The sequence below is a fragment of the Carettochelys insculpta genome, chromosome 10 (assembly GCF_033958435.1).
Source record: "Carettochelys insculpta isolate YL-2023 chromosome 10, ASM3395843v1, whole genome shotgun sequence".
NCBI lineage: Eukaryota > Metazoa > Chordata > Testudines > Carettochelyidae > Carettochelys > Carettochelys insculpta.
Window position 1 is genome coordinate 31,447,020 of NC_134146.1, and position 487,587 is coordinate 31,934,606.

The 487,587-nt window shown below is 44.1% G+C and overlaps 5 protein-coding genes and 1 long non-coding RNA gene across 9 annotated transcripts; 3 read left to right on the top strand and 3 right to left on the bottom strand.

Moving 5' to 3' along the window:
• The first annotated feature begins 55,981 nt into the window (after window positions 1-55,981).
• On the top strand, window positions 55,982-60,351 carry IL12A (interleukin 12A). The gene is made up of 6 exons (XM_075004677.1): window positions 55,982-56,015; window positions 56,141-56,292; window positions 58,930-59,037; window positions 59,176-59,217; window positions 59,317-59,421; window positions 60,184-60,351. Exons 1-6 carry the CDS (start codon window positions 55,982-55,984, stop codon window positions 60,349-60,351), a joined length of 609 nt encoding a protein of 202 aa, XP_074860778.1.
• A 7,382-nt stretch (window positions 60,352-67,733) lies between these two features.
• Window positions 67,734-98,011, bottom strand: LOC142018283 (uncharacterized). Its single transcript, XM_075003949.1, has 16 exons — window positions 97,747-98,011; window positions 89,492-89,523; window positions 86,960-87,007; window positions 86,153-86,203; window positions 85,654-85,683; window positions 82,641-82,682; window positions 82,504-82,547; window positions 82,350-82,399; window positions 81,116-81,336; window positions 80,778-81,028; window positions 78,663-78,797; window positions 77,818-77,956; window positions 75,645-75,698; window positions 71,692-71,772; window positions 69,543-69,815; window positions 67,734-68,682 (listed from the first exon to the last, which is right to left on the bottom strand). The coding sequence occupies exons 1-16, from the start codon at window positions 97,782-97,784 to the stop codon at window positions 68,663-68,665; spliced, it is 1,509 nt and encodes a 502-aa protein (XP_074860050.1). The 5' UTR covers window positions 97,785-98,011; the 3' UTR covers window positions 67,734-68,662.
• A 72,902-nt stretch (window positions 98,012-170,913) lies between these two features.
• C10H3orf80 (chromosome 10 C3orf80 homolog) lies at window positions 170,914-171,693 on the top strand. Its single transcript, XM_075004688.1, has one exon. The coding sequence runs from the start codon at window positions 170,914-170,916 to the stop codon at window positions 171,511-171,513; it is 600 nt and encodes a 199-aa protein (XP_074860789.1). The 3' UTR covers window positions 171,514-171,693.
• Window positions 171,694-199,399: 27,706 nt separating this feature from the next.
• On the bottom strand, window positions 199,400-339,332 carry IFT80 (intraflagellar transport 80). Its single transcript, XM_075003704.1, has 21 exons — window positions 339,301-339,332; window positions 328,595-328,782; window positions 328,343-328,466; window positions 326,634-326,852; window positions 292,721-292,831; window positions 290,276-290,344; window positions 275,997-276,106; window positions 269,484-269,573; window positions 265,152-265,289; window positions 242,979-243,158; window positions 240,654-240,772; window positions 239,310-239,384; window positions 237,731-237,894; window positions 229,580-229,644; window positions 228,290-228,425; window positions 223,387-223,534; window positions 222,551-222,722; window positions 210,363-210,452; window positions 210,102-210,274; window positions 206,645-206,768; window positions 199,400-200,721 (listed from the first exon to the last, which is right to left on the bottom strand). Exons 3-21 carry the CDS (start codon window positions 328,380-328,382, stop codon window positions 200,608-200,610), a joined length of 2,337 nt encoding a protein of 778 aa, XP_074859805.1. The 5' UTR covers window positions 328,383-328,466; window positions 328,595-328,782; window positions 339,301-339,332; the 3' UTR covers window positions 199,400-200,607.
• Window positions 339,333-339,350: 18 nt separating this feature from the next.
• Window positions 339,351-486,424, top strand: SMC4 (structural maintenance of chromosomes 4). 3 transcript variants are annotated; one of them, XM_075003705.1, is made up of 24 exons: window positions 339,351-339,467; window positions 341,626-341,821; window positions 342,960-343,135; window positions 343,770-343,961; window positions 345,960-346,136; window positions 377,535-377,699; window positions 384,245-384,372; window positions 386,056-386,196; window positions 396,046-396,196; window positions 399,621-399,785; window positions 400,827-401,060; window positions 416,334-416,519; window positions 428,388-428,549; window positions 428,802-429,027; window positions 429,119-429,198; window positions 436,370-436,522; window positions 436,677-436,803; window positions 440,732-440,921; window positions 442,351-442,495; window positions 453,308-453,481; window positions 478,063-478,245; window positions 479,271-479,503; window positions 480,205-480,388; window positions 485,860-486,424. In XM_075003705.1, the coding sequence occupies exons 2-24, from the start codon at window positions 341,692-341,694 to the stop codon at window positions 486,034-486,036; spliced, it is 3,879 nt and encodes a 1,292-aa protein (XP_074859806.1). In that variant the 5' UTR covers window positions 339,351-339,467; window positions 341,626-341,691; the 3' UTR covers window positions 486,037-486,424. The 3 variants fall into 3 exon arrangements, with proteins under 3 accessions (XP_074859806.1, XP_074859810.1, XP_074859809.1); XM_075003709.1 differs by lacking the exon at window positions 399,621-399,785; XM_075003708.1 differs by lacking the exon at window positions 339,351-339,467 and having other exon boundaries at window positions 341,606-341,821.
• On the bottom strand, window positions 409,814-421,197 carry LOC142018183 (uncharacterized). Of its 2 annotated transcripts, XR_012646749.1 has the most exons (4): window positions 421,173-421,197; window positions 419,708-419,953; window positions 416,376-416,499; window positions 409,814-410,118 (listed from the first exon to the last, which is right to left on the bottom strand). It is a non-coding gene; the product is annotated as an uncharacterized LOC142018183 (long non-coding RNA). The 2 variants fall into 2 exon arrangements; XR_012646748.1 differs by lacking the exon at window positions 421,173-421,197 and having other exon boundaries at window positions 419,708-420,966.
• Window positions 486,425-487,587: the final 1,163 nt, after the last annotated feature.

Here is a 487,587-nt window from a genome sequence, read left to right on the forward strand (position 1 = left end):
AGCATCCATCACACAAGCACCTCACATGGAAGCTGAGGAGAAACAGCATCATCTCTGTCGAGCATGTATGCTTTTTTTCTGACACATCATACTTCTGTATCTGAGCACTCAGATACTATGGTTGATTGGCAACATTATTAAAAGCCAAATAAATAATAACAGAGAGAAAGCCATTTTAGTCTACATACTATCAAAACAAAAAAGCAGTCAAGTAGCACTTTAAAGATGAACAAACTAATTTATTAGGTGAGATTTCATGGGACAGACCCACTTATTCAGACCATAGCCAGACCAGAACAGACTCAATATTTAAGGCATAGAGAACCAAAAATAGTAATCAAGGTTGACAAATCAGAAAAAAAATTATCAAGGTGAGCGAATCAGACAGTAGACGGTCAGAAGTGCGGGGGTGCAGGGAGTCAAGAATTAGATTAAGCCAAGTATGCAAAAGAACCCCTATAATGACCCAGAAAATTCACATCCTGGTTCAAACCACGTTAATGTGTCGAATATAAATAAGTGTCTCATTACATATCAATTCCTAAAGGGAAAAGGGCTAATCATCTCAGGAAGTGGATCATAAAATAATAAATTTGTTAGTCTCTAAGGTGCTCCAGGATTACTTGTTATTTATAAAGCTACAAACTAACATGGCTACCCCTTTGAGACATTCCTCATTATGTTGTTGGGCGTGTACAGACTGTCTTTTCCAAAATATCATCTGTTTTTGATACTTGAATGATGCTGGAAAACCTCCACTGTTGCTCCTTAATCTGTGCTATCCATCCATCTACAAGGTTACTAACCAGATGCTAAGTAAGGGACTGATCCTACAGAATAAGGCCATAACTGACTACTTCATTCTCACATCATGATTAGGGCCCTGCCAAATTCATAGACACAAAAAATACATCACAGATTAAATCTCGTTTTCTCCTAACTATGTCTACGCTTGCCCCCTTCTTCAAAGGGGGCATGGTAATCAGGGTGATGGGAGATTACTAATGAAGTGTTGTGGTGAATATGCAGCACTTCATTTGGCTAAATTCTCCCCCCATGGCAACTTCAAAGGGCTGGCATGCTGTGTAGCCGCAGGCAGTTCGAAGTGCCCGCACGAATTCAAAGTGCCTTTACTCCTCAAAATTTAGAGAAGTAAAGGCACTTCTAAGCAGCACAGGCACTTCAAAGTGCCCACAGCTACATGCATGCCAGCATTTTGAAGTCTGACACTTTAAAGTTGCCGCGGGGGGGAGAATTAGGCAAGTATAGAAAAGCCCCCTATGAAATCGGTTATTTTGTTTGCTGTTACTCTACACTATACAGATTTCACAAGGGAGATAAGTATTTCTTAAATGGGGGGCCTGACCCAAAAGGAAGTTGTAACGTTATTTTAGGTGAGTTGCAGATTTGCAGCTATTGCCATCCTTATATCTGCTCTGCCTCCAGAATGGGGCAGCTGGAGAAGGGTGACTGTTGGCCAGTTACCCAGCTATGAAGGCAGCGCCCCACCAGTAGCAGTGCAGCAGTAAGGGTAGCAGTACTGCAGCACTTCTCCCCAAACCCTGTGACAACCTCCCCCCACCAACTCCTTTTCTGGGCTAGGACCCCCACAATTACAACATTGTGAAACCGCAGACTTAAATAGCTGAAACTATGACGTTTATTAGTTATAAAATCCTATAACCTTGAAATTGATCAGACTAGACCATGATTTTGGCAGGACACTAACCATGGTTGACAGAGCACTCAGGCTTGAGGTTTTCTCCAGTCTGCTGAAATAGCACTGACACTAGAGATGGTTGAAAAATTTCCAACAAAATGCTTTTTCAGGCAAAGCTTCCTTTTTTAAAAAAATTTTCAAAAGAAAAATTTCCCTTTTTAATTTTTTTCAGGGTTTCATCAAAAAAAGTCAAAAAAACTTGTATTTGATTGTCCAACAATGAAAAAATGTGGATGTGCTTGGTTAGTGTCACAACAAAAAATCTTAATGAAATAAACAAATTCTTTGAATTCTCCTTTCAGTAAATACACTTGTGAACTGCTAGACCCCACACTACTGAGAAGAGGCAAACAGCAGCTTTATAGATCAGCACATTCACAGATCGCTCTATTATTTGTAGTGTAGTACCATCAAGGAGCCTCAGCCCTAAGCCAAAACTACATTGTTCTAGGTGCTGAACAAAAAGACAGCTTCTGATCAAAGACCTTATAATCTGACCTCTTCATAAGTCATAAGCATTTGCAGGATTTCAGCCCTAAGCCCACTGACTGGAGTCACAGCAATATCCTCATGTAGATTTTTTTCTTGAATGAAAATTATAGTGAGTGTAAAAAATGTCCTATAGCCTTCAGCCTATTCATGTGGTTTCAGCCCCAATTTGATATGTGCTTAGGACCTAGCAAAGGGCATCCCCAAGAAAATTCAACAGGGGAGGTTTACCATCTGGGAAGTTCAGATTCCTATATAAGCCTACGCTCTCTAACGCAGTTTCTCTTCCTTGTTATTGTAAAACAAAATGAAACCTATATTCAGAAAGAGCCAGATTCTGCAAATCTTTAGTCCTCGAAGTAGTGTTGTCATGAGCCATCACACTGAAGCATGCTCAGTACAATAAATCGAGATATGCACAATCAAGTTGTGTGTGTCTGAGGTTAATGTGCAATAAACTGCTCCTGTCAGGGACGGCAGCCTGACCAGCCCCTGACAGGAAACCTATCCTGTTAGGGGCAGCAGCTGTGAGTCACGCTGCTGCCCCTGACAGGAGTGGTTTCCTGGTCTCCAGAGTGGTGGGGCACAGGTTCCTGGCTTCTCTCTTTGCAGAGCTGGGAAACTGAGCAGGGCAGCAGCTTCTGCTTCTGCTAAAGCCACCATATTCAAAGCCTAAAGTCTGGAGTAGTCCTATAATCCTGTAGTTCAGAAACCCAGTTAGCATGAGTGAAAGTTTAACCCCCACTTGTCCTGCCTCCTCAGTCACAAGACCCAGGGAAGGTTGCCCAACTCCAACAGAGCCATGGAATTTGGAGGGAGCAAAAGTTACCCCGGCAACCACGTTCCAAGAAGAGGCCATGCATGTGAGAACCACGATATAGCACCATCCCATTTGCAATCCCAGGCTGGCACATAAAAACAAATGTGCAAGTGCTATAGGCTGTTACAGTCTTTTGCTTTCATCTTCTAGATAATGCACCCCTGGATATGCCCATGTGAAGGCGCCATCATGACTCTTGCAGATGAATCATTAATCCAATTAGACACATAGTTGTCATAAATGTCTACTTTGTTTAAGTAACTTATTAAGGAAAAACCACCTGTATTAGAGATAAGGTGTTCTGTAAGCTCTGGGTGGGGACACTATGAAACCTTTTTTAGATTAGTGTCTTGTTGTGCTCATTTTGTCTTGCTTCTAGAACCTATCCAGGCTTGGAAAGCACCTTTGTCATTGTTTTCCCACCCATCCCATCAGCATCCTATATAATCAATTGTAACCTATTTTCTGGCAGTATTCACTAAGCCTAGCAAGTGAAGGGACACTCCACCAGCACTGTGTTTAATAAACCCTCTTGCTTGCTTCACACACGGTGTCCAGACTTTGGTCCAACAATCTCAACTTGCATTCATAGCTAACATTCTACAATTACTCAATCCTTTTTTAATCCAGGCACAATATTTGTCTAAATGGTCTGTTATGTAAGTAAAACATTTCTACTTGCTGATTTTCCCCCATTCCTGTAGAGCTCTACTTCATTTCAATGGAAGCTGATGGTAAAAGCTTTACTCGATGCCAATGAAGCTGAAATGAGCCCACTGAAATTATAATGGGCAAGCCAGGAAAAAAAAAACACCTCAGAGATTTGGGTCAGATAAGCAAGAAGTTCAAGTTGAGCCAAGGTTTAGCCAAATGTCTCTGAGTTGGAAACCCTTACAACTTCAGGTTTCTCTAAGAGCCTGGCATGATGTTATTTTGGCTTACAGTCCCAGCCAAAGCATGCAAGTTCTGCTAAGGAACATGAAGCTGGAAACCAAAGTAGGCAACTTATTTGAACATAGAAAATGACTGAGGTCTACTTCAACCTTAAAGTAAAAGTTTATATTTCTTATTTGAGCCCAACTCCCTTACTCATCAGTGGTCTCAGCAAATAGGAAATAAACTTGTAACTTTATATTTTTCCCCTTAATAATACTTAGATAGGTCTGTGACTGTTACTTAAGCACCTGGTTTGGAATTTAGCTGTGAAAAAAAAAATCAGTTAACCGTACAGTTAAATAATATATCCTGTCTGAACCAAACCAAGCTCTCAGCTGCATAAGTGTATATAAGAAGTAACACCATTGAAGTCAGTGGACTCACTCTGGATTTGTTCCAATGTAAATGAAAGCAATAAATGCCCTCCTGTATGTATATTTAGATCACTTATAATATCGGGACCTGAGATTCTATAGCTGCTGAAAAATATTTGGGGCTTGAGTCTTCGGTTTGTGGTAGAAGTTTTATCCCAGTGTAACCCCCAAAGGCCCTCTCCCATTCATTTTTAGCCATTACTTCCTTTTTTTAATTAAAACACAATTTAATTCACGTCGATGTTGTGCTATTTCCATATCACAAGACCATTGTTCTGTGTATGCTTCTAGCTGTTTGAAAATGCTCATGAAAAACTGACACACATTTTCAGGTCTTTGATCAGGATAAAATCAAAGGCTACATGTCCAGCTGGTATAAATGACTGTCATGCCAATACTTTCATGGAGTTTCTGGTCCATAGTTTTCAACTGCCCATGGGAAAAAAATCCAGGAACAGAATGAGCACAAATCCTGTAGAAATACAAGAAAGACTTCATGCTATCAAAACCCTGCTATCAGGGTTTCATGCTATCAAGCCAGAGAGAGCTGCATGAAACATATAAATATAGTTCTGTCCTTCATGAGACCAGCTCATCTGGGGAAGAAATATACCTTCAAAATAAAAGTGAAATATATAAAGTTATGAAAAAGGGAAATGCAGAGTTTCAGTTAGATTATTTCAAATCGTGACCTAAATCCCAAATAAGCATTTCCAGTTACACCACACATAATTTATTTAATGATATGTTTGACACATGAAAGCCATTTAGGAAACGTGGGTGGAGAAATTTTCCCAGGTGTTAGTCTGAGACTGCATCAGATGTACAACTGACATGCATCTGGACCGATCCTGTAGTCATTATTTAGGAAAAAGTTCCATTGACTTCAAAGGGAATTTTATTTGAGTAATGAATACAGAGGAATGAAACAGTCAACTCAGACCCATAATAGAGGGGTAGCATTTGTGGATTTCCCTGAGCCCTCCAAGAAGATAAAATACTCCTTGCATGAGGAGACACATTCTTCCTCCTTCCTCTGGGACAAGAGAACAAGATGCTGTCATCTCTCCCCACACAGGGAAACTAGAGAAGGCAATAAGAAAACTTCCAGAGACATGATGGAGAAAGAGAAATCTACCCTACCCTCCCTGATGCTAACTGAACTGCTCAAAGCCCCAATTACCTCCCAGCTGCCACATAAACCTCCCCCCACAACTCAGGTTTTCAAATTCTCCGCTTTCTTCACTTACAGCAGCTACTTCACAGTATCATGTTACTTGATTCTAAGGTGTCAGGCAGCAAATGAACATTTTTGACAGCATGCAATACACTGGAAAACATCTACAAACGGGATGGTTTCACTGATGAACCTAAAATAAAGACTGCAGTTTAGACAGTCCTGACTCTGTCATCCATTTCAGTAATTAATTTAATTACAAAAGCTGCCTCATTCCCTTTGGCACCTGATGCTAAAGCAATTTCAACTTGCTGTGACTCAGGAAGTCTACAGCCATCTGATAGTAGACACTATTAATGACTCTTCTCAGAGCAGCTTTTCTGGAATCAATAAGAAAAGACAATTCTTGAGGTAATCGTAAGTGTGCAGGGGAATCTGGTCCAAGAGGTATATCACTTCTCGGCCTTTTTAAGGCTAAAATCAAGTGTAGTATCTGAATCGCTCAGTAATTGTGACCATAATGGAATTAAATTTAACATCCTTGAAGGGGGAAATACCAAAGAAACCCACTATGATTCAGCTTCAACGAGGGGTGCAATGACAAAAATCAGTAAGTTAACTAAATGGCAATTAAGAAAGGAAAAGTGAGTGAAATGCCTGCAAGCTGCATGGAAGCACCATAATGGATATTCCAATTGTACAAGTACCCCACCCCCAAATAAAAGAACAGTAAGAAGACCCACACAAAATTCACCATAGTAAACAACAGCACAAAAGAGGTGATTACAGGCCAAGAAAAAAAATCCTTTAAAAGTGAAATCCTAATGAGTAAAAAAGCATAATCTACAACAAGTCAAGTGCAAAAGCATAATTAGGCAAGCCAAAAATGATTTGAATAACTAGAAAAAGACTCAAAAATTAAGCACAAAAAATAAAGGTAAGTACAGCAGAAGCAGGAAGCCTGCCACAGTGACTGTGGCCACTAGACAACAGAGGTAATAAACGAGAACTCAAGAATGACAAGGCAATTTGGAAGAAGTTAAATGAATTCTTTGCATTTATGTTGCAGAATATGTAAGGAAGACTGGAACACCCAAGCCATGCTTTTTAAGTGACAAACATGAAGAACTGTCTCAGACTAAGATGTCAGTAGAGGAACTTTTGGAACAGAATGATGAATTAAAGAGTAATAAATTATAAGGATCAGATGGTATTCACCCAAGAGTTCTGAAGGAACTCAGATATGAAAGTGTAGAACAGAAACTTACTAGTTCCATAACTAGAGATTTGCATGATGTGTTGCTCATGTCCATTCCACATTAAGTGTGTATGCACTTACCAGATGCACTGGTGCCAGAAGTTTTTCTCTCTGCAGTTCACATAGGGGACAGACTCTGGTGACCACTGGAGTGGCACCACGATGGTGCAGTATCAGGGCCACCATGTGCCCCCCGCCACTGCAGCTTTCTCTTGCCAGAAAGTAGGGCAGTTGGGAAGGAGACTGGGTCACAGAACTGACATGAACAACACATCTTGAAGAACACCAGTTACAAAAGAGGCAACTTTTTTTTCTTCCTTAACTGATTGTTCATGTCCATTTCAAACTAAGTGACTCCAAGCAGTACCTATGGAGGCAGGTAGGAATATACAGGTGCATTGATCACAACATAGCTGTGCTAAACCCAGCATCATCTCTGGCTTGCTCAGTGCTAGTGTAGTCAAATATAAATCTTTGATCCAAGGATGACCAAGGACTTTACAGAAATCCTGGATTGGCATGTGCCAGGAAAGCCACCAAAGGTGCCTGAACCCTGGTTGAGTTGGCCCAGACAGTCTAAGACAGAGGGACTTTTGCCAGCTCATAGCAGTTCTGCATGCACAATGTGATTCAATTGGAAAGCCACTGCACAGAAACCATCAGGCCTTTCATTCTATCGGCCATAGTGACAAAGGGGTGTGTTAACCTCTTAAAGGGTTTCAGAGCATGTACACATGTCTCTTGTGGTGCCTTGTGAAACTTATAACTGAACAGACACAAATATACCCTGGTTCACATGGAAGACAGAAACAACAACCTTCTACAGGAAAGCTTGGTGGGGCTGTAGTTGGACTTTATCCTTCTAGACAACATTGTACAGGGATTCCAAAGTTAGAGTCCTGATCTCCGAGATACGCCTCACCAAAGTCACTGACACCATGAATTCTACTTTCCAGGGCAGGTAGGAAAGGGAGCAAGATTTGAGCAGTTCAAATAGTGCCCCAGTGAGCCAGGAGAGAACCAGGTTGACTATACCTGAAGACAAATTGCACAAGGTGCCACAGGAACCTCACCATGATCTCATGAGAGAACACTGACTGTCCCTGAATTGGGTCATGAAAAACAGTTAGCTGCAAGAGACACTCTGATGGAGGAATGTACCAGCTGATGGTTCCTGAGCTGCAGTATGGAGTCTAGAATGGCCTGCACTGGACCATGCTTAAGAGAAATGCTCTTATCTGATGTCCAATAGGAGAACTTCATCCACTTTGCAAGGTACGTCACCCCATAGATGGCTTTCTGTTTCCCAGCAGGACCCAATGAACTTCTTACAAGCTGGTATGGTCCTCCATGTACAACCACAAAGCATCCAGGCCAACAGGTGAAGGTATGCAAGGTTGGGACTGTAGTCCTGTGACAACAGGTCTGAACAGTTGGGAAGAAGGCCTTGGTGGTACATCACCACGTTCATGAGCATGCTGAATCAGTGCTGCTGATGAGGCCATGCAGGGATGACCATGATCATATGAGCCTAGTTCCTTTTGATCCATACTAGGACCCAGCTGAGAAGAGGGTTGGCAGGAACATACACAGTAGTCCTTTGAACCACAAGAGAAAGGCATTGATGGAGAGCCGCTGCCCAGAACACCATGGGAGCAAAACCAATGGCAATTTCTGTTTTACCTGGTGGCAAAGAGGTGTATGAGGGGAAACTTCCACCTCTGGAAGGTCACACAGGCCACTTCTGATAGAGTGACCACTGGAGCTGGCTGAAAATGTTGGGTGAACCCTCATGGGTTGCAGGGAAACTAAAGCACCAGCCACTGCCCAAAAAGCCATGCTAGAGGGTGTAGTGTCATTGGTGGGGAAAGAATCTTTGGTGTCAGGCTTCCTCCGAGCGGTGAGGATCCCTGTTTGATACTGGCCCCACTGTCACTGCCTGGTGACAGAGTTAGAGGGCTTCTGACTGCACTCTGTGCTGTGATGAGAGCTATGGCTCTGCAAGGATCTGTCTGCATGGGAAAAGTCTCTGTCTTGGGACCTCAAAGAACAGCATGGGCCAGTGGATCAACAACTGGAATCCAGCAATCAATGGCTCATGATGCTCTCTCAGTGCCGAAACTCATAATGGAAAAGGGGCCTGAAGCAGGTCCTACAGCCCAAGTACCTCCATGACCTGGAAGATTAATGGGATGGAGGCTGGTGTGACCAAGATCGACAGCTCTCGTAATCTGACCAGTTCTGGGAGCAGTGCCAAGGTCCTGGAGAAGCAGGGTACAAACCACAATGCCCCCAGGAGGAGGGGTGACATTCAGCCAAGGCACTAGTGAGCATTGCCCAGAGTCTTACTTCCTGTGCCTACACTCAGGGAAACAGAAGGATGTGCACAAAGTCTGCCTCTCAATATCTGAGGTCTGAAGGCTTCACACCAGGAAGCACTGGTGGGATGGTGCCTTGGGAGGAAACCAGGACAACTGGGATGAAGACATCCAGAAATCGCCCAACATGGGCTTATCACTAAAATGTGCTACCATCTGGGTGGGTGCTGCAGGCACTGGCAAGGCCAAAATGTCCTTTACTGCCCAAAAAGCCTCTGGTGTAGATGATGCTTCCATATGCTGTAGGCCTTCATTGAGCAGGGTAGGAATGCTCTGCCCCAGTCAGGCTTCAGCTCTCAGACAGAGGTTTGAATCACAGTCTGTCTTGGCTCTCCTCCTGACTTCCTCTTATAGGACACTGGGAAGCATCCGTTCACTAGAGGGTTTGACTTCTGGAAAATTGATTGCAAGGAGGAACAGTGACAATGGCACTAGCAGAGCATTCTGCACCAAAGTTACAGCATTTGAGGCCAAGTCTGGCCTCATTTCCAGTACTGGAGTTAATGCTGACACCATTAAGAGTACCCTGAGGCACATGTCCCTTTGTTCTTCATTTGAGGCTCGAACAATTTGCAAATATGGCACTTCTCACTAACATACCCCTCACCTAAACACCTCAGGCAGCTGTCATGCAAGTCACTAATAGGCCTAGGGCTCTTGCATTCTAGACACAGTTTGAAGCCTAGGAACTGGAACATGCCCTGATCCTAGGCTAAGTCCCAACTGGGACACTATAAACTACAAACTAACTGACCACCGATTAAAAAAACTACTGAGAGGACTACAGACACTGGATATTAAGCACCGATTCCATCACAGAAAAAGCAAAAACTGGCCAAAGCACAACAGTTCCATTGCACCATCACTTGCGGCAAGCAGGAACAGGGGTAGGGAGAGTGCATGGTGTCCTTTATACCTTATACTTTATGGCTCTTCATCTCCAACTGGCTGGCCACGCCTGCTTTAGAACAGCTTCCCACCTGCCATGGGCAGGGAGTTGCGCTAGTTCCACAGAGACACCGCAGATGAGAGGGCTCCTGCTGTGCCAGAGTAGCCCTGTCCATGGGGGTCCCAGAGGGGCGGAGGGGGGGGGTGATGAAGGGCAGTTGGCAAGGCCACTCCAGCAGGTTTTAAAAATTACATAAGTTCATAGAAGATACGTCTAATAGCCAAGACAGTCATGAATGGTCAATTCCGAACCTAAACCGTGTATAGTAGAATCCGGGAATGGATCACTCAAAGACTGTGTTGCTCTATTCACTCCCTCTGAAGCAAGAGACAAAGGCAACTGTTAGAAGATAGGTACTTTATTACATGGACTGCTGGTCTGACCCAATGTAGCCATTTTTACTTTTTAATCTATCCTATAGGGACCATGAGGTGCTCTGTGGGACAGACTGTATTGTCCCATATGTTTGTACATTGCGTCACACATTTTGGTTGATATATGAATATAAATAATATTAATGATAATCAAACCATATAATATTCACACATAAAATAAAAACTGGGCTCACAGTGAGTGAAAGAGTAAAATTTCCAAGACTGGTGTTAGCACATGATTTCTGGAAAGCTACTAATCTATACAGCCATATTCCTAGTAGCAAAAACAAGCTGTTACTGCTTTAAATTAACACAACCACTGCAGCGAAGTGACCTGGCCTGCTGAACTGCCACTGCTTGTGAGATGGCAACAGTTCAGAAGCCTCAGAACTAACACATTGTCATTTGTAGTAATCAAGTTTTTTTTCCATACTTCATATGCTGTACCTAGAAAAGAAATTGCTGCTTAGAAATTAGATGAAACTACCAATCCAAATCCCGTCAGCAGTCTCAGAGAGAAATATAATGTACATTACAGTTTTCAATCAATGCTGAGAAAGGGATGAGTAAAATATGAGAAATTCTCGGAGCTGAATATTCTCACTTCCTCCTAGATGCTAGTGCTGCTCCTCATTGCAGCTATACATGAGATGGGCTTTTGGCAGACCTTAACTTAGCAGCAACGGTTACTAAATAACATGAATGCAGAAAGACATGTAAACATTATGTTAAGGCTAAGAGATGAGAAACACAAAAAAGTCAACAAACCCAGAGATTAATATCTTGCAGCTGGATTAGTAGATTGGTAGATTTTAAGGCCAAAAGGGGCCATTAAACCTGGCGATCTGACCTCCTGTATGTCATAGACCATAACATTTCACCCAAACACTCATAAATTGAACTTAAAATATAGCTTCCAAAAGGCATCCTGTCGACTTGATGACATCAAGAGAGAGAGAATCAGTACTTTCCTTAGTGGTTTGTTTCCATGATTAATCACTCCTGCTATAAAAATTTTTTGTGTAATTTCTCATTTGAATTTGTCTGGCTTCTGCTTCCACCCACTGCTTCTTGTTGTGCTTTCTCTACTAGATTGATGAGCCTTTTAACTTAGACACATTTCACAGATGTAGTACTTTGAATGGAAGCTTAAATTAATAAAATCTACACATAGGTGTGCAGTGTGCGCAAACGCACACCCAATATCATAAAAAGTCACATAATATAATCATTCTTACCAGATGAATAGGATGGAAGAAGTAAGTGCAGTGCTAGCTGATAGAGTCCCTGACATAATCCTGAGAGGAGAATAATTATACATCTAATAGCAAAAAAATATATCACAGCCTGTATGTTCAGTTTTTCTTTGGGAAGTAACTGTAAACAGTCCTTGTATATGTTAAATACACAGCTGTGGGATAAAAAACTCAATTCTATTCAGCCTCATGCATCATCATCACAGTTTTTAACTGCATTCTGATTGCATAATATTTATTGTTGATGCTGCATGAGCCAAATATTGACTTCTCTTCCTTTCGTTGTACATATTCATTGATTACTGGTAAAATAGTAGCTCACCCCATCCTGTGACTGAGTCGCGGAGAGATTGTCCAGAAAAGCTAAATAACCTCTTCGCAATAAAGTGATCACTGGTCTTGAATGTTATTATACCCTTCTTCTCACTCCTCTTTCCACCACTACTCACAGCTGTTTCCTGATCCTCCACTGTTGAAAACAGAAGTTAACCACAGGGCAAACCACCAGCTCTTGTAAAGACAGACTTTAATCTCATAACTCTGCTGTAAATCTCTAGAGAAATTATATCATCTTCAGTGTAGCTAAGTAAGATTTATAGAGGAATGACTGATATCAGAATGTGTCCATACGACCAGATCCAAAGCCACCTCAAGTCAATGGCAAGACTGCCACTGATATCAGTGAGTTTTGGATTAGATCCCTAATGAAATGATGGCATCTATTTACACCATGGAGTGTGTCATTAGTTGTAATACAGTAAAATAAAGGATTACATAATTTTGAAAAGCCTTAATAACACATTATGAGATCATCTCTGTTTCTTAGTTGTTGAAAATGATGTGACTTTTTACTTTTCTCTATGAGTCATAAGAACAAAAAGTTGGCACTGAATATGGCAACAGACTAAACTGCTCTGTCCTACAGATTTCTACATCTCTTTTCTTTCTTCCAGTCTGACAACAAAATTCTGTTCTCTGGGCCACTAGGAGATCTGAACTCCAAAGTTCTCCTACATATGTGTCTGCCTTTGAGGTCAATGGAAGTTCCATCTGGGAGTACAGTATCACAGTGGGATTTTACCTTATGAACAACTAAGCACATTTATAAAGGGTGAAGCTGCAATACATTTTACAATTTTTATTTGAAATGCATCTTAAACTATTTTGATTAAAAATACCTCTCACACAATCTAACTGCAGCTGCATTTTTATAAGGGCTATGTTAATGACGAAGAATAATTTATAGCGATACAGTCTCTATTACATAAGGCTGTGGTTTACCAGCAAGTTTTGCTGGCAAAAACCCCAGTTTTGTCAAAAAAATCCTTGTGGAGTGTGCACACACAAAATGGGATTTGTCAACAGTATCCTGACAAAACACAGCACTTTTGCCAGCAGTCTTCTGCCTCAAAACTTTGAGGCTGAACACTCTGTCAACAAATTCTGTTGACAAAAAAGCTGTGTGGATGCCCTCGAGCGGGGAGAGGGGGGACATCTTGACAGCTAGGGCATGACAATAATGGGCAATCCTGTCTTCTGTGCTTCTTTTGTCAAGTGCTCTCACCATTTTCTTTTGTGTGTAGCTGCACTCTGTCAACAGTTTTTCATCAGGAAAACTTCTGATAGTGCCTTCTGTCAACAGATCACTGTAGTGTAACCATAGAGTAATTAAATCTCAAACTTCAAAGCATAATTTGCTAGTAGGTCGGGAAGGACATTATCGCCTGCATGCCTTATTGTATACCTGACTAAGTGCACTATGAGTTATCTTTGCCTTGCTCTGATGCTTCAAGCACTGAACAGTGCGGGAGATTTGAGATCAATTTTTGGACCCCATTTCATCTCACACATTTTGATTTGTGACTGGCTAAATAAAAATAATTTTCACTGCTTATAGTTGTGTTATACCCTCCAGTCATCCACCTGCACAAGCCAGTGGAATCATTTTTGTGTTATCATAAGGAAGTTGCAGAATAGCAAGTTTCAGAACCGAAAGTGTGTTCTTGAAGCACTATCTTATTGCTGATGTTGGTTTTCTTGTGAAAAACCATCAGAACTGCACAGTAATAACAAAGAGAAGAGGATGCAGTTAATATCTATAGTTGTGCTTTGCACATGTAAAGAAAAATGCAAGGTTAGGAACACTCAGTCCTTGGTCCAACCTGCTGATAATAGATGCAACTGGAATTACATAAGCAGAGAACAATGTTAAATCTTCACAAACATCCTTAGATTGTTTTCATGTTCTGATCACTCAGGAAAAAGTATTCTGCCCCTTTGGTTTTCACCCTGGATCTAAGGTGACCATCCATCCCATTTTCAGTGGCAAAGTCCAGTATTTGGGATGCCAGGAAAGAGTCCTGACTTATTTAATACAAGGGATTAACTGTCCCATATCTGCTGTGCAAGTGCAGCTGCCTGCTGGAGAGCACATACTAGCTGTGTCTACACGTGCACGCTACTTCGAAGTAGCGGCACTAACTTCGAAATAGCGCCCGTTGCGGCTACACACGTCGGGCGCTATTTCGAAGTTAACTTCAACGTTAGGCGGCGAGACGTTGAAGTCGCTAACCCCGTGAGGAGATAGGAATAGCGCCCTACTTCGACGTTCAACGTCGAAGTAGGGACCGTGTAGACAATCCGCATCCCGCAACGTCGAAATTGCCGGGTCCTCCATGGCGGCCATCAGCTGGGGGGTTGAGAGACGCTCTCTCCAGCCCCTCAGCTCACTGGTGGCCGCGTGGAGTGGCCCCTTAAAGGTCCCCTCCCCTGCCCTGACTCTGCAGGAAGCTGAGGCAACGTGCAGGCTGCAGCCTGCACACGCGGGCCGCCTGCAGAGCCCTCAGCCCACCACACAGCGGCGATGGCGAGCCAGGAGCACCCCCAGCGCCCCCAGGGGACCCCCCCCCAAGGGGAGCCAGGGCAGCCAGCCCAGCCAGAGGGCCACCCAGTCTGGGAAGCGGCAGCGGGGCCCCTCCTGGACGGAGGCCGAGCTGCGGGACCTGCTGGGGCTCTGGAGCGAGGAGGAGGTGCTCCAGGTAATGGGGAGCAAGAGGCGGAACGCGGATGCGTTCGCTCGGCTGGCTGACGGCCTGGCTGCCCGGGGTCACCCTGCCCGCACTCCGGACCATGTCCGGAGTAAGGTGAAGGAGCTGCAGCAGGGTTATGCCCGGGCCCGGGATGCGGCCAGCCGATCTGGGGCCGCCCCCGTCACTTGCCCCTTTTACAGGGAGCTCTGGGACATCCTGGGCTCCCGGCACACCTCCTCCCCTCCGGCCACCCTTGACACCTCGGCTGACGAGCCCCAGCAGGCCCTGCAGCCGGAGTCCGACCCGGAGGCAAGCCCCGCACCCCGGGGGCCCCCCCCGGAGGCCATCCCCGGGACATCGCGGCAGGAGGAGGAGGAGGAGGAGGAGGAGGGGGGCTCCTCCTCCGCAGAATCCAGCCTACAGATCCTCCTCTTGCCATCCCGGAGCAGCAGCAGGGCCTCCGACCCCCGGGGATCTCCGGACCATGGGAGCGGACCCACAGCTAGGTACCCCTCTCTGGTGGACACCCCTGGGCTTGAGGGGCGGGGGTAACAGAGATGTGTCCAGGGCCCCCCACACGCTCACATGGCCATGGCCCCAAGGACACCAGGGCCATGGTCCTCACAGCACTGCAGCCGTCAGCCCCTGCCCCCCCCACCCTGCATGACAGTGCCATGCCCCATCCCCGGGCCAGGGGGGAGCGGAACCTCGAGGGGCCCCCGGGCGGAGGGGGTGGGACACCCCGCAGCAGCAGCATGTGATGGAGTGGGGGGAGTGCCAAAGGGAGACTCAGGCTACATATGAGCCACAAGAGCCGAGGAGCTTCCAGGGCCAAAGGAGCATCCTGGCGCTACAGCTGGCAGGTGACACCTCTGCCCTGAGCAAACAGGAGGGAGGAGCCGAGCTGGCTTGGAATTGGGGGGCGAGGGCGGGGGCCACAGGTAGAGGCTAGGGGAAGGGAGAGCTGGTAGGCAGCCAGCCAGAGGAGGGGGAAAGCTGCATCCCAGAGGGGCCCCCCTTGGGGTCTTCTCCCCACGACGGGTTGGAAGGACTGTCTCTTCCGCCAGCTGGTGCTGTCACTCCTGCCAGAAACTGGCCATCTGTGGCCTAAGAAACCTCTCCTGCTCTCAGACCCTGCGGGATGAAGTGAGAGTCGCTCCCACCAGGGGACGGGGTGCAGGGCAGGGGGACCCCTGAACCCCATCCATCACAGCAGCATCTCCCGGGGACGGGGATGGGGAACCTGCAGCACAGGGCGGGGGGGACAAAGGCCACGGCTCGGGGCCCACACTAACGCCTGTCTCCATTCTTCTTTCCCTCCTCCTCTCCTGTGTCCTGCACCTGCACCTGCACCATCCGAAGGACCGGAAGAGAGCGCTGGCGAGGCCTCAGTTGTCCCGGAGAGCCCTCCGGGACCCTCGCTCCAGGGCAGCCCCTCGGCCGAGGAACGACCGGCCCCGCGGAGGGCAAGACGGCGGACCCCGCACCTACTACCGGCGGTGGCGACGGACCCCCAGCTGCTGGCCATCCTCCGCCGGCAGCTGGAGGTGTCGGAGCAGCACCTCCAGCTGCAGGAGCGGGAGCTGGCCTGGCACCAGGAGGCATGGGGGGCCTATATGCAGACATTCAACCGGCTGGTTGATTACCTGGCCCCCCATGCCGCGCCGGCCAAGCCATCGCCTGCCCTGCCCGCTCCTGCAGCCCCACCACCAGCTGCTCCAGCTGTCGCCAGGCCGTCCGCCGTTGCCCCACCACCCACCCACGAGGGCCACAGCGCCGAGGGACCCCTGGAGCCACCTGAGACTTGCTGGCGCCAATACCTTCCTGTGCAGCCCGCTCCCACCCAGCCGCGGACCAGACTGCAGGCACGGCGGGGCTCCCGGCTGGGCACGCCCAGTGCTGGGCTCTAGGGGCGAGGGGCCCGGGACATGGCCCCCCCCCTTGTTGTATATAGTTTGAATGTTTGTTTTTGGTGCCCCCGTTTGCCCCGTCCCCCCCATGTAAATAGTTCTCCCTGTTCTCCTCCCTGCTTTTCTTTTTTGTTGATGGCGCACACTTCTTTGCTTTGTTGTTGTATTGTTTTATTTGTGCACATTTTGCTTTGGTTGAACGTTTGTCCCTCCTTTTTGGTTTGTGTTTCACATATTTATTTATTTACAAAAAAAAAAAAAAGTTTCGTAAAGACGAAAAAAAAGTTTACGTTCACCCACAAGTTCGTGCTGTCATTTGTCCAGGACAAGTGGGGGGCGGGCGGTGGAGTGCTCCATGGTGTGGGCGTTGGGGCAGGAGTGTGGGGGAGGAAGGGGCGGGCAGTAGGGGGCCTGGGCAGAGTTCACCCCGTGGCCTGTTGGTCGAAGTGGGCCCGCAGGGCCTCCCGGACCCAGGTCCCCTCTGGGTCCACCTGCCGACTGGGGGCAGCAGGTGGCTGCACGTGTGCCCTGCCGGCCTCCGCGGCCCAGCCCTGCAGAAAGGTCTCCCCCTTGCTCTCCATGAGGTTGTGCAGGGCGCAGCAGGCACCCACAATCTGGGGGATGTTGTTGGGGCCCGCATCCAGGCGGGTCAGGAGACATCGCCAGCGTCCCTTGAGGCGGCCAAATGACCGCTCCACCAGCTGGCGCGCACGGTTCAGGCGCTCGTTGAAGCGCTCCTGGCTAGCGGAGAGATGGCCCGTGTAGGGGTGCATGAGCCACGGCCGGAGGGGGTAGGCCGCATCTGCGATGATGCAGAAGGGCATGGTGGTGTCCCCCAGAGGGATCTCCCGCTGGGGGATGTAGGTCCCCGCCTCCAGCCGGCGGCACAGGCCCGAGTTCCGGAAAACCCGGGCGTCATGGGTGCTGCCAGGCCAGCCCACGTAAATGTCCTGGAAGCATCCCCAGCTGTCCACCAAGGCCTGCAGGACAACAGAATGGTATCCCTTCCGATTGAGGTATCGTCCTCCACTGTGATGCGGGGCGCGGATGGGGATGTGAGTCCCATCCAGAGCCCCGAAGCAGTTGGGGAAGCCCAGGGTGGCAAAGGCGGCGACAGTGGCATGTGGGTCCCCCAGCCTCACGAGCCTGTGCAGGAGCATGGCGTTGATGGCACGCACGACCTGCAGAGAAAGCACATGGGATAGCCCCAATGAGGGGTGAGCAGGGTGTGCGTGGCCCTGCCCTGCCCTGCCCTGGCCCCCCTGCCCTGCCCTGGCCCCCCTGCCCTGGCCTGGCCTCCCCCCGTGGGTTCTCTTACCTCCATGAAGACAGCCCCGACGGTGGCCTTTCCGACACCAAACTGCTGCCCCACGGATCGGTAGCTATCCAGAGTGGCCAGCTTCCAGACAGCGATGCCGACCTGTTTCTCCACAGGGAGGGCATGCCACATGGCAGTGTCCCGGTGCCTGAGTGCGGGGGTGAGCCACTGGCACAGCTCCAGGAATGTCTGGCGGGTCATCCTGAAGTTCCTGAGCCAGTGGTCGTCGTCCCACTCCCCAAGCACCAGCCGCTCCCACCAGTCGGTGCTGGTGGGGTAGCTCCACAGCCACTGGCGTGTGAGGCGGGGGGTGGAGCGGGGTGCTGCAGGGGTAGGGGTTGAGCCCTGCTGCCCTGGGGGCATCTCCTCCCCTGGGGCAAGAAGGTAGTCAGCTGCCTCCCACATGGCATGGGCCAGGGCAAGCCCTGCTCCTGCCGGGAGGGCTGGGTGGACCTCTAGCTGCTGCTGCTGCTGGGGGTCCATGACTGCGGCGCCCGGGGTCTGTGTGCCTATGGCTCCTCAGACCACGTGCTGTGCAGGCTGAGTGTATGTGGGAGGGGCCCTTTAAGGGAGCGGCTAGCTGTTGCCCTGGAAGCGCTAGTCCGCCCATTGACCCTGTCTGCAGCTGTGCCTGGCATCCCTATTTCGATGTGTGCTACTTTGACGTGTAGACGTTCCCTCGCTGCGCCTATTTCGATGTTGGGCTGAGCAACGTCGAAGTTGAACATCGACGTTGCCGGCCCTGGAGGACGTGTAGACGTTATTCATCGAAATAGACTATTTCGATGTTGGCTTCACGTGTAGACGTAGCCACTGTGTGTCAGTATGTGCTCTCCAACAGAGGGAGCCGGCAGGTTAGCTGGGAGAGGGGGAGTGCCACAGCTGCTCAGTCTCTGCTACTTCCCTGAGCCTCGGGGAAGGGGAGGGGAGCGCTGCAGCTGCTCCATTCCAGAAGCTTCTTGGAGGCTCAGGGAAGAGGGGGTGGGGAGTGCCCCTCCCCAGTCCTGTATGTGACCACAGAAGATATGGTCACCCGACCTGGATCAGAACACTTGAGTAGAGAAAAGTACAGGCTTAAGTACCTGGAAACTCTGCCACAAAAAAGTTTTTGCACTTTTTTGTGATAGAATGTTATGTATTTTCCCAAGAATAATAGTGTGTGCTGCACAACTGATTCAGTATTTAAAACAGGGAATTGTTATGGATATAGATTACCTTTGGGTATATGATGATGAAAGTACTAGCAGCCACCCATGCAGTTATCATAAGCTAACAATTATTCATACATTCTAAGGCCAGAATGGACCATTGTGTCTTCTATTCTGACCTTGAGTACAGAAAAGGTCGTAATCTAAATAAAAAATAATTCCTCTAATACATCTTTTAAAAATTATCCAATTTGGATTTAAAAATTCTGAACAAACCACAACCTTTGGTACTGTTTCACTCATTAATTACTCTCATTATTAAAATGTATGCCTTATTTCCAGTCTGAATTTCTCTAGCTTCAACTTCCAGCCATGCCTGTGTTAGAGCCCATCATTAAATATATTGTTCCCCACATACATACTTATAGACTGCAACGATATAACTGCTTAATTTGTTTTTTGTTAAATCCAATAGATTAAGCATCATGAGTCTATATGGCAGATTTTCTAATCCTTTAATCATTTTCATGTCTCTTCTTTGAACCCTCTCCAATTTAGCAACATCCTTCTTGAACTGTGGGCACCAGAACTAGACACGGTATTCCCACAGCAGATACATCAGTACCAAATATGTAGATATAACTACTGTTTTGCAACTCCAGATTTCCCTTTTATGTGGCCCAGGATCACGTTAGCTCTTTTGGCCAGTGTTACACTGTAAGCTCATGGTCAGCTGATTATCACCATAGTCCCAAATCTTTTTCTGAGTGCCTGTTTCCCAGAATATCTTCCACCCATACATACTGCCTAGATTCTCCAATCCCAGGTGAATACTTCTCCATTTAGCCACATTAAAATCCATATGGGTTACTTACAGCTGTTTACCAAATGATCTAGATCAGTGCTTCCCAAAGTGTGGTCCCCAGCCTAGTACCAGTCCTTGGAAAAAAATACTGGTCCTTAGAAAATATACAAATTATCACGCACTATCCTATTAATTTGGTACATTTCATATTTCCCCACATTATTAAGGTAACTACAATAAGTTAGGCACTTAAGTATTTTATATCAACATTTATATTATTATGTACTGTTATTGTGAATAAATAATAAACAGTGAACATTTATTAATTTTTCATTCATTTTTCATACGCATTTATATTTTTGGGCCCCAAAAAAGGTACTGAAAAAAACCAGGTTCCAAATATATAGAGAGTTTAGGAAACCTTGATCTAGATCATTCTGAATCAGTAACTGGTCGTTTTCACTATTTACCATACCCCAGCTTGTGTCATCTGCAAACTTCATCAGTGATCGCTTTATGTTGTCTTCCAGGTCACTGATGAAAATGTTAAATAGCACAGGACCAAGAACAAATCCCTGAGAGACCCCAAAGAAGACATATTGACACTATCCATTGAACCAAGTTTCAGACAGCAAATTTCAAAGGGGTTCTTCCATTCACAGGAGCCTTGGGTACGATAAAAATAAAGTGTACATCCTGTGTGGTGCAAATGTTGTTGCAATGTGCTTTCCAAATCGGCATCTGTGAAGGAGAGAGGCCTGCTTTCACAGATCTCGATCTGATGGCTGTTCAGGGGGACAATGTGAAATGAGTACGGTGATGATCTCAGTCTAATTCCTTGTGGATGTGTATTGACGGAATAAGTCTCATCCATAATCAGACCAATAACTGGCACCTTGCTGGCAATATCAGAAGAAACACCAATGATTTGAATGAGTGCAAAGAATTCACTATCCTCTTCCCCTCAGAGGCAGACTCTGTAGCTCAGGCTAAGGCACACCGGGTGCAGCAGGCTGCACTGCTGCTGTCTGAGCATTAACTGTTAGGAGGGTAAACAAAGAACTTCAGTCTAGCATCAATCCAGAGCATTGAATTCAAATGACGAGATAAAATTAATTTATGAATTTTGTCTTCTGGAGCTGCCTGCTACTAAATTATAAATTAGTTTAAAGTGCTGTGAAGATGAAAATCAATCTCTAAGTGTCACATAGTATTTGTCATCATAAATATTAAATCATTAACTATAGTAAAGAAACATACCACCTCTGCTTTTATTTCCATATACTTTGATTTGCTCAGTCTAAGCATATCAATTCTGGGTGATATAAAATTAATATAAACCACAAACATTCACGTTAAAAATAGTGATGAGTCAGGAAAGAAAGGGTGCCATTCCACATGCATTCAACCCACACCATTATAAAAGACTGGAGGCAAATCAATGGGACATGAGCAGGTCCATAGACTTGGGATTCTATAGTAGGAAATAAAATACAGTACCAAGGACCTTTCAGTGGAAATACTCTGGCAGTACCTTCCCCTTCTTAACTCCTACCTTACTTTAGTTAGGTCCAGCATCTCACCTGATTTAATCTGAATTGGCCAAATTCTGATTTCCCCTGTACCCATGCGAATTAGGAGCAATTTAACTGAAGTCAGTGGCATGACATCAGTATTTAAACTCAGAGCCAGCTCTAATACATTTCTATTTCTTTAAGAACATGCAGTATATTGCCAGCCCTGTTATGCTATACTTCTGTTTACCCATGAATTGCCTTTTGAATGAATGAGAATTTTCCTTTTATATCATTTATTTCAAAGCAATAAAACCCGTTTCATACAGCGGCTGTAAGATGGTTTTTCTCTGTTAACACTCTAGCAATGTTGTTGATTTAAGAGCCACAGTTGTGCTTCTAATACACATTTTGCATGCATGTCTTGTGATGAGTAGTACATACGTAAAACATAAAGTGAGTGTCTCTAGCCATTTAATATGCTTTTCCATGTGGCATTCTTTATATGCTTGGTTCTTAGTCTGAAGGATGAATTTGGGTTAGATTTTCAAACTTTCCTCTGTAATCATGAGGACTAGAAGCTTATTTTAAAAAAAATGAAAACAGATTAACACTTGCTCATATGTTTCCAGAAGCTGCGGGTTTAAGAAACACATCAGATACTACCAAAATCAGATACTACAAGACTCATGATAAATTTACAAACATAAGAAATGCTATAAAAATAAAGAAGAAAAAGCTTCATGAATTTGAACTGATAGTGTAATACCGCTAGAGTTTTGTGAAAATTTGATCTCCTTAAAGCTCACACATCACTAATATTAACACTGTATTATAGTGCATTAGGTCAGCTCCTCCACTTTAATTTCTAAAAGACAGATAGTTTGCAGCACTTCTGATTTTATTGTAGATTAAAGCAACACCGGGAAAGATGTACATCTGAACTGGCAAACATTAAATAACTGAAAAAGACATAAAAGCTTTTTGTGTGAATGCTTTCATTTGATATTTGTTAGAAATCCAATTCTGGATAATGCTCTCCAGTGCTACTATAGCCGTGTCTACACGTGCACGCTACTTCGAAGTAGCGGCACTAACTTCAAAATAGCGCCCATCACGGCTACACGTGTTGGGCGCTATTTCGATGTTAACATAGCCATTAGGCGGCGAGACGTCGAAGCCGCTAACCCCATGAGGGGATGGGAATAGCGCCCTACTTCGAAGTAGAACGTTGAAGTAGGGCACGTGTAGACGATCCATGTCCCGCAACATCGAAATAGCGGGGTCCGCCATGGTGGCCATCAGCTGAGGGGTTGAGAGACACTCTCTCCAGCCCCTGCGGGGCTCTGTGGTAACCGTGTGCAGTAGCCCTTAGCCCAGGGCTTCTGGCTGCTGCTGCTGCAGCTGGGGATCCATGCTGTATGCACAGGGTCTGCAACCAGTTGTCGGCTCTGTGGATCTTGTGTTGTTTAGTGCAACTGTGTCTGGGAGGGGCCCTTTAAGGGAGCAGCTTGCTGTTGAGTCCGCCCTGTGACCTTGTCTGCAGCTGTGCCTGGCACCCTTATTTCGATGTGTGCTACTTTGGCGTGTAGATGTTCCCTCGCAGCGCCTATTTCGATGTGGTGCTGCGCAACGTCGATGTTGAACATCGACGGTGCCAGCCCTGGAGGACGTGTAGATGTTATTCATCGAAATAGCCTATTTCAATGTTGCTACATCGAAATAAGCTACTTCGATGTAGGCTTCACGTGTAGACGTAGCTTATATGTGCTTTTCAGGAACATGCCAGATCTGTCTGTAACCATTCTCCCAGGTTAAGCCAGCAGTAAAAAGGGTCAAATTCAGTATCTCGGGGATTGCTTCTATCAATACACCACAGAATCAGCTCAACCCCCCAAACAGTAACCTGGGAAAATTCCACACCAGCCCTGGGTGCCTCTGAGAGTCAACACTTCACACTCAGGCAGCATCTGAGTGTAAAAAAGAAACTTTTAATAAAAGGAGGGAAGTAACTCAGCATCAGTTTGGGAAAACACTGCAAACAGCGTTCGTAAGCATAAACTGTAAGCAAAAGATGCACCCCCAGTAGGCTGGGCAGTGTCCTTTTCCTCTCAGATTCTGAAATCCAGCCACCCAAAAGTCCCTTTCACATGCCTGACTCATCCCTGCACACTTGTAATTGCTGTCCTTGGTCACAGCAAAGCCAGACTGCAGAGGTGCCTCTGCAGATTGTCTCCTGCCCTGGGTGGAGGAGGGTAAAGAGGCACATTACTTGCTCCACTACTAGAGCACTCGCTTGCCGCCCCTCTCCACCTGCCACCCCGCTGGCTGTTCACTGTGCTCTTCACCTCACCAGCAAGTTAGTCACCTGCTGCTGTCACTTGCCACTCTGCCTTGACCCCAGCATGTCAGTTGCTGTAATTTTCAGCTCTTTGCAAGCTAAGCAGAAATACTGTCCCATCTCAAGTGTCTTCAGCTCTCTATGATTTTTAGCTCTTAGCAGGAAGGGGAGAAACACAATTCTTCCACAACTGTTTTCAGCTGTGACTGAATATTGAAATTAATGAAGATGCACCTTACAAAGCCTATTTAGCCAAAGCCTATTTAGCCTTTTTTTTTTTAAGGGACACTGGAGACAGGTTAAACCAGTCAAGGAAGGACCCTTTCAGGAGGGTCCACACCTCTTGGCTTGGATACCTCTCCCTACTCCTCACTCTCACTTTTACAGGACTCTGGCATGTGGAACTATGGCTTAGCTAGGTCTTTTCATTTGAGGGTGCCCTCCTCATCTGACATGCATCTGACAGAATGAGTCTCTGCCCATGAAAGCTAATGCCCCAATAAATCTGTTAGGCTATAAGGTACCACAGGACTTCTCGTTGTTTTGCGGATACAGACTAACATGGCTATCCCTCTGATACTCCTCATTTGGCACAAGTTAAAAACAGCCATGGTTTCCTGTATTTATACAATAAAGCCAAAAACATTTGTAACAGCATTTTGCTTCCCCTGCATTCAGTACTAAAGTAATTCACAACCCATAACAGCCAAAGTAGATTATTTTGAGAAATACTGATCTGTCTGCTGTGTATCTAAGCAGTATAGGTATGTTCATGTAAATGCAGTTTCCTCCAGAAGCCTCTCCCCATCCCATCTAGCTGTCAGTGGAGAATTCATTCAGTTCATTTAGATCCTGTTTTCACATTACTTCAGGCTGATTTTTGGTAAAGATCATATCATAAACCTGGAAGGGACCTCAAGATGTCATTGGCCATGTCTACACAGCATTCTCCTTTCAGAGGAGGAATACAAACGAGGGAGATCAAAATTGCAAATGAAGCGCTGATTTACAAATCTCACACTTCATTTGCATGATCTCGCACAATCACATTTCCAGAATAGATTTTTCCAAAAACAAAAACAGGTGTGTAAGTAGGGTTCCTTTGGAAAAAAAATATTTTTGAAAGAATGCTTATTCCTCATTTTTTTCAGAAGCAAGTGTTCTTTTGAAAACAAGTATTCTTTTTCCCTGAACAAACCCTGTCTATATGAATGTTTTTGTTTTTGGATAAGTCTCTTCTGAAAACACAATTGTGTGAGATTATGCAAATGAAAAGCAAGATTTGTAAATCAGCGCTTCATGGGTATTTTTGATGTCCCTCTTTTTCATTCCTCCTCTGAAAGGAGAATGCTGTGTAGACACGGCCATTGAGTCCAGTCCGCTGCACTCAAAGCAGGACCTATCATCATCCCTGACAGGTTTATTTTTCTTTTAATCTAACTTGCCCCAGACCTTTGAATGGCCCCCCTCAAGGACTGAACTCACAACCCTGGGTTTAGAAGGCCAATGCTCTAACCACTGAGGGGGTGCCTTTCAAAGAGCTGAGGCAGGTTAGATTAAAAAAAATCTGTCAGGGATAGTGATAGGTACTGCTGTGAGTGCAGAGGACTGGACTCAATTACCTCTCAAGGTCCTTTCCAGTTCTGTGACATGAACTGTTGAAAAGACAGTCCATTCAGCAGTACAGTCTTCCCCTGCCTTACAAGGGTAATTTGTTCCTGAAAAACCCCTCTTAGGGCGAATTCTTGTTAGTCAAAAACATAATTATAATTAATTTCAATGTGAAAAAATTTTATGCGTTCCTGAACCCCAAAATTTGCACCCATTTATGCTAAAATGACACCAAATCCCATTAAAATGAACACAATTACTTCAATAGTTAACATTAGTTATCATAACACAACCTAACAAGACATTTTCCCTTCATTAATTATTCTATAATATGGCTGTTTACCTGCTTTCGGTGGGCTGTCCCAGGTGCAGAGACAGGGCTGCGTGGGGAACAGAAATTGAGGAGCACCTTGTAGGGGGGCTCTGGGAAACCACCGCTGGGCGCTGAGGAGAGATGCTGGAGCCATGGCCTTTCTCCCGCTGCAGGGCGGCCACGTCCCACTAAGGCGCGCAAAATCCAAATCAGCCCTCGTAAATGCAAAGAAATGCCTCATAAGCTGAAGTAGGGGTATTAAATAAATCTCCTTGAAAAGTCAAATTCTCGTAACCTGAATGGGCATATCTCGGGGTATGACTGTATACTTCAACACTGGCACAATCATACCACTGCACCTACCATGTACTGTATAATAAAGAAGATTTTCCACTGACCAATTAGTGCAATATAATGCAGGATTCTTGAAACCTTTACTCACTCATAGGCCGTGTCTACACTAGCCAAAAACTTCGAAATGGCCATGCAAATGGCCATTTCGAAGTTTACTAATGAAGCGCTGAAACACATATTCAGTGCCTCATTAGCATGCGGGTGGCCGTGGCACTTCGAAATTGATGCGGCTCGCCACCACGCAGCTCATCGCTGCGCGGCTCATCCAGACGGGGCTCCTTTTCAAAAGGACCCCGGCAACTTCGAAGTCCCCTTATTCCCATCTGTTCATAGGAATAAGGGGACTTCGAAGTAGCCGGGGTCCTTTCAAAAAGGAGCCCCGTCTGGACGAGCCATGTGGTGGCAAGCCGTGTCAATTTTGAAGTGCCGCGGCTGCCCGCATGCTAATGAGGCGTTGAATATGTATTTCAGCGCTTCATTAGTAAACTTCGAAATGGCCACGCAAATGGCCATTTCGAAGTTTTTGTCTAGTGTAGCCGTAGCCATAGTCATGTATCTCCACAACTCTCCTTCTTCCTGTTTCACTTGTGAGGACACTGTGGTCTCTTAACTTGAGAGCAGAGACTTGAAATGCCATTCATTTTTAAAAATATTTAATTATTTAAACGTCTTAAAAGCTGTTTTGCCTGAAAGTTAACTGCTTATGATATCAGGCAGGAGTTTCTGCAAACAAATTAATCAATGCATTTTAATAACTCCTTCAGGAATTGCTGTTCAAATGTAGGATGTTCTTTTTTTCTCAACTGAATAAAAAAGAAAAGAATCTGTCATCATATGATCTATTTGGATTTAAGCCTGAACCTAAGAAAGTAAATCAAATTACATTTAATGGGTCACATTTTGTCACCAGCACCACCTCAGTAATACTTTGAGTAAGTCTATCTGAGTGTTATTATTAATAATTATTATTCAGTATTGACATAACACAGGTCCCTACCTCTGTACAGCCGTGTCTACACGTGCACGCTACTTCGAAGTAGCGGCACTAACTTCAAAATAGCGCCCGTCACGGCTACACATGTTGGGCGCTATTTCGATGTTAACATCGATGTTAGGCGGTGAGACGTCGAAGCCGCTAACCCCATGAGGGGATGGGAATAGTGCCCTACTTCGACGTTCAGTGTCGAAGTAGGGAACGTGTAGTCATTGTGCGTCCCACAACTTTGAAATTGCGAGGTCCTCCATGGTGGCCATCAGCTGAGGGGTTGAGAGATGCTCTCTCCAGCCCCTCAGCTCAATGGTGGCCTCGTGGAGTGGCCCCTTAAAGGTCCCCACCCCCTTCCTTTCTGTGCAGGAAGCTGAGAGAGCGTGCAGACAGCAGCAATAACACGCGGCTTGCCTGCACACTCCTCCACAGCCACCCCCACCCCCAACCAACGCAATGGCCACCCAGCAGCCCCCCCAGTGCCCTGATGGAACCCACCCGAAGGGGAGCCAGGGCAGGAGCCAGGCCAGGAAGAGGCAGCAGGGGCCCTCCTGGACGGAGGCCGAGCTTCGTGACCTGCTGGGGCTCTGGAGCGAGGAGGAGGTGCTCCAGGTAATGGAGAGCAAGAGGCAGAACACGGATGCATTCGCTCGGCTGGCTGAGGGCCTGGCTGCCCGGGGTCACCCTGCCCGCACTCCGGACCATGTCCGGAGTAAAGTCAAGGAGCTGCGGCAGGGTTACGCCCGGTCCCGGGATGCAGCCGGCCGATCTGGGGCCGCCCCCGTCACTTGCCCCTTTTACAGGGAGCTCAGGGACATCCTGGGCCCCCAGCACACCTCCTCCCCTCCGGCCACGCTAGACACCTCAGCTGAGGAGCCCCAGCAGGCCCCGGAGCTGGAGTCTGCCCCGGAGGCAAGCCCCACACCCCGGGGGCCCTCCCTGGAGCCCACCCCCGGGGCACTGGAGCAGGAGGAGGAGGAGGAGGGGGACTCCTCCTCCACTGAGAAGGGGCTCCAGATCCTCCTTCTGCCATCGAGGAGCAGCAGCCGGGCGTCCACCCCCCGGGTGTCCCCCGACCGTGGGAGTGGACCTACAGGTATGTACATTCCCCGGTGTACACCCCCGGGGTTGAGGGGCGGGGGTAATAGATATGTGGCCAGGGCCCTCCACATGCCCAGATGACCATGGCCCCAAGGACAGCAGTAGCATGTCCCTCACAGGAGTGCATCAGCCCCTTCCCCCCCTCAGCACGACAGTGCCATGCCCCATTCCCGGGGCAGGGAGGAGCGGAACCTCTAGGGTCCCCCAGGAGGAGGGGGTGGCACACCCAGCAGCAGCAGCAGCAGCAGCATGTGATGGAGTGGGGGGAGTGCAAATGCGAGGCTCAGGCTAGATATGAGCAACAAGCTGAATAGCTCCCAGGGGCTAAGGATGATCCTGGGGCTACAAGTGGCAGGTTACACCTCTGCCCTGAACAAAGAGGAGGGAGGAGCCGAGCTGGCTTTGAATCAGGGGCCGCAGTTAGAGGCTAAGGGAAGGGAGAGCTGGGAAGGCAGCCAGCCTGAGGAGGGGGAAAGCTACACCCCAGAGGGGCACCCCTCGGGGTCTTCTCCCCAGGACGGGTTGGAAGGACTGTCTCTGACTGCTGTACTGTCACTTCTGGAAGAAACTGGGCATCTGTTGCCTAAGAAACCTCTCCTGTCAGACCTGCTGAGTGAAGTGAGAGTCACTCCCGCCGGGGGACGGGGTGCAGTGCAGGGGGACCCTTGAACCCCATCACAGCAGCATCTCCCAGGGACGGGGATGGGGAACCTACAGCACAGGGGTGGGGGGACAAGGGCCACGGCTCGGGGCCCACACTAACGCCTGTCTCCACTCTTCTTCCCCACCTCCTGTGTTCCACAGCTGCACCATCGGAAGGACCGGAGAGCGCCGGCGAGGCGGCAGTGGTCCCGGAATCCCCTCTGGGGCCATCACTCCAGGCCAGCCCCTCGGCGGAGGACTGACCAGCCCCACGGCAGGCAAGACGGCGGACCCAGCAGCGGCCGCTGGCGATGGACCCCACAGCTGCTGGCCCTCCACCACCAGCAGGTGGAGGCGCGGAGCAGTGGCTGCGGGTGGAGCAACGCCAGCTCCACCTGCAGGAGCGGGTGCTGGCCTGGCGCCAAGAGGCATGGGGGGCCTACATGGAGACCTTCAACCGCATAGTGGATTACCTGGCCCCCCATGCCACGCCGGCCACCACTGCGCCTGCCCTGCGTGCTCCACCCGCCACCACTGCGCCCGCCCTGCGTACTCCACCCGCCGCGCCACCCGCTGCTCCTGTTGCTGCGCCGTCCGCCGTCGCCCTGCCACCCGCCACCGAGGGCCGTTCCACCGAGGGAGACCTGGGGCCAGCTGACACTCGCCAGCCGTATCTACCGGTCTGCCTGGCCCCCAGCCAGCCCCGGACAGGGCTGCGGCTGAGGCGGGGATCCCGGCCGCCCACCCCCAGTGCTGGACTATAGGAGCATGGGGCCCAGGACGTGCCCCCCCCCTTGTATATATTCCCCCCACTGTTTTGTTTTCCGGGCTTGTATATAGTTTGTATTTATTTATTTGTGACCCCCATTTGCACAGTCTGATCCTTCCCCCCCCCATGTAAATAGTTCTCCCCTTCCTTGTTATCCCTGTTTTTTTTTGTTAATATATACATACATATTTAATATTAAGTTAGTTAGAAGTTCCTATATATAGTTAGTATTAGTTAGAACAGAGTTCCAAGTAAACAAGTTTGATTTCACAAACAAGTGTCTGCTTCTATTTGTCCAGGAAAAGTCAGGGGGGGTGTGCTATTGGGTGCTCCGTGGTGTGGGCGTAGGGGCAGGGAGTGTTGTGGAGGATGTGGGGGGCAGTGGGGGGCCTGCCAGCGTTCACCCCACGGCCTCATCAAAGTGGGCCCGCAGGGCCTCCCGGACCCGGGTCCCTTCGGGGTCCACCTGGCGACTGGGGGCAGCGGGTGGCTGCACATCGGCCCTGCCGGCCTCCACAGCCCAGCCCTGAAAGAAGGCCTCCCCCTTGCTCTCCACCAGATTGTGTAGGGCGCTGCACGCACCCACAATCTGGGGGATGTTGGTGGGGCCCGCATCCAGGCGGGTGAGGAGACATCTCTAGCGCCCTTTGAGGCGGCCAAATGAGCGCTCCACCACCTGGCGCACGTGGTTCAGGCGCTGGTTGAAGCGTTCCTGGCTGGCAGACAGATGGCCCATGTATGGGTGCATGAGCCAGGGCCGGAGGGGGTATGCCACATCTGCGATGATGCAGAGGGGCATGCTGGTGTCCCCCACAGGGATCTCCCGCTGGGGGATGTAGGTCCCCGCCTCCAGCCGGCGGCACAGGCACGAGTTCCGGAATACCCGGGCATCGTGGGTGCTGCCAGGCCAGCCCACATAAATGTCCTGGAAACGGCCCTGGCTGTCCACCAAGGCTTGGAGGACCACTGAGTGGTAGCCCTTCCTGTTGATGTACCATCCTCCACTATGCTCCGGGGCGCAGATGGGGATGTGAGTCCCATCCAGAGCCCCGGAGCAATTGGGGAAGCCCAGGGTAGCAAAGCCTGCGATGGTGGCATCTGGGTCCCCCAGCCTCACGAGCCTGTGGAGGAGCATGGCGTTGATGGTGTGGACGACCTGCAGGGGAAGCACATGGGAGAGCACCAATGAGGGGTGAGCAGGGTGCGTGTGGCCCTCCCCTGCCAGGGCCCCCCTGCCCTCCCCTCCCCTGCCCTCCCCTGCCAGGGCCCCCCTGCCCTGCCAGGGCTGCCTCTCCCTCCTCCCCCCGTGGGTCCTCTTACCTCCATGAGGACAGCCCAGACGGTGGCCTTGCCGACGCCAAACTGCTGTCCCATGGATCGGTAGCTGTCTGGAGTGGCCAGCTTCCAGACAGCAATGCCGACCCGTTTCTCCACTGGGAGGGCACGCCGCATGGCGGTGTCCTGGTGCCTGAGTGCGGGGGTGAGCCACTGGCATAGCTCCATAAATGTCTGCCGGCTCATCCGAAAGTTCCTGAGCCAGCAGTCGTCGTCCCACTCCCCAAGCACCAGCTGCTCCCAACAGTCGGTGCTGGTGGGGTAGCTACACAGCCGCCGGTGTATGAGGCGGCGGGGGGGTCGGGGTGCTGCAGGGTTGGGGGTTGTGTCCTCCTCCCCTGCGGGCATCTCCTCCTCTGTGGCAAGGAGGTGCTCAGCTGCCTCCTGCATGGCACGGAGCAGGGCGAGCACTGCTCCTGCAGGGGTGGCTGGGTGGACCTCTGGCTGCTGCTGCTGCTGCTGCTGCTGCTGGGGGCCCATGACTGCGTCGCCCAAGGTGTGCGTGCCTATGGCTCTGCAAACTGCGTGCTGTGCAGGCTGAGTGTGTCTGGGAGGGGCCCTTTAAGGGAGCGGCTAGCTGTTGCCCCGGAAGCACTAGTCCGCCCTGTGACCCTGTCTGCAGCTGTGCCTGGCACCCTTATTTCGATGTGTGCTACTTTGGCGTGTAGACCTTCCCTCACTGCGCCTATTTTGATGTGGTGCTGCGCAACGTCAATGTTGAACATCGACATTGCCAGCCCTGGAGGACGTGTAGATGTTATTCATCGAAATAGCCTATTTCAATGTCTCCACATCGAAATAGGCTATTTTGATGTAGGCTTCACGTGTAGACGTAGCTTACATGATATAAAAACATCTAGAAAGACACTGACACTGCTCTGATGAGCTTACAATCTAAAGCTGTGTTTACACGTGCACGCTACTTCGAAATAGCGGCACTAACTTCGAAATAGCGCCCGTCGTGGCTACACGCGTCGGGCGCTATTTCGAAGTTAACTTCGACGTTAGGCGGCGAGACGTCGAAGTCGCTAACCTCATGAGGGGATCGGAATAGCGCCCTACTTCGACGTTCAACGTCGAAGTAGGGACCGTGTAGACGATCCGCGTCCCGCAACGTCGAAATTGCTGGGTCCTCCGTGGCGGCCATCAGCTGGGGGGTTGAGAGATGCTCTCTCTCCAGCCCCTGCCGGGCTCTATGGTCACCGTGGGCAGCAGCCCTTAGCCCAGGGCTTCTGGCTGCTGCTGCGGCAGCTGGGGATCCATGCTGCAGGCACAGGGTCTGCAACCAGTTGTCAGCTCTGTGTATCTTGTGTTGTTTAGTGCAACTGTGTCTGGGAGGGGCCCTTTAAGGGAGCGGCTTGCTGTTGAGTCCGCCCTGTGACCCTGTCTGCAGCTGTGCCTGGCACCCTTATTTCGATGTGTGCTACTTTGGCGTGTAGACGTACCCTCGCAGCGCCTATTTCGATGTGGTGCCGCGCAACGTCGAAGTTGAACATCGACGTTGCCAGCCCTGGAGGACGTGTAGATGTTATTCATCGAAATAGCCTATTTCGATGTTGCTACATCGAAATAAGCTATTTCGATGTTGGCTTCATGTGTAGACGTAGCCTAAGAGGGCAAGAGACATATTTTATAAGAGATATACAGTCAACAGCTTTACAAGTTTTTGTATATGTTTACTTTTATTTTGTAAGTATGCAGATATAAATATCCAATTGACTTTCAACCTGCTTAATTCCTCATAGGAGTCACTGATGAGGTGGGTCTGGAGGACGAATTTGAAGAAATGGCTGTGGCCTTCTAAATGAGTACAGGGTGGATATAAGATGCAGGGTGGAAGAACATCCTGAGCCAGTTACTGAGAACAGTATACAACAAGGCCTTCAAGACTGGCATCAGAGTGAAAGGATAAGGAGATAAACAAAAGATAAACAAGGAGGCATGAGTTGCAGAGTCTCAAAAGTAAAGATACACTAATTTAAACGTGATGCAGTGAAAAGGAGTAAAAAAGCAAAGGATGATGCAGTCAGAATGACAAGCAAGGAAAATTATTTCAGCATCTATGTTGTCAATGGACTAGCCAGAAGGAGTACGGGTGTGTGTGCAGTATTGGAAAGACCAGAAAAAGACCACTGAAGTAATCATAATGGGAGATGAAGAAGGTCTAGATGAGAGATTTGGATGTCCAGACAGAAAGGGACAAGTATCAGAAATGTCACATCATTTATAAATACTGTTGGATTGTTTAGTAACCTCAATATTTTTATCATCATCATCATCATCATCATCATCAATAAGTGTGGGCTCAGTGCCCGTCGGTGTCTGATGCCTCTCTCACTATTTTTATGCTACCATTATAAATACATTTGACTAGGCTGGACCTTCCAATAACACTCTCCTATATGGTGAAGGATTTCCTCAGAAACTCTTGCACAGAAAGCACTGATACATATAAATACATTTCCTTGTGCTGTCCCCTTATGAAAAGACGCCATCAAGGTTGACATGCTGCAAATTTTGCCTAGTATTAAAATGAAATATTCTCCTTATGCTGCCTTCTTTATCCCTCAATTGCATTCATTTCAAAACAAAAGGGCTGAAGTAATCCTTAATCCACAGTAACACAAACAGGGAACCACACAATCCTTTCTCCCCAAAACAACAACAAACATTAGTGTAATCCACACATCTTCTGGGTGTGGTGTACTGTTCCAGCTAGTGTCACTAAGACCACTTACACTGAACATACTGTGTCTGCTCTACAGCTTTAGTGACTAACGAGCTGGCTTTTAACTCATGCCCTGAAGTCTGGAGGTCCCATGTCCAATTCTGCATGCCAACTATCAGGGTCTGCAACCTTTACACTGGCATTGGTAATCTCTGCCATTAGCCCAGAAATCATACACAACACTTCCATTCCCTACATCTGCCTGTGTGAACATGAAGTACTTCCATATTGTCTAGAAACCTACTCTCTCAGACAAAAGTGTTCCAGTTTCCTACTGTAACTGCTCAACCACATCCCACCTCATACTCTACACTCTTTCTTGATACAGATACTTTACACTACACTGAAACTGGGATTTTTATGATTATCTAGTTCCATGGTGACACTTCTTCCCAGAATTATACCTACAGTAGAATCTCAGAGTTACAAACACCAGAGTTATCTCATCTGCAACCAGAAATACAAAATCAGGTGCCATCAGAGACCAAAAAAATTTAAAAAGCAAATACAATATACATGTAAGATGTTAAATACATATAAGCTGTTAAAATAATAAAGAGAAAGCAGCATTTTTCTTCTGAACAGCAAAATTTCAAGGCTGCATTATGGCAGCAGTCGGTTATAAATTTTTAGAAGAATGATCGTAATATTTTGTTCGCAGTTCTGAACATTTCAGAGTTATGAATAACCTCCATTTTTGAAGTGTTTGTAACTGAGGTTCTACTATACATACTGTTTTTCAGTCGAATGCACATCAACCTGTAGGGAAAAAAGTCATACTGATGCTTGCAAATATGCTGTCCAAAGTAAATAACCCACCAATACAATTAAATTTATTCAGAGGAAAATTAACCTATGTTTGAATGAAGGAGATATGCCTTGCAGTAACTGTGAATATTCTAAACAGTTTGTCTGTATGGAGCCCACTCTAGGTTAGCATGTGTCTCATACACACAAGAGCAGAATTTTTGAACAGCAAAGTCCATTGTCTTGCACCCATGGAAGATTAGGGTTTTATGGGGCTCCTGGGCCAGAACAAGTGGCCATCCCTTCTGCCTGAAGTCCTCTCTGGCACCTGGTGCTGTTGATGGGGAAATGGAATTAGGTACTAAGGGCATGGGAGTGTGTGTATGCGTACATACTCAGAGGTTTATTTTACATGTCCTGTACCTGAATGGGGATTGCAACAGTAAGCCCCTCATCTAAGGCTATGTCTACATGAGAGTATATGTCAGCAAAACTCATGTTAGTCAAGGCTGTAAATAAACCATGATCCTGCACAACAGTTACACTTGCCTAAGCACCAATGGGAACAGTGGTACAACAGCAGGAGAGGGCGTTCCACCCACATGGCTTCTGTTGCTTGCAAATGTGGTCTTATTATGCTGACAGGAAAGCTCTCCTGATGGCCCTGAGTGTCTTCACCAGAAGCACTGCAGTGGTGCAGCTGTATCGATGCAGTTGCAGCTCTGTACATGTAAACATGCCCTAACTTCAGGACTGGATTAACCATTAGGCTAAGAAAGCTGTAGTCTTAGGCTCTTCTATTGTTTAGGCCCTTCTGGTCAGGCAGGGCGGAGTCCAGGTGAGGGAGGGAGAGCAACAGACTTCCAGGAGACAGAAGCACTGCGTGAGCTACAGCTGGATGGAGTAACATGGGGTGAGGAGAAGGCATTTGCCATCTCTGCTTACTGTTATTCAGCTCTCCTCTTATGCAGCAGGGGACTTTCTGGGTTCTCCCCCCTACCCCCCGACCCCGATGGAGCATGGAGTACTCCTGCCAGCAAGAAAGACAAGGCAAAGCAGCCCCGTGTCTTACGAAGAGCTCAGCTGTCACGCTGCTGCTTCCATTCCCTTGGGTCTTTGTCTGCGTGGTCATACTGCAGGGACACAGATATTGCCATTTGCCAGGGCTGGGTATCCTCCAGTTAACAGTGGTGGGGTGACCAGACAGTCACTAAAAATCTGGTTACTATGACCTATGCCTGCTGTTTTGTTTCTCCCTCCCCAAGCTTTTTCTGCCCCAGATTCTCTGGAGCTTCGCTCCTGACCTCTCCTAAAAATCAAAAAAACCTATTTATTTAATTTGAAGTAGTTTTATGTATTGGGATGTAACCAAATTCTTTTTTTATGCTCAGTGTTGTTCCACAGTTCAATGCATTTTTGTTTCTAAGGGGTTGTCAAGCCACTGGAGGAAGATCAACCTCAACACATAATGTTGTAAGTTTCTCCCTTCCCAGACACTCTCTCAAGGATTTGAAATTGACTTCTTAGCAGGCTATGATAGAAAACTGGATGACTAGGCTGAGGGAACATCTATACTTACTGGAAGATCAATGAACTGCAGTTGATCTTCCAGAGTTAAATTTTGCGCATCTAATGAAGATGCGGCAAAATTGACCTCTCTGGGCTCAGCCGTTGACCCCTGTACTCCACACTATTTCATGGAGTAAGGCACACTAATGAAAGACTAAAGAGGCTCGGACTATACTAGGGAGGAAAGTTGATTCCGATATGTGAATTGAAATACAATAGCTAGAATTGCATATATGAAATAAACTGTAATGCTTTGTGTAGACCTAGCCTAATACAGGATTTTGTCCATTTGCTGGGTCTCTAGCAGTTCAATCCATTGTAAAAGTTCATCACATTTGATTTCTTTTGAGTTTCATTTCAAAGGCTTACAGTTACATACACCTTTAAATTAAGTTTGTTTAATGTTCGTACACTGATTTTACAGCGCTAACAGTACAAAAATGTGGGGCAACCATCTGACCTGTGTCCCTTCTAGCTGCCTGTAACCAACTTTTTTTACAGAAAACTTTTAAATCAACATATGCATACCATAGCTGTGCCCTGCATACAGGACTCGTGATTAAAGCTCATGTCATTTAGAGCTGCTGATCTCACAGTCTAGAATAGACATTCTTCTTTCCATGAGTGCAGAGGACCAGACTAGATGACCTCTGGATGTATCTCCTTTCCAGTCCTGTGATTATTATATTCTATGATTCTAATTGTGAAAGAGCTAGCAAATACAGAGGAAATGTATTTATTCTGGAAGCTACTGGCTATGGACAGGACACTGTAGTAGATCCTCCTGGCTGTCTAGCTCCCAGATTAGCTAAAAGCCACCTGGTGGTAGCCAGTGTCTCTACACAGGAAAAGTGTCTCTAAATCATGTTGTTGACTAAACAGCCACCCCCCAGACAGATTTCAGTTCTACAATCACTCTGTGCGCATATGCTGACAGCTATGCTTAAGCCTTTCTCTTTGCAGTGGGGAAGTAAGAGGAGATGATATAGGACAGGGGAAAGAGACAAGGGTGGGGAAATGGGACAGGCAGCGGACAGTGTGCAGAAGGGGACTGTGAATGCAATTGGTGATTTAGCCTTTCTGTGAGCTAAGCTTGTGGCTTCAAGCAATATTTAACTTTGTACACAGTAGGGCTATGCTGGACAACAGAAACTACCATATCAAAGAAATGAGGATGACAGTAATTGAAGGAGGCCAGAGAAATACAGCAAGAGAAGATGTAGTGCTGAAAGCTACTCTTTCTCTCCTAACATTTTTAATTCCTAGCAAATCTGATTATAAAGAAGTCCAGGCAAATACATGCCCAAGTGTACCTGCACCTGATGAAAAGAAGCAGCCTCCTGTCACTGTCACTTTTGTAGATGCAGTCTCACCTCACTCCTCTGAAGACTTTCTCAGTGATGATAATATAAAAATATCCTTCTCCAATGATCCAAGCGAGTGGGACCACACAAAATCTCATTGCATATTGGACTGAGAAGGGCCCACAGAAATGCCAGAATCTAGATGCTGACACTGCATTGACAAAATGAGAGTACACCAATCAGAATTATCTGACCAAATCAATGTCTTTGTGAAGCCTAACAAAAAGACTGGCAAGAGAGAACCACTCATCTAATCGTCTTCAAAAAAATAAAGTGTATTGTTTTTATTGCCACCTATTTTTTGATAACAAAAAGTGGGGAAAGTTCTGCAAAAGCTTCAGTGATTGGAAAAATACTGCATGCATTACCAGTCAGTCAGTGAGTGAGCAGCACACATTGTCAGTTAGCAGCTACCATGACAGGAAGATAGTTATAGCAGAATTGATACCTAAATGAAAAAGCAGTTTTTGGAAGCTTGTGCTTATTGGAAGAACATTCTCAGTTACATAGCAGAAACCACAGTTTTTCCTGCCGAGAGCAGTCTACCATTTCATGATTCAAATGAGACTGTGGGATCAAAACACAATGGCAATTACTTTGGCATTCTAGAACTTGAGAAGTTCAGCCCTTTCTGAGCTCAGCACATCAGTGAACACACAAATCATGGAAAAGGCCATACATTATATTTATCAAAGTCTATTTGGAGATGAGATCAAAAATGTAGGATATTTTTCAGCATCCATTGACTCAATACCAGATGGGTCATATGCAGATTAGATAACTGTCATCTTTCAGTGAACTAGGTGAGCATTTCATGACCTTCATAAACATCATCAGCCACATGAGGGAGAATCTTGCCTCATAACTACTCAGTTTCCTCACTGAAAATGGAATTGACATCAGGCTTTGTTGTGGTCAATTCTGTGAATAACTTGGTTAGGTCCAGTGATGGTATCTCCAGAAAAGATATGTGGACAGAGCTGGCAGCGGGCTTTGTTGCAAGGGAAAGTTCCAGGACTGGTGTTCCTGCGGTACAGACTGTGGCTGTTGGTGAGAATCCTCTTCAGGTTGGGAGGTTGTCTGTAGGAGAGAACAAGCCTGTCACCTAGGGCCTTCTGGAGTGTGGCATCCTGATTAAGGATAGGTTGTAGGTCTTTAATAATTCATTGCAGCCCCCAACTCAAACCACTGCAACAAATTATTGAAGTCCTACAACCTTTGGTTTAGCAGGCCAATACTCAAACCACTGAGCTACCCCATCCTCTGCTACATTAGCCAATGTTAAATATTATTGAAGAAGTAGAAAAAAAATTATCCAAGAGAATCATCAAATAAAAAGGAACACTAAGATAAATATGGCAGGGGAAGTCAATAAAATGAATATCCTGAGTCTACCCAAAAAATCACACTTCCTAAATTTCGAGCTTGTGGGACATCAGAAATGCAAATGAGCAGCTGAATCACATTCTGCTATTTTTACATAAACCACATGAGAGTAACTACTCAAATCAGTCTATGAGAAAACCCTTCCCCATCTTTCCACCGTTAGGCAAGTAGATGAAAATAGTACTGAGACAGGCATTTTGTTTTTAAAGAGTTGCAAAACTGTAAGGAGACCCACAGAGGTCCACATAATGGTACGAAGATCAGCAATCTTTAGCAATTAAATATTTGTCGTTGTGCGCTGGCAAGGAAATGCAAGATAGCTATACTAGTAAGATTAACCTGGATAAGTATGAATTATTTTACATATTATTCAAAATATAATAACGTATTATAATAACATAGATTTTCAACCAAAGTTCACAAAGCATATCACAAACACTAATTAATTATGCTTCTGAACCATCCTGAAAGGAAGATATTAGCTGTTTTACAGGTGGAAAACAGAACAAGAAAAATTAAACAATCTGCCTCTGATCATAAGTATCTCTTTGGCTAAGGCCACATCTACACTACAAGGTAAATTCAATTTTTAATAAATTTGTTTTTTTAACTTCACTCTTATGAATTCAAATGTAAGTGTCCCCAAACCTTCTTGAAATTCGACCCGTCATTTTTCTGTGTCGAGTTCCTGCATCCCCATTGCTCTATGCAAGTTTGATAGCGTGAGCAGTGCCGTGTGAGTACCTAGCCCACAGTGCTGTTGCCCCAGTTGCTTGTGGGGGTTTAATATTAGAATCGCAGAATGCAAAGCAAAGTCCCAGAATTCAGAGCACCCAATAACAGAATTCAGACCTTCCCCAAGCCCGCCTGGGTTCTCTATGCCACGTATTCTCTGCAGATGTTGGCACAGGAGCAGGCATCTGTGTTATCAGCCCTGTCCACTCCTGCCCGGTTCCATCAGCCACACATCCACTGCGGACGTTGGTGTAGTGGCAGGTAGCTGTGCCTGCAGGCCTCCCACAAACCTGCCTGGGTTCCCTGTGCCACACATCCTCTGCGGATGTTGGTGTAGCAGTGGGCAGCTGTGCTATCAGCCCTGTCCACCCCCACCTGTTCTGTCAGCTGCACATCCAGACCTTTATATTTGCAGGCCTAGGTGCTGCAGAATTCAAATTCTAATTTTAATTCAATCAAAAATTTGACCTTCTTCCTGAACACCTGGATGGAGAGCAGCTGAGTAGGAAGTAGCCACACATGGAGGTCATCGCATGGCTTTGTGGGATACATATGCAAATTAAAGACATGGCACTTCTACACTAGACTTTATTCAAATTTTTAAATTCAAAATTGATGCTATACCCACCCGGTAATATTGACATTTTGTTATCCGTATTAGAGCTCACTAATTTGAGCTAAAGGTACTTACAGTGAAGACAGTGGTGTTTTAATATCGAGCTAACTCCTTTAAATTCAATTTTATCTTGTAGTGTAGACACAGCCTAAGTTAGGAGGGAGAACAATCTAGCTCTGATTCCCAACTCTGGTTTTTATAACCATTGTATTATGTTTCTTCTCTGTAAGGTAAACTTAATGCTGTTGCACTTACTGTTAACAAGATCGATTTTTCCCTGTATCAACCTCTACTTTATAAATTCCATTTCCTGACATTAACTACTAACTTTCTCTCACAAGGGACTCTCTTAATTGTATAATAATATGAATTACAATTAATATGTGTTGCACTCAACAACACTTTTTGTTCAGGTAGGTCTACACTACCAAGTTTTGTCTATGAAATGAATGTCAACACACACAAGTTGTGAAAAAAAAGTCACCAAAGCACGATTACATTTGCTTCTCCTGTTGCAGAGTATGTCCACATCTTTAGCTCCTGCATCGTCAGTGAGAGCAATCCATTATGGGTATGTATCCCCCAGTGCCTTGTGACAACCATCTGTCATTTGATGCTGTGGAAGTGTAGAAAAGAGCATGGGCATCTTAGGACCATGCACTGCGTTGTTCAGGGGCCCCTAGTGTGCTTTCACACTCTGCTGTGCAATCCAGCATCTGCAGCGAGAAAGAATGGATCCCACACTTCTCTCTCATTGTCTATTAACTGTGGTGAGACCCTAGCTCATGACAGCAGACATCATCTTGAAATTACTAACAGCAGATTCAAGGTGCCTTGCAGTGTTCATGATTTGGACAGCAGCAACATGTCATTGCATTTGGCAACCACAAAGCAGCTATATAGGGAAAGTTGGTGATTTTGGATTAGGAAAATCAGCACTGATTGGTGGGATCACACCATCATGCAGGTATTGAATGAAGACGAGTGGCTACAGAACTTTAGGATGCATAAGGCAACCTTCCTGGAGCTTTGTGCTGACCTTGCCCATGAACTCCACTGCAAGGACTCCAGAAAAAGAGCCATCTTCTCTGTTGAGATGCATGTCACAACTGCTGTTTGGAAGCTGGAGACTCCCAATTTCTACCAGTCAGCTGCAAATCAGTTGGAGTGGGGAAGTCCAACACTGGTGCTGTTCTGCTGAAAGGGTGCAGAGCAATAAATCACATTCTGCTATGGAGGATGTGACTCTCCGAAATATGTATGACATAGTAGCTGGCTTTGCAGACATGGGATTTCTCAACTGGTGGGAAGAGGCAATAGATGCCACACATATTCTGCTTTTAGCTCCAGCCCACTCTGCCACCAAACACATCAACAGGAAGGCTTGCTTCTCAATAGTGCTGTAAGCGCTCATGGATCACCTGAGGTGTTTCACAGACATCAACATGGGATGGTCTTGTAACAGTATAACCAATATGGTTTCTCTAGCCATTCTGAGAGGCCTATAGCTTGCCTGCAGCCAGACAAGAGCAGCAGCCATTAACTGTGAAGCTACAAGTCACATACTCACATTCCATCCATGTTCCAGCACGATAGTAGCATATCAGGTTGTTAAAAAGAAGACCACTAGTGACACCCACCGTTAAACAGATCACAAGATGGGTAAAGAAAACTTAATTAACAGCATTTCGTCTGGCAGGCAACGACTGCTGAGATGGAACCACCATTCCCTGATGACTGTCTTCACTTTTCTACTGTTTTCTGTATGTTCTCTGTCTGGTTTGTAATTGCTCCTGTCCACTGTATAATTAATTTTGTTAGGTGTAAATCAGTTAAAGTGGTGGGTTATGATTGGTGAGGTAATTCTGTTACTGTAGGCTATTATTGGTTAGTAAAATTGTACTAAAATAATTGGTCAAGATATAGCTAAGCAGGACTCAGTTTCATTACTTAAAAACTAGGGTCCAAGAAGAAAAAGACAGAGAAACAGAACATCAAAGGGAGAAAAAGAACAGAACATCAAGGAGAGAAAGGAGAACAGAACATCCAACAGGAGGACAGAAGGAACACCTAAAGGACTCACCCCCAAGACCCTCAAGACCCTGAGGTGCAGCAGCCAGCATACAGAGAGTGACTTTGTCTGTCCCAACAGCGGAAGTCTGCCTGCCTGCCTTATCAGGATTGGTGAGTATGATACTGTGTGCTTAGCCTGTATTCTGCTTTCTTGGTAATTGTAAATAAATAGAGAATAAGAATATTACCGTTTAAGGCTTTTCCAGTGGCACAGATCCAGCATACCCACAGGGAATTACGCCCTGAGCCCTAGAAATTGGGTAAGGGTCGGAATTTAAATTAACAGGGTCACGCCTTGAGCCCTATGGATGGGGTAAAGGTGTGTATGTCCCTGAGTGTGGAAGGGATGAAAAATTTGTGTGGGTAACAGTCTGGAAAAGTGTATGACACACAAATCTTCTGGAACACTGGTATGTACAGACAGCCGCATGCAGGGACTTTCTTTCCACACCAGAAGATTACAGTGGGGGATGTGGAAATGCCCATTTTGATCCTGGGAGACCCAGCTTATCCTTGCAACACTAATTCCTGAAACCATACACAGGGCACCTGGACAAGAGGCTGAACAGGTGCTAAAATGTGCCTTTGGAAGACTGAAGGCAAGACAGAGGTGTCTCTATGGAAGACTGGACCTAACTGAGGATGATATTCCCATGCTCATAGCAGCTTGTTGTACTTTGCATAATTTGCGTGAAAGTAAGAGGGAATTATTTGCTTTGGGGTGCAGCAGTGAGGCACAGCATTTGGCTGAAGAATTTGAGCAGCCAGACACGAGAAGTATCAGAGGAGCTCAAAGGGTTGCTGTTAACATCACTTCAAAAAGGAGGGGCACTGAAACAAACCTCTGTAACAGCTGTTCCTAGGCAGTACCCTGGTCCTCCTCCAATGCAACACCTAGCCAGGAACAGGCCTTTAAATCCTGTACCTGGGATCACAATGATTGGCCTCTGCGATTTTTCTTAGATTTCACCAATAACTGAAAGTAAATTGAACATCATTTTCCATATTTTGGAACTAGTAAAGCCATGCAGCTAACAGCACACATATAATATACATTCAAAATGTCAGACTTCAGTTTCTGAAACTTTCCTAACTATTCAGGTTTTTCCCCTTCAGAGCACAATTTTTGTTCTGTCCTTATTTAGGAAACAAGTTGCCAAGAGAACCCTACAATAACTTGTGTCTGAAAATTTAATTGCATTCTGTTTTTAACTAGAAGATACTAACTTATTTGACTTACATTTTTATCAGGGTGGATTGAAAAATTATATTCTAGTCAATAAGACCAAATACCTAATGAAAATTAGGTTATTGCTTTACATTATAAACCACAATCATGTAACCCTTGCTCCCCAAAAAAATCCTTGCTCCCCAAAAAAACACTACTTATAAAAGTGGTCCCTTTAAAGATAATAATATGACATACATGAGGACCAATTACTCTCCCATTTAAATCAACAGAAAGATTCCCATTAATTTCAGTGGAAGCTGGCTCACAATTAATAATTATTTTAGCGACACATACTAATCTCCTATTGAGATCTACGTAAGTTCTGTCCACAAAGGGCTTGCAGGATTCAGCTTCAACATATAGATCACTGCAACTTTACAACGATCCTCAAAAAGTCATGCGTTTCTGAGAAGCCAGTGAATCTCCAAATACATGGGCTATATCATTCTCTTCCCCGAACTATCTTGACAATGTCATTTAAACAGTTCACCATATCAATACCATAAGATTAAGGAGAAGGGAAACAGGCTTATCTACAGTAGCCACCTTCTTCAAAGGAGGCATGGTAATCAGTCCAAGCGGGGAATAGCAATGAGGTACTGTGATGCATATGGAGCACCTGATTAGGCTAATTCTTGCCGCAGGAACTTCAAAGTTTTGGGAGTCAGGGCACTTCAAAATTGTGCAGGTACTTCGAAGTGCCCATGGCTACACAGCTAGCCGGCACTTCGAAGTTGCTAACTTTGAAGTTCCCGTGGCAAGAATTAGCCTAATGAGCTGCATATGCATCACAGCACCTCATAGCTATTCCCCTCTCGGGCTGATTATCGTGCCTCCCTTGAAGAAGGGAACTAGTGTAGACAGGCCGTACATTATGTAATGTGACTAACATGTGCCATATGTTATTTGTTGTTTCACCCTCTCCCCAGAGACAGAAACTAGTGTAGGAGAATTGTGAGGCTTTTTTACCTGTTGCTATGTGTTTGTTTTAAACAAGACAAAATCAAAGAAATGTGCTTCACACTTGGAGTAGAAGAGAGTGATGCTTGTGACGATCCTTAATTCCTAGAGGAGTTCATTCCACAGTCTCCTTCCTCCCACAGAGAAAGTTCTGTCCCACACATAGACTTGGAATGCATTGCCTAGAGAGGTGGTGGATTCTCCATCCCTTGAGGTTTTTAAGTCCCGGCTGGACAAGGTCCTGGCTGGGATGACTTAGTGGGGGTTGATCCTGCTTGAAGCAGGGGCTGGACTAGATAACCTCCTGAGGTCCCTTCCAGCCCTGTGATTCTGTGACTCGGTTTACTGTTGAGAGTTCCCCTGTGCCATAGGAAGGCAGTTGTCAGCCACAATCTTAATTTCAGAGTTCTGGGTGGGTTTGTTAGACATTGTTGGCCCAGGCACTCAAGCACTTTGAAGATAAGTATTGAACCCTTGGACTTAATTTCAATACTCTGTATGGAAAGCCAGTCTGATGTGTTTGTGGTACCCTTTGTTACTGAGGAGACGTGGCATGTACTTTTCAATGAGCTAGAATTGCCTAAATGCCAAAGGAGTTGCCTAAGTGCCCACATACACTGAATTCCTATAATCCATTTGAAGGATGACAAAGGCATGAAGAACTGAAGCCAGGTCTTCATTGCCCAGTGTTTGCATGCCCAGTAGATATAGCAGAAAGCTTTGCTATGCTGCCCCTGAATGTCGCTTGTCTGTGAATTGTGGGCTAATCTCTAGAGCTCAGATTGTAGTTCAGTCTTCATGTACACTTAAACCTTCACCTTTTTGTTGAGAATACTAAACATGATGGTAGTTGTAGTGCAGACACCTGTCCCTTAGAGTTTAGACTGAAACCAAAAACGTATTTCACATTACACGCTTATAGGGTGGCAACAACTGCAGGCCAAGTGCAAACAGGAATGGATTCATACTAGCATCCAGAAGATTCCATTTGCCAAATCCTTAAAAGATGTAAATTGTTGCTGTGCCACTGACAGCAGTGAAATGACATAGTTATATACCAGGTAAAAATCTGGTCCATATCCTATTTCTCATCAGCTGAAACATCCAGGCTTAGCTCTCCAAAGGTATTTAGACATCTAGCACCTATTGAAATCAGTGTAGTTAGGCACCTAAATACCTTCAAGGATCTGGGCCCAAGTCTCAAACTTTTATGTCTTTTATTCTCAAATAAATTTTCAGGTGTGAAGGAAACTTGTAATTGACAGACTTACCCAAATTAATCAAACTGTGAATGTACCTTTATAATGGTTTGCTGTATAATTCAAATTATATTTGGAAACATACAAAGCTAGATTCTGACACAGTTTCAACAAGAGCTGTGGTTTGTTTTCTCTGTTTCACCAAGGAGAAAAAGAGGCTTTATTCCTACAATGACAGACATAAAAGGTTTTGGAAGGTTCCGTCATCTTTTCCAGTGATATGGATCTCAAACAAGAAAAATGTGCTCCTCTTCTGAGAAATGGAAGAAAGAAAACCGTAACTCACCCTGATTGTTGTAAAACTCTTGCTGGTGGCCACTCTGACAAGCATCTCTCTGTCCCTGACATCCGCGGTCCTTCAGTGAGAGCCCAGGGAAGGTGGGCCAGAAACTCATTGGCCACCTTCAGAGTATCAGGCTCCCTATGCCCCAACCAGGCAGAAGAAGGGGAACTGTCCAGAGGTGTGCCCTGGTGACGCAGTGCTGCAGCTGCCTCCACTGACAAGAGCTACCTCTGGCACTGCTGTCACCAACTGCTTGTGCCCCCAAAAGTGCAACTGGGAGTCCCCAAACAAGCTGTGTGGTGCATGGCACCACTCCCTGCTGGCATTGCCAGCAGAAACACAAAGGTGACATGCCTCACTGCACTTGGTAACAATTATTCAGGAGCGACAGCTGAGCACTGCAGGGAGGAGTGCTTACTTCCCCCACATCTCTCAATCTCAGCCCATGCTTTGGAGGCTTTTGTGGCCACAAAAAATGCACTGGTGGCCCAATGTGACCACGATGGCTGCATTTAAGAAATAGTGGCTTACTGGGAGGTAAATCAAAAAAGTAAAGTGTGAAAAATCTGATTACTATTCATAAACTGATTAGAAATTTTCACACTCCTAAGCACCATTTTTGTTATGTCATAATACATTTCCAGAAACTGCCTAACTTTTTAGAACAATGTGGGTAAGGAAGATCCTTTTTCTCATTATTTACAAATCCAGCCCTCAAAACTAAACTTACGCCTATTTTCTTTGGTTTCTGATATATGGGATTTTTAAAATACTACTTTTGTTTCTTTTTCAATGTTTGAAAGTATTGCTTTATTTACACCAGCATAATCAAGAGATGAATTTGGTCCTGTCTGCTTTTTCATCACTGGATTGTTATAGCTCAGTACCTGTCTGTTGAGCACAGAATAATCACATATCACTTCCTATTAAATCTGTATCTTTCTTTAAAAATGTATTCAACCCTGTGATATATGGATTTCTACATTTGGAGTCTTAATGCATGAATACGTTTGAGATCATCAGTCTGGCTTCATAGCCTTTATTTTGTCTTTAAAAAGATCACTTGAAGACAACACATATACATCTATTTAGTCAATATACATGGTTTCGAATTGTAAGCTCTTGAAGCTGGGACTGTGTTTTTCCCTTTCCAGGTGTTACGGCAATAAAAATAATATATTAATAAATCAAAACAACATATATTATTAATGAGTATTGCAGAACTGTTCATAGCTATTCATTGAGCAAACTTATTATGCAGTCAAGGGAAGAATAAACTATTCCCATTTTACCTATGGCTAAACTGAGGCATAAAGTGGCTAAGTGATTCTCCACAACCACACGCAAATGGCTGGCAGAGCTAGGGAATAGATTTCCTACCTCTGACTATGCTGTTCTAGTCATTAGACCACACCTTACGCAAACTAGATAATACAGACTGTTCTGCTCAAAGAGACAATTCCTTATAGAAAAAAATAGAGACCAAGAATGCAGCGAAAAATGCACTATGCTGCTCTTCAGCATGCTTTGCTCGCTGATTTATGTACTGTCAAGATAGGCCAGTCAAAGCCAGCCAGGCACTGTTTTCTGCTATGTAAAAAGATGTAAGATCACATTGTAGTAACTAAATGCAGGTAGCTAGAATAGAAACATAGAACAAATGGTTGTTTAAATTAAAAAGATCATCTGTTCGATTACATGAGCCTGATTGCCAGAATCTATAAAGGGAATTATTCTGGTTCCTAGTTCTTTTAGAATGTTTAGGTCATCATACTGGATTTTTTAAAACATAATATTATAGATTAATTACAGTGATTATGTACAATATACATGTATATTTCATATGTATCTAGGTAAGTACATACATTGCATAATACATATATACACATAACTTGTACACGTTCTTAATAGTGTATATTTGCACTTTTCTTCAACAAGCAGATAAACTAACTAGGGAATGATTTAATAATTGTAATGTCACGTTCCGTTCTTCATTGTCTCAAAATTCTTTACAAACTCATAAACTCCATACAGGAATTATCACTGAAATTTAGTCAGCTCTGGGATTAATGTGGCAACTGGTTAACACAGAACAGCAAAATGCCACAAATTAAGACAGGACGAGAAGGAGACAATGAGACCAGATTTGCAATGGGTGTAAACTAGTATAACTAATTGATTTAGGCTACGTCTACACGTGCAGCCAACATCGAAATAGCTTATTTCGATGTTGCGACACCGAAATAGTCTATTTCGATGAATAACGTCTACACGTCCTCCAGGGCCGGCAACGTCTATGTTCAACTTCGACGTTGCTCAGCCCAACATCGAAATAGGCGCAGCGAGGGAATGTCTACACGTCAAAGTAGCACACATCGAAATAGGGATGCCAGGCACAGCTGCAGACAGGGTCACAGGGCGGACTCAACAGCCAGCCGCTCCCTTAAAGGGCCCCTCCCAGACACAGTTGCACTAAACAACACAAGATACACAGAGCTGACAACTGGTTGCAGACCCTGTGCCTGCAGCATAGATCCCCAGCTGCCGCAGAAGCAGCCAGAAGCCCTGGGCTAAGGGCTGCTGCCCACGGTGACCATAGAGCCCCACAGGGGCTGGAGAGAGAGCATCTCTCAACCCCCCAGCTGATGGCCGCCATGGAGGACCCAGCAATTTCGACGTTGCGGGACGCGGATCGTCTACACGGTCCCTACTTCGACGTTGAACGTCGAAGTAGGGCGCTATTCCTATCTCCTCAGCTGCGTCTACACGTGCACGCTACTTCGAAGTAGTGGCACCAACTTCGACATTAGGCGGCGAGACGTCGAAGTCGCTAACCTCATGAGGAGATAGGAATAGCGCCCTACTTCGACGTTCAACGTCGAAGTAGGGACCGTGTAGACGATCCGCATCCCGCAATGTCGAAATTGCTGGGTCCTCCATGGCAGCCATCAGCTGGGGGGTTGAGAGATGCTCTCTCTCCAGCCCCTGCGGGGCTCTATGGTCACCGTGGGCAGCAGCCCTTAGCCCAGGGCTTCTGGCTGCTTCTGCGGCAGCTGGGGATCTATGCTGCAGGCACAGGGTCTGCAACCAGTTGTCAGCTCTGTGTATCTTGTGTTGGTTAGTGCAACTGTGTCTGGGAGGGGCCCTTTAAGGGAGCGGCTGGCTGTTGAGTCCGCCCTGTGACCCTGTCTGCAGCTGTGCCTGGCATCCTTATTTCGATGTGTGCTACTTTGACGTGTAGACATTCCCTCGCTGCGCCTATTTCGATGTTGGGCTGAGCAACGTCGAAGTTGAACATCGACGTTGCCGGCCCTGGAGGACGTGTAGACGTTATTCATCGAAATAGACTATTTCGATGTCGCAACATCGAAATAAGCTATTTCGATGTTGGCTGCACGTGTAGACGTAGCCCTCATGAGGTTAGCGACTTTGACGTCTCGCCGCCTAACGTCGAAGTTGGTGCCGCTACTTCGAAGTAGCGTGCACGTGTAGACGCAGCTTTAGAGTGTTTTATATCAGCTCAGAATGTGTTCCATCATATCTACCTGAAACTATCTTAGGATTTTATACTACAGAGGGAATTTAGACATGAAGAATGTAACTAACAAAATGGGAACTTTGATAGGACTTTGGTGTTTATTCTTATTGAAAGTGCCTGGGGATCATTAACAATGACAAGTGGTTACGATCTTAGTTTCATGTTTAATCTGAAAGACAGACTCATTACAGGAGTCATGTCTGTGGGACATCTCTTTCTAGTTATTATTTAAGAAAAAGTTTACTACAGCCCTTTGAAATTGCAAATGTATTAGTATTTTCTATGATGTCATCCTCTAAAGAATATTAAAGATACTTTTGTAGACCTTTGTTTAATTAATAAAAAAAATTCCTTTCAGGATTTTAAGATGTGCATTAACTTGAAGGTTATATTCAATTTTACCAAGCAACTAAAGTGTTATTTTTAAAAAATGCAAATAACCTACAATCTGGGTTGGGGAGAAGTTTTACACAAATGCCTTGCTAGGAAAGTAAGTGATGTTCTTTAAGACACAGATGTCCAATAAGCGAAGAGTCTTATGCATGGGGCATCTATGATACATTACATAGCTACACAACTATAACAGCAACACATCTTAAGCCTGATGGAAAGCATGTTGATAAGAGGAAATTTGGAGAGTTTCCAAGGAAAGTCACCTTGCTCCGTGTGCAGGCTGTCGCAGCCAGTCTTACTGAGCACATCCAATACAAACGTTTTCATTTGCTAACTGAGAGAATCATATTACCTGTTCACACAGTATTAGAAGTGGCAGTCAGGTTGTGTCAGACCAGGGCCAGCAACCTGTGGCTCATTAAGGAGCCACTTGTGGCTCTGAGCACTGACACCACTGACTCCTCTTGCAGCTCCGGAGGCCGACAACACTTAAACAAAAAAAAGCAATTTCAATTGCCCACCATTAAACCAACTAAATTTAGGGTTTTGTGGGGGGGGTTTGTTTTGTTTTTTTTGTTTGAGTGTCAGCAGCCTCCAGACCTGCTGAGCAGTCAGCTGCTGTATGGAGCCCTGAAGAAGAAAGCTGTGGCAGGGCAGGGTGTCCCGGAAGAAAAAGCCAGCAGGGAAGGGAGCCGCCGATGCACTTCATGTGGGGGAAGAGCTAAATCCACAGGAAAGCTGGGGAGAGGGACAGCAAAGCCTACCTCTGCCAGAGCTGGGCAGCTCTGCCAAGAAGGAGACGGAGGCAGCAGGCAGCAGCAGGGGCGGAGGTGACAACCACAGAGGAGCTGCACGTGCTGAGGTGAGCTAATACTGGGGATGGGGGGTAGCGGAGAAGTTGAGGCTGAGGCAGGTTAATCCTGGGAACAGGAGGGTGATTTGACGCTGAGAGAGGTTAAACTTGGGGATGGTGGAGACAGTTTGCGGCAGAGAGGAGTTGAACCTGAAAATGGTGCGAGAGGTTTTGACCTGAGAGGGGTTAAGCCTGGAGCTGGAGGGCAGGTTTCGATCTGACAGGGGTTAAACCTGAAGTGGAGGCAGTGCAGCTTTGGGCTGAGAGGTTAATGATGGGTGAGTTGACTTGAGGCTGAGAAGGGTTAAGTCTCCAGATGGTGGGGGGCAGGTCTGGAGATGAGAGGGACTAAACCTGGGAATGTGGGGGTGGTTTGGGGCTGAGATGGCTTAAGCCTGGCGATGGGGTGGAGGTTCAGGGATGGTGAGTAAAGCTTAGGGATAAGGGGTGGATTTGGGGGCTGAGGTGGATTAAGCCTGGAGATGTGGGTAACAACTTTCTAAATGGTACAAATCAGTGTGTGTGCACTGTTCTTAAAATGGGGTGATAAAAATTACAGTTTGACATTATTTATTAAGGACTGTCTCGTATTCACATGCATTGTGGCTCTTCAAGTATTGATTTTGTAACTGAATTTGAAAAATACACATACAAGAAGTGTGGTAAAAGAATGTCATAAGCAAGAAGTTATTGTCTACATTATCTGCCAGGATGATTGGCACAGCTCTATATAATGAGAAATCTCACACATCATTACTGATGATAACATTATTACTCCATTTCACTATGGACAGAAACCTGGAAAGCCTAATAAATACTTTTCACACTCATGCATATTTCCAAAACCTGTTTCACTTCTGTCCAAGAAAAAGTCTCTCAACTAAATTAAAACCACAGCTCACAACCTTAATGACTAGCCAAAATGTGGAAAATACAGAGTCAAACTGGAAAATTATACAGTATTTGTATTCTAGCAAAGCTAATCTCTAGACATACCACAAGCACATTACAGGAAATAAGATGTCAATTAAAATAATATGAATCTGGAAATTCAATATAAAAATTGTACAATTCTTGATTCATTCAGTTCCCATTGAACTCAATAACAAAACTGCCCTTCACATCACTGAGGACTTGACCAGACCAAAAATTCTTCAAAGCCAAGATATGATAAAGTTATATGTTGGTATAGGTTGAACCTCTTTAGTACAGCACCCTCAGGACCTGATCAGTTCCGAAAGAAAGAATTTGCTGAACTATGGGAAGTCAATATTGTCCAGCAGTAGTACCAACACTTCCACTGTTTGCTGGGCTCTTAAGGTTTTTTGAAAGAAGGGGGCTCTTTTGAAAGATCCCACAGAGTGTTTACACACAAAAAAATGTTCTTTTGAAAGTAAATCGAACAAATGTGGTACTCTTTTCAAAATCGCTCTTCCTTTCCCATTTCAGAAACAGCGTCCCCCTTCAAAAGCTTTTTGCAAAAGAAGAAGTGTGTAGACACTCTGCAATCCCTTTTTTTCGAAAGAGCAGTCCTCATAGGGGACTTTTGAAAGAGTGGGGGCTGTGTGGATGCTCTCTTTCTAAAGAACAGATCGCTCTTCTGATCTGTTTCATGTGTGGACTTACTCTTTCAAAAGAAGTTCTTTTGGAAGAGCTTATTTCAAAAGATCTCTGTAGTGTAGACAGAGCCATAGGGACTATTTCAAAATAAACCCATTGGACACACTATGCCTTACTTCAAAATAGACTCTATTCCCTGTCTTAACAGCACCTATTTCAAAACAGCTATTTCAAAATAGGCGCTACGCCTCATAGAATGAAGTTTACCTATTTTGAAATAAGTCTACCACTATTTCAAAATTATTTTAAAATAGCAGTTGCATTGTGTAGACGCTGGGATAGTTATTTTGAAACAATTGTTTTTGCACCCTTTAGATACAAAATAAATAATTTTAAACTGCTTTTTAAGAATACATGTGTTTAATCTTTTTTTTTCTGGCCTACACCTTATATTTTGCAATTAATTATTAGTATTCAACATGCATAGAATCCCAAAAGCACGCCATCAGCTAAATGTCTTTAAAAAGATTGTTCTACATGGCTGGGTCTACATTAGCACCTGCCTTTCAAAAGAGGAATGCAAATGAGACACTTCAGGATATGCTAATAAAGCACTGCAATGAATATGTAGCACCTCATTAACATAATGGCAGCCTTTTCAAAAGGACCCTCTGTAGGCAAGCCATGCGTGACTAAAAGAAGGGTTCTTTTGAAGCTGGGGTTTACTTTCAAAAGAGCTGCGTCTACACTGCTTTTCTTCCTTCAAAAGATGCTTTCGAAAGTATATGCCAATGAAGCACCAGATACGTAAATCTGCACCTCATTTACATTTTCAGTTTCCCTTATTTGTATGCCTCTATTGAAAGAGGAACGCAAGTGCAGACACAGCCTTAGTGATATAGAATTCAAAATTATAATTGCCTGAAATCCATTTTAGGAGCTGAATCTGTGCTAGTCACTATAGTATCTGGTGAAAGGTTTTTTTGGGACAAAGCTGCTTGAATTACTGGAATGACAGCGTGGTGTCATAAATTTGCTCAAATATCTTTATGGTGCAGGATCTTAGCCACTGAACATGCCATCATTTGGCTAGACAATTATGCACACACACTTTTTATGGGAAGAAGGGTTCTTTCAAAGATGGGGTTTAGGTTTGCAAGAGTCGCACCTACACTGATCTGCATCTTTCGAAAGAAGCTTTTGAAAGAAGAATATGCAAATCAGGCACCAGATACATAAATGTGAACCTCATTTGCATTTTTCATTTCCCTCATTTGAATGCCTCTTTTGAAAGGGAAATGCAAATGCAGACACAGCTTAAATGTCCCAACATCTGGATAAAGGGCTCCAGAATGAGTGGCCACTAAAAAAAAAAAAACAGGAATTTTTCACCATTGCTTATCATTCACAAGGTGGTCATGAGAGTAAATATCTTCTAGAACTAGGGCAGAAGATTATCTATTATATTATGGGGAGTTAAAATATGTTCAGCTTCAGTTAATCTCTTTGCTTTACTGCTTGTAGGGGGAAATTAAGAAAAGTGTACCTGTTGTTGATTCTACTTCTTCATTAAAATCCTGATTTAATGTCAAGACATTTTTACTAGCCCACCATTTTTGGCTCTGGGTACTGCTGCCGCTGACTCCTCTTGTGGCTCCCTACCCTGCCACACTGAACTAATGGAAGTGAATTTAAGTGGTTTAACAGCCACCAGGGCGGTGGGAAGGATCTGGCTGCTACACCAATTACATTTAGATCCATCATTTCAGCATGGCAGGGCAGGGAGCTACCCACACTACAGGTGGGAGAAGGGAGTAGGAAAGCTGGGGGGAGAGCCGCACAGCCATGCTGAGGCGGCATCAGCCATCATGAAGGAGCAGCAGGAGGGATGGGAGAGCAGGCATTGTCATGACAGGTTAATCATGGGTTTGAGGCCAAAAAGGCTTAAGCCTGGGGGTGGATTTGGGATTGAGGGGCTCAAGCCTGGGGGTGGGAGGGTGGTTTGGGGCTAAGAAGGGTTAAACCCGCAAACTGGGGGGGCACGTTTGGGGCTGAGAGGGGTTAAACCTGGGGATGGGAGGGCACATTTGGAGCTAAGAGGGGTTAAACTTGTGGGTGGGGGGAAGGGGTTTGGGGGCTGAGACAGGTTAAGCCTGGGGATGATGGGGCAGGTTTGAGGCTATTTTGTTTGGCCCCCAAAACATGTAAAAATGTGCCATGTGGCCCCTGATGAAAAAAGGCTGGCCACCCCTGGTTTAGATAGTGGTTGGTAGCATTAGCTGGTCTTTGGTTAATCCACAGGAAGCATAGCTTTCAGCAAGCTCTTGGCTGCATGGAAGAGGAGTGGGGCTGAGCTCCCGCCTTGTGTGCTGATGAAAATCGGTTTACTTGCCATTTTTGGGACCCATGCCCAGGTGCTGACCCCTGCTATAGCACATTTACTTCAAGGATCTGAAAGCATTTCATAAAGCCAAATGCACTGAGTCCCTTATTACCACTGTGAGGAAGGGGAACTATTATCGTCCCCAGTTTCAAATAAGGAAACTGAGTCAGGGAGCAGTGACATTGTTCATCCACAATTATCCAGCAACTCCTGTCAAAGCTGAGCACTGATCTACCACTGGCTCTCAGCTCTGGGATTTGCTCATGAGGTTGAACTTCTCTTGTTCAACACCCTCAAGTCCTGACTGGTGCCATATCACAGGACATCAATATTGTCTACCAGTATTACCAACATTTTCACACTTACCAGGAGCTTAGAAAATACTTAGGTTACATTCAAGCTAAATAACAGCACAGAACACTGAGAGCCAGGACTGGTGGCTGTAAACAAACCTTTTGGGGCCACGAGCAACTTGGCCTCATCTATGAAAAGTGGACACCCGGGTAACTAAAATCATGCTGGACCACAGAAATGAACAGAGCAGAGAGGGCCAGACTACGTGGGTTCAACCTGCAGAGCAGATGTATGCAAGGTGGGGGCCAGGACCCCTGCGGGGGCACAAAATTTTGGAAGGGGCACAGCACAATCAGCTGCTGGTCTCAGACCCATCCATGTCACTAAAAACGTTGAACTGTGTTACTCTTGTTATGTAGGCGTGGTCACATTTCTGTACCCATTAATAGAGTGCCTACATGCTACAGACTCATGTTCTCACAGGTGCGGAAAGGGGGTTATTTCTTCATATGAAGATAAGCGAAATGTCTATGGGTTTGGCTCACATTAGACAGGCTGGAGGTGGGGGGCTGCTCATTGGAGGGATGAGAAGTGAGGCCCAACGTAGAAAGCTGCCTATCCGCTGCACAGCCTGCACCTGGGTTATTCGGCCCCCAGCTCGTTCCTCAGGGTACTGCCTGCTCCCCGGGCTCCGCAGGGCAGCAGCAGCAGCGCCGTCCTTCCGGGCCGGGCCGGGCCAGGCCAGGCCAAGCCAGAGACGGGGGGGGGGAGCTGGCAAAGCGCCCTGGGTCCCTCTCCTTGAGTCCGGACTGCAGCGCGGCACCGGAGCGGAGTCCCGGGCGCCCCCAGGGATTCCCAGCGTGGCAGCGAGGGGCGCGGCGAGGCCCGGGCACGCTTTCGGGATGACTGGTCGGGGGCCACTGTCTCTCGGCGGGAACCGGAGCCGGCCGGCCGCGTCCCCGGGTTTCAGCTCTGACCGAGCAGCTGATGTAGAGAAAGAGAGAGGAAGGAAAGTCCCAGGCCCGGAGCGCCGGCTCCAGCTATAAAAGCGGCGGCCGCTGGCCGGCACCAGCAGCGCTGTCGCACTACCTCCGTGAGTCCACATGGCGAAGCGCAGCGGCGCCGGTGAGTGCCAGCGCCCCACAGCGGAGGGCGGGAAAGCGAGGGCGGGAAGGGGCTCCACGTGCAGCAGCAACAGCCGCCGCCTGTTGGGCTTGGCCGATGGGGGGTGGCTGACGTGGCGCGGCCGTTCTGTGTTGCAGGTGCCTGGCTCCTGACGACCCTCCTCAGCCTCAGCCTGGCAGGGTCGGCCCCCGCCTCGCCGCTGCCTTCCCCGGAGCCCGACCTGAGGGGCTGCCTGCACGTGTCCAAAGCCCTGGCAGCCACGGCCAGGGAGGCGCTGCACCGCCTGCAGGTTTGTGTCTCTTCGCGGCGTGCTCCCCGGGACCGCGCTTGTGGTCCGAGGCTCAGAGCCGCTAGTGATGGGAGCACAAGCGAGACCCAGAAGCTCTGTCTAGACGTGCATTCCTCTTCAAAGAGAGAGCGGAGCCGGGGGTCGGTGCAGTTCCGGCACTGCAGGTGCCGCGGGTAGGGAGGTGCTCTGCGACTGGCAAACTGCTTGGGCACCATCTGCCTGCAAGTCTTACCGTGCTCCTGCACACGTGTCAGATGAGGCTAAGTTAAGGAGGGCCATCTGCCCACCAGATGAAAAGGAGCCGAGATCATGGATTACATCCCTGACCAAGAGTTGGGAGGCTTTGATATGTAGTGCATAGAAGGATCAAGGACTCAGCTTAATCTGATATTTTTTAAATGGGGAGAATAACACATACCTACGTGGTAGTGGTGTTATGATTATGCTCAAAAGCGTATTTGGGACACTGATAAAAGGGGCTGTAAGAATTTTATTTCTGTGAGGAGGCACCTTTTTAATGCAGCCACATAGTGCACATTCCCAAACTATGTGTAGCCTTACCTGTCTGGCTCTTCAGAAATGCATACGTATTTGCCTGTATTTTCTATTTGCTTCAGCTAATCAAATTTGTTTCTGTGCTTTTAACTGTATTCATTTGTTGGTAATTCTAGAGAAACATAGTAATTTGCTATTAACTTTCTTACCTTTTTGCTTGTTTTAGACCTTTTCTTTCATTTGTGCATCCAGTTCTTTTTATTAGCATTGCTTTAGCGAAGTGTTACCTAAAATGATACTTGACTTATCTTCCACTGGTGCAGGGCTTATATCAACGGAGACAAATTTGGAGGTAACAAAGAGTATACATGACTTGTTAGTAGTCAGGTGCATTGCAGAATTCAATACAATGATTCCAGCCATCCTCTCTCCAATATTTCTTGGTAGTTTTTTCTTGTGACAGTTTAATGATTTCATACAACAGCCTCAGATTCTGGCTTTGTTCATTTGTTTGTTTTCAGAACAGCTATAATGACAAAGCAGAGGTGATCTGCATCACATATCCAGTATTGCACTCAGGTTCAACCTGTAGATACCTCTACTCTTGTCTCATCCAGCACCTTTGGATGAGAATCTTCCAGACAACAGGAGGTTAATATTTTCTATCACATTACCAACACTTTCACTGCTTATTGGGCTCTTAGACATTTAGAGCTAAATCACACCTCAATAACCACACAGAACACAGAGCCAGGATTTGTGGCTGTAAAACTTTATGGGACCATGGGGAAATTTTGCCACACCCCTAAGTGCTCATCCAGCTAATTAAAATGCTGGATTACGGCATTTGCTGGACGAAAGCTCTGAATTAGAGGTTCAACCTGAATTTAGGTTAACTCTGTGTTTAGGTACAATTAATAAAGTACCTTACATTTTCTCAAGAGAACTTTCTTCCCTTAAACTCTACCTTCGAGTCTGAGTTTTCCTCTGTCACGGCAGCTTCCTCTTTTCTGTATCCTGCTAATGTTTGCTTTTACTAATTCCTCATCTGTCCTTTTCAAAATATATTTTTCCAGCTGCTGTTCAGTTTGGTTAATTCATATATATCACTAATTCCTACAAGACTTGCTGCAAACATGCCATCAACTGGGCAAAAAGGTAGTGTATTGGCATCTGGTTAAAGAATTCAAACACCCAGCATGAGTGTCCTCTTTTATTATATAAGAACATGTATGATGGTTCAGGAAGTAGGCTTTCTTTGCCGTGTCCTTTAGTTGTCTCTTTTCGGTTTACCTTCTCTCATTGGCACAACTGAACTTGTGATAATGTTAAGGGGAATTGTTTGTTTCTAAAATTCTCTGGCATGGGTGCAGCCTTACAGTGAGAGAGAATATCCAGCAGCCCTGGGACTGGAAGGTTGCTGGATATTCAGATATTCTGGATAACAGAGGTATACCTAGCAATGCATAACACTTAAAAACAAGATTAGATATTAAAAAAAACAAATACATGCTGAGTACTTTTTTACCAACAACAGGATTATTGTACACTGTCATCTTATATTGTATTTGCTGTATTTATTTGTATTTACTTTCATGCTATTGTACTTATGGAAAACAACTAAAATTTAGTTATGGTTAAAATGCTGGTTATTTGAGAGTTCTGGATAGAATGCTGTTTAAGACAGAGTTTACTGTGAATAGCTCCATCACCTTACTGACACAGAGGGCCTCTGAAGGTTGGCTGCAGACTAATGCCACTTGTCCATTTGAATGTTGCTTTTCTCTTTTTAAAAAGGTAGTCGTTTTTTAAACTTGTTTGCATATAATGTTCTGAGTACAGATTCATTCACTTAAAATGTTAACAAAGGGGGCAATGTAATTCACTGTGACACATAAAAAATATAAATCTATTTACTATCTGATAGTGCTCCCTATGAAGATGTTGACAAAATTTCCTCTGATTTTTGGCTTCATAGCTTAAATATTTGCTTGTTGGTTAAAGGCATAAAGATGTATTAGGAGAATATTGAAGTACCTTAAGTTGCCATGAATCACCTACTGTCCAGTATATTTCTGCTTTAAAAAAAATGCCCTGCAGCATTATGTATAATGATCCAATCAATATGCTTTTTTTACATAGGAGCTTGGCAGACTAGGATTTGAATGTACCCTTGAAGAGGTTGATCTTGAAGATATTACGAAGAATAAACTCAACACAGTTAAGGCTTGTATGACAGAAGAGTCAAAGGTATTGCAATAAATAAAAATCCAAGTTTCATCACATTAGTATGGAACCACCAAGTAGTTAATGATATTGATACAGAATTATCACATTCATGTCTGGTGTTTGTTTGTTTTTTTTTTTTTACCCTCTTCCCCCCCCCAGACTGAAAATTGTCCTGCACTGAAAAAAGCTGATTTTGATAAGGTAAATTGCCAGTGTCTCAAGAACAAATAGTTTTTTGTTTTACTTTAAAGCATATAACACTACTGTCAAATACTTTTTTAATCCTTGTATTTGCTACAGATTGAGTGCCTGCGAGGTATCAACGAAGACCTGATGGCTTACAAGGCAGAGTTCAAGAATTTCAATAACCAGAAGATGCTAGTTGCTATTGACAAAATGATACAGGTATGTTTTTTCCTTTTCAGTTGCCTAAAAGGTTAGTTTGTATTGGAGTTTTGTGTGTTCTTTTCTGTAGTTACCCAAATAAGTTACTTTGGAATCTAATCATTTTAAAATCTTGATTTCTGACTTTTTTTTTCCTTAACATTGAAGAAACTTTCTCATCTCTGTATAGATGGAGTCTTACTTTGATATTGTATATTACTGTATTAAAAAAGTGATTTCCAATCAGTGATATAGTAAACATACTACTATTGAAACTTCTCTTTTAATGATATCTTACTTTGTGTCTCATCCCTACCATGAAATGGGGATCGGAGAGAATGAAAGATAAAATATATATCTGTTCCCTATTTCTTATCAATATATAACATGTTCTGAAAGATGGCAGCAATCCTCTCCCTACTTTAAAATAATTGCATTTTATATTAATGTAGTATATATCGAGGTATAGTGAAGATTCCTAATAATTGTCAAATGAGTAAGATTTAAATATTTGTAAACCACATTCCCACTGACTTACCTTTTAAAGACCCAAACAAATATTTCCTGGTAGGAATTGCTATTTAGGAATTGCCTTCATAAGCAATATAGTTTTTTGGTCCTAACTATACAAATTGTATCATTACTACTTTCATAGTTTCTTCTCAAACCTTTTTACTTTATAAAGTAAAAATATGCATTAGTCTTTTTGAATGTGGAAAAAGCTTAACTTTTATTCTAAATATGGTTAAAAGGTCTACCCAACCCACTTCTTTTTTTATAAAGGCTCTGAAAATCAACAGCATGAGTGTGGATCAGCCGTCTGCAAACAGAGGATCAGCCTCTTTCAACGACAGAATGAGGTTGTGTAGTGTTCTCCATGCTTTCAGAATTCGCACTGTGACCATAAATAGGATTATGAACTACTTGAATTCTCCTGAAAGCTCTTCATAATCACTGAAAGCTCTTTCTATAAAACATTGAATCAAAACTATTTTAAGAATATGAGGGAAAACCATGTATTATGTTCTACTTACAGCAAGACTTCTGTGTGCAGAAATCTCACTGAAGTCATTGGAATTTGCACACAGAGGGCTTTCAGGATTAGGACCAGAATTTAAGATTACAATATGCCTACAAAAACTTTTCCAGGATTATGCATAATAATGAGCCAAGCTGCCTTGATCAAATTACTACCAGTGTCTTTTTAAGCTAAGACTTTAAATTTCTACATTGCTAGAAAAAATAAGCTATATTGTACCAACATGTTGAACATACCAAACAGCTGTAACTTATTTATCTTAAAATATTTATTTATTTATTTATTTATACATTGTAAGTTTTTTGTAAAAATTATATAAACTGAAATGTATTTAACATTCCTGACTTATAATATTTATGGTTTAATAAACTTATAATAAGCTCTTGTCTCCTTCTTTAATTCACAAATCTAAAATGGCAGTGGAAGCAATATACCTTGACTTTAGCAAAGCTTTCAATAGTCTTCCACAGAATCCTCATCATCCAGTTAAAGAAGAATGGATTGGATAAATGACTAGATCATTGAGCTCAACAGGTAGTGATCAACAGCTGTGTCTGGTTGGCAGTCGGTATCAAGTGGTATACTGGGGCTAATTTTGTTGAATATCTTTATAAGATGGATGAGAGGATGGATTGCGCCCTCAGCAAGTTCACAGCTGACACTAAACTGGGGGAAAGGTTGAAAGGGTCCAGGAAGACCTAGACAAACTGGAGGACTGGGCCAAAAGAAATCTGAGGTTCAACAAGGGTAAGTGCAGCATCTTGCACTTAGGATGGAGGAATCCCCAGTACTACTACTGGCTGATTCTGCAGAAATCAAGGGTCTGGGGATGACAGTCAAGGAGAAGCTGGCTATGAGCCAACAGTGTGCCCTTGTAGCCAAGAAGGGTAACAGCATAGTAGGATGCATTAGTAAAAGCATTGCCAGCAGGGCTAGGGAAGTGATGATTCCCCTTTATTTGGCATTGGTCAGGCTGCATTTGGAGTCCTGAGTCCAATTCTGGGCACCTCCATTCCAGAGGGGATGTGGGAAGCAATGGAGAGAGTCCAGCAGAGGGTGACAAAAATGATTAGGAGGCTAGAGCACATGACTTACGAGGAGAGGCTGATGGATTTGGGCTTATGTTTATGGAGAAGAGTAAAGGGGGATTTGATAGCAGCAGCCTTCAACTACCTGATGCGGGGGTGGGGGGGGGATTGGGTTTCTTAGAGAATGGAGAGAGGCTGTTCTCCGTAGTGACACATGACAGGACAAATAACAGTCTCAAGTTAGCGGGGGAGGTCTAGATTGGATATTACAAAAACTACTTCACTAGGAGAGTGGTGAAGTTCTGGAATGGGCTCTTTCTTGAGAGTTCTTGGGCTGAATTCAACAAATTGTACAGCAGTTGGTCTAGTGACCCTTGTCCAAACACAGCAATCAGGAAGTGTAGGGATCACTTCTTGGCATGGTATTCATTCAGCCCTTGCAGGCCTTGGAGCCCAGGGATGGCAACACTAAAGGAAAATGGGGAAAACCCATAACAAACTTAACTGTACTAGTGTACACTAAATGAATAAACATGGTAAGTACAACAGGAATTAATGGTTAAGACCATTGGTGGAGCAGGAGCCAGGGAAATTCCAGCTATCATCACTGGCAGTCAGAAGGAACTAAGGAGATGGATGGCATGGCACTATCTAGGGTGCAACTCCAGGGCGATACCCAGGTCTGACCCTGATGGTGCTGCTAGGGAAAAATCTTCCAGCTACCATGTGCACACACAGCTGATAAGAATCAACATGAACAAGTAAATAAATTATTTAATTAGGCACATTTAACTACCAAGCTAACTAAAAGCTGATACCAGGTAATTCCATCTAAGTGGGATGTAGCCTGCTGTGTTACCGATTTTAGATATGGAGAAGGACAATGCCCTTACTTTAACCATAATAAAGTGCCTGGAATAACACGGGTGGACAGATTCTTTACAGCCACCTACAGCTTCTTCTAATGTTCACTCAGGAGCAGAGTTGGCTTCATGACAGTGTGTATGAAGGAAATTTCTTGATACTTTACTGCCATAAAAGTCCCTAAAGTTGCAGCGCCTACAGCACTTGCTGCTGATTCTACTGCATAATTTTGGTTCACAAGATGCCTGGTGACAAGTTCATAGTATGGCCTGATACACAACTCTGACTTCCTCCCATCTTTATACTGTATCTTCACAGTCTCCCTGAGAACTTGATATTTAACAGAATTGAAAAGCACATCTGATTTATTTATAACCAGAAATTCAATACCTACTTTCCATTTTTATACCAACATTTGGTAATCTCATCTCATGAAGCAAATAAGCTGGTTTTATTTAAAAAAAAATCTTAGAATGCTCAAACATTTATAAAATAATGTTCATAAAAATACACAAGATATGTCTGATGTCCTCTCTCACATAAATGAAGGAATCTCCTCTCTGATTCTAATGAGCACTTGTCCAAATATTTAGGCCCACATGAGCCATCTTAAATGATCCAGTGTGGTAACATTTGGAAGTTATATATACACACCAATTAGGCTCTTCAAATAAGTTCAGTTACCTGCTGGTTTAAATAATTCATAAAAACATGTAAAGAAAAAATGTGAATACACCTTAAAGCAACTTTTTTTTTTATCTTTCCCCACCAATTTCTATGGGATTTAAATCAGCTCTAGCTTGCCTGAGAAAAATAAGGAAATCTTTCATAGTTGATTCTTTTTTTCTTAATAGTTTAGGCTCTGAGCTCACAGGGAGATTCACACATGCACACATTGTACATCCACTCAACTCCACTACAGAATTAGAGCCTTAATCATGTTTGCAAATAGCTGGATAGCTCCACAGCTTTCATATTCTATATACAGCAGTTTACTTTTAAGCAGAATAAGGTGTTACATCTTACGTGAGCTAAGAAGCACACAATGACACAAGAAAGTAATGTATAATATTTCCTCAAACGAAATTTTTAAAGTGCCTTATTTTTTAATTCACCATATTCATTGCATTCACAGTCTTATTTGAACGTAAATCACTATTAACCACAATAAACTATTTCTCAAAACGTTATGAACACGATGGCTTTGCAATCACATGAAAACAGACAGTGAGCAGTAATTTAATAGACTTCAAAAATTAAATAGATTATCTATAGTATCAGTGGTTGCAGAATTTCCTGGAGGGCATTTTCTGATTGGTCTTTTACCTGCAGAGGTAGAGTCAAAGGTATTTTATCACTATATAGTCTGCTGGAGATAAGCTCATATATAGTGCTGCCAATGGAGGGGCCGGGGGGGAAGGCGGAGGAGGCAGCTGCCCTGGGGTCTCATGATACAAAGGCCCAAGGGCTTCTGATTCCTGTCACCGCTGCTACTGTGACAGAGGCCAGAGCCTTAAGCCCTTTAAATTGCTGCCAAAGCCCCACACAGTGCATTCTGGGTGCCCCATAAGATTGGCTGGGGGGGGAGACTAGCCCCTTCCCCATCCTTCAGTCACAGAGTCAGGCCCTCTCTCACCTTGCCAAGGGGCCTGCAAGTCTCTCTGCAGACCTGTCATTTCAAAGCAGCTTTGAAACATACAAATGGATCTTAACCAACAGCGAGAACACGCATTGTCAGGTGCAAATCCGACTGTAATTACGTTCCTTCATCAATATACAGCCACTGATCTTGGCTTCCAACAAGAAAACAGAGACCCCTGCCACCAACCAAATAAGAAGAGAAACAAAAGTAACACACATGAACTAAGGAACCCCCCACTGACCAGAGGGATGGTATGGCAGTGAGACTCAATACCGAAGAACATCAGTGAGGAGGGAATCTCACTACTGCAGTACAGCTTGTGGGAGGGCTCGAGTTTCCCCACATGAAGATCCTTCCTCACTAATTCCATGGGAGAGAACACGGTTTCACCATATACACAGAAGAAACTGCAGGAATAGCCTTTAAGCCCCATGCATTTCTGTGGCTCCAAACATACCCCAAGAGATCTACAGAAGACCAGTGCATGATGTTGTGGGCTCCCAGCACTGCCCCTGCTTACTGGTAGCAACGAACCAGAGCTATACAGCCAGGTATTCTGCAGTTGGTGGGAACTCCCCTTAGAAGATGTGCCAGCTCACGGAACAGGAGCAGCAGAAACATAATACTCTGGTGTTACGATGTTCCTGCCCCAAGTTTCACTGGGCACAGGGACTAGGGGAGAAGATAATTAGCAATGACCAGACAGTATTTCCCTATGCTTAATATGGGATGCCTGGTTAGAATTAGGCATATTCAAGAGAGATCAAGGGCCATCAGTCAAATTTATGCAGTGCAAACATTCAAATTACCATCAAGTTGACTGAATCCCTTTTAAAAAGAAATACTGTGTAGCTCGATTCTTTTCACTTACCTTATCTTTAAGGCTTTAGCAGTCACACAAGGAAGAGGTGTCACATGCACATGCACCTCTCATGCAGGGGAGGGGAAGAAGTGAGTGGTGACTGACTGCTCTGACCCCTCCTGCCCAGCCTCCTCTACCTTCTAAGCCTGACAGGGAGCTTGGGATGACCCACTTCTCTTGCTACCTGCCACAGGACCCAGCTGCAGAGTCACATGCCCCCCTCCTCCTCCAGATTTCTGCCAGGATTTACCTCAGAACATGACCTGCACCCCCCTTTTGTCACTGTGCAGCCGAACAAAGAAGTGGGGATGACCCGACCCATGTCTTTGCAGAGCTCTCCTCGGCCTCCAGTCTCTGTCTTCCCTGTGGTTTGAAGCAATTTGTTCCTTCCTGCCTGCACTGTGTTGGAAAGCAGGTAAATTCAGGATGATACTGGCCACTGACATCATCCAGCTTCCTCTTATCCCCCAGCTACCATGCAGGTAGGAAGGGGTTAAGGACTAAGGCTACACTGTGCACCATCGCCCAGGGAACCTGACTGCAGGGGCATCAGCAAACCTGGCCAGAGACATGGCTCAGCAAAAGAGGCTGCCTAAAGGATGGAGCAGTCCCATGCTCTCTGGGGGCAGGACTCAGGGTGATGGGGCAAGTGAAGAGGGTACCGTGCTCTTGACCAGAGGGCTGGGATGGAGTCTGAAGGGTTGGGGCATGAATAGACTTCAGTGCTTAGTGGATGGATAGAGATACTTAACCATACCAAGGCTTTGGCACACACAAGGCTCGGCTCCTGGCCAGTGCTCTGGGTTGGAGGCTCTTGAGGTTTCCTGGGATGCCAGCCCAGCCAGAGGCAGTGGGGAGGTAGGGAAGGGAGAGAGAAGGAAGGAACCTGCCAGTCAGACTTTGGCGAGCTGAGCACTCTGACCACGGGCCGATTCTCCACACAGCACTAGGAGTGGGATGTGCCCCACTGGGGCAGAGTACAGAAAAGTATCCCAGGGAGAAGAGACTGAAGGGGAAAAGCAGAAAGAAAGCAGCAAGAAAGGGAACATGTAAAGGGATGATAGGTGGGGAGCAAAGGTGGCACATAACTGATTGCTGCCCAATGCCAGCCCACATTCCCCAGCCATCACAGCTGGCAGCACACACCTAGTACTAGCTAGAAACAAGATGGACCCCTGCTGGCTGAGAGCCAGCATGTAGTGGAGGCTGTGCTGCTGAACTAGCAGGGGGAGCAGCCTGGATTCGCATGGTGTGGCTTTGCCCTCCCACTAGCCTTACTCACCCATCTCATCACTGGCATTGGGGTTCCCCTCCCCGGCTGACTGTTTGTGGACAGGAAACTGACTAGGGATCTGGCCAGCAGCACAACCCACCACTACTTATGGAGGGGAGACAGAAAATATGGGAGAATTTGCCTTTTTTATGAAAAAGCTGGGACACCTGCAGGAACACTTAAATACAGGACTATCCTTTTTAAAATGGGACATCTAGTCACCCTAAAGATAACAAATACCTGTCCTGCTCTAACTAGCCCAAAGCTGCCCTGGCTCACTCACTTTCTACCTCCTCTCCCCAAGGGAATCCTCAGACTAGTGGAAAGCCCTAAATGCCCAAGGGAGGATGACCACTCTACAGACTAACACGGCTCCCTATCTGATACACTGCCACAGAGTAGCTGAACTCCATTCATTCATGGTATGGTTAGCACTGTAGTTCCCATCTGTGCCTGAGTATCGGGAGCATAACTTCAACCAATCATGTCTATTCCATATGAAATTTCAGTGCATCCTGACTACACTTTCACTGCTCTGTTCTAGTATTCATTGGGTTAGGTATAAAATCTGGGCTGGTTCTATACTATAGGTGGTTTCTAAGTCCTGGCCAAGAATGTGGATGCAATATCCAATAGTCCATGACTTAACAAAAAAAAAAAAAGGCCATGGGCAAAAGCCAAAAGAATACTCCATTAGAGGACACAGCATTAAAGAGAGATACACGTTTTCAAGATGAAAACAGAATTAATGAGATCAGCATGAATACAAAGACCTCTAAACACAAGAATATGTATAAGCAGAAGCAGATTTTCATCTAATAATCACAAGTACTACACAGCTGCAAAATTTACATCAAATCATCACCTGATATAATTTAATTATTTCATTTGTAGAATAAAATTTTAAAAACTCAAAACTCCACTATAGGAAGATATTTCTCAGTTTTTATTCCCATTTTAAGAAGCACAGATAACTAACACACATAAAGAAGCTGACAACACAGAGACATCCACAGGAGCCCTTAAAACTAGATGACAATTTTGCTGCAAAGAAGTACTTCTGTACTATGGATAACAGTATTTTAAAAGCTTAAAAATCCATAAATGTGTTTTCTGTCTGCTGCATTATCTATTGTCCTTTTGCTTTTTCTGCATCTTTCAGGAACTTTTCTATGTCTAGCCTACAGACCTGTCCTTTTAATATTCAAATTAAAACCATTTAAAAAACACTAAAAATACATTTAATTGTACACTGATTATAATACAAAAATCTATACAACAAAAAAATTCATAAGAAATGTGTGACCTGCTATTGACAGAGGCAACACGGCCTTACCAGAGAAACGTTAGAGCTGCCTTTAGTTCATATTGGTGTTACATTGAAACTAAGTTTCACATTTGAATAAACACAGACAAAGAGATGGTATACACAAACACACACAATGATCACATAACTCCACTATCACAAAGGCTGTGTCTATACATGCCACTTCTACTGGAAGTGGCATGGTAATGAGCTGTCCAGATGTTAATGAGGCACGGATGTAAATTTCCCACACCTCACTGGCATATGGGCACATGATTCGGAGTCCAGAAGAAGCTTTTCCAGATTCCAAAATACATATGCAGACGTGTGGCCTACGGGGATCTTCCACAAGGAAATCCTCCTTCCAGAAGCCCCTTCTTCCAAAAATTTTAAGGAAGAAAGGGCTTCCAGAAGGAAGGTTCTGTCCAGAAGATCCCTGAGGGCCGTGTGTCTGCACATGTATTTTGCAGTCCGGAGGAGCTTCTTACGGACGCCGAATCACATCCCCATATGCTAATGAGGCATGGGAAATTTACATCCATGCCTCATTAGCATCTTCCAGACGGCTCATTACCATGCTGCTTCCAGAAGAAGTGGCATGTGTAGACACAGCCAAAGAGTTTATGTACCATATATACAACGACCCACCCTAACCTTCTTAATGTATGTACAGAGAAATGTTTTGAACCCAGTGAAATTGGCAGTGTTGGTTTATATGTGAGGAGAAGTACAGTAATGAGCCCTCAAAGACATTTTAATCTCTGTAGAAATCACCCATGCAACTGGGTAAAAAATGTCTAAACAAGGCTGTCACATAGTTGGAAAGGAGGAGCTGTTTTCAAGGGCAGGTTAAGACTGCTCTGCAATTCACATAAGTAGCTCCACACCTAGCTGGAACAGTTCAAAGGAGACATGAAGTCAATGGGAGATTTAAATTTCATTAGGATTACTGCTTCAGTGTTAGTTACAATGCTAATAAGGCTGGTATTCAAACATTTGAATAAGTTCTTCTGAAAAAGTTACACTCATTTATATTGGTACAAAACCGAATTCACATTCTTTTCCAAATAATGTTTTGTTTAAACTTTTCCAAAGACTGCTTATGGCTTATAGCTTCATAACGGGTCTTCTGAGTTCCAAACTGAAGAGAGCTCACAATTAAAGCACATTTAAATAGTATGAAAAGTTTAAACCATTATGCAGCTGACCATCCCTGAGGGTTCTCCTTTTAGCTGTTTCTCCGTGAACTCATGTCTGCTGTAAAAAACCTGAGGAAATTAATACATATATGAATATATTAGTTGGCCTCAAGGTGCTATTGCAATAATAAATGTACATAAGAATCTTATGACATTGTACATATATAATTTTAGGCTAATTTTCCCCTTCAGAAAAACTCTCTTCAAATCACTTTATGCTCCACTTCTCAAAATAGCCCTGCAAATGCTTGACTTTACACATGGAGATACACATCTCATAGAACTGGAAGGGAACTCAGGAAGTCATCAAGTCCAGTCCCCTGTCCTGTTGGTAGGACCAAGCACCATCCCGTTGTTTTGTTTTTTTGTTTTTTTGTTTTTTTAAATATGTTCACCCCAGATCCCTAAATGGCCCCTTCAAGGACTGAACTCTTGAACCCACAACCCTGGGTTTAGCAGACCAATGCTCAAACTTAAAAAACATAAGAAGCTGTATTGAAATCAATGTGCATAAGTTAAATATACAAAGAAGTGTTTGCATAGCCAAGGCTGCAATAAGCTTGTGTAAAGATATACCTTTGATTTTATTAAAATATGTAAGAACTAAGGTTTAGACATTTCTGTACCGAGATCCATAACAAAAACAAGATTTTGCTTAGGCTTATAAGGGTGATTGAACGTATCTGACATGAAGCTATACCAACTGTTCTTAGAAGTCACTTTAAAATATTTTTTCAAAATGCAACTATAAAATACTACGTGTATAGTAGAAAGAAAAACTCTTGAATTAACTTTAAAGGGGAAGACTTCATGTTTTATTTACACAATACAAATGTATATTATGGTGTCTAGTAAATTCTGATACTGAAACCAGAAGCATGTCTAAAACAGAATCACATAATGAAATATGAAGAAAGGCTGATGTGTACCTTTCAGTATTTGTACTACTTCATACGACACATCATCCTTGAGACTGTCATACAAATTTTGTGCAGTTCCATTATTCTGTTCACTTTCTCTCCACTTCTGCAACATCATAAATTTATGAACATTAACCTCTTCTTTCTTTGCCTGAATCTGATCAATATCCTTCATTTCTAACTTAAGGCATTCAATGGCAATTTCTTTCCACTCTTTACCCATCTTCCTTGCAAGAATCATCAGCTGCTGGTCAGTTAATGTAGTTTTGGCTTTAGTTCCATCTAAAAAACACACAGGATGCAAATCAGCTCCAACATTACCATTTTCATTAGGTTTCTAAAGAAACGAGTCTATTATTTTCATATGCTGCAACAAAGAGATATACAATGAAGATGACTGTATTAGTTAGTTGACACCCGCATTTTCACTTCATTTATTGATGCTTCTAGAATGCTAATTAATAAAAATTAGTGGGTTACTAACTTACCAAATACTGTAGAAACTGTCAACACAAGGAAAACAAAAGTCAAAAGTGATGAAATGTCACTGAAGATGCACAAAATGTCCTACCTCTCAAAACTATCTTAAATTTCATTTTCATGCCAAGGACTTGAAAATATTTTCTCATTATAAACAGCTATGTGTTTACTGGAAAAAATGGACACGCCTGAAACTTCTAGATATGCTGCTATACAGAGTAGCTAGATACATCAGATGCATATGCAGCATTGAACTGCAAGCCAAAGCTCCTTCAGTTACTTGATAAGTGCACAAATAACAAGCAGTCCTGTAGCACCTTAGAGACTATCAAATTTATTAGATCATGAGCTTTCACGGGTAAAATCCACTTCACCTGAAGAAGCAGGTCTTCCCCATGAAAGCTCATGACCTAATACATTTGTTAGTCTCTAAGGTGTTACAGGACTGCTTGTGATTTGTGAAGCTACAGACAATCACAGCTACCCTTCTGAGATGTGATGAGTGGAGTCTATTTTAAAGTGGGCTAGTGCTCACAGATAATAATGATTATTACACCTTTGTAATAACTACTTTAGTAGGAAGTCACAACCTATATGGATATATCTATCTAGTAAGAATCACAATGGTCTAAATTGGATTTCTCTCTCAACAGATCATTTTATAAATTAAATGAAGTTTTAAAATGATTAAACAGCACCCTCTAGTGGCTAAAAATCACCACATAGAAAAGTGGAGGGCAACCTGTGGCCCACAGGGCACATGCAACTTACCAGGGTTCTGTGTGTGACTTATGAGACATTTTGTATATGATTACCCATGTGTAGGGTTGCCACATTCTACCAGTTTCCATCCACATTTTTTTTCCTGCAGATGTGACTAAAGTGGCACGCATGTAAAGCAAGGGCACACAAAGAGTTGTGAGAGCTGTGTGCTCCTTCTGCATCCAAAGAGCTGCTATGGTTAAATGGGTATGCCCTGCAAATTCTAGGTACACAAGTGTAGCTAGCAAAACTACCCTGTCTTGAGTGACTGTCTTGCTTATGACAATCTTGTAGCACGCTGAGATGAAGGAAGGTCACTCATGCACTGGGAAAGCCAGCAAGCCCGAAATTTGATCAGTATGTTAGGAAGATAAACAAAACTAAGATTTTGAGAGATATCTACAATTATCCATGTGACTTGTATCTGTTAGCATATCCAGTAGTGGGAGGTGCATCTGATATTGGAACCTACTGAATGAAGGCCCTAATTCAGCAAAGTGTATAATCATGTGCTTGAATCCCATTGACTCAATGAGAGCTACTAGGAAAAAAAACAGGCTACTACTTTTAGATGCCGGAATGGGAGCTGAACTCTGGGAAGATCCAATCCCAGACATGGGTGGGGAGTTCTTCTGGGGAAATAAATCCAGCCCTATCACAAAATGTATTCAAAAGCAGCTCTTTTCTCTTGATGTACATATTCACCTAATTCATAGCATCAGTCTTGGGTCAGAGAAGTAAACATTTGCTCCTAAAAAATAGGTATATTGATGCCTTCTGCTCCCACAAATGCAGGTTTCTGCCCCCATAAATTATGTGGTCAGATTTGTGGAAGCCAATTTAACATTTAGCCCTAAGAAATAAATATACAAAAATGAGTCAAATAATTTTTTTAACTCACACAAAAAATCTCTACCTGAAATATCTGTACCCTTTAGCCTTTTATTATAATATTCTTCTTCAGAAAGGCTTGTGCTTGGTTTCCGTCTTCTGTTACCTAAGAAATAGAGGAAAACTGATTTTACTTCTTTCGCCTATTATGTTCTTCTGTGCTTCTTAATATGCTGATTAAGCACAAGAGTGTCCTCACTCCAATGCAGAAGGTGTTAACTTCCCTTGGGAGATGCAGCTAGGGTGGCCAATTTTGATTGTATGTATTCCTGGAGGTTTCGTGATATAACATGATCTTAAATTGTTGGCAACCCTGGGCGCAGCTAACACCATCCAATCCTCCCCAGGCAGTGCATGAGCAGGGCAGGAAGTACAAGATTAGGGCCCTGAAACTCAGTTGCATCTTGAGCAGAGAAAGCAGCAGACAGCATTTCCAGAGCTGAGTTCTCAGTGAGGTCCAGGACCAGTTGTGCTGAAGACCAGCAATCTATTGTCCCAGGAGATGGAAAACACCGGAAAGAGACTGAAGGAAGGGCTGCCTGACCAGAAGGCTGTGAATCAGAGCTGGGCTGTGATGGAACAAGTGACTCCCACAGAACTGGAAGGAAATAACCCAGTGAAATTAGACACTGTTCCAGTTGTACTGCTGGGACTGAAGGCAGCAACTGCCTACTTCTCTGCTGACCTTGTCATGGTATGGCCTTCCACATTTGGGACCTGACCTGGGACCTAGTGGATCCTTTTACTCAGCAGCTGGTCAGACATGAAAGTTTAGGCTTGAGCCAATGACTATTGATGAGCAAACCTGCGCTCCCAAATGGGCCTGAGCCCAGAGATTGTTTGGTGGTTGCCAACCCCAGACAGAAGACTGAGAGCTACAGACTGTTTGCATACTTCATCTCGCCCTGAGGGCCAGAGCCTTGAAAACTGTTTAGTGTTTGAAAGCCACCCCCACCCCCTATCAGGAGGGCCAGAGACTGTTTCATTGATCAGCCCCACCAGCCAGTTGGGGTTCCCACTCTGAAATATTTATAACTGGACACTTCAGCAGGAGGGCCAGAAACTACCCCACGTCTTCCTGCAGAGACCACACCACTGCTCCCACAGCCCCATTTCCTTTTTGCTCTCTCACATCACTCACTTCCTTTCTCCACTCTCCTCCACTCCCCTCTGCCTATGTTCAAAGGGACTCATCTGCAGAGCCAAGGCTGGAAGCTGCAGCCACCTAATGAAGGAATGAGGCGTGCCAACTGAGCAAGGGCTGGCATAGGTTATGACCTAGCATCTCCCTTTATTTCCATCCCATAGTAACTGAAATTTGGGTGTCTAATCAGTACATTTGATCATACGGTTTCCGGTTCCTTTCTATTGCAGACTTTCTAGTCGAAAACTGGTCACCTGGCAAGAGTGTTCCCTCTAACATTTTCTGCCCTTGGGTGGGTTGAATTTTCTTTCGAGCAGATTGAAATTTCTTATGAGCAACACCAATATTGAGGTTGTGTGTGGATGTGCACAAGAAATAGAAACCAAAAAACCTAGATATAAATACATATGTTAAACAGTTTATAGGTATGGAAGAAGAAGAAAAAAGATTAAATCAAGGGATAATTAGCAAAAAACAATGCTAAAGATGTTTATTAAAAATCAAATTAAAAGAAAATTAACACTACCTTTGGAGTACATGTATTACCATACTTTTTAACTCAAGCTAGGAAACACCAAAATGGGGCACAATGAGAACAGCTATATAAAGAAATCAAAGACATTTTCATTAAGTAAAAGCATAAAAATATGTATCAGGCATCTATCACCCCAAAAATTCTGTTCAAATCCTTTTCTTTCTTACCTTTAGCTATTAACACCTCCGTAAATTTTGTTTTAAATGTAACCATGCAAATACCATGAGCTAGGCCTATCTGCAGGCTTTTAATTCAGTATTCATCTATTAAAGCCTGAACCCTTATCTACAAAAGCAGGCTAAATGCTTTACAACAGAAAAACACCAATACAAGTGAAGTCAGATCCTGCATTAAGATCTTCATGCAGATTCTCTCAGCCTTCCTTATTTCCTTGCTCTGGATCTGTTGCCCACCAAGCTAAATTTTAGCCAACGCTTTCTAACGTCTCTAGGTTGATGGCCACATGTTAACAAACTCAACATGGCCACAAACATCTTCACCTTTCCCTCCTGACTCCAACTGAAAACTTTTACTCCAGAACCGTAGAGAATTCACTGTGTTTTGTTTGTTCTGTAAGTCTAAATGTGGAAAATAGGATGCTACATTATCCTTTCAACGCCATCATACTTTCTTGGCATATTTCAGATCTTGTAATTATGTCACCAATCAGTTTTTGTTAATTAATACCAACTCCTCCTTACTCCAACCGCAACAAGAAAAGAGAAGATGTACTTGGACTAATGTCCTTCTGTTGCACTAATGAGATAACAGAGTTTACCCAGCAGCACCTAATCTCCCATGAAGCCACCTGTGCCCACATGTTCCAGAATGCCAGCTTAACCTATTTGAAATTTTGGAAGGTCCCCCTCCCCCCATGCAACCTGCTTCCCCCCTCACCTGCCTGCCCATTCAGGAGAGAGACTCCTGTGTCTCTCCCCTGTACCAGCAGCTGGATGCTGTGGTGAAACAAAAGCTCTGACTCTTGCTGCAGATCAGATGGGAGTCAGGATGTCCCAAACATACTCCTCAGCCCCATCTCTCCACATAGATACTGGCAACCACCCCCCGTGCAAACTGCTCCCCCTAGCCCAGCTGGGACCTGGGAGAGTTCAGCCTCTCAGAAGATGAGCAGCTGCAGCCCAGGTGGGAGTCAGAGGACACACCACAAACACCCCACCTCACCAGCACTCCCCACCCTGTAAATCCTGCACCTACCCATGCAGTCTGAGTCTGGGGAGAGAATGCTAGGTTTCCTCACAGGCATCTACGCACTGTAATCAAAGTAGTTTCTCTCCTCTCCTGGCTGCTGCAGCCCAGCTGGGAGAGAGGAGGCTCCAAACACCGCTCCCTCTTCACTGAACCTCCCAACCACTTACTCCCTCTCTCTTCCTCCTCATGTCCCCTCCCTATCAGCTGGGAAAGGCAAACTCCCGCTCTTCCATCTGCAGCAGGGAGCTGCTGCTGTAGCTGAGGGAGAAGTGTCCCTCCCCCAGCCAGACAGCTCCATGCCTTGCAGCCCTGAGACTCTGGGTGGGGCTCATTAAGCAGCTGGGCCACCCACGCTGATGTGCAGCTTACAAGGAAATTTGCCTGGGTAACTTTATATTAGATCATGTCAATGAGGCTCCCAAGTACATCTCAGTTGTGGCTTGCACCAAAGGCCTTTGTGGCTTGTGCTTTAGTTGTATTGCCCACAACATGACCTAGTGTCTTAGAAGATATTTTACACTGGCTTTATTCTTTGCCTACAAGTATTTGTTATATCTGTCTACATGACTCCTATGGCAGGGTAAAAGCACTGACAGTCTTGACATCATTTTTAGATGAGAGGTGGAGGCCAGAAAATGGAGTTTTTGGGTTTTTTGTTTTTAAATTTCATTTACATGGTTTCTCTACCGGCCGTGTTGGGTTTTCTTTGTTTTTTGTTTGTTTTGGAACTATTTAAATTGAATTATATCTTTGGACCATTGTCCAAGGTTAAGCGCTGTGGCTATAAATGTCTTTAATAAAATATATATCATGTTTAAAAACAAACAAACAAAAAAAAACCTAACTGCTTAGGGCCAGAGACACGGACTATTGGTATGCACCGCAACCAGGGTCCTCTGGTAGAGATGAGAAGTGATAATTGGGCACCTACACGGCTGCAAGTCAGGCTGCCCTGATGAACATCTGGCTGACACACCAATCCCACAACACTGCCAGAAGGGGGTGCCCTCACCATGGGATGGAGGAACATTATACAGTACAACTGAGCTGTTAAAAAATGTAGTACTCTCTTTTCTTTGAAATAACTTACTGCTTGTGTTTCTTCTCTGCTCATTCTTCTTCTGGTCGTGTAATATCCAGTCACCTGTTAAAACAGAAATGTTTTCTGGAGTAAATTAAAGGCTGTGCAATAAATTATCACTGTTAATCCACAAATCCAATAATAATCACACAGAAAAGATTATTAGTCTCTTCCACTGCTCAACAAAGATTTAAAAGTAGGGTACTGTAATTAGACAATTTTGCTATGATTTTGTTACTTTTATCAAATATTTCATAGCATGTGCAATATGATGCATTATCTTTAATAACTAGAACTCAGCCACCCTTGCCAAAATAAATACTCTATTCTGCATTGTAAAAATTATTTTGATTTTTACTGTTTAGTCAGATGATAAACCACCCCACTCAAACCTATGGACATTAAGATTTAAGCCTTGGCTAAATCTGACCATCTGAATTTGAATACAGTAGTGTGAATAAGCAAAGTTCTACTACGGTGTTATTCTAAATCAGCACACCATATTTACATAACAGTCACAAAGTAAATCTTTTTTGAGACAAAGTTCCAAAATACCATAAAAGCTATCTGTCATGATCATGAGGGTTAGCCAGCAGCCTGGGAGTAAAAGGGTTAACCTCCTTAGCCAGGTGGGATTGGCCTATAGGAATGTAGGTAAGAATTGAATTTTGGCTTCTCCCTCTTCTGTTCCCTGTCTTTTTTCTTCTTCTTCTTCTTCTTTCTAGCCATGAGGGAGAGAAACACAAAATATCTCCCTCCAAGAACACTGAATTACATAGGACATTCTCTAGATCTGTGTTGGTACTCCACATGTGTGGAAGCATTTTGTTATTTCTCATGTAGTTGCTAAAAATGTAATGTGTGCGTGTACGTATTTTCTATGTCCTATCTCACACCTCCAGGTAGAAATCACAGCCAGTGTGGCCAGAGGCCAGCACCGTCTGTGATTTGGGGGGGCGTGTCATGATCATGAAGGCTAACCAGTAGCCTGGGAGTAAAAGGGTTAACCTCCTTAGCCAGGTGGGGTTGGCCTATAGGAATGTAGGTGAGAATTGAATTTTGGCTCCTCCCTCTTCTGTTCTCTGTCTTTTTTCTTCTTCTTCTTTCCAGCCATCAGGGAGAGAAACACCAAATATCTCCCTCCAAGAACAGGCCCTCCAATCTTCTGTAAGCAGGGTAAAGTTTAGATAGATCTGTTAAGCTTTATTGTTTTATGGTTTGGGAAGTGGGATCTGATGTCTGTGCACTTTTTAAAAATGTTCTTTTACTCTCCTTGAAACTAAGTTCTAGGCCCATGGTGGAGACTCCCCATGTGTTTTACTTTGTGACTCTTCCATCTAGTCATGAGGCTTGCAACACAAATATTGTTGTAATAATAAAAGTTCTCTCTTTTTCTTTTTATTAACCTGGTATCGGTTAATGTTTGTGTCCTGGCTTTTACTTTTGGGGCTAAGATTCCCCAAGTGGTCTCTCCCTGGTTTCCTTATTATTACTTGGGTGGTGGCAGCAAATTTTATCCCCAAAATCTAAGGTTTTTAGGATTTTTGGGGGGAAGTTTATACCAAAACCTGGTAAATAAGGTTTTGAAGGCACTTTTGCTGGCCCCCACTTCTGCATTTATCTTGCTAGAGTGGGGAAGAAGCCATGACACTGTGACATTCTGTGTTTATTTCATTACCAAGATTCACATACGTCCCTACAGATTTTCATAATGAATAGCAACTTGTTAAGAAATCTATCCAATTGGGTAAAACAGGAAAAAACTTTTGGACAATGACAAAGTACATTGTTACTGTTGTCATTATATCACTAGCTGTAAAGTCATACAACTCCGTATTGTATAAATATTTATTTTATATTTCACATTTCTGAGACTGTAATGATGTTATGCTCTCATAACTGCACTTCTGCTGCAGCACGTGTAAATTTACAAAATAAAAGTCATAATATGCTGAAATATTTTATATGATAGAGAATATTTAAATTAATATAAATTACAATATAATATTTTCCAATATTCCTAGCCTTTGTCCTAGGCACAAAGATCACAGCTGTTTTTTTCTTGGAGTTCAACACTTTCACCTTCAAATCTGGTGACCTCAGTGGAAGCAGAATGTAACCCAAACTTGCACAAGTTTTCAGCAGAAAAACTTTATAGCTCACAAACACAAAAAATACTCACATTCTCTTAGTTTTGCTTTCCAGACAATTTCATCAGATTCAAGTTCAATCAAAGATAAGGTAAACTCCACAGGTTGTTCCAAGTAGACTTCACTATAACTTTTTAATTTTAAGAGAGAGCCATCAAAAAATTCAATTTCCTAAAAAAATTAAATCATTAAAAAAGCTGAAGCATTTACTGTAAGCATTAAAAGAAGCTTAAACATAAAAAAGACAGCTTTTGGAGTGAAAACCAGCCCCCCAACAGGAGGTTTTCCAATGACTTCATAGGAGCCTGGATTCACCTCTATAGTTTTAGAGTTTCTAAGTTTAAAAGTTTCCTATAATACAGGAGGGTCTCGCCATTCACGTTCCGCATTTGTGAATTTAATCATTCACAAGTGGCCTCGCTTCCCTGGGGCTATGGGGCTGGGAGCGCCAGCAGCTGCTGGGGCTTCCCTGGGGCTCCGGGGCAGGAGCACTGGCAGCTGCCGCTTCCCTGGGGCCCCGGGTGAGCAGTGCCAGCAGCCACTGCTTCCCCAGGGCAGGAGCACCAGCAGCCACTGCTTCCCCAGGGCCCCAAGTGGGGAGAGCGTGCAGCTGCCACTTTCGAGGGCTCCGGATCAGGGAGCACCCGCACTGCCGCCTCCCGGGGCTCTGAGTCTCCCCTGAATTCATGAAAATCAACATTCGCGAAGGTTCTGAATCTAGAGCCCTCGTGAATGCTGAGACGCTACTGCATAAAACAAGTGTGATGGAATTCATTTACACTTATGCACACTCTAAATTTATGAGGCGTATAAATTATAAAATCTACACTTCTCACAAAATGTTTGCAGTACGATTATATATTCAGATAGAACATACCTCAGGATTTATTTCAGCTTCTGGTTCGCTAATTAATCTGTATCTCTTCCCACTTTGTAGTCGTTTTTGACAAACTGGGGGCTTGTCAATTTTGGTGAATTTCTTACCAGAATGTTTTACTGCTTTTGAGATATCCTAAAAAATCAAAAATACATTTTACTTGATATTTATCCTGATCAACAAATTAAAGAACTGCATTAGCAATGATGTGCTTCTAAACTTCCTTGTGGTTTCCTCTATCTCCAGTTTTACTGATGGATGATGATGATGCTCTTCCTTGGATTTAGAGATATTGAGATATATCTTCACTTACAGCTGGATAGGTTCATGTGCACAAGGCACCCAGATCCTTCCTCAGTCAGATATTGGTGGAGCCTTCATTCTGTGCAGATCAGCCAGCTATTGCATTTAGATGATATGCCACTATGCAAATAATGAATCCAATAACTGACAAGGCTTTTTGAAAGGGTTAGTCACAACTTCTGCTTCTGATCATTAACAATATTATTTTTAACACATACGTGCCTTTCTATGCATCAAGCCTTACAAAAAGAAATATACACGTTTACAGAACCATTCATTAGCAAGGAACCACCAGAGAAACATTCTCCAACCTGTAGTTTTATTGCACCCTATTGTCTGAGGTGATAAATAGCTTCCACTGCCACTGAGAAATCTTCTCAGAATGTATAAGGATGCCCAATTTTTTTGCAGGACTGGGTTCTAACAGCCAACATGTTGACTGCATATTTAGTCATCTCTGGGCTGGTATGGTAAAATACTGAACAAAGAAAGGAACAGACCTATTGTCAATCCCTTCCAAATAGCCTCAAAATGGCTGACTGTTGACTGGAGTGAATCCTGCCAGATCTCATAAGAAAACATGAGAATGGCCTACTGAGTCAGATCAAAGTCGATATAACTCAGTATCCTGTCTTCCAATAGTGTCCAATGCTAGGTGTCCCACAGGGAATGGGAAAAACAGGTGACAATCAAGTGATCCATCTCCTGTTGCCCACTCCCAGCTTTTACAAACAAAGGCTTGCCCATCCTGATTAACAACCACTCCTGGACTATTCTCTATGAATTTATCTGGTTCTTTTCTGAACCATGTTAAAGTCTCCCCTTCACAACATCCAATAGCAGGGAGTCCCATAGGTTGACTATGCGTTGTGTGCAGAAATACTTGCTTTTGTTTGTTTCAAACCTACTGCCTATAATTTAATTTGGTGAGCCCTATTTCTTGTGTTATGTGAATGAGTAAATAACTTTTCCTTATTTACCTTCTCCACACGAGACCTCTATCATATCCCCACTCAAGTTGTCTCTTTTCCAAGCTGAAAAAGTCCAAATCTTGTTATTTTCTCCTCATATGGCAGCCATTCCAACCTCCTAATAATTTTTGTTGACCTTTTCTAACCTTTTCTTCAATTTCAGTATATTTTTGATATGAGGCAACCACATCTGCACACAGTATTCAAGATGTGGTGTACTGTGGATTTACGAAAAAGCAGTAAGATATTTTCTGTCTTATTACAGATGCCTTTCTTAATGACTCCTATCATTCTGTTTGCCTTTTTGGGCTGCTGCTGCACATTTAATGGATGCTTTCAGAGAACTATTCACAATGACTCCAAGCTGTCTCTTGATTGGTAACAGCTAATTTAGGTCCCATCAATGAATATGTATAACTGGAATTGTTTTAAAATATGCATTACTTTCAAATATTCTTCCATGTATTTTCCAGTAACTTTCAAATATAATTCTCTAGCTATTATGTGACATGGAGCATTTCAATGGCCTATTCTGTCACAAATGATGAGAGTGAATGACAGCGTATGAGCTAGTCTGGGAGTTGAACCATTCTGTCCTTATCTTGATTCTGCAAGCACTACATGTATGGAATTTGCAGCATCTCCTAGACTTCTGCATGTAAAACACTCTATTGTAAGATGAGAACCTTTATGGCTGCAACTCCATGGCCACCTAATAAATATGATAATATTAGATCTGAGACCTAAACTGCATGAAAATGTCAACATTTTAATAATCAACATTTGGGCACATTAATATTAAATCTGAGTACTCTCCACTGTAAGGTAAAAAAGTGCTTACCTTTATAAATGAATCATTATTTGTTGCTACATACACACGAAAAGATAAGGAAGGGTGATTACTGACAGCTTTGTATAAAATCACAGCCCCATCGTAATGTACTGGTTCTTGCGTTTGAATGACTGGTCCTACTGGAGAGAGAGAACTCACATGCCATTTCACATGTGTCACTGAATGATCAACAGAAGGTTCTATTGCTGGACCAGTCCTTTTAATATGTAAAACTTTGAAAGTCGTATCAGATTCATCATCTGCCAAGAGATACCAAAACATTAACATTTCTGATAATGAACAGCAGTGGATAGCTACTTTTCTTAAATTCAATGTACAGCACTTACCATTTAGGCTGAGGGAATGTGGGAATTGAATGGAAGTAAGAACAGAGGCTGAATCACAACTGACATCAAATATAGGGCCAGCGACAATCCATGGTTTTTTAACATAATCAGCATATTTGCTCCAAGACAACACTGAATATTTGATTACAACAGCCTTGGTAACTTCAAAAATCAAGCCTGTAACATTACATTGGTAAGTTCCCTCTGCCTCCAGCTTCAACCTGTATTGGACAAATTTGACAAACACAGTTTGCTTTCCTTACATATTAAATATTGAGTAATGTGGTCTGTTTAAAAGTGGTTCATTTGAGAAAATTTATTAATAAAAAGACTGTTTCCTTTGCAGGTTTTCCCCCCATGAAGAAAAGAACTCTACTAAAAACAAAGAAACTTGGCAAACAGCACATGAAATCATTTTATTTCACATTTTAGATTAAACCTAGGTTGGGTTGCTTGTTTTCAGCATGGTAGTTAAATGAAGGCAGTCCAAGCCTGTGCAGGGCTTGATATACAGGTAAAGTGAAGAGCTGCTTCCTGTATGAGGGGCTCAAAACAGCTCCCAATTCCCTTGATGGATGTTGGACCAAAGCCTAACTGAAGATTCTGAGGACACAACAGCTACAAGGATGATTCCTCCATCAAGCAGACACATATTATGTGTCCCTACAGAAATATGAACACAATAGCACAGATAACTAGGTCAAGCTGCACAAAAGCCATATCATTTTTAGCATGCTAGCTCAAGCAGACCTACCACATGTCTTACAATGATGGGGAATTGCCCTCCTACCTACTGTATAGATACAGCCTGAGGGATATTCAAAACTACTCTCAACCAGAGCACATTACCATGTTGCAATCAAGAGGTCAGAAATGCATGGGTAGCTATAGCAAGGCAGAGATCCAAATGGGAAGTACGTAACCATGTCGGCAAGTTCAGGTGAAAAAGGGGAATTATAGAACAAGATACTTTACAGAAGCCTCAGTCTAGCAAAAGACTTAAGCACATGCTTAACTTCAATTACTTTAATAAGACTGCCCACATACTTCAAGTTAAGCTTTGCTAGTTTGGGCCCCGAATCCAGTACTAACGAGAACTTAATGGATTTTGAATCATCTTAATTACATGCACATTACTGAGCAGGGTACAGAAGATAAATTAGTCTCTTATGTAATTTAGCTGAAGAGAGAAGCATTTTGTAAGTGTCCACCACTTAGATTAAACAATACCTACCAAAACTGTCCTCTGGAAAGTTTTCTGGGGGTTACTTGCTCTTTCTGGTTCTGTAAATATAAATTAATACATTTGATGAAGCACAAATTTTGCAGAATGTTGTAAAATTTGCAAAACACTAACAGAAATTCTAATGTGGATTTTAAAAACTTACATGTTCAGTCTTGATGTGTTCACAGCGAACTTGGCTGTTAGCCTCTAAATGAAAAAAAACAGAGAAAAATTAATTATTTTAAATTTAAAAATATTAAAAATTAACAGATGAATAATTTCAACGAGATTCATTCATACCCTGTTTACCAAGTGGTAGCAATTCATTCTTTTTCAAGTCATCTATGAAAAAAGATTACTTTTATAAAAAACACATTTCATACTCAATTATATATATAGAAAACTAAACTCAAGCTGAAATGGGCCCTATTCAAAGCTGTTGCATAAAGTAAAGTCAAGGATTAGCTTTTTAATATCTAATACACTGTCATCAACGCTAAACATTCTAACCTCCCTTGATCCTAGTTTCTTCCACTGCTTAATTTAGTGATATTTTTCAGGAATACATTATACATCAAATCTGTCCTGGCACAACTCTGCTGACTTCAACGACCTACGCAAAAAAATGAGAGGTTAGATAATCATAATGGTCCCTCATGGCCTTCCAGTGTTAGAATGCATGAAAAGGTCCTGTTCGAAGAGTAGACGCCTTTCATTGTGCTACAAAAGTAAACGCAAAGAGGGCATTAATGAAGAGCCTACTTAAGAATTTGTATTTTGTGTGCTTGTGCTCTCACATTGAGTATTTATTAATAAATAAAATTTAAAAAACTATGTATTATTTTATTGTTTTATTTATTTGTTAATAAATACATTCAAAAATACTTTCTTAATGAAATTTTAAAGTTGCAGAATTAGGAACCTAAAATATAGGAAATACCAAAGTTACTGCACTTCCTAGCATGTAAGCATTGCAAACAGCTGGGAGGCAAATTAATCTCATTATTAGGTAAAATAGAGTTTACTCAAGAGTGGATTCAACTCACAGGGTGTGTCTACACTAGGAACTAACTTCAAAGATAATTTTGAAGTTAGGCACTACTTCAAAGTAGCCAGCAGAGAGTCTACACATATTTTTCCCTTACTTCCAAGTTAACTTCAAAGTCCTTACTCCATTTCCAGGAACGGACTAGTGCCCTACTTCAAAGTTAAACTTTGAAGTAGGGTGTGTGAAGATGCTCAACCTCAAAGTTGCTTACTTTGTAGTGTAGACACAGCCACAGTCTTTAAGTTTGTACTCACATATTGTCTTTAGATAACATAGCATGTTTTGAAAACATTCTAAGATAATTTGATCATGTAATTTAAAACTCTCTCACCTTGATTTTGCAACCCTTTCTGTTGCAGTTATCTTAATGGCACTACAAATGTGAGTATATGTTACTCACCACTATTAAAGGCTGCAGAATCAGGTCAGTGGTGCATATTATAGGCAGAGCTGTTAGTGCCATCTATAGTTAAGGTAGCCTGACATTCCCATTATATGGCCCTGTTTTCAGTTGCTTATGTCATTGCCAAACTTTAATGATTCAGGCCAATATTTTCCATTCTGCCTCAGGCTGAAGCTTTTTTCAAAGTATCAGAAAAGATGGTCCAGCAATTTCCAAAAGGAAAATAACATCATTTTCCCCTTATTGAAAGAGAAAAAAAAAAATCTTTCAACCATTTCATTGAGAAGCTCTGTAGTTAGACTTGGGGTTTAAAATTTGGCATAGGAGAATCATCCTGGAGTCAGGGACAAGTCTTTTGCCACCCACATAAAAAAGTGCCTCAGTATGGCCAAGTTACAAGCCTTTAAATTCTCTGAAGAGTCTGTTTGCATTAAGCATGCTACAGCCCCTCACAGTGCCTATCTATGATTGAACTGTGTATCTGCTATCGCCATGCAGCAACTGAGCACTTGAGCTTCAAAGTGCAGGGGCTGAGCAGGATTTTTCCAAACATCGTTGCTCCCAGATGACATGGGCTGCTATAACACTGGGCATCAGAAATGAGAGCAGGAAGAGTTTCTCCTGATATCTCAGTGGTCTCCCTGCCTGCACACAGGGGCTACGTCTACACGTGAAGCCTACATCGAAGTAGGCTATTTCGATGAATAACGTCTACACGTCCTCCAGGGCTGGCAACGTCGATGTTCAACATCGACGTTGCGCAGCACCACATCGAAATAGGCGCAGCGAGGGAACGTCTACACGCCACAGTAGCACACATCGAAATAAGGGTGCCAGGCACAGCTGCAGACAGGGTCACAGGGCGGACTCAACAGCCAGCCGCTCCCTTAAAGGGCCCTCTCAGACACACTTGCACTAAACAGCACAAGATCCACAGAGCCGACAACGAGTTGCAGACCCTGTGCATGCAGCATGAATCCTCCGCTGCAGCAGCAGCAGCCAGAAGCCCTGGGCTAAGGGCTGCTGCACACAGTGACCATAGAGCCCCGCACGGGCTGGAGAGACAGCGTCTCTCAACCCCCCAGCTGATGGCTGCCATGGAGGACCCCACAATTTCGACGTTGCGGGACGCGGATCGTCTACACGGTCCCTACTTCGACGTTGAACGTCGAAGTAGGGCGCTATTCCGATCCCCTCATGAGGTTAGCGACTTCGACGTCTCGCCGCGTAACGTCAAAGTTAACTTCGAAATAGCGCCCGACGCGTGTAGCCGCGACGGGCGCTATTTCGAAGTTAGTGCCGCTACTTCGAAGTAGCGTGCACGTGTAGACACAGCTAGGATGTCAGGAGGAGGCAGAAGCAAACTGAGTGTAATGCAGAAGGGAGAAGAGCTGGACCAGGGTGGGACAGAGGGAGTCTGCGATGATGGGGGAGGCAGGAGAATGGGATTCACTGGAGAAAGACAGCAACAGAAAGGGTTGGGTAAATGAGATTAGACAAAGAGCCAGTGGTGGCAGGAACTGGAACGGCTGGTCAGGAATAGTGGGACAAGAAGTACTTATCAGAACTGCGTGGGGAAGGTGATTGGAACTGGGATGAAGAGCTGGAGGGGTGGAGAATAAGACTGGGGTGAAGTGGCTGGGTGGAATATGGAGGAAACAGGTAGGGAGTTGAGGGGAGTGGCAGAACTCACACAGGGACAGGCTGGAGGGCACATAGGCAGAAGAAGGTCAGGTTTTGGAGGAACAGGAACAAAAGATTATTTTACTGAGTCATTTGCATGCTCTTGCATCCATCACCCCCTACAAATTATTATAAGACTCATCTATAAAAGAAATAAAAACAAAACTATGTAAGCTCACCTGATTGTCTTCCATCTGCCTCCTCAGTATCTGCAGACAAAAACCCTTCTAATTATTTAAATACAAATTATATTATCAACTTGTATGAAATATAAATAGATAGCTGGCAATATCACATGCATATATCAAAACATGCATCCCTTTCACCAATAGCAATCACTTCCTGCAATTCTTTTTCTGTTCATCCTGTTATGCCACTTTTGCTGCCAATTTTTAAGTGTATCTATGACCTCATGTTGCTACGGACTACAGTTGTGAGACAAACAATAATCTCAACAAGTATTTTCTCTAGAATAAAACAACTTCAGAGTAAATCCTCCACCATGTATGACTAAAAGAATAACTTGGGAACATAAAATACTAATCTGATTAGTGACCTGATCACGGTAAACAACTGATTTGAAATTATGTACATAAATAGTAGTATTTTAATCATTTAAGATCAGTCCAGAAGCTTAAAGGACGAGGAGGAAATACAGATTTGCAACATAATACTTACCTGACTCACTTTCAGAGCTACTTTCGGAGTTATTTTCAGAACTGTCATCTCCTTAATAAAATTACATCCCGTTAGGCATGATAATAATTAAATAACTTCACAGATAAGCAAAACATAAATTTAGATCTGTGAGCAGGTTATCTGGGAAACAAGTTATACATACACAAGAGAGAGAGAGAGAAATGCAGTAGCCCATAGTGAGGGATCTTTCTTGCTGGGAATACATGACCCCAATGCTCTAGAATCTGCCCTGACTTCTTGTTGGTTAAGGAGTAGAATTTAAGAGGTTGGTTATGACACCCTGAGTGGTCTGGGACCTGCCTACCTGAAATACCACCTCTAGCCCCCGCATAACATAAAGCGCCCAGCTCAGTCATCTAAGCTATGGCTGGCCCACAGCAGGAATACTGGGAAAGGAATGTCATGAACCCTCTCCCCACTCTAGCATATCTGCACATACCAGCCATGATTTGATCCATAGACATTGAAGGTGTTGCAAAAAGGTTTCATTGCCTTACATTTAAAAAGTATAAGCTGCTAACAAACAAACATAATTTAAGAAAATAGCATATAATTATATCACAGTCTAACTCCATCAAAATATCATGAGAAAGTCCTCCCTTTATTTACATAACACCTCTGCAATGTGATAGACTTTATTTAGATGGCTTTAAGAACAAGAACAATAGCTCAAGCCTGTTCTATGAAAACCTAAAAGTAAAATTTCCCTCACTCAAAGAAGAGAGTATTATTTGGATTACCTGGTTGCAATTTTCAATGTAGCAAGAATAATACTTTTCTGCTTACCTGATTTACCCTCTTGAGCAGAGTCACGCTCTCTAGTGCCATAACTTTCTACGTTAGAGAAAAGAAACAGCAGGGCATTAAACGTGTATGTTTCACAAGAAAAATGAAAACACAGATTATGTTTTAAAATACAGACAAATACTTAAAGTCCACAGGCCAACACCTATAAACTATTACCACTAGGGGCTGCATAATCCACAGCTACTGCAAGCCAAGTACACTACATATACCATGGGCTCCTTGCACCTCTTCACTTGCACCTTCCCTTCACCTTCTCTTTCAGGGAATCCCTCTTTCCTTCCCTCTTATGCCAAGGACTTTGTGTCCCTCATTCCTCCTCCCCCATCATGCCAGAGGCTGCATGCCCCTAATTCCCCCTTCCTTCATGTTATGGATTTGCTTTGCTTGGCTAGTTATATTGGTCTTATTTTTTGCAGCTTTCTTGTCTACAATTATCTGGCAAAAACTTAAAACTCATGAATATGTCTGTCAACTTTATTATAAAATAGCACTCAAATTGCTCAATTATTATAATTATTATTATTTATTATTTGTATCGTGCTAGCACCCAGAAGCACCAATCATGGACTAGGACAATGGACAGCTGGATGCAAAATTAAATCCCCAAAATTTTGTACTAAATTTCTTTACTGCAAACACCTATGCTATGTCTACACTAGAAACGTCTGTTGCAGAAGTTACTGTCAGAAGAGATGCTCCGACAAAACTTCTGTAGACAAATCGCATCTACATATAAAAGCACCTACATGGCTTTTTTTCTTGACAGTTTCTGTGGACAGAATGCATTATATGTGTAGATACTCCAGGAGTTTTGTCGACAAAACTCACTGATGTGGATGTACCCCTACTGTTTCCCCTTCAAAGTATTATAAGACTCGCTTATGGAACTTGTCTTTTTATGGACACGCCCGACCACCAGTCTGTGACTGCTCCAGCCCTGAGCCCTCTCCCAGGCACCATCTAGGGAGGGTGGCGGGGGCACTGAATCTCCCTCCCCACTCCCAATTCATATTGGGATGCTGCTCACTGTTTCCCTTCTCATTCTGTCAGGGAGCGAGGGGAAAGTGCACAGTGTGCCTGCATTCCTCTCACTCTGGGTGGAAAGGGTAGTGGGTGGACAAACTATGCATCTTCTGGCTTCCTCACAGGGACAGAAAGGGGAAAAGAAGCAGCATTCTAACATGAATCTGGGGCGTGGCTTCAGCATCCCTGCCCTCTCTGCACACACACCCCCATGCACCAGCCTCCTGCCCTGATTCCAGCACTTATTCACATCCCCACCCCCCTGCCCTGAGCCCCTGCTCACATCTTCCAACCCTGACACTTGCACCACACCCCACAAACCCCAGCCTTGTCTCACATCCCCAATCCCGACTCTTGCACCACAACCCCCACACTCTAACCCTGTCCCTGAGCCCCTCCTCAGACACCCTAACCCTGACTCCTGTACACCTCCAACTTCCAGCTCCCTTCCCCGAGCCTCCCTCAACTCCAAGCTCCCGCCATGACTACTGCACCCCCACATCTCCACCATCTGTCCCAAATCCCCTCCCAACTGAAACTCCTCCAACCCCCTACCTTGAGCCACCTCCCTCCCCCACACTCCACATCAAACTTAAATTTCTTATAGGCACTGTGGCCTTACAGCTTCTACCAACCTCCTGCACTGAGAACCTCCCCACAGGATGTGGGGGATTGTGATACGACAGTCCCATAAGAAGTTTAAGTTACTTTCACCCCTGACAATCACCTAAAATCATTCTTGAGGAAGTCACTCACTCTTTCACACCCAGACAACTCTTGCCAAGGCAGCAGAATTACTGATTCCCCTATTCATTAACATAACGCATCCAACAAAGAGAGGAAGCTATCAGAGATTCCAAGGCCAGACAGAACCATTGTGATCATCTAGTCTGAACTTCCTGTATAACTTAGGCCACAGAAATGGGATATATGTGTGATAAAATGAAGATGTGTATTGAACAAAGGAACTCAGTTCACACTGGGGTCATTAAGAGCATAGAAGAATTCAGAGTTATAAATGCATCTCTACAGCTCATCCTGCCTTGATTGTAGTTATCAGACTTTATCTGTCATCATTTCTTTTTACACATTTACTAAAAATATATGGGCACCATAAGTCAAATTCAGCCAGACCTTTCTTACACAAAACACCTACTAACTGCAGTTTTGGAGATTATATGAATAATCCATGCTTTATATGTGATACACAGAAGTTATATTAAGTCATCATACTGAATTATAAGTGCATGATTAACCTGTCTTATTTTGATATTTTTATACTTTTATAAATAATGTGAAAAGAATACATGACGGATCTGAGAAAAATACAGAATTACAGAAAACAAAAAAAAAATCCTACAAATTCTTATTCAAGAGATTAATGAGTTACAAAATAAATGTTGCTTGGTTAATCAGACTGATTCTAGTTCAACAGAGTTAGTAATAAATCCTTTTGAAATTACAGCATATTTTGAAAAAGTACTGTACCTTTCACTTCTAAAGAGGAAAAATCATCACCACTGGAAGACAAAACAATAAGTATGTCAGTAATATATGTTCACATTTTGCTATATACTGTTACTACTGCCAACAATAGTTTAGTTTAGCCTTCTCTGGGCTGTAATGCTTTATTCTAATTCTGGTTGTGGGCTTGGTATTGGGTGTCTTGATAGTGTTCAGTGGCCAGTGACATCAGACTTGATGATCTGATGATCCCTTCTAGCCTTACACTTAATGACTCAGTGTGAGTAGTCTCCCTGGGGAAATGCTCGCATAAGCAAGGCCTATACTTAAGAGTAGAGCGCAGCAAGCTACAGCACTGTAAAGTGCTAGTGAGACCCAGGCTACACAGGCCCAGCCTCAGGGCAAGATGAGCAAGGTGTTTGCCTGGGGCCCCACATTTTCTGGGCCCTGTGCTTGCATCCACCACCCACAAGCCAGGCCTCACTGTTCGTGTGCTGCCTTGGGCCCTCCCCAGCCAGATGGGCCCTGCTGTGAGATGCTGCACTGGGCCCTGCAAACTCTTGGCTGGGCCTGAGGCCACAGCATGGGGAGCCGCACTCCCATCACCGCTAGCAACTCCCCTCGTGGAGGTGGTTTACATAGAGTGCTAGGAAAGCTCTCTCCAGTGCTTCTACCACTCTTTCAGCTGAAAGAGCTACTGCAGTAGCGCTGCCATGTCTGCACATTAAACTTTTAAGCGTTAAAAAAGTCACAGTAAAAACAACAACTAGGTAAGGGTGTTGACTATTATGAAGAGAAAAAAGTGTAAAGGATTACACCAAATCCATGTCAAAAATAGTTTCAACGCTTTAATAATAACATTCACAGTGTAACAGTTTTCTTTAAAATTTATTACTGAAACATTATGGATTTGCAGACAAAATAACAGAATGTAGCTATCATATTACATAAGGAGAAAAAAACAAGCATACCATTATTTTTGGGGTATCTGAAGGACAGCAAATGTATTATAAACTAAGAGCCCGATCCTGCAAACACTCAAACACGTTTAACTTTATGCACCTGAATAAGCCCATTAATTTCAACAGAACAATTCACTTGCCTTCAGTGAAGCTGCCAAAGCATTAGCACCAGAATTTGGTGGACTAGGATGCAAGGTCCATGAATAACTTTACACATGTGAGTAAGCCTTTCGACTCGATGTGAGTACTCTCACATGTAAAGTTAAAAAAGAAAAGGTGGCTGACATTACATCTTTTATTGGACCAACTTCTCTTGGTAAAAGAGACAAGCTTTCTATCTTTCACAGACATTATCTCACCAGCCTTCTCTCTCTAATATTTTGGAATTAACATGGCTACAGCAATACAGCAAATATACGTAAAATTATTCATATACATGAGTGTTTGCAATGTAGGAGTCTAAAGCTATGTTACCTTTTCAATGCTTATTTGGCATCCAAACTCTACCATCCTAATAAGATAAATTACATTAAAATCACGAGATGTAATGAAATTATGAAAACTGTTTAAAAGTATAATAATTTGTTTCAAACTCCTAGAAGAGAAGAACAAATGATACTCCCCCATTCAACAACACCATGCAATATAGACTTGCCTAGCCTTCAATGTGTAGCCTATCAAAAACTTGGATTGAAATTCTGGCCACACTGAAATTAGTTGTAAAACTCCCAGGAGGCCTCTCTTTTGCTCGGACTTCCAATTATATGAAAAAATATGTAATATGCACCAAAATCCAACAGAGACTAGCCAAGGATACAAACCTATTATGCTTAATTTAAGAAACCAAGGCAAAAATTGTAAAATCAACTAGTGACATAAAGCATCTGAATTTTTGCATGTTCAACCCAAGCTAGTGCACAGAACAATGGTTCTGCACTTTCTGAAACCAGAACCATTTACGGTGTCTCCATGTGAATTAGGTAGTCTCTAAAGGGACTGGGACGGGAGAGGGGGTCGCTACTCCAAGGCAGGGATGGATGGATGGATGCGAGCCCCATCAGCCCCGGAATCCACTCCCACTTCTGGTCCAGGGTCCCTGGCGGGGCTGGGAAAGGTCAGGCAGAATGGAGAGGTAGGGCCATAGTGGGGGTCTAGTGTGGGCAGGCTTGGCGGGGTGGGCTGTGGGGAGGAGATAGGAGGCAGGCTCAGCAGGGGGGCAGGGGCGGAGGGGGAGCAAGCAGACCAGGACCCCCAAATACCCCCGCAGGACTCCAGTCATCTGCTGCAGGTGGCCTAGCAGATCATCCCATGCAGCCCTCCACCACACATGGTATGCCTCTTCCATGCAGAGGCGCTGCTCCACCATCTCCACCTGGCAACAGGTGGCGTCGTCCTCGACGGCCCGCCATCATGTCCTCCTGATCTGGGCCCCGTGTGGTGCCACGGGGGGGGTGATGACCGGTCCCCCTGCTCTGCCAGGCTGTCTGGGACCACAGAGGGGGTGAGGCTCTCCGGGCCTTCCTGCAGCGTGGCTGAACGGATACAGAAGAAAACATGGTCAGTCCTGTGTTACAGCACAAGGATCATGCCCCCCACCCCCTGCTGGCACCAGCCCTCATCCAGCAGCAGGTGGCTGTGGGGTATTGCATATGCCATGGGGATCCCCACCCACGTGGAGCAGTCCCTGGCCATGATCTGGCCTCACTCCGCTCAGCGCATGCAGCTCACAGCACTGTCCACAGAGGTGGGTGCTGGCTGTCACTGGTGGCTGTTGAGGTGTGCTGGGAGCCACAGCCAGCTGGGCTGTCCAGCCCGGGTCCACTGGGCATGTGGGTGGCCTGCTGGCAGCTATGGTGCCCCTGCCCCACAGACTGTGGGGTATGTGCCCTGCCAGGTACTCACCAGAGGGTTCCTTTCCAAGGTCCAGTGATACCCAGCTGGCCATCGCCCGGCTCGATGACTGGGATGGGAGCTCAATGATCAGGTCCCTCTCATCACTGAAGATCTCTGTGGCTGGTTCTTCCTCCAGGTGCATGGGGCTACTTTGGGGTTTGAACTCCTCCTCATCTCCAGGGTGCGGCTCATCTGCTGTAGTGTCCAGGAGGAATGGTTGTGGGGAGTTGTCCCTGGGCCCTAGGAGGCTGAGGAGCTCCCTATAGTAGGGGCAGGTCGTGGGACCTGCCCCTGAGCAGCTGGCAGAGTCTCAGGCCTGGGTGTACCCCTGCTGCAGCTCCTTCACCTTACTCCAGACCTTGTTGGGGGTGTGGGCAGGGTGTCCACGGGCGACCAGACCTTTGGACAAGCAGGCGAAGGCAGCTGCATTCTGCCACTTGCCCTCCATTTCCTTCAGGTCCTCTTCATTCCAGAGCCCCAGCAGGTCCCTCAGCTCTGGTTCCATCCGCAAGGGTGCCTTTTTGGTGGGGTTGGCTGGGGTCCTGTGAGTCCTGTGAGGGGCTTGGGGCGGCTGGCTGCTGGCCATGCATGCTGTTTGCTGCTCTGGAGCTGCTCAGAGGGCATGCTGCAGGAGCTCATTGTGTGGCTGCTCCTAGGACACTCTCAGCTTCCTACCGCAATGCTCCTGGGTCCATGCAGCTTTAAACGTGATTGGACACAGATACTATAGAACCCTGCTACCACCAGCCAGGGTGTCTCCACGCGCCAGCTGGCCAGCGCCATGGAGCACCACTCTTTCCAAAGATCGGAGGGGTAGCCGTGTTAGTCTGGATCTGTAACAGCAACGAAGGGTCCTGTGGCACCTTATAGACTAACAGAAAAGTTTTGAGCATGAGCTTTCGTGAGCACAGACTCACTTGAAGTGAGTCTGTGCTCACAAAAGCTCATGCTCAAAACTTTTCTGTTAGTCTATAAGGTGCCACAGGACCCTTCGTTGCTCTTTCCAAAGAGCGGCCTGTGGACTGTCTATGCACATTTTCTTTCAAAAGGATCTTCTGAAAGAGGACACTCTTCCTATTATGGGACAGGAGGAACACTTTCGAAAACGAAGCCGCATTCTTTCGATTTACTTTTGAAATGGCACTTTGTGTATAGATGTTCCATGTGCACTTTCGAAAGTGACAGATTTTTCGAAAGTACTTGCGAGTGTAGACACAGCTATGGAAAAATGACTTGATTCACAAGGTATAAATACATATCAAGTGTCAGTGAGTCCAAAGCCTGGGTTGACGGACTCAGGTTTGCAGAGCTCATACCACAGTAAAAACATCAGTGCACAGTTTCAGGCTCAGGCTGAAGCTTGGGCTCTGAAGCCCACCCCTTTCCAGGCTTCAGCCCACACACAGAGTTGCAAACAGCGTTTCCTCTACTTTTTCCCATGCATGGGAGGAATAAATGTTATGTCCATCAAGGCATGTGCGCAGGCGCACAACCAAAACAAACATGTTGCCTCCTATGGTGGCTTGTGGGTATTCTGTTTATTAGCTACGTGGCACCTGAATTTCTCCTGGGCAGCTGTCCAAGTACTCAGCTTACAGGAAACACTGGTCACAAGTCCATTTTAATGGGGTCACCTTGATAGGACTCAAGGCTGAAACTGAAGCCAAAGTACTATCCATATTCAGGGCACTGAGGTTTGTGGCAGACAGAAGCAAAATGCCCAATTTTGGTGGATTTACAGTATTTCACTGTTTTGGACTGTGATCTTTTCCACACCTTATGCATCTAGTCTGAAAAGTATTAGATTTTGCCTGGGGTCTGCCCTACTGTGCTTTCAGAACTTATTGCATTTGTTTTTTTCAGCTGTGCTGTATTTCCTATATTGATTCTCTTTGTGGCTCAGTTCTTCTAGGTTTCTTTCCAGTGTCCACTGGTCTCTATTTTGATTTTTTAAATAATTTCTAGTTGGCTTGCTACTTCTGTTGCTATGTGAAAGGTTAAATCTCTCTTAACTTGCTGTTTCTCTGAAATCCCTGACCTAAAATGCTAATATCTATTCTGTGTCTAATGTGCTCTTCTCTCTTCGTCTCCAAACTCACATTTTTTTGCCATGCCATATGAACCTCTTATAAAAGAATCCAGACTCCTTGCATTTTTTGGACATGCTGGTAGAAAAATTTTTGCTTATAAATCACATTGCTGTGAGGTACAAAAAACTCATAAACTCAGCCAGCAGCATGGTATAATTATTCTTGTGGATCAACTTTTTAAAGAAGGTGTGATGGAGTGAGGGGTGGGTGTATGAGGGTCAGGCCGGATATGCGTGTGACAGGGAGAGCAGCTCACAGGGGCTAAGGATGACCCCCCTTGGGGCTGTAACCTAATCTGGCAGGTAACACCTCTCACCTGAGCAAAGAGCAGGGAGGAGATCCACAGGGTTTTGAATCGCAGGCAGCAGTTAGAAGCTGGGGAGAGAGTGGGAAGGCAGCTAGCCTGTGCTGAGGGGAAGCTAGACCCCAGATGGCGCACCCCTCTGGCTCCTCTCCCCAAGATGGGTTGGAATGACTGTCTCTGCCTGCTGTACTGACACCTCTGTACTGAGCTGTGCCTCTGTCGACTAACAAACTTCCCATTCTACCTGCTGAGTGAGAGTCACTCCTGCCTGCAGACAGGGTGCAGTGCTTGGGAACCCCTGAACCCCACAGCAACAGGACTTATGATATGTTCAGTCTCCCCGTCCATGGTCCTTGCGTAGACTACAGAACTACAATGCACTGCCCCATTCTCCTCATGAAGTTTAGCTGTTATGCAGAAATATGCACACTGCTTCTTCCAATCAGGTCAGTTTGATGTTCTGTTGAAGCTGACGCTCTTTGGTGCACTGAACTTTGGCATTCTGACAAAATTCTGTGGTGTCATTTGTCTTCTGACACGTTGCCAGGGTAATCACTCAAATGCAAAATGGCCATTAGCGACAACATCTTTCCGTAAAAAAAAAAAAAAAATGTAGACAATCTTTAGCACACTCCACACCAAAGTAATTAACTTTCTGAACGCAGTTTAAACTTTCTAACGTAACATACAGGTAGACAACTCAGAAAAATAAAGGGGAAGATCCATGTACAAGTTGATACATGAGTATTTTATTGAAAATATGTTAATGCCCCCCAAGATTTTAGTTGGTTTTCTCTTTTCTCAAAGCAACTGTAGTTCAGTTAAATCATTCTAAGTAAATATTAGTATGTAATAATCAGCATTCAAACTTTAAACTCTTAAGTTATTTTTGTGGTGAAATGATAAACAGGCAAATGGGGTTGTATAACTGACTTTAGTTTTATCTTTTATACTAAGCAGAAAAGTCTCAGAATATGGATGACTGAAACTGCTTGTGCTTTCATTAGCAAAGAAGCTACTGTTAGATAAATCCTGGGAGACCACAGAGAGGTTATACAAAGCAGTGGCCTTTTTCTATCTCAAGATGCCACAGAAACCACTACTTTCATTGCTTTCCTGCAACTCCTCTTTCATCCAGACCTGTTTGGAACTCAGAAGATCAGGACCACTAGCTGCTACTTCTGCTTATCTGATGCAATAAGTACAAATAACCTGAACTACAAATACTGGACATTTAGCAACAATCATTGGTAGTCCCACAACAGCTCCTATAATTCTTTACTACAAAGTAAAATTGATTCTTCCTCGGACTTTCAAGATGGTCAGTGTTGCTTTCACATTTTGCTACCCATGAACTGCTGACATATATTTGAGACTCTGAGCATTGGTTTTACTAAATAAGAGCTAATCTTCATTGGAAAGTTTCCATTTTTGCTTTTTATTTCTTCCTCACTTCCTTTCAATCCAACAATAATACTCGCCAGTGAAAAAGTGGCAGGAAAAATTAAACAAAGAAAAAATTAGATGCAACTCATTATAATGGATTTTACCCAAGACCAGCCATTTACTATTTAAATGAAATGGATTGGTCTTCTGCTACAATGTCACTGTGCTCTATATATTAACCAGAAGATTCTGATACTCAGGCCTATTGGAACAGAAACTGAAACTATTTTGCAGATATTTTAAACAGTGTTACAGCTGTGCAGGCAAAGCTAAACATTTATGCATAGAAATTGTTGAATTTAATACTACATAGTGCAAACACTTGTTCTTACTTTTTACAAAACAAACTAAACAGCACGCAATTCCCCCAAGAGCAGCTGATGGCAGCTGAGGTCTTTTCACTAGCCATCCCTAAATGTAAACATCAGGAGACAGGAGGCTGGGCAATTGTTTTGAGAAACATTTTTATTAATTTAAGAAAAAACAGCAAAGAAGTGCTTGGGAAAAACCCACATAACCACAATATTTGTAAGGCTGATCCATGTACTCATACTTAACAATGCCTGGAGAAAATATTCTTAGGGAGGACATAGAATTAATGGGAAAGGGTAATTTAATTTGACATTGTTATGGGTTGTTTATTGTTTTACTTTTATATGTGCACTTCAAACCCATCAGATAACTGCATTTCATATGCTGAATGACAAATAAATTTGAGAATTCTATATATTGCTGAACAACATCCAATGGCTGAAATTGGTTTAGAGGGAAAATTTGTAATTTTCTTTACAAATCTATAAGCATTTGGTATTTTGGGAGCTTGTTAAAAATCTGGATCACAAAGACCCTGCATACAGAGTCCTCTTAATGTTTTCTTCCAGATTTTTCTGTAAATTTTTTAAATCAATGAAAAACTAGTTAGACCAGAAACGATTGTGCACTTCACCTCAGAAGAAACACCTGAACAAATTAACTTGAGGAAGTAATGTGGAAGCACCTATTTCCCCCACAAACACCATCAAAAATCCGATTTCATCTTCTACGTAGCTGGGTTACTGTATGGTACCCAACCCTTTAGGATTTGAGCATCTCCCTTGCAATAAGCCGCGTAACTGCCTCCCTGTAGAGAAGTGCTACTGGGTGGGTTAAAAGACCAGGCCGGAAGAAGACAGGAAGCTTGGGGCGGCGGGGGAGCCAGCTGCCCGGGGGAGGCTAGCCTGGGCGCTGGGCAGGCAGGCTGGGCCCCGGGGCAGGACCTTCCTCCCGCTGCGGCAGCCTGGAGCAGGGCTTGTCCGTCTCTCCCTGCAGGCTGGGAACTGGGAGGGGCGGAGGCGTCGCTGCATCTGGCTGTCTCCAGGCATCCAGTCCCCCCACCCCCCGACACACGCGCGCACCTGTGCCCAGCGCAGCCTCCCCTGCCCGTGCCCAGCAATGGCGCCTTTGTTGTCCCTGAGCGGCGGCGGCGGCGGCCGCCTCCTGCCCCAGCCCCGCGCGGCCCCCCGCCCGGGCAGCCGGCGGGCTGGAGAGCGCGGCCCCCTCCGCGCGCTGTCCCGCTGCCGGGGCTGCCCATCCCCGGCCGCTCACCTGCCCCGCGCCTCCTGGCTCTGAGGCCCGCTGCTCATCGTGGCCGGGCCGCCTCCCCGCGCGGCGGGCGCGAAGGGCGGCGCAGCCTGCGGGCGCCCGGCGGATGCACGTCTGAGCGCGGGAAGCGGGGGGCGGGACGGCGGCGAAGCGGCCGGGTCAGTTCTCCCGGGGAGCGCGCGTCCGCCAGGGCTGCTGCTCCGGGGGGGCGCCCCGCCCCAGCGCCCCGCGGGCAGGAAGAAGGGCCCGGGCCGGAGCCTGGACTGGAGAATCCCGGGCAGGAGGGCGCCGCTCGGCAGATTCCCAGCGTCAGGGCTGCTCCTCCCTCACCATCCCCGCGCACTGGGGGCAGGGAGCAGTCCCCGCACGGTGGGAGAGCCCCCTTCTAGCCCTGGCCCGGCCTGCTGGGAGGCCGTGGGGGAGTTGCCTCCCTTTAGGCGGCGTGAGGGCAACCTCCTTTCCAAAGCACCTTGACATCTGCTGTTGAAAAGCTTATCTGCGGATTAGGTGTCATTGTGTTACGGCTACACATGTGGCTCTATTACTGTAGTACCTGAGTCCCTGCTCTAGTCCTACCAGGAACATTTGTGAGCTCATGATACCACCTAACACGCTTCTTTAAAAGGCCATGTCAGTCCCAGTATTTTCAACCTCATCCATTTAAAAATCATGAGGAAGGCATTCCAAAATCAGGAACTGTCTTTTCCCTGCGAAAGGAAACTTTTTAAAATAATTAAAAGTATTCCGGTAAGCCAAACTGAACCCAATTAAACCCCTCTGGATTTACACTGATGTAACTGACTTCTGTCAAAAGTCTCCCTCTAGCCTGCACACCAAGGAGCGAAATTCTGTCCTGTTAGGTCAGTAGAAATTTTGGGTACTCCAAGATTACATGATAGAACCAAAAGGAGGTAAAATTTTCCATTGACTGCAGATCCCTAGTAATAATTTATTATATGTAGCAGCAGAAAACCTGCTACCAGAATGGAAGATTAAAACTGAAAGGCCACCGCATATGTTGATAACCTCTGCAGCCTCTACAATCATTTGTACTATAGAAAGACACCCACCCCACAAAAAAAAATCTGCATTAAAAGAAAATTAAGGTTGTAGTGTCAGCTACTCAAAAGAGAGAAAATTCCAAAAGCAAGGTTGCCTCAGGCAACCTTATTTCACCCTGCCATGTCTGTAATATGATAGTCTTTAATTACATAACCCATACTCTTTTTTTTCCACAATACCTCTACAGGTATATTTGGGCAGCCTTAATTCTGTTTGTTTTTTTTTGTATGTTTAGAGTGTTTGACTTTGAAACCTTAATGTTCTTTTAAGAGAGATTTTTCAATGTCATTTTCAGCTAGTGATAGGTGGGCGTGGGGTGGCTAGGGAGCAATGAGTTACTGGTGGAAAAAACAGGGAGAGTTAGGGAAATGGAAGAAAGAGATAGGAATGTGGAGAAATAAATAAAATGGAATAAGGATGTGGGGAAAGAAAGGAGAACTCAGCAAAGCAGGGATGGAGAACAGCAGCAAGCAAAATGAGAAATAAGGAAAGAATGCAAGAGGAGAAAAAGAAGAAGGATGGCAGAGAGGAAGGGAAAAGAGTATTGAACGAAAGGCAGTTTTAAAAGTGGGAATGAGGGAAGACAGACAAGACTGAGGAAAAGAAAAGGAAAAAGGGAAGGAAATACAGGGGGTCACAGATCTAGTTGTTCTGGTGAACACTCTTTAGAACGCCATGAGGGAACCCACCTCTCTAAGCCCTTTTATGCTGGCATAATCTGAACAAATCCAGGCACTGCTGCTGCCTTGGGGTATCTAGGAATACAGTTGGGGTGAAGATCCTCCATCTAGCACCTACTCCTGAAAGTTGAGACTCTGCAGTCCAACTGCCTATGCGCCAGGACCTGTGCTGACCCCTCACACTCCCTCTTGGCTTGAAAACACCCTCTCCCTAGGGCTCCAGATTCATGGGCACTTTGGGTTTGCAGTTTACCTCTTCAGAAGTACCTGATAACGCAAACCAACAGACACACAGATTTGGCACGTCATTTTAAAATACCATTGCTCTTCACTTAATGTAAGAAATAGAGAGATCCAGACAAAATAAATAAATTTGTACACATTTCTCTGCTGCTGACTCCTCATTACTCTGAAAATTTTTCTGTAGTTGGACAGAGCCCTCCAGAGTGTCCTGGGTTTGCCTGTTCAGTTTATGACTTCCTATCAGAAACATGGAGCTCTAGGTCAGCTAGCTTTCTCTGACCTTGGCTGGTCTGCAGTTAGAAAAGCCTGGCAAACTCTTCTCTTGTCTTACACAAAGCTGCTTACTCCTGTCTCAGTGAGTCTCTGAATTTTATGTTTTTCTATCAACAACTAGTTTATTTTTTATTACCCTTCACTGATCACTCCCTGCAGGCACAGAAGAGAAATAGTTTCTCCCAGATTCACCAAACCTTCAATGGCTCAATCATCGTACAAAGAGTAAGATTAACAACTCTCCATTGTTCCTCATTTGACAGATACAGGCTTCAGCCCATGTATAACAATTATATAAATATAATGATATAACAATTGCATCACAGCAACTAGAAGTTATGAACTGACAAACTGTCACATCAGACTCCTGAGATGGTAACACCAATATCAGTGGAACTACTTGCAAAGCAGGGTGCTACATAATATGAGCAAGGGTATCACAATATATACCTTTAATATGAAAATGGGGTTTATTTACTAATTAGTGCAAGAAAGTAAGAATAAGTAATAATGAAGGAAGGAAATATTAATTCATCTCATGGGGAAGTGCAGTTTTGACTCATTAACAGATGGTTCAGACAAGGAAAAAATCCTAGTAAAATACAATGGAAAATACAACAGCATAATGTAGGTTAAGTTGTTACAAACATACCTGGTCCATAGGTGGCACTGCCTTGGTTAAGATACACTAGTGATCTCCAACCTTTTTAAGCACAAGATCAATCTTTAAATTTAAGCGCAATCCAGGATCTACTTGAAAACCAAATACTCTTACCCCGCCTCCTTCCCCACCCCTGTTCCAAGAGCATGCCCTACTCATTCCACCCCTCTTCCTCCTCCATCCTCACTCCCTTTCACTAGGCTGGGGCAGGGGGTTGTGGTACAGGCCTTGCAGACTCTGGTCTTGGGCTGAGGGGTTCAGATTGTTAGAGGGGCTCCTGTCTGAGCCTGGAGCAGGGGGTTGGGTGGCAGGAGGGGATTCAAGGTACAGATTCTGGGAGGGAGTTTGGGTGCATGAGGAACTCGGAGCTGGGCCAGAGGATTGGGGTGAATGAGGGGGCACAGAGCTGGGTTCCAGATGTGGGTTCTGGCTGGGCACCACTTAGCTCCTGTGCCTCCCAGGTTGTGGTGCAGTGGGGCTAAGGCAGGCTAACTTCCCCTCTCAACGTAGCTAATGCTTCGCAGGGAGGTGGATTAACTATGCTGATGGGAACAGTGCTCCCAGTGGTGTAGGACCTTTGATTCCAATACTTTTCTTCTTTGACTTACTATAGCTAAAATTAGTCTTAACAGTGCCTCTTCCACCTGGAGACAATAGCCCTGACTCACTCACTCTCTCCTCAGTCATCTGTGAGCCAAACTCAAATCTGAACTGACACTCCCTAGCTTCCATTCTCAATGCCTAGGTTGAGAGAAGGAATCTTTGAGCTATGACTCAGCACTAAGAAGCCACCAACTCCAGTGCAGTTTTAACACTGGGCAGGTATTGAACTCCAGCAACTCACCCCAGGGCTCCATCACAACTTTTCCTTGACCAGGCAAGCCCCAGTGGGAACAACCAGCCTCAGTTCTAGCTCCCAGCCCAAAATGGAGCCTGTCCCCACCACTGCAGCAGCCTCTCCACAGGAAGCACATTCCAGGTCTCAAGAGCTACGTCTACACGTGAATGCTACATCGAAATAGCTTATTTCAATGTAGCGACATCGAAATAAGCTATTTTGATGAATAACGTCTACACGTCCTCCATGGTTGGTGCTGTCGATGTTCAACGTCGACGTTGGGCAGCACTACATCGAAGTAGGCGCTGTATGGGAGCGTCTACACACCAAAGCAGCCCACATGGAAATAAGGATGCCAGGAACAGCTGCAGACAGGGTCACAGGGCGGACTCAACAGCAAGCCGCTCCCTTAAAGGGCCCCTCCCAGACACACTTACACTAGACAGCACAAGATCCACAGAGCCAACAACTGGTTGCAGAACCTGTGCATGCAGCTGGGCTAAGGGCTGCTGCACACAGTGACCATAGAGCCCCGCAGGGGCTGGAGAGAGCGTCTCTCAACCCCTCAACTGATGGCTGCCATGGCAGACCCCGCTATTTCGATGTTGAGGGACACAGATCGGCTACATGTGCCCTACTTCAACATTCAACATCGAAGTAGGGCGCTATTCCCATCTCCTCATGAGGATAGCGACTTCGACGTCTCGCCGCCTTATGTCGATTTCAACTTCGAAATAGCACTCGCCACGTGTAGACGTGGCTGGAGCTATTTCGAAGTTGGCGCGGCTACTTCGAAGTAGCCGGCACGTGTAGACACGGCTAAGGGGACTCACCAATGCATTGTGGGATGGGTAGTCCCCACGGCCAGTACACAATGTACTGTCTAATCAGATCATATCTGATAGGATACAGAAGCTCTCCCACAGGGGTCTGCACTTAGAGTTATACTGTCTTTTGATGACCCAGGCAGGTCTGTCTTTCCCTGACACAAGCCAGGGATTCTTGTGCATCCATCTGGTTCCTAGCAAATAGCTTTCTGACAGAATGTCCCTCTTTATGCCCTTGATACAGTTATTTGTCCCTCAACATTTGTAAGTCTTTTCCTTTCCTGATCAAAACCAGTTCCGTAGGTTAGCTGAAGATGGAGGTAAAATTATCAACACTAATAGTCCTGGCTTTGTTCCTTAACAACTGATGTGTTTGCTGAAATCCGGGTATCCTGAGCCATTCTCTTCCACCTCGCTTGTTTTTCCACACTCCTCTTATCAAGCTAAACCAACATGTTCATACAGTAAACACCGCCATAGCCAGGCCAGCATACAGAATTCATAAATTAGCACAAGTCAGCTCCAAATTCATCACACATTGTTTTTAAAGGTACTATGTAGCTATTCACATTTGCCTAAAAAGCGAGCACAAAGTCCAAAATACTGCATATGTTTAACTCTTTTAATTTAGAAGGCCTGACCTACCACCAGTTTCAGTTTTACTCCAATTAAATTACTTGCTTCTGTGGACTTAAACAATCATTAAACAGGAATAAAGCAGAGGTGAATCAGGTCCAGAATCTATAGTAAAATCCCTTAGTAAATATCTTACCTCATTATCATCATTCTTTCAAAAGGCAGGATTCAAAACTAAAGACGTTTTATTGGCAGAATTAATGGCATTTGTTCATTAGGGACTGTTAATTCATGGAATAAAGTTGCATATGTGATCAGTTGTACAGGGATGCTTGGTTCCTGGAAGTGGTCGAAGGAAAACCCACATTTAATCAAATCTGGAATATACTACCCCTTTCTCTCATCTCTAAATACAGCATTCAATTTCTGGCAATAAATGCCTTTTATGAATATTCTAGCAAATGCAATCAAAGGGAACAAAGAAAACTGATGGAATGTGTTTTAATATTCAAATATATATTCACGAAAAAAAAATGTAGCATGCCCCAAGATTCAGTTACTAAAAACCACCATAAATTATTGTAGGTGTAATTTTATACTTTTCAGTATTTACAGTGCTTTATATTTTGCCCTTTGTTTATTTTGACAGAAACTAGACTAGTCAGTTAGGCAATAAACAGAAAATATTTCTAGTTTCCATGAAGAGAATGCTCCAGCATATACATTTCCAGCACTTGTTTGGGGATTATTTAAATTCAAAACAAAAAACAAAGTAAGAAAACCCACTTCTTTTAATTTAGTAAAAGAGTACTCACTCAAATATTTTCGAAAATATAAATATATTTGTATTTATAATTGAATTTGCAAAACCCTTCAAATTTAAAATTTGAGCCTCAACTATCCATTTTGTACAGCATGTTACAATGCCTTGCCTAAGCTTTTTGGGGTGAAAGATACAATCCTTTCATTCAAACAATTGAGTCATTATACTTTAAATGTGACTCATTTACAAGTAACTAAAGATCTGAATTAACTATATTCAACATATGAGCCATTTATAGAATGTAGGATCTAGCTAATCTTCCTAATGTATCTTCCACTTAAATCTCTGTTAATCATAATTTATTTTAACTATTTTGGTAAAATATTGAAGTGCAAGCCCCATCATTTTTATTGCACTGTAAATCAAAGTTCTTTTGGATTTCTTATTTCTTGAATTAGGCAAGATCTTAATGCAGATAAAAAGTTATTTATTTATAGTACATATTGAACCTCTCTAGCCTGGCACTATCTGGTCCAACATGATTTTAGTTAGCCAAAGTCTGCTTATTGTGGGTGTGGCAAGTTTCCCACAGTCACATAAAATTTGTTTACAGCCACCAGTCCTGACTCTCAGTGCTGTTTTTTAGGTCTAAACTACCTCTAAATGTCTTCTAAGGGACCAGCAAGTCATGGAAGTGCTGGTAATGCTGCTAAGCATGATTTTTTTATGGTTTAATTACTTATTTCCTTATGCCAATACAGTAAAATTGTATAACACTAACACTGTCATGAAGAGAGCTGATAAGCCTTGGACTTATACAGGGCGTAGCAGTACATTCATACATTATTAAGCAGCACTGTAAGCATTGTTCCATTTATTTACCTCAGTGAAATAAAAATAAAGAGACCCTTCACTACAATGTTGACCTCCTGTGGTTTGGCAAATTCTTTGGTTTGGCACTGGTGAGGTCCCAAGGGTTCTGGACTAGAAAGGTTCAACCTGTACTGAAAAGAAATAGGCTATGTGTAGATTACAGGGATTTGGCAACAGAAGTTTTGTCGAAAGATATCTTCTGACGAAACTTCTATTGAGATTGCGGCCATACTGTCAAGTGGATCACTCTCTGTTGACAGGGAGCAGCTGGACTGCCCAGATGCTCTGTTAGCAAAACAGCCAACCAGAAGCACAGCAGACAGGGGTAATCTGTGTCCCAGAATCCCTGTCTGTCAACAGAGGGCCCCCCAGAACATTCAGACTGGCTTTCTGTCCACAGAGCTCTGTCGAGAGATGCGTTATTCCTCGTTGGGAGTGGGGTGCAGCTGTCAAAAAAAGTGCTGCATTCTGTTGATTTACTGTTGACAGAACGCCTTGGGAATCTGGATGCTCCATGGGTTTTGTCCGCAAAACAGCTGTTTTGTGGACAAAACCCTCTAACGTGGGCACAGCCCTAGTGATCAGCTATAGTAAAATAAGATTCCAATTGCTATAAGTTTCTTATTTGTATTGTTAAACAATATGATTGTGCATACTAATTCAAGGTGAACTTTGACAAAATGATTTCTTACAAAGACTTTTGTTTACATTTTTAAAGGTATTTGATACCAGCCTTTGCTTATTATAACAGAATAAATTAAGGAATCTGTTCTGCCCACTTATTATAATAGAATAAATTAAGGAGTCTGTTCTGCCTTCCATCCATGGAATAATAAAACTGGTAAAGAGAAAATTCTGACTTACTAGGTATTCTGGTTTAAAGAGTGATTTGATTTTTATTCTGCCTCTTCCATTGTGGCTCTGCCACATTAAATTGCTTACATCAATAAAGAAATGGGATGGGGCAGTGCAGGTTTCTTGTTCCAGAGAGATGGGTGCATAAGGAACCTCAGTGGTTTTGATCCTTATATGTTTCTTCCCTCCCCTCCATATAGTATTTCTTGGTCCTTTTGCAGAGCAATGCAAATTTTCAAGAAAGCTCTAATCTACTCTCCCTTTGAGAATATCAAAGAACAGCAAAAAATGCTGAGTGCATTAGTGAGAGAAGTGCTGCAGGCACTGAGAAGGTCAAACAGAGCAAAGCTGAGCAGACTTGTTTATATAGATAAGTGTGCACTGAAAAATCAGTGTGCTATAGAAGAAGCTGAAAAAAACAGGGAGCAATGCCTGAAAACTAGGGAGCTGCTCATGAGAAAAGGGCGGTGGAACTCCCTCTGCTGCTGTGCACTGCAATGGGGGTAATTTGTTTCACTTGTATTATAACCAGATCATACCATGGGATAGTTGCTGGAAAGCACTCCATATGAAGAACATCTGGAAGACTTACTAGACCTCATCAGGGGCTATGCAGGATCATGCACCCATTGTTTCCAATATAACAGGCCCACTAGGCAGCTATATGTTTCTCTAGCACCTAACTGCCTTCAAAAATCTGGCCCTTGGAAGCTAGTTTTAAACAAGCTGTCATCAGTCAGCACTGCCCATGGCTACGTATTATGAAATGACTTAGCTCTTTGTGCTGTAGTTCCAAAGAACTCTCTCCATTCTTACAGCTAGTGAAATTCAGCCTGGATGGCTTCTAACGGTCATTTCAGTGCATTAATCGGAGTGGCCTTTGCTTTGCCTTTGGCTAAGAGTTTCGAAGCTCTGAAGTGCAAATTTGATTTAAGCTCAAAAATAAAAGTGTTTGTCCCAACCCAGTAGAAATGTATTTATGTGTTTATGTATTTTTAAAAACTTATTTTACTCTAATCAATTTAGCTACAGGATGAACCTCTCTAGTCTGGTAGTCTCTCATCCAGGAACTTCCGTGGTCCAGCATGACTTTAGTTAGCCAGATGTCTGCTTATCATGGTTGTGGCCAAGTTTGCTTACAGCTACTAGTCCTGGATTTCAGTGTTTTATGCTGTTATATTACTCTAATTTACCCCCAAATATCTTCTAAGAGCCCAATAAGCAGTGGAAGTGTTGGTAATGCTGCTAGACAATATCGACCTCCCATGGTCCAGAAAATTCTCTTGCTTGGTTCTGAGCATGTCAGACTAGAGAGGTTCATCTGTAGTTTGAAATTACACTCATCCCTCACTATACAAGCACAACCGGTTCCCAAATTTCTACTCATAGGCAAAAACTCATAAGAGCGATACTAAATTCCTATTAAAATACACGTAAAATTCTCTGATTCGTTCCAAGTGCATGTAACTTGACATAAACCAGATGAGTTTAGGTACTCTGCTGATATGTTTGAATAGCTTGGCACCAGAAATAGGATGTAGTGTATGTATGTAGATCAGGGATTCCCAGCCTATGGGTTGGGACCCAAACATGGGTCACCATTATATTTGTTCAGGGTCGCCAGCTGGGCAGTTCCAAGCCGAATGTGGCTGCTAAAAAAGCCATTTGCAGTTTCTTAACACTGCTGCCTCAGGCAAATATCTATCATTAGAGATAGCAATTACCTTATGCCTAGGTGCTTAAAGCTTAACACTTGAGTTAATTGGTTTTAACGACTTTTACCTGCTGGGAGCTGGAGGAGCCACCCAGCCTAGCAGCCCCAGTGAACAGGCTGTGGAAGGAGGAGGAGTATCTAAGGCTGGGGCTGTTTAGGGCTGCAGTGGGGCTGGGGGGTGGAATCTAAGGCTGGGGGCAGTTTAGGGATGTGGGGGGGCATGTCTAAGACTGGGGGAAGTTTGGGGCTGCAGGGGGGTTCTAAGCCTGCGGGCAGTTTAGGGCTGCTGTGGGGGTATAGGTCTCCCTGCCCCCCAGCCAGGGACCCTGTGGCTGGAGAAGACCCAGCCGCAGGGCTTCCTGCTCCGTACCAGGGACCCCATGGCTTGCTTGGGTGAAGTTCACTCATTTAGTGAACATAGGTGGGTATATGTGTCCCTCGTTTTAGTGAGTGCTCATAAGTAAAGTACTCATTAAACAAGGGATGGGTGTACAAAAGAAAACACAAAATGAAGGTTTCTGGTTTTATATGCACTCCTCTGCTTTTAAATAAATGTAAGGCAACCATATCTCCCTGGGGCTCCTCCACAAACCTGGGGAGCTGAGAAGGGAGTGGCAGCCACCAGTCCTCCCCCGGGAGCCCTGGGGAAGCAGCAGCCGCCGGCCTGCCCCAGGAGCCCCAGGGAAGCAGCTGGAATGCAGCAGCCGCCCACACTCCCCCTGCTTTCCTGAGGCTCGGGGAAGTGACTCCTGCCAGCAGCTGCACCTGCACAGCTGCTGGCGGAAAAGGTCAGCGGGAGAGGGCCCAAATACAGGCCCATTAGTCCCTTTTAAAAAATAGGTAGGAACACCTTTTTGGCATCCCAAATACGGGACTGTCCCGCCAAATGCAGGATACATGATCCCCCAATAAATGGTTCTTTTAAATTAATTTTTGCAGGGTATTATCCTATGATGTTGGAATTAAAAATGCATGGTGAGTATAACCTAGAAAAAACACTACTGCGTAAGAGGTTTGCAGTATTAATTTAACAAAAATTTCACAAGGTTGTTTAGTACTAAGAGATCTTTCACATGCACAATCTGTGACTAGGTATTGATTCATTACATGCTAAAAAACTCCTAAATTATCTTTGGAGAATAATTTATTAGTAATCTGCATTTTATTAATTTCCTAAATTGGTGGTGTCAAGATTTGGCACAAGGAAGTGGGGGAGGGTACACTCTCTATAGCTACATCTATACTGGGATGCTACGTTGAAATAGCTTATTTCAAAGTAGAGAAATCAAAATAAGCTACTTCGACGCATAGCGTCCACACAACCTCCAGGGCTGGTGCCGTCGACATTCAACATCGACGTAGGAAAGCACTACACGGAAATGGACCCCGCAGGGGAGTGTCTACACACAAAAGCAGCCCTGATTGAAATAAATGGGCTAGGAAAACCTGTGGACAGGGTCACAGGGCGGACTAGCCCTTCCAGGGCTACAGCAAGCCGCTCCTTAAAGGGCCCCTCCCAGACACACTCAGCCTGCACAGCACAAGGTCCGCAGAGCCAACAACAGGTTGCAGACCCCGTGCACACAGCAGGGACCCCCAGGAGCACCAGCAGCAGCAGCAGCTAGAAGCCCTCAGGGCCATCTCCGTGGCAGGGGTTTCCCTGCTCAGCGCCACACAGGAGGCTGCCCAGAACCTCCTGGAAGACGAGCCCTTCTCCTCAGGGGATGAAGGAGCTGCCCCAGACCACCATAGAGCCCTCCCGCCCCCCCCCCACTCCCCCAGGCACGCTGCCGGCTATGGAAGTACCCTACCAGCATGAAGTGGTGGCATCGCCTGGTCTCGAGGAGTGGGACGACAACCACTGGCTCCGGAATTTCCAGATGAGCCGGCAGACATTCCTCAAGTGCTGCCAGTGCCTCACCCTGTCCTGTGGCACCAGGACACCCCTATGCGGCGTGCCCTCACCGTCGAGAAACGGGTCAGCAGCACTGTCTGGAAGCTGGCCACTATAGACAGCTACCAATCTGTAGGACAGCAGTTCAGTGTGGGCAAGGCCACCATTGGGGCTGTCATCATGGAGGTAAGGAGGCCTGGGAGTGGACCCCGGGGGGGGGCAGGGGGCAGCTCATGGGGGGCAGGAACACCCTGCACACCCCTCATGGGTCCTCATGTCCTCCCCCTGCAGGTGGTCTGCGCACTGAATGCTCTGCTGCTCCACAGGCTCATGTGGCTCGGGGACCTGGATGCAGCCATCGCACGGTTTGCTGGCATGGGGTTCCCCAACTGCTTTGGGGTACTGGACGGGACCCACATCCCCATCTGCGCCCCAGAGCACTGCAGAGGACGCTTCCTGAACAGGAAGGGCTACCGCTCAGTGGTTCTCCAGGCCATAGTGGACAGCCTGGGCTGCTTCCAGGACGTCTATGTTGGCTGGCCTGGCAGCACCCACAACAATACCATGCCCCCCTGCCTTAGGGCAGATGCTGCCTACCCCCTCTAGCCCTGGCTTATGAGGCCCTACACAGGCTACCTCAGTGCCAGCCAGAAGGAGTTCAACACCTGCCTGCGTACCAGGTGGTCAAGCGGACTTTCGGCCACCTCAAAGGCTGTTGGAGATGCCTCCTCACCTGCCTGGATGTGGGGCTCCCCAACATCCCACAGGTTGTGGGAGCGTGCTGCGCACTCCACAATCTGGTGGAGGCAAGGGAGAGGCCTTCGTGCAGGGCTGGGCTGTGGAGGCTGGCACGACCTACCCCCAGCCAGCCGCTGCCTCAACCCACCAAGCCAACCATGAGGGATCCCGGTCCAGGAGGCCCTGCAGGCCCATTTCGACCAGGCTGTGGGGTGAGCGCCAGCGTGGCCATCCCTGGTGGGCCACTCACTGCCCCACCAACACCCACAACACACTGTTGTGCCCTAAGAGCACATGACAACACGTTTTTTTAAACAGGAGCAGGGAAACTATGTACATTGGGGGGGACAGATAATAAAGGCGGGGTGGGACACAACAACTATTTACAACAAGGGGGAAAACTATGTACAAAGGAGGGGGGCCTGAGTGGCCCAGTCCTTGGCCTCCTTCCCTACTGTCTGTCTCCTGGCGTGAAGGGGCACGACCCATGCCTGGGCTGGAAGCCCTGTCAGGGCGGGCTGCAGGGAAGTGGAGGGCAGTTGGGAAGGACTACAGCTGGAGCAGCGGGGTTGGGGGCGGCATCCGGTACACATTCCTCTCCAGGGTCCCAGTGAGGCAGTCAAAAGTCTGCATGAATGACCCCTAGGCCTCCTGGCGCCAGGCCAGCACTCGCTCCTGCGAGTGGAGGCAGCGCTTCTCCACTTGCAGGTGACGCTTCGACACCTCAACCTGGCGCCAGAGGGTGGCGAGGACCTGAGGGTCAGCGGCCACCTGTGGCTGGCCCCAGCAGCGGTGGGCTTCTCCTGGGGCCATTCCCTGATCCATCGCCTGGCTGCCATGGTGAGACGTCCTCGGAGGGCTTTCTGGCATGACGGATGTGGCACCCATGCTGTGGTAGCCCTCAGATGGTGCAGCTGCGGAAAAGAGCGGGGAAGAGAGAGGAGAGAGTTAGTCTGGGCCTTGACCCGTGGCCCATACCCCCCACCACCCCGCTGCTGGGTCCCCATCCCCTGTCCCCCAGCATGGGTGTGGTGTCCCTGTGGGTGACCCTCTTCGGGGGCTCTGCTCCCCCCTACCCTGAGAGATGGGGCATGGCGCTGTCCTGGGGGGCGAGTGCTGACTGGCTCGGGGGGCTGTGCTGCTGCTGTCCTGGGGCCGTGGTCTGGTTGGGCCATGGTGGGCCGAGGTCAGCTGGGTGTGTGGGGGGCCCTGGTCGTGTCTCTTGCCCCCGCCCCTTAACCCGGGGGTGTGCGCCTGCGGTACATACCTGACTGTTTGCTCCCACGGTCGGGGACACCTGTCGGGCAGATACCCTGCTGGAGCTGCAGGAGGGGAGGTTGATCAGGAGCTCCCCGTCACTGGAGCCCTCCTTCTTCTCGGCTATCCCGGGGTGGCATCCTCTGGGGGGTCCTGGGGTGCAGGGCTGGCCTCCGGGCCAGACCCCAGCTCTGAGGCCTGCTGGTGCTCCTCGGCCGAGGTGTCAAGGGTGGCCTGGGGGAAGAGGTGTACCGGGGGCCCAGGATCTCCCTAAGCTCCCTCTAAAAGGAGCAAGTGGCAGGGGCGGCCCCAGGCCAGATGGCCGTGTCCTGGGCCCGGGCATAACCCTGCCTCAGCTCCTTGACTTTACTCCTGAAAATGGTCAGGAGTGCAGGCAGGGTGACCCCGGATGGCCAGGCCCTTGGCCAGCCGGGAGAATGCGTCTGTGTTCCACCGCTTGCTCCCCGTTACCTGGAGCACCTCCTCCTCACCTTGAAAAGTTGTGGACCTTGGGAGAGATCCCGGATGACTGAAAAAAAGCAAATGTAGTGCCCATCTTTAAAAAAGTGAAAAAGTATGATCCAGGGAACTATAGGCCAGTCAGTCTTACATCAGTCCCTGGAAAAATCATGGAGGTGCTCCTCAAGAAAGTCATTTTGAGGCACTTAGAGGAGGGGAAAGTGATCAGGAATAGTCAGCATGGATTCATGAAGGGTAAGTCATGTGACCAATCTGATTAGTTTCTATGATGAGATAACTGGCTCTGTGGATAGGGGAAAATCAATGGATGTGATTTATCTTGACTTTAGCAAAGCTTCTGATACGGTCTCCCGCAATATTCTTGTCATCAAGTTAAAGGAATGTGGATTGGATAAATGGATGGTAAGATGGATAGAAAGCGGGCTAGAAGGTCAGGCCCAGTGGGTAGTGATCAACAGCTTGATGTTGGGATGGCGGTTGGTTTCTAGTGGAGTGCCCCAAGGTTTGGTTCTGCGTCCTTTTCTGTTAAACATATTTATCAATGACCTGGATGTGAGGTTGGATTGCACCCTCAGCAAGCTTGCAGATGACACTAAGCTAGGGGGAGAGGGAGATACGCTGGAGGGTAGGGATAGGGTCCAGAGTGACTTAGACAAATTGGAAGACTGGGCTGCAAGAAATCTGATGAGGTTCAGTAATGACAAGTGCAGAGTCCTGCACTTGGGCAGGAAGAATCCCAAGCATTGTTATAGGCTGGGGTCCAACTGGCTCAGTAGTAGTTCTGCCAAAAAGGACCTAGGAGTTGTAGTGGACAAGAAGCTGGACATGAGTCAACAGTGTGCCATTGTAGCCAAGAAGGCTAATGGCATATTAGGTTGCATCAAGAGGAGTGTTGCCAGTAGATCCAGAGAAGTGATTATTCCTCTTTATTCGGCTTTGGTGAGGCCGCATCTGGAGTACTGTGCCCAGTGCTGGGCCCCCAATTATAGGAAGGATGTGGATACACTGGAGAGGGTCCAGTGGAGGGCAACCAAAATAATTAGGGGGCTGGAGCATATGACCTATGAAGAAAGGTTGAGAGAACTGGGACTGTTTAGTCTGCAGAAGAGAAGACTGAGTGAGAACTTGATAACAGCCTTCAACTTACTGAAGGGAGGTTGCAAAGAGGCTGGAGAGAGGCTGTTCACAGTGGTCATGGATGGCAGAATGCGGAACAATGATCTCAAGTTGCAGCTGGAAAGGTCCAGGTTGAACATTAGGAAAAACTTCTTCACTAGGAGGGCGGTGAAAAATTGGAATGGTCTACGCAGGGAAGTAGTGGAGTCTCCATCCCTGGAGGTATTCAAGTCTCGCCTCAACAAAGTCCTGGCTGGGCTGATCTGATGAGTTTGGTCCTGCCTAGGGCAGGGGGCTGGACTTGATGGCTTTTTTAGGTCTCTTCCAGCTCTATTGTTCTATGATTCTATGATTCAAAGCCCCAGCAGGTCCCGGATTTCAGAGTCCATCCAGGAGGGGCCCCGCCTCCTGGCTGGACGGCTGGGAGCCCTGGGTCCTCAGGGGGCTGGCTGGCTGCCATGGGTGCTGGGTGGTGGATCGGGGTGTCTGGAGGGCATGCAGGATGTGCACGTGTCTGTGCTGCTGCCTGCATGCTCTCAGCTTCCTGCCACAGGAAATCCAGGGGCGTGGTGCTTTAAGAGCTGCTGCATGTGGTGACCATAGAGCCCCACAGGGGCTGGACAGAGCATCTCAACCCCTCAACTGTTTGCCGCCATGGAGGACCCCGCTATTTCGATGTAGCAGGATGTGGATTGTCTACACATGCCCTACTTTGACGTTGAACATTGAAGTAGGGCGCTATTCCCATCTTCTAATGGGGATAGTGATTTCGATGTCTCAATGGCTAACGTCGATTTCAACTTCGAAATAGTGCACGGCGCATGTAGACACAACACGCACTATTTTGAAGTTGGGCCAGCTATTTCGAAATAGCCAGCTAGTGTAGACACGGCTCATGTGTCATATCCTGACAGGTGCAGAGTTCCCTCTGCTCTTTTCTATGAGTTTTGAAGACTCTCTACTTCATACGGGATCAGAGCCTTTATTTGCATGAAATGAAGCATGATACAATTATTCTCTGTTTACTAAAAAAGTGGCCCATGAAGACAGAGTCCCTGATCTTTCTAACACTGTGTGCACTTCATTTTAAGGAAGTAAACAATCTGTCTAGAATGGTCATTTGCAGAACTGGCACTAAAACTACCATAGCATGCAAAGCTTCATTCTGATGCCAATGGCTTTCCTCTTAAAGGATGGGAATTTCATGCTGAAACAGATATAATGTTTCCAAAGAATCTATAAGTATTAAACACTGGTTTGCATTTGGCTCCCAACTTGCACTATGGCTATGTGCAAACAAGAAGGTCCTTTGTCATTTTAAAAGTCATTTTTTAAATAAAATTTCTTTCCCACATTAATAATCTAAGGAAGTATAATATTTTCTAAGAATTTTTAAAATACAATTTGTTTTTCTACAATTTATTAATTTTATAAAGTAGCAAATTTCACCTCAGTATTAAAAATTAAAATGCAGTTTCACTTTTTGATCCTAAAGCCCTAGCACAGGAGTATAATATGTGGGTTGCTAGCACTTCAACAGAACAACACCCAAACAGGAAACTATACACTAGGACCTCCCTAATCCAGATGTCCCTGTTCCCGGAACAGTTGTAGTTGGGATCCTGGCAGGTGGGAGAAGGAAGTGGCATGCTGCTGCCTCTCCCCTTTCCCCTGTGAAGGGGAAACAGTAGTTCAGTAAAATGCTTTTCCTGCAGGCTTTTCCCCTGCTTTTCTCATAGCAGCAGAGGAAAGGTGCCTGGGAACAGCAGAAGGCACAGAACCACATGTCCCCCCAAGAACGTGGCACCAGGTAAGTGCCCAACCTCCATTTGCCTCATGCCCAGAACCTACAGTACCATCTATGGCCTGGAAGCTTCTATAATCTGATATACCCTGTACCGCAGGTTTGCCAGATTAAAGAAGTTCAAGTCTATTACACCTCTTGCCTGCCTAAGACTATTATTTAAGGAAGTGAAAATGAGCATATTATAATAAGAAAATGTTATGTTTGTGAAAAAAAATCTAACTTTTATTAGTATAATAAGCAAAATCATTACATGCCATTGAACTGATCCTTGGGGTTCATTAACCCAGTTTATAGTGTGTACATGAAGGAGCTAAAAAGGGAGTAGCAACCAGGAGCAAGTGGAAAAAAAGGAGTCCAGGAAAACAAAAATTGAATAGAATCCTGATATTGAAGAGCAGCGAAGAGGAAATTGTTCACCTTGTGTAGTAATGATGGGTCTTTGAGATGTGTGTCCCCTTGAGTGCTCCACTATGGGTGTCAGTGCATCCTCACGCCGGTGTTCAGAGATTCTCCTATAGCTTTGTGATATCCCATTCCGTTCGTACACAACATTGCCTCCTTGTGCCATCTGGCACATGTGTAGCTTGGACCCCTCCATTCCTTCTCTACCCTAGTAAATAGAGCAGGACTCTCCAAAGTGAGGGAAGGAGGGAGGAAAGTGGAGCACAAATGGACACACATCTCGAAGAACCACAATACTGCACAAGGTGAGTAACTTCCTCTTCTTCTTCAAGTAGTGTCCCCATGGGTACTCCACACTGGATGACTATAAAGCAGTAATCACACTTTGGAGGTGGGTTTGGAGCCCAGTAATTATTACAGTTGACAGAACTGCTTGACCCATGTGACTGGAGGAAGCAATAGAAGATTAAAGAGTGTAGTGCTGTGCAAATGTATTGCTTGAAAACTGCATCGCTGCCTTGCATATGTCTGTAAGGGGTATGTTTCTGAGAAAGGCAGTAGTGGAAGACACAGACCTGGTAGAATGGCCAGTAACAACACCCAGAAGCTCTTTCCGGTGAAGAGGGTGACAGGTGTGAATGCAGATGGAGCTCCACTTGGACAGTTGTTGAGACAGAATGGGAAAGCCCTTGGATTGCTCCGCTGAGGAGAGGGATAGCCTAGGAGACTTGAACCAAGGCTTCGTGCAATCGGTGTAGAAGGCCAATGCCTGATAAACATCCAGAGTGTTCCATGCTGCATGCACGGGATCAGAGAGTGACTTTGGGAAGAACACAGGTGGAGAGGTTCATTGATATTAAGTGGAGAGGGAACCTTAGGGAGGACTTAGGACGAGGGCAAAGAGTGACTCTATCCTTAGTAAACATCACGCAGTGAGGTTCAGCTATCAGAGTAGCAAGCTCCCCAACCCTCCTGGGTGACATAATGGTGACTAAAGATGACAAATGGAGCCAGGAACACATCACCAGTAGTTCAAAGGGTGGCTTCATGAGTCAGTTAAGTACATGGTTAAGGTCCCAAATGCTGGCAAGCATAGCGAACTGCTCTGAGTTCCAGCAGATTTATGTGGAGCACTTGCTCAGTAAAGGACCACTTAGCCTGGACCATAAGGGAACCCAAATGCCGCCCCCCCATGAGGAAGGCATCAATAGTAAGAATAGTAGAAGAGGGGTAGCTGGTGGAATGGCACCCCAGTGAGAACATTGTTCAGACATATCTGCCACTGAAGAGAGGCAAGAACGTGTGATGGGATGGCCACTGATTTGAACAGCAGGTCCCTAGCTGGGCGTAGCACGTGGGCCATTCAGGACTGGAGGCACCACATGTGCAGTCTGGTCAGCTTGACCACATACATGTTGGCAGCCATGTGACCCAGCAGCTTCAGGCACATACCCACTGTGACAGTGGGAGACAGTCACACCACCAGGATGAGGCTGTGCAGAGCCTGGAATCTTTGAACAGGAAGAATGGTCCTGGCAGTGGTAGCGTGTATGTGGGCCCCGATGAACTCTAGAGATTGCATGGGTCAAAGTGTGGATTTCTCAGTTTATGCAGAAGCCTAGGCTGAGCAGGAGGTTCATGGTGACCCTTACCATGCAAAAGGCCTTTGAAAATGAGGGCCCTTTTATAAGACAGTCATCCAGATACAGGAAGATAATCACTCTGTGACATTGTAGGTGGACAGCAATGACCACAAGAGTTTTGGAGAACAAACATCTAATGTCAACCCTAAACTAGTTGATAATCAGTTTACATCAATTTGTTCTTATGTCAACATTGGTGGTTAATGACATTAACTCCTTTTGCTCCCTGATATATATTCCTCTGATGTATTTAAAGAGAGCCCCCTCAGCCTTTCTTGCTTAGTCTAAGCAAGCCAAGCTCTTTGACTCTCATTAGGTAGGTTTCCCATTCCTCAGATCACTCATATACCACTTGTCTGAACCTGTTCCAGTCTGACTACTGCACATGATTTCTAGATAAAATCTCATTAATGATACTAACACTTCCCTGTCTCCACTCAAAATACCTCACCTGATACATCCCAGGACAACACTGACTTTTTTCAAAGATGCATCAAATTAATGACTCAGTCATTCTGTGATCAACCAATAAACCCAGCAATGATGATGTGTGAAGAGTACACAGGGGGCCACATGCACCCCCCCAGCATCACTTGTCTTGCACTCATTTTCAATGTAATTTCCTTTGAGTGTGGGGGCTTCCCCCAGAGCAGTGCAGTGAAGGACAGGTGAGCTTCTTAGCTCATGCTATTCCTACACAGTGCCACTCCAGGGGAGGCGGGCACTTCAACCCTGAATGCATGGGAATCAGTAGGTGGGGTGGAGCAGGGGTGGGGGAGAGCAGGGCATGGGCAGAATAGGGTATGGGTGGGGAAGGAGAGGAGCAGGGCTGGGATAGGGGAGAGGCAGGGACACATGGCCAGTGCCTCCTCTAAAATCCCCACTCTGATCTCCTCTGACACCAATATTTCTTCTCCTCTGTCACTTCCAAACAACAAGTCCCAAGCTTACAGCAAATTTCTTGTTGTTAGTCCCCAAACCTTGCTCTTTGCACTACTAAATTTTATCCCATTTCTATTACTTCAGTTTACACAATCATCCAGACCTTCCATTCTGCTTCCATATATTACTAATACATCCTCAAATTTTTATTTGCACATATGCTTTTAGTACCAAAATTGATAATAAAAATGTTAACTAAAGTATGTCCCAAGACTGATTCCCAAAGATACCCACTAGTAACCTTCCTCTAGCCTGACAATTCATCTTTCACCCCTTTGACCAACTCCTTATCCACCTTTCAGTTCTCATATTAATCCCCATCTTCTCCAATCTAACTAATGATTTCCATGTGGCAGTGTATTACATGTCTTACTGGAATCCAGATAGATTAGATCTGCATTTGCTTTGTCTAAAAAAATCAGTCGTCTTTTCAAAGAACGAGATCAGGTTGGTCTGGCACAATCTACCTTTTGTAAAACCATGTTGTATTTTATCCCAGTTACTGTTCACCTCTATGTCCTTTGCTTTCTCTTTCAAAATTCAAAACCTTTACAGTTGGCTGATTTAAAAAAAAAAAACATTCACAGATTAGGAGCATTCAGAAAGATCAGACAATTTAGCTAAGGTGCCAACATAAAGTCCTGAGGCACCTTATAGACTAACAGATATTTTGGAGCATAAGCTTTCATGGACAAAGATATGCATCTAATGAAGCAGGTCTTTGCCCATGAAAGCTTATGCTCCAAAATATCTGTTAGTCTATAAGGTGCCACAGGACTTCTTGTTGTTCTTGAAGATACAGACTAACACAGCTACCCCTCTGATGAATGTGTCCTTTTGTTTTTGTTTGTTTGTTTGTTTGTTTTTGGACCCCCAGGTGCTGACATAGCAAATAATGACGCAGCAGGACAACAGCGACATAATTCTATCCATGTCCAGGAGATGGCGATAATTCATTACTACGCAGAAGTTACATGTGGCTTCTACACGTTTTCCTATTTAGTAAGAATATTCTTAAAAGTTCTAACAGCAAACAACATCAATAGTCCCTGTTCTTCTAACGTGCTTCGGAAGTGGCACCAGGGTCACTGGCTTGTTATGCAGAACACTGCGTCAGAAATCAGGATATTGGGAACTCATAATCTAGAATGAGGCACAGTTCTCTATTTAAGGACTTCAAAAAAATATGCACATAGTATTTGCTTAGAGTTTTGCCAAATGCCTGGTACTGAACCACATCAACAAAGTAAAATGTTATTTTATTGATATATTATCAATTATTTACAAACAAAGTTCACTTATAAAGGAAATATAAAAAAGATTTTTTTAAGGATGGGATTTATTTCCTTACAAAAGCTTTTTGTAGTAATGGTTGATATCATCACAGCTAATACCAATGTTCCATTTTCTTTTATATTAATCTTGTTAAATTGTTTAATCATACCTTAAAAATATTAATGGATCCCTTTCACCTACAAGTTGAAAAGCTGTTCACTTTTTAAAAGAAACCCTTCTGAGGAATGTTACAAATGTGTATCTTTCAGATAAATTGGTTCTTACCCAAACAAATTATTATGCTACCTTAAAAAGAGAAAATATTTAAAGATAGTATTTTAAAAATATTTTATTTGCGTTTCTATTGATTGGAGATATCAAATGGTGAGGTGTTCATGTGACCGAACTTAATGGAACAGAAAAAGTCACTTTATTCATTTAATTAATCTCTTAAATAAAAAAAAAATCAGTTAAAGCTTAGTTCTCTGCAAGCTGGCTCTGAAGTCAAGATATGCTGAGTCACCCCACAGACAAAATAAAAATGCTATTTGAAATGTAAACTACGGATCTTATCATAGTATTCAGTAGTGTTTCCACAGCAGATGAGAAAGAAATATGTTATTTCCTTTCATTAAAAAGTAAAAATCAGCTACAATAAAGGTTTTATACTTGTTTGTTTTAAAATAAAGGTAGCAGTCAATCAATGGGGTGAATTGGTATTTGCTAAGAGATGGACAGTGCAATAGAGAAAGCAGTACCCGAAAAAAGATATTGAAAACAGCAGAGAGAAAAAGAAGACAAAGAGAGGAGAGGGGTAGGTACACAGTGTGGAAATGGGGGTGGGGGCAATTCACCTTGCAACTGTAATGAAATAGGAAGTGCTGCCTTAAAATCAGCCAACAGGCAAACCAGAAACAGCAACAGAGGCCCAAGACACCTGACGAAAAGTGAGAAAACTGAAAATAAAAGGCGAAGTTCTATACCCCTCTTGCTACAGATTTGAATTTTAAACCAGCAAGGAAATTCAGCTTCATCTGCTCTGCATTTGTACATCCTCTCCCTTATTTAGTTTTGACACAGTTCCTGACCAGGCTTTCTCCCTGAACTATAAACAGCCCATTTCCACTTCCATGCATCACCTCCTCCACCCCACACCTCTTCCCCAGACCCCTGATGTGTTTCCTTTCAAAGTATTTCAGTACATGGACTATGCACTTCTGAGGCTATCACCTATACCAGTGGTTGAAGTGTATGTATATATCTGATGTCTCATGCCTGGTCAGAGGTGGTCATTAAAAATAATAAAACAACTGTACATCCGTTACAGGGGACACTGGCTGATTCAAGGCATTGGCAACAGGACAACTAGCCTTTTCCCTAGGGGTCACAGATTTACTGAAGTTTCAGTTTCGAGGACTGTGCAGACAGTGAAGCATGTTGTGAAGCTCTTATTGCTGTAGTCATGCACAGTCATCTGGAAACAGAAGCAAAACAAAGCAGGTCTCTTGCAAGCACCTTACGTACTGAATGATCAGTAACCACCACAGTAGTGAGTATAGTTGTTACCATCTGAAGCTATTTGGTGCCCTCACTGTGAGTTCCTGTGGAGTGGTGTCAGCATCATAAAAACTGGTGGCATTCATGTCATAGCATCAACAGAGGCCAAAGATTCACATGTGGCCATTGTGTTGCTCTGTCATTCCTCAAGGCAGTTCTAGTCAGGTCCACAGGTGAGGATGGGTGCATGAGTGGGAAAGGTTACACTGTTGATGCTGTATATATTCTGTGGCTAGATAAAGAACTTTGGTGTGGACCAGCACCTTCATAAGTACTAAATATGGCCTTGAATTTTCCCCTCTTTAAAGTCCATTAGAACAGAGGTGCCAAACTGACCTCTTCCTTAAATCAAAATCCACGGACCAGCAGTACTTACACTGCTCCCATTGCTATAGCCTCTGAGAAGCTCACAATCATTAATGTCTTTATCCTCCCAACACCTCTGAGAAGTGATGCAGTGGTATTATTGCCATTTTAGAGATGGGGAACTGAGACATGGCAAGTAGGTGACATGCCCAATGTCAGCCAGGCATGTCAGTGAAAGAGTTAATTGAACAGGGGTCACCTGACTTTGAGGCAAGCACCCTCATCACTGCCCCATCCTTCCACTCAGACCACACACTTATAGTGAACAAAGTACTTTCTACAATATACCATAAATTAATACACATTTTTACTGCAAACTTCAGATATTCTCATACACATAACAGGAACCATCAAAAACAGCCAGTCCTTCTCTTGCAGTACATGAGAGACAACAAGGTTAGCATGGTTATTGTATGTTGCTGGTTTTTTCTGTCACCCTGAAATTTTTAAGTGCCTTTATCTCACAATTATATGTCCTGTTATTATTACATATTTAACATACACATCCTGCTGGTCTTCAAAAACACTGAACATGCCTACTGCCCTTTCAGTTCAAACTCCTTCACAAGCCCTTTGGTCTTACGTGGAGAGCTTCTGATTAACAGATGTGTGTGTTCAGACACCATCTCAGTGAGGTTTTAACTCAACTAATAAGAGAAATTCACTCAGCCAACAGCAACACACATCCACAGCAACAACCTGACTAGTGACTGTGTCCACAGAAGCACCACCTCGAAACTTCCACTATCCCAGCACTAGTGCTCTGGCTGCTAATGCAAACATGACAAGGTTAAGCAAACAGCAGTCTAAAGCAGAGGTCAGCAACCCCCAGCACAGGTGCCAAGAGTGGCACCTGAGACAATTTTCATTGGCAAGTGATGGGGGAAGCTCAGCCCTGCCTCTCCTCCCCTTGCAGCTGGGAGCGGTTCAAAGCCGTGCTGCCTGTGGATAAACAAAAGACCAGCTAATGCTACCAATCACCACCTAAACCAGGGTTTCCCAAACTTTATATAGTTGGAACCTGTTTTTTTAGGTACCTATTTTTTGCGGCCCAAAAATATAAATGCATATAAAAACACCCAATGAATGAAAAATGAATAAGTGTTCACTGTTTATTATTTATTCACAATAATAATAGTGCATAATATAAATCTTGCTATAAAATACTTACATGCCTAACTTGTTATTACCTTCATTATGTGGAAAAATAGGAAATGTACCAAATTAATAGGATTGCGCATGATAATCTGTATATTTTCTAAGGACCGTTTTTTTTTCCAAGGACCAGTACTGGGCTGTGGGCCATACTTTGGGAAATGCTGAGCTAAATGGTAAAGCTCATCAGCTTAATTTATTGATTAATGAAGCTGTTGTAAGTAGGACTATTAGTAACTTTAAAAAATATATCACCAGCACTCTGACCATACATAGAGGTCAAAAGGTCAAATTTCGACACTCCACCATGGAAAGATTGCTGACCCTTGTTCTAAGGCTTTGATCTGCAATAATTGAAGTACACCAGCTCTTGATTATTTGGGAGAATGTTGGAACTCAGTCTAAGAGATCCTGAAGATCACGTGTCAGAAGTTGGGAACAGGTGATGGGATGGATCACTTTGGCTGCACTACACATGACACCTCCCATCAGCACCTCGTTAGCATAATGGCAGCTGTGTGAATTTCAAAGTGCAGACTTCAAATTGTAGATTGACAGTGAAGATGGGGGCAATTTCAAAATAAGCGCCCCACTTCGACATTCCCTTAATCTGATCTAGTTCTGTGGGAGTAAAGGAATGTCGAAGCGGGGCATTTATTTCAAAACTGCCACCATCTACCTTGTCAATCTGCAATTCAAAGTCTGCACTTTGAAATTCACACAGCCTCTGTTATGATAATGAGGTGCTGAATATGCACATTAGTGCCTCATTAGCCCGGTTCAAATTGCCTCATTACCATGGCACCTCTGACTGGAGGTGGCACGTGTAGAAGCAGCCTTAATGTTTACCTGCCCCGTTCATTCCCTGTGGGGCATCTGGCATGAGACGCTGTCAGAAAACAGGATATTGGCCCAGATGGACCTTTCAGCTGGGTCAATATGGGCCATTCTTATGATCTTCATGAAAGACTATAGAAAATTTACTTGTCACAGGGACTTCATGGGAAAGAAAGAGTTAAACTGGCTTTTTAAATTTTCCCCTTACAGAAGGGCTGTTTCAAATTCCTGAGGTTTCTCTGGCAGAAGAAATGTTTATTAGTGGATGATGAGTTTATGAGTTTTTGTTTTCCTAGATTCCAGAAATCCCCCACATACATAAATGCAAGCCAAGGTCTGTCTAGGTGTAACGGCTCCTGACTGAATAGAGCATTAACCCTACCTCCTACAAAATCCATTCATTTGTGTAACTCATGATTTATATTGTATCTTTTAACAGCGCTGTAGTAAGAGTGTTGAAAGAAAAGTTCAGTTGCCCCCAGTGTTCCCTCTAACTTTTTCCATCCATGGGCAGAATAAATTTTGTTATGTGTGCCAAGGTATGTGCTGATGTGTACCACCAAGAGAACACAGGCTGCCCACTCTGTGTGGATGTGGGTGCTCTGGTAATCAGCTGGGCAGCACTTGAATTTCTCCTGGGCAGTGGCCCAAGCACTCAGCTTATGGGGAACACTGTTGCCCCCTTTCAAAGAGTAGAATTTCAGTAATTCAAGTCTCAATTTATAGAAACACCAAAATTCAAATGAAAAGCAAATTTTTAAAACTGCAAAAATTTCCCTTTGGGAACCATCACATCTTCCACTAGTAGGCTGGTTCCTTGTATGCAGTATTGTTTCTGTATTGGTCCCAGGATATTAGAAAGGCAAGTTGCATCAGATGATAGATTTTACTGGATGAACTTTCTTTTGTTAGTGAGAGAAACAAGCTTTCAGGAAGAGCTCTTTGTAAGTTCAAAAACTTGTCTCTCAACAACAGAAGTTGAATGGAGACCAAAGGTCCATCTAGATCAGTATTTAGCTTCCAACAGTTGTCTATGCCCCAGCTGTTTTGCCGACAAAAATCAGGGGAGCGTCCAGATTCCCAAGCGTGTTCTGTCAACAGTAAATTGACAGAACACAGAACTTTTGTCAACAGATATACTCTACTCCCCAGAAGAAGAACGCCTCTGTTGACAGATTTCTGTTGACAAAACATGGGTCTGGACATGCGGGGGGGGGGAGGGAGGGGGCTTCTGTTGACAGAAAAGGCCTCCAGGGCATCATGCAGCTGCCCTGGAGGACACCCTGTCCACAGCAATCAGCACTCTATGGTTCCTGACTCAGGCCCTTCTTAAAGCTGCAGGGAGCCCGGGAAGCCCAGTGGCAGGAAAGTTAGAACATGGAAGCAGCAGAGCAGCACACTGCACAGCCACACCCTCACAGCCCCATTCCAATGGCTGAGCAGCAGGCACCCCGCAACACCTCTGGACCCTTGAGGGACCAGCCGGAGGGTCACAGGAGCCACCCCGGGACTCAAAGAGATTGGACCCCTCCTGGACCGGGGCTGAGGTCCAGGCTTATTGAACCTGTGGGGGAAGGAGGAGACCCTCCAAGACCCCAAAGCCAAGTGCCATAATGCCTCCATATATAGGTGGATGGCCACTGCCCGGCCAAAAGGGACCACCCCCCCACCCCCCCACCCCAAAATGGGCCAAAGAGAAGGAGCTCAGGTAGGGCTATGTCAGGGCCCAGGACGCTGCCCAACGCTCCAGGGCAGGACACACCACCTGCCCCTGTTACGGGGAACTCCACTCAATCCAGGGTTGAAGGGACACATCTCCACCATGCCACAAAGTGGACATGACACTTGAGGTCCCTTCATTGCAGCCAGAGCACAACCACCAGGAGGAGAAGGAGGCCTTCAAGCCCTGACTCCTGCCAAGCTGAAGCCAGACACAGCACTGGAGGACCTCTTAATTGTGCTGGAGACAGTCCCCACCAGCCAGGCCACCCCCTGTTAGTGCTGGGCAAGGGTCCCTCTGGTAAGTACGCCACATGTCTCACATCCCAGGGCATGACGGGCCGGCATGGATGGGGCATGCTGTGCGTATCACCCATCCAGCTCAGGTGGGACCTCACGCTGTGGTCATGCAACATGGAACCATGTGCAATGTAGTATGCGTCACCTGGATCCAGCAGACTGCCCCCAGGCACAGACACCAGCCTGCCGCCAGCCTCACAGGAGGCCAGATGAGCCCCAGGCCCTGGAGGGGAGGGTAGCCCTGCCAGCATCTGCCACAGCTACGAACAGACTGGCCGCAAGGGCACTGGCCTGACTGCCAACACACCGAGGAGTGCAGCACCCAGCACGCCCATGCCCACAGGGGAGAGGCTGCACCTGCTCCTGTGGGCAGCACTGTAAGCTGCAGGTGTGTGAGTGGGCCCCAGGGAGGGCCAGGCTGCTCCTGGGTCACCCACCACCCAAGTGGGGACCCCTCTGTAGCTGGACACCCCCCTTGGCCGCTAGCCTGCTGAGCAGGACGGGGGCTGCTGTGGTCAGCCTGATCCCCAAGGTGCCATGGAGCCCCCATGTGGCAGATCCCATTGTTCCGGCCACATGACTTTGCTCCTGGAACATCCCCGTCCCTTGGCCAGGAGGCCGCTGGTCACTGCTCACAGCTGGGGGGCAGAGCCCTAGGGGCTGCATTGCATGAATGAATAACTGTCTCTCCTTGTCTTCCTTACAGCTGCACCTACGTTGTCTGAGGGCCAGGCCAGCCCCACCCCACCACCAGGGCAAGCCCACAGCTGGAGGGGTCATTGGTGTATCCAAGAGGACTTCCAGAGTGGCCAAAATGCTTCCCTCTGGAGGATGACTGCAACCATGGAGTGGCAGCTGTGGACTGGCATGGAGTGGCAGTCACAAGCCTGGGACCAACTCATACCACACTTTGATGCTGTCACCAGCATCTGGCAGGACATGATGTCTCAGCCGCCCATGGCTACGACCCCCGCCAATGCCACCCCTGCTGTCCCCACCACCCTGTCCCTGCCAGCCATCCCACAGCGTGTCCTGGACCTGCTGCAGTGGCTAAGGGCCATACCCAGCCCTCTGCTTCCCAGGCCTCCCCTGCCCACCCAGACCCTGCCGCAGCCCCACCACTCCCATACCATCCCCCTGGTCCCAGCCCCAATGGGGGCCCCAAACTCATGGTGGGAGGGGATCCCAAGGCTGACACCACTCAGGGTCCCACTCCTCTTGGGTTCACAGCTCCCCACGCCCTCCACAGGGCTTCTGTGACCTGCTTCTGCAAGGGGATGGTGGGCTGCAGCCGTGAGTCCTGTCTCCATAGGAGTTAGGGGTGGGGCAAGCCAGACACAGAGCTCCAGAAACATGGCCTTCCACATTTGGAAATTCTGGAGCCACTGCTGGTCATCGCACTGCCTCCTGACCAGCTGATCCCACCAGTCAGAACTGGTGCAGTGCCTCCAGATCCACCTGTGCACCTGCAGGGGCAGGTGTAACCATCCTGCAGCCATGGCAAGGTCCTCAAAGGCGGAATAGGAGGATGGCCATCAGGAGGTACAGCAGGTGCTGAAGCACCACTGTGGGGGGCCAGCGCACTCAGGGGCTGCTCCAGCACCATGGCTCACGGGAAAGAACTGTGTCTCCCAGGAAGCCTCGAATCCCTGCTCTGGCTGTGCTGTCCCTTGAGGAGGTAGGCATGCATGCAGCATAGGCAGGGAATGGGTGTCAGGGGTGGGGGGAGAGTTCCTTTAAGGGAGAGTCTCGATGGGGCTCCTGGAAGGCAATGGTGACTTGCAACCCTGTTTGCTGTGGTTCTGGGTGGCTGTTTTGCCAGCTGAGTAGCTGGGCAGTTTGGCTGCTCTCTGTCGACAGAGCAGATCACTCTTTCAGTCCACTTTGCTAACTGGACATCATCTGTCTACAGAAGTTTTGTTGCAAAATATCTTCTGACAAAGACTTCTGTCAATAAATCACTTTAATATAGACATAGCCCAAGTGATTTACCTCCCATCTTCCATTCCCAGGTTCTGGCAAATAGAGACTAGGGCCACCATTTCTGCCCATCCGAGCTAAAAGCCATTGATGGACCAATCCTCCATGATTTTTTCTAGCTCTTTTTGAACCCTGTTATAGTCTTGGACTTCACATAAAACATAGTCAAGCTGTGGAACTCCTTGCAGGAGGATGTTGTGAAGAAGTATTTCCTGTTGTTGTTTGAAACCTGCTACTTTTTAATTGCATTTGCTGACCCCTAGTTCTCGTGTTCTGGCAAGGAGTAAATTACTCACTTTTTCAACACCAGTTATGATTCAAGAACATTCAAGTTGTTGAGAAGCGTACATTGGATTTATGATGGAAGGTGTAGTAAGCAAGTATTGAAATGAGTACCTGAAAGAAGAAAGAGAAACTGAGGAAGACCAAGGAAGAACTGGAAGAGAATGAGACAAGGTATTAAATGTGCTGGCTTCACCTGGGAAAAAGTACTACAACCAGCATGGAACTGGATTTCCCAACATGTCAGTGGTACAGAAAGAGCTAAGTTTAAGGTAAGGTGATTTTAATACACTTTTGATAAAGATATGAAGTTATTTAAATTTAAAAGCTAATTTTATTTGACGGAAAACAAGTTACCAGTCTTTTGTCAGACCAGCTCAACACTCATTACTGTAACAATAAAATACAATTAGATGCGGGGCTGATCTATTGCAACTGAAAGTCAGCAATGCTGCAGCCTCTGTCAATCCTAAGTACTTTTGCTCACTATAAAAAAAAGGATAACTGGCAACGTGAACTGCCACAACTTAGGCACAAATTGTGTTAATTTACAGTCTATTTCTGGTTAATGGGAGCTATGTAGCTAATTTTCCAGGCACAATGCCGAATATTTACTCTTTTATGTCTATGCTCAGCACTTAAAGATTTGCTTAAAATAAATACAACTCATGTGACTGTACATTAGGGTCATGTGGAAAGATGGCAAAACAATAACCTAACAACTATGTTAGGCCAAGTGTTTTCATCTAGAAGTTACTGGCACTGAGCGGAAGGAAGGAAGTAAGGAGGCTCCCTCTGACGTTGCAATTGTTTTGCCAAGGTATATATATTTGCACAGGTGTGATTAATCCTGCAAGTAAGTAATTAAACCCAGACAACGTCTTGCAAATTGTTTTGACCAGTTGAAGGGATTAAGCAATAAAGGAAAACAAGATGTTTCTTATTGTAAGGATAACTAGAGAGGGCTTCCTGTTTACAAGGTAATAATTATATCCTGGGCAGAATAGATTGCAAGGCTGGAGGCCAGTGTTATTTATGGCAAGTAAACTTGAAGGTTAAAATAAACATTTCAAAAACTTTTTGTCTCTTCCTTTCAGCTCTTCTTCACCTCACCCTCTTTTCTCCCCTCCCCTCCCCCCGCAAAATAACAACAAACTAATTGTGTTTACATGATGTCTTGAGGCAGAATTGGGTGGGACTGCAGCAAAGCTCAGATCTGGAGAGAAGGAAATAAGGGGTCAGGAAGAAGAAGAGAGAAGCAGGGAAGTGAATCAAAAGCCTTTCAACATAAACTTTCCCCATTCTTTTTTCTTTGTTCCTTTTTCATGCAAATTTTGGAGGTTTTCTGCTACACCAGGAGGAAGAGAAGGAGAAGGCAAGGCACTGATTCGGCAAAGCACATGTGTATATTTAAAACATGATAGTAGTACCATTGACTACAGCGGGACTATTTGTGTGCTTATAGTTGAGCACAGACTTAAATGATATACTGGAAGAAGGCCTAAAACATAATCTTTGTTGCTGTAAAAGCTTAAAAACCAAGGGTTTGATCCTGACTAGTGCTAAGAATCTGTAATTCTCATTGAAATCAATTTATATGCAGCATATTTAGCCCCTTTCTGAATCAGATCTTCTGAATACAGGTTCCAGTCAGAGCACAGTGATTAGAATAGTGCAAAAAAAAATTTGCCCAGCACACATATTAAGAAGTAACTGTATAATGAGTACACAAGTCACTGCACACCCACTGGTTCACAAGCATTATTAACTAATCTGAGCAGAAGCATCACACAGAACAGTTGTTGACTCAAATATTTTCATAGTTATGATGTTATCAAGATATGATATTTAAGCTTTATTTTCTATTGGTGATTTTCATTGCTTTTTGTTTCATAAGTTTACACGTAAGCTTCTTTTAGTTCTTGCTCAAAACAAAAGGGAAACACATGTACAGGGTGGGAAATTAGGATGGGACACAATATATATGGGGGTGTTGGCCAGAACACTCATTATTTTTTTATCCTTTCCAAAAAATGCCAAGGGATCATTTCCTTTCACAGCAGACCTGAACCTTGGTTTAAATATATCATCAGTACCACAGCACCATTAACGACCTAGTACTGATACAGCAGCATAGGAACAAGCCTAAGAGCTGTTGTGAGATGACCACACAACCTGTTGAACTGGACATATAGACCTATATAGTATGTTAAGACAAAATTAGTAGCATTACTACTGTTACCTTAGTGTTAGATGCACACAGGGATTTAACTGAAGAGTCATCAGAGCAGAGGGACTAGATGGCATGTCTCTTTCCAGAGCAGGTACCTACCCTCACTCTTGATATATCTCTCTGGCCCAGTGACTAAGTATTTAATCTGCAGTAGAATGGCTTCAACAGGTGAAATTAATGGAGCCCCATCTCAGAATATCCTCTAGGTGAGGCAGACTGTGAATTGGGTGCTTTGCTTCTCCTGAGCAAGCAGAGTGGGGAAAATGATCCTACATGTCCCAGGTGACCACTGGGCTAAGAAAGTCATATGGTTGGCATTAGCTCCTCCTCCAGACATATTTTGGATGGCACTCACTCCAGTGGCATGCTTAAAGACTGCCTACTGAATCAGGCACCACATACTTGATAGGTATTTGCATATCTAATTTCCACTGGCTCGTGAACTGCGCTGAGGTTCAGTTTGCTGCTTGAGGCTGGGGTGTCAGTACCCAACTGCCTCCTATCCCTGGTGCCACTGTCGTGGACCAGGACTCCATAGTGTTAGGTGCTGTACTAACACACAACAAAAAGATGGTCTCCTCTCCAAGATGTGTACAAGTGAAATATAAGGCACAAGACAACAGATGGATACAGAGAGAGAGATGGGAGCAGAAGGGAGGGTACAAGGAATCTATGAGACAGTTCTGGTCTGCATCATAAGCAATGGTATCAGCACCATGACAGTTTTGTTTTGTTGGCATCACTGCGAATGTAGGTTTTACGATGGATACTGAGGTAGCTTTGTGGGTGTTTATGGAAAGCTCTTTATATACCTGAGGGGAAGCATGGGAGAAAGCCTAAAGAGGCTTATTTGAAAATTTAACAAGTGGGTGATGGAAGTTGGGCGCATGGGCTGATTAGAGGCAGTAGGGAGTGAGAGATGATATAGATACAACAGAGACTGAAAATTAAAACAACCAGCTTTATATACCCTGATGAAGAAAGGGAGGCAGCGGAAGGATGCAGAGAGAGGGGTGACATCAGGGCAATCCCTACCCTCCCTCCGCTGCCCCATGGGATGATACTGCATGGGGGGAGCTGCTGGGGCAGAAGCTTGGGACAGGGGGTTCCTAACTCTCCTGGATCAGATACCATTACCTGCAATGGCACCTCATCCATTCGGTCAAGATGGTAACCCTAGAGCAGGGCAGGGGGGGAAGCTCACTTGCAGCCTCAGGGCAGCAGACGGGAGGTGTGGGTGGTGTGAGCATGGGCTGGAGGAGCCAAGGGCAGCTGCACCACAAGCCAGAAAGAAGTGGCACTTTGAAGGGGAAAGTGCCACTTCTCCCCAGCTGTGCAGATGCCCCCTGACCCTGCAGAGTCCTCTGGCCCTCACTCACACCACTGCCTGGTGAGAGGGGGCTGGGTATAGTCAATGGGACAAAGTTAGCCAGGGGATGGTGATGGGTGTTGCCAGAGCTGGTGCTGGGCCCATGAAGGAGAGAGGGCAGCTGCTGCTAGGCAGATGAAGCATAGGGCACTATTAAATTTGGGGATCCATTGTGAAATCTCAAAATTAGTGGTGCCCTACACAGCTGCATATGTCTAAGGATGGCCCTGGGTGACATGTTCACAGCAAAGGGCCAGGAGAATAATCTTTGCAACAGCATTATGGGTGGATACAATGAGGCAACGATTGTATCTGTCCAGTCCAGAGAAAAGGATGTTGTAGTAATTGAGAAGTTGATGAGCATAGGCTCTGATTCCAGGCTCCATGGCTGCCACATTCTTTAAAAGATAGTGAGTGCTCTGCACCCTCCTGCCTCAGCTGTTTGGTTGCACGCACAAGTAGCTGTCAAACACCTGTTTGAGTCCGCAGGAGCGGACTGGGGGAAGCAGAGAGCATCAAGCAAGCAGGGGCTGGGGAAGGGGACAGAGCGGAGGCAGGAAGAGGCAGAGAGAGGGTGGGGCCTCGGGGGAAAATAGGGATGAAGCACTCCTAAGGCTAAGAAAAGCTCAGTGTATATGTTGGTGAGAGGTAGCTTGGTGGATGGATAGGAAAGGCCATATCATAGGGATGTTATGCAGAAAGGATTTGCAAGATTTAGAAAGCATGGAGGTGAGCACCTAGAAAGAGGTCCCAACAACCAGGTTAGGAGCCTGAGTGATTGGCAGGCTGGTGGTATTGTCCACAGTAATCAAGAAAGATGGTAGTGTGGAGAGCACAAGAATAAAAACTCCGTTTTATTCATGTTGAGCTTGAGCTGATAGCTAAAGTGGCATGAGGGAGATGTTTGAGACAGTATGAGAACTGTGTTTGGAAATATGGAGTCAGGTGTGGAGTCTAGAATTACATCTTAGTCATTAGCATAGAGCTGATAGCTGAATTGTCGGACACGCTTACTCAGGAATAAAGTGTAGCTTGAGAAGAGAAGAGGATCACGGACAGAGCCCTCTGGAACCTTCACAGAAAAGTCGATGAGATAGCAGAAATGAAGAAGAAGAGAATGAATATGTAGCTGAGAAAGTCAGCCTAGTCATGGGATTTCTACCACAAATGTTCTGCAGCCATTACTTTCAAACCAGAAACCCAGAATTCCAGTTAATCACTTAAAAAAAATTAAAGCTATGTTTAAATTCAAAACACAAATCAGAAGTGCACAATCATGCAGTTTCCCTTCCTTTGCAGGCTTGGGGCCTGTGTTTCTTTGCCTTGTTTGCTCAAAACTCCTACTGATGTCTTCATATGAAATTCACACCTGTTTGGCAAAGCAAAGGATATTTGAATGAATGACGTACATCTACGAGCTCATTTGCTAGAACACTAGAGGAAACAAAAACAAAGAGTACAGATGCATCAAAGTGAATTAATTTAAGAAACTAAGCAGTGGAAGAAGTGTCTTTATTTGCATATCCTTGCCTAAAATATCTTACTTTGCATACTGCCCTCATGGTTTTTTACTCTTTTTTACCCTTTTATTTTGAGATTTGGGCACAACACACACACACCCTTTGGGGGGGCGGGCAGGCAGACAGACATTATTTCACCTCCTGATGTTTGAGGTTACTTTAAGAAGTGTGAATATAATCAGTAGAAACAACGCGACTGCCAATGAGTGGCTTAGCTGACTGGGAACAACTCATTCTTATGGCTTCTGACTCATCCACTTCGTGTGGGTGGCAAAAAATTCTTAGAGAAAAAGGAATGGGAAAGAATCTGTTTCTATATTTAAACCACAAGTAATAGGAAGAGGGTGGGCTTTGAGGTCAAGTTGTAAATAACAGTGAAATTAAATCATCTCTTAGAAATTCATGACTATATTGCTATAGCTTCTTGACAAAGTGCATGTCTAAGACTGCGGTTTGGAAAAATTTTGCCCCCTGTAAAAAATAGCTTTTTGATTACTCCAGACCACTGCAGTGATCTTTCCAACTGTAAGAGTTTGGTTTTTATTAAATTTTAGTTGTTAGTGCATTTTGATTTTTAAACATTTACATACTTAACAGCTAATACACAAAAGCAGTATTTTTTTTTAAGTCACCTTCAAACCTCAGTTCACCAAATCTGAGGCTTGGTCTACATTAGGGGAGAAAGTCAACATGATACAATGTCTATACTAGACATAAAAGTCAACCATCAATATGCAATTTTAGCTATGCCAACTGATTAGCTAAAATTGATCTATACATGGTTTATTTCCATGTCTGTCTACATGGAGGAAGGTCAGCAGGAGCATTTCTCCTGTCAACCATCCTTATTCCTCACCTCTTGTGAGGAGCACAGGGGTTGATGTTGACTCCCAGGAGAATCATTTCGTGCATGAACAAAATGAAACCCCAGAAGATCAATCCTCAGTGGGTCGATCTTCCACTATAGTGTGGGTCTAGCTTAAGATGCACAACTCCAGCTACGAGAATAACGTAGCTGTAGTAGACTATACTTTAGGATGACTTTCTCCACCATCCTCAAAGTGGGAGGTCAATGGGAGAAACTCTCCCATTGACTTCCCTTACTCTTCACTACTGCAGAGTTGACGGGGATGCCCTCATCGTTCAATTTAGTGTGTCCCTATTACATGTGCTAAATCGACCCTTGGAAGATTGATCTCCACAATGTTGACACTGCTGTAAATGTAGACATACTCTGGAAGAGGTCTAATTGAAGCCAAGAGTCTTGAAGTGAAGAATGTGAACGAGTGTGTCAGTGAATCAAGGGTATAATTCCCAGAATTATTTTTAGGCATGTGATGGAGTGTACCAACCCCACATTAGCCAGGGGAGTAGGGGCCAGGCTTGCTGGGTGGAAAAGCCTCCTCCCCCCAAGGACTTGCTGAGCATGCTCCAACTGCAACCCAGGTATAAAGGCCAGGGAGGCCAGTCAGCTGGGGCTGGCCTACCAGGGGAAAAAGAGCTCTTGATAGAACTTGGGAGCAGCAGTTGCCTAAGGAGGTACTGCAGCAGCAGCAGCAGCAGCAGCAGCAGCCACCTGGGGAGCAGCAGCAACAGCAATGACTGCAGCAGCAGCAGCAGTCCAAGGAGGAGCAGCCCAAACTGGGACAGTGCACCTCATCTGAGACAGGGTAGGAAGTAGCCCAGGGCAGGGAACTGGGAGCTCAGCGTGCTGCGGTGTGGGATCCCTGATGAGCTTGTGGTTGAGAAGACACACCCATCATTGACAGGGCCCGGGGCTGGAGCTCGGTGGAGAGGGAGGTCCCAAGTTCCCCTACACCACCACTGTGAGCCCTGTGGAAGCGGGCGTACCAATGAAGCCACTGAGGCCTGACTAGGTCACTAGGCCTGCATACATTGGCTAGGCTCCTGAGGCCTGACTGAGGGGATATGGATTAGGTCACAGGGGCCTGAGAACAGTGGGAAAGTCCTCCAAAGAGGCATAGGACTGGAGGCTCTGCCACAAGGCATTAATGAAATTTAGGCTCCCAAAAGTGACGTCTAGGTGAATCTTCATTATTTCATGAAAAGAAATGGCAGATGTGTCCATTATTTTTAACATGAACAGTCTGATCCAAAATGAAAGCATTGGGAGCCTTTTCTGACACTTCCCTGGAACTTACCTCAGGTCCTAACAGAACTGTACTTGTAACGAAGGGGGAAAGGACAATCAAATCTTTCTTATGATTATACTCAGCAGCGGGAAGACTGAATATGTTAATTCCTGTAGATCTTTGAAATATGACAACTCAAACACTTTTAATATTGGTATAATTTTTGTAATATTTCCACTTTTAATTTGTTTGAATAAAATACATTTTACTTCTGGACAACAGCCAATTTATGAAGCAGAAGGAATGACATACTCCAGGTAGAAATCACACTCATGCATGCATGACTACTGAGTATCTCTTTTGAAAAAAAGTCTACAAAAATGTTTGGTGGCTGTGGAGATTTTTGCACTGTGAGGTAATGGCTCTTTTTAAATATGCAGAGTCATCTTCTCATTTCTTAAGGGTTGCACTGCAGCTGTATCTGAGATGTGCTTGCAAAGTACAAAGTAACTGCTTTCAAGTTTGTATCTGTAATTCAAATCTATTTTTCACACTGATCAGTGTGACATATCTAATCAGAGATTTTCTTGTTTTATACTAGTTTTAAAGAAGTGGAGAAGTGTCTTCTATTATGAAAGAAAAAATCCTGCAAATGATTATATATGACAAAATGTTTGGAATTCTGTTGTGACAAGTCTTCTGCCTGCATCTGTCTATTTCCCAGGCAAAGTGCTTGGAGACATCCAGGTAAACCACCACCTGGTTTTCCTAATGAAAAGGGGTTCCAGTCAATACCCAGCACAATAGGTGTCCACTATTTCAATCTGCTTCCATGTACCCCCCACTCCAACTTCCAAAAGTACCTCTGCCACAGGCTAGCACTTTATCCCCATAGACTCTAGCCTCATATTTGACGCTTGAACCAGCCAGTGGGTTTCCACCAACTCCCTCCAGATCAGGGAGCAAGAAAAGGGCCATTCTTATACCCTTCTGAATGAAAGTCCTTTTCTCCAGTCCCAGTTCAAACACAAAACTCAGAAAAAACACAATCCACCTACACACAGTCTTCTTCATCTGTCCTTGACATTCACACTGGGAACATATCATGAACCGCAGCCCAACCAAAGATTTTCTGGGCTTTTCCTTCTTCCTCTCTATGTCCTTGTCCATAATGTCCTGCACCTTTTGGGTATCTGAGCTGAGCCACTTTCATTCAAAAGATGAAAGCCCCACATCACGCTGCCCCACTCCCTGTCCACCTCACACCTCAGAATTTTTGGTGGTACTTCTCAGTAGTCTCTCTAGGATGACCACCCAAACCCCCTCATCATCTCTGGTCTAGTCATCATTCCTTGCCACATAGGTTACTTAAGCTTCCCTGCTCAACTATGGTACCAGCCTTAGGTTTCCCATCCCAGCCTGCACCCAGAGCCACCCTCTTAAAGGGATCCAGGAATGGATTGGGGGTCTTCTCCCAGACACATTTTACAGAGCCTCAGGGCAGGTCCCAGTGCCATTCCCTGCCACAGGACTCACCATGTTCTGCAACAGCTGCTACTACACACAGCTTTTTTGTTGCACCATCTGCCAGGTGACCAACACTTGCCTCTCAAGGTAGTGACTTTGTTGGAAGCTTTGCAGGGTCTTCTGGACTTATCTCGATGATTTATCAGCCACTGCAGAGTCTTTTCCATTGTCTAAGCTGCCAAAATGTCATGCCAGTTAATAAATCTCCTACAAACCCCTACTTGAGGTAGTGGCATGCTCCACTCCTGTCTCTTTTCAGGTAAGAAATTCAGAAAACTTTTTCTTGTTGACAAGTCCACTGGAATATTAACAGACTCAAAGGCAATTACCCTCTGTGCTATTAATTATTATTTAAAATGTGCATATTAGTACCATAAGCATGTGTAGGGTGCGAGAAGATTTTGTAACGGTCTCATGAGAGCAGTCCGACCCCTCTGTGAACCCTCAGAGGAATCCTATGACAACACCTACAAAACAAAGCACGCTTGCCAACACTTCAAGGCTACGCTGGCAGTAGGCCACAAGAGATAGTGACAAGGAATGCATAGGCAATTTTAGGTAATCTTATGTTAATGAGTTGAGCTTTATCAGCTAGTCTTAGGAGGCCTGTTACAGAGCCTCTCCCCGAGCGAAGCTCCGACATGTCGGGTTTTCCCCCACTGGTGACTGAGGTATTTCCGGGGCTCCCGTCGCGGGTGTCACGCTTTCAGTAAACCAAATATAGCACTCGCCTTCTGGGTGCAGCCTCGTTTCTGGGGAACCCGAGCCTGGTTGGTTACATTTGGCGCAGCGAGCAGGGTTCTCCAGGTACGATGCCTTTTTGGTTGAAAGCGGGGAAGGCAGGGAAGCCAGCGCTGGCCCTGCAATGCATACCAGGATGGCCCTCGACGGAGCGATGGGGGCCGGTAGCGTGGATGGTGGCCTGTTGGGCAGCCCCGGCAGACTGGCCGGAGTTGCAGGAGGTGGCAGGCGTGACACTGGTACAGGTAGAAGGGGCGTTGCATTGGCTGCAGCTGAGCAGCTGGCCAGGGACGGAAAATAGGGCAGTGGGAGAGGTAGCATGGCTTTTCCTAACTGCCCTCTGGGCCCTGGATGCTGAGCTTCTCCATCTGCAGAAGGCGCTGGCGGGGAAGGAGCACGAATGTCGCGATTTGGTGGACGCACGGGCAATAGCGCAGGAGGTGGTTACCTCGCAGTCCAAAAGGACACAAGAGTTAACCCATCGGTGTGAGGTGTTGGCGGCGAGAGTGGCGAATTGGTGGCACGCGAAACTAGGGAAAAAACCAGTGTCGACGGCCCAAGTGCATGTGGTCCTTGCACTAGCCACTTGGGACCCTGAGACCTGGGATGGTAACATTTAGAGCTCTTCCTCATCTGAGGAGGAGGAGGAGATGAACGGGGAGGCTGTGCAAACCATCCTGAGACAGGCGTGCCCCATTCGGGAGCTGAGGGCAGAAGGAGGTCGCTGCAATGAGTTCTGGCGGACGTTTAAGACAAGTGAGTTGCAGGAGATGGTGAAGAGTTTTAAGCAGGAGCCAGGGGAAGGCCTTTTGGCCTGGCTGGTGCGTGTGTGGGACAATGCGGGCAACACTGTGTTGCTGCTGCTTGCGGAACTCCACCAGATTGGCGTGTTGTCCCAGGATTCACAGGTCAGACAGGTGCTGCAGACTATGCAAGGTATTGCTGATGCACAGGGAAATGCAGTGGAAGTGCCGTCCCTGTACTGCTGGTTGACTACGGCGGTGGACCAGGTCTACCCCTCTCCGGGGGAACTGGAAGCACTGGTGAGGCCCTAGCGTACAATCCCAGAAGGGGTGAGTGCGCTGCGGCAGCTGGGCATGGCTTGGGCTGTGGCTTTCATTGACATAGGACCGGACAATGTAGAGGTCCAGAAATCCATCAAAGCCGCTCTGTTACGCCTTGCCCCCCTCAAGCTAAAGGCCTCTCTTATGGCTGTGGTCATGGCGGCGAATGGGCGCGTAGGTGACTTGGTTGGAACGTTGATACAGTTAGAGACGGTCATAGGCACGAAAGTGGTCCGTGCCGCAAAAGGAAAAAGTGGTCGGGCGGGAGCAAATGGACAGGAAAAAGGGCACACTCGGGTGACCCGGGGAACCATGTGGACAGACTTGCTGAAGGCAGGAGTCCCCCGTGAGGAGATCAATGGTTTGCCAACACCAGACTTGTACAAACATTGGTTACAATTGCTGCCTACCCAGCGGAGTGAGGATGTGGGTGCCTCCAAGAGAGCAGGCGAGACCCAGGCACCACAGAAAGGTACAGGATCCGGGGGGAGGACAGAGCCCAGCACCCCCGTTGACTGGACCCCTCCCCCTAGGAAGTGACAGAGAGGTGGGTCCCGTGTGGTATGGGCTGTGACTGTGCGACAGGTAGCAGGGGACCGGTGCCCATTCATCCCATTAACCATCAAGTGGCCCCGGGGAGGGGAACAGCATGTGTTAGCTCTGTTAGACACCAGAGCCAAAGTAACCATTCTGCATTCTACCCAGACTGCGGGTCGTGCGGTGGTCGTGCAGGGCCTCGGAGGAGCGGAGACCACCCCTTATTCGGTGGAGGTCACCCTAACGCTGGGGAAAGCCCCTCCCTTTTGGGCGACAGTGCTAGCTGCACCTTTGGGTGAATACATCATTGGAATGGACATCTTGTGTGGCCAGTGTGTGGATACGCAGTATGGGCTGTTTACTTTTGGGCACCCCCGCTACATTCGGGCAATCAGAACTGTGGAGCCCCTACTGCAGGGACTTCCCAAATGGGACCCGGTGCACCTGCTGGTCCCCCAGGCCCTGGTGTCAGTCAAGCAGTACTGCATTCCTGGTGGAGAGCACGAGATTAGTGACACTATTGCTGCATTGCTACAGGCGGATATTATTCGCCCCACGCTGAGTGCCTTCAACAGCCCCATCTTGCCAGTGAAGAAGCCAAATGGATCGTGGCGCATGATGGTGGACTATTGGGAACTCAATAAGGTAACGCCGGAGCTTATGGCTGTAGTTCCGGACATGGTCACCATCCTGGAGCGCATCACCATGGTAGCCTTGCAGTGGCATGCTGTCATAGACCTGGCCAATGCGTTTTTCTCTATTTACATTCATCCCGAGACTCAAGAGCAGTTTGCCTTCACGTGGCTAACAAGGCAGTAGACGTTTACCGTGTTACCGCAGGGCTTTGAGCACTCCCCGACGATCTGCCATCAGTTAGTGCAGGGCGATCTGGAGCGCCTGGACCTCCCCGACCGGATGGCCTGCTACCACTGCATTGCTGACGTTATGATCTCGGGACCAGATGAACCAACTGTTCAAGCTGCCCTAGACACCGTCGTAACAGGTTTGCAGGAACCGGGGGTGGGCTATTAACCCCAAGAAAATGCAGGGGCCAGCCACTAGCGTGGTCTACTTGGGTGTACTGTGGATGGGTATGGACAAATGCATTCCGCCAAAAATGCGGCGTACCATCCAAGCGTTCCCCACACCCTCGTCTAAACAGCAGTTGCAAACCTTTCTGGGCCTTCTTGGTTTCTGGCGTGCTTTTATTCCGCACCTTGCTTTTCTTATGCATCCTTTACAGGAGCTTGTGCGCAAAGCCACCCAGTGGAACTGGACAGAGAAGCACCAACAAGCCTTCGATCTCTGCAAAGAGGCGGTGGTGGCACACGCCCGCCTCACTGCACCGCTGCAGGGCCAACCGTTTGAACTGGCGGTAATAACTGTCGGCGACGTGGCATCCTGGGGTCTGTTGCAGCAGGTAGGAACCCAGCAAAAAGAACCTATCGGCTTCTGGTCATGAACCCTCCGTGGAGCTGAAGGTGGGTACACCCCCCCTGGAACAGCAGATCCTAGCAGTGGTGTGGGCTTTGCAGGACACTGAGCGGGTCACGGGCATCACCCGTTACTGTACGGACCCCCATCCCCTTAATGGGGTGGGTCACAGGTACCTCTGAGCGTGCACATACAGGAGTGGCCCAAGCATCTGGGTGACCGATAGGTCTGCTACGTACACCCCAACGGGACAGAGACAGTGGCGAGCAGTCGCATACGCCCCCTATAAGGATGAAATCGCCTTTGCCTGGGGAACAGGTAATTTGAGCCAATGGGCAGAGTTGTGGGCAGCGACACTGATGGTGGAAGCTGGGCAAGCGGAGACCTTTATCTATACTGACAGCTGGGTAGTCTACAAGGGTCTGTGGACCTGGGTGACGACGTGGGAAGACAAGGAATGGAAAATAGCGGATCGCACCCTCTAAGGCGCCGACTTATGGCAACAACTCTTAGCTTTTGCTCGGCAGCAGCCCCTGGCGGTGCGGCATGCTGACACCCATACCAAACAGACGACTTGGGAGGCGCAACAACGCAGCCGTGGATCAGATGGCAGAACATACGATCACAGAACGTGCCATGGCCTTGCATGTGGAGTCAGGGCACCAAGGCGCCCACGCAGCCCGCCAATACAGCCTGACCAAGGGTGAGAACCTCCCCCCTGGTAGCATATCAGGCGGCCCAACTGAAATGCACCGTCTGCACCAAATTGGCCCCAGTAGCGCTAGCACTAGCCACAGGAAGTGTACACCGCGGGCACTTGCCCTGTAGTGAGTGGCAAATCGATTACATTGGACTGCTACCTCCATCATGCTCATGGCTCTATGTGCTGACCGCCGTGGATACCTACACCGGCCTGCTGTTTGTACATCCCTGAAAGCATGCGGATGCTGCTGCTACGATTACAGCACTCACCCAGCTCAGTGAACGGCATGGCATCTCACTAGCGATTCAGAGTGATCAGGGCACACACTTCACCGCCCAACGCGTCTCTGACTGGGCGGCTGACCTATGGGTAACCTGGACATTCCACATGCCATATACCCCCACCGCGAGTGGGTTAATTGAGCGGATGAACGGACTCCTGAAAGAGCAAATCCACAAACTAACACCCACGAACACCCTGAAAGGGTGGGGCGGAGGTGGTGCACCATGCTGTTTTCCTTCTTAACAACTGGACTGTTGGACCCACTACTCCCTATGAGCGCCTGCGCCTTGCCCCTGAGCAAGGAGTCATAGTACGTGTCAGGCAGGCCTCACTCCCGGGCCAGGTGCAAGTGGAAGGACACCGGGTGGTGCTCCTTGCTGGGAATCCAGAGACTGTAGCACTCCAACCACTGCCAAACCCTGGGCGGGAGTGGACGTACTTAAGTGTACCCCCAAGATTCTCTTTGCTGTTAATACCCGAGTAACTGGGTTGAGTTGGGTCCCAACGTATTGGTCAGTCCCTGGCCCACCACTGGCTGAACTACGGTGTTACAACCACACTGACCAGCTGGTTGTCTGGGAAGTGGGGCAACCCCTAGTTGAGCTGGTCCCTGTGACTCCCACGACGGCACACATAGAATGTGCCCCCACACCAGCGACCAGGGCACCTCTTAGTGCCTGGCACCGTGGTGCGCCCTCGGGGGCTATACAAGCAGTTACTATCCTAGCAGAAAGCTCGGGCATGGCCGTGGTCCTCCCTGATGGAGAGGACTATCCTCAATGTGTTTCTTCCCGCAGACTGATGCTACGGACGCTGTAACCATGGCCTGGCTGTGGTACTGGTACCTCTGGTCTGCTGTAGCAACGGCCTCAGAGTGGGGCCCCCGTATCAGTGACAGCTCCAACGTATGGGTGACGTTGGCACAGACTGCCATCAACGCATCTGCCTTTTGTCTGCCCCACTGTATGGCCGTGGGACAGCTCATGGACACATGCTTCATAGGTGCCAGTGCTACTCCTGCTCTCTTGCAGAACTATACCCTTTTGCGTAACTTTGCTTTCACTGCTCTCATATGCTGTTGTCAAGTCTGTTCCACAGGTGCACGCTGTGTTGCCAGAAGAGCATCAACCACCTCACTTGATTCCTACTAGCCTCAGCACTCAAAAAGGGGTCGCAGGGAGGAGTGTAGGGTGCGAGAAGATTTTGTAACGGTCTCATGAGAGCAGTCCAACCCCTCTGTGAACCCTCAGAGGAATCCTATGACAACACCTGCAAAACAAAGCATGCTTGCCAACACTTCAAGGCTACGTTGGCAGTAGGCCACAAGAGATAGTGATAAGGAATGCATAGGCAATTTTAGGCAATCTTATGTTAATGAGTTGAGCTTTATCAGCTAGTCTTAGGAGGCCTGTTACAGAGCCTCTCCCCGAGCGACGCTCTGACGTGTCGGGTTTTTCCCCACTGGTGACTGCGGTGTTTCCGGGGCTCCCGTCATGGGTGTCACGCTTTCAATAAACCAAATATAGCACTCGCCTTCTGGGTGCAGCCTCGTTTCTGGGGAACCCGAGCCTGGTTGGTTACAGCATGCAGAATGCTTTACAAAGGCATGTGCACCCACACTCTACATAAAACCTGAGTGACACAGTCCCTATGGCTTTATGCTCCTTCTCTTAACGATCCAACAAGAGAACTGTATGTAAACAACATGCAATTATAAATGCTGCATTATTAAGTTAGAAGCATATGCAATCATTTGAAATAGATTTCTGAAGATAGATAATTTGTTCCTTAATTACAATGAAGCTGCTCAAACACTTGAGAATATTTCTGCCATTACACAGAATGCCATTAAAGCTGAGAGAGCCAAGGATAGTGGCAGAGAGATAGCCATGTTAGTCTGTATTCTATCAAAGCAAAAAAGAGGTCAAGTACCACTTTAAAGACTAATAAAATAATTTATTAGCTGATGAGCTTTCATGGGACAGACCCACTTCTAGGTTCTGAAGAAGCGGGTCTGTCCTACAAAAGCTCATCACCTAATAAATTATTTTGTTAAAGTGCTACTTGACTGCTTTTTTGTTTTGATAGAGCCAAGGATGTTTTCAACATCACAGAGAGACAGATTATGGTACCAGATCATGGTATCTTATGCATGCAGAATTGTGCTTTATTCCACATGAAGTTTCCAGTCTGTATGAATAAGGGTAGTCTCATGTGGAATAAGGCATTATTGATAGTGGGTAAGTGGAGAGTTCAGAACTAGATCTAAAGAAAGGTAAATTTATGGTTAATATTTTCAAGTTAGTCTTTGGGGGAAAGTATCAAAGAAAAGCCAGACATGAAGCCATGTAATGCTAGAAAAATCCTGAGTAATATTCTCTTGTGAGAATGAGATCAGTATCACACTAATTCTAATGGTGGGAGGGATTAAAAGCAACATAAAAGATACTGTTTTCTGCCAAGTCAACTCCTCTGAAACTATCCTAAAGATTTCAAAGTCAAATATTCAATGATTTGCTTACTTCAAAAGAATCAATGTGTTTCTTTAGTGTTCATTTTCAGGATCAATAATTGTGCACCTCCTATAGAACTAAACAAACAAAACTTCAAAAATACATTCCCGTAAAGCACTCACCAAGGCCTCAGATTTTATATGAGACTTTCAGCAGCCACAAAGTTGGTTCCTCACAAATTCTAAAAATAGTAGATTTCACAGTGGGGGAAGCTAAAAGGCAGTAGCTAATAATCATTCATTTGTGCTGTGCTACTTTGAGAATTTTTGACTCACAACTTATTGTAATAGCTTTCCACTAGGAACATTCTTGCTTGAATGCACTGCATTTGTAAGAATACATAAAATGTAATTATATACATTCTAGACAGGGTTAGTTGTCAATATTCATATCACAAACCAATTACACATCTTCTCATTCACTCAAAAGAGACCCTGGATTAAACCTCATTTTGAATTATTTAGTTGTTTAAGTTTCAGGGCTGAAATCCATTCTGATATGGTAGGAAAGGCTATAGTATTTTAAGTCTATGTGTTCCACAACTAACCTGCAGTGCAATTTAAATGGTGGCTGAAGTTTCTTCAGTGGACAATTCTTTGTATCATAGTGAGGTTTCAGTGGCATTGGACTAAATCTTGCTTACAATGGTCATGCGAATGACCCCAACCAAGAATTCAACCTGTCCCAGTGGTCACCTAGTCGTAATCCTCCTTTTGATTGGCTAAATGCTGGAGAAAGTGAGATTGCAGGTTATAGCGTAAGAACGGAGGGTGGTACATTGAAGTACTGATGCACTGAGGTGGATACCAAGAGATGTCCCTCTATAAGGTGTTTGGTTATGTCTTAGTTGTGAGCCTATGAAAGCTACAGGTATTAAAACAAACACAAATGGTTTGGAGAAGTCTCCAACCACCAGACAGAACTTAGGAATGGTGCAAAGTTACTTGTGAATTTATGGGGCAAAGGGATTGTGGAAGAAAGCAGGTTTACTGAGTAGGAGGGTTGGATCAGTCCTGCAAGACCTACTAGGCATTACCTCCACATAGTTTTTGGCTGGACGGCTGTTGTGGTGGGAAATGTTGTTCATATCTTCTGATCCTAATTTCAGATTAAAAAATCCAAAATGAATATAAATGTGTTGTGCAAAAGCCAAATTCTACAGTAGTTTTCCCTTTTGGTGGGGAATTAGTACTAACCACAGTAGAGTTTGGCTTATCACCTACCTTAGATGAGAGGAAGGCTGGTTCTTGCAGGAAATTACAGTCCTGTAAAGGGATATGTTTGCATTGGAGTTCCCATTATCCGTTTCCAGCATGGGTAGATGCACATGCCTTAGCTTCAATTGAACAACTAAAATTATCCAAGGACTAGGGCACAAGTTAAATCTGAATGATCTAGGAATCTGAAAAGCTAGTAAAACCGAGTATTGCACATTGGTTTGGGGAGAGCTTATACCCTCCTCCTCCTTCAGATATGTCTCCACAGGAGCTGGCTAATTTCTAGCTCGGGAATGACAGCATGCACCCAGTTCTCATAATTTATTCACAGCAGCACTTAGGAGAGTCAGCCAGGACTCCATGGTGCTAGTACTGTACATACATAACAAATGGCCATCTTTCCTCCAAGATTACTGTCTAAGGCTATGTCTGCACAGCAGCAATATTTCAGAATAAGCTATTCCAGAAGAGATTTTCCAGACTAGTTTATTTTGAAAAAGTACATCTACACACAAAATGAGTATTGAACTAGAACTCAGCTACTTCAAAATAGAGCGTCAGCACACAATACCAATACCAAGCACACAATAGGTGGTATTCCTCATAGAATGATGTTTACAGAATTCGAAATAAGCCATCCACTATTTTGAAATTAGTTTGAAATAGTGAGTTTTCTGTGGAGATACTTGTGAAGTTATTTTGGAATAGCAGCCATTATTCCAAAAAAATTTTGTTGTGTAGACATATCCTAAAAGACATGAGACAATAGGTGGATGAAACAAACAAGCAAGGGAAGGAAGAGAGGGAACAAAACAGTAGGATCTTTTAGTATAGAGTAGCTATGTAATTCATTCCCATTTGTGAGGTGGTGACATTTTTACATTACTTTAAAACAGCCAGCACATGCTGTATCTCTGAAAACTCTCCATCCTCAGATTTGGTTTTTATTAACGAGTGAGCACAAAATAAACAAACTCCAACTCAAACCTTGCCGCAGGATAGAGCTCGTTCCATAGGATTAGTCATCCTAAAATTTCTTTTCCCAGACAGATCTACCACCTTCCCTTGTATTCAGAATGAATGAATAAAATCTCACCACCTCCCAACAAGTCAGCACAGCTCAGACAGACCCTTCTGATTTAACTGAGAGGATGGTTCAGCAGAACAACCCATGTCTATGCTAGAGAATTTCAGAAAAACAGTTTCCAAGGATGCAGAGCTAGGAGGGTACCAGGGGAGTTGCAGTATAGCAAATCTCTATGCTGTTTGCAATTCTGAGCTGTTGTAGAATTATTATAATACATGATTTCTACTGGGTCCTTTGTACTTTTTTACTAGAAGGGTCCTCTACATTTATGGGGCTTCCCTTGTCTGTTAGGAATTGCTTGAAAGCAGGTTGGGAAACAGTTGCTGCTTAATAGCATACAACAGTTTGTTAAGAAATGTAGCGGAATAGAACAGGAAACAAATTATAACTGTCCATGTGGGAGGTAGGGACAAACAGGCAGAATGTAACTGAAATAGAATTAAATCAAGATGATGGGGTTTAACAGTTCCACTCTTGCAAACAATATTGTGGGCTATTCAATGGTCACATAAGCTATGTCTACACAGGAAGCTTCTGTCAACAGAGATCCCTATTAACAGAGAAACTGTGACAGTACATCCGTCGACAGATTCCATCCACACACCAAAGTGACTCACAAAAGCAAGCCACCCTGCCGACAGAGTTTACACGCACTGGCTGCTCTGTCGACAGAACCGGCCCTGTAACCCCAGAAGTCAGGTGTGCAGGGAAGGAAAGCCCTTCCTGGTGTGTGGCCTGCATGTGCCCTTAAAGGGCTCCCCCGACCTACGCTCTCTCCCATGCTGAGGCATACCCATCTCTTGGAGAAAAGCAAAGCTGCTGCAGGGCTCCTTGCTGGTTGTGAGAGACACTGCACTTTCCAAACTGTTCGCTACCCTTCCTAACACCTAAACCCCCTGGACCCCACACCCTCCCTGACCCAACACCCCTCCCCTCGCACCTGACCCACACCCTTCCTGAACGTCACCATGGCAAAGCAAACCCCAGGTGCTCCTGCTGGCTCTGCCACTGGCCATCATCAGTCTCAATGACCACATCTGTGGGGACAACCCTGAGAGACAGCCTGCAGAGCAGGCATCTGATGGCATAGTAGCCCAGGCGCACTCACCCTTGGGTGGCCAGGAGAATCTGGTGGCACCCCACAAGCTCCAATTGGTGGGACCAACTGATCCTCGGGCAATGGGGTGACCAGCAATGGACACAGACTTTCAGGATCTGCAAGGACATGTTCTTGGAACTGTGCAACTGGTTTGCCCTGCCCTAAGATGTCATGACATCGACATGCAGTTGACCACCCCTGTGGAGAACAGGGTTGCAATTGCCCTCTGGAAGCTGGCAACCCCTGACAACTAATGCTCCATGGGTCAACAAATCAGCATTGGGAGGTCCACCATCGGGGCCATCGTGATGCAAGTAAGAAAACCATCGGCCTCAGCAGTTCACAGGGGGAGGACAGACGGGGAGAGGGGTCAGAGGGTGGACAGGGGGCAGAGAAGGGGGCAGTGGGAGAGAGGGAGGACAGGGGCACAGGGGAGGGGGGCAGAAGGGGGCAGGCAGCTGAGGGATGTAGGGCTTCTTGTACCCCAGGAGCCCCATCCCTCCCAGACCCTCACAGGTGTGTCTGGTCTCCCTCACCCACAGGTGATGTAAGCCATCAACACCATCCTGATGTGGAGGTTGGTGTGGATCGATGACATGGACGCCTTCATCGCCAGCTTCAACCTCATTGGTTTCCCCAACTGTTTCAGGGCACTAGATAGGTGGGTTTCTGGAGGGGCCATCCTGTCGGGGCCTGTGGCATGCCCTGGCTCCTTCCCTCCACCCAACAGGTGTATGCTTCCCATGGGAGACTCAATGGAGGGTGCTGAGAACAGGTTCAGGGATGCCAGAGCTGACACTGTGCCTCTTCAGGGGCCAGAGGACAGGGTGATGGTCAACATGCCTTGGCTGGAGTTGGGGTCAGAGGTCAGGTCGTCCTGGGGCTTTGGGGATGATCCTGGGTTTGAGGTGATGGCCACCCTGGTGGGACCCTCCTTTCCGGTGTCCACCATCTTCCAGCCTGGTGCTTGGTCATCTCCCTCCAGCATCCGATGCAGGGTGTTGTAGTGTTGGCAGGAGTACATCCTTGCTCCCAAGTGGTGCCAGGCATCCCTGGCTTGCATGTAGCCCTGGTGCAGTGCCTTGATTTTTGCATGCACCTGCTGGAGTGTGCAAGCCAGGTGACCACGCTGTGACAGGACTCTGGCTATGCAGCAGGAGCCGGGGGCATTCTGGTGCTTGGTGCTGGGGTCCAGGATAAGCGACTTGTCTGCCCAGAGGGCTAGCAGGTCCTGGACCTCAGCACTAGACCAGGATGCGGCCCGCTTGTGGCTCCCATGAGTGGACTTCCTGGGATGGCTCCTGGGAGGAGCCAGGCTGTCCTGGGAAGCATGTGCCATGTTTCTATCAGCTGGGGAGTGGCTGCTGGGGTGTGAGACTCAGCACATGCTGCCAGCATGAGGCTATGCCCCCCAGCTTCCTACATGGGGCTTCTTGGAGCCCTGATGCCTTAAGGCAGCTGGAAGCATAGAGCCCCGCTGGCTGTGGAAAGGGCGCCTCCCAGCTCCAGCTGCTGGCCACCAAAGAAGACCTACTCTGTTGACAGAACTGTCTACGTGGTCACTCTGTCGACAAAACACTGTTGACAGAGGCATTATACATAAACGGAGAAAGGTAAAACGCTGCTGACAGCACAGATGAGTTTTGTCAACAAACTTCGACAGAGCTCTTTCGTCATGTAGATGCTCAGTGAGTTCTGTCGACAGAGGGGCTCTTCTGTTGACAGAGTTTGCCCATGTAGATGCAGCCATATCATGAGTCTGTTTAAACTGTTATGAAATGGTGTGAGACAGCACTTCCAGCAGAATAGTGCCACCTAACACCATTGATTCAATACTAATGTAAAAGGTAAATAGGGAATGGCACCCATCTAACTGCCACATCATGTCATGCAGCAGCTACCTATTGGCATTCTCTGGATATCCTCCTTTCTGGCATCAACCAGGACCGACCCTGCTTAGCATGTGAGATCTAAGAGTCAAAAGGCAAAGTGTGAAGTTTTGTAGGCTATTAATTATTATTTAATTTAGATGTGGGGATGTATAAGAAAAATTAAATGGCTGTAACATAAGACATCTTGACAACTGGAATAACTAGTTATAATCCCTAATGTCTACAATTATGTCCCTGCCCATTTGTGATATCATTAATCTTTCTTAAATGGAAAAGTAATGACTATGTGGAAAGTTTCTTGAACTGCCTCCTATTGCTACTCATATAAATGTTTTCTCAATTGTTGTATTATCTCAGCTGTCAAAAATACTTGCAAGAAATATAGATAGATAAGTATAAATACTCCAATATTTAAACAGTCATGTTCTTCTGTAATAAGACAACTGGATTTTGATCTGAACAGAATATAGCTTTCAGAATTTATTGATATTTATTGAGGACGCTTGTCATACTTTGCTAGCCACTTGTATTGATTTGTGAAAAGCTTTCAGTGTTACAGATCATTATTTATGAATGTTAAAAACAGTTGATTTTTTTTTTGCTTTAAAATAGATGTAGCTAACTGGTTTTAATGTGGCCTGCTTAACAGATCTCTGCATGGTAAATTGCAATATTTAAACCCTGATGTTTTCCTAGTTGGTCTTCAGGTACATGCACACCAAATCAAGGTTCAATTCTCAAATATATATTGTTTTTATTTGCAAAAGGTGATCCCCACACTCACACACTAAACACAGTACGTTCAGATTGCTGTGGGTTCCCAAGTCGCTGTGGATACTGGCGTTTGGCTTTATTCACAAAAGGGTCACAAAATCCAGACCTTCTCTAGATTTGGCTGGTCACCAAGTTTCTCTCCAAAGATTGCTCAGACCAAACCTTATGTCCTCTTAGGGGTGTGGGAGGAAGAACTGACACTTTGATTTCCATCATATTCCAAGGTAGGAATACTAAGTTACCCACAACAGTGAGTCAGCAAAATTGACATTTTCCCACCGGACTGGCACCTTCCAGCAGGATGAGATATTCAGACAAACATTGCCAGTCCATTACATGGCTATTTAGCAGTGACCTTCCAAATGTTTGTGCTACTTTTATATTTTGTAGTGCACACTCATCAAAATATCGTTGCTTATGACATGTCTTCTAATAGGAAAAAGCATAATCTTATTTTAACAATAATCATTCTTATATATAAATTAAAAGATTAATTATTAGAGCTGTGAAAATAATGAATCATTCAGTTTTCTGGCAGTTCTGAAATAAATTGTTTTAGATCAACTCAAAAGTATTTCAATTTTTGGCAAATCAAAAAGTAAAAAACAAAGAAAAAAACAATTTTAGATAAAATATAAAGCTTTAACCCAAAAAAGTCAACTCAATTTTATACTGTTTTTTTGTATTTTTATTAAAAATAGAATAAAATTGAAGCAATTTCTATTGAAAAGTCATTTAGCCCAAAATAATATTTAATTGAAAAAATATCAGAATGAAATATATTTACTTATTTTGAATTTTGGAGGCTTTTAAAAGCGCCAACACTTTGGTGAAGTTGGCAAAAAAAATGGAAACATTTCGGTAGCACTAAATTTGCATTTTTGATGGACAAAGATTGGTATGAAAATTGTCACCAACTTTATTCATAATTCAAACAGGGCAGTATTTAGGGAAATGGAAATTGAAACTGGATTTAAAAATGAATAAAATAATGTAAAAAAATCTCAAATGAAAAATTAAATCTGTGCTTTTCAAGTTAAAATGTTTCTGGGTTTGTCAAGAAAAAATTTTATGAATTCAACTGAAACTGAGCATGAGTCTTCTAGTTGCAGACCAGGTTTGTGTTCAAACACCAGCACAACTGCAGAAAAGTGTCAGAGACAGCCAACAACTCTAAGTGGTAAATGGGAATAACATATATCTGTTTTTACAGTATGCACCTGATCCTTCAATAATACTCATTACGCACTCACTTCACACAGGGCCATCTCACAACTCAGAGGTTTCAGAACTGTTACCCTGACACGTAATAGAGAATCTCACACTAAATAGCCAAAGAATTCTACTGCCTTTACCTCTTTTCTCCCATGCTTTCCTTGGCATTAGTATTGTCCAGGTATGGATTAAATTCTACGCTACAGTGATCTTTTGACAGAAGGTGCTGTTGGAAGACATCTTGTGACTAAACCTCTGTCGATAGAGTGTGGCCACACAGCCTGACCCCTCTCTCACCAGAAAGGATCCTGGAACCACATCAGACAGGTTTGCATGGTCATGAAATCCTTCCAGAAGCTTCTGGCTAGGCATGCCCTTAAAGGGACTCCCCTCACCCACCTTCCCTGCCCATGCTGAGGCTTGCCTACTTCCTTGGGGGACAGCATAGCTACTGAAGGGCTCACACACTTTCTGTGAGACTTTGACCTTTCCAGTTAGCCATGGTGCCAGAGCACCCCTGGGATTACGCTGGACCCACTCCGAGTTGCTTGAGCTGCTGCACAGTAGACCCTGCCACATAGGGACCCCATGGTGCCTTGGGGACTGGGCTGGCTACTGCACCCCCTGCCCAAAGGGCTAGTCGCCCAGGGGAGCGTCTGACCACAAGGGGGCTCTTGAATGGCTGGTGGGTACATCAGGCACAGCTTGACTCTCCTCAGGGCCCCCAAACACATATGTACCTCACAGTGCTGTCTCCAGGAGTGGGTGCTGACTACTGCCTCTGGGTGTGCTGGGAGTCACGTATCTCGGTGGTGTGTGTGGGGTCAAGTCAGAGTCCATATGATTGGCCTGCTTTCAGCTGTGGCAAAAGCTAGGTCTTCTGCCAACTCCTGGCGTCTGTGCATGGGGAGCTTACTGGAGGGTCCCTCAAACAGGGCCAGGGTGCCCTGGACATACCCTGGCTGGAGGAGGGGCCTGAGTCCAGGATGATGACCAGAGTTCCCTCACTGGCCTTCAAGATGGTGTTGCCTTCCAGCTCTGGCTGGGTCCCAGGCCGCTGCTCCTCTGACTCCATCTCTGGCTTCAGCCCAGGGGCGGGGAGGGCATCTTCAGCTGTGTCCACAGTGGCAATGGGGAGGGAGCAGGGGGAGCCCTCAGCAGGCTGTGGAGTTCATTATCGTAGGGGCAGGTTGTATGTCCTCCCCCCGGCCCCCGACGTCCTGGCTGTGTTCTGGACCCAGACATAGCCCTGTCTGAGCTCCTTGACTTTCATCCAGACTTGTTCCATAGTCCAGGAGGGGTGGCCCCATGCTGCCAGGGCAGTGGCAAGCTGCGTATATTCTGGGGCATTTTGCCATTTGGTGGTGGGTCCAGGAGGATGGCCTCCTCAGCCCACAGCCTGATTAGGTCCTGAATCTTGGACCCGGTCCACAAGGGGGCCTGTTGCTTGCTGCCCCAGGAGGGATCCTCAAACCCCTTCAGCAGCTACCCTCACAGTCCCAGGGTGTCGCAGGGCTGCTGGCTGTCAGCCATGGCCTTGGGAGACACTCAGGAGTGGCCTAGGAGGGCATGTGGCACAAGCACCTTGTAGCCCTGCTGCTTGCACACTCTCAGCTTCTTGCCATAGGGTTCCTGGGGCTCCCTGCACCTTTAAAAATGGCCAGAGGAAGGCAGCATAGAGGTGTGATTGCTGCGGACAGGATGTCCCCCTGGCCAGCTGGCTAGCACTACAGAGGACTGTTCTGTTGACAAAAAGCCCCCTGTAGCATTCACACTTGTTTTTTGTTGACAGAATCTGTTGAAAAAGACATTCTGCCTTGTGGGGGAGAGACAGAAGGCTGTCAACAAAAGTGCCACGTTCTGTTGATTTATTGTCAACAGAACACATTTTTAGTGTGGATGCTCTGTGAATTTTGTTGACAAAATACCTGTTTTTTCAAAACTCTATAGTGTAGACATAGCTTCAGAGATAAGCTGTTGGGACAAAGACCTAGCTATGCTATGTCTACACTAGAGAGTTTTGTTGACAAAACCCATGAAGCATCCACATTCTCAAGGCATTCTGTTGACAGTAAATCAACAGAGTGCAGAACTTGTTGACAGCATTCTGCTGCTCCTCCATAGTCAAGACGCTTCTCTCGACAGATTCTCTCAACAGAAAGCCAGTCTGGACATTCCGGAGGGGGCCCTCTGTTGTCAGTCCAGCCTCTCTCTGTCGACAGAGTGCATAGCTCTTTCAATCTGCTTGGCAGTCTGTTCACAATCTGTCAACAGAAGTTTTGTTGGAAGATATCGTCCAACAAAAACTTCTGTCAACAGATCACTCTAGTGTAGACATAGCCTTAGAGAGTGAAACTGATACCTGAAGTGCCAACCCAATTGATAAGCCTCCTACCACACTCTGGCTACGTCTACACGTGAAGCCAACATCGAAATAGGCTATTTCGATGAATAACATCTACACGTCCTCCAGGGCTGGCAACGTCGATGTTCAACTTCGACGTTGCGCGGCACCACATCGAAATAGGCGCTGCGAGGGTACGTCTACACGCCAAAGTAGCACACATCGAAATAAGGGTGCCAGGCACAGCTGCAGACAGGGTCACAGGGCGGACTCAACAGCAAGCCGCTCCCTTAAAGGGCCCCTCCCAGACCCAGTTGCACTAAACAACACAAGACCCACAGAGCCGACAACTGGTTGCAGACCCTGTGCATGCAGCATGGATCCCCAGCTGCGGCAGCAGCAGCCAGAAGCCCTGGGCTAAGGGCTGCTGCCCACGGTGACCATAGAGCCCCGCAGGGGCTGGAGAGAGAGCATCTCTCAACCCCCCAGCTGATGGCCGCCATGGAGGACCCGGCAATTTCGATGTTGTGGGACGCGGATCATCTACACGGTCCCTACTACGTCGAAGTAGGGCGCTATTCCGATCCCCTCATGAGGTTAGCGACTTTGACGTCTCACCGCCTAACGTCGAAGTTAACTTCGAAATAGCGCCCGACGCATGTAGCCGCGACGGGCGCTATTTCGAAGTTAGTGCCGCTACTTCGAAGTAGCGTGCACGTTTAGACACAGCTTCTCTGACCCACTGTTGAAAGGTCTGACTTGTAGTTCTTTAGTTCAGCGTTTCCCAAACTAATTTAGCACTGAATGCTTATGGGCTTGGAATATACAGACAGAACACATACATTCTGCTCAGGGTGGGGCCGGGGAATGATGTTTGGGGTTCATACTGAAAAAATGTTGCATTGTAATCCTCAAAAGTTGATTTAAAAGAGTTAGGCTTTTTAGATGTCTTTTATTTTACAAATAACAAAAAATAACAAGAGAAAATAATCTCAACTAACATCAATCTGATAGGATGACAGTTAGCAACCCTGTAATTAAGTATACAAATTAAAAAATAAGCACAAACCCAAAACAGAATATCAATATAACAGCCAAACAAAGAATCATTAGTGTTGTTCTTTTGTGCAAAAATAGAAAGAACAATCTTGTTCAAAAAAGGACTGTCATTCCTTAAAGCTTAAAAAACATTTTTATGAAAAAGAAACACAAAACAAATTAGGTATGAAAAATATTTTTAAATGTTGTGTTTTTATAAATTTGTTGTTTTTACAGAAAACTACTGGAAAATAAAAATAAGTAATATTTAACAGTTTTTTTAATGGGAAGAGTGTTTTTGCATCTCTGTTTCAGCATGAGTTGCATAATAACTATTAGGTTTGTCTTATATTAATATACCTACTATCTAAATACTAATAAAATACTTTAGTACTTTGGATACACACGTAATTTCTTATTTAATATTTTAGAAGGAAAAATATCGCTAGCATCAAAATGTTTTCAAGGAACACCCAGTCACGTTGCGTGGAACACCAGTGTTCCATGGAACACGGTTTGGGAAATACTGCTTTAGTTCACTTGAAAAGTAGTTTTCAAAGAGCCAATGTTCTTCACAATTTTTACACTCCCTAAAATCAGGGACAAATTCTTTTCACACTGATACTGTTACAAATGCTAAGTAAGTAGGGCATTGATTGCATGGGTATGATTGCAGACCTTCACTCAAGGCTTGAGAGATTTTAGGCAGATACAGTGATCCTTGTAAGTGCAATAAGGAGAGTTAGGTGAGCTAGACTCTAGATGATTGTACTAACAAGGATGGCTACGTTAGTCCTTCAGGTTCGTATTAACTTGTTGCTTTATTAAATGTAAAAATGGTGTCTGACTTTGAGGTTTTTTTAATGAAGTTCTATCAGTCATTGTGGGACTGAGGAAGACCACTATGGAAGTTTTTTATTATTTAAATAAAACAGAATTAACAGCAACTAGTTTAAAATTCTATGTGCCTGATTCAGGTGTGTATTCTTATCACATTTTTCTGTTTATCCCAACCCATCTATTCCTCCTTTTAAGCATCAGAACTTAAAGTTGAACCAAAACCATCTCTAAAGACCACATTTTGAAATACTGTAAACAGTGCATTTGGCACACTCTGGAGAGCTTGCTAAAATGTTAGTTTTAATGATCTATTAACAGGCTTTAATATTTTATAACACTATGATTATGGATATGTAGTTTATCAGAAATGTTGTTTCAATATTATATTTTATTACTGGAGAAATAGGTAGGATGTTTACTTTCCATTGTATTTTATATAAAATATTACATCAGTTACCCCAGAAGTCTGCAGCAAATGCTTTTTCCTTAGAACTGTTCTGTAAACAAGCTGTTTCTCTGATGAGGTTAGTGCGGTCTAGTTGATTGGGCTCAGGGCTGAGCGCCAGATCCTACTGAGTTCTAATCCTGGTTCTGTCACTGCCTTGCTCTCTGGTCTTGCATTATTCACTTCTTCCTTATAAAAATGGGTACAATTACTTACCTGTTCTTACCACACAGTAACATTGTAAGGATTTATAAAGAACACTGATAATGTTAAGTGCTAAGTATTGTTTTTAAATAATGAGCACAGCTGTAAATGAATAAATATATGCAGTTTGCTAGCATAATTTTGAAATGTTGTAATAATAAACGAGCCTATATCTCTCTTAATGGCATGATGTTTCCCATTCCAGATATGTGCTCTGAGAAAAGTGCTCATAGCCTTTTCTTCCACCTTCAATTACAAATGCAACATTTTGTTCTCCTAGTCCCATACGTGACTTGTTTTCTAATTTTTGTTCAGTTAGAGCTGAACTGCATATAAATTACTGAAAATCAATTTCCGTCCAAATCTAAGTTTCATCCACTGCTGAGAAATTCTGACAGAAATGAATACATACAATATACACATAAACACACATATACAAGCACACACACGTACCTTTTGACCTTAGGAGTAGAACTGAGCCCACAGTAAATAAAGTAAAAAGTAACTTCTCCTATTATAAATAAATTGTCTGCATAGCAGCTTGTAATTAGTTGGAGAAATATTTGTGGAGCATCTAGCACAATAGGACCCAATGTTATTTGAAGCCTTTGGTTCTGCGGAAAAGTGGATACTAGCTCAATGGAAATTAATTAAGAAAAGGCAATGCCCTTTAATAAATTCACTACATTCAGACCATCATAAGTAGGCACAATTTTCACTGGGCAACGTTTTGCACGATTGGGTCTTTAACATCATTCCTTTCAACTACTAATGGAACTTTATCAAGAAAAATATCACATATGTTGGGTAGGCTCTGGACCTTATAAATTACTCACAGATCCTTCACACTCTAGGATTTGGCTTGTGGCTTGAAGCTGCAGCCTGAGCTGGTGACGTGACGACTGCACTGGCAGCGGCTCCTGGAGGCTTTGTGCCTGTGGCAGATGATGCCTCTAGGAGCACTAGGATGGGTACTTGCAGACGCCCATTTACAGGCTATATAGCCTGTTCCCCCCTCTACAGGCCAGCCCAGCTGTGCTAATCACTGAAGGAAGGGAATGGAGCCATGCCTGGCTTTGGCTATTCCTATTCCTTGTAGAGTTTCTCATGCTATTGTTGCTGTCCCTCAATCCACGTACATTAGGAGTACATGGACTGAGCCTGAGCCTGGTGCCTGTGCATAGCTGTAGGCCAGGGAAGCCTCCTTGTGACTTCTTTCTCCTATACCTACTCATTTGTTGGTAGGCACAATCTAGCCCTGAATGTCATAGAATCATAGAATCATAGAACACTAGGACTGGAAGGGGCCTCGAGAGGCCATCGAGTCCAGTCCCCTGCCCCGACGGCAGGACCGACCACTATCTACACCATCCCTGATAGACGTCTATCTAATCTGTTCTTAAATATCTCCAGCGAGGGAGATTCCACAACCTCCCTTGGCAACTTATTCCAGTACTTGACCACCCTGACAGTTAGGAACTTTTTCCTAATGTCCAACCTAAACTTCCCTTGCTGCAGTTTAAGTCCATTGCCTCTTGTTCTCTCCTCAGAGGCCAAGAAGAACAAGTTTTCTCCCTCCTCCTTATGACACCCTTTAGCTGTGTCTACACGTGCACGCTACTTCGAAGTAGCGGCACTAACATTGAAATAGCGCCCGTTGCGGCTACACGCGTCGGGTGCTATTTCGAAGTTAACTTCGACGTTAGGCGGCGAGACGTCGAAGTCGCTAACCTCATGAGGGGATCGGAATAGCGCCCTACTTTGACGTTCAACGTCGAAGTAGGGACCGTGTAGATGATCCGCGTCCCGCAACGTCGAAATTGTGGGGTCCTCCATGGCAGCCATCAGCTGGGGGGTTGAGAGACGCTGTCTCTCCAGCCCGTGCGGGGCTCTATGGTCACTGTGTGCAGCAGCCCTTAGCCCAGGGCTTCTGGCTGCTGCTGCTGCAGCGGGGGATTCATGCTGCATGCACAGGGTCTGCAACTCGTTGTCGGCTCTGTGGATCTTGTGCTGTTTAGTGCAAGTGTGTCTGGGAGGGGCCCTTTAAGGGAGCAGCTGGCTGTTGAGTCCGCCCTGTGACCCTGTCTGCAGCTGTGCCTGGCACCCTTATTTCGATGTGTGCTACTGTGGCGTGTAGACGTTCCCTCGCTGCGCCTATTTCGATGTGGTGCTGCGCAACGTCGATGTTGAACATCGACGTTGCCAGCCCTGGAGGACGTGTAGACGTTATTCATTGAAATAGCCTATTTCGATGTCGCCACATCGAAATAGGCTACTTCGATGTAGGCTTCACGTGTAGACGTAGCCTTTAAGATATCTGAAAACCGCTATCATGTCCCCCCTCAATCTTCTTTTTTCCAAGCTAAACAAGCCCAATTCTTTCAGCCTTTCTTCATAAGTCATGTTCTCCAGACCTTTTATCATTCTAGTTGCTCTTCTCTGGACCTTCTCTAATTTCTCCACATCTTTCTTGAATTGGGGTGCCCAGAACTGGACACAATATTCCAGCTGAGGTCTAACCAGCGCAGAGTAGAGCGGTAGAATGATTTCTCGTGTCTTGTTCACAACACACCTGCTAATGCATCCCAGAATCATGTTTGCTTTTTTTGCAACAGCATCACACTGTTGACTCATATTTAACTTGTGATCTACTAGAACCCCTAGATCCCTTTCTGCTGTACTCCTTCCTAGACAGTCTTTTCCCATTCTGTACGTGTGAAACAGATTATTCCTTCCTAAGTGCAGCACCTTACATTTATCTTTATTAAACTTCATCCTGTTTACTTCAGACCATTTCTCTAATTTATCTAGATCATTCTGAATTATGACCCTATCCTCCAAGGTAGTTGCAACCCCTCCCAGCTTGGTATCATCTGCAAACTTAATAAGCGTACTTTCTATGCCAATATCCAAATCATTAATGAAGATATTGAACAGAACTGGTCCCAAAACAGACCCCTGCGGAACCCCACTTGTTATGCTTTTCCAGCTGGATTGAGCACCATTAACAACTACTCTCTGGGTGCGATTAGCCAGCCAGTTATGCACCCACCTTATTGCAGCGCGATTTAAGTTGGACTTGCCTAGTTTGTCGATAAGAATATTATGCGAGACCGTATCAAATGCTTTACTAAAGTCTAGGTATACCACATCCACTGCTTCTCCCTTATCTACGAGTCTCGTTATCGTGTCAAAAAAAGCTATCAGGTTGGTTTGACATGATTTGTTTTTTACAAAACCATGCTGGCTGTTCCCTATCACTTTACTACCTTCCAAGTGCTTGCAGATGACTTCCTTAACTACCTGCTCCATTATCTTTCCTGACACAGAAGTTAAGCTTACTGGCCTGTAATTTCCTGGGTTGTTCTTATTCCCCTTTTTGTAGATGGGCACTATATTTGCCCTCTTCCAGTCTTCTGGAATCTCTCCTGTCTCCCATGACTTTCCAAAAATGAGAGCTAACGGCTCAGCTACCTCTTCTATCAGCTCCTTGAGGATTCTAGGATGCATTTCATCAGGCCCTGGTGACTTGCAGACATCTAATTTTTCCAAATGGTTTTTAACTTGTTCTTTTTTTATTTCAAAAACTAACTCTACCCCTTTTCCACCAGCATTCGCTATGTCAGGCATTCCTTCAGATTTCTCTGTGAAGACCGAAACAAAGAAGTCATTAAGCATCTCTGCCATTTCCAAGTTCCCCATTACTGTTTCTCCCTCCTCACTGAGCAATGGCCCTACCCTGTCCTTGGTCTTCCTCTTGTTTCTAATATATTTGTAAAAGGCCTTCTTGTTACCCTTTATGCCTGTAGCTAGTTGGAGCTCATTTTGTGCCTTAGCCCTTCTAATTTTACTCCTGCATTCCTGTGTTATTTGCCTGTGTTCATTCTTTGTAATTTGTCCCAGTTTCCATTTTTTATAGGATTCCTTTTTTAGTTTGAGATCATGCAGGATCTCCTTGTTAAGCCAAGGCGGTCTTTGCCCATATTTACTATCTTTCCTACATAGGGGAATAGCTTGTTTTTGGGCCCTTAATAATGTCTCTTTGAAAAACTGCCAACTCTGCTCAGTTGTTTTTCCCCTCAGTTTTTCCTCCCATGGGATCTTACCTACCAGCTCTCTGAGTTTACCAAAATCTGCCTTCCTGAAATCCATCATCTCTATTTTGCTACTTTCTCTCCTACCAGTCCTTAGAATTGTGAATTCTATGATTTCATGATCACTTTCACCCAAGCAGCCTCCCACCTTCAAATTCTCGACCAAGTCCTCCTTATTTGTCAAAATCAAATCCAGAACAGTTTCTCCCCTGGTGGCTTTTTCAACTTTTTGGAATAAAAGTTCCATGTTACACTGCAGGACAGAGGTTATTAAGCATCATAAGAGTATCTCCTGGACATTCCCCCCACCCCACTCATGTGAGAACAGACCTCTCCCACTGGCAATTAAACATCTTTACAACAACCACAGTCATTGCTTACATGGAGAGATAATGTCAGAAAAGTATACGTCTTATTAGCATCTTTGAATGAGATTTAGGAGCTGGAGAGACAGATCAGGCAAACAGCCAGCTACTTGTAGCCCATCAATACATGCCCCATGGACCACAGTTTGGGCACTTCTGCTCTAGGATACCACATTTAAGGAACTCTTCTAGCATGCTGCAGTAGAAAACTTTCAGAACTTCACTCTTACTGATGTCTGTGCTCATGCAGTAAGATAAATTATAAATTTAATGGAGCAGTGGCATCTCTGAAAAACAATTATCTTTTCACTTCACTGCTTTAAGCCTCAATATAGAAGAAGAAAGAGGCCTTTTTTGTTGTTCTCAACAAAAATGCTTATTTTTCATTTCCAGTAAGGGAGTGTAAATGGACTTCTTATTACCAGACAATTTCATGGTATTTCCTTTCTACTTCCTTGAGACTTCTGACATTAAATGGACAGGTTCAGTTATATTTTCCAGTATTTATGACGTGACTTAGTTCAAAGGAGGCTGAGCCAGAATTAAATACAAACATTCACTGATAAATATCAGCATGGGTGATATGATTTTTTCCAATATGTTTTATATATGCTGTCTAAATCATAGCACACATGATACGTATTATTTTGGAAATAAATTTGCACAGATATGGCTAAGATGAAGATGACTACGTATACACATGTGAAAGACACATATAAATGTGGAGAGAATCCTTCCTGGTAGGCTTGTCTACACCAGCCCCCTCCTTCAAAGGGAGTGTGTAAATGAGCCAGAGCGGCGAATAGCAATGAGGTGCTGCGCTGCATATGCAACACCTCATTAGCTTAATTCTCGCCACATGAACTTCGAAGTTGCAAACGTCAAAGCACCAGCAAGCTGTGTAGTTGCAGGCACTTCGAAGTACCCACGCCACTTCAAAGTGCCCTTAGTCCCAAAACATTTTGGGAGTAAGGGCACTTCAAAGTGGCATGGGTACTTTGAAGTGCCCATGGCTACATGGCTTGCCGGTTCTTCAAAGTTTGGAACTTCAAAGTTCACGTGGCGAGAATTAAGCTAATGAGGTGCTGCACATGCAGTGCAGCACCTCATTGCCATTCACCACATGGGCTTGTTTACATGCCCCCTTCGAAGGAGGGGGCTAGTGTAGACAAGCCCTATGTTGAACGTGCAAGGTAAACATTAGAAACAGCAACCTGCTCAATGCATTAGCTTTAATGCCAATGATTGACAATCTGCACCTGACAGGAGACTAAGAAGAACAGCAGTTCCCCTAGAAGAATCTGGCACATTCCAGAATGGCCAGTGTGGTAGGTTTGAATGGCATTAGTTCATCAGTTAATAAAATGCTAGTGATAATGCAGACAATGTGGTTATGCCCAGTGTTAATCATTCACTCAGGCATTCCAAATACAGACCAGTTGGACTTGCCTCTGAATGAATGAAACTCAAGGCACAAGTATCAAAGTATGAAATTCAGGCTAGTTTCTTCAACTCAATAAAATGAAACATGGCAAACAACCATGCATGATATTCAAACCCACAGTAAAAATACTTCTGTTAATTGGGATTGGCAGATTTACCAGTTTCTTAATGGAGGAAGACAGCCTTCCAGCTCTCGCTGAGCAGCCCAAACCAGGCTTCTGTCAGTTTTGGGCCAATCACTGCCATCTGAAGACTATTTGATGGTCTATGTGAAGTGAGCTGGTAGTCTTAGTCTGGTTTCTCCAGAATAGGACTGAGGCTTACAGTAGTGTGGAGCAGCTCACTACCATCATCTATCCTGTTTCTAGTTTGTGAATCAAGCACCTTATTCTACAGAGTTCTTTATCTCGTACCTTTCAGGAGAAATATATGCTCTTCAAATGTTTAAAATAAACATTCAAATACAGGAGACAGTGAAGAACACACAGTTACTGTAGCAGCATGTGCAGAGGTACAGCTACAACAAGGCAACATTTTCCATCTCTTCCCATCATCTCTTGCCAGATGCAAGCTTTCCAATTGTATTTTATAGACATACTGAACCATGAAGTATTGCTGAGGAGATCCTTTCCTTACCATTTTTATTCCTGAGAGTCTCAGAAAGCTAAACACATATGACTGACACATGATCACTCAAATGCAGAGATGAAAACAGGAGTACTGATTACTAAAAATCTATAGCAAAATCAGTAACCAGGACAAAGAAAGCGACCAGTAAACCACAAGTAACCATGGCAAACAAAGGAAACCAAAAGAGTTCAAATGACAATAACATACATTCTTATTTAGTTGCCTGTGTATCAAATTTGACATAAATAAAAAAGAGAAGGCAAACTGAACAATATTGGTCATTTTTTGCCATGTTTCATATTGGTCAGTTTTTCCATGATCAGAACCGCCTACATTTTAGTGAGTCAGTTGTCCAGGAACTTTTCAATTAAGCTGGTAACAATCAGTTAAAAACACAGAAGGGTCAGCTTTTATTGCTGGACAGTATATCCAAATAAAGCAATAGATACAGTAGGTTCCAGTCCTGCAGTTATAATGTGTGACAAAACTGCTGTGCCTGCATAGTGCCCAATTTCTTTCCATGAGGCTCCACGCAGGCTCAGCACTTCATCCACACATTGTAAATTGCAGGAATCGGATTTTAATTTGCAAAGGAAGCCTAGGATCAGACTGTTTTGTCTCACTTGTTTCAAAAGAAGCTGACCAATAGGTGCAAAACTTTACCACCTCAGTTTAAAAGTACGAATCATCCTATTACATTGTCAGCATAGATCTTTTGATAACTTCTCATTGTAGATCATCTTTGGGGCATCAGATCACACCAGCCAAGACATGATGCTGCAAACAGTTGAAATTAATTTCATGTGTCAAGGACAGCTCTAGTGTAACTAGTGATGTCTGTGGAATTACATCTGGGATGAATTTGGCCCCACATGTTTGGTATCCAGCCCATAGCTGTATAATTCCTTTGGCATCACACCAAGGCTGTAGAACAGAGACTCAGAGGATGATTCCTATAACTTCAAGATAACTAGAATATGCATCTGTTACACTGATGCACTCCAGAGAGAAATATCACATTATTGGCATAGTAATAGGAGATGGATGTAATCCTGGAATCGCTTCAAGTTGTGTGCAGATGTCTAGCACCTCTTTCCTAGTGGAAGGGGGGCTCTGTATAACCTAGAAGAAGAGGAAGAAGTTATTCCCACAGAGGGAAAAAAGTTGCCTACAAATCCTAAATTCCTCATAACACATGGGCATAGTTTACATTGCTGGCTTTATTTAGGACTTCTACAGAAAAAGGAGTTGCAGAGTGTACATTGCCTGAAAAGCATCTATTCTTTGAACAGCCATCATTACTGTCAATATTTCATATCCTTAAAAAAATATAAGAATTACAAAACAAAAAAGCAGTCCAGTAGCATTTTAATGACTAACAAAATAATTTATTCGGTGATGAGCTTTCATGGGACAGCCCCACTTTTTCAGATCACAGCCATACCAGAACAGACTCAATATTTAAGGCACAGAGAACCAAAAATAGTAATCAAGGTTGACAAACCAGAAAAATATTATCAAGGTGAGCAAATCAGAGAGCAGAGGGGTGGGAGGGAGGTCAAGAATTAGATTAAGCCAAGTATGCAAAAGAGCCCCGATAATGACCTAAAAAATTCCCATCCTGGTTCAAACCACATGTTAATGTGTCGAATTTGAATATAAAAGAGAGTTCAGCAGCCTCTCTTTCCAAAGTGTTGTGAAAACTCCTCTTCAGTAAGACGCAAACTTTCAGGTCATTAACACAATGACCCACTCAATTAAGGTGGTGGCTGACTGGTTTGTGGATCAGGAGTGTTTTATGTCTGTTTTATGCCCATTAATTCTTTGTCTATGAGAGTTTGAAGTCTGTCCAATATACAAAGCATCTGGGCATTGTTGGCACATGATGGCATATATGATATTAGTTGAGGAATATGAGAATGTGCCCGTGATTCTGTGGATAACCCGGTTAGGTCCAGTGATGGTATCTCCAGAATAGATATGTGGACAAAGCTGGCAGAGGGCTTTGTTGCAAGGAAAAGTTCCAGGACTGGTGTTCCTGCGGTATAGACTGTGGTTGTAGGTGAGAATCCTCATAAGGTTTGGAGGTTGTCTGTAGGACAGAACAGGCCTGGCACCTAGGGCCTTCTGGAGTGTGGCATCCTGATTAAGGATAGGTTGTAGGTGTTTAATAATATGTTGCAGTGGTTTGAGTTGGGGGCTGTAGGTAATGACCAGTGGTGTTCTGTTCTTGGCTTTTTTGGGCCTACCTTGGAGTAGCTGGTCTCTGGGTATTCGTCTGGCCCTGTCGATTTGTTTTTTTATTTCTCCTGGTGGGTAATTCAGATTTATAAATATTTGGTAAAGATCTTGTAGTTTTCGGTCTCAGTCTAGGATCAGAGCAAATTTGATTGTACCTAAGGGCTTGACTGTAAACAATGGATCTATCTGTGTGTGCAGGATGGAAGCTAGAAGCATGTAGGTAAGTAAGATCAGTGGGTTTCTGGCAGAGTGTGGTACCGATCAGGCCATCCTTGATTTGTACTGTAGTGTCCAGGAAATGTATCTCTCGCGTGGAGTAGTCGAGGCATAAATTGATGGTGGGTGCAGATTGTTAAAGTCTCTGTGGAATTCTTCTAGAGTCTCTATACCATGGGTCCAAATCATAAAGATGTCATCAATGTATCATAAGTAGAGGAGGGGTAACAGGGGACGAGAACTGAGGAGTCATTGTTCCAGGTCAGCCATAAATACATTAGCACATTGTGGGGCCATGCAGGTGCCCATAGCAGTTTCACTAATCTGGAGGTATAAATCGTCCCCAAACCGGAAATAATTGTAGGTGAGAACAAAGTTACAGAGGTCAGACACCAGATTGGCTGTGGTGACATCAGGGATGGTATTCCTGATCAGTTGTAATCCATCTTCGTGTGGAATATTAGTGTACAGAGCCTCTACATCCATGGTGGCAAGGATGGTGTTGTCAGGAACTTTCCAGATGTTTTGTAATTTCCTCAGGAAGTCAGTGGTACCTTGGAGACAGGTGGAAGTGTTGGTGGCATAGGATTTGAGGAGGGAGTCCACGTAACTGGATAGTCCAGGGGTAAGGGTGCCAATACCCGAAATGGTAGGGTGTCCGGGGTTTCCAGGTTTGTGGATTTTGGGAAGTAAAGAGAATAATCCAAGTTGGGGCTCAGATGGTGTGCCTGAGTGAATAGGTCTCGAGTAGCAGCAGGGAGTTCCTTAAGTAGTAGTTGTAATTTCTTTTGGAATTCCAATGTGGGATCAGCGGAGAGAGATCTGTAAAATGTGGTATTGGAGAGTTGTCTGGCTGCCTCCTGTTCATAGTCTGACTTATTCATGATGACAACAGCACCCCCTTTGTCAGGTGGCTTGATTATAATGTCTGAGTTATTTTTGAGACTCTAGACAGCATTGCGTTCAGCATAGTTGAGACTGTCTCTCATTTGGTATTGAGAATTGCAGTACTGTTATCAAAGGTAACATGTTACTTACAGAAACGTCTGCTGAAGATAGCAAAATAAACATTAATGGAACTGTATTAATGAAGATCAACATAAAAAAGATCAGAGATATAGGGACGGAGAAGCTACTGTACAGGGAGTGTCAAGGGCCTTGTCCAAGGGTCAGGAACCAAAATAGCAAGAAGAACCATTTTTTCGAATTTGGTAAAAACTCAGTAATTCAAGAGCCACAGTTAATGTGAATAGAGATGGCCCCTAATAAATAACGTTGAATAATAATTTTTGTAATCCCTATTTTCAGAACAGCACACACACAATGATTTGTACTGCAGGATGTTCACACATTTTACATATTCTATTTCCTCACACTTTATATGCGTGTGTTTGTGCCACTATCTTCCTGACTTTCACGTCCGAACCCACATTAAATAAGCAAATCTAACTTCACATTTAATTCCAGTTTTCTTTCTTAAGATGTGTGTTGCCCCTCACAATAGGAGTACTGCAAACTTCCTTTTCCTTTTCCATATCAAGACTTTCTTAGCAACACAATCAATCACAGATATAGTATCATACACTACAATGCACTGCATGTATTAAAGGGGCGAGTTATCCAATGTTTTGAGATCACATATTGTTTGCTATTTAGACACAAATTGTTCATTGTTGTGCTTTTAGATGTTCACCTTCTATCAAAGATAATCAGTCGGGATTTTTTTTTACTTTCCTGGTATAGTGTCAGGAGTATCATTCTGGGTCTTCATCCTCTGGTCCACCACCAGAAAGTGTTTCAGGTGATTGTTTATATAATAGTTCAGCCCGCGTTTCCCTCAGACAGTCTGTTAGCAAGGGAGAAGACTTTGCCCTCCTTCAAGCCTGTCTCCACAAGAGCTGGGGGGGAACTAATGAGCTCCTCCCAGAGCTGCCTCCTATTGATCTGGGCTTTTTCCATTTTGAACTCTTCCTCCCCTCCTGACAGACCTGATATCCCACAGCAACTCCTTAACCTCTTCTTGTCTGGTGAAGGCTTTGTACACACCACCACGTGTATATATTAGAAAGGTTTAAGGTTATTTGATTTGGAAGGAAGAGACAAAATACTTTGGTCAATGCCAGGGCCATGAAATAACATGAGATCTAAAAAACACAATTTAAACTAGATAAAAGGCAGGTTAATTATTTGCAGTGCTGCCAGATGACAATCAGACTAATAGTTTAGCAAGAATGTTTGTTCAGACTAACATGCTTATGAATAAAGATAGTAACCATCATGGTGACAGGGCTGGTTGCAACTTTGACCCCACCTTGATCTCTTTGAGTGCACTCTCCATCCCTTGGTGTTAAGGGTCTTGCTCTTACCTTTTCTGGATTGGAAGCCAACGATTCTCCTGCTTTTAGGCTAGGACCCAGGTTGCAGCAGCCTGTGGGTCAACTGTGCTCACCCAGCAGAACTAACTGGGTTCACTGTCTGGGGTTTTTCCCTTTGAGGTTCTTCATGAACACAGTGTCCTCAAACAGCCCCCTTGATGTATAGTATCGTTTAATCTGAACAGTAGGAACACAGCATAACCTACGAAAAAAAGGAATTTTAACACAATAAGCGTACTGCGCCCATATCTGTCTTACCTGAAAGCTTCAGATGGCCTAACCACTTCAAATGCACCAGCTGCACCTGTTTCTGAGCAAGACTGTTTACCCTGAACAGCTCCCTGTCTTTTTTTAAACTATTCACAGTCCATTTGATTTATGGGCTTTCAGTGAGACAAAACAAGTTGGGCTCAAGAATTGTTTCCTAATGAAACCTCAATCTACTATCTGCAGCTTGCTCACCTGAAGCCATTATGTCACATACAGTATTCACAAATTATTACAGAGCTATGTCACTTCCTTTGCATGATCTACAATTCCAGTCGCTAAAAGAAACACTACAAGGATTTTCAATTTTTGTACTCCAAGGCTTAAACTGAGCCTCCACTAGGGAAAGGAAGAAATAAATCTTCCCACCTCCACCTGTAGTATCCTACTAAACAACTGGTAAAATGCATTATGGACTTTTTATTTTACTTCCTCTAAGGAGCTAGTATCTACCACTATCTGACCTAGACAACATTCCACAATGGATCTGTTAGTATGGAGAGAGCCCTGAGAATCTGAGGATATCCACTTTATATCCACGGACCCTGGCTGTAGATCATGTATCAAAAGTGGTTACAATTTTTATATCTGCACATGGTTCTAAGTATGTGAAGTCCAAAGTTCCTAAGATTTAACAAGTAAGGGAAGGACAGGGAAGCCAAACTTACCACAATGACACACCAGAGAGGAGTATGTAGGGATCACACCCAAGTTCAGAAAAGTACCCAATCACGTACTTAAGTTAATCAGCAAACACACTGAATAGTAACAGAGTGGTAGCCATGTTAGTCTGTACTCCAACAAAACAAAGTAGCAGAATGCTTAAGGACTAACAAAATGATTTATTTGGTGATGAGCTTTCGTGGGACAGACCTACTTCATCAGATCAATTTCATTTCCAATACAGATGGAAATTTATAAGTACAGAGGAAGAAAAATAATTGCAATAAAAACTGACAAATCAAATAGGATTGAAAGAAGAAGGCGAGGGGTCAGGGATGTTAATTGTCCTGTTTGAGAGTGCCAGCAATGCCCTGACACTATGTACATTGGACAGACTGGGCAAAACCGTCATGAAAGAATAAATGGATACAGAGAAGAGATCAAGTAACTCAATACACATAAGCAGGTTAGTGAATGGTTCAGTGGAGTGGGCCATTCAGTTAAAGACCTGAGAATTTGTGTCCTGGAACAAAAATAATTTAACAACAGATTAGAGCGAGAGATTTGTGAGTCAGAGTTCAAATTCAAATTCGACACATTAACATGTGGTATGAACACAGACCTCAATCACCTCACGCATTACAAGGACTGCTTCCCTTCCTTTGATACTTGTAATTATCTCAGACAGGACAATTAGCATCCCCCCTCCCCTCCACTCCTCCTTCAATCCTATTTGATTTGTCAGCTTTTATTGCAATTTTTTTAAAGTCCTCTGTACTTATAAATGTCAGTATGCATTGGAAATGAAGCTGATCTGAGGAAGTGGGTCTGTCCCACAAAAGTTCATCACTGAATAGATCATTTTGTTAGTCTTTAAAGAGCTACATGTCTGCTGCTTTGTTCTATTCAGCAAACATTTAGCATATGGCTTCATTTTAAATATCTATGCACACTGCACAGCCATACTCAAGCTCCTCCAGCAGGCTGATGGAAGCAGGTACCCTGCAGACAGCAGCAATCCCACTCCTATCACAGTTAGATTCCAATCCTGAACTCTGTTATTATTCGGGAAAAGCCTTCATTGATTTCAGGGACCATTCTGCCCAAACAAAGAGTTCAGGTTCAGGATGAGACAGTTCTAAAGGAGGAAGATCAAGGCAGTCTCGAGGAGAGCTGTGGAACATTTACAGCTCAAAAATCTGACTCAGAATATATCAGACATCATTACAAATGTATAGACTGAATACCTCTAATGGATGGGCAGGATTATGGATTACCATCCTTGTGGTGATTTAAGCTCCAAGTCAGCCCCAAGTTGTTTTTAAAACACGTTAAATAGTTCTGCTGTGGTGCTAGCACACACACTTACTTCCTCTCAACTCCATCATGCCCGGCCTCCGCCTACCACTCCGCTGGGAAGAAGTTAAGAACACTTTTCTTCTCTTTTATCTTAGAAAGATTTAGGGCTTGATGCTCCTGCAGTTACAGTTTTGACACTGATGGCCTTGGGAGCAAGGGCAGGTCTTTAGTCAGAAGTGGTGCAGCACTTTGGACTGAGCTTTGTCTTAAAAATGTAAATGTAACTAAAAACAAAAGCAGTGCCACTCACTGTCTTGGAACAGGCTGCGGTCTGTCAAAGTGCGGTTTTTTTTCTCCATCTTGCCATAACTATGCACAGTCCTGTGCCTGCTCAGGGGCAGGAGTTTCCCTTTTTTTTTAAAGTTTCAGGTGTATTGGTGGCCATGCTCAGCTCAGTCAGCAGAAAGAGGCACTGAATCGCCAGTGAAATTTCCAAAGCCAACTCTCTAAATACGTCAGGGCTGTGACTGCTAAAGCACTGTATTTTAAAAAGGTCTGAAAAGAAATTGTGATGGTGTACTGTAATCTGGGAGTAGTGACTTTGGCAAGGCAGTGCTTAAAGAGTACATCCGGGATGTAGCTGATTTTTGTTTTCAGAGCCTGTGACCCTTTGCAAACCTACCCACTTTGAAGTCTACTATTTCTCATGCCTGGAATGGTAACCCTGCCCCCTCCGTCTCACTAGAACTGCATACACGCTCTAGCCCACAGTGACAGGTAAACTTAAGACTATCTGGTCCCCAAAGACAGTCTGGGATTGAAATAATTTATCACATACACACAACAATTAATACAACAAACAGGACAGAAAAATATTGAAGTTTGGTGGCTGATCCTGATACACCCTAGGCTAACAGACGGTGACATGATGTTAAGCTTGCACAGGTCCTGATCTCTGTTGAGCATTAAGACACATTAGTTACTGAGTTAGTTAAATTATGCTCTAACAACCCATAGTTTTGCCAGTGTAAAAAAGTCCACAGGAAGCAGGGTCACCCCTTGTCAGAGACGCTGCATATCTACAATATTAGCTGATGACTAACTGCAGGCTCTCAGCACAATGGATCACCGGGGCCTGCTGCTCAACTGGAACCAAATCTCATTGGGGTACCAACATCACACTTCCTTTGATGATAAATTAATGTGTTCTCTGACTGGGTAGACTGGGTTTGGTGTTTGAATAGTAGTTTTCCCCCTCCCCAGCCAAGCTCTTCTATCCATTCTTTTACCACAATCACAATCCTGCACCTATTACAATGTACTGTGACAGAAATAGACTCAGGGGGTAGCCCTGTTAGTCTGTAGCTTCACAATTAACAGCGTTTTAAAGACTAACAGATGTATTTATTAGGTAATGAACTTTGATGGGTAAGACCCAGGAAAGATTGTTATCTAATAAATCTTGTCTTACCCACCAGAGCTCATTACCTAATAAATACATGTGATTATTTGTCACAGAAATGTTTGTGATACAATGTTACTGACACAGAGAATTCATTTCTGCCCACATAGTCTCTGCTATTCAAGTTATTGCCTGTTTGAAACTCCTCCGGATAGAAGCAGACTGGGAAACCTAAGGGAGGGCTGAGACACGGCTGCCCGTATCCTGTGCCTCTCCCGCGCTCCAGACAGAAAGGGTGCCTGGTCTTCATTTCCCCCTGAAGAAGACACCGGCCTGGCTGACCGATGCAGGAACACAGCCAGTAACTCACTGCCTCCAAACTCCCTAATGGAAGAGGAGCTGCATTAAGCCCATTAACATCAGCTAAATGGTTCCAATCAATTATTCATCAGAGATAAGCCCAGCAATATGGTAAGCGAATCCCAGCAGCGAGTAAATTTAAATAACGGTCCCCGGGAAATCCAATCACTTAAGCCGAGAGAGCGGCGAGGCACGCGCTGCCTGTCTGACAGGCCCGGGCCGACGGCCGGATTAATAAGGACTGGAGCGTGGCGCGGCGAGCATGCGAGGCCAGCGGCTCCCGTAACCCGTCCCGCTCCCGCCGCCGCGTGGGGACTCCGCCACGCACCATGCCAGCTCCGCTCCCCGCTCTCCGCCCGGGCAGAGCGGGGCCAGCCGCCCGCGCCGCCGGGCCCTGCACAGCCCGCCAGCCCCCCGCGCGGCAGCGCAGGCCGGGCCCCGCCGCGAGGCCAGGCGCGCCAAGGCGGGCGATGGGTGGCGGCAGGGGGCCTCCGCAGTGAGCGCCACCTTGTGCGCGCGGGCGGGGAGGATGTTGCAGAGCGTCTCCGAGGGGCTGCTGGCGCTGGGGGCGGCTCTGCTGTGGCAGCCCTGCCAGGGCCGCTGGAGCTGCGGGGAGCTGACCTGCGGCGAGCGGGAGAGCTGCTGTGACTACGGCAATGTCACCTACACGGAGATCAAGTGCTGCAAGCTGCCCTTTCACACCTTCCTGGACAACGTGGGCTGGTTTGTGCGGAAGCTCTCGGGGCTGCTCATCCTGCTGGTGCTCTTCGCCATCGGCTACTTTCTGCAGCGCATCATCTGCCCCAGCCCCCGCCGCTACAGCCGCCAGCCGCGCCCGCGGGATTCCCCCGGCTCCCCGCTCAACGTGACGGCGGCCACCTCGCAGGACTCCCTGCTGGACAGCAGCAGCCCCGGCCCGGGCGAGCAGGAGCCGCCGCTGGGCCACGTGGTCTCCCCGCTCTTCCCGCAGCTGCCCAGCTACGAGGAGGTGAAGTACTTGCCCACCTACGAGGAGTCCATGCGGCTGCAGCAGCACAGCCCCAAGGAGATCATCCTGCCCGTGTCCAGCCTGGCCACGGCCGCCGGGTGCCAGCCGGAGAGGGCGGGTGGCAGAGCCGCTTGCAGCTGAGCTGCCCAGACGGGAGGGACCGGCCCAGGGCTGCTCTGAGGCGCTGAGCTTCGCAGCAAGGACGCCAGCAAGCCGCCGCTTTGCCCCTTGTCCCCCGGCACCGGCAGCCCGGCCGCTGCCTGAACTTTTCCGCGCGCTCACTTCGCTCAAGGATGCAACGTGCAGCAGCCGCGGGGGAGACCCCGTTCCCCGCTCGCCTTCGCCTTCCCGTCCTCTGTTTAGCTGATCTCTTGCAAGTGCCTGCTTACTAGAGCCTTCGTCCCCTGCTCACTGGGGATTAGGCGTTAGACGCCTGACGCTGCCCGTAGCGTTGGGTTTCTCGCACCAGTAACTTGCTTGTTGCGCCCTTCGGACAGATTAAAACCTTTGTAAGGGATAAAATATGGTTTGCCCCGCCACAAACTCGGCCTTTCTTCTTCAGGGATGAGGGGCAGAGGGGGAGAAGAGTTTCTAACAGGTTGGGCCAGGTTTGTAAAGCCTTTAAGATCCAGTCACTCTGTGCCGGGGGGGGGGGGGCAGACACCTGCAGCATGGAGTAATGTGATTTCTGTCCGGGAGCTTTGAGATGACTGCGGTTTATAAGTAGTCCCTGACCGGGCATCCCAAAGACGTGAGTGCACCCTTAAGCCCCGTCAGTATCGGGATCCCACTGTACTAAGTGCACATCAGCACCTAGAAAGACATGATCCCTGCTTGGTGCCTGTTCCATTTCATTAGAAACCTTAGCAGTGACCAGTAAGTCCGTTTGAGTACTGAACAGGTCTTTATCTGCAAGGAAAAGCTCAGTATTGTAAACAGAACATGTTCCCCGATAAGGTGCCGTTCCACTCCAAACCCATAAAAGGTAATGACTTTCTCCATTTTTTCCTTTTATGTGTAGAGTTTATAATTAAGCAATAATTCCAGTGGAGAGGGCACTTCCTGTTAAGGACTGACTGGCCTTGCCTATAGCCACTGGTAATTAATTTTCTTGCATTTGTCAACAAAAAATTAAGTTGAGTAGCCAGCATATTTTCTTTGCCTTTAATACAGGGAGAGAGGGTATGTGTGTGTTGGATCTCCGTTTTCAGTCCTGTTCTTTCTGGTTGATCCTTTGGGAAGGAGAGAATGGGCTTATAGCAAAATGAAATATAAAGAGAACATAAAGGAATAAGATGGAATGTAAGAAGGCAAAAAGAAAGTTTGTGACATCACAAGTGTTTTCATAACATGTCAGCTTTACACATTGCAAAAATACCAGGGTTTGGTTATAGAAATAGAGTCCAACTTTTGCAGCATCAACATGCAAGTGCTATAATTCTAGACGTTTACAACACGTACATATGCATTATAGAAATCTCACACTTCTAAAAATCTGTATAACTAGCAGGGCGTAATTCACAGAATATGTGCAAACTAATAACATACTGGGCTTGATAGAGCCTTCTTGATTGTCCCAAATCTCTCTCTTGAGGTAGTTCTGAGAGCACAAGAAATGTAGTACTGTACTTGGACCTTTCATTCTTCATCCTGCAGCAGTAACACAGAGAAACTACTTGAAAAATGCCCCTCAGACTGTCCCCGCTTACTAACACCTTGGACCCTAACTGCACAAGTCAGTGGTGAAGTTCCTCTGGGCTTCAATTAGAGCTGGATTAGCTGGATTTAGGTCTCAGTCATTAGCTAATGATGTAGTTACCCTATTTATTTTTTAAATACAAAAGAAAATAAAACCAAAGCCCTGTGTACACAGAATATAATTTTATCCTTCTGCAGATTATCCTTCCAGTGAATAGGAAGGTTGATGTATTGAGATCTGTGCCAGGTATAATTTTATTTATGACATTTATCCCTATGAGCAGAGAAGAGAGAAATAACTCCATAAACGAAGCATCCCTTCATAAGTTAAGATAAATTCCATGAAAGGTTAGTCACTGTATAATATATTTTTCTGTCATTGGTTTCAAGACAAATTGCTTTAGAAAAAAGTCATGAAACAAAATTAAGTTGAAATACACTGGTAAAGAATACTCTGAAAAATACTCAGCTTTTATGAGCTTATGAGTTATGTCATCGACAGAATAAAAAAGAGAACTATGGAACTATATCTGCCTTCTATATTATCCACATACATGTGAATATACGTATGGTGTCTATACTGTACATATATTACTGAGGGAAGCATTGTGGCCTAGGCACAGAGGATTTCACGATTCTGAGTCCCATTCCTGGTGCTGCCATTGACTTTCTAGGTGACTTTGTCTGGGTGTACACTTGCCCCCAACACCGAAGGGGGGCGTGGTAATCATGGTGATGGGAGATTACTAATGAAGTGCTGCGGTGAATATGCAGCACTATATTAGGCTAATTCTCCCCCACAGCAACTTCGAAGTGTCAGACTTCAAAGTGCTGGCATGCGTGTAGCCGTGGGTACTTTGGGTACTCCCCAAAATTTTGAGGAGTAAAGGCACTTCAAAGTAGCATGGGCACTTCAAAGTTCCTTCAGCTACACGGCATGCCGACACTTCGAAGTCTGACACTTCAAAGTTGCTGCAGGGGAGAATTAGCCTAATGAAGTGCTTCATGTTTCCCTCAGCACTTCATTAGTAATCTCCCATCACCCTGATTACCATTCCCCCTTTGAAGTTGGGAACAAGTGTAGACAAGCCCTTTGAGAAGTCACTATGGCTTCAGAGAAAAATCTGCTGCTCTGCGAGCCTTCTGCCAACATCCCGTTCATCCTCATTCCACAAGGAAGAAGAGATGTGTCAGCAGAGGAGGTTTTCCCGTCATTTAGCCCTGTGTAGACAGGCCAAATGTCAGGAAAGCCTCTCCCAATAGAACTGTCAGCAGGAGATAGGCAAATGCATTTTGCCGACATATATCTTCAATCTAGACATAGCCCAAGTCTCTCTGTACCCCAGTTTTCCTTTCTGTAAAATGAGGAAAATGTAAGGCGCATTTGCAGTTTTGTAAAGTGCTCTCACAGATATTGATGAACAACACTGTATAAGAAGTAGGTATTATTATTAATGTATGGAAAGAGGCTTCTGTCACTTCCGAACACAACTGTAGCAATGTACCATCCTTAATTCTCTCACAGGATTAGGTGCATGCAGAGACAGCTCTTACAAAGAGGCAGAACTAGCTATCTAGAAGTTTGTCATATGTTGCCTTATTTTATAATTTAACTGAGCACAAATTAAAGAAAGGCTTTCTGGATAGGATAGGAACTTATTTTGAATACTTCTATTTAAAATTGCATTTCTCCGTCAAACATTTACTAAAAATATTTGCAAGAGCATTTCTTCACTTCCATTGGACAATACTAAGCAAAGGAAGATGTCCCAAAATACTGCAATTAGCAATAAGATCATGATACCTATGATCCTAGTTCTGTTCCCACTGATGTCAACATAAATGAGATCAGACCATGATGCTAAAATATGGCAGTAGAAATGTAAGGTTTGCAAGGAAGGGAAAATCAATGTTGTTCATTCTGGTGAATGGTAGGGATTTTACTGAATTCAGCAGCAGGTGGGTCAGTTTCTTAATGAGAATTTTAAAATGCTGCAGCTCCATTATGACAGTTCTTTATTAATTAAAGTGCCTTTGTTAGTAGTTTCTGCTTAGAGTTGCAGTAAACCCTTGATTTAATAGACTAATAGGGGGTAAGGGGTGTCCATTAATGCCAAAAGTCCATTATATCTGAATGGGTATACTGTATGACGATGCACTGACCTTCCCAGCCCATCACTCACTCCTGTCCTCTGCCCCCCACCCCGGCTTCCCTTTCTCCCTCCTGTCCCATTCTTCCCCTCACACCTCCATCTCCCTCTCCCAATTACCAGGAGAGGAGCTGAATGCCAGCCTGGCTCCTTCCACCTCCTGCAGCTCTCAGCACTGCAGCTCCTTCAGCCCCCAGCTCAGCCTCTGACATCATGGCTGCTGTTCAACGTCATTGCAGGCAGTGGTGACTGGGTGCCAACATGCTTCATGCACGGGGGCTGGGGGAGGAGAGCTCCTGCATCTCACTGCAGCTCACCCCAGCTCCTCTGGCCCTGGTGGCCCTTCTAGCCGAGCACCTCCTCCAGCCTCGGCGGTGGCTCTGGTGCATTTCCACCATTTATTTTAGGGGGAGCGGGAGGGCTGGTAGACAGCATCCGTTATTTCTGAAGTCCTTTATATCAGGGTCTGTTAAATCGAGGGTTTACTGTGTGCAAAATCTGGAAAAATTCATCCCTATTTTCTATCTTGAAGGGGAGTCAGAAAATTTTCATTGCATTTTATGAATGTATATGCTTTATTTTATATATTTTTTCAGGGTAGCTTTCAAAATGAGAAAATATTCAGAGGATAAAAATATGAATGAAAAATGCTCAATTCTGTTATAATCTTTGTTTTAGTATAAAATTTATGAAGAACACACCATTTCAATTGAAAGATTAACCTTCTTGGAAGTCACATGATAGTTTTTTAAGCCAAGATATGGAAAGAGTGATACTTTGGTCATCACTGAAACAAAATTTTCATTGATTAGAAAATATTTAAGTATTTCAGGCAAAGGCAATATTGCTTTTGCATTGTCAAGGAATGCCATTTTTCAAAGAGATTGGCCATGATAAATCAATTCTGTATAGCTTAATGGCAGTCAGTGAATAAAGCTTACAATGCAGCCTGATGCCTGTGGGTGAAGAACAGAAATGATTAAGGACATAATTTGGATCCCATTAAAGCCAGTAGCCAAACTGCCATTCTTTTCAGTGGAAACAGAATTGAAAATGTATTCTAAAGAGGTGCAACTGGGATACATACTCACGCATATTTGATCAGCAGTTCAGGGTCTCATCAAAAAGCTTTTGCTGTTTCACTCCAATGTGGTTAAGACACCAGACTTAAAAGACGTACAGTTAGAAGTGCCTGTCAGGAATATATAATTGCATTTTTAGAAAATTATAAGGATGGACTCATTTAAAATTCTGCTTGATTTAAATCTCAGCACAAAATTTTACAAAATGTAAAAACTGGTCCTGATAATTTTAAAAACAAGTACATCTCCCATCCCCTCCTCTTTTTATTGAACTAAGTATATTGAACAAATCCCCACTGTGCAGGTGCTAAAAATCAACAATTACAACTTTTTTATCCTTAATTTCTAAGATATGTTCTAGTTTAAATAGAGATGCATTTTTCTTTTAGATGTTTTTGTTGCATTGCATATAACATGTTAGATGGTTTCTCTTACTGGGAAATCTAAAGCCAAATATTGTTTGCTTTCCCTACTCAGGTCCTCCCATTGTAGTCTATGGGACTTCATTCTAAAGAACTACTCCTGTGAGCATGGCAAGCAGAATTTGAGCGTTTTCTTTTGATGGCAAATGCGTAGGGCTCGACCACTCCCACCTATGGGACAGGGCTCAGAGTGAGGTTCTATGCACAGAGATTCTGTCTGTTAGTCCATCAGGATAATGTGTTGGCTCTGTGGAGAACAGGGTGCAGGATATGCCTTCAAGCTCTGTGAATTCCTTGGGATCTATAGAAGGCTAAGCTCATCTTTGGGAAGCCTCATGCCACCATCCTTTGAGAGTAGGATGCCTGCCCTAGAAGGGTCTCCAGCTCCTGTTATTCCTTCTGCCTATCCTCCGTGCACTGAGTGCTCTCCCCCAGCAGACTCTCTGTTCTGTTGACTTGCACGATCCTGTATCTTTCCTGCTGTAGCTCCTTGGATCAGCTTTGGGGGCCTATTGCAGGTCTGTTAAACGATGGTGGATTAAAGGTGGTTCAGTCTAAAAGATAAGCCTTAGAAGAAATGCTATTTTTCCAGTGGAGGCTTCTATTTGTAAATTGGGCCTACTACAGATTTAACTGGGTGGTGGCCAATAGAAAGGACTATAGGACTTAACCGTGTACTCCAGTGTTCACATAGGAGATTATCTTTCCTTCAGTTGCCTTTTCAGTACCTAAAATACTGCGCTTAGGTGAGATGGATGGCAAAAGAACAAGTATATTTAAACATCCATTTCTAGGTAGCAGTGTAGATTGACTGGTTGTTATGAACTGATAATTGATGTGGTATCTGTGAAATGAAATGACAGTTTTGCTGCATTTCCTAGTAAACAGATGTCATCAGTAAAACAAAACAGTTGGCACTTCTGGGCTACGTCTAAGCTACAGTGATCTTTCAAAAGAAGCCCTTCCGGAATATCTCTTCTGAAAAACTTCTCAAACAAGTACGGCCACACACAAAAAAGTGGATCAGTATTGTGATCTGCTCTTCCGAAAGACAGTGTCCACACAGCCCCCGCTCTTTTGAAAGAATGGGTCAGGGATTGAAAAATCAAGTCCCATGAGGACTGCTCTTTCGAAAGAAAGGCCCTGCGGTGCATCTACACATTTTCTTTCTAAAGAAGCTGTAGAAAGAAGGCGCTTTTCCTAAAACAGAAGTGGAAGAGGGCTTTCGAAAGGAGCACCACTGTCTTTCAATTTACCTTTGAAAGAACGCTTTTTGTGTGTATGCAGTCCACAGATCTTTTGAAAGAGCCCCCTTCTTTCAAAAAATCTTTTGAAGGAACTTGCTAGTGTAGGTACAGCCTCGACAAAAGCCCTTGTAATGATGCCAAGGACCAAACAGACATTGAAAATTGACCTGATGTCATTCCCTTTCATGTAGTGCCTCAAACGCAAGCCTGAAACTTAAACAGCTTTGTCTGCACTGTACCTCTTCTGTGCACACAGAACTTCAATTTTCAGAGCTTCTATTCTGCCGCTTTTCACCAGATCTAAATCTGTTGAAAGAAATGAGCGACTCTCCCCCAATAAAATATATCTCAATTTCCTGTACAACCTAACCCACTTAATTTGCAGTTGCAGTACAGCTGCAGTGGTCAAAGTGAGCAGTGAAAATACACACATATCACCAGCCTAAGTGGCACCAGTCTTAAATTCAATCCAGAGTGTCTAATTTGATTGTAAAGTGGTGATCAACTACCAGTGGCACTGGAACAGTTTTAGGGTTGGGGAGCTGAGTTATGCCCCCGCTCAACACCTGTTTTGTGCCCCTCTTGTGGTTGCCAACTCTCCTGGACCAGGCCAACTGGATGTCATTCAGGGCAATGACATCCAGTAAGTATGGTCTGGTAGAGCTGGCAACCATAGTCCCTTGTTCCTCCCCAGGCTGGCTCAACAGCTGAGGGCAACTGCTCAGGCCAGGAGCAGAGTCCCAAGCTGGCTGCAGGACTGCAGGTTGCAGTGGAGCCTTTGTAGTTGGGCTGGTAGCAGGGCTGATTGGCTGCTGTGCCTGCGGGGTCCAGGTTGGCCAGTTCAGTGAGCTGAGGACAAATAGGCAAAGCCTGTGAGGCTGGTGGGTGGCTGTGGGGCCAGGAGGGATCACAGAGGCCTGGTGGGTTCCTGCAGGAGAAGCCAGAGGCTAGGATCCAGAACTGGGGAAGGCAGTGGTGGGTTGGCAGCAGGACTGGCCTCTGAGTGGGGAAGCTGGATGCCAAACCTGGGGATGCTGCAGCATTCCCCTACACCCTAGTTTCCTGTGCCTTGGTCTGTAAGTTGTTACAGGCCTCCCCATTGTTTTTACTGCTTACATTACTGTTACAGGGCTAATGGTGCTATGTGTTCTCAGCGGCTATGGACTTCATTCAGAACTCAGGGGGCTCAGCATCTGGCAGAATAAGATCCTGAATGCCACGTAAACAAATACAGAAAGTATCTTTTCATTTTTGTCTTGAAGCTAGCTCTTAGAGTGGTTTCAAAGTACACTTACAGTGTATGAAGAAGGTTATAGATAACAGAATCCTTTATGTTTGGCATGCTGTCTCTTAAAATGCATATCTGATTACTTTCAAAGGAAAAAAGTTCTTCTGGAAAAGAGATTAGAATTTTTCTAAACACTCAGCTTTCTCTGCAAAACCCCAATTGCTTCATCTGTTTCACTATATGAAGTAAAAGCTTTCTGGCAGAATCCTTTATAATAGATATGCAAATAATCAAAGATAATAAATATTGTTTATACTTCCACATTCTCTAATCATTCTAGACATGACTTGTTTTATGCAAAGAAAGAAAGTAGATTGGTTTCATCTGCGATAACCAGCCCTTATAACTCCATATATTATATTCAGCTAAGTATTTTGTAATGTTGAGAATCTTTTGGTACCCTTAATTCTATGACAGTTAAGAGCACATCATTGGAGACATGGTTAACCAGTTAATATTGGTAATTGCTGAATAAATGAGTTACTGACTTATGTTTAAATTTATATATGGATCAATGCACATTTCATTTTACATTAACTGCATAAAACTTTAAGCAATGCCAACTTTAATTACATCTGTTCAACACAAACTGTGCTTTATGGAGACATGAAGTGTCAAATCATTTTGCTGCAATTATTAACCTCATAAGTGGTCTATTTAATTTCACAAAATAAATAATAAAAACTCTCAAAGTTTAATGTTGAAATATCCATTTATGAAACATAAACATTATAAGGAATTGCCTTTATTTCTGGATTTGTCATCAGCATTTGTCTGGAATGCCATTTGTTTGGAAAAGATGTTAGCATTCTATCTTGGTTGTATTGACTATTCCAGTACAAATGAAATCAACACAGCTCAGTGGCCCAGACTTAGTTCCCATTATTTTATGTACTAATGTAACTGGGTAAAATTCATAGAGGGTCAGCGCTACAAGGCCTACCTGCTGCTTAAACAGGATTTAAGTGTTGCAGGGTCACTGTTATGCTGACAAGAACAGAATATGCCTCCACATAATTGTTTCATTAATGTTCTGTTTATAATCTGTGTGTGTGTATTCCATAGCAAACTGTTTGGAGCTTGATCCTGCAGATGATTGTATGTGTGCATATGTCTGCACTTGTGCATAGTCAACTTCAGGAGCTGGGTCTTAGTCTTTTTGAGACTTATCTCAGTGTATCATTTATTGCAATATAAGTAAAAAGCCAAAAATCTATACAGTTGTGACAGTCCCATTGGTGTCATGTTAATCTAGGTGCTGAACAAGGGCTCAGGAACAGAATGACTTCAGTTGCTGTTCTTACTGTTGCTCTGTTAACTAATTCTTAAAGAGTTTACAAACAAAAAAGATAAAGATGAGACAAGAAGGAGAGGAATGGGACAAGGAAGTGGTTCCCAACCTTTTCTGAGTACAGACCCCCAGTTATCACCCCAAACCACTCACAGACCCTCAGTCACCTGCTCCAAACTGTTTGCACACCTCCATCAAAGCCAATTTTAGCTGCTATGTTTTCTTCATTAAATGAAAAAGGAAACACAGTGCAGATTTTAGGAATGCGATTAATAACATTATTGGAAGATATTTAATTTAAAATAAATTGCAAAGTTACAATCAATTATTATTTAAAATTTATTTTCTATGATCATTTTTATTTCTCTTTTTTTCACGGACCCCCTGCAATACACTCATGGACCCCAAGGGGTCTGTGGACCCCAGGCTGGGGGTCACTGGGATAGGGCATACACATAAATGCCCTGATCCTGTAAAGCACATGCCAGTGCGCTGTGACTAAGGACTTCAGTAGAATTACTCACAGTGCATAAAGTGAAGCATGTGCAAAAGTCTTTGCAGGATCAGGGCCACAGTCATCCAGGGTTTAAATATTGCCTTTATATCTGTATAAGTTATTGCATTTAACCCTAGACTTTTGCTGTTTTGTTTAAAAAAAAAAGAAGTGGGACTTGAGCTTCCTCTTTGGTAAATGAAGGTTTGATCCAGAATTTATACATTACACATTTATACATCTAATGACAAGCTGGTTCTTGGCTCCAGTATACTCACCCTGCCACCAATGAAATCAATGCAAAACATCTTTGAAGCACCACCACTGGAAGGTACGTCAGGCTGCATCCTCTAATATTTAGCACTTCACATGTTTGCAGGGCTGTATGAGTAATTAATTTTCACAAGACCTGTTAGCTTGATTTTACAGATGAGAGCACAGAGAGGAAGCCACTTGCACAAAGCCAGGCAGCAAGAGTGGTAGAGCTGGGTTTACAACTCAGGCCTATCTGCCTCCTAGCCCAGGCCACCCAACCTCCTCAATCCAGAAGGGATTGCTCCTTTATTTTCTAAGGCTAACATTCCATACGTTTTATGGGGCTCATTTCTTTAGCCATTGCTCAGGAATGTCTTCCCATGTCCTTCAGTGGGGCTACCCATGGACAAAGGAGCAAAGTCACTGGGAGTTTTGTCACTGAGTTCAGTGGGAACAGACCCGTGGAGCTTGGGTCTGATTTCTTGTTTGTACACTAATGGTATTAAGGGGACAAGGAATACAGGATCAGGCCACAGTTTTCTGTGTCAAAGATTTTTTTTCCATCCAATAAAGCTTTAAATGAGTGAATCTATTTAATTATTTATGGGAACTTTAGGTAAAAATTGCTTTCTGGCACCATTCTCATGCAATAGCTTTTCTAATTTAATCTTCCGAGGTACCTCTTATTGTTTGTGGTTAAAAGCTACAAACATTGCACTACATTGGACTACATCAGGGATCAACCTCTGCCCCTCTGCCGCTTTTCTCATGCTAATTAATGTATCTATTATATAAGACTGTTTAGAGGTTCTGTACATTTTTTAAACAGCCATCACAGTGTATTACAGCAGAATCTTGGATGATCTGCAGAACCTGAAAGAGAATTAATATCACGGAAGAAAAAAATAATACCTTATATGGCCTCCATAACTGTTTCAGAAATCAGTTTCCTGCCATTAAAAGAAACTGACAGCAGAGTTAATTACTTCAACATCGGAGCAGGTATCTTTCCTGTGCTCGCTACAGTCCCTCTAGAACCCAGAAGGGGTCAAAAACACAAAATCAAACAACTCCTCCTACTTCCCCCACAGAAAAAAGAAACAAAAAATCTAGAACTACATTTTCTCCTTCTTTAGTTTAAAAGCTTAAGTGTAAAAATAAGGGGCAGGTCAACAGGTCCTGATTTTGGACATTCTTCCTGCTTCTAGCTGTTAAACCAAATCACTCAGGTTTGGGAGAGAGAAGTGAGTCCTGCAGTTTATATTCATATGAGTAGTAAATACCACAATCTCCAACTTCCCCTTTCCATATCAGCATCTGAGCACCGTCCTGACATGGTACAGTATTGTTCTAGTCTCCAGATGTTCATCCTTGTGGCAACCTGCTCTCTGAACATCCAAGCATCATGCAGCAGTGAAATTGAGGTGTTGGTTCTATGCCCTAGTGAAGTCATGATAGGAAAGAGCTGGCATACTGTCATGCAGATAGTCTTGGAAAACCACAGCTAAACTAGGAGCTAGTGGGTGGGTGGTTCTCAGTACTTATGGCTCTGTCCTGCATGGCACTGAGAGCTCTCCACCATTCCCATAAATTTGCCCACTCGTTTATGTTCTTTAGTGATTAAAAATTAAAACAGTAAAATGATGAAGCCAGCAAACATGAGCTACCCTCAGCCTAATGCCATCTCCAGAAGCCAGTTTATTAAAAGATACAAAAACCAAGTTCCTGTCAACATCTGGGTTTTTTCTGTCTCTTTTGCAGTTAGCTCTTCAGAACAGGAGCTGTTATTCTGTTTTTCTGCCATATGATACCATGAAGGTGGCAGCGTTCATCAAATTAATTAATTAATTAAATGCAGCAAACTTAATAAGTCATATCCCTTAGCAAAAACATGTTAATCTTTCTTAATAATACTAGTATGTAAATAAGAGTAGCAGTGGTTAAGGTCTTGTTCTGGGATCTGCTGCTGGCCTAGTGTGTCTCTTGTTTATCTGAGTTGAGCCTCAGTTTCTCCCTAGCTACGTCTACACTTGGCCAAAATTTCAAAAGGGCCATGCTAATGGCCAAATTGGAGAATACTAATGAGGTGCTGAAATGAATATTCAGCACCTCATTAGCATGCTGCCGGCCATGGTACTTTGAAAGTGCCGCATTTTGATTGCACACGGCTTGTCTACATGGGGCCATTATGAAAGGATCCTGCAAACATTGAAATCCCCTTATTCCTATCAGCTGCTGCGGTAGGCAGCATGCTAATGAGGTGCTGAACATTCATTTCAGCACCTCATTAGTATTCTCTGATTTGGCCATTAGCATGGCTCTTTCGAATTTTGGCCAAGTGTAGACATGGCCCCTGAGTAAAAACAGGAATCGCTTTGAGGGATGTTCTGAGCTTAAGTAGTATGTAAAGTACCTTGATAGTATCATGATTTATTTATTATAGTGCCCTTAATATACTAGTCCTTTCCATTCAGGAACTGTTCTTTTTCCTCGAAGCTCACAGTCTAAGAACAAGCAGTCATGTAGCACCCTAAAGACTAGCAAATATTATTAGGTCATTATCTTTTGTGGGTAAGACCCATTTCTTCAATCATCTGAGGAAGTGTGTCATTCGCATAAAAGCTGATGACCTAATAATGTGTTACTCTTTAAGGTGCTACATGACAGCTTTTTATTTGTGAAGCTACAGACTAACACAGCTACGGCTCTGAGCCTAAGAACAGACAGACAAGTAGACAGGTTAGCTGAGATCCTAACTGGAAATGCACTATATTACTGCAAACTTATTATTACTAATAATGCTATAAAGCAAAATCCAGGTATCTTTCTTGGGCATCTATCACTGAGTTATTCAATAAACACTTCTTTCAACAATGGTTTACAAGCTATAAAGGTATGGTTTAATTACATATCAAGAAATGTATGGCTTATTAACTCCATCAGTGCTTAAGCCACATACTACAGGTAATTATCCTCTTTTTGCTATAGAATACTGTATGCAAATAAAATCCACTTTACTCACATCATAGCACAGAAGACCTATTGAATAATCTAAATTCCTGCCATCAGTCTTAGTTATCTGAATTAGGGCCAGATACTTAAACTTCTCCAATTTGAAAAACTGTAATACCATCAAACTTTTAAAATTGTTGTGAGGGTTCTTAATTAGAGTTGGTAAAACTGTTTTAGAGCGTCAGGTGGTGAAAGGTCCTGTGTAAGTGTGAAACATTCATTTTTGTGAACTCTGTGGCTTCCAAAGTCAGAAAAAAATCGGTCTTCATACATCACTTATTCTTTAGGTTTCTTATCACTTCATCCCTCAGCTGGCTTGAGAATTCTGACTCCACCTCAGGAATGCAATCTGATAAATTGCTGCCTGATTCCTATTTCTTGAAAGATATTTCTCATTGAAATTTTAACATAATTAGAATCACCCTTGAAAATACTGATCTATCCCATTTCATGAAGAAAGGCAATTCAGACGTACGGTACGTTTATATGCAGCCACTTTTGGAAACCGAGTCTTAAGAAATTCAGATTTCTTTTATTATTTTGGGTTTGTTTTAATTACTAACTTAGGCTACGTCTAGATGATGGGTGCTATTTCAGAATATGGTGGGATCCCTAAATAGCTGCCTGTGTCTATGCAACGTGCCCATTGTCTCAAAACAGTTTTTGAGATGAAGGGCACACTCTTCCGGCATCCCTGTACACCTCATTGCATGAGGAATACAGGAATGCCTTGAATTAGCATTTTATTTTGGCATGTGGTGCTGTTTAGCCATGTGCCATATGCCGAAATGGCCTATTTTGAAATCTACTTGAAATAAGCTATGCAACTGGTGCAGCACAAAGTGCATAGCTTATTTCAAGCTTACAGCACCATGTAGATGTAGCCTTAGTGCTATGCTTTTGACTACTTCTTTTGACACCATCCCTTCTCTGTTAGTTATTTTTATTGTATCCATCCCTTATTTTGAGTTCATCTCATGTGTTTTAGAAGCTGCTGTTGCATATTAGGCTTGAATGGGTGGGCTAAGTTCTCATCTACACACATGGAAGTCAGATGCAACAGTACTAAAAAGTTTATCTCTAGCAGCAGTTGTCAACCAGCATTTTTCAGGGGGTCCATCAAGCAGGGGCAGTATTAGAGTCACTGGGACCCAAGACAGAAAACTGAAACCCTACTGCCCTGATCCCCAGCATACAGGGTGAAAGCTGAAACCTGAGCAATTTAGCTTTGTAGTGCCCCCCTGTGATGTGGGACCCTGGGCAATTGTGCAGCTTTCTATCGCCTAACTGCGCCCTGCCTTTTATATGCAGAAAAAGAGTTGTTGGACTTGTCTACACTAGCCCCGCTCCTTCGAAGGGGGATGTAAACAAGCCTGATCGGAGAATGGCAATGAGGTGCTGCACTGCATATGCAGCACCTCATTAGCATAATTCCTGCCATGGGAACTTCGAAGTTGCTAACTTTGAAGCACCGGCAAGCCATGTAGCCACAGGCACTTCAAAGTACCCATGCAACTTCGAAGTAGTGTGGATACTTTGAAGTGCCCGCAGCTAGACTGCTTGCTGCCATTTCAAAGTTAGCAACTTCGAAGTTTGCACAGTGGGAATTATGCTAATGAAGTGCTGCATATGCAGTGGAGCACCTCATTGGTATTCACCAATCTGACTTGTTTACATACCCTCTCCGAAGGAGGGGTCTAGTGTAGATGAGCCCTTTGGTATCTAAATTAATGGAATTACACAGCCATAAAATCAGAACAAAGTGATATTTACTCCAGCACTGTGGTCTGGTGCATCTTGACCATGTGGTATATTAGCTGTACAGAAACAGAAGTAAGATTGGATCCCAGGCTTGTAGGGACTGTAGGGCCCCCTTCACAGCAGGGTTATTGTGTGAATATTTAACTAGGACCTGCAATCCTTAACCTGCCCAGTAAGAACCCATGTGGGCCTTGGCTGTTGGGATTGGCCAAGCACTATGGCTTCCCAGAAATCGCAGCGCTCCAACTCTAGCTGAGGGAGGGGACCAGTGCTGTTACTGATTATTTCATATTTTGACAGAATAATACATTTATTAAATATAAATGAGGAAAATGCTTAACTTAGTTTTGTATTAAACATTGTATTTCAAGAGTTTATCATTTCACTGGAGCTGTCCAAAGCAAATATACCAGGATTATATTATTTTTCAGACAGACTTGCTTTATGCTCCAAAAGGCATGAAAGGCTGGCATTATTCCAATATGACATATGTCTTGAATTGTTTTACTACTTTAGAAAAAGTACTGTATAGATAACAGCTTTGTAGGGTTTGAACTTCCTCATAATTGATCAGTGGAGCACAACATTTCGGTTCACATTCTGCTTCCTTTGGAATCAAAAATAGGTGCTGTAATTTGATATCTAGTTAGGTGCTCTCTTATCAGCTTTCCTTCCGACATCAACATTTGCCTTTGCTATTCAGTAGAATCCACATACTTTTCTGAAGAAACAACAAAGACTAAAAGTCTCAGGAAATTCCAGAATAATGTTTTTAATATACAAAGGAAGATGAATTTTAGCTGTAATAAAAATGTAAGTTGATAGGTTTGGATGAAACCCTAGAACTGTTTGAGCAGATTGTGTGATGTTTTTTCCACAGCTTTGCTAGTGTAACCCACATACTGAAATGAAATATTCATCAGACTATAGCCTAAGTTATAGCTGCACCAATTTTATTAAATTCAGTGGGTCAGTACAGCTAAATCCTCTATTCCTGCTTTGAAAATCCAATCTTAAGCATTCCAGTGCTTTTGTGAAGTATATTGATTTCCACTAAGGACTAAAATGAGCCCATGAGAGCAGTGTGGTCTAGTGGATTCAGCACTGGACTGGGATTCTATATCTGACCTTGGCAATAGCCTGCTGGCCTCAAGCAAGTAATCCTGTCTGGGTGCTTTAAGTTTCCCCGTCTGTTAAATGGGAATAATGATATTAATTTCCATTGCAAAGGATTTTGAGATCTGTGTGTGAAAAGAGCTAGACAACACAAGAGCTAGGCATTACATTTTGGATTTGTTGATAAGTATAATCAGTAGAAATTAGTATTTACCACAGAGCAATATTCAATATGAGCATTATGTAATTATGTAGTACTCAGAATGATTCTGTGAGGTAGATAAATATTAACATTCCCATTTGCAGATGGGGAAACAGGAAGACTAGCTCAGTGATTTATGCAAACCGACAGGTTAAATCTCTGCCAAAGGTTAGAGTTTTTGAATCCTGGTCCTATGCTCATACAATTCCTCTTCCCACATGCTGTACCTCTCTCTAGCACTGTCAATGTGCTACTGCAAACAATATTCTAGAATGAAAGTGGTATGCTCTTGTTATAAATGTGAATTACCTGTACATCTTTGTGCATGTGGTCTCTTACAAATACGTTAGTTCTGCTGTATTTCTGTATGCAATATGACCTTACATAAGATATTTCGAACGTAGCTTTCATGATAAATTATTAGGGCTTGATTCTGCACTGTTCAAGTCAGGTTTTAACATTGACTTGAATGGGAACAGAATCAAGCACTAAGTACCCTATAGTTTGGGATGGGTCTTATGGTAGGTCTACCCAGCAAAGTTATTTCAAAATAACAGACATTATTTTGAAATAACTATCCTAGTGTCTACACAACGCAACAGCTATTTCAAAATAATTTCAAAATAGCAGTTGACTTATTTTGAAATTGGAAAAGCTCATCCTACAAGTAATAGCGCCTATTTCAAAATAGCTATTTCCAAATAGGGGCTGCATAGACAGGGAAAATATCTAATTTCAAAAGAAGCTGTAGTATGTCCATTGGCTCTCTTTTGAAATGTCTCTATGGGTGCATCTACACTAGGAAATAACTTCAAAGTTAGGCACTACTTCAGAGTAGCTAGCAGAGAGTCTACATACATTTTCCCTTACTTCAAAGTTAAAATGAGCTCATTAGAGCAGTGTGGTCTAGTGGATTCAACACTGGACTGGGATTCTATATCTGACCTTGGGAGATAGGGAGCCCAACTTTGAAGTGCTTACTCCATTCCTGGGAATGGAGTAGTTCCCTACTTCAAAGTTTAACTTTGAAGTAGAGTGTGTGTAGACGCTATGTCTACACTACATCTATGTCTACACTATAGTTGCTGTTTCGGGATACAAATGCACACAACTCCATGGCTAAACATCGCGCTTGAAATAGCAGTGCTATTTCGAGAGGAGTGTTCTGGTTCCAATATCCCTCATCATATGAGGGGTAGTGGAAACTTCAAAATAGCCACTTATTTTGAACTTCGGAGTCGTGTGTACAGCACCAATTTTGAAATAATTTTGAATAACTTACGTTGCCCAAATTGCACAAGTTATTTTGAGTTATGGCTACAATGTTGCCGCAGTCCAAGATTTTTAATATCATTGGTCCTAGGAAATGAAATTAGTTTCTTATTTTTTGTCTCTTGGAAGGATAGTGGCTTTCAAACCACTCTCACTGACAACTCTTAACAAATATGGATATATTAATTAATAGGATTAATCCTGTTTATGCTTAAAAACAAAGAGTATGCATACCATGGGTATTTCTTTTCTTCTAAGAATTAGCTATTTTCCAGCATAATGTCAATATTATTAAAAGGCAATGTTTGCTGAAGACAGAACATATAATTTACCTTAGCTATGTAAATCCTTCAAATAACAAGGCCTCTAATCACACTTGGAGCATTAAATGAATACAAAAGAGGTTAGCTAGGAACAAAAATGTAGCTGGTATTTCTTTAGCTTTCTCATTACTTGGAACTCCCAAAATCAGGTCACCTAGCACCACTAATTTACTCCTAGCTGAAATGAGGCAGATTGTACCTCTGATGTAAAACAACCTTAAAACATGCCCTCCACATGTCTGAGGCATGCTCTTAGGAACAACTTGTTTAAATTTCCAAACTGCACACCACAATTACCATTTCTTAGTGCTTTTAGGAGACTATAGACAACTTTCCTTAACTGGCCACAGTGGCTGCTGTTTGACATCAACAAATGTGCCTTCTCCTAAGGGCTGACTGTGATACCTTTTTCTCATCCAGCCTGTGGATGGTATATACTAAGATTAGGACTCATAAATGGCTCTCCTGAAGTACAGTGCAGAATACTTACATTACGCCGATGGATCTTTCTGCTTTTCCCATTTTTACACTGCATCAATGAAAAAATGCACAAACACCAATTCTGGGTCACTTTCATGTAAAATGTTCCAGCACATGTTTAATAAGAGCTAAAAATAAATGTTATGTGCATTTTAAATTTTAGGAGATAATGCCACCACTGCCTAAGACACTTAAACTTTTTATTAAATTACTTGCGTAACTGACCTTTGGGTTTAAACATCAGCATTAGACAACTTTTCCTTCCTGCAAAGATATATTGTGTACCTCATACTTATTCATTTTTCTCATTTTCTGCGTATCTAAACAAATATTGAGCGTTGCTGAGATCATTATCACAAAGTACTTAAGGACCACTTCCAAGCTTGTGCTGTTAACACAAAATTGTGGTTAAGTGTGAAAGGCTGATCAATCACAACACTGAATAAGACAGTTATTAGTTAACTGTGTTCACCTCAACTTCTCAAAGACATCATTAAAATGAGAAATAACTTTCCAACAGGCAGCTATTTAGAATGGGTATTCTTAGGCTATCCAGTTTGGGACAGTAAATCATCACTAATGATTTATATGTTGCCTTCATTCTGACTCTGAAAATTATGTAACAACAGGGTTGAGACACTCAGTAGGAAGTGGGACAGAAATTTTCTTGGTCCTGCTTTGGCTCTTGATAATATGCAAATTTTGCTAATCCACGGAGAAGTCCTCATTAAGTGCAGATTAGTTGTAGCTATGTTGCAGCAGAATTTCTGTAGCTTGTTTTAAGTATTCTTCCAACTCCTCTATTTTATTATTATTATTGATACTCAGTATGCAGGATATCTTTAAATGCAGTGGCTGATGTGCCTGAAATTAAACAATGACTAGTGCAATACAGAGCCTTTATAAACCTCAGAAATACAAGGCTAAAGACACCGTGCACAGTATCAGTACAACAGTGTCCTGCACTAGATAGAAGGCAGAGCTCTTAGAATTGCAGCTGCAATATGTTAAAAAAACCCTCTAGATAAGCAGAATCAAGGAATGGATTCTATCCAAGAATCACAGTTTGCGATTCACTAAGGCATATTAAATGATTTATCAGGTCAGTAAAACAAAGGAATTTGCTCAGATTGCCTCCTTGAGTATCTAAAATCCTTATGAGGGTCTGACAGTCCCATAAATCCTATGATTTCCCAGTCCCTAAATGTAGAGGACCGGATGGCTCTTTGGACTGGTAAAAGAATATAGAAGCTTTCACTGCTTAAGTTAGGTCTACACAGCACAGGGCAGATCTAAATAGCTGTTATTTCAAAATAACTAACCTACCATCTACACAACACAACTGCTATTTTGTAGTAAATTTAAAATAACAGACATATAATTTCAAAATTGGTAAACCTCACTTCACGAAGAATAGCCCCTTTTTTGAAATAGGTGCTGCTATGACAAGGAATAGTGCCTATTTCTAAATAAGCCAGAGTGCATGCAGTGGCTCTATTTCGAAATAAGCTCCATGACCGTGTCTCCACATGGAAGGGGCATTTAAATCACACGGATTGGAACTGGTTAATGAGGTGATGATATGAATATTCAGTGCCTCATTAGCATAAACAGCACCCAGTCGCGCTTCAAAAGTTCTGCTTTCGAAATGCAAACTGGCCGTGTAGACGCAGGCACTTCAAAATAAATCCCAGACTTTGAAATTCCCTCATTCCTAATTTGTCTTTTCCTAAAATAAAGATGTCTTCGAAAGGAAGATCCTGAATTGTTTGTTGTACCTCGTAGGGGAGGCCAGAGACTTGTAGCCACACCCCGTATGCATTCCCAATCCTGAGGCCGTAACTCATGTGGCAGCATCCACCACATCCAGAGCTGCCTGAAGTGCTGCCCGGGATATAAGTTTGCTCTCCTCCACAACTGCTGTAAATTCTGGCTTTGTTTCCAGAGGGACTAAGTCCAAGACTTTAGGCAGGATGTTGACAGTATTATATGCATACCTGCTGACCAGGCCTGCTGGTTAGCAATTCTCAATTGTAAACCACCTGTAGAATAAACTTTCCTGCCACAGAGGTCCAGGTATTTCACCTCTGTTCCTCAGTGAGGGTCCCTGAAAGCCCTGTCTCTCCCTCTGGTTTGCCATGTTGACCACTAAGGAGTCAGGGGGAGGGGGAGTAAAAAGAAGTTCATTACCCTGGGAAGAAGCAAAGTAGCATCTCTCGTTCTTCCTTGCAGTGGGCAAGGCTGAGGCTGGAGTCTGCCACACTGTTTTTGAGGTATTTGCAATAGTTTTAATCAGGGGTAAGGCCATCCTTGTAAGGACTCAGGAGGATAAGATGTCTGTGACCAGGTTGGCCTCATAGCTAACCTCCTCTGAACCTCAAGACCTTGAGCCACCCAGCGTAAGAGTTTTTGAAACGCCCAGCAATCCTCTAAGACCAGGGATGCTGAGGACCTCATGACCACCTTGTCAGGGGAGGAGGAGGAAGAGATGCCCACCAGATAGGCCTGCGACGGCAAGGTGGGAAGGCCTAAGTCCCCTGCCTGAGGTTCCGATACCACCTGCAGTGCCTGAGGCATGGTGCCTGACAGTAATGATAACACACAAGGCACCGGGGCTGACAGCACTGAGGTTGTCCCTTGTCGCAGTGGCACCTGGCCCTGCACCTTGCTCAATGGTGCTGAAGGGTCCAGCATTGCAACGGACGGTACCCAGACCACCTGAGGTGGTGCTGGCACCTTTATTGACCATGTTGGAGCCAGTGAACCTGACAGTGCCAAAGAGGAAGCCTCCATTGGTAAGACAGTTCCTGAGCTTGTTCCCTTGGAGGGGTGCCCAGCGATGCTGATGGCACTGATCATGGCACTAGGGGAGCTCCTGGGTACACAGATACCAAAGGCACCCTAGAAGGGAGTCCAGTAATCTGTCCCTCTGCTTCATGGAAAGACCATGGGGTCCAAAAAGGCAACTGCATCACTCCTTGCACTGTAAGTGGTCACCTGTTATCATCTGAACGTCGGCTCCAGTGCCTATGCGAACTGTGATGAGACACCGTTGGGTACTCCCACTCCTTGCTGAGCTCAAGTAGAAGTGTGATTCCAATGCCGACACATCTGACGTGGAGGACCAACGTGGTGCAATAGGTCCAGGTGCCTGCACCAATTTCTGCTGGACCAGCGCCTGCACCATTGCTGGGTGAACCACTTGAAGCGGAGCTACTGATGGTGCCCTGTGTGGACAAAAATGGTCCGGCACAAAGAAGGAAGACGACGCTGACAACGAAGATATCTGGGTAACTCCTTTACTTGGTGTTGGCACTGTAGGAAACAGCGTGCAAACAGACATAGGCTGCTCCCCACTCAACATGTGGCAGTCACGTATCTCCCCTGGCGTTGAGAGCCCCGGTGCCATGATCTGTAAAAGGCCCTGTGCCACTCTAAACATCTCCAGCATTGAGGGCAACTCGGGTGAGTGAGGGCTCCTGCCTCACACTGGGGTTGACACATGAACCTCCTGAGTTAGTCCATAGAGCAGACATCTTAGGATCCTCTTGTGCTTCAACAAAGTGGGAGAAAGACCCCTATCATGCCTCTTCTTTTTAAGACTGGCTCCTATGTCGCCTGTCAACAGGAGGTGCCAGCCCTTGCTCACAGGGCTGAGAGTCTTTCGACTGCACTCACCCTGATGACAGCATGCTCTGCACCAAGGACGCCCTGCGGCATACCCCTGAATGGGAAATGTTCGGCTGCAAAACCACTTTCATAAGTAAGACCGTAAACCTTTGTGCTCTGTTCTTCAGAGCCTTAGGCTTAAATTTTTTACTCTTTGAACAGCAGTCTCTTTGGTGGCCTTCATCCAGGCAGCAGAGACAAGCAGAGTGTGGGTCTCTTTCAGGCATACGCTTGCCACACTGTGAGTAGTTCTTAAAGCTCGACAAACCAGGCATCCCCTGGTACCAAGGCACCAAGAGGGACGGTAACTCCCATCTTGACTCAGTGAGGAGGGAGAAACAGTAATGGGAAGCTTGGAAATGGCAGAGATGCTTAATGACTTCTTTGTTTCAGTCTTTACTGAGAAGTCTGAGGAAGGAATGCCTAACATAGTGAATGCTAGTGGGAAAGTGGTAGGTTTAGAAGATAAAATAAAAAAAGAACAAGTTAAAAATCACTTAGGAAAGTTAGATGGCTACAAGTCACCAGGGCCTGATGAAATGCATCCTAGAATACTCCAGGAGCTGATGGAGGAGGTATCTGAGCCATTAGCTATTATCTTTGCAAAATCATGGGAGACAGGAGAGATTCCAGAAGACTGGAAAAAGGCAAATATAGTGCCCATCAATAAAAAGGGGAATAAGAACAATGCAGGAAACTACAGACCGGTCAGTTTAATGTCTGTGCCAGGGAAGAGAATGGAACAAGTAATTAAGGAAATCACCTGCAAACACTTGGAAGGTGGTAAGCTGAGAGGGAACAGCTAGCATGGATTTGCAAAGCACAAATCATGTCAAACCAATCTGATAGCTTCCTTTGATAGCATAACGAACCTTTTGGATAAGGGACAAGTGGTGGATGTGGTATACCTAGATTTTAGTAAGGCATTTGATATGGTCTTGCATGATATTCTGATCAATAAACTAGGCAAATACAACTTAGATGGGGCTAGTATAAGGTGGGTGCAAAACTGGCTGGCTAACCATACTCAGAGGGTAGTTATTAATGGTTCCCAATCCTGCTGGAAAGGTATAACAAGTTGGGGTCTTCAGAGGTCTGTATTGGGACCCGTTCTGTTCGATATCTTCATCAACGATTTAGATATTGGCATAGACAGTATGCTTATTAAGTTTGCAGATGATACCAAGCTAGGAGGGGTTGCAACTGCTTTGGTGTCTAGGGTCAAAATTGAAAATGATCTGAACAAATTGGAGAAATGAGCTGAAGTAAACAGGATGAAGTTTAATAAAGACAAATGCAAAGTGCTCCACTTAGGAAGAAACAATCAGTTTCACACATACAGAATGGGAAGTGACTGTCTAGGAAGGAGTATGGCAGAAAGGGATCTAGGGGTTATAGTGGACCACGAGTTAAATATGGGTCAACAGTGTGATGCTGTTGCAAAAAAAGCAAACATGATTCTGGGATGCATTAACACGTGTGTTGTGAACAAGACACGAGTAGTCATTCTTCCGCTCTACTTTGCACTGGTTAGGCACCAGTTGGAGTATTGTGTCCAGTTCTGGGGGCCGCAAGTCAAGAAAGATGTGGAGAAATTGGAAAAGGGTCAGAAAAGAGCAACAAGAATGATCAAAGATCTAGAGAACATGACTTATGAAGAAAGGCTGAAAGAATTGGGCTTGTTTAGTTTGGAAAAAAGAAGATTAAGAGGGGACATGATAGCGTTTTTCAGGTATCTAAATGGGTGTATAAGGAGGAGGGAGAAAACTTGTTCTTTTTGGCCTCTGAGGCTAGAACAAGAAGCAATGGGCTTAAACTGCAGCAAGGGAGGTTTACATTGGACATCAGGAAAAAGTTCCTAACTGTCAGGGTGGTCAAACACTGGACTAAATTGCCTAGGGAGGTTGTGGAATCTCCATCTCTGGAGATACTTAAGAACAGGTTAGATAAGTGTCTATCAGGGGTGGTCTACACAGTACTTGGTCCTGCCATGAGGGCAGGGGGCTGGACACGATGACCTCTCAAGGTCCTTTCCAGTCTTAGCATTCTGTGATTCTCTTGGACCCACCCAGAACAAGATGGCACCTCTGAAATCCAAATCTGGTGAAGTCATCGCTGACAAAACCAAACAGATGGAGCGCTGGGTTGAGCACTACTCCGAGCTGTACTCACGCAAGAACGTTGTGGTTGACGCAGCCCTTGATGCCGTCGAGCTCCTACCAGTAATGGACGAACTGGATCAGGAACCGACTGTGGATGAACTGAAGAGAACCATCGACAGCATTGCAGCAGGAAAGGCCCCTGACCAGGATGGTATACCACCAGAGGTAATCAAGTGTGCCGTGGACACACTCCTGGAACCCCTACATAAGCTACTGTGCCTGTGCTGGAGAGAGGGTGAGGTTCCACAGGGTATGCGCGATGCTAACATTGTAACGTTGTATAAGAACAAAGGAGACAGAAGCGACTGCAACAACTACCGTGGAATCTCCCTCCTAAGCGTCACTGGTAAACTGTTCGCTCGCGTCATCCTTGGCAGACTCCAGAAGATTGCTGACAGGGTGTACCCCGAATCGCAGTGCAGCTTCCACGCAGAGAGGTCTACCATTGACATGGTCTTCTCTCTAAGGCAGCTGCAGAAGTGCAGGGAGCAGAGAAAGCCACTCTACATAGCCTTCATCGACCTGACCAAGGCCTTTGACTTGGTCAGCAGGGATGGTCTGTTCAAACTGCTCCACAAGATAGGCTGTCCTCCATGGTTACTCAAGATGATCCAGTCGTTCCACGAAGACATGAGAGGAACCATCCAATATGACGGCGCATTATCGGATGCTTTCAGAATCAGGAGCGGCGTCAAACAAGGATGCGTGCTTGCTCCGACATTGTTCGGGATCTTCTTCGCACTCCTCCTGAAGCATGCCTTTGGATCTTCAACAGAGGGCATCTTGCTGCACACAAGATCTGATGGGAAACTGTTTAATCTTGCAAGGCTGAAAGCTAAGTCTAAGGTGCAGGAAGTCCTCATCAGAGACATGCTGTTCGCAGACGATGCTGCTGTAGTGTCTCACACAGAAGACCAGCTTCAAAAACTGCTGGATCAGTTCTCCAAAGCGTGCAAGGACTTTGGGCTTACCATCAGCCTAAAGAAGACAAATGTACTCGGTCAGGATGTTGCTGAATCCCCATCAATCAGCATTAACAACTATACGTTAGAGGTCGTCCACGAGTTCGTTTACCTCAGGTCCACCATCACTGACTCCCTGTCGTTGGACACTGAGGTAAATAGGAGGATCGGAAAAGCGGCCACAACTCTGTCCAGACTCAGCAAGAGGGTGTGGAATAACAACAAGCTGTACACTCACACCAAAATGCAAGTCTATAGAGCCTGCATCCTCAGCACTCTCCCTTATGGCAGCGAGACTTGGACCCTGTATGCCCACCAGGAAAAGAGGCTGAACGTCTTCCACTTGTGCTGCCTCAGGCGCATCCTTGGAATATCATGGAAGGACAGAGTGACCAACACCGCCGTCCTCAAGCAAGCTGGAATCCCAACCATGCACACCCTCCTCAGGCAGCGTCAGCTCCGCTGGCTTGGCCACGTCCACAGGATGAATGATGGAAGGATTCCAAAAGACATCCTGTATGGTGAGCTAGCCTCTGGCAAAAGACCTCCTGGACACCCCCAGTTGCGCTACAAAGATGTCTGCAAGAGAGACCTCAGAGAGGTAGAGATCGAGCTGGACAACTGGGAAGAACTAGCAGACGACCGCAGCAGATGGAGGCAGGAGTTACACAAGGGCCTTCAGAAGGGCGAGATGAGGATCAGACATCTAGCAGAGAAGCGAGCGCACAGAAAGCACACTAAGGACTTGCCAGACACCCACCACATCTGCAAGAGATGAAGCAAGGACTGTCACTCTCGTGCGGGTCTTCATAGTCACAGTAGACGCTGTAAATGAGATCCTCAATTGAAACTATAAAGGGCGCAATCCATAGTCTATGTAGACTGAAAGATGCCTACTAAATCACTAAGAATTATTTACAACTACTTAGAACTATTTACAATATAAACAAATGTCTACCAGTGAACAATTAACTACAAGAACGGGAGCTCCAGCAACTGACAGCTTGGCAAGAAGAAAATGAGTGGAACGCGAGGTGGGTGATGCATATATTGGTCACCATACTGGTGCCACTCCATGGGGTGCTGCTCTGACCCTATGGTTGCCAGCTAGGGCAAAAAGTTTTCCAGCAACCAGGCATGCACCAGTTCACACCCATTTTGAGTGATTGCTCATGTGCATTTCAAAGAAGAGGTGGGCTTTTCCCACCTCTCCCCCATACCCCACATCTCTCCATCAGGGGAAAAGTAATGGGCCAGAAGCTGCTGAGTGAGTTTTTTTTAGTGGAGAACAAAAAGTAGTCATGTAACACTTTAAAGACTAACAAAATAATTTATTAAGTGATGAGCTTTTGTGGGGCAAACCCATTTCCAGATCTGAAGTTGGTCTGCCACATGAAAGCTCGTCACCTAATAAATTATTTTATTAGTCTTTAAAGTGCTATATCACTGCTTTTTGATTTTGTGAAGACACAGACTGACACAGCTGCCTATCTGTAACTTTTTTTAGCAGCGTACAGCTTGTTGTAATAAGCTATAAATCCATTTTTCTATTTGGTTCATGACTTTTAAACGTCTAGGAAAGCTATAATTTTAATTTCCTAAGCTTATCTATTTAAACTCTTGTGTGGGTTGCCTTTAAGGATGAAGATTGAAAGATCAGGCATAAAGTGCTTGCTTTGTAAAAAGTGTTCAGCCACAGTGATATGCAGTGCTCTCTCCCCTGAGCAGAATTAATTTTTTGTGCACCGATATTGAGGTAATGTATGATATGGCAACTCCATATCTGTGCATATAAAATTCATGTGGCAGACAGGAGGCTAAGGGGTTTGTTGTATGGGAGGCAGCAGAGGATAGGGGTGCAAGACTGTGTGGGCTCTGGCTGGGAATTAGGAGCTCAAGGCTGTGACAGAGGTTTAGGGTGCAGTGATGGCAGGGTTCTCACTGGGTATACAGACTATGAGGTGGGACCAAGTTTGGGTTCAAGGGGGGTGGTCTAGGGCTACTGCGAAGAGAGGGGACTCCCTCCAGCTCTCTCTCTTCACTGCAGTACCTGGATGGAGGGAACGGAATCATCTACCTGCCAGATAGGCCAGACTGGGGACAGGGACAGAGCTCCCAGGAGTTAGAGTTGGGTGGGGATTGGGCTGCCAGGATAGGGTCAGGGTCAGGGCCAGGTCTGCTGTGGCAGGGGCCAAGTCAGCTGGAAGGAGGGCTAGGTTGAAGCCAGGAGTGGGGAGGCCGTCCACAGCTGCCACAGGTCCTTGGCCAGCATGGTGCTAAATAGGAAGCTGTTTGGACATGTGGCTTACAAGAACTTAAGTGATGATGTTTTTGTCTTTTATCATTTCCTGCATGAGTTTGTTTGAAAGTGTACATTGCTTGGTGTTCCGCACATAGTTGTTTTTGGTGCATTTAGTGCACTGGATAATCATTATGCTCTTGAATGAATTCACACAGAAAAAGGATTAAAAGACAAAAAAACTGTACCATTTGTCGGTGAACACCTTCCACAAAGCAATACATTTAATATTAAACATTTGCTATGACTGTTATTTTAGGCCAGTGGTGGGCAACCAGCAGCCCACTGGAGTTCTATGAATGGCCCGCTGGACATTTTGCTTACTATTGCCTATGTGGAGGGTTGCCACATTCTGTTGGTTTCAATCCACGTAGCTTTTTTTCCTATCAGTATTACTAAAGTGATACACATGTAAACCAAGGACATGTGAAGTGACGTGTGCTCACTATACACAACACTGACTAAGAGCAGTGTTGTCTCTTTGCAAAGCACTGCTTTGGCTCAATTGGCATACCCTGTAAATTGTAAGTACACAAGCACAGCTAGCAAAACTATTCTATCTCAGAGACCGTCTTGATTACAACAGTCTTGCTACACACATAGATGAAGGAGGCTCACTCATGCTGCACACTCACTAGCCTAGGTTGTACATCACTGTTTTAGGCCCATTCCTGCAAATGCCAAGTGTCTCTTGCAAGTCATTCCCAAATTAGGGGAGTGCACTTTTCAGGCAGTGCTCAGAACACTGGAGGACTGGAAGTTTTACATGGATTATAGGTACCCAGAAAAAAAATGCCTTTTTATGTAATGGAGAGCTAAAAATCAATGACATACTTCATCTAATTGATATAAAATATTTTATTTTAATATTTTATTAAGAATTTTATAGATTATGCAGAAAATTGGTATTTGCAATATAATGATTTACAAAAAAAATTAAACCAAATAAAGATTCTTACAGAATGCACAACATTTTTAGTGATCGTATGTGAAAGACATGTTACACAGAATTACTTTAATGTCCTTCAATAATGAATAATAGACTAGTGTCCCAATATTGCAAAGAGATCATACAGACAGATGCATATGCACGCAGCCCCAATTACTTCAACAGGAAAGGTAGGGGGTGTGGGTGGGTGGGTGTGAGAGAGAGAGAGAGGGAGAAATGGCATATGTCTAACTCCAGTACACAATCTAGTGATCTGGATCTTGTGTAAACATGAAAAGCTTCTCTTCTAAATGGATGGGACATACTAACCATTAAGGAAACACACAACCTTGCCAATCATATATTGGACATTTGCAGAAAACTGACTTTCTGCTAATTCAAACAAAATTTAAAACATAGTGTACAGTATTTTAGATTATTATGAAATTATTCATTCAAAATTTAAACATTTTTTATCCAGCAGCTACCTTTTATTTTTTGTTATTGACAGAGGTTTGCAACCAATCTCAGGTGCTGAATTGTTTTGAAATAACAGATATATAATAATAGAAAATATTTAAGCACCAAGACTGCAAACAAACATTCCTTTGCCATTTATAAACATAGATCCACATTTTTCATATTAGTTGCCCAAAGTGACATACCTAAATTCATATTAATGCATACAGAAGTCTTCTGTATCTACACCCCATTGGTGCTGAAAATCAGACCACTTATTTAGGTGCATAAACATTCATTTCAGCACCTAAATACAGGGATCCAAGACTACATGTTTCTACTCTAAATGCTATGAGAAGTTGAAAGATTAAATGGGAAGAGTAAAGTCATTCTTACTCTCTTTCTCACACATGTAGTTCCACTGACATCACTGGTACTCCTCACATGAGTAAGAAAAGCAAGATGAGGCCCAGAGCTTGTAACTGCCCTACACACATACGAATCTAGTTCTGCCCATTGTCCAACATTCAGCAAGCACTATAGTAATTTCAGATATCTGACTTCCATAACACACACTCTGGAAAATGATGATCCTTAGGTTTATCAGTATGCTAATACAGCAAGTGTCTAGTAAAACACCTCTTTAATATGACCACCACTGTATTTAGCGCTGTATGGTTACACTGGTTCTGACGGCTGGAATGGCTGCGGCTCGTTCTCTTTCTTTAGCAATTTCCATCTCTATTTTGGCCCTGATTTTGTCCCAATCAACTTCCAGCTGTAAGAATAGGAAAGATAATGGATAGTTGTTAACTAACATTATATTAAATACATATTAATGAATAACAGTATGATGGCACAAATCACAGAGGCTGTGTCTACACTTGCACTCTTCTTTCAAAAAAGGCATCCAAATGAAGGAAATTGAAAATGCAAATGAGGTGCAGATTTACATATCTGGTGCCTCACTTTCATATTATTTCCAAAGACGAAAAGCCGTGTTGATGCGGCTTTATCAAAGTAAACCCCATCTTCAAAAGGAATCTTCTTCCCTTTTTTATGGGAAGAGGGGTTCTTTCAAAGATGGGGTTTACTTTCAAAAGAGCCGTGTCTACAAGGCTTTTCTTCTTTCAAATAATATGCAAATGATGCACCAGATATGTAAATCTGCACCTCATTTGCATTTTTGATTTTGCTCATTTGCATGCTTCTTTCGAAAGACAAATGCAAGTGTAGACACAGCCGAAGTGATCCGCTCTGTTATCATATAGGTCTCCTCTTGGTGCAAACATGTAACTACCATTATTGCTAATGCAAGTTACATGTGTTTATCAGGTGGAGTCTCTTTTCAATGGCCAGAATCTAATGGACAGTATGCTATCAGAGATTCCTGCCGTTGAAATGAAACAGACTGTATACTTTCCAACAATTATTAATGTCTCCTATCTGGTGAGAAAATATGCAACAATGAAAATAAACTTAGTTGAGACGACTTGACATCTTTCAGCTTAAAATTAAATCTGTTTGTCTTTTCAATCAGAATGCTGCCACTCATTCATGGTACGTTGAACAACTTCTCTCTGCTATACCACAGTCCAGAAATCAAATTGATGGCATGTACATTTCTCATTGGATATAACAGAAATAGCATTGTCAATACCCGAATTCTGCTCTGATGATAAATGTTTCAGGTTTTGTACTAGCATTTCTCTAGTGGTAGAAAAACATCAGCCTGAGGCAATGCCCTATTTCAGTGAAACTGTGAATACTGGAATACTAAATTGCAAGTTGGCTCTTGAAGGGTAAGTCATTTCTTATCTTCCATCAAAGCTGGCACTGAACTAGCATCCTATTCTGTTCTCGTGGTTTTGAAAGCACCTGTGGACTTAAGGACTGTCTTTCTGTTTTGTTTCCTTTAATGAACTATCTATTTAATTACTCTTTTTATATATTTTATGCCCATCTGTAAATAAGATCAGTTACCTATTTCAGGCTGAGCTCATCTCTGAACTCACCTACATTGGCTGCTTCTACACTGTCACTCTCCTGTTGGAGGTGCCATGGTAATGGGGCAATTCGAAGCAGGTTAATGAGGTGCTAATGTGCATATTCAGTGCTTATTAGCATAATGGCAGCCATGCAAACTTCAAAGTGCAGCTTTTGAATTGCAAATTGACAGTGAAGACAGGACAGTTTTGAAATAAGCACCTCACTTTGTCATTCCCTTACTCCGATCTAGTTCTGAATGTCGAAATGAGGTGCTTATTTCAAAGCTGACCCCATCTACATTGTCAATCTGCAATTCGAAGTCTGCACTTTGAAATTTGCGTGGCTGCCATTATGCTAATGAGGCACTGAATATGCACTTTAATGTTTCATTAGCATGCTTCAAATTGCCTCATAACCATGGCACCTCCGACAGGAGAACTATAGTGCAGAAGCAGCCATTGTTAACTGTGCACATTTTAGGAAAAAATTCATAAGGAGCTGTGAAGCATGACAAGGAAAAGGTGAATTGGCAATTCTGTATACAGCACAAGGCAGAAATGGTTGGCCTCTGAGACATGTTCTTTATCCTTTGGTTGCCATAATTTTGTGTTAAAATGTATATCAATGAATGACACTAGACGGAATATTAACTTTCTCTCCATGTTGTGTAGCCCTCTCTACTTTCAACACAGATGTAAAAAGGTGGAACAATGACTTGGAAGACAACAGAAGATCTGGCACCCCAGGCTAAGCAGCCAATTCAAACCATTCTTGCCTTTCTGCATCTCTACCAGTCCCATGTTAAAGAAAGAATGATGAGGATTTCAAAAGCTGGGTATAGTTTAGGACAGGTGTCAAGATAATATATTAGTGTATACTGCAATTCTGCACTAATTACATTCAATTACGTAGCCAAAAACTTACAGAGAGGTAGCCATGACAGTCTATCATCACAGAACAAAAAGCAGTCATGTTGCACTTTAAAGATTAGCAAACTAATTTATTAGTGATGAGCTTTCATGTAGCAGACCCACTTCTTCAGATCTGAAGACTGCTTTTTGATTTTCTATAGCCAAAAAGGTAAGAAGTCTATTTGTTCTCATTTCTGTATCCTCCTCAGGCCATTTTATTTTAACCCCATTTGTTACTGGTTATATCTTATCATCTGTCTTAAGGTTTCATATTTCTGCTCTTCTCTCATCTTAGAATAACTTTCTCATGAAATTGATAGTAATAGCAAAGCTCCTCATAGACTTCATGGTGGTCCCAGCGGATTTCTCTCTCAAAACTCCTACACTGCACTACAGAATCACATAATAGTAAGACTGGAAGGAACCTGCAGAGGTTATCTAGTCTAGTTCTCGGCATTCATAGCAGGACCAAGTGTTATTTAGGTCATTCGTAACAGGTGTGTGTCTAACCTGCTCTAAAAAATCTCCAATGATGGAGATTCCACAATCTCCGTAGGCAATTTATTCGAGTACTTAACCATGTTGATAGAAGAATCTTCCTCATGTTCAATCTAAATGGCCCTTGCTGGAATTTAAGCACACTGCTTCTTCTCCTATCATCAGAGGTTACTGAGAATATTTACCTTCATCCTACATGTAACAACCTTTTATGTATTTGAAAACACTTATGTCCCCTGTCTGTCCTCTCTTCTCCACACAAAACAAACCCAGTTTTTTTCAGTCTTCCCTCACAGGCTGTATTTTCTAGACACTTAATCATTTTTGTTGCGCTTCTCCGGATATTCTCCAGGTTATCCTCTTCCTTCCTGAAATGTACTATTCAGAACTGGATCTGTCATACTTTAGTGCTCTTTAGCACCTTGAGCTGTGTGGCAGGCTTCTTACTTCTGATGTAGTTAATTTTTTTTGGTGTTAGTTTGTGTGTCTTTTGCTAATTGCCCTTCAATTGCTTTTTGGGCTGCCTAATTATACTTCTGCACGTTGACATGCCAAAGTTTATATTTCTTTCTATTTTTCTTGGTAGGATTTGACTTCCAATTTTTAAAGGCTTTCATTTTGTCTTTAACTGTTTCTCTCATTTATGCTGCTGTTGAGCCATGGTAGTGGTTTTTGGTCCTCTTAACTTCTTTTAAAATCTGGGATATACGTAGAGTTTGAGCCTATGTTACAGTGTTTTCAAAATATTTTCCTGCAGCTGCCAGGTATTTATGTATTGTGATTGTTCCCCTTAATTTCCATTTGACTGGCCTCCTAATTTTTGTGTAGTCTCCATTTTTGTGTGAATACTGTGGTGGCTGTCTTTGCTGTCTTCTCTCCTATGAAGATGTTAAATTTATTTATATTATTGTTCTACCGAGCAGTTCTGCTATATTCCCTTCTTGGACCAAATCCTGTAAACCACTTACACATGATAGAATTCTTCAGTGTCCCTGCTCAGTTGGTCAACAAGGATCTGTTTTTTTCTTGTGAGGTACACAACTATGGGATGGATCTTGTGTTGAATGCATCATTTTCATTCTTGCTTGTTGCTATAATACATCACTTTTGTCTATGATGACCTGAACTGTTTGTTGATGGAGATGGGGCTAGTTACCATTTCAGAGCACAACTTACTGTTCTCAGCCTTAGTAAGTTATGCACAGCTTCTACTTCTGGAAATTGTAATGGTTAAGCTTTCAACTTGTCAAAATACGCTGTCCATGCCAGGTTTGAAAATGTTTGTTGGACTGTTGCTGATGGGCTTGGAGAATTGAACACAACTCTGTGATGCTATGCTCCAGATATTTTTATAGAAATGTGTTTCTTAGTATCAATATGTATAACTCAGATAGGTGTTATGCAAAATAGCGCATGTGACCTATCCTTGGAGAGACTGTGATCAAGTCCCTGTAACTGAGCCATCACAGAACTGAGCTGTTCTCAGTGTCTATGTTACTCTGCTGTAGGCTGTTATCCCAAGTCTGTGACTCACTTGGGGAGACCAGAACCTCTGGCTCAGCAGGACAGGGTGGTGGAGTGCCCCAGAGGGCAGGCAGGCTTAGTGGCATTATCAGCACATCAAGGCTGCATCTGCACAACCCCTCCCTTTCAGAAGTGGTATGTAAATGCTGTGGATTGGAAATGCTAATGAGGCGCTGATATGATTATTCAGTGCCTCGTTTGCATAATGACAGCCACCTGGAGCACCAAACGTACTGCTTTTGAATTGAAAACTAGCCATGTAGATGGAGTTCCTTTGAATAAAAACCCAGTTTCAAAAGCACCCTTCTTCCCAAAGACTCTAACACAAAGTGGGTCCTTGCCCAGGAAAGCTTATGCTCCAAAAAATCTGTTAGTCTGAAAGATGCCACAGGACTTCTCATTGCTTTTGCAGATACAGACTAACATGGCTACTCCTCTGACACTAGGTCTCATTTGTAATTCTTTTCCAACCAGTGCTGGAGAGATCTCATTTTGAGTCAGGCATAATACGTGAAATACATAGCTATGGTCTTGAGACCCAGTAGTATGAGATTGAATATACTTCTTTGACATAGAAACTGGTACAGTAAGGCTATGCTTGATACAGTCTTTCTTCTGGCAGAAAGGCTCCCTTTTTCTGAGCGTCTAAAACTGCCCCAGTGAAAAGGAACTTTTCTGGGGGTAGTGAAATCAACTTCTTCTAGTTTGCTCCTTCAGAAAGGAAGTCACTGGCTAATTTTCTTTGATTCTCAAGGATGAATTTTGCAAATACTGCCATCTTTTCCCAAAGATGCTATTGGCAGCATGTCATTGCAGCTTGGAAGTATATGCCCAAAGATGCAAATTAAATTACTTTGCTACTGGTCCTTATTGGTTCAATGCCTGAAGCCCCTGCAGACTTGGCAGCAGTCTTACCTAAAAGCTTCCCTCAGGCACTGAGAGAGCTCAAAACAGGATTACTGAAAGCTATAGGCTTACCACAGGCAGTGCAGGGCTTGAGCCCGGTGACAGAGGCAGGCACTGGCACTGGGAACCCTACAAGTTAAGTGTGTAGGCATATAAGCTATATAAAACCTAAAATTCTAAACCTAAAGCTAATTATAACAACTATTTACACAACCTAGAATGAAAAAACACAAGGAAGCCTATGCTGTGAACAACGTTGCCTAAGCAACGAACTAGTCCAACAAACAATCACAAGCAGCAAGAAAGAACTGAAGGAGAACAGTGTCAGCAGCATCCAAATACATGTGTGTCAAATACTATACAGTTAATCAATGCAAACTGGTATTTTTGTTCTAAACTAAAACGAGAAATATAGGTATTCTATAAAACCGTAGGTCTATGAAATCTGTTACAGGTATATAGAATATAGAGTATAATTTTTCATGACTGGCACTTAATTTTTCTTCTAAATAACGTTACTGATGGTTACTGACAATATTCATACATGTGACTGAAGACATCACGCAGTACATTTTCAATCCAGCTCCCTGTTCATGAACAAAATTTATTCCCCAAAATAAAGGCCCCTACATGTTTTCAGGATGCAAAATTTACACAGACTTATTTTGTGTTGCCAAATAAATTGCATTCACAAATGTGACTAGTTCCACATCAAGATACTCAATTGTGCTTACAGTCAGATAAAGATGTGTGTAACAACCAAGAATTGCATGTATAACTGGATTGAAGCAAAAATGTACGATGAATGTTTTTTGCTGGAAGTGTAGGCTGACCCTCTGAAAATGTAGGGCTAAGTTTCCACAGAATACTTACACCTTCTGCATACTGCAAAAAGCGCTGATTGGTTTCTTTTTTACCAAAGTCTTCCAGAAACTTTTGTCGATAACCCAAAACTGTGTCAACATGTGTCTTGTGCTTCACTGCTAGTTCCAGTGCCCTGGAATAAAACAAAAATAGGCTTGTCATACTGAAAAAATACCAACATAATTACATTACTTTGGTTGTATAAAGAAATCTGTACAGTGATTGTGCTGGAAGTTGATCTTCCTGATACAAGGTGCCAAACAACTGTGCATTAGTATTAATTGTAAGAGTTTAAAAGTAACCAATTTTTCCTCATATACAGTTCACTCTGTTATGATATATAATTAGTATTTTCTGTTGCAACCTAATCACATTATAGAAATATGACAACAGGATTTTAAGGAATTAAAAAAAACACACACCCTCTTTCCTTTTGCCTATATTACTAGCAATTAGAAAGGGTAAAATAACTTTTAGTGAAATTATTATGGCTATGAATTAAAACAAAATCTCTTGGTTCTTGGACACCATCTATTTTAACATGTAGCACATGCAAATGAGCACTTTTAGAATATCCTAAAAATGGGAAGCTTATAATCCATTGCATTATCATGATATGTCTTAGGTTTATATTTGCTTTCTTTGGACTGATATAAAATTAAATTTAAATATCTTAGAACATTCTATTCATTATTTTCCAAGTTAGACATTCTTGGCAATATCAGCACAACACAGATGGATATGTGCTTGCCAGAAAAAATAAAGATTTTAAGTTAATCTACCTGTAATTGTTAGCATTAATGAAGCCCATTGGGCAACATTCTTTAATTGTTAGAGTTCTCCCCATAAAGTACATTTCCAAAAGAAAACAATTCAGATTGAAGGGTGATTTGCTGATTTCTCATTTCACCTTCATTTAAGTACTCAGAATGAACAGTATTAAACTGAAATTACAAGCAGTATCAAGTAAGGTTTTGTATTATGAATGAAATTTAGCAGTTCGTAGTAGCTGAACTTTCTTCCCTGTTGAAAATAACACTTAAATGATGACACAGAAAGAGAACCACAGGAATTCTAGCAATGCTGCATTGACATGTGGTTTGCTTAGATAGATGTATAGTCTATATAATTTACTTTAAGCAGCCAGAACCAAGAGTACATTTGGAGCAATATTTAGACCAAGCTAGACTAGTAACTGGGCTGCATTATTAGCCCTCCTTCATTTCAGTGGGCTGCAAGATTGTGATCAGGACAGTCTCCCGGGATAGGGTAGTTTTGCTAACAACACTTAGGTACCTAGAATTTGTGGGGTGTGCCAAGTGAACGATAGCAGCGCTTTGGTTGAATGTAGAGGGAGCACATGGCTTTCACAGCCAATATTGTGTGTAATCAGCACGTACCTCAGTTCACGTGCCCTTCCTTTATTAATACTGATAGGAAAAAAAGCAATGTGGATGGGAAACAGTGGAATCTGGCAACCATGCAAGTAAGCAGTGGTAAACAAAATATCTCACAGGCCACACATACAACCCTGATGTGGCTTGAAAGCTTATGTTTCTCAACAACAGCAAGTGGCCCAATAAAAGATTTCACCTCACACACGTTGGTACGTGTGGCCTTTGTGCTGTAGTTTGCCCACCACTGATGTAGACTATGAGTCTATTACAAGTTCAAATGCTACCTAAATCTAATGCAGTAAGGAAGGCAAATTTTCCTCATTATATATAGGAAGTACTATCTCTATGTTAAGGTAGCCAAACTCTACTTAGCTCTAACTTTCAGAAGATTATTTGGATGCTGAACAGTTGTGGCATGAGAATTTGAACTTGGGGCTAAGTATGCATTTTTTCCTAAGGCTGTTAACAGTGGAAAAGTTTGAGTACAGAGAGGTTCAGTCTTCTCTTTTCAACAACACAAAGAGCCACATTTTTAAAGGGACCTTTAATTTTGTACCCATAATCAGCCATGGTGAGGACAGAGTGGGGTGTCTCTGACCAAAGACGCCTAAACATACTGTCCATGTGGTCAGGGAAGATGGTTTCTATGCTGGTGCGAGAGTTCTTCTTAACCTAGTCCCTAAATCTTATTATGGGAAGAGGAGTCATTTTTGAGAGCTCCATCCTTTTGCTTACTTTGGAGGACTCAGATAGCTGGGAAAGAATTTTCAAAATTGGGGATGTTGATGATATGGGAGGTGGCAGACAATAAGCAAGGGAGCATAGATCTAGCTCTGCTGGTCCCAGGATATTACAGATACAATATCTTTCATTTGACCAGCTTTCTTGTTGAGAGAGACAAGCTTTCAAGCTACACAGCTCTTCTTCAGGTATAGGAAAGACAAAGCCAGTGTTACTGCAAAATTCAAGATGGCTCTGCCTTGAATGTTTCCTTATAATATGTCTAACTACTTAGGCTAAGCAATCTGCTCCACCCTTCCACTTTGCTGTGACACTGGAAACATCTTTTCCAGACCTAAAGAGTCGTCTTATGTGACTTGAAAGCTTATGTTTCTCAACAGAAAGTGGTCCAATAAAAGATATCACCTCACCCACCTTGTCTTTTTAATCAGTGAGGGAGGCAACCTGCCATTTCTCTCCTTCCCTGCTAGTACTAAGAATTTTCTGCAATAAGATGGGGACTTGGCAGCTCTCCCCACCCTTGCAGATTCTCCACTTTCCCCATCTCTCAATCAGAGAGGGCGGTGAAGCATCCTGTGGAGCCAGAGCCTTCTCTCCTTGCGGTAGCAACAGCTTCTGTAGGATTTCCTGGGTATGCAGATCCCAAACTGTGCTGGGATGAGGTTTACACTGCTGCGCACACATATGATGGAAATTTGAAATATTTATTTAAAAACAAAAATCCATACCTCATTTTCTCCCAGAGATGTAAAGATGACAGTCAGCATGTAACTATTTTAGGCACAAAGATACAGTAAAGCTATTATCCAGCATGTGGATCACTGGCACATTCTACCAACTGACGCATGGGGCAGCTGCCCTGCTCAACTAACTGGAAATTTTGATTATCTGGGAACCCCTGGTCCCCATGGATGCTGGATAATTATGCTTCTACTGTACTTCAAAACAATTTTGATTTGTTGAATGCACATAACTCTGTATAGAGTCATGAAAAGTGCCTCTGGGTGTGCTGGGTGTGTTGCATGGAAACAAAGGGCAATATGAAACACTGACATTTCACCTTAAATATAGCAATAACACGTATAGATTCTAACGTTTCTGTATTTCTGTAATTTGATGTCTTTTATATACCATCATTATATACATCGTCATCAGACACAACGGACTACCTACTATATACGAACATGATATATGATTTAACTCACTGTTTCTCAGGGTCCAGGCGAATAGATTAGTCAATTAAATATCTAATTCCCTAAATATTTAAAAGTTAATTTTAGTAAGATTTATTAAAGGTATCAGTTACAGTATGTTGACAGAAATACTACCTATCCCAGTTATAGAGGTTAATGTTGACTTGAATAGCTTGATAAATAAGGCCTGCTTGAAGAAGCAGCATTTCAGCATCTTGTATATTTCCACTGAACAGAAGTATGTGAGCCATTCTTGATTCTTTTGATGGAAGTTCTTTGATAAAATTGATGTACTGAACTTTGTCAATCTGTTGAAATAAAATGTGATGGTTTAACTAGAGAAATAAACTAATAAAATTAGCATTACAATGATTTGGTTAAATCTCATCTACTTACATCACCAATTGATGCATAGGCTGTTTCTGCTGTTGTCATATCCTTATTGGCCACCGCCATAGCAGCTAAGCATGCCCACATTGTTTGATCCTAAAAATAAGACAAACTACAAATTTTACAAAGATAATTAATTTTATACTTGGGAACTGTGTCCCCTGCTCACTATGCTCCCCACTGCCCCATCTCTTCCAAGGGGGGGTGGAGGGGGCGCGCAAAGGCAGGGAACTGCATAGTCAGCTCCGCCCTTCCTGGGGGGTGCAAGATCTGAGCAGCTTTGTTTCCCAAGCCCTCTCCCCTCTTCTACCCCACCTCCTGTGCTCATCTGTCTGCTGCCCAGGGGGGTTTGGGGGAGGTTGCTGGGGGAGGCTCCAGCAGGGCAGTAAGGGAAGCAAGACAGAACTGGGGTGCCTTCAGCAGTGGGCAGGAAGAGAAGCTGAGAGCAGCCACTGCAAGGCCACAGCAGGCAGAGAGGATGTCACTCAGAGCCGAGCTCTGGCTGATGCTACTGACTCCCCACGCCCCTCAGTCAGGCAGCAGGAAGCGGCTCCCATCAGTAGCAGCAGCTGGAGCTTGGCTGTGAGAGGTGCGTTCCCTCCCCAGCTGAGGAGATGGGAAGGCCCACACAGAGCCAAACTCTGGCTGCTGTTACAGATGGGACCTATGTGCTTTTTGGCCTGGGGAATCAGTAGGTGAGAGGGGCCAGAGTGGGGCAGGAGTGGAGGCAGGGAGAGAAGCCTGGCAGAGGGGGAGGTGCCAGGAACGCTGGAGCTAGCCTTCCTGCGGGCTCAGGGAGCCACACAGCCAGCCTCAGCCTGATCAGGGAGCTGTGCAGACAGCCCTGGCCTTCCCAGGGTTTCCCCCTCACGTGGCCTCTCTCCCCAGCTCCACCCCCTGGGCAGGAGACAGATGTCATTTGAGTGATGATGTCATTCTGTCACCTGGGAGGAAAAAAAATTATATAGAGAGATTATATGAGAATGCAGTTTCTCTCTTAGCCAGGTTGTTCAGCTACCGAGGAAGCTGAGTTTTTAAAAAATGTTAATTAAAACATGTTCTCTGATATTTTTAAAAATACACCTTTTATACTAAAGTATCTAGGCTCTTAGAAGCAGTCTGAGAGTGCAATCTGATACATTAGATACAGTCCAAACTTAATGGTCAGTGCTTCTGTACAAATACTTCTCATGTAACTTTGCAAACCTGAGTAGTCTCACTGAGTTCAGCAAAATGTGTAAAGTTAGTCTAAGAGCTTGCATGAGAAGGGCCTTACATCCTTACTACACTTTAACTTGAAAAACAAACATAAATCCCTTGAATAGTAGGTCCTGGATCATTTGTTGAACCTCATGAGGTAGTCTAGGTGACTGAAGCCAAGAGCTCTGCCTCATGACTACTGCTGTGTCCAAGGCTTGGGCAGCTGCAGCTGCTGTATTTAATACCATCTGGACAGAAGCTTTTGCTGCTGCTTACCCTCCTCTACAGGGGCCATGAATTCAGTTCTGCACCGGGACAGCAGAAGTTCCTTACATTTCATCATGGTTGACCAGGAATTAAAATCATAGTGACCTATGAGCACCTGATGGCTTGATACTCTCAGCTGGATGCCCCCTATAGAGTGCTGCTTCTTGTCTAATAAATCCAGTTTCCTTTCCTCTCATGCCTTGGGTGATGGCTCTTGTTGCATATCTCTCTTACTGGTTAGCCGTCACAACAATCAGGGATCTGTTGGTACTTGGTGAATACAAAGTACTTTCCACCCACTTCATTGTGAGCTGGAGGTATGCCGGGGTTTGGCACGGAGCACTTATGGGCTGCAAGAGGGCCTTATTGAAGGGTAGGGCCACTCTTGACAGCACCGAAGACGGTACTATGTCTGCCAGGGCAGGAGCTGATTCTGTGATCTCCTCAACCTGGGTTCTGGGGCACATGACACAAAAGCTCTTGGTGAGCCTTAAAGTCATTTTGCATGAGCTCCATGGCAATTCCTTCCTCATTCAGGAGGGATGATGATGAGGCCTGCACCAGAATCAGGCCTTGTATGTCCTTCGTTGCCAGTAGGTCCCCTACAGAAGTATCCTCCATGTTAATGATCTCAGGAATGGGGACCAAACCCCTTTCTAAGAAGGTTGGTGGGGTGCTCTCAACTCTGATGGCAGAGTGGAATCATCGTGTGTGGAAACCCTGGAATGGGTGGACAACCCACAAATTCTACATCAGCCACTAGAGTGGTATTTGCCATTGAGTTCTTGGCCATGCCGACCGAGTGAGTCTTTGTGCCATTGATGTGGAACATCTATGGTCAGGTTGGTGCCTGGTCCTCCAGGAGATGTATGAATCAGCCTCTGAACCCGATCCAGAAGATCCACTACTGGGCAACCATGGCAACACAGTGCCCATCAGTTCTAGAGTTGTGAATGGCGCTGCTGTGGCAGATGGGACAGTTGTGTCACTATCTGCCAAGAGGGAGAACATGATGGAGTATGGTGCCATGCCCTCATTGCTAGTTTTTCCAGAACTGGCAACTGCCTCCTTGAAAGTACAGGACTTGAGAAAGATGGCAGCACTGCGAGGCCTTGAAGGCTCCTCACTCCCTCATATTCCTCTGGTGTTGATGACAAGACCAGGGCTGTATTCTGTCTGTGGCTTCCCTAGGACGGGAGACAACAGACAAAAGGCTCAACAGACCCCTTCCAGAAGCAGAAGTGACTAGGGCTGATTGTTGATGGATGCCTCAGAGTGCATTTGGGGGTGTCTTTACAGAGAGTTGTAAATCTGGTCCAAATGTTTCAGTTTTGTGGCACCAGTGATGGGGAATGGTGCCAAGTGGCTGGTGTTGACTTCCTACTAGCCAGAAGATATACTGGTATTGGGTAGTAGTGTGTTTCATCTGTATTGGGGATCTCAAATCATGGTATGCCTCTCTTAAGGAGACCAGGGAACTCCTGACTTATGAGGTACTCAATTGCTACTCTGGTGATAGGTGAAATACTGCCTACATGAGAAGGCATTTGGGTATGCTATTTCTCTGCTTCCTTGTACTGCATTTAATGTTCTTAGAAATCTGGCACTGTTCCTGAATATGGCCCTCTGCAAAGCACTCTAAACAGCCATTATGCAGGTAACTTACCAACATGAGTTTATGGCATGAGTAATTAACTAGCATGAGCTTTTGAAGCCCTGGGACAGTGGCATGCCCCACAGTCCCAAGTAGGCTAACCCCTTTGGCCAGCCCCTCAGGCCAGGATCTCACTCGTGACCGTAAGCTATCCTACACTACCCTGCCTACCAGAGACCTCCAATCCATTGGACAGTTTGCAGCGATTGCCCTGGGCCCTGCTCTTTTGGGGGGTCCCTGCGTAAGGAGGACAGGGGACTGGGTGGCACAGAAGTCAGAAGCAGTGCCATGAGCCCAATTCTACTCCATCTTGCTGGCTCCTGGCATTGCTCGGGAGAAGAGGGGGTGAGGGTTGTGAATAGAGCAGAGCTGATTTGGGCCAGGGTGCTCCACTTCCCTGGTCACAGCTTTTGAGTGCAGGTAGGGCCGACAGAGTGGAGCAAGCTGCTGAATCTGTCCACTTCCTGTGGCTCCTGCTGCCCTGGTGAGTGCTGTGTGTGCGTGCGTGCGCGCATGTGTGTGTGGAGGGGAAGGTGAGACCTTCTGCCACCCCATTCCAAGCTCTCTGGTAATCCCGAGTCACATCTCTGAGAGCAGGGCAGAGGAGCTTTCGTATTTTATAACTTTTGTGGGGGGTGCAATGGGGGCAGAGTAGGGGTGGAGCAGGGCTGAGACTTGTGGGAATGGCCCTGAGGGGAGTATTGGGAAAGGAGCAGAATGAGGGTAGGAGGAGACCAGGGGTGGAAATAGGGCTTTGGGAAAGGGTAGAATGGGGATGGGGATGGAGCAGGGGATGTCCATATTCTCCCAGGCACGGTATTGCTAAGTACTTGCTAATTCACTCTATTTACAGGATAAAGAACCATTCAGGATTATCATTTGCAAGCAAGAGATGACCAGCATTAAAGCAACTGTCTCAGGTGGTAAGAAGGAACCGAGGGACTGACTGGTTGGCAGGTGCCTATATGGTATGCCATGAAGACTCCACTCCAGGGGCCAGGAGATGCCTGTGGATACCACTGGGAGCAAAAGTTCTAATGACAGCATCTGCAGTGGGTGCACATCTACTTTGGAATGGACATGAGCAAGTATTCGAAGAACTGTGAGTTATTTTTGATCATATTGCTTGTCAAAAGAACCCCAGGTTCTCCCTCAATTCAAGTTTTGAAATAATGTAAACACCTCCACCCCGGCCCCATATTACAGCTATCCTTAGTAGTAAAACTTCGCTCATCTCTAGTATTTAACGTGGTAGTTATGTGGCTTCTAGGATATTAGAGATAAAAGGCAGATGAAGTAATATATTTTATAGGACTAACTTCTGGTGGTCACAGAGAAAAGTTTTTAAAGCTTACACAGAGCTCTTCTTTAAACTATGGAAATTCCAAAGCTTTTCTCTTTCACCAATAAACAGTATTACCTTATTCACCTTGTCTTGTTGGCAGGTAGGTAGGGGCATCTGAAAAAAGACTGATGGAAGGGAGTAGGAATGTGGAATGCGGTGTTAGCCAGAGAAGGCAGGAAGAAAAGATCTTTGCAGCTTTTAATAAATTTATCTTTTAATTACCTCCCAAAGTCACTGAATGCAATCCAGCCTTGAAAACAGTGAATAACCATGAAAAGCAGAGGTGATCGGTGAGGAGATTCTAAGGGGTTCCTATGCCCCTTTACCTCATACCCCTCCTTGTGCTGCCTATGTCCCACCTGCTTTTTCCTGTGAAAGAGCTGCACTGCTTCCGGTGAGTGTGGGGATAGTACCGCCTTCCCATGGAGCAGCACAGCCTAGGAGTAGCACTTCCAAGCCATGCTGTTGTGAGGGAGAGGTGGGACTGCCCCCATACTCATCAGAACTGGCCCCATGCTCACAGGGAGTGCAGGGGGTGGGGGCAAAGTGGGGGTATGTATGTGTGTACATGTGGCCCCCTGTGCATGTCCATGCCTCACCTATGAAGAAAAATTATAAAATACAAAAAGACCTCTGACTGGGAAGCTGTAACTACATTTATATGGAAAGGATATTATAAATATTACCACTTGATACAGATGGTATATGTATGTGTGTGATTTCCCAGTACTTTACAACTTACAAAAGGATGCAAATAAGTCTCAGTCTCTTAAGAAGTGATGCAATGAAATTACTCTGTTATTTCAGTCGGTGCTACATCTGTAATTATAAATACTAATTCCCAATTGTGAAATATCAGAATAAAAACATTTTTATCCACATTCAGATGAGGGAAACAACTAAATATAAACATCACAATGTATCCCAACTTAGCTCTATTATGTATATTGAACACGCAATCTAAATAATACAGAAAATAGAGAATCAGAGAATCATAGAACACTAGGACCGGAAGGGGCCTCGAGAGGCCATCGAGTCCAGTCCCCTGCCCCGACGGCAGGACCGACCACTATCTACACCATCCCTGATAGACATCTATCTAATCTGTTCTTAAATATCTCCAGCAAGGAGATTCCACAACCTCCCTTGGCAACTTATTCCAGTACTTGACCACCCTGACAGTTAGGAACTTTTTCCTAATGTCCATCCTAAACTTCCCTTGCTGCCGTTTAAGTCCATTGCCTCTTGTTCTCTCCTCAGAGGCCAAGAAGAACAAGTTTTCTCCCTCCTCCTTATGACACCCTTTAAGATATCTGAAAACCACTATCATGTCCCCCCTCAATCTTCTTTTTTCCAAGCTAAACAAGCCCAATTCTTTCAGCCTTTCTTCATAAGTCATGTTCTCCAGACCTTTTATCATTCTAGTTGCTCTTCTCTGGACCTTCTCTAATTTCTCCACATCTTTCTTGAATTGGGGTGCCCAGAACTGGACACAATATTCCAGCTGAGGTCTAACCAGCGCAGAGTAGAGCGGTAGAATGATTTCTCGTGTCTTGTTCACAACACACCTGCTAATGCATCCCAGAATCATGTTTGCTTTTTTTGCAACAGCATCACACTGTTGACTCATATTTAACTTGTGATCTACTAGAACCCCTAGATCCCTTTCCGCTGTACTCCTTCCTAGACAGTATTTTCCCATTCTGTACGTGTGAAACAGATTATTCCTTCCTAAGTGCAGAACCTTACATTTATCTTTATTAAACTTCATCCTGTTTACTTCAGACCATTTCTCTAATTTATCTAGATCATTCTGAATTATGACCCTATCCTCCAAGGTAGTTGCAACCCCTCCCAGCTTGGTATCTGTAGCCAGACAAAGTCTCCCCCTTACAAGCCAGCTTGCTCGTTGCCCCCCCCACTGAGGAGCACACAGGGCACGGAAATGGCTGCTGACAGCACAGTCTTTGATGCCCTCATTGAGGCCCAGATATGCTAGCTTATCGTGACCCTGAGAAGCAGAAAGTACAGCTAGAAGGCTAACAGGCCAGACTGTCAACATGAGGCGGGGGGACCCTCAGAAATCACCCCAGCTGGCACTGATCAATATGATGCACACACACAATCACCCAGAAGGGGACGTGCCCCGCCCGCACAAAAGAATGTCCTGTACTCCTAAATTGTTTATCTCTTGTCTTACAAGTGCAAACTAAGTAGAAATGCCCTTGTAACAAACTGGAGTCACAAAGACAGACCAGTATGATCTGGCACCATAGATAAGAAAGATAATACATAACCCAAAAGGGGTATAAAAGATGGGTCCAGCAGAACTTTAACTTTGAGTGCATTCAACCAACTACCTGCTGGTCGGGTCAGGTGATTGCCTCCCGAGGTGCACTACTGGGGACGCCCAACCTCGTATTCGTCTTTCCGCGGAATTGAGTGACCGATCCAGCTTGGCTACGCTGGTATCGAGAGACGCAGAGAGGGTAAGATACACCCATGCTAGGTCTCTGACTTTTTTTTGTGCACAGCTAAAGAATTAGAGCTCTGTAACTAGATGTCATTGTACCAAGATATCATTGTGTTAGATGGTAACATATCTTTGGATTGGATTGTAACGTAACTTGTTAACACCTGTACTTTGCTAGCATATAAGAAGTAAACAATAGCCTTTTGTAACCGCAGGCTTATAACTGTAGCTTAATAAACTTGTAACTAGTTAAGGTCCAAGCCTAACTATTTTGTTAACCCTTTTGTCACTGCAACACAGCCGGCACAACAAAAGAACTTTAACCGTTTGGTTACCACAGCCTGGCCGTGGGTGAGTGTGCTAGGAGCTGCCTGCTCTAACAGTAAAAAACTGGGTTGCTTAGGACCCAGGGGAGTACCTCACCACACATTACCTGGCCACCGGCTAACAGTATCATCTGCAAACTTAATAAGCATGCTTTCTATGCCAATATCCAAATCATTAATGAAGATATTGAACAGAACTGGTCCCAAAACAGACCCCTGCGGAACCCCACTTGTTATGCTTTTCCAGCTGGATTGAGGACCATTTACAACTACTCTCTGGGTGCGATTAGCCAGCCAGTTGTGCACCCACCTTATTGCAGCGCGATTTAAGTTGGACTTGCCTAGTTTGTCGATAAGAATATTATGCGAGACCGTATCAAATGCTTTACTAAAGTCTAGGTATACCACATCCACTGCTTCTCCCTTATCTACGAGTCTCGTTATCATGTCAAAAAAAGCTATCTGGTTGGTTTGACATGATTTGTTTTTTACAAAACCATGCTGGCTGTTCCCTATCACTTTACTACCTTCCAAGTGCTTGCAGATGACTTCCTTAACTACGTGCTCCATTATCTTTCCTGGCACAGAAGTTAAGCTTACTGGCCTGAAAGTTTTAAGATATGGATTTGTTTATAACACATCATAACCATATACAGTAAACACTCAATTTTAAGGACCCTGATTTAGCTGACTTTGGAAACAATGGACAACCCTGTTCCCAAAATCTACTGGGGTCTGTAAAATCCTAATCCCCACCCCAGTTTCAGCCCCCCCCCCAAAAAGTTAAGAGACTTACCACTGCTGCCTAGAGGAGAGCCACCCCTAGAGCCACACATGACTGGAAGAGCCGCCATCAACTCCAGAGCTGCCTCCCACCAGGGGTCTGGTGAGACCCTGGTTTTTTTGTGGGGTGGGGAGGGGACTGGAGCTGGGGCAGCCTAGCGGGTGGGTAGTAAACCTTCAGATTTGACAGACTTTAGGGATTAAGGGACAACCCTCCCCCCATTAGTCTGTTAAATCGAGGGTTTAATGTATAAGGTAAAATTCCTTTATAAGTGTTCATGGAGGAGGAAAAATACCTTTTTAAAAAGTATACTACAATACTCACCTCATCTACTATTGTTGTCTAAATTATCAGAAATAAAGTGAAAAAGAAGATGATGACAACAAAAGGGAAGAAATAATTAAAAATAATGGATGTAACTGTATGGAACAGAACATTTTTACAAAATTGGCTATGCAAGTGTCTACTCCAGACAACATTTGTGCTCATTACTAACTTTACTTTTGTGAATTACACTGATGTAACTACACAAGTAAAATTAATCACATCTGTCGCTTGGTCTACAGTAGGAGGTTAGGACAAATTTAGCTGATGTAAGTCGATTTTCTAAGCAAATAAGCACACACTACAGGATCTGTTCATTGATTCTAAGAAGTCTGAAGGTCACCTTTAGTACTCCTGCTTTTCACAGGGGAACACCACCAAAACTGAGCTTGCACAACTGATGTTAGGCTGGGGCATATAGAACAGTGTGAAATTCAATGTTCTCACATAGTGTCTCAATGTGACAACTCTGGCCATCACTTTCAGCTTTGCTGCTCTCCAGGTGTGCAGGAAACAGCCCAGGAAAGTTTGAATTTCATTTCTTGTTTTGCCAGTGTGGCAAGCGGAGCAGGCAGCACACTTTAGTAGCACACCTCAGCAGCACATCTGGTCATGAATTCCCAGGTTTGCAGACAAGCTCCAGCATGCAGTGTGCAGAAGATCCATGACCTTCTTGCTGTGTGGGGTTGTGGGGAGATGAAGCTGTGCTTGCAGAACTATGAAGTAGCAAAAGAAATGCAGACATCTATGGCAAGATCTCACAGGGCATGATGGAAAAAGGATATACTAGGGATGCTTAGCAGCGCTGGGTGAAAATAAAGGAGCTCAGGCAAGTGTACTATTAGACAAAGGAAGCAAATGGACATTATGGGTCATCGCTGCAAAGGTGCCGCTTCTGTGAGCAGCTGCATGGGATACTAGGGGGGGCCCAACCCCTGTCCCCAAAGAGCCTATGAATACCTCTACATCCACACATCCAGTCTGGAGGAGGAAAGCACAAGGCGCATTGTCATGCCCGCCCCCCCACACTCGTTCCCTTTCCTGGGCACCTGGGGGAAGGGAAACGTTCAATGTCGCAGCAAAGTAGGGAGGGGACACATGCAGTGACCACAACTACCACAGCCCTAAAAGCCACCATGCCCCCCCTCCTGGAGCGTGCAGAGCTGCAGAAACTGCTTATGGAATCACAGGCTTGAAAGCATGCCCCAATCTCTTCCATACCATCACTGTACACAAACCGAGTCAAGCAAGTGCCTTAAGACCTCTGTATAGTACCTGCTACACAGAGGATGGTTAAAAGCCAAAATCCGTCCTTGTACATAACACCTCTCTTGTTTGCAACAGAAGCACTTTCATGAAATTCCTTTTGTGTTGTAAAACATATCTCATCTACCATAATGTTTAGTCTTCGCTTATGTTTTGTTGCAGCGTGTTCAGTAGTGGTCTCTTTGACTACCACTCACCACTGCCTCCAGTTGTTAGACAGGCACAGATCTGAAGGAGAAAACAAATCTGGGAAGATATGTTCCTAGAGCACATGCAAGCCGCCCACATGGACAGAGCACAGTTTAAATATGTGTAGAGGAATCACACTGGAGGAATAGGGTGGATTGGGAGGACAGGAAACCGAACTGGGAGGAGAGCACAAAGAGATCATGAAGTCCAGACCAAGGAGATGTTCAGGCTGATGGTGCAGCAAATTCATCTTCTGAGGTGTTAAGTGCAGGAGCCCCTTACACCATGTGAACACATGCCCACCTTACCATGTTCTGTACCCTCTCCCACATCACCACCCCAGAATGAGGAGGAAAGGAAATTAAGAGCAGCCTCACCTTCCACTCTTGGGGCAGTTCTCAGAGCAGAAGGCTGACATTCCTCAACATGTGTTAGCAAAATGACTCTTGCCCTTGCTTGCCCACTTCTTAAGCACCTGTGATAAACTCATTTACTACGTGCTTCATTTTATCCCCTAAATAAAAATGATTGAGCTCTCAAAAACAGTGGATTTACTTGTTGTGTTGCATAGAGGGAGGGAAGTTCACAGGGTTTACTGTCCAGCACGCATCATACAGATGACACCTCCTTAACAGCAGCAGACATGACTGTCATGTTGCTGCCTAATCATTCTTAAAGCTGTTTTTCAAAGCCTCCCTGATCAGCAGTGCCCCTTGTTGTGCTCTCCTTATTTCCCTGGTGTCTGGCTGCTCATAAATTACTGGCTAGGTGATCTGCTTCAGCCCTCCAGCCTGGCATGAAGTTTTCCCTCTTACTCTCACTTAAGTTGTGGAGCACACAGCAGGCTGCCACCACAAGGGGAATGTTGCTGAGGTCTAACTGAGTCAGGAGTCTCCTGAATCCAGCTTTTGAATGGCCAAATGCACATTCTGCTACCATTCTGCACTTGCTGCCTGTGTATGGCTTCATTAGCCAAGGGAGCAAGAGGTAATCTGAATCTCACAGGATCACTATTCGCATCTCCACATCTCCAATGGTAATTTTCTGGTCTGGGAAGAAAGTTCCATTCTGCAACTTTTTGAACAGATCAGAGTTTCTAAAGATGCACACATCATGCACCTTTCCTGTCCATCCCACACTGATGATGGTGAAAGGGCCCTTTCAATCCACCAACACCTGCAACATCATGGAGAAGTACCCCTGGCAGTTCACGTACTCTGTGGGCAAGGCAATCTGGTGCCAAGATTGGGATGTGCATTCCATTTATTGGCCTGCTGCAGTTAGGGAACTCCATTGCTGCACAAACATCTACGGTGCCCTGCACATTTCCCAGAGTCACTGCCCTTCCTAGCAGAAGGGTATTGATTGCCTTGGCTACCTAGATGACAGCAGCCCCCACAATGTAGATTTGGTCACTCCAAATTGTTTGCCCACTGTCCGGTAGCTCTCTGGTGTTGCAGGCTTCTACAGTGCTACTGCCATTCACTTCTGAGCCGTCCATAAAAGTGGCCTTATGCATGCGGAAGTTCTGTAGTCACTACTTATCATCACGTACCTGCATAACAATGCAGTCCCACCAGTCTGAGCTTCTTTATGGAACCAGAAACAGCACTCCACTGTGTACAAAGCTTTGTACGCACAGTGCTGCACTGTGTACAAAGTGCAGTCAACATCTCCCCATTCCTTCTCTCCAGCATTTCAAATTTGTGTATGTCCGTGTCTTTCTCAGAGTCTTCATTGCTTTGATGGCTGTTTAGGCATGACACATACTGCCACACAATGGGTGAGGTGCTCATAATACTTACCACAATAGTTTGAAGGTGGATGGGTTCCATGCTAGCCTTGCATAGGCATCTGCATGGATACCCAGTTAAAAAAGGGAACAAAAGCACTTTTTGCCATTACTTTCCAAAGGGAGTGGGAGGCTGATGACATGTACTGCCCACTGCATTGTTTTGTCCTCTCAGACACTGGAAGCCTAATCCATAATGCAAGGGTGCAGCAGGAACTGTGGGATAGGTATGCACAGAGCATTGCTGAAAAAGAAGCTGCCAACCCTAATGGGGACACACTCCATTGACTTCATGTGCCAGTGTGGACATGGCACCCTTGACTTTACAAAATCTGGTGCTAAAAAAAAATCAACCTTAACAAATTTGACCTAATTTCCTAGTGTAGACATACCCTGTAAGTGTTTTCTGGATTAGCCCTAAAATAATAAGAAAACCTCTATGGTAAAGAAACTGCTGAAGGAAAAAAAAATATAGAACATTTACATATATAATTACTATTATGGTATATAGCTTGAGTATATAAACAGCACATGCAACAAATTTCTGATTATACTGTAAAGTATTAAAAATTACCTTAACAAAGCGACACAATCTGACTGCATCTTCCCATTTTGAACTGCTTACGTACTCATGAAGAATAGCTGGATAAGGTGATATATTAAGATGAATAAGTGAGCCATCAGCTCTTCTGATCGTTACCTGATTTCCCACAAAACATACTATCTGAGGATTTTTGCTAAATTCGCTGTTGAAAGAAAGTCATAGAAAGCACATTAGTTCTTTTCTCATTGAAAATAGTAGTTGGTATTTAAAGCTATTAGTGAGTTTCAAATGAGAAGAATTATTGGCACAATGTTCTTAATTTTGTTTTCAAACCAAACAGAAACGTACAATGGAGTTTAAATCTAAAACAACTTTTATTCAGATTTTTAGATGTCAGAATATAGTAGGCAGATGCAAAATTGAACATGTACACTGTCATGTACAATGACTGCAAATGGAAATACAGTTGGGGCATTTGCAAAAGCACTAGATTTGCATATTTAACTGTTGAAATGCATGTGCAAATGTGGATAAAAAGTGTTGTGCTGTATTGAGCCCTATAGTTGAATGTTTCCTAATCCAGAAATAATGATGTGGCAGGAATTCTGAAGGCCGCAACTGTTATCTTCTCCTTCAAAAGACATCCCGGTGGGTGCTCCACTTTTGGTCAAGGTGCCAGAAGTGAAGCACCCACAGGGACACTCATCTCGAAAAATGTCAGTTACTGCACACGCGAATACCCTCTTCATTTATTTCAAGGGGCTAAATAAACACTTTTATTTGTAAAGTACTACCTGAGGGAAAATTTCACCATCTTCTTGAAAAAAAAAAACAGTATTATTATTCTGAGTACAAATACACCTTACCTTGCATCTTTTTCATAGAGTGTTTTTGGCAGGAGCTCTTTGTCTACATAAACTGTGTTGGGATAATACCAGACTGTAAAACGTGTATCTTGGAGTCCACAAAGTATGTTGCACATGTCATTCCAAGCCAAAGTGTGGGCCATTGTTGCTTAATTTAAAGATAAACAAATATATATTTGCACATTCACAATAAACACAAAAATGTAAACATTATTAGAATTTTGCTACCAAAAAGAGTGGACCTAACAGGTCATCAACAAATATCTTAGAAAAGCAGGCTGTATTTTTATTTCATTATGATTTACAATGTATTATTAAAAACTTTAATTACGGTAAGTCATTTTCCCTAGTCTGTCTTTTTCCGATACTTATATTACCGTTTCAAATGTATATGGAGCGAACATAGCTCAGTTTTGTTTGTCTTGTTTGTCACCTGGTGTTGACTGAAGTGTTCACATGTCTAAAAGCGGTGTCTATTCTTTAAAGCTGTGTCTACACGAGTGCCCTTTTGAAAGGGTGAAAATCAAAGTTCGGCAGTCAAAATAGCGGTCGTCGAAAGGGAGCACCCACCGCCATTTTTCAGATTGGCACTTCTATCCCGTCTCTTGAAATGCCATCGAGGTCTTTTGAAAGAGAGCGTCCATATGGCTCCAAGCTCTCTTTCAAAAGAAGGGAGGCAAGAAACACTGCAGACGGGGTCCCATGGCTGACAACCCTTCCAGGGCCGCAGCCAGCTGCCTCCTTTAAAGGGCCCCTCCCTCTGCCTTCCTCTCCACACAAGCCAAGTGCCGCCCAGCCTTTCCCAGACTGGCACAGCCCACTTGTGCCCACAATGGAGGCCCAACGACAGCTCCTGCAGGAGAACGCCCTCATCATGGACACCCTGCTGGCAGTGCTGTGAACCATCGCCACAGCTGCACCCGATCTCATCGGGTGGCTGGGCAGTGCCCCCGGGGCACTGCTGGGTGCCCCCCTGAGTGCTCCAACACCTCTGGACCCACCCTAGCAGCACCGACTGGTGGGAGCACGTGATGCTAGGGGAGTGGGGTGAGGAAAGGTGGCTGCGGAACTTCCACGTTGAGGCAGACCTTCGACGAGATCTGCCACTGGCTTGTCCCTGCACTCCGGCACCAGGACATCTGCATGCGGCCAGCCCTCACCCTAGAGAAATGGGTCACGATTGCCATCTGGAAGCTGGCCACCCCGGACTCCTACCGCTCCGTGGGACAGCAGTTTGGGGTGGGCAAGGCCACTGTCAGGGCTGCACTTATGGAGGTAAGGTGGGGCCGGGTGGGTGTGGGGGCTGGGGCAAGGGGTACCCTCTGCTGCAAGGGGTCAGATGGGGCAGGAGCTGGATGGGTCAGGGGGCAGGGGCTGGATAGGAAGGGGATGGGGGCTGGATTGGGCAGGGGCAGAATGGGCCCGAGGTGGGGGGAGATGGCCGCCACACCCGCAATAGAGCACCTGTCTTCCCCCCGCCCACCGTAGGTCGTCAGGGCCATCAATGCGATGCTGCTCCATAGGGTCATCTGCCTGGGGGATCTGGACAACACCGTCACTGGCTTCCAGGACCTGGGCTTTCTGAACTGCATCGGCACTTTAGATGGCATGCACATCCCCATCCACAGCTGGCCACACAGCGCTGGCCAGTACATCAACGGAAAGGGCTACCATTCAGTGGTGCTCCAAGCCCTGGTGGATGCGAGGGGCCGGCTCACCGACCTCTGTGTGGGCTGGGCTGACCGCACCCACGATGCCCTGGTCTTCCGAACTCCGGCCTCTGCCGCTGCATGCGGGCCAGCACCTTCACCCCCCAGAGGGAGATCCCCGTGGCGGAGGACATCACCATGCCGCTCTGCATGGAGGCAGATGTGTTGTACCCCCTGCAGCCGTGGCTCATGAGGCCATACATGGGACAGACCCCACCCGGAAGGCATTCAATGAGTGCCTCAACCACGCCTGCAATGTGGTGGAGCGGGCCTTCAGGCTCCTAAAGGGGCAGTGGAGGAGCTTCCTCACGCGGCTGGAGGTCGGGGTCCTCAACATACCCCAGGTGGTGGGTGCCTGTTGCGTCCTCCACAACATTGTGGAGGGAAAGGGGGACACCTATGTCTCCAGGGGGTGGCCCTCCAGCTGACGCCGTCTATGAGCAGCGAGGCGCCGCTCCCCTTCCTCCAGGCCCACTGGGATGGCCACTGCATCTGGGAGGCCCTCAGGCAGGCCTTTACCAATGGCCACCTCTGACCCACATACACACCCACATCCCATGCACATCTGCCACCCACTGTCCCCGCCACCCCCACCCCACCAGCACCGCACCTGCACATTCACCACCCACCATCCCCGAGGAGCACAGCATGGAATGGTGAACAATAAAGAAACGTTTATATAACTATTTTTGTTGGTAACTATGTATGGGGGGGAAGCTAACTTGGAGGGGGCAGGGGGAACCTCACTAGAAAGGGGTCAGGGGGAAGCTAACTTGGAGGGGATGGGGAGAACCTAACTTGGGAGGGGGCGAGGCGCTCATTCCAGGGCAGGGGTAGTGGGCCACGAGCCCCCGTCGGGCCCTGGAGCCCCTGCCTCCCCAGGTGTGGGGTCCCCAGAGGGGAGGAGAGGGTGCAGGTAGCACCCGCAGATATTGCTGGCAAGTGGGCCTGGTGGGGGTGGAGGGAGTGGGCTCATTGGAGCGGAGGGTGTGGGGGCGGAGAGGGCAGGTTCGGTGGGGGCCAGGGGGGCAGGACCAGCTGGGGAAGCTTCTGGGGGGTGGGGGCAGGAGGCAGGCAACAGTGTCCATATGGTCCCAGACGGCGTGGCCAACGCCCTCTAAGGTGGACAGCAGCCTACCCCAGGCTGCCTTTCTCCACTCCATGACCGCCTGGGTGAGCTGCAGGTGTTGCTCAGCCACCTCTGCCTGGTGCTGGCTGGCTGGGTCCTCCTTGGCCCAGCGGGGTCCCTCTGGCCACGGCCCCGACAACACCGTGCCTGGGGTGGCGTCCGGACACCTCTGAGGGCTGCGGGTGGGCTCTTGGAGACGAGGGACGGCGCAGGGCTCTCCCGGCCCCCAGATGGTGCGGCTGTGTGGAGAGGATGAGAGCATGTCAGTAATGTGCCCCGGATGGAGGGGACCAGGCTGTGGCCCACTTGCCTGAACCTGCCCATGGGGCCCCCCACCCTCCCGAAGGACACTGACCCCCCAGGGGCACCGACCTGCACCCCACGGGCTGCATCCAGGGATCTCTCCTGCAGGTGGCCCTCCTCAGCACCGACTGGCTGCCATCCCTGTGCAGCTTGCGGCGCTGTCCACTGAGGGAGGGTGCTGGGTGTCGCTGGTGCACCACTGCAGGGTGCCTCATCCCATGTGGGGGGTGGCCTGTGTGCGGCCTGGGATCACCAGTCCTGTGTGCGGGCGACTAGCCATTGCATCGCCCCCACCCTGTGGAGCAGGTGTGCGCCCCTCCCTGTACGTACTGGAGGGTTCCTCGGCGACGTCCGGGGATGTCTGACTCCCGGTTGCCTGGCTGGAGGAGCGGGAGGAGATGACAATGGTGAGGTCCCCCTCCTCAGTCGACCACTCGGTGGTCCCTTCGCCCTCCTGGGTCCCTGGTCCGGGCTGCTGCTCCTCCTCCTCCTCCGGTGCAGCTCTTTTACCTTGGAGTGCACCTGCTCTGTAGTACACTCTGGGTGGCCCCTGGTGTGGAAGTCCTGTGCCAGGTGGCCAAAGGCAGCGGCATTGCGCTGCTTGGCTCCCATGTGGTGCAGGACTTCCTCGTCCTTCCAGAGGCCGAGGAGGTCCCGCAGCTCCCACTCCGTCCAGGAGGGGGCCCTTTTTTTTCTCCCCCTGGGAGCACTGTGAGCCCTGTGGGGGCTCAGAGGGGGGCTGTGGGGCTCGTGGGGGGGCTGGCTGCTGGCCATGCTTATGCTGGAGCATGCAGCTGGAGCACGTGGGGAGGCTGCTCCTAGCATGTTCAGCTTTCTACCACGGGTTTCCTGCGTGCGTGCGGCTTTAAGGCAGCTGAACACAGGGACCATAGAGCCCTGCTGCTGCCAGCTGGAGTGGCCCCGCACTCCAGCTGACCAGCACCATGGTGGACCCGTATTTTGAAAGAGCGGACTGTGGAGCGTCTACACATGTACTCTTTCGATTTAGTATTTCGAAAGGGAGCGATGTTCCTGATACAGGATCAGGGTTCGGATTTTGAAGTCTGCGCCCCATTCTTTTCATTTTCTTTCAAAAGACAGGTTTACGTGTGTGGACACTCCTCCCGCTCTTTCGAAAAAGGACCATTACTTTCGAATTTTTGTACATGTGTAGACACAGCTTAAATGTTTCTGCACAAGCTACAGAGGAAGTTCATGCACTATATTTTTGAGGGCAAGATTCAAAATGAGTAAGAGTGACCAGAATACAGCCTGGGCAGTTACTGGATGACCACATCACTTTCTCCAGAACTTCACCTTTTATTTAACAATCACTATGTTTCTAATGGTGGAGATTGTGAAGAAAACTTTCTGAATGAAGTGCTATCAGAATATATATATATAAAACAGCTCTAAGAGACACGACTTCTCCCATTATTCTTTTTGTGCTTTTCACTCTGAAATTTAGTGATGACCATTTAAATGCCACCACTTTCCTATTTAACTGCTAAGTATAATTAAAAAAACACCAAGGTAATGTATTTATTCTGTGTCTGAATATCACAGAAGTTAGAAATTACATTTTTTCATTTTATCTATCTCAGGGAGGCACTGTGAGAGTGTACTCTATAATATATTCCCCAGTGTTCTTTCAACTCAGATTTTAAATTAATCCAATTTTAGAGCTTCCAATACTCCTACTGAAGATAAAATACCCGTGCTGCTAGAATGCAGATCAATGTAATTTTGGCATGGTTCTTACCAATTTTGATAACTTTCTGTTCTTTCCCAAATCTCTTCACTGAAGTGATATAAAGATCCCTATTTTTATCAATAAAAGCAATTTTTCTCTCATTTGTAAGTCCCTTCTGATCAAGGGCAATTTCGATGATCTCTGTCTAAAATAAAACAGGAAATGATTGTTTATGCCAGCTAGAGCCATACAGGAAGAATAATGAAACATTAAAAGAAATGGATGCGCCATTAAAACATGTGACATACATTTTTACTGTTCAACAACTGGATTTTTTAAAATGCCTGTTATGTATGTCCTAGTTACATAACTATTCTATGTAAGCAAATTTCTTATAAGGTTAATCAAATAATCCATTAATAGCAGTCTGTTATTTTGCAGGAGTACCAAGGCTTGAATGCCTCTTGTGAGTCTAAAGGAAAAACAAACATAAAGCAGCAGTGCTTTTTTTGCACTGCTGGCTTCCCACCAACCCACCCTGGCCAATTCCATTGCTGGGGCTGCTGAAGTGTCAGTACTCAGTACCGGCAAGTACTAGCACAAAAAACGCACTGTAAAGCAGCATAAAGGAATAGGAACACCTGTGCCTCTTGCCCAGAAATGCTCCCACTACAGAGCTGCATGATGGTGACTACAAGGTCAGGAAGAAAGTGGAGAGAACAAACAAAGTCATGTCTCCAAGGCAGTTTTTTTTTGGTGCTGGTATTTGAGCAGCCCCAGCCATGGGAATAGCTGGGGCTGGTGGGAGGTGCGGGGGAAAGTCGTTGATGCCTCTTTTTTTAGAAAAAGGCACTGCTCCCAGATGTCTTTTCTTCAACCACAATTTCAGAGAAGACAAAGAGCAGAGAGACCAACAGCATCATTTCTTCTTTCCTCTCTCCTGACAGCAGAACAAAGAAAGAGAGCCAAGGATTTCAGTGTTAAGATAGTCAGGTGCTAATCAAGTTATTTTGGACTATAAATAGAGGGAATTCAAGGGGTCAGATTAACTGCAACATATGACATCTTGCAATTCTCCCTTTTCAATATTCCCGTGAGACTCTCCTGAAGCTCACTTTGATCTCCTGGGCATGTGAGAAATATAACAATTATACAAAATCAAGGTTTCCAATCTGTACTCTACAGTTGTGTATGTCATGCAGTATATATGTCAGTCTAATATGTGCTGTTCTATACAAGAAATAGATTTGTCAAAATATGTTCTATTAAGTAATATATTAATCACCTCATAGTTACCCATCTTCTGGACTGTCAATTTAAAATACAGTTTGAAAGGTGAAATTACAGTGTGAACATTACCTTGTGCGTAAGAGGTTTCCCATCACCTAATGGCTTCCCAGACAGTGCTTCAAATAGGTAGATAACTTAAAAAACAAAATGCGTACTGTTAAATAATTCAATTTATTATCTTAGTTAGATTTCAACATTTCTGTGACTCAGATTTGTCTTTGCCAGACTTTCAAAACTCTTTTCCCCCCAAGCTTTCTGTTGTATTATCTCATTTAATATAGAGGCTTACCATAGGGCAATTGACTGATTTGAACAACTGACACCTGAACTAAAATTTTAAAAGTTGGTACATTATAATATGCTGATAACAGGAAAAATCTCAGTTTGAACATTGAAATTTGACTCATCAAAATGCTTAAACATCAATCTTGGTCAGAGTTCTCGTTTTAGTTACAATGTTGAAATATGCTACAACCATTCAGAGAAATGTTTCATTTTGTCATTTTTGCCATAGTTCACCTGTCATTAATCTAATAATTATATTAAGTAATTAATATGAATTTAACAATTATATTAATTTCAAAATGATGCAGATGAATGCATAAATTAGTTTTGGATCATCACATTCATCCAGATGGTGACAAAATTTTAGCAAGGGATCCCTCAAAAATCCCCAGTCTTTTGATAAAACATTGGCCTGTCTGCCTTCAACCCTCAAAAAAAAAAAAAAATCCATCGCTTGCACACAGTTTTGCCCCTGCCAAAAAAATCTATCCATTTATGTTTTCCACTGTCTTTTTGGGAAAAAAAATAGTAGAGCTATTTTTTCAAGGAAGAAGATGAAGTAAACTGTAATTCTCTTTTATAGTGCCCAAAGACTCATCTAAGCCCTCTGCTGCTCAGTGGTGCAACCACTCTTATGAGGGGGACGTTACAGTTGCTTGTGGCCTAGAAACCTCCTACCTGCATTAACTTTGAACAATCATAAACTGGCATAAATTCTACATGATGTAGGCTTGGGTTTACACTTTTGTATCTTATCAGACTATCAATATTTTACTTTTGTATAACTTTTAGTTTGGCCAAAGAGATCACAAAGAGGAGAAAAAGGGAACAAGCTTATATGTATTTCCAACAGATGAGGTCAGGGCTATTCAAAGCTATTGTAAAAAGTAACATCTCACTTATTGAACATTTCTGTAAAAGAGTACATTATTCATCAAAAATTCAACACAGAAAGATTGTTAATTATGTCAGACACATCTCAGAACTTTGATGACATCACATTCTACCTGAACTATGCCCCTGTAAATTGTATGTTGTCATTTCAACCCTGTAATGAATGAATATTTTTATTCCAAAGGATGGCGCTGTTAACATATCAATAATATGTTATTGTGGGTTTCTTTCAGGATACAGGATGTTGGTTTGAGGTTGTTGGTTTTACTGGCAGAGGAAAAAAAGGCTGTGAGAACAGGTGTTCTCCTGAGGTCGTTGATTGCACTTGCAGAGGAGAAAGGGAGGGTTGCGTACAAGTGTTATTTTTTTGCAGAGGATTACACGTGCCAAAAAAAAGAGTTATTAAGTGTTCTGCTCTCACTTCTGTGTGTGGTTGTTTACATGACCTTAATTTGTGATCTTGTTTTACACACCAATACTACTGCTATCATATTGACAGTAGAATAGGAAGAAAGAGGATATTATACAAACTACTGAACACAAACTGAGGATTGAAATGTTTACTTATTCATCATGAATATCCTTCTCAATCTGTAATGATTAGTAAGTGTTTTAGGATAAGCACCAATAGAGTCTGGAAAATCACATGAACTCTTTATATGCATTTAAAATCTAATTGCTTAATCTGAAGGGTCTTCTCTCATTTGGAAACATCCAGAAAAAGAGGATAGCTATATCTCCCTTCTCCATAATAGTCTACAGATTTAATAAAGACATTCCATCTTCTAGAAGAAACCATTTGAAGTAGTCAGAAGGGTCTGCATATGGTTCTGAGAACAGTTTCTCAACCCTCCTTCACGCCTGTTTATTTGATCAGTGCAGTGGGCCAGAATCTAGGCCATTGGCAAAGGGCTCCTAGAAAACAGAAGTATCTGACTCAGCAAGCTGTACCATGGGAAGCTACACATTTCACCTTCTTACACAGGAGAGGAAAAGGGATCCCTTGTGTAGTGGTCTTAAGAGGAAAGACCAACTAGTTGAGAATAGCAACAGTCTCTGCACACAGAATTTGTCTCTCCCTGTGCTGGCCTTCTGTAAGACTATTACATGCCTCTAGTGGAGTTTTCCTCTAAAAAGAGCTTCCTTTTTCACTGCTCTTATTGTAACCCCACTGGGATAATCCTCTTTAAAGCTACAGACCCCTCCTTTCATGAGACACTGGAAGTGGCCGACTAGCTCAAGCTTAGAACTGGCTGTCAAAACTTGCAGAGTGGCCCTGCAGCATGGTCAAGAGAAAGATATATCCTCTTCTCCATGAATATGGATGGAGTGAAAGAAGCAACAGAGGAGGAATGTGTGTGTGTGATATTTATGGATATATTATTGATACAAACCTGGTATTTAAAATACTTGTAGCAGGAGATGTAATTTATTCCTGCTGTACCAAAGATTAGTACAGCAATAAAATGAAGTTTCTTTATATGTACAACATAATAAAATGAAGAAATACCTCAGAAGTGAAATATATCTATACATATGTATAATGTATTGTTAGTCAGTGCTTATCTCTGAATAATTTATAGTGAAATGTGAATTTTAATAGTGAAAATCCATTTTAATTTTTACACTAAAAATGTTATAAGTCTTTAACATTCTGCCTCTAATCGTTACTTTCTCCCACAGCATACATTCATAAAAGAAATGAAATAGGTAATAAAATTATATGAATATACTGTAAATTATGGTTTGCAATGGAATATAGTGTTTATTGCCTCACAAAAGAGAAAGATCTACAACTGGAGGTTGAACTAAACAGTGAGAAGTAGCACAACTCCCCCTCGCCTAAATACAGAGGTAGAGTCAACACTCCCCCTCTTCCCTGGGGAATGTGCTTTTTTAAATGTTCATAGGTACTTCAGTCTTCACATAATTGAAGAAGCAGCTTTTATTCTGAGTAAATCACTGTGTATTCATTACAATGGAGTTTAGCTCACTGGTGATCATTGTCAGGACCTTTTTTAATCCTTTGTACTAGTCCTTTTCTCTGAATTCTTTCCCTTAGAACAAAAGCAGAGGAAGTTACTCACCTTGTGCAGTAACAATGGTGCTTCACCCTGGGTTTCAGTGAATCCTCATGCCAGTGCTTCGAGATTCTTCTATATCTGTGGTTTCCCACACCGTGCATGCAAAGTAGCACCTCTTTGTACTGTATGGTGTGCACGCAGTGTGGACCCCTCCATTCCTTCTCTGCCCTAGCAAATAGAGCAGGATCTTCCAAAGTAGGCGAAGGAGGGAGGTAAGTGAAGTACCACAGGGATACATGTCTCTAAGAACCATCATTGCTGCACAAAGTGAGTATCTTCCTCTGCTTCTTCAAATAGTGCTCCTGTGGGTGCTCCACTCTGGGTGACTATAAAGCAGTAGTTGTACTTTGAAGGTGGGTTTGGAGCCCATTAACAAGTACAGGCAACAGAACTGCTTGACCCACTTTAATGGAGGAAGCAATGAAAGACGAAAGAGTGTAGTGCGGTGCAAATGTTTTGCTGGAAGGCCATGTCGCCACCTTGCATATGTCTGTAAGGGACATGTTGTTGAGAAAGGCAGTGGTGGAAGACAAAGCCCTGGTAGAATGGCCAGTGACAGCATGCGAAAGCTCTTTGCAGTGAAGAGTGTGATAAGTGTGAATGCAGATGGAGATACACTTAGGTAAGTATTGAGATGGAATGGGAAAGACCTTGGATTTTTCCACTAAGGAGAGGAAGAGCCTAGGAAACTTGCACCAAGGCTTTGTGCAATTGAAGTAGAAGGCCAATGCCCGACAAACATCCAGAGTGTGCCATGCCACATGAATGGGATCAGAGTGTGGCTCCGGGAAGAACACAAGTAAGTGGATAGGTTCGTTGATATTAAATGTAGACGATACCTTAGGGAGGACTTAGCATGGGGGTGAACAGTGAGTCTACTCTTAGTAAACACCATATAAGGAGGTTCAGCCATAAGAGCGGCAAGCTCCCCAACCCTAGTGGCCAACGAGATGGTGACTCAAAACGAGACCTCCACTGACAGATGGAACCATGAATACGTTGCATGGGAGGCAACTGAGTACAAGATTAAGGTTCCAAATAGAGAACAGAGAATGTACTGTTGGGAAGGTGTTTTGCAGACCCATCAGAAAACATTTGATGATGGGATGGGCGAGGAAGGAAATCCCATCCTCCACTCGGTTGAATGCTGCAGCATGCACCCGAACAGTACTGAGGGCGAGGCCTGACTCATGCAGGTGCTGCAGGTAGTCAAGGAGGACAGGAAGGGGTGCGATGTGAGGAGGCATAGAAGATTAGTGCACAACCACTGAGAGAACTGCATCCACTTGTAGAGACAGAATTTGTGTATAGACTCCCATCTGCTGTTAACGAGAACCCTCTTTACCCCCTCAGAGCATGTGATTTCGGCATTCTGGAGCCATGAAGGAGCCACTCATGGAGGAGCAGCCTAAATGGATTGGGGTGAAGGGCATGGCTGAAGTCCTGAGACAGAAGGTTGTGACAAGGTGGAAAGGGATATGGAGTTGCCACTGACGACTGGTAGAGGTTAGGATACCAAGTTTGTCTTGGCCACGCCAGAGATATCAGGATGAGACGAGTCCAATCCAGTCTGACCCTTGACCAAAAGTTTGTGAATCACAGGAAGGGGACAAAACGCATAAAGAAGGGGCACATCCCATTTGAGGGAGAAGGCGTCCCTGAAGGAGTGTCTCCCCAGACCTGTTCTGGAGCAATACTGATGACACTTCCTGCTAACTTGGGTTGGGAACAGGTCTATGCACAGCTAGCCCCAAAACTGGAACTCGCAGTTGAGGGCCACCATGTCAATTTCATCATGGTGATTGCTGAATGAACAACTGAGGGCACCTGGGGTCACATTCGGTACCCTGGGGAGATGTTTGGCCACCAGAATAATGTGGTGCTGAACGCACCAAGTCCACAGTTTTATGACTTCTGCGCACACAAGGATGGGGACCGAACCTCGCCCTGGCGGTTAATATAATACATGCAGGTAGTGTTGTCTGTGAGGCTGTTGATCGATCTACACATGAGGTGCTGTTGGAAATGCTGGCAAGTGTAGTGGACTGCCTTGATTTCCAGGTTCATGTGGCACGCTTGCTTGATGAACCAACATTTGCCCTGGCCTGTATGAGAACCCATTTGGCCCCCCCATTCCATAAGGGAGGCATCCATAGTAAGGGTAATAGATGGGGGGCAGTTAGTGGAACAGCATCATGGTGAGAACATTGTGCGGACATGTCCACAACTGAAGGGAGGCGAGAACGCACAGCGGTACAACCATGTATTTGGACAGCAGGTCTCCGGCCAGCACGTAGCATGTGGCCAGCCAGGACTGAAGGCACCACATGCTCAAATCTGCTTCTTAGGCTGTTGAGGGTGGGACGCCACAGGCTGTTGGTGCCATTGCCAGTGAGGTCTTTGCCGCGGGGATCTGTGCTGTTGGTGAAGTTCAAAGCTTTGTGGTTGCTGCTGCAACCACTCCCATGGTATTTGATAGGGAGAGTATGGGGCCCACTTGAAGAGTGGGGTGTGCATACCCAGCACATGCAGCATAGTGCAAGAATCCTTCATAGAGTGAAGGACCTTGTTTGTCTTCTCCATAAAGAGGTGATGTTTGTCAAAGGGAAGGTCCTCCACTTTCTGCTGCAGGTCCTTGGGGAACCCTGAGGGCTGGAGCTATGATGTGAACCTTGTGACCATGTTGGAGGCCACGACCCTAGCCACTGTGTCCTCTATGTCCATTGTGGACTGGAGTGCCATACAGGCAATTATGTGCCCTTCATGTATTACATTCATGAGGGGTGAGCGTTGCTGCTCAGGTAAGGGAGGAACCAACTCCTGCAGCTTGGAGTAGTTCAGGTGGTCATGGTCAGACAGCATGGCCGCATAGTTCACCACCTGCAAAAATAATGTGCCAGAGGAATAAATGAAAAGATTTAATTTTGTTGTGGACGGCATTCACCGGTAACAAGTTTGGGTGTGGATGGGTGAACAGAAACTCTGTGTCTGTAGATGCCACAGTATCATTTGTCGGCCCTCTTCTTAGTGGGAGGAACGGATGGCAGCATCTTCCAGCTGGATGGATCTGTGGGGAAACACGTAGAACTGGGCACTCAACCACTGGATGAAGAAAGCACCCCCGAAGTATCCCATGTCCACCCACCAGTCCACAGCAGAAGGCACAGCACTCTGTGTTCTGTGCTGTGGCAAAGACATCCACCTAGGGAGTGGCCTGCTCATGGAAGAGCAAGGCTATGACTTGTGGATGGAGAGCCTACTCGTGGTGGGAGAATTCCCTGCTCAGCTGATTGTCCAGGAGATTCTTCTCACCTAAGAGAGTCAGTGAATTAACTAACAACAGAACTACATACAGGGAAAAGACAAAGTCCAACTAGGGAAATGCACAACAGCTAATACCAAGACAAGCAGGTTCTAAGCACCACCACTGGTGGCAAGAAGGAATTAAGAGTGAAGGGGGCCAGTGGCACTCCTTATAGAATGGCATGCATACGCTGCTCCTGGGGGTGTCAGGGCCGGCTCCCCTATGGGTATTGCTAATGGAAAATCTTCCAGCACCAGTACATGTGGCAAACACACTCATCCACACTGAATGGACATGAGCAAGCACTCAAAGAAGAACTGTCAGATTTTTTCATTTTGAGAGTCATACACACATGCCACATCAGCTTGTGTTTTTTGAAAAATGTTTAAGCGCTATACTGATGTGAAGATAGAAACAATCAGACATGTACATCCTAGTCTGATTAAATATGGAGGCTGCAACTTTATTAAAACCTTTGACCAATGGAGATTGTTTCCATCAACTTCCCGGCAAGGCTTTTTTAGCTGACCACCAATGGCCCTGGGTTATAGAAACCTAAGGGGAAGTCTGAGGCAAGGTCCCCTCCGCACTCTCAGGTCTACCCTGGGACTCTGATAGAAAGACAGAGACCCAGTCTAATCCCCTCCTCACAAAAGAGGCATAAAAATGAGATGAGGAGAACCAGAGATGCTACGTGAGACATGGAGTCTTATACTATCACCATGCAATGTCATGTTCAGGACCATGCCTAAATAGCACATTGGGTTAGAGGGACCACATGTCAGATACTTTTATCAACTGCATCGTAACCTGCCAGAGTCGAAACAATATAATTTAAAACTCCCAAATTTGACCACAGATGGAAGGTAAAAAACCCCCACACAGTACTTTGTAAACTTGGCCATATAATTAAAAATCCCTTCTGGACACCAAGCAAAGTTTAGTGATCAGGCTAATCCCCAAAATCATAAATACAGCTCACTACATAAATGTGGGTAAGTACGGTATCAGAGCAGACTCAAACCTGTGACTTGCCAATGCAGCAAATGTACATCAAAATGTCTATTCACAACACTAAGAGGAAGTTGAAGCACCAGCCACCCACTTTCCCACAGCCACTCATCCAGCCTATAGTAGCTCCACTGTGCAATGAGACTGGGACTGGTTTCAGGCTCCATCACTTGAATTACATGTGGGATAGTATCACAGAGGTAGCCATGTTAGTCTGTATCTTTGAGAACAGCAAGAAGTCCTGTGGCACCTTATAGACTAACAGGTATTTTGGAGCATAGGCTTTCATGGGCAAAGACCTGCTTTGCCAGATGCCCACCTTCAGAGGATGGGTGGTTGGGGGAGTGGTAAGTACAGAACACATGCCAGAGAGTGGAAAAGGATGTAGAAAAAGAAACATGCCTTTCTCCCATACAAAAATACTGTCCTATACGTAACTATCACAAAATTAGGAGAAATTGTAAACAAACAAACAAAAATCAAAATTAATATGAAAATTTGTTATTTCTGTGTTATGCTTGATTTTCAACATACATATGTGCTCTATATGAATGAAATACCACATGCACTTGTACTTATCAACTTTATAACACTTTTGCAAGTAACTTGCTAGTCAAAGCGGAAAACAAACTATAAACATACCTTTTTCATCAGCTTTATCTTTTATTGCTAGAGTGTCATTACTCAAAGATACAGTTTGGGCATTTAATATATCTGTCCTCATTCCTGGAAATTTGGGAGATGAAATTAATCGTCCTTCATAGGAATATAAATAGATTCCTCCACCATCTATAAGAAGAAAATGCCTGCAAACAATATAGATAATTTAACTAGCTGTAATAGAGGGTGGTAAAAAGATTCAGCCGTTTAAAGATAACTATTTAAAATATTTAAGTGTTTTCTGTGTAAGCTACACAATTTATAAACTGTGATTTGGAACTCTATTTTCTGAAATAAAATTCTATGCTTGGAAATTCAATTTTAATGTCAAAATTGTCTTTTAAATATAAGGATTTTAATTAGCTCAGGAAATCGATTACCACAATTTCCCTAAGCTAGTGTCTTCTATAGTTTTACACTCTCACATTAATATCCTGATGATAAGGCATCTTTCTATAGAAAGCTAGAAAATACTATGATTTTGAGCCCTTCACACAAAAGTGCTCACAGAAGTTCAGGAGCTGTAAAGGTTGCCCATCGTGCATATACAGCTTAAAAACTGGTTTAAAGCTTACATCTGGCATTTTTAAATCTGTTTCTTCACAATGAATGAACTGTCATGGAAGGCAGATGAACTGTAGATACTTCGAAGATACTTTTTAAATTACTTATTACCTCAGTTTATTAATATGTCTACAGAGAAGTGGCTTCTTTCTATATTCATGTTTCTGAACTAGTACTTATATAAAAATGTAAATAATAATGAATAATAACTACCATAAGAAGCTGGTATTATCCATATTATACAGATGCAGAAAACTCCAACAGAAAGATTAAAGGTGAAAGGCAAAACCTCAGCTGATATAAATTATCATAGCTCTATTGGCTTCAGTTGAATGCATTACCGGCTCATATAGACATTTGCAAGGGAAGAATGATTCCCCCCCACCAACTTTTGTATTGACTTAAATGGAGTTACAACTATTCTCACCAACAGAGAATGTGCCCCTACTTTTTCAAAAGTGCCTTCTAAATTTGGGTGCCTAATTTCAGATCTCTGCAGAGTTACACACAAAGAAATATCTCATTGGTATATGATTTTCAAGTAAGCAACCACATAACCATTTAAAATGGACAAAATACACCCACATTACATATAGGTACTATTAGTGAAAATATAAAATCACATTTTATTTTTTTTTCAGCACAATTAACCATTGTATTAATAACTAATGATCAACTTGTAGTAAAGATTATTTCTACATAGTGAGCTCCACTTGGCCAAACCTAAAAGACCAAGAACAGATGTTCATGCAACAGCTAAAGATTACTTACTTTCCACTGTAAATGCAAGATAACTATGATACAGTACACATGTAATGTATGAAGTGGTTCAGTTCTGCAGTTATATCACAAATACTACATAGCAACAAGTCCTTTTAGTCACACAGTGTGAGTCCATACACATTTACCAACATTGTATATTTTATTAATAGTGTTTAAGAAAGACAGAGATATTCATTTTACCAAAAAAACGTTCTTGTACATTATAATAAACTACCTTTCTGCTTGTAGAATTAAACTAACTGTTCCTTCTTTGAGGTCATAGATAAGCGGCGTGTTCCAGTTCTTTGTACTAAAATAAAAGATGAGCATTAATTAACATTTCTGAAATTCACAGTTATTAAAATTCATTTTTATCTTTAATTTTCAAAAGGTATGAATGATAGTTAGATGTCCAATTCCCATTAAAAGTCATGAGAATTGGGTATCTAACTACCACATCCATCTTTAAAAATCTCATCACAAATTTAGCCAGTGGATGATACAGTTGCACATCTTCCCTACAGCTTCCTGAACACTTCACGCACTGGGATACAGAGACCACTGGTTGTATTGTGTTTTTAAGGCACATGCAACCTCACTCTATTCTGGTCTCCTGTACTCTGTAGAACCACACTAGTTTCATTATTCAGAATCTTCTAAAGCTTTTTATGCTGGCCATAGGATTCACTCCTATATGAACTTATGCCTGGACGCGCGGTTCAACAATAATCATATTACTGAGCATGGAAACAACATTTAGGTATTAGCTTTGGATTCCAGCACCTTATGACTGGTGACCTACATTTCTAACATGACTTGACTGTTGTACTACATTTCAGACACAACATAATTGATTTCTGTATCATCCCTTATAAACAATAAACCAGATTTCTAAAAATCTGGTGACCAATCTGCAGAACAGAAGTAATGGCATCTGAATAACAGCTTTTGAGTTTTGAGCCTCTGAGCAAAAAGCAAGATTACCAAAGCTGTAACCAGTACAAATGGGTCAAATGGCCACATGAGTGCAACTGGCAGCTCTGGAATCTAGAGGTGATCAACTGTCTGCACATATTTAGATATTTTAAAGGTAAGAGTAATTTTCAATAAAACGTATTTATAAACTATTTTTTACTTCATTTGCCAGATCAGCTTGTGTGAATTGCCACAACTATCATGTCATTGTCCTCTGTTATGACGGAGTGGTGGTCAGTCTAAAGCGTAATACTGTTGCAACCCTGTGTTTCAGGTCAGAATGCCCTGAGTGGGGAGTAAGGCCCAGCCCAGCTGGACAGGAGCCTACACTGCCTGGTAAATGTGGGGCAGACTTTACTCCTCAACTCACCACCCTTCTGTTTGCAAAAGCTAGCTCTGCCACTGGAATAAATTATGATAATTCCTTATGCAACAATGAAAATACACATTAGCATGTATAAAGGTGGGTTCTATGATGATTTATATAAAAAGATTTGATGTTTTTGAAGACAAATCATGTGTAAGCCTTTGCACTTTAAATCAAGCTCCTTCTGATTCTCACAATGATTGAATGGATAACACGCCATTAATTCAAATTACTTACGAAAATACATAACACTGAAGAGAAGTTGAAACAACTAAATGCCCATAGTTCAAAGAGGCCTTAATGACTCTGTCACGGAATTCAAGTAAATCCACTGCATCATTAATAACATTACGGACCTAATAAAAATGGTTTATAGTTAAAAAAATGAAAATAACAGAACACAAAAAGCAGCATAATATTATACTCATTGTTAATGTTCATAACAGGTGGCTGATATTATGCATTTACAGTATTATATAACTGAGTAGGAACAGAAAGTTTTAAAGAAAAGCATTAATGAATAAATTAATAAAAACTCTTTTTAATTCACACGTAACAACCTAGCATATTTTTGAAACTAAAAGGGTTGCATTAATTATGAAATTTTTACCTGATGACTCTCTACATAGTTACACACAAATAAATGTCTCATTGGTAAGTGATTTTCAAGTAAGCCATCACACAACCATTTAAAATGAAGAAAATACAGCTATTCCATACAAACATAAATATTACATAAAAGTACTATTAGTGAAAATGTAAAAAACCTAACTTGTAAAAAATGGATCTGTCTTCCTAAACAATGTCATCAGTCAAATCAATGGTACATCCTCACCTGTAATCCTGTGATTAGCTCTGGTCATACTTTGAATAAAAATCCTATGGTAGAACCTCAGAGTTATAAACACCAGATTTGTGAACTGGTTAACTGGTCAACCACACATCATTTGGAACCGAAAGTATGAGAACACACGGCACCCACACAGAGGAAATGCTGTACAGAACAGTACTAGGTTAAACAAACTACTAAAAAATTGAAACATTTAAAAATAATTTGATGAGGTAAGGAAACTGTTTATATGTTTATTTCATTTAAATTAACATGATTAAAAGTCTCATTTTTCTTTTGCATGGGAAAGTGTCAAAGCTGTATTAACATAATGCTTAGCTGTAAATTTTTGAAAGAGCCATCATAATAATTTGCTCAGAATTAGGAAAATCCTCCATTCCAGAGGCGTTCATAATTCTGAGATTCTACTGTAGAGAACTGAGACAAAAGTTTCAGTGTGCAGCAACAGAATTAGAAATTTGGATAAACACATGGCCGACAGCACTCTCTATTATTGAAGTTGCCTGACACCTCCCATTGTAAGATCCCATTTTCAGTTTTTAAAACTTTTCTAAACTCTAATCATAATGCAAATGAAGGTGTGATTTTAGTGAAGTAGGCATACCTATGCTATCCTCAATCTACCTAGTATGGGTAACTACAATAGTGCAAATATGGTGGCACAGACTTCAAAGTGTGCGAGCCCCTCAAGCACACAGGAGCTTATATATATATATATTTTGTCTGCTAGGTTATGTGTAAACATACCAACCATTTAATTGCCTGATGACATATAACCTTAATTCTGGCATTTCCTAACTTTTGTGTACAGGTTGAGCCTCTCTAGTCTGGCACTCTCTGGTCCGACAACATTCATGGTCTGGAATATATTTTAGTTAAATGTCCACTTAAATGGAGTGTTCCCAAGTAGTCCCATAAAGTCTGTTTGCAGCTACCCGTCCTGGCTCTCAGTGTTCTGTATTCTTATGCAGTGGTAATTTACCCCTAAATGTTTTCAGGAGCCCAGTAAGCAGTGGAAGTCTTTGTAATGCTGCTACACAATACTGACGTCCCATGTTTTAGCAAATTCTCTGGTTTGGCACCAATTAGGTCCCAAGGGTCCCAGACGAGAGATGCTGAACCTGTACTTGACTTCATAACATTAATAATATTCTTTTAATAATATAGGTATCAAAGGAGAATGCTGCCTGGAATGCCTTCTGGTAGCAGGCTGAAGCATGACAAGCACGGCTTACTCAGTTTACCATTTCTCAGTTTCCAGTAAATCCACTTTACACCTTCTTTATTAAAATAGTCCTCCTCTCTGGGGCTGCTTTATTGACAAAGTTCATTCAGTCTCCAACATGTTACAAACATAGTCCATTTCTCATCCCAGTGCAAGCAGTCATTAAAATTCAACACTTCTTGTCCACTGATGTCCCATACACTGGAACCTTCAACCAGGCCCAGCCTCTCTGTCAGCCTTCCCCTGTTCTCGTACCAGGGGAGCTATCCTAGCACTTCCAATTAGAGAGAAATTTCACTTTTCCCAGCAGGAAACCTCTCTCCTCAAAGCCTCTCTGCTGAGGAACAACCTTGTCAGAAGGAGCATCTCTCCCCCCCGGCCTTCTCATAGTTGCTGAGTTTACACTCAGCAAAGATTGTCCATTCACTACTATTTACAATTGTGAGTCTTATATAATGGTAAACTTTGCTGAAGTTGTATCCCATACCTCCATAGTTCTTCTTTTAGTTAATGTTATTTCAAAGTTCTTCCACTCCCAGCGTTGCTCCACAACATGGGCAAAAATCACATGTCCATTTCCACAAGCTCCTGCTATTTGAGTACCATCCACAGACCAAGCAATATTAAATATACTGCCAGTATTTGGTTTCTCTAAAGCATATGACCACTAATAAAAACAAAACAAAAAAGAAAAAGATTTCTTAACACTTTGAGATTTTTATGAACAAGTATTGCACTAAACAAATTAATACACTTATTTAAATTGTACTAATAGACTAATGAATGAGTTTCTTATTTTTGCAGGTATCATACAGAATCTGCATATCAGAGGATTTGAAGAAAGGAGGTATGGAGATAAAAAAACAGGAAAAAAATCACAATATTTGGAGTACATTATGCAGCCTAAATATATCTTAAATGTATTCAGTCATTCATATGTCTAAGCAATCACTAAATAAAATTTAAACTACAATTGCATTTACTTGTAACCAATAATATGAGGTGTGTGAATTCTATGGACCAAATTCTCCAATATGATGAAGCTGCTTTATGCTGAACTGCCAGCAGCTTCTCGTTCTAGAGCCATCAGGGCCCTGGTGTAACAAAACAGTGCCAGGGAAACCTCCAGTGGTGCACAGCCAGTTCACTCCTACTGCCACTTCTCTCCTTGATAACATGTAAGGTGTGTTGCTGGATTAAAAGAGGAATGGCCAGGATGCCTCTCACTAGGTTTCTGTATGTAGCCCATGAGACATTTTGTTTACTGTTACCTGTACACATGGTTGTTGGTTTCTGTCCAGTGGAAACTTTTTCCCTCTTATTGATATTAATAAAGTGACATGCATGTAAAGCAGAGACACATGAAGTGAGTTGAGTACTGATTGCACAAAGTGCGAATACACTTCAGTCAGCACACCCTCCAATTCTAGATATGCAAGGACATTTAGTAAAACTACCCTCTCCCAGGAGATCATCTTGGTTACAGCAATCTTGTGGCCCACTGAGATGAATGAGGGCACTCATCCAGCCTCCACACTAGTGTAGGTTGCCCATTGCTGCTCTCCTATGCTGATACAAAACTGTGCTTTTTAGGTCCAATCACCGTAGCAGCCAGCATTAAATTGGAGCAGCCCTGAGACTGCTATAACTTGCAAGAGGAGCTTGCTCTGAATACACCAGTCAAGGATTACGAGAGTGCTTTATGGTACCAAGTGTTCTTTCTTTGTCCTGAATTGCACTGTGTAGAAATTGACCGTACCCTAAGAGCTGACCCAACGTATAAAAAGGAAAACAGATTTTATTTTCAGCATAAAAAAACTGATCAGTGATTCATGAATCAATATAAGATCCAATATCTACAACTTTTAACTTGTGGTACTCACTACTATATCATATAAACTTAATAGGATTCCAAAAGGAATAATGAGAACTTCCACGGTTAAATTAGGTAGGATTAAGATCATTTGAGAAGGAATATGACGACTCATACTTTTGGGAAGTATCTCTCTTTTTTTTTTTAAATGTGGGATATGACTGCTGGAAGATAAAGGACGCGAAGTACCACAAAGGGCATGGACAAGTCTATTTACCTCTAAATTCTCAGGTTTTAAGTAAGTCTCAAATTGTTATGGTTGTGAAGTAAACCTTTAAAACATGACCCAAGTGCAATTAATGCAGTGATGTCTGTCTAAATTTATACAGAGCCTGAAATAATAGCTTTGATGTGTCAACTGCCCTGTTCATTTCAAGGAGTATTAGCTCAGATACCAAGTTTGACTGTAGTGGGGCAGCTGCCTCACTCTGACAGGACAGAAGTGAAAGAAGGCTGTAAGGAGCATGCACAGAGCCCCGGTCAATCAGAGGGAGGCTTGTGAAGAGGGTGGCTCGCAGGAGTGGCTCTGTATTTAAGGAGCTGCTCAGCAGAGCAGAGTCCTCTGGGCCCTGACTAAGGATGGTGTAGGACTGGCTCCCAGCAGGGGGGGAGCACCATGAGACAGCAGTGCTAGGCAGGCTCAGGGAGTGGGAGAAAAGCTCCAGCCTGACCCTTGCCAGACTGTTGGCCCTGATTCAAAGGCCAGTAAGGGGCAAGATGTACCAGGGAACAGGAGGCAGTAGAGAAGGAGAGAGGAGAGCAAGACAAGGCTGCCACCAGAAGGTCCCTGGGCTGGAACTTACAGTACAGGTGTGCGTGATTCCCCCCACTTCCTCCTTATACCACACCTTACCACCAAATGTAGCCTTTCTGGACTGTGGCTTACCCCTGAGGTGAGGGACTAGATTGAGGCTGTAGTTGGCCATAATGGTGGGTGAGCAGAGGCAGGACTGCTAATACCCCTGGAAGAGGGCAAGAAGTCTCATCTAGGGCTTACTGCCGGAGGGCAGTCTCCAGAAGAGGACACTGTGATCCTGGGAGTGACATGGGTTCAGATCAGAGCATGGAGAGGGCACAGAGAGATAATGGGTGATACGCTAGTCAGAAGGGGGCTCCCTGCTGATGAATGAGCTAATTCCCAGAGTACACAGGAGGAGGCACTGTGGTAGGGAATCACATCTATGACAATAATACATATTAAATATCAACTTTGTGAAATACCTTAACATTTAATACACATTAAATATCACTCTGTTAAAACATGCAATGAAGGAAAGGAAATACCATTATGAAGATCTACCCAATGTACTGGCTGACTAGTCAGGCATTTTAGTAACAAATAACTAAGATAAAGGGGACTACAACTTGTTTCATCTTCCTGAATAGGAACATTAACTTTCAAAAAGTTTGGAAAATCATACCTTAGGGAACAAACCAGTCTCTTACTAACAGTAGCTAGGAACTGTTTTTTCCCTTCAGACAAGTTATTTCATACATTTACTTATGTTTCTTACATTTTACTATGATTTATCTGGTACTGACCACTGTTTGAAAGTAATGCTGGAGTAAAGAGACCATTCGCTTGATCAGTTCTGGCAATTCCTATGTTCTCATATAAATAGGAAGCTCCCAATAAGTCGTATATGCCTTGTTTTTTAAATAGTTTTCATTAGATTTTATAAGTTAAAAAAGAAATAGCTGACATTTGTATAACATGTTTTTCAAAAGATCCTAAAGTGCTCAAACTTGTAAAACCAATTTAAAAAACTGATTCAAAGACAATCGTTCTTTCTTAGTTAAAATATGCAAGCGATTTTACAGTTCCTTTCGAAAACAAAATATTTAGTTGCACAGTTCTTTCTACTATTATAATGGCCTAATGCAGAGCTGGTTCATTACTGAGAAAAGAAAAGTTACTCACATGTAGTAACAATGGTTCTTCGAGATGTGTCCCCGTGGGTGCTCCACAATAGGTGTCGGGCTCGCCTGGCGCTGCAGATCGGAAATCTTCCAGCAGTTTCTCCTGAATCACGCATGCGCTGGCGTGCGCCGCCCCCAGCCACATGCGCAATCTGGTCCCCGCCAGTTCCTTGACCAACTGCCTCGGATGCTCCTGAAAAACACTAGGCAGAGATCCGAAGCGGGGAGGATGGGCAGGTGGTGGAGCACCCATGGTGACACATCTCGAAGAACCATCGTTACTACAGGTGAGTAACTTCTCTTTCTTCTTTGAGTGGTCCCCGTGGGTGCTCCACAATAAGTGACTACCCAGCAGTAACCCAAATAAGGAGGTGGGTAATCAGTTTATGTGCAGCTTGCCCCCGAGAGGACTGCTGTCGACAGACGGGTATCCTCTTCGAATACCCAAGGCAGGGCATAATGCTCGGCGAAGGTGTCGTAGGATGACCAGGTCACCGCTCTACAGATGTCTTTTAACGCGATGCCTTTGAAGAAGGCTGTTGACGCCGCCACCGCCCTGGTGGAGTGAGCCCTGGGCAGGGCCAGCAAAGGAGCATTTTGAAGCTTGTAACACATTTTTATACAGGACACAATGTGCTAAGAGATTCTCTGTGAAGAGAGACCTTCTCCTTTTGACCTGGGAGAGAGAGAGACTAGGAGCCTGTCTGTTTTCCAGAAGGACTTAGTTCTGCCTGTGCAGAAGGCCAACACCCTCCTCACATCCAGGAGATGCAGGCGTGCCTCCTTGCCGGAGCTGTGAGGCTTCGGGTAAAACGAGGGTAAAACTATTGGCTTGTTAAGATTGGACTCCGAAGAGACTTTCGGAACAAAGGCTGGGTGCAGCCTTAAGGTTACCGCCTCCTTTGAGAATACTGTGCAGTGCGGCGTTGCCATCACTGCCGCGAGCTCACTCACCCTGCAGGCTGACGTAGTTGCAAGGAGGAAGGTTGTTGTTTTTTTTTTTGTTTTTTTTTTTTTATCGTAAGGAGACATATGGGAACTGTGGCTAATGGTTCAAAAGGTGGACCTGATAGCGTGCTGAGCACCAAGTCCAAATTCCATGATGGTGGAAGCAGTTTCCAAGGGGGGTACAGGTTTACCAGCCCCTTCAAGAACCTGGTAACGATAGGATGGGCGAATACCGTTGGCTCTTCCTCTGTATGCCGAAAGGCTGATATAGCGGCGAGGTGGACTTTTAGCGAGGACAGAAAAAACCCGCCTCTCTTGAGGTCCAATAAGTATTCTAGTATTACAGGTACAGGAACGTCAAGGGGAGCTAACTGCTTGGCGGAACACCAGGCTGTGAATCGAGTCCATTTCTGCTTGTAAGTCCTCCTGGTGGAGGTCCTTCGGCTACATTCCAGGACTTGTTGTACTCCCTCCGTACACATGCTCTTTAAAGAGCTGAGCCATGGATTAGCCATGCTTGTAGGTGCAGACCCTGAGGGTGCGGGTGCACTAAGGATCCCTGAGCCTGCGTGAGTAGAGTCTGGCACCACCGGTAGAGGGAGCGGTGGGCAGTCCAACATGCGCAAAAGCAAGGGAAGCCATTGCTGCTGATCCCAAGCAGGACTATGAGTATCATGCGAGCTCTCTCCCTTCTGGCTTTGTGCAAGACCTTGTGGCAAACAGATCGATCTGGAGAAACCCCCATGTACGAAAAATGCACTGTAGCAGATCGGAGCGGATCTGCCATTCGTGCATGATTGCGAAGCACCTGCTCAGCTGATCTGCTTTCACGGTGTGCGCGCCCGGCAAGTACGAGGCTTTCAACGTTATGTTGTTGGCGATGCACCAATTCTACAATTGGACTGCTTCCGCACATAGGGCACGGGATCGTGCTCCTCCTTGTCGATTGATGTAAAACATATTGGAGGTATTGTCGGTATTGAATCCCGACTACTTTGCCATGTAGGTAATCTCGAAAATGTTTGCAGGCGTTGAACACTGCTCTGAGCTCAAGCATGGTGATGTGCAGTGTCTGTTCTGCAGGGGACCATAGCCCTTGTATTACCTTGTCGCCGATGTGCGCTCCCCATCCTATGTGGGAGGCGTTGGTAGTAAGAAAAAACAGAAATTTGAGATTGGTGAAAAGACACCCCCACTAGCAGATTCTCGGGGTTTTCCCACCACGCCAGGGATCTGCGCACCTCTGTTGTGGGCGACACCACCCTGTGGACAGTGTGGGATGCCGGTTTGTAAACGCTCGCCAGCGAATGCTGCAGGCTTCACATGTGCAACCTGGCATTCTGTAACACAAACGTCGCTGCCGCCATGTGGCCCAGCAACTGTAAGCACGTTAAGACCGGCACCGTGGGGCTGTATGTGATGACTTGCACCAGCGAACTGATGGCGCGGAAGCAGGCGTCGGGTAGGTACACCTTGCTGTGATAGAGTTTATGCGTGCCCCTATGAACTCTATATGTTGTGTGGGTTCGGACTTTGACTTTGCGAGGTTGATGACTAGGCCCAGCGAAGAAAACGTGTCCGCTGTGATGCGTATCATGCGTGAGACCTCTGCCTTCGAGGCCCCTTTTAGCAGGCAGTCGCCCAGATATGGGAAAAATAAACACCCCCTGTCTGTGCAGGTAGGCTGACACCACTGCCAGGGTTTTGGTAAAGACTCTGGGGGCCGAGGAGAGGCCGAACAGAAGAACCCTGTGCTGGAAGTACTCCTGGCCGACCGTGAAGCGGAGGAAGCGTTCGTGTGCCAGGTGGATTGTTATATGAAAGTAAGCATCTTGTAAGTCGAGTGCTGCAACCCAGTCTCCATCGTCCAGTGCTGAGAGTATCAAGGCAACTGTGATCATCCGAAAACGTTGCTTGCACAAGTAACGGTTGAGGCCCCAAAGATCTAAGATGGGCCTCCAGTCTCCTGTTTTCTTCTCTGGTAGGAAGTAGCGTGAATAAAAACCTTCCCCTGGAATTATTCTGGCACTCTTTCCACCGCCCCTATGAACATAAGGTGATTCACCTTCTGCTTGAGCCTCGCCTTGTGGCAGCGTCCCTGAGGTGAGGCCTGGTGGGAGGCTTCGTCGGTGGAAGCGACTGGAAGGGGATCGCGTAACCCGTGGCTATGATCTCCAGCACCCATTGTCTGTGGTGATCTTTTGCCATTGGGAGTGGAACGGTCTGAGGTGATGATGGAACATGAGATGAGAGTGGCATCGAGCGAGGGTATTGATAGTGCAGCCCCCGACATACCCGTCAAACTTGTTGCCTTTGGTGCTGACCCGAGGGCGTACGGCTTTGTTGAGAACGTCGCCTAGGAGTTCTGTACTGTTGCTGCTGTTGCTAGTGCCCTTGGTCGTAGCCCCATTGATATTGAGCATCCTGTGGTGCTCGTCTTTGCTGAGGATAAAATTCTTCCCCCCGTACAGGGGAGTATAAATGCCCAAGGTTCTAAGTGTAGCACTCGAGTCCTTACTGGAGTGAGGGACCGAGTCGGTTGAGTCTGCAAACAGCTTTTATGAATCAAAGGGAAGGTCCACGATCTTCGCCTGTAGGTCCCTTGGGATACCCGACGTCTGAGGACAGGATTCTCTACGCATGACCACTGCTGTAGCTGCTGAACGTGCCTCCATGTCCGCCACATCCAGGGCAATTTGGACTCCCGTCCGCGATGCTGCATAGCCCTCTTGAATAATCGCCTTTAACACCGGCTTTTTGTCTTCCGGAAGTGAATCCATGAGGGTAGTAAGCCTGGAGTAATTATCAAAATTATGGTTTGCTAGGTGTGCCCATAATTTGCCATTCTCAATAGCAGGGTAGAAGAGGAGTATACCTTCCTGCCAAACAGCTCTAGCTTCTTAGCATCTTTGTGCGATCCCCCCAATTTGTACTGAGAAGCCTTTGACCTCTGCTGGGACGACTCGACCACCAAAGAATTTGGTTGTGGGTGACTGAAAAGGAACTCCATGCCCTTTGCTGGGACAAAGTACTTCTTATCCACTCTCTTGTTCGTAGGTGGAACAGAGGCCGGAGTCTGCCATATAGTAATGGCTGACTCCAGAATGGCTTCGTCCAGCGGAATAGCAATTTTGGACGAAGCCGGGGGTCTCAAATTTTCCGGGAGTTGGTGATGTTTCTCCTGCACCTCTGCCGTTTGAATGTCTTGCGTGAAAGCCACCCTTTTAAACAGCTCCTGAAACTGTTTAAGGTCATCCAGGGGAGAGACATCCCTGGGGGCCATGGCCTCATCTGGGGAGGATGAGGAGGAACCACTAGGCTAAACCTCCCTCAAACCCTTGGGCTCCTGCGGTCGATGATACACTTGCTCGCTGGAGGATTGTGAAGGAAAGTCTCGGGGTTCTAAAATTAACTCCCCTTGAGACAACTGTGTTTCCGTCCCCGATCGGGAGTGCCCACGGGGGTACTGAGTGGCCGGGGGGGACCTGCCCCTGGGTGTAGGCCTGTGGTGTCTGTGGCCAGCATCATAAGGATGACCATGGCAGCATGGGCAAGGGTCCGGGGATGGAGACCTAGACCACTCACGGGGTGTGTACCCCCGATGTCTGGGAGAGCGAGACCTCCGCAACGACACAGATAGAGGTGAAACTGGCTTGTGATAGTACTCCAGGGGATCCAATCCCAGAAATGGTGAAGGTGGCCCAAGGCATGGTGACATTGGTTGGAGGAACGGAGGAGGTGGTTCCGGATGGGCCGGTGGAGACACAGGCCTTCGGTGCGGCGTGTGTATCACAGGGGGGAGGGCTTGGTGCTAACAGCAGCGCAGCCCTGTCTGGAGATGGACTGCGGTGCCGGGCTTTTGATTTTGCCTTGCCCCTCCCCTGTGGGACCGGCACCGCCCCCTTCCGCGCCGGGGATCTCGGCCCCGATGTCGGTGCCGCGCGGGTATCCTCTTCCGGTGCCTGCAGGCTCCGTGCCTGGTGCCCCTGCACCGTTGGTGCCGCGGGGGCCGGTGCCGCCGGGTCCGGCGCTTGCCTCGCTGACGCTCTAGGCGCCGCACGTGCCGGCTGTTGTATAACCGGAGGCTCAGCCTCTGCCACGTGCGCTGCCGCTTGCCTGAGTATGCGGCTGGGGGCTGTGTGCTCCGCTTGTCCTGCTCGCTGCAAACGCCGGCAAGGATCGAGCCAGGGAGAGTTTCCTCCGTTTCTGCACCGAGGGGGTCGGAGAAAGCTGCCCTCCTCTTATGAAACCCAGAGGGCCCTTCTGGGTGAGGCTTCTCCGGCAAGTCCGGCTGGAGAGCCTTATCAACAAGAGCATTTTACGCCTCATCGCTCTGTCCTTCCTGGCCCTGGCTGTGAGCTTAGCACAGTGAGAACACTTCTGGGTAGCCTGTGATTCCCCCAGGCATCGGATGCATTTGCTATGCCCCACGGAGGCCGGCATAGCTTCACGGCATGACTCACGCTTTTTAAAACCTGAAGAGGCCATTGCGGTGAGTCCTTTACTGTTAATAGGGTACTTAGCACTTAATCCGTGCCTTTCCACCCCAAATAGTGATCACCGGCCTGCGGGGCAGCAGGCGGCCTAAATGGCCTTCACGTCCGCTCTTCTCTTCTCCGCTCCTCTCTTTTTCTTTTCTTTTTTTTTTTTTGCTGATATTCTCTTTGTCTTTGCTTTCTCTCTCTCTCTCTCTCTCTCTCTCTCTTTTTTTTTTTAATAACCAAAAACAACAAATGATGCGTAGAAAAAAAAACACTATTTAATCTGACTCTGGCCTTAGCCTGAGTAGATTCCGTCTGCAGCCGATGGCGGTTGAGAAGGAACTGGTGGGGACCAGATCGCGCACACGGCCGGGGGCGCACAGGGGGGCGGCGCATGCGCGATCCAGGAGAAACTGCTGGAAGATTTCCGATCTGCGGCGCCGGGCAAGCCCGACACCTATGTGGAGCACGCACGGGGACCACTCGAAGAACTAATTTTTCAGGGCACCTAGAGAAGTTTCCCAAACCCAGACGTGACCATGCCTGACCTGGCTTATTTTAAGTGATCTGATGAGACCACAGTCAGATGTGGCATGGCTATATGCCAAACAACATACTTCAGGATTCAATTTTCTATTAGAAAGAAAGTAATTAAATAATTTTCCAAAGGTGCTAGAAATTCGAAGAGTGAGTAGAATGTCACATTTTTGCTTACATACATTGTTCATAAAATTTTCCTGGGAGGGAATGCCCATTTGGCTGACTTCCAGAAAAGTATGTTTCTGTGGAAAGTGGCTGCAAAACCTCCAAAGATTTTACAGGCCTAACATATTTTCTTTCATCTCATACTACTGCTTTATGTGGTCTATATTTAAAATTTATTAATAAGGTTTTGTAATATGGACCCAGCAGACAATGGAACAGCAGTAGCAGTGCTTAACATTTTGGTAAGTGGTTTGTTGTTTGCTGACAATGCACAATAAATCCATTATACTGACCTACCCACACAGCTGGTCCAAGTGTCATGCAAATACACTGGGTGATCAGAGGAGACATCATTCCTCAAAGGGTACGGGGCCAATTCAAAGATGTTATGAATACTGACAGCTAAAGCAGTCCTAACACATGCCCTGTACCCACCTGTGGCAGAACATAAACAGAAAGATCTGTGAAACAACAATCTTCTGGATCACCTTGCTTCCTGAACATTGCTATATTCCCCAAATTTGTGCAAATGATAGCAACTAGAGCCAACTCCCTCAGGCAGTTACCAGCCTGCCTGGACAGACTGGTACGACTTCTATGTAATAAACCAAATAGTGTACCAGGCAGGGGATTGTCATACCGTCCTGGGATCACCCCAGTGACTATGACTGTGACATCTCAACTGGCCCCCCCAGCCACTTCCCCCCGGCCTTGATATCACCCCTGCATGGTCAGAATGGTACGACTTCTACCAGAAAGATCCTCTCTGAAAATATTACAGGAACAGACTACAGCTGGCCCCTTACATTCAATGAGGGATGTCACAGGGGAAATTGGTTGAAGGGCCAGTTGACAGGGTCCCTTCAGTGGCTCTCTCTGGCTGGGGAACCAGCCATGAATGGCAATGACTGAGAGGGCTGCCCTCCCGCAACACTCTATGAGGGCTGTGCTGGGGAGGTGGTTGAAGGGTCAGTTGAAATGTTTCCTCTGGAGACAGACAGCTCCCAAAAATCTTTGCCACTGGGGGATAGAGGGAAGATGCCCCCCCAGCTACAGACAGCTCCCCAAAAATCTTTGTTGCAGGGGGGAGACTTCCTCCTGGAAACAGCCAGCCCCTGAAAATCTTTCCTGCCTTTGGAGCTTTCATCGCATGCAAGCCAGGGCATGGTGCTGTCTGGCAGCGTGGTCTGCCCTTCACCAAAGGCATGTGCTTATATTGGGTCAGCAGCTAGCCACATGATATGGTTGGACAGTGGATAGACCCTTACTGCATGGCACGTGGGGGTGGGGGCCCTGTACAAATGCGAACAGCAGAAAAGAAGTTTTCCAGCATCTCATACAAGCATGACCCCCACCGCTGAGCCTCCATATGGTGTAGTGGGGGGGACGGGACTGGTGCCAGTGCTGAAAATAAATCTCGGCCTCTTCTGCTATATCCTGTGCAAGGAAGATGCCACCATCCCATGCTGAGGCTATTTTCTCATGGGTAGATGTAATCACCATGCTGATAATAAAGAGAGCAGTTTCTCCGCCTCTCATACAAGCATGATCCCCACAGCCTAGCTGCCATGTGGTGGGGTGGGGTGGGTAGGGGCTGGCGCCAATGCAGAACAAAAAAATCTCAGATTCTCCTGTTACATCCTGTGCAGGGAAGAAGGCACCACCAGGTGCTGGGGCTATTTTTTTCATGGGTAGATACGATCACTGTGCTGATAATAAAGAAATGAATTCAAAATGGTCCCAGGTTCCCACTTCAATTTTCCAGGTTCCTGGGTGCCAAATTCAAATTTTTTGGCTTCCTCTTACTGACTTCATGCACACCTGGAGAGCAGCGGAGATGGAAGCGGCCAGAGTGGACAACTGTGGGGCATTGTGGGATACATACAGGATGCCTCTGAAAGCTAATAAAGTTGATTTAAATAAATGGCATTTCCAAACTAGCATTAATTTGACCTTTTTAAATTCAAACTTGGCGCTACGCTGACTTGCTTTGTGGGTGTAATAGTATCAAATTTAGTGCTTCCTAAATCGACCTAATGGAATTCACAGTGAAGACAGTGACGTTGTAAACTTCAGCTAACTGCCTTAAAATAGGCTTTATCATGTAGACATAGCCATAGTTGCAACATAAAAAAATAAGAAAATGTATATTTTGTGTGGCAGCAACATTACTTTCTTTCAGGCATGAATGCTATACAATGCAACAACTTCATCAAGTTTCCTTAAATTGACAAAAAGACTACATAAGAGTTTTAATTAAATTATGTCACATAACTAAATACATATAGTAGAAAAGGGTTAATGATACATATATCTCCTGATGATTCCCTGAGGAGCAATTTGCTGATACAGCTCCATTACATCAGACACAATAAAAATGTCTCTGTTGACCAGTAAAGCTAGGTCTGGTTCTCTTCAAACACTATCACTCTGGCGGTATGTGACTCATTCTCCCTTCTCCCCAAGAGCTAGCATGGCTAATTTTTTAGCCACTATTTACATTTAGATGTCAGGGAAAAAACTTACATAAAGAAGCAAGACTTCTGCAGGCTAACCTAATAAATTATTGTTCCTGGCTGCTGAACAGGAGATAGCATCTGGCTTTAGCTACTGTTTATGTCTTTGTTTCTTGAAGAGTTGTGGAGAAAACCAGGTATAAAAATCAGTCTTTTGTAAAACAAAACTAGCTGCAATAAAATATTGACAAAACTCTCCAGCATGGTATCTGTTGAGGAAAAAATACTGGTTGTCAAATTTTTCTCTTTGTTCAATCCTATTTAAAATAAATTCTAACAAAGTAATTAGAATTACAACAGCTAATGAGAAAAACCTGCAAGAACAGATGTCAAACACATTTTTAAAATCAATAAAGTTGCACAACACAGCATACAAAAAATAAAATAAAATTCAATGTCTGAAAATCTCTTTTTACAGATTAATAAATTCATATTTTTAAATGAAGTTGTCAGTTTTAGTTCTGTTAGACTAGAGGAACTCTAAATATTCCACCTCTATTCTCCTACGCCAACTTTTCTCCTAGATGCAATGGCACAGCAACAATTCTTTAAGTCAAGGGCTTTGACCTGGACAAAGACTTTCAGATGAAAAACAGCAAATGCTAGTCCTTTGGGGGCAGCTTGATCAAAAGCCAATGAAGTCAATGAAAAGGCTCACAAGCACTATGGCATTATTTCACTGTATGCTTTTTAGAAAGGCAGAAATAGGTATGAAAAAATCCAGACATCCTCGAAGCTAAATCCGCTCCCACTGAAGTCATCATATAGTTTGCCATTGATTTCAGTGGGAGCTATTTTAGACCACTGATGAGAAATGCCATTGAGGACGCAAAGATAGGTTGAGGCAGGCAATAGCGTTTAACACATCAGAACTAGATTTGCCTGCCATTGCTCAGGTCCTTCAGGGCAGGGGGCTAGCAGTGTGGTCGGGGGGGTGCAGGAATGAGGGCAGGGTTTGGGAATGTGGGGATCCGCGGGAAGGAAGCTGGGAGTGGGCGTGCAGTGAGGCAGGAATAAGAATTTGGAGATGAGGAGGGGCTCAGGGCAAGGAGCTGGGGATGTGGGAATGAGGACTGGGAGATGAGGACGGGCTCAGGGTGGGGGATGCAGGAATCAGAGCAGGAGGTGAGGGTAGGAAGGCAGTGGTGCAGAAGTCGGGACTGGAGATTGGAACAAGGGAGAGTTCAGGGCAGTGGGTGTGGGTGTCTTCTCTCCAGGAGCAGCCTGGGGTGGGGGAGGACCACGCACCTTGCCCTCTGGCTTCTCCCTGGGGCTGGTCCAGGCCAGGGGAGGCTACACATACCGCCTACCTGCTTCTCCCTAAGGCGGTGGGGGGCACATACTCTGACTGCTGGCTTCTGCCCAGGGTCAGCTCGGAGTCATGGTGGGAACCATGCACGCCATTTGCTGGCACTCCCGAGGGCAGGCTGGGGTAGCAGAGAGTTGTTGGGGATTGGTCAGTGACTTCTTGTTGGGATGCTGGCTGCTGCCCTGTGGTGATAACTGTCCCTGCCATCAAACCCCTCTCTTTCTGTTGGATATGAAACAATCACATTCCATGTGCATCCTATTATCCTAGCACAAACAAACTCTGACCTTGCTTTAAGTTATGATAAAAGAAAGCTGCATTCCAAAATTTCTGGTCCTGACTTTTACCGTTTAGGAGGAGTTCTTGAACAAACAGACTCACAGTCAGACAGACACACATTTCTAAGACAGATAGTAAGATGAGTCACTTTAATATTCACGGGACAACACTAATGACAGTCCAGCAAAAGAAGTATAAGCTGCTGAGTTCTGAAAATCCCTTCTGCTTCCTAGGGCTAGCACCCATACATATAAATTTGAGATGGAAAAGGCTTAATTTACCGATTTTCTCCACTCTCCTGCTAATGTAGCAACATTTCTTCCCCTATGTTCTGTTTCATTCAATTTAATTTGCGCTTTCTACTGTTTCCCTTGGGATCTTTTATTGTATAGTCTAACACCCAAGCAATGTCTAAATCTCACCAATTCTTCCTTTAAAGTCCTCAAAATTACTGAAATGCCTTTTCCTGATTGTCCAGCTTGGCAATCGCAAGCAGCTCTCACTGCTGTGTGCAAGTATCCAGCTGACCATGCCTGCTACATCTTCCAGATGCATTCTGGCTTAGAGAAGAAAGGAGATATTGGAACTCCAACTCCTGAAGAGCCTGTACAAACACAGCTACAAACCAGCTGTAGAAACATGGACATCTACGAGAAGATTGCATGGGGAATGTAGGGGGCTACAAGAGGGTCCAGCAGCAGTGTTTGTGAAGTAATAACATCAGGCATATGAAAGGGCCAGGAAAGACCAACAATCAGTCGAGTGCTGACTTACAGACCTGCTGCTTTTACAAAGAACCGCATGCCATATTTGGCAGAAACACCACCACCCCTCTGTGTATACGTTTTAGAAGTCCAATCCACAAGTCCCTGGCATGAACATGGAGCAACAAGGAAGAGTGGAAAGATGGGCCAGTGCATGTTTTGAGATTTCACAGCTGTCCAGTCAGGCCTCGCAGGAATACACAGGTGAGCCTGATCAGCAGAAGGCACCTTCAGTAATGTGTAAACGTATTTCTCAATTCAATGATGAAGTGAGGGAACCTCCAAATAAAAGGGGCAACTACTAACTTTTCATTAATTAATACTAGAAAAGGCTGTGGTATAATAAAAAGAGGTAGCATTATTACCTGCTTTTTCTGACCCTGTAGTATTAGGTAAAGAGGCTCTCTGGAGCAGTATGTTTACATACACAGGGATTTCCCTTAAAACTTTTATGAAGATACTCTGCAATTTCCTCCATAAGGTTTCTAGGGATGACAGCCTTATTTCCTCCTCTGCACATGATGCTTTCCCTGCCAGTCAGTGATAGCTTTGTCAGGCCACATTGTACTAAACAGGCTAACATTTGGGCCTACACAGCCTTGGGATGCCAGCAGCATCTGTGCTCTCTGTGCCTTTGTTAGCCACAAGAATGAGATACCAGCTAAAATCACAACTACTTCTGGAAAATGATGCCAATATTCAGTGCCATTGCCCTAGTTTCATGCTACTGGGCAATTCACTCCTCTTCTCTCAACCTTGCTAGGCCATACTCACCATGGGTAGTGCTACAAGCAGTGCTGTTCACAAGCTGTCTGAAACAGAAGTGCTAATAAGCAAGTCTTATTTAAAACTTTATGAATGGAAAGGAAGAGCACTTTGTATCTTATCTTTCACTTCCCACTGTGATTATACTGATACTGGCTACGTCTACACGTGAAGCCTACATCGAAGTAGCCTATTTCGATGTGGCGACATCGAAATAGGCTATTTCAATGAATAACGTCTACACGTCCTCCAGGGCTGGCAACGTCGATGTTCAACATCGACGTTGCGCAGCAACACATCGAAATAGGCGCTGCGAGGGAACGTCTACACGCCAAAGTAGCACACATCGAAATAAGGGTGCCAGGCACAGCTGCAGACAGGGTCACAGGGCGGACTCAACAGCCAGCCGCTCCCTTAAAGGGCCCCTCCCAGACACACTTGCACTAAACAGCACAAGATCCACAGAGCCGACAACAAGTTGCAGACCCTGTGCATGCAGCATGAATCCCCCGCTGCAGCAGCAGCAGCCAGAAGCCCTGGGCTAAAGGCTGCTGCACACGGTGACCATACAGCCCCGCACGGGCTGGAGAGACAGCGTCTCTCAACCCCCCAGCTGATGGCCGCCATGGAGGACCCAGCAATTTCGACGTTGCGGGACGCGGATCGTCTACACGGTCCCTACTTCGATGTTGAACGTTGAAGTAGGGCGCTATTCCGATCCCCTCATGAGGTTAGCGACTTCGACGTCTCGCCGCCTAACGTCGAAGTTAACTTCGAAATAGCGCCCGACGCATGTAGCCGCGACGGGTGCTATTTCGAAGTTAGTGCCGCTACTTCGAAGTAGCGTGCACGTGTAGACACAGCCACTGTGTTTTATTTTCAGCTAGGCTCTGGGCTTCTGCTTTGCAGCTTCCGACAGTGTTTGGGGACGGGAGGTTCAGGTTACCATCTTCTGTGGGTCCTGCTGGGGAGCTGAGGTTCAGGACTTCTTCCTCATGGTTCCAGCCAGGATTCAGATTTTCTACCCCCTAGTGAGGGCTCAGGACTTGGGGCACCTGGGCTCAGGACTTCTGTTCCCCATGGTTCTATCCATGATTCAGAGCCTCTATCCTTCATGGTTCCAGCCAGGACTCAACGCACTTGGGCTCAAGGTTTTAGTGTCATGGCTCCAGCTGGGGTAAGGGGCAGTAGCAGGCAACCTGCAGCCCGCAAGCCACATGTGGACTATTGGGACCCCACCTTCAGACTGTGGACCTTCTAGCTACTCTTTCCTCCACATGCCCCTCAAACACTCTGGCACCAAAACCTGGCAATGCCTACGTTTTCCACTCCCTCCCAGCATTTTCAGAGCATGCAAATTGTCATATTTGTGCTCCATTCCTGCTTCTCTCCCTCCCATCCAGAGATGGAACCCTGTGTATCAGCTTTCATGGCCTTTCAGCTCTGGGAAGGATGGGGAGAAGGCATGATGGAACATAAGACAATTTGTGCACTCCAAAAGTGCTAGTAGAGAGGGGAAAGGGTATGTAAGTGTGGGGAGATAGGTGGGTGGGGGGCTCCAATGCCCCAGTGTGAGGGTGGCATGTGGAGGGGCAGGCAGGGGAACTGTCTGGTTGCAGGTGGAACCCCAGAGGGTTGAGGGTTGCTGTGGTCCACTTGTGAAGGAGAATCACTTTTGAGACCCATCCACTACTCATAGTTGCCCATTTCTGGTATAAGGGCTCAGCGCACCTGATTTCAGGGCTTCTGTCCTGCTGAGGCTCAGGGCTTTAGTCCCTGCAGCTCCTTCTGGGGTTCAGGACTTTCACCCCATGGCTACTGTTTCAGCCCCCACAACTTCTGCCAGGGTGCAGGGCATCAATTTTTCCACAGCCCTTCCAAAACAGCTGGTGTAGAACAAAGGGGAAGCACAGGGACACAAAATCCATTTGCACCTCTGGCAACGTCCTCCAGCTAACAAAACCTTGTTGCACAGAAGTGAGCATGGCAATCCCGTGACTCTTCTCCCACCTCAGCTTTGTGATTTCCCCACAACCATCTTTTTGGTCAGGATATCCACATTTACAACACCTGAAATTGTGAAACTGACCAATTAAAAAACCTTCAGGCCATGAAATGAACAAAACAGACTGTGAATTTGGCAGGGCCCCATCTATAATGGCCCAGTCTAAGCATGCACGTTGTATCAGGCTACGCAAGTAAAAAATTAGGTGAAGGGATACCTATTTTCCCCTAGTTTGTGAATAGCTCTGGGGCTTAGGAGTCAGGACACCTAGAGCATGACTGCACTGCACACAGTCAGAGAGACAAACATATATACCTAGAGAATTTTTACTGCAAAAATTTAGATACTGAGTGATTTTAGGCACCTACAACATTTGGGGGCAGTTAACCAGGGGTTTTGTGAATCTCAGAAAGTTATGATTCTGAAATTTAGGTTCTAAGTCTTGTTTTGAATCTTACCCCTATTCAACTCTAAAGGGTGTGCAGAAACCAGTTAGGGTGACTCATATTTGTACTTGATCCAATAGAGAAGGGGGAACCAGAGGTGCAATGGAAAGATAAGAGTGTTATGTTGAAAGCCCCACTGGGGAGCTGATAAGCTGCCAGGGGTGGCAACTTTGTCCTGCCCAGGGTTAGTTATGCCACCAGGGGGCAGCTTGGGCCCCATGTGGAGTGGTTAAGCCACGTGTGGGGATGTTTGGGGCCCGAGCAGGGGGGTTAAGCCACTGGGCAGGGTGTTGGGCCTTAGGGTGGAGGGGTGGTGGTTTGGCGCTTGTGTTCTGCCACCTTGTTTTCTAGAAAAAAAGTACTGCTAATCCCATATTTGTGTTTGTACAGTCTGCCTTTCAATTGCTTGTTTTAATGATAGATAAAATTAATGTTCTGTTCAAAATTAGAAACAGAAAAGAACATGGTGTTAATGCTATTGTAAGTAATAACATTAAGAATGTGTTAAAAATGTATGATCTTATGTACTGTACCTACTCCTAGGACGTATTTTATATCAATACCACTTGAATATTTTTGACAAAGCAAAAGGCCTATAGGTAAGTGGGGAAGCTGTAAACAAGGATTTACTTTTCTTAAAAAAAGACAACTAAAATTGGGAATAGCATTATACAAAATAGTTTGCAAATCTATGTTTTTTAAATTATTGAAACCGTAGTCCACTATGGATTATTTGTGACCAGTATGCTGTCTCCATAAAATCTGAGAATGGTAACAATATTCTTAGACAAAAGAAAATATTTCTCACCTGGAATTCATCTGCTTTGAAGAATCATTTTGTAGTCTCAGTCCTGAGTTTTGTTCCAAACCACAAACAGGCAGAACTTTCTGAGCTCAATACATTTTTAACCCTAGATCAGTGGTACTTATGGTCTGACTACTAGTCTACCACAACTTCAAAGATGTTGACCAACACTACACGCTAAATCAAGCCTGACCTACAACAGGGAAAATAAATTATTTTGTTAGTCTTTAAAGTGCTACTTGACTGCTTTTTTGTTTAACTAGAGAACAAAGTCCATCCCAGATATGTAATTCTAGCTACACCATTAGCATAGCTAGAATCGACATATCAGGATCAACTTTGTTCCCTAGTGAAAATCTAGGCTCTTTGGGCTTGTGCTGATGTCTCTTACTCCATGCTATCACATGGAGTACCAAGGTCGATGACCAAGGACAGAGATTGATTTTGCCATGTCTTCACAGACATGACAAAAATTGAAATCTGGAGGATCAACCGTGGAGTGTCGAACGCAAGGTAAATATAGACATATCCCCAGTCTCTGAAACTTTCCACTGAATTCTTAAATTGCATGAGAAACAAGAGCTCCGCAAAATTAAACATGTTAGAAAAAACTGTTGCCATTGAATACTGATAAAACGAAAAGAAAACATTTAATGAAACATCAAAAACCAAAAACCCTCTTAAAGAAAATACAGCAGAATCAGGGAGGAGGTAGGAGGGTTTATGTGAGAGGAAAATAATATTATCAGATAATTCCTTCAAAGAGGCAAAATTACAGGTGAGCAATTAGTTTTTAAAGATATTCACCATCAGATTCTTGTTTATAACGAGAAAGTAGCTCAAGAGATTTTTAAACACAAGAATGAACAAACAGCATGAAAATGCAAGCCAACCTCAGCTTCAAATCTTAAGGATCAGAGTAGTTCAAACATCAAATACTTCCATCCACAGTCTAAAGACACACTGCTTCCACCCAGATTCTAAAAATGCAGCACCAGAGCTAACAGGGGCATACAACAGTTTTGCTTTGAAATTATTTGGTGTCAAAGACTATAGCAGGAGATGTCAAAGAGTCAATGTCTTTCTCTTTGCGCCACCTACGCTCAGTACTTTTGTAATAGAAATGTCTCATCAAATCAGTTGAATTTCAATACTAGCATTGCTGTCCATCAATATACTCAGACCAAATCATTAGTCAAGTGATGTCCAATAGGAATTTAAAGATCGCCACACTTGTGGTTGTTATCTTTCCATATTTGACACATTATGGTATACAAAACTTTATAGAGCCAGGCACTCCCAGCACCCCCTCACCATTAAATGCCCTCCGCTTCCCCCTAAGCCAGGCACTCCCAGCCTCCCACTAAATAAATGCCCTCCCACTACCCTAGAGCCAGGCACCCCAAGCCCCTTGTTCTAATTCACTGCTGGTGACTCACCAAACCCACCACTGCTGCCACATGCATCTCCCACCAAATGGGAGGGGCGCATGCATGGAATGGGCAGATGACACTCGCTGCATGTGGCTCTCAGGAGAAGCTGCATTTAAAGGCCACAAGAGCTGTGGGCTGGCCACCCCTGCATTCGACACAATGCAGTGTCCTATTCGCCACATGCGGCGAGTGGCAATGTACTAGACATCCCTGCATTAGGGTATTTTCAAGACTGCTGATTAGGTGGATCTGCTGGCCCTCTAGGAAAGCTGCATCTGTGCTGATAACAGCAGAGCCAGCAAAGATTCAGAATGTTCTGTCGGAAAGAGTAAGCCTCTGGAGCTAACTGCGCAATGGACATATGCGAGTCTTTCAGTTGTATCTACAAGGAAAGATTTTGTCTGCTCCTCAGGAAACTTGATGCTTCTAGGTAATATTTTCAAGGTACATCTCACATTTAGACATGTTTTACTCAACTCCAAGGTAGAGAATGAAAAAGTCAAGCACGTTATTCATGACTAACTGACATTTCTTGGAGACTCTTACCTCCTTTGAGGTTCAAGGAAAGGGTGGCTTGCTGAAATAAAGAAATGTGTGAAAAAATGTCTCTTAAGTGCCCAGTGTCTAAACTTGCTAATCAATGTGCCAAAAAATCAGAATGTGCTCATCTGTTGGAAGTAGGGCTGTTGATTAATCGCAGTTAACTCACACGATTAACACAAGAAATTGTGATTAAAATTAAAATTACAATTAATTAATCACACTATTAAACAATAGATTACCAATTTAAATTATTAAATATTTGGATGATTTTCTATATTTTAAAATATACTGATTTCTATTATGACACAGAATACAAAGCATTCACAGCTCACTTAATGTTTTTGACTAGAAATATTTGCCCTGTAAAAATGGTAAGAAATGTATCTTTCAGTTCACCTCACACAAGTAGTGTAGTACAAACTCTTTATTGTGAAAGTACAACTTACAAATGTAAATTTTTTATGTTATATAACTGCACTGAAAAACAAAACAACGTAAAACTTTAGTGCCTGTAAATCCACTCAGTCCTACTTCTTGTTCAACATATCACTAAAACAAATAAGTTTGTTTACATTTACAGGAGATAATGCTTCCTGCTTCTTATTTACTACGTCCTCTGAAAATGAGAACAGGCATTCCCATGGCACTGCTGTGGCTGGTGTTTCAAGATATGTGCCAGATACGCTAAAAATTCATGTGTTACTTCATGCTTTCAACCACCATATCAGAAGACATGTGCCCATGCTGATGACAGGTTCAGCTCGATAATGATCTAAAGCACAACAAACTGCCAAATGTTCATTTTCATCATCTGAGTCACATGCCACCAACAGAAGCTTGATTTTCCTTTTTTGGTGGTTCGGTTCTGTAGTTTCCACACTAGAGTGTTACTATTGTAAGAATTCTGAAAGCATGCTCCACACCTTACCCTTTCAGATTTTGGATAGCAGTTCAGATTCTTTAATCTTAGTTGAGAGCTGTAACTATTTTTTTTAGAAATCTCACACTGCTACCTTTGCATTTTGTCAAATCTGCTACGATAGTGTTCTTAAAATGACCATAGGCTGGGGCATCATTTGAGATTGCTATCACATGAAATATAAAGCAAAATGCAAGTAAAAAGAACACAAAACATACAATTCTCCCTAGGAGTTCAGTTACAAACTTATTTAACACATTTTAAAATGAGCTTCATCAGCATGGAAGCATGTCCTCTGGAATGGTAGCATATATCTTATCTTCTCTGTCTATGGAAGAATGAAAAGCCAGAGTAAAATTCCAGTGTAAAAGGTATCTTTAAAGCAGTGTTTCCCAAAATTAAAACATTTATGTACCCCTTTTGGGACTTCAGCCTTATCAGCGTACCCTCTCTCCCAGTGCCACCCCAGTGCTTATCTCCTGATTTTCAGGAATTTATTTTCTGCTTCATACCCCTTGAAATCCTTTCATGTACCATTGATGGTATGAGTACCACACTTTGGGGAACATTGCTTTAAAAGATAATAAGACATATACTTTTGGGGTAAAGAATCTGCAAAATATAATTGTGAAACATAAAAATAATGAAGGTGTAATAACCAGAGGTGTGAAGAAAGAATGGAATCCTAAAGGTTAAACTACTATAGAGCCAGATGACCACAAAACACTAAAGTGTTCATAAGGCGCCATTAAACACAAACAGACATGCATCAAACAAAGGACGTAATCACTCAGTCAAAAGCAGGCAGGGTAAAGATACTAGAAACTCATGACTATTCTCTACAAATAAAAATATGCTTATGAAAATGTGTGTTCTGTGGAATACTTAACAATATTTTTAATAAATGTGTACAAGACTACATCTGTTCTTTGTCAAATCTGTTACTTACCCCAGTTTTATCACAAAGGCGCAAAGTATGAAAAGACCCCACAGCAAATAATTCTCCATCCGGAGCCCAGGCAACAGAAGTTACAGGATAATCATGAGGCTGAGAACTGTACAGTATACGACCATAACTATCCCACACCTCAGAAAGAAAAAAATAAATTATGGTCTGAATTTATGTTGGACCTAACCTTATTTTAGAGGTTTCATTTCCTCATCTGAAAATACTGTAAAGTGTAGAAATAAGTGCTTTTAGTCAAATTATCAGATTAAAAAGATATCTAATGCACTTAACAGTTGGATGTGTGTGTGTTTACAGTATATACACAATATAGTTGCTGAGCTCAATCCCGCATATTTTGCACGTCCAGTCTCCCAACGAAGTCAGTTTGGCATACAAGTTTGGACCCTACTTTTGTGTACCATCTCAAAAGTAAACATTGCAACAAATTCTCTGCAAAATATGATTCCTATTTCTAAGTTATTCTAATGCATTCTCCTTCACCTACTTGGAAACCTAGCTTGTCACAAAAATAATTTTTACCTGAAGTCAGATTTGTTACGCTAAAATATGGGAATTACATTGATATCCATATTTTTGGACTATTAACTATTTTCTTCTTGTTGCATTACTGTATGCTTTTCCTAGATCTGTATATTCCCTAAATACTTTTAATTGTTTTGTATTTGTACAGCAATATCAAATATAAAATGTCAACTATAACAGCCAGTCAGCAAGTCAAACCAGGGTACACTGAGCAGAATCTTTCAGCCTTTAGTCTCATATGCCTCATAATCTGCTAAGGCTCAACGTTGAGTGTGAGTGACAGAAGAAATTATGCCTGTTGAAAACTTAAAATGCTCCGAAATTCATTCCTGTAATACAAAATAACTGTTACCTCGGTTTCACCATTCTTTATTTTTGTTGTAACATTTTTCACAAATACGAGCAAGGGTATGCCAAATTTGTGTGGCACACAGGTAACTCTGGGACTAAAATAAGCGATGTCTTCTAAAATGAAGAGGTATATATTTCTATCTCATTTTCCAGGCTGTTTATGTGACGCGAAGTGGAAGACTTAATACTGAATCTTAAAACTATGAAAAATATTGTGGGTTTTTTTCATAAAAAAGATGATAATGAGGTTCTCTGTGTAATTTGAAAATCATCCAAAGACAGTGTAAGGAGAATGTGAGCAAGAATATATGATTCATTAATAAGTAATTTAGACTTTTATGAAAGTTGTCATATTGGCTACATCTACACTAGTGAGTTTTTTCTAAAAAAGCCATGGCTCTTTCAAAAAGTCCTGAGAAGTATCTACATCTAAAATGCCTCCTTTGGATATTAAATTGGAAGAATGCAGCACTTTTTCTGGCGGACCTCTTCCTCTCCCAGATGAGGAAGAGTGCCTTTTTCCAAAGGATTCTTTTTGGGGAAAAAAATGTGCATAGACACCCCAGAAGCACCTTTTTCAAAAAAAGCAGTCCTCATGGCACTGGATTTTTTGATCCCTGGCCCATTCTTTCAAAAGAGCGGGGGCTGTATGGATGTTCTCTATCGAGAGAATGGATCTATTTTTTTTCAATCTGCTTTTTTGTGCGTGGAAGCACTCTTTTCAGAAGAGATTTCCTGGAACACCTTCTTTCGAAGGATTAATGTAGTGTAGATGTAGCCACTGAATTTCTCTATTAAATAATTAAAATACAAATGAAGATTTTCTTACACAGAACTAATTAAATGCGAAAAATACCATTTTTACACAGGTTTAAAGCTATTTCCAAGGCAGATCTTAAACTGACCTCAAAAATGTGCTACAAAAGTCCTTCTATGATTTCTCTTTTTTAAGTCTGTCTTTGCTCAGGCTGAGCTCTAATAGTTTGTGCAGAGTAGGAAAAATAGTCAAGGTTATATTAGGGTTAGTTAACATATTTTAGACAAATGTTTTAGTTCTCCTTTCTTTTTCTTAACATTTCATTGTATTCTTAATTTATCTCATTTTTTCTTCTCAGTTCTCATTTCATATTGATCAATAAAATGATCACAGAAATATTCTTAACCCTCATTTCAATACAACAGTCACTTTTTAAAATGATCATTTCACTTCTGTTTTTCCTCCAAAACAGTGGCAATTATAGCAGATGAAATGTAAACTGTAATGCTTCTTACATTTTCCACCAACGTTCCCTATCAAATAACATCTCTTTGTACAGGTTGAACCTCTCTAATCTGGCACCCTTGGGACCTGACCAGTGCTGGACGAGAGAATTTCCCAGACAACAGGAGGTCAGTATTGTCTAGCATTATTACTAACACTCCCACCGGTTACTGGGCTCTTAGAAGACATTTGGGGGTACATTACAGCTAAATAACAGCATAGAACTCTGAGAGCCAGGACTTGTGGCTGTAAACCAACTCTACGTGACCATGGGAAACTTGGCCACCCCCATTAGAAGTGGTTGTCTGGCTAACTAAAATCATACTATATTATGGATGTTGTGGGAAGAGAGAGCTGCGTATTAGAGAGGTTCAACCTGCAATTCCAGCAAATAGTTCCTTAGAACGTTAACTATTCATACTAAAGAATTTGTTCCACCTTGCATTTAGCTGTGACACTCTGACTACTTTTTTCTAATCATAAGAAGAGTTCTGTGTAGCTCAAAAGATTGTCTCTTTTAGGCCGTGTCTTCATGACAAAAATCACTTTGAAGTTGCTTACTTCAAAGCAGAACTTCAAAGTAACAGACTTCGAAGTTGAGCATCTATACACACCCTACTTTGAAGTTAAACTTTGAAGTAGGGCACTACTCCATTCCCAGGAATGGAGTAAGGACTTCGAAGTTGGGCTCACTTACTTCAAAGTGTGTAGGCTCTCTACAGGCTACTTCAAAGTAATACCTAACTTCGAAGTTAGTTCCTAATGTAGACACACCCTTACTGACAGAAGTTGGCCCACTAAATAATATAATCTCACACATCTTGCCTAATTTATTCATACAAAATTTGAGTGTTGTCCATTTATATTTTGACATATACAGTACATTTATGATGAAAAATAAATATTTTAAAAATAAAACCAGAATAATTAAAATCTACTGGCCCAATTCATACCCTTTAAGAAACATATGGAAGGATCATCATAGTATAGCTCTCTTTCCCTGTCTCTTCTAGAATACTCTTCATCTGCTCATAGTTCCCCAGTGTCAGAGTCTATAGGAGACTCACTGCAGAAAGCCCAAGTATGTGCAGAAGGTAGAAATGAACGTGGGAGCAGTTGGGACTGCGGGAATTGGCTGGGAATGGGTATAAAATGCCCATCAGTCCGTTCCTAGAAATTATAGCTGGAAGCCACACATTCCTTTACCCTGGGACCTAGAGTAAACCATGCTAGGAAGAATGTATTTCCTGAAAAAGCATCTGTACCAGAGACCTGACTGGGGAGAGGCTGATGTCTTCTTAAGCAGTGGAACGACAGCAGTGGCATAGTGCTTTGGTTAAATACGCCCCTTGACCTTCTGTCAATTCTCCTGCATTTGCCAAGTTGAGCCAGATTATCTGCAAGTGGCAACCTTGCACTCCAACAGCATGATGCAGAGGGATCTCAGTGAGTTCCCTTATTCCCAAGAGGGGATGATCTGTGCCATTGTAACTAGTACATTAATAGCAAGTCTATTCATAGCATGCAAAATCTGTGACAAGATTTAAACAGAAAAGACAATATAATTAAAAAAAATAAATCACAGCATACAAATGAGAGAATGTTAGAATTCAGATACCAAGAAATTAAAGTAAGTTCACAATTAAGGGGGAAAACATAAACACGCATCCTCTATTATTGATGGAGAACAGTGTCCCATTTATACAAGTTTCAAAAGGAATCCTCCTGTATCTAGGTAATATGAGAAACTGTTTTTTTTTTCACTTTAATTGTGATTTCTTTACTTTTCTCAGTGCATATCTTAGTCTTAATACTTCTTCCTCAGCCAGAGCTCGTCTAGGTGGCATACTTGTGGGATGCAAGGTATAGAGTGCTCTAAAGTGTTGTGCTCTAATTGCTCCATGTGAACCCGGCTCTTGTAGTGTACATTACTGATGTTGTCCCATTTGAAATAGTACTACATTACCATGTGCTAGAAACATTTTCTTTCAGTGTTATGTTCCATTTCCTGAAAAATGAGAATTTTCTAATTGCACTGAAATTTTTCTCTCTAATTGGTTTTGAGTTTGACAGGTCTTGTGAAGGTTGGAGAGTCAGTAGTGTCTAGTACTGTTACTCAGTTCCTGCTTTAAATATTTATTTAAATAATTTATCCACTGTAATTAAACAATACACACCTTATATTTGCAGTCTTCACCAGCAGACAGGATAAGATCATTGACTGAGTTCCAATCAAGTTTTAAAATAACTCCATCATGGGCTTTCCACTGACAGGAGAAGAAATAAAATAAGTTTACATTTAAATCTAGCAATTGCTTAGTATTATTTTTAGTATTTAAACACACAATAAGAAATGAAGACAAGGGTACTTAATGAGGCTATGCATTTTCATTATGTTGTCCATAATCTGAATGTTCTAAACTACAGTAGGATTTTTTCATTTAATTTTAAAGCCTTTGCATCTTCCTTCTTCTTTATAAAAAGAACTTAAGCCTGTTCTGTTTATTTGAAAATTCTGGGTTTTATTTTAAACCTCTGCTTATTGCTATTCTTTGTTTAGGCTTCTCTCAAATTCTAGTTTTTCAACAGCAGCTTACATCTGTTCTTTCACCTTTATTTAAAATACAGATCTATTTCTGTTTTTGATCTCGTTTTAAATGACCATTTATTTGTGAGCCCCTTTCCCCATTAAAATACCATTTTTGGTCACCTTATTATTTACTTCTATCAGTAGATAGCTCTATTGAGACTATTAACATGACATATGTTCATATTTCAGTAAAATCTACAAAACCATTTATAATCTATAGATTCTTCAGCCCTAAGACTGGCTGGCTAACTTACTAGTGAAACCGTTTTTAAAATGCTCCTCAAATAAAAGTTGTGCAAAGAAATAATAAATTTGTTTTCTCCAAGTACAAGGAGCAGATAGTTTAATATTATGCCCAATAGCAATGCTAGCTTTATCACCCCATAGAGGAAGTTACGACAGTTATTGGACAGATCTGCTGAACAGTGCACAATGGGGTCCTGCTGCTGATTAAAGTTATGGTAACACCTGAAATTCCAAATGAGAAAATAGCTACAATCACTTCTCCCACTCAGTTGTTACAGCACCTATAACGACATTAAACAGGAACACTTCACCAAACTCTAGATGGGGGCCAGAAACTAAAATAGCAGGAAAAGCCATTTTTTTCCAATTCGGTAAAAAACTCAGTAATTCAAGAGCCATGATGCATGTGGCTACAAGATGATCCTTAATAAATAACGTCAAACCATACTTTTTGTAACCCCTATTTTAAGAACAGAGCACACACAATTTGTAATGTGATACACATTTACTGAAGGACGTTCACAAACTTTTTACATATTCTATTTCCTCACACTTTACATAGCTGTGTTTGTACTACTGCCTTCCTGATTTTCACTCCTGAACCCATTTTAAATAAGCCAGTTTTACTTCCATTTAATTTCAATTTTGTTTCTTAAAATGCATGCTGCCCCTCACAGCAGGAACAATTTTCCTTTCCTTTCAAAGTGAAGACTTTATTAGCACACGATCAAAACACAGAGATGGTATTATATCCCACAATGCACTGCACATATTGAAGGGGGAGTTATCCAACATTTCAAAATCACATATTGTTTGCTATTTAGATATGAGTTGTTCATTGCTGGGGTTTTATACGTCAGCATTTATCAAATATCAAAAATCATCAGAAGGGATTTTTTTTTTTTAAACTTTGCAATTATAGCATTGGGAGCCACAAAGAAGTCCTTAAAGAGCCGCATGTGGCTCTGGAGCTGCAGGTTGCAGATCCCTGTTCTAGATCTTTTGAATTTGGTCATAAAACTGTGTATAAGGTTTATTTATCCTATTAATACAAGGCACAGACTATCAAAATTTATTTTCAAAAGCACTACTAGTATTTCGAGTATTATTTTATATGCACACAAAACGGTTGCCAATTTTGATTGGTTGTAGTCCTGGAGACTTCTTTGTATGACTTAATCTTTAAGTAAATATTAATCTTTAATCTAACACAGTAGGCACCACATAGATATAGGTGTGCATTCTTGATCACAAAAGTGCAGGAGGCCATATGATGAGAAGTTGTAGACAGTTATGAACCATACCCTGGGGCTCTTCCACAATTTGGCACTGTGATTTTTTTATGGCTTTGAATTCATCCAGTGTGAGAGATGCAAGTGCAGGTATGGAATCGAGATGAGAACCTATGAAATCCAGTTACTGAGTAGGAGTTACTGTGGATTTGTTTTTGTTTATTTGTAGGCGAAGACCCTGCAAGCAGTCGATGGTTATCTTTGTCGCTTGGATGACTTCCTTGAGAGTTTGCACTTTGGGCAGGCAATCAACCTGATAAGGAAAAATACTCACTCCTGTTTTTCCTTAGGTGCACTATTATTACTGTGAGAATTTTGGAGAAGATGTGACATGCTATTCAAAGGCCAAAGGGAAGAATCTTGTATTGGTAGTGGTTTGAGCCCATAACAAATCTGAGAAAATGCCTGCGTGCAAGGGAGTATACTGTTTTACCCCGCCACATGAGAGTAATTCGTTCCTGAAAAACCCCTCTTAGGATGAATTCTCGTAAGTCGAAAACATAATTACCATTAATTTCAATGTGAAAAAATTTTATGCGTTCCTGATCCCCAAAATTTACACCCATTTATGCTAAAACAACACCAAATCCCATTAAAATGAACACAATTACTTCAATAGTTAACATTAGTTATCATAACACAACATAAGGCATTTTCCCTTCATTAATTACTCTATAATATGGCTGTTTACCTGCTTTTGGGGGGCTGTCCCAGGTGAAGAGACGGGGCTGCGAGGGGAACAGAAATCGAAGAGTGCCTGGGAGTGGGGGTGCAAAGCTGGGTAGCTGCCCAGAAGCTGGCTACAGAAGCAGGGCCGGTGCAAGCGGGTGGGCAGGGCAGAGCAGGACACAGGGAGGCAGCCCAGCCTGAGCGCAGCTTAGGTTAAGTGGGGAGGGGGCAGTGCCAGGGGGCTGGCCACGCAGGGAGTTAGGCAGGCACAGGGGTCCCCCAGCTGGCAAGGGGCAGTGCCTCACTTGTATGGGGCTCCACCGCAAAGAGGCCCTGCTGTCGGAGGCCGAGGCGGCAGCGACAGGCAAGCCAGGCACTAAATGGAATGGAACGCCGCAGGCGGCGAGTGGCACCCGAGGCACAGCTGCGTGGGGGGTGCGGCAGCGGCTCCCTAGCCGCCTGGTCGGGGGGCGAGTGGCAGCGGCGGGCCTGGGATGGTCTGCGTGCCCAGCATCCATGTCTTGCAGAGCAGCGTGATCTACTGCCGGGACTCAGACGAGTCTACCTCCCCACACCGGCTGCCGCCCCCCTGCATGGCCTCTTTGTCAAGACTGATGCGGCCGACTCCATCCCTTCGGTGCTCACCTACCAGAGCCGCCAACCTCCGCCCGGCCTTGGCCTGCGCCACTAGGAGCACAGGGAGCCCGCAGCCACCAGCCAGGCCGTGGTGCGCTGCTGCTGCTATGCTGAGGCAGAGACCCAGACGAGCCACAGCAGTGTCAAAGTAAAGGCAGGGGTGGACTGATGTGCCCAGGGTGGCGGCTCCATGGATGGGCGCTGTCCCCTCCTCTCCTGGCTCTGGAGGTGGGTGCCTGCTGTGGCCAGTCGGGGGCTCTGGGAAACCGCCGCCGGGAGCTGCAGAGAGATGCGCTGGGAGGGCAGCAGCTGCAGGCAGCTGTTGCCTGGAGCCATGGCCTTTCTCCTGGTGCAGGGCGGCTGCGTCCCGCTGAGGTGCGCAAAATCCAAATCAGTCCTCGTAAACGCGAAGAAATGCCTCATAAGCCAAAATAGGGGTATTAAATGAAACTCCTTGTAAAGTCGAATTCTCGTAACCCAAATGGGCATATCTTGGGGTACAACTGTAGTTAGTTACATGAAAATAAGCATCCTGCAGGTATAGGGATGAAAAACTAATCTCCCTGCTCCAATGCTGGAATTACATGAGTTAGGCAAGGGCAAACATTTTAAATTTTTGTTTTTTGATGAATTTGAGTTGTCTGAAGTCAAGAATGGGTCACCACCCTCCACTTTTCTGTCAAAAAGTAGGAGTAAAACCTTTTCCCATTCTGCTGATCAGGCAGTGTCTTCTCTGCTCTTATTTGTAGATATTATATCTTTCAGCAGAGGAAGTGGTTGTGAGAGGGGCCCCAGAAGAGGGATGAGGTGGGAGCAGCTGTGGGGTACAGTATATGGACACGAAGGGGCTGGGAAAGCCCAATCAGATGACCTCTGGGGCCCACCTGTTTGTTGTGATGGCTTACCAATTGTGGTACAATGGGAGCAAATTATGTCCAAAAAGTTGAATATGTAAAGTGAGTGTTGGAGCCAGTGGGAGGTTTTCTACACCGCATCCCAGGGGGCCACATCCCAGGAGACAACAAGTGGGGGCAACTGGAACCAGCAGCAGGGGTCAGACTCCCTTCACTTACAAGCAGCGGCAGGGGGAAGCAGACTAACATTGCTCTCCTCGCGCAGATGCCAGCCACATCACTCAGAGCAGGGGCGTGACCACCTCAGCAATTTGAGGTGAGAATCAGAATGACACAGCTGGCACCTGGGCGAGAGGTGATACGCTGCTCTGCTTTACCTCACTGTTGCCAGCGAGTGAGACAGGCTCGATACCTGCCTCTGATTTCTGAATTCCCCGCTCCCCCTGCCTAGCCACCTGGGCTACATTACTTGAGGAAAGAATTTTAGTGAATATGTTGGTCAGGTGTGGTGCAGGGATGGGGAAGAACTGAGGTAGGAAGAGGCAGGGCCTAGGGCAGAGGGGGCATTTGTCCTGGCTCTCACCTAGTGGCACAGGGAGGAGTCACTTTTAAAGAAAAAGAGGGGAGAGAGGAAATAATACGTATTTGAATAAATAAACTAGGGAAACTGTATAAACAACTGGCTAACGATCTAAAAGTGAAATTCTTGAGTGAGACTACTGAGATCTGTCTCAGGCCAGGGAAGATAAAGAAGGAACTGAGGATCCCAGACTGCACATTCACACTACTGAGGCATGACTGGTATGTGAGGCAGGCACTGTGTATGTGGAGCAATTGCTAGTACTATTGTAAAAGCCTCCAAGTGAAGGTGCAGGGATGCAGCAAGACCTGGATTGGAGCACCCTTAGGGACATTTCTGGAATTACCAGACATTCAGTGATGATGCATTATATATACACCCACAAGGGATCTCAGCAGGTTCAGAACCTTTAGCTCAACTGCAGAAACCTCTATCACTTGACCTAACTGATTAATTCATAGTAATCATATGTTATCCTCTATGAGGACCAGTGCTAGAAGAGGGTGATGTAGAGTCTTCCTGTGGGTTTCACAGATATTTGATAACAGAAGAAAAGTGATGAGACTGAGGAATATTGGGTTCCATTCAAGGTCCATTTTCCCTACACCCCGATGGACCCCGTTTATCCCATCCCCTCCAACGTTTTCCTTGTCCTGGTTCCGTCTCTTCCAACCTCCCTGTCTCCCTGTCACAGCCTCATTCTCTTCACATAGTCAGTCCAATGTTCACTCCCTAGGTCTCTAATCTTTACATCCTTTTCCAGCCAATTCCATTCCTCCTGCCACTTGCAGTCCTTTTTTCTCCTCTTCCCTGGGCTTCAGTCAGACCTTAGTCCTACTCTCCACTCCTGGCTCCTAAATTAGCTTCCACCACCCTTCCTCAAGACTGGATATTTTCTCTTCTGCATCTGAATGCAACAATTTCCTTCTCTAAGATGCCTGGGCCCAGAAAGAAGATAAACTCTCCCTTGCTTTAAATTATCATGCCTGGCTCTGTCCACAACAGCAGAGAGTTTGATTAAGATGAGTGAAGACAAGTGTTTTAGAGAATTTATGTATGAAGCTCTAGCAGATTTTGAGAGAAAATGAGCAAAATGTTATTTTTCAAATGCTTATAATTCAGCCATATTTTCATGGATTTGCAGAAGGACAGCAAAAGGCATATACCTGACACAAAAGCTACCACCTTCCAAATTTCAAGTTCCTGTTGCAAAGCAAGAGGGCACTGAAGCATCTTAAAGAAAACTTTGTTTTGTTTTTTTTTTAATATCAGCAAAATAACATTTTCTCTAACCAGAAACAGCTAAAAGTTTTGAAGAAATTTTCAGAACAAGAAAATTAGCTCAAATGGTTAAAATTTGGTAAATATATAAGCAACTGAAAATAACTGTACAATGGAAAGCGACAAGCAACCTTAGCAAAAGGCAGTGCTACCACCTACGATTGTAGTGCATTTAAAATAAATTTTGAGTTTTGACTAAATAAAGTATATATAACAATGCCTCAAATAAGGTATTGATTGCTATGAAAGCTTCAAACAAATCTTCACTAGTACATTTCAGTGTTAGTTTGCAGTACAGCTACCATTCTAGGCCTCAATCCTGATGATTTATTTACAAGCTTTACTTTAGGAACTGTGAGTAATCCCACTGACTTCCCGGCAGGATCGGAGTCCTCGTTCTTCCTACTTTTTATTCAATTCTAGTTTAAAAATACTGCCCAGACTAAACTGCCTGATTAACTAGTTGTATAACTTACATTAAACTTCATTTTATTAGTAAAATATCACTGAAATTTGATATGTAGATTTTATATTAACGATACCTGTAAAACTTTTGCATTTGGCTGAAGAGGTTTAATAACCAGCTGCTTTCCTAATGTATAGAGAACATTTTCTGAATCAGGGCCCCATGCTACTGAGTAAACTGGTGTTCCTGTAGAAAGACAGAAGAAATGTTGCCTTAAAAAGATATTTGGAAAACAAACAGAAATTATTAAAGGCACTTAAAATAATTAATAAAACAAAATATTGCACAAACATTTGGAATTTTTACATAATGGAGAGAAAAACAAAGTAGAGCGTTTTAATACTTTTAGCAGAAATAATTTCAATATATACACTAAATACCTTATTGATGGTTGAAGAACAGCAAAATATAATCAGGCAAATCTAACTGCTCTTATTGGTGATGATACTGGACAGCTACAGAGTGCAGATGAATCTAATGGACTAACTCTTACCAGTCTTTAAAAATGTAGGCATCATTATAAACATCCTTATAAAAGAAAGACATCTCCAATTTTTCTTTCTAGCAGGCAGCTCTTGGAGTTATTATCACCCTTGTGTGCCCATCAACTGGGATAATTACAGACATGGGATGAGGTTACACATGACTGCTAAATGGTTGGTGTTGGAGAGAGAAAGCTGTTCTGCAGCTAGAAGAGAACTGGGAACAGAAAATCCTCTGTCCCCCACACTAACAACTGAAGCTCTGGACATGTTTTGTGTATTCCATTACAGTGCATACTGCTAGAGAAGCAGAAGTGCCATCAACAGCTGAAGAAATCACCTGGCCCCGAAGGAAGTGACAAGTCTCACTATACATAGAAATGAAAACATGGATGGTGAAATTCTGGCAAGGCTGAAATCAATAGCAAGATGTCCATTGAAATCAATGAGACCACGATTTCATTTTGAATTAATTATGTTAATCATTGATCTTGCAAGGACATATGTCTTGACTACATAATATTTAACAACCTTTACGGAACTGCATCAGGGTTATTTTTTAAAAAAGTTAAGTGAACTCACTCATGGTGAAAGACACAAAAACTCATAAACCTGACGATTGAAACTTACACATATTTCCACAGACTATCTAATTTTATAAATTGGGCAATGCAAGCTCTCTTAGTATCACTCTTCCTGTGCTCTGGATCTCATCAACATGAACTATACCAACTACACGACAAGAAGTCCTTCACAGTTTTCTGTATCTGGTCCAAAACATATATTATAGTTTAAAGCCAACAAAAACATTTTATAAAAGGCAGACAAATAGTTATCTGTTCTCTTACTGGTATTCTTTGAGATGTGTTGCTCACATCCATTCCATAATAGATGTGCTCTCCATGTGCACTGGTGCTGGAAGTTGTCTGCTACAATTATCCAGAAGCGGAGTGCATCTAGCGACTCCTGGAGTGGTGCCTCTATGGTGTGGGATAAGGGGAGCTGAACGCTCCTCCAACCCTCAGTTCTTTCTTGCCAGACACTTGACAGTGGGGAAAGAAGGTGGGATGTGGAATGGACTATATAAAACACAACTCAAAAAACAACAGTTACAGAACAGGTAACTATATTTTCTTGGAATGCTTGCTCATGTCCATTGCATAATAGGTGACTCCCAAGCAGTACCTACACAAAGGTTGGTAAGAGTTCAAGAACAAGTAGGTTGCAGCACAGCTCTGCCAAACCTAGTGTTATCTCTAGCCTGAGACCCAATAGTGTAGTGAATGTGTGAACCAATGTACGACCACATACTACCCAACAGATGTCCTGGACTGGGAAGTGAGCCAGGAACACTGCTGAAAAGGCCTGCACTTTTGTCAAATGGGCTTTCATGATTGGGACTGGAGGGATGTCAGCTAGATCATAGTAGCTGCAGATGCATGAGGTGATCCAATTTGATATTCTCTGAAGGGAGACTAACTGGCCTTTCATCCGCTCCACCACAGAGACAGTTTGGTAGATTTCTGGAATGGCATAGCCCAATCTAAGTAAAAGGTCAGAGCCCATCTAATTTCCAATGTACAGAGGCATCTTTCTTCAACAGACGCGGGGGGCTTGGAACAGAAGACTGACAAAAAGATATCTTGGCCCACCTGGGATCTGGCACTTCGCTTGACCAGCCAGTAACTGAACTATGGGAAGATCTTGACATCCCAATGCCAGACATAAGCCACCACCACCACCAGAATGCATTTGATGAAAGTCCTGGAAGTTGCTGATAGGCCAAATGGAAGGACCACAAAATGTGTGTGCTCTTGACCAATCATAAAGTGAAGGAAGCAACGGTGGCCTTCAAAAATGGAAATATGGAAGTACATGTCCTGAAGTTCAAGAGCAATATACCAGTCTCCAGGAACTAGGGAGTGAATGAACGAGGTCAGAGAGATCATGAAGAACTTCAGCCATGCTAGGTAATGACTGAGGTCTCACAGGTCCAGAATGGGCCTGAGACTACCCCACTTCTCTTTGCCATGGGGATAAGGAAATAACAGGAGTAAATGGCCCTGTTTCTGTGTTATGCAGGGACCAGTTCCACATCTAGCTGCACAGCTGCTACACCTTCTGTTTGAGAAGATGGCCCCTGGAGAGGGATAGGGAGGAGACTGGGCGGGGGGGGTGTTAAAAAGTAACTGTCAAGTATAGCCTCAGAAGATGACATTGAGGACCTAGTAGTCATAAAGTTATCAAAGTCCACACCACGGGAAAAAAAGGAAAAGCAGGTGGAGAAGTAGGGGTGGGGAAAGGCCTACATCTACCTAGTCACTCCCCGAGCATCCCATCAAAATGGGTGCTTGCTGGCTTGCTACCCTTAGATGAGCCAGGCTGGAGGGCTGACTGATGATGGTTAGTGGAGTGCTTATTATCACTCCTATATGGCTTGTGCTAAGGTTCCTGGCAGGGGTGGCTCCCCTGAGTTGGGGTCTCCTGGCACTTTAACCTTTATGGGCTGGGACCAGACCATACAGACCAAGTGTCTTCAGTGTCATGTGTGAGTCTTTAAGCTTATGGAGCTTGATATCTGTCTATTCTACAAACAGGGACTTAGCACTGAACAAAAGATCTTACAATAAATTTTGGTCCTTGACAGAGACCAGACAGGAGAAGCCATGACTCCGTGCACTGAGACTGCAAAGCTGCCCTGGCAAATGCAGTACCTGCCTCTGTCAGGGCTTTATACTTCCATCTACCAGTCTCAGGGAGGGAGCCCCCAAACTTGGACATACTTTGCAACAAATTAAAGTCATACTGCCCTAAAAGGGCCTGCTGGTTTGTCATGCTTACCGGGAAACTGGATGATGAATAAAATCTGAAACCAAATATGTTCAGCCTACTGAAGTCCTTGTTTTTAGGGGTTGCTGTGAGTCTGCCCTGAGAGTCTCTGGCTACGTCTACACTGGGACGCCACATCGAAATAACTTCGATGTAGCAAAATCGAAATAAGCTATTTCAATGCGTAGCGTCCACACATCCTCCAGGGCTGGTGCCGTCGACTTTCAGTGTCAACATAGGAAAGCACTAAATTGAAATGAGCCCTGCAGGGGAACAGCTACACACAAAACTAGCCCCAATCGGAATAAGGGGGCTAGGAAAGCCTGCGGACAGGACACAGGGTGGACTAGCCCTTCCAGGGCAACAGCAAGCCGCTCCCTTAAAGGGCCCCTCCCAGGCACACTCAGACTGCACAGCACAGGTCTGCAGAGCCGACAACAGGTTGCAGACCCTGTGCACGCAGCATGGATCCCCAGCAGCAGCAGCAGCAGCAGCCGCCGCCGCCGCCATCAGAAGCCCACACATCCTCCTCCGAGGCAGTGGCTGCCCTGCTCGACGCCATGGAGGAGGCCGCCCAGAACCTCCTGGAAGATGAGCTGTCCTCCTTGGGGGATGAAGGTGCCGCCCCAGACCACCATGTAGCCCTCCCAGCCTCCCCACACAGGGCACGCTGCTGGCTATGGAGGTAACCCACCAGCACAGAGTGGTGGGAGCAGCTGGTGCTTGAGGAGAGGGACGACAACTGCCGGCTCTGGAATTTCCAGATGAGCAGGCAGACTTTCCTCGAGCTCTGCCAGTGGCTCACGCCTGCCCTGTGGCACCAGGACACCCCCATGCGGTGTGCTCTCACTGTCGAGAAATGGGTCGGCATCACTGTCTGGAAGCTGGCCACTCCAGACAGCTACTGATCCATAGCACAGCAGTTTGGTGTGGGCAAGGCCACTGTCAGGGCTGTCGTCAGGGAGATAAGGGGACCCCAGGTGGAGGTGAGAGCCCAGGGGAGGGGGGCCCCAGTGGGAGGAGGGACCCTGGGGGAGAGGGCACCCCAAGGGGAGGGGGGCAGCCCATGGGGGCCAGGAACACCCTGCACACCCGTCATGCGTGCTCATGTCCTCCCCCCGCAGGTGGTCCGCATGCTGAATGCTCTGCTGCTCCACAGGCTCGTGCAGCTCGGCGACCTGGATGTGGCCATCGCAGGGTTTGCCGGCTTGGGGTTCCCTAATTGCTTCAGGGCACTGGACGGGACCCACATCCCCATCTGTGCCACGGAGCGCAGCGGAGGACGCTTCCGAAACAGGAAGAGCTACCACTTGGTGGTCCTCCAGGCCACAGTGGACAGCCAGGGCCGCTTCCTGGAAATACACGTTGGCTGGCCTGGCAGCACCCACGACACCCGGATTTTCAGGAACTTGGGCCTGTGCCACTGGCTGGAGGCGGGGACCTACATCCCCCAGAGGGAGATCCCTTTGAGGGACACCACCGTGCCACTCTGCCTTGTGGCGGATGCGGCCTACTCCCTCCAGCCCTGGCTCACGTGCCCCTACATGAGCCACCTCAGCGCTAGCCAGGAGCAGTTCAACACCCTCCTGAACCATGCACGCCAGGTGGTTGAGTGGACTTTCGGCCGCCTCAAAGGCCGCTGGAGGTGCCTCCTCACCCGCCTGGACGCAGGGCTCCCCAACATCCCCCAGACTGTGGGCGCATGCTGCGCACTCTACAACCTGGAGGACAGCAAGGGGGGGACATTCATGCAGGGCTGGGCTGTGGAGGCTGGCATGGCCTACCCCCAGCCAGACTCCGCCCTGAGTCAACAAGCTGATCACGAGAGGATCCGGGTCCGGAAGGCCCTGCGGGTCCATTTCGACCAAGCTGCGAGGTGAGCGCCGGCAAGGCCAGCCTGGTGGGCCATCCACCGTGCCCCCCCACAATACACTACACTGCCCCCATGCCCACACTGTGTGCCCTGAGAGCACAAAACACGTTTGTTTTGTTTTAAATAAACCGAATATTCTTGAAATGCAACAAAAATGATGAACTTTTCTAAACATGAACGGGGAACTATGTACGTTGGGGGTGGGGTCAGCTACTCAAGTGGGGTGGGACAAGGCAACTATTTACAATAATGCGGGGGACTATGTACAAAGGAGGGGCCTGGGGGGCCCAGTCCTTGGTCCCCTTCTCCCCCTACTGTCCAGCGCCTGGCGTGGCGGGGTGCAACCCATGTCTGGGCCAGAGGCCCCATTGAGGCTGAGTGGGGGCCGGCAGGAATGGCTGGGGTGGCCCCTGAGCCCCGTGGTCCTCCTCTTCAGCAGGATCCAGGGCAGGTGGAGGGTGGTTGGGAGGGATGGCGGCCGGAGCAGCAAGGGGTATCATCTGCTCGGCGATGTGCTTGAAGCTCCTCATGAATGACCCCCAAGCCTTCTGGCACCAGGCCAGCACTCTCTCCTGCAAGTGGAGCCAGTGCTCCTCCACTTGCAGACGGTGCTCTGACACCTTCACCTCACATCAGAGGGTGGCAAGGAGCTGGGCATCAGCGGCTGCCTGCGGCTGGCTCCAGCAGTGGCGGGCTCATCCTGGGGCTGGTCCTTGCTCCGCCACCTGGCTGCCATGGTGCGACATCCCCGCTGGGCTGTCCAGCACGATGGACTGAAATTGCTCACCGCCACGCAGCTCGTCCAGATGGGGGTCCTTTTCAAAAGGATCCTGGCAACTTCGAAATCCCCTTCTTCCCCATGGCAGATAGGGATAAGGGGATTTCAAAATTCCTGGGGTCCTCTCGAAAACGACCCCCATCTGGACAAGCCACAGCTATTTCGAAGTGCTGTGGCTGCCGGCATTCTAATGAGGCACTGAATATGTATTTCAGTGCTTCATTAGTAAACTTCGAAATGGCCATTTGCATGGCCATTTTGAAGTTTTGGGCTAGCGTAGACATAGCCTTAGTGTCGAGAACCACAAAGAAGTTCTTAAAGAGCCTCATGCAGCTCTGGAGCCACAGGTTGCAGATCTCTGTCCTGAGGGATGGCAGTAATAGTTGCAATGATAGCCTCATCTGAGGACAATAGGGATGATGGCACTGCTCTCTGTGCCTGTCCCCATGCCAGAAGTTCCTGAGCATGGACTTCTTCCTCTTGAGAGTCTGGAAGAATCCCTTCCTGAAGAGCTTCTTGTGGGGCTCAGAGATGAAAGTAAAAAGCCTTTCTGAAGTCCCAGACACCTTTTGGGAGACCTGGGGGGGATGGGCAAGAGTTCATGCATTCTGTGGAAAAGGTGGTCCAGTGCTGTCTGGGACACCTGGATGGTCACAGGACTGGTGCATAAACACCTATTAGCTGTTGATGGGGTGTCTGTGTAGGCATCAAGATCAGTACCACATTCAAGGCTGTGTGTCCAGTGTTGAAAGTCCAGAGTTCCACAGGGAACAGCTGCCCTGGAGCAGCTGAGACTTGAGGATCAGCAGTGGCCAATGGCTGATGGTTTATGTTGTGTGCTTCATGAGTCGTGCCGCAACTGTGAACTTGACTGTGAGGCAGAGCTTCTCCAGTGCTTGTATCAGGTTGACACTCAAAGACATAGGTGCCCATAAGAGGATTCATGCTGGTCTCATGAACTAGCATCTGGGCAGCACACTGGACTCAATTATCTTTGGTATGGTGCCCATATTCTTGATGAATGGAAGGTGGCGCATGCCTCCAAAGGTCTGCTCTCCTGTGAAACTGTGTCTAAGCTCCCAGCCCAATAAATGAAGAGGGGTCAATGGTGCAGACTTATCTTAGTCTGACCCCAGCAGTCACATGCCAGGGTGTGGCATCTGGACCCTTCCCTCAATGGGCCCAGGTGCTGTTGAAATGGGGACCTGTGGCACCACATAACAGGCTTGCCCCTAAAACTGGGTGGGAACCATGTAGGCCTGGATGGCTGGTACCAGCAGTCATTATTTCTTGTGCAGTCTGTAGGGCCCCTGGCATAGAGAGCACTTGAATGTGGCTCAGGTTCTGTTCATGTCCGGGAAGGCAGGCGCAGAGTGGGCTTGGATGTTCTACTTTACCTGAGCTGGGCCCCATGAGCCCAAGAGGGACTGAGAGCTGCCCAATGTGGGTCTATGTTTTCCAGTAGATTTATTCCACTGTTTCCAGAATGAGGGTAACACCATCCTCTTCAACGGCTATGTCTGAGTCAGAAAGGGGGAGCAATGCCAGCTGGTAGACAGTAGTGCAGAGGCACTACCCCAGGACGTGGATGAGTGTGCGGGTGCCAACATCAGGGCCAACTCCATCAGGAGGACATGAACTCAAAATGTCTCCCTCCTTTTAGATCCTTAGTTTAAAGGAATTACAAATCTTGCACCTGTTGCTGATGTGAGCTTCGCCCAGGCAGGGCAATCAGCTCCTGTGTGGGTCACTGACTGGCATGGGCCACTTGCAATGACTATTAGCAAAGATGGTGGGAGATGTAACCTCATGCCCAGAACAACCCTAATCCTCTGGCTGCCAGAAACCAGGAGGGGGAACATAGGGATGGAATCACTCCAATTCCCGTATTGAGTACATGTTCCCTTTAGCTTTGGTACCTGAAATTTTTGGAGTAAGGATACTTGATTAGGTTGACCACTGGTCTGTACCATTATGGCAGTTCTTATGATGATCTGAAAGATCAAATTTAACACAGTGAATAGAATTACTTAGTTAATGTTTTAATTAGCATAAGATCCTAACAAGCTTTCAAGCAAGTCTGTAGGAACAGTGTCAGATTTCAATGAATTTACAATAATTTATTGGGTCCTGATCCTATAAAGGGGATGCTGAAGGCAATGCCATGCCTTGCAGGATCTAGCTCGAGATCAAACACAAACTGAAATCAGAAATAAAAGGTAAGATAGCCATTCACTGGTGCCCAATTCTACCCTCAGATATACATGTAACTCTCAACAAAGTCAATGGAAGTAGAACAAGCATATTTCACAGCAGAATTGTCTCTTGCTTTGCAAGCTTTATAAGACTAAATGTTATTTGACTTAAAAATGTACAAAGATGAAAAAGAGACATTTGGCATTTTTGAATTACATCAGTGAGAAACAGGGAATAGTATACATTGCAAAATAATTTATAAAAATTATGTCAAAAGGATTGTAGGCTTATCTTCCTTTTTGCACTATAAATGTGAAAAACATTATATGTGAGCTATGAACTTCCTTAAAACAATTGAAATGCTCTTTTTTTTAACCTCCACTCCTGTGGTTTAAAATGCCTTCGGCAGGTTGAAAGGATTTAGATAATTTGTTTTAGAAAGAGATAAGGGTCTGACATTTAACCCAAACCCAGGTGCATGTGGTTTCTTAAAAATGTCAAAAGATCATGTGATCTCAGTGTACAAAGTCTGAAAAACAAAACTTAGTTGAGTGTCTTAACTGAAATACATTTTACAGTAATTAGAAAGGGAAATATTTTTAGAAATATAAGTATTTTGCAGCTTGTTATACTAGCACTTCTAAACTATATGGCTTTAAGGTAAGTTTTAAAATATCCAGAAAGTTGTATCAGTGTTCAAAGCCTAGGTTACAAAGCCAAACTCAAAAGTAGGTCTTTCTGTATGGCCCCAGTTCAGCAAAGTACTTTATCATACAAGTAGCCTGACTTCACTAGGCTTGATTCCTTGGGTTAATAGAGGCATGTGGTTAAGTACTTTGCTGAAGGAGGGCTTTTACTAGTGCAAATCAGTCGATCTGTATACATAAAAGAATGCGCTAAAACGTGTTAAATTCTTTGTAATACAGTGGTCACATATTAAACTTCTGTTTATATTTCATGTGTCATAACTTGCATGAAAATAATTGCAAAATATGGCTCTGTCACTAAGTTACACCAGGTTTTTATACACCTCCTTTCTAGCAGAAACTCCCAGTTTTGGGACAGGTCAGAGAAATGGGATGAAGAACACTCAAAAGTGAAAAAAGATCTAAGTAACAAAAGCTGGTTATGAGCATGCTACATGATGCAAAGCTACTTGTACTCAGCCCTGCCAGCCACTGAGAGTTTGGGGTTGGAGACCATAGCTCTGAGAGATCAGTCCTTCCAGAACAGCTAGTCCCCACCCTTTGACAAAAATGACATATCTTCTTACATCATGGGCCGGAGTCAGACAATACGCGAGCATAGGGAGAAAGGGATAAACTGATAAAAAATATTTTACTATTCTTCCTCAAGAAAACAGCCATACATTACAATGTAGTTAGGATTAAACATCCTCTCCTCACTTTAAACATCCTAATTATTTCATAGCTGTAACTTACTAATACTGAGTCTGACAGAGTTTGATTTTTTTGACTTTCTGGGCAAGTATTGCCTTTTTTTCCCTTACTTTTGAGAAAGGAGACGTTGAGGGAAGCTACAAAAAGGTTTTGGGAGGCCAGCAGTTGTTCATTCTTGTTACAGGAGGAAAGGTAGAAAAGTCAATAAATTGTGTCACAAGTTTATTTGTAAATTCTATTTCCGATATACTTGTGTATAGATGGTACATTTTTATATTTCCATAACAAAACCAAAAGATCAATATTTTATGATCAATAATATGTTGGAAGAGCGGCATGAGAAAAAAAATAAAACTATTTTATAGTACTAAGGCCACAATAAAGTCTTCTCTTTGGGGTCAAACTAAAATTACATTTGTGGTAATGCTTTAAAAATTCAATATTTTTATATACATAAAATATATTCTTATAGGTAGTCATCTCGTTAATAAAAAACGAACAAACTATTTTTTCTCATATTAAATTACAAAAATTTGCCTTGAGGAAGTGGGCAACCATAAAACTTTTCAGTTTAAAAAAAAAGTTACTAATCCTTCCTAATAGGAGTTCTTCAAGATGTGTGGTCCCCATATATATTCCACTGAAGGTATGTATGTGTTCCATGCATCAAAGTCTAGATAATTCATGCAAGCAACGTTCATTGAATGTGCCCTTGTTATTCTCATGCTGTGTGCTAAAGATATGAAGGATGGGGCAGACTAATGCCTCCCTCATTCCTCCTTACCATGAATGACAGATTACTGGAAGCAAAAGGAAAGAAGAGAAGGTAATGGATTACTGCTGGAGACCACATATCATGAGGAATTCCAATTACAAAATATGAATAACTTCTCTTTCTTCTTCAAGCACTGGTCCCTATGTGTATTCCACTGTGGGTGACTGACAAGCACTACACAGAGAGGACGGAGAGGTAAGGATGTAAGTGGTATGGCTATTTGAAGAAATGCCATCCAAAAGGCTTCACTAGTGGAAAAGACTAGGAGCAATGCATAGCATCGCAAAAATGAGCAGCGGGAACTCCACATTGCGGTCTTGAAAATATCAAGCAGAAATACTTCCTTTAAGTGATGCTACTGAAGGAACGTACCCACATGTGGAGGAGGAATGTGTGCCAGCTAATTACAAAGTAGGAGACAGCCAGAGATCCACTTGGAGATCTTTAGAGAGGAAAATGCTGGACGTCAGGCTTTATCCACCATGGCAACAAAGAGCTTAGATAATGTTTCACCTATTTTGTTTTCTGTAGGTACAAATGCCAAAGCTCATCTTACAAATAATGAAGTCTCTTCTCAATGCTGGAGATGGGGAGAATAAGGAAGAACACAGGTAAAGTGGACAGTCTGGCTTATTTGGAATGCCAAAATTTCTTTTGAAGTGAATTTTGAATATTATTTTAGCAAAAGGCAGGAAGCAGCTCTGCAGGCCACGCATTGAAGCTCTATCCTTGCACTCACTTGCAGGCTCCACCACCATTTTTCTCAGTGTCCTGGAATCAGAGCCAATGAGAGCGGTGGGAGTTGGTGAGTGCCTGCAAGTGCAGGGTGGCACACAGCCACCTGCACCCCTCACAGGAGCTGCACCAGACAGGTGCCCCAATCCCCTGCCTCCTCCTACTTCATACCCGCAGCCCATTCCTACATCCAGTAGTTCTCAACCAAGCCTTGTATCATTATCACTGTCCTCCTCCTGCATCCTATCTCCTGCTCTAACCCTGCAGACCCAGCCCACTCTCCAGCAACTCCCTGACACTCACTGACAACTAATTTTTGGCCCCATCCCAGAGCATATGTCCCTTTCAAAAGGACATATATTTGTGCTTCATCGACTATGAGAAAGTGTTCGACAGAGTAAAACATGAAGAAATGATGAAACTGTTGGAAGAAATGGATATAGATGGGAAGGATTTGAGAATAATTAAAAACATCTACTGGGGACAGACAGCAGCCATCCAGGTCGAAAAAAACCTTAATAGATATGCGAAGATAAAACAAGGAGTGAGACAAGGTTGTGTTCTTTCACCTGATCTTTTTTAACTTGTACAGCGAAAGAATAATGCACAAAATAGAAGGTCTGCCAGGATTAAACATTGGAGGATGTAACATCACCAACCTGAGGTATGCAGATGATACTGTTTTAATAGCAGAAAGTGAAAAAGATCTTCAGGAAATGCTTAACGTTGTCAATAAAGAAAGCGAGCTGAAGGGACTCAAGCTGAACATCTCAAAGACCGAAGTAATGGTTATTACGAAGACGAAGGTACTGCCAACATGTAAGGTACTAGCAAATGGAACAGTTCTTCGTCAAGTGAATAAATTCAAGTACTTAGGATCCTATATCACATTCAGTGGTAGATGTTTAACTGAAGTGAAATGCAGAATCGCTCAAGCGAAAGCAGCATTTCAGAAAATGAGAAGCATTCTCACAAACAGATCTTTATCATTGGAGGTTAAGAAAAGAGTGCTGCGATGTTATGCAGAACCAGTCCTCATTCATGGATGAGAATCATGGACTATCAGCAAACAAGTTGAGGAGTACGTCGAAGCCACAGAAATATGGTTTTTAAGAATGATGTTGTGCGTCTCATGGACAACCAAAAGGACGAATGAGTCTGTATTAAATAAGCCAACAGCAAAAGAACACTGTTAAATAGGATAAGAACAAGGCAGGCAAAATTTATTGGCCATATAATTAGAAAGTCTGTACTTGAAAATTTAGTGACAACAGGAAGGTATAATGGAAAGTGAGGACGAGGCAGACAATGTGAGAAAACATTGGATAGTATCACTTCATGGTTGCATTGCCACAGTACTGTGGAGATGCTCCAGAGTACTCGTAATAGATGGCGTGGAGGACCATGATCGCCTACACTAATCAGCATGGCACAAATGAATGAATGAATGAATCCCAGAACATAGGGGACCCCAACAAATCTACCATCCCCAAGCCCAGAAGAGTTAATCAGGCCTGGCTGAGCCTCAACGCCCCTGCCCTCTTGGCATGGAGCTGCAGCGTGAGAGGAGTGTCCTTTTTTTTCCTTTTTTCTTTTTTTTTTTTAAAGTTCCGCTTCTCTGTTGGGGCTCACATTTGTGAGGGATCTTTTTTCTGCTCACTTGGGGGCCAAATTAATGAGGGTTGCTTTTTTGTTTTATTTTTTATTCTCACTTGTGTGGAGCCCCCAACTGATTATAATATGAGCCAGTGGCCCCCTGCCCAAACAGCGTTCTCCACCCCTGCCTTAGAGTGAGAAGATGGTTGGGACTTTATTAAATGAAGGACATTCCAAGGATTCCACAGAGGCCACTGAAGATAAGGATATAGCACTGGGAGACAGAAAGAAGTAGGCCAGGGTCCCCTATCTCTACCGTGGGAATGAAAATGATCCAATGATTTCTGCGATGTCTCCATCTTCAAAATCAAGATCAAGATGGGGAATGAGAGGGAGAGCCCTTGAGCTCGACTGTGTCTCTTCAAATATCTTGATGATGGTGATGGGGCCACTGCTCCTAACGCTCTTTTAAAAAAAGCATCACAGGTTTGGAAAATACTAACTCCCCTTGACTGCAAAGCTAAGGTCACCACCATCAAGTGTCCAGGGTTATCCACATCTCATCTGACTGAAGCTATCAGTACCAAAGGAACAGTTGACAGTACTGGTACCAGCCTTGACTATACACTGGTTCTGGAAAAAGGCACTGATACTGAAAGTGAAGTTGGTCCTGGGCTAGCAGACATAGAGGCTGTGGCTACACTTGGCCAAATTTTCACAATGGCCATGCAAATGGCCAAATTGAAGAATACTAATGAGGCACTGAATTGAATATTCAGTGCCTCATTAGCATTAGGGCGCTTCCAGCTGTGGCGCTTCGAAAGTGCCACTTTCGAACGCATGCGGCTTGGTGTGGCTACATGGGGGTCCTTTTTGAAAGGACCCCACATGTTTTGAAATCCCCGTATTCCTCTCAGCTGAGGGGAAAAAGGGGATTTTGAAATGTGCGGGGTCCTTTCGAAAAGGACCCCCGTGTAGCTGCACTGAGCTGTGTGCCTTTGAAATCGGTGCTTTCGAAGAGCTGCAGCCAGAAGCAACCCAATGCTAATGAGGTGCTGAATATTCAATTCAGTTCCTCATTAGTATTCTTCGATTTGGCCATTTGCATGGCCATATAGAAGGTTTGGCCAAGTGTGGCCACAGCCAGAGTGTCAGTGAGTACTGGTACCAAAGATTTTATGCACATTAAAGATGCCCTCAGTTAAAGAAAATTAACGTCTTACATTTTAGGATCTGCAAATATTTGTCAAGTTTACAATTCACTTCATTAAAATAGATGGAAAGAATATCAGAAAATATTAACATAGTTTCATTTTTGTAATGACCAATTCTTAAACTTTTCAAACTTCACTTGCTGACCTATTGTTACAATTTGAATTTACAACTTTTGTAACCGATATATTGTCTGAAATATGTTTTGGAGCAGGAACCTTTTGCAAAACTTATTTGCCAGCCAAAAGTCTTCAGTTTTCAAATGAGATAGGCTTTCAAGAAGCCTGCACTAAAGAAGTCTTGTCTCTTCCAGTGAAGTCAACAGAAATATTGCCTTTGATTTTAATGAAAGTTGACTCAAGCCTTAATATCTTCACATGACCAACTACTGCCAGATTTAGTTGAAGGCATTAGAAGAGATTATATATAGTTGAAATTAAATATGTGAAACCACACTCTAAGGAATGATATTAACTTACCTTGCTGTGCTAAAGTTGATCTCAGCATTCCACTTTTTGACCAGATTTTTATTTGTCCATCCTCGCCAGCTGTAAACACAAAATTAGCACATTTTTTTCTAAAATTCAAGAAGTTTGAAATATATGTCTGTTTTATACTTTAATACGTTTAGGGCTTATATTTATTTATTTATTCTAGGGCTGTTGATTAATCGCGGTTAACTCACGCAATAAACTCAAAATATTCATCCCAATTAATTGCAGTTTTAATCAAGCTATTAAATAATAGAATACCAGTGGAAATCTATTAAATATTTTGGATGAGTTCTATACTTTCAAATATATTTATTTCAATTACAATGCAGAAAACAAAGAGTACGCTGCCCCCATTATTTACATTAGAAATATTTGCAATGCAAAAACTATAAATACAAGACAGAAGTATTTTGTAATTCATCTCATATGTGCACTGTGCAATCGGTTTACATAACATCATACAAAACAATGCAAAACTTTAGAGCCTACAAGTCCACTCAGCCCTATTTCTTGTACAGTCAGTTGTTAAGACAAACAAGTTTGCTTACACTTGCAGCAGAGAAGGCTGCCCACTTTTTATTTACAAGATCATCAGAGAGTGAGAACAGACATTTTCACGGGACTTTTGCAGCTGACATTGCAAGGTATTTAGATGCAAATATGCTGAACACTCATATGCCCCTTCATGCTTTGGCCACCACTGCAGAGGACATATTTCCATGCTGATGATGCTCGTTAAAAAAATGGGTTAATTAAATTTGTGACTGAACTCCTTACGGGAGACCTGCATGTCCCTGGCTCTCTTTATGTAATGTTTCCATATATTTCATGTTATAGCAGTCCTGTATGATGATTCAGCAAGTTGTTCGTTTCAAGACCACTTTGCAATGTGAGCTTTCTTAAAAACATTTCTTAAAATCTTGACCTCAGGTTTAAGAATCTTAAGTGCTTTTCAAAATTTAAAAGGGACAAAGAGTGGACCATGCTTTCAGAAGCCTTAAAAGAACACAACTCCAATGCTGAAACTACCGAACCCAAACTATAAAAGACAGACAGACAAAAAGAAAATCAACTTCTGCTGCTGGTACCTGACTCAGATGATGAAACCAGTCCACTCTTCTTTGGATTGTTACAAAGCAGAACCTGTCATCAGCATTGACACATGAGTGACATATGAGTCTTTAGTGCACCTAGTATGTAAATGTCTTGCAACACCAGCTACAACAGTGGCATGTAAACACCTATTCTCACTTTCAGGGGAAATTGTAAGCAAAAAGCAGGCAACACTGTCATGACAAAGAAATTGCACTACAGTACCTGTATTAAGTGAACTGTAAAACAGTAATTGTTTTATACTTTACAGTGTAAATATACGTAATTAAAAATACAGTGAGGACTGTACACTTCATATTCTTTTGTAATAGAAATAAATTTATTTGAAAATGTAGAAAACATCCAAAAATCTTAAAAACTGCTATTCTATTATTAATTGTGCAATTAAGCCCATGACCAATCATGATTAAATTTTTGCTCGCCTGACAGCTAATTTATTTATTTGCTAATTAGACAGACTATGTCTCATGAAAAATATCTTAAAATTGCTTTTCTGCAGCTGTCATCACAGCTTCCTCTCCACACAGAGTCCTGTGATCTTCCGGCCTGACTCTGCTTCTGAGGAGAACTAATAATTATTCAACTTCCCCTGGCTCTACATCCCTTATTTATCATTACTAGCACTGCTCATTTGTTTACAGTTCAATAACTCAGACATGATTTCTTAAGTCTGTGATGTGCAAGCTAGGCTACTGAGAGGGATGGATGAGTGGTCCTCCTCCATCTCTGTGGGCCACAAGATTGGTGTAATGAAGATAGTCTCCTGGGATAGGGTACTTTTGTTAAGTGCACTTGTGCACCTAGAATATGTGGGGTGTGCTAACTGAACCATAGCAGCACTTTGACTGGATGCAGAGGAAGTGCATGGCTCTCTCCGTCAGTGTTGTGTGCAATAAGCACACATCACACTTCACATCCTTGCTTTACATGTGTATCATTTTAGTAATACTGGCAAGAGAAAAAACACGCTGAATCTGGCAATCCTGTGCATGGGCAACAGTAAACATGGGCTCCACATACAACCCTGATGGGGTACATGCAGTCCATGGTTGCCCACCACTTCCTTAAGCTGTTGTAGATTAATAGAGTGTAGTACTATGGCACTTTTTTGCATGACAATAGGGTCCACACAGCCACACACTCTATTTCAGGCTGGCATGCTTTACACTTATATCCTGGCTTGACGTGTACTGTACCATTACTATCTTTGAAGTTATTTTGCATATGAACTTCATATCTTTAAACTATAAACTTTCTTGCAAATGTATCTTTTATTTTGATTTCCATGTTTAGTTTTTTAACAAAAAAAAATTTTACCTGTGACCAACGCTGTTCCTTCATAATTCCATCTTCCTGCCAGCACAGCTCCACAGTGAGCTTCTACACTTTTCTCCAGTCTTCCTATCTTTGAAATCAAATGGAATTTGCCTAAACAAAGTTAAGTAAGAAAATTAGATATCTTATTTTTATATGGTGCCCATTACCATAGCATCTTGTCCTCCAGCGTTTTAAAAAGCTGGGTTATTTTCTATCACAACTGTGAATTGATCCAGGGTCTTCACTGAGTTGTCCATATTGATCCCCTTCCACTCTTGATACGATTTAGAATCCTGTATGGTATATGAATAGTTTAAATTTTTCCATCCAATGTGCACTACTTTCCACTTATCAACACTGAACTGCATTTGACACCACATTGCACATGCAAGTAGGTTGGTTAGGACCCTGTAACGTTTCTCTCAGTTTTCTTTGAACTTGACGAACCAAAATTAGTTTGTGCCATTTCACTGCCCTAAAACTTTAATGCATATGTAACTTTCACTAAATTAAAAGAGCCTCAAAGCAAGGAATTCCTACCTCTGACCCCCCTCTCTCTTGGTGTTTGAAAGTCCACTAAGAACCAAAAGGTAAAAGCTGGTACAAACTGACCATCATGCTGGAGAGTGTGCTTCTCTGAGAAATTAAAATAGTCAGAAATGTTGGTCTGCATTGGGCATTTTGGCCTGCTTCCATTGAATGCACTGGCAACACTATTACTAACTTCAACAAAAACACAAACAAGCCTTTCTTTCCAAATGATACATGCTGTTTGATCTAGAACATGGGTGTCCAACCTTTTGGCTTGCCCGGGCCGCACTGAGTGAAGAGGAATTGTCTTGGGCCGCATATAAAATACACAATATAGTTAATGTATATAAATCACATAATAATGTTAAAAGTTTATGATCTTGTGGGGCCGCTTTACTAGCTGTCCAGGGCCATGGGTTGGACACTCCTGATCTAGAATTTTTACTTAGGCATGACAAGAGGAAGATCAGCTTCAAGCTGGACTAAAGATCAAATGAAGAATGAGAGCCCTGGAAGAGCTTGACTTATAACTGGCTTAAACTACACAATGATCCAGAGCTAAATAACCTTAATAACTAAACTACCAGTAAACCATTTTAAAAAATATTTATATAGTACTATCACTAATGCAACTGAAAACAAAAACAAAACAAAAAACAAAGGGGAAACCAAATATCTGAAATGTTACAGAGCAAAGATTCCAAGACGTGACATCTGGGACAAGAGAAGCAACTGGGGGAGACATGGGTTTCAGCAATCCATACAGAACCTCCCATTTGATGGACTATACTACTCTTGGAACAGACATTTATTTATAATGACTCAGGCATGGTCTGTCTTGATTTTTGAGAGGATTCTGCTGATGCATGAACCTGTCAAGAAGTCAAATATCACGTCTCCTGACCAAAACAGGAGAAAAGCAACAGAAAATGAGCCTCTAGAAAGGCACTGGAGAGAGAAGAACTGGTAACACTTTCTGTTCCGTCTGGTGGGGAACAGGTCCAATCAGAGAGTTGCCCACTTCTGGAAGACCATTCTGACAACCTCCAACCACTCATGGTGCAATAAGGAGGACGTAATGAGATGATTTGCCAGCATGTTCCAGACACCAGATAGGTGCCAAGCTTCCAGGTGGATTTTATGCTGAATGTAGAAATCCCACAGATGGAGGGCCACATGGCACAGAGCTGACAAATGAGCTAGCCCAGCTCTCATATAAGACAGCCACGAATTACTTCCTGGACTCGTCTAGAAGCAAGTACGCAATCTTGGCCATGGACTGCCAAATATTAAATAATAATGGTGAAGCAAAGCCAGACAGTTGGCCCTCTCAGCTGGAGGCTGGATATAGCATATGATTTTCTGCCAAAGAGATTGAGCCTCTCTCCTTATTTTCAGGCGTCAGTCCCAGCTGGCCCTGTCTATTGTGCTCATTGGCTGCCAACACGACCAGTGAACTTGGGGAGGAGTGGTTGTGATGATATTCAAAACCCTGAGTGGAGTTGAAGTGTTTTCTTTCCATTGCTTGGAAGTGGGGGTGGGGAGGGGCGAAGGCAGAGAAGTGAGTGTCTGCCACAGAGCCTTGATTAGTTTCACCTCTCCCTCATGTAGTAGCAATGCCACCCTAGAAGGAGCTGTTCCACTTAACACATTGAACTGGATGTCTGAGGGCTCCATCAGCTCCAGGTTTGATGCCACTCTCTTCAAAAGCTCCTGGTCAGCCCTTACATCATCCTCAGGACTGTATGAGAAGTTCCTACTGTTACCTTACTGAACAAAGATGATGAAGCAAGTACAAGGGGGTCTTCCAACTCCACTGCTTCTGCCAGGGAAGGCTCGACTGTGACCCACTGTCCCTGGGGAGAGCTTCCTGTGACCCAGAGTGAGAAGCCAGGTGAGAGACTTTCACTGAACCTTTTTTCAGATGCCTCAAGAATGACCAACGTCCCTCTGATGAATAGGGAAACCCACATGGGTTCCATAATTGCCAGGAGGCTCACCACTGGAGAAATGGATTAGTGGGCACAGTTCAAATGAGACCAAAGGTCAAAAGGGGAAAATAAATGTCATTTTTTGCACATATGCATTAAAAAAAAAAAGAATTTATTCTTTGGATAGCATGATCACGAGTATGTACATGCAATCTTACATATAAAAAGGTTTTTGTGAACAGCCTAGAAGACAATATACACATGAAGACATCTGATAACATCATGGTAACCACAACAGCAAAGTTTAAGAAGTTTATATTATGAAAAGACTGAAATATGTTTAATAATATTCAGAGCTTTCTCATGCTTTATTTTACATATTGGACTGGACAAATATTTTCAATCTTTAAATAAGTCAGTAACAAAGGCAAATAAATAACTGAACAGGCTTTGAAAAACAGAGGGTTTTCTGGTAGATTTTTCCCAGAGAGCAAAAAAACTGGGAGCAAGTGCTATTGATGTGTACAATATTATTCAAAGCCTCTATTTGAATTTAAGCATTAACACTACTAAAAGATGACGAAATTGTATATAAAACATCCACTGGACCTTTTGTGCGCTCATTTTTTCTTTTAAGATCTATGATTCTAAAAGTAAAGAACCTATTGAGCCATCCAGCACACTTCCTGTCAGATTTCTTACAGTATATACTCAAGTGATTCTTCCAATCCAGTGTTATAAATCTACTTTCCCTACATGTCAGATGAACTGATAGCAAAAAAGACAGATTTCCAACAAATAAAGGAAATTATGAAGAAATGTACAAAACCAAAATACATGGGCTGAATGTGTAGCTTTGCAATATGGCACAGATAGTGCATTCATGGAGGCAAACCACTCTCATATGACTAGCAGTAGCAACAGTTTTGCAGCACCAACCTACCGACACCGAGGGCTTGTCTACACCACCACCTTCCTTCGAAGGAAGGATGGTAATTAGGGTGTTGGGAGTTTACTAATGAAGTGCTGCCATGCATAGGTAGCACTTCATTAAGCAAATTCCCCCCCACAGCAATTTCAAAGTACTGGTACGCATCTAGCCGCAGCTCACCCGCCAGTACTTCAAAGTGCTGAGGCAACTTTGAAGTCCCCTTACTCCGTTTGAGGTGTTATAGCAACCTGTATAGTAATTTTAATTTACAGATATCCTGCTGATGCTTACCTTCAATAGTATTACCTGTGAACGCTTGGGGCTTGTCTACACTACCACCTTCTTTCGAAGGAAGGATGGTAATTAGGGTGTTGGGAGTTCACTAATGAAGTGCTGCCGTGCATAGGCTTCGAAGTTGCCCCAGCACTTCAAAGTATCGGCAGGTATGCCGCGGCTAGACATGTGCCAGTACTTTGAAGTTTAAAACTTCGAAGTTGCTGTGGGGGGGAATTTGCTTAATGAAATTCTGCCTATGCATGGCAGCACTTCATTAGTAAACTCCCAACACCCTAATTACCATCCTTCCTTCGAAGAAAGGTGGTAGTGTAGACAAGCCCCAAGCATTCCCAGGTAATACTACTGAAGGTAGGTATCAGCAGGATAACTGTAAATTAAAATTATTATACAAGTTCCTATAACACCCAATCATGAATCACCCATAAGCACGACACCCAGGCATTTTTTTTCCATGATGCAGCACTAGACATGCAAGGTACACGTAGCAAATTACATAGGCACAAGAATACAAAATATTTAAAGATCTCACCCTGTATAGCAACACAGTATTGATTTCATTAACGTAGTAATGAATGTGAGAAGCTTCCAGATCTAGTACTACTTAATATCTGCAAATACAGATGGCCTAACTTTTTAAAGAATACAATGGTACATTTATTCTTGTATTTCTCAGGTAACTTCCTAAAATTTATAGTCAATACCATTACAAATGTTACAGTAGATAAAGCACCAAAAAAAAAAAATCCAGTTACACTGCAAGATAAACTAATTAAAGAGATTTTAAGGATGGAAAACTTAATACTAATTGTAAAGAGAAATTATCTTATGAAGATAAGTAAACTCTATTTTAGTACAGTAGGCCCTCAATTTACACAAGGGTTGCGCTCCCATGCACCCTCGCATAATTGGAATTTTGCATAAGTTGGGAAGGCAACTTTTTTCTCTGGTGGATGCACGTTCTGCAGTGGGGAAGTAGCAGGAGCACCTGGAGTTCCTTTTGAAAGGTAAGTCCTCAGGTTGGGAGGGGGACAGTCGGGGAGGGTTAAGCTTGGCAGTGGGCTGGGGCCGTGGGAGGGGTACAGGGAAATTAAACCTGGGGTGGGTTAGGCCTGGGGGGGGCAGGGGAAGGTGGAATTGAGCCAGAGCAACATGGGGGGCAGTGGTTGAACCAGGGTGGAGGGTTTGAGCTAGAGCCATGAACAAGGGAAGTGAGCCAGGCTCCTGGCGGGTTGAACTGAGGCCATGCACATGTGGGTTGAGCCAGAGCTGTGTGTGGGGGGGAGATTAGCCAGAACTGTGCTTGGGTGGTGAGTACATAGGAGTGGGGGGGGTTTTGAAACAGGGCCAGAGAGAGGTCGAGTTGGAACTGCCTGGGAGGGGTGGTGAGCTGGAGCCAGCGACGGGCGCAGGGGTTGGGGATGAGTCAGAGCCGTGCATGGGTGGTGAACAGGGCTGGAAGGGGGATTGAACTGGGGCCGCTCAGGGCCGGGGGCATTGAGCCAGGGCCAGGGGGAGAGGGATTCTGAGTTGCGCTTAACTTGCGTTAATGCAAGTTGCAAGGGCCAGGGGCAGAGGGATTCTGAGTTGCGCTTAGCTTGCATTAATGCGAGTTAAGCGCAACTCAAAATTGCACATTTTTAGGGTTTATAGGGCTTACTGTACTGACAAAATCACACACAGAACTGCAAATTTGTCTTATCAGTGAAACCTAAACAGTGTAATCAAGTGAAAGTATAAAAGCATGCTGTTGTAGAACCTGATCTTGCACCATTCAAGTCAACGGGTGTTTTTCAACTGACCTGGAAGTAGCATCAAATCTGTGAGTAAACTGACCCAGGTTTGCAATGTCCTGAAGAACAGATAAAACTAGACAACGAAGGTTAATTGCCAAACACATCTCATAAATTCACCAACTTATCCTTTTCTGTTCATTTTGTCCAAAAATTTTTCAAAACCGAGTAGAGGAAATGTGTTTTGTGAAACTGCAGAAACTATCAACTATAAATATTTTATTTTAAATCATCCTTTAAAATTAAAGGAAAGTTTCTTCCTGAATTATAAATAGAAATAGAGACCATTGCAGATAAGTTCAATTGTACTTACTGAAATAACATCTCCTAAAAAAAATGCAGTTTGAAACACAGATTGTTAATTGAACTAGAAACTATTTGTTCAGCAACAATGGAATGACAGGAAAATTCAAAAACCAACGAAATGACCAATAAGGATTCTAGAGACTGACATATTTTCTCAAAACATCATCTTGTATCAGTCTTACCTCTGTGTGTAAAGATTGCTCAAGTGATAATTCCCAGAATTGTATGAAAATAACTTGTAAAGACTCTGAAGCTGGCTTTTCTCCCACTTGCATGCCTGTGCTTTTAGAGGAGGGGTGGAAGGAGGAGGAAAAAGAAAAAAAACATCTCTCTTGATGCGATGCAAAGGCTCCAGGTACTGGGGCTGTTTTATGATGAGCTATATCCAGCCACATCTGGAGTACTGTGTCCAGTTCTGGGCCCCCAATTATCGGAAGGACGTGGATACACTGGAGAGGGTCCAGTGGAGGGTGACCAAAATAATTAGGAGGCTGGAGCATATGACCTATGAAGAAAGGTTGAGGGAATTGGGACTGTTTAGTCTGCAGAAGAGCAGACTGAGGGGGAAGTTGATAAGACCTTCAACTTACTGAAGGAAGGTTACAAAATGGTTGGAGAGAGGCTGTTCACAGTGGTCATGGATGGCAGAATGCAGAACAATGGCCTCAAGTTGCGGTTGGGAAGGTCCAGGTTGAACATTAGGAAAAACTTCTTCAGTAGGAGGGTGGTGAAGCATTGGAATGGTCTACCTAGGGAAGTAGTGGAGTCTCCATCCCTGGAGGTGTTTAAGTCTCGCCTCGACAAAGCCCTGGCTGATCTGATCTGATGGGTTTGGTCTTGCTGAAGCTCTGGCTGACCATGGCCAGACGGCCCACACCCTCAAGCAGGTGTGGGTGAAGGTCAAAGAGCTCCACCAGGGCTATGTGCATGTCCAAGACAAACAGTGGAGTTTGGGGTCAGGGATGGCCACCTGCCCCTTCTTCATAGAACTTGACAACCTGTTCAGGGGCAACAATGCCACACCCAGCTGTGCCACAGTCGCCACTTGGGAGGAGCGCCCCCCACCAGAAGCAGCCAGTGGCAGAAGAGCCAGGAACCCTGCTGGAGCCAGACCAGGACCTGCTGTCCAACCCACAATCCAGCCAGGGGACACTCGCCATACCCCTCGACTCAAGCCCCTCTAGTGCTTCCCCCTCGGCATGAGTGTCACTGGACCTCTTCACAGGACTGTCTGGTGACCACCGTATGGTTCACAAAGCCCCGGGCTGTGGGGGCAGGAGGGGCATGCTATGGGCCTCGCCCGGATAGCTCAGGCTGGAACCCATGCTGTGGGTGCAGCCTGTGTGCCCATGTACATGGTGGTGCATCCCACCCACACCCAGTAGGCAGACCCTGGGCCTGGCTTCCACCCTGCTGCAAGCCGCATGGGCCCTGGAGGAGGAGTGGCAGCCTACCCCTGCCATGGCTACTAAAGGGACAGCTGCATCAGTGATGGCCCAACCCCAAGCACACAAGCAGGGACTGCAGCTCTTGGCTCACGGGCACGGCCGCACGCAACAGGCAGTATCTGCCTCCGTGGACAGTACTGCAAGCTGCATGCGCATGGGTGGGTGGGGACAGAGGGCCCAGGGAGGGCACAGCTGTGCCCAGCTCACTCACCAGCCATGCTGGGAACCCTCCATGGTCACCCTTGTCCCCCAGCCCACTAGTGCAACAGGCTGGGTGCGGGCTGCAAACAGACCATTCCCGTGACACCAGAGGCTCTCCATGCAGTAGGGCCAGCTGTGAGGGGGCATAGGCGTGTGCACCTGGGACAGGTCCATCTCATGTCTGAAGGTGGCAGCTGCTGCTCACAAAGGGCAATGCTTCAGGGGATGTGCTGCTGGAAAGACTCACCTTCTCCACCTCTCCCCTTACAGCATTGTCCAAGGGCTGAGCCAGCCCCACTGTGCACCCAGGCAGCCCCACAGAGGAGCTGGAGCTGGTGCAACCTGGAGCAGCGCCCCTGTGAGACAGCAGCTCACCAATGGCAGGGCGTGCCCATGCCTGGAGGGGACATCGCCACCTGGAGAACAACACCCTCTGTGCTTACTTGGCTGCCCTCTGGCAGCAAAATGACTTGATGGGGCAGTGGATGCAGCAGGAAGAGGAGGGGCAGTGGGAGCTGGAGCAGACACGAGCCTCCGACCAGTGGCTGGCCTGGGTCGACTGCCTGCTGGACCTCTTGGAGGCTTGGCTGGCCTGGACAACCATGTCTGCAGCCCCTGCCGCTCCCTTTCCAACTGCCGCCAGTGCTCCCCCTTCTGGTCCAGACCCTGCTGCCTCTGGTCCCACCTCTGATCTGGAGCTAGTGGGGTGCCACCAGACCCGCCTGAGCCCCTAAGGGGGCAAGGGCAGGTGGGGCACAGGGCACCACAGGTGTGCTCCACAGGCTACCTTTTGGCGGGTCATCCTCCTAGATGCGGTGGAAGACACCAATAAGGATGAGAGATGCTGGAAAGACTCTCCTTCTCACCAATAAGGATGAGATAAGGGCCAGCAGCAGCTGGTCCTTGGTGCAGGGCAAGCCGGGGGCTGCTCTGACATGCTAGTGGTCTGGCAAGACACGTTTCTCACTCAAATGGCTAGGGAGCCCTGCAACGGGCTTTGCTGTCCCTCCAGGAGGTATGCAAGCCTCGGCCTGGGCAAGGCGTTTCGGTAGGGGGAGTCCCTTTAAGGACATGTGGGGCCAGCGGCCCCAGAAGCGCTTGCCCTCCATGCAGGTCTCACTTCTGGAGTTTCAGAGCCACTTTTGTCAACAAAGCAGCTGGTGCATGTGGACGCTGTTGACAGAGCAGATCAAAATATCAACCCACTTTTACATGGACGCAATCTGTTGAGAGAAGTTTTGCCAGCGAATCTCTTCTGACAGTGACTTCTGTTGACAGAGGCATCTTGTGTAGATATAGCCAAAAGAGTAAGATAACTACTCCGTAGTATTTGAAAGTGCAAAATTAGCTGTTGATAAATGTTTACTCTTTACATCACAACCACTGAGTACAGCTGTACACAATAGCTGAGTCTGAATATGAGTGCCCTTTCAAAAGGGTGAAAATCGAAGTTCGGCCGTCAAAATGGCAGCCGTCGAAATGGAGCACCTGATGCCATTCTAGGATCAGCGTTTCGATCTGCTCTTTCGAAGTGCCGCAGCAGCTCTTTCAAAAGACAGCATCCACATGACTCCAAACCCTCTTTCGATAGAAGGGAGGCAGGAAACACCGCGAACGGGGTCCGATGGCTGACAAGACCTTCTGGGGCTGCAGCCAGCTGCACCCTTTAAAGGGCCCTATCCCTTCACCGTCCACTCCACACGAGCTGAGCGATGCCCAGCCTTTCCCAGGGCAGCAGAGCCCACCTGTGCCCATGATGGAGGCACAGCGACAGCTCCTGCAGGAGGACACCCTCATGATGGATGCCCTGCTGGCAGTGCTGTGCACCATCGCTGCAGCTGCACCCGATCTCATCAAGTGGCTGGGCGGTCCCCCTGGGGCCATGGGGCTCCCCAACCCGGGGCACCACTGGGCACCCTCCCGGGTGCCCCAATGCCTCCGGACCCACCCCAGCAGCTCCGACTGGTGGGAGCATGTGGTGCTGGCAGAATGGGGTGAGGAAAGGTGGCTGTGGAACTTCCGCATATCGAGACAGACCTTCAAGGAGATCCGCCAATGGCTTGCCCCCGAACTTCGGCACCAGGACACCCGCATGTGGCCAGCCCTCACCCTGGAGAAATGGGTTGCGATCGCCATCTGGAAGCTGGCCACCCTGGACTCCTACCACGCTGTCGGACAACAACTTGGGGTGGGCAAGACCACCATTGGGGCTGTACTCATGGAGGTAAGGTGGGGCTGGGTCACGCATCCCCCACCGGTGGGTTGGGGCGAGGAGAATCTATTGCTGCAAGCGGCCAGATGGGAGGGGGTCAGAATGGGCCCAAGGCGGGGGGAGACAGCCTGTCACCTGCACTAGAGCACGTGTCCCCCTCCTGCCCCCCGCAGATCATCAGAGCCATCAACACAATGCTGCTCCATAGGGTCATCCGCCTGGGGAATCTGGACAACACCATCGCTGGCTTCCAGGACCTGGGCTTTCCAAACTGCATCGGTGCTTTGGATGGCACGCACATCCTCATCCGCGCCCCGCCACACAGCGCCGACCAGTACATCAACAGGAAGGGCTACCATTCGGTGGTGCTCCAGGGCCTGGTGGATATGACGGGCCAGTTCATTGACATCTATGTAGGTTGGGCTGGCTGCACCCACGATGCCTGGTTCTTCTGGAACTCCGGCCTCTGCTGGCACATGGGGGCCGGCACCTTCACCCTCCAGCGAGAAATCCCGGTGGCAGAGGACATCATCATGCTGTTCTGCATGGTGGCAGATGTGCGTGGGATGTGGGCGCGCATGTGGGTCAGAGGTGGCCGTCGGCAAAGGCCTGCCTGAAGGCCTCCCTGATGCTGTGGCTGTCCCGATCGGCCTGGTGGATGGGGGCGGTGCCCAGCTGCTCATAGCTGGCGTTGGCCGGAAGGCCCCACCCCGGGGACACAGACATCCCCCTTTCCCTCCACAACATTGTGGAGGACGCAACAGGCGCCCACCACCTGGGGCATGTTAAGGACCCCGACCTCCAGCCATGTGTGGAAGCACCTCCACCGCCCCTTTAGGCACCTGAAAACCCGCTCCACAACATTGCAGGCATGGTTGAGGCGCTGACTGAATGCCTCCTGTGGGGTGGGGTTGAGGTGACCCGTGTATGGCCTCATGAGCCACGGCTGCAGCGGATATGCCGTATCTGCCACCCCCACCAGCACCGCACCCACACATCCACCACCCACCATCCCCTGGAGGACCACAGCACTGAGTGGTGAACATTAAAATAAACATTTATCTACACTATTCTTGTTAACTATGTACAGGGCGTGGGAACTTAACTTGGGGGGGTGGGAGGAACCTACCTTGGAGGGGGACAGGGGGAACTTAATTTGGAGGGGGGCGGGGCACTCATTCCGGGGCAGGGGAGGTGGGATGCAAGCCCCGTCTGCCCCTGGAGTCCCTGCCTCCCTGGATACGGGATCCCTAGTGGGGAGGAGTGGGGAGGTAGCACCGGTAGGTAATGCCAGAGAGTGGGCCCGGTGGGGGTGGGGCTCAGTCAGAGGAGCTGCTGGGGGGACCAGGAAGTGGGCAACATTGGCCGCATGGTCCCGGAGGGCATGGACAATGCCCTTGAGTGTGGTTAGCAGCCTCTCTCAGGCTGCCCTCCGCCACTCCATCTCGGCCTGGGCGAGCTGCAGGTGCTGTTCGGCCACCTCGGCTTGGCACTGGCTGGCTGGGTCCTCCTCGGCCTGGCAGAAGGCCCTCTGGCCACAGCCCCAATGGTACACCACGCCTCCGAAGGCTGTGGGGGGCTCTCTGGGACGAGGGACGGTGCTGGGCTCTCCCAGCCCATGGATGGTGGGGCTGTGTGGAAAGGAGGACAGCATGTCAGTAACGTACCCCGGATGGAGAGGACCCTGTCTATGGCCCACCCTCCCGAGCCCACCCCATGGGGCCCCCACCCCTCCAAAGGACACTGACCCCTCCCCCCAAGTGGCACTGACCTGCCCTCCATGGGCTGGGTCTCTTGGCCTGTGGGTGCATCCAGGGGTCTCTCATGCGGGTGGCCCTTCCCAGCCTGCAGTGTGTAGGCCCCAGGTGCTGTCTGGCACTCACCGGCCACCACCCCTGTGTGGCTTGCTGCGCTGTCCACTGAAGGTGGGTGCTGGGCATTGCTGGTGGGCCACCGGGAGGTGCCACATCCCATGCAGGGGGTGGCCTGTGTGCGGCCCAGGACCACCGGTCCTGGGTGCAGGCAACTAGCCATTGCGTCACCCCACCCTGTGGAGCAGGTGTGCGCCCCTCCCTGTACGTAGCGGAGGCTCTCTCGGTGATGTCTGTCTCCCTGTCGCCCGGCTGGAGGAGCGAGGGTGGGGATGATGGTGAGGTCCCCATCCTTACTCGACCACTCCATGGTTTCCCTCACCCTCCTGGGTCCCCAGTCCAGGCTGCTCCTCCTCCTCCAGCTGAGCCTCTTTGGCTGAAGTGTCCAGGAACAATGGGGGTGGGAAGCTATCTTGGGGCCCCAGGATGCCCCGGAGCTCCTGGAAGAAGGGACATGTGACTGGCGCTGCCCCTGAAGCGGCTGCCCTGGTCCCTGTCCTGGGCATAGCCCTGCTGCAGCTCTTTAACCTTGGAGCATACCTGCTCTGCGGTATGCTATGGGTGGCCCCTGGTCTGGAGGCCCTGTGCCAGGCGGCTGAAGGCAGTGGCATTGCGCCGCTTGACCCCCATCTCGTGCAGGACCTCCTCCTCCTTCCACAGGCTGAGGAGATCCCGCAGCTCCCGCTCTGTCCAGGAGGACCCCCCCCGCCTTTTTTTTTCTCTCCCTGGGAGCCCTGCGGGGACTCGAAGTGGGGTGGGGGCGTGGGGCTCGCCGGGGGGCTGGCTGATGGTCATGCTGCAGCGCTCGAGCATGGGGATGGAGCATGTGTAGAGGCTGCTCCTAGCATGCGCTCAGCTTCCTGCCACGGGTTTCCTGCATGCGTGCAGCTTTAAGGCAGCTGAATGCAGGGACCATAGATCTCTGCTACTGCTGGCTGGAGCAGCCCCGCACTCCAGCTGACTGGTGCCACAGCAGACCCGTATTTCAAAAAAACGGACTGTGGAGCATCTACACATGTACTCGTTCGATTTAGTATTTCGAAAGAGGCCAATCTTCCTGATCTGGGATTGGGGTTCGGATTTCAACATCTGCGCCCCATTCTTTCGATTTCCTTTTGAAAGATGGTTTTACACGTGTAGATGCTCCTCCCACTTTTTCGAAAAAGGGCTGCTAATTTTGTTTTGTGCACGTGTAGACACAGCTCATGTATTTTGACAGAAGTTATGTAACTATAACTTTCCTCTCTAAGAACAGCCAGACAAACTCTTTTCCTGTTTCATGAAAATGGGGTTTCTGTGGGATAAATGTAGTATACACCTGGCCACTTAAAATAATGCAAAACCGTAAAAGGATGTACACATTTTTAAACCACACTACTGCATCACTGAGATGTTAAAGGAAGGCCATCATATTAGGAAGATCCACAATAATCATGTAAGAAATCATACCACATAATATACTGCAAAACCATCAAGTGACATTTCTGTATGTGTTTCATAGATCCTACAAATATGATGGATTGTCTTTATTATCTCATTGATGTAATTGCCATTTTTCAAAATAAACTGATCCTTACAATTTGGAAGTCAGCAACTCATATGTATGTCAGAATTTGACAGTGATCTATTCTGTAGGTTCCTCTAAAACTAATGCTTCATTTTCTATGCAAGTTGTAGTTCTCGTCGTGATAACACATAAAAGACATTATTTCTCCCAATCAACATACATTCAGGATTTGGTTATGACGACTGCTCTGCCATGTCAAAGTAGTATAATTTGGCTCCAGGACTGAGAATGAAAGGCAACAGCTTCTTGAGGTATACAAAATCCATAAAGGAAGTAAAAAAATTAATACCAAACTACCTGAGATAATCCACTAAAAACCAAGGCTGAAAAATTGAAGTTTACTAAGGTACTACCCCTAAAAAACTCAAGATTTCTTTAGATGAAAGGTTGTATTTACTTAGAAGTGGTTGACAAATAAGTAATAGAAACAGTATAAACCAATTCAAGACAGAACTTGACATATTTTTGTCTATATATTTACAGTTAAAATAACAAAATAGAAGCTGGGAAATAAAATAAAACAACACTAGGAAATAAAGAGTTTCTATTAGGTAGTGTTGATAGTACCACCAATTATTGGGGTCACTCTGACATTTCCCATTATCAGGGTATCTTTTCAGTTGCTTATAAAACTTTCTCAGACATTCACCATTTGGGCTAAAACTTTCCATGTTGGGAGTCTGCCTCAGGCTGATTTTTTCTTGTTCTCAAACAATTTCAGCCAAAATGGTTCAACTCTTTCCAAAAAGAGGCTAGAGAAAAATGTTTTGCCGATGTTCAAAAATTCCAGATAGCTTTTCTTTGAAAAAGTCTAGCGCTTTGCAGCAGGGACAGAAAAATTACAGCAGGGTAGACTTTTTGTAAATGACATGCCTTTTGTTGTTCCTCTGAAAATCCAATCAAATCTATTCAAAATTATAAACATTTGAAAACTCACAGTTCACACATACTCAATGCAGATTTATTAGAGATTTTCAGCTATATTCTCTTTAGAGTCCCTCTGTACTGAGCATATTTCAACTCAGAATTTAACATGATTTTTCCTTAAACTCCAGTTCTGGGATGTTGTTGGCTAGGCATAGGAACTGACCATAGGGAGCCTGTCTTTTCTGTGTATCAGAGAGGTAGCCATGTTAGTCTGTAGCTTCGAGAACAACAAGAAGTCTTGTGGCACCTTATAGACTAACAGATATTTTGGAACATAAGCCTTCGTGGGCAAAGACCCGCTTCATCAGATGCATGAGTTTTCTGTGTGCTCAGTGATCTCCCATGGGGCTCAAGCAGCACAGAGGAAGAAGCTGCCTGATTCAAATGCAGAAGTGTCAAGAAGCAGACCTGGAAATTTGGTGGGAGTACACTGGGATAAGAAGCTGGTGGAATGGTGGGTGGGGGAAAAGTAGGAAGCTGGAGACCCAGGGACCAGGACACAATGGGGCTGGAGAAAGTAGGTAGAGAGCATAAGTTAATGATGGGAGGGAGGACCAGATTGGACATGGATCCAAGACGGACAAAAGGCTTGGTCAGGGAACGTGTATGGTAAAGAAAGACAAATCAGATGAGAAGATGAAGGGGAACTAGCAATGGTTGAACAAAATTACTGGAAGGAGTATGGTGGGGAGATGCTGGGAATTTGGATGGGTGCAACTAGGACATGCTATGTAAGTAGGCTAGAACCAGCATGAGAAAGCACAGAAGTGGAGACTGGGACTGTCCAGGCGACAAGAATTGGACAAAGATGGAAGACTGGAGTAGGGAAGAAATGGGATTGGGATAGCCTGGAGGGATAGGACACAAGGGCTCGAGTTTCAGAGGTACAGAGGAACACAAGAGTCTGTGACCACTAGCACACTTCCCACCAGAACATGGGATGGAACTCAAGATTATCGTCATTCCTCTGCTGTCAGAAAATATTTGTTAAATTCCCTACAAAAAATTGCTGGTCCACAGAGAGAACGACAATGTGCTACCGGTATCTGTAGCTTAAGTGGCAAAAGTCTGTACAATAGACGAAAAGTTTCAACACTGCTGATGAACCACGTGGGTGAAATATGATGCCATGTGACAGACTTGCTTTTTTTCCCGCAAACCTAGGAAGTTACACACACACACACTGCCATGTCAAAACAACATTCAGGTGGCAAAATCAAACCTCTAAGAAATTAAGAAATACCAGAATTAAGGTTGCCTTTGCAACCTTTATTTAGCCTCTTTGTTTACATGCATTGAGACAGTCTTCAATTATGTGATCTCATAATGTGTCAATCCCAATGAGTCAATTCTGGACAAAATAATGACTGGCCAGTGTGGGACTTAGTGAAGAATAAAAAGAGGCCAATGCAAATGCCAATCAAAATGGGCTTATTAGCAAAAAACCATCTTGTTAAACTAATGGGATTATTTATAAGATTATCAGTTTAGTTAAATGTTCTGAATGCTGACATAGTATATTGAGAATACTGTAAGGGTTTTGACTTGGTACTGCACGAGACTTTAATAAACTGGAATAACAAAATGAACATGGGAAATGTTAAACAGATGCAAAATTGGCTTACAGAAAGGTCTCAAATGTAATCTGTAAATAGCGAGTCATCATGAAGTGGGTATCTTTTGGGAGGGCACCAAGGGCTCAGTTCTTGGCAATATGCTATTTATCAACTATATGGAAAAAATAATTACTGATAAAGTGTGCTGATGAAAAAAATCAGTTGGAATTGTAAATAATTAACAGAACAGGCAATTGAGGCAAAATTATTTGGATAATTCAGTAAACAATATGCACACCAATATGGTCAAAGGCATAGTCATATGTCATGCAGGAATACCTGTAAAGGGTTAACCCAGAGGGAAGGTTCTCTGTAGAGGGCAGCCAGTGAAATCAATGTGACAAAGTAATTCTTTTGAATTGAAACTAATTGCAGTCTGAGAGGTCTTTGTGCTGGGCTGGAACTGAGAGACATAAACAAAATGCTTCAACCTTAAGCAGGATAAATAAATCCAATAAATATTCTGGCCATTTCATACCTAGCGCAAAGCTATGTAAGTGGAAAGGAAACGTTTAGTTAGATGTGATCAGCGATTTTTATTTTGGATTTGGTGTGGGACGTTTCAGGCTAGGGTTGATGATTTTTTTCCTCCCGTACTCTGTAACTTCTAAGCTGAACTCCAGGGATGTAATTCTCTGCGCTCTAATACTGATAATCTTTAGTTGCTTTAATTACCTCTAGCAACCAAGTATGCTTATCTACTTTCTCGGTATTTTTTTTTCATCTTTTCATGAATACCTTTTGAAGGCAATGATTTGATGCCTGTGTCGCAGAGGACTGTCCGTGTATATGCCTGGGCCAAAAGCGTCAGCTATCAGATTACAGTTCTTTGTTTCCAAGCTATCTCCTAAGGAAATGGTGAAGCTTGTGGTGGGGGTACCCCACAGGGAGATATCCAAGTGTGTTTTCCTGGGCTTTAAGGGGGGCTTTTTCACTTGGTGATGGCAGCAGTTATGCCCCCAGGGTCAGGGAAACTGTGACCCTGGGGAGTTTTTCTTAAGCAGAGCCTATTACAGCAGGTATTTTTAAGGTTTTTGTGGGCCCACACTTTTTGCACTCAGAGTGGGGAGGCAGACCCGACATACATTTGGGAAACAGGAACTCAGGCCATATTTACAAGACAGGGATATCTACCATGGGAAGCAATAACTCTGAAAATTAAAAGTTGAGGTCATGGTGGATAATCACCTGAAAACTAGCTCCCAGTGCAATGCTGTTGTTTAGAAGGGCAATGTAATCTCTGGACATAAATATGGAGTAGGAGTTAAGAGTTTATATTACCTCTGTATTTGGCAATGGTGTAACCACTACCACCCACACCATTCAAGAAATATGTTGAAAAATTGCAGATGATTCAGGAAAGACCCATAAGAATGATTAAAGGATTGGAAAACATCCCTTATAGCAGGCAAGGGAAATCATTTTTGGGTCAGGGATCACTGACCTGAAGACAAATCAGTCAGGGGACACACAAGTGAGACAGGAAGGGTGGAGTGGGGGAGCAGGTGCAGGAAGGGATTTTGGGTGGGATGGGAATGCAGGAGAGGGATGTGAGGTCTGGGCGGAAGGGGCCTAGAGGGTTTAGGGTGTAGGGAGTGGGTGGGAGGGGCCTGGAGAGTTTGGGGTGCTGGGTCTAGGAGTGGGCACAGGGGCAGTTAAGGAGTGTGGAGTCTGGGCAACAGGCATGCACTTACTGCTCACCCTCCCTGCACATACATAGTGCTACTCTCCCTCCCTCTGCTCCCAGGCACCACCCTCCGGCCAATCAGAGCTGCAGCATGAAGTCTCTGGGCAGGCTGCCAAGGCTGCTGCTACTCCCCTTCATTTCCTCGGGCTGAGCAAAGAGCAGCAAGTGACAGCAGAACCCACAATCTGGGTCCAGCCTGGCTAGTCTGATCTGTCTGGTAAGGCTCGGGGTTCCAAACCCTCCACTGCCCTGCTGCCGACTGGATGCTATGGAGGGGAGCCTCAAGCTTTGAGGTCCAGATCCAAAAAAGCCACGGTCTGGATCTGCAGCACAGGCTGGGGGTTCCCCACCCCACCTTACGGTGAGAGACAGGAGCTTACTTTATTTAGTTTATCAAAGAAAAGGTCAAAAGGGTAATTTAATTACAGTCTATAAACATCTACATGAGAAACAGATGTAATAATAGAGGGATCTACATTCTAGAAGAGAGAAGTATAACAAGAGCCAATTACTAGAAGCTGAAGATAGACAAATTTAGAGAAGAAAAAAAAGGCACATGTTTAACAATGATGGTAATTAAGTACTGGAACAAGTTATTGAGAGCTGTGATGGATCTTCCATTACTGGAAAATTTTAAATTGAGTTTGGATGTTTGTTGGAATTCCCTCTGAGTCATCTTTCTTTTTGGCTTCCCAAAAGCTCACATCAACTCCAGATTTCAACATTCAGGTACCTTTTATTTGACATACTGCAACACTACGTTCAGTTGATCAGATTTAAAAGCAAGGGAGGGTGGAGGCAGGGTGCATTACAGTGCCAAAGTTACATAGAAATCTTACCCTTATATACATTACACATCTCTTTATATTTGGATCATACCTTTTTTGAATTGACTTGTTTTTCTTTCCACAGAACTCCATCTGTTTGCTATATGCTCTATCCATGCATTATCCATGCTCAACCTACTCATTACTTGATCCTACTCTTTAATTTGTCCCTTGTTCCCTGGATTTTCTCTCATATCTTAACTAGTTCAGACATTGTCTTTTTAGCCTACTCAACTATTTATCTTATTGAGCAAAAACATTCTCTTTTCAGCTAAAGATCTGTTTGGCTCCCTAAGAAATCCTCCAAGAAATGATGCCTCCCTCCATGTCTTAATTACTCATGTCAAGTAATCCCTCAGCTGCATTTTTTCAGAAAGGTATGCTCTAGTTCCATCGGGGATTGATTTAGATAAGCGTTATGGCTTGTGTTATGCAGGAAGTCAGAACAGATGACCACAATGTTTCCTTTTGACTTTTATTTTTCTCACAGAACCCCTGCCTCCTTTAGTGCAAAGAATGATGCTCCATTATAAGCAACTGTTCAATATTTTGTTTTATTACCACACTGAACAAAGTACTCCCATACCTTATTTACTGCATAATAAAATCCTATTCTGAATATTGAATTAATAACACTTAATATTTTTGTATGTTTTTCATCACTACAGTACCTAAGTGCTTCACAAACTATTTTTTCAACATCCCTATTAAATCAGTACATATCATTACCCCACTTTACATATGGAAAATGGAGGCATGGAGATTAAGGTCAAAAGCATACACTAAGTGCGGTCCCCATGTTGAGACACCTAGCACCTGATTTTTGACTCTATTTAGAATTATATAGCCCTTAATATGTTCAAATCCAATATGTTCACATCCAATTGAGTTCTGTTGCAGCTGTAAGTGCTCAACACTTCTGTATATCAGAGCTCAAGATCTCAAGTCAGGTATCCCCTCAAAATAATAAAGACATAATTAGTGACCACTTGTGAAGCATTTAATTTCAGTGACTTGGCCACCGTCATACAGGAAATCTGTTCAGGGATACAATCCAATTTGCCAGGGAAGCATTTAATTACTTTCATCATGAGACTATCCTTTCTCTTCCTGCAATCTCCTAACTTTTTAGCTACACGCTTCCCAATTTCTGCAACTAAGGAAGAAAGGGTTCAACAGACAAAAGTCCCCTTACTCTACAACCCTAATTCATCACCACAACAGAGCCTGAATGAGGTAGAGACCCCAAGAAAAAATAAAAAATAAATATATAATAATGTAATTAAAGACTGTATCCTATTTAAGTCTACGATTTTTGTCATGGTTATTTTAGTAAAGTCACTGACAAGTCACGGGCAATACAAAAAAATAAAAATCACAGAATCCAGGACCAATTTGCAACTTTTACTGAAAAATAACCACATAATCCATGGGGCACGGGGTAAGGCAACAGACAGCCTGCACTAGTGGAAACCACAGGCCCCATGGCACATGGCCTCAGCTACAGTCACCCATATAAGCCTTGGGGCAGGAGTACACAACCTGGTTTGGAGCCCACAATGCAAGGCACAAGAGGGTAAATGGACCCAGCTGCTGCCCCAGATGCCAAGCTGTGGAGCACAGCCCCAGCTACAGCTGCTGACAACTGAAGCCAGAGACATCATGGAGGTTCAATAAAGTTATGAAATCTGTGACTGCCATGACATCCATGACTTAACTATAGCCTTAATCATATTGTATATACAAAAGCAACCTTCACAATGGCATTTCCTAAATTTTGAGTGCTTGACTTTGCAACCTTAATTTTGTTAATTTAACATAGTTTTTTTCTGTGTAACAAGATGTATATAAAGTCAAATTCCATTGGAGAACAATGCCTTTTGTCATTAATTTTTCTATATGTTGCTAATGCAAATGAAAACTAGTACAGTTTTCTAAGTTATGTAAAGTTTCTTCTTCCCCCAACATAGATTATTTTTCTGTATCAGTAAAACTGATTTCAGTGTGATTAAACAAAAAGATGTACCACACCCAAGTCAGTTTTCTATTTTACTCATCTTTTCTCATGCTAGAAAGACAATCTTCCAAATCCTTTTTAAAAGCCCAGCGTGAGAGCTTCTGGTTTAAAACACAGATCTTTCAAAATAACTTTCAAACCCTATGCCATATTGGTGAGCATAATGAAGAAAAAGGCCTTCTTGTCCCAATAGGTCAATACTGGAAATGACAGGTTCACCCATGTGCTCCCTCCATCCATAATACCATGGTTTGGAGCAGTATAGTAGTCCCCAGACTGTGGGGCATGCCTCCCTAGGGGTGTGTTTAAGAACGTTTCGGAGGGAGAGAATACATGGTGGGATTCAGGACAGTCCCACGGGGAAGCGGGAGGGCACATCATACTTCCAGCCCTGCTCAACACTAGTCACATTCCTGGCCTCACTCCTCACTGGACCTTGTTAGCCCCACTCTAAAATTGCTCTGCCTCCAGGCTCAGGACAACCCCCAGGGAGGGACTGCCACTTTTCCAGACCTGCTGTACCCTCCAATACTATTCTGTCCCAGACCCAGCTCTACCTTCAGAACCAAGCTCCATGCCTGAGGAAGGCATGGCTGTGCAGTAATGGAAGGGAGCATAGACAGATTCAGTTAATGCTATGGGGAGTACAACACACAAAGTTTGTGCACCATGGGAGTAGATGGAAGTGACTCAACTGCAGCCTTACATCAAGCCTTCAGTTATGTGAAATGTCCTTCTTCCCCCTGCTTTTATTATGCAGTGAAACTAGAAACTGTCCTTAAACTTGATGTTGCTTTGCATTTCTGGAGGGATTTCAAACTGAAGATTAGCAGCCTATCCATATACAGAACATGAACCTTGTCTGTTTTGCTCATTAGCTACTAGAAGCCACTCTGAAATTTTGGACTATTGTTAAAGGATATCGTCACTGGTATAATAAACTAGATAAAAACAGCTGTCTTTATGAGCTTTGTGAATTATTGCCTTACAAACAGTTCTTGAAAAATTTCTATTTTCTCGCTTTTTGAAGAGCAACAATGACAATATCCACTTAAGTAAAATTAGTTACTTTACAAGACAGACATGTGACTCAGAATTAAAACCAACACGTTAGAGTTTACTTCTAGTAAAATTCCACCAATGTTTAGATCTCCACATAAATTGATGTAGCCCTGTAAAACATAAAACATTAAATTGTGGCTGAACCTGGCAAACTGGCTGTTGAAGATACTCAGAAAAATTGCAGGATTTGCTCATACGTCAATAGTGATAGCCATTGACGTATGAGCAATAGTCATTGACAGTACATTACTAAGTTTTACTTCGGATTTTTACAGGGAGTTTCACTGCAGAAGTGTCACTTTAACAACCAAAGGAATATTCATACAAAACCCCTCTTCTAAAACAGCTTTGTAACAACATATACTTCAATAAACATTACAAAGAACATTAATAAAGTTAGTTCATAAATATTATTAGTGAAACACAAAATTACAATTTCTTAGCAATTTCTTCTGTGGAGGCAGTTTTCAATGTGTTTTCTCAAAAGATGAATATGTAACCTGAAAGTATGAATTATCTCTGCTCTGTGCCCTTTTCAGAGTTCTAATCATAACTGTTAAAGTAAAAGGAATTGATCTGTACAGCAAACAAAACTGAAAAACTCCAATTCCTGCAAGCTGTTGTTCAGATGGAAAAAAAGGCTCCTGCTGCATAGTGAATGTATGTATGAGTAGGGTGTTTAGGGTGTTATTTTATGCTTATAATTTTGCTGGTAAATTTTGTTTGCGACACCCTGCTTCACTCTCTCTCCAACCAAGACTGTCTGCCTGTTGTAGATCAGTTGCTGGGCACTAGTGTTCATAGGGTTTTCAAATTCAATGGCAGATCAGTCAGCAGAACCCAATGTTGGTTTGCATTATTCCAAAGACAGTGACACAGCAGTAGCCCAGATTCATGCTAGGGCTAATGGCTAAGCCAGTCAAAGCTAGTTTTTCTGGCCACTGAAGTATCAATGAGAGGCAGATGAACAAACATACTGAAAGACCATATGTGCAGCACTGGAAAACAAGTATGACAGAATGTGACGGATAAACAGAACCAGACTCAACGTAGTGAAGGTGCAATACTGGCTGACTCAAACTTGGACAATTGTGAGAAGAGAGAAATTACCCACTTGTGCAGTAATGATGGTTCTTTGAGATGTGTGGTCCCATTAAGGTTTGGAGGACCAGTTCCAAATCCCTATCCGGAGGTACAAGGTTGCATGGAGGCATGATATTCTGTAGGCCTTTCCAGACTCTCTTTACAATTGGATGGGTGAAAACTGAAAAAGCCTTCTGCCATTGGATGGAAGGCCGTAATTGCCAATAGGTGGATTCAGAGTGAAGACAGTGGTAGGTAACTATCTTTCATGTAAAGAATGCAGTTGAGGATGTGCAGTAGGGCTTCTGTGGGTTGTACTCCCCTCTCAGAACACCAGGACGAAAAAGGGTTCCACTTGTAGAGGTAAGTTTTGCGTGCTGTTTCTCCTCTGCTTTGCAACAGCACATCTCACTTGTTGGCAATAGGGGGCTGCGGCTACACTGCATTCCACTTTCAGAAAGTGGAACGCAAATGAGTGAGATTGGAAATGCAGATGAACTCTTGAAACTGTGATTTTGCTCTGGCTTTCTGCAATGCTGCAGTTTGTTTCGGGGAGGTATGAGGCTGCTGTAAATTAATGCCCCAGTCCCAACGCACAGCACTGCACCACATGCTGCTCCAACATTGGGAATGGCGCTTGTGGGGTCGGCGCCTCTTGAGCATTTGGCACCATGGTCGCTGCTGCCGTTGCCAGTGACAAAGGCAGTACCTCAGTATGCAGCGCTATCGGTGTCACTGAGGTGGAAGTTGATGTTCCTTAATGCAGAGTGCAGCTTTTATGTGTAGAGCCCGAGGCCGCTTTAGGCTTTTGAATGCCTAATGTGCTGGCCTTATCACCCATGTTCACTCTTGCTAGAAGACAGTATGACAGGGACGACTTGGATTTTGCCTTTGTTCTTGATGAGAAGGAAGTGGAGTCCCCATCAGAGTGGATTTTTTCCACAAAAACTTGATCCTCCTGCGGTGGCTCAAGAACCTTGTCAAAGAGAGGAATTTTTAAAGGTAGCTCCCTGTCCTTCCTGGCTGAAGGTGTAAGGCTCCTACACTGAGAGCCCTTCTGCGGGATACGTGCCTTTCCAAGGTTGTGTACACACTTGGAATGGCCATCTGAGGCAGCCATGGGTTCACTGCATTTAGAACATTTACTGAACCATGCTGAGGCAGGCATAATGAAACAGAGGATTCATTATTCGGTTTCTTCCTGTTTTTATGCCTGTTTGTTCTTTTGCTTTGTGAGTAAATTGAGTCTCATTGAACTATGTACAGTATAGATAACACTAATGATTAAGGAAGTAAACTGCAGCTAAAAGAATTTTTTTTTTAGTGTCTAAATAAGTTAACTAAGAAATTCATGAAGAAAACACTCTAAACGTAAATCTTGCTATTCTATAGGGCTGAGGCAGAGAGGAGTGCTGCTCCTTCTGTAGCCTAGGGTGGCGATAAAAACTGAGGAGAGAGCAGGACTGCATGCACGACCCCTAGCAGCACAAACAGAGCATGCTGAGATCAGGCGTATGCAGCCCCACAGTACTGATAAGAAAATCTCTGTGCTGTGGGGGTGGCTGAACGCAACACCTACTGCGGAGCATCCATGGGGATAGCACTCTAAGAACTACAGAATTGTAAAAAACCGTTTCAAAAAAAGCTGGAATCTTTAAACTAAGGGTACATACTACAGATTTTGCATGCCCCAAGGTTTAACTTCTTAAGTGCCACTTTTTCCAGGTATTTTCTGAAGCTACAAACTACATCTACAAACTATCAACCACACATTACCCCCAACAGCCTTCTGTATGTCCCCTTCATTTTCCCTCTTTCCATCCCAGGGTCTATGTTCTCCTACTATAATTGATGCTCTACATGCATCAGAATTCCCACTTTCCCCACACCCCGCATTCCACTCTTCCACCCCTCAATCCCACACCAGGGGTTCTATATGCCTTTCAATCCCCTCCCCATGTGAGGGGCCCAGTCTCCACCTGTTGCCACTATACTAGGCACAATCTCAACCACAATCTTCCTGTTGAGTAGGAGCTACTGTACACTGGGGTACACAATCTCCCACCATCAGAGGTTCTGTGCCCCCTTCCTAAACTCAGGTCCCATCTTTTCCCTCCCACCCGTAGCAGGAGCTGTATAAACACTTCCACTTTATTCTTCTTTCTGGGAGATATGATATTCAGGATGTCAACATGTTAAACTCTATGGAAAGATAACCAGAGATGAGACCGAAGTATTTCTATGCTGGAACATATCAATGGATGCAAACAGTTACTGTTGATATGTAGATAACTGCTGAGGAGTTTCAGGCTATGGCTGTACTAAACAGCTGGAAGAGACTTCGTGTATACCCCAATTTCACACTTTTATTTGTTTCATTTTCCCCTCTAGCCCCTAAGGGGAAAAAAAATTGATTCTGGCACTCAAAAGTTATCATATTACATATACCCAAGATGATGTCTTTTCTTCACAATCAGAGACAATCAATCTACCTTGTTTCCCCAAAAATACCCCTTGTCAAACAAACAAATCAAGTTAAAAACATCAAGATTTCAGAGTCAAGTTCTTAAAATGGGGAAATAGTAGACTTAAGACAGATCATGAAACCTTTGTTGAGTCCCCATGTGTATATACATCATGATATAGAGTAATTAGCAGTTGAAAATTTCAAAAAAAAAAAAAAAAAAAAAAAAAATCAGATGAAGCACACACCTGGAATGGATAATTTCATGTTGGATAGCTGAAGTTCAGCAAAGTTCTAATAAATGAAAACAGGGTATTATAATGGGAAGCACTGAACAATCATAACACCTCTCCATATAATTAATCTCTTTTACATTTTATAAATGGAAGGATAATGGAGTGGAAGGATAATATTCCACCACACTGGGATCCAGGAAATTCTGGATTTATTCCAGAATTGATGCAGATCTCCTACAAAACACTGCAGACATTACTTGCCAATTACAGTCAGTGCAAAGCATCTCTGCCTTCAGTGAGAGCTGGATCAGATCCTTTAAAAACAGAGTGTCAGAGGAACTGAGCATAGACAGTTTCCACTGGAGTTTGGGATTCTACGCATTTCTGTACCTCAATTCCACTTACGCAACATGCGGATGATTCTTCCCTAACTTAAGAAGGGGATGACAAAATATATCCATTCTTAGTTGAGGGATATTCGGACACTATGGTGATGTGTACCACATAAAAATCTATAAATAAAACAAAACACTGACTGCTGAAAGTAATAGATTTTAAAACAAAAAGCAGTCAAGTAGCACTTTAAAGACTAGCAAAATAGTTTATTAGGTGAGCTTTTGTGGGACAGACCCACTTCTTCGGTCTGAAGAAGTGGATCTGTCCCATGAAAGCTCACCTAATAAACTATTTTGCTAGTCTTTAAAGTGCTACTTGACTGCTTTTTGTTTTGACAGTGTATAGACTAGCACGGCTTACTCTCTGTTACTAACAGATTTTAAGTGTGACAGTAGTAACTGATTAACACAGTAAAACGACACTATAGTACTATTTTATTTTACAAGAAGTGTGTTGTTATTAATTTGGTTAACTGTTGTCTTATAGTAGCCCCTGTGCTGCTTAAATAGTCTCGGGTAATCCAAGGTCCATTTATTTATACATGCAGTCAAGCGTGCTATCAAGAGACACATTTTCTTTTTCTCCTGCTATAAAAAGTTCAAGATGCATTCATAAAGCTTTTTGTAACCATGGGCGTTCTGCTTTCAATATTAAGGCCATAAATAAAATTATTATCTGTGTACTGTCATGTATTTGGTCTATACAGACAGAAGGTGAATATTTAAAAGTTTGATTGATGATCTAGTGGTATGCTGAAAAACACATTAGTACCATATACTGTCTAAAATTGCATAGGACTTCCATTGTTCTGTTTTCAGTGTGTATACTACCAAATAATTTATACATACAAGCTGAAGATCAAGCTATAAGAGGCAGCTGATAAAGGGTCCAACTGGACTCAGCTTCTGCTAGTTCAGAAAACAAAACAAAAAAAGGGGGAACTTTTAGTCAAAATGAGAACATTGGTAAAGTATTTTTCTTGAGTCTCAGTTTTCTGAAGTTATTAGAATAAGCCTGGAATTTCATCCAAAACGTATTTATATGCATGTGTTATCATGGTCACATTTTACTCTTTGTTCTTTCAAGCTGTGTATTTACCCCTACTATTCCTGCATGAAGCTTCAACTATATAGGACCATCCACTAGGTTTCTTTTTTGGATATCTCTATTACCAAACACCAGTGCCATGTCTACATGGGAAGCCTCTGTTGACAGATGTCACTGTCAGAAGAGATTTCCTGGCAGGACCTCTGTTGACAGATTGAGTCTACACACAAAAGCAGATGAAAAGAGCAATCTGCTCTGTTGACAGAGAGTAACCGGAGTGCCCAGCCCACTCTCAACAGAACAGCTGACTAGAAGCTCTGCAAACAGTGTTGCCCAGTGCATCAGAAGGCCTGTCTGTTGATATAAGGGCCCCAGAGCGCCTACACAGGTGTTTTGTCAACAGAACATTGTTGAGAGAGGTGTTATACCTGAACAGGGAGAAGCATAATGCTGCCAGTGGATGTGCTGGTTTTGTCGACAAACTGTCAACAAAGCACATTTTTGTGTGTAGGCGCTCCGTGTTTTTTCTCCCCCCAACACAACCCAGTTTTGCTGGGAAAAGCTGCTCGTGTAGATGTGGCCCAGAGGTCAGCAACCTTTTTGAAGTGGAGTGCTGAAATTTGACCTTTTGACCTCTATCCACAGGCTGACTGCCAGTGATACTTTTTAAAATCACTAATAGTCCTACTTACAATAGCTTCGTTAATAAATAAAGATGCAGAACTTTGCCACTTAGGTGATAGTTGGTAGCATTAACTAGTCTTCTGTTAATCCACAGGCAGCATGGCTTTCAGCAAGCTCCTGGCTGCATGTGGGAGGAGGAGCAGGGCTGAGCTCCTGCCTTATGTGCTGATGAAAATCGGCTAATACGCCACTCTTGGCACCTGTGCTGGGGGGTTGCTGACCCCTGGTTTAGGTGGTTCTTGGCAACATTAGCTGGTCTTTTGTTAATCCACGGGTGGCATGGCTTTGAGCAAGCTCCCGACTGCATGGGGGAAGAGAGATGGGGCTGAGCTCTTTCCTTGGGTGCTGATGAAAACTGGCTCATGTGCCACCCTTGGCACCCATGCCAGGGGTTGCTAACACCTGCTATACACAAATCTGATATATTAAATCATTAATTAATCCAGTCATTGATGTTTTTGGATTATCTATCATTTAGATTACCAATAACTGTTTATTACATGTAGCATTTTTGACTAATTTGTTCTTTAAAGAAATCTACTCCAGGCATGAAATTCTTCAGATTGCCATGTATTTTAGTGATATGAAGGCATTTGGTAAGAGAAAACAATTGCAGACCAATCTTAAATCATCTTTTGGTATGAAAGACAAACAGTGATACTGTATGCTATAAAGATGGCACAATTAAAAATAAAGTATTTGTTCAAACACACTGGGATTTCAAGCATTGAGCTTATTTACTTCAGCAATTTTGCAGAAAAATTAATGGTTCCTTTATATTTTTCCCCTCCTCAAACTAGAAATTAAAACTTTGTTCTGAAAAATTTCCTCAAAAATTAAGTGAATCAGAACAAGACAAAGACAATAAAAAGAAAAAAAAACGTCCCCCAGGTTGTAAAGTGAAACATGACTTCGCATGACTTGTGAAGTAACTACAGTCATATGTGAAATGCCCCAACAAATATAATAGGAATTCACGAAAACAAAACTGACTCCTTTGGACTTGTGCAATGGCCAAAATAGAATTGTTGGGGTTTTAATAATCAATTTGAATCAGTAATCAATTTAAAACCACAATTTGTTTAAAACATGCTGATAGTGACAAATAAGAAACAACATATAAATCTATCTTCTACTCCTGAGAGAAGTCTCAAAAAAATTAAAAATCTTACACCCTGTATTTTAAAATTCTGTGTATTTTATTTCTTGTAAATAAATGTGGTGGCTTCAACACAGAAGTGGGAAACACAGGTCACTGGCTTCACAGATACAGGTAACCATCCTGCAGCTCTGTCCCAGGACATAGATTTGGCAGTAAGGCTGCACCCAACCCTAATACAGCACAAGTGTCTGGCCTACCCAGAAACATCCCAGGGCCCTGTCCTCCATACTAAGCAAAGCAAGATATCATGTCTTGCATGCATGTCCAGCCACAGTCTCTGACACAAATTAGGCACGGGTCCAGGTACAGTTGGCTGTGGCTTGCTGGGGTGGGAGTCCAAGTTTCTGTAAGGTCCTCAGCGTAGTTCAAGTGCAGCAGCAGTGGGGATTGTTGGCATGAAGGTTCAAGTGCTGAAGGCTGAATGGATCTCAAGGGAGCAGGAGTTGGGATAGTTCTGAGGTGTGAGGGTGCTGGGTACAGGGGTGAAAGGGTCCAGATGCACACAGGTTGGCAGATAAGGGAGCAGCTCCACACATACTGACCTACCACTCTCTCCTCCAGGCAGCTGAGATACTGTTCCCAACCAGTAGGATCTGCAGAACTGGTGATTGTGGCAGACACAGTACACGGAGCTCCCAGCAATGCCTCTACTTAAGAGTCAAGGGAAGTCACTGTTTCCAGGAGCACCCTCCAACCTCCACATACCCAAAAGCAGAGGTCCTAGGTCACATGCCACACCTGAGCACCCATGTGACCCCCAGAAACTGCCGCTGTCCCCCCAGTTTGCCATGGGACTCCTGGGGGCTGCTGATGCCCCGAGCATCGGTGGCACCCTTGGGGGCCACCCCCACCTCCCTAAACCTGCACCCACGAATCCCATTCCCAAGATTTAGTCAGGGATACATAGTGCAAGTCACAAACAGGTCATGGGCCATGAACTTCAGTTTAATGCCAATGACCTGTCCATTACTTTTACAAAGAAGGTGTATGACTAAAATGTAGCTTTACTGATAGCCTGTACAAGTTCAGAATAATATATAGTAGAAAGAACTACAAATTCTTCAGTATAGGAGTTATGGGTAAGTAACTCCTCCTCCTCCTCCTCAATAACCGCGGGCTCAGCGCCCGTTGGTGTCTGATGCCTCTTTCACTATTTCCTTCCATCTTTCCCTATCCAGTACAGAGTGGCTTAGTTTCTGTAGGCTAGCTCCACACCAATCTACTACATCATTTATCTATTCTCTGTGAGGTCTGCCTCTCCTATTCGAACCATCCATTATGCCAAATGCTAGGGTCTTGATTTTTTGTTTGTTATTCATTCTGCAAATATGTCCAAATAGTTGTAGCTTCTGTTTTATAACCTTCTGCAGCAGGTTCCCTTTCAGCTGTATCTTCCTATATAAGTTCTCACTCCTGACCTTCTGCATCCATCCTATTCTCAGAATCTTTCTATAGCAACTGCTTTCGAATGCCAATATTCTTCTTTTCGAATCTTTTATTATCACCCGTCTCACATCTGTACAACATGTTGCTGAATACACGTTTTTGAGATGCCCAGCTTCGTTCTTAAGCTAATTGCTTTGCTTTTCCAGATCTTATCCATCGCCTTCAAACTCGCTCCTGCTTTCGCTATTCTAGTCACTATTTCCTTCTTGCAGTCTAGATCATATGTTATGTTGCTCCCCAGATATGTGAACTTCTCTACATTTTCTAGTTCAATACCATCCACACTGATCTTCCTTCCTACTGGACCCCATCAAATTCCAAAATATACTAAACAGGAACACTTATCTAGTGGACCTTCATAAAAATACTGTAGTCTCAACAATTTACACACTGGCCTTATTGACCACAAATAACTCCTTGATTTTCTGACCATTGCCCGTGATGCAAAGAAAGGCATGGAAACAACTGTTTCAGAATTTTTTGCTATTGGCAAAGAATTTCTATGCCCAAGTCTGTGCCAAGAGAACTTTTCTGCACAGCCTCTAGAGAAGCTACGCAGGATAATGTATCGGGGTCGGCAATTCAGAGTGTGTGTGTCACAACTCTAATCTTTCTGAGTAGAAGAGAGCAAAGAAGTTGCATGTGCGTGTGTTTACTGCTTGTATCTGATGTAACAGGACAGCAGAGTTGCAGATTCATGACCTGACCCTGAAAGAAGGTCAACACAAAAGACAGGCGGACCTGGGGGGCTGTAGATTGGATTTGAAGATCCAGGTTAGTGTTAAGGCTCCTGTAAGGCAGTATTCTGCAGAATAGAGACCTGGGGAGCACTTGGAATTAAACATTGAAGACCAAGGTAGAATAAGACATTGGTTTTAATATCCCCCCAGCACACATACACTTTACAGCATGGTTGAAAAAGACTCCGGAGAGAAGCTCTGGGGCCAGTAATCTGACAAAGGATCATAATGGAATAACAGCCTTGAAAGGACTCTGGACTTCATATTGATAACCAGTGTCAAAAGGAATTCTTGCTATACCAGAAAATGAAAGATATTTAAGCAACATGGTTGGAGGGACAAGTCACAATAAGAGACTACAACAGGACTAGACCAATTGTCTGCAGGAAGAGCTAAGCAACAAAAGAATTCTACGCCATGCCCAGCCACAAGGGGGTACACCTGTGGTGAATGCACTCTTACACTGAAAGTAGAACACTTAATTGACTATGACTGTCTACAGTCCACAGCAGAGCCTGGTACCACACACTGTGAAGAAATATCATCCTACTTGGCTGAAAAGATTGTGTGTGTTGGAGAAGGCTTCACAAGTTACCTGACTCCAATCCACCACACAGACTTATTTCCTTCTCTAAATTCAGTGCATTCACTACTCAATTTGTCTTGATATAAAACCTGTGACTCCAACCTATGTCCAGTCACTGAAGCGACTGTGACTAGGTGTTCCCAATTGCTACTGAAACAGCAACTGCCTCATTCAAGGATATGGTTTTCCCTTCCTCCTTCAAGCATCTGTAAATACAACAACCACTGAAGAGACCAACTGATATGTCAGAACAAGACAGCAATTGCCTAGTATTAAAACTTCTGCTCTTGAGCAAGCTCACAAAGAAACTAACCAAATAACCGGAGTGACAATCCTACACCTGATATACTGTGGGTTCAGACCTAGAATATGGGAACAGAAACACTTTTAATAGGACTGATCTCCTGCTGGTAATACATGATAAATAAACCTCCCTTCTCATGCTCATGGAACTTCCGTGAAGCACTGGATACCATTGACCATAAAATATTGCTATCCTTCGGGGATCCGGAGAGAAACATTACAAAATGCTATGAAACTTTCCTGAGCGGTCGTTCCCCAAAAGACAACAAAGAGGAACTACACCTCTGCCACCAGACTCCTCACCCATGGAGTCCCATCCAAGGATCAGTTTACTAGTCTAGTCTTGCTGAGTATCTACATCACCACTAGAAGAAGGGCAAGATGATATGGCCTTAAGTACCAGCAATACGCAGATGACATACAAGTCTACCTATACTTTTTATAACTCCCACTAAGCAGTCCCATGTTTGGATGAGATCTACTTATGGATGTAGAGCAGATGAACCTGAGTAAAGAAGAATTTAAATTAGTAAGCGTGGGAAAGCACTTGGAGTAATCTTCATTCACAATGTATTGTCATTTGGGTTCCCTCAGAGGGTTATTTTTGCTAGCACTTTGGGTGCAAGGTATGAACAGCAAAAGAGAGACAAGCACAGTCCTTCCGGAATAGGTTATTTCAGAGTAGATTTTTATTGCTGAGGAAAATTAAAGAAGTATGCTTCTGCACCAAAATACTTCTTTGATAGCTCACTGCAATCTAACGAGGGAAGATGGGGGAAAGATTTCTAGTAAAAATATCAGGAAAACCATGTTTCCCTTTTAATTACCACTGGTAGAATTCAATGCCAAAAATTTAAAAGTTCTGCACACAATTTTAAAATGCTGCAAAATTCTGCATTTTTGTTTGTCAAAATAACACTACATAGTCACACCAATTTCAAATACTTTGGTAATTTATTTCCAGTATTTATCAGCAACTGTCAGTAGCAATTCAAACAAAAAAAAATTCCTCCAGAATTAAAGAGTTAAGGAAACCTCTACAAACACCTAGACCCCCTTTCAAGGAGTTCAGCTGCACAACAAACACACACACCCTCCAGCCCAGCCATCTGCACCCTCCACTTCCTATCCCTCAGAGTCCAGCTGTGGGGCGCCCTCTAATACTCACATCTCCTATCCTCTAGACTGCAGCAACAGGCCCCCAGCCGAAATATTCACACCTCCTACATCCAATCCCCAGGTGCTTGGTTGCCTCCAGCCCAGACACTTGCAACCCCACCCACCCAGCAACCCAGAGGGAAAAACAGTCTGATTCTATAGTAACAGAGAGTAAGCCGTGCTAGTCTATACACTATCAAAACAAAAAGCAGTCAAGTAGCACTTTAAAGACTAGCAAAATAGTTTATTAGGTGAGCTTTCGTGGGACTGACAGAAGAAGTGGGTCTGTCCCACTAAAGCTCACCTAATAAACTATTTTGCTAGTCTTTAAAGTGCTACTTGACTGCTTTTTGTTTTGATAGTCTGATTCTGTGCCTCAGTCTTGTATGGAGATTCCTGCATACCACCTATTTCCTTCAGGGCATGCTGAAAACTGCAACTGCTGGGAAGTTGGGAACCATCCATCTAGTGCCCTCCTCCGTCCCTGGCAGTACCTTCTACTTGTGAGTTATGCTCTGCCAGGACCAGCAGCCCCTTAGTGGCGGCTAGCAACTCTGTAGTCCATATTTCTATGGGGGAACAGGAAATTCTGTGCAAACAAGAAAATTATTCATTTCTGCATAAATTCTGCATATGCAGTGGCACAGAATTCCCACAGGCGTACACTTAAATGCCATGGTTCTGAAATATATGTGAGGAGACCCCTACAGCTCTGCAGAGCTCCAATGAATTAAATGGAGGAGCTTCAAAGAGATATAATTGGCCAGTGTATTGCAGAACTGGGGTCAAACCTCTAAGTATTAAAAGGAATTAAAAAAAATAAATCACATAATCTAAATGTAGTTGCCATTTTGGATCAGATCCAAGGTCCATCCAGGCCAGTGTCCTGGCCCTTACAGTGACCAGAACCAGAGGCTTTATAGAAAGGTTAAGAACCCTGAAGCACACAGTTCTGAGATAACAGAGACGAGGATGAGAACAAATGGTTACAGATTGGTTTAAACTTTGAAGTATAAAGCTACTCTTTTACAAAAAATTCTGAAATATCGTTATAATTGAAAACTATTATAACTCCTGACATTCTTAATATCCAGACAAATATGGAGATATTCACATCAATTTATGATCTACAAAATGAGAACATTTTGCTCAATTAAGAATCACGTAATTTGAGCCTAAATAAAAAAAGGACGTAATTAGTATTTTTCTATCATTACACATAATTTAATCTCAGAAGCAATTATAAAAATTTACTTAGTTTTTAAATCAGTACAATTGTCCTATATTTTAATTTGATTTTATTGTACATTATCGTAGCAAATAATTTGGAATTTAAACATTTTACTGGTTATTTATAAAAAACATACATATTTTAAAGAACACTTACCATCAGAGCTGGTGAGTACAAAACTCTCAGCTTGGGATTGCTTCTTTCCACCCGCAGTTTTGGGAAACCAATGAAGATCTATGGGGTAGATATCATCAGGAAGCTTCACTACTTGATTTGTCTCACTAGTTAACAAGTTCCATTTCATGATGTAGTGATCATCACTGCATGAATACAACTCATCAGCTGTAGTCCAACCCACACAGCTAACCAATTCTTTATGTGTAATTGAATTAAGGAAATCTTGAATGTTGGTTACTGAAAGTAATCTAAGAATCTCTCTCAGTATTGCAAAAATAAAATAAGGAAAAAGTATTTAAAAATCTTTAAGTCTGGCTATGTAGAATCCAAATCTATAGGTAGAAGTTATTTTTTCTATATGTAAGATATTTACATTGCATTATTTTTGTGTCAAGAGATAGGAGAAAGTTGGAAGAAAATAAAGAGCAAATAAAGAAATTTGACAGATTCTGTGACTTTGTAACTATTGTTTCTAATTAAACTGCACATCTATTAATTACAGATCAAAGCTTATACTCCATTTAAGCAGGGGCTTGGTGTCAAAATACAGTAAGTCAAAACCATATTTGGATAGATTTTAGTTTTTATTATACCAGTACCACACAAGCAATAGAAATTACTCATTTAAGAGTAACAGGGAAGTAGTAGGGAAGCATACACCTTTGCCGTGTTATTGTTTTTTAGTCTTACCGCAGACAAATTGATACAAGAGTGCAATTATTAACTGCATGCAAAACATCTCCTTGTAACAGTCATTCGGCTAAGAGAAGAAGTGGGGACAGCACAGCCATCCTTATGACTTTTGGTGCCCTATGTAGCCTGGGGAGTGGGGCGGCAAAACTGGAGGGTGGGGCTGTGCTCAGGGCTGTGGTGGCAGGAGCTGTGGAGGCAGGAACAGGGCAGGGAGGCTACTGGAGGAAAAGACATAAGGGGGAAAGGTGCAGCCTGCTGGAGTGCAGAGCCAGAAGGCAGCACAGGGAGTGGGGGATGCAGAGCACAAGTATTGATAGGTGGAGCAGGGGGTGAGGGAATTGGAGCCTAGAACTAGGGCAGGGGGCTGAAGGTTTGAGCTGCTAGGGCCAGGAGATGGTCAAAGCAGCAGACGGGGTGCTGGAGAATTCAGCCACCAGGAGCCAGAGCTAGTGGCTAGGGGAATCAGGCTTCTGGTGCCAGGAGGCAGAGTGGGAACTGGACAGCTGAGGGACTGAGCTGCCAGGGATGGGAGGGAAAAAAGGGGCTAGGTGGGTGGGGGAGACTGGGGCTGCATGAGCAAGCACTAGGCACATGAAGCATAGGGCACTACTTAATTTGGGGTACAGTAGTGCCTTATGAAATTGTGTATTCTGTGTATGTGTAAAGATGGCCCTAGGGTAGGGGGAAAACAAACAAACAGCTTTCCTGCAATATCCTGACACTTCCCAGAAGATGCTGAATGTCCAAGATTCCAACAGAAGTTATTGAGAATACGCTGCTTGAGGTGCTCAACAACCTGCAGTACTGGGCCTTCACATTTCTGCAGAAAACAGTACAAAACTTTAAAAAAGTACTTCTCCAGAATTTGTAATGCACCTTTGCATTGTCTTTACAATCACATCACATCACACATATTTTACTAGAAAATGATAAAACACAATATTATTTTACCAAGAGTACAGTGTAAAATTAACACACTGTTTTGAGACAAAGGATATGTTTTGGTTCCTTTAAGAGTGACGTCTTCAGCCTCATTCTTTCGTAATGTCTTTGTTTTGCTTGTTCAGATAAAACATTTAAAAGAATAAAAGATGGTTTCTTCCACTGAATAGGTTACATCTGTAAAAATTTTTTAAAATGTCACGGGTAACCACCATTAAAAAGGAAAATACTACTAGCCACAATAAAATGTTTAAAATCAGTTAAAATTGTACATGTTCTGTAAAAAGTTCAGTAATACAATTTACCTGAAGTACTCATATACGTATAGGTGAGTGACAGAGGGTACATTATTGACCAAAGCAAAATAAGTCCAAGGACACGGCTGACATCTACAGGCAACAGGTTTGGTGGTAGTTCTCAACTACTGGGAGACTCTGATTGATCAATGTTCACACCACATTCCTCTTTCGTATCCTGGCCCAAGACAGGGAACCTAATGATCCAACCAGTGAACCAAATTTAGTGATGAATGCTGATCATGCGCCCCCTGAGACATGTTAAACACAAGATGACTATGACTAACTGTGGTGTCTGCATACAAATATGTATGCATACTTCCACGGGCAGGACAGAATTAAAAAAAAAAAAAAAAAAAAAAAAAAAATCAATCACTGGAATAAAATGCCAGATGGTTGAAGAAAGTGATTTAAGTCCTTCTCTCTCTGATATTATTATTATTATAGATTACATATTTTGGACCAAAGCCTCAAGTGATTTAAATTAACAGATCTATACTGATTTCGACTGGACTATGTTAATTACACTAATTCATGAGCTGGTCCAAAATATGCATATTTGTAATATGCTACCAAATATAGATTTCCTCCATGCTATGCACCTACTCAAGAAAGCTATGTTCAAAATTATGTAATGTGGAGGGACAAAACTAGTAGGAGAAAGTGTCATGGGCATCTACATTGCTCAAACTGGAATAATTAATGTGGACACACTAAACCATTTCAAGAACAACTGATAGCATTAAACAGTTCTAGTAACTGTTTTTGTTCAAAATTAGCACTCCCGTAGAGTATTCTGACATTAGACGTGAAGGTACCCTTCATAAACAGTCTGGAATCACACATTATCTTGGGAAAACATCACGCCAAATGCAAGAAAAATCAGAGAAAAAATACAAATCAGAATATAAATATAGATATTCATGCCCTGCCACTACAGGAAAAGGACAATTACAGGTGATGCTTGTAATACATCCTGAAAGTTTTCCACTGTAAGACCTTGTTTTCAGTTGCACATAACTTTTCCAAACTTTAACAATTTGGGATGAAATTTTCCATTGTAGGTTTCTTCCTCAGACTAATTTTTTAAAATAAAGTATTAAATAAAACCATACAACCATTTCCAACAAGGAAACTAAGAAGTGAATACATTATTTTACCCATTTTTTTTTTAAATTACAAACATTTTGTCCAGAAACTCTACTACAGTACAAGTTTTATTATCTACCACCTGCAGGGAACTGTGGGTGCCAGATAATCAAATGTGCCAATGCCATAGGCCAGGTAGCCAGCACTAACTGCACAGCTGGCTTTGCACCTGCCAGCACCACTGCTGCTGGCTGGGTGGCCAAGCCCGTAGCTGCCAGTCCCAGCCAAGCAAGACAGTCAGCCCCAGCAGTGGCCCCATGGAAACAGCCCCATTTGCCAGCCCCAGCCTGGCAGTCACCAGCAAAGCTGATGCTGGCTAATCAAGCATGCTGGTTATCCTAATTCTGGATAACCCAGCTTACACTGTACCTCCCTTCTTCTGGGCAAGGATTTGACATTTGGGTGGACAGAGTATTTCCCTGGTGTCAGGGGGTGACTTTTGTCATCCCCATGAAAATTTACCTGCAGCAAGAGGACATGGTCTGCCACCTAGACTGGGACAGATCCAAACCCACCCCATTGTTGGAAGAACTGGTTCACTTGTGGCAGCCCTAGTAGAAGCAGAGCTGTTGGACAGGAAGTGGGACTATGAAAGACCATCCCTCTAACTCAGGTGGGGAAGAGCTACCAGAGAAGCAGTATGTCTCTCTCTCACTCTGCTGGAGCTGACTGAGGGTTGCCAGAGGAGCAGAATGTCTCTCCCCAGATGCTGGAGCTAGCAACAGTCAGATACTGCTGCCATGCCAGAGACCAAGCAGGACTACCAGAACTGCTGGATATCAGCTACCTCGATGAGCTGCTAGAGCTGCGGCATGTGTTCTACCTGAGAGAGATGGAAGATGATCCTGGAACCCAGGTACTCCCCTACAGGGAGGACAGGAAGCAGCCCCATTGTGTTTATATATTCATAGTGGTTATTTCAAAGAAAAGGGGAAAATACATTAATAATAATAATAATGCTACATTTATTATAATTATTTTATTATTATAGTTAATCTGAGTTGTGGTGGGGAAAGATCCTCATCCCCAAACTGTTCTCCCCACACTCCCCCATCTTAAACCCCACTCTCAGAGGCTGGAGGGGCTGAGGGGGTCACACTCAGACTGGAGGGTTGGGGGAGTCTCACTCAAGAGCCGGAGGGAGTCACAGTCAAGGGCTGGGAGCGTTGGGAGGCTGGAGGAGAGTCACACTTAGGGATTGGGTATAGAAAGTCACATTCAGGGGTTGGGGGAGTTGCACTTGGGCTGGGGGGCTGGGAGAGTCACACTCAGAGGCTGGAGGGGCTGGGTGAGTCACACTCAGAGGCTGGGGTGGTCACACGAGTTGGAGAGGCTTGGAAGGTCACAGGTTGGGGGCAAGAAACAAACAAAAAAATGAAAACTGATGAATCAGATACATAGAACAGAAGGGGGGCAAATGGGGGTGGAGGGTGGAAGGGGAGGGAAAATGACTTACTGCAAGAGTCTAGAGAGACACCTATAACTTGATTTTTTTCAGGTTCTCTAGCATTATGATGTTTAAGCACAGCCTCCAATAGGCCTCAGGAATAGTTGTGAAATGCTCAAGACTTCTGCTAATCTGGCCCAAGCTTTCAGTTTGATCATCTCAGAAATAAGGAACACACAATCAGTGGTTGTGAAAAGTTTAAATGAATAAGACAAGCATCACACAGGAACTCTGTGGCAAAGACACAATCCCAGTCTACAAGATGGCTTCCAACACCTTTAATCATGAGATTATCCTCTCCTTTCCTGTAAACTCCTGCCTCATTCACTACAAACCTTCCACCTATGGCAACAAATGAGACAGGAATCCTATGGACAAACATCTCATTCACTACACAACCCTGATTAATTTCCTTGGCATCGACTATCCTACTCTATGAAAGTGACAGGAGTCCTGTGGAAAAAGTAGTATGTGATTGGTCATTAAAAACTGTATCATAATGCCTACACACGAAGGCTATGTCTGCACCTGCATTCCTCTTCCTTCCCTTTTTTATGGGAAGAAGGATTCTTTCGAAGATAGGGTTTACTTTCTCAAGAGCAGTGTCTACACTGGTTTTCTTCTTTCAAAAGAAGCTATTTTGAAATTATATGCAAATGAAGTGCCAGATATGTAAATATGAACCTCATTTGCATTTTCAACTTCCCTCATTTGCATGCCGCTTTCGAAAGAGGAATGCAAGTGTAGACACAGCCAAAGAGAGAGAGGTAAATTAAGGTTACCTAGACAACTTCAATAACATTTCCTAGCTTTTGAGTACATGGCTTTGCAGCCTTCATGTTCTTTTAATGCAGTTTTTGGACATTATTTAAATAATAAGGTTGTTTAATATGAAATGTATATATTTCCAATTAATGGTATTAATCTTCTTTATATGTGACTAAAGTGTTATCGTTATTCTTCCACCAAGGCCTAAATGCAGTAGTAAAGCCTCCATATAAACTGGTATAGGTAGTATGGGATAAGTTTATATTCACGGATTATTTTGAAATGAAAATAGAAGATAGTTAATTTAAAACATATGGGCTATGTCTACACTAGCACCCCCTTTCGAAAGGGAGATGCTAATGAGGTGCTGAAATGAATATGCAGCATCTCATTAGGATAATTGCAGCCAAGGCATTTGGAAAGTACTGCTTTCAGTCATGCATGGCTCGCCTACACAGGGTCCTTTTCGAAAGGACCCCGCACACTTTGAAATTCCCTTATTCCGACAACCAAATAGGAATAACGGGATTTTGAACCGTGCAGAGTCCTTTCAAAAAGGACCCCATGTAGATGAACTGCACGCGATCGAAAGCATCACTTTCGAAGTGCCACAGCCATCATTATGCTAATGAGGCGCTGCATATTCATTAGAGCACCTCATTAGCATATCCCAAAGTGTCTCATTAGCATCCCCCTTTCTAAAGGTGGGGGGGCTAATGTAGACATAGCCATCGTACCACAATGCAGCTGAAAGTTTTTACAAAAGACTCTATGCCAGGGCAGTTCCTCAACATACATATTTTCCATGGATATTAATTAATGAACACGTGCCCACTGAAGTCAGAATATTTCATTACATCATCTAACCTTCAGCGATTTCTCCAATATAGAGACTACAATATGTCAGTTACTATGAAGTGTTTCCTAACAGGCTTGCCATGTATTCATTTATTTTCTACATTCCAAGAAACCCATTCCTTGTAAGAAACTTTCCTCATTCCCACCTCCAATTTAGTCCACTGCTATTTCCAAAACACACACTGTAAAAAGTATTTTCTTTTTTAAATATCTAACCTTGCTTATACTTGGAAACATATGATTACTTTTCTTAAATCTCATCCTAACAATTTGAAAAGATGTTGCTAAGGAGTGTCTAAAAAGCCCTAAGCTTATGCTGAACTTTGAACTGGATCTGTGAACCAATATAAAACTTCTAAATGACATCTTGCTCAGCATCTTGTATTGCTATTATTGGATGTATATTGGCAAGTTCTAGTTAGATACTGGATGACTATACAGAGCATGTATCTGGGTCATCAGTACCAAAACAGAATGCAATGACAGTAATAATAATGTTAATAATGTTTACAAATAAAGTTTACAATTAGCAGGGCTACATTTTTGCAGTTTTTTATTTACAAAAATATTAACTGTTGTGGAATAATATTAAAAAGGAAAACATGGTATGCCTACATCACATTTAATTTAATAAAAAGCTTCCACCCTTACAAAGCATCTTAAGTTTATCCGGACACACACTTAGTTTCTGATTCTCTGCTCCTTACATATTACATTTCTGGGTCCATAATTGCTCTATTTTGGGGTAATTTTTCATTGTTAACATTTATGCATTTAATGGATGTTTACTTATTAACAGAGAGGAAGCCGTGCTCATCTATACACTATCAAAACAAAAAGCAGTCAAGTAGCACTTTAAAGACTAGCAAAATAGTTTATTAGGTGAGCTTTCGTGGGACAGACCCACTTCTTCAGACCATTATTGTTATTTCTTCCTTTTGGTCACTCTGCTCTGGTATAAAATAAAAATCCTTTACACAGTTGTTTTGTATTGTTTTAATTTTAAGACAATATTTGTACTTCAATCATTTTCTAAACTATGCATTTCTAAACTGTCTTTAAAATGAATATAAAAGTGGTTGATTGACAACCCTCAAGACTCTTGAATATTCCAAAGCATAGTTGCTGCACAAGGAATACCTCACTCTTCCCTTGAACCTATTCTGGGCATAACAATTCGAAGGCTACGTCAATATTAGCACTTTGTCATAAAATTAGTCACTCAGCTGTGCTGCTGCAAGGTCTCCTGTATACCTGGCTGCGCTGACAGGAGAAAGCCATAAAATGAGCATAATTATATCACCACAAACAAGCTACAATAGCTATTTTGGAGGGGAATATTTCCCACCTATGTAGCACTTTCACAACAGCACTTTTGTGAATGTAACTTGTCATTCAGAAGGGTGGCCTGTTCATATCCATGCACATTACAAGTTATACCAACGTAAGCAGTAATGTGGACACTGCCAGTTTCCTAAACACCAAAGCTTGTCTCTCTCATCAACAGAAGCTGGTCTAATACAAGATGTTCTCATCCACCTGGTCTTTCATTAAAAAAGTCAGTTAACGTTAACACCCACAACTGCGAACAGTACTGTGCATATCTAAAAAGCCCTGTACAGAGAAAAAAATCCACAACTGATCCACAGAGTTCTGCGCAGATAAAAGATTTGTATCCTCTAAAATTAGTGGAGGATACCTGCATTGAAATCCACAGATGTTGATACCTGCAAATTTCTAGGATTCTAGATAAAATTTGTATCCACTTCAGCATCCATATTTGCAAAATGAGCTGCAGATATCTGCACTAACGTCCATGGATGTTGATACTTGACAATATAAAGTGGATATCCACAGATTGGCAGGGCTCTACTGATCCATATCCGCCAGGTTTATCCTATTGGCAATCTGGATTTGATTTCCATCCACACAACAAATCTGGAGGGGGAAGGGCTAGGGAGCACAGATCAGCAGGCAGTACAGTGCAAGGAAGAGGCAGACAGCAGGAAAGCAGGGACTGGTAAGGGGCAGGAGGGACCTGGGGACAGAGTTCCACTGGTCAGTACTCCCTAGGCAGCAGGATGAAGAGGGACAGGTAAGGGTGGCCCTCAACCCTTCCTGCAGGTGTATTCAATATGCAGCTTCTTTTCTTCCTTCCTGTTCTGGGAGTGCAGGCACCTGCCCTGGCGTGCCACTATTAGTCACTACAATTTTGAATTTAGCCCACCCACACACAGGCAAATGTTAAGTATAATGAACAGCAAAGAATACTTTCAAGTCTCAAGGCTTCTAATACAGAGGAGATGCAACTTTCCTTTCCTCTAACACTGCAGGAAAGAATTAAAAGGATTTTAATGGAGGAGAGACAGGGGCTTGAACTCATCTTTAGCTAGTGTTGCCAGTGAGAAAAAAAATCAGATAAACAGATCAGCATAGAAACAGTTAACAATAGTGCCTGACAGCATCAAGGTGTCTCAACATTTAGATCAGTGGTTCCCAGACTTTTCCAGGAGAGCACCCACTCTAACAATTCAGGAAGACTTGGTGACTTGGTAGGGGAGGTGAAAATTACTTACAGCAAGAGTCTTAAGTGGGCTGCCTGGGGTGGCTACAAATATCAAAGGTGGAGAAACTGTCTTTGTAATGCGTGATTGCTTCTCTATTCACAGCGATAGCTACTGGATGTGGCAGCCTTAAGGAGCTGCTAATGGCTTCTCTGAGAGCCAAGTGCAGCTCTGAGATTCTGGCAACCCTTAACAAATCTAATCATAACCCATGTTTGGGTCCAGAATCATAGTTTGGGAATCCCTGACTTAGAAGAATGAGGTAGCTCATATCTTGAGAACTGCTGTTTCAGGTTGCCCATTTGCAGAACCAGGAAGACAGCACTTCATTAGTTCAAATTATTTCTCATTCAGGAGACAATTTTTATAATAAAATTTAAAATCTCCTTCTTTAGGCTTTTTCATGTCTAAATAAACCTTATACATTTATGTGTACAGATATCAAGTCTTAATATAGCTGGGGTCATAATTTGGAATGTGAGCATGATTTGAAACCCCAAACCAACACTTATTACTAGAATAATTTTATAGCCTCTATTCATTGTGTCAAAGAATTCTGCTCAATGAGATTTTGCAACATCACAACACACTCATTTGGGACATAACCCCATTAGGTACTTAGCAGGAAGAGGTCTCAACAGGAAGTGACTCTCAGAATTGGGGCCTTAACTGTTGCAGCTTTGCGCAGCTCTTTATATTAGGTATAAATATGCAATAGCCCTCTGAACAAGAAGTCTCCACAAATTCACAATGGATCTATCAAAGACTTTAAATTTTTTAAGATTGCTGTATTTCATTTCTCTCTCTAAATTATCAAGCAAGGGAATTTTTGTTACAGAGGTGGTAAGCCTGTGACTGCATTTGAAAAATGCTCAGCAGGCATTAATAATTATGATTGGTTGTTTTAAGTAATACTTCTCTTGCTATATGTGGGATTTACATTTGAGCAACCTGAATTCTAACAACGTTTTCATTTTGTTTTTTAGAAACAAGTATATATTGATATGGACAATTGTTCACAGAGATAGCTACTAATGCTGGTATTTTGTCCACCCTCAGCTCGACTACAGAGCTCTGTGTTTCACATGCTTCCTCCCAATAGCACTGCCCCCTGCACAACTTCACTCCTCAGTCATGCCCCAGGCAGAGTCCTGTATCTACAGTACAGCGGACCCCTGACTTACACACAGGGTTGCATTCCTGGACAACCCCGTGTAAGTCAAATTTCGTGTAAGTCAGGACCAAGTGGGGGAGGGGGCTGCCGCCTTTGGGTCCCCCGGTCCTGGCTGCACCTGGCTCCCTGCTCCCATGAGTGGCAGGGAGCCCAGAGGCAGGCGCAGTAGCACTGGTCAGTTTCCTGGCTCCAGTGAATGGTTGGGAGCCAGGAAACTGACTCATGCTGTTATAGGGGTCAGTTTCTTAGCTCCTGGGAGTGGCAGGAAGCTGAGAGTCAAGTACAGCACCTTGTGGGAGCCAGGAAACTGACCTGCGCTGCTGCACCTGGCTCTGGGCTTTCCACTGTTCACAAGATCCAGGAAACTGATCAGCACTGGTCAGTTTTCCAGCTCCCACAAGCAGAGGGGAGCAGAGACCCAGGCTGCTGCCTGGTTCCTGACTCCCCTTTACTCGCTGGAGCCAGGAAACTGACCAGCGTAGCAGCCCTGGTCAGTGCAAGTAGAGGGGACCCAGGAACTCCCCACAACTCATAATTTTGACTCACATTATTGAAAGAAACGTGTAAGTCAAAATCATGTTAAGTCATGGGTCTGCTGTAACTCACCAGCACCCCCTCACCTCACTCTACAACACATTCCATTTATCTTGCCTTGAGTCCCCAGAATGTTCTTTTCCCCCATCTCCACACATCCCCCAATGTCACCAGCATTCTTGCTTTGCACCCTATCTCCCCTCCTACCACTCAGCTGACTGTAAAGAAGCTGCAGTGTGTGCTAGGAAATTAAGCATGAGCATGAAACACAGTGCAAGGCAGGGGAATGAGCAGGAACATCAGTGGCTTATAGGTGGCTGAATGGGAGCATTGGAGGGTTTATGTTTAGGAAACAGGGAGGTGAATGAAGGATCTGTAGAGTGAGAGAACAGTCTTTCTACAGAATATTGTTAACTTAGCACTGATTCTGCAACATAGCATAGAGCTATGGGGATCGATGCACCAATGCTGCAGCACAGAAATCAGCTCTCCTCACTGCACATACCCTATTCCCTCTACCACCAAAGCCTTCTGACACTAACTAAAAGCTTCACAATTCAGAGAGGTAGCTGTGTTAGTCTGTAGCTTTGAGAACAACAAAAAGCCTTGTAGCACCTTATAGACTAAGATATTTTGGAGCATAAGCTTTCGTGGGCAAACACCTGCTTCATCAGATGCCTCTTGCTTTGCATCTGATGAAGCAGGTCTTTGCCCACGAAAGCTTATGCTCCAAAATATCTGTTAGTCTATAAGATGACACAAGACTTTTTGTTGTTCTAAAAGCTTCACTTAACTATTATGTTTCTCTAAAACCCACCACCCAGTTCTGCTTGGCAAGACCCCCACCTGCATGCTCCTCCTTCTCACTACACATGCCAGTTTTCTTTTGGGTAAGTTTTAACTGGAGATGCACAAAACTGGAAGGGACCTTATGAAGTTATCTAGTCCAGTCCCCTGCCCTCTTGGCAGGACCAAGCACCATCCCTGACATCTATTTACCCCAATGCCTAAATGGCCTCCTCAAGGAGTGAACTCACAACCCTGGGTTTAGCAAGCCAATGTTCAAACCACTTACTACGGGCATCCATCCCAGAGAGATTATAGTAGGAAACACTTTTCACCACTTTCCTGTCAGACAGGTTAGAGACACCAGCATTCCTTCCCTTAGGGCAGGTTATAATGGGAAATCACTCAACACAAACTGGGATGAAGTGTTTGCTCTTTCTTGACCAAGTTCCTCCCTCCCACTTTCTCCAGGGAGACTATAGTGGCTTGCCACTCCAGACCCTTGTATTTCAAGGCTAGAGGACTTTCCTCTTATCCACCCACTTCCCCAGGACAGGTAACAGGCATACGTGCTGGAACAAGGAGTACTTGTGTTTAGAACTTTCGTTTGGTTCAATGGCTCTCAGCAGCTACGCTATACTGTTCCAACAGCCCTGAGAAGACGGGAAAACCCGTCTGGCTCTTCCTTTAGCAATCTACCTGACAAGGCAGCTGGTCCGTCTAGAGGTATAAGTCTCAGGCGGGGAGAGCGGATGGGCGGTGGAAAGGAGCCTGCCACCGGCACTCGGGCCACTGGCAACCGCCAGACCCTCACAGATTGCACGCAACCTTCCTCCTCCCCAGCTAAGGATGTCCTAGAGCTCCGGACACAAGGCGGGGGGCTGGGGTGCCACAAGACCACTTACTAATCTCTCTGTCCGCTCCGCACGCTTCACAGACGCTCGCAAGAAAACTGCTCGTCTCTATAGCTACTTCCCGCGACATTTCCTAGACTTATCCCCGCGCGAGACTTCCTTTCTCCCCCCCTTCACCTAAGGGACCCTCCCAAGCCAGGTGACACGTTGATGACGTAATCGCATCGGCCTGTTAATTAACATATTTTAAAATATATTTAGTATCATTTTATATTTTTCGTTTTTTTTTAAAATATTCTTTTTAATCTCGCCCGCCACCGCCCAGGCCATTACCAAGCAACTGAGCTCCTCCCATTAACCTCGGTCTCATTTAAATTAGTAGGACTTTTTCCAGACTGAAGCGCCTTTAAATAACGGTCTTTTGGTTTGCTTTAAATTAAGAATTACCTAAAACCTGTAAACTATTTTTCTTGTATTTTTACCCCGCTCCGCGCAGTAACGGAAAACAACATGGCGCCAGAGGATTTTTTTTTCCTCCTTTCAAAGCTGCGGGAGCCCGACAGCCGCCCCCCCTTCTTTACCCAGAATGCTCCGCGCGTTTCTAACGAATTTCGGTTCGAGTTTGGAGTTTGGGCGCCATTTTCGAGTGTAGAAGCCGCCAAGCTGCAGCAGGCAGGAGCCGAACTGTCCAGAGTCAGCGTCAGCCGAAGTCTTGACGGGGCAGCTCGCCGCCTGCTCCACGTCTCAGGTACTAGCTCTGCCTGCTGACAGGACTGCGAGGTCTGGGGCGGCTCGGCAAGCAGCGCTTCCAGTAAAGTGCCTCGTAATTTGTCTGGGGACAGGTGGAGCTGGGGGCTCTCTTCCCTGTAACTGGAGCTGGGAGACCTCCCCATGGAGCCTGCCTGGGGGGGGTAGGCAGTAGTGTTTTCTACGTAGGCTGCCCTGGAGGGTTGGGAGCAAGGGGCGGCGGACTTTCCTTCCCCCTCCCTTTCTTTTCCCTTCCCCCACCCCTAGGGAGAGCGCAAGGCGGCGGTTCCTCTTCCCACTTCTGTAACCTGCAATCCCGCTGTGTGGGGCGGCTGTCCGCCCGCCGCACCACGCCACAGTAATTTACCCTGCCCGAGGACGTAGCCGCACTCCTCGCGCATAGAGAGGCGGTGTGATTGTGTCTCTCGGGACGGCGACCTCTCTGTCATCAGTGTTATCTAGCGAATCAAGGCTTGGGGCGGGGGGGTCCATTGCAACCTACGAGAGCGGATTCCCCGTTGTATCCTTATGGACCTATGGGGACCCATTTTTCCGATACCAATCACTGGAAGGGGTCAAAATTAAAAAAGAAAAAACAAAGTCATATAGCGTCTTGAGAACTTCAGAGGCCTGCTTTTAATCTTTCTGCAGATTAGGGACCTCTTTGTAATTGGATTTTCAACCACTTCTGACAGTTATACCCGAGGGAAACCCCTATAGATCCAGAACAAGGGGAACTTTAGGATGACTGGTTGATTTCAAAACAGTTCTCAGGAAAACGCGCAGCACATCTCTCGTCGCCGACATCAGTTATTGTCCTTAATTGAATCTTTTTCAATGGGGGACGCTTTTTTTTTTTTTCTGGTGTCCCTGTCGTAGTGAGACTCACACTTAGCAGAAGGTTCCTAAGTATTGCTTTTAAGAAACACTTTTGATTTTGATTTTTCTGGGCGGTGGGTATGGGCATAAGTGGGTATTAGATGATCATGGAGTAATTTGTAAGTGATTCGTGCTTGGAAAGATGATCCAGTTTGAGTTCTGAGGGAACTCAGATTTTAAAGCTGATATTTAGATTTGTAATTTATTCTCAATCTATTTTCAGTATTTTTGTATGGTTAACTACCCTACTCAATTTGAGTTAACAAAATCATGTAGAATGTACCATTTTTTTAAAAAATGGAGGAACCCTGCATATTGGGGCATTGATCCAAATTGCCTTAAAACGAAGTCTTGTTCTGTCTTTCCTTTTACACCCCCCCCCCCCCCCCACTCCCGCCTTCCCAAGTGAAGGATTTGTATTTGGGTTGAGGCTGGGGTTAGGTTTGAAAATGTCAAATGATTGGCACCCATTATAAGATGACGTTCCAACCATGTTATAAACTTTCTTGTCTGTTTTTTCCAAGCTAAATTCACCACTTGCTGTTGTGGAATAATTTTAGACTCTGGGGAGAATATTTTACTACTTCAGGCTTCTTGCTTTTCATCTTTCTCTGCTTTTTATTCTTGCTTATTTGGCAACTGCCTTGATACGCCAAGTGATGGACTTCTGTGCTGTTGTTTTTCTTGATCGGGCATTAACATAAAATCTACTTCTGATACTTAGTTTGCTTTTTGCTTGGTGTGCTGTCTTTAAGTGTTGATCATTGACAATAGTGAGCATTTAGCTATATGTCAGGGAGACATACGGTTCAGTTTTATGTCCTTTGGTCTAGAAACTTTCTGTGAATTGGAAATATTATTTGAATAGTAGGGTTACTGAAAATACTTGTTAGAAAATCTTAGGGTATATAAAAGTGCTTCGTGTCTGCATGGGACAGTCATTTATTTTATTACTGAAATGACTTGAGAGCAGTATCGTATTTTTCTTTATCTGAATATGGATGTTTGGTTTTGTTTTGCAACATCAGAATGTTGATTTCAATAGATGGATGTCCCCTACTAATAAATATAAGCCAGGCGATAAAGTTACCTTTTTTAAGGGACTTTACAATATGGTGGCTAAAGGTGATTTAGTTTTTATTTGAAATCCTGATCCTGTCTTTGAAATTTGTATGGATTTCAGCTGAGTACTAGTCATTTGGACACACGTGCATAGTTATAGCCCTTAATGGGTGATACGCCCAGCTATTGGGTCATGGGGTTCTTCTTGTTTGTGTTAGCAAAGGAGACGTATCCCTTGGGTAGTTTGATTGCTTGGAATCTGAGGGGAACAGCCAACAGAAGTCATGCCAAGCAGGAGCACCAAAACCTCCACTGCAGCCCATCAAAAAGGCAAAAAGCCCTTGGAGGAATCCACTAGTGATACAGATGTGGAAAGAGGTGGTGATATATGCCTCAGTGAAGCATCTCCGCAAGGTGAGTGTTTATGATCTTGATGTATTAAGCATATAAATTTAGTAATATGTCTTGATGATAGTATCTTGCTGAACTTAGGGCCATTCCAGATCCAGATTCTTTCTAGGAAGGGTACTGTAATTTTTTATTTTGATAAGTTAAATTTAAATCTGATTTTAAAAGTGCAGGTATGGCTTTGAAAGAGTTTGTATCAGTATATTTTTTTGGGTGAAAATGCTGTTGGTAAGTGATTTGTTTCTTCTGACTAAGCCTAAATTTCATATTCTTGCTATGTTGTCTAGTACTTAAAGTTGTGGTAGCAGGATTATTTTGGCTATAGATATATCCTGCAGTATGGATTTCTTGGGCAGGAATATGTGGCAGTGACTTTACATTCTTCTTAAAATGAATGTCTTTTAGGCAATTACTTCTTACATATTAAACTTATGGTGGAGTTGATTTTTTCTGCTGAAAATACCTGTAGAAAGCTCTTCTGGGTCATCATGTATGTGATGTTTTTAAAAGTAACATGTTTCAAAAATAGTTAATATGTGGAAAGTCATGTCAGTGAGTTGTCTACTTAAAGAAAAAGTTGCTTTTAACAGTTGAAAAATGCTTTTGCTTAAAGCTATAATTGATATCCAAGGGGCCAGTTTGTTTTCGTAACAAACTTCCTGCCTTCCGAGAGTAAGTTGTACTGTCATTACAGTTCTCAGGGCATTGTTCAGCCATCCTCAAATCTCCTCCTCCTTAGAGTGTGTATGAGCATGCCTGAAATGTGGTTGTCCAGTTATTAATTAGAAAGACTTTGCCTATTTACAGGGATTTATAGGCTTTTAAAAATGTAACTGTTGTAATTGAACCCTGTCTTGAAATGTGTATACAATAAAGAATTATGTATTGAAAGAGTGACCCCACTAGTGAACAGACAGGACGTCTTAAACATCTATTTTCTAAAAAACTACCTCCTCGGAAGAAAGGTGCTTTAACTCCACTTAAATTCAGTTTTCATAATTTAAAGTGAAAGTATAGTTTACTAGTTTGTTTAGAAGTAAATTTTCTCACTTTTTTTTTTACTTGAACTAGGTATTTAGAAGGTCTTTCTAGTCATTGAGACATTACATAGTTTTCTTTGTTTTACTTTGAATATTTTTAACAGACTCCAACGGGTTTCTTGATAATCGAAGTTTAGAAGAAATTTTGAGTAGCATCTCTCCTCCCCCACCTCCAGCAATGACCAATGAAGCTGGAGCTCCTCGCCTCATGATAACTCATATTGTAAACCAGAACTTCAAATCCTATGCAGGGGAGCAAATTCTGGGACCATTTCATAAGGTATTTTTCCTATTTTTAGCAAATTCTAAGCTGAAGTAAGATTTCGTTGTGTCTCTAGTACTCCTTACATTACTGTGAACACAATTTATCTGCAAATAATTTGAAATGTGAAATATTTAAAATGGAAGAGTGAGAATTACTTCAATGGTGATTCTGTAATTATATTTAAAGGAGAACAGATTATTTATTGTCTAAATGTAAATTTCTGATACTGTGCCAGGCTTAAATCAGAACTAAATCATGACTTAAGTATGTATCTAGTTTGCTTTATTTGATTTACTGAACAATGTTTAAGGGTTAAATCACAAATAAACAAAAATTATGTGGTTAATTATGAAATTGTTTCTTTATAAACTGTGCTTACTGAGTACAATGTAGCTTTTTGAGTGTACAGGATAAAACCTAGAAGTCTGAGCTAACGAGGTGTGTTTTGAATAGTTTGTACTCTCTTTTTTTTTTTTTTTTTTTTTTTTTTTCCTTCCCCTTGGCAGTAAAAACTAAGCTTCCCAATAGTCTGCAATTTCCTGCACTAGAAATAACAGTATTTTCAGCTGTCCACAAATGAAGTGGATGAAGAAAATTGGCTAGTATCTATTGTAAATTTGAATTACTTTTTTCTTTTTCTGCTATGCAGCGTTTTTCTTGTATTATTGGACCAAATGGTAGTGGAAAATCCAATGTCATTGATTCAATGCTCTTTGTATTTGGATATCGGGCACAAAAAATCAGGTCCAAAAAGCTTTCTGTGCTGATCCATAATTCTGATGAGCACAAGAACATACAGAGTTGTACTGTGGAAGTTCACTTTCAAAAGATCATTGACAAGGTATGTAGTCTTCTGTTTTAAAATAAATAAAATGCTCAGACTTTTTTTGAGAGGGTTGGGAAATTTAACAATTACTCTGTCTTAATGTGTAACTATTTTAGGATTGAAAATCTTACCCATGTGATCAGTTCACCTTTATGAAGTAGCGTACCTCAGACTAACTGGCTGAAAAAGTACACAGCTTCAAGGGGATTTGTTTCTTTGTAGTGCTTAATTTCCATTTTGAGTAGAGAGAACTTTTTAATTAGAACTTCTAGATTACTAGTGTTTAGCAATAGATTATTTTAAAGTTGTTCATAAATACCACACCTTATTTTACCATTGTCGCACTAGAAATGCTCTTTAAGTATTCAGAGTTTGTGCAACTTATTTCATTTTTTTTCTTTTTTAATAACTCTCCAAGACCAGAATGATGTGTTGTGGTTGTTACCCATTATGAAATTTCTTAAAGGTCTGAAGATTTAAAAACTGAATTTTTTTACACCATCAGCCTTGAATATTTGCTATTTCAGCATTAACTCACAGTAGCTTTAAAGTTAATTTTTTCATTGTATGAGCACACTAGATTAGAGTACACTATCAAATTAAGCAACCATAATACTTTCTCCTAAAAAGACTAAATATTTGCTGAAATATTGGGTATAAAAATTTGATGTGATATTTATTTTAGTCAAAATGGAAAAATAAAAATTTTAAAATGTGCATTTTTGCTTTTGACTTAGTGCAGTTGTTTATACATTATTGTTGATTTATTGTTACTTACAGCTCGAAGAAAATTCTTACTTAAAGCATCCTAATATTTTTCAGTAAATTCTTCAGCATTGCTCAAATATTGACTTAATTGTCCAAGAAGTGTTGTTTGGGATAATTCTGTGCATGCAGTTGAAGAAGTAAAAAAGAAAAAGGGTGCTTGCTTTTGCTGTAAATCATAAAACCCTTCTTGAAAGTCAAAAGAGTTTATTTAATAGATTATCAGGGTATATGATTCAGAAAAGGGTATTCTTTTTGCAGATTCTTCATGCATTTTACTTGAAAGGCTGTCTTCATTCAGCTACATATAGATACAAATAAACACCTTTGTATTTATATTGTATTAGCCTAATCCAGTAATTACATTTATTATGGTTTTCATTTATAACTGCAGAATACCTAGAAGCAAATTTCATGAAGTAAAACAACTTCTGAAAGGATTTGATTGTGTTTTGGGGGCTTATTCCTTTAAAGTGGTAGCCACTTCCTCAGATTTTAAATCTGATGCATGTTTCTTTGAAACTTCCTTGTGAAAAATACAGTAAAACTGCCACCAGGTTTTATCTATTGCTTTCAGGTAAAGTAAAGATCTTCTGACCAGCTTAAAAAAACATGCTAAAAACGGATATGTTGAGTAAACTTGCGTATATATACACTTGTTCAATATGTCCATTTTTACTATGTTATTTTTGTGTCTTTTATTTGTACAATAGCTTCAGAGTGATTTAGTTAAAGTAACAACTCTTTCCTAGCCCTATGGAAAAAAGCAAACAATTTTTAATAATACAGCAATTATGTTAAATTACTCAAGGCTTCCTAATGTAAAGATTAAAAGACATAGCCTCTTCAAATTTGAACAAGGTATTTTCTTTTTGATAAGCATGGAGAGTGTAATCAAGAAAAAAAAAATCTCATTAGCTGCTAAAGAGAGACTATGGTGTTTTTTAAAGCAATAGCTGTGGTGAGAGGAGGGAGAGGCATAATATTAAGGCCCACTGAGTTTAAACTCTCTAAAGTGTTTTTATGCTGTTTTCAAGGCTGTTTTTGGAAGCAAAACATTGCATGTTTAGTGAGGTGTGCATGCTTTAAGATTTATTATATGCTTCAGTAGAACTGGGAACTAGGGTACAGTTGCCTTGTAAAAGCCTAAACATGAGGGTAAAACTGCACTGAATGGTACAATCTGAAGTAAGCCTGTGACTTAATATTAACAATTGTTTGTCTGGTTTTGTTTTTTCCTCAAAACAGGAAGGGGATGATTATGAAGTCATTCCCAACAGCAATTTCTGTGTATCTAGAACTGCCTACAGAGATAATTCTTCTGTCTACCACATCAGTGGGAAGAAGAAAACATTCAAAGATGTTGGTATTCTACTTCGAAGCCATGGAATTGACCTGGACCACAATAGATTCTTAATTTTACAGGTAAGTCTGATTAGTTGAGAGTCTAAAAATATATTTTTTTTCTTAACCTCCTAACGAAGTAAATCTGTCTAGGTACTTATATTTGAGGCCTTAAAGTACTCTAGCAGCACATCATGGTTTGCATACTCTAGCAAAAATGCGAATCATTATTTGCTGCTTTGGAAATTTAAGGAAGAGAAACAGCTGAAGATATTTCTAGTCCAAAGGCTTGTACTGCTCAGAGTGGTCCTGAAAATTGGATGGATAGAAGAATTGCTATACTTGTTCCGCCCTAGCAGCACGTAAATATTGGTGTAGTAAAGTAAATCTTAACCCCAATATTATAGTGCTGCTTAAGCGTAGCAGAGATTCAGCAACTTGTTTTTTCTTTACATAAGATGCATCAGTATTGAGTTAACTCAAATGTGAAATAGAAATTTGTCTATGTAGTGTTTTTTATGGCATTGAAATGTTTTTTATTTCAGTGTATTGAAATTAGCTAAGTATATATAGACTGAAAACAACACCATTCGCTCATCACAATCAGTATGCTGTTCACACTTTTTTCACAACTACAGAAAATGTAGTTTTAAAAATACACTTTAAGTATTTGGGTAGATAAATAAGCATTGTCTAATTAAAGGTGACTTCGAACTTTGCCAGTTACATTTAAAAAAAAAGTATTTGTAGAGAATTTGCAGTTCCTATAGTTTATTACCATTTCCTGGTTCAAAGGTAAAGGGTGTGATGTCCAGTATTCACTATTTGAGACAATGCCTCCAAAAAAAAAAAAAAGAGCCTTTAACGCTTACCAATTTAAAAAAATAATTGGATATTGAGAATAGGTAAACAACAATATTTAAATTGTAGCCTGAGTTAAATATGTACAAGAAAATTTACATAGTAGTCTGTACTTTCTAAAAAAAAATTTTTTTTTCTCACATATCCAAGTTTAGAAATAATCTAATATAAAATGGTTGACTTGTATTGAATGATAGTTGTTCAGGAATCTGCTCTGAGACTTCATGGTTTAGTCTATATGTACATTTCATGGAGCAGGTTGTCTTTTATAATTGAATATAGATTATACATCATGTCTTTCACTTTTGCCAAAGGAGCTTCCAGTTTTACCCTTCCACCAGAAACAAACTAGAGGGGTCACTGGGTTTGACTCACTCTAGAAGTCTTTCCTGTAATAATCACTTCACAAAAGAAGGATACATATTTGACAGCTCCATATTAATTAGCATTGTCTCTCCCTAGCTTCAGTGTTGCCTCTTATAATTAGATGAGAAAAGATGTGCCTGCAACACAGGTGAAATTTAAATTGATGAGGATTGTTTTATTTTTACTTTACGTCTGTTGATGTTGCTATAAGTAGGAATAGCAATAAGTGATGTTTTTAGTCAAATTTCTGAATGTGATGAGCAGGGAGGGGTATTGTGGTATATTTATTCTTTTTGAATATTTTATTTATTTATTTGTTATTCAGTGTATTCAGTTATTTCATAATCTTATACCAGATGTAAACACATTTTTCTGCCTATTTTAATTTTATGTCCCAAACACTTTTTCTCTTTAGTTTTAAAATGGTTTTTCTCAAGTACTTGGATGTTGGGGTGGGGGAATATCAGGGAAAGAATCCTACCAACCACATATATATTTTATGTTGGTGGCTTTCCTTCTATTCTTTTCTCTACCCCACCATCCCAACCCCAAAAAACCCTACCTTTTTCCAGAAGTAATGAAAACTCACCTAGTATTAGAGTAGTTTCATGGTTTACCAAAATTAAATTCTTAGAGGGGATCCACAATATGTAAGTCGCATTATTTTCATCTGATGATAGAAAAGCTAGTGAATGTTGTGTAACCAGCATTAGATTCACCACCACTACCTTTTGCCTTTTCTGGCCTGGTGTGGATAAAGTTCTATTGTTAACTGTGCAGAGAGAGAAATACCAGATTTCAGTGCAAACAGGATTTTGTTTTTTTGTTTTTTTTAAATTAAAACCAGTTCATTTCCCTATGCAAATGTGTCTAGAGCTCTGCTTCAGATGCTGCTGATTTGCTGACTCAAAGGGCATGTGAATGGATAACTACCGATGGGGAAAAGTGACAATGTTGAATATTTGAATGCTGAGGATTTTAGCTAAAATATTTATTGTGTAAATGTAAGGAGTATTAGCATGACTACTTTGTTTCAAGGACTTTTTAAATTATGCCTCTCCACAGGATTAAGCACATAATGTGTGTGCTGCTATCCTTTAAGAATCAATAAATAACACTTCCACATAAGTGTTTCTGTTGTAGCTAAAACTGGGATTAATAAATCCCTGTTAAGATTTGAATGGAAAAAAGAGTCCAACTTCAAGCAGTGACTACCTCAAACCCTAACCAGCTGAATAGAGCATAACACGAATATTGTTTTCATTCTGAGGCGAGGGCATAATTCTATTTTTAATTATGGGATTTGGGCCAGGGTGAAAGTTCTGGGTAGAATACTACTGTCCTTACTGATAATGGTGAATGTGGATTGAGAAGTTTATGTAAATATCGAAGGCAGAATATATCCTTCTTATAGTAACTGAATTTTTAGTTATTTACTAACTAATTATTATATTCACTATTCCTCAGGAGAAGAAAATAATTATCTCTATTTTTATTTAATTTCTTCTTTTCCTCTTTCTTAATAGATTTAGGTGCCCAACTTTAGGTACCGATATTTAAAAATTTTAGTCAATGGTTCTCTCTATCAAGTCCACTTATTTATTGTTTGCTGTTTTGAACACACTTGAAACACAACTTCTAAGGTAGTCTCTGTCTGAATTCTTTGAAGAACCCTTTTTACATTCTGTACATTATCCTGTTTTGTTTTGGGTTGGGGGGGGAGGCAGGAAGTGCAGGAACAGTATGGTTTACAAAAATGAGCCTTTGTCAAAAATGTTACTCAGGTCCTGTACCCACTGGTAGGAGCTGAAAGCTTTGTTGCGAAATTTATTCTCCTCCTAAAACTGGACTTGACAAATATATTTTGATATTAGACCTTTGAAAACTATGTCAAAACTGGCTTCAGTTAACATTGAAAATTAGCAACATTTTAGTAGGAGAAAATGTTAAACCTGAGCACCATGCACATGAGGGTTTTAATAAAGTTAATGGCTATAAAATACTATTTGGAAGTAAACATTTAAAATTGTCCAGGTGTACCTTTCACATGTGCTATTGGCTATCTAAAACTATAGTACAGAAATTAAATATGTTATTGGTATGTTGTTATGAACATTTTGTACTGTAGAAAAGCCTAGCATATTTATGTTGGATTTAAGATGTCACTTGAAAATTTTACTGAAATTGTAGGGTAAAATATCCTGTAAATGACAGCTAAGACCTTGATTACAATGGCAGTACTATTAAAATTGCACATAGAATAAGAATTGAACTAATTTGTCTTTCTGGGCTTGATGTTTTGGCTACAATGTGCTAAACTCATGGAGGAGCTGGCTGTACTTGTTGCTCAACAATGGCTCTTCCAGGCCATGATTAGCAGTGAGGTCAGAGTGCCATCTTGTTTACTTCAGTTTTTTCTCAAATGATGGATGTAACCATAAGGATTAATAACTAGTCTAGCTTCCCAGGGAGAAGTAAAGAAATGTGAATATGATCAGCAAGTGATGGGAAGGTGGGAGGAGGGCTTTAAGGTTACAACTGTAGTTTTTCCAGGATCAGAGGGGTAGTGTAATATGCAATGATAGTAGTCCCTCAGGTTACATGGGGATTGCATTCCTATGCACCCTTGCATAACTTGAATTTTGCATAAGTTTGGGGTGTTTTTTTCCACGGTGGAACTCACATTCTACATCTGGGGAAGCAGCTGGAGCTCCTTTTGAAAGGTAAGTCTTGGTGTTGTGGGGGGCAAATGGGGAGGGTTAAACCTGGCAGTGGGTTGGGGCTGTGAGGGGGGGACGGGGGGTTAAGCCTAGAGTGGGTTAGGGCTGCAGGGAGAAGAGTGGGTAGAGTTGAGCTGAAGCTGCGTGGAGGGGTAGGGGAGTGGGCTCAACTGTGGGGGAGTGAGCTGGAACAGGGTGTGGGGGGGGGAGGGGGTTGAACCAAGGCCACACAGGGTGGAGGGGGGTTGAATCAGGGCTGGGGAGGGGAGCAGGATTTTGATTTGCACTTAAAACACAAGTCAATATCACGTTTTGATGGTTTACTGCACTATGCTGTTTTTAAAGACATAGCTAATTCTAATCTTGATAAGTTTTAAATTCTAACACTTCATTATAATATTTAAGCCAATTTTTTAAATAAAAATATAATCCCTATAGTTCTGTTATGACTGATTTAGAACAATGTTCAGCCTCTGTAGTCTGGCACCCTTGAGACCTGGCTGGTGCCAAACATGAGAATTTGCTAGACCTTGGGAGGTCAGTATTGTATAGTAGCATTACCAATGCTTCCACTGCTTAGTGGTCTCTTAGAAGACATTTGGGGTAAATTACAGCTAAATAGCAGCACAAAATACTGAGAGGCTGGACTGGTGACTGTAAACAAACTTTATGGGAGCAAGGAAAACTTGGTCACTCCTATAAGTGGTCATCTGGCTAGCTAAAATCATGTTAAATGATGAATGTTGCCAGACAAGAGAGTGCTAGATTAAAAGGTTCAATCTGTAGTAAGTTTTTAGCCAATGGAGAGTAATTTTGTCTTATGCATAATCAAGATTATGTTACTAGCAAGTTTACTATATTAAAATCTCTCTTCACCTGTTGCCCCATGGAAATATTTTTGGAATTGCTCTTTTTAGTGGGTTGGAAGAGACACAGTGACTAGTGGTTGGGGGAGCAGTTTGCTTTCCAGCAAGGAAGCAGGGTTGTTTGTTTTTCCAATTTCAGGACACATTTGTGAGCAGGGTGTAGGATTAATTTCACATAATGTCATTCTTACATTTGTGTCAATTCATGTTAAGGTTTAGTTCCTATATACAAAATACTCATAAACATACACAGATTTGGGTACTAAAAGTAGTTTGTTCCTTTTTGTGTTAGTGTTGTTCTTCATGCTGAAGTGAACCCAGTGCAGTGGAATATAATTGGTGCCTTTTTATACTTCTGAGTGTTCTATGTTCTAAAACATATTGTTGGTTAGGGGCTTCTGAATTTTCCATTAGACTTCCAAGTTTGATAAATATTTCTCAATAACAAAACAAAAACTCTTTATGGTTTGAGAAATCTGAATTTTTGAAGCTGAACACACATTTACAGTGTGTGGTCAGATTTAAAGTCTAAGGTTCTAAAGAGAGTTCTTAGTTGTATTCAGGGAATGTCATCTTTTTCTTTTTTTTTATTGAATTTGTTCAGAATCTGACTTTTTAGATCATAAAAATCTTAATTTGCTTACAGTGTTACTCTTCATAATTACTTTTTTGAACACTAGAAAAGTGAGTGTTAGAGTTTGTACTTAAGTGTGTCTTATTAAAAATAGGTATGGGCAGACTATATGACTTATATCTCCTTAGTTACTTTTAAGACCATAATGAAGAAAGATTAGTCATTTAAATTGTCTTCCAGATTTGATTTTTTTTTTTGTTTTGTTTTGTTTTTTGTTTCTTTTTAATTAAACAAATGTATTTTCTTGAGATTTGTCAGTCTCTGGTTTAGATTCCAAAACTAAAGACTGTGAGTGTATGTCGCATTTTAAGAAATCACATGTAGCACAGAGCTGAACAGGACGTTCTTCAGAGAGCTTCCAAAGTTACAATCAAAATATGTGTAAATAACAGGCAAAGATAAGTCTTAAACTGAAGCACTGCTGCATTATAAACATGCAGTTATCACACATGAAGTTCAGCTTTTAGTGTAACAGGTTAATTCTGAATTTTTCACTTAGATGCATTTAAATAGAAAACAATCATTTGAACTAAAATTCTCAAAATGTGTAAGTTATAGAACTGCGGTTTGTAATTAAACTATCCACTGTACTATATTTATTATTTTTCTCGACTCTCACACAGTAATGTTTAATTTTCTAGGTATGTACTGGTGAAAGCATTCTTATAATTTCTAGCAAAAGAATTTTTCCTATTTGGCATTCATGAACACACTGAAGGCTAGTAAATGAGATAAATCTGTAAGAAAGCTGAGCAGAGGAACCAGTGGGATGGGATTGGGAAAAACAATAGATTTGTAGGAGTTTAAACTCAGATCAATGAGAGCTGTGTGAGAAACTCCCTTACAAGAGCATAGGAAAAAAATAAGGGAGCATTACTTTATCAGGGTGCATAGTATGTGGCCTGAAAATTCTATGGAATTCGGTGTTTTGGTTAGCACTTCTTTGCTTTAAAGAGCATCTTAGTTGAACAGAGAAGGTAGCATAGCTGCCATTGTAAAATTCCATTTTGAGAGGGAAAAATCCAGTATTTACATTTCTAGCACTGATTTCCACCCCCCCACCCCCCGCTTTACCTTGTCCTTTTGTTTCCCACACCCACTTGAAAATCAAAGTCACTTACGTTGAAGAGGCAAAGAAACTGAAGGAATTTCTTGGTAGTACAATCAATATCATAGTGGAAGAACAGCTAGAAATGGTAGGGCAAATAATACCAGGAGTGCACAAACTGTTATTTGGTAGACATTAATGACTTACAGCTCTTTGAGACCTATATCGGATTAAGCTGTCATCTCAATTCATTTATGGGAACATAGAAAATAGAATTAGATGAACAATCTGGTATGACATCTCTATAGGTGGCCAGTGTTTGATTCAAGAATTGAAAATTATAGTGGCTTGAGAGTTTGCCTGGACCAGAGAAAGTCAAAGGGCCAGATCTGACTGTTTACAAGATAGTATTCGTGTCTGGTCTAGTATGTTTGTGGCCTGCCAATTCTCGTTATCTTCTTGCCTCTTTCACTTCAGTTGTAACCAAATTTTTGTTGTCTTTTTTTCCACAAAAGCTACAGGCAAGACTAGTTATGTCATCTAAGGCTTTGTTTACAGTACTCATAGCTCTACTGTGTCTCAAAATGGTAGCTGCTGAATCAAGCCAGAATAGAAACTCAGAGAGAGAAACATGTGGAATTATGACTGGAATTGTTTCATTCAAGTATTAATGCCATCCAACTTGTTTTTTAATAAAACCTGCTCTTCTACAAAGTAAAAGTATTAATACTTCTGCAAAACAGAAACTCCTCTCTCTCTCTAGTGTGGTTTCTTCTCCTAGCAAATCTGAGGGGTCACTAGAGTTTCCGTCTGCTCTTGACTATATAAGCCATTCCTGCCTGTCTACTTCAGAGGAACTACGAGAGGGGGAAAAAGTGAGTCATGAGGGTTCAGTTATGCAAAATACCCCTTCAGTCAAGGACGCCTCCTTCAGTGGGTGAAATGCATTCATCAGTCAGCTGGGTATAAATTTTAGGATTAATATCGCACATCCAAGTCTTGGCTCTGTTGTGCTTGATACTCCATGGGAGATGTACCACTGTGAGCTCTGCTGTAAATAGGCAACTTTGTCTAACCTGTCATATTAACATTCTTATACAAGAACTGAAAGGGGAGCTACTCTTTTGATCAATCAGATCATTCATTTTTCCCTCACAGAAAACTGCAGTCTTCTACCTTAGTCAATGCACTGGGCAAGTCTCATTTTTTTTATATTAAGCAGACCTACTTTTTAAAGGAGATTTAAAATAAAAATCAATATGCCTGGTGTTGGGTAATGCAAATTCATCATATAAATATGTGATGATTGGGTGGCAGAGCTAGGAAGAAAATAATTACTTAATTCACTCTTAGTTGGTTTTTCCTTTTTTAATGGCAATTATGGAGGTACTGGTTTCAACGCCATAATTAAATGTGAGGCTGTGTCTACACTACAAAAATAACTTTGAAGTAAGCAACCTCAAAGTAGAGCATCTACACACGCCCTACTTCGAAGTTAAACTTTGAAGTAGGGCACTACAACATTTCTGGAATGGAGTAAGGACTTCAAAGTTGCGCTCCACAGTTAACTTCAAAGTAGAGGAAAATGCATGTAGACTCTCTGCTGGCTACTTCAATGTACTGCCTAACTTCGAGGTTAGTTCCTCGTGCAGATGCACCCTGAGAGTTGAATTTGAAGGAGAACGTCAGCCTATTTGTCACATGTGAAGAAAAACACATTGGACCTGATACTCAAATGTGTTTAGGCGTCTAGCTCCCATTTTTATCAGTGAGAGGTAAGTGCCTAAATACCTTCAGAGAAATCAGGGCCATTGTCCCTGAACTTAAAACATTTTATTCAGAGTACAGAATGTATCGAGCTTCTAAAAGTACATCTTACTTTGAGTTAAAATTCACTGGAAACAGATTCTTTGAGAACTTTAGTGCTTGTTATTGGACTGTTCTTGACCTAATTGCCTTATTGTCAACACTCTTCATGTTCTCATATAGTTAATAGTTTAAAGTCTTGTGCATGGACTGTACTGAAGAAATCAGCTGTAATTAAACTAAGTTAATTATGATTATAGGCTGGTAGATGGAGCCAGGTCGATAGCCCAACTTATTAAATGTATCACTGTAACAGAAGTAGTTCTATCAGTCATATTTCTCCTAATCTGATTTACACACTGCAGTACATTCATATATATATCTGTAATAAAGCAGAATAATTGCCAAGCAGAAAACTACCTATTGGAGTTATGTATAAATCACATATCCCTGATTTTAAGGGTTAAAAAATACACAGTACGGGGGTGTTGACACCAGACATTACAAATTCAGTACTTTGAGAATTACGGTTGAACGAAAAAAATTCAAATAATGAGCCGTGGACATATGAGAGCAAACAACTACTGAAGGGAAATTAGTCAAACATTTAGGTTGTCTATTTTGGTATCCACTTAACATCATGGACCCACATTGCATACTGAAAGAAATGTAATTTGGTATTTTGTTTATAAGTTTTGTTAAAACCCTTTAAACTGTTAATAAAAAAGCTAAACAAACATTACAAATATGAAACCAATTAGATTAACAGTTGATTGCATTTTAGTCAAATCAATACCAAAAGTAGTCAATACTGTTACCAATTTTAAGAAGCTAGCTGTTTTGTTGTATTTAGGGCCCTCCCAAGTTCAGAATTCATTCCGGGAAAATTCATGGCGAGGGGATTTTTAAAAATCATAAATTTCATGATTTCAGCTATTTAAGTCTAAAATTACAGTGTTGTAATTGTGGAGTTCCTGACCCAAAAAGTTATGGTATGTTTGTGGTACTGTTACCCTTAATTCTGCATCACTGCTGGCCGAAAGCCCATCTCTAAAGGCAGAGCCACTGCTGTCTGTACAACTAGGCACTCAGTAAGCAACAGCTGCTGCTCTCTGACCCCACAGCTTGAAGACGGCCATGCAGAAAGAAGGGTGGCATGGTATAGTATTGCCACAGTTCTGTGCTACTGCTGGTGGTGCACCACCTTCAGACGTTGGTGACTGGCTAACAGCTGTTGCTTTCCAGCAACCCTGTTTTGAAGGCAGTGCAGAGGTAAGCATGGTAATACTGTGACACCTACCTTCCTCTCCCCTTCATAACCTTACAACCCTGCTGCAACTTTCTTTTGGGGCAGGATCCCCTATTTGAGCAATGTTGGTCTCCACCCATGAAATCTGTATAATATAGGGTAAAAGCACACAAAAGAACAGATTTCATGGTCCATTTTTTATGGCTCTGAATTTGGTAGGGTCCTAGTCATATTGTTGTTTTTGTAATCAAAGTCAATCATGTGTGTTTAATAAAAATAAAAGCAAGTTAATATCAGGAATACAACCTGAGACGTTACAAAGCTTCCTCAGAATTCTGTTATGTACTAGCTCTTTCTTCCCATTTTTCCCCCTAGCATTCAGGGGAAAAGAGGGTGAAAAAAAAACAGGCTTTAACAGATTACAAATTGAACCTCTCTAATCCAGCAACATCCCTGGTCTGGAATGAATTTAGTTAGTTGGATGTCCATTTATCATGGGTGTGGCCAAGATTACCACAGTCCCATAAAGTTTGTACACAGCCACCAGTCCTTGCCCTCAACGTTCTGTACTGTTATTTAGCTCTAACTTATCCCTAAATGTCTTGTAAGACCTCAGTAAGCAGTGGAAATGTTTCAAATGCTGGCAAACAATATTGACCTCCCATGGTTCAGCAAATTCTCTGGTTCAGTGCTAGTCAGGTCTTGAGGGTGCCAAACTAGAGAGGTTCAACCTGTACTCGATAAGCAGAAATTTGATGATACTTATTTGCTAGAAGTTGCAGATAACTATTTTGTATCTAACACTTTTAAATAAGAAACACTTGTGTCATTTGTCTTATGTATTTAGGCTGTTCAAATGTGGGATATATTTCTTACAAATGCCTTCCCCATGTGAACTTTGTATGTGCTGATAGTATGTGTATGCACACAGCTGCACTTTCACATCCTGAAAATAAGTAGGCTGAAACATGAATCGTATACAAAATCAAAATATGCGAGGGGATATAAAGGTACTTACGATAACAAGAGTTCACAAGTTCTTCAGTTTTTACAATACTCTGAACTCTTCAGTAGGAGCTTCAGCCACAGTCAAGGAATCAAGCCACCAGCTATAACAGTGCTTCCCTATACCTGAAGAAGCCTCATAAATTAGAGAAGTGTTTCCCAATTTTATTTGGCCACATAATCCTTTTAAATGTGAAAGAATTTTGTGGAACACCTAGTAAGTATCGTATATGAAGCTGAAAAAGAAGACTGCAAATAAGTTAGGATAACTTATCTGAGGGGTAGCCATGTCAGTCTGGATCTGCAAAAGCAATGAGGGGTCCTGTGGCACCTTATAGATGAACAGAAATGTACGAGCATAAGCTGTCGTAGGCAAAGAGCTACTTTGTCTGACCCCTCGTTGCTTTTGCAATAAACAAATGCTAAACAAGGTCATGAGATCAACATTTAGTTTAATTGCTCATATTTATAAACAAAAACCACATATAATTTAATAATGAGTATGGGGATTTACAGTGGTATATAACAGGCGATTGCATCATGGACTGTGTGCACAGCACTGAGTAGTGACATCATCATCCCCACTCTCTGGCTAGCTGGCATTACACAGGGGGATGCTTATTGTGACAAACACTAATGAAAATTATTTTAAATAAAATTTGTAAATGCTTAAATAATTTTTTAAAATCATAAAATGTTATTGTAATGGAAATTTCTTGCAGAATCCTTATTTTCACTTCAGAGAACCCTGGGGTTCTGCAGAACACCATTTGGGAAACACTGGCTATGCCTATACTACAGAGATCTTTCAGAAGAAGTCCTTCCAGAAGACTGCTTCCAAAAGACCTTCTTTTGAAAGAGTACATCCACACACACAAAAGTGGATCAAAAGAGAGCATCCACACAGCCCCTGCTCTTTTGAAAGAATGCACCAAGGATCAAAAAATCAGGTACCATGAGGATTGCTCTTTTGAAAGAAGGTGCCCTTCCTGAGGAAGGAAGGGAGTGCCACATTCTTTTGATTTACCATCATAGAACATGAACTGGAAGGGATCTCAGAGGTCATTGAGTCCAGTTCTCCGCCCTCTTGGTAGAACCAAACACCATCTAGACCATCCTTGATAGGTGTCTGTCTAACCTGCTCTTAAGTATCTCCAGTGATGAAGATTCCACAGTCTCCCTAGGTAACTTATTCCGGTATTTAACTACCCTGACAGTTAGGAAGTTTTTCCTAATGTCTAATCTAAACCTCCCTTGCCCATTGCTCTTTGTCCTATCCTCAGAGACGAAGGAGAACAATTTTTCTCCCTCTTTGTAACCCTCTTTGGGGTACTTGAAAACCACTATCATGTCGTCTTTGTCTTCTCTTTTTCTAACCTAAACAAACCCAGTTCTTTTAGTCTTCCCTCATAGCTCATGTTCTCTAGACCTTTAATCATTCTTCTTGCTCTTCTCTGGACCTTCTCCAATGTCTCCACATCTTCTTGAAGTGTGGTACCCAGAACTGGACACAGTACTCCAGTTGAAGCCTAAAGAGTGCTGAGTAGAGCGGAAGAATGACTTCTCATGTCTTGTTAGCAATGCTCCCATTAATGCATCCCAGAATCACGTTTGCCCCTTTTTATTTATTTATTTATTTTTGCAATAGCATCGCACTGTTGACTCTCATTTAGAAAGAACACTTTGTGTGTGCAGATACTCTGTGGGATCTTTTGAAAGAACTTGGTATGATAAACACAGCCTTTAAGTTAGAGAGACTAGTCAGATGCAGAGTTAGCCTTTGTGTTGATATTGTGCCTTAAAGATTCTGGAATGTCCATTGTCCCTTTAAAAAGACTGCATACCTGGATGGTGAGGCTTCTGTGCATTAGCTTCAATACTTAGGTCCATTCCTTAGGTGCCTTCCATTTGCATGCAATATTATATAGTATCAGAGGGGTAGCAGTGTTCTGTATTTTCAAAAACAACAAGAAGTCCTGTGGCACCTTGGAGACTAATAGGTATTTTACAGCACAAGATTTGTGGGCAAAGACCTTCTTTGTCAGATACGTGAGTCGGTGTATTTCCTGAATCATACTTTCTTCGCCGTGTTTGATCATGTCTCCCATGATGTTATTTCCAGGGCTCTTGTTATATTCAGTCGTTTCACTGTTCTTTCTACTTCCTCCTTCAAAACATCAGTTTTGCTCTCAATGCTCAGTGGTGGCATCTCTTTCAGTTTTTTGATAAGTCTCTCTCTCAGATGCTCAGGTCCAATTGTGCATTTTACAGATCGGTGCAGTACCTCATCCACTGCTGCACAACTTTCTCCTTGTTTATGAGGACCTCATCCTTCTCGTCTTTGATCGTCATCTGCTTCGGCTGCCACTTTCTATTAATATTTCTTCTTATCTTAGACACATCCCTGGTCTTACACTCACCGTAATACCGCTCTGTACCTTCACTCTGCTCCTTTAACCATTTTGCCTTATCCATTCTGGCTGCTTTCCTCATCTCATTACATTTCACTCTATATTGCTGTTCCACCCTCTCAGAAACATCCCTTCTGATCTTCAGCACTCTTTTCTCTTGGAGCAACTTCAGTGTCTCCTGTGTAATGATCTTCTCTCCTTCTGGAACAGTCTGCTCAATTGCCTCTTCTATTGCTGTGGCCTTTCAACTTTCTTATCTAGGTCTAGCTTTGTGCTCAGGTTCCTGATCTTCTCTTCGAGCACTGCTCTGTATGCATTCCCTATTTCTTCCTCGTCTAACCTTGCCATGTCTCTTATACTTTCTCTTGAGTTTCATCTTGATGTTCACAATCATTAGGTTATGGTCTGAGTCCATATCCACTCCTTGGAAGGTTTGGCACTGCTGTACTGTTACCCATCTTATCAAAATTGCATCTATCATGGTCTTGGACTTCCCATCGTTTGTTTGCCATGTCCACTTCCTACAGTCTTTTTGTTGTAATCTTGTGTTGCAGATCACCGTCTTGTGCTCCTTAGCAAGCTCTAGTAGTTTCTCACCTCATCCATTTCTTTCTCCATATCCAAATGTTCCCATAACACTCTCAACTTTTTATCTGTTCTGACCCTTGTGTTCCATTTTTCTCTGATCAACACATCTCTCTTCAGTATCTCCTCCAGCGTCTTTAAGTTTTTACAGAATAGCTCAATTTCTTCCTCCTTGCTGTCTGACATGGGTGCATATACCTGGACAACAGAGATGTTGAACAGTTTCACTTTGAATTTTGCTACCATAATTCCTCGCACTCACCAGTTTGTATTCTAACAATGCTCCTCTACTTCTTTTGCTAAGAAGGAATGTGACTTTTGCCTCATGCTTCATTTCATTCCCTGACCAAATGGCTTCACGATTGCACATCTCTTTGGATGCCGTCCAACAATTCTCTACCAGTCCAAGTATATCACATCAGTCTCTCTTTATCTCCTTTCAAAGCAGCTCTAACTTTCCAGTTGCCCACAGTGTTCGGACATTTCATATTCTGATTGACAGTCTATGCGTTTAGTTGTAATTTTCTTTCTGTAACCAACTTACCGATGCAACCCCGATCGCTCAATTGGTATTGCAGACCTTGTTTATCCAGGTGACATCCGAGCCAGCATCTTCTATCAGTTAGTCTTACTGGCATCCAATTTCATTCATATTGTTGTTTTATGGTCAGTGCATCGACATGCATTTGACCAACCTTCCTCCTTTATCCATGCTTGGGACTGGCTTAGAACACCTAGAGGCTTACTATGACGATTAAATCTATGACAGATACAAAAAATCCAGATACAGTAGACCACTGTTGAGTAATATGATAAAAGTGCTTGCTAAGGGAAGAGCTCTCTGATATTCTAATCGCCTCATCACAAAATAAAAATATCAGTCTGTCTAAAAGGAGCCCCTAACAATGACCATTCACTCAGTCATCCATTAGCACAATTAAAAATAACTGAAAATTTTTGTTCAGTGTTGTCACCACTAATTTATTCACAGAAACTAGACATTTTTATAGCCAACGTTTTATTCTGGAATTCTCATCAGTCAGAATTTTTTTTTCTGAAATTTTCATCCTGATGAAAAAACTTTTTAAATCCTATCAAAATAAGTTCTACTTAAAATGCAAATGTAAGTTTTCTCTGTACTGCCACATACGTAGGCTTTTGAAGGATTACAGTTTTATTTGTAAATATCAGGCAAAGATCTTTTACCATATACACAGCTGAAGACAGAATATTTCCACTGATCAAAATTTCCAGGTATATAAACTGAGATACTGTTTGAGAACTTATTTTTGAAAATATACAGTGCATATTTTGCCATGTGATGATGACAGTTTGTTTTGATAATTATGAAACTTTATCTTTTTGAATCTCAACAGTCATTAAATTGTCTGAGCTCACAATAATTTGCCACAACTGTGAAAGTTGAAATAGATAAATAATCCTTAACTAAACATCAGTATTATTAAATTTTTATATAAAATGTAATTCAGCCAAACCTATGTATAATCTGTTTCTTACACAGGAATATGCAGTTAAGGCACTTATTTTAACCTTCATGTTGCCTCATTAATAATATTATGCAATAATTGCATGACTGAAGTTTCAAAGCATGTAGTGTTCATGGTTCCCGATTCAATAAAACTTTTAGGGTCAGGTTTCGTGTATGTTTCTTCATATTAATACTGCAGAATAGACTTACAGTTCTTTGGGTGCCTTAACTGTACAGTTCCATAACTTTTAAAAAAAACAAAAAAAAAACAAAAAACCTGACACTAAGTTTTAACCTGAACTCAGCTTTCTGAGTTTGAAATAGTGAGTTTTAGACATAATATTATAGTTTTCTTTTTAACCTTTAAATCACTGAACTTTTTTACCTGGTGTACCAACATGGAGGAAACCCATGCGCAATAGACTTCTGACTTAGGTGGGGGTTGCGTTGTTGCAACTCCCACCTAAGTCAAATTTCAGACAACTCGGGGAGCCAAGAAACTGACCAGAGCAGCAGCTGAGAGCCTGACTCCTGGCCACAGACAGGAACAACTGCCACCCCAACAGGAGCGGGGAAACTGCTCCTGTCGAGGGCATCGAGAGTCATTCTGCCACCCATGATGAGTGGTTTCTCTGAGTTGGCTGTCGCCCCTGACAGGAGCGTTGGTCAGTTTCCTCACCACTCAGTCTCATAAACCCAAGATATGCGCATCTAGATTACGCATATCTCAGGTATCTACTGTACTGTTTTCCTCAGGACCTGCCCTTTGTGACAGTTATAACTATCCACTGAAACAGGAACTTCTGTAGTCCTCCTAAATGATCAGCACTTTTATGGATCTATAGAGAAATTAACTTAAAAAGAATGCATAAGTACTTACGCATCCAGTTTCTAGAAAGTACGATTTCCTATTATAATGCAGTATTTGAAAAATTCATGGACAGATAGTCCACAATAAAATGGGGCTGTTGAGCATTTTGAAAGACATTGCAGTTTATCTCAATGTTAAATACCACCATTTGTTAGGATATTTTGGGTGTTTCCTACATTTTCAAATTCATTTCAATTACAATACAATATAAAGTGTACAGTGCTCACTTTATTTTTTGTTTACAAATATTTGCACTGTAAAAAAACAGTATTTCCAGAGAGGTAGACATGTTAGACTATAGCCTCACAAGTAACAAGCAGTCCTGTAGTAACCTGAAGACTAATAAATTTATTAGATAATGACAAAAGCTCATTATCTAATAATTTTGTTAGTGTTTAAGGTGCTACAGGGCTGCTTGTTGTTTGTGTAGTGTTTCCAGTTCACTTAATACAAGTACTCTAGTGCATTCTTTTTACCATGAAAGATGGACTTACAAATTCAGAATTATGTACAGAAAAATAACTTCATTCAAAATCAGAAGTGTGAATCGTTAGAGCCTACTAGTATCACTCAACTGTACCTGTTCAGCCAGTCTCATAAGTTTGTTTGCATTTGTAGGAGAGAATGCTTCCCTCTTGTTTACAGTGTAAATTGAAAGTAAGAGCAGACCTTTACATAGCACTTTTATCGTCAGCAATGCCGGGTAAGCTAAACATTCATATGCCCCTTTGTGATTTCAATACCAGTCCAGAAGAGAGACTTTCATACTAATGGCACTCTTTTTTAAAAAAGCATTAATTAAATATGACTGAAATTCTTGGGAAAGAATTTGTGTTTTTCTTGCTCTGTTGTGCCTGCATTCTGCCATATATTTCATACAATAGCTGCCTCAGATGACCCAGCTGTTGTTTGTTCTAAGAATACTTTCACGACAGATTGGTGCACCCTTTGCGTTTTGTCAAATGTGAGATTTCTAACAATAGCTATAGCACTTGACCTAAGGTTTAAGAATCTGAAGTGCCTTACAAAATCTGAGAGATGAGGTGTGGAGCATGCTTTCAGAAATCTTAGAAGAGCAACACTTTGATACAGAAACAACAGAATCTGAACCATCAAAGATGAAAACATCAGCCTTCTGGTGGCATCTGACTCAATGATGATAAAAATGGGCTGGTCCATACCACTTTTAGGTCATTAGCAAGTAGAATTCATCATCAGCACAGATGCATGTCCCCTGGAATGGTGGTTGAAACCTGAAGTAATAGCTGAATCTATAGCACATCTGGCATGTAAATGTCTTGTGATGCCAGCTATAACTGTGCCATTCAAAATGCCTGTTCTCATTTTCATATGACATTATAAATAAGAAATGGGCAGCAAGATCTCCTGCAAATAAAAACAAACTTTGTCTGAGCAATTGGCTGACCAGGATGTAGGACTAAGTGGACTTACATTGTTCTGATTTTGAGCACAGCTATGTAATAAAATATACAAGTATAAGTTGGAAAAGATTGTTACCGCTGCAATGATTAATCCAGGGGTGCGCAAAATAGGGGGGAGCCTCCTAAGGAGGGCATGGAATTTAAGGGGGTGCAATGTGATCAGGCTACCCCTCCCCCACCCAGGCTCTCTGTTCCTGGTTATGCTGAGCTTTGTGGAGAGCTGTCTTTTTGCCTGAGACAGCAGCTCACACTGGATGTTTCTCCTGGGAGGAAGGTGTGGCTCTGCTGCAGGAGATCAGCTTGGTTAATGACAGTCAAGCAGCAGTTGACTGTTCAGGGGAAAGCCTGCAGACTTCCCACTGCACACAGCCTACCCCTCCCCTTACAAAAGGCTCTGCTTACAGCTGCCAGCAGGAAGGCCTAGGGGACTGTGGTTAGAGAAGCAGGCAGGCTTCACACTCTATGCAGACTAGACAACTCAGATCCCAGGCCAGACCAGATCAGCAGCTGCCAACTACTCACTCTTGCCAGGCTAGCCCCTCAGGAAAAGTAATTCCTGCTTCAGCAACATGCTGAGATCCCCCCAGCACTGGCTGTGGGCTCAAGCTCCACCAAGGGCTTTGCTTTACAAATGCGAATTCTAGTTCATAAGTTGTTCAGACTTTGTTCCTTGAGACACGCTGGGCTGAGGTTGCTTCAAAGCTTCAGAGAGTCTGATATAAAGAGAGAGAGCATATTTGTTTCAAGTTTCATTGCTGCTGAGAATCTCTTACAACAAGAAACAGTGTAAGTTACAAAAATAGCACAGTTACTACAGTAAGAAGCATATAATGTAAGGTAGACTGTGGAAAGAAGAGTCTTTTATTACAGGCTGAACATCTCTAATCCGGAACTCTCTCATCTAGCAAACTCTAATTCAGCATGATTTTAGTTAACCGGATGACCACTTATTATTGGTGTGTCCAAGTTTTTTGTGGTCCCATAAATATTTGTTTACAGTCACCAGTCCTGGCTCTCAGTATTCTGTGCTGTTATTTAACTCTAATTTACCCCTAAGTGGAAGTGGTGGAAATGTACTAGAAAATATTTATGTATTGACCACCTACTACCTGGGAAATTGTCTTGGGCATTGGTCAGGTCCTGAGGTTGCCAAATGAGAGGTTCAACCTGTATTATTATTATTACATTATTATTTAGTCTATAGCTGTTAGAGGGACATTGTCGACTTGAATTTCTAAATCTGTAATTAGATGAGCCTTTATATAGTATATCCTAGTATTTTTAAATTTAGATTTAGTTTCTTCGATCTTAAATTTCTAAATTTAAATTTAGAGTTTCTTCGATCTTCTCTATACACTAGAGCTCCTTCAGGTATGCTTAAGTTTATCGCTCTCCTCTCTCTCTAAATCAGGCATGTCAAACTTAAAGCCTAATGAGGGCCACACAAAGAAAAACTGATAGCTTTCAGGGCCACCAAAGAAAATGTACTATTGGAACGTTCTAATTATTATCATTTTATTAGATGGTGGTTTTAGGTATATTTTTCAGTGAGAATTTTGTACTTAATACGAATTTTATTTTTTTTATAATTTTATCAGTAGTTGAGAAAACTTGAGAAAAGGTACACCTAGCAGTGAGGGAAGAAGGAGAGAGAAAATGCTGATGATAAAAGCAGACCAGGGAGAAAAACTAAAACATCTGGAAGAAAGAAGGGACAGATGGTTTTGTAGTGACCATGCAAAGTGTCAGGATGCCTGTGTTCTGTGGCTAGCTCTGCAGTTTGTGCTGTCAATTTCATCATCTCTGAAAATGAGGATAACCTACCACACAGGAAAGTCATGAGTTACCAACATGAATGAGTGAATGGGCTTTGAGATTTGTGGCTGGAAGGAACAACAGCAAGAGTTAATTTAAAGGAGCAGTATCTGAGGGGAAAGAAGCTCTACATAATGAGAGAATGAAGATTAGGGCTGAGAGAAACTGATCACCACCAACTCACTGGTGGAACTCTGATGTTATGTCGCTATGGGTGTACTTAAGTCAGAACATTTCCTTTGTACAGGGTTTGCTTTGTCAATCATTGTGACCAGGTTTGAATTATGTTTTTGGATGATTTTATGTATTTCCCCCTCGCTTTTGTACAGGATGGGTACAACAGAGTGAAACCCCTCCCCTGCCCAAAGAGCAGCGCCTCTTCCCGTATGGAGGTTAGAAATTCTCCTTTCAGTGGGTTATAGAAGACATCACAATCAAACTTTTTTTCTGCTTAGAGAAAACGGGGGGAGGGCGGCTCTGGGTGGCCCCCAGCTGCGGAAGGGGTGATGAGGAGAGAGACCAGGTCAGGATCTCTCAGCTTCTATGGCTGCTGTCCAAAGCCCAGAAGGGAGATTTCCTTTCAGTTCCACTGATGGAGAAACATGGCTCTCTTCTCCCACTCTTATACCCTCTCCCTTCCAGTTTACACTGCACCCCACAGCCCAATTTCTCTGCACTTTCTTCTCCAACATTCTGGAGTTTACGCTGCAATCACCCTTTGCGCTGTGTTCCTCCCTCTGCCCCAACCCTTCAGGCTCTTTGGGGCGTGTATTCCTCCTACTGCAGTGCAGCCCCTATTGCACTGACTCGTTAGGCCCCTTGAGTCTTTTACTGCCCCCCTTCCGTGCACTACCCCCCAAGCTCCTTGAGGCTTGGACTTCCCCCAAAGCACTAGCCCCCCACCATTCTCTCTCCGCATATTACACTGCCTCCTGCTCCTCTGCCCTCTCTGGCTGCATAGCTGCTGCTGCCCCAGGCAGGTGCCCCTCTCCACTTTGGCCCATGTGTGTTTCACTGCACCTCCTGACCCACTTTTACCCTTTCCCCATATAACTCTTACTCTCGCTTCTCTGCCCCTTGCTCCACCCCTTACCTGGGGCTACCCCAGGCAGGCATCTATCTCCACCTTAGCCAACATAGTTTTTACTGTCCATCTCCTTAGAGCAGTCACACACCCTTTTCTGGCATGCATGAGCGGCAGGGGATGGGACAAACACCAATCCTGGCTCCTCCGGCTGTCCCATGTCTGGCTCCCTGGGGTTTTAATACACATGTGCTGGACACAAAGTCCAAGAAGCTGAGATTGGTGTTTGTCCCACCCCCTGCCCACTCGTCCATGCCAGAGAAGGGTGTGTGGCTGGATGGGCCATGCTTACATGTTTTGTTAACATCCAGTTGAGGGCCACAGAAATATCGGTTGGGTCACATGTGGCCCCATAGCTGTGAGTTTTTAATATGTTTTCAATCTATGTTGTATCTTGAGTTTCACTTGTGCTGGTGCTGTTTTCTGGTAACTATTGTTTCAGGGTATGGACAAAAGCAGGCATTTGATAGCTCCCTTAGAAGAACATGAGTGGTGTTCAGAAACCAGGCATAGTTATGTATTTTGCATCTTGTTAGAAGTCAACGTATGGAAGAGATGTGATCAAGCTGTATAATAGGCATCTTGAGGTTATAAAACATATTTCATGTGGAAAGAAGCTACTGGAAATATCTGTTGAATGAAACCACTCAACAATTGAATTAAAATTGTAACTTTTTTATCTTCCTTAATGTATAAACAGACCAATCATTCCATTAATTTAGTGGACAATGAGAACTATAGTCTAGTTCAACTGTGCTCGTTAGAAAATAATTGCACTTGCTTTTTGATGTACATATAGTCTGATAATAAGGATATGTACTGTGACCACAGAAATATATTTAAAACTCTGGAAGGTTTTCCCTTAATGGAAGGAAAGGAAGATGTCCTAATTTACATGAATGGACTGATTTATTTTATATTGCTTTAATAAATGTTAACATCAATTATTAGACAAGCTAGTAATACCTAGTGAAGTCAGAAAATTAATGTGAAGCTTGTGTGCATTCACTTTTTTATAGCTTTGACTCAGCATTTATGTGGAATTTTTTTTGCAGGAAAAGGAATAAGTAACTAGATATGTAAAATTAATAAAATATGACTGCACAGTGTTTGCTTTCTTCTGCTCAAATGTACAGGGCTTGCATATTTTCCAGTGAGAGAAAAATGAGGCTGTTAGGTGTCGTGACATACAAAATACATAAATGAAACTGCTGTGTGCAAAATCTTACCTCTTCCTAGCTAAAGATCAGAATAAGTGCTCCATCTTCATCCTCCTTGATATGTTATACACCTATGCAGTTGTCTATTGCTCTTCTTAAAGTCTTGCACTACCATGACTTCTGTAACTCCTTTCTCCTACATCTGTAATCACTCCCAGAAGGTGATCATCCTCCATTCAGTTCTCGTGAAACACCAGCATGTTATGGCACACTCTTTGAAAACCACTGTTTTAAAGGATCATCATCCTCTACTCAGCGTTCTTTCGTTGGTGCCCTTTCTTCTTTCCCTAGATAATTTTATTTGCAGAGAAGGTTTAGATACTATCTCTATGCTGATGATTGTCTAATAGGGCTGATTTTTTGGCATGGCATCTCCCTCAATTTTCCCTTCATGCTGCAGCTCACTAAGGTGGATCTGGCACTTTATGGCCAGGCCACATACTCTTTGCTCTCCACCATGTTCTCTATCTTGGGGTAGTGCTCATTTGGCAGTTTATAATGCTCCTTTTCTTAAGGAATCTGATGGCTTATTCAACCTTGAACTTCCACTATAGTGTGTCTCTGCCAGCTTTTCTGCCCATATATAGGCATGATACAGTAGCCAAGAATGCACTGGGTCAAATCCAAGCAGTAGTCCGTTTGTGAGGTAGCTCTCTCAGGCTGACAGAGTACTTCTAGTCTTTACAGACTTTCCATACTCTGCTCTTCCTACTCCAGTTTTCTACACTGGAGTCACATTTGCTCTTGTGGATTGGAAGTCCCACGTTCCTGTCCAACTCATAGTCCCCTGACCTAAGGAAGTTAACTTTAACTGACTATGTAACTGAACCTCACAGGGTTGCCTTACAAATGGGGCACTGCTTGGATTCGATGTATTGCTTTCTTGGCTGTTCTGTCTGCCGGATGTAATTAGTTTATTACCTTTGGAATATTCGTTATTCAGTGTCCCCCACCCCTGTTTTGTAATAACTCATCTTGCAGTGAAGAAGAGCAAAGGGGGATGGGTTGTTACCCAAGGTACATGGTGGCAAATCTTTGATTCACCTCCATGAGCCCTTAGGGGGAGAAGACCAGATTTCCAGAATCTTGGGAGACCGTGCTAGTAGACAGGAAATTGTTAGTAATTTTACCCAGTCTGTCCAAACTAAAATCTTCAAGTGCCTCTTGGACATGTCATTGTTGATGTCTAGCCCATCAGTTCTAGGTCCGATATGGCTAAAACAGGGGCTGAGATCCCTGTATCCATTTTCACTCACTGTGGACAGTGCTATACTCCTGCTTGTTCGTAGTAGTAGCATCCTTCAGTCTACGTAGACTATGGATCGCGCCCTTCGTAGTTCCATTTGGCATCCTCATTTGCAGCGTCGGCTGTGACTGTGAAGACCCACACAAGAGTGACAGTCCTTGCTGCATCTGTTGCATATGTAATGGGTGTCTGGCAGGTCCTTGCTGTGCTTTCTGTGGGCTCGCTTCTCCTTTGCTAGCTGTCTGATCCTCAACTCACCCTTCTGAAGGCCCTTGTATAGTTCCTGCCTCCATCTGCTGCGATCATCTGCCAGCTCCTCCCAGCTGTCTGGCTTGATGTCTACTTCCCTGAGGTCTCTCTTGCAAACATCTTTGTAGCACAGCTGGGGGCGTCCGGGAGGTCTTTTGCCAGAGGCTAGCTCGCCATATAGGATGTCTTTTGGGATCCTTCCATCATTCATCCTGTGGGCGTGGCCAGGTCAGCGGAGCTGCTGCTGCCTGAGGAGGGTGTGCATAGTTGGGATTCCAGCTTGCTCAAGGACGGTAGTGTTGGAGACACTGTCCTTCCACGATAGTCCAAGGATTCGCCTGAAGCAGCGTAAGTGGAAGACGTTCAGCCTCTTTTCCTGGCGGGCGTACAGGGTCCAAGTCTCGCTGCCGTAAAGAGGGTGCTGAGGATGCAGGCTGTGTAGACTTGCATTTTGGTGTGAGTGTACAGCTTGTTATTCCACACTCTCATTGAGTCTGGACAGAGTTGTGGCTGCTTTACCGATCTTTCTATTTAGCTAAGTCTCCAAGGACAGGGTGTCAGTGATGGTGGGCCTGAGGTAAACGAACTCATGGACAATCTCTAACGTATAGTTGTCAATGCTGATTGATGGAGAAACAGCAACGTCCTGAGCAAGTACATTTGTGTTCTTTAGGCTGAGGGAGAGCCCAAAGTCCTTGCATGCTTTGGAGAACTGATCCAGCAGCTTCTGAAGTTGGTCTTCTGTGAGTGACACGACAGCAGCGTCATCTGCGAACAGCATCTCTCTGATGAGGACTTCTCGCACCTTAGATTTAGCTTTCAGCCTTGCAAGATTAAACAGTTTCCCGTCAGATCTTGTGTGCAAAAAGATGCCCTCTGTTGAAGATCCAAAGGCGTATTTAAGGAGTGCGAAGAAGATCCCGAACAGTGTCGGAGCAAGGACGCATCCTTGTTTGACGCCGCTCCTGATGCTGAAAGCATCCGATAATGTGCCATCGTACTGGACAGTTCCTCTCATGTCTTCATGGAAAGACTGGATCATCTTGAGTAACTGTGGCAGACATCCTATCTTGTGGAGCAGTTTGAACAGTCCATCCCTGCTGACCAAGTCGAAGGCCTTGGTTAGGTCGATGAAGGCTATATAGAGTGGCTTCCTCTGCTCCCTGCATTTCTCCTGCAGCTGCCTCAGAGAGAAGACCATGTCGACGGTAGATCTCTCTGCACGGAATCAGCACTGTGATTCAGGATACACCCTCTCAGCAATCTTCTGGAGTCGGCGGAGGATGATGCGAGCAAACAGTTTACCAGTGATGCTTAGGAGGGAGATTCCACGGTAATTGTTGCATTCGCTTCTGTCTCCTTTGTTCTTATACAAGGCTATGATGTTAGCGTTGCGCATGTCCTGTGGAACCTCTCCCTCTCTCCAGCACAGGCACAGTAGCTCATGTAGGGGTTCCAGGAGAGTGTCTGTGGCACACTTGATTACCTCTGGTGGTATACCATCCTGGCCCGGGCCTTTCCTACTGCAGTGTTGTCGATGGCTTTCTTCAGTTCATCCACAGTTGGTTCCTGGTCCAGTTCGTCCATTACTGGTAGGAGTTCGAGGGCTGAGTCGACCACAGTGTTCTCGCGTGAGTACAGCTCAGAGTAGTGCTCGACCCAGCGCTCCATCTGTTTGGCTTTGTCAGTGATGACTTCACCAGATTTGGATTTCAGAGGTGCCATCTTGTTCTGGGTGGGTCCTAACGCCTTCTTGATGCTCTCGTACATTCCCCTGAGGTTACCAAAGTTAGCACTGGTCTGGATGCTGCTGCATAGCTCGAGCCAGTAGTTGTTGGCACAGCACCTGGCCGTCTGCTGTACTGTTTTTCTGGCTGCTCTGAGCGCTTGCAGGGTATTCTGGCTTGGCGAACGTTTGTACTCCAGGAGCGCAGCGCACTTTTTTTCGATGGCTGGAATCATCTCATCAGAGTTAGCTTCGAACCAGTCATTTGTGTTTCTAGCTCTCCTTCCAAACACCGACAAGGCCATGTTGTACATCATATCCCTCAGATGTTGCCATCTGGATGTCACAGCGGCACCCCCAGGGTTGCTGCGCAGATTCTCCTCCAGGGTTGCTCTGAACTTTTCAGCTCTCTCTGAGTTAGCCATCTTTCTGGCATCGATGTGGGGCCTTCCAGTTGGTTTAGAGCAGTGCAGCTTCTTGGGAATCACCTCGAGTTTGGAGCAAACTAACGAGTGATCTGTATCGCAATCAGCACTATGATAGCTGCATGTCAGAAGGACATTTTTGAGGTTATCACGTCTAGCGATGACCACGTCTAGTTGATGCCAATGTTTTGAACGTGTGTGTCTCCATGACACTCTGTGCTGTAGCTTGTTTTGGAAAAATGTGTTTGTGATGCACAAATTGTGGTACGTGCAAAGTTCAAGAAGACACTGTCCATTTTCATTCATTTTTCCCACACCAAAGTGGCCTAAGCAGGAAGGCCACGAGTCCCGATCGGCTGCAACTCTCGCATTGAAGTCACCCAGAATGTACAGTTGTTCGCGAGCAGATATTTTTGCTATGGCAGCACTAAGCTCATCATAAAACTTGTCTCTTACTTCCGGTCCGGTGTACAGCATTGGGGCGTAAGCGCTGATCAGGTGGACAGGACCGGCGCGAGTTTAAAGTATGACCTGAAGGAGTCTTTCTGATCCACCCATGACTAATTCCACCATTTGTAGAAGGGTGTTTCTGATGGCAAAGCCAACACCATGCTCCCTGGGTTCTTCTCGGGCTTTACCCTTCCAGAAAAAGGTGTAGTCCTTTTTCCTTTAGAGATCCCGAATCTGCGAGACATGTCTCTTGCAGAGCAGCAATGTCAACTTGGAGCCTCTTCAGTTCCTCATTGATGACAGCAGTCTTTCGGGTGTCGCTGATGTCCTGAAGATCTTCAGTGAGACCTGTCAGCATGGTCCGCACATTCCAGCAAGCAAGCTTAAAACTTTGATGGTTTCCTTTTCTTGTTGATTTTCTTATTGGTTTGCCTGGTGCTCAGCTTTCAGGTCACTTGTCAGGTTTGAGAACTTTAAGCCTCTCGCACCCAGTGAGGCAGGTGAACTGTGGCGGGACAGTACCCTATTGGCTGGGGGCTGCCCAGCTTGAGGCAGGCGGTGACTGTCCAGTGAGATGCGACGATCTCTCCCACCGTCGGAGGCAACCGCTGGTGCTCGTTCTCAACGCCAATTGAGAAAGAGCTTATAACCGGTATCTGTTACCTCCCGTGTTGGTTCAACGCTGTTAGCGATGCTGGAATACCTCTCCAGGCCCAAGCTTGGGTGATTATTGGTACCCTGGGCTGCCCAGACACCAGTGTTCCCCTCTCGGCTTTACTGATATAGTCCAAAGGAGAGGATAACCTCTACGTCTGGTACCAGCTCAGCTGCAGGAGTTGTCGGGTCAATGCCAGAAGTTGGCACAGAACTGCCTAGGACTCCCCTCCGGATTTTCTGTCAGGGTTTACTCCCTTAGCCTTGCTCCTTTCCAGGATAACCCACAAGGCAGTGGGGCATGGAGAACGTGGGTACAGTCCCACTACCTCTTGCACCTCCCTGGCGCCACATGTCCCCAAAGCTCCCTGTGATGACCACCTCGCCTCCCCAGGACCCTCCTCCCCACCCCTCTGCCTCTCATCGGCTACCATCACCCCCCAGATACTTCCTCCCTGTCCCCTTTTCCCCCATCCACTCCCATGTCTCCTGACTGAACCACACTGCCCCCTATCAGTTCTCATTGCCCCCAGGTCCCCCTTCCCCTGTCCTCTCCACACCTGGCCACAGGCTGCTGCAGCCCCACATCCTCCAGGAAGGCACCGATCTCGCAGCCCAGCCGCACCCTGAGTCCCAGCCAAAGCTACCAACTCTTCATCTGGCTACAGCTGTCCCATGAGCCCCAGAGATCTGGTGCGGCGCATGCGTGCAGGGAGTGCAGGACTGGGCTTGGAAGCCATGCAGTCTGAGCCAGCACAGCACAAGCAGCCTCCATGGATGCTGCCATCCTCATAGCCATACCAGACGCCCCCAAACCACTTGCCCACCACTGATATCCCTTGATCTCGCCCCCGCCCCCCAATGCTGCAGCAGGTGCCTCAGCTCCAGCCAGCAGTTGGGAATGATGCTGCCTCTTACACCTGAAGTAGTAACTAGCTCCATCTAAGCTCCCCCTCTAAACTCCCCTCTCAAAACTCCCTCCTGTTAGCAACCACCCCGCTTGCATGCTCCTGGTTGCTTGCCAGCAGGGCTTTAGAGCTCTGGCCTACCTGAGAGAGTCCCTCCCTCTGACTACCGCTCAGAAAATCGGCACGCAGCCTGAGCACATGGCCTTTCAAACAAACAAACAGGCAGCACAGCACTCCAAACACCAAACAAACCTGTTTAATTGGTTCCTTAATCTAGGTATCACTTTTGGTGTTTATTTCCTTCTAGATCCTCACATCCAAATTATATCTATCTTGCTGACTTTTGTATAAAAATCTCTAAGGTATTCTTTCCTGTCCATCCATGTAGCGTAACCTCTCGTCTTTGCTTATAAACTGTTCAGGGCATAGACCTCTCTTTGGATTCTTACGTATAATGCCTAATACAATGGGATCCTTGTCCATGAATAGATTTCAAGAACTATGGCAGTACAGATAATACATGTATTTAATGTACTTCCACTTCTGATATATTTTTGTACCTTACAGCACAATATTAAGTGAGTCTAAATTTGAATGAAATTGTAAATTTGTAATACCAATTTGTTCCAAGAGTAGAGTGAAATGTGTATTTGGTTTTTAAAAAAAATAAAATTTTCTCCATTTACCACAGCAAGAGCTCCAATGCATTCTTTATTGTCCTCAAATCAAATTTTTATAATTCTTTCATAGCTTGCTTTCCTTTCTACCTTATCACAAAAAGGATTATTATTATTTGTTTTGTAAAATTTTCTGTGGGGTGTGTATGTAATCAAAGAGAGTGTAGTAGTAGGCATCCTTCAGTCTGCACAGACTGTGGATCGCGCCCTTCAAAGTTCCAGTTGAGGACTTCATTTACAGCGTCTGTTGTGACTATAAAGACCCACACGAGAGTGACAGTCCTTGCTGCATCTCTTGCAGATGTAGTGGGTGTCTGGCAAGTCCTTATTGTGCTTTCCGTGCGCTCGCTTCTCCTCTGCAAGCTGTCTGATCCTCAACTCGCCCTTCTGAAGGCCCTTGTGTAACCCCTGCCTCCATCTGCTGCAGTCGTCTGCTAGATCTTCCCAGTTGTCCAGCTCGATGTCTGCCTCTCTGAGGTCTCTCTTGCAGACATCTTTGTAACGCAACTGGGGGCGTCCAGGAGGTCTTTTGCCAGAGGCTAGCTCACCATACAGGATGTCTTTTGGAATCCTTCCATCGTTCATCCTGTGGACATGGCCAAGCCAGCGGTGTCGACGCTGCCTGAGGAGGGTGTGCATGGTTGAGATTCCAGCTTGCTCAAGGACGGCAGTGTTGGTCACTCTGTCCTTCCATGATATTCCAAGGATGCGCCTGAGGCAGTGCAAGTGGAAGACGTTCAGCCTCTTTTCCTGGCGGGCACACAGGGTCCAAGTCTCGCTGCCATAAAGGAGGGTGCTGAGGATACAGGCTCTGTAGACTTGCATTTTGGTGTGAGTGTACAGCTTGTTGTTATTCCACACTCTTGCTGAGTCTGGACAGAGTTGTGTCCGCTTTTCCGATCCTCCTATTTAGCTCAGTGTCCAATGACAGGGTGTCAGTGATGGTGGACCCTACGTAAACGAACTCGTGGACAACCTCTAACATATAGTTGTCAATACTGATTAGTGGGGATTCAGCAACATCCTGACCGAGTACATTCATCGTCTTTAGGCTGATGGTAAGCCCAAAGTCCTTGCACGCTTTGGAGAACCGATCCAGCAGTTTTTGAAGCTGGTCTTCTGCATGAGACACTACAGCAGCATCGTCTGTGAACAGCATGTCTCTGATGAGGACTTCTCGCACCTTAGACTTAGCTTTCAGCCTTGCAAGATTAAACAGTTTCCCATCGGATCTTGTGTGCAGCAAGATGCCCTCTGTTGAAGATCCAAAGGCATGCTTCAGGAGGAGTGCGAAGAAGATCCCGAACAATGTCGGAGCAAGCACGCATCCTTGTTTGACGCCGCTCCTGATTCTGAAAGCATCTGATAATGCGCCGTCATATTGGATGGTTCCTCTCATGTTTTCGTGGAACTACTGGATCATTTTGAGTAACCGTGGAGGACAGGCTATCTTGTTGAGCAGTTTGAACAGACCATCCCTGCTGACCAAGTCAAAAGCCTTGGTCAAGTCGATGAAGGCTATGTAGAGTGGCTTTCTCTGCTCCCTGCACTTCTCCTGCAGCTGCCTTAGAGAGAAGACCATATCAACGGTAGACCTCTTTGCGCGGAATCCGCACTGCGATTTGGGGTACACCCTGTCAGCAATCTTCTGGAGTCTGCCAAGGATGACGCGAGCGAACAGTTTACCAGTGACGCTTAGGAGGGAGATTCCACGGTAGTTGTTGCAGTCGCTTCTATCTCCTTTGTTCTTACACAACATTACAATGTTGGTATCACGCATATCCTGTGGAACCTCACCCTTTTTCCAGCACGGGCACAGTAGCTCATGCAGGGATTCCAGGAGTGTGTCTGCGGCACATTTGATTACCTCTGGTGGTATACCATCCTGACTAGGGGCCTTTCCAGCTGTAATGGTGTCGATGGCTGTCTTCAGTCATCCACAGTCGGCTCTTGGTCCAGTTCGTCCATTACTGGTAGGAGCTCGAGGGCTGCATCAACCACAACATTCTCGCGTGAGTATAGCTCGGAGTAGTGCTCAACCCAGCGCTCCATCTGTTTGTCTTTGTCAGTGATGACTTCACCAGATTTGGATTTCAGAGGTGCCATCTTGTTCTGGGTGGGTCCTAATACCTTCTTCATACCCTCGTACATTCCTCTGAGATTACCAAAGTCGGCACAGGTCTGAATGCTGCTGCATAGGTGGAGCCAGTGGTTGTTGGCACAGCACCTGGCTGTCTGCTGTACTGTTCTTCTGGCCTCTCTTAAGTGCTTGCTGGGTCCTCTGGCTCGGTGAGCGTTTGTACTCCAGGAGTGTAGCGAGCTTCTTTTCAATGACTGGAATCATCTCATCAGAGTTAGCTTCGAACCAGTTGTTCGTGTTTCTAGCTCTTCTTCCAAACACCGACAAGGCCGTGTTGTAAACTGTATCCCTCAGACGTTGAATCAAAGGGAGTGTATGCAGGAAGAAATAAAGTAAGGAAAGTTAACAAGGTTTTTGTTGTCATCCTCCACCTATATAGGCTACGTCTACACTACCACACTATGTCGAAGTAGCCTATTTTGAAGTAAGGACATCGAAATAAGCTACTTCGATGTGTATCGTCGACATGTCTTCCAGGGCTGGTGCCTTCAACATTCAACGTGAAAGTAGCGACGGGGAACTTCGAAAGGAGCTTCCCCGGAAGGAAATGTGGAGCATCCACACACACAAGTGCTCCCTGTTGAAATAAGGGGCCAGCAAAGCCCCAAGCCGCTCCCCTAAAGGGCCTCTCCCAGACACACTTGCCCTGCACAGCACAAGATCCACCGAGTCGACAACCGGTTGCAGACGCTGTGCATGCAGCATGGATCCCCAGCTGCAGCAGCAGCAGCCAGAAACCCTGGCTAAGGACTGCTGCACGCGGTAACCATAGAGCCCCGCAGGGGCTGGACAGTGTGTCTCTGAACCCCTCAGCTGATGGCTGCCATGGAGGACTCCGCTATTTCGAAGTAGCAGGACGCGGATCATCTACACATTCCCTACTTCGACATTCAACGTCGAAGTAGGGCGCTATTCCCATCTTCGGATGGGAATAGTGATTTCAACGTCTCATCACGTAATGTCAATTTCAATGTGTGCTATTTTGACGTTGTGCCAGCTACTTCAAAGTAGCTGGCTAGCGTAGACGCATCCATAATGAATTTCAACTGAACTTCTAAAGGTTCAAGTGACCATTCAGAACACTGTTTTGGAACATTTTTTCTAAGCTATTACCGTTAATAAGCCTCAAACCCTGATAAAGCTACTTTAAATACTTGTGTGCTTAAATAAAAGTGTCTTAAACAATGTGAATTTGTCTTTAATTTTGCTTTTTCTTCTACATGAGGAAGAAATGTCTTTGAAATTTTACTGAAATAAGTTGGAGGGTGGGCTGCAGAGAATGGATGTTTTCCTCGCCATCATAATACCTTTCGAGGGAAAATATTTCATTGTATATATATCTGCCTACTTCTGATTAATGCCTTACTATATTATAATTTGTAACATCTGACTAGTCATATAAGTGGCTTAGAATAGTAAAGATCTTAATGTTCTCTTATTCCCAGTACCTTTTTTCCTCTTAGAAAGAAACATTTGTCAAATACTCCAGCCTCTAAGAGTTATAGATTTTTTTTTTTTTTTTTTTTTTAAAGGGAGAAGTCGAACAGATTGCTATGATGAAACCAAAAGGCCAGAATGAACATGATGAAGGTATGCTTGAATACTTAGAAGACCTAATAGGATCAGGACGGTTAAAAGATCCCATTCAAGCTCTGTGTCGTAGAGTTGAGGTGTTAAATGAGCAGAGAGGAGAGAAGGTGAGTCCTCATGAATGTTCATTCTCAGAAAGTTGAATATATGCTGGAACTTCATTTCATAAACTATTAAAAATGAAAGATATCTTTTCCTTTTGTTATAGTAAGGTGTTTTGTTTGGTGGAGTGTCTTTTTAATAGAGATTGAATGTCTCTAGTCTGGCACCCTTGGGACTTGACCAGGGCCAGATGAGAGAATTGCTGAACCACAAGAGGTCAGTATAGTCTAGTAGCATTACCAACACTTCCACCACTTCCTGGTCTCTCAGACGACATTTGGGGTGAATTAGAACTAAATAACAGCACGACACTGAGAGCGAGGACCGGTGGCTGTAAGCAAAATTTATGGACCATGGGAAACTTGTCCACACCCATAAGCGGTCGTTTGGCTAGCTAAAATAAAGCTGGAGTACGGATGTTGGCAGATGAGGGTTCCAGACTGTGGAGATTCATCCTGTATTTATTTTAAGAATGATTTCCTATAAAAGTATGATATGGAATGAGTTTGATTACTTATGTAGTAATCCTGTACCTGAGGATTTGCAAAAGTCTGGATCAAACACCAGATAGCTGCTTTTATCTCCCCAGGACAGCCAGTCAATTAGATCCTGTGTCTACCAGGTTGGACCTTTTAATAATGCGAACGAATGCTTTCATCAACTACCTGAACCAGCAGTGAGTTGGAGGCAAGATGCGTGAATAAGAATTCATTTACTTTATCAAGAACAGCATACCCTTTCTTATTTCTCTTTGGTGTAGAGCACAGGTTGCTGGATCATGCCATACTGCTTTATTAGGTTCTAATATGGCTTCACTGATACCCCGGACGCAGTGACCTGGAACTCCTCTAATGGAATCTGTATGTCATTGGCAACTCATTGTAACAGCTCCTGATACTGACAGTGGTTTTCCAGTGAAAGTGGCAAAGGTCGATCATATCATCTGTTGGGTCTTCCATTCAAATTTTACAGCCCACCTGGTCCTAGTAGCTTTTCTGGCATCAGGGACCAAACTGTGGCTTGCAAGCTGCACATGGCTCTTTTACTGTTGTGTGCCTCAGAGTCCCCCACCCCGCATTTTCAACCTATGGGATGGGGAGGGAGAGCTTGGGGCCCCTGCCTTCCAGTGGGTTAAGGGCTTTTACCAGCAGCGATGAGAGGATCACATAGAGCACCCCAGCTTTGCAAATCCTGAAGAATATCTTATATGACTCAGAGGATCTGTAAGTTTGGACACCCCTGCTGTATATCTCAAATACCTAGACTGATTTTCCACGTACAAGGGAGAAAATTAATTACTTCCTCCCCAGTGGGTAATGGTCCCAAGATGATAGGTACCAAGTCATACAGATGGCTCACACACATTATAGATAATTCCCATATTTGTAATAGTAGCTCTAGAAGATATTTTCATACTATTAACAGTTCTGAAAGACCTGAAAATAAAAGTTATCTAGAGCTCATCCACTGAGATAAATTTCAATTTTCAAGTGTTTTCAGGAAGAGGGCCCCTTACCCGTGCTCTATTCATCCACTTCAGCATCATCTCTATGAGAAGGTGAGTCTGCCCTCTCTAGAGGTGCTAGATAAACTTTCCAACAAAGAGTGGATTGCCAGATACCTTGGTGCAGCCTCAGTGGCCTCCTCCACCCCACTGGCCACTTCATTTTTGATCCCTTGGGCATACCACAGTCCCTCCATAACCTCCAGGTGTGCAGTCTCAAGACCTTACTTCCTACATGCTGGACTCTCCAGAGACTTCATTTTACAAACCACTAGCTCCAGGTGAGTGGTTGGCTATATGTCCAGCCAACTACTCAGCCTCCTCCCTTCCTGGAACCTGCCCAGCCACCAAAAGCCAAAGGGACTTAAAAGAGGTGGATCTGGCTGACAGCTAACAGGATCATGTCTTCCCCATGGATTCCTTTTCATCTTCCCCCAATAGATCTCAGAGGCCCTCAGAACCTGCTGCACTGCTGGGCCTGTAATTTGGGCATTCAAGCAGAGGATGTGGCAGAAATGGAGCATCCTATGGTATAGACTTCCTGGCCTCAGAATGGCCTTCAGGGGTTGCTCTCCCCTACTTAAAGACAGTGCAGAAAAACAATTTGGCAGATTCCAGCCTCTATTCCATCAATGGCAAAATGGGTGGAAAGGAAATACTATGTTCACTCCAATGGCTATGAGTACTTGTACTCCCTGCTCCATGGCTGTCTTGCCAGTGAATGAGTGAGAATGCCAGGGTCAGTTAGCATTAGCTTCCAAGGACAAGGAGGCCAAGCTCCGCAAAATATTTGGATGGAGGGTGTACATGACAAGTGTCTCCAGCTAAGGATTGCCAACCAGCAGGAAGTCTTCAGCGAATATTGTTTCCACCAGAAGTTTAAAGAGCTGCCGGAGGGCTCTCAAGCAAAGTTTGATGCACCCAATAGAGGAAGGGAAGACCGTGATGTGGACATCCTCTTGGATGCTTCTGATTCTTGCTCCTTGACAGGAATAGTTATGAGGAGGGCAGCATGGCTCCAGTCCTTGGGTCTCTTGCCAGAAGTGCAATACACATTGTAAGATCTCCCATATGATGGCATGGGCTTGTTCGCAAAACAGACTGATGAGCATCTGTGTAGCCTAAAAGACACCACACCCATGATGCACTCCTATGTCAGCTTACCAGCCCTCCCCTATCAGCACTCTCACCAGCCCAGAGGCAAGAAAAGCAGGCTTGGGGGTCTCTCCCAGCCATCTGGGCAGAACTGTAGACATGGAGTATGCCCTTCAGTTCCCCCCACATCTTTCTTGCAATGTGCCCAGAACTAGATCCTTTTCTGAAGTATACCTTCCCAGACAGTTACTTCCCATGTTGTATGCGTAAAACTGATTTTTTTCCTCCATAAGTGGAGTACTTTGCATTTGTCCTCATTGAACTTCATCTTATGCACATCAGACCCTTTATCCAGTTTTGTTCAGATAATTTTGAATTATAACTGTCTCTTCCAAAGCATTTGTTAGTCTCTAAGGTGCTAGAAGACTGCCTATTATTTGTTAACTTTTCCATGTAATTTTTAACCTGTTCTTTTCCTGTTTTATCTTCTAAACATCTCGCCTTGTTTTTCCCTCTGTTGAGCAATGGACATACACTGTACTTGGTCTTCCTCTTGCTTTGGATATATTTGTAGAATGTTTTCTTGTTACCCTTTATGTCTCTAGCTATATTGCTCATTTTTGCACCTTCATCCTTCTAAGTTTTTCTCTGTTTTACTTATTTATACTCATTCTTTGTACTTAAACCTGTTTCTGCTTCTTATAGGGTTCCTTTTTGATTTTTAGATCATTCATGATCTCATGGTTAAGACAGGGTGGTCTCTTGCTATATCTTCTTTTCTATGCAGTTCTCTGTTGCCCTTAGTAATGTCCCTTTGAAAAACCACCAACTATCATCAGCTGTTTTCCCTCTTAGCCTTGCTTCCCAGGGGCCCTACCTATCAGGTCCCTGAGTTTTCTAAAGTCTGCCTTCTTGAAAGCCATCATTTTTTATTTCCTTGTTCTCCCTTTTACCATTCCTTAAACTCAAGAACCCTGTCATTTTATGATTGCTTTCTACATACAAATTCTCATTCAGTTCCTCCCTGTTTATTAAAATCAAATACAAAACAGCCTTCCCCCTGGTATCTTTATCTTTTGAAATAAAAAATTGTCTCCAATACATTCCAAGAGAAACTTAAATAATCTGTGACCTTCTGAGTTATTTTCCCAACAGATGGCTGGATAGTGTGTCCCCCATCACCACCAAGTCCTGTGCTTTAGATGATTTTGTTAGTTGCTTAAAATAAGTGTCATTCACTTTTTCTTCCTGGTTAGGTTGTCTGAAATAGACTTTAGCATGACATCTCTAGAGCTGTTTATCTCTGTAAATTGAAGAGGTTCTAATACTGAAAGGCAGGTGACCCCTACTCAGGCACTATCCACTTCATCCTCAATTATGTTCTCAGATTGAAAGAGCAAGGGTTAGCCTTATTGTCCATTAGGGTCTACCTAGCAGCTATTTCAACATCTCATCCTGGAGAGGATGCTTGCTAGTTATTTGTAAACCCATTGGTAGAACTGTTCTTTAAGGATTTAGAAAGGCCCTTCCTTCAGGTCAGACAGCCTCTCCCTGCCTGGGACCTCATCTTGGTCCTGTCTGGGTTGATGCATCCACCCTTCAAGCCTTTATCTGCATGCTCACACCTATACCTCTTTGTAGCCTTCCTTCTGGCTACCACTTCCACTAAATTCTCAGAGCTTCAGGTGCCCATGTCTGAGCTGCCATAAACTTCCTTTCAGTGCGAGAAGCTCAGACCTCACCTGACCTTCCTCCCTTAAGTGGTGTTACAATTCTATTTAGGTCGTGGTATTTTTCTATCAGTTTTCTAACTGATGCCACATACCAACATGGGGCAATAGCTGCTGCAGCACCCTTTGGATGTTTGTTGGGTACTTGCCTCTTACCTTGACCTCAAGAAGCCCTTTAAAACGTCATTACAACTCTTTTTGTGGCAGTCAGAGACTGCATGAAGGGCCTCCAGTGTCTTCGAAGCAAATATCCCTTTGGATTACAGATTGGCAGTTCTTAGCGTTTACGTAGGCAGGCATTCCCATACCAACAATTACTGCACACTCTGCGAGAGCCCAAGTTCCCATTTAGGACATATGCAGGAGCAGCTATTTGGTTCTCCATTCATACATTCATGGCCATTGATTAGCAAGCCCACAATGACATTTCTGTAGGCAGAGTGGGTCTGCAATCCTAGAAGAAGGCTTGGCAACCCTCTGCAGGCATGGGAGCTGACTTAGAATGGCACACAGTGGGGGCTCTGGCCCTTCCCCCTCCTCCCCTGTGTGGCATGGGAGGGGTCCAGAGCTCTGCCGTGGCATGGGGCTGGGGCTGGAGCCCCTGCTGCAGAGTTCTGGGGCCATGGCTGGAGTGTGGGGCTGTGGCAGTAATGGGAGGTGGTCTCCCTGCAGGCAACAGGCACTAGGTCCCCCGGCCATTCCCTTCTGCACTAAACAGTAAAGCTCTGCGTCTTTATTAACAAAGTTGTTGTAAGTAGGACTACAGTAGAACCCTGAGATCCGCACACTCAAGTTGCACAAATCTTGGGTTAACGCAACTGACCCGTGCAGTTTCCCCACTTCTGTCAGGGGTGGCAAGAGTTAGGCTGCGCAGCAGGAGCGATCAGTTTCCTGTCTCCTTTGAGCAGCTGAGAACCAAGATTCTGCTGATCAGAATCTCTGGCTCACCTGGACTACATGCAGCACACCTGGTGTGGAATGTGTATGGGCACAACATATCTTGGAGAAGAACAGAACACATGTAACAGTTCCTTTCAAATTACTGGATATGACACATTCTTTCCTGTTTGCAGTTATGTTATCATGTAGTATTGACTGTCCTATACTACTTCTATTACTAATAGAGAAGCAGGAGACTCACTGCAGTTGAAAAGGTTGAGAAATGTTCCAATGGAACAATGAAGCACTCATAACCAAATAGAGGGGGCTTGCAAGTGAAGAAAGTAAACAGTAAAAAGCTGGATGTAGACTGTAGAACTTGCTTCCTGAACAGAACAATTACGGAATGTAACCACTTTGAGAACAAGTGACAATGTTATTTGACATGGGTTTTCCTCAATAAATTATTGGTGCAGAAAATAATGAAACTTTCACTGAAAGGGAAGGATGTTTGATAGTTATGAGTAGTTTTCTACTACAACAGTAGTGGTTGTATAAGTACCTTCGCTGAAAAGGGATCTTACAATTTATTCTTCAGGAGTAACTGATACAGCTAAGAGAGCACACTTTAAGCAGTCCATTTTCTAGGGATTTTAAAAAAAATACCCACCAGCTCTACCTTTGGTTTGACTGAACTGATGTTAGCCTTTTTTTTTAAAAAAAATCTGAGTCCATGTCTTTGTCATAAAGCCTTATATATTCTGGTGTAGGTTTTCTTATAAAATTCTCTGGGTTAGGCAAAATATGTGTTGTTTTTTGTCATATATTATTGCCTACAATTCCAAAATAAATACAGGTTCAGTGTACTATATAATAGGTCCCTTCCTGAAAAAGTTCACAATCTTAACTTGCATTGTACAGTTTGGTTTTGGGATTTTCTTTTATGTATGTGATCTTGACTATCATGCAGGATGATCTGTTTTCTCACTGTTCATTATTTTCTTCTGAAATTATCTTAGAATGTGAATTGACTGAGGGTTGATGTATGCTTACCAGATGATTGATTGCACTATTGTTGATCTTCCAGAGTTTGATTTTGTTGCATGTGTTAAGACGCAGCAGAATCAACCTCTGTGGGCTTGGCTGTTGACCCCATACGTCATGCTATCGTATAGAGTAAGGGATATTGGCAAGAGCTTGAAGAGCCCTGGGCTACATTAGGGCAGAAAGTCAATTCTGATGCATTGATTCTAGCTAAGCTAATGGCATAGGTAGAATTGCGCATATGAGATTGACTTTGTTGCCTAGATCTACCCTTAGATGTTGTGTTTATCTTTTCTAGTTAAACAGAGTTAAAATGGTGGAGAAAGAAAAAGATGCTTTAGAAGGAGAGAGAAACAAAGCCATTGAATTTCTTTCTTTGGAAAACAAAATGTTTACAGAAAAGAGTCGTATTTGCCAGTACTACATGTAAGTAACACTATCCTTTCTGGAGTTGGTATGATGGTTTCTATGTTGGTATTGCAGTTACCAGCTAGCTTCCTTTTCCTCCATATTTCTACTTGTACATATTTTGTCTGCATGAATCTCTAACTCTCAAAACTTTCATTGAATAGTGTAAATTTAAAAGAATGTTGAGTAAAATGAAAACTCTTTTCCCATTAATGCCATGTATTAAGTTTTAAATTATTAGGTAATACTTTCAAATAGCACTTTTTAGTTTGTTTTTAATACCATTTTTTCCCCACCAAAAGTAAAGTAGTTTGTCCTTAGCAAGTCCATCAGCCAACCTGCCACTTTAAAGAGAAAGCAGATACAGTATTTTTAAATGGGTAAGAAAAGAGTTTGTCTACAAGAAGCAGCAGTGTGGCCTATTCGAAATATGATTACTAAAGCACAATAACATGTTGCATGTTAATTAGGTCCATGTAGAATAGAGCTTGTCAATAACTTGATGGAGGGGGGCACTCCAATATTTTGATAAGTGGTCAAAGGCTGCACTTTTCTATTGCAAGAGCACAGGATCTGGAATGGAAGTTGGATACAGAAGGGAGCTCAGGATGGGGGAATGGGGTGCAGTAGAGTGTGGTGTCTGAGAGGGAGTTTGGGTGAAGGAAGGGGTTCTGACCTGGGGCAGAGGATTGGGGTGTAGGGTCTGGGAGAGTGTATGGGTGCAGGAGAAGATTCTGGCCTAGAGACGGGTGCTGGGTGCTGTAGGGTCTCTATGGGAGTTGTGACTTGGGAAGAGAGGTAGATACGGTTTGAATGTTAAACTGGAGGCAGGGGATTGGGGTGCAGGAGAGAATCTTGAACTGGGGGACTTCTGTAGGGAACAGCAAGGTCAGAGGTGGAGCCATGATCTGGGTCAAGCGGAGCTGCAGATGGTTTGGGTGTTGACCTGGGGTATAATGGGGTGGTGACCTAGGGAAGGGAGCTGGTGTGTGGGAGTGGGTAGAATGCTAGATGCAGGCTCTGGCTGGGAGGTACTTACTTAGGTGGCGCCTGGCCAGCAGCCCAGCAGGACCCTCAGGCAGGGTCCCTGCTTGCCAGCAGCCCTGGGCTCAAAGTGGCTAGCTGTTCCATGTGAAGCTTTGTATGTAGTCCCTGCCCACAGCACAGTGTATCAGCTCCTACTGGCCAGAAGCCTCTCCCTCCCTCTCTACCACCATACACACATGGAACATCCAGCTGCTTTGAGCAGCATGGAGCTACTTTGTGCCTGAAGGTCCCAAAGGGCAAGCTGGATTAAAAGACTTTGCAGGCTGGATCTTGCCCACCCCAATGTAGGCCTACAGGTATGTAATCAGGATTCCTTAGCATTCTTTAACATAGTACTGCATTATGTTAAGTCACTAGGAAAACTAGTGTATAGCAGCAGTGGCTGTATGGACCAATTAATGTGTAACACTAATGCACCTGGACATTTACACCTTTGTAGGACACATTACTCCACTATATAGACATGCTTAAGATTATTTACACTTTTTAAACTGTAAAATCTTTGGATTTCTTTAACTTCATTTTAAGTACACTATACTGTATTAGTTGTAAATTTAGAACTCAAACAAATCAGTTTTAAAAAAATCTTAGTAAATTGGATGCAAGTGGCTTTTTGTAATTTTCAAATGTGTAAAATGCATGTATTTTCTATAGCTATGATCTGCAGAATCGGATAATTGACATGGAAACACAAAAGAAAAAAATTCATGAAGACACTAGAGATATTAATCTGAAGAGTAGTAAACTTGCTGATGAAATGAAAGTTAAAAATAAAGCTCTGAAAGATGTAGAAAAGTAAGTATTTCCATTATCTCTCAAACTGTAATGGCAAGTTATATACTTTACACATGTAAAACTTTGTTCAGAAAGCAAACTGTTCCGTCACTTGTCTTCCTTCTTCCATACCAGCTGGTCTTTTGTATTCAATCTATATTACTGCTCTAGTAAACGATCTTTGAATTTGCAAATCCTCATGGTGTACTTTCATACCTCCTTTATGGTACTTGAATAAAGGTTTTAATACAGAAAATATTATTCTTCTGTGCATAACAGATTGTAAAGCATAAGGGCTCATTTGTGATTACGGCTGCATCTTTCGCCATTATGAGCCCTCTTAACTCCCACACTGGCTTCCTGCATGAACAAAACCTGTAGAGGGGCGGAAAGCGGCTGCCATTAGGTTGCTGCTACTCCTCTCACCGGTGGATGGATTGTGGGTCTCTGTTCTCAATCATACCTATGCACACAAACAGTCACATTATGCCTCTGTCACAGTCTAGTTCCTAGGGCAATGATACAGTGTGCATTCATTTGTAAGATTATAGTTCAGAACTGTGTTTTTAAGTATGGCATAGTTCTTTGAGTGCTCACTCATGTCCATTCCATGTTAGATATGTGTACTCACTACATGCACTGGTGCAAAAGTTTTCCACTGAGTGGTACCCGTGGAGGGCAACCTGTGGAGTGACACATGCTGCAATAGAAAAGGTATCACCAGCTCCTGCCATCATCAGTTCTTCCTTGCTGCCAGTGACAGTGCTGGAACACCAGCTGCTTCAGCTAGTTTTTCTTGCATCGTTCAGTATTACAAACTTTTTGTTTAAAATAGTTGTTATCCCTTAGGGTTTTAGTGTTAGTTTGTTTGACTCAGTCCTGAACAGGATTAAGTCTAAGGACAGGGCATGCCATAGTCCCCAAACCCGGTGATCACAGTAAACTACTGGTGCCCATCAGTGATTCACATTGTTGTTTGACAGCTACCATTTTTGTAGGCCTTTCAAGCCTCAGATCACAAATGAATGAGACATCCATCTCAAAGCGCTCCTGATGGAATTGGTACTAAACCCAGCACCAGAGCAGTTGAGGTCCAACTACTCAGAGCAAGACCACAGCACCGGGGCCATCAATGAACTGGTGACAATCCCTCTTCCGCAAGCATCTGCTAAGCAGCCAAAGAACACCAGGAGAGGAAGATCCTGAAGGGGAAGGGAGCCTAGATCCAAGAAGTGCAGCTTTGTACCTTCCAAATGGAAGTTGGGCCCCAGCTCAGGTCAAGCAATCTAACCCACCCCAATCCAGGCCTACATCTGTTAGAAATCATGTCACACTGTTCCCAAGAACATCATAGTGGGCAGTCTGCTGGATACAGTTACCTTTCCTTTTGCCAACCTGCCTCTCCCTCTTCGTCCTGGCCTGAGCCACCAGAGCACTGGACTGTTTCACCTGTGGATGGTGGAGGAAGTTACCGCTAAATTCAGAAACAAAGGATTTCATTCCAGATACTTCCTTATCCTGAAATCCAAGAGAGATCTGTGGGTGTGTCTTACAGTGTTACTGTTTTTCTTCAAACAAAAAAAAGGTTTATTAGTTCTAGTTAGTATTTTAAAAAAAAACAAAACACCTTTTTCTTTAGTTTACTCTTAGATTTAGTGCCTGTTAGTGCCATTCTTTCAACTATGCCTACCTCATTAGTGTGCTCATTATAAGAAACTCTCAGGGAGGTCTTTAAAAGCCAGAGACAACGTAATGAGCATCTGGTTCCAACAACCCAATCTGCTGCACTCGATCACAATGGATGCCTCTCTTCTTGAGTGGGGAGCACATATTACTCTTCCTTCTGTTCAAGGCGTATGGACTGCTCAAGAGAGGCAGTTGCACATAAATGTCCTCAAACTGAGAGCAGTCCACAAGGCTTGCCAACACTTCTTACTAACGATCAAAATATTTATAGACAGCTGCATGTACTATATGAACTGACAGGACGGCTCTCATCCATACCAAGTATGCAAGGAGGCAACCCTCCTTTGGAGCTGGTGCATATCCAGTCGCGTTCACATGTTCACGACTTACCCACCAGGAAAACAAAGCATGAATGTGGACTCCCTCAGCAGACATTTCCTTCAGGACCATGAATTGGAGATGGAGAACCACACCCTTCTTGCCATATTCTGGCAATGGGCATTCCCCAGCATAGATCTCTTTGCCACAGAGATCAATACAAAATGCTTCAACCACTGCTGCAGAGTTGAGCGGCAAGAACTCCCTCAGAGAAGCTTTCTCAATAACGTGGGATGAACTCCTATAGGTGTTTCCACTGTTTCAGTTGCTACACAAAGTCCTCAAAACACAGCAAGACAGAGCACAACTAATACTGATAGCACCGTTTTGTGCTCACCGTGTGGTTTCTGTTCTTGACACAAATGGTGGAAGTGACTCCAATTTGCCTCCTGCTCAGTCTGCAACTCCTGACTGAGAACAACTGGACTCTTCAGTTCTTTTCTCCTGATGCTCCATTGAACAGCATGGTTCCTCCAGGGCTGACACACACCAAATTAAAATGCTCTCCACAGGCCCAAACCATATTAATCAATAGCAGAAAACCCAGTACAAGAAAAATATACCATCAAAAATGGTCTGGATTCCAAGTGTGGTGTGTGCAACAGTTGACTTCCCCCTCTCGTCCAACCATTCCTAATATTTCAGACTACCTACTACATCCAAAACAAAATGGCTTGGCTACACATCCATAAATGTCTGCTGGGTGGAAATTTCCATGTATCATGTTAGTCTAGTAGTACAGAGTTTTTTACACATCCTGCTATAAAAAAGTTTATTAAAAGGTCTTAACAACGTGTTTCCATGTCTAATACCTCCTGCACCAGCATGGAATGTTAAACATGGTCCTGCACATGCTCATTTCAAAAACGAGTGGCCACATGCTCCCTTCCACACCTGTCTATGAAAACTGCATTCCTGATAGCAATAACAACAGCAAGAAGAGTGGGTAAGTTAGCGGCACTTGTTGCTGACTTGCCTTATACTATTTTTCATAAGAAAGTGATGTGGAAAGAGGAAGTGACTTTGGGAAGAAACTTGGGGTGTAGTCTCAAAAATCACTTTCTTTATTACCCCACTATAAAATCAATCAGCCCATTTACTTACTTGTTCATTTCCCTAAGCCACATATCAATGCCAAGTATGCCAGTCTTCGCATGCTGGACATCCTCAGTGTGTTGGCCTTTTACCTGCAAAGAGCCAAGAGCCCATTGTAAATCCTCATGGCTCTTTGCCTCTACAACAGAATGTTCCATCAGACAAACTCTTTTTAAGCAAAGCTTATCCAAATGGATATCTAAATGCATCTAATTGTGTTACCACAAAAATGACAATTGATTTGGATGCACACTGCCAGAGCTACAGCCTTCTGGGCCTTCTTGCAAGGAACTCCAAGAGAAGACCTCTTCAAAGCAACGACATGGGCATCAGTATATACTTCTACTCAACACTGTGCCATTGAACAGCATATAGTGGTTAACGCTCATTTTAGACAATCTGTCTTTAAATGTGGTACAGTGCAAAGACTTGAAGTCCCACCAATCACAGCAGAACACTGTTCCATAGTCACCTCATATGGACACCAGAAGGGACACCACTCAAAGAAAAAGAGGTTACTCACCTTCCACAATGATGTTCTTCAACATCAGTGTCCCTGTGGGTGCTCCACAACCCATCCCTCCCATCTACTTTGGATTGCAGTTTTGGCCTAGGATAGAGAAGGAACTGAGGAGTGGCAGGTGGCTTGTGACCGTTAATGGCCACTCTGTATGAGACGTGCTGCCATCGCGGTGTACTGCTGCTAAAACTCTTCTGACTGCATGTGCAGGGTGCTGAAACACCAAACGTGGAGCACCCACAGGAACACCCATCTTGAAGAACATCAGACGAGGAAGGTGAGTAACCTCTTGTGAGATTTCAGTATGCATCTAAGGAAGTGAAAGAGCTGCATGGTCTCTCTAGCCTGTATTTATCCTCTCCCAGGGTCAGTTAGACTGGTATGCTTTACCAGACTTGAAGGCTGTGTACTTCCACATAGCAACCAACTTGCCATCCTGCCATTTGGCCTGTTTGTGGGCCCAAGATTCTTACCAAATGTATGGTGGTAGTTGTAGCTTACCTCAGATGCTGGATCATTCACATCTATCTGTACCTCGACAACTGACTAGTCGGTAGCTCCAGGCCATCCTGACTTCAGGCCCCAGGCCAGCATGACTTCAGAGTTCTTCTGGCCTCATTGAAGTCCTGCAACAAAAGAAAGTCCACATTAATACTTGTGCAACACGTAGAATTCATTAGGATGGTGCTTGACTTGAGTTGGCCAAGAGCCTTCCTTCCACTTGACAGGCTCCAGGCCCTGTAACGTTGCATTTTGGAGCTATCCCAGTTCCCCTGACCATGGCCAGGGTTTACCTGTGCCTATTGGGCCGCATGAGAGCATGCGCGCACAGCAGGGACCATCAGGACAAAGTCATCATGTTCCCCACATGTGGTGCTTACCTTCATGCAATGGTGGTTCATCCCAGAAAACATCCTGGATGGAGTCCCATTCAAGTCTCCCTCACCTTCTCTGGAGCTGGTCTTGGATGCCTCTGGTCTTGGGTGGAATGCAGAACCTCATGTCCCTGCACCTTGCAGCTTGGATGCTCTATGGCTACCCTGAAGGAATGTACCTTTTCCAAGGAGGTGCAACCGGTCCTGCTTGGAACCAGAAAGCCATCAACAAGATTTGATTACCTGGTCAAGTGGACAAGTTTCACTGGGTTTTGGAATATGGTTTTGTTCCTTTGTATTCACTGGTGTAAGCATCCTGCAGTACCTGTTGCATCTCTGGAATCAAAATCTGGCACATTCCTCCATCGGAATGCATCTCGCGGCCCTCTCTATTTTCCCCTGAGATGATTCAAGAGCAGACCATATTCTCCTTATAGTATGACAGTTAGGACCTTGAAGAGCATTGAGCACATCCATCCTGTCTATATTGTCTTGATATGATCCTTTCTAGGCTCACCATACCACCTTGATGAGCTGCTTGGTTCCTGTCTCCTTTCCTACTTATCTTGGAAGGTAGCATTCCTATTGTTATAAAATCAGCAACACACATTTTGGAAATCAAACTGGTTACCTCATACCCACCATAGCCCATCTTCTTCAAGGAGAAATTAAAAGCATGTCCTCATCTGGCCTTCTTGCCAAAGGTCATGTCCTCCTTATGGGCTAGAACATAGTCTCACCTGTGTTCTGCCCCAAGCCCCATGTGATATTGGAGAAAAGGCTTCTGCACATCCTGGATGTGTGGAAGACCCTGGCTTTCTACCTGGAGCATATCAAACCCTTTTGTAAGTTAATGCAGCTTTTTTTGCCACTGCAGATCACAAGATGGGCCCAACATTGTCTTCACAGCAGATTGTCAAATGGATCACCTCATGTATGGGAACCTGCTACAAGTTGCCAAAAGTCTCTTCCCGGGTTGTTCAGGCCCATTCTAACTGGACCCAGGTGCCCTTGGTAGCCTTTCTTGTGCACGTCCTCATCCAGGACATCTGTAGAACCACAATTTGGTTTTTGTTCCACACATTCACATCTCACTATGCCATCACACAGCAGGCCAGAGATGATTCTGCATTTGGCAGAGCTGTGCTGCAATCAGCATGCTCACGAAATTCTACCCATCTCCAGGGATACTGCTTGAAGTCACCTAATGTGGAATTAACATGATCAATCACTAAAAGGAGAAAAAAGTTACCTGTTCTGTAATTGGTGGTATTTGAAATATGTTGGTCATGTCCATTCTATGGCCCGCCCTCCTTCCTCACTGTTGACATTTCCAGCAAGAAGGAACTGAGGGTGCAGGGGAGTGCATGATGCCCCTTATACCATGCTATGGACCACTTGATGGTCATGAGAGCTTATCACCTGCGGATACTGCTTAGGGATAAACTTGTGGTACTGGTGAATTTGTTGAGCATGCACACTAATTGTGGAGGTCACACGTTCAGCCAAAGTGGAATGGACATGTGCCATGCATCTCAAAGAACAGTAATTACAGAACAGGTTAGTAGAATGTAATTTAGAAAGCTTACTAAATTGTAGCAAAGTTTCTGGAGTCTCCATGTTTCTTTTAAATCTTCAAGATCCCCTTACAGACTTATGCCTTCTGAAGAGGTTAGATAGTAAATAAGTCAATCCTTGTTACCTCCTCAAACAGATGAGAGATGATGGGATTTGCATTCATGCACTGAGTTAGGAAGCAATCAAGCTAGTCAGGAATCAGTCTTGTGCCTCCTCAAGAGATTTCCTAGAAGGGACACTCGAACATAAAAGCTAGTTGATTTGCAGAAGAGGTTTAGTTCAGGAAAGTGGGGGTCTAAATGCAGAGGTTTTCTAGATTGTAATGTCCTCATTCAAATATCCTTTAAGTGAGCTCTTTAGTCTAATAGAAAAAAGCCATAATTAGGTCCAGTATCTGGAAATGGAAGTCAGAAATTCAAACTGCAAATAAGCACAAATATTAAAAGTAAGGCTAATGCACCAGCAGAATATTTGCCCATGTATATGGTACAGTAAGGTCTCCAACTACGTGAATCCAGAGTACACGACCCCACTGTTAAGTGGCTGACCCTCCGATTCAAACTTACGCTTGTTAATTGTATTTACACGGTACACGTAGGGCAAGAAGAGAGTATAACCGTCCTCACCCCCAGTATCTCTCACTAGCATCACTTTGGAAGTGAGTCTACTCACATAGCATCTTTCTTCTCACATAAGAAAAGCGAGACCACCACTACCCAGCATCTTTTGCCCCATGTAAGAAACAAGTACACCCAAACTAGCATGTTTCGTATGTATTTATTATATCGTAATATAATCTAAACACTTTAATTAGCTCGTTAGATGATTCATCCTGTTGAGATTATTGCTGAAAGGGCTGCCTAAATAAATTACATAAGAATCTTACATACTACTGCATGAGTTTATGGGCTCTCAGACTACATGTCTTCTTTCTGTCTTATGCTCTTATTCTGTGAACATCTCCCTCTTATGCTAGTGTAAAGTTTTTCTTTATCAGTGAATTTTACCACAATCATGGACCTTAAGAGGAAAATTAGTAGTGGAGCTTAGTGGTATTGAAAGTGAGGAGAAGAAGAGTAAAGCTCATACTGTGAGAACGTTTGAAGGAAAAGATTTTGGACTTCTTAAGAAGTGGCATATCAAACTCTGAGATTGCACAGCAGTTCAACTTCAATGAATCTTACATGCATTCTATTAAAATTCATGAAAGGGGAATATGCAAAGCAGTGGAAGAAAGTGCACCAGCAACAGCCAAATTGATAAAATTCTTAAGAGTGAGAAGGCCCTATAAAAAGCTTATGCCATGTGATGGAATGGTGTTACAGGAAAAAGCTCTCTTTTTGTATGAACGCTTCAAGAAATCCATGGGTGGTGAAGGTGAAAGATCTACCGCATCTAGGAAAACATTTTCAGCAAGTAAAGGGTGGCTGGTGAGATTCAAAACCTGATACTTGCTGCATAATGTACAGTTAACAGGGGAATCAGCATCTGCCGACCATGCTGTAGCCAAAAAATACCCAGCAGAACTAAAGTTGATCCAGGAGAAGGGATATACGCCAGAACAAGTGTTTAATGCAGATGAGACTGGTCTTTTCTGGAAGAAAATGCCCAGTAGGACCTACATTTCAAAGGCTGAGAAGCAGGCACCTGGGTTTAAGACATCAAAGGACAGTGTTGCACTCCTATTTTGTGGCAGTGCTGTTGGGCATGTGATCAAGCCTGGGATGCTGTATCACTCTGCGAACCCCAGAGCACTGAAAGGAAATAATAAAAATCTCCCTGTGTTTTGGCAGTCTGATAAGAAGGCCTGGGTAACAGCACAGATATTTTTGGACTGGTTCCACAAGTGTGTTGTCCCTGAAGCGGAAAAATATCTGGCTGTGAAGGGAATAGAATTCAAGGTGCCGCTCATCATAGATAATGCTCCTGGGCATCCCGCGTCTCTACAATTTGTGCACCCCAATGTGGAAGTTGTATTCCTTCCTCCCAATACAGCCTCCCTCATCCAGCCACTTGACCGAGGTGTGAGACACACATTCAAGGCTATCTACGCTCGTTTCACCTTCTCCTGCATCTGAACTGCTATGGATCTCGATCCCAAGCTTGATGTAAGCCATTGTTGGAAGGACTACAGCATCTGGGACTGTATTACGGATGTCAAGGAGGCTATGGAGAAATTTAAAAACCATTCACCAAAAACTGTGAATGTGTGCATGCTGGAAAAATATTTGGGAGGAAGCTGTGAATAACTTCACAGGCTTCCCCAAGGTAGACAATGAAGTCAAGAGGATCCTTAACGTTGCTTCTCAAGTAGGCAGTGAAGGATACAATGACATGGCAGAGGACGATATAGAAGAATTACTGAATGGTGATGGGGACGAGTTAACAGATGAAGACCTAGAAGAACTTGTGAAGAATGCAGAGGAGGATGAATTAAAAGAGGAAGAGGAGATCGAGCAGGCAACGTGGGACCTCCATAAGTTCAGTGAAGTCTTTCAACTTCTTAAACAGCTAACTGACAAGATGTAAGAGTATGATCCTTTGATGGAAAGGAGTTTAAGGATCACTCGGGAAGTGAACAGATGCTTCTTGCAGTTAAGGGAGATGTTCATGGACCTCCAGCGCAAGAAGCAACTTCCTATCATCGTGTTTTCCAGGAAAGTGATGGAAAGAACGCACTCTCCCTTGCCAATCTCCCTCTACCATCATGCAGTCTCCCACCGCATCATTGCAAGGAGCCTCTTTGCACACTCCTGTTTTAATGCTTGTGCGAAAAAAGGTCGCAAAATAACTGACCAAAACGCCTGTCACAACTCAAGGCTTGCATTCTCCTGCTTCGTTGCCTGTGCCAGTTGAAGCCCATTATTCGCCTGCTGCCTCAATGTCTGCATCACCTGTTCACAAGAGAACGTCACAACCTCTACCTTCCTCTGAAGTGGATCCCAACTACCCTCCATCTGTTGAGGGGTCAGAGGAAGAGGATCAGAAATAAAAAGCCCCTATCATGCTGTACAGTGCACTTCACCATCATCTTTATCTGTCATTACACTCTACAGCAGGCTACATCATCATCATACAGAGAGAAGTGGAAGATCTTACATTCAGATAAGCCCCTTTTGATTTTTTTAATAAGAAATTAGTGTTCGGGTACAGTATTTTATAACATGTACATAAATCTTAAAATGTAAATTTAATTTACACAAAAAAAGTTTATATGCATGTGTATGTGGTTTATAGGAGTTTCTGAACTTTTACCTAAGTATACAATAGTTTTCTATAGGGGACCCCAGTTTATGCAAATTCCAGCTTACTTGGGGGTACCAGGAACTGAACCCTCATGTGCTTTGAGACCTTACTGTACCTTCTCAAATTGCTTTTGGGATGCTTTTAAATTAAGACTAGATGTCTTCCTAAAATACGTGCTTTAATCCTTAGTTGCTGATATGCATATTTAACAATCAGATCTCCCTTCTTGTCATCAGAGAATGGTCTTTGCATGCTGAGCTTTTTATTAGGTCTGCAGTCTGGTGTATCTAGCCAACTTAGTTTTGCATTTGCTTCTTCTTTTCAGACTGGGCATTGTTAAATGAATGTAACAGTTTAGCTTCATTATATAATGTTTATATACCCAGTTATACAACAATGCATTAATTGATATAAATGTTCACACTAGCTAAACCAATTTTTGCTAAAAATTATTTTAATATAAAAATTTTTGTTTGTTTGTTTCTTTTGAAGAAAACTCAATAAAATTACAAAGTTCATAGAGGAAAACAAAGAGAAATTTACTCAGCTGGATTTGCAGGATGTTACAGTAAGAGAGAAACTAAAACATGCCAAAAGCAAAGCTAAAAAACTTCAGAAGCAGCTTGAAAAGGATAAAGAAAAGGTATATCTATCAAACTTACAACTCTTACTACAGGTTGAACCTCTCTTCTTTGGCACTCCAGTACCTGGCCAGTGCCAAATGAGAGAATTTGCTGAATCATGGGAGATCAGTATCGAGAAGCAAAATTACTAACACTTCCACTGTACACTGGGCTCTTCGTTGAGAGCTATATTAAAGCTAAATAACAATCCACTGCAGTGAGAGCCAGGGCTGGTGGCTGTAAACAAACTTTATGGGACTGTGGGAAACTTGGGCCGTGGACATTCAGCTAACTAAAATTTTGCCAGACTACAAAAGGTACTGGATTAGAGAGGTTCAACCTGTATCTTCAAAATATTTAATTCATTCATTTATTTTGCATTATGGGGGGAGGGGGTGTTTTTTTTAAGGTAACATGCACAAGAAAATGTTTGACAAGTATCAGAGAGGTAGCCGTGTTATTCTGTATCTTTGAAAACAACCAGAAGTCCTGTGGCACCAACAGATATTTTGGAGCATAAGCTTTCGTGGGCAAAGACCCGCTTCATCAGATGCATGAGTTCCAGAGGGATATTTAAGGAATGGGGTCCCAGTAAAAGGGAGGGCCAGAGCTGACAAGGTGTGTTCATATTCAGCAAGGTGGAAATGGCCCATTATCGGTGGTATGTATCAAAAGAGTTAAAAACAAGCCAGATCAGATGGGGATGTAGCCCATTGTCAGAGTCTAATGTGGAGATATTAACACCCTGGGCAGAGAAGTTGTTTTTGTAAGGGACCAGCGACTCCCAGTTTCTGTTTAATCCTTGGTTGATGGAGTCAAATTTGCAAGTAAATTGCAGCTAAAAGATTTCTCTCTGCGTTTGATTTTTTGAAATTTCTTTGCTTTAGGGCTGCTACTTTTAAGTCTGTTACTGAGTGTCCAGGGAGACTGAAGTGCTCTCCCACAGGTTTCTGTACATTACCGTTCCTGATGTCTGATTTTTGTCCATTTATTCTTTTATTTAGAGACTGTCCAGTTTGGCCAATGTAAATTATAGTGGGGCATTGCTGGCACATGATGACATATATTATATTAGTAGATGTGCAGGTAAAGGAGCCCCTGATGTTGATGTCGTTGATGTTCGGTCCTCTGATGATATCACTGGTGTAGATATGTGAGCAGAGTTGGCAGTGAGGTTTGTTGCAGGGATTGGTTCCAGGTTTAAAGTTCCTGTGTTGTGATCTATGGTTGCTGGTGAGAATTTGTTTCAGGTTGGCAGGCTGTCTGTAGGTGAGGACAGGCCTGCCTCCCAAGGTCTGTGAGAGTGAAGGATCATTGTCCAGGATGGGTTGCAGATCACTGATGATGCGTTGGAGAGGCCTTAGGTAGGGGCTGTATGTAATGGCCAGTGGTGTTCTCTTGTTTTCCTTGTGAGGCCTGTCTTGTAGCCGGTGGCTTCTGGGTACCCATCTAGCTCTGTCAGTCTGTTTCCTTACTTCCTTAGGTGGCTACTGTAGTTTGAGGAGAGCTTGGTAAAGGTCCTGTAGATGTTTGTGTGTCTCTGATGGATCATAGCAAATGTGGTTGTGCCTTAGTGCCTGGCTATAAATAGTGGATCATGTAGTGTGTCCTGGATGGAAGCTGGAGGCATGTAGATAAGCATAGTGATCTGTGGGTTTTCAGTATAGGGTGGTATTTATGTGATCATCGCTTATGGCCTCCCTTTTACCAGGACCCCACTCTTTAAATACCCCTCTGGAACCCCTCCCTCACCACACTCGCGCGTCTAATGAAGCGGGTCTTTGACCACGAAAGCTGATGTTCCAAAATATCTGTTAGTCTATAAGGTGCCACAGGACTTCTTGTTGTTCAAGAAAATGTTTGCTGCTTTGATACAAAGAAGGCTTGACAAGTTTTTCAATGTGTTTTACACTAGAAATTGTTATAGTATTTAAAGAGTGTGGAGAATGAAGTTCATGGTATGTGTATTATTTTGCAAGTGAGCTTTGAAGGATTTTAAATCATTTTCTTGACCCTTTTTGTCTGCCTTTAGTGGATCTAAGCACTAGGTTGATTGCCAAACTGTTTGAAGTTTAAGAAAAGAAAATGGATCATTCCTTCTATTGGAGCAAGTGTAGTGATTTAAGTGTTTCTGTACTGTCCCAGCTCAAACATCTATCCCTGTTGAAAACTGTAATGTTTCACTGTTCTGGACTCCAGGTGGTTAATTTCAGGCACTACACATTAAGAAGAGTATTTTAAAAAATCATGCTGCTGTTCTTGAAGAAGGAACAGCCCCTTCAGGTAGCTACTCTGTAGCTGGTATTGTCCTCTCCATGACTCATATACAAAATTACCCAAATTAGGGCAATGATAGCTATGAAAAGGAGGAAACGGGAGTGTGTTGACTACAATTAACATTATAAATATCTATAGTTCAAGTGCCTGCTCATATATATTCAAGTTATGTGTTCACATGCTGCATGCCTGACTGTTGGAAAGTTTTACCCTAGCTGCTACCCTTTGGTTCAGCTGTGGAACCCCCTGTAGCACCAGTGCGAGCCCTACATGTGACCCTGCTGACACAACTGCCCCTCAGTTCCTTCTTACTGCCAGGGCAGTCTGTTGTGCTGTGTCCAATTAGTTTTTGATATACTCCATCCCCCTAGCTCTTTACTGTGTTAATAGTTCTCTTAGCATAGTCTATTTTTCTTTAATCAGTAACAGAGGGGGAGCTGTGCTAGTCTATATACTATCAAAACAAAGCAGTCAAGTAGCACTTAAAAGACTAACAAAATAATTTATTAGGTGAGCTTTCATGGGACAGACCCATGTCTTCAGACCATAGCCATACCAGAACAGATTCAATATTTAAGGCACAGAGAACCAAAAACAGTAAACAAGGTGGACAAATCAGGAAAAAAAAGATCAAAGTGAGCAAATCGGAGAGTAGAGGGGCAGAAGGTGGGTGGGGCGGGGTGGGGGTCAAGAAGTAGATTAAACCAAGTATGCAAACGAGCCCCTAGTGCTTGAGAATTCTGACAAATTGAGTGAGGCTGCTGGTAGGAGATACTATTAAAAGCTTGACAGTTAAGTGAAGCTCTGAAGAAATGACAAGAAGCCTGCACCTAAATTCTAGGATGCTGATCTTTTGCAAAATCTCAATTTAAAGTGTCAAAATTAAAAATTCTTGCTCACTTTCATAAAACAATGTTAGTGAATAAAAGTGCCCTTTAGGGACACGTTTTGTATGTACTATATCACTGAGTCAGGGAAATGTTTTTTTTCTAGTGAAGACCGATATAGCAGGTAGTCTCAGCACCACGTCAGGGCTTGTAGTTGTTTATATTTCTTTGGGTTTCCCACATTGCCCTCATAGCATAAGAAGGCAAAGCTTAAAGATAGAAGAAACTTTCTTTTTTTCTACAAGTTAATGGGAAAAGTCAAAAATGTCTTCCGTAACAGGTTGAACAATTTAAATGTGTTCCTGGAAACAGTGAGACAACTATCAGTGAGGTAACATCTAAGAAAAAAGTTCTTGAAAAGGAAAAAGAGCAAGAAGAAGAAAAATTAAAACTAGTCATGGATAGTCTTAAACAGGAAACACAAGGACTTCAAGAAGAGAAAGAGGTTTGAAACATTCTGATTTTCATAAACTTAATTAATTACTTTTACATTAATATGCGTTTGATGTTTCAAAGGTATTTTAGGGCAGCTGTTTTGTACAGGAATATTGCTCTCTCAAGCACTATCTTCAAATATAGTGAACACTGGGAAATGGATTTTCCATTCTGTGGGGTTCTCAATTCTAAAAGTTTGAATTAGAATGAAAGAGAAATTCCAAAAAATTTCACTTTGAAGCCACTGAATCACTTGTGTAAATAATGTTGAAAATTTTTAGCAAAATGAACTTTTTAACTTTCTGCTTTTAAATTTAGTTGAGATAAACATGTTCCTACAATGTGCATGGGTTTTTACTAAGCTATATTTTCCAGTAAAAAATTCCTCTGTCAAAGTATATGAAGAAAGCTGGTTTAAAAAAAAAGTCAGAGCCTAGTTAATAGTGCAATAATTAGCGAGTATTCTGTAATTTTTTTTTAAAATTGTCTAGGTCTTAAGTTAGCTTTATGCTCTGTAATCTTTGTACTTGTTCATGTATTGGAAAGCCTCTCTGCAGCTTGTAGGTTTAATTCACAAAGTGCAGCTATCTCGTGAAGGGCTGTTCGATGAGTTTGTTTTTTGTCAGTTACTCAGCTGTCATAAAGCTGGCCCAGAAAAACAGCGGCTTGCAAATCACTCATATAGTCTGATTTAATTAGAGCATAATGTCTTATTTCACTATAGTACAGTACTGGATCCTAAATCTAGAATGGGATGGGATTGGATATCAAGTTGTAACCCTGGTTTTATAAGTTCATCCTGATTGTACGCAAAATTTGCAAATCAGTTTTCTGCAGTGACAGCAGGGGACTGGTTTTATTTAATGGGGCCCATTTATGCCAAATTCACCATATATTTTGATTCAAAAATGAAGACCATGCCACCTCTCCTCTGCTGTTTTTCTTGCTCAGCTATGTGTAATATACTGCCTTACACAGATGGGTCATCCCACCAGTTTTCACTTTTCTTTGTTGGAACTATGTCTAATATAAGTACTTTCCATTTCTACAGGGCAAAGAAAAAGAATTTATGGAATTAAGCAAAACAGTGAATGAAGCACGTTCTAAGATGGGTGTAGCCCAGTCAGAACTTGATATCTACCTGAGTCACCATAATACAGCGGTATCTCAGTTGAATAAATCAAAAGAGGCTTTAAAGACCATTTCAGAAACCCTGAAGGAAAGGATAGCTGGTATCAAAGAGCTAGATACAAAATTGCCTCAAGCTGAACAGGAATTAAAACAGGTTAGACTTAAGTTTCCTATGTCACTTAAGAAACATTCATTGGGGAACTGTTGAATTCATATAATGTAGTCGCTGTATATACACATGGAGTTTAGCTGCATTCTGAAAAACATGGTAATGGACTGTGTTGTAATCTATAATTCTTTTTCAAATGTTTGATCACATTGATTCCATTCTAGATATGTGCACACCCATGTATGCAGTTGTTGGAGACCTTTGCCTTAGCGGCATCTGTAAAGTCGGCCATGGCACCTCTTTGAGTGCCACACTTGTGTCAGTTTGTTAATAACCACCAACACTATGCCCTCTCATTTCCTTCTTACCACCCATGAGGGTTGAGGTATTTTGTCTTGCGTCACAAGAGCATTAGCAGCTCATTATAAATAAGAGAGGTTTTGGCTGCATATAGTTATAGGTATTTAGTTAACCATTAAGTGTTTGGGTTAGTTTGGTAGTTAGTCCCAGAATAGGCCATGTCCCACTCTTATGGCTTCAAGCCATGATTGTCATGAAGCAAGCTGGTGCCGGTTACTGACGTCCGACAACAGCTGATTTAAGGTGCTTAGGGGAGGCCTATAGAAAGGGCAAGTGTTGAATCTGTAAAAACTTTCATGTTGGAACTCAAAAGGAGTGTAGTATCCACCTGAGGGATCTATTCATGAAGGCTGTGTTTCATCTTACATTGGAGTACTCCCACCTGGGCCAATGCAGAGCACCTTGGCATCAGTGTGGAACTTACTGTCAGCATCAGAGTTCTTCTGGCACTCTTGCCCCTTGCCAGTGCCTAATAAGTGGCAAAAGAAGATGGGGGAGGCGTTGGGGTCTCATCAGAAGAGAAAGGGGCTTAAGACTTCATGGGGATACTGCAGACGTCGGCCATCGGGGACACCAGACATTCTTAAAGCCCTCATTGCCCAGTGTCACCCTAGCCATGAATGAGCAAGTAGGCTGACCAGCATCTCAGACACCACACCAGGCAGGAGACTTTGCTAAGACCTTCAACATCTAAGGCTAGCCGATCATGGGACTCCCATAGGGTAATGGAGCACCCTGAGTCACTGGCCTGCAGGCATAAATCTCCATCTCCATAGCTGAGGAACTCAGCACCACCTCCTAGGTCTCTGGTCAGAAGGCTTAGGTCCCCAATACGTTCTCTTCAAACAAGACATAAGACACCAGAGTCAAGGCAATTTGTTGTGCAAGCACAGTGCATTAACCTTTCCATTGTGGCAGTGTAAGTGCCAATGTTTCAGCACAGACAGCAGCACTCTCACTGGTCATATTGGAACCCATGCCAGTAATGCTGATCCCATATTCTCACCAGTTCTCTCTGGCTGCCTGATATGGGGTCAGTTTACTAGACTCCAGCAACTAAAGTACTATCTCTGGAGAGGGAACCCACACCTCCACAGGCAGCACAGTCGTTATTGTCATCCTCGGACGAAGCGGTAGTGAGTTCCTCCCAAATGGGCAGTCTGTCTGAAAACTTCAAGGAGAACTAAGTTCTCCTGACAGTTTGAACTTGAAAACTGAGGAGGTTGCAGAGGAGTTATAAAACGTTTTTAATGTTCTATCCTCCTCTACCCCAGCTCAGGTCACACTGCCTGTTCTGGAAACAGAAGTCACTGTTTCTGGGGCTTCCTGGCAAAAGACAGATAATATAAAGCCGACGCGTGGTCCCTCAGGACCTTCCCACCTTGCTTCCTCTGCGAGATAGGAAGGCTTGGCAGGCCAGGCAAACTGTGCTCTGTTGATGTGTAAGGAGTGATCAGGACTAGACCAATAAACTTGAGTGCTAAGATTGCTTATGTGCGCTCCCCACCCCAGATTCAGTGAATCAGACACTAGGATCACCAATGTGAATGGAGCCATGAAGGGGACTCCAACACTGGAGCAGGTGAGTGATGACAGTACATGGTCTGGAACTCTGACCATACAGTCCGTGCTGTGTCTGATGGGAATCTAGACCAAGCCAGCAATGCTTGTAGGGGCCTGACACAAGCTGCACACGTTGAACAATGCCGGCCTCCTTGTTACACATGAATTGTAGGCACATATGAATAGTGGTGAAACATAAGATTGCATGGAAGAGATAAGGTCCACCATTGTTTGGAATTGGTGAACTCTATGCGTTGAACTGGGGTTAAGATTGACTTTTTTCATTTATGAGTAGCCCCAGATCACAAATGGTGGAGCAGGCCAGATGGGAAATACCACTACACCTGACTTTGGGACATGAACTTGATTAGCAGTTGTTGAGGAATGGATGAATTTGAACACCTGAGGTCAGAGGCCACTGCTTCTTTGTTTGCACAAAATAATGTTGTTCCTAAAGTGTGAAAATGCAGTTCACAAAAGAAAAGTTCAGGTGGATAACGATCCACCAAGTGATAGTATCATTTCTGGTGCACAAAAAATTCTGGATATGCACATGGGGGTGTTTTCATAATAATTCAGATGGAGACTATATGGCTGGACAGTTGGCAGTATATGGGTACAAAATTACAGATGCCTGCTGCTTGTGATTCACTGCTTGAAGATATTTGCGCTTTGTGGACACTCTTGGGGCTGATGAGAGACCAAAAGACATTGTCATGAATTTGAAATGGTTCTGGTGCAACATGAAAAGTAAGGAAGCATCTGTGCCCTAGTAAACTGGAAATACACGTCCTTTAAGTTGAGAGTGATATATCAGTCTCACAGATCCAAGGAGGACATAATGGAGGCCATTAGCACTATGCAAAATAAGTTTTTAACAGACTTACTGAGATGATGCAGACCCAAAACAGGTCTGAGGCTTTCTTTTCCTTTTGGGATTCATAAGTAGTGGGAGTGGAATCATTTTCTATTAATGTCCTGAGAGATCTCCTCCACCACACTCAGGCGCAGGATGTTCTCAACCCCTTGGATGTGGATTTGCTTGTGAGAAAGATCCCAAAAAAGTGACAGGGAAGAGGGAGGGTGAACCACGAACTGGTAGATGTATCCTGAAGCTATTACAAGGAAGAAGGTCGGTTGAGAGTGGAGTGACTGGAAGATGGGGGTGGTCAAGGAAACAATGGGAAACTGGACCTGATGAAATGACTTGGGTGTAATCTGCGAACATAACCTCAAAATGTCTGCGTCTTCTTTGAGTGGTCCCCGTGGGTGCTCCACAATAGGTGTCGGGCTCGCCTGGCACCACAGATCGGAACTCTTCTAGCAGTTTCTATTGGATCGCGCATGCACCAATGTGCGCCGCTCCCTTGCGCGCCCTCGGTCATGTGCGCAATCCTGTCCCCGCCAGTTCCTTCTCAGCCGCCGTCGGCTGCAGACGGAATCTGCTCCGGCTAAAGCCTGAGACAATAAGATAGTTGTTTTTATGAGTTAGTTCGTTGTCTGTCACTATTATACAAAAAAAAAAAAAGAGAGAGAGAGAGAGAGAAGAGCATATTAAATAGCAGAGAGAAGAGGAACAAAGGAGAGAGGAGTGGACAATAGGCTGTTAAGCCGTCCGCTGCCCTGAAGGCCGTGAATGTTATTTTGGGTTAGAAAGCACTGATTAGTGACTAAGTATCCTATTAACAGTAAAGACTCACCGCGATGGCTTCCTTGGGGTTTAAGAAGTGTGAGTCAGGCCACGAGGCTATGCCAGCCTCAGATGGGCATAGTGAATGCATTTGTTGCCTGGGGGAGTCTCCTGTTACCCAGAAGTGTTCCCACTGCGCTAAGCTTACAGCCAGGGCCAGGAAGGACAGAGAAATAAGGCTCAAAATGATCTTGTTCGATAAGGCCCTCCAGCCTGAGCCGCCGGAGAAGCCTCACACAAAAGGGCCCTCTGGGTCGCATAAAAGGAAGGCAGCCTCTTTGACCCCTTCTGTGCAGAAGAGGAGGAAACTCTCCCCGGCTCGACCTTGCTGGCGGTCCCAGCGAGCAGGACGGGCGGAACACAGAGCCCCCAGCCCCGAGCTGATGAAAGCAGCAGCGCACGTGGCGGAGGCCAGGCCTCTGACTATACAGCAGGCGGCACGCGCCGGAGGGGCACCCAGCACGGGGCCTACCGGGGCCAGAGGAAGCTACCCGCGTGGCACTGACAACGGGGCCGAGATCCCTGGCACGGGAGGGGGCGGCGCCCACCCTGCAGGGGAGGGGCAAGGCTAGAGCTAAAACCCGGCACCTTAGTCCATCTCTAGGCGGGGCTGCGATGCCCTTATCACCCAGCCCCCCTCCCGAGATACACACGACGCACCGCCGGGCAGCAACTCCACTGGCTTATTTCAGGTCTCCCTCTCCATTCCTCCAACCAATTTCGCCGTGGCTCAGGCCACCTTCACCATTTTTGGGCATGGATCCCCTTGAGTACTATCACAAATCAGCTTCACCACTATCAATGTCGTCACGGAGATCCCGCTCTCCCAGACATCATGGGTACACTCCCCGATCGTGGTCCAGGTCTCCATCACCGGGTCTTTGCCCATGTTGCTATGGTCTTCCTCATCATGCTGAACACACACACCGCAGGTCTAGATCCAGGGGTGGGTCCTCTTCTACTATTCATCAATACTCCCGTGTACACTCTCGCTCTGGGAAGGGAGCGCAGTTGTCCCAGGGGGAATTATGTCCAGAGTCCCGAGACTTCCCTTCACAGCCCACCAGGGAGCAAGTATACCACCAAACTTGGGAGCCAGAGGATTTGGGGGAGGCTTACCCCAGCGGTTCCTCATCCTCCCCAGATGAGGCCATTGCCCCCGGGGATGTCTCCCCTCCGGATGACCTTAAACAATTCCAGGAGCTGTTCAAAAGAGTAGCATTCACGCAGGACATTGAAATAGCAGAGGTGCAGGAGAAGCACCATAAACTCCTGAAAAATTTGAGATCCCCGGCTTCATCTAAAATTGCTATCCCACTGGACGAAGCCATTATGGAGTCAGCCACTAACATATGGCAGACTCCGGCCTCTATTCTGCCTATGAACAAGAGAGCGGATAAGAAGTACTTTGTCCCAGCCAAGGGCATGGAGTTGCTGTTTAGCCACCCACAACCCAATTCTTTGGTGGTCGAATCGTCCCAGCAGAGGTCGAAAACGTCTCAGTACAAATCAGGGGGTCGGATAAAGATGCTAAGAAATTAGAGCCGTTCGGCAGGAAGGCCTACTCCTCCTCTACCCTATTATTGAGAGTGGCAAATTACGCGGCACATCTATCAAACCATAACTTTGACAAATACTCTAGACTCACTCCTCTCATGGATTCACTTCCGGAGGACAAGAAGCCGGCGTTAAAGGCAATTGTCCAAGAGGGCTACACGGCATCACGGACGGGAGTCCAGATTGCCCTGGACGTGGCGGACACAGCGGCACGTTCCACAGCCGCAGCAGTGGTAATGCATAGGGAATCCTGGCTCCAGACGTCCGGTATCCCCAGAGACTTACAGGCGAAGAGTGTGGATCTTCCTTTTGACAAACAAAAGCTGTTTGCAGACTCAACCAACTCAGTCCTCCACTCCAGCAAAGACTCCAGGGCCACACTTAAGACCTTGGATATTTATACTCCCCCATACAAGAAAAAGAAATTCTATCCTCAGCAAAGACGCTACGCTTACCAACCACAGCGCGCACAATATCAGCGAGGCTATGACCAAGGGTGCCATCAACAGCAGCAGCAGCAGCAGTACAGGGCCCCCAGACAACGTTCTCAACAAAGCCGTACACCCTCGGGGCAAGCCCAGAAACAGCAAGTTTGACGGGTATGTCGAGGACTGCATTATCAACACCATCGCTCAATGCCATTCTCATCTCATGTTCCCTCATCCCCTCAAACCATTCCTCCCCCAATGGCAATAGATCACAACAGACAAATGGGTGCTAGAAATTATAGCCACGGGTTACACGATCCCCTTCCAGTTACTTCCACCGACGAAACCTCCCATCTGGCCTCATCTCAGGGATGCTGCCCATGAGGCGAGGCTGAAGCAGGAGGTAGATCACCTCGTGTTCATAGGGGCGGTGGAAAGAGTGCCGAAACAATTCCAAGGGAAAGGTTTTTACTCACGCTACTTCCTAACAGAGAAGAAAACAGGAGGCTGGAGGCCGATTTTGGATCTTTGGGGCCTCAACCGTTACTTGCACAAGCAGCGCTTTCGGATGTTTACAGTTGCCTCCATACTTACGGCACTGGACAATGGAGACTGGTTTGCAGCCCTCGACTTACAAGACGCTTACTTTCATATAACAATCCACCTGGCACACAGACACTTCCTCCGCTTCATGGCCGGCGGGGAACATTTCCAGTACAGGGTTCTTCTGTTCAGCCTATCCTCGGCACCCAGAGTCTTTACCAAAACCCTGGCAGTGGTATCAGCCTGCCTGCACAGACAGGGGGTGTTTATTTTTCCATATCTGGATGACTGCCTACTGAAAGGGGCCTCAAAGGCAGAGGTCCTACGCATGATATGCGTCACCGCGAACACGTTTACTTTGCTGGGCCTAGTTATCAACCTCGCAATGTCAAAGACTGAACCTATGCAAGATATAGAGTTCATAGGGACACGCATAAATTCTATCTCAAGAGTACACCTGACCGACACCCGCTTCCGCGCCATCAACTCCCTGGTTCAAGTCATGACGTACAGCCCCGCGTTGCCGGTCTAACGTGCCTGCAACTGTTGGGGCACATGGCAGCAGCGACGTTTGTGGTACAGAACACTAGATTACACATGCGAAGCCTGCAGCATTGGCTGGCGAATGTTTACAAACCGGCCAGGCTAGTCAGTTTCACTAATGCCCACCTTGCAGGGTTCTTTTAAGTGTTCTGCTTGTGGCCTTTCATTTTCAATGTCTGAGGGCCACTTTCCCTGTATACACTGTCTGGTTCAGCACCACAACACAGACAGCTGCCCGCGCTGTAGGAAACTGACTAAAAGGAGCAGGAGAGCGAGAAGGCAACAGCTCCAAATCTGATAGATGGAGCAGACTCTCACACCAATGGACCGCAACAGCTCCCCACCTCAGGCATAGCCGACAGAGGGGCCAATCTCTGATGGGGTTTTGATGGTGCCAAGCCCTAGAGATAAGGGGAAAATCCCCTGGAGCTAACAAACATCTGACACCTTGGGTCTCTTTCCCAGTGGTGAAACTGACATGCTCCAGACACCATGCTACTGCCCTCCCTCAGGTTAAGGGGGCAGCATTGAGTGCTTCACTGAAAAGGTGACAGGAGGAGAGGGCTTGGCCCTCCTCATGCAAAGCAGTGTGGCTCTTTGATACAACCACAGTCCCAGTACCACAGAGTAAGCAGGAAAAGAATAAACTACACCCTGCTTCTGGGAGTCATATATTGGTGTCAGCAACTGCTGAAACTGACAAGCCAGTACTGAGGAAGCAGGGGAAAGCACTTAGCAGGGCTATGGCCGCTCCTGACCTCTCGATACCAGCAGCCCATGGGATCCCCGTACCAATGCTACCTCTGCCATTTATGCCTCACTGTATCACCGCAGGGGGGAGCTCTCTGTTACCTTGGTACCGAGCACCGCCCCCCCCCCCACACACACGCTCCTACTTAGTTAAGGCTCTTTATATGGCTCTTGGCTTTCATGTTCACTCACTGAGGCTTTGGATTCAGCAGCTTCTGACTCAGATGAGTAAATGGCAGTGTGCACCAGCTTCGGCTGTGAGTACTGGCAAACTGACACCAGTAAGACATGCACCGGTTTCTGCTCAGAGCACACTGATGCTCTCACCTTGGAGCTTAACATGGCCACAGCCACTTCGGTATTCCCAGGACTGATAGCACAGGGGCCCCTGTACCAATGCCCCTCTGCCATTTACACTGCAATATACCACTGCAGGGGAGCTTTCTGCCACTGCAGTACCAGGCACACCTCTGCTTAACAAAGGCTTTTTACACAGCTCAAGGATTTCACATTCACCTACTCGAGCCTTGATTTTGCAAGGTTCTCCGACTCAGGTGGTGACATACCTCCACAGATAACTGGGAGAAAATTGTCATCAAAACCAGTGCAAATGCAACATTGCCAACAACAGTGGGTGCCTCCACCCAGCTAGTGCTAGTGGATCTGTGGGAGGCTTCGCATCACCAGTCCCCAAGTTGTTACCTCAGCCTTTACAGATACACAGACCTCGACCACCTAGTATTCAGTTACTCGACAGGTCCAAGTTTTAGAGGTCAAGGTGCTTACACTAGAGGAGAGGTCACTTGAATTCTCTAGTCCAACCACAATTCTCTTCCTCGTCCTTCATAGGCTTGACAAACCACTACCCACCCCTCTCTTGGATGATGATCCCAAGACTCTTCAAGACCTCTTCAGGAGGATCTTAAACAGGCTTGAGATATCCCTTTCAACACTGAAGGATACAAATCACAAGCTGCCTAATATCTTACACTTGTCTATTCAGAACAGAGCGGGCAATACCCATAATGAAGCCCTCCTGGATCCAGCCAGACTTTTATGGAACACCCCAATCTTCATTCCACACTTGTTGAAAAGGCTGGATCAAAAGTAGTATGGGGCCTCAAAGTGTGTGGAATTTTGTCTTCTCCCTCCCACCTTCTAACTCACTGATTAATAGAGACTGTGAATCAGTGCTATAGGCAGAAGAACGCCAGGTCCACCCTGGGAGATAAGGAGAGGAAAAGGTTGAATGCCATATGTGGAAAAAAGTCGTACTCCTCGACCAGCCTACAGTTTCACATCACCAGTTATGAGGCATTGCTTGCAAAATACACATGCTATGTCATTGACCAACTTCACAACCTTTATTGAAACAATTAAAAAAAATCAATACAAAGCCCTCACAAGAGAGGGCTCCTACTTTTTATGAACTTTTTTTTACAGTCAGCTTTGGAGACAGGAGACACTACCAGTGGGTCCCTAGCATCTCCAGTGGTAATGCAGAGTGTGTCCTGCCGACAACTGTCTGGGTTTTCTTAGAGAGGTCCAAACCACCATTGAGGATCTTCCTCCAGAATGTCTTGATCCTTCACAGAAAATACTAGCATGACACTTCACTCCCTCAAAGGTTCACAGGCCACTTTGCATACTCTGAGCATCCCAATGGTGCCTGCAAAATGTAAACAAAACAGACAGTTTGGTCACACAGGCTGCCTCATCAATTGTTTCGAACATCTGGTCCATAGTTGGACAGCCCCACAGCTGGCAGGCCCCAGGATGAGTCACATTCCATTTTCGTCTCATGGCTAGCAGCATGCTGCCCTCCATGGCAAGCTGTCAACACCAAGAAGTGGGTCTCAGTGATTGCACATCAGGGACCCTTCTCATGAGTCCATCCTCGTGAATGACACACTGCTTCTGTAGCTGGGAGCCACAGAAGAGGTACCCACCAAGCACAGAGGAAGAAGCTTCTCTTCACGCTACTTCCTCACACAGAAGAAAACAGGATCTCAGACGCTACTAGATCTCGGAAAGCGAAACCGGTATGTTCTTTGTCAAAGGTTCAAGATGGTGACGTTAGCCCCAGTCATCCCTGCACTTCAGAAAGGGGATTGGCTGTTCACCCTCAACCAACAGGATGTTTGTTTTCATGTCACCATTCACCCATTGCACAGATTAGTGATAGCAAATTGACACTTCCAGTATAGGGTGCTGCCCTTTGGGCTATGCACAGCACGAATGGTTTTCTCAAAGGTTCTAACATGGGTCACCACATTTCTAAGAATAAAAGGAGTAACTGTCTTTCCCTACCTAGATAATTGTCTAATAAGAGGCCACCCCTTAGCTCAGAACTAACATACAGGAGCTGTGACCAGAAGGCCCTTCTTTGATCTGGGTCTATACCTAAACCTGCCAAATTGCACCCTGACACCATCTCGCATACTCAAGTTCATAGGGGCACTTTTGGATCGCCAGACGGCCACAGCCTTGCTGCCTCTACACAGACTACAGGAGATCCAAGACCTCGTCATCATGTTTCAGGTAGTTCTCCGTGTATCTGCCAAACAATGTCCGTCTGCTTGGCCACATAGCAGCAGCTATGCCAGTTGCTCCCCATGTGCTGCGCTGTATGAGACCAATGCAGGTTTAAAGCATAGTTCAGGCCCACATCCATGCACTGATCAAAACTCTGAGAGTCCCAGCTATAGTCAGAGTTTGCTTCGGCTAGTGGACTCTGCCTCACAGTGTATGCACAAGGCTTTCCTTCCAGAGACTCTTTCTAACTATCTCACAGATCAACAACAATACAGTTCTCATAATGATGGACAATAGAGCAAAAATGCATTACATCAACAAATAGGGCACAGTACACTCAAGACAACTCTGAGAAGCAGTGCAATTGTGGGAGTGGTATATCCCTGGACAAAACTACCTGGTGGTGGCGTACGTACCAGGCAGGAACAATATACTTGCCGACAACCTCAGCTGTAATTTCCCCACTGATCATGAGTGGGGAAATTCACCATCTTCCACAGATGGTTTTCCAACCATGGCTCTGTTTGCTACAACGGTCAACATGTACTGCCTCCATTATTGCTTCAGACGTGGATTTGGCTGCAATTCACTGGGGGATACATTCAACGTCACATGGAATGCACCTTCGGTATATGCATCCCCACCAGCCTCTGATTCAGAGTGTTGTGGCCAAGATAAAGCATTACAGGGCCTGGGTCATACTACTAGCAGCCAGATGGCCCAGACAGACGTAGTTCTCTAAATCTTTACAGCTGTCCAGACGTCCCCCATATCATCCTCCTCCCATCTTCTCACTCTCAACCCAACAGAACGGGTCCATCTGCCACCCAGCCATCGGCTGCCTTTACCGCCATACGTTGTTCCTGGTGGACTGACTGATTCAGAGCTGCACTGCCTACCTCAGGTCCGAACAATCCTCAAACACTAGGCAACCTGCAATGAAGAACACTTAGGCAAAAAGAAAAAAGAAAAAGTAACACTTCACAGTTCAGTGTCTCCCTCTCATAACACCTTCCTGCTAATCAAAGAATCGATGCCTGCATGGGACCTGGATGTGGTCTTCAGGGCCCTAACCAGCCAACACTTTTTGAATCAATAGCCACTTGCTCCTTTTTTCACTTGCCCATGAAAGTAGTTTGCCTTGTGGCAGTTACCTTGGCACGAAGGGTGGAAGACTTTGGTGCACTAATGTCCAAACCACTGCATTCAGCCTTTTACAAGGACAAAGTGGTCCTTGGCACCCACCCAAAAATTCCTCCCAAAAGTAGTTACACCTTTTCACTGTAACAATCCAGTGTATTTTCCCGTCGTCTTCCACCACATACGGACGATAGGGACAGAGCCTTGCATACCCTCAACGTCTGTTGTGCCTTGGCCTTCTAGCTGCACAGAACACAGCCATTTCAGATGTCTCCCCTACCAAAAAGTCCTGTGGCATGCCTGTCTGCAAGCAGAGGCTGTCCAAATTGAGCTCAGACCCGACTACAATAAGTTTTTAACAAAGAACCTCTGGCGGGTATTGGTGCCCATTCCATATGTGCAGTGGCCATCCCACAGCCTTTGTCAGAAGCATATCCACTAACGACAGTTGCAGAGCAGTGACGTGGGTTGTCCACTCACACTTTTCACTTAGCGTTATGCCATACAAACCTATGCTGACTCACAGACTGTATTCAGCCAATCTCTATTATCATCTGATGTACACCATCTGAAGGACCCACCTCTAATTGATGACACTGCTTTGTAGTCATCTAAAGGTGGAGCACCCACGGGGATGTTCAGAGTAGGAGAGGTTACTCACCCGGTGCAGTAATTGGAGTCCTTTGGGATGTTGTCCCCATGGTTGCTCCTCCACTCACCCGTTTCCACTCTACTTCAGATTCCTTCTTTGGCTTCCTGATCAAAGAAGAACTGAGGAGCTGGCTGTCTGCATGCACAATAGGTACTGCAGGCTTGTCATGCCTGTGCCCTGCACGCACGGGCAGCCAAGGGAGGGGCACTGTTACCTACAAATCTATGGCCAGTGGGCGCAGCGGTGCTGACGTACCCAAAGGTGGAGCACCCCTGGGGACAGCATCTCAAAGAACTCCAGTTACTGCACAGGGTGAGCATGAGCGTTCGTGAGCACAGACTCACTTCATCACATGATGAAGTGAGTCTGTGCTCACGAAAGCTCATGCTCAAAACTTTTCTGTTGGTCTGTAAGGTGCCACAGGACCCTTTGTTGCTGTTACAGATCCAGACTAACACGGCTACCCCTCTGATACTTGCACAGGGTGAGTAATCTCTCCTTTAATCAGATGATGATTTCTATGGTTGGTCTCTGTCCAAAGACAAACTTCTCCCATGCCTGGGTGTTTGAGTAAAAATTCTTGAGTTTGGCTAAAGGTTACCATTTGTTTTCTGTTCTTAATAGGGTAAGCGTGAACATTAGTATAGATGTGGTCCTCACTGGGAATTACTACTACAGTAAACTTTTTCATATCTGGCAGCCCTGGGACTGGGAGGCTGCCGGATATTCAGATATTCTGGGTAATAAAGCGGTATACCTAGCAATGCATAACACTAAATTAAAACAAGATTAAATATTAAGAAACAAGGAAAAAAGCATTCAGATAACTTTATATTTACCAACAACAGTAGTACTGTACACTGTAAACTTGTATTTGCTTTGTTTAGTTGTATTTACTTTCACTACACCATACTTATGGAAAACTTAACTAAAATTTATTATGTTTAAAATTCTGGTTATTTGAGAGTTCCAAATAATAGAATGCTGGATATGAAAGAGTTTACTGTATGTTTATTTGGATGGGAAGGTAGGAATTAGGTGACTAAAAGTCATGTCTAAACATGTTTGGTACCATATGCTGAGAATTCATCAAAAAGTGATATTGTACTATCTTCTTCTTTCTCATCTGTCAGACATGAGGGTGATTGACACGGGTGGGTGGTACTCTCAATTATGCTACTGTAGCTTCCGTAAAGGATATTTTTATTTAATATAGGGTGGATTGATTTAAATCACCAAAAAAAGCTCATTTTGATTTAAATCAAATTTCTTGTGATACTACTTCACATTTCTTCAAACAGGTACAAACTGGATCACTGAAACATTAAGCTCAGTACAGCATTTTACAAGTTTTAGGAGGGTATGCTTTGCGTAATTTTTTTAGATAACTTGTTTTTTATTAATTTAGGAAATAGTCATAATACTCATTACTTGTGTCAAGCTGCAGATGCAGCAACAGTACAGTAGGAATGGTAAGAACTAAATCATACACAAAAGCTAGAGCATTTATATTTTAGTAAACTAAATCTTAAATTTTACATAAATGTTTAACATTTGAAGTTTGTAGCAGTCTTCTGCATTGCTGTTTGACAGCTTTCCTTAATATTTATTTTTTTACTTTTTAAATTTTCAGATTTTACTAATGCTAACAGAGAAGTCCTCAAAACACTAAAGGGCCTGTGTTCTTAAAATAGCTCTCATCTTCCATACTTCCACTGTCAGTTTGCTTCAGATCTGATTCCAAGTTACTAAAAAAGCTGGCTATGCTTAGAGGGCACTTAATTTTGGAGTAAACCCTATTGAAAGCAAGTATAGGATGCAAAAGTTGAGTTATGCTGAAGTAAAATAGGGAATATATTTATGACATCACCATTATGGTCTGTGGCCATGAAGTTCCAAAATAAGACGCAAGTGTTATGTAATATAAAATAAGAAAACGACACTCAGTGGCAACCAGCAACTCTAAGTACAACTTTTTGTACTGTATACTTGGGTGATAGATTCTAAACCTAGTGAACTAATTAAACAAGCCATAAGGATTAACTAAGATAAACTCTTTTCCTAACAACATTCAACATAGCAAACCGCATGAGAATTTACTTGTTAAATCGTGCTGATACTAAAAGGCATAGAGAGAGTCTTGAAGAATTATGCATTGCAAAGTTGATCCACATTGTTCACCAGAAATATCCACATTTTCTCCCAATAAACGGTTTTCTTTATGATGTTTCATTCTTGCAGCTAGCTCTACATCATTATTTTACAGTGCTTATACTTGATAGGTTTTCCGTTTTTTACCCAGGGAATGAATTTCTTCTAAATATTCCCAGAAGCCATGACACTTTTTCTGTGGTAAAAGTGTAGGGGAATAAAAGAAACTGTGTGTGTGCTGAAAAATGTCTCACATTTTTCTTTCCAGCCAGCCCTGCTCTTCCTTTCTGTTCTGCCTGTGTCCTTTCTTATTTATTGTCTCTCTCAGTTTGAGACAATATCGGAACTAAATTTGCCATGTTTGGCCTATGTCCACCACCACAGAAATACAGAACAAAAGCAGTCCTACCCAGGCTATGCATTTCTTTGCACATATTAATCTGCTGAAAACAAATTGAAAACCCAGAACTTTCAAGAAGCAAACATTGGTGGTTAGGGTGGACAGACGAGATCCATTAATTCATTTTTAGGAGACTGTAAGTATTATTTTTAAATGAGCAATTTGGTATTTTATTGATGATTTTAAAAAATATTAGAAATCCAATTTTATCTTCTAAAAAGTAACTGATTTTAGCCACCCTGACTTAACATTGAAATTCACACAATAAAATTATTCCCAAAAATTTTTAACTATGGAAAGTAGAAAAAGAATAGATGTGCCTAATAATATGCTGCATTGTGCAATATTCTGTGAGTTTTAGAAATTTCACTGGTATTCGTTTCAGTTGCAAAGAAACAGCTCTTGTGTAAACAAATAGAAAATTATCTTCAACCAAGCATTAGCAAAGATCAAAATACTGTTTCATCTCAGTGGAGTTAGAATTTCAGAGTATATTTGGGATTACTTAAATGCTGACATTAATCTCTGGAAATGAACAAAACCACTTAGATGAAATAGTAAGATTTGTGTAACTGTGTGCACTTCTTGATTTTAATTTAAGATTTAGTTAACTTGGATTGCACATGTAGTGTGTTTTCTATTTGTTTTTCTGCTTAAGTTTGGGATTTTCTAGGGAACCTAAATGAGTTGTGCGACCATCTCTTTTAGATTCCTTAGAAAATGCCCCATCTAAATATATATCTTCTCTTACTACTTCCTCAATACACTTTAAAATATACAATGTACTTTTCCCTTTAATTTTAGTATTGGCTGCTTGAGTGATGAATAGGTGTTTTCACTGATTATTTACTCAACATTAAATGTGTATTTCTTATACGTTATTGTTGATTTTACTGTTTCTTAACTTTGTTATACAGGTATTAACATAAATGTGCCTGAATTTTAAATGCATTAAACGGCTTCTAAGATGTTCAGACATGAATATTTTTTTTTCCACTATTATTAGAAACAGAAGGAGCTTGAGAAACTTGGAAAAGAGGAAATGGACCTTAAGAATCTTGTCCGAGAGCTTCGTCAGAAGGTAGAAGAAACAAAAACTTCTTTGGCAATAAATCTCAGTCGAGGAAAGGTTCTTAGTGCTCTACTTCAGCAGAAGAAATCTGGAAAAATTCCTGGAATATATGGAAGACTGGTAAAGATTAAGAATTAATTTTTATACTTCATTGGTTCCACTATTCTTATTGGAATTGTCCTAACATAACCAACCATGTGATATATTTTGGACTCCTACGTGGACTGGACAGCCAAAGGTTTCAGAGCATTTTATATATTTTTATAAACCTGTTATTGTTCTCAGTTACCAGGTAGACAGGCTCAAAGACTATGACCCTGGGTGAATATCTCATTGAAGAAAGGAAAAAGCCAACAGCAGAATTCCAATCTTAGTCCTTTCTGTCAACTATTAAACACAATACAGTACAACAAAGTTAGTAATCTTATGAACAATTTTTTTAAAATGATATTAAAATTAAGTGCTTAGATTCCTTCTTGTATGAAAAACCACTCCGTGCAGATGATCCTCTGGTCTAAGTTACAATTGACCTAGCATAAGGCCAGCTTATAGTCTGCTCTAACAAAAGTCACTTGACTATAATAGAATACAGGGGTGAGCAAACTTTTTACATCTGGCCACATTTTTTTGTCCCTGAAATTAGCAGCCACCCTGCACCACTGCAGACAGCCCTGCAGGTAAGTGGTAGTCTCCCAGAAGTGACATGCTGTGCTCCCTAAGCAATAGTGGTGGCAGAAACCACTGGGGTGAGAGGGAGCAGCAGTGTTTAAATCAGCTTTCTGAATGCCACTTTCTCTTTTGAAAAGCTTGGCTTTTATTTTTAGCTCATTCAAGGAAGAGAAACCAGCAAAAAAAAAATTATAAATTTCCTTTATCAGTTGGATCCATAGGATCATTTCTCTGACCATGGCACTAAATAGACAGAGGTTGATAATAATTGTGCTAGTTTTGTAACTTACATTGCTTCTTCCTGTAAGGCAGGGGTCAGCAACCTCTAGCCTGGGTGCTAACAGTGGCACACGAACTGATTTCATTAGCACTCGAAGTGAGAGCTCAGCCCTGCCCCTCCTCCCCCAGGCTGCTGGGAGCTTGCTCAAAGCCATGCTGCCTGTAGATTAACAAAAGACCAGCTAATACTACCAACCATACCCTAACAGTAAAGCTCTGCATCTTAATTTATGTATTAATGATGCTGTTTTAAGTAGAACTATTAATGACTTTAAAAAGTATCACCAGCACTTGCACCATACATAGAGGTCAAAAGGTCAAATTTCAGCACTCTCTCCCAGAAGATTGGTGATCCCTGCTACTCAAGAGCAATGAAACTTTAAACAAAATATGTTCCTCTCTCTTTATATCAAACTCTCAGAAGCTTTAAAGCAAGCGCAAACCGGGGCAGCTCGAGGAATTAAGTCTCAACATGACTTGTAAAATAGAATTAGCATTTGCAAAGCAAAGACCCCAGTGGAACTTCAGCCCAGAACCAGTGGTTGGAAGATCTCAGCATGTTACTGAAGGCAGGCTTAGTTTTCCTTCTGGCCCTGCCTAGTGGAGCAGGGAGTGAGCAGTTGACAGGTACTGCTCCCGTCTAGCCTGGGAGCTGAGCTGTCTAGTCTGCATGGAGTGTGAAGCCTTCCTGGTTCTCAACCACATTATCTCTCAGGCTCTCCTGCTGGCAGCTCCAAGCAGAGCCTTTTTAAGGCATGGGGCAGACTGCGTGCAGTCGGAAGCTCAGCTTGAATTCTCCTGAACACTCAGCCACTACCCACTTCCCTCCAGGAGGGTCATCAATAACGCTGCTGTCCTGTACCAAGGCCACAGCCTCCTCCCAGGAGAGACACCTGGTAGGAGCTGCTGCCTCGGGGGGGACAAAAAAGTCACGAGACAGCTCTCTGCAGAGGTCAGCATAACCTGAGTAGAGTGGCCATAGGGAAGGCAACGGAGGTTGTGGGGAAGGAGCACGATGCATTCCTCTTACAAAATTTCACACATACCCCCAATGGGGTTTGGCCCCCACTTTGCACGTCCCTGATAGAATGTTCTGTGGCTTGACCATGCCCTCTTCCTGCTCCACTACAATAGTCCTATGCTTTGGGAGGTTAGAAGATGAATGAGGGGAGGGGACAGTGTTCAAACTGTACTTTGTAATTTATTTGTTGGAACAGATGTCTTACAGCTCTTTTAAAATAATGGTTGAAATATTTCTAACATGTAGGATTGCTATTGAAAAACATCTGATAACTATAGTAAAAGATACCACTGATGTATTGTCAGAGATGTCATTGCCAGAGGGAATAAATCAAATAGCAAATTTTCCATTATCATGATCTTCAAACAACTCTAGACATAATATAAGCCATGCAACTCCAATTTGAGGATTATTTTCTCTATTTCAGGTGTGGTGAAACTGAAGCTAGGTTAATAGTTCTCTCAAGTCATAGAGAAGGTATTATAGCAGTGAAGAAATTCCAGTGGAGGGAAAAGTACCCAAAATTACTTGAGCGAAAGTACTGCTACTGTGGGAAACATGCAATTAAGTAAAAAAGTTGGTGTCCTTCTGGAAAACTACTTGAGTAAAGACCATCTTTATCAGGTCTTAATTGTACTCAAGTACCCAGAAGTAAAAAGTAGCTATTCTGTGGAAATCTATGGTTAACCACCCAAGTTCTAAGGGACCATGATTTTTCACATATATATTACCAAAGCACGCACACAACGTGCATTTGTGTGTATATAAATATATATGTGTATCATAGAATACTAGTACTGGAAAGGACCTCAAGAGGTCATCAGATCCAGTTCCCTGCCCTCATGGCAGGACCAAGCACCATCTAGATCATTCCTGTTAGATATTATCCAACCTGTTCTTAAATATCTCCAATGATGGAGATTCTACAACCATCCTAGGCAATTTATTCCAGTATCTAACCACCCTGACAGTTAGGAAGTTTTTCATAATGTCTAACCTAAAACTCCCTTACTGCAGTTTAGGTCCATTTCTTCTTGTCCTATTCTCAGAGGCTAAGGGGAGTAATTTTCCTCCCTTTAATAAATTTTGGGTTTGTTATCTGTTATCATGCCCCCTCTCATCCTTCTCTTTTCCAAAGTAAACAAACCCAGTTATTTTAATCTTTTCTCATAGGTCATATTTTCTGGACCTTTAATCATTTTAGTTGCTTTTCTCTGGACCCTCTCAATTTCTCCACATCATTTCTAAAATGTGGGGCCCAGAACTGGACACAGTACTCCAGCTGAGGCCTAATCAGCGCAGAGTAGAGCGGAAGAGTTATTTCTCGTCTCTTGCTCACAACTGTAATGTGTCCCAGAATCATGGTTGCTGCTTCTTCGAGTGGTCCCCGTGGGTGCTCCACTATAGGTGTCGGGCTCGCCCCGGCGCCGCAGCTCGGAAAATCTTCAGCCGTCTCCGTCGGGTCACGCATGCGCTGATGCGCGTCAGCTCTTCGCGCTCTTACGGTCACGTGCACAATCCGGTCCCCGCCAGTTCCTTCTCAACCGCCAACGGCTGCAGACGGAATCCTCTCCGGCTCCAACGCCTGAGACAGATAAACTCTGTTTTATTCGTTTTTACTAGTTATAGTTAATAGTTATTTAGTTATTATAATATTGGTTCTGCTGTGTATATAGTTTTTTTTCTAGAAGCAAAAGACTGTTTTAAGGATTAGAGCGGCCGCCTCCGGGCGGGCCTGCTATTTTTGACAAGCCTTCAAAAGCTAACAGTTGCTATTGTTTGGCAAATAGACTGCTAAGTGCGCTGTTAGCACTTAAGGATTCAGGGACTTAAAGTCTAACAATGTTGTTCCCTGGTTTTAAAAAGTGTGAATCTTGCCGGGAGGCCATGCCTGCCTCGGATGGCCACAGTAAATGCATCCGGTGCCTTGGGGAAACCCACGTCCCACAGAAGTGCTCTCATTGCTCTAAATTAACAACTAGAGCTAGGAAAGAGAGAGAAATGAGGCCCAAAATGCTTCTCTTTGACAAAGCACTTCAGCCTGCCACGTCGGAAAAGCCCCATAAGGAAGGCTCTTCAGGGTTGCACAAGAGGAAGGCTGCCTCTTTGACCTCCTCTGTGCAGAAGAAGAGAGAGCCTTCTCCAGCTCGATCCCTGCCCGTCACCTCTGGGAGCAGGACGAGCGAAGCAAGGGGCCCGGGCCCGCAGGTTTCTTCTGCTGAGAAGGCCGTGGCGCATGTACCTGGGCAGGGGCCTGTGACTCTTAAGGAAACGGCACTGAGGGCCGTGCAGGCACCAGAGAGATCGGCACCGGCTACTGCGGCACTGAGAGTTTCGGCTCCAACGGCACCGGAGCGTCAACACCCGGCACGGAGCCCTGCGGGGCCGAGTGAAACACCCCGAGCGGCACCGAGAATGACGGCGCCGAGCACGGCACCGGGGGTAGCGGAAATCAGCACGGCACCGACTACGGTAACGAGCCCTCCGGCACCGATCAGGCCTCCAGTGGTACCTGAGCGAGCAAAAGCTAAAGCAAAGACCCGGCACTGCAGTCCCTCCCCTGAGGTAATTGCGCTGCCATTATCTCCGCGATCCCCCCCCCCCCCCCCCCCCCGGAGATTCAGCGAGCAGCAACACCTTCAGCCTGCCACAGGCTTCCATCTCCTTTTCTCCAACATCCATCTCATGGATTTGCAAGCTTCTCACCATCTTCTGGCAGAGACCCCTATGAGTATCATCACAGAGGATCTCCCCCTACGTCGGTGTCATCTCGACAATCACGTCATTCCCTGCATCATCCTTACGCTTTTGGGTCGTGGTCCAGGTCCCCATCACTGGGACCCTGTCCCTGTTGCTATGACCGCCACCATTATACGGGACATCAACATAGGAGTTCGGCATTTCGTCGTAGATCCCCGTCAACCCCTCCTCAACGTCACAGTACACAGCTTCAACCTGGGGGAACACCACAAGTTTCCCAATCAGAGACTGGTTCAAAGGATTTTGAACCTCACTTCGAAACTTCAAAAGGACAACCATATGAATACAGCCAGGATCCCGAGGAACTGGAGGAGAGATACCACAGTGATGCCTCCTCATCCTCCCCAGACGAAGCGGTTGTTCCTGGGGACATCTCTCCCCCAGATGACCTAAAACAATTCCAAGAGCTGTTCAAAAGGGTGGCTCAATCTCAGGACATTCAAGTGGCAGAGGTACAAGAAAAGCACCACAAGCTCCTTAAAAACGTCAGGCCCCCTTCTTCTTCTTCTAAAATAGCCATACCATTGGACGATGCAATTATGGAGGCAGCCACTAACATATGGCAGACTCCAGCCTCCACTCCTCCTACCAACAAAAGGGCAGATAAAAAGTATTTCGTCCCTGCCAAATGCATGGAGTTTTTGTTCAGTCATCCACAGCCAAATTCGCTAGTGGTTGAATCCTCTCAACATAGAGCCAAAACGTCCCAGTATAAATCTGGGGGACTGGACAAGGATATAAAGAAACTGGACCTCCTCGGTAGAAAGGCTTACTCATCATCTACCCTGTTGCTTCGCATGGCTAACTACGCTGCCCATTTGTTGAACCACAATTTCGACAATTACTCTAAGCTTACCGCTCTCATGGACTTCCTCCCGGAGGATAAGAAGCCGGTCCTTAAGGCAATCGTACAAGAAGGATACGCAGCTTCTCGAGCAGGAGTCCAGATTGCCTTAGACGTAGTGGACACAGTGGCTCGTGCCATAGCCACTGCGGTGGTAATGTGCAGGGAGTCATGGCTCCACACCTCAGGCATTCCCAAGGAACTGCAAGTAAAAATAGCAGACCTTCCCTTTGACAAAATGAAATTATTCACCGAATCAACTGACTCAGTCTTGCACTCTAGTAAAGACTCCAGAGCGACACTTTGGACTTTGGGGAGATATACCCCACCATACAGAAGAAAAAAGTTTTATCCTCAACAACGCCATTATAGTTACTAACCGCAACATACCCATTTTCAACAGGGGTGTGACCAGGGGCGTCATCAACAGCCACCACAGTACAAGGCCCCTAGATGTCGACCTCAACAAGGCCATGCCTCTTCAGGGCAGAATATAAGACAGCAGGTTTGATGGGTATGTCGAGGGTCGCGAAACCAAGACCGTCTATCAGTGCCAATCTCAGCATATGTTCCATCATCGACTCAAGCCATTCTACCCACAATGGAAAAGCATCACTTCGGACAAGTGGGTATTGGAGATTATAGCCACGGGGTACACGATCCCCTTTCAATCATTATCACCACCAAATCGTCCCACCGTGCCCCTTCTCAGGGACCCCTCTCACCTCACGGAGCTAAGGCGGGAGGTGGACCACCTCCTGTTCATAGGGGCGGTGGAGAGAGTACCAGAGCAATTTCAGGGCAAAGGTTTCTACTCCAGGTACTTCCTGACAGAGAAGAAGACAGGAGGTTGGAGACCCATTTTGGATCTACGGGCCCTCAACCAATATCTGCGCAAACAACGCTTCAAAATGACTACGATGGCTTCAGTAATCACGGCACTAGACGATGGAGATTGGTTTGCAGCCCTCGACTTACAGGATGTGTATTTTCATATCATAATTCATCCAGCGCACAGGCGCTTCCTCCGGTTCATCGTAGGCACAGATCATTTTCAGTACGGAGTCCTTCCATTCGGTCTCTCTTCGGCACCCAGAGTTTTTTCACCAAGACCCTATTGGTCATGTCAGCATACCTGCACAGACAGGGCGTCTTCATCTTCCCGTACCTGGATGATTGCCTGATAAAGGGAACTTCCCAGGCAGAGGTATTGTAGATGATACACATCACCACTAACACATTTACCTCACTGGGCCTCATCATCAATTTCTCAAAGTCAAAGACCGACCCCACACAAAATATAGAATTTATAGGGACTCGGATATACTCTGTCACGTCAAGGGTATATTTGCCCGATGCCTGTTTTTGCGCCATCGAGTCTCTAGTACAACTAATAACATACAGCTCCATTGTCTCAGTCCTAACGTGCTTACAGTTACTGGGACACATGGCGACCACCACGGTTGCGGTACAAAACGCCAGACTACACATGCGAGGACTGCAGCATTGGTTGGCGACTGTATACAAACCATCAACCCATACCGTTCACAAGATGGTAACACTCACAACGGAGGCGCGAAGGTCACTAACATGGTGGGCAAACCCCAAGAATCTACTAACAGGGGTGCCTTTCCGCCAACCACAAATTACTGTTTTCGTTACAACAGATGCATCCCATACAGGATGGGGGGCACACATGGACAACAAAGCCACTCAAGGTTTATGGTCCCCTGTAGAGAAGACACTGCATATAAACATACTAGAACTCAGAGCAGTGTTCAAAGCGTGCAGGCATTTTCGGAATTATCTGTGCGGAAAAGTAGTTGGCGTAAATACCGACAACACCACCACCATGTTTTATATAAACCGACAAGGGGGGGGCCAGATCTCGTGCACTCTGTGCAGAGGCTGTCCGGTTGTGGAACTGGTGCATTGCCAACAATATAACCATAAGAGTTTCATACTTACTGGGTGTCCACAACGTAAAGGCGGACCAACTCAGCAGACACTTTGCGCCCACACACGAGTGGCAGATTCGTTCAGACCTGCTTCACCACGTGTTCTGCAGATGGGGGTTTCCCCAAATCGACTTGTTCGCCACTCACGACAACAAGAAATGTCTCCGATACTGCTCCAGAGCGGGCATGGGACAGGGATCATTGGGGGATGCCTTCATGATCCCATGGAAGGGCCCTCTACTCTATGCGTTCTCTCCCACAACACTCATACACAAGGTCTTGGAGAAAGCCAAAAGGGAGAGAGCACTCATAATACTCGTAGTCCCGACCTGAGATTGGCAACAATGGTTCCCACTGCTTCTACGCATGGCACAGCACCAGCCATTTCCCCTACCGACAGTACCGGACCTTCTCACACAGGCTCGAGGGTCAATACTGCATCTGCACCTGCAGAGACTTTGGCTACAAGCAAGGTTAATCCATGGCTCAGCGCCCTAGAGACTACATGTTCAGAGGGAGTGCAGCAAGTCCTGGAGTGTAGTCGGAGGACTTCTACCAGAAAGACTTATGAGCACAAATGGTCGCGTTTTTCCGCTTGGTGCTCTTCCAAGCAATTGACACCTCTGGACTCCCCTATACCTATGATTCTGGACTACCTGCTACAACTCAAACAAAAGGGGCTCTCTCTATCCTCCATAAAGGTTCATCTTGCGGCTATATCAGCTTTTCGACATGAAGAGGAGGGATCAACTATATTCGTCCATCCTTTTGTCACACACTCCCTTAAAGGGGTTGGTAAACCTGTACCCCCTCGGAAACCAATACCGCCATCATGGAGTTTAGACTTGGTTCTACACACGATTTCGGGACTGCCCTTTGAGCCATTGGCTACGGTTCCCCTTCGGCTACTTACCATGAAAACGACTTTCCTGCTGGCAATCATGTCAGCTCGCAGGGTGAGCGAGCTCGCAGCCATAATGTCCACACCACCCTGCATGGTATTCTCAAAGGAGGTGGTGGTCTTACGTTTGCACCCAGCCTTCGTTCCAAAGGTCTCTTCAGATTTTCACATTAACGAACCCATAGTATTGCCCTCGTTCTATCCTAAGCCTCACAATTTGAGTAAAGAGGCACGGTTGCACTTATTGGACGTAAGAAGGGCGCTGGCCTTCTACATCGCTAGAACTAAGCCTTTCCAGAAAACGGACAGACTCCTGGTGTCCATTGCATCCAGGTCAAAAGGGGAAGCCCTATCTTCGCAGAGGATTTCAAATCACATTGTGTCATGCATAAGACTGTTACAAGCTTCGCAAGACTCCTCTGCTAGTTCCGCCCAGGGCCCACTCCACTAGAGCGACAGCGGCGTCGACAGCCTTCTTCAAGGGAATCGCGCTGAGAGACATCTGCAGAGCGGCAACGTGGTCTTCCTACGACACTTTCGCCAAGCACTACGCCATGCACAGGATGCTTGATGAGGATACACGCCTGTCGACAGCAGTCCTTTCAAGGGCAAGCTGTGCATAAATCGGGTACCCACCTCCTTTTTCGGGGGGCGGGGGGGTTACTGCTGGGTAGTCACCTACGGTGGAACACCCATGGGGACCACTCGAAGAACAAAGAGAAGTTACTCACCTGTGTAGTAACGATGGTTCTTCGAGATGTGTCCCGGTGGGTGCTCCACTACCCACCCGTTCCTCCCCACTTCGGAGCTCTGTTTGTGTTTTTCAGAGATGTCCGGAGCGGTTGATCAGGAACTGGCGGGGACCGGATTGCACACGTGACCGTAAGCGCACGAAGAGCCAACGCGCATCGGCGCATGCGCAACCCGACGGAGACTGCTGAAGATTTTCCGAGCTGCAGCACCGGGGCGAGCCCGACGCCTACGGTGGAGCACCCACGGGGACACATCTCGAAGAACCATCATTACTACACAGGTGAGTAACTTCTCTTTTTTTTACAACAGTGTCACATTGTTGACTCATACTGCAGTACTCTATCCTAGGGTGTCACTTCCCATTTTGTATGTGTGAAACAGATTGTTCCTCCCTTAGTGAATGCTTTGCATTTGTCCGTACTGAATTACATCCTATTTTCCTTAGACTGTTTTTCCAGTTTGTCCAGACCATTTTGAATTCTGACCCTGTCCTTCAAAGCACTTGCAACCCCTCCCATTTTGGTAACGTCTGCCAACTTGATAAGTATACTCTCCATGGTATTCTCTAAATCATTGATGAGCATATTGAACAGAACTGGCCCCAAAACTGACCCTTTGGAGCCCCATTTGTTATGCCCTTCTAGCATGAGTGTGAGCCATTAATTACTACTTTGAGTGAACAGTATCAGAGAGGTAGCCATGTTATCTGTATCTTTAACAACAAGAAGAAGTTCTGTTGCACCTTATAGACTAACAGATATTTTGGAGCATAAGCTTTTGTGGGCAAAGATCTGCTTTATCAGTTGCAAGAGTTGAAGGTGTGGTTCAGAGGAGTATTTAAAGAGTGGGGTCCCAGTAAAAGGGAGGGCAGAGCTGACAAGGTCTATTCAGTCAGGGTGGAAATGGCGCACTATCAGTAGTATAAATCAAGAGAGGAGAAAAAACAGTGAACAGTTATCTGTTTCTTTGAACAGTTATCCAACCAGTTACACATCCACACACGTTTGTATGTGTGTATGTATTATATACTATCTACACACATGTACTATACATTTATATTTCAATTCTGGAATTTAAATATTGTCGCAGCCATCATTTATAAAGCTAAACAGTGGCCATATTAAATACAGGAGTCAAATTATAGAAATTACCAGCAGGGAGTGCTCCAGGACCGGGGCTGCTTCAACGTGGCTGAAGCACCCTGCTCTGCAGCACACCTCGGACTACCATGGATGGGGGCTGCTCCAGCCAGGCTAGGAGCACTCCCAGGCCAGGTTGCTACCAATGTGGGTTGCTCTAGCCATGCTATAGCACCCTCTACCCACACCAGTGCCACAGGCAGTGATGCTCCGGCTGGGCCAGAGCAGCTCTGGTCCCCAGAGTTCTGCAAGCAGGGGTACCCCCAACCACCTCCTTGCCACCACCACCTGTTTAATCAGTTAACCGGTGAAACTTAGCAGTTAATTAAATGGGTGCGAGACAGGATGCTGGGGTAGGCTGGGAGTGGAGGAGCAAGAGGGATGGGGATGCAGGGGCTGGCCGTGGGGGAGGGGGAGCACTTACCTGGCTCTGTGCTCCCTGCCACTCCCAGGTGGTGCCCTCCTCTGCTTTTTTTGGGCAAAATCTGCACAATAGGGGCAGTGGGAAAACCCTCCCTTGAATAGCTTCCAGCACTCCATTCCCCCAGCCAGCACGAGGGTGAGTGGCATTGTGCAACACCATACTACTCCCCCACACGCCAGATCCACCTGCAAGGCTTGAGGCTTCCCACCTGAGTAGATACTATTTTGAATGAAAATGTGTTGATGTAGCTTTTAAAAGTTTTCTTTATTGGCAAGGTCATTGTGCTTGTTGATGGGTTTTTTTTTTTTTTTAAAAATCACTGCATGACAATTGGATGCTTTGCACACATCAGAATGCTGGCTTATGCTCCAAAATATCTGTTAGTCTATAAGGTGTGTGAGCGCAATAGGGTGATGAAAGTAGCACGTAACTAAGCACTTCTGGAAATGTTAGTGGAGTAAGAAATACAATTTTTTTCCTTTTAAAAAAAATTTTGGTTGAAAGTTGAAGTATCTTTAAAAAAATGAATATTTTACTTAAGTACAAATTCCAAAAAGAGACATACTTGAATAGTGTGACTAAGTATTTCTGCTTTGTTACTTTCCACCTTCGATAAATACTAATACCTAGCTCGTATACCTAGCTTTTATCTGCAGATCTCAAAGTGCTTTGAAACCATGTCACTATCCCCAGTTTGCAGATGGAGAAACCTAGGCACAAAGGTTGACTGATTTGCCCAAGATCACCCAGCAGGCCACTGGAAGAACAGGGAATGGAACCTTGATCTCCCTAGTCCACAGTGTTCTATCCAGTAGGTCACATTTACACACTAAAACTTGAGTCTGATACTCCACGCTAAATTATCTTTGTCTGGAACATCAATCATTATTCCTTTAATCAGATCTTTGTACGTTGTTTTTAACATATAAACTGCTATGTAAGTACTAAGTATTTGCTCCACCATACCTTAATAACGGGTACATTAAAAATATGTAAATAGTGATCTGTAGCACTGATAACAGGAATTCTCAAAGGTTAATTTCCACATTTCACAAGCATCGTGAACTCTGAAGACAGGATGAGAAAATGTCAGGTATACGTAAAATAAAATGCATACGTTTCACATTGTGTTAACATGTTGTTTGTCATCCTCCTACTAGTACCTAGAAAAAGAAAGGTATTACTATTAATTATTATACTAACCAACATAACTGTCTCTGCTTTATATGTCTATTACTAGGGAGACTTGGGTGCTATTGATGAAAAGTATGATGTTGCTATTTCATCATCTTGTGGTGCTTTAGACTACATTGTTGTAGATACAATTGATACAGCTCAGGAATGCGTGAATTTCTTGAAGAGTCAAGGAATTGGAGTTGCTACATTTATAGGCTTGGACAAAGTAAGTATTGGTTTTCTGAAACTAAATCATGGTATTTGCTCCCCTTATATTGTGATCTGTCTCTCTGGGTTTTTTTATCTTGCAAGTGAGCAGATGTCTCTTTGGTAATATTAAATAATGTCCACTGGCATTCTTCTGAGGAATCTACAACAGTATAGTGCTGGGAACTAATGTGTATGCTGGCAGGCATTAGTTATCTTTAGAATATTAAAATGTTGTTTTACTTACTGAGTGTCCTCTTCTTCTATACAGATGAAAGTATGGGAAAAAAGTATGAATAAAATTCAGACTCCAGAAAACACTCCTCGTCTCTTTGATATGGTGAAAGTAAAAGATGAAAAGATTCGCCAAGCCTTTTACTTTGCACTACGTGATACTCTAGTAGCCAATAACTTGGATCAGGCTATCAGAGTAGCCTTCCAAAAGGACAAAAGATGGAGAGTTGTAACTTTGCAAGGACAGATCATAGAACAGTCAGGTATTTAAAACAAATTCATATTTACAAGGTTTTATTTTTGGATAGCAAATTGAAATTAGCTTACTGACTTCTTTCCCTTACCCTTCTTTAGGAACAATGAGTGGAGGTGGACTTAAAGTAATGAAAGGTAGAATGGGATCCTCCATTGTGGCTGAAATTTCAGAGGAAGAGGTTAGTTCATAATTGCACATAGAAAAATGTTTTTTCAAAATTTCTCTTTATTTACACTGATATTTTTAGACTTTTGTGCAGATGGAAGTTAACATTAGTAAGCAATATGTAAACAATCAATGCTATACCTTTCTGAAAAAGACTGAATAAACCTGATACTATTAATGAGATTTGTATATTTCACATAACATTGATAGTTGCATAATTCTACTCTTCTGTTGTGTTTATAGATGTTACACTGCTTTATCTGCATATGAATATGTGATTCCTTATACACTCATCCCTTGTTAAACAAGTACTTTACTTACAAGTACTCGCTTAAACGAGGGACACATTTACTTACCTTAGTTCACTAGACAAATGAACTCCCCCCACTAAGATGAGCCTAACGCCCTCCCTGCGCCTCTGCTGTAGTCTGACTCTCCCACTGGTCCGCAGACCCAACCTGCCGCAGGTTTAACACCCCTGACAGCCCCGCAGCAGCCTGACCCACAGCCCCAACCTCTGGCAGGCAGATCCCCCACCGGCCCTGCAGTGTGTGCACGCGCGCGCACACGCAGCACAAACTCGCAGCAGCTTTACCCTCTGCTGGCCTCATGGCCCCAACCCGTGGCAGCCAGCCCCACAGCACCAACCCGCGGCAGCCACACACACACCAGCCCCATGGCACAAACCTGCAGCAGCTTTTCCCTGCACCGGCCCCACAGCACCAACCCACAGCCAGCTCTAACACACAGCAGCCTGATGCGCTGCAGCACCAACCCGTGACAGCCTCACCCCCTGCCGCTGGCTTCGCAGACCTCAGATGCCACAGCCCGACTCCCCCTGCGGGCCCGCACACTCAACCTGCAGCAGCCTTCATCCCCTCACCTGCCCCACGGACGCAGTCTGCACACACACACTCCCCAGTCACCCCATAAACCCAGATCACCACCAGATTTTAACTTTCCCTCCCACTGATGGCCCCAAACTGCCCCCAGCCTTTAACCCTCCCCCCCTACCCACAATTCACTTATCTTTCAAAAGCCGTGCCACATGCTGCCACTCCTTTCCTGAGCGCTAGGAACCAATCAGAGACTTTTACATTGTATTTTAATGGTAGTTTAGTATCCCTCTTACAAGCTTTTGCCTGCGAGCAGAAAGTTGAGGACCAATTGTTCTCGTATAGCGAGGGATGAGTGTACCTTCTTATTGACAGATTATTAGGCTTCCTCTTTAACAGCTGTGAGATTGATTGAAAGAAGAAACTAGTTGAAGGGATGAACTTAAAATAAGGAAATGTTGTGCAAGAGAACAGTCATTTATAACCTTGAGAAGCCAAGACAGAAGCTTTAGTTTTTTAGATTCATATTTTAATTCTGCGACACACAGGTTGTTCAAGTTTTCTGCAGTCCACAAGACCAACTAGACTAACTTCAGTACTAGACAGTTTGGCTGAAACTCTGATAAGGAACAGAATTGTCAGATATGTAGATGAAAACAAGATAAATCATTGATTGGAACCAGTATGCCATACTGTGAGCAACCAAAAAGATAAAGATCTTTAGGGGCTGGATTTATTTGTAAGAAAGATCTGTTCATCTGCATCACTGCAACTAAGGCATGGTAATCTGCATTTATAAATTAAGTTACATTCCTTTTTAACTAAACTCTGGCAAGACTTGATAGTATTGAAAAGCACCATTTCAGAAGAGCAAGAAGTCTGGCATCTTCAGGATCTGACTTGCTCTGAGCATGAATTTGCCAGACCAAGGAAAGTCAGACTACAGGTGAGGGGAGAGGAGGACACTCTCTCTCCTGGGCTTTGCTGTCCCCCAGTCCCACTGGCTTCTGCTGTGTGCGGCCTGGGGGGCTCCTGGCCTACTGGGCTGGCCCCACTCCCAGCCATCAGCAACATCTTCCTTTGTGGCTGTCTGTTCCAGGGTCTCTCTGGTGCAGCAACTACTGTCATTCTACCACGGGCTGGTGGACCTGAGGTTCATCCTGTAGAAGCGAAAACATCACTACAGGCAGCCCTGGATACATCAGACATGAACACAAGATCTGTTGCCAGTGTTGTAACTATGTGCTGAATTTTGTGCCTGCAGGCCTTTGGTGTTCTGAGAGAAGTGTAGAGGCACAGAACTATTTAGCCTACACATGCATGGCTGATGCACTGCATTCCATTTAACTGTTCCAGGATTGCATTCCATTGTTTGGACATCTTCACCTCAACCCCATATCATAAGCCTTGTCAACATCAAGAGCAAAGAAAGCAGGAGGCATCTACCTGCCTTCAGCAATGGTAGTATCCTCTGTAGACAAGGAAGTGTCTCCACATCACCCATGTGTCAGGAGGCAATCAACTTATATCCATGATGCTTACAACATGGGATAATGCCAGTTCTCCATCTTTCAGGAGTCAGTAGTAACCTAGCAAACAATCCATTGCCATCTATGCATGATATCTGAAGACCTGAATCAAGCCAATGCAGGTTGAACCTCTCTAGTCCGGCCTCCTCAAGACCTGATCAGTGCTGAACCATGGGCAATCAATATCGACTAGCAGTATTTCCAACACTTCAACTGCTTAATGGGCTCTTAGAAGATATTTAAGGGTCAATTAGAGCTAAATAACAGCACAGAACACTGAGAACAAGGAAAGGTGGCTGTAAACCAACTTTATGTGACCACAGGAAACTTGGTCACACCCATAAGTGGAAAACCTGGCCAACTAAAATCATGCCAGGCCACAAATGTTGCTGAACCAGAGAGTGCCAAACTAGAGAGGTTCAAGCTGTATTTCATCACTAGAACTGCTTACCATACAAACATATGGAAAAGTCCAATCTCTTCCAGGGGAGGCACAAATTCAGCACCTTCCTCATAACCATGGGATGGATCAAAGTCTCATGTATGCATTTCCACTGATTCCCTTGATTCTGAAAGTTATGTGTAAAACCAGACAAAATACAGCTGTGCCAATCCTGATATCTGTACTTCTCAAAACAGTTGTGGAGGCTGGCAGATCTCAAAATGCCTAATCAGCCTTCCATACCACTTTCAGGCTACGTCTACACGTGCCTCAAACTTCAAAATGGCCATGCAAATGGCCATTTCGAAGTTTACTAATGAAGCGCTGACATGCATATTCAGCGCTTCATTAGCATGCGGGCGGCAGCGGCGCTTCGAAATTGACGAGCCTTGCAGCCGCGCGGCGCGTCCAGACGGGGCTCCTTTTCGAAAGCACGCCACCTACTTCGAAGTCCCCTTATTCCCGTGAGCTTATGGGAATAAGGGGACTTCGAAGAAGGTGGCGTCCTTTCGAAAAGGAGCCCCGTCTGGACGTGCCGCGCGGCGGCAAGGCTCGTCAATTTCGAAGCGCCGCTGCCGCCCGCATGCTAATAAAGCGCTGAATATGCATGTCAGCGCTTCATTAGTAAACTTCGAAATGGCCATTTGCATGGCCATTTCGAAGTTTGGGGCACGTGTAGACACAGCCTCAGATTGTCTGAACATGATACCAGAACCACCGTAAGATATTTCATCAAGATGTGAGGTCAATACCTGTAACAATCTGGATTTGGTTGGTTGAGTCCTACCAGCATAAACAAGAGATATGCTCTATGAAGTTGCAGACTCTCCAAAAAGAAGACTTATTCCTCTAAATGGAAAATATTTTGATTTAGGATGTCCAACGCAATCGTGATCACTTGAAATTCCCTACACCCAAAATTCTTGACTACAGTTTGGATTCATATTATATTACATCACAGTCTACCTTGAAATATTATCAATATGCTACTCTCCTTTGCAGTCATGTTAAAGTTTTCTTATCTCCTATCTAGATTTCTAAAGGGGTTACTACACATTCACCCTGCAGGAGGAGAAGACCCTCCTGTGTGGGATCTCAGCATTGTCCCTGTAAGCTTTAAGGAACCACCCCTTGTAGCATCTTTCTGAATGATATTTATACCACCTTACTCTCAAGACAGATTTTTTTTTAGTTGCCATTACATCAGTCAGATGTGTCCAGCAAATTAAGCTCTCAGGACTGGCCTTTACTCAGCATTCCACAGAATGAGGTAATGTTGACATCAACCCAAAGTTTGTTTTACACTTTGTTTGGAACAAATGTATTTACACATTTTCTTTCCAAAAACCCATTCCTTCCCAAGAGAGAAACTCGACATACTGGATGCCTCAAGGTCTCTGTTACATTACATTGAATGGATAAAGTCTTTCAGATTGTCCTTATGGGTTTCCTTTTCTTCCCCTCTTTTTGGTCTCTGGTGCTTCTAAAGGTCAAATTGTCTTGTTTCGGAGAATATCAAAGTGATACATTGCATAACACATCTGTCACATAGAGCAATATATCAACCCTCCAAATATCAAAGATCTCTCCACTAGATCATAATTTAGATCTTCTGTATGCTTCAAGAACATCCCCCTTATCTGAAACTTATAAGGCAACTATAAGGTGTAATCCCTTTACTTTGAAACACGTATCGCTTTGGCCTGATCCAATCTCATATTTGGTTAGTTGAAGGTGTTTAATCAGTAGTAGTCAAAATTCCCCTGTCCCGCCTTCCAGATGGATGCTGCTGATCAATCACTTATTGGAATCCACACAGCTACTCGAAAGAAATAAAATGTTACAGTATACTATTTGCTATTGGAAACGTCTGTGAATGGGGGATTCTAGTTAACAGAGACCTATTGGTCAGACATTGTCAAACATTACATGTAGGTGGCAGTTGGAAGCTTTCGTAACATGTGAAACCGAACGCGTGGGATGCTTAACACAAACTACTTGTACGTGAAACTTTATTCTGCATGCATATATACACAGCATCCATGACCAATCCCAGATGTACAAAGATTCCTTTTATCTCTGTATGAAATATACATAACATGCTCTCTTGCTTTTAGTTTAAACGTGCTGTATATCACCCATAAGCTTGTCTTTATTCGCTAAACACTACAATTGAAAATGCATTCCAGATAATTAAATATTCTGGTTAACTGACAATTCCAGTTAGTTAAGATCTGGATAACAGAGTATACTGTACTTACCTTTTATAATAGCTTGTAATGACTAGTTATTATAAAAGGTAAGTACAGTATACTCGGTTATCCAGATCTTTACTGTCTGTTTTCCAGTGGCTCACATGATTTTTTTTGTTTTATTTTAAAGTCCTTTTATAGATTTTTGGTTATGCCCCTTGGAGGGAATGGGAGGCCTGTGAACATATATATGGCTCTGAGAACCTCGTGCACGTGCATCTAGAGTGGGCCACACTGATGGCCAATTGAGGAGCTACTATTACTAATAGGGGTTTTTTTTTCCAGTTTCCCTTTAAATAACCATAATTTGCCATTCTCTGGCTCTGCATTCTTTTTCTCTGATTTTAATGCATCTCTTGTGCTCTTTTATTCTAAGAGACGTAATATGGAAAATTATGTGTTTTCTTCTGCTGTCTCTATTACTCTCACGTGAATCTGGTTGCTCCTTAAATCCTTATCTTTAGCTTTTTTCACATTTTCTACCTGAGGTCCTGTTCTGCCTTGTGATGTTGGTTTTTTTTGTTTTTGTTTTTTTTTTTAACAAAAATCTTTGGACTGAAGATCATTTTAACTAAGGTGCTGTCTATAGATAGATCTACACAAATTCAGTTACAGCTTTTCAAAACCACTTGGAGATTCTTGTTTTAGTTTATCTTAAACATATTTCTAATCAACTCTAAGCCAAACCAAAATAAGCCTGGCTTAAACAGACATAGTTGTCCACACAGTCACTTAGTTAGTTCAACTAATTGGTTTGAAATAATGCCTTCGTTACAAACCAGTGCAATTCTGTGTATAGACAAGTCCTCATTCTGGATGTTGCTGGACCAAAGAGCCCCAGGTGCTGGCTGTCAGGGAGCCTGACTGGCAGGCTGGGAGCAGAGCCCCTCTGTGGTTGTAACGTCATCCTGCCCCTCCCCCACTCGCCCCTCAGCCGCGCTGTGATAGGGAGTCCCCCAAGGCAACCTGGGGACAGGGAGCTCAGGGAAGCCCATCCACAATAATTTTGCTATTTTCTCACCAACTCTTCTACAACCTTCCCTTGTCAAATTTCTCTAGTGCCATCTATTTAATACCGCTCTTCCTTGCCCCAGATATTCTGCCAGTAAGTCTTCAGTTTCCTCCTTTTTCACTATTCTATCTGTTTACTGTCTGAATGTGCCTCCTCAGCAACAATCTTTGTTTGTTTTTCCCTGAACTGTTGTCCCAGGTCTTGTGTTCAGGTTCTTTTATTGTTAGGAGATTACAAATTGTAGGGGTCATGCTGTTGTAAATCTCATCTTAAAGAGAGTTGAGTGTTGTAAATCTCATCTTAAAGAGGTTCTGCTATATCATAGAATACTAGCACTGGAAGGGACCTCAAGAGCCCATTGAGTCCAGTCCCCTGCCCTCATGGCAGGACCAAGTACTTTCTAAACCGTCCTTGATAGACATCTATCTAACCTGTTCTTAAATATCTCCAGCAGTTGAGATTCCACAACCTCCCTTGGCAATTTATTCCACTGTTTGACCACCCTGACAGTTAGGAACTTTTTCCTACTGTCCAGCCTAAACCTCCCTTGCTGCAGTTTAAGTCCATTCCCTCTTGCTCTATCCTCAGACGCCAAGAAGAACAAGTTTTCTTCCTCCTTCTTATGATACCCTTTTAGATACTTGAAAACCGCTATCATGTCCCCCCCCAAGTCTTCTCTTTTCCAAACTAAACAAGCCCAGTTCTTTCAGCCTTTCTTCATAGGTCACTTTCTCCAGACCTTTAATCATTCTTGTTGCTCTTTTTTGGACCCTCTCTAATTTCTCCACATCTTTCTTGAACCGCGGTGCCCAGAACTGGACACAATACTCGAGCTGAGGCCTAACCTCAGCGCAGAGTAGAGCAGAAGAATGACTTCTTGTGTCTTGTTCACAACACACCTGCTAATGCCTCCCAGAATCATGTTTGCCTTTTTTGCAACAGCATCACACTGTTGACTCATATTTAGCTTGTGGTCCACTATAACCCTTAGATCCCTTTCTGCTGTAGTTATTCCCAGACAGTCTCTTCCCATTCTGTATGTGTGACACTGATTCTTCCTTCCCATCGTATATAAAGGATATCAATAATTTTCATATAACATTTATATTTTAGGCCAATAAAATGGAATCTCAGCTTCACAAGGATTCCATAAAAGCAACGCAATACCAAGAAGAGAGAGTGAAGCTTGAAGAAGTTATAGCTAAATTGCGTCTAAGTGTCCAGGAAATGAGAAACACTTTAGAAAAGTATACTGCAAGTATTCAGGTAAATGTGTTTATTACTGAGAGGTGCTAACTGCCTCCCTGCTTTAAGGATGAAAGTAGATTCTCATATTAACTTCTACATCTCCTACATTCCTTCCTAACATGGGAAGTTTTTCATTCTTAGGGAAATATTCTAACAGTCTTCTATTTTGTAGAGTTTATCAGAACAAGAAGCTCACTTGAAAGTCCAGGTTAAAGAACTTGAGGCTAACGTAATTGCGGCTGCTCCTGACAAAATCAAACAGAAACAGCTAGAAAAAAACCTTAATACTTTCAAAAAAGGTATGTTTTATTTTAGTCCTAGATGCAAACTAAAGTAAAGTCCATAGTCAATTTACCAGTCAGGATTGTGGTGAACTTTCATTCAGATTAAGCAATAATTAAAACAAAAAGAAAATCTTTGAGGCACCTTCTCCTCTTCCAGTGCTGTCTTACAGGAATACTTTCAGGTAAAATCCTTTTCTTACTATTACTTTGCAGTTTCATTTTCACGTCTCGTTTAGGAACTCTACTGCCAAAAACTTGGCTGTACCTAACATACTTAAATGGTGAAACAAATTTTTTTTATTTTTACAGGTGTATATTAATGTTAGTTTCTTAATCCATTTTGACAGTACAAGTCAAATCTGTGCTGGTGTTTTTGTAATTTTTACTTTAATTCAGCTTTAGAACACTTCATATGATAGAAGCTGTGCACATCACCACAAGCAATTCAGAACCTATTTTTGTCAAGGAAACTGTGCCTAACCCAGGAAAACAGTGACTAAAAAATTAGAGAGATTATGTTTTTGTACTGAATTAATCACATCCACTGGACTTTATTCTTTTATAGATAGGTAGGTAGATCTGTTCACTATAAAATACACACAGATTATATCGTTTTGATATTTATGAAGAAACCTATTGCTTAAAATATAGGAATGTTTGATCAGCTTCATATTTCTAACTGAAGAAACAAAACAATAAGCATGATCATTTTCATTTTTGTTTGGTATAAAATAAGGAGTATGTGTTAACAAATTGCTAGTTCCTCCTCTAATCTTTTCTCTTTCATGGCACTGGCTTCACAGAAACACACTACAGCTTGGTACTCTCTTGTCTGTCAACATCCATAATTGACATGATTTTTGTTAGCCAGATGACAACTTGTCATGGGTGTGGCCAAGTTTTCCACAGTCCCATAAAATTTGCTTACAGCCACCAGTCCTCATTCTCGGTGTTCTGTGATGTTATTTCACTGTAATTTACTACTAAATATCTTCTAAGAACCAGTTAGCAGTGCAAGTGTTGGTAACGTGCTAGACAATATTGACCTCCCATGGTGTGGCAAATTCTGTCATCTGCCACCAGTCAGGTCGTAAGAGTGCTGGACTAGAAAGTTTCACTATGTATAAGAGATAAGGATGTAAAATCCCATTTAACTAGTTAACCAGTTAAACTGGTGGGGAGCTGAAGCAACCCTGCATATGGTGTAACAGAACAGCTGAATCAGTCCTTGTGTGCAGTGGCCCACCCTGGACTGCAGCAGCCTCACCTGACTCCACCTTCCCCGCTGGCTGCCATGGATGGGGAGCTGCTCTGGTCACGCTGGAGCACCCCCCCGTGGCCTACTGCAGCCCCTGCCAGTTAGCATTAACATCCCTAATGAGAGAAGTGTGCATGTCCGAATGGCCAAAATACTTCTTTTGAGCATTACTACTGGCAGTAATGGAGAATGCATATGGATTTGTATCCCTAAATTGTATTGATGGAAGATAGAAATACCTCATTACTAACCATCCCTCATTTCTTTTTCATCTGCTAATTGGTGTTCACTTGAAAACATGCCTTCCCTCTCTTGCACAGAGCTATTGGCTTGTTTTTATTCTAAGTAGGCAATAAATTTGTTATAGAATTAGGCTAAGATTTTTTAAAAAATGATACATTCAAATTTAGCTTCTAAGTAGGAACTTCAATAAGAGGCCTTATTTTTCAAAAGTGATTATCTTGGAGCTCCCATTGAAATCTAAGTGAAAATTGTTCTGGGGATTCTCTCAAATCAGTAACCAATTATATTGATGACTTCTTTAAAACTACAAAATTGTGATTAACAGCAGCTGGGATTTATTTGGCTGCTCTCTTGGATTTCATGTTTTTTGAAAACATGGCTTTATTATTTGTCCATCCTCTCATGAAGAGTTCTTTAAAGGTCCAAGAAATACGTACTCTTCCACTAGTGAACTGATTTCCTCAACATCTGAATTTGTTTTTGAGTAGTGCTTACAAAAAATCTTCCCATTTCTAGGATCTCACTGTCTTATTACTTCCTACTCTGTCTCATAGCCCATACTTGGGATGGGGGAGTCTTCGATTTGGATGCATCACTGGCAGATTTTTCTTAAGAGCAAACACACACACACACGGAGGGTAGCTTCATATTTGTTAACAAAATAGTTTGATTTTCATGTCAATCACTGTCTCTACCAGTATCTTCACAAAGCCACAGCCATTTGGGGTGAATGGGGGTTACACACCTAGGTTATGTCTACATGACAGCCTAATTTTGAAATAGACTTTTTCAGCATATGGCACTGTCAAACAGCACCACACACAGAAATAAAGTGCTATTTTGAGCCATCCCTGCACTCTTCCTGTGATGTGGTGTACAGGGATGCTGGAATAGTGCACCCATTGTCTGAAAAACTGTTATGAGACAATGGGTCATTTCTTAGATGTGGGTAGCTATTTTGGGATACAGTAAGCCCTCAATTCACTGGACCCCAATTTAATGGACTTCAGGAATACCAAACAGTCTGCCAGTGCTGCCACCCCATTACTCACCCCAGAAAGTAAATGCTGGTGACTTGCTGGAGCCAGCACCACCATGGCCACTAGAGTGGCCAGAGGAGTGCATGGCAGTTGCAGCAGCGGTGGCCCCAGCCATTCCAGGAGCTCTCGTGAGTCTATGGCATTTATTTTGGGAGGGTCGGGGTTCATTATGGCAAATACAGTAAACCTTCGGCTTTAAAAGACTTTCAGCATTCATGGATGCCCCTCCCCCTATTAGTCCATTAAATTGAGGGTTTACTGCACTTCTGTATCCCGAGATAGCATCCACTGTGTAGACATACCCTAGATATCAGGAGAGCTTTTGGGTACTACTTATACTTCTTGAAGCTCTTTACATGTTGCTTGTGAGCTCTGGAAACACTAAGGGACAGCCAATGTGACCAAAGGATATCTAAGTGGTTGAAGTTTGGTATTTAATCCTGCTTGAAGATCTTGTTAACTTGAAAGGGTGGTTAGCTATCCTGTCAAACAAAACTACAGAAGCTTGGAATTCAGCCAGGATATGATTCATAACCCTAAGATTTAGGGAAGGAGGGTCAGGGGTACAATTGTAGTAAGTCTGAATGGACTTCAAGTGTGGAGCTCTGTAAAGAAATTGAAGGAGCTGGAGAGATTTCATCATTAAAAATTAAGTAGGCTGTCTAATGAGAGCTCTAAAGCTGGCTATAGACTCTGGCCACGTGGGAGGGGCACTGGGCTGTTTCTTTCACCTGAGTTCATCTCCCTTCTTGGTAGGGTTTTATTTTTATTAAAAACTCTTCACTTTTTTGGACATAGATTGCTTTTCATTCAACACAGAATTCTGTGGTATCTAAATATGCTCTGCTGATGTTCAAAAAAGTGTTAATGTATGGAAAACTATAGAAAAAGGGATCATTATTAGTTCTTTCAGTGCTAGCCTCTTCTAACCATAACACTCAAAGGTATGTAAAATATAATGCTTATGATACAGTCTGGAAGCCTATTGGCAAGGATTTTATGTAGCCACATCATGCACTCGGGGACAGTGCTGCAATAATGGATTGTGGCCAAGACATTTCTAGAAACTTTGGCCATTATAGTGATGTCTGCAGGAATTGTATCCTTTTGTGATATTCCTAAAGGGGCATAAATGCTTTAGCTTGTGAAGATTTTGTTTGGGGATGCAACAAAAGCATTTCTTTGATTATGTAACCTGTGTCTACACGAGAAGGGCTTTCTTACCTAGGCATATTGGCAAACCTCTAATTTAGACCCAATGTGTTTGTTTTAGCACTGAAAATAATAGTCCTGTGAACTGACTAAAATTTTAATTCAGTACTCCTAGTAAAAGTATTAAACTGCTATCTGTTAAAAATTAGTATTTTTGCTTAATCTAATTCTCAAACTTCTTTATTGACAGATTATGAGTGTGTTTCTGAAAAGGCTAGTAAAGTGGAAAGTGAAGTTAAAAGATTATGTAATCTCATAATTGAGATCAATAATCATAAACTTAAAGCTCAGCAAGATAAACTTGATAAGATAAACAAGAAAATAGATGAATGTGCTTCTGCTATTACTAAAGCCCAGGTCGCAATCAAGACTGCAGACAGGTAATGCTCTTATGTGCTCAAGTTAAAACATAGCAGCAGATACTGTCTATCTAATATACAGTATCATGTTTTTATATTGGTCATTTCACACATGTGAATGAATCCCTTGTTAGTGAGATTTGTCAGCTTAGGGGTCATTACCACCTTCTTTCTCTTTATGGCTAGAGGGAAGGTAGTTGGAAAGGGGACGCAATTTCTCTCTTTTACCCTGGGGTTGATTATGATAATGGAGAGGAAAGTAAGAACCACTACCTGAACAAATATGTTAATAGTATGCTCACATTATAGAAAGAAGAGCTAAAGTGTGGATGTTAAGTGAACATCTGTGGCCGCAGGGTTCAGTCATTTTCAGAGACAATTAGAACCTGATTCCCAATCTCATGTTTAGTTTATCACAAAGATTTTAATGCCTTTGATAGGAAAGCAAAAACATTCATAAACTCTTCACTAGCTTTTGTAAAATATATTAATTGGTAGTAATTCACCATTGGAATGGTTGTCATTAGTTCCTGCATCCCACTCACTAACCCAAATATCTTTGGCTAAAACTTGTTTGAACTCAAGATATTAATGTTTGCCAGTTCTAGTCCTCATACCAAACATGATTGCCTCATAAGGAAAAATGTAACTTTTGTAAATTAAATCAGTGATCTTTTCATTACCTGATACAATTTGCAACCTCAGTAGTTTTTTTCTATAATAATTTGCCCATAATGAAAATATACAGATCTTAAGATGCAAGTTCAAAATTGCACTTAAACAACTAAACTCTGAAAACTCATCTTTTGCTGACTCTGTGAGAATGCAAATTAAACTATTACAAGCATCAGTTGTAGTTAATAGGTTCAGGAAGGAAGACCACATTTATTATAGTATTTTGCAAGAATAAGAATTGGAGTATAAATAATAAACAAAGTGATTCTTACCTGTTGATGATTACATGTAGCGGATATATTTTCTTTGTAAGCAGAACTAATTGTGCTTTCCAGATCTTTTAAGGTTTACCACAATTGTACATGCTTGTATGCAAGGCTGTCTGTAGGGAGTTGTGGGCCCAGGACAGGCCCCACTTTCTACCCTCACCCCCACTCAGCCTCCATTCTTCCTAAGACCCCTGCCCAAGTGATGTGGCCCACCCCAGTGAATGTGAGGTGATTCTGCCCTTTATCTCAAGCCCCTTCCGCAAATAATGCAGCTGGGAGTTGGGGAAGCAGAGCGGATTGGAGCCCAGGCACTCCACTTCCTACCACTGGTGAGTTCGGAGGCAGGCCCAATTTACTGTTGGTGTCAGGTCCCTTAAACTCCTCTGGATTTCATGCCTCTGCTCCACCTTCCTGGTGTTGGGATCTGGAGGATGTTGCTCCAAATGGTCCAATGGACTGGATAGCTCTATTGGTATGCAAACATCTTAAATACCTATTTTATTCAGAAACCTGAAAAAAACAGAAGAATCTGTTTTTCGCACTGAGAAGGAAATTGAAGATAATGAAAAGGAAATGAAAGAGCTAACAGAAGAGTTAACAACATTAGAAGAGAAAGCTACTGAAGTTATGAATAACTGCAAACAAGCTGAAGTAGGTGTATTATTGGCTTTTTGCATCTCTTTGAAAGAATGTACTTTACAAAATTAATAACTTTGTACAGGCACAGATTATGGATAAGAAGGCTTGCAATCTTACCAGATTCTTGTAACAAGAACACTTTCACTAAGGGCTAGTTCATTTTCTTAGCCATTGGTATCTAAGTTCCAGGCATAATAGCTTCAAAAAGGGTTGCAAGCAGGAAGTGTATTACTGAAAAGTATATGTGAGCCCTGAATTTGGTCATATTAAATAATATTAGGAAATGTATTTTATCTTGTAAAAAGTCTTCCTCTCTTCTTTCTGTCCTACAAAAATCCATTTAAGGGTTAAAATAAAAGGAGAGAGTGTTTTGTGAGGCCTACAGAATCTTGTGCTTTTTATTGCAGAAAAAACTCAAAAGCAGATGTTAAATACTGACTTTGTAAAGGGTGGGAAGCCAAAATGTTGCCCAAAGGACCTAGTTTTGAGGCAGATTTTAACTTTAGAATTTTTTTTACCACTGTGACCTTGAGCTCTGTTTCTGAGGTTTGCTAACAAATTTTACATTGTCTGATCTGAGGTGCTTAAAGCAGAATTCTTAATTTCAGATTTCATCTAAAAACACTGAGCAGGCTGCCTTAATGGCAGAAAACATATACAAACACGCAATCAAGATGGGAAAATGGTGCACTTGGTTTGTTTAAGGATAACCTAGAAGGCAAGGCCTGTATGTTATGCAAAGGGCCGTACCAAATTCATGGTCCATTATGGCCATGCAATTGGCCATCAAGATTTGAAAACTGGTAAATTTCATGTTTTCAATTGTTTAAAACTGAAATTTCACAGTATTGGAACACTGGGATCCTGACCCAAAAGGAGATAATGGGAGATTTTGCAAACCTGTTGTACACGATTATGGGATTGCCACAGTTCACTTCTGTACTTCCTTCAGAGTTGTACTCTGAAACCACAGAGCCTTCTACAGCAGCATAAGGTTCCAAGAGGTGGAGATGGGTCTGATATCCCCTGTGCTGCTGGGAGTACACCAGCCCAGGGGCTCCTGTAGAATCATAGAACATTAGAACTGGAAGGGACCTCAAGAGGTCATCAGGTCCAGTCCCCTGCCCCACAGCAGGACGAAGTCACATCTAGACAATCCCGGATAGATGTCTATCTGATCTGCTCTTAAATATCTCCTGTGATGGCGATTCCACAACCTACCCTGGGAATTCCAATGTTTAACCACCCTGATGGTTAGGAAGACTTTTCCTAATGTCCAGCCTAAACCTCCCTTGCTATAGTTTAAGCCCATTGCTTCTTGTACTATCCTCAGAAGCTAGGAAGAACAATTTTTCTTCCTTCTCCTTATAACACTCTTTTAGGTACTTGTAAAGTACTATCATGTCCCCTCTCAATCTTCTCTTTTCTAAACCAAACAAGCCCAGCTCTTTCAATCTTTTCTCATAGCTCATATTCTTCTTCAAGTGGTTCCTGTGGCTCCTCCACATCTGCTGCTGGTCTCATCCTTGTGCTGCAGTACGGAGAAATTTCTAGAACTGTAGTCAGCTGCTGCCTCTTGTTGTTCGCCATTTTGGTCACGTGTGTGGTCCAGCTCCCAGTTTCTTTTCAACTGCCCCAGGCTGCAGATGGAATGTTCTTCTTCGAGTGGTCCCCGTGGGTGCTCCACAATAGGTGTCGGGCTCGCCCGGCGCCGCAGATCAGAAATCTTCCAGCAGTTTCTCCTGGATCGCACATGCGCCGGCGTGCACCACCCCCCCTGCACGCCTCCGGCCGTATGCGTGATCCGGTCCCCGCCAGTTCCTTCTCAACCACCATCGGCTGCAGACGGAATCCGCTCAGGCTAAGGCCAGAGTCAGATTAAATAGTGTTTTTTTTTTCCTACGTGTAATTTGTTGTTTTTGGTGGTTAAAAAAAAAAAAGAGAGAAAGCAAAGACAAAGAGAATATCAGCAAAAAAAAAAGAAAAGAAAAAGAGAAAAAAAAGAAAAAAGAGAGGAGAAGAGAAGAGCGGACGTGAAGGCCATTTAGGCCGCCCGCTGCCCCGCAGGCCGGTGATCACTATTTGGGGTGGAAAGGCACGGATTAAGTGCTAAGTACCCTATTAACAGTAAAGGACTCACCGCAATGGCCTCTTCAGGTTTTAAAAAGCGTGAGTCATGCCGTGAAGCTATGCCGGCCTCCCTGGGGCATAGCGAATGCATCCGATGCCTGGGGGAATCACAGGCTACCCAGAAGTGTTCTCACTGTGCTAAGCTCACAGCCAGGGCCAGGAAGGACAGAGCGATGAGGCGTAAAATGCTCTTGTTGATAAGGCTCTCCAGCCGGACTTGCCGGAGAAGCCTCACCCAGAAGGGCCCTCTGGGTTGCATAAGAGGAGGGCAGCTTTTTCTGACCCCCTCAGTGCAGAAACGGAGGAAACTCTCCCTGGCTCGATCCTTGCCGGCGTTTGCAGTGAGCAGGACGAGCGGAGCACACAGCCCCCAGCCGCATACTCAGACAAGCGGCAGCGCATGTGGCAGAGGCTGAGCCTCCAGTTATACAACAGCCGGCACGCGTGGCGCCTAGAGCATCAGCCAGGCAAGTGCTGGACCCGGCGGCACTGCCACAGGCAGCACTGGCCCCCGCGGCACCAACGGTGCAGGGGCGCCAGGCACGGAGCCTGCAGGCACTGGAGGAGGATACCTGCATGGCACCGCAGCTGATGGTGCCGAGCGCAGCGCTGACAGCGGGGCCGAGATCCCCAGCACAGAAGGGGGCAGTGCCGGCCCCGCAGGGGAGGGGCAAGGAAAAATCAAAGGCCCGGCACCTCAGTCCATCTCCGGACAGGGCTGCGCTGCTGTTAGCACCAAGCCCTCCTCCTGTGATACACTCGCCGCACCGAAGGCCTGTGTCTCCACCGGCCCATCGGGGAACCTCCTTCTCTGTTCCTCCAACCAATGTCACCATGGCTTGGGCCACCTTCACCATTTCTGGGACTGGATCCCCTGGAGTACTGTCACAAGCCAGTTTCACCTCTGTGTCGTCGCGGAGGTCTCGCTCTCCCAGACATCGGGGGTACACAACCCGTGAGTGGTCTAGGTCTCCATCCCCAGACCCTTGCCCATGCTGCCATGGTCGTCCTTATCATGCTGGACACCGACACCACAGGCCTACACCCAGGGGCAGGTCCCCTCTGGCCGCTCAATACCCCCGTGGGCACTCCCGATCGGGGACAGAAACACAGTTGTCTCAAGGGGAGTTAATTTTAGAACCCCGAGACTTTCCTTCACAATCCTTCAGCGAGCAAGTGTATCATCGACCGCAGGAGCCCGAGGGTTTGAGGGAGGTTTAGCCTAGTGGTTCCTCCTCATCCTCCCCAGATGAGGCCATGGCCCCCGGGGATGTCTCTCCCCCGGAGGACCTTAAACAGTTTCAGGAGCTGTTTAAAAGGGTTGCTTTCACGCAAGACATTCAAACGGCAGAGGTGCAGGAGAAACATCACAAACTCCTGGAAAATTTGAGACCCCTGGCTTCATCCAAAATTGCTATTCTGCTGGACGAAGCCATTCTGGAGTCAGCCACAACTATATGGCAGACTTCGGCCTCTGTTCTGCCTACGAACAAGAGAGCGGATAAGAAGTACTTCGTCCCGGCAAAGGGCATAGAGTTCCTCTTCGGTCACCCACAACCAAATTCTTTGGTGGTCGAGTCGTCCCAGCAGAGGTCAAAGACTTCTCAGTACAAATCAGGGGGATCGGACAAAGATGCTAAGAAGCTATAGCTGTTCGGCAGGAAGGTATATTCCTCTCCTACCCTGCTACTGAGTGTGGCAAATTATGGGCACACCTAGCAAACCATAATTTTGATAATTACTCCAGGCTTACTCCCCTCATGGATTCACTTCTGGAAGACAAAAAGCCGGTGTTAAAGGCGATTATTCAAGAGGGCTACGCAGCATCGCGGACGGGAGTCCAGATTACCCTGGACGTGGCGGACACGGCGGCACATTCAACGGCTACAGCAGTGGTCATGCGTAGAGAATCCTGGCCCCAGATGTCGGGTATCCCGAGGGACCTACAGGCAAAGATCGTGGACCTTCCCTTTGATACACAAAAGCTGTTTGCAGACTCAACCGACTCGGTCCCTCAGTCCAGTAAGGACTCGAGAGCTACACTTAGAACCTTGGCCATTTATACTCCCCCATACAGGAGAGAAAAAATTTATCCTCAGCAAAGACGCTACGCTTACAACCACAGCGTGCTCAAAATCAACGGGGCTACGGCCAAGGGCACTATCAACAGCAGCAACAGTACAGAACTCCTAAGTGACGTTCTCAACAAAGCCGTACGCCCTCATGTCAGGCCCAAAGGCAGCAAGTTTGACGGGTATGTCGGGGGCTGCACTATCAATACCCTCGCTCAATGCCGCTCTCATCTCATGTTCCATCATCGCCTCAGACCGTTCCACTCCCAATGGCAAAAGATCACCACAGAGAAATGGGTGCTGGAGATCATAGCCACGGGTTACGCGATCCCCTTCCAGTCGCTTCCACCGATGAAGCCTCCCACCAGGCCTCACCTCAGGGACGCTGCCACAAGGCGAGGCTCAAGCAGAAGGTGAATCACCTTATGTTCATAGGGGCGGTGGAAAGAGTGCCGGAATAATTCCAGGGGAAGGTTTTTATTCACGCTACTTCCTACCAGAGAAGAAAACAGGAGACTGGAGGCCCATCTTAGATCTTCGGGGCCTCAACCGTTACTTGCGCAAGCAACGTTTTCGGATGATCACAGTTGCCTTGATACTCACGGCACTGGACGATGGAGACTGGGTTGCAGCACTCGACTTACAAGGTGCTTACTTTCATATAACAATCCACCCAGCACACAGACGCTTCTGCCACTTCACAGTCGGCCAGGAGTGCTTCCAGTACAGGGTTCTTCCGTTCGGCCTCTCCTCGGCCCCCAGAGTCTTTACCAAAACCCTGGCAGTGGTGTCAGCCTACCTGCACAGACAGAGGGTGTTTATTTTTCCCATATCTGGGCGACTGCCTGCTAAAAGGGGCCTCGAAGGCAGAGGTCTCATGCATGATACGCGTCACAGCGGACACGTTTTCTTCGCTGGGCCTAGTCATCAACCTCGCAAAGTCAAAGTCCGAACCCACACAACATATAGAGTTCATAGGGGCACGCATAAACTCTATCACAGCAAGGGTGTACCTACCTGATGCCCGCTTCCGCGCCATCAGTTCGCTGGTGCAAGTCATCACATACAGCCCCACGGTGCCGGTCTTAACGTGCTTACAGCTGCTGGGCCACATGGCGGCAGCAACGTTTGTGTTACAGAATGCCAGGTTGCACATGTGAAGCCTGCAGTATTGGCTGGCGAGCGTTTACAAGCCGGCATCTCACGCTATCCACAGCGTGGTGTCGCCCACAACAGAGGTGCGCAGATCCCTGGCGTGGTGGGAAAACCCTGAGAATCTGCTAGTGGGGGTGCCTCTTCACCAACCACAAATTTCTATTTTTCTTACTACCGACGCCTCCCACATAGGACGGGGAGCGCACATCGGCGACAAGGTAACGCAAGGGCTATGGTCCCCTGCGGAACAGACACTGCACATATCCATACTGGAGCTAAGAGCAGTGTTCAACGCCTGCAAACATTTTCGAGATTACCTACATGGCAAAGTAGTCGGGATTCAATACCGACAATACCTCCACTATGTTTTACATCAATCGACAAGGAGGAGCACGATCCCATGCCGTATGTGCAGAAGCAGTCCAATTGTAGAATTGGTGCATTGCCAACAACATAACGTTGAAAGCCTTGTACTTGCCGGGCGCTCACACCGTGAAAGCAGATCAGCTGAGCGGGCGCTTCGCAACCACGCCCTAATGGCAGATCCGCTCCGATCTGCTATGGCGCATTTTTCGTACATGGGGGTTTCCCCAGATCGATCTGTTTGCCACAAGGTCTTGCACAAAGCCAGAAGGGAGAGAGCTCGCATGATACTCATAGTCCTGCTTGGGATCGGCAGCAATGGCTTCCCTTGCTTTTGCGCATGTTGGACCGCCCACCGCTCCCTCTACCGGTGGTGCCGGACTTACTCACGCAGGCTCAGGGGTCCATAGTGCACCCGCACCCTCAGGGTCTGCACCTACAAGCATGGCTAATCCATGGCTCAGCTCCTTAAAGAGCACGTGTATGGAGGGAGTACAACAAGTCCTGGAATGTAGCCGAAGGACCTCCACCAGGAGGCCTTACAAGTAGAAATGGACTCAATTCACAGCCTGGTGTTCCGTCAAGCAGTTAGCTCCCCTTGACGTTCCTACACCTGTAATACTAGAATACTTATTGGACCTCAAGAGAGGCGGGCTTTCTCTATCCTCGCTAAAGGTCCACCTCACCACTATATCAGCCTTTTGGTGTACAGAGGAAGGGCCCACGGTATTCGCCCATCCTATCGTTACCAGGTTCTTGAAGGGGCTGGTAAACCTGTACCCCCCTCGGAAACCGCTTCCACCATCGTGGAATTTGGACTTGGTGCTCCGCACACTATTGGGTCCACCTTTTGAACCATTAGCTACAGTTCCCATACGTCTCCTTATGATAAAAACAACCTTCCTCCTTGCAACTACGTCAGTTCGCGGCAGTGATGGCAACGCTGCACTGCACAGTATTCTCAAAGGAGGCGGTAACCTTAAGGCTGCACCCAGCCTTTGTTCCAAAAGTCTCTTCGGAGTCCAATCTTAACGAGCCAATAGTTTTACCCGAAGCCTCACAGCTCCGGCAAGGAGGCACGCCTGCATCTCCCGGACGTGAGGAGGGTGTTGGCCTTCTACATAGACAGAACTAAGTCCTTCCGGAAGACGGACAGGCTCCTAGTCTCTCTTGCTCCCAGGTCAAAAGGAGAAGGTCTCTCTTCACAGAGAATCTCTAAGCACATTGTGTCCTGTATAAAAATGTGTTATGAGCTTCAAAATGCTCCTTTGCTGGCCCTGCCCAGGGCTCAGTCCACCAGGGCGGTGGCGGCATCAACAGCCTTCTTCAAGGGCATTGCGTTAAAAGACATCTGTAGAGGGGCGACCTGGTCATCGTACGACACCTTTGCCGAGCATTATGCCCTGCCTTGGGTATTCGAAGAGGATAACCGTCTGTCGACAGCAGTCCTCTCGGGGGCAAGCTGCACATAAACCGATTACCCACCTCTTTACTTGGGTTACTGCTGGGTAGTCACTTATTGTGGAGCACCCACGGGGACCACCCGAAGAAGAAAGAAGTTACTCACCTGTAGTAACGATGGTTCTTCGAGATGTGTCCCCGTGGGTGCTCCACCACCCGCCCATCCTCCCCACTTCGGATCTCTGTCTAGTGTTTTTCAGGAGCATCTGAGGCGGTTGGTCAAGGAACTGGTGGGGACCAGATCGCGTACGCAGCCGGGGGCGCGCGGGGGGGCGGCACGTGTCAGCACATGCGCGATCCAGGAGAAACTGCTGGAAGATTTCCGATCTGCGGCGCCAGGCGAGCCCGACACCTATTGTGGAGCACCCACTGGGACACATCTCGAAGAACCATCGTTACTACAGGTGAGTAACTTCTCTTTCTCCTTCTCTCTCCTCATGGAGGTCCTTCAGAGTGAGACTGTTCTTTAGAGCTTGTATATAGTTATCCTTCTCGCTACCCATTTCTAGTGTTCCCTATTTATATCTGGGGGTAAAAATGTTAACAGTTAAAAAATTTAAAGTTAATAGTAGCAACTTATTCAATGTTTTTCTTATCTGCTAAGTTTGTTTGTTTTTAAAAAAAAAAACAAAACAAAAACAACAACAACAAAAGCCTTGTTACTGCCATTGAAATTGTCAATATGCCTGGATCTCCTGGCTTCAAAAAACATGAGACTTGCCATGAGATGATGCTGGCATCTTGTATTCAATGTCTGGGTGAAGCACATGTGCTCCAAAAATCTGTGCACCACTCTAAATTCATGGCAAGAGTCCGCCATGATCAGGAGATGAGGCTCCACATGTTATTTTGGTACTAAAAGTGTAGCAGAAGAATAAATTTTCCTGCGAAAAAGGTGTCGCCTCTTTGCATCCTTGTCCGGTAAAGGTTTCTTAAAATGCAGTGTCTTTTGATCTGTGGTGAGCAGCCTCAGTCATGAGAGAGTTGTGTTGGCAATGGCTTTACTCCTCCACCACACTTTTACTACGTACAGCCAACTACTCCTCCCATTTATCTGATCATGACTTCGATAATTATTCCTAATTGGCACCCATAATGAATTACTTGGCGGAATCAAAAAGGCTGATTTTGAAGTCCATAGTTCAGGAGGGATATGTGCTAAATATATGCTACAGCAGCTGTACAGATTGCTGTTGATGTTGGTGATACAGCTGCACATGCCACCGCTACAGCTTTAGTTATGATATAGGCCTTCTTTGTAGGTGGCAGGAGCGCCAAAGGTACTACAAATTAAAGTCGAGGACCTCCCCTTTGATAGGTTCAGATTATTCGCCGAAAAGACTGATTCAGTCCTACATTCTGCTAAGCATTCATGCACAACACTCCACACTTGAAGAATGTACACTCCTTCTTACTGATGGCAGTGTTTAACTTCGTCCTACATATATTGTGATCAAACTTAGGTTGCTGTTCTTGGAAGGAGTGCATGTACTATGAATAATTGAATCTAGGGTGCTCCAAAAATTCCATTAAAAGAATCCTTTTCTTACCTTGAGCCACTAACACCTAATGTAAACTTCATTTGAAATCAAAAAAGCAGTCAAGTAGCACTATAAAGTTTTTTTTGTTTTGATAGTATATAGACTAGCACAGCTTTCTCTCTGTTACTATTGGTTTGAAATGTACTTATGGAAATATGGTGGTAAGTCTTTTGCCCCAGTATTCATTCACTAAAGCCTGAATCCTTATCTAGAAAAGCAGCCTAAATTCTATTACAATAGAAAAAGACCAGTATAAGTGAAAAACAAAAAAGCAGTCCAGTAGCACTTTAAAGACTAACAAAATAATTTATTGGGTGATGAGCTTTCATGGGACAGACCCACTTCTTCAAGTGAAGTCACATCCTGCATTAAGATCTGTTAATGCAGAAATTCTGAGCCCTCTTCTCTGGATCTGTCTCTCTCCAAGCAAACTAAATTTTAGCCCTGGCTTAACACCTCCAGGCAGATGACCGTCTGTTAAGAAACTCACCAGGGCCAAAAGCATGCTCTTTATCTTTCCCTACTGTTACTAGGTGAAAACTATTGTGGTCTAGAAACTGCAGAGGATTCACCATTTTGTGTTTGCTCTATAAGTTGGAAATAGCAGGGTGGGACATTAGCTTTTCCTCATTATATTTTTCTGGCATATTTCATATCTATTAATGGCACCAGTCAGTTGGTGATTAACACCAACTCCTCCTCACTCCAACCTCAGCAAGAAAAGGGAAGATGTGTTTGGACCAAATTCCCTCTGGAGTTTCTCCAGCAACCCATTCCCCTGAAAATTTGGTACATCTCGCACCCATGCACCCTGCTTCCCCTTCTTTCCACTCTCCCCTCCACAGCCCAGGAGAGAGTCTTGGGTCTTTACCAGGTATTGGAAGCTGGAGGCTGCTGTGCTTTAAGTGAAAGCCCAGGTGGGAGTCAGGACAGTCCAAACAAACTCCCCACCCCCATCTCACTAATGCCAGCTCTCACCCACCCTCTGTTTTTCCCACATACCCCATAAATTCTGCTGCCCAGCCCAGGGCAGGGAGAGAGAACTGGTTTCCTCACAACAGGCGGCTACAGCCACACCCAGCTGCTGTAATCTCAGTAGTTTCTCTTCTCTCCCTGCTACCACAGCCCAACTGGAAGATGGGACACCCCAAACTCCACCCCCCACCACCCTATCACTCCTTTGCTCTCTGCGTCCCAACCTCAATAGAGAGTTGCTGGGGGAGAAGTGCCCCTCCCCTGGGCAGGGCTCATTAACAGCTGAGCAGTCACACTACCGCACAGTTTACAGGGAACTGTGCTTTACAGCATCAAATAACATTCAAGGTACACTAAACAGCATAGGGAAGATCTGATCCAACTGCCTCATTTTAGCTACAGGAACCTGAGGCTGCTGCCTAGTCCCAGATAGGGTCCTGCAGCAGGGGGAGGCACCTTGAGATAGCTCTTGTCCCCCAAGCCCCCAGCAACTGTGCAGGAGAGGTGCAAGTCTGTCCTCCTCCTGCTCAGTCAGAGCTAAGAGCCCCCTCTGAAGCATTCTCAGCAGCACAGGGGAGATACAATCCAACTCCACAAATCTCCAGCGGCAGGAACCTCCAATTGCTGCCCAGTTCCAGAGAGTGTCCTGCAGCAGTGGAAAACACCCAGAAGTGGGTCTGATCTAGTCCCTTCATCTCTACCACCTTCCTTGCAAAGTGTGCAGTGTAGGTACAAGTCCTGTCCCTCAGCTGAATATTATTCACAGATCATGAGAGAACATGTGCCAGGAAGCACGGGTGGTTGATGTTCCTGGGGGTCAGGAAGCTTCTAGGGGAACTGGCTGTATTTCAAAGCATACTCAGCAGAACTGATATAATCCAACTCTGCAAATTCAAACACACATTTGAAGTCATAGTTTCACAGAATGGTAGTATTCAGAAACTCGGTTAAAACAAATGCTAGCAAAAATGTTTCTTCAATGAATGTACATTCAGATTTTGACTAGTACCTACTTAAAACTCTTGGGACTATAACAGAAACTTTTTAATATTCTAGGACTGCAAATGCAAGCCTTTCCCAAACAGCTAAGTGAATTTTACCTTCACATGTTTTGGTTTTCCATTTAGGAATCATTACCAGAAGTTCAGGAGGAGCATCGCAATTTACTTCAAAAGATTAAAGCAATTCAGGAAGACGAACATGCTCTTCAGAAAGAAGCTCTTAATATTAGACTTAAAATTGAACAAATAGACAGTCACATTGGTGAGCATCAATTGAAGATTAAATATTGGCAAAAAGAGGTAAGATACATCGTATTTAACATTTTGTTTTGTTTCGTATTTTAAGCTGTAAAACATGACAGATTAATCTCTCCAGTCAGGGTGTGTACACATTGTGTGCATGAGCATTGGACACTTTCCCGAGCAGCTCCTGTCTCATTGGTTTTGGAGCTCCCTGGAGCTGGCCCCACTATAGCAGCCCTTATATACCACTGCAGCACTGACCCCATCAGTTCCTTCTTACCACCTGTGATGGCTTTGGAACATCTCTTCATCTTGGGTCAGTCCCTAGCCTTTAGTACTTTCATTACTTTTTATTCTTTCAATCCTTAATTAGTTCAGTAATTAAGGAATCACCCACACCTCTTGTCTTCCCTGAGCATGTTGGCATGCCGTAGGGTTTAAATCCTGCACTGTTGGCAAAAGACCTTTGCCAGAGAGGGACACATACCGTTCATGCTTAAGGTGTCTGGAAGAATACTGCACACAGAAATGCAAGGGGGATTTAAGCCCTCTACTAGGAAGGAGCATGAGCACTGGCTGCAACAGCTCTTAGTGGAAGCCACTCTTAGACCAGCACCTTCTTACAGACCAGCTCTAGCACAAGTTCCATCTGTAATACACTGCCATCAGTGCACAAAATGGTGCCAAAGAAGGGTGCAGCTACTAAAAACTGGGAGCTGAGAAATTGTGCTGCCCTTTCCACAGCAATATCTCTCAGCTCCAGTTGGCCAGTTTCCTATCACCAGCAAAATTTCTCAGCTGCTGTTCCCCAGAAACCAGCCATGGGAGCTGAGAAATTGTTCTGGATTGCCCCCACCCTCAACAAAATCTCTTAGCTCCCATTGTCCAGTTTACAGCCAATAGGAGTTGAGGTACTTTCCAGGACCAGACGGTATTCACCCAAGGGTTCTGAAAGAACTCAAATGTGAAATTGCGGAGTTATTAACAGTGGTTTGTAACCTATCCTTTAAATCCACTTTGGTACCAAATGACTGGAAGACGGCCAATATAACACCAATATTTTAAAAAGGCTCTAGAGGAGACCCTGGCAATTATAGACCGATAAGTTTAACATCAGTACCAGGCAAATTAGTAGAAACACTAGTAAAGAATAAAATTGCAAGGCACGTAGAAGAGCACGAATTGTTGGGCAAAAGTCAGCATGGTTTCTGCAGAGGGAAGTCGTGTCTAACTAATCTATTAGAATTCTTTGAAGGGGTTAATAAACATGCGGACAAGGGGCACCCAGTGGACATAGTATACCTAGATTTCCAGAAAGCCTTTGACACGGTCCCACACCAAAGGCTTTTATGTAAATTAAGTGGTCATGGGATAGGAGGAAAGATCCTTTCATGGATCGGGAATTGGTTAAAAGACAGAAAACAAAGGGTGGGAATAAATGGTAAATATTCACAATGGAAGAGGGTAACTAGTGGTGTTCCCCAGGGGTCAGTCCTGGGACCGATCCTGTTCAACTTGTTCATCAATGATCTAGAAAATGAGGTAAGCAGTGAGGTGGCAAAGTTTGCAGATGACACCAAGTTGTTCAGGACAGTCAAAAGCAAAAGGGATTGTGAAGAACTACAAAAAGATCTCAGCAAACTGAGTGATTGGGCAGCAAAATGGCAAATGAAATTTAATGTGGGTAAGTGTAAGGTAATGCATGTTGGAAAAAATAACCCAAATTACACGTACTACATGATGGGGTCAAATTTAGCTACGACAGATCAGGAAAGGGATCTTGGAGTTATAGTGGATAGTTCTCTGAAGACATCCACGCAGTGTGCAGCGGCAGTTAGTAAGGCAAATAGGATGTTAGGAATTATTAAAAAAGGGATAGATAATAAGACAAAAGATATACTTCCCCTATATAAAACTATGGTACGCCCACATCTTGAGTACTGCCTGCAGATGTGGTCTCCTCACCTCAAAAAAGATATATTGGCATTAGAAAAGGTTCAGAAAAGGGCGACTAAGATGATTAGGGGCTTGGAACGGGTCCCATATGGGGAGAGGCTAGAGAGACTGGGACTTTTCAGTTTGGAAAAGAGGCGATTGAGGGGCGATATGATAGAGGTATATAAAATCATGAATGGTGTGGAGAAAGTGAATATAGAAAAATTATTTACCTTTTCCCATAATACAAGAACTAGGGGACACCAAATGAAATTGATGGGTAGTAGGTTCAAAACTAATAAAAGGAAATTTTTCTTCACACAGCGCACAGTCAACCTGTGGAACTCCTTGCCCGAGGAGGCTGTGAAGGCCAGGACTCTATTACGGTTTAAAAAAGAGCTTGATACATTTTTGCAGGTTAGGTCCATAAATGGCTATTAGCCAGGGATAAAGTATGGTGCCCTAGCCTTCAGAACAAGGGCAGGAGATGGATGGCAGGAGATAAATCACTTGATCATTGTCTTCTGTTCTCCTTCTCTGGGGCACCTGGCATTGGCCACCGTCGGCAGATGGGATGCTGGGCTGGATGGACCTTTGGTCTGACCCAGTATGGCCATTCTTATGTTCAGTGAGCAATGGGGGACAACACCTGAAACTCTCCCCACTCTGCATCAGTTGGCTGGATTAAAAGGCTTAGCAGGCCCATCACCGATCTAGGGGCAAGTCTGTTATGATGGGGCACCCCCTTCAACTGACTGGCACTGCACTAGATCAGTCTCCTTGTCTCTGAGATGCTCACCTTCTCCAGTACTAAGAGAGCATAGCCTCTCCCCAGTAGTGTAGAAAAGGAACAGAGTGTTAGCACTGGGAACAGATGTCCAGCACCGCAGCACTAAATGTACGGCACCAGTCCTCATCAGTGTCATCCCATCACCACTTTTCAGTGCCGTGGTCATCCTGGCACAGACCACTGCTACTGGACTCCTCAGTGCTGGTTTGGTCACCAACTTCAGTGTCTGAATCATATTCAGTTTCCATGTATTCCAGAAGAAGCCATACAAGAAGGCACAAGTGGCTCTCATCAGTGCCCTGGCAGCCACAGTAGCCCTCTTCAACATAATGACCTTTCTGGACACCTTGGGCCTATTACCAAGCCCAAGGTGATTCCAGGGTATCTAGGTTGGTGGCCTCTATTCATCATCATTCCTGATCACGAAGGGACTGAGATGCCTCCAGAACCCCATCAGCAATGATCTTCAGACTCTCACAGGAGAACATAGACGTGAAAATGCTTCCAGAGCCAGCACCCCCACACTCCTAGGGTTCTTTCCCAGCCAGGGATGTGGGAGAGGCACAAGATCAAGGTCAATCTCTGTCTGACCACATTCAGCCATGGTCATCTTCATCTCCAGATAAAGTGGTGGCAGGCACCTCTTCTACAGGACCCCCAGTAATTGAGCATAGAACATACCAGGAGCCCCTGAGTCAGGTAGCCCATAACTTGAATTTGCAGGTAGAAGTTCAAGAATCAAAAGACTCCACCGTGGGCACCTTAGCACCAGAGTGTCACTTGAGGGTTACTCTGCCTATCATAAAAACCATCAAAGGAAATTATATTTCATGCTGGCAAATTCGAGCATCAATTCCCACCTACCCCCGCCCCCTCCAAGGCAAAAGGGGTGGAAAGGAGATACTTCATCTCTTCTAAGGGTCACTAATTTGTTTTTTCTCACCATCATCCCACCTCATTCATTGTGTCCACAATGAATGAGAAGGAAACACTGGGACAACAAGCACAGGCCAAGTGATAAGCTCTCTGAAGGAGAAAAATATATGTGGCAGGTGGACAGGAGTTACAGATAGCCAAACAGGTTATCATCAGTTGCTATGCTTATAAGTCCTGGAATGCCATAACAAAATTCAAGGAACTTCTTCTTCCTGTGGAATCTAGGCAATTCTCAGCCCTAACTGAGGAAGGTGAAATCGTAGATAGAACCTCCCTACAGGACTCACTAAACTTAACCAACTCCGCATCTAGAATCCTGCCCTTAGAGACAGTCATGGCTTCAGGACTACCATCAGAGGTACAGCAGACCCTTTGGGACATTCTCTTCAAACGGAGGAGCCTTTTTCCAAAGCAATCTTATTCTATGCTGCATGTACTGAAGGACTCTAGAGCTACTGTGAAACTATGTTCCAACGCTGCAGAGGAAAACTAGTCAGACCTCAGCCATCCCAACTAAGATATAATCAGAGGCCAGTGCAAGAGCAGTTCTGCCAACATAACAAAAGTAATGGGCGATGGCCCTCTCATCACTCCTCAGGCCAAGGCAGTAGCACCCCTAAGTACCACTTCCATCCCAGGAGCCACATCGTGCCTATTTGAACAGGCTCTCCACTTTTATTGTGCATGGTCCCATATCACATTGGACCAATGAGTTTTGCACACAGTCAAGTGGGATTAATGCCCTTCAGCTCTCTTCTTTCCCTTCCTCTGAACCTCGTTCCCTGTCCCTTTTTCAGGGACCCCTCTTACAAGCAATTCTTTATTCAGGAGGTACAATCACTTCTCAGGCTAGGGCAGTCCAGGAGGTGTCTCCTGACTGTGATACGTCATGATTCCAAAGGCAAAGGGAGATCTGAGGCCTATATTAGACTTTAGAGGCCTCAATCAGCTCATGGGGAAATAAATTCTGCAGCGTATCCCTAGCCACTAATACCTCCATTGGATCTGGGATACTGGTACACCACCCTCAACATTAGGGATCTTTATTTCTCTATCACAGTTCTTCCAGAGCACAGATGTTACCTCAGGTTTTGTGGTGAGCAGCAGCCACTTTGTTTGCAGTTCTCCCATTTTGCCTGTTCACTACTCTGCAAGTGTTCACCAAGTGCATATCATTGGTGGCAGCCTTCTTACATAAGAAAGGAATTCAGGTTTTGACATATCTGGATGATTGGCTGCTGAAAGGCCACTCCAGGAAGCAGCTACCATCTCTTATTCTTCTGTCTATGTTGTGCTTTTGTTCACCAGGTCTGCTTCTCAATGAGGAAAACTCTATACTGACTCCCATTAAAAAAAAAAAAAAGAATTCATTACAGCAATCTCAACTCAAATCAGGCAAAAGCCTCTCTACCTAACTCCAGGTTTCAAGCCATGGCCAACATTATCTGATCACTCATCCAGCATCCAACTGTGACAGCAAGAGTATGCCTACAACCTCCTAAGTCATATGGCATCTTGCTCATTATCAGGCATGCCGGGCTGCACTTCAGGCCTCTTCAGGCTTGGCTACCCTCAGTGTACTGCCCAATGTGGGACAACATGAATATGGTGATGACAGTTCCCCATATCGTGCTTGCTGCTCTCGACTGGTGGCTAGATTCTCACAGTGTTTTCGAGGCAGTCCCATTCATTCCACCATCCACTACATTGACACTTGTAAAGGATGCATTGGATATTGGGTGGAAGGCCCACTTAGGGAAGCTAAAGAAACAGAGCATATGGACTCCAACAGACCTCAGTGTATATATCCATGCTAAGGACCTCAGGACAGTCAGACTAGCCTGTCAACCTTTCTAGCACCACCTGCAGAGTCAAAGTGTAGCAGTGTTGGCAAACAATACCACTACAGTGTTTTATAGAAACGGGCAAGGTGGGGGCAAGAGCTCTTCCTCTCTGCCAGGATGCCCTACTTGAAAATTTCTGCATAGAGCATTCCATTCATCACAAGGCGCAATACCTGCCAGGTCTGCAGAACAGCCTAGTGGAGGCCCTCGGCAGCACTGTACGCAGGTGGTCCATCAGAACAGATAAAACAAAGCAGCAGAAATATAGCACTTTAAAGATTAACAAAATGATTTATTCGGTGATGAGCTTTTGTGGGACAGACCTACTTCTTCAGATCAGAACAGAAGTTATTTAATCAATTTTCCATAGGTGGGGGAGTTTCCCTGTCTAGACTTACCTTCCACTGGGGCCAAACAGAAAGATGACGCATTCTGTTCCGCCACAGATACATTTGCGGTTTTCAAATGGGGACAGCTCAAGCATGCCTTTCCCACAATACTGCTGATTTTGGTTCCCCTCCCTGCTAAAATTGTCAAAGGAGGCTCCTATAGTGCCCCCACGCTTCATCTCACAGGACAAGGGTCATCTCAGACACCCAGACTTTCAGTCCTGTCATCTCATATGTTGGAGACTTACAATTCCAATATTGTTGTTTGAATGATTGCGCATGTCCATTCCGATAGAGGTGCACATGTGTTAGCCGACGGCCAAGGATGTTTGGTGAGGTGCCAGCTATGCCCGTTTTATACCATCCGTGACTTTAACCGCTAGGACGCACTGTCCCTTCGCGGCGGGCAGCCCGGGCTAGGCTGACGGATGCCCCAAGGTCCTAACCACCCGTGACTTTAACTGCTAGAGCTCAGAGCCCCTTCGCAGTGGGCAGTCAACACTGACTGACAGGAGCCCCAATGGCAGCATTAAGAGCCTTTCCACACTCGTGACTTTAACTGCTAGAGCTCAGAGCCCCTTCGCAGTGGGCAGTCAGGATTGACTGACAGGCGCCCCAAGAGTTTGCCCCGTGGAGGCGGCACAACTCAACGCTAGGCTCTTAGTACTCTCACCTAATGGCCAGGCTTTATTGCCAAAACGGCTGAGGTTCTTTAATTGTGTTGGCTGCTTTACAGTAACCCAGAGAAAACAAGTCAGGCTTATGCAGAAACGGTTATCAAAAATTTATTAAACTAGATTCTAATCATATGGTTACAAAATTGCTAGTGCCTACTTATTTAAATGTATAGATGTTACACACACAAACAAGTTACAAAAACTGAAGCCACTATCCCAAAGAAAGAAAACAAAGTATAGAGCTCTATTTCAAAATATTGTGTACACTAAAGATAGGAGATCAGGTGTGGGTGCTTCTTACCCTCCTTGCATCTCTCGATTCCAGCGGTGCCAAGCCAGGATCGGTCACTCAATTCCGCGGAAAGACGAATAAGGGACAAGGCTTAGAGACCCCTTTAGCTGCAGAAGCCTTGGGAGGCTGTCACTTATCTGACCAGTAGATAGATAGTGAAAAGCACTCAAAAATCATGGTGCTGTAGGTCCCATACTTATACCTCTGTACTCCTTTATTCTCTTTCTCCTTTCTTATGCCAAATTTGGGCTGGTCTGTCTAGGCGACGCCAGCTCTCGCAAGAGTAGTTTACACTTGCAAGGGAGAGAAACAATAAGTTTCGACTACTGGACATTCTTTTATTAGGGTAAATATTTTCCCACCTAGGATGTGGGTGTGTGTGCATCACGTTATTTAGTAGGGGCTAAGAGCCATGTCTGTCACAGCTTCTCTGTCTGCTGTGAGCCTATTCCCAGAGGCACCTTGTAGCAGCACACCTGTGCTTTCTCACAGCTTCAAAGGCTGTGCTGGAATTTATGTTAAGTGCCCTGTTGTTTTGGCTCCCTTGTGTTCCCAGCAATGCTGGTCTGAGAGGGGGCTGGCTGTCTGGCTACAACATGCCATAGGCACAATCGTCTGAGACTTTAGCAGTGCTTGTTGGCCAGCTCTGGAGTCTCCTGGAGTGACACTGGTTCATATGTACAATAGCCAGCCCCTCCCCCTGCTCAGTTCCATCTGTCCTCAGTCAGAGGAGCACTTAGCTCTTACCTTTGCAAGCTCACTCCCTAGCTTTATTGTACTTAGTCTTACTTTCAAAACAAAAAGCAGTCAAGTAGCACTTTAAAGACTAGCAAAATAATTTCTTCTTTGAGTGGTCCCCGTGGGTGCTCCACAGTAGGTGTCGGGCTCGCCCCGGCGCTGCAGCTCGGAGAATCTTCAGCAGTCTCCGTCGGGTCGCACATGCGCCTATGCGCGTCGGCTCTTTGCGCGCTTACGGTCACGTGTGCGATCCGGTCCCCGCCAGTTCCTTCTCAACCGCCAACGGCTGCAGACGGAATCCTCTCCAGCTCCAATGCCCGAGACAGATAAATCCTTATTTTTTTCTAGTGTTAGTAGTTTTAACAGTTATAGTTAGCAGTTCTATAGTTATTATAGTTAGTCTCTCTGTTAAAGTTGTTTAAAACCTAAAGACTATCTTAGAACAGCAGTGGCCGCCTCTGGGCGGGCCCGCCGCGTTTGTTGTCAGCCTTCAAAGGCCAATGGTTGTTTAACATCAACTAATAGACTGTTAAGTGCGCTATTAGCACATAAAGGACTCAGAGTTAAGTTTTAACAATGCCATCCCCCGGCTTTAAGAAGTGTGAATCTTGCCGGGAGGCCATGCCTGCTTCGGATGGCCATAGCAAATGCATACGGTGCCTCGGGGAGACAGACGTTCCTCAGAAGTGCTCCCATTGTTCTAAGTTGACTAATAGAGCTAGAAAAGACAGAGAAATGAGGCTGAAGATGCTGTTAGTTGACAAAGCATTTCAGCCTGCCGCATCGGAGACAGTACATGTGGAGGGCTCTTCAGGAGCGCACAAGAGGAAGGCTGCCTCTTTGACCTCCTCTGCGCAGAAGAAAAGAAGAGCCTCATCTACTCGATCCCTGCCCCTGACTGTTGGGAGTGGGACGAGTGTAACAAAGGGCCCACGCACGATGGCTTCCTCTACTGGTAAAGCCGCGGCGCATGCAACCACTCAAGGCCCTGCAGCGACTGGGGAGTCAGCACTGAGAGCCGTGCGGGCACTAATCAGTTCGGCACTGGCTACTGCGGCACCGATCGGGACTTCCCCAGAGGCACCGGAGATGGCGGCACCGAGGACGACGGCACCGACAACAGTGGCACCGGGAGCAGTGGAAATCAGCATGACACCTGCTCCCGTACCAAGTTCACCAGTAGGGCCACCCAAGAGGGTAAAAGCTAAAACGAAGACCAGGCACCACAGCCCCTCTCCTGAGGGAATTGCACTGCTTCTATCACCACGATCACCACCAGAGATTCGACGGGCAGCAACACCTTCAGCCTGCCACAGATGTCCTTCTCCTTTTCTTCGGAGCCCAACACAGGGATCTGCATGCTTTTCTCCAGCATCTAGCAGAGATCCCTACGAGTCTTCTCATAGAGGCTCTCCTCACACGTCGGTATCATCTCGGAGGTCTCGTCATTCCAGGCACCACCCTTACATCCTTGGGTCATGGTCCAGGTCTCCATCGCCGGGCCCCCGTCCCTGTTGCTACGACCGTCATCATTATGCAGGGCGTCATCATAGGAGTTCGACGTCTCACTATGGATCCCCGTCGACCACTCCTCAACGCCAAGGTGTTCTGCTTCCACCTGGGGGAACACCACGGCTGCCCCAATCAGAGGCTGGGTCTAAGGACACTGAACCCCACCTTGAAATTCCACAAAGACAATCACAGTAATACAGCCAGAATCCAGAGGAATTGGAGGAGAGATACCATAGTGACGCCTCCTCATCCTCGCCAGACGAGGCCGTGGTCCCTGGAGACATTTCTCCCCCAGATGACCTGAAACAGTTCCAGGAGCTGTTCAAACGGGTAGCTCAATCCCAAGATATTCAAGTGGTGGAGGTGCAGGAGAAACACTACAGACTCCTTAAAAACCTCAGGCCTCCATCTTCTTCTAAAATTGCTATTCCCTTGGACGATGCAATCATGGAGGCAGCCACTAATATATGGCAGACCCCAGCATCCACTCCGCCTACCAACAAAAGGGCGGACAAAAAGTACTTCGTCCCTGCGAAAGGGATGGAATTTCTATTTAGTCATCCACAGCCAAACTCGCTGGTGGTTGAATCGTCCCAACACAGGTCCAAATCGGCCCAGTACAAATCTGGGGGATTGGACAAGGACATAAAAAAGTTGGATCTTCTGGGTAGAAAAGCCTATTCCTCCTCTACCCTATTGCTACGTATGGCCAACTATGCCGCTCATTTGTCGAATCACAGTTTTGACAATTATTCCAAGCTTACTGCCCTCATGGACTTCCTTCCAGAGGAAAAAAGACCAATTCTTAAGGCAATCGTGCAAGAGGGTTACACGGCTTCTCGAGCGGGCGTGCAGATTGCACTCGATGTGGCGGATACAGCGGCCCGTGCCGTGGCCACTGCAGTGGTAATGCGGAGAGAGTCTTGGCTTCATACATCCGGCATTCCAAAGGAGTTGCAAATCAAAATTGCAGACCTCCCCTTCAACAAAATAAAATTGTTTGCTGAATCGACTGACTCAGTTCTACACTCGAGCAAAGATTCCAGAGCGACGCTTCGGACCTTGGGGATATATACTCCACCGTTCAGAAGGAAGAAATTTTATCCTCAACAACGCCGTTATGGTTACCAACAACAACGTGCCCAATTTCAACGGGGGTATGATGAAGGGCGTCATCAACAAACACGTTATAAAGGCCCTAGGTGTCGGCCTCAGCAGGGCAGTGCCCCCGCAGGGCAAAGTGCGAGACAGCAAATTTGACGGGTATGTCAAGGGCAGCGAAGCCAAGACCGTACCTCAGTGCCTATCTCAGTACATGTTCGATCACCGACTCAAGCCATTCTACCCACAATGGGAAAGCATCACATCGGACAAGTGGGTACTGGAGATTGTAAACATGGGATACACGATCCCCTTCCAGTCTTTACCTCCACCAAATCCTCCCACCGCACCCGTCCTCAGAGACCCCTCTCACCTACCGGAATTAAGGCGGGAGGTGGACCACCTCCTATTCATAGGGGCGGTGGAGAGGGTACCGGAACAGTTTCAAGGCAAAGGCTTCTACTCCAGGTATTTCCTGACGGAGAAGAATACGGGGGTGCAGACCCATTTTGGATCTACGTGCACTGAACCAGTACCTACGCAAACAACGCTTCAAAATGATTATGATGGCTTCAATAATCATGCCACTAGACCAGGGCGATTGGTTTGCGGCCCTCGACTTGCAGGACGCGTATTTTCATATTGCAATTCATCCAGCCCACAGGCGCTTCCTCCGGTTCCTTGTGGGTACAGATCATTTCCAGTACAGAGTCCTCCCATTCGGACTCTCTTCAGCACCCAGAGTTTTCACCAAGACCATAGCGGTGGTGTCGGCATACCTACACAGACAGGGAGTTTTCATTTTCCCGTACCTGGACGATTGCCTGTTAAAGGGGACTTCCCGGGAGGAGGTACTACGGATGATACACATCACCACAAACACATTTACCTCACTGGGCCTCATCATCAATTTCTCAAAATCAAACACCGACCCCACACAAAATATAGAGTTTATAGGGGCTCGGATAGACTCAGTTACGTGAAGGGTGTATTTACCTGAGGCACGTTTCCGTGCCATCGAATCTCTTGTACAACTACTAACGTACAGCCCCACTGTTCCAGTTCTCACATGCTTACAACTGTTGGGGCATATGGCAACCACCACGTTTGTGGTGCAAAACGCCAGGCTGCATATGCGAGGATTGCAGCATTGGTTGGCAACAGTATACAAACCCTCAATCCACAACGTCCACAAGAGAGTGTCACTTACAACAGAGGCCTGAAGCTCGCTAAGATGGTGGGGAAACCCCAGGAATCTCCTGACAGGGGTGCCCTTCCGCCAACCGCAAATCACGGCGTTCATTACAACAGATGCCTCCCACATGGGATGGGGGGCTCACCTGGACGACAAAACCACTCAAGGATTATGGTCCCCCATGGAGAAGACACTGCACATAAACATATTAGAGCTCAGGGCAGTGTTCAATGCGTGCAGGCACTTACTTAATTATCTGCCCGGAAAAGTAGTCGGCGTGAATACTGACAACACCACCACCATGTTTTATATAAACCGACAGGGGGGAGCCAGGTCTCGTACGCTTTGTGCGGAGGCGGTCCGGCTCTGGAACTGGTTCATCACCAACAATATAACTCTAAAGGCTTCGTACCTACCGGGGATCCACAATGTCAAGGCGGACCAACTCAGCAGACACTTTGCGCCCACTCACGAGTGGCAGATCCGTCCAGATCTACTCCACGAAGTGTTCCGCAGATGGGGTTTTCCCAAAATCGACTTGTTCGCCACCCGAGAAAACGAGATGTCCCCAGTACTGCCCCAGAGCGGGCATGGGACAGGAGTCTTTGGGGGACGCCTTCATGATCCTATGGAAGGGCCGTCTACTTTATGCGTTCCCTCCCACGACACTTATACACAAGGTCTTGGAGAAGACCAGAAGTGAGAAAGTACGCATGACACTCATAGTCCCAACATGGGACCGACAACAGTGGTTCCCGTTGCTCTTGCGCATGGCTCAACATCAGCCATTTCTCCTACCAACAGTACCGGACATTCTCTCTCAGGCTCGGGGGTCAATACTGCACCCGCACCCGAAGAGACTTCGGCTACAAGCCCGGCTAATCCATGGCTAAGCGCCCTAGAGACTACATGCTCAGAGGGAGTACAACAAGTCCTTGAATGTAGTCAGAGAACCTCCACCAGAAAGACTTATCAGCACAAATGGTTGCATTTTTCCGAATGGTGGTCCTCCAGGCAACTAATACCCCAGGACGCCACCATACCTACGATTCTGGATTATTTGCTACAACTCAAACAAAATGGACTTTCGCTATCCTCTATAAAGGTGCATCTGGCGGCTATATCAGCGTTTCGGCATGAAAAAGAGAGATCAACCACATTTGCCCATCCTGTTGTCTCGCGTTTCCTAAAGGGGTTGGTGAACCTGTCCCCCCCTCGGAAACTAATACCACCGTCATGGAGTTTAGACCTAATTCTACACACCCTCTCGGGACCGCCCTTTGAACCATTGGCTACGGTCCCCCTTGGACTACTTACTATTAAGACGACTTTCCTCCTGGCAATCACGTCAGCTCGCAGAGTGAGCGAGCTCGCGGCCATAATGTCCACACCACCCTGCACGATTTTCTCAAAAGAAGCGGTGGTCTTACGATTACACCCAGCCTTCGTTCCGAAGGTCTCTTCAGACTTTCACATCAACGAACCAATAGTGCTGCCCTCGTTCTATCCTAAGCCTCACAACTCAAATGAAGAGGCACGGTTGCACTTACTTGACGTAAGAAGGGCACTGGCCTTCTACATCGATAGAACTAAACATTTCCGGAAAACGTACAGACTCCTGGTGTCTATTGCATCCAGGTCAAAAGGGGAAGTGCTATCTTCACAGAGGATTTCAAATCAGATTGTGTCTTGCATAAGACTGTGTTACGAGATTCGCAAGACTCCTCTGCCAGTTCCGCCAAGAGCCCACTCTACTAGGGCGATGGCGGCGTCAACAGCCTTTTTCAAAGGTATCGCGCTGAGAGATATCTGCAGAGCGGCGACATGGTCTTCCTATGACACCTTCGCCAAGCACTACTCCATGCACAGGATGCTTGATGAGGATACACGCCTGTCGACAGCAGTCCTTTCACGGGCAAGCTGCGCATAAATCGGGTACCCACCTCCTTTTTCGGGGGGGGTTACTGCTGGGTAGTCACCTACTGTGGAGCACCCACGGGGACCACTCGAAGAAGAAAGAGAAGTTACTCACCTGTAGTAACGATGGTTCTTCTAGATGTGTCCCAGTGGGTGCTCCACTACACACCCGTTCCTCCCCACTTCGGAGCTCTGCTTGTGTGTTTTTTAGGGGCATCCGGAGCGGTTGATCAGGAACTGGCGGGGACCGGATCGCCCATGTGACTGTAAGCGCGCAAAGAGCCGACGCGCATCGGCGCATGTGTGACCTGACGGAGACTGCTGAAGATTTTCCGAGCTGCAGCGCCGGGGCGAGCCCGACACCTACTTTGGAGCACCCACAGGGACACATCTCGAAGAACCATCATTACTACAGGTGAGTAACTTCTCTTTATTAGGTGAGCTTTCGTGGGACAGACCCACTTCTTCTTCCCACCAAAGCTCACTTAATAAATTATTTTGCTAGTCTTTAAAGTGCTACTTGACTGCTTTTTGTTTTGATAGTATATAAACTAGCACGGCTCCCTCTCTGTTATTAGTCTTAGTTGTTGCTCATAGACCACATGCCATGTGACCTGGGATTTAAGGCTTGTGACTCATATGGGAAGCCTATGCCTCCAGGCAACCCCCACAAACACTGTCTTTACTGTCTGGGAGAGAAGCACCAGACAGAAGTTTCAAATTTGCTTCAGTAAGGTTTTCAAGATTCCTCCAAACCATCCTCCGATATCTGGGAGCCAATTCCATGGGTCCATGTTTGGACCTCACCAGCCGTTTTAAACTCCTTGATTGCTGATTTTATTTTTGAGAGATCTCGTTCTATAATGCCTGATTTATTAACATAGAAACAGCAGGATGTGTTAACAATAGCAAAAACTCCTCCTTGCTGAGCTAGGAGCAAGTCTAGTGCTTGTCTGTTTTGAATGGCTTGTCTCGCTACCGTATCTATTCCCTTTTCTAGGGACTGGATAGCCTTGGTGGTGGCATTAAAGCTCTGTTCTAATACTCTAGAGATGTTGCAAACTTCTCGTTCTAATTCACTAACACCCAAGCCTGATAATATAGCACGAACGATGGAATGAAAAATAGTGGGCCGTTCTACTAATGGGTTAATATCATTAGATGTATCACGCCTTGCTCTGTGTACAAAACTGCCCAAGTTTGTAATAGTATGTGCCTGGAGATGCTTAGCTAATCCTGCTACTGGGGTCACATAGCCTATGGTGCACCTGCCTTTCCACCCAGGTGGTGAGACCTTATAAGCAAAGTTTCCACATATGAAAAACATACCAGGCTCACTAAGGATCAAAGTTAAAAGATTATCCTTATACCACATACCTTTTAATCCTTTTGCCCTGTTTCACGAATAAAGGTTCACATCGCCTATGGAACTGGGGCCATCCAGAGACATTATGGCCCTGCATCAGGTTATATGCACAAAAGGTGACATGACGAATTTCTTCCAGGGCTGTGGTAGAGACTAGGGACTTATTTGAGCTATCAGGTGCCTTCCAGGAATTATTAAATAAGATTCCCTTATCCATGATTAGAAATAGGGAATGGTTATACCAGTCTTGGGTCTCATTTGCCCATAAGGGGGAGTTAAACTTTATGGGTTTGATAGTAATGCCGCTCCGAGAATAAGTATATCTAGGAGTAATGTGTCAAGTATCAGAGGGGTAGCCGTGTTAGTCTGGATCTGTAACAGCAACGAAGGGTCCTGTGGCACCTTATAGACTAACAGAAAAGTTTGGAGCATGAGCTTTCGTGAGCACAGACTCACTTCATCAGATGCTGGTCTTGGAAATCTGCAGGGCCAGGTATAAATAAGCCAGAGCCAGGGTGGGGATAACAAGGTTAGCTCAGTCAGCAAGGTGGGGCTTACTACCAGCAGTTGATCTGGAAGTGTGAACACCAAGGGAGGGGAAGCTGCTTCTGTATTTAGCCAGCCATTCACAGTCTTTGTTTAAGCCAGAGCTGAGGGCGTCGAATTTGCAGATGAATTGTAGCTCAGAAATTTCTCTTTGGAGTCTGGTCCTGAAATGTCTTTGCTGTAGGATAGCTACTTTTAAGTCTGCTACTGTGTGGCCTGGGAGATTGAAGTGCTCTCCTATGGGTTTTTGTATATTGCCATTTCTGATGTCTGATTTGTGTGCGTTTATTCTTTTACGTAGAGACTGTCCAGTTTGTCTGATGTATATAGCAGAGGGGCATTGCTGGCACATGATGGCATAAATTATATTGGTAGACGTGCAGCTGAATGAATCCATGATGGTGTGGCTGATCTGGTTAGGTCCTGTAATGGTGTTGCTGGTGTAGATATGTGGGCAGAGCTGGCAACGAGGTTTGTTGCATGGATGGGTCCCTGAGTTAGAGTGAGTGTGGCCCAGTGTATAGTTGCTGGTTAGGATTTGCTTCAGGTTGGCAGGTTGTCTGTGGGCAAGGACTGGTCTGCCTCCCAAGGCCTGTGAAAGTGGGGTATCATTGTCCAGGATGGGTTGTAAATCCCTGATGATGCGCTGTAGGGGTTTTAGCTGAGGACTGTAGGTGATGGCTAGTGGTTGGTTTCTCTCTTGGGCTTGTCCTGTAGTAAGAGGCTTCGTGGCACACGTCGGGTTCTGTTGATCTGTTTTTTCACTTCCTCAGATGGCTATTGCAGTTTCAAGAATGCTTGGTAGAGATCCTGTAGGTGTTTGTCTCTGTCGGAGGGGTTGGAGCAAATGCGGTTATATCTTAGTGCTTCACTGTAGACAATGAATCGTGTGGTGTGTCTGGGATGGAAGCTAGAGGCATGAAGGTAGGCGTAGCGGTCAGTAGGTTTACGGTACAGGGTGGTATTGATGTGGCCATCGTGTATTAGCACCGTGGTGTCCAGGAAGTGGATCTCCTGTGTGGACTGTTCCAGGCTGAGGTTGATGTTGGGGTGAAAGTTGTTGAAGTCCCGGTGGAATTCCTCCAGAGTCTCCTTCCCATGGGTCCAGATGATGAAGATATCATCAATGTAGCGTAAGTAGAGACAGGGTGTTAGTGGACGAGAGCTAAGGAAGCGCTGTTCCAGGTCAGCCATGAAAATATTGGCATATTGAGGGGCCATGCGGGTACCCATAGCTGTGCCGCTGATTTGAAGGTATATGTCGTCGCCAAATCTGAAATAGTTGTGTGTGAGGATAAAGTTACACAGCTCAGCCATCAGATGTGCTGTAGCATAATCAGGGATACTGTTCCGGACAGCATTTATTCCATCTTTGTGTGGGATGTTGGTATAGAGAGCCTCTACATCTATGGTGGCTAGGATAGTGTTTTCTGCTAGGTCATCAACGTCTTGCAGTTTTCTCAGGAAGTCAGTGGTGTCTCGGAGATAGCTGGGAGTGCTGGTGGCATAGGGTCTGAGGAGAGAGTCCACATATCCAGACAGTCCTTCAGTGAGAGTGCCAATGCCTGAGATGATGGGGCATCCAGGATTTCCAGGTTTGTGGATCTTGGGTAGTAGGTAGAATAGCCCCGGACAGGGCTCTAGAGGTGTGTTGGTATAAATCTGTTCTTGTGCTTGTGTAGGGAGTGTCCTGAGCAGATGGTGTAGTTTCTTAGTGTATTCCTCGGTGGGATCTGAGGAAAGTAGCCTGTAAAATTTGGTATTGGAGAGTTGTCTGGAAGCCTCCTTCTGGTAGTCAGACCTGTTCATGATGACAGTAGCTCCTCCTTTTTCTGCCTCTTTGATTATAATGTCTGGGTTGTTTCTGAGGCTGTGGATGGCATTGCGTTCCGCACGACTGAGGTTGTGAGGCAAACAATGCTGTCTCTCCACAATTTCTGCCTGTGCGCGTCGGCGAAAGCATTCTGTGTATAGGTCCAGACTGTTGTTTCTACCCTCAGGAGGCGTCCACGTGGAGTTATTCTTCTTGTGCTGCTGGGAGGGTGTCTGTGTAACGGTGTGCTGGTCAGTGTTGTGTTGAAAGTATTCTTTGAGTCTGAGACAGCGAAAGTAGGCTTCCAGATCACCGCAGAACTGTATTATGTTTTGTGTGGGTGGTGGGGCAAAAAGAGTCCCCGAGAAAGAGCAGACTCTTCTGCTGAGCTGTGTGTGTAGCTGGACAGATTGACAATATGTGGGCAGTGATGGGTGATTTGCATCCTAGAGAAAAATTTCCGTTATCAGCTGGGTTGGTGACCCACTGTCCCTCATTTAAATCTAACCATACTCTATGACCACATATATTTTCTGGGACCCATCCCAGATCGTTACCAGTGCCAATTTCATTTTCAAAACACAACGAATACACAGTCCCAGACGGATGTAGTGTTTGAGTTAGGGGTATCCCTGAGGCAATCAGATTTTTATGCCAGATCTGCCTGTTTCCCCAATACGTATGTACTACTTGCTGTATAGTTTCATTCTGGGGTTTTGCCCAAAGGGAGGCAGGAGTTGGGACAAACTATAATGGTAGGAGGCCTTCTGAGCCTCTAATCTGTTCACATATCCAACAGTCACTTGCATTGGTGAGGGACCCAATTTCCTGCAGGGCCTCCCGATAAGAGTGGGGAAAGTTATATGCTAAGGCTAGTCTCACTACTAGGAGAGGGACAACAATCCCCATCCTACTATAGTATCTTAAATCTCTAAAATAGAAAGGATAGTAATAGCGCAATAACCAGTAAGCAAATAGCACAGCAGTCTCCTTAATTAAGCTCAGTCATTTAGTATTTTTTGGCTTGCTTCTGCAGGCACTCTTCGAGATTTTGTAGTCTCTTAATTCACTCAATACTGCAGGAAGTTTCCTTTTTGTGAGAGTTACAGGGCTCTAGGCTCACGTGTAGGTCTTTGGTGGCACAGTCCTACTTCTCAGGTTATGTCTCGAAGCTCCCAATGGAGGCCTGTGTGGTAGCAGTCTGGCTTGGGAGTCTGCCTCCTCGGTCCGCTGAACCTCATCCTCAGGTGATTACTCTAGGGAGGGGTCCTGGGTGACGGAGTCAATCAGCTCTGCCGGGTCTACAGTTTGGCGTACATGACTTGCGTTGATCCACGAGGGGCACTCCTTCACCTTTACTGCTGTGTGGGTGACGAGCAGCACTTGGAATGGTCCTTCCCACGAGGCTGCCGGGCAGTTCTTTTTGCGATGCTCCTTCATGAGCACGGCCTTGGACAAAGAAAGGTAGAGATTTGCACGTCAAGCATCATGGCTGTGCTCCAGTGGGCCTAATCCTCAATAAGCCTAAATCAACCCTGTCACCTGTCCAGCGCCCTAGAGTTCAAAGGTGCAGTTCTCAATTCCCACCTGGCCAGGGCCATGCTACCAGAACACTGCTTTCATTCTATGAAAGGCATTGTAGAGTCCCTTTGCAAATACCCCACCAGAATAGCATGAGCCTGCTTGAGGCTGTTGGAACACATGCTGTCATGCACATATGTTGAACTCCATGCTAGACTCCATCTCAGATCCCTGCAGTTGTGTTTGGCAAGGAAGTACAGCCTCCGCGAGGACCCTTTTAGACATAGTTATGACCATATCACCAGAGATCCTCCATGCCTTCAAAAGTCTCACACCACGTATGAAGCAAGCAGCAGGGTTTATTATACACACAGTACTGGTGGAGTGTCACTTCACCTGTTAGGCTAGTGAACACTACCAAACAGGTTACAATTGATTATGTAGAATGTTGATGGGTGGAGAGTGAAGCAACGGGGGTAGAGAACCCAGAACCCCTGGTTAGAAGCTGACAGCAAGGGAAATGAGCATTATTATCACGAGAAAGTAGTACAAGAAGCTGACAATCTAAGAAGGTTACAGTAATGCTCTGTACCCATAGCTTACAGAAAGTTCTTGGAACAAAGCAAGCATTAATTGACAATGCGTAAGGTGGTGATGTATATGTTGGCATCACAATGTCATCCTCACAGGGATGCCACCATTTGTGTTCTGTCAAAGAATCAAAGCAGAAAGTAATGAACATATGTGACAATCAAGCATTTGTTTCTGTGCCCCCCGCAGGACATCCCAATTTCTCACTATTATGGCTGTCTTTGTGGAATGTGGTTGCCAGGGTGACTGTCTTGGTCTTGGTTCAGGCCAGAATCACCTTCCAGGTGGGCTGAGCGCAGGCAGGGAAAATGGACGACTCATACTGCTGGTGTAGGCCTTGTTTCCAGACCCAAATTTAGAGCAGTGGTTCTTAGCAGAATATCATGGTGTGTCTAGGAATTTCTTTCCTACACCTTCTCATGGTAGATGCAGGGAGTTGTGTTTTGTGCAGGGGTACTGTTCACAGAGCCCCAACTGACAATGACCTTGGTGATGGATGCCTCAGCACTTTGTTGAAGGGCCCACCTAGGCAACTTGCAAACTCAGGGCTGAGTCCAAGCAAGAGCTGGAGCTTCGCATAAACTTGAAAGAGCTCAGGGCCATAAGACTTGCATGTCAGGCATTCCAGCAACATTTGCAAGGGTCCTGCTTAGTGGTCATAGTGGTCGACAATACATCAGCAACTTTTTACATAAACAGGCAGGATGGAGTGCATTTCCCTCCCCCTTCCAATGAAGCCCAGGACCTATGGGAAAATGCTACAAGCAGCTCCATTCACCTCCAAGCATGTTATCTCCCATGGGTTCAGAACAGACTGGCAGATCGCCTCAGCTGATCCTTTCTCCACACACAAGTGGTCCCTACAAGCAGATATTGCATGATCAGTTTTCTAGAGCTGGAGTGTTCCCCACATAGACCTTTCTGCTCATTCATGAACTGCAGTCTGGGTTTGGTGGTGGATGTGTTTCACCACTTCCTGTATGCATTCCCACCTTTTCCTGTAATACACAAGGTGCTGATCAGAGTCCGGAAGGACAAGGTTTTGATCATATTGATAGCCCCAGCCTGGATTCAACAGCATTGGTGCCTGGTATTGCTAAACCTATCCATGGTCATTCCTGCTATCTCCTGATCTAACCTAGGACCACAGGAGATTGTCACCCTAACCTGCAGTTTCTCCATTTGACAGCATGGTTGAATCCCATAGAAAAGCAGTGTTCAAAATGGGTGAGGGGGGTGCTTATGGGATGCAGGAAACCATCACCTTGAGCCATTTACGTGGCTAAGTGCAAGCAGTTCTTCCTTTGTCCTTCCAGAAATGTACTCAGATGACGCAGACAATGTCATTTTAAATTATTTGATCCATCTTAAGAACCAAGGCCGACAGTGTCCTCAGTGAACGTTCACGTGGCCGCTACTTCACCATTGCACCTGGGGCTCTGGAGGAGATCAGTGTTTTCAAACCCTGGGGTGACCAGATTTTTAAAAAGGCTGAAAGAGAATCTACCCTCATTACCATCCTTCACTATCCCAATGGGACCTTAACTTGATACTGCACAAACTGGTGGGGCCCCTGTTTGAACCTATGGCCACTTGTCTGCTGTCTTATTTGTCATGGAAAATGTCATTTCTGGCAGATACTACCTTGGCAGGAAGAGTCTCAGAGCTAAGGGCCCTGATGTCAGAGCCCCCATATACAGATTTCTATAAAGACAAAATGCAGTTGAGTCTCTGCCTGACCTTCCTTCCCAAGGTGGTGTCCCAGTTTCATATCAACCATGACAGTCTTCTACTGGTTTTCTTCTCAAAATCCAATGCTAGTAACAGAGAGCATGTGCTGCACTCCCTGGGCACTAGACATGTGCTAGCCTTTTTACTGGCTGCACAAAGCCTTTTTGTAAGTCTCAACAACTTTTCACTATCTTTGCAGAAAGGATCAGGGGACAACCTGTATCTTCCCAGAGTATATTATCATGGATTACGTTGTGTATATGGATGTGCTGTGCGCTGGCACAGGTACTACCTTGGTGTTGATAGCACATTCCTCAAGGGCACAGGTGTCCTCAGCAGCATTCATTGCACAGGTTCCAGTGCAGGACATTTGCAGAGTGGCAACATGGACCTTGGTTCAAAGCTTTGCAGCTCACCAAGCCTTCATGCACCAGGCTAGAGAGAGCAGTCTTGCAGACGGCAATCTCTTGAATTCTGAACACTTTACCAGGATTACTGCTAGTAAGTCACTTATCAGAATTCACGAGTAATCACTCGAAGAAAAAATTGATTACCTCTTGTAACTGTGTTCTTCGAGAAGTGTTGCTCATGTCTGTTCTGAATTCCAGCTGGAAGGACCTGAGTGGGGGGAGCGCTGGCTGTTGCAGCTATGCACCAGTATACCAGCGCCACTCCAGGGGGTTCCACAGTCAGCCTGATGTGTACTGCTGTGGGGGAAAATGTCTCAGACAACCATGCACGTAGAGCATGCACATCTGTCATAATGGCCATGAGAGACACTTAGTGCAGAACAACAACTATGAGAGGTAAGTAACTGTTTTTTTGGCTCAGATGCAAGAGATACTACTGGAAAGTAGGAAGCCCTCAGCAAGGGTTTTTTTCTTAACCAAATGGAAAAGGTTCTCATACTGATGTGCTCAGCATGACATTCTTCTCTCACAAGCACCTGTTCCCCTTATTTTGGTTTATCTCCTCCATTTGCAAACCCAGGGCTTGGCACCCTCCTCTGTTAAAGTTCATCTAGCAGCTATCTCAGCCTTCAACCCTGTTCATTTCCACAGGTCTTTATTTGAGAACCCCATGGTAACCTGTTTTAGAAAGGGCCTGGATAGACTCCTTTCATACGCTCATCCTCCTGCACCATCATGACACCTTAATTTAATTCTCAATAGTCTTATGTGGCCTCCCTTCAAACTCCTAGACCACATGCTCTGTGCTGCATTTTTCGCTTCAGATAAGCCTTGCTGGTTTCTGAACTGAGAGCACTCTGAGTCCCCCTGTACCATTTTCCATAAAGATGCAACTTAGACCACACCCAAAGTTTCTACCAAAGGTCATCTTGCAATTTGTCCCCAGGCAGGATATATTCCTCCCAGTGTTCTACCCGAAGCCCCACATGAATGGCAGACAGCATGCGCTGCACACAAGATGTGCATAGGGCAGTTCTCTTATACTGAGCGTACAAAAGCCTCTTGAAGGTCTACTCATTTATTTCTGGCAATAGCAGACCACATGAAAGGTGTCACAGCCCACTGCATGTCCTCATGGATAGTCAACTGCATATGTATCTGCTGTAATCTGGCAGGAGTTACTCTACCTTTTGTAAGATCCCATACTACTAGAGCTCAGGCCTCTTCCATTGCATTTTTGGCACAAGTTCCAATCTGGGAAAGCTGTAGGGTGGCAACATGGTTCTCAGCCTATATATTCATGGCTTACTGCACTATTAATAAGCAATTGAGGGCTAATGCTACAATTGGTAGAGGAGTGCACCAATCATTGATTTCTAATTTGAACCCCATTCCCAGGGTTCAGCAGCATGGGAGTCACCAGATTGGAATTGATGTGAACAAGCACTTGAAGAAGAAAAGACAGTTGCCTACTTTCTTTCAACTGGTGTTCTTCGAAACGTGTTGTTCAGATCCATTCCTATACTCACCTTCCTTCTCTTCTGGCCAAGTAGTTGACAAGAAGGAACAAAGGGAGAGGTCAGGTCGGCAGTGGTATATAAGGGCTGCTGTAATGGTGCCATTCCAGGGGACTCCACAGCCAACCTGACAGGAGCTGCTATGAAAAAGTTTCCAATGTTCATGCACACATCTGATTGGAGTGAATGTGAACAACACATCTTGAAGAACACCAGTTATAAGAGACCAGGTTTTTTTGTTTTTAAATTGATGTTAAGATCTTTACTATAGAGAATATTTTTTTAGATGTGATGGCTCAGAAAAGGGACTATAAAAATGGCACCTTTCTTCAATCAACCTGCTCCCTTTGTGAATTAATTTTAATCTTTTTTCATTTTAGATAATCTATGGGTGGGCAATATAGCAACCTTACTTCTGACGCTCATTTTTTATTTGAGGAAATGTTGTCAGCGATAGTTGACTTAGCACCTGCCAGAAACAATCAAGAGTTATGATCAAAATATATCTGGATTAGGAACTCCAGTTTCTATGCCCTGGCACTCTGCTTTGGTGCAAATTGATGAGGGTGTGGTTCATATTCTTTGCAGCCATTGAGTCCTTGCAATGAACAAAAGAAGGGGAAGAGGTTTGATTCCAAACATTTCCGGAGAGTCAAAAAGTTATGGGTTCCTCCTTATCCTAGAATTCAGGGACCTGACTCAATACATGTCAGAGGAAAAACTCAAGATGGTCACCTTGAGAGTCATTATGTCTCTTCTGAAGGCGGGAAACTGTCTATGCAGGCTAGACCTGGTGGATGCTTATTATCAAATGAGTATGCTTCCCAGACACTGAAAGTAACTGATATTCATAACATGGGAATAAAACTTGGGGTGACTTCCTGCTCCACATTTCCATGGCCACTAGTAATCAGGGTGACATATATTTATGCACTACAGTAAACCCTCGATATTATGGACCCCGATTTATCAGACTTCAAGAACAATGGTCATCCACTGTTCCTGAAGTCCACTGAGGTCTGTAAAGACCTAAATTCTGGCCCCCTCCGTCGGAAAAAAAAAAAGGCTGGGGGAGGACTTACTCCTGCCACAGCCTGCATCCTTGTGAGAAGAGCTCACAGTGGGTCTGGCAGCAGTGGCAGCTCCTGCAGACCATGAGGTGGCCCCTCCCACGCGTGGCAGCTTAGCAATGTACAATGGGTGCCTCCAGCTGCATGCAGTGTCAGGGTCCCAGATGCACGGTGGGATCTGAGCCAGAGCAGGATCCAGGGGCGCCTCCAGTAGCAGCTTTGGTGAACGGCAGGGGTTATTTTATTTTATTTTATTTTTTGGTTGGGGGAGTTTTGGAGGGTGGGACTGGGGCTGGGAGAGCCGGGAGGGCAGCAAACCCTCAGATTTAACAGACTCTTGGAAATAACGGACACCCCTTTCCTCTATTAGTCTTTTAAATGGAGGGTTTACTGTACTGCTGCCCTTAAAGATACAAAAGCCTTAAGACACATTTGTAAGAATCCTACTTGAATGTTTTGAGAAACAGAATTTATAAGGTAGATGACTGTATTTGTTGATCTTTGATGCATATTGTAAAAAGATTATTTTCCCAAGTCTGAAAAGGATAGGTTAAATTGTGGCCAAAAGTGAGTTGAAGCAGGAAAGACATAATTTTTCATGTCAGGTGATTATGTGGGTTTTGATCCAGTGGCTTTAATCAGATTTTGTTATCAGTACAATTTAGTACTTTTTACTATTTTTAAGATTTATATAACCAGTATTGGCAAGCATGAACATGATATTTAACTGTCTAAATTGAATTCTAGATATCAAAAATTTCACTGCATTCCCTAGAAGATAAACTTGTTGAAGAGCTTCCAGTGCTAAATCAAGAGGAACTTGAAGCAATTAAAGATCCAGACATAATAACTAATCAAATAGCTCTTTTAGAAGCCCAGTGTCATGAAATGAAACCAAATCTTGGTGCCATTGCAGAATATAATAAAAAGGTAAGGCTTTGTTATTTATTGTTAATATCACAGTAGGATTAAGTTAATTACATTTGTTTAAAGTATTTTCCGCAAATGGATAACTTCTTGTATTGCTTGAATTGGTCAACATGTAATACTCTGGTCACTGCTGTTGGAGTATATGGTCACCAACTAATCAAGTATTTTTCATCAAGTAATTTTCCACATATTCTTCCAGAATCAATGTTCCCTCTAATCTTTTCCATCGATGTGTGGAATAAACTTATGTGCACTGAGGCATGTGTGAATGTGCACCACCAGTAGAAGCAAAAAAAAATCTAGGTGCGGGTGCTCTGTTAATCGGTTGAGCAGCATTTAAATCTGAGTGGCCACACAAGCACACGTTATAGGGAAAACACTCCTGGATCCCTCCTACCAAAGAGAGAGTTGACCATCACAGCCAGGTCAGTTAGTTTAGCTTCAGATCTTAAGTAGATAGAAGTGATGAGGAACAACAGCCAGAAGAGGCTGCTGGCCCCATGCTCTTATTCCCATGATAAGATAGTTAATCCCATTTATGTCTGCCTCAGTGGATAATTTTAAGGCATTCCACGACCTCCAATTCATAGTAGAGACACTGAATATTCCATGGAAAATTATGTCACAAGTGCCACAAACTCCTGGATATCTTGCATTCCTTACTCGCATGCCAATAAATTAAGTTCTCTTGGGGCCTTCAGAGAACCCCACACCATGTTAGCATCAGTATTGGCCACATCCAGACACGTGAACAAAAGTTACAAGGCCCTTTCCAAGGGATTTAAATACTCATTCCCACCAAGTACCAAATTTGCTTGTACAAGCTTAAGCAATGTATCTGAAAAACAGCCTGGTTCTCAGTTAATGAATGTACAGTTAATGGAGAACAGAACTTTTTAAGGTGAAAATGTAAGTGGATATCAGCTACTAATAAAAAGTGCCCTCTCAAAAAAAAAAAAAGTAGAAGTACCTTAGTCTTAAAAAGGAACAACTCCTTCATTTGTTTCCATTTTTTCCCCTTGTAGGAAGAACTGTACTTGAAACGTGTGGCAGAGTTGGATGACATTACCACTGAGAGAGACAACTTTAGACGGGCTTATGAAGACCTTAGAAAACAAAGGCTTAATGAGTTTATGGCAGGATTTAATGTAATAACAAATAAACTAAAGGAAAATTACCAAATGCTTACCTTGGGAGGCGATGCTGAGTTAGAGCTTGTAGACAGTCTGGATCCTTTCTCTGAAGGAATCATGTTCAGGTTTGTCAGACATTTGGTCATATCAGAAGTGTTTCTCATCATTCTGATTTTCTTAACCTGATGTTCATGGTTTAAATAGTTATTGATCAGTTCTAAAACACGAACTAAAGAAGCAGAAATATTACGCTGAACTAACCAAGGCAATCTTTTATGGCTTTTAAGGGAAGGGTAGCATGGAAAAACATATTTTACTGCACTGTTTCAGAGTTAAACTAAATTAGATGAACTCCAGGGGGAGAGAATGTAATAAATGTAGTCTAGCTGGTCTGGAAATGTCACTCCTTTCAAGAAAAAAATAATTGTAAAATGACACCAGCTGTTCTGTAGCATCAGTGTGAAACATTTAATCTGTAGAGAATTCTTAATTTTCAACATAGATGGGGTGAAATGGAAAATCTGTCCCTTTTAGTAACTGTCTACACATAAGATTGTGTCTCGCTTGTTTTGAGGAACGTAAGTGAATATTGTGGGTTCTGCTCCATGTGTTATAAATTGATTCTGATTACAGGTCCATTTAATATTAATTGTAAAGAATGGTTCTGAGAGAATTTCCAGTGCTTGTAAATATTATGATTTCCACAAGGGACTTTTAAAGACCCATATGAGTATTTCTTTGAGGCATGATGACTTTTCATATAATAAAGTGTAATTTATATTAATGACTGTGAATTGAATTAATTTATAAACTCTTAATTTTTCAGTGTCCGGCCACCAAAGAAAAGCTGGAAGAAGATATTTAATCTGTCAGGAGGAGAGAAGACTCTTAGTTCACTAGCTTTGGTGTTTGCACTTCATCATTACAAGCCAACTCCCCTTTACTTCATGGATGAAATTGATGCAGCCCTTGACTTCAAAAATGTATCAATTGTAGCATTTTACATATATGTAAGTACTTCTCTGTAGAATAACTAGATTACAGCATGTCATGTAAATTGTTCTTCAAGTAATTGCTCATGTGCATTCTAAGTTGGGTGTGTGCTGGTGCACACCCTGTCATTGGAAGCTTTTGGCCCTAGCCAGTAGCCATAGATCAGTGTGGTGCCCCCCCTGGAGTGGCATCAATATGGCAACCAGTATATACATGGCCCAACCCACCCTGCTCAGTTTCTTCTTGCTGCACTGCCAGTTGTTGGAGCTCTTTCCATTCTCTGCTCAACTTATTTTTGGTGGTGGCAGAAAACAAGCTGGTTTCCTGGGTGGCATTACAGGCTGCACTGGATGCTGCAGACGCTGCCACTTGAGTCATGATGTCCAGAATTGCCATGTGCAGTGGAGGCATAGCTACAGGTCTCAGGCCTACCATACACGGTCCAACAGACAATCCCGTTTGACAGCCCAATGCTGTTCTTGGAGAAAAATTATAAGACTCCATTGTCTAAAAGACTCTAGAACCATCCTGCACTTGCTGGGTCTACATACACCTGCTAATCAGCGCAGGCACTTTAACCCCCATCCACAGCCAAGACAGTTCCTGCAACTGCAAAGGGACAGACGGAAACAAAGTGGAACAGGATAGGCAGGCACCATTCCAGCCAACAGTCTCAGGCACAGGGCCATCAAAAAGGTCCACAGAGGCCCAAGCCACCATTTTGATGGCATGGTCAGGAGCGTCGAGCCAATCACACCCATTCCAGCATCCTCACTTTTCATTTTGTGTATCCCCTTTCTACCATATGTGGTGCAGCATCACCACAGACCAGTGGGTCCGTTGTATGGTAGAGAAGGGGTACGCCATTCAGTTCTCTTCGTAGCCTGCTTCCCTGTCCCTCTTCAGGGACCCCTCTCGCAGTATCCTGCTAGGGCGGGAATTACAACCCCTCCTTGGTTCTGGGGCCATAGAAGAAGTTCCTTCAGAGGTCAGGGGTTTTACTCCTGTTTATTTCCTAATTCCAAAGTCCAAGTGGGGTTTGAGATCTATTCTAGACCTAAGAGGTCTGAACAAGTTAGTTAAAAAGATAAAGTTTTATATGATATCCCTAGGTCTCATGCTCCTAATGCTGGAACAGGGGGATTGGTTCACTGCTCTCAACTTACAAGACATGTGTCTCCTTATGTCAATTTATGGTTCTCACAGGAGGTTCCTGAGACTTATGGCAGACAGAAACCATTATCAGTTCACAGTACTGCTATTCGGTCTCTCTGCAGCCCCCAGGGTCTTCACCAAATGCCTGGTGGTTGTAGCCATGTACCTACGCAGGCCAGGGGTGCAGCTGTTCCCATACTTGAGAACGATCCTTGACCATCAGTCAGCCGAGACCAGGTGCTTCAGCATGTACAACTGATTTGACAAACGTTTACAAGTCTTGGTCCCCTGATCAACAAGGCAAAGTCCATGTTGCTCCCATCTCAGTCAATAGAATTTGTTGGAGCCCAGCTGGACACCAAATGCACCAGGGCATTCTTGCCCACCAACAGGTTTCAAACTATGGGAGTTATCTGCAACTTCTTGGCAGTTCCCACCATGATGGTCAGATGTTGCCTACACCTGCTGGCTCACATGACAGTATGCACCTTCGTGGTTTAGCATACCAGATTGAGAATGCAGCCCCTGCAAATGTCACTGGTGTTGGTGTACACCCTGTAAGACAGTTTAGACTTGGTGTTTAAGGTGCCACCGCAGACTGTCAGCCCTACGCTGGTGGTTGGAGGAGCAGGTTGGCCTCACAGGAGTCCCTTTCACCACACACTCCTCCTCCTCCCCCTCCCCCAGCCCTTCTTTTTCCTAGTAACAGATACTTTGGAACAGGGGTGGGGAACGCACTTGAGTCAGCTCTGAACACATGCTCTGTGGAGTGATTCAGACCTTCAACTCCACATAAATGTGAGAGAACTCAGGGCCATCAGACTGGCGTGTGTGACCTTCAGGGCCAATCTGGCAGGGCATTGCGTGTCGGTCAGTACTGACAATATAATGGCAATGTATTATAAAAACAAACAGAGGTGCATGCCCCCTCTCCTGTGTTACAAGGCCATGATGCTCTGGGAATTCTTCATAGAGCATGGCATCCTGTTGCAGGCCCATTACCTGTCAGGGGTGCAAAACTTGCTAGTGGCCCAGCTCAGCAGGTCTTTTATGGATCACGAGTGGTCACTTCACCCAGAGGTTATTCAATCCATTTTCTGGAAGTGTGGTCATCCCCAAGTGGACCTGTTTGTCTCCCACCTCAATGTGAAATGCAGGATGTTTTGTTCTTACCTCAATCAGAGTTCAGGGTCCTGGGCGGATCCTTCAATGTTCCCTGGTCAGGCCTGCTGATGTTTGCATTCCTCAAATTTCACTAGTCCCCAGGGTCCTCAAGATTTGGTCAGACGGGGTGTTGATAATCTTGGTGGCACCAGCATGGGCGTTCCAGCATTGGTACTCAACCCTCCTCCACCTGTTGATTCGCAAGCCAATACCATTGCCAATCCAGCCAGATCTGTCGACACAACAAGGAGGTAGACTCCAGCAACCCAATCTCTGGTCGCTGCACCTCACGGTGTGGATGCTCCGTGGCTGAGAGAGATGGAGCTGGCCTGTTTGGATTCCATAAAGGAAGTATTATTAAATAGTAGAAAGCCCTCTACGAGGGTAACCTATGTGGCAAAGTGGAAAAGATTCTAGGTGTGGGTGACCCACACAGGTGTCTCACCCTTGCAGGCCCCCATCCTGATAATTTTACACTACCTGTGGGGCTTAATAGAGGAGAATCTATCCCTCTTCTCGGTCAGGATGCACCTGGCAGCCATTTCAGCCTTCCACCTGGGACATGGGAAGTCTTTAGTGTTCTCAGACCAGTGGTCAAAAGGGTTCTGAAGGGTTTAGAAATAATCAAACCCCCAGGTTCGGGCACCCTTGCCCCCTATGGGATCTCAATTTGTTGTTAGTCAAGCTCATGGGGGCCCCTTTCAAGCCTCTGGCTTCCTGCTCTCTGCTGTTTGAGTTACAAAACAGCATTTTTGTTAATCTCAGCCAGAAGGGTATCTGTGCTATGAGCACTTTAAGTGGATCTCTTGTATACAGTTTTCCATAAGGATAAGGTTAGACTGAGACCTCACCCTGCATTTTTACCAAAGGTGGGCTCTGTGTTTCAAGTTAATCAGGACATTGCTTTACTGGTATTTTACCCAAAACCTCATACCTTCCTGAGGGAATATGTACATACCTTGGATGTAACAAGGGCACTAGTTTTCTATATGGATAGGACACAGCAACTGTTCATGGCAGTAGCTGACAGGATGAAAGGCCTTCTGGTCTCCTCCCACCGGATTTTCTCCAGGATAGTAATGTGCATCAAGGAGTATGATAAGCTCACGGGGGCCCCCCTTCTCCAATCAGGGCTCACTCCACTGGAGGGCAGGCATCTTCTGTGGCATATGTGGCACAGGTGCCTATCCAGGACATCTGCAGGGCAGCCATGTGGTCCTCAATTCACACGTTTACAGCCCTCTATGTATTCACACAGCATGTAAGGGAGGACGCCGCCATAGGCTATCCTACGTTCCTTTCAGGGCTCTGACCCCACCTCCTAGACAGTTGCTTGTATTCACCCAACTTGGAATGCACATGAGCAATCACTCCAAGAACACCAGTTACAGAATAGGTAACTGTCGTTTTCTCACATTCCATAAATTATCCATGCTCTCTTATAGCAATTCTCTCTGTACTGTCACACTTTAACTGTTGTGAAATATGATCTTCACTATAGGTATTGCCTATGTATGATTAGATTTTCAAGTTTTGGGCAGCCAGTTTTGGGCACCTAACATGGACAGATTTTTCGTATATGATGCCTATCATGTAGGAGCTCCTCTTTGTTCTCAAACCTGTGTGCTGAGCTCTTCTGAAAATTAGGTCCCTAACTTCTAAAGGAGTTAGGGCTTTTTAGTGATTTGTTGTTTGATTGGCTACCCTGGAAAAGAAAGCAACTATTATACTATTGTTTTTATTTTCTCTCAAGAATCATGCAATTAAGTATTGTAAACTAAAAGATAGATAATTATATGTTACTACCTGTTATCTTGCATCCCCTGTTGCATAAAACTTACATCTCTAATTGGGCTGTCTTCTAATAACAGAAGACTACTTCTTTCTCACTGTCCTCAATAGAGGAAAATGCAGGTTGAACCTCTGTATTCTGGAACTCTCTTGTCTGGCAACATCTGTAATGCTGTATGATTTCAGTTACCCTTACAACCACTTATGTGGCCAAGTTTCCCATGGTCACACGGCTCTCAGTGTTCTGTGCTGTTTAACTCTAATTTACTCTTAAATGTCTTCTAAAAGCCCTGTAAGCAGTAGAAGTGTTGGTAATGCCACTAGGCAATATTGACCTCTCATGGGCTGTGTCTACACTAGTCCCAAACTTCGAAATGGCCATTTCAAAGTTTACTAATGAAGTGCTGAAATACATATTCAGCGCTTCATTAGCACGCGGGCGGCCGCGGCACTTTGAAATTGATGCGCCTCGCTGCCGCGCGGCTCGTCCCAACAGGGCTCCTTTTCAAAAGGACCCCGCCTACTTCGAAGTCCCCTTATTCCCATGAGCAGATGGGAATAAGAGGACTTCAAAGTAGGCGGGGTCCTTTCGAAAAGGAGCCCTGTCGGGACGAGCCGCACAGCGGCAAGGCGCATCAATTTCAAAGTGCCGCGGCCGCCCGCGTGCTAATGAAGCGCTGAATATGTATTTCAGCGCTTCATTAGTAAACTTCGAAATGGCCATTTGCATGGCCATTTCGAAGTTTGGGGCTAGTGTAGACATGGCCATGGTAGAGCAAATTCTGTCATTTGGTACTCGTCATGGCCCAAGGATACTGGACTAGAGAGGTTCAACCTGTACAATCAATCTTTTTGTGTAATTTTTAAAGCAATCCCCGTCGTAAGAATTCCAGCAGTTTGGCAGTTTACCTTGCTACCAGTCTTTTCAGTATCTTTGCTCAGCAAGTCTACATAAATCAAAGAGAGAAAAAGAACTCTTCTAGCTGTAGTAGTCTGCGTGTGTACTTTATTAAATTAGGCTTTGATCTGGGAAATGGCTTATGCTGGAGTATTTTATTCACATAAATGGACTTCAGTGGAATTACATGGGTGAAGTAACACCCATGCTAAAGTATTTGCAGGATTGGGCCATCATTAGAATTAGAGTTATACTATTACAAGCTACTGAGATCCACCAATTTTCTAGATAGTCAGCACCTGGGAGTCTGTTTTTCCTGAACAGTAATACATGTTAAAAGGTGGCCCTTTCTTATCTACAGCTGATCTAAATACAAGATTTCTAAGTTATCTTTACTTGCTTTAATGACTACAAACTTCACATGAGTATACCTTTTTAAAATATTGTTAACTAATATTAAATGATTTCTTTCTCTTTCAGGAGCAAACAAAAAATGCACAATTTATCATCATCTCTTTGCGAAATAACATGTTTGAAATTGCAGATAGATTAATTGGAATTTATAAGACTCACAATACAACAAAAAGTGTTGCAACAAATCCAAAAGTTATTGCATCTAAAGGACTTGCTGAGCTTGGTTCTGTTGGATGCTGCTGAATGTGTAATCTTCTGCTCTGAAGAGAGTGAAATCTTATTACTTATGTGTATTTCCACTATTTCTGATGCTCATCTGTATTCTATTAGCTTGATTTTCTTATGGGATTCATCATAGCTCCATAAAATTTTGTAAATATCTTATTCATTATTTAAGGTTCTTCATAAGCCAAGACTTGCAGAAGAGCTAATGTTTTCTGTTGATTAGCTACACTAAATTTTTGAGGATATCTTAATTTGTATAGTTTTGAGCATATCAAGTGTTTTCAAAAGTGTAACTAGTTGCATTTTAAAGTTGCATTTTGTAAACTTCATACCAGTGTTTGGGTTCTACTGGTGATTTTTAAACAGCTTTTTACCATGTATTTTACTAAAATAAAAGTTAATTCAAGTTCTTGTTGAATAGAGCTATCATGTTCAGAGATGTCTATCACCTTGACAGAAGTGAGATATACACAGTTCCCAGGATTTAAAAATGTGCTTATTTAAACACTAATATGTGGCAGTTGGATTTGTTTCTTCATTGTAATGTAAAGTTAGCTGTACAAACTTAAAATAAGAGCTGCTTCCACCAAAGACATTGCAATATAAATATGGACAAGATATGACAGGTGTAAGAGCAGCACTGAGGGGGAATATGCATTTTTGTGGAGAAGAGATAAGGAAAACAGTAGTAACAATTGTATAATATAAGCTTATATAGATTTGCTCTGTACAGTTTAGAGACTTCCATTTTTAAAAGAGAGGGAATGTGGTTAATTATTAACTACCCATTATAATTAGACAGTGCACTTTCAGCTCTTTGAGCGTACTCCAAAGATCAAATCCAATGCATATGGAGTAGAAGAATACTTTCAGAAAAGCAGGAGACAGATTGCTATTGTGGGCATGGAAAGTGGGGCAGATAAGAATAGGGGAAGCTGAGTTTAAGTACCTTGAATATTCAGAAGTTTGCAGTGGAGGTTCTTGGGGAAGGAGCATGAAGCAAGGAATATTATTTTAGGAACTTCATTTAATATAATAGAATAGCACAATTGTATGGAGATTTATGGTAACCCTTCCTTAGCTGGAGTAATGTGTACAGGTTTGGGCACCATATTTTAGAGAATTGGAATCCAGAGGAGAGCAGCAAAAAAAATGGCAGAACGTTTAGAAAGCCTGACCTATGATGAAAGGTTGAAAAAAGGTACCAGTGTAGTCTTCCGAGAAGACTGTAGAGGAACCAGATAAGCCTTCCAATATGTTAGGCACTGGTAAATAAAAGGATTGTGATCAGTTGTTCTCCATGTCCACTTAAGGCTTACTCTGCAGCAAGGGAAATTTAGATATTAGGAAGAACTTGGTTAAAGGAAGTTAGTCTGGAATAAACTTCCAAGAGAGGCTGCGGAATCCCTGTCATTAGAGGTTTCAAGAACAGATTGGACAAACACCTGTCAGGAAGAGTGTAGGTATACTTGGTCCTGTTTAAATGCAGGGGGCTCAGCTTGACTTCTTGTGATACCCTCTGGGCCTTCATTGCTATGATTATGAGTGGGCTCAAACAGTGGAGAAAAA

Bases quoted from the DNA above. Each gene is read 5' to 3' on its own strand.
- IL12A (XM_075004677.1), top strand. From the start codon at position 55,982: ATGGCGAAGCGCAGCGGCGCCGGTGAGTGCCAGC. The intron at 59,038-59,175 runs GTATTGCAATAA...TCCCCCCCCCAG, and splicing joins GTATGACAGAAGAGTCAAAG to ACTGAAAATTGTCCTGCACT. The intron at 59,422-60,183 runs GTATGTTTTTTC...TTTTTTATAAAG, and splicing joins CTATTGACAAAATGATACAG to GCTCTGAAAATCAACAGCAT.
- LOC142018283 (XM_075003949.1), bottom strand. From the start codon at position 97,784: ATGAGCAGCGGGCCTCAGAGCCAGGAGGCGCGGGGCAG. The intron at 86,204-86,959 runs GTAAGCAGAAAA...AATTTTATTAAG, and splicing joins TGCTCAAGAGGGTAAATCAG to GAGATGACAGTTCTGAAAAT. The intron at 78,798-80,777 runs GTAAGCACTTTT...TTGATTTTTTAG, and splicing joins ATAATGATTCATTTATAAAG to GATATCTCAAAAGCAGTAAA.
- C10H3orf80 (XM_075004688.1), top strand. From the start codon at position 170,914: ATGTTGCAGAGCGTCTCCGAGGGGCTGCTGGCGCTGGGGGCGGCTCTG.
- IFT80 (XM_075003704.1), bottom strand. From the start codon at position 328,382: ATGAGGCTGAAGACGTCACTCTTAAAGGAACCAAAACATA. The intron at 237,895-239,309 runs GTAGTTTATTAT...TATTGTTTGCAG, and splicing joins TTAATTCTACAAGCAGAAAG to GCATTTTCTTCTTATAGATG. The intron at 210,453-222,550 runs GTAATTTTTAAT...TCTTATTTTTAG, and splicing joins GATTGTGTCGCTTTGTTAAG to GATCAAACAATGTGGGCATG.
- SMC4 (XM_075003705.1), top strand. From the start codon at position 341,692: ATGCCAAGCAGGAGCACCAAAACCTCCACTGCAGCCCATCAAAAAGGC. The intron at 377,700-384,244 runs GTGAGTCCTCAT...TATCTTTTCTAG, and splicing joins ATGAGCAGAGAGGAGAGAAG to TTAAACAGAGTTAAAATGGT. The intron at 429,028-429,118 runs GTATTTAAAACA...ACCCTTCTTTAG, and splicing joins ACAGATCATAGAACAGTCAG to GAACAATGAGTGGAGGTGGA.